The 549,951-nt window shown below is 42.4% G+C and overlaps 3 protein-coding genes and 1 pseudogene across 17 annotated transcripts in view; 2 read left to right on the forward strand and 2 right to left on the reverse strand.

Moving 5' to 3' along the window:
* The window catches only part of MYLIP (myosin regulatory light chain interacting protein), a 32,018-nt gene extending 14,230 nt beyond the window's left edge, over positions 1 to 17,788 (forward strand). Inside the window, exons 1-6 of one of the 2 annotated variants that reach the window (XM_056518496.1) lie at positions 2,368 to 2,405; positions 4,779 to 4,958; positions 7,263 to 7,460; positions 9,593 to 9,757; positions 11,362 to 11,782; positions 15,703 to 17,788. In XM_056518496.1, the coding sequence (XP_056374471.1) occupies positions 2,383 to 2,405; positions 4,779 to 4,958; positions 7,263 to 7,460; positions 9,593 to 9,757; positions 11,362 to 11,782; positions 15,703 to 15,792 (1,077 nt within the window). In that variant the 5' untranslated portion in view covers positions 2,368 to 2,382 and the 3' untranslated portion in view covers positions 15,793 to 17,788. Of the gene's footprint in view, positions 1 to 2,367; positions 2,406 to 4,778; positions 4,959 to 7,262; positions 7,461 to 9,592; positions 9,758 to 11,361; positions 11,783 to 15,702 lie in introns of those variants that run through there. The other variant, XM_056518495.1, reaches the window with a different exon arrangement.
* A 65,022-nt stretch (positions 17,789 to 82,810) lies between these two features.
* On the forward strand, positions 82,811 to 164,228 carry GMPR (guanosine monophosphate reductase). Of its 6 annotated transcripts, none has more exons than XM_056521233.1 (9): positions 82,811 to 82,842; positions 118,630 to 118,749; positions 120,279 to 120,362; positions 121,774 to 121,947; positions 128,635 to 128,716; positions 131,595 to 131,701; positions 144,538 to 144,580; positions 151,062 to 151,221; positions 162,820 to 164,228. In XM_056521233.1, the coding sequence occupies exons 2-9, from the start codon at positions 118,705 to 118,707 to the stop codon at positions 162,998 to 163,000; spliced, it is 876 nt and encodes a 291-aa protein (XP_056377208.1). In that variant the 5' UTR covers positions 82,811 to 82,842; positions 118,630 to 118,704; the 3' UTR covers positions 163,001 to 164,228. The 6 variants fall into 6 exon arrangements, with proteins under 6 accessions (XP_056377208.1, XP_056377207.1, XP_056377204.1 ...); XM_056521232.1 differs by lacking the exon at positions 82,811 to 82,842 and adding an exon at positions 83,156 to 83,177; XM_056521229.1 differs by lacking the exon at positions 82,811 to 82,842 and adding an exon at positions 83,405 to 83,446.
* Positions 164,229 to 179,182: 14,954 nt separating this feature from the next.
* ATXN1 (ataxin 1) lies at positions 179,183 to 478,980 on the reverse strand. Of its 9 annotated transcripts, none has more exons than XM_056521219.1 (9): positions 478,743 to 478,980; positions 380,305 to 380,406; positions 329,923 to 329,993; positions 270,151 to 270,208; positions 255,209 to 255,325; positions 220,449 to 220,554; positions 202,022 to 204,065; positions 192,414 to 192,930; positions 179,183 to 191,101 (listed from the first exon to the last, which is right to left on the reverse strand). In XM_056521219.1, the coding sequence occupies exons 7-9, from the start codon at positions 203,894 to 203,896 to the stop codon at positions 191,085 to 191,087; spliced, it is 2,409 nt and encodes an 802-aa protein (XP_056377194.1). In that variant the 5' UTR covers positions 203,897 to 204,065; positions 220,449 to 220,554; positions 255,209 to 255,325; positions 270,151 to 270,208; positions 329,923 to 329,993; positions 380,305 to 380,406; positions 478,743 to 478,980; the 3' UTR covers positions 179,183 to 191,084. The 9 variants fall into 9 exon arrangements, with proteins under 9 accessions (XP_056377194.1, XP_056377196.1, XP_056377193.1 ...); XM_056521221.1 differs by lacking the exon at positions 220,449 to 220,554 and adding an exon at positions 381,950 to 382,053; XM_056521218.1 differs by lacking the exon at positions 220,449 to 220,554.
* Positions 432,129 to 432,340, reverse strand: LOC130275257 (U2 spliceosomal RNA; annotated as a pseudogene).
* Positions 478,981 to 549,951: the final 70,971 nt, after the last annotated feature.

Raw genomic sequence — 549,951 nt, forward strand, 5'->3', positions numbered from 1 at the left:
CATTCTGGTGGCCGCCGCCGCCGCAATGCTTCAGCGGTAGGACTGCACGGCACTGTGCCGTCACCATTGACGGCTATGCAGTGTTTGTGGACTTCCGTGCAAAGAATGTTCGTCTTTTTTTATTTTTTCAGAATTGTCCGCCGTTGAAATTCCGCAGTGTGAACGGGTCTCGCGGAAACCCATACACACTAATGTTTATGTTCACACCATATAATTCCGTTTGCTTCATTCGGCTCACGGAATTCCGTAGTGTGAACATACCCTAAAGGGGTACTCTGACAATTATATTTAATGTTGTTAATTTTTTTTTTATTTTTTTTATATCAACTGGTGCCAGAAAGTTAACCAGATTTGTAAATTACTTCTATTAAAAAATCCCAATCCCTCTAGTACTTATCAGCTGCTGTATGATCCACAGGAAGTTCTTTTCTCTTTGAATTTCTTTTCTGTCTGACCACACTGCTCTCTGACACCTCTGTCCATGTCAGGAAATGTCCAGAGTGCAAGCAAATCTCCTCCATAGCAAACCTATCCTGCTCCAGACAGTTCCTGATATGGACAGAGGCGTCAGCAGAGAGCGCTGTGGTCAGACAGAAAAAAAACTTCCTGTGGAGCATACAGCAGCTAAGTACTGGAAGGATTAAGATTTTTAAATAGAAGTAACTTACAAATCTGTTTAACTTTCTGGCACCAGTTGATTTAAAAAAAAAAAAAAAGTTTTCCACTGGAGTACCCCTTTGTTTTCTTTTTCACTAATGTTTATATACAGCTATAACCATTCCTAAATGACCAATGTGAATAATTTGGGATGAACGTACCGGAGGTGCCTACATACTGTTCCTCTATAGTTATCACCAAGGTTACATAGAAAGTCCTCATCTTGGGATCTAGCATGGTGAAGAGAAACATTGGTCTTTCCTGTAAAATATCTTACAATTAAACGATAGTCATGGTGGTCACATACGGAATATCCTTCCGCTGTGAACGTGGAGTTGGTCAAGATTCCAGCTTTCTGCGGTGCAGAATGACTTCAGGAGCTGCTGCATTGATGTCCATGCTGTTAATGGAGCCGGACATGTTTTCTGTAGACTCTTGGCTCAGTTACTTGACATGTTTGGGAGTCACCGGGGGAGATTCATAAAAACCGGTATAAAGGAATAGTTGCCCATAGCAACCAATCAGATCTCTTCTTTCATTTTGCAGAGGCCTTGTTAAAAATGAAAGCAGCGAGCTGATAAATCTCCCCCATCTCCATTCTAGGTTTGCTGGATATATTACAGCATCCATAAAGCTGTTGTTCAGTGTAAGTAGGGGAAAGGTTACCAGACAATGAGGTTTGTAATTGGAGAACACCAGGTGCTGAGCCGTCCTTCTCCCTGGATTGTGGGGACTGCGGAGGTGTTCCACCTTTTTATACTTGTTTGTTTAGATGTTTTCTATTTATTGATTGTGCTATTAATGGGGCATATACACCAGATGTCATTGTTACACTAGTAAATGCCTGCCAGAAGCATATACATTTGTATAAAGTCGTAGAAACTTATGAGAAAGTTAGTGTTCTAACTTTAAGTATTCCTATTGTAATTCTGTTAACTGCCATCTAGGTACAGAAATATATTTACTAGACTGTGTCTGTGAGCCCTGCACTACCAGCTGTCAATCAAGGAAGTGTGTCCATGACATAGGTGATGACGCATGGACACAGCAGGACTAGGATGTGTGCAAGCAGGCAGGGGGGTAGTTGTTTGACTGGCTTTTTCGGTATGAAATATTGAAAATTTTCTAATGAAAGCAATTGCAAAACCTATTAGTTATACATGCTTTACAACATATCAAAAGTTTTTGTATCACAGTGCCCATTTAACCTATTTTTTCATCCCTAAACTCCATGGAGATTTATCAAAACCTGTGCAGAGGAAAAGTTGCCCATAACAACCAATCAGATCGCTTCTTTAATTTTGTATAGGCCCTTTTAAAAATGAAAGAAGCGATCTGGTTGCTATGGGCAACTTTTTCTCTGCACAGGTTTTGATAAATCTCTCCCATATGAATCTGTAGGGGGAAGAAAAAACTACCTTCCTATGAAAAGGGGCTATAACAGGGGTTATGGGCACACTATGACAGATCTGTATATAAGTGATGGATTGCACTGCCATGTGCCCGACACTACAGTACAGTCAGGGTATGGATGTCTCCATTCCCCTGGTGTTCTTTTGAGGACAAGGATGATGTGTGAGTGTGGGTTGTTAGGAGCCATTTTTCATCACTTTCTGACAAGTTTCTATGTAGATCAATAGAGCGTCATGCTGATGTTTTGTTTGTCTGTCAGGAAACATAAAGAGGGGCTGATAACGCTCAGCTATTCCTTGATAAAGCGGGAACATGGACTTGTTTATGCAAATGCGGTGAGCACAAAGGTTAAATCTATTTGAATGTATTAGGAATGAGACAGTGTTAAAATATACATGAGATTAATTTAACAACTAATGTAAGTGCGTTGTCACCCGCTCATTGCTGTTATCTCCTGTTCTTTTTATTCTGCAGAAGTACATGATAGTCTGATCCAAAAGGACAGTGTTTATAGACTACTGGTCTGTTCTCCTCTATAGGGATAAATCTATAGTCCTCGAATAGCTAGGACAGTGTTTCTCAACCAGTGTGCCTCCAGCTGTTGCAAAACTCCAACTTCTAGCATGCCCATATACATACATACAGTGATTCGATACGTCACTTCTCAGCTCGGCAGTTGATGACTTTTCCTGCATAAATTAATTTAGCTTTCAGGTGCTCCGGTGGGCTGGAAAAGGTGGATACAGTCCTAGGAAAGAGTCTCCTAGGACTATATCAATCTTCTCCTGCTCACCGGAGCACCTGAAAGCTAAACTAATTTATGCAGGACAAGTCATCAACTGCCGAGCCGAGAAGTTTGTGACGAATCTAATTACTGTAACTTCGCTCATCTCTAGGGTGGGTGTGTGTGTGTGTGTGTGATGTATATATTAGGGATCGACCAATTATCGGTTTGGCCAATATTCACTATTTTGGACATTATCGGTATCGGCAATTACCTTGCTGATAATCCAATAATGCACTGCACAGTCCGACCCACCGCCCTGGCCAGAGACCGCCGCTGTCCCATTGCCTCCCTCATCCCCGGTTTTATAATTACCTGTTCCAAGGGCCCAGGGTCCGCACTACTTCTGGCTCCTGTGGCGTCCTGCATTACACTGTGCGCTGCGCAATGACGAGTGACGTCCTCAACGATGTCGCTGCCAGTGCGCACAGTGACAGCTCAGGAGAAATAGCCGATAGCTTATACCGGAATATCGGTATAAGCTATCGGCCTGAAAGGCCACAGATTATCTGTATTGGCCCTAAAAAATCGATATTGGTTGATCCCTAGTATGTGTGTAGATTATAGAGTAAAAAAAATAAAATAAAAAAAAAATAAAAATAATTTACTTTGGATACTGTATCTTACACATTGCGGTGCATGTTCAGCACGTTTGATAAACCTATACCAAAGGAAAAATCGGGTGCCTAAGGTATTAGAAATCAGTTGTCAACATGGGGCTGGAAGTGTCAAACCAACATTGTACTTACAATTGTGCTACAACTTGGGTATTGCAGGGCAGAGCATATCCTATGAGCCTGGTAACTTCTGCCAGTGTCTAAATTTTCTTCGCATTTTAGCTAAAAAAACTACAACTCCCAGCGTTGGCTCCCCAGGCATGCTTGGAGTTGTAGTTTTGTGAAATCTTGAGGTCCGCAGTTTGGAGACCACTGCTGTAGAAGATGTATTCCTTGCTGGTATACTTGCACCCATGACCAGGCATATAGTTACATTCTCTTGGCCAGTTTCCATCACCAGTATGCCGCTTCTTATTTGTGTTTTGTATGTTCATTATGTAGCTTTTATTAGTCTGTATTTAGATATAAAGCTACGATGGCACGCTCCCGAGCTAGATGAGCATGGTGATCTAGACATGACTTAATTTGGTATTAGCTTTGTTTCTTTTGTTCTTTCATAATTGGTTTGTTATGCAAGTGTTATGTTAGATGTATGTGGCGATCCCTCCCTTGACACGCGCCTTGAAATCCACATTGTGGGAAGGGTAATGTTCCTGTATTTTATATTAATAGATGTCTGTCTGAATCGGAAATGTGTGCAGTTAGATCTAACATTTCCAGTACGTGGCCACGTTTTGCTTTATCCTAAAATAGCGTCAATTATGTTTCTATCTTTCTGTACAGTATGTGCCTAGTACACTTCATGCTGTACTGAATGAATTAAATGTAAATATATGTAACCTCACCCAGTCTAGTATAATTTCTTAATTACGGACCTATCTACTATCTACCTGACCCATTGCTGTACAAGGAGCAATAGCTTAGCATTGCTAAAGAGTATGTTGTCTTAATTGTTTTGATCTCATTTATCTGTTCCTGAAAAAGCTGGATGAGTACAGTAATCTCTCCAGTAGCTGTCACGTCTTTTCCAAGAGCGAATGTCTATTAGAGTTCCCAACCAGGGTGCCTCCAGCTGTTGCAAAACTACAATTCCCAGCATGCCCAGACAGCCGAAGGCTGTCTGGGCATGCTGGGAGTTGCAGTTTTGCAACAGCTGGAGGCACCCTGGTTGGGAACTCTAATAGACATTCGCTCTTTGAAAAGACGTGACAGCTACTGGAGAATAAAATAACAGTAGCGTGCAGTATGACTAGTCCGGAATGTTGTCTTATTGCTATTTTATTTTTATATTTTATTCTTTCCATTAGGCACATGTTTTTCTTGCACATAAAGGAAGATCTCCTGGCTGGTCGACTGCACAGTTCTCCAGAGCAAGCGGTGGAGCTGAGTGCTCTAATAGCCCAACTGGAATATGGAGACTATAACCAGAACACTGCCCGATACCAAAATATCTGTACAAAGGAGCTTGAATCTACTATGTTAGAAAGGTAAAATTTTTTCCCCTCTAGAATACTGAAGGTTTATACATATTCTAAAAAATTGGTAATGCAAAAGGAACCATATTTATTAAATCTGAGTATAAGAACACCAGATAACCAGTTATTATCATTCAGTCTTGTCACCTAAGAGCTTAATAGGTTTTTGTATTCTTTTTCATTTATTTTTTTTTAAACTTCTGCAAAAAAAATGACAAACAAGTAAATAAAAAGTAAAGAAGTGTTTACTCATTCCAGTATATGGCCTATTAGTTTTGTGTGGAAATGCTCTTGCAATGAGTATACACATGCTCTGCCTGCTCTTTCCTCTTCATTTGTGGTCTCTTTTAGGCAAGGGTCCCACATCCAGACCGCCATATTTTAGTAGGCAGCATACTAGGGCCAACTTTATTGGAAGCCAGTTAATTATTGGTGAGTTTTTGGTGTGGTGAATAGGGAGTACCCAGAGGAAACCCACACAAACGCAAAGATCCTAAGTTGTTAAACTGTGAGAGGAAAGATTTTTGCCTTCAGCAACCAATCACAGCTCAGCTTTCCTATGTTTTTAACAGGCTCTGGTAAAGTGAAAGTGAAAGCTGTGATTGGTTGCTGTGGGGAAAATCCAAGTTTTCCTCAGTTTGATAAATCTGGGCCATAGAGGGCAAACAGACCGAGAGTAGATGGATATAGATATGCCATAAATGGTGAGGTTACCCCTTTGTGAAACCTATGGAGGGTGTCCCTGACTACAGAACACATGGCAAGAGGGTGGTCGTGACTAACTGCGCTCATGCCTTTCTGGACCTGGACTCCACCAATCTGAAGTGACCGTACCTTTTTTGTGCTGCTCTGCAGGTGTATAGGAGCCATGGGGAGTAAAGTTGTCCCCTAATAAGTGAATATTAGGTTTGTAGGATACTTTGACGTGTTAGACTTCAATGTGGATAAACCTTTGCTACAACCTTTTTAGTCAAATATTCTGGGAACATCTAAGCAGGTCTTCTATTAATACTGCAGTAACACTGGCTTGTGATTTACGGGTCATCTAAAGTGTGCATTTCTTTAGAAGTTAAAAATCCACTTGATGACACTTTATTAGTAATGAAATGAATCTGGATCTGAAGAGGAGCTAGAAGGTGTATTTACAAGATAAAGACAGACTACTGGTTCTCAAAGTTCACATGCATTATGTAAGAGGAACTAGAATAGTCTTTATTATGGCAAATGTGTTACTGTAGGGTTTTTTTTTATTTTTTTTTTCCCTCCACTCACCACACCCCTGTTTAGGGCAGCCAGTTCAGTGATGTGTACATCAGACAGTGAGCACAGCAGGAAGAAATTTGGTATCTTCCTAAAAAAACACAGCTGTACACCCAGATAGCTGCTAATCTCAGTCCAGCCAAGCATTTTACGCCCAGTCTCTACAGTAGAGTGGTGTATAACTGATGACGAGGCCTGTATAAATATAGATATTAAGTTCAGGTGAACTATTCAGTAGATGCACTGCCTGACCCAGGAAAGAAAACCATACCTTTTTTTTAATTTAATTTTTTTTTTTATTATTTTTTTTTTTAAGCGGCGATATGAGCAGACAAAGTTTATTGTGGTATGGTGGTGATTGCAAGATAAAGCAGTACATACCCTTCTGCCCTGCATCTGCCATTCTGATGACCCAGACCACAATGCTCTGTGCTTTCAGACATTTTGTTCCTGCTACAGTGGTGTCCTGTCTCGGCTTTTGATCAGCAGGGACAGAATGTCGGAAAAAGCTCTTTGCCTGTTGGAGCTGCCTGGTATCGGGCAGTGTTTCCCAACCAGGGTGCCTCCAGCTGTTACAAAACTACAACTCTTAGCATGCCCGGACAGCCGAAGGCTGTCCGGGCATGCTAGGAGTTGTAGTTTTGCAACAGCTGGAGGCACACTGGCATAGGGGCAGGAGAACATGCTTTGTTTTGAAAGCACAACAGCTCCATTATAAGCCCCTTTTTATGCCCAGAATACTGCAGTGCAGCACCACAGTTTTGTGCTTGAGGAATAGGTAACATTATGGCACAGAGTCTGCTGGCTTTGCAGCTTGTATACATATAAATGTTATAACCCCTCTTGTATTGTAATAAGATTACGCAGCACCAATATGTGCATGCAGTGGACCATCTTCTAATCCTAACCGAGCTTAGACTGTCTATGAGAGGAGATTAGCAGAGGGTCCACTATCTGCCTGCACTACAGATTAGTTCCAGTTACTTGTCAGCATCCAGAAGTGTAGAGCTCTTGCATGTTCATCCAAGTGAACTGTCTTCTCTTGTCCCTTTACAGTATTATTGAAAAGCACAAAAGCTTGGAAGGACTAAGCCAGGCATCGGGAGAGTACCAGGTGCTTCAGATCATATCCACACTGGAAAACTATGGGGTAGAGTGGCATTCTGTACGAGATGCTGAAGGACAAAAGCTTGTAATAGGAATAGGTCCTGAAGGCGTGTCAATTTGCAAAGAAGACTTCAGCCCATTGAATAGGTAGGTATTGTGAAAAAGTTCTGCTTTAAAGGGGTACTCTGCTGGAATTTTTCTTTAAATTTTTTTTACTTTTTAAAATTTTATATCAACTGGTGCTAGAAAGTTAAACATTTGCAAATTACTTCTATTTAAAAATCTTAATCCTTCTAGTACTTATCAGCTGCTGTGTGCTCCACAGGAAGTTCTTTTCTTTTTGAAATTCCTTTTCAGTCTGACCACAGTGCTCTCTGCTGACGGCTCTGTCCATGTCAGGAACTGTCCAGAGCAGCAGTGGCTTTCTATGGGGATTTGCTCCCCAAGCACTCTGGTCAGACAGGAAAGAAATTTAAAAAAGAGAAGAATTTCCTCTTGTAGTATACAGCAGCTGATAAGTACTGGAAGGGTTAAGATTTTTAAATAGAAGTAATTTACAAGTCTGTATAACTTTCTGGCACCAGTTGATTTAAAAAATAAAATAAAATCCAGCAGGCTACCCCTTTAATTCCTGCAGTTGTCTTAACACAGAATGGTCTCACGTCGTGTGTCCTTGTGTACACTTGCTTCCTGTTTTGGAACAGAACAGTACAATTACTGACTCCTTTTGTCTTGTTGAGTAACCAAATGTGTTTATATGTACTGAACACTGGTTGCAGTGTTCTTAAATGTTCTGCTTTTGGAGCACGTGTGGCTGCCAGCTGTACCAACACATATGATTATAAACGGATATTGTGATGTCTGCATGAAGTGCTTGCGTGGATGAGAAAGGAAAATGTGCTCTGTCGTCTAATGCCCACCATAAAGAGTTGTTTAGTCGGCTGTGGCTATGACTAGAGCTGATGTGGGTTCAGCTGCTGTTGGGACACTGTAGGGGAAATAAAATATATAAAGGTACATTCTCACACTGGATCCACTGTGGATATGAAGTTGTAGATCTATATTACAAGGCTATGTTGAAGTGCCAATTAAAGCGTACCCGTCAGAACCTTTTTTTATATATTTTTTTAATATATCACTCAGTACCTAATCCTGACCATGTACATCTACATTTACATTTTTGTGTCTAGCACCTTTATTTTTTTTGTTACACTTTTAATTTAACTCACTAGTTTGAATTCCTCTCAAAGGGAGGGGGAGTGGCCTCACTGTGCAGGTCTCCGCCCCCTCCCTCAGTATGCTGTCTGCTCACATCTTCCCTAGCATTAGCAAAACTACAACTCCCTGCTTGTCCTCACTGACAGTAGCAGTATCAAAGCTGACAGTGGGAGGATCTTTCCTCCAGCTGTGAGCCCTGCGCTCACAGCTGTCAATCAAGGAAGTGTGTCCATGACATAGGTGATGACGCATGGACACAGCAGGACTAGTATGTGTCAAATGTTCTAATGAAAGCAATTGCAAAACCTACTGGTTTTGCCTGCTTTACAACAGATCAAAAGTTTTTGTATTGGACAGTGCCCATTTAAAAATACAGAAGACTTACCTTGTAAAATCTCTTAAGCTTCAGATCCTCAGTAGATCCGGTGTTAGTTTAGGTGGGTCCAGTTTTCTGCATAGGTCCTACACACAATTGGCCTCGTTATTGTTGAAATTTGCAACAATGAAGACTTTCAGACTTTACTGTGTTTTTATATATTTTTATTTTTAGAGAATTTTTTTTCCTCTCCATTCAAGTCAGTAGGGAAAATGTGCAACACGTCCTATACTATGTGCATAAGGCAGTCTGCACCACCAGTTAAATTCTGTGCAGACCTTTTGCAGCATGTGGGTTAGACTTGGTAAAATTGCAACCAATTTATTATGGGTACTTTATAAATTTGCTTTTATAGCAGTGGTCTTCAACCTGTGGACCTGCAGAAGTTGCAAAACTACAACTCCCAGCATGCCCGGACAGCCAACGGCTGTCCGGGCATGCTGGGAGTTGTAGTTTTGCAACATCTGGAGGTCCGCAGGATGAAGACCACTGCTTTATAGGAACAATTATCATCACCAAACAGAAAAAGTGGGGTGTCGGGTGGTGGATTTTCTACCAGGGTATACAGTGTGGTTCGAAGACGGGCACAAATGACCTGCTCCTAATTAAAATACCTTAACAAAACTGGTATTGCTGCCACCTTTAACTTGTTTTATTTATTTTTTCTATGTTCCTTATAAATTAGGATTACGTATCCAGTTATCCAAATGGCAACACAATCTGGAAAGAACGTATACTTGACGATAACCAAGGAGTCTGGGAATAGTCTGGTTCTTCTTTTTAAAGTCATCAGCACCAGAGCAGCCAGCGGACTCTACAGGGCGATAACAGAAACGCATGCATTTTACAGGTAAGGGGATCACCACATTTACTGTAATCATTATGAATAATATTGAAAGTCATTTTAAGTTTGTCGTCATCCGATGATCTCTATGATGGGCCATTAATAGCTGATTGGTGGGGTATAGACGCCTGACACCCCCACAGGTGAGCTGTTTGGCAGGGCTGCTGTGGCCAGATCTATGCTGTGAACAGAGCCCAAAGCAATTCGCTCTGTTCACTACATACTGGCAGTGACTAGTAGCCACAGCTCTGCAGCCCCCTGCTTCAATGTAGAAGTACAGTACTCGCCAAACTTGCAAATCTCTACATAGTAATGAGTTATCTAAAACCTATGTCAATACATAAGTAATGTCTCACAATATATTTTGGTGAACACTAACTTTAACCCTTTAAGGACCACGGGTTTTTCTGTTTTTGCTCTTTAGTTTTTTCCTCCTCACCTTTTAAAAATCATAACCCTTTCAATTTTGCACCTAAAAATCCATGATTGCTTATTTTTTGCGCCACCAATTCTACTTTGTAATGACATCAGTCATTTTACCCAAAAATCTAAACGGGCGAAACGGGAAAAAAAAATCAATGTGCTACGAAATTGAAGAGAAAATGCCATTTTGTAACTTTTGGGGGCTTCGGTTTCTACGCAGTAAATTTTTCGGTAAAAATGAAACCTTATCTTAATTCTGTAGGTCCATACGGTTAAAATGATACCCTACTTATATAGGTTTGATTTTGTCGTACTTCTGGAAAAAATCATAACTACATCTGAAGTTTTTAGCGGTACCATTTTTGTATTGATCGGACTTTCTGATCGCTTTTTATTCATTTTTTCATGATATAAAAAGCGACCAAAAATCCGTTATTTTGGACTTTGGAATTTTTTTGCGCATACGCCATTGACCGTGCGGTTTAATTAATGATATATTTTTATAGTTCGGACATTTACGCACGCGACTATACCATATATGTATATTTTTATTTACATGTTTGTTTTTTTATTTTTATTTTTTTTATGGGAAAAGGGGGGTGATTTGAACTTTTATTAAGGAAAGGGTAAATCACATTTATGAATTTTTTTTTTTTTACCTTTTTTTTTTTTTTTTTTTTTGCAGTGTTATAGGTCCCATGGGGGCCTATAACACTGCACACACTGATCTTATACCCTGTTCACTGCAAAGCCATAGCTTTGCAGTGATCAGGGTTATCGGCGGTCGATTGCTCAAGCCTGAATCTCAGGCTTGGAGCAATCACTCGCCGAGGGGACACGCCGGAGGCAGGTAAGAGGACCTCCGCTCGTGTCCCAGCTGATCGGGACACTGCATTTTTACTGCGGTGGTCCCGATCAGCCCCGCTGAGCAGCCGGGAAGGTTTTACTTTCAGTTTAGACACGGCGTTCAATATTAAACGCCGCGTCTACAGGGTTAATAGCGCGCGGCACTGCGATCGCTGCCGCGCACTATTAGCCCCGGGTCCCGGTATCTGATGCCGGGACCGACCCGATATGACGTTATATCGCGGGAGCCGGCCAAGGACGTAAATATACGTCCTTGGTCGTTAAGGGGTTAAGACGGCTTAGCTAAGTATTAAAGGTAACTTTTGTACTTTCTTTTTTAGGTGTGACACAGTGACTAGTGCTGTTATGATGCAGTACAGTCGAGATCTTAAAGGACACCTGGCGTCATTATTTTTAAATGATAATATCAATGTTGGCAAAAAGTATGTGTTTGATATTAAAAGGACTTCAAAGGAGGTTTATGACCATGCCCGAAGAGCCTTGTACAATGCTGGCATTATGGATCTGTACCCAAGGAGTGACCATAGTGGGCAGGGTTCCCCCCTCAAGACCTCTGAAAGTACTGTAAACTGTAACAGCTGCGAGAACCTCAGCTGTCAGCAAACAAAAGCACTGCAGGATAAGCTGAGGAAACTGAAGGAAGCCATGCTGTGCATGGTCTGCTGTGAAGAGGAAATCAATTCTGCCTTCTGCCCATGTGGGCATATGGTGTGCTGCGAGGGATGTGCCACCCAATTACAGGTAACTGCTAAATCATTCAGATATTTTATCAGTTTTCATTTTGGTTATTAATGTGAGTTTGATGGACTCATAGTAAAACTGTGTTATAAAGAACCCTGGCTCTTCATGATCAGTGAAGAGACTTTGCTCTGAACAGTCACGTTCTGACACATGAAAAATGTCAAGTATTTTTAATGGGGTACTCCACTGTCCTAGCATCTGGAACATTTGGTTCCGAACGCTGGGTACGGGCTGCAGGGGTCGTGCCTTTATGGCCACACCCCCTCGATGCAAGTCTATGGGAGGGGCGTGACGGCCATCACACCCTTTCCCATAGACTTCCATTTAGGGGGCGTGATGGCACGAGGAGGCGTGGCGTCTACACAACTCCCGCACCCAGCATGCGGAACTAAATGTTCCGGACGCTGGGGCAGTGGAGTACCCCTTTTAAGTGGATACATATTATGTAAACCTATATAGCCCTACCCAAATCAGCTGACCAGATGAAATAAAAAGGTTTAAGTAAACCAACAAATATTTTATCAATAAGCGCTCTAGGCGCGCACACATTAACCCCAGGCAAAAGGTAAAATGGCATGCTTGTATGGGCCATAACATAATTATAGTTGATAAATTACATGATGATATTGCATAGGACATAATAGATGAGTGAAAAAGGTGACAAAGTGCATGTAGGTGACTAAGTACAAGTAGATTTATCAATAGATGCATGCATAATAATTACAGATAAAGTCAATTAATATAGCACATGCAAATAATATGCAAAAGACATAATATACAGAAATTGTCCTATGCAATATAATCATGTAATTTATCAACTATAGAATTGTTATGGCCCATACAAGCACTTCCCCTCAATATTCCTGCTTTTGTCATGTTCTATATTTCTGCTATGCTCCTGTAAATGCATTCCAGCTGATTATACAGCCTATATCATATGCCATTACAGTGGAGACCACAGGGGATTTGACCTCTAGTAGCCTGCGGCGCGACTGGGCAGCCATTTTCCTGTCGTCTCGGCTCTCTTTTTACAGCAATCACATAATCGCTATGACTCATACAGCATGTGACTGTGACCCCCCCCCCCCCCAAATGTTGCTGATCTTTTGCTGTGTGACCTCGGCCCTTTTGCTGTGTGACCGCGCGCGCGCACGCACACACACACACACACACACACACACACACACACACACACACACACACACCCATTAGAGTAGGGAAATGGCCCGCAGGGTGTTTTCAGCAGAGGCGGCATATACCATACTTGCCTGAAAGCACCACAGAGGATGACCATACCTTCCTTATTTCCTCATCATCTGGTTCTGATGATGAGCCACCAAGGTGGCGGAGACACCACCATGTGGGACCGAAAACCACCTCTGCTCCTGACCCTGTGCCCCATGCTAGTAATGAGTCCTCCTGGCGCTTGTACTAGTGAAGACCCCCCCCCCCCCCCCCCCTCCTGCCAAGTTCACGGGTGCCCCGTACCAGAGAACTTGTCTGGACTCAGCCAGCGGACCACAAACCCGTGATTCCTGATATTTTTTATTTTTTTTATTTTATTTTTTTTACGACTCAGGAATCAAGATTGATATCATCGGTTCACTGAAGTAGATTTATTTATTTTTTTTATTATTTCAGTGACTATTTTTTTCAGTCTAATGGTTGAGCAGACGAACCTGTACGCCCAACAATTTGTTGCCGCAAACCCGCGCTCCTCTTAAGCTAGGCCAGGTGACTGGTTCCCAGTCGATGCAGCCGTGATGAGGACATTTTGGGGCCTCGTGCTGCATATGGGCCTAGTCAAAAACCCAGTGTTGGGCAATATTGGACTGGGGACGTCCTTTACCAGACCCGCTCTACAATATGGCCATGGCATGTCCCCGGTTTGAGGTCATTCGTAAATGTTTGCTTCATGCTGATAATGCGGTATCTCCCCCTTATCTGATCCCGCGTATTACCGCCTGTATAAAATCAGGCCGGTCATCAATCACTTCAGGGCCAAATTTTGGGAGGCCTATGGCCCTGGAAGGGAGGCCGCTATTGATGAGTCTCATCAGCTTTGAGGGGAGACTCGGCTTCCGGTAATGCGTGCCAACCAAGCGAGCGCGGTATGGCGTGAAGATGTATAAACTTTGTGAGTACCTCAGGGTACACTTGCAAGTTTATGATGTATGAGGGATGAGATTCCCGTATTGAACTCCCAGAATGTCCTCCCACTCTGGGTGTTAGCAGGAAAAAAATTTGGGGACTTTTGCACCGATTACTAGATAAGGGTTACCACCTTTACGTGGGTAACTTTTATACTAGTATCCCTCTCTTCACGTCCCTCACTGCCAGATCCACGCTCGCTTGTGGGACAGTCCGGAAGAATCAGAGGCCTTCCTTTCTATCCACTCCAAATTCCTATCCCCTGGGGTGAGTCCCGCACCTTTTCCCATGAAAACCTTTTACTGGTCAGGTATAAGGACATGAGGGATGTCCTTATGCTCACCACAATTCATGGGAACTGGAGCACCCCTGTCCCTGTGCGTATTCTGGACTACAATCTGTATATGGGGGGGGGGGGGGGGGGGGAGTTGATATTTCTGATCAAGTCCTCAAGCCATATAATGCCAAGCGGAAAACAATGGTATGGTACAAAAAAGTTGCTGTCTACATGGTACAGGTTGCCATGTATAACTCTTTTGTACTGTTCCAGTATGCTGGCAACACAGATATTCCTGCAGTTCGAAGAGGAAGGCCCTAATCTTTGGTAAGCACCTCTGGAACTGTGGGGCCCCGGAAAAAAAAAATGCATAGTGTCACAGGAGGGGGATTCGGAAGGAAACCACCACTCAGCGACACTTGCCCCGATCATCCAGGCCTCTGCATTAAGGATTGCTTCAGGGAGTATCACCCTTCCATGAAGTTCTACATTTTTAATCCTTTCACCTAATTTTAATTCGACTCCAGTGTACCAGTCCTTGCGGTGCGAGGCATTATCGGCTTATCAGCAAGGTAATTGCCTATACCGATAATGCCCAAAATCGTGATTATTGGCCGATAATATCGGCCATACCGATGATCGGTTGATCCCTAACAAATCCCACAGTTGCTCTTTCCCTCTTGAGCCATGTTGTGAGCCCGCAGAGCACTTTATGTCAACATATGAGGTATTTCCATACTCAAGAGAAACTGGGCTACAAATTTTGAGGGCTTTTTCTCCTTATACCACTTTTAAAAATGAAAAAAAAAAATGGGGCTACAAGAACATGTGTGAAAAAAAATGCAGATTTTGAATTTACTCCTCCACTTTGCTGCTATTCTTGAATGTTTGCTGCTAACTTTCTGAATGTCATTTTGAATACTTTGAGGGGTGTAGTTTCTATAATGGGGTTATTTATGGGGTATTTCTCACAGAAAGGCCCCTCCAAATCCATTTAAAACTTCTGGTCTCTGAAAATTCAGATTTTGAAGTTTTCGTGAAAATTGCTGCTGAGCTTTGAAGCCCAATAATGTCTTCTAAAAGCAAAAATGTCAACTTTATGATGCCAACATATAGTAGACATATTGTATTTGTGAATCAATGTATTTCATTTGGAATATACATTTTCCTTACAAGCAGAATGTTTAAAAGTTAGAAAAATGCTAAATTTTCAAAACTTTCATGAAACTTTGGGATTTTTCACCAAGAAAGAATGCAAGTAACGACAAATTTACCACAATGTTAAAGTAGAACATGTCAAGAAAAAAACTCTGAAATCGGAATGAAAGCTAAAAGCATTCCAGAGTTGTTAATTCATAGTGAAAGTGGTAGGAATTGCAAAAAAGCTCAGTCCTTAAGGTGAAAATGAGCTGCGTCCTTAAGGGGTTAAAGCAGTATTGCACGTGTAGGCCACATGTGTTGTACTGACGTTGTGCTTTTCTTTCCTTTCTAGTCATGTCCAGTATGCCGGGCTTCAGTGGATCATATCCAGCACGTATATTTGCCAACACACACAAGCTTGTTAAACTTGACTGTTATTTAAGCAGAAGAAAAACCTAATTCTGCTTAACCTTTTGGACACCTTTAATAATGAGAAAAATAAACTGTATGTATGTACATTACCGTGAACTACACTACAAAATGCTACAACCATTGAATTTGCTACAACTAAAGAAGAGAGAAGATAAATGCAGCTTTCTGCTGGAAGACCCCTGTTGACAAGGAGTCTTCTGTTTGTTTGCCTTGTAAATGTTTTGATAGCGGGATGGCTAGTTCTTTTCTTAGCAAGCCTTTTATTTTAATTTTGACACTTTTGGATTATGGAGAACATGGCGCAGTCCTGTTCTAAACATACCCCAATGGTAAACGAGAAGTTTTAGGTTTTTGTTTTTTAAATAGGTAAATTTTACATTTAAGCCATTTCCTTGCCTATTTTTTTTTTAAACTAAATATTGGTGTACCAGTCATCTGTGCTCATGATCAACGATGGGTATTCATGAGCTTGCAGCCTATTAATTCACTGGAAACTTGTGAAACTGAGCTGCTACATCCTAGTGAATTGAGATCTGTGTGGGTGGTACTGTTAAAGGGAAATTCTAGGCAATCTTTCTTTTTACCTGCATTTTTACATTGTTGGGCTGCATTCATGTGAGCATATTGTAGATGCTTGTTTGTGCCTGTATTAAAGACCCAAGCCTTGGCCTTACTGCGGACCTAGACAGAACCAAACTGAAGACCTGGTGACATACAATGCGATCAGTTTGGGTGATCAGACAAGAGCCCCATACTACAGACATGCATCTGTATTACGCTTATGTGCTAGAGGTTTAGCTCTGTTTTGGTGAGGAGGGAAATAAAAGAAAAGGGGGGGGGGGGTACTATTTGTGGCCCGAATAAGAATACAGTATTTTTATATATATATTTTTTTTCTTGTTACCGAATTCTTGACCTGCCTGCTAGTTTATTTATTTTTTTTGTTTGTTTTAAGGTTAGTTTTCTTACTTTTTATTCGCTTACATTGTATAGATTTTATTTGTTTTGATTCCCATTAGTGATATTCCTTTAAATCAGTATTAGAAAATAATTTGTTCTTAGTGTTTTTTTTTTTTCTTTGCTTTTAATTGTTTTTAATGGGTAAATAGCTTTGTATTCTGGTAATACTACTTGACTTTTTTTTTTTTTTTTTTTTTAGTAACATAATGAATCATAGGTCAAAGGGCACAAAACTATTGGGTGCTACATTAAATTTTCTGTTTTGAATGTCAGTTTTGCTAAAACAATCAGGTTCAGTATTTGTCCTTTTGTTCTTTTGCATGTGTACAGACATAGGGGGAGATTTATCAATACCCATGCAGAGAAAGTGGAACAGTTGCCCATAGCAACCATAGTGCTCCTTTAATTCTTAAATTTGCCTTTGGAAAAAATAATTCTGGTTGCTTTTGGCAACTGCTCTACTTTTCCCTCTGCACACTTCTTGCTAGATCTCCCCCATAGTATTTTCGCTTGCATACTGTTCACGATCCTAATTTATGTTATTACTTGGGCATTATGGTCACCTAGGATATTTACTATACATGTGTAGTATCTGGGTTTTCACCCTGTTAAGATCACTTTGAAAATCTGGAACTCTACTCAGTTCTATTGAGTCGAAATTCTGCAACCCTGAGCTTTCCTACACAAATATAGTAAAAACAAAGATGGCCATATTGGTGCAATACCCTGCAAATCTGAAGCTGGGAATATTAACACTGTCACTTTATAGAAAGATGTTCTTTAAATACCTTTCTTATTGCCTTAATGTAGCAGTAATTTGTTCCTTATGCATTTTGTTTCTTTGCACAGACATTTTGTCAAAACGAATTAGAAAAGTTGCTCTACTTTTTTATGGCACATTGATGTATAGCCTCGAATTAATAGAGGTATTTATTTTTTCACTTTGTAAAATATGGATTTTGCTTCCACATTCAACACTGGATTCATTTCCTGTCTAACGTGGTAAACAATATCTTGTCTTTTATATTTAGTTAAATAAAGTATTTCTGAAGATACTGTCTCTGATTTTCTTGGCTTTAACGTGACTAATTTAATGGCTGCTATTAACTTTTTTTTTTTATTTTTTTTATTTTTTTTTACAAGTTAAAAATTCCATTGCTTTGTGTCTTTGGAAGGAACAAAGATATTCTGTTGCTGAGACTGTGTCTTGACAGTGCAAATATGCAGAATGGTCCTGCAGCTCATAGAATGAATTGTTTTGAAAGAATACATTTATTATGTGTACTTTGTCTTTATGACAGCTTTACACTGGAAAATGCACGGTTGTCAACATGAACGAAAGGCTTAACATTTCACAGTAGACAAGTCTGTTGCAGAAATGGAAACTTCTGTTAGACAAAACATGCAAAAAAAAAAAACTACATGTACATAAAACTTACAAAAGGAATTCCACCCCTCCAGGCTAAATTACAATATTCCCTTCATAGAAATTGAATGTGTATATATGCATAAAGTAGCCAGTTTATTATGAGCAATTAAATCTTTGTTGGGCCAACTTTGTCTGTCATTGTACTGCACATTGGAGGCAGTGACGTGAAGATGCTGTAGAACAATTCACAAGTACCCACAATCCTCCTACATTCAAGGTTTGAGATCAGGTCATTCACCCTTTCTTTCATACTAAAAATACATTATATATACTGCTGGTCAAAAGGAATTGACCATTAAGTGTGTTCTATTACCAAATCCTATATGCAGTCATGGCCAAAAGTTTTAAGACTGCCACAACTTAGATTTTTCATAACGTTTTTGTTGCTTCAGTTTTATCTAGTTGCAATTTGCATTAACAAGTTTCTTTTTACAATTCATTTGTTTACCCTTCATAACAATCTAATAAAAAAAAAAAAAAAAAAACCTTTCCACTGAATGTCAGCCCTGCCACTAAATGACTTGCTAACATTGTTTAAAGGGGTATTCCACTGCGTGGGTCGTGACGCCACGTCCCTTAATGCAAGTCTATGGGAGGGGGCGTGACAGCTGCCACGCCCACTTCCATAGACTTGCATTGAGGGGGCGTGGTGTGTTGTCATGATGGTCGTGACATCACGACCCCTGCAGCCTGCACCCAGCATTCTGAACATAATGTTCCAAATGCTGGGGCAGTGGAGTACCCCTTTTAAGGGAACCTTTTTATTAACTCAGGAGAAAGTGTTAAAGAGGACAAGGCAGCTGATATCACGGTCATGCTGATTGAATTAGAACTGCAGACGGTTTGCTTTAAAAGGGATGGTGCTTGCAATACTACTTATGTTTAACCATTGTTACCTCCAAGCAAATGTGCCGTCATCATTGCATCATCAAAAGATCTTCACAAGCAAGGACAATGCCGCTTGTAAGATTGCCTCTAAATTACCTATTTATTGGATCCTTGAAACTTCAGAGGTTCAATTTCTGTGAAGAAGGCTTGACAGGAGAAGTCCAAATGCCAGTGCTCTCTCTAAATAAAAAAATAAATAAATAATTCAGCTAAAGCAAATGCCAATGTAGAGCTTTCTCAGGAATTGCAGTAAGTAGGTGTCAGTGCGAAGGACCCCCTCACATAACAAAATAAAGCATTTAAACTACGAAAACAGGACGGCAGTGAGGAAGCATTAAAAAGCTATAGAGAAAAATGTAAAATATGTAAACAAGCCGCAAAAATAGACACTCCTTGCCAAAGAATAAAACAAACCCCAAAATGTTTAACTATAAATAACAAATGAAAGTGTTGGCCCTTTAAAAAATTAAGAAATTCTAGATGGGGCATCAGGAAAAAACTAATATATTAAACAAATTATTCACTGTATTCACTGAGGAAAATGAAATGCCAGGTGAAATACAGCGAGATAAGGTAAACTCCCCAGTACAGGTCACCTGTCTAACCCAGGAAGAAGTACAGTGCCACCTACAAAAAATCAAAATAGACAAATCACCAGGTCCAGATGGCATTCACCCCAGGAATTAAGTAATGTAATAGATCCCTATTTCTAATATTCAAGGACTCTATAGTGACAGGGATGGTTCCCCAGGACTGGTGCATAGCAAATGTGGTGCAAATATAAAAAAAAAATGGGTCAAAAGGTGACCTCGGGAATTATAGGCCTGTTAGTTTAACCTCTATGTAAATTATTTGAGGGTTTTCTAAGAGATGCTATTTTGAAATTTGTCTTGATGAAAATAAATGACTCCATATCAGCATGGCTTTGAGGGTTTGGTCATGTCAAACTAACCTGATCAGCTTTTATGAGGAGGTGAGATCCAGACTGGACCAGGGGGAATCGCTGGATATAGTATATCTGGATTTTTCCAAAGCATATGTGCCACATAAAAGGTTGGTGCATACAATGAGAAGGATTGGGCCTGGGGAGAATGTGCAAGTGGGTCAGTGATAGAAAACATGGCGGTTATTAATGGTACTTATTCTTATTGGGTGACTGTTACTAGTGGGGTACCACAGGGGTCAGTCTTGGATATATTCATTAATGACCTTGTAGAGGGGTTGAATAGTAAAGTAGCAATCTTTGCAGATGATACTAAACTCTGTAAAGTGGTCAAAGCAATAGAGGACAGTGAACTGTTACAAATGGATCTGGATAGGTTGGAGGTTTGGGCTGGGAAGTGGCAAATGAGGTTCAACACTGACAAATGTAACGAATGCACGTGGGGTGGAAAAATCCAGGCTGGGATTATGTATTTAACTGGAGAACACTTGGGACGACTGATGTGGAAAAGGACTTGGGAGTCTTAGTTAACAGTAAATTTAGCTGTAGTGACCAGTATCGGGCAGCTGCTGCCAAGGCAAATAAAATCATGGGGTGCATTAATAGGGGCATAGATGCCCACGACAAGGAAATAATTCTACTGCTGTACAAATCACTAGTCAGACCACACATAGAATACTGTGTACAGTACTGGGCACCAGTGTACAAGAAAGATATAGTGGAGCTGGAGAGGGTTCAAAGACTGGCAACCAGAGTAATACGGGGAATGGGAGGACTACAGTACCCAGAAAGATTATCAGAATTAGGGTTATTTAATTTAGAAAAAAGGCTTAGGGGAGACCTAATAACTATGTATAAATATATCAGGGGACAGTAGAGAGATCTTTCCCATGATCTATTTTTACCCAGGACTGTATCTATAACAAGGGGGCATCCTCTGACTTGAGGAAAGAAGGTTTCTACACCAGCACAGACTGGGGTTCTTTAGGGGTTCTTTACTGTAAGAGCAGTGAGACTGTGGAACACTCCCGGAGGAGGTGGTCATGGTGAATTCTGTAAGAGTTCAAATGGGGAATGGGTGCATTTTTTGGAGAGAAATAACATCTCTGGTTATGTATACTAGATTTTTGGGACAGAATGTTGATCCAGGGATTTATTCTGATGCCATATTTGGAGCCGGGGAAGGAATTTTTACCTCCTAGTATGAGTTTTTTTTTTTTTTTGCCTTCCTCTGGATCAACTCAGTAAGGACATTAGGGATATAGGTTGAACTTGATGGACTCAACCTTATAAACTATGTTACTATAACAACCAGGAAGTGTGAACAGAATTTCTTTTGTCTGACCACAGTGCTCTCTGCTGACACCTCTGTATATTTTAGGAACTGTCCAGAGCAGCAGTAAATCCCCTTAGCAAACCTATACTGCTCTGTACAGTTCTGGACATAGACAGCAGTGTCAGCAGAGAGCACTGTGGTCGGACAGAAAAATTCATAAAGAAAAGGACTTCCTCTGGCTCATACAGCAGCTAAGTACTGGAAGGATAAATATGTTTAAATAGAACTAATTTACAAATCTGGTTAACTTTCTGGGACCAGTTCATTCAAATAAAATTTTTCCCACCGGAGTACCCCTTTATGTATTGTACGGTCTACATTGATGCCACCCGTACATGCATTTTAATACGCTGCCTTTTCCCTAGATGAAGACAGCATACTAAAATGTCAGTGTGGAATCATCCAGGAGCCACACTACTTACCACTGCTTAAAGGGGTACTCCCGTGGAAGTACTTGCCAGAAAGTTAAACAGATTTGTAAATCACTTCTATTAAAAAAATCTTAATCCTTCCAGTACTTTTTAGGGGCTGTATACTAAAGAGAAATCCAAAAAAAATGTATTTCCTCTGATGTCATGACCACAGTGCTCTCTGCTGACCTCTGCTGTCCATTTTAGGAACTGTCCAGAGCAGCATATGTTTGCTATGGGGATTTTCTCCTGCTCTGGACAGTTCCTAAAATGGACAGCAGAGAGCACTGTGGTCATGACATCAGAGGAAATGCATTTCTTTTTTGGATTTCTCTTTAGTATACAGCCCCTAAAAAGTACTGGAAGGATTAAGATGTTATAATAGAAGTGATTTACAAATCTGTTTAACTTTCTGGCACCAGTTGATTTAAAAAAGTTTTCCACAGGAGTACTCCTTTAACACACTTTTTCCAGTCAGTATCTTATGTTCTGGCTTATACCAAGGTAAATATTTTGGACGACCACAACACCTCTTATGTGCCAAAAGGGGCAATGCTTCTCATGCAGAGTGCCATAAAAATGCATGGTGATTTCGAAGTTATTGATGGTCCACAGGGAATTTTGGAAAAAATGCATATGTAAACGAGCTCTCATGCCACCTTTTTAAGGTACCTTTCATTTAAAGGTCAGTGTTACAGCCCCATATATGGAGAAATGAGTTTTATAGGTGGTTAAAAAAGGACTGCTGTAAAGACTTATAAAAAAAAAAAACACTTTTTTGCCAAATAAGCATTACAATAATAAAGTATATAAACATGGGTATAATTAGCTGATTAGCTAGCTAGCACCCTGCTCTTTACTGAGGGGCAAAAACCATGGAAAGAAAAAAAAACTGTCTGCAGATAGGTTTTCTCTCCTCCTGGGGAGATTTCTGGTTTGGCATACATTCCCAGTCAGTATCTAAAACTCAGTTGAAGTGAAACACTGAATTTCAGTGGAAATCCACCTGAAAAGCTGGCAGGAGAGCTTCTTTACATATCCATAGCCAGATCTTTCACAAACACTTTTATTTTATTTTTTTTTTTTTTTTGTACCAATAATGTTCATATTGCAATGTTGTGGTCTTGGCGATGCCATTTGTGTGACTATGCTTATTTTTTTTATGAATATATAATATTTTATTACATCTGACTACGTGGCACTTTGGACTGTGTCTTTGGTGTTCACACAGGAGCATATTTATTCACAGGGACTTGGTGTACAATACAGTTAACTTTTTTACTTTAATGAACATTTATATATTGTTCCTTTTTTTTTTTCTTTTCTTGCTGGTCTTGGATTCACTCCCAGCTTTCAGAGTTATTGTACAGTCTCATATGTCCTTCTCTGGTTCACCCCACCCACCTTGCAAAGGATGCACACCATGGTGTAAGATGGACTACATACAGGTGGTGGAACTGTTCTGTTTAGTAGAGTGGCTTGGTGCAAGATTGTAGCAGCAGTGACCAGAAATAATGCTTCCTAGGTGGTGTACCAATGTTAATGCAGCAGCGGGCAGAAGTTGTTGCTCCACCAACCAGCTTTCATTGCGCGACTCCTTTTCTTTCTGTAGCATGCCTGTAATGCCCAATCCAACTGCTGCTAGTTTTACCATGTCTGGTAGCAAGGAGACGAAACATCTTAAATTGGTACACCACTGGAAAACATTTTCTTTTAAATCAACTGGTGCCAGAAAGTTACAGATTTGTAAATTACTTCTATGAAAAAAAAAATCCCAATCCTTCTAGTACTTGTCAATTTCTAACGATAATTTGTTTTCCATTAGTCCTAACAGTGGCACAGATGGGGTATTCTGCCACCCATAGGGATGCCCAACCCCCGTGTGTAATTACAATTAAAACAAAAGTAAAGGGAGGGATTGTTGTGCCACTGTTAGGACTAAGGGAAAACAAATTATCATTAGAAATTAACGATTTCCTCATGTCCTAACCAGTGGCACAGATGAGGATTTAGCAAGCAGATACCCCCATGGGAGGGCACTCATGCCTGACAGAGGATAAAACCGACCGCCCAAATGAGAAATAGCTAGCTATTCTAGAATCCACTCTCTAGTGTGAAATGAAAGTGAAGTGTGAACTCCAGGAAGATAACTTACAGATGAGTTCCAGAGGAATCAAGCTTTTCTGCAAAGGATGTAGCTACTGCTCTAGTAGAGTGAGCTTTAAATGGGCACTGTCATCATCATTATTTTTTGATATGTTGTAGTACATATGTACTACAACATATCTCTCTATATATATATATATATATATATATATATATTTTTTTTTTATTAACATGTTCTAATTTATGTTTGAAAACCGGCCACTAGGGGTCTCCCTACAAGGGATGCATCTGTGGTAAGTATGATCCAAATGGGTTGGATCAGGGATTTGCCGTCCTGAGGTGAACCCACCATCTCGGAGAGGACCGGACTTGAGGGGACAGGGAGTGCACGGAATTTAGTCCCTTCGGACTGTGATCCCACTTGGCTAATACTTCGGACTGAAGCGGACGTAGGTACCATAAAGCCCAAGCTACCGCATCTGCATCAGTCCCAACATTTTCATTAGATAGCGGAGAGTTACCTGCTTGGGAGCTAAGAGATAGGGCTGTGTCCTGAACCTGTAGCTTTCTTTCGGGAGTTAGATGAATAGTCATCGCTACGGGATCTATCACGAACCCTAGGAATTTCACGGATGTGGCTGGCTGAAGATTGCATTTGCTCCAGTTGATTATCCAGCCTAGTTGATGAAGAAAGGACACGGCAGTCTGAATATGTTGGGAAAGGATTGCTTGAGAAGAGGCTTTGAGAAGCCAATCGTCTAGGTAAGGGACTATACACTGTCCCTGAAGTCTCAGAGCAGCCACCATGGAAGCTACTACCTTGGTAAATGTGTGTGGGGCTGAAGAAATCCAGAATAGGAGGGCAACAAACTGATAGTGCCTTAGAACTCCCTGAATTTGAACAGTGATCCTTAAGAATCTTCTGGACCCAGGGTGGATGGGGATATGAAGATGAGCATCCTTGAGGTCCAAGGTTGCCAGGAAAACCCCTGGCATCAGAAGACTGATAACTGACTGAATTGTTTCAATAAGGAAACGCTTCCGTCTGATAGACCGGTTGAAAAACCTTTAGGTCTATGGTCATCCTCAAATCTCCTGTGACTTTTGGGACCAGAAACACTGGAGAATAGATGCCCTTGAGAGAGAACTTCCTCCAAGGCACCCTTCTGGAGATATTCCAGAATATAAGATTCCAAAATCTTTTGTTTGTTGGAAGGTAGAAATCTGGTTCTTACAAATTTGTCTGGAGGAATATTCTCCAACTCTACTCTGTACCCTCCCGAAATGATCCGGAGGACCCAGGGGTCTTAAATATGGGTCCTCCAGGAATCTAGGAAATGGTGAAGGCGCCCGCCTACAGGAAGAGAAGGATAAGGAAGTTGGGACAGACTGGGAGCACTGGCAGATATCGAAGAGGCCCGTAGTCAGGGCACCGAGGATCTTCCACCCTTGGAGCCTCTAGAGCGTCTAGCGCCCTTTGTTTTTGGGACCCCCAATCTTTTTGGGATTTAGCTTGGGAGCCTGACCTGGCACCATTCCTTTTACCTTGACCGCGAAAGGAAAGCTGAGGAAGAGATTTCCCTTTCCGATCAGACAGTCCCTCCATAATGTGGTCGAGCTCAGCCCCAAAGAGGATGCCAGGCTCATATGACACAGTGTGTTTGGAGGAGGTGTAAGACCTCCAGGGTTTAAGCCATAAGGGCCCCCCCGCTGAGGAGAGGGCCATGGATTTTGAGGCCAGCTTAAGCTGCTGAGGGGTGGCATCACAGAGGAAATCTATAGCCAAACTAGCCATTTTACAAGAGGCCAAAATGTCATCCCTAGAGACCCCCCTGGTCTAGGTTGGACTGGATCTGAGAAAATCTATTTCTCAAGAATTTTGCCACCTCAGAAGAGACGATCGCCACAGAGGCAGATGCCAAGGCGGTAGAATAGGAGCGCCGAAAAGCGCAGTCGGCCTTACGGTCCATGGCATCCTGGAGCCATCATCCGAGGGAACCAAGGTCCATTCGGATAATTTTTAGATTGCCAAATCCACCTTAGGTTTCGGTCCCCAGGAAGAGACTTGGTCTTCCTGTAAAGGAAACATGCTTTTAAAGCTCTTGGTAAGCACAGGACCTTTTTCCACTCCGTCTTCATTAAAGACAAGAGGGAATTTTCAGCTTTAAAGGCCCGAGGCCCCTTAGAGCCAGACGTAGAGGCTTCACCCTGTCGGCATCATGGTCCCTCAACCTGATAGACCTAAGCAGCTGCTGAGTTTTCTCTGGGAAGAAAAAGTATTGAAATTTTTCTTCCTCCTCAGAAGATGAGGATTGGGAGTCTTCACGTGCTGCTTCCCCGGACACCTCCATGGATCTTGGTGGCGAAGCTTGTCTTTTATGCTTGGCAGACATAAATTGCTTCAACTCGTCATTGGAGGCTCCCATCATGTTCATGTTGGGGGACACAAAATCCTTGACCCAAACAACCATGTCCTGAAAAGTAGGCTCCTGCTGGGCCCAGTATCTGGCACGGCACAAAGGACAGCGGGAGAACTGGTAATTGTCCACTACCAGGGCCTGGCAATCATGGCACTGTAAATGCTTCCTTTTGGAGGCGGACTTCTTAGCAGGCGCCTCACGGGAACCTTCAGCAGACGACATGTTCTGAAAGATAAGAGCAGTTAAATAAGGGAAGGGGAAAATAAGGAAAAATATGTTAATCCAAGAAAAAAAGCTTTACCTCGAGGAAAGCAAGAAAAGGCCACAAACGTAGCAAGATAGAAAAAAAGACTATAGAGACAGCAAAGGCTCAATATCAATCCAAGTTAAAGTTGGGCTAGGCAAAAGACAAAGCACTACCGCTCTAGGAGGCCGCCAGGCTGTTCTTAGCAGCCTTAAATAGTGCTCCAGTGACCGGAGCCACAAAGCTCCGCCCATTATGGGCGGGGTAAGTAAAAAAAAAAAATCCCAAGAATAACAGAAAAAATACACTGCAGGTAAAGAGAGGGAAAGGCAAGGGTTAAAACCTGAAGCCTAAACATTTAAAATTAAATTCATATAAAGAAATAGAATAGAAGGGCCGGAAGAGAGAGCCGAAGGGCCGGAAGTGACGATAGACGCTGTCTCCTCCAACCAGCCGGCTGACACAGAAGTGCCGGCTCAGAGCAGCCCGCACAAGAGAACACAGTGAAAACACAGGAAGCATTCACTGCATGAAGGTAAAGGAGGAACCCCTAAGAATAGGGGAAATAGAGGGGCTAAAAAATAAGCCCCAGAGGAGTCATATAATGGATAATAATAATAATAATAAAGAAAAAAAAGGGGGGTCCTGATAGTTAGAGAGCAACAGGACCCGTCGACCAGTCACAACCTCTGTGCGGGAGGACAGAAAAAAAACACAAGGGGGTTGGGCTCTTTCCCCCTATATGTAAGGGGGGTGGGAGGGTCTAATTAATTTATTAAACGGGATGTCAATAAAATTTCCACCGGTCCTAACCAGTCCACGGGGGGTGAAATACCCCATCTGTGCCACTGGTTAGGACGTAAGGGAATCAGCTGCTGTATACTACAGAGGAAGTTATTTTCTTTTTAAATTTCCTTTCTGTCTGACCACAGTGCTCTCGGCTGACACCATTGTCCATTTTAGGAACTCGATATCTTATGCAAGAAGAAAAATGTCTGCACTCACCAAATGACTTTTAATAGAAATTCAGACTTTATTCAGCGTAGTAGCAATGTCCATAGAAAATCCAACAAACACACCCAAGTGAGCAGGGAGGGGGAGCAGCTAGCGGCTCTGCGGCCAGAGTGTTAAGGAACTACAGCACCGTTTCTCGTCTGTGATGCTTCTTCCGGTTCCTCGATCTCTGAATTACTATCTCAGTATAAATAGCGAGGGGAAGGGGAGGAGTGACCCAACACCAGGTAAATATACATATATAACAAAACATTTACCGTATTTATCAGGGTATACCACGCACCGGCCTATAACACGCACCCTCATTTTACCAAGGATATTTGGGTAAAAAAAGTTTTTTACCCAAATATCCATGGTAAAATGAGGGTGCGTGTGTGCGCGTGTATACCCCGATATACCCCCAGGAAAGGCGGGGAGAGAGGCCGTCGCTGCCCGCTTCTCTCCCCCTGCCTTTCCTGGGGTCTAGAGACCTGCTGCCGGCCCTTCTCTCCCCCCTAGCTATCGGCGCCGCTGCCCGTTCTGTCCCCCTGACTATCGGTGCCGGAGCCCCATTGCCGGCGCCGATAGCCAGGGGGAGAGAAGGGGCAGCGGCACCAATTGCCGGCGCCGCTGCCCCGTTGCCTCCCCCCATCACTAGTGGCATAATTACCTGGGTCGGGTCCGCGCTGCTGCAGGCCTCCGGCGTGCGTCCCCGGCGTCGTTGCTATGCGCTGCACGGGCAATGGGTGCCGCTGCCCCTTCTCTCCCGCTGGCTGTCGGCGCCACTTCTCTCCCCCTGGCTATCGGCGCCGGCACCGATATTCAGGGGGACAGAACGGGCAGTGGCGCCGATAGCCAGGGAGAGAGAAGGGCCGGCAGCAGGGCTCTAGACCCCAGGAAAGGCAGGGGGAGAGAAGCGGGCAGCGACGGCCTCTCTCCCCCTGCCTTTCCTGGGAGTGTATCGGCGTATAACATGCACATAGACTTTAGGCTAAAAATTTTTGCCTAAAAAGTGCGTGTTATACGCCGATAAATACGGTATATAGTAAAAACAAAGATAAAAACCATTTTATGTCCTTTATTTACAAAAAGGAACTGAAATCATTTCTTTCATTCAAACCACTTGGTCCTAAAGCCCTGAGTTTAGTGATCCAATTGGCTTCACATTGTAGTAGTTTCTGATGTCTGTTCACACCTAGTGGTTGTTGCGGTATGTGCTGTATCCCTGCAAATTTGAATTCTTCTGCTCTACCTCCATGACAATCATCCATATGAGCTATAAATCTGGTTGCACCTACTTTTGTTTTTAGTGAATATATGTGCTCACGCATACGAACACATACATTTATTTTGGTTTGTCCTACATAGTAACGGCCGCATTCACAAATGAGGCAATATACAATATAGGTGCTCTTACAAGATATAAAATGGTTCACATTTATATTATATCCTCCTAGATTAAAGTGTTTTTGATGTAACATGTATCTGCAATAATTACAATTACCGCATGGAAAATTACCATGCGGTATTTGTTAAGATAACCAGTCTGAATTAGGTTTCAGTATATTTTTCTCTTTTTTTTATGTAATCTTGGATAGTTTTTTTTTCCTGAATGTTACTATTGGTTTGTTTTTTGCTATATCTGTTAATAGAGAGTCTTGTTCCAAAATAAACCAGTTTTTCAAAATAGCATTTTTTATTTTGTTATTCATGGGGCTATTATCAAAAGAAAAAATAGATCTTCTGTTATTACTTTTTTCCTTATTTTAAAATTTTTGTTTATTAGGAATCAAGCGTTCTGTTCTATTTCTTTTTTCTGCTTTTTGAAATGCTTCTTTCATTTTTTCAGGATAATTTCTTTCTTTTAAACGTTTTTTTAGATCTGTAGCTTGTTCATAGTATTTATTAGTATCGCTATTTATCCTTTTCAGGCGAATGAATTGAGAATACGGAATGTTGTTTTTTACATAGTGTGGATGTGAACTAGAATAGTGTAACAAGGAATTTTTTGCAATGTTTTTTCTGTTCCCAGATGTAACTAACTCTTGACCCTGAAGAAAGATTAATATCGAGGAAGTTAAGAGATTTTCCTCCATATTCGAAGGTGAAAAACATGTTCATAGTATTAGAATTTAAATACTGTACGAAATCTTGAAATTCCTGTTTTGTGCCATCCCAAATTATTAATACATCGTCCACATACCTCAGAAACCGCTTCACACAACGGATTAAGGGGTTTCTGAGAGTGTGGACGTATGTTTTTTCAAAAATTGCTAAATAAATGTTAGCTAAGGTGCATGATATTGGAGACCCCATCTGGGTTCCATATAACTGCCTATACCATTCGTCATTATACATAAATGTATTGCTACTCAAAATAAATGTAAGTGCCTCTGTAACAAAGGAAATAAATTAATTGTTTTTTCCTGAGTAGGATAGAAAGTGAGCCATTGCTTCTACACCCGTATCCCAAGGGATACGGGTGTATAAACTTTCTGTGTTGAGGGACACTAATGTAAATGACTCCTGCCATACAAAATCATTTAATGTAGCCATCAGGTCGCTGGTGTCCCTAACAAAAGAGGGTATTCCTGGAAGTAATGGAGATAGGAGCCATTCCAAATAACTTGATAGGGCCTCAGTCGCTGACCCGATCCCAGCCACAATTGGGCGACCAGGGGGTCGGGTCAGCGACTTATGAACTTTGGGCAGTATATACCAATTGGCTGGTTTAGGGTTTTCTGGCAACAATCTGATTGCAGCTTTTTCTGTTATAAGATTTTTCTCTACTGATGTTCTTCAATTTATCTATTATTTTAGTAGTACGGTTTTTGGGCAATTTTTCATACACATTTGTATCGTCTAGCTGCCTAAGGGCGTCGTGGTCAGATTTAGCCCAGACCACTACCCCTCCTCCCTTATCAGCACGAGCGACTATTACATCTTCTCTTTTAGCCAGAGATTTTAAGGCTGTTAGTTCATCCTTAGATAGGTTTTGAGTAATAGTGGGATAGCAGAGACAATTTATGTCTTTCTTAAAGGGGTACTCCGCCCCCAGACATCTTATCCCCTATTCAAAGGATAGGGGATAAGATGTCAGATTGCCGGGGTCCCGCCGCTGGGGACCCTGGGGATCGCTGCTGCAGCACCCCGCTATCATTACTGCGCAGAGCGAGATCGCTCTGCACGTAATGATGGGCGGTACAGGGGCCGGAGCATCATTACGTCACGGCTCCGCCCCTCGTGACGTCACGGCCCGCCCCCGTCAATACAAGTCTATGGGAAGGGGGCGTGGCGGTCGTCACGCCCCCTGCCATAGACTTGCATTAAGGGGACGGGCCGTGATGTCATGAGGGGCGGAGCCATGACATCACGCTGCTCCGGCGCCTGTATCGCCCGTCATTACGCACAGAGCAAACTCGCTCTGTGCAGTAATGATGGCGGGGTAACGCAGCAGCGATCCCCGGGGTCACCAGCAGCGGGACCCCGGCGATCTAACATCTTATCCCCTATCCTTTGGATAGGGGATAAGATGCCAGGGGCGGAGTACCCCTTTAACAGCTTGACTAAATAGATCGATACTACTACCAGGGGGAAATTGAAGATTACATTTAGAACTATTGCCTCCTTTAAAAGGAGAAAATGTTTCATCATCAGTGACATTAGCTGGTATTTTCCCTGCTAGTAGATCGGCAAGCATATTAACACATTCATTGTATATACTGTCAAATTCTTCAACAAAAGGAAATCCTAGTTTACTTAATCTGCATGGGATTTCTCCCTCTTTATTGCCAGAACCCAATACACCAGTGTTTACATTTTTAGATTTTTCATATTTGCCCTGTGAAATTTTAAAGAACCTTTCGAGGCCGACTTTACGTAGGTATTTAAACATGTCGTCCTCGAAACGCTCCTCTTTAAACGGCTCAAATAGTCCATAATTTAATCCTTTTTCCAAGGCTGCAATGCAGGATTCAGATAATGCAATGACTGTGAGATTAACAATATTCGTTGAGGGAACTAGTGGCGCCAGGAAACATTTTTCCTCTTCTTTGGTTGTGTTCGCACATTGCGATTTTCTCTTTCTACCCCATCTTGTCTTCCTTCTTCTAAAGGGTTACTTGGCTGGTATTGTTGACATCCAGCATTTGAACTAGGTCCTGGTTCATCAGATGATTCTGATTCTGTGGTAAAGAAATCTGTAGTTTTTTTCTTTTTCTTTGTGGTATTGTGATAATATTTTGTTTTATTATTGTGATTAAACTTTTGTATTTCTGTTCTCCACGAAAACATTTTTCCAGTCTCAAAGTCTTTGCGATCACAAATATATTTATCTCTTTTTTTTATTTCTTTTATATTTTCTTGTAATTTCTGCAGCTTTTTCTCTTGATTAGTAAATATGTTATATTGTGATATAGGGATCCTTTTTTTATATTCATATTTTGCTCGTAATAATTCTGTAGTGATACTCTCATTCTTTTTGATTCTTTTCTAAGATTAATTTTTGCAGTTCTAGGACATGATTCAGATGTGTGTTTTTCCATTTCTTCACAAATATAGAGTTGTCAAGAAACTTTGACGGAGGTTTATATGTCCTTAGCCCTCTCGGGGCTCTGTTAAAAGAGAAAAATATACTCAAACCTAATTCAGACTGGTTATCTAGACAAATACCGCATGGTAATTTTCCATACGGTAATTGTAATTATTGCAGATACATGTTACATCAAAAACACTTTAATCTAGGAGAATATAATATAAATGTGAACCATTTATATTAAACTACTACAATGTGAAGCCAATTGGATCACTAAACTCAGGGCTTTAGGACCAAGTGGTTTGAATGAAAGAAATGATTTCAGTTCCTTTTTGTAAATACAGGACATAAAATGGTTTTTATCTTTGTTTTTACTATATAAATGTTTTGTTATATATGTATATTTACCTGGTGTTGGGTCACTCCTCCCCTTCCCCTCGCTATTTATACTGAGATAGTAATTCAGAGATTGAGGAACCGGAAGAAGCGTCACAGACGAGAAACGGTGCTGTAGTTCCTTAACACTTTGGCCGCAGAGCCGCTAGCTGCTCCCCCTCCCTGCTCACCTGGGTGTATTTGTTGGATTTTCTATGGACATTGCTACTACGCTGAATAAAGTCTGAATTTCTTTTAACCCCTTAAGGACTCAGCCCATTTTGGCCTTAAGGACTCAGACAATTTAATTTTTACGTTTTCATTTTTTCCTCCTCGCCTTCTAAAAATCATAACTCTTTTATATTTTCATCCACAGACTAGTATGAGGGCTTGTTTTTTGCGCGACCAGTTGTCCTTTGTATTGACATCACTCATTATATCATAAAATTTATGGCGCAACCAAAAAACACTATTTTTGTGGGGAAATTAAAACGAAAAACGCAATTTTGCTAATTTTGAAAGGTTTTGTTTTCACGCCGTACAATTTATGGTAAAAATGACATATGTTCTTTATTCTGAGGGTCAATACAATTAAAATGATACCCATTATTACATACTTTTCTATTATTGTTGCGCTTAAAAAAAATCACAAACTTTTTAACCAAATTAGTACGTTTATAATCCCTTTATTTTGATGACCTCTAACTTTTTTATTTTTCCGTATAAGCGGCGGTATGGGGGCTCATTTTTTGCGCCATGATCTGTACTTTTTTTTGATACCACATTTGCTTATGAAAAACTTTGAATAAATTTTTTATAATTTTTTTTTAAATAAAATGCATTACAAAAGTAGGAATTTTGGACTTTTTTTTTTTTTTTCGTTCACGCCGTTCACCGTACGGGATCATTCACATTTTATTTTAATAGTTCGGACATTTACGCACGCGGCGATACCAAATATGTCTATAAAAAAAATTAAGCTTTTTGGGGGTAAAATAGGAAAAAACGGGGAGGGGATTTTTCACTTTTTTTTTAACTTTTACTTTTACATTTTTTTACATTTTTTTTTACACTTGAATAGTCCCCATAGGGGACTATTCATAGCAATACCATGATTGCTAATACTGATCTGTTCTATGTATAGGACATAGAACAGATCAGTGTTTTCGGTGATCTTCTGCTCTGGTCTGCTCGATCACTGACCAGAGCAGGAGACGCCGGGAGCCGCACGGAGGAAGGAGAGGGGACCTCCGTGCGGCGTTATGAATGATCGGATCCCCGCAGCAGCGCTGCGGGCGATCTGATCATTCATTCAAATCGCAAACTGCCGCAGATGCCGAGATCTGTATTGATCCCGGCACCTGAGGGGTTAATGGCGGGCGGGTCCCTGGCTGCGATCAGCAGCCGGGATCAGCCGCGCATGACACGGGCATCGCTCCGATGCCCGCGGTTATGCATAGGAAGTAAATGTACGTCCTGGTGCGTTAAGTACCACCTCACCAGGACGTACATTTACGTCCTGCGTCCTTAAGGGGTTAAAGTCATTTGGTGAGTGCAGACATTTTTCTTCTTGCATAAGATATCGATATACATGCTTGCATCTACTGTCTAGCACCCCAAGGCTTTTTACTACACCTAGGTATTATCTATCTCAGTTTATAGGTGTTTGCAGTGCCCATCCGATTCTTGTGTTGATCCATTTTAGGAACTGTCCAGAGTAGGAGAAAATCCCCATAGCAAACCTATCCTGATCTGGACAGTTCCTGACATGGACAGAGGTGTCAGCAGAGAGCTCTGGGGTTAGACAGAAAAGTATACAGCAGCTGAGGAGTACTGGAAGGATTTCTGATTTTTTAATAGAAGTAATTTACAAATCTGTTTAACTTTCTGGCACCAGTTGATTTAAAAGAAAATGTTTTCCAGTGGAGTACCCCTTTTAATTTAAGTGGTCCTGGTTGGTGCTTATGGTCCACCAGTGTCTAGTGGCAAATATGGCCTTGTATGTATGTAGATATAAAATGCCACACATGTTAGATAACATGATTATATAAATCATGAATTGTTTTTAAAATGCCTTTCTATTTCCTCCTATTTCTGAAATAATAACATTTTAATTTAGATGTGTTAATATGCAAACTGTTAAATTGTGAATCAATTTAGTGAGAATGTGTTCCTTTAGCAGGCCTTCTCCCTTGTGCCACCTATAGACCATGTCTACAGTGACCCCCCGACCTACGATGGCCCCAACATACGATCATTTCAACATACAATGGCCTCTCAGAGGCCATCGCATGTTGAAGGCAGCATCAACATACGATGCTTTTGTATGTCGGGGCCATGGCATAAACGGCTATCCGACAGCGCAGACTGCTTCAGCTGCCACCGGATAGCCATTTACGGTGCCCCGTGTGGTCCGCTGACGATCACTTACCTGTCCTCGGGGCTCCGGCGCGTCATCTTCGGGATCCCCTGCATCGTCGGCGCTCTCCATCTTCGTCATCACGTCGCTGCGCACGCCGTCCCGTCATCCAGTAGGAGCGGCGTGTGTAGCGACGTGATGGCGGCGATGGAGAGTGTGGATGCCGGGGAAGCAGAGGCCTTGCCGGAGTGTCGGAGACACCCTGGGGACGCGGCGACAGCAATGGAGGGCGACATCCAGGGCAGTGGTGACAAGCGGTGACAGTCCGAAGCGACTGGGACATGTGAGTATAACCTCCAATACCAGTGGTCTTCAACCTGCGGACCTCCAGATGTTGCAAAACTACAACTCCCATTATGCCCGGACAGCCGTTGGCTGTCCGGGCATAATGTGAGTTGTAGTTTTGCAACATCTGGAGGTCCACAGGTTGTAGACCACTGTCCTATACTTTACATTGCACGGATCCCTCAACATACGATGGTTTCAACAAACGATGGTCCATTTGGAACGGATTACCATCGTATGTTGAGGGACCACTGTATCTAGCCTAGAAGTAAATCTGCATGGATAGTGTCGGCCTGACGAGTAATAGAAGGAACTGCATACATAAAGCAACGTGCTTGTGAAAGGTAATGGTCAGTTTGGAGTACAATACATGAGAACATCTACTAGTTTAAAGTGCACTCTTCTAGTGTTCCCATAATACATACATTCATTTTACATGATATATTTTTAGATAAGGATACATTAGTCTTTATAGTGACTTCCCTTGTTAACTACATCTGCTATTTCTATGTCAATATGTAATTACATGGTTGACCTGTTTTCTAAAGAATGTATAGGAGGTTGGGGATTTTCAATCCCATTTAAGAATATAAATGTATTAAATGTGACAGGATTATACAGCTGATAAGTATAGCCACTGCAATGTGGTTATTCTAAATAGCACCTTATTTTATTACAGCAACTAGACAGAATTATCTGTGTTCCAGATGGCTTATGTTTGCAAGTTTTCACTAGAAGTGGTTTGCAATCTTTAAATGGTAAATTTAAAGCGTTAATATTGTTTGTGATATCAGACATAATGGTATTATCAACAAAAATGTTCTATCCTGCAGTTTTCTTATCTGCAAGCGCTCTATCAGTTTTTTTCTGATCCTTCACCCAATGGAGCACTGAACGTTGTTTCCCACAAAACGTTGTTTTATCAAGAGAAGACCCACTTGATAAAACAGTCTGTGCACAACAAAACATGGTGTTTCTGAAAAAATACCAAAGGTAAAGCTACATTAGATTATAACCCCGGAAAAAGATTATATTTGGGGGGGGGGGGGGGGATTTATCAATGTGCACGGCAGGTGCAGACTTTCAGCGCAAAAATTTACGCTTGTGACAGTTTGTGCCATGTGGTTGGTAAGGGCATGTGGCTTTGCAAAAAGAGGAATGCCTTTTGCATGGTTTACATTTATTATAATTTCTGTCTGCAAGATGACAAGATGTACGCTAGCTCCAGGCTGCCATAGATTTCTGTTACTGGTGTATGGGAGCCTCAGATGTGCTGGATGTGCATGCGCCCAACCTGTGCAGCAAACACAGGCAGAGTTTTACATAAGACATATGAAAATGCTGCCCTATAGATATATCACACTTAGAGAAGCACCCAGCTTCTTTATCTTATAGCAAATACACAAATAACATAGATGCAGTGGTATACCTTGGTATGGCAACTATGGCACGTGCTCGGGTCGCAGACTCACCCTTGCTAATGGGAAACCAGGACATTTGCTCCAGATTCCCAGGTGAGCAAGAGCCGCTTTCAGCTTTATGCACACACACACACACACACACATATATATATATATATATATATATATATATATATATACAGCTAAAATCTGCCTGTAGGTGTAATCCACAAGCCTGCTGCTTACACTGACAGGAGACTGCGTCCTCTGCCCCACCGGCAGTGCAGGCATGAGGACGCCATTTGTTGGCACATGCACTGTGGAGGAAGACGGATGCTGCCCCTTCTTTTAAATTCACTTTAGCTCAAGAATTGGATAGGGACTGCATTCAGGCAAAACAGACCCTTCCAGTCTAATTGAAGATCTAGAGGTCTAGGTAGGGATAAAGGGAGAGTCTTCTAGGTGGTGACATTACAATCCTCCAACATTGCAAATAAATCTATTCAGCAATGATAGACTGGGGCGAGTAGGATGCAGACTAAAGATGATGTTTGTTCAAACCAGGGAGAAGATCTCAAACAGCTGCTGAATATTAAGCATCATAAAAGAGGGGTTAGGGTGCATTCACATCACATTTGAATGAGCCTACTGGAGTCAGATGGTGACTGGTTAATTTTTTCCCCATATCTGGTTTTTCAGTCCAGCCGTAAAACCAGATAAGGGGCAAAAATGAGCCAATCAAAGTCAGTCATCGGACTCCAGTCGGCTCATTCAAATGAATTAGATGCAGGCTGGGTCTGGCTGGGTTACGGGAGTGCCCAATTTTGACACTAACTAGCCGGATCCAGTGACTATATGAAGAAAACGTGGTGTGAATGCACCTTTTACGTCTATAATTCTCCAGTTTGCCTCCTGCTCACCTTGTTGTCACAAAAGATCAGTCAGGAGAAGATGGTCAGTCGTCATTAGAGCAAGATTTAAAAAGGAGTTCATGTCCCACCACCTTGGGAAGAAAGAGGTCAGAATTCTATTCTTCTATCTTTCTAGTAAATAAAAGCCTGGCAACTTTTTCAGAACCATCATAAATCTAAAACGGCAAGACAAATTACTGACCCATCAAAAATTCAAGATGAAGACTATCAAGTCTGCCATGAATCTATTAAGAAAAGGACGTTTACCTACATGTATCTGTTCACTAGGATTTCTAGTCATTTCGAAGAATAAAGTCTAAAATTGTTCATCTTCAGAATTGTGCCCTCCCAGTTGGCATAGCAATAGCTCCCAGGATGTTTACAAAGATCATAGCAGAAATGGTGGCCCACATAAGAAAGGGGGTGGGTACGTTTGTACCTTATCTAGATGACATTCTGAGAATTAGTAAAAAAATAGGTTGTATATTGAACTAGAATAAATCATCCCTGGTTCCAGCCCAACAAAAACTTTTTCAGAAGATAATGTTAGACTTAAAGGCGCAGAAATCTATTCTACCTTTAGAAAACCTAGTCAAGATTCAAGACACTGTAACGGAAGTATTTAGTCTTTACCACAGAGAATGGGAATGTCTCTTCTAGGACTGTTCTCATCTGCCATCCAAGCACTTCTATAGGCTCAATTCCACATCAGGACACTTCAGCTGGATCTTTTGGGAGCCTTGGATGGCTCAGAAAAAAATATGAACAAGCATATTTCTCTATCCAGAGCATCTCTAAATTACTCCACCTGTGGCTAGAAGGGGACAATCTGATACAGGGAATTTATAGGAGAACAGAAAACCCTATAACTACAGATGCCAGTAAGAGGGTGGGGTGTTCATGTAAAGGACATAGATTTTCTGGGAGCCACATATGTCACCTGTCTTCAAATTGCAAACAGCTTCTAGAAGTTTACCGCAGTCTTTGAGCAGCACAGTCTCATTTACAACTAAAAAGTACAGTGTCTGTATTCGACAGACAAAGCACCACAAAAAGCGAGCCTTTAATGTCTATAGCTATTCAAATGTTTCTTTTTTTGCAGAAGCCTTTCTCATGTCCATCACAGCCAACGTCAGGGCAGATTTTCTCAGCCGCCACAAGTTACACCAGGGAGAATGGCAGTTGAATCCTCTAATTTTCCACAAGATAGCACATCTGTGGGGATGCCCCATGTTGACTTGTTTGCCGCAAAGGGAAAATAGTAATTGAAAGCTTTTTGTTCTCTAAACTTAACAGTTTCGCCATTGGCAGTCGATGCATTGACACATCCATGGTTTTGGGATCTAGCATATGCGTTTCCACCTTTGCAGTTAATTCCAAGAGTTGTCAGTATAATCAGGGAGGACAAAGCAGCAGTATTCTTGATTGGTCCATTTTGGCCATCTCAAGATACAGGACCTTTTCTCCCAGGGCCAATTGTCCATCCACAGGTCAAGAGTCTACATGACTGCTTGGCCTTTAAAAGGCTAATCCTAAAAAGCATGGGGTTGTCACATCCAGCCATTTCTACTTTGCAGGCTAGCAGAAAGCCTTTTACATCTAAAATTTATTTCAGAATCTCGAAGGCCTACTTAGCATTCATTAATAAACCTCAGCCAGATCTTGCCACCCCCAAAATAGTCAACATATTGTTTTTTTGGCAGAAGGGTCTTGACTTAAAACCAGCTACCTTGAAAGCACAGGTATCAGTGTTAGGGGTTCTATATAACCCAAACATTGCAGACTATCCTTGGGTAATAAGGTTTTTTAAAGCAGCTAAGAGGTTATTAGTCTGGCATTTCCCTAAAAACTCCAGACTCATAACTGGTTCTCTTTAAGAGAGGAAAGGCACTATCAGCGCACAGAGGGATTATGTTACATGCTGTCCACAGCCATCTAAGAAGAGTGGAGTGAGAGGAGAACTAAACTACAGAGAGAAGCACATGCTGCAAAAGCTTAGGCTAGATTTACACATGATATGGAGCATTTGGTCCTCTGTTGCAGATTCTGCTCAGGAGGAGTGAATGGAGCTGAACAGTCTAATGCATGTCGAACACCAACAGATCCTGAGAAATCCCAATGCCTTTAATCAAGGCCGTCATTTTGCAGGATTCTAATAAACCACACCATGCAATATTTTTGTCTTATGTGGCCCGTCATTCATAATCTGCAATAGAAACACTGAACTGAGCCTCCTAGGCAGATGTGAACAAATTAATATACTGCTCAGTACTTGGCTAACTGAAGCAAACATGGCCATAACAAGAGGGTTACTCATTAAAATAATAGAGAGGATTATAACACTTCTTCAAAATGGAAATCCAACATGTAGTGTGGCCAAAGATGTTGGTTGTTCTCATACAGTTGTTTTTAAAATTCAGTACATGAATAAATAATACGAGAAGGGTTTGAAAGGAAAGCATCCTATATGAAAAAAAAAAAATAGAAAAGCCTACACATTTGTCAAAGAAATGACATCTAAAAATTTGTTTGGTGCCATTGTAATGAAACATGGTTGACTGATGAGAACCATCACATTTCCCCACTTATTTATGATTTGAGGTTGCATTTCAGGTAAGGAGCCAGAGTAGATGGCAATCATTACTTCAACAGTCAGTAGTCTCATTTCTAAGTGGAGACTTCCTGCATATTTAAAGGGTATTCTGGCATTTGCATAAAAATGTATACGTTGTTAAAGTCCCTAAAGATTTCAAAAAATAAAGTCCATACCAACCTATCCATTATCCCCACACCTCCTGTTCTCTCCTTCTGGTCTCCCTTCTGGAGACCAGTGCTCAGTGCAGGACCTACCTGCTTTGCCATTTACTGGGCAAAGTAGTGCATTGGGAGCAAGAATAATACATCAGAATACATCAGGGGACTGAAAAGAACAGGAGCAGAAGAGGATTGGGTAAAGGTAAGTATGTCCTTTTTGTTAAAAACAAACAATTTTTATGGGCCCCAGCAACAAATTAATTTTTTTTGGGAATGCTGGAATACTGCTTTAGGGTACGTTCACACGTATGCAGATTTGATGCACAGGATTTTCTGCTGCAGATTTCAATGTAAACTAAATGAGTGAGCACAGCTTCTAATTGGCAGTTACAAATCCTGCGCATGATCCTGTACATGTGAACGCACCCTTAAAGGGGTACTTCGGTGAAAACCTTTTTTCTTTTAAATCAACTGGTGCCAGAAAGTTAAACAGATTTGTAAATTACTTCTATTAAAAAATCTTAATCCTTCCTATACTTATTAGCTGCTGAATACTACAGAGGAAATTATTTTCTTTTTGGAATTCTCTCTGATGACATCACGAGCACAGCGCTCTTTGCTGACATCATTATAATAATAATAACTCTTTATTTATTGTTGTCCTTAGTGGGATTTGAACCCAAGGCCCCAATGCTAACCTCTGAGCCACCATGCTGCCCTTAGCATACATCTGCTATGCACGGTTGCTAAAATGGACAGAGATGTCAGCAGAGAGCACTGTGCTCGTGATCAGTGTTCCAAAGAGAAAGGAATTTCCTCTGTAGGATTCAGCAGCTAATAAGTACTGGAAGGATTAAGATTTTTTAATAGAAGTAATTTACAAATATGTTTAACTTTCTGGCACCAGTTGATTTAAAAGAAAAAAGGTTTTCACCGGAGTACCCCTTTAAGGTTGCCTAGGCAACCGGACAGCTAGCTGTTACAAAAGTCCAAAATAAAGTGCTAATTTTATTTTATAATATATCTTTACAAGGGTTGCATCTTTAGTTCTTATATGTAACTTTAAATCCCCTACTTTTCTTCACACAGCCATAGAGATACATAATAAAATTCAGGCTTTAAAGCTCAGACCCGTTCTGGAATGAATCCACGTTTGTCATTCTCATTTGAGATTTCCAGGCAAGAAACTAATGATAAAATATGGACACATAATAACAAATAATCTTCTTATAACAATACAGCTTTGTGTTTGGCAGATCAGGTTGTATTACTGAATTATATAATGATGGCTTGTTAATATTGCATTTCCACATTAACATTATATACGGTAACTGAAATGGGCTATAGCAAAAAAAAATACAAATAAATGCAACAGGCTGCTGAGAAATAAAAAAAGAAATCTAAAAAGTAGCGATAAACGCTTACAGTGACAGAAACCTTCATGGGATCCGGCGTGCAAATGGCCTAATGATGTGAATTTTAAAGCCACAGTGTGTCAGTTCATGTGTATACATGTCTACGTTTCTGATTTGTTGTGGATTTTTCCTATTGACTTCAATAGGAAAGACAAAATCATGTCTACTTGTTCTACTTGTTCTCAGGTTCTGCTTGTAATTTTCTTTTTCCTGTGTAAACTTGTTTCATATTTCTCATCTTGCATTACAGTTTGAATCCTCTTATATTTTGAATATGTAAATAGTTAAAACCTTATACAGTTATTGAAGATAATTTCCAGTCATAGAGAAAAAAGTAAGACTGTGCAAAGGTTTACTATAGTCTGACCTTTGGAAGACACATAGCAAAGAAAATCCCAACAACATACGATTACAATTCGGCTGTGGTGTAATTAAGCGGCGAGGCTTAGTATGTGTAATTCTGGATTGAAAAGTCATCTGCGGTGCAAGTATTTAGGGGTATAGATAGCAAAGTATACTACAAGAACTGCCAGATGTGGACATGGGTTCATATTAGAAGGGTTACCTACTATATTGATGCTTTAGAGCAGTGGTGGGAAATGTCTAGCCTGTGGGCCATATAACGCCTGAAACATCATTTTTTTGGTCCCCTAGTGATTTCTAACTGGAGTGCCGTGAGAACCTGCCAGTGGTTCCGCAGGATTCTGGTGCGAACAGATGACAGGAAGCGCTAGGATGCCTACAACATATACCCACCACAGGTCGCAGCAATGATGCTAGAGGCCAGAAGCATCTCTTACTCTTGGATGGGAAAACCAACAAAACCCCAGGGCTGAAGCAAACACCCCTATTATGTTTCCGCCCCTTAACTTTCAATTTTATTCACCCAATTGAATTTAATTGAGTGAATAAAAGTGAAATTTTAGGGGCAGGAATATAATAAGGGTGTTTGTGACTACGTGCTTCGGCCCTGCGGTTTGTTGGTTTTTTAGTCAAGGACCCCACTCTGTGGGTGTTTTTGCAAGTATTGCTCTGGGATGCATACAATTAATTGTGCACGTCCTGAAGGTCGAGGCTCTTCCGGCCTCTAGTGGCTGCAGGAAGAAGTTGTCTGTGGCCTAGGAGAAATAGAAAAAACTTTTTTCATTTTCAGGGGGATCCTACCTACAGGAGGTTCTATATATAGTGGGCAAACTACCTACAGGATGCCCTATATAGATGGGAAAAACTACCAATAGGGGGGTCCTACCTACATAGGCAAGCTACCTATAGGGGTCCTATATACAAGGAACAAACTACCTACAGACAGTCCTATATACAAGGGCAAGCTACCTATAGGTGAGAGCTTACCTTCAGATGAAAACCTACATATGGGAGGGAGCAAGTTACCTCCAGACTGACAGATGCAAACCTGAAAAAACAGTTGCAAGTAGCAACATCATCAATCCCAGCTAACATCACATGCCTCACCAAAGAAAGCAGTTCCAGCCATCTTATTGGGAAGCGGGATGGCCAGCAAATGATCACTCTAATATCCTATTGGCCATTAGCAGGGATGTCATCAGGGGGTTATAGGCAGTACTCCAGTAAGGGACTCTGGCCCAGCTACCAACCTTGTTTGCCACAGCTTTAAGCAGTTGTATTGATGCTCCATTAGTACATGCTGCTGAGGCTGCCTGCATTGCTTGAGCACTGTTTGCACAGGTAGAAGCCAGGTAAGAGAGCTCTGTCTGTGCTTTCAGCTGATCTGCACAACGCAATTTCATAGCGTTCATTCTGATCAGCTTCCTGAGTAAAGTGGGAACTGATAGGGTTAATGTCTTACATCGGCCCGATTGGTGATGTCCAGCATTAGCCCTGGGTCCTGGCTTCTGATACCAGCCGGGACACACCAGGTATGAAGAGAGCTCAGCTCTGGAGTGTGCCTCATAGACAGGAATCATGAGCAGGGTATACATGTACACCATACATTCTATAGGGGTTGAAGGAATAAATAAGCAATATTTACCTGCCTGATTAGCAGTTTTACAGCCATTGGCATATATGTCGTAAATGTTTATGGTGAGAGTATCCCCTTTAATTTTTACTGAAATTATCTCATGTTCCTTTTAATACTTTATGAGAAAATAGTGTGGATCTTAGAATATATGCAATAGGTACCTAAATCAGAACAGGAGGTATGTGCTCCTGTACCATGTGAATATTTAATTGTGTGCATAGGATGTGTACTCTCACACTCTGCTGTCACAAGGCTTCCAGAACAAAAGCTATTCTGGGCCAAAAATAGCATCACTTATGTACTCAGCCATAGCACAGTGACTACCCACCATGTTCTGATATTCAGAGTAAATCACTTATGCCTGAAAACAAATGCAGATCAGAACATTGTTACTTAATAGGACAAAAATAATGAATGAGTTGTATAGTAAAGACAGTAATAATAATGCACACTGTGTACTGTACATGTAGGTCATGTCCTGTACCTGTACACCTGTCTAGGTGGAACTCCTGCTAAATATATTATTAGTATTGTTTCCAAAATAATAAATGCTAATGGAGTACAGGAAGAGAGTTTACAGTAACCTGTCAAAGTCCTGCACAATACCCTAGGAATGTGGGTGGATACTTATGTGGAAATAGGTTTGTGTATTGCATATGATTTCATCCTCCACATTACATTATTCATTAAAAGGAAAGTGATGCTCCGTGTCTATGTAACTATCATTCTTCCTATGAGTAATAGGTCTATAATAGACAATTAACATTTGCCTAATGGTATAACTATAGGAAATGTCGAATTGCAGTTGCACAGTGGCAACATACAAGAACTGTAGTACTATAATTGGTAAACAACGGTGTACGCTCATGCATATTCTACTATACACAGTCCTGAACAGAAAGATCCCGGCACTGCTACTCCGCTATCCACTAATCCGTAATGCTCCTCTCTATGCTTCAACCTTTCCGGTGCTAACATTAGACAATGCAATAACATGATCCATAACAGACATATAAAGAATGGAGCACTCACCAGGTTGTTCGGGGTCATCAAGCTTCTTTTATTTCATTTTGGCTTGGCAGCAAACAAACATATATGGGAGAGCGGACAAACAGAGCGGGTGGCGGAGGGAGGTACGGGTGACAGGCCGTCATCCGTACCTCCCTCCCCCACCCGCTCTACTTGTGTCTCATAACAGGAGCCCTCGGTTTATGACTGCCAACAGGGGTGTGTGCCAATAGAGAGTGCAGAGCTAGTGGTTGCATCTGGGCTCTGGTGAAGCCCCTCTATGAAATAAGAAGACACCAGTATTATAAATGGCACATGGTTCATGGGGGTCCTGTTATAGGGTTTGAATTCAGCAGTATGCAATAATGTGACTGCATTTCTTTTCCTCCAACAATATCATCATAGTATTCTGGCAGAGAACAAGAGGAAAATCCAGCTCCCAAGGTGCAAGTACAATAAAACTTAACATTTACTTCATCCAATTAAAAATAAAATTCTGTGGTGGAAGTGATTGGTGACATGTCACTCTAAAATCGAAGTGAAACGCCTTGGCCACTTTTGATATTTGACCATGATGGACTAGTCCCTTGGTAGGTCTAATACTGCCTATACACATTAGTTAAAATCGGCCAATTTCACATGACAAAGTATCCGATAGCTATCAGAAATCTCTCCCAGCAGCTTGTCTTATTTTACTATTGAAATAAACATGGGTCTTGAGGAGTAACTGATGGCTAATAAGGCACTGGGGTGAAAAGCATCATAAGTGCATGGCCGGGAACCTCCCAGGAACCAGAGGCAGCATAAAACAGCATGACCACCCAACTAAATTGGACTACAGTTTACTCTTATAATGAGCGCCACTGCTTCCTGCATTACTAGAGTTGAATGACTGGTCCCTCCTTACGTGAGAATTGGAAGATACTTGTCAGTCAAACATAAAGAGAAGAGAGCAGTGGCGGAGAGTCATCTTTTTCACACTATACTATGTTCCTGGATCATCTTTAAAGGGGTACTGCGGTGGAAAACTATTTTTTTCTTATCAACCAATGGCAGAAAGTTAAACAGATTTGTAAATTACTTCTATTTAAAAATATTAATCCTTCCAGTACTTATCTATCAGCTGCTGTATGCTACAGGGGAAGTTGTGTAGTTCTTTCCAGTCTGACCAGAGTGCTCTCTGCTGACACCTCTGTCCATGTCAGGAACTGACCAGAGAGGTTTGCTATGGGGATTTGCTCCTACTCTGGACAGTTCCTGAAACAGACAGAGGTGTCAGCAGAGAGCACACTGGCCAGACAGAAAAGAAATTTACAAATCTGTATAACTTTTGGCACCAGTTGATTAAAAAAAATAATTTGTTTACCACCAGAGTAAAGTAAAATTTCTCTGAAATGCTGTAGTATTTAAGAATAAACTCTAGTGCATTGTAGTCAGGGTGGTCATGCGCTTTCATGCTGCATCTGGTTCTGTTCCTGGAAAGTTTCTTTAGACTCTGAACTGTTTTTTTAGACTCTGAACCGTTTCTTTAGGCTCTGAACCGTTTCTTTAGACTCTGAACTGTTTCTTTAGGCTCTGAACCGTTTCTTTAGGCTCTGAACCGTTTCTTTAGGCTCTGAACCGTTTCTTTAGACTCTGGACCGTTTCTTTAGGCTCTGAACATGCCTCTACATACAGCAGTACATTTCAATTATATCTGGAATCGGATAAAGGTTTCCTCCCGCAGCCAAAAATCAGCCACAGTCACAAGACATATGTGCAGTACTTCAAAAGATCTTGCTACGCTAAAGGTTAAACTGATAATGATATATAAAGAAATTGTTTATCCAATAATTCCTTAATAGTATTAGAAAAATTGCTTCCTTGAGCTGTGAAGGGGGTTCCAGGGTTAGAAAAATAGGCTTTCTTTTCTTTTCTCGAAATAGCATTACATTCATTCAAGGGTTGTGCCCGACAATGTCTTTTAGCTCCATTTACAAAAGAAATGTTCTGGTCTATATTCTTCACAAAGGATGACACTGAAGGCCATCAGTTCAAAAAGTGTGGAAATAATAAAAAAATAAAGGAAACTTGCTACTATAGTCTTGCTTATGAAACCTGCTCTATGATGCTTGCAGACACTGCTCTTACATTGCCTCTGTTTAAATAGTCCATTTTACTACCAGGAAGAAAAATAAGTTATAAATCAGAGGATGCCATGTGTAAGTTGCCAGTGGTGAAGAGGTATGTGTCCTGGCAGTTATCATGCCGTTTCTATCTTGAATGAAGTCCCACTTGCCATAGCTAGCGCTGACATCAAAGATGTCTGATTTTTAAAGAATTTATTTGCAAATTATGGTAGAAAATAAGTATTTGGTCACCTACAAACAAGCAAGATTTCTGTCTCTCACAGACCTGTTGCTTCTTCCTTAGGAGTCTCCTTTGTCCTCCACTTGTTAACTGTATTAATGACACCTGTTTGAACTTGTTATCAGTATAAAAGACACCTGTCCACAACCTCAAACAGTCACACTCCAAACTCCACTATGGCCAAGACCAAAGAGCTGTCGAAGGACACCAGAAACAAAATTGTAGACCTGCACCAGGCTGGGAAGACTGAATCTGCAATAGGCAAGAAGCTTGGTGTGAAGAAATCAACTGTGGGAGCAATTATTAGAAAATGGAAGACATACAAGACCACTGATAATCTCCCTCGATCTAGGGCTCCCCGCAAGATCTCATCCTGTGGTGTCAAAATGATCACAAGAATGGTGAGCAAAAATCCCAGAACCACACGGGGGGACCTAGTGAATGACCTGCAGAGAGCTGGGACCAAAGTAACAAAGGCTACCATCAGTAACACACTACGCCGCCAGAGACTCAAATCATGCAGTGCCAGATGTGTCCCCCTACTTAAGCAAGTAACGTATTTTTCGCCGTATAAGACGCACTTTTTCTTCCCCAAATCTGGGGGGAAAAAGTCGGTGCGTCTTATATGGCGAATACACCCCTATCGCGGCGGTCCCTGCGGCTATCAAAGGCCGGGACCCGCGACTGATACAGGACATCACCGATCGCGGTGATGCCCTGTATTAACCCTTCAGATGCGGCGATCAAAGCTGACCACCGCGTCTGAAGGGAAAGTGACACTAACCCGGCTGTTCAGTCGGGCTGTTCGGGACCGCCGCGATTTCACCGCGGTGGTCCCGAACAGCCCTACTGAATAGCTGGGTTAGTGCTTACAGGACACCGGGAGGGACCTTACCTGCCTCCTCGGTGTCTTCTCCATTCAGGGATCCCCTGTATGGCCGGTGCTCTCCTTCCTCGTCGTCGCGTACGTGCGTCGGTGTGCGTAACGACGTGATGACAGCGACGGAGAGCGAGGATACCCGGCCGGTAGCAGAGACGTTCCGGAGCGACGGGGACACGGCGACAGCGATGGAGCGACATCCAGGGCAGCAGTGATGGGTCCGGAGCGGCGGGAACACGTGAGTATTACCTCCTATGCAGTGGTCTTCAATCTGCGGACCTCCAGATGTTGCAAAACTACCACTCCCAGCATGCCCGGACAGCCAACGGCTGTCCGGGCATGCTGGGAGTTGTAGTTTTGCAACATCTGGAGGTCCGCAGTTTGAAGACCACTATTGGGTTCAAAATCTTAAATTTTTTAGATTTTGCAACTATAAATTGGGTGCGTCTTATACGCCGGTGCATCCTATAGGGCGAAAAATACGGTACATACAAAAAGAAAGGAGAAGCGGGATGGCTCTCTGATCCTGATAAAACAATGTGAAGACCGAGCAGCTAGTGAGACACTAAACCGCAAATATAAAAGTAAAATGGTAAGAAAAGAACTAGCACTCAAGGTCTATAAATATGAGGCACATGTAATATTGAAACAAGATGAAATGTATTAGTATATGTATAAAAATGCATATGCTATCTCAACTGGCAGGGCCCTTGTCAGAGAGTGAAATAAAAATGCAGTGATAAAATATTTTTAAAAAATCCATGCGTAAAATAAAATAAAATTCGAACTTCCTCAGTAAAAAATAAAGTCCTAAGATCTGACACAAAGTCAAGATTGATGGCAAAATGCTAAAGTTATAAGATGATAAAGTTCTCCTTGTATGCATATAATCAGTAACAAGTCACTACAGCTCGTAGTATAGTAAGATGATATCGCTCACCCGATCCTACGCAGGTCCCCTGGTTCTTGTCACTGGCTGTGTTGAGAACAGCGCGCCGGAGCAGACCTAATACGCACAGTGACACGGAGTGCTGCAGCGCTGGTAACACTGTTCTTCTCCTGTGTTTCTTCAAACCTCCTGATTCTTGCACGTGGATCCTAGGTGCGGTCCTGGATGTTCTTAGAGGTAGCAGTGGTGGTAGCGGTGATGAATAGCGGTGTTCCTGCTGACCCCGGATCCGAGTGGCTTGTGGAAAATGTGAGTAGAATGAAAAGGAAGTTGGCTGGCGTCCTTGTGATAGTGTGGCTGATTCCAAAAATGTTTAGTCCCGCCGAACCCTGCTATTCATCACTGCCTCAACCACCTCTGCTATTCATCACTGTTAAACATCACCACTGCTACCTCCAAGAACATCCAGGCCTGCACCGCACCTAGGATCCAAGTGCAAGAACCAGGTGGTTTGCAGAAACACAGGAGAAGAACAGTGTTACCAGCGCTGCAGCGCTCTGTGTCACTGTGAGTATTAGGTCTGCTTCGGCACGTGCTGTTCTCAACACAGCCGGTGGCAAGAACCAGGGGGCCTGCGTAGGATTCGGTGAGCGATATCATCTTACATCATACAAGGAGAACATTATCATCTTATAACATTATCATTTTGCCATCAATCTTGACTTTGCATCAGTTCTTATGACTTTTGATGAATTATTTAAAAAAAAGGAAGTTCAGATTTTATTTTATTTTACACATGAACGTCTTTAAAATATTTGATCACTGCATTTTTATTTCACTCTCTGACAAGGGCCCTGTCAGTTGAGTTAGCATATGCATTTTTATACATATACTAAAAAATTTCATCTTGTTTCAATATTATATCTGCCTTATATTTATAGACCTTGAGAGCTATTTCTTTCGTGTTTTCAAGCCAGTACATGTCCGGGCCCATCTGAAGTTTGCTAGAGAGCATTTGGATGATCCACAAGATGACAGGAAGAATGTCATATGGTCAGATAAAACCAAAGTGGTAAATTTGGTAAAAACTCAACTCGTGTTTGGAGGAGAAAGAATGCTGAGTTGCATCCAAAGAACACCATACCTACTGTGAGGCATGGGGGTGGAAACATCATGCTTTAGGATGTTTTTCTGCAAATGGACTAGGATGACTGACCTGTGTAAAGGAAAGAATGAATGGGGCCATGTGTCGTGAGATTTTGAGTGAAAACCTCCTTCCGTCAGCAGGGGCATTGAAGATGAAACTTGGCTGGGTCTTTCATCATGACAATGATCACAAACACACCGCCCGGGCAACGAAGGAGTGGCTTCGTAAGAAGCATTTCAAGGTCCTGGAGTGGCCTAGCCAGTTTCCAGATCTCAACCCCATAGAAAACCTTTGGAGGGAGTTGAAAGTCCATGTTGCCCAGTGACAGCTCCAAAACATCACTGCTCTAGAGGAGATCTGCATGGAAGAATGGGCCAAAATACCAACAACAGTGTGTGAAAACCTTGTTAAGACTTACAGAAAACATTTGACCTCTATCATTGCCAACAAAGGGTATATAACAAAGTATTGAGATGAACTTTTGTTATTGACCAAATACTTATTTTCCATCATAATTAGCAAATAAATTCTTAAAAAATCAGACAATGTGATTTTATGGATTTTTTTCTCATTATGTCTCTCATAGTTGAGGTATACCTATGATGAAAATTACAGGCCTCTCATCTTATTAAGTGGGAGAACTTACACAATTGATGTCTGACTAACTCCACTGTAATTTGAACATGGGCATGTTTAAATGGGCACTGTCACCAAACTTTTTTTTTTTGATATGTTGTAGTACTTATGTACTACAACATTTCTCTAATATAAACCTATTCAATTTTTTTTCATTAAAATAGTTTATTTTACTGTTGAAAACCGGCCACTAGGGGTCTCCCTCCTAGTGGCCGGCTGCAGGCTGGCGTGACGTCACGCCTTAATTCGGACTGATGCTGGCCGGGCATCAGTCCTAATTCATTCTGCCTGCACTCGCTCCCTGCCTGTCAATCAGACAGGGGGGAGCGAGCGCTGAGAGCGCATTGGCTCCCTGGCTTGACATGCTGGCCCCGCCTCCCAGCATCTACACGCCGCCGTTGCCTCTCTGCACTAGAGGTATGGGGGGGGGGGGGGTGTGTTTTGGGGGTGTTTCACCTCATGCCGCCGCTGCTTGACATGCCTGCCCCGCCTCCCAGCATCTACTGCCGCCGCTCTGCACTAGTGGTATTGGCGGGGGGGGGGTTGGGTAGATGTCAGGGTAAGCTGGAAATTGTAGTGGTGAAACAGCTGGAGGCACCCTGTATAGTGAACTAAGGGCGGAAGTGTCGGCCCCAGCAGGCATCAGTGACGTGGTGCCTGCTGGGGAAGTCTGCCTGGTAGTGAGCACACTACCAGGCAGACAAAAAGACCTTTTAATATAGTAAAAAAAAAATGTAAAGGCAGGGAGGGGGTTAGGGATAGATGGGCAATAGGCAGGGACAGAAAAAAAAACGGATGGTGGGAGCTACCCTTTAAAGGAGTTCTGTAGTGAAAGATAACTTATCTCCTATCCAAAGAATAAAGGATAAGTTATAGGTCGCGGGGGTCTGACTGCTGGGACCCCACCAATATCCTGAACGGGGCCTTGGCAGTGTGCTGGAAGGGGCGTGCCGACCCCGCACAGAGCGGCAGCCAACACGCCCCTCTATATATCCCATTCAGGAGATCATGGATAGGGGATTGGAAAGGGGATAAGTTATTTTTTACTGCACTACTTCTTTAATATATTTAAAATACTATAGCATCCAACCATCAATTCAATCACTCTATTGACAGGTTCCCTTTAAATCCTCACAATTTTTATTTGTATTAGTATATTTTGTTCTAACAGAAACGGAAGTGCACGCATTAGAAGAACTGCTCTCCAGTGTTATCTTTATTTATAGATGACACATTTATTTGTCATTCACCTATTGTCAACCATAATTAAAATGTACTATATCATTATAAAGTAGTTCACATTGCACTGGGCTAAAAACAGCATGGAGACGTACAGTATGAATCTAGTCTATAAATAGTTCCTAAGTCAAGCACATATGTTATGAGATTGTAATAATAATTATAGGCTGGGCTATCTCCATCACCTTAGTCATCAGTATGGTTGTTTGGACTGTAACATGCTTGTTGTGCACATTTACATGAACAGGGTTTATGTTTTAGGTTCTTATTGCAGCAATAAATACAAGTCTGACGTGGAACTAGAATCACGGAAATAAAAGCTGATTCATAAATGTCTCTTGGAGGGGATACAAGTGTGCTAAATATAGATGGCCTCCACAACAGACTGAAAATCCAGATATAAAATGTACAAATATATTAATCTAGATACAGTGGTCCCTCAACATACAATGGTAATCCGTTCCAAATGGACCATCGTTTATTGAAATCATCGTATGTTGAGGGATCCGAGCAATGTAAAGTATAGGACAGTGGTCTACAACCTGCGGACCTCCAGATGTTGCAAAACTACAACACCCAGCATGCCCGGACAGCCAACGGCTGTCCGGGCATCCTGGGAGTTGTAGTTTTGCAATATCTGGAGGTCCGCAGGTTGAAGACCACTGGTATTGGAGGTTATACTCACCTGTCCCCGCCGCACCGGACCGTCACCGCTTGTCACTGCTTCCCTGGATGTCGCCCTCCATCGCTGTCGCTGCGTCCCCGGGTGTCCCCGACGCTCCGGCAAGGCCTCTGCTTCCCCGACATCCTCGCTCTCCGTCGCCGCCATCACGTCGCTACACACGCCGTTCCTATTGGAAGACGCGACTGCGTGCGCAGCGACGTGACGACGACGATGCAGAGCGCCGACGAAGCAGGGGATCCCGAAGAGGACGCGCCGGAGCCCCAAGGACAGGTGAGTGATCGTCAGCGGACCACACGGGGCACCGTAAACGGCTATCCGGCGGCAGCTGAAGCAGTCTGCGCTGCCGGATAGCCGTTTATGCGATGGCCCCGACATACAAAAGCATCATATGTTGATGCTGCCTTCAACATGCGATGGCCTCTGAGAGGCCATTGTATGTTGAAATGATCGCATGTCGGGGCCATCGTAGGTCGGGGGGTCACTGTATAATAATCTCACACTTTCATTTTCCAATATCCCTGGCTACTACACTCTGAATACCAAACTGGGTTCTAGACCATTAGTATTAAAGGGGTATTCCGGCCATAGACATCCAAAAGATATGGGATAATATGTCTGATTACCAAGGGCCCACTGCTGGGACCCCCCCTGCGATCTCCGTGCAGCACCCACATTCTATACGGCCGTCACGACATCACAGGGGGGCGTCACGTAACATCACATCTCCAGTCCCAGAAACACAGAGGTTTCCAAGACTGGAGCAGCAGCCGGGCATAGAGATAGGGATAAAATGTCTATGGCCGGATTACCCATTTAACTGTATATATATACTGTATTAGAATAAAATCTGTAAAATAAGAAAAAGGGTCTACTGTCACTACATAATTTGAGAGATAGGAGGATACTGCAGATTGGAAGCAGATTTTTGTTGAAAACAGAGTTTTTATTGATCCATTTGGTTCATCAGCACTATCTCAGAAATAGCAATTTCACTAAAAATGGACAATGCATTGTCATATAAACAACAATCTGCCATGAAAGCAGAGGTGTAATTTATAGCTTTTGGGCCCAGTGTTTAATATCATGTCCCCTCAAAATAACTCCGCACACAGCCATTAACCCATTAAGGACCGATTTTTTCCATTTTTGTCATTTTTTCCTTTTAAAAATCATAACCCTTTCAATTTTGCACCTAATCCATATGATGGCTCATTTTTTGCACCACCAACTCTACTTTGTAATGACATCAGTCATGTTACCCAAAAATCTACGGCAAAACCAAAAAAAAAAAAAATCATTGTGCGACAAAATTGAAGAAAAGACACCATTTTGTAAATTTTTGGGGCTTCCGTTTCTACGTAGTACATTTCTCGGTAAAAATAACACCTTCTCTTTATTCTGTAGGTCCATACGATTAAAATGATACCCTACTTATATAGGTTTGATTTCATCTTACTTCTGGAAAAAATGTTCTGCATTGTGTAGTGGGCAGAGAAAGAAAAGAAAAAATTGACAGCTGCTCTGTCCCATTATTTCCCATCTTAGGCTGTGTTATTCTTTAGATTTATCCAAAAATGAAGGTGGACATTATGAGAACCTCTTGGAAGAGTTCTGATATGTAGTGTTCCAGTACAGCTGTTACAGCTGCTGCACACTAGAGTTGTCAGGTGGCTGAGTGTATAACAGTTTGTTGGATGTATAATGAGGATATCAGGTACTGGAGAATCTTGCAAATGTATTTCTTTGCATTGCACTTGATTGTATGCATACACTGAGGTTTTATAGAGTGCTAAGGATTAATACATCTCACATTGCTTTATCAAATGTACCGTATATACTCGAGTAGAAGCCGACCCGAGTATAAGCCGAGACCCCTAATTTCAACCCAAAATCCCAGGAAAAGTTATTGACTCGAGTATAAGCCTAGGGTGGGAAATACATCATCCCCCCCTGTCATCATCCAGACCCCCGTCATTAACATCCTCATCATCATCACCGCCTGTCATCATCCAGACCCTCATCATCATCACCTATCATTATCCCCTTGTCATCATCCCACCCCCCCCCTTCATCATCCCCTTGTCATCATCCCCACCCCCCTTCATCATCATCCCACACACCCCCCTTCATCATCCCACACCCCCCCTCATCATCCCACACACCCCCCTTCATCATCCCACCCCCCTTCATCATCCCACACCCCCCCTTCATCATCCCACACCCCCCTTCATCATCCCACACCCCCCCCTTCATCATCCTCTTGTCATCATCCGCCCGCAGTGGTCTTCAACCTGCGGACCTCCAGAGGTTTCAAAACTACAACTCCCAGCAAGCCCGGGCAGCCATCGGCTGTCCGGGCTTGCTGGGAGTTGTAGTTTTGAAACCTCCGGAGGTCCGCAGGTTGAAGACCACTGTGGCCTTCGACATCATCCAGCCCCCTCTCGCCCCCCTTTAGTTCTGTACAGTACTCACCTCCGCTCGGCGCTGGTCCGGTGCTGCAGGACTGTCCGGTGAGGAGGTGGTCCGGTGGGATAGTGGTTCCGGGCTGCTATCTTCACTGGGGGTGCCTCTTCTCCGCGCTTCGGGCCCAGAATAGAGGCGTTGCCTGGACGATGACGAAGAAGTACGTTGGCAATGAACGTACCTCTGCGTCGTTGTCAAGGCAACATGACTATTCTGGGGCCGGGCCCGAAGCGCTTAGAAGAGGCCTCCCCGGTGAAGATAGCAGCCCGGAACCACTATCCCACCGGACCACCTCCTCTCCGGACAGTCCTGCGGCACCGGACCAGCGCCGAGCGGAGGTGAGTACTGTACAGAACTAAAGGGGGTGAGAGGGGGCTGGATGATGTCGAAGGCCGCAGTGGTCTTCAACCTGCGGACCTCCGGAGGTTTCACAACTACAACTCCCAGCAAGCCCGGACAGCCGATGGCTGCCCGGGCTTGCTGGGAGTTGTAGTTTTGAAACCTCTGGAGGTCCGCAGGTTGAAGACCACTGCGGGTGGAGAGTTCACTCGAGTATAAGCCGAGGGGGGTGTTTTCAGCACGAAAAATCGTGCTGAAAAACTCGGCTTATACTCGAGTATATACGGTACACAACTGAATCATAATTTGGCCACATGTCATCTCCTAACTAATAATTGCAGCTATGTTCTTCCTAAGGACACCAAGTGTAGTGATCCAAGGTTTGCTAATGTAAGGCATACCTTCCACATAGGCCACATCTCACCTGTCTAGCCTACAGTTCATTTGCTGTTCCTGACCACTGTTCCAGTCCATGCTGTAAGCATATGTTCTACTACGTTTCATTCCCAAGCGGGAGAATTTCATCTTTCAAGAAAGGAGAAGTTGCACAAGGACCTCTCTGCCTTACACTAATCTTTTGTAGGCCAAAAGGTCAGGTCAGTGCTGCCTGCATGACACATCAGGGCGACCTCCCTGGATGAATCTTTCCGAGTGTTGCATCACAGATTGCCCCCCGAAGAGAGAGTAAGGAGGAGTCCTATTTTCTACTTTGTACCACGTAAACCAACTCATAAAGATCCTCGTTCAGTAGTTTCAGTCATTTAGACTAGAGAGCTGGAGACCCCTAACAAATTTCAGGGTTCTATAGCTCTCAAGTTCTCAGTCCAATACAAAAGTTTTCTAAATCCAGCTTCTTAAGAAAAGAAACAGTGACCAAATTCCCATTTTTCTGACAAAGCTGTATCTATCAAAGCCGTATACAAGAAATGTTATTTCCCTGAAATTGGAGTTCAGTAAAGTTTACAAGTTGTCTCATTCCTGTGCGGAAGCTTCATATTTTTCATATATTTCACAGACGAGTTCATAGAGTTCACAGAATAACATTGGACATTGAGTTATTACCACTCTGCCATAACTTGTAGCTTCTGGGTCCTGATGCAAAATCTGTAACAGGTCCCATGTGCCAATTATAATACTGGACTCTTATTGGGCAAATGTGCTTTTGGGCCCCCTTAGGCACCAGGGCCCAGATACATCTGTTATCCCCTATAGCTGGGCCCTGCTGCCATGTGACAAAAACATTAGGGACTACATACACATCATAACTCTTTATGCTTCCCTTAGCCACCACAGCTATATATACTTTGCATTTTAGTGACACTCTCCTTATTTTTGGCAGCAGGCAGCAGATAAACAACACATCTCTCGTATGAGAATAACTTTGACTTAAGAAAACAGCAAGAGAAATTTGGCAGCCGCTGTTTCTTTACTTCCAGTACTGCTCAGACATCCTGTTTTTGTATATAGTCCGCATGGTGCCAATCATTAACATACTGCTGGTGGAGAGAAGAAGGCATAAGCCTGAGAAGATATGACGAGACTTATCATGAAAGTAATAAACAGATAATAAATATCTAATCATATACAGTCAAGACACCCTACCTAAGGTTCATCTTATGACCCTGTACCCTGTAATAACTAGATACTAAGGCTGGACATACTCAATAGATAGTGTCAGCAAAACTGTGAGTTGGCTAACAAGCATGCTCATCTCAGCCAAGCATGCAAGTCTGCATGCATACTCCCTACTTCTGCATACTCCCTACGTCTGCATGCATACTCCCTACTTCTGCATACTCCCTACGTCTGCATGCATACTCCCTACTCCCCCCCCCCCCCCCCCCCGGATAGACATTAGGAGGGAGATTTATCATGCTCCGTAGTAGATTTTTTTTTTTGCGTAAAATAATCGCACGTACTTGCGCACATGCGACTTTTCTATACATGCTGCGACTTATTAATTTTTGCTTATTCCAAAGCACATTTCTGAAATCTGCTGACGTAGCACTTTTTATTTTATTTTTACTTTGCAGTGGTCATGTATTTATCAAATGCGATGTCACTATTTATGAAGAAAAAAAGTTGCATCTCCATTTAAAAGTCGCTTATGTATTCCAGGTTCAACCTGACTTACAGAAAGTACATATGTCTGCAGAAAAGGACATTAACACCCACTTTACCAGCTGTTCTTGTTCTGCATCATGAAACAAAGCTACTACATTAATGTTAATGTTGATATTTTTTGTTACATTTTAGGACATGTACATGCTGGCGTACCCACTAAATTTTAAAATTAATGTTGGTGCTGCGCTGTCTTCCTTCCTGATGTAAACTCCGACAGTGACGGAAGACTCCGCACAGCAACATCACAAAATCCGGGCTCAAAATTAAACAAAAAAGCCTCCAGAGTTCAGATATTCATGGTGCGGCATAGAATGTTTTTAATATTTTTTCATTTCTGAGGAGGGTGGGTGGGTTGTTGCGGGATAGTTGGAGTGCAGCTATTTAGTGCCAGGCAGGCCAGTCAGGGTGTCACCCGATGCAGTACGATCCCCTCCCCGTCACTCTCTAGCAACGCTACTGATAATAAAGGTAGATAAAGAGCTTCGGCTGTTAACATAAAGGAAAGCTTTTCTGCTTTAAAAAATGCTTTTGTAAGCGGGTTTCTTGGGTTTTGCTTACGTGCAATTTATTTATCAAGGTCATGCGAGTATTTCATAAATAGGTCACATGTAAGCAAAAGTAAGTTATAAAAAATTGCCATATAAAAGCCATACGTTTGAAAACAATGATAAATCTCCTTCTAGGTTGTCGGATGGTCCACCTGTAATGGTCGGTTTAGCTGACTTTAACCTAATGTGGACAGCCAGCTGAAATTGAAAAGTATATTTTATTATGAAAAAATAAATAAAAGTCCTTTTGGGGTGATAAGAGAGTTATTCTTATATGCTTTAAAGGGGTTGGTGTAGTGCTCATTTCCCCTACCCAACTATGCTATAAATACTAGCCACTTTGGTTCATAGAGGGGGTCCTACATGTGGTCCCCTTTTTAAGATGTTCCTGTGCATTATTAGGGCCATCTGAGATTTTTCCTTAACTTTAGAGGAAGCTTCTCTATGACAAACCAGACTGGGTCTAGGGCAGTGTTTTCCAAACTGTGTGCCACCAGCTTTTGCAAAACTACAACTCCCACCCTTTGGCTTTCCGGGCATGCTGGGAGTTGTAATTTTGCAACTTCTGGAAGCACACTGATTGGGAATCACTGGTCTAGGAGGTTATGTTCACACGGCAGAATTTCCATGCAGTAGAGTCCCATTAAATTCAATAGGAGTCTGCTGTGCTGTACACATAACAAATATCAATTTTTTTTAAATATATTTAATGTTCTTACAAACTGTTTCATTATTATCTGTAATACCTTTCAGACGGGTGGTCATAAGGATAGAAAAGTGGGAAGCTGATCATTTCCCATAGCTGAAAAAATGCCTACGAAAAATGAGATATTTGCTACATTTGCATCACTGTTGGTAATATTTCAATATTTGTCTGGAATTTCCAACATGTTTTGAAAGCATGCATACAAAAGAAGGGAATTTTGATGAAATATGTGTCTTCCTTCAGAACTTGCTGAGGCTTGAATTACCGGCATACACATATTTCTCTACGCAAATGGTTAACAGTCGCCTTTTATCACATACAACTCTTTTGAATGAACACTAAACTTATGTACTAGCTTTAAAAAGATAGATCCTACAAAATGAACTACTAATATCTTACACTGTGCCCTGTACCGACTAATTGTACCTCTGTGCCCCAAATAATTGATGCCACTGTGCCCCCAGAATTAATTATGCTGCTATGCCCCAAGAATTAATGATGCCATTGTGCTGCACAAAATTAATGATGCCACTGTGCCCCCAAAATCAGTGATGCCACTGTGCCCCCAGAATTGATGATGCCACTGTGCCACACAGAATTAGTGTTGCCACTGTGCCCCCAGAATTAATGATGCTGCTATGCGTAATTATTTTGGGTATGCCGTAAATTTTATGGTAAAATGAGAGGTTACATTACAAAGTACAATTGGTCGCGCAAAAAACAAGCCCTTATATGGGTCTGTAGATGGAAATATAAAAGAGTTATGGATTTTAGAAGGCGAGGAGGAAAAAACGAAAACGCAAAAATAAAATTGGCCTGGTCCTTAACCCCTTAAGGACCCAGCCATTTTACACCTTAGGACCCGGCCATTTTTTGCACATCTCACCACTGTCACTTTAAACATTAATAACTCTGGAATGCTTTTAGTTATCATCCTGATTCCGAGATTGTTTTTTCGTGACATATTCTACTTTAACACAGTGGTAAATTTTTGTCGATACTTGCATCCTTTCTTGGTGAAAAATCCCCAAATTTGATGAAAAATTTGAAAATTTTACATTTTTCTAACTTTGAAGCTCTCTGCTTGTAAGGAAAATGGATATTCAAAATAATTTTTTTTTTATTCACATATACAATATGTCTACTTTATGTTTGCATCATAAAATTGATGTGTTTTTACTTTTGGAAGACACCAGAGGGCTTCAAAGTTTAGCAGCAATTTTCCAATTTTTCACAAAATTTCAAAACTCACTATTTTTCAGGGACCAGTTCAGGTTTGAAGTGAATTTGAAGGGTCTTCATCTTAGAAATACCCCACAAATGACCCCATTATAAAAACTGCACCCCCCAAAGTATTCAAAATCACATTCAGTCAGCGTTTTAACCCTTTAGGTGTTTCACAGGAATAGCAGCAAAGTGAAGGAGAAAATTCACAATCTTCATTTTTTACACTCACATGTTCTTGTAGACCCAATTTTTGAATTTTTACAAGGGGTAAAAGGAGAAAATTTTTACTTCTATTTGTAGCCCAATTTCTCTCGAGTAAGCACATACCTCATACGTCTATGTAAAGTGTTCGGCGGGCGCAGTAGAGGGCTCAGAAGCGAAGGAGCGACAAGGGGATTTTGGAGAGTACGTTTTTCTGAAATGGTTTTTGGGGGGCATATTGCATTTAGGAAGCCCCTATGGTGCCAGAACAGCAAAAACACCCACATGGCATACCATTTTGGAAACTAGACCCCTTGAGGAACATAACAAGGAATTAAGTGAGCCTTAATACCCCACAGGGGTTTCACGACTTTTCCATATGTACATTTTTTTTATTTTTTTTTCACTAAAATGTGTGTTTCCCCCCAAATTTCACATTTTTGCAAGGGTTAATAGCAGTAAATACTGCCCAAAATTTGTAACCCCATCTCTTCTGAGTATGGAGGTACCCCATAAGTTCCCCTGAAGTGCACTACGGGCGAACTACAATGCTCAGAAGAGAAGGAGTAATATTTGGCTTTTTGAGAGCAAATTTTGCTAGGGGGGCATGTCGCATTTAGGAAGCCTCCATGGTGCCAGAACAGCAAAAACACCCACATGGCATACCATTTTGGAAACTAGACCCCTTGAGGAACATAACAAGGAATTAAGTGAGCCTTAATACCCCACAGGGGTTTCACGACTTTTCCATATGTACATTTTTTTTATTTTTTTTTCACTAAAATGTGTGTTTCCCCCCAAATTTCACATTTTTGCAAGGGTTAATAGCAGTAAATACTGCCCAAAATTTGTAACCCCATCTCTTCTGAGTATGGAGGTACCCCATAAGTTCCCCTGAAGTGCACTACGCGCGATCTACAATCCTCAGAAGAGAAGGAGTAATATTTGGCTTTTTGAGAGCAAATTTTGCTAGGGGGGCATGTCGCATTTAGGAAGCCTCTATGGTGCCAGAACAGCAAAATAACCCCACATGGCATACCATTTTGGAAACTAGACCCCTTGAAGAACGTAACAAGGAATTAAGTGAGCCTTTATACCCCACAGGGGTTTCACGACTTTTCCATATGTAAAAATTTTTAATTTTTTTTTCACTAAAATGTGTGTTTCCCCCCAAATTTCACATTTTTGCAAGGGTTAATAGCAGAAAATACCCCCCAAAATTTGTAACCACATCTCTTCTGAGTATGGAGGTACCCCATAAGTGGACGTCAACTGCACTGCAGGAGCGCCACAATGCTCAGAAGAGAAGGAGTCACATTTGCAAACTTTGCTGAAATGGGGGGGACATGTCGCATTTGGGAAGCCCCTATGGTGCCAGGACAGCAAAAAAAAAAACCACATGGCATCACATTTTGGAAACTAGACCCCTTGAGGAACGTAACAAGGGGTAAAGTAAGCCTTAATACCCCACAGGGGTTTCACGACTTTTGCACATGTAAAATAAAAAAATAAAAATTTCACTAAAATGTGGGTTTTCCCCAAAATTTTACATTTTTACAAGGGTTAATAGCAGAAAAGACACCACAAAATGTGTAAATACATTTCTTTGGAATAAGGACATACCTTAATTTTTTATGATTTTCGCTCCGCGGGTGCACACCAGGTCTTGGAGTGGGAAGTCAGTCAGGGGCCTTGAGCTTATTATAGCAGCCAGGATGTGGGACCCCCCCCCCTCAAGGAGCATTAATGGGGGGAGCACTGAGCCCTAAAATAGGGGAACACTATGGGGGACAACGGGCCGTAACTGGGGTAGACACGTGGGGTACAGAGGCCCATAATATGGGGTACAGTGGGCCAGAAAACTATAAATCATAAAATAATAAAACAGGATATGTTCCCAGAATGATGACCCAGAGCATAGCCAAAACTAAAAAAAATATGCCCGCCCCAAACCCTATGCTCTGAGTCATTATTCTGGGAATGTGATGTGTGTGGCCGTCCCTAACCTGTTGCCTCAAATGCGCACCCGCTCAGGTGGAGAGAGCACTGCGCATTTGAGGCAACATAAAAAGTCCCCGATGATAGTGACTCAGTGACCTATGACCCATTTCTGAAAAAAACACCCCTAGAGGTCTTATCAGGTTTTTTTTTTTTTTCAGTTTTTTTGGGCAATTTAGTGGTTTATGGGGGTTAAAATTTGGAATGTACTCTGGACTTTGTACATTGGTCAAATTATGGAAAATTAAAATGTAAAGGGAAAATTTAGTGCTCCATGGAAGTGTGATACTCCCTGAAGCAGCCTATGCAGAGGCCCGGATTATCTGGGCAAGTGTCACACTGATACGTGGTGTCCTTCCGTCTCCCCTTCTTGTGACACACTCTGCATCTTTTCTGGGATCGTCCCGACTTTCCACTGTGGGGGATCACACCTGGAAAGTGCTGGCCTGGGACGATCCTGGCGCCTACAACTCCAGACCCTTGGGAACTCCGGCCTGATCTTTCTCGGTCAGCAAAGATCAGGAACCTTAGGACTTCTTCTTGGTACTGGAGGAATGTCCCTGTGTTGCCAGCGTACTGGGATAGTACAAAAGCGTTGTACATGGCAACCTGTACCAAGTAGACCGCAACTTTTTTGTACCATGCCCGTGTTTTCCGCATGGCGTTGTATGGCTTGAGGACTTGATCTGAGAGATCAACTCCCCCCATATACCGATTGTAGTCCAGAATACAATCGGGCTTGAGGACCGGTCCCGCGGTACCTCGCACAGGGACAGGTGAGCTGCCATTCCCATGAATAGTGGTGAGCATAAGGACATCCCTCTTATCCTTATACCTGACCAACAACAGGTTATCATGGGTCAGGGCACGGGACTCACCCTTGGGGATAGGCGTCTGGACCAAATTTAGAGGGAGGCCTCTCTGGTTCCTCCGCACGGTCCCACAAGCGGACGTGGATCTGGCGGCAAGGGATGTGAAGAGAGGGATGCTGGTATAAAAGTTGTCCACGTACACGTGGTAACCCTTATCCAGCAATGGGTGCATAAGGTCCCAAACGATTTTCCCGCTAACACCCAGAGTGGGGGAACAATCTGGGGGTTCAATACGGGAATCTCGTCCCTCATACACTCTAAACTTGAGAGTGTACCCGGAGGTACTCTCGCAGAGTTTATAGAGCTTCACGCCATACCGCGCCCGCTTCGAGGGAATATACTGGCGGAAGATGAGTCTCCCCTTAAAACTGATGAGAGACTCATCTACCGAGAGGTCCCTGAGCGGTACATAGGCCTCCAAAAATTTGGCCCCAAAGTGATCGATGACCGGCATCACTTTGTAAAGCCGGTCATGGGCGGGATCACCTCGGGGCGGACATGCCGCATTATCTGCATAATGCAGGCATTTCCGAATCGCCTCGTACCGCTTTCGTGTCATCGCCATACTGTAAAGTGGGGTCTGGTAGAGGACGTCCCCGCTCCAGTAATGACGGACACTTGGTTTTTTGTCCAGGCCCATATGCAGCGTGAGGCCCCAAAATGTCCTCATTTCCGCTGCATCAATGGCGCGCCATTCATTGGACCTGGCCAAAAACGAATCTGGGTGGTGGGCAATGAACTGCTGGGCGTACAAGTTCGTTTGCTCCACCATGTGATTGACCAGGCTGTCACTGAAAAAAAACTTAAAAAAGTCCAGATCAGTGAAGCCAGCCGTGTCAATCCGGATTCCTGAGTCGCCAACATACTCAGGAATCCGTGGCTGATAACCCTCTGGGGGGCTCCAGACAGGTTCATCGGAAGGGGGCTCCGGTGCACTTGTCTGGGGGGCCGGACTCCTATTACGAGCAGCATTGCCACTCGTACTAGTGTCGGCCACTGGGTCACTATCATGGGGGGTGCGTGGCCTCGCCTGGCGGCGTCTCCGCCGCCGTACAGGGGACTCATCATCACTGCTAGATGATGAGGAGGACGATGAAGAACACAAAAATGTAGGCTCTTCATCGTCCTCACTGGCAGATTCGGAGTCGGAGGCTAAAAAAGCGTAAGCCTCCACTGCCGAAAATGCCCGGCGAGCCATCGCCTTTTTTCTACGGTGGCGGGGGGAGGTGTGCGGGGGGGGGGGGGGGGGGGGTAAGTATGTAGTGTGGTGCTTGGTGTAATACTTTATATAACGGTGTGTGATTATCACTCACACACCGTTATAATGGAAAAAAATAAAAAAACACGCTGCGGCCAAAAAAAAAGGGGTGGCGCACGCAGCGCCCTGAACCCCTAATAGGTCCCGGGTGACACTGATCACAGGACCCTAGGGGCCTATTAGGGGGTCAGGTGGGGGGGGATTTTTTTATTTATTTTTTTTTACTTTTAGGTTACTTTTACTTTCAGTTTACCTACCTTTCCCTAAGGGACACACTTTCCCTGCACTAGGGGGGCAATCTTCTCCTGTGAGGGGGCTCTGGATCATAGAGGGGGGGGTCCCGGTCCTCTTCACACAGCTTTGCCCGCTTACTGAACTCGAGCGAGCGGGCAAAGCTGCGTGAGTGGTCCGTTAACCCCTCCTCTGCCGCGCTGCTATTGGCCGGACGATCGCCGGCCAATAGCAGCGTTGCTGGGGCGGTGACAGTATTGTCACCGCTCCCAGCAACCGAAGGTGATTGGCGGTGTATCGTACACCGCTGATCACCTTCTTTTTTGCGGGTCATCGGGTCCGAAGTGACCCGAATACCCGGAATCGGAGCAGATCGCTTGCGTGATTTCGCAAGCGATCTGTGACGATCGCCGATATGTGGGGGTCCCGAGACCCCCCTCGGCGTCTGCCCTGGATCCCTGCTGAAGGATTTCAGCAGAGATCCGCTTCCGATCTCCGCCGGGTGAGCGGCGGAGACCAGGAAAAGACATGACGTATGCATACGTCATGGGTCCTTAAGACCCAGGGTGTGAAGACGTATGCATACGTCATGGGTCCTGAACAGGTTAAGGTGAAAAGGGGCATGGTCCTTAAGGGGTTAAAAAGGCCAAGTCAAAGTAATTCTTTATTGATATACATGTTATACTGTAATACTGTTATACACATAGGGGGAGATTTAGCGCAGAAAAAGAACAGTTCAGTTGCCCATAGCAGCCAATCATATTGCTTTTTCATTTTTCAAGAGTCCTGTGAATAAGGAAAGAAGAAATCTGATTGGTTGCTATCGGCAACTGCACCACTCTTCCTCTACATAGGTTTTAAAAAATCTCCCCCATAAATCATATGTGAGCAAATACCTTGCTAGGTAAGGAACAACTAAAATGTATAGCGTTTTTGATCCCATGTTAACTTATAATAAGATGTTTTTGTCTGGCATACGGTAGATTTACATTATGAGATCCTTATTCCAAGAATGAGGGCCATTATATTTATTCATAGTTCACCATGCCATACATGACTGTATAACACTTTCCACTGTTTGACAACAGAACAAACACCTTGTGATCTCCACTTCATCCTAACTTCTCATTTCTGATGATCATGGAATTTCTTCTGTTACTGGGATTGTGCCAAATCTTTAGATCCAGATAAGAGGTAAAGGAAACAGCTTTTTTGGTACAACTTGGAGAAGAGAAAATGTAAAATAAAAATAAATTATAGAATAAGCACTCTCTATGGTAGAAAATATGCATATTATCAGCTCAGGACTCTAGAGAGAACAATACAGAAATACAGTACTACGTTATCTTTAGAAGCTACTTTATTGCTACTAAAAAGTTGCTTTAAGAAATAAACCCGCTAATGTAAATGAATGGCAAGTCCATAGCCCTGGGCACTGCGTGCAACATCAACTCTGTTTCCCCATCACTGGATGGAATACTAGGTCAATTTAAATTGTCAGCCTATGCGTTTATTTTTTATTTATTTATGAATAAGTAGTCACACAGCAGAGGGCTATGCCCTAGGTAACAAAAACATAAAAAAGTGCAACAATGCATGGAAACTAAAAGGGGCGCACAAAAAGCACGTGTACTAGCCTGTCTGAAGTTTTTCAATGAAACTCTGCCTGTACGCGAGCATTCTTAAGCAGGGGGACCTTGCGGGCACTGCAGGATTTCAGTCCTTACAGTGTATTGTTTTACCAATTGCTTTATTGATGACTATGGTCCCAGCTGTCTTGGGATCACTGACAAGGTCCTTTCATATAGTTCTGGGCCTATTCTTCACCCTTCTCATAATCATTAAAACTCCACAAGGTAAGATCTTGCATGGAGCCCCCGACCGAGGGAGATGGATAGTTATTTTGTATTTCTTACATTTGCATACACAGGTCTTAAAACTAAAGAAGATTGTGGTTGTAACACTCACGTTTCAGAAGACAGGAACCCCAGTGGATGTGGATACGCTGGACCTGTGTGGCAGATGACTCGGACCATACCAAGGAGCGGAGTCTAAGGTGCCACTGGTTTTCACCAGAGCCCATCTCACGGCTCGACCACACAGGCGGCTGAGGAGATGCGAGGCACAGGAGGGATAAGGCAGCTCGTAGTCAGGATAGCAGAAGGTCAGGGCAGGCAGCACAGTAGCGTAATCAGTAACGTAGCAAATGGTCAGTAGGCAGGCGGCAAGGAGCAAGGTCAAGTCACGGAGAGAAGGATCAGATACACAGCAAGGCAATAACCTCAGGCTTAAGACAAGAAAGATCCGGCAGGGAAGTGAGGAGGGTGGAGGAATGTATCAATGAGCCACAGGTGAATTACACTAATGAGCACACTGGCCCTTTAAATCTTAAAGCTCCTAGGGGAAGGGGACACGCACGCCAGAGCAGTGAGGCAGAGGCGGGGGCAGGAGAAACACCCGGTGAGTGATGGACTGGGGCTCGCATGTGGGCACGTCCTGCGCTGTGAGTCCCAGCCCTGTCGGCAGCAGCAGGTAATGAGACCATGTGCTCAAGGCCAGCGTGTGCAGCCGGAGAGCATAACATAACAGTGGTATTGTATAGACGCCCCATAGAGGGCTGCGTATTACATAATCTCGATCCCAGCAAAGAATAAAAAATGTAACAAAATTAACACCAGAAAGGTATAAGGAGAGTGCACAAATACATAGCTTTTATCGAATATACTTTACAATTATTACCAAACTAAATTGTGAATATAAGATAGAATCATATGCAATTCTACATAGCCAAAATAGTGCTACATTGGCTCTAGAAAAAGCACTCACTGTATAAGGCAGCGAGACTATACCATGTTATGCACTAGAAATCATCCCAACGCATTTCTGTTACGCGTGGCAATGTCCTCAGGGGATACATCAGTATTAAACATTAGACAAGCATTTGGGGGAGGGGTTAATTGATTAACTGCTCTCAGGTGTATAAAACTAACTAGGATACTCTGTGAGCCCTGCTCTGACTGAGTCTCACTGAAGCTGGGTCTGTATTCTAAAGTGTTGTATTATTAAGTGTTACATCTGAGAAGTTTTATAAGCAGAAGTTTAAAAAGCAGGAGTTGTAAGCAGGACCCACTGTAACTGTAAGTATTACAGTCCATTGATAAAAGTAGTTTTTCTTAATAGTTAATAACAGCTGTTTGTCACCAAGGATATGGACAGCAGGATTGGAGGTTTTCTTCAGTGCACATTGTGCCACATGTATACATCTCTGGAGCAGCAGCTTCAGGGTGAATACCGCTGTGACAAATGTGAGCATGTTGCCCACCTGGAAGCTCGTATTAGAGATCTAGAGGAGCAAAATGCAACATTGAGGGCGATTGACAATCTTACAGAGCAAGCAGTTAGTGGGGTAGAAATGGAGGTTGGAGAAACTAGCCAGGGGGCCCAAGTAGGGAGCTGGGTTAATGTAGTTAGAGGGACTGGAAAGGGGGCAAGGAAAAGGAAGGTCACTTCTGCTTCTGATCTCCCAAGTAAAATTGCCAAGTTGGGCGATGATGCAAGGGCCTCAGTATCAGAGATGGCAACCCTAGTGGATACTGGTCTCCCTAACAGCCGGGGGAACAGCTCAACTAGTAGTGTGGGGGATGGTAACGCAGGTAGGCCAAGACAGTTAGTTGTGGTAGGGGATTCTATAATCAGGAAGATGGATAGAATAATTTGTCGCCAAGACCACCTCAACCGAATGGTTTGCTGTCTCCCTGGTGCCAGGGTTCGGCATGTGGTGGAAAGGGTGGACAAATTACTAGGGGGGCTGGGGATGACCCAGCTGTCGTGGTCCATGTGGGAACCAATGACAGAATACATGGTAGGTGGAGGTCCTTGAAGAATAATTACAAGGAACTAGGTGCCAAGCTGAAGGGAAGGACCTCTAAGGTTGTGTTCTCTGGAATACTTCCTGTGCCATGCGCATCGCAGGAAAGACAGCGGGAGCTTAGGGAGTTAAATGCATGGCTTAAGTCGTGGTGTAAGGGGGAAGGGTTTGGGTTTTTAGAGCACTGGGCTGACTTTTCATTGGGGTACAAACTCTATTCTACGGATAATTTGCACCTGAATGGAAGGGGGTCTGCTGTGCTGGGGGAGAGAATCCTGGAAGGGGTGGCTGAGTATTTAAACTAGGTGAGTGGGGGGAGGATAATAAAGCAAAGAAAGCAGACAGTGGGATGGATAGGTTAGAGAGGGGTCAGGACATAATGGTGGGTGGAGAGGAGTCCTGTGGGGGGAGGTTAAGAGTAGTGGATAAGGAGATTCATGCATTACAAACCAGCTGTAAAAATAAATGTAGCCCGAAAAATTGTAATCCCAATAATTCAAAAAATTCCATTAGCCCCAATAACTCAATAACTACAATAAGCCCCATTAACTCAAAAAATACCGTTAGCCCCAATAACTTAAATAATAACGTTAGACCCAATAACTCAAAAAATCCCATTAGCCCCAATAACTTAAATGGTACAATCAGCCCTTATAACTCAAATAATAACATTAACCCCAATAACTCTGAAAATCCCATTACTGAGACTATATGTGTAAAACTTAATGGAAATGTAAAGTGTATGTTCACGAATGCCAGAAGCGTAGCTTGAGGCCTTGATACTGGAGGAACATATTGATATAGTTGGGGTCACTGAGACATGGCTGGACTCCTCGCATGACTGGGCTGTTAATCTGCAGGGGTTTACATTGTTTCGCAAGGATAGAATGAACAGAAAAGGTGGTGGAGTCTGTCTGTATGTAAGAAGTGGTATGAAAGTCAGTGTGAACGATGCCATAGTGTGTGATGATTCTGAGAATGTGGAATCACTGTGGATAGAATTACAAAAGGAGGGAAATAGTGAAAAAATAATATTTGGTGTAATCTACAGACCCCCTAATATCACTGAAGAGATAGAAGGTCGGCTGCATAAACAAATAGAGAGGGCCGCCCGGGCAGGTACAGTGGTAATAATGGGAGATTTTAACTATCCAGATATAGATTGGGGTCCGGGGTTGGCTAAAACTACAAAGGGGAGAAAATTCCTAAATTTATTGCAGGATAATTTTATGGGCCAGTTTGTGGAGGACCCAACAAGAAGTGATGCCTTGTTGGATCTGATCATTTCCAACAACGCAGAGCTGATTGGTAATGTAACTGTGCGGGAAAACCTTGGTAATAGCGACCACAATATAGTTACTTTTGACTTAAAATGTAGAAAATAAAGACAGACGGGGAAAGCAAAAACATATAACTTTAAAAAGGCAAACTTCCCTGGGTTGAGGGCTGCACTACAGGACATAGACTGGGGGGAGGTGTTCTCAAATACTGATACAGAAGGTAAATGGGACATCTTTAAATCAACTCTAAATAACTATACAGCTAAATATATACCAAAGGGGAACAAATATAAACGATTAAAACTAAATCCTACATGGCTGACAAATGAGGTTAAAAGAGCAATAAACAAAAAAATAGCCTTCAAATTCAAATCTGATGGGTCAGATTTAACATTTAAACAGTACAAGGAGCTTAATAAAATCTGTGAAAATGTAATAAAAACAGCAAAAATTCAAAATGAGAGACAGGTGGCCAAAGAAAGCAAAACTAATCCTAAATATTTTTTTAGATATATAAATATAAAAAAACCAAGGACAGAGCATGTAGGACCCCTTAATAATGATAATGGGGAGGTTGTCACGGGCGATCAAGAGAAGGCGGAGCTACTGAATGGGTTCTTTAGTTCTGTATATACTATGGAAGAAGGAGCTGACATTGGCCAGGTCAGTGCTGGTAACACATCATATAATATTAATTGATGTCAGAGGTCACGTGTAAGCGCTCTGTGTAGCGCGAAGCCGGTCGACTTACCTATCGTTGTTGTTGCGTGGACCAGCGATCCCGAATAAAACTTCTTGCTGTTTCCGTGAGTGCCGTCTGCGATCTCTTCTTTCAAGTTTTCTACATCATATAATGTATTGAACTGGCTTAATGTAGAGATGGTACAAGGTAAGTTAAGTAAAGTAAATGTAAGCAAATCTCCAGGGCCGGATGGACTACACCCAAGAGTTCTTAGAGAGGTAAGTTCAGTAATATCTGTACCCTTGTTCATGATATTTAGAGATTCTCTGGTGTCTGGTATTGTGCCAAGGGACTGGCGCAAGGCGAATGTGGTACCAATCTTCAAGAAGGGCTCTAGGTCTTCGCCAGGCAATTATAGACCGGTAAGTCTAACGTGCATTGTGGGTAAATTGTTTGAAGGACGTATAAGGGATTACATACAGGAATACATAGGGGATAATAGTATTATAAGTGATAGCCAGCATGGATTTACTAAGGATAGAAGTTGTCAAACCAATCTAATTTGCTTTTATTAACCACTTAAGGACCTAGGGCGTATGGATACGCCTCGACGTCCTGGTACTTAAGGACCCAGGGCGTATCCATACGCCCGTGGGAATTTCGGTCCCCGCCGCGCGCCGGGAGGGGACCGGGCCGGGGTGACTGCTGATATCAATCAGCAGGCACCCCGTGCAAATGCCCAGGGGGGTCATCAGACCCCCCCCCCCCCCGTCGGCGATCGGCGCAAATCGCAAGTGAATTCACACTTGCGATTTGCGCCGATTCCGGGTCATACGGGTCTATTGTGACCCGGTGACCCGGAATAGAAGGGGGATCGCGGTTGTCTAAGACACCCACGATCCCCCTGTAGGCATAGGAGTGAGGTGGCAGGGTTGCCACCCCTCCTATCCCTGCTATTGGTCTGCTATTGATCGTCAGAGGCGACGACCAATAGCAGACCGGGGGCGGGGAGGTTAACTTTCGTTTTCCCCGTCCTGCCCACCCACAATAGGCGGGGCAGAACGGGGAACCGAAGGGGACCGGGCGCCGACGTCCACTTACCCGTCCGGAGGCTGCGGCGACGTTGATCGGCGGGCGGCGTCACGTGCGTCTGAAGAGGACGGCTGCCGGGATCCTACGGAAGCCGGTAAGTAGATCTAGAGGGCTACAGTCTGAGACCGTGGTCTCTAACTGTAGCCCTCCAGATGTTGCAAAACTACAACTCCCAGCATGCCCAGACAGCTGTTTGGGCATGCTGGAATATGTAGTTTTGCAACAGCTGGAGGGCTGCAGTTTGAGACCACTATACAGTGGTCTCTAAACTATATCCCTCCAGATCTTGCAAAACTACAACTCCTAGCATGCCCACATAGCTGTTTGTTGTCTGGACATGCTGGGAGTTGTAGTTTTGCAACATCTGGAGGTCCACAGTTTGGAGATCACTGTGCAGTGGTCTAAAAACTGTAGCTCTCCAGATGTTGCAAAACTGCAATTCCCAGCATGCAGCTGTCTCGGCATGCTGGGAGTTGTCTCGGCATGCTGGGAGTTGTAGTTGGGTACCTCCAGCTATTTCATAACTACATCTCCCAGCATGCCCTTCGGTGATTAGTACATGCTGGGAGTTGTAGTTTTGCAACAGCTGGAGGCACACTGGTTGGAAAATATTGAGTTAGGTAACAGAACCTAACTGAAGGTTTTCCAACCAGTGTGCCTCCAGCTGTTGCAAAACTACAACTCCCAGCATGCACGGTCTGTCAGTACATGCTGGGAGTTGTAGTTTTGAAACAGCTGGAGGTTTGCCCCCCCATGTGAACGTACAGGGTACATTCACATAGGCGGGTTTACAGTAAATTTCCTGCTTCAGGTTTGGGCTGCGGCAAATTTTTTGCCGCAGTGCAAACTCCTAGCGGGAAATTCACCGTAACCCGCCAGTGTGAATGTACCCTAAAAACACTACACTACACTAACACCTAATAAAGGGTAAAACACTACATATACACCCCTTACACTGTCCCCCCCCCCCAATAAACAATTTAAAACGTCTTGTATGGCAGGGTTTCCAAAACGGAGCCTCCAGCTGTTGCAAAACAACAACTCCCAGCATTTCTGGACAGCCACTGACTGTCCAGGCATGCTGGGAGTTTAGCAACAGCTGGAGGCACCCTGTTTGGGAATCACTGGCGTAGAATACCCCTATGTCCACCCCTATGCAATCCCTAATTTAGTCCTCAAATGCGCATGGTGCTCTCTTACTTCGGAGCCCTGTCGTATTTCAAGGAAACAGTTTAGGGCCACATATGGGGTATCTCGGTACTCGGGAGAAATTACACTACAAATTTTGGGGGGCTTTTTTTCCTTTTACCGCTTGTGAAAAGGAAAAGTTGGGGGCTACACCAGCCTGTTAATTTTTTTTATTTTTTTACACTAACATGCTGGTGTTGCCTCATACTTTTTATTTCCACAAGCGGTAAAAGGAAAAAAAGACCCCCAAAATTTGTAACGCAATTTCTCCTTAGTACAGAAATACCCCAGATGTGGGCGTAAAATGCTCTGCGGGCACACAACAAGGCTCAGGAGTGAGAGTGCACCATGTACATTTGAGGCCTAAATTGGTGATTTGCACAGGGGTGGCTGATTTTACAGCGGTTCTGACAAACGCAAAAAAAAAAAAATACCCACATGTGACCCCATTTTGGAAACTACACCCCTCACCGAACGTGACAAGGGGTATAGTGAGCCTGAACACCCCACAGGTGTTTGACGAATTTTCATTAAAGTTGGATGGGAAAATGAAAAAATTATATTTTTTTACTAAAAAGCTGGTGTTACCCCCCCAAATTTGTAAACCCATCTCTTCTGAGTAAGAACATACCCCATATGTGAATTTAAAGTGCTCTGCGGGCGAACTACAATGCTCAGAAGAGAAGGAGCGCCATTGGGATTTTGTAGAGAAAATTTGTCCGGAATTGAAGGCCACATGTGTTTACAAAGCCCCCATAGTGCCAGAACAATGGACCCCCGACACATGTGACCCCATTTTGGAAACTACACCCCTCACGTAATGTAATAAGGGGTACATTGAGAATTTACGCCCCACAGATGTCTGACAGATTTTTGGAACAGTGGTCCGTAAAAATGAAAAATAAACTTTTTCATTTACACAGCCCACTGTTCCAAAGATCTGTGGGGTGTAAATACTCACTGCACCCCTTATTAAATTCTGTGAGGGGTGTAGTTTCCAAAATGGGGTCACATGTGGGGGGTTCCACTGTTCTGGCACCACGGGGGGCTTTGTAAACGCACATGGCCCCTGACTACCATTCCAAACTAATTCTCTTTCCAAAAGCTCAATGGCGCTCCTCCTCTTCTGAGCATTGTAGTTCGCCAGCAGAGCATTTTACGTCCTAACATGGGGTATTTCCATACTCAGAAGAAATGGGGTTACACATTTTGGGGGTCATTTTCTCCTATTACCCCTTGTAAAAATGTAAAATTTTGGGGAAAAACTGCATTTTAGTAAAAAAAAAAAAAAAATGTTTCATTTACACATCCAACTTTAACGAAAAGTCGTCAAACACCTGTGGGGTGTTAAGGCTCAGCGGACCCCTTGTTACGTTCCTTGAGGGGTGTAGTTTCCACAATAGTATGCCATGTGGGTATTTTTTGCTGTTCTGGCACCACAGGGGCTTCCTAAATGCGACATGCCCCCAAAAAACCATTTCAGCAAAAGTTGCTTTCAAAAAGCCAAATGTGACTCCTTCTCTTCTGAGCATTGTAGTTTGCCCGCAAAGCATTTTACATCCTAACATGGGGTATTTCCATACTCAGAAGAGATGGGGTTACAAATTTGGGGGGGCATTTTCTCCCATTACCCTTTGTAAAAATGGTAAATTTTGGGGAAAAACTGCACTTTAGTGAAATTTTTTTTTTTTCATTTACACATCCGACTTTAACGAAAAGTCGTCAAACACCTGTGGGGTGTTAAGGCTCACTGGACCCCTTGTTACGTGCCTTGAGGGGTCTAGTTTCCAAAATGGTATGCCATGTTGGGGTTTTCTGCTGTTCTGGCACCATAGGGGCTTCCTAAATGTGACATGCCCCCCAAAAACCATTTCAGCAAAATTCCCTCTCCAAAATCCTATTGTCGCTCCTTCCCTTCTGAGCCCTCTAGTGCACCCGCCGAACACTTGACATACACATATGAGGTATTTCCTTACTCAAAAGAAATTGGGTTACAAATTTTGGGGGGATTTTTCATCTATTACCCCTTGTAAAAATTCAAAAACTGGGTCTACAAGAACATGCGAGTGTAAAAAATGAAGATTTTGAATTTTCTCCTTCACTTTGCTGCTATTCCTGTGAAACACCTAAAGGGTTAACACACTTACTGAATGTCATTTTGAATACTTTGAGGGGTGCAGTTTTTATAATGGGGTCATTTTTGGGGTATTTCTAATATGAAGGCCCTTCAAATCCACTTCAAAACTGAACTGGTCCCTGAAAAATTCTGATTTTGAAAATTTTGTGAAAAATTGGAAAATTGCTGCTGAACTTTGAAGCCCTCTGTAGTAAAAACACGTCAATTTTATGATGCAAACATAAAGTAGACATATTGTATATGTGAATCAATATATAATGTATTTGGAATATCCATTTTCCTTACAAGCAGTGAGCTTCAAAGTTAAAAAAATGCAAAATTTTCAATTTTTTCATCAAATTTTGGAATTTTTCACCAAGAAATGATGCAAGTATCGACAAAATTTTACCACTAACATAAAGTAGAATATGTCACGAAAAAACAATATCGGAATCAGAATGAAAGGTAAAAGCATCCCAGAGTTATTAATGCTTAAAGTGACAGTGGTCAGATGTTCAAAAAATGGCCGGGTCCTTAAGGTATATTTGGGCTGGGTCCTTAAGGGGTTAAGAGGTGAGTAGAAGCCTTGACAGAGGAATGGCTGTGGATATAGTGTTTCTGGATTTTGCCAAAGCGTTTGATACTGTCCCTCATAGACGTCTGACAGGTAAGTTAAGGTCCTTGGGCTTGGAAACTTTAGTTTGTAACTGGATTGAACACTGGCTCATGGATCGTACCCAGAGAGTGGTGGTCAATGATTCGTACTCTGATTGGTCCCCGGTTATTAGTGGTGTACCCCAAGGTTCAGTACTGGCCCGCTGTTGTTTAATTTATTTATCAATGATATAGAGGATGGTATTAACAGCTCTGTTTCTATCTTTGCAGATGACACCAAGCTTTGTAGCACGGTACAGTCTATAGAGGATGTGCATAAGTTACAAGATGACTTGGATAGACTAAGTGTCTGGGCATCCACTTGGCAAATGAGGTTCAATGTGGATAAATGTAAAGTTATGCATCTGGGTACTAATAACCTGCATGCATCGGATGTCTTAGGGGGGATTAAACTGGCAGAGTCACTGGTAGAGAAGGATCTGGGTGTACTTGTAGATCACAGACTACAGAATAGCATGCAATGTCAGGCTGCTGCTTCCAAAGCCGGCAGGATATTGTCATGTATCAAAAGAGGCATGGACTCAAGGGACAGGGACATAATACTCCCCCTTTATAAAGCATTGGTACGGCCTCACCTGGAATATGCTGTTCAGTTTTGGTCGCCTGTTCATAAAAGGGACACTGTGGAGCTGGAAAGGGTGCAGAGAAGTGCGACTAAACTAATATGGGGCATGGAACATCTTAGCTATGAGGAGCGATTAAAGGAGTTACAATTGTTTAGTCTTGAGAAGAGACGTTTAAGGGGGGATATGATAAACGTATATAAGTATATAAATGGCCCATACAAAAAATATGGAGAAAAACTGTTCCAGGTTAAACCCCCCCAAAGGACGAGGGGGCACTCCCTCCGTCTGGAGAAGAAAAGGTTTAGTCTAAAGCGGCGACACGCCTTCTTTACCGTGAGGACTGTGAATTTATGGAACGATCTACCTCAGGAACTGGTCACAGCAGGAACAATTAACAGCTTTAAAACAGGGTTAGATACATTCCTGGAACAAAATAACATTAATGCTTATGCAGAATCATAAAACTACATCCCTTTCCCTTATCCCCTTACACCCTTCCCTTCAATTCCCTGGTTGGACTTGATGGACGTATGTCTTTTTTCAACCATACTAACTATGTAACTATGTGGAGAAATTGCAGGGTAAACTAGCCAAGATCCTATCTTGTGTGGGATTACTCAATGGCCATGCTTATTACAGAGAAGAAAAACATAAAAAGCAGGCTATTAATAAATCAAGCTTGAGTGCGCAGCACCTATAATAAAAGAACCCTCCATCAGTATGGTCATAAGATGTCTAATAGTATAAATTGCTCAATAGCATATAAGTCATGCTATAAAGGCATGTCTTATAAATGCAAACTAATAGTAAAGACCACAATCAGTCATGTTTAGCAACAGACAACAGCAACCAGCACCACATAACCTTGGGGAAGTTAAAGTATACCGGACACCATCCAATTTCTGAAAGATGACAGCAATCCTTCAGACAGATACAAATGGTATGTCTGGTAGATAAGCAACAGGTGGATCGGAGCATTACCTGCAATGGCAGAGAGCTGTATCTCCCGGCTTCTTGCTCTTTGACACAGGTACACAGGTCTCACAAAGGGTTAATATTCTGCATTAACTGTACACAGAAGAATGATGCTTCAGTCACATGATCCCCCCAACCAATAGTTGTAGAAGTTTCTAGTTCATCCTCTGTGGACAAAACCTGTTATCAAGGCCTGGCTTTTGCCAGGGTAACATCTCCTAGGCATGCACTTGTTAAAAGTTCCAGTCAGCCAGCAAAGCATGCATTTCCAAGTCCCTTCTGTACTTACACCTAGGCCACATGTCTTTAAATTAGGCACCATCTGTCTACAATTAAGTCACTGTTCCTGCTCCACGCTGTGAAGATAACGTTCTACAAGATTTGTGTCTCCGAGAAGAAGAACTTGGTCTTCTTAAGAGAGGAGAAAACGAAACAAGGGCCCCTCTGGATACACTCTTATCTTTTTGTCAGCCCATGGTCGGTGTGAGTTCTGCCTGTCTGCCACGTCAGGATGTGTGTTTTTATACCTTGTACCACAGTGAGACAACCTGTAAAGATCTTCAACAGTAGTTTCTGTGACTTTGAATTGAAAACCAAAGAGCACATATATCTGCAATAGTAATTAAATGCATATGTGGAAAATTCAGTAAAGCTGCTACAAAAGCACTAGTTAAACAGGGACAATGTCAAAATAGTCATTCATCTGACTCCAAAGATGTAACATTTTAAGCTGTACCAAATCAACTGTAATATATTTGCACAAGGAGTTCAATAAAGAATTACTTGTGTCCAGAGGCCTCATTTCTGAGCACCTTACATACGGGAACAACAGTGGGGACACCAAAGAACCCTTGGTTAGTTACATTGTGCGATATACACCGAGGACTAATGCACCCACCAATGCCTGCAGTAAAATTGTCCCAATACTCCACTATAGCACTGCAGACTACACTTGACTTCAACAGACACTAGAATTTGGATGAATTACTCTGGCACCAGCTTACAGCCGACCAGGATTCCTTGCAGCTAAGGCGAAATCCTTGAATAGAAGTAACAGGTTAAAATCTAGGATATTTTTAGACTTCACTCCTTAGTTTATCTTTAACTAAAATCCTTCAGATTCCTGTCTGCCCATTACAGTTACAATATTAAATATTCAGCCCCTATTGCTGTTAGCAGGATTAAAACTGAACAAGAACAATGCAAATAGCCCAAGACAACTAATATAATAAGTGTTTTTTCAAATATCAAGACAAAATGGCACTTGTACTAACTACTGCAGTCTGCATTTTTTTTTTTTTTTATAGAGATAAATTGCAAAACTGAACAAAATTATTTTGGACTTTGAAGGGATCAAACTTGCCAGTGTAGAGTGAGCTTTTTTGTCTTAGTGTAAAACATAATCCAGTCTGCTGTCATGATACAGTAAAATAAAAATAAATAAAATTATTAACCTACTGTAAATAAATAATAAAACTCCAAATTCATGTTTCATTATGCAGAATATAGCCCTGGGCTTTTAATAACTCATATAACCAACACTAAAGTATGTTATAATATCAAATCACAACTATTCATAATTCGAAATGCTGCTGCTGTTTTACTGGAACAAATGTTGCAGAGGATCTACATATCTTTACATTATCTTTATATTGTTATCACTGTTTTATAGACTGTGAAGCATAATGTCAAAGGTAGTCAGACAGTGACACCTAGAGGTTAATAGTGGAAATGGATCTACTATGAGAACAATGCGGAATGCTTACTGGTGAAAGTGAAAGCAATAACGTGTCTTAAATTAATTAAACTTAAAAAAAAAAAAAAAGAAACTTGCAAATGAAATCGTACAGGAGTAATCTCTCTATTTCCATTTCTCCAATTTGTTTTTGTTTTATTTGTCATAGTCACCTCTATAGTCCCTATTACCTCTGAACTGTCACAAACAGGCAGGTGTCACAGTTCAGTTGTCCTGAGTGTAGCAGTGTCCAAGCATAACACAAAAGCTGATCTTGACTTCTGACCAACTCCTTCCTGCTGCTCGGTGGCAATCCTTAGATACCTGTGAGACCAGGTGTAGTCCTGCGTCACACACCACATGACTGGAGTATGAGGCCATGTTCACACGGCCAAAAATGTGTGGAATGTCCGCACTGGCGAACATTCCACACATTTGAATATTCCAGGGGACGCTAGGGCTGTTCGTTAATGTGCCGTCTTATAGATGGCAATGCATTTTCGAGCGGAATCTGCAAAAAGAATAGACAAAGGATTTCCATGGCAAAAACATCCCCCAATTCCCAATTTCCCCACACAAATAATATTTTTTTGGGTTTTGCCATACATTTTATTGTAAAAGGAAGTGCATAATTACAAAGTACAATTGGTCGTGCAAAAAAAAAAAACCTTATATGGGTCTGTGCATGGACACATTAAAGAGTTATGCCTCTTAGAAGGCAACGAGGAAAAACAAAAATGCAAAAATAAAATTGGTTGTATCCTCAAGGCCAAAATGGACTGTGTCCTTAAATGGTTAAGGTTTGTATTTTAGGGTAGGGTCACACAGAACGAATCCGCAGCATATTTTACGTTGCAGATACGCTGATGGCAGACCCTACAGTGTGCCTCCAGCTATGCCTGCTTGTAGCGGCAATCCACCACTATGAGCAGACACACAGGGGAGATTTATCAAAACCTGATCAGAGAAAAACAATCAGATTGCTTCTATTAGTTTTCAGAGGCCTTTTCAAAACTGAAAGAAACAATATGATTGGTTGATATGGGCGACTCAGCAACTTATCCTTTGGACAGGTTTTGATAAATCTCCCCCAAAGTGTTCTGTGCCTTGCCGCGCGCATACGCAGTGTACGCGCACACATCATGGCTGCTCTTTGCCTAGCTCAGGGACCAGGGAGTGTGGCAGCGATGTCCGCGAGTACACCGCGCACTAATGATGGGGGTTATTGTCAGTCACCTGATATAACTGTATGTAATCACTATTATGGTCTGTAGTGGTAATGATGGTGGTTGTTGTCAGTCACCTAATATAACTGTATGTAATTACTTATATGGTCTGTAATGGTAATGATGGTGGTTGTTGTCAGTCACCTGTTATAACTGTATGTAATCACTATTATGGTCTGTAGTGGTAATGATGGAGGTTGTAGTCAGTCACCTGATATAACTGTATGTAATCTCTTATATGGTCTGTAGTGGTAATTATGGGGGTTGTTGTCAGTCACCTGTTATAACTGTATGTAATTACTTATATGGTCCGTAGTGGTAATGATGGTGGTTGTTGTCAGTCACCTGTTATAACTGTATGTAATTACTTATATGGTCCGTAGTGGTAATGATGGTGGTTGTTGTCAGTCACCTGATATAACTGTATGTAATCACTTATATGGTCTGTAGTGGTAATGATGGGGGTTGTTGTCAGTCACCTGTTATAACTGTATGTAATTACTTATATGGTCCGTAGTGGTAATGATGGTGGTTGTTGTCAGTCACCTGATATAACTGTATGTAATTACTTATATGCACTGTAGTGGTAATGATGGTGGTTGTTGTCAGTCACCTGATATAACTGTATGTAATCACTATTATGGTCTGTAGTGGTAATGATGGTGGTTGTTGTCAGTCACCTGATATAACTGTATGTAATCTCTTATATGGTCTGTAGTGGTAATGATGGTGGTTGTTGTCAGTCACCTGATATAACTGTATGTAATCTCTTATATGGTCTGTAGTGGTAATGATGGTGGTTGTTGTCAGTCACCTGTTATAACTGTATGTAATCACTATTATGGTCTGTAGTGGTAATGATGGTGGTTGTTGTCAGTCACCTGATATAACTGTATGTAATCACTTATATGGTCCGTAGTGGTAATGATGGTGGTTGTTGTCAGTCACCTGATATAACTGTATGTAATCACTTATATGGTCTGTAGTGGTAATGATGGGGGTTGTTGTCAGTCACCTGTTATAACTGTATGTAATTACTTATATGGTCCGTAGTGGTAATGATGGTGGTTGTTGTCAGTCACCTGATATAACTGTATGTAATCACTTATATGGTCTGTAGTGGTAATGATGGGGGTTGTTGTCAGTCACCTGATATAACTGTATGTAATCACTTATATGGTCTGTAGTGGTAATGATGGTGGTTGTTGTCAGTCACCTGATATAACTGTATGTAATTACTTATATGCACTGTAGTGGTAATGATGGTGGTTGTTGTCAGTCACCTGATATAACTGTATGTAATCTCTTATATGGTCTGTAGTGGTAATGATGGTGGTTGTTGTCAGTCACCTGTTATAACTGTATGTAATCACTATTATGGTCTGTAGTGGTAATGATGGTGGTTGTTGTCAGTCACCTGATATAACTGTATGTAATCACTTATATGGTCTGTAGTGGTAATGATGGGGGTTGTTGTCAGTCACCTGTTATAACTGTATGTAATTACTTATATGGTCCGTAGTGGTAATGATGGTGGTTGTTGTCAGTCACCTGTTATAACTGTATGTAATCACTATTATGGTCTGTAGTGGTAATGATGGTGGTTGTTGTCAGTCACCTGATATAACTGTATGTAATCACTTATATGGTCTGTAGTGGTAATGATGGGGGTTGTTGTCAGTCACCTGATATAACTGTATGTAATCACTTATATGGTCTGTAGTGGTAATGATGGTGGTTGTTGTCAGTCACCTGATATAACTGTATGTAATTACTTATATGCACTGTAGAGGTAATGATGGTGGTTGTTGTCAGTCACCTGATATAACTGTATGTAATCACTATTATGGTCTGTAGTGGTAATGATGGTGGTTGTTGTCAGTCACCTGTTATAACTGTATGTAATCACTATTATGGTCTGTAGTGGTAATGATGGTGGTTGTTGTCAGTCACCTGATATAACTGTATGTAATCACTTATATGGTCTGTAGTGGTAATGATGGGGGTTGTTGTCAGTCACCTGTTATAACTGTATGTAATCACTTATATGGTCTGTAGTGGTAATGATGGTGGTTGTTGTCAGTCACCTGATATAACTGTATGTAATCACTTATATGGTCTGTAGTGGTAATGATGGTGGTTGTTGTCAGTCACCTGATATAACTGTATGTAATCACTTATATGGTCTGTAGTGGTAATGATGGTGGTTGTTGTCAGTCACCTGTTATAACTGTATGTAATCACTTATATGCTCTGTAGTGCTAATGATGGTGGTTGTTGTCAGTCACCTGATATAACTGTATGTAATTACTTATATGCACTGTAGTGGTAATGATGGTGGTTGTTGTCAGTCACCTGATATAACTGTATGTAATCACTATTATGGTCTGTAGTGGTAATGATGGTGGTTGTTGTCAGTCACCTGATATAACTGTGTGTAATCACTATTATGGTCTGTAGTGGTAATGATGGGGGTTGTTGTCAGTCACCTGTTATAACTGTATGTAATTACTTATATGGTCCGTAGTGGTAATGATGGTGGTTGTTGTCAGTCACCTGATATAACTGTATGTAATCTCTTATATGGTCTGTAGTGGTAATGATGGTGGTTGTTGTCAGTCACCTGTTATAACTGTATGTAATCACTATTATGGTCTGTAGTGGTAATGATGGTGGTTGTTGTCAGTCACCTGATATAACTGTATGTAATCACTTATATGCTCTGTAGTGCTAATGATGGTGGTTGTTGTCAGTCACCTGATATAACTGTATGTAATTACTTATATGGTCTGTAGTGGTAATGATGGTGGTTGTTGTCAGTCACCTGTTATAACTGTATGTAATCTCTTATATGGTCTGTAGTGGTAATGATGGTGGTTGTTGTCAGTCACCTGTTATAACTGTATGTAATCACTATTATGGTCTGTAGTGGTAATGATGGTGGTTGTTGTCAGTCACCTGATATAACTGTATGTAATCACTTATATGGTCTGTAGTGGTAATGATGGGGGTTGTTGTCAGTCACCTGTTATAACTGTATGTAATTACTTATATGGTCCGTAGTGGTAATGATGGTGGTTGTTGTCAGTCACCTGATATAACTGTATGTAATCTCTTATATGGTCTGTAGTGGTAATGATGGTGGTTGTTGTCAGTCACCTGTTATAACTGTATGTAATCACTATTATGGTCTGTAGTGGTAATGATGGTGGTTGTTGTCAGTCACCTGATATAACTGTATGTAATCACTTATATGCTCTGTAGTGGTAATGATGGTGGTTGTTGTCAGTCACCTGATATAACTGTATGTAATTACTTATATGGTCTGTAGTGGTAATGATGGTGGTTGTTGTCAGTCACCTGTTATAACTGTATGTAATCACTTTTATGCTCTGTAGTGGTAATGATGGTGGTTGTTGTCAGTCACCTGTTATAACTCTATGTAATTACTTATATGGTCTGTAGTGGTAATGATGGTGGTTGTTGTCAGTCACCTGATATAACTGTTATGTAATATCTTATATGGTCTGTAGTGGTAATGATGGTGGTTGTTGTCAGTCACCTGATATAACTGTATGTAATCACTATTATGGTCTGTAGTGGTAATGATGGTGGTTGTTGTCAGTCACCTGATATAACTGTATGTAATCACTATTATGGTCTGAAGTGGTAATGATGGAGGTTTTTGTCAGTCACCTGATATAACTATATGTCATCTCTTATATGACCTGTAATGGTGATGATGGGGGTTGTTGTCAGTCACCCGATCTAACTGTATGTAATCAAAATGATGGGGGTTGTTGTCATGTCATGCGGTAATAACATAATAAATTATGAGTTATGGTCATAAAAAATAATAATTATGAAAAATGTAAAATTATCAAAAAATATCAAAATTATGACCTAGTGAATTGTAGACAAACCTAATCAAAACAATTCACGTCTGAGTCCGACTATTTCCTCAGATATCAACAAGTTATTTTTATGACATTAACACTAAGGATGTAGTTTTGCGATATACAATAATACACAGGTATTATAAAAATATGCAGATTTATTAGTTATAAGGTTGTAAACATTAATGAGTAACAAACACATTGATATATGCAAATTGATTCAATTAGATATGTTAGTAAGCATTACAAGCTTGTTAAACAGATTTGTAAATTACTTCTAATAAAAAAATCTTAATCCAATACTTATCAGCTGCTGTTATGATCCACAGGAAGTTCTTTTCTTTTTGAATTTCCTTTCTGTCTGACCACAGTGCTCTCTGCTGACACCTCTGTCCATTTTAGGAACTGTTCAGAGTAGGAGAAAATCCCCATAGAAAAAAGAGAGCACTGTGGTTACACTGGAAAGAAATTCAAAAAGAAAAGAACTTCCTGTGGCTCATAACAGCAGCTGATAAGTATTGGAATGATTAAGATTTTTTAATAGAAGTAATTTACAAATATGTTTAACTTTCTGGTATCAGTTGATTTAAAAAAATATGTTTTCCAGTGGAGTACCCCTTTAACCATGGTGGACCCTCAGACATCTTGGTGCCTAGTTGAACATATTCCCAACTATAAATTCATTGGCAAGATAAGAATACAATGGATGTCTATTTAACACAGATATGTGAACTCAAATGGATAATTAATTGTTAGTTACAATAACATTGCTTTCCCTAGCAAAGCTTAGGAGAGAGACTCATTATTAAAGTCTATACTTGAGATGTTATCACCTTCCCGCCATGTCTTAGGGATGCAAGCAATGATCAATACTCCCAGTGAGAATCATTTATAAGATAATAAACATGTATTGATGTCCTTTACAATACTTAACAGTATGTGTTAATATCATATGCCCTACTGATTACAATTACAACAGGTTCATTTGGATAAGACATAATAAAGTTTCACAGTTTCTACTAGAAACTGAAGCTGAAGAACCCAAATTCGTTACGAATTTCATGAAAAATTTGATTCGCAACAAATACAAATATCGCCGCGATTCATTCTATAATGAATCGCTTCATTAAACTCCATTTTACAGTGTTCGAGGCTATTGGAGACCTAAGATGGCGGATCCACATGGGGTAGGGGATTATGGGAGGGCGGGAAACAGAGGAGGGAATGAAGGTAGGCGGGCTGACTGTGAATCACATGTGAGATGCAGCCTATGAGTGTTCACTGACCCCTGTGATGTCAAAATACAGAGTTTTTTCTGCCTATAGTTGCGCATCTTACTGCCCTCATCAGTGCATACCGCATACGTACACAAGTAGTGTACCATCTTGTACCTGTTAATCTGTAAAGGGCCAACATACTGTGAAAGGACAGGCGTAAGTAATCACCTGCTGCTGTTCTAGACAAATACTGTTTAAAAACTAGTGTAGCGTATTGTAATACCCTCATAAACGCACTAAGTATGTCAGGCAGAGAAGTACTAGGATGTCCACAGAGGAGTGGCAGAGGCCTAAATACTTCAGGCAGAGTTTGCAGCAGACTTGGGGCGAGTGGCAGCAGGAGTCGCAGTGAGAGGCCTGAGCTCCCGTTATCAGCCAGCGGTTGTGTCTCCACCAGCAACCCATCTGTCATCATCGATTGGTTAACATGCTCATCCACATCATCACAAGTGACATCTGACACCCCTAGCCAACAGTCGGTGGGTTCCTCAGACACAACCCTCAGTTGGCATGGCCCGGGAGAAGTCCCTGTCCTCCCATTGCCTCTGTCCTATGCTGTTCCCTCTCCTCAAGAAGTATCTTATGCTGTGGGTTCAGCTCCACTATTTACTGAGGACGTTCTAATAGAGGACAGTCAGCAGCTACTGGACAGCCAAGAAGGGGAGGAGACATGCGCCGCTTGCTCCGCTAGGCGGCCAAGTAGTGATGCTGAGAGTGACGTGGGAGGCGGTGTTGCAAGGGTTCAGGGTCCTGAAGCAGACACTGTTGGGGAACCTGAGGAGGACATCAGTGACGTGCACACACCTGTTGATGATGATGAAGCCGATCGCAATTGGGAGCCGGGTGCAGAAGGGGCTTCATCATCATCAGGAGAAGAGAGTTGCAGGTTGCCATTGAGGCAGCAAGGCGGTAGCACGGTTGGCAGTCAGCGTGGTGGCAGTAGTGGAAATTCAGGAGCCAAACGTGCCCGGGGGAGACCACCTGCTTCACGGCAGCCTACCTTTCCGGGAGGTAGTGGAACAGGGGTTCCTGGAGACAGCGCCAGTAGCAGTCAATTAGTGCGGACTGCGGGTGGGAAAATCAGCTACTCGGCGGTGTGGAAGTTTTTCATATGGCATCCGGAGGAGGTTCACGTAGCCACATGCAAGATCTGTCGGCAGAAGGTGAAGCGTGGCCAGGGTCCCAATGTCGGCACCACGGCCCTGCGTCAACACATGCTTCGCCACCATAAAGCGGCCTGGGAGAACCGTGGCTCCGATGAACTGGTCCAGCCTGCTGCATCACCCAGTGGCCATCCGCTCCCACGTTCATCCAGCCAAGGCTCCACCACCTCAGCCGAAGGGAGCTGTGTGTCAAACCCTCCTTCTGTTGCTCCTGCTTCTCCCGCTTTTAGGCAGCCATTCCGCCAACAATCCATCGGCGAAGCCATGTCCAAGAGACAACAGTATGCGCCCACACATCCAAAGGCGCAGAAGTTGAATGTGCTCCTGTCCAAGTTGCTGGTGTTGCAGTCCCTCCCTTTTCAAGTGGTGGACTCTGCACCTTTCAGAGAATTGATGGCTTGTGCCGAGCCAAGGTGGAGAATCCCAAGCCGTCATTTCTTTGCGAAGAAGGCAGTACCAGCCCTGCATAAGTTTGTACAAGAGAAGGTGGGCCAGTCCTTGAGCCTGTCGGTGTGTTCAAAAGTGCACGGCAGCACCGACGTGTGGAGCTGTAACTATGGGCAGGGACAATACTTGTCTTTTATGGCCCACTGGGTAAATGTGGTTCCTGCACAGCCACAACAGCAACTTGGACAGGTCACACCGCTTCCTCCTCCATGCTCTCGCTCCCAGACAGTTGGTCCTGTTACAATGTGCGACGCCGCCTCCTCATCCTCCACCATGTCCTCGGCCTCCACTGCACGTCCAAATCTCGGTGGCCCTTCATCGTACCATGTGTGTAGGGCACAGCTGTGTCAAGCTGTTCTTCACATTGTTTGCCTTGGCGAATGGAGTCACACAGGGGAGGAACTGCTAAAGTTCATTCGTAAAGAAATCCGAGTATGGCTTACTCCACAAAATCTGGAAATGGGAACCATGGTGACTAGTGTTGAGCGGCATAGGCCATATTCGAATTCGCGAATATTCGCGAATATATGGACGAATATTCGTCATATATTCGCGAATATTCGCATATTCGTTACATTCTCGTTTTATTTTCGCGTATGCGAAAATACGCGCATGCGAAAATTAGCATATGTGGAAATTCGCATATGCGAAAATTCGCATATGCGAATCTTCGCATATGCGAATTTTCGCGCGCCAGTCTCACACAGTAGTATTACAGCCTTCTTTACACCACACAAGCTGGAAGCAGAGAGGGATGATCACTGTGATGTGTACTGTGAAGAAAAAAAAAAAAAAAAAACGAATATTCGTAATTACGAATATATAGCGCTATATTCGCGAAATTCGCGAATTCGCGAATATGCGATATTCGCGAATAATATTCGAATTGCGAATATTCGCGAGCAACACTAATGGTGACAGACAATGGGAAGAACATCGTGTCTGCGCTGCGACAAGGAAGTGTGAAACATGCGCCCTGCATGGCACACGTGTTGAATCTGGTTGTCAAGCACTTCCTCAAGTCTTCACCCCATTTACAAAACATCCTGAAAATGGCAATGAAACTGTGCATGCACTTCAGCCACTCGTACACCGCCAAGCACACCTTCCTTGAGCTGCAGCATCAGAACGGTATCCCACAACATAGTCTTATTTGTGACGTTGCCACACGTTGGAATTCCACCCTCCATATGTTGGACAATACGAACAAAGAAAAGCCATCACGATTTCTTGATGATCCAAGTAGATAGGAGTACTCCCCTGTGTAACTTCAATGTGAACCAGTGGCAGTTCATACGTGACACCTGCCGTTTGCTGAGGCCCTTTGAGGAAGCCACATTGTTTGTAAGTCGCTTGGATTAAGTCATGAACGACGTAATTCCACTCCTACATTTCCTACAACAAATTATTGAAACCATGGCTGGTCAGGGCAATGGAGACGTTGCGCTTACATCTCAAGACTACATGAGCCCTGTGGGGGCTGAACTGGAGGAGGAGGATGATGAGGGGCAGAGCAAAGCACAGTTTAGGTTGGATGAGATGGCCGGTGTTTCTAGTCATCGGACAGGAGAGGCGGAGCAGGAGCAGCCAGAGGAGCTGGAGGGTTATGAGGAAGGCGAGACAGAGGACCCAGACACACCGTGGCAGTATACAGTGGAGATGGATGTAGTTAGTCCCTCTGAGTCACTGGCGCAAATGGCACGATGCATGCTCAGTTGCTTGTGTAGTGACCCCCGAATTGTCAAAATTCGTTAGCGGGATGACTTCTGGATCTCCACCTTATTAGACCCTTGCTACCGTCCCAGAATGGGGGCCTTTTTTACACCCACTGAGAGGGAGGACAAACTGACCTACTACAGAGAGATTCTACATAGTCAGTTGGCCGATGCCTATCGGCCACATGGTCCATCCACTCGCAGGTCTGACTGGGGGGGCCCTCTGCTCTCACCTTCCACTGCCATGGCTGCTGGGGAGGGGAGGGGTGGGAGGAGCAGTACCAGCTAAATCAGCAGCAGCCTGAGTCTACAGTCGCTGATGAGTAGCTTTCTTCACCCGCATAGTGAAGCAACTCATCAGCAGCGGTTAGACATGGAGCAGGACCTGAACAAGCAGGTGGTGGCATACCTTGACATGACCATGCCAACAACCATTGAAGATCCGCTGGACTTCTGGGCAGCCAAACTTGATTTATGGCCGCAACTAGCAGAGTTTGCCCTGGAAAAGCTGTCCTGCCCGGCCAGTAGTGTGCCATCCGAGCGGGTGTTTAGTGCGGCCGGGGCCATAGTCACCCCAAGGCGAACTTGTCTGTCCACTAAAAATGTGGAGAGACTGACGTTTGTCAAGATGAATGAGGGATGGATCAGCCAGGATTTCCAGCCACCAATGCCAGATGCCTCAGAGTAGATTGACCATGCTGCTACACCAACATTTCCCAATTATGGTTGGTTATAAAACCCTCTTGGGTTATCAATTAGGGTTATGAAACCCTCTTTGGTACTGTGATTGCCTGCTCCTGGCTCATCCTGTGTCATTCAGGAACTACTTGCCTCATGATGCTTCTGGCCTTGGGCCTTACATTTTTGGAAGTTTAGCAGCAGCTAAATACATGCTTAATGCAAATGTCAACATTGATCTTTAAATGTAAGGGGTTATGAAACCCTCTTGGGTACTGTGAATGACTGCTCCTGCCACATTCTGTATCTCTCAGGAACTACTTGCCTCCCTGATGCCTCAGGCCTTGGGCCTTCAATTTTTGGATGTTTAGCAGTAGCTAAATACATGCTTAATGCAAATTTCAACATTGATCTTTAAATGTAAGGGGTTATGAAACCCTCTTGGGTACTGCGAATGCCTGCTCCTGACTCATCCTGTGTCTTTCAGGAACTACTTGCCTCACTGACACTAATTATCACAGTAATAAACTTGAATTTTCCAGAATAATAACCATTACACCATTGAACACCATTGTGATTTTTTAAGTAAAATTTTCGGCGGGGTCCGGGACACAAATTTTGATTTAAATTTCAAATAAAAAAATCACACATTTCAATGGTCTCCTCATGCTGCAGCCAACTCAATGGCTGCATCATTCTGGTAATATATAGAGAGCACTCGCTGTCCTAAATTTTCGTGAAAATTTTTCGTCAAAAATGTTTTTCTTTTTTATTAGGGATTGTGAAGCTTTGGTGCGTACTAATGCATCAGCAAACTCCAGCCTGTGTCATTCAGGCAATATATGGTTTACTGATGGCGCTGCGGGGCCTTGGTCTGGGAATGGTAGCACCCGCTATCCAAAAGTCTTCTTCATAAATTTCTACAATTGTTGAGTTTTTTTGGGGGGGATTGTGAAGCTAGTGTGTACTCATGCATCAGCCAACTCCAGGCTGTGTCATTCAGGCAATATATAGGTAGCACCCGCTGTCCTAAATATTCTTAATTTTATTTTTTAAATGGTTGTTTTTTCTTTGGGATTCTGAAGCCCTGGTGTGTACTCAATGCTGCTTCCTGCTACCCTCTGCCAGCCCGTTGGTCCTGTGACAGTGTGCCACTCCGCCTCTACATCCTTCACTGTTTCTTAAGCCTCCACTGCCCGGACAAGTCTCAGTGGCCCTTCAGCATACCATATGTGCAGGTCACGGCGGTGTCGCGCTGTTCTTCACATGGTTTGCCTTGACGAGAAGTCTTGGAAACAATGGCCGATCAGGGCAATGGAGACGTTGCGCCTACATCTCACAGCCACATGAGCCCTGTGGGGGCTTGTTTGATTTGGTCCTTCGTACCCACACGCAAAGGTTGTTTTAAATTTCAATTCAAAAAATGATGGCGCTGCTGGGCCTGGGTCTGGGAATTTCAAATTTTCTCATAGGTAGCACCCGCTATCCAAAATCTTTTTCAAAAATTTCTAAAATTGTGGTGTTTTTTTTGGGGGGGGGGGGGGAATTGTGAAGCCCTGCTGTGTACTCGTGCATCAGCCAACTCCAGGCTGTGTCATTCAGGCAACATATGGGTTACTGATGCCGCTGTGGGGCCTGGGTCTGGGAATGTCAAATGTTCTCATAGGTAGCACCTGCTATCCAAAATCTTTAAAAAAAATTTATGATATTGTTGTGTTTTCTTTTTTTTTTGGGGGGGGGGGGATGATTTGTGAAGCCCTGGTGTGTACTCGTGCATCAGCCAACTCCAGGCTGTGTCATTCAGGCAATATATGGGTTACTGATGCCGCTGTGGGGCCTGAGTCTGGGAATTTCAAATTTTCTCATAGGTAGCACCCGCTATCCAAAATCTTTTTCAAAAATTTATAAAATTGTTGTGTTTTTTGGGGGGGATTGTGAAGCCCTGCTGTGTACTCGTGCATCAGCCAACTCCAGGCTGTGTCATTCAGGCAATATATGGTTTACTGGTGCCACTGTGGGGCCTGGGTCTGGGAATTTCAAATTTTCTCATAGGTAGTACCCACTATGCAAAATGTTTTTCAAAAATTGTGTTGTTTTTTGGGGGGAATTGTGAAGCCCTGCTGTGTAATCGTGCATCAGCCAACTCCCGGCTGTGTCATTCAGGCAATATATGGGTTACTGATGCTGCTGTGCGGCTTGGGTCTGGGAATTTTACATTTTGTCATAGGTAGCACCCGCTATCCAAAATCTTTGTTTTAAATTTCTTAATTCATCTTTTAATCTTAGGGATTGTGAAGGCCTAGTGCCTACTCATGCTGCTGGCAACTCCGGGCTGTGCCATTCATCCACTATATGGTCTCCTCATGCTTCCTACACCTCCATGCTGTGTCATTCAGCCACTATATGGTCTCCTCATGCTGCCAACATGTCCCTCCTGTGTCATTCAGCCACTATATGGTGTCCTCATACTGCCAACACCTCCACGCTGTGCCATTCAGCCACTATATGGTCTCCTCATGTTGCCAACCCCTCCACGCTGTGTCATTCAGCCACTATATGGTCTCCTCATGCTTCCAACACCTCCATGCTGTGTCATTCAGCCACTATATGGTGTCCTCATGCTGCCAACACCTCCACGCTGTGCCATTCAGCCACTAAATGGTCTCCTCATGCTGCCAACACCTCCACGCTATGTCATTCAGTCACTATATGGTCTCCTCATGGTCTCCTGACACTGATGCCACCACCAGGCTCTGTCATTGTGCTCCTGTGCGGCAGTGATTCTAAAAGCAATGCCGGTAATCTGCATGTTATTCTGAATAACTGTATTATTTCACTCCCCCAGCACACTCCATATGCGTTTTAGAACACAGCAAAGTGTTCTATACCCCTATAGAGGCTGTCTGTAGGATAGAAATAGCCTTTTTTAATATAGATTTGCCGTGAAAAAATTCGGATCGAAACAAACTTTTTCGGAAAATTCGGCGAATCGGCCGAATCAAATTTTTGAAAAGTTCGCTCATCTCTAGTTTCTACATGTCAATCCCCCTTCACTTGGGTTAGTTGTAGTAGTGTTGTCTAAAGAATGTAGCTAACTACCACACACATGTCCTTATCTCAACAGCCAAAAATATCTAAGGGGACAGTGAGTATTCTTCTCAGACTGGCACACTTGTAGAGAAGAAACTATAGAATAAACTTTGGCCTACTTAGAATATGCCACATGTCCGACGTCAACATAGTGATCCATTTTTGGGGTGTACAATTAGCACGACAGCAAGTCACCTGATATAACTGTATGTAATCAATTATATGGTTAGTAATGGTAATGATGGTGGTTGTTGTCAGTCTGTCAGTATAATAGGTCCTCCTAAACTTAGGTGACAACATTATTGCTGTTAATGGTGTATTCACACGTACAGTATTCTGTGCAGATTTTATGTACAGGCTTTTCTGCTACATATTTCAATGTATATGACTGAATACAAATTCAAATCCTGCACAGAATACTGTACGTGTGAATAGGCTCTAAAGGAGTATTCCCATTCTGCAGCTGCAGGCAAGGTTAGGGCTTGGCTGAGGGTGTGGCTATGAGTGTGGTTAGGGGTGTGGCTTGTCCCTCTTTGCTCTTAACAAAAGTTGGGAGGTATGAATAACAGTCATACTGATGGCTGAAACGGATAGTCAAGAGAATTGGTGTATATTTGGATACCTGCAGCTTGTTCTCTTTACTTTAGCCTTTTGTGGTTTCACTAGTCTTATTAGTCTTTCTCCCTGGAGCAGATCCTAGTTGTTTGGCTCACTGCTGGCACAGAAAATCTTTACTCATGGGTAAGAGCTCAGAGGTGGCAAGTTATATGCTGCCCACAGTGTTGCAGTTACCAGTAGTGAGATGCAAATCTTGAGATTTTGTCATCTGCCAGCCACATGATACTAGCAAAGGCTCTCCCATTAGGCGAGTCATTAGGCAGCCACCTAAGGCCTTGAGATGGAGGGGGTCTTGCAGCCACCTAAGTCGCCCCCCCCTAACAGAGTGGCAATGCGTACAATGTACACATCACCACTCTGCAGAGCCGCCAGTCCGGCACACATTTAACTATAAGGGTGTCCTATTGACGTGCCTAATGTTAAATGAGGGCCGCTCAGCTGTTTTGACAGAGCGAAGAGCCATTGCCTCCTCACTCTGTCAATCACTCTTGTGGCTGCGCACATTATGCAGGACACTACAAGAAGCAGGGCGACCTTGCTCTGTGTTCTGGCACATGAGTGACATCATCATGTGCCGGAGCACAGACCAGGGGATAAGACCAGAAGAGAGGACAGATTTTTTTTAAACTATTTTCAAGAGGCGCTTCACTATTACAACTACTGAAGGGGGCTGCTACTGCTACCTAAAGGGGGCTTCTACTGGCATTGCTACCTAAAGGGGGGTGCTGCTGTTACCTAAAGGGGGCTGCTGCTACCTAAAGGGAACTGCTGCTTCTGCTACCTAAAGTGGGTTACTGTTGCTACCTAAAGAGGGGCTCATGCTGCTGCTACCTAAAGGGGGCTGCTGCAACCTAAAAGCGGCTGCTGCTGCTACCTAAAGGGGGCTGCTGCTGCTACCATAGGGGGAGGGGGTGCTGTTGCTACCTAAAGGGAGCTGCTGCTACCTAAATGGGGAAGTTGCTGCTACCTAACGGGGGCTGCTGCTGCTACCTAAAGGGGGTTGCTGCTGCTAGGTTGCTGCTGCTACCTAATGGAGGGCTGCTGCTGCTATGATTCACTAAATGGGGTTGCTGTTGCTGCTACTACTACCTAAAGGGGGCTTCTGCTACTACTACTGTATACATGGGGGGGGGCTGCAACAATATACAGGGGGCTACTATCACCAGGGGAACCTACCTACTGGGAGTAAGTCCTATTTATAGGAGGCCGCTAGTGTCTTCAGGGAGTAACTACATACATGTGGCACCTACCTACTAGGGGGAACCTGTGTAATGGGGGAAACAATGTAAAGGGACCTGTCTACCTACTTGAGTGACCTGAATACCTAATGGCAGGGGCTACATACTCTTCCCCAAAACCTCTTGTCTACCAACTCTATTGTGTGGGACACCCAAGGGGGTTATTATTACTGTTTGGAGCGCTATAAGTGCTGGAAAAGTACAGGGCCTAAAATGTTTTTCCTGACAGATTCTGTGAAGAAATCATTATGGCATGTTTGGGCCAGATTGATAAGTAAAAGGAAAGTGAACGACTCGGATCAGAGAAGACGTCACATGATGTAACTGTATGTAATCACTTATATGGTCTGTAGAGGTCTGTGTAGAGCCGAGGTCATTAACGTCTGTGTACAGTGGTTTATTCAGTATCACTATGGTAGTATTGAGGAAAGGATAAAAGATATGAAACCTCCGGACGGCGCCTTCCTTGGAAATTGAAAAAACTTGCCAGAGCGTTAAAAAGGCAAATTTTTTTTCTTAAAATGGTGCAACTTAAAAGTTTCGAATCCGGACCGGATTCTTCGTCAGGCAGTATGAGTTACAAGAAAAAAGGCGCCAGTTTTTAAATGTTCAGATAATGAAACTGCCACCGGGTCAGAGGGTAAAAGGGGAAGGAAGATAAAAGAACCGTACAATAAACAATATACAATATGCAGACCATATAGCAAAATTGAATTGAATTGGATGTCTAACAATATGATCTATGAACAGAAAAAACTAATATGCTAATATCCGTACTTACAAGAAAACTGACATCCTAAAATTTAAGCCGACCAGCACAAAATCCCTGCTCATGAGTTAAGGCCGGTATGGCAACATGAACTGGACAAGGCTATGCATAAAATCTCCTGTTTGAAGCGCTGGAGACACTCAGAATGGAACCCTCCGCTAAGCCTAGACATAATGAAAAAAGCCTTCCTAGCAGGCTGATGCGCATTGAATGCGGTTAATTGGAGATAGGTGTGGGTAATAGCAGGGATGTCTCGTTATACCAGCTGGAATTCCACACTGAGCTAGCGGGATGCAAGTGGTTTTTGTTATATATATGTGTCTCTGCGGACCCCGCAAGGTACAAATAATTTGTCACTGCAACGATTTGCTACAGTGTGATGGGAGATTTGTTTGTTACAATGTAGCTGGCATGAGAGTGCCTAGTTTAAGTTTATAATAATATCGGTTTCTGGCGACTGAGGGGAGGTAAGATGAAATAATGCACAGTAGTCCCTGCTTATTTTGCAGCGCTGGGGAAACACCAATCCCAGGTGCGAGAATTTAATTTTGTTTGATCTATCAACTTAAAAGGAGCAGTCTCCGTTGTTATTGTTTCTGATGCGGGATCATGTCTCATCTCCGGAGTGATGGTCCAATAGATAGACTGAATTTCATTCGGAACATTTGATGTTAAAAAGGAAAAAGGGTCAGAAAAATCATTTGATGCCCATCTACTTCATAAATCGGGCCATGCAAAAAATCCCAAAAAAAATTTGCAAAAAAATGACATGATAGATAGTTAGGAGTATTTTGTATAAAAAAAATATATATTCTATATACATATAAAATGATTGAAAAAATGGGGGGGGGGGGGGGGGAAGGGAATAAAAAAGAGGGAGAGGGGGGGGGCTATGGGAAAAGGGGGGGGGGGAAGAGGGGGGAAAGGGGGATACAAAAAGGGGGGGGGAAAGGGAAGAAAAAAGAGAATGTTGAATAACAGGGGTATTAAATGATGGTTTCTGTAATCTCATTAAGACCCTGAGGAAAGATGGTGTTGAGTTTAAATATCCAATACACTTCGCGTTTTTTAAGTAGCTCGAAGCTACTTAAAAAACGCGAAGTGTATTGGATATTTAAACTCAACACCATCTTTCCTCGGGGTCTTAATGAGATTACAGAAACCATCATTTAATACCCCTGTTATTCAACAGTCTCTTTTTTCTTCCCTTTCCCCCCCCCTTTTTGTATCCCCCTTTCCCCCCCCTTCACCCCCCCCCCCCCTTTTCCCATCCTCCCCCCCCCTCTCCCTCTTTTTTATTCCCTTCCCCCCCCCCCCCATTTTTTCAATCATTTTATATGTATATAGAATATATATTTTTTTATACAAAATACTCCTAACTATCTATCATGTCATTTTTTGCAAATTTTTTTTGGGATTTTTTGCATGGCCCGATTTATGAAGTAGATGGGCATCAAATGATTTTTCTGACCCTTTTTCCTTTTTAACATCAAATGTTCCGAATGAAATTCAGTCTATCTATTGGACCATCACTCCGGAGATGAGACATGATCCCGCATCAGAAACAATAACAACGGAGACTGCTCCTTTTAAGTTGATAGATCAAACAAAATTAAATTCTCGCACCTGGGATTGGTGTTTCCCCAGCGCTGCAAAATAAGCAGGGACTACTGTGCATTATTTCATCTTACCTCCCCTCAGTCGCCAGAAACCGATATTATTATAAACTTAAACTAGGCACTCTCATGCCAGCTACATTGTAACAAACAAATCTCCCATCACACTGTAGCAAATCGTTGCAGTGACAAATTATTTGTACCTTGCGGGGTCCGCAGAGACACATATATATAACAAAAACCACTTGCATCCCGCTAGCTCAGTGTGGAATTCCAGCTGGTATAACGAGACATCCCTGCTATTACCCACACCTATCTCCAATTAACCGCATTCAATGCGCATCAGCCTGCTAGGAAGGCTTTTTTCATTATGTCTAGGCTTAGCGGAGGGTTCCATTCTGAGTGTCTCCAGCGCTTCAAACAGGAGATTTTATGCATAGCCTTGTCCAGTTCATGTTGCCATACCGGCCTTAACTCATGAGCAGGGATTTTGTGCTGGTCGGCTTAAATTTTAGGATGTCAGTTTTCTTGTAAGTACGGATATTAGCATATTAGTTTTTTCTGTTCATAGATCACATTGTTAGACATCCAATTCAATTCAATTTTGCTATATGGTCTGCATATTGTATATTGTTTATTGTACGGTTCTTTTATCTTCCTTCCCCTTTTACCCTCTGACCCGGTGGCAGTTTCATTATCTGAACATTTAAAAACTGGCGGTGGCAGTTTCATTATCTGAACATTTAAAAACTGGCGCCTTTTTTCTTGTAACTCATACTGCCTGACGAAGAATCCGGTCCGGATTCGAAACTTTTAAGTTTCACCATTTTAAGAAATAAAAATTTGCCTTTTTAACGCTCTGGCAAGTTTTTTCAATTTCCAAGGAAGGCGCCGTCCGGAGGTTCCATATCTTTTATCCTTTCCTCATTTTCTTACTGGACCGCAGAGTCACGGGAAAAGGGACGCGGAGGCTGCTACCTTCATTGGCTCATAGAGTCTATATGTCATCGAAGGTGTTGCACTCTCAGTGCAACACCATATGGTAAGGGTGCAATATTTTACATTCATCTTACTGATTACCCCGCAATATTTCACTAGGAGCGCACCTCTTTTTTGTTCATTTTTACTTCACTATGGTAGTATTATGCCATTACCATGTGGGGGTAATGGTGTGGTACAATTATTTATCCCTTGGACAATGGTGTTTTTGGTGATACTGGTCTGTATATAGTGGTTTTATTTAGTATCAGTATGGTAGTATTATCCCGTCTCTATGTTGGGTGGGGTAATGTGTAGTCCTGGTGTGGGTGGAATTATTTGTCTCTTGTATAGTGGTGTTATTGGTGATACTGGTTTGTGTATAGTGGTTTTATTCAGTGTCAGTATGGTAGTATTATTCCCATCATTATATGGAGGTAATGGTAGTGGTCATGGTGCGATGCAATTATTTGTCCCTTGTATACTGGTGTTTTTTGTCTCTGCATAGTGTTTATTTTAATTTAAAAACAGTATTATGGTATTAACAGGAGTAATTTGTCGTCGTGGTGTAGAGGTATTCTTTTATGTTTTTAAACCCAAACCCGAGACAAAATCCTGCCTGCGTCCCTGGTGAGCGGTGATGAGTACACTGTATGCACCGCTGAGTTAGGAAACAGACAGTGTTTCCCAACCAGTGTGCCTCCAGTTGTTGCAAAACTACAACTCCCAGCATGCCCGGAGAGCCGAAGGGCATGCTGGGAGTTGTAGTTTTGCAACATCTGGCCCTTCAGATGTTGCCGAACTACAACTTCCAGCATGCCTGGACAGTCTTGGCATGCTAGGAGTTGTAGTTTTGCAACATATGGAAGTGCACAGTTTGGAGACCACTTTACAGTGGTCTCCAAACTGTAGCCCTCCAGATGTTGCAAAACTACAACTCCCAGCATGCCCAGACAGCCTTTGACTATCTGGGCATACTGGGAGTTGTAGTTGTGAAACTATGCAGCAGTGAAGATCACTTACTAGATTTTCACTGCTGCATTCTGCTTCCGCCAGTCCCCCGCTGTGTTCTGGAGGTCCCCCGCTGTCTGCCGCTGTCCCCTCGGCAACCGCTGTCGCCATCTTTGCCCCGCTCTTCCCGGACTTCCATAGTGGGCAGAGCGGGGATCTCAACTTTGACCCGCCGCCCCTGCCCTGCGATTCACCGATCGCTGATCGGCCAATCGCAGGGGATAGGAGGAGGTGGCACCCCTGCCATCTCGCTCCTATATTTTAGGATGATCGAGACAGCTCCGATCATCCCTATTTTCCGGGCTATCGGGTCACCAGAGACCCGATCAGCCTGGAGAAGCCGTGATTCACTGGTCAGAATTGACCAGCTAATCACGGCGATTGCCGACAAGGGGGGGTCTCAAGACCCCTCTGGGCGATTTGCCGGGATGGCTGCTGATAGATATCAGAAGTCATCCTGTTCCGATCACCATGTCCGGAGACGCGGTGATCCAAGAGAGCTGCTCCGTAAATGTATGGCACTGTGCGCTAAGTACTTCTTTGCAGTGCCGCACATTTACGGCGCTCATCCTTAAGGGGTTAAGTCATCTGAAATAATAACCCCTAAATCCCTTTCCTCAGATACTGAGTTTAAGACTGCATCACATAGTCTATACACTGCCCAAAGGTTTTTACGTCCCAGGTGCATTATCTTGAACTTATCCACATAAAATTTGAGTTGCCAGAGTTCTGACCATTCTTCTATGTTACCCAAATCCTTTTCCATTTGGCTGATCCCTCCAGGAACATCAACCCTGTTACAAATCTTTGTGTGATCAGCAAAAAAGAAAAAGAAAAAACACCCTACTATTGAGACCTTCTGCAATAACACTGAAAACGATATTAAACAAAATTATTCCCAGTACAGATCCCTGAGGTCCCCCACTGGTAACAAAACCTTGCTCTGAATATACTCCACTAACTACAACCCTCTGTTGTCTGTCACTCAGCCACTGCCTAATCCACTCAACAATATGGGAGTCCAAGCTCAAAGACTGTAGTTTATTGATAAATCTTGTCAGTGTCAAAAGCCTTACTAAAATCTAGATAAGCAATGTATACTGCACCTCTGCCATTTATTATTTTAGTTACCCAATCAAAAAAATAAAAAATAAAAAATAAGATTTGTTTGACATGATCTCCCTGAAGTAAACCCATTTTGTTGTTGTTTTTATTTTTATTTTTTATCTTGCAATCCATGGGATTTTAGATGTTCCACAATCCTATCCTTTAGTAGGGTTTCCATTAATTTCCCCACTATTGATGTCAGGCTAACTGGCCTATTGTTGCCTGATTTCTCGCTACTGGACAAATGTAAGGCAAGACAAAAAACAGATAGAATGTCCTAAAACAAAAGCCAGGTTCACAAAATACCAGGTAATCAAGAGAAATGCAGAAAGAACGATAGAGAAGCTGCTTCAGAAACAAAGTTCTTTTACAGGCAACCAGTGAATGGATCAGGCAGACTTAAATACCCAGGCCTAACAGGGTGTGGATGAAAGATGGGATCTGAATGGATAAAGAAACAGCAGAGGGACAGGATATGGCGTAGACACAGCAACTAACTAAGAAAGCAAACAGACTTTTAAAAAGACACCACTCTTACAATACCCCCCCCTTCCTTTTATGAGGGGCCACTGGACCTTTAACCCCTTAAGGACTCAGCCCATTTTGGCCTTAAGGACTCAGACAATTACATTTTTACGTTTTCATTTTTTCCTCCTCGCCTTCTAAAAATCATAACTCTTTTATATTTTCATCCACAGACTAGTATGAGGGCTTGTTTTTTGCGCGACCAGTTGTCCTTTGTAATGACATAACTCATTATATCATAAAATGTATGGCGCAACCAAAAAACACTATTTTTGTGGGGAAATTAAAAAGAAAAACGCAATTTTGCTAAATTTGGAAGGTTTCGTTTTCACGCCGTACAATTTATGGTAAAAATTACATGTGTTCTTTATTCTGAGGGTCAATACGATTAAAATGATACCCATTATTTTGTACTTTTCCATTATTGTTGTGCTTAAAAAAAATTACAAACTTTTTAACCAAATTAGTACGTTTATAATCCCTTTTTTTTGATGACCTCTAACTTTTTTATTTTTGGGTATAAGCAGCGGTATGAGGGCTCATTTTTTGCGCCATGATCTGTACTTTTTTTTGATACCACATTTGCATATAAAAAACTTTTAATACATTTTTTATCATTTTTTTTAAATAAAATGTATTAAAAAAGTATCAATTTTGGACATTTGTTTCCGTTTACGCCGTTTACCGTACGGGATCATTAACATTTTATTTTAATAGTTCGGACATTTACGCACGTGTCGATACCAAATATGTCTATAAAATTTATTTTTTACGCTTTTTGGGGGTAAAATAGGAAAAAACTGACGTTTTACTTTTTTATTGGGGAGGGGATTTTTCACTTTTTTTTTACTTTTACTTTTACATTTTTTTACATTATTTTTTACACTTGAATAGTCCCCATAGGGGACTATTCATAGCAATACCATGATTGCTAATACTGATCTGTGTTATGATTCGGCTAGCTGGATGTGGATCCTCTGTGTGGACCATGTCGGTGGACCGGTTCTAGGTTGCAATCATTGGTGCACTGGCCCTTTAAATCTTAGAGAGCTGGCGCGCGCGCGCCCTAGAGAGCGGAGCCGCGGGCGCCAGAACGTGAACGGGACCGGGACGGGTAAGTGGCTTGGGATGCGATTCGCGAGTGGGCGCGTCCCGCTATGCGAATCGCATCCCCATTGTGAATGTCAGTGCAGTGCTCCCGGTCAGCGGGTATGACCGGGGCGCTGCAGAGAGGAGAACGCCGCGAGCGTGAACAAAAAGAAGTCCTGGGTAGCTACATCAGCGGCCGGTAATCCAGAGGAAGTGGGAATGGGGAGGGGGGGGGCAGAGGGTGAAGCTTGTCACAGGGCAGAGTGTCACCAGGACGGGGGCTATGAGGAGGCACAGGAGGAGACACTGAGGCCCGACAGACGGGACTGGGAGCAGACGTGAGGCATTTCTTGTGGCAAGCAGGACCCCAATTCTTGATCTTCCCGGTGGTCCAGTCAAGGGTGGGAGAATGACGCTGGAGCCATGGCAGACCGATGAGGACTTCAGAGGTGCAGTTGGGCAGAACAAAAAATAACATTTTCTCATGATGCAGTCCAATGCTCATAAGCAAGGGCTCTGTGCGGTAACGCACAGTGCAGTCCAACTTCACTCCGTTGACCGAAGAAATGTACAGCGGCTTGACGAGACGGGTCACCGGGATGCAGAACCTATTAACCAAAGAGGCCAGAATAAAATTTCCAGCAGAACCAGAGTCCAAGAAGGCCACGGCTGAGAAGGAGGAGTTGGCAGAAGGAGAAATCCGCATGGGCACATTGAGACGTGGAGAAGCAGACTTCGTACCAAGAGACGCCACACCCACGTGAGCTGGGTGCGTGCGTGCGTTTCCCAGACGGGGAGGACGAATAGGGCAATCCACCAAGAAATGTTGGGTACTAGCGCAGTACAGACATAAATTTTTATCCCTACGGCGAGTCCTCTCTTCATGGGTCAGACGAGACCGATCCACTGGCATAGCCTCCTCGGCGGGAGGCACAGGGGTAGATTGCAAAGGATACTGTGAGAGAGGTGCCCAGAGATCAAGGTCTTTTTCCTGGCGGAGCTCCTGGTGTCTTTCAGAAAAACGCATGTCAATGCGGGTGGCCAAATGGATAAGTTCATGCAGGTTGGCAGGAATCTCTTGTGCGGCCAGCACATCCTTGATGTTACTGGATAGGCCTTTTTTAAAGGTTGCGCAGAGGGCCTCGTTATTCCAAGATAATTCGGAGGCGAGAGTACGAAATTGGATGGCGTACTCGCCTACTGAAGAATTACCCTGGACCAGGTTCAGCAGGGCAGTCTCGGCAGAAGAAGCTCGGGCTGGTTCCTCGAAGACACTACGGACTTCAGCGAAGAAGGACTGGACTGTGGCTGTGGCAGGATCATTGCGGTCCCAGAGCGGTGTGGCCCAAGACAAAGCCTTTCCAGACAGAAGACTAACTACGAACGCCACCTTAGACCGTTCTGTAGGAAATTGGTCCGACAACATCTCCATATATAGGGAACATTGAGACAGGAAACCACGGCAGAGTCTAGATTCCCCATCAAATTTGTCTGGCAGGGACAAGCGGAGGCTGGGAGCGGCCACTCGCTGCGGAGGAGGTGCAGGAGGTGATGGAGGAGATGGTTGCTGCTGTAGCAGTGGCAGATGTTGCTGTAACATGGCGGTCAACTGCGACAGCTGCTGTCCTTGTTGGGCAATTTGCTGAGATTGCTGGGCGACCACCGTGGGAAGGTCAGCGAGACTTGGCAGCGGCACCTCAGCGGGATCCATGGCCGTATCTACTGTTATGATTCGGCTAGCTGGATGTGGATCCTCTGTGTCAGCGAGGGATTGGCATGGACCGTGTCGGTGGACCGGTTCTAGGTTGCTACTGGTTTTCACCAGAGCCCGCCGCAAAGCGGGATGGTCTTGCTGCGGCGGTAGCAACCAGTTCGTATCCACCGGCAATGGCTCAACCTCGCTGACTGCTGAGAAGGCGTGGGACAGAAGGACTAGGCAGAGGCAAGGTCAGACGTAGCAGAAGGTCGGGGCAGGCGGCAAGGTTCGTAGTCAATAGCAATAGCAGAAGGTCTGGAACACAGGCTTTGGACAACACTAAACGCTTTCTCTGGCACAAGGCAACAAGATCCGGCAAGGAAGTGCAGGGGAAGTGAGGTTAAATAGACAGGGAGCAGGTGGAGGCTAATTAGACTGATTGGGCCAGGCACCAATCATTGGTGCACTGGCCCTTTAAATCTTAGAGAGCTGGCGCGCGCGCGAACTAGAGAGCGGAGCCGCGCGCGACAGAACGTGACAGCCGGGGACCGGGACGGGTAAGTGGCTTGGGATGCGATTCGCGAGCGGGTGCGTCCCGCTATGCGAATCTCATCCCCATCGTGAATGTCATTGCATCGCTCCCGGTCAGCGGGTCTGACCGGGGCGCTGCAGAGAGGAGAACACCGCGAGCGCTCCGGGGAGGAGCAGGGACCCGGAGCGCTCGGCGTAACAATCTGTTCTATGTATAGGACATAGAACAGATCAGTGTTATCAGCGATCTTCTGTTCTGGTCTGCTCGATCTCAGACCAGAGCAGGAGACGCCGGGAGCCGTAAGGAGGAAGGTGAGGGGACCTCCGTGCAGCGTTCTGAATGATCGGATCCCCGCAGCAGCGCTGCGGGCGATCCGATCATTCATTGAAATCGCGCACTGCCGCAGATGCCGGGATCTGTATTGATCCCGGCACCTGAGGGGTTAATGGCGGACGCCCGCGAGATCGCGGGCGTCGGCCATTGCCGGCGGGTCCCTGGCTGCGATCAGCAGCCGGGATCAGCCGCGCATGACACGGGCATCACTCCGATGCCCTCGGTTATGCACAGGACGTAAATGTACGTCCTGGTGCGTTAAGTACCACCGTACCAGGATGTACATTTACGTCCTGCGTCCTTAAGGGTTTAAAGGGGTACTCCGGTGGAAAAACAATTTTTTTTCTTTTTTAAATGAACTGGTGCCAGAAAGTTAAACATATTTGTAAATTACTTCTATTAAAAAATCTTAATCCTTCCTGTATTTATTAGCAGCTGAATACTACAGAGGAAATTCTTTTCTTTTTGGAATGCTCTCTGATGACATCTTTGACGTCTTTATTTATTGTTGTCCTTAGTGGGATTTGAACCCAAGGCCCCAGCACTGCAAGGCAGCAGTGCTAACCACTAAGCCACCAAGCCACCATGCTGTCCTTAGCATACATCTGCTATGAACGGTTGTTAAAATGGACAGAGATGTCAGCAGAGAGCACTGGGGTCGTGATGTCATCAGTGTTCCAAAAAGAAAGGAATTTCCTCTGTAGCAGTCAGCAGCTAATAAGTACTGGAAGGATTAAGATTTTTTAATAGTAATTTACAAATATGTTTAACTTTCTGGCACCAGTTGATTTAAAAAAAATGTTTTTCCACCGGAGTACCCCTTTAAGCTTGGGTGCAAGTTTGTCAGGAGGTGTGGAGGTGTGGAACCTTTTAACCAGGACGGGTGACGTGGATAGAAGAGGCTGGAACCTCTCACCTGGACCATACCTCTTCCAATGAACCAGATGTTGGACATAATTTTGTACCTTTCGGCTATCCAATATCTTAAACACTTCATATTCGACTGAAGGAGGGGAATCAGAAACAGGAGCCAGAGACGGAACATACAATATGAGTAATGAGTGATGGAAGGCATTATGAACCTTAAAAGACTTATAGAACCTTAAAAGAATTATAGCTTCAATTTCCTGTTCTTAGCTGACAGAAATGACACCCTGTGAGGTTTTCTCCTGCTGTAGCCCATCTACTTCAAGGTTTGATGTGTAGTGCCTTCAGAGATGGTATTCTGCATACCTTAGTTGTAAACGGGTGGTTATTGGAGTGACAATTAACTTTCTGTCATCTCAAACCAGCTTACCCATTCTCCTCTGACCATGACAATGATTTTTTGTCCACACAACTGTCACTCACTGTATATTTTCTTTTTTCAGACCACTCTCTGTAAGCCCTAGAGATGGTTGTGCAAGAAAATCTCACTAGATCAGCAGTTTCTGAAATACTCAGACCAGCCCATCTGGCATCAACACCCATGCCATGTTCAAAGTAACTTAAATCCCCCTTTTCCCCATTCCGATGCTCAGTTTGAACTTCAGTAAGTTGTCTTGACCAAGTCTACATGCCTAAATGCTCTGAGTTTCTGTCATCTGATGCATAGGCAGCTGAAATGTTGCACCTTATTTACATGATGGAATAAAGCTTCACAAATTCTGTTCATCTCAATTGGAGTTCTGCAGTGACTCTTCTTTGGGTAACTATTGGACACCTATGACCTGGGCTTTACACCGCTGGTACCCCAGCAACTTTAATGGGGTACTCCGGTGCTCCAGCGTTCTGAACATTTTGTTCAGAACGCTCGGAGTCGGAGGCCGTGATTGTGACTTCACTGCCACGTCCCTTGTGACGTAGTACCACGATCCCTCCATTCATGTCTATGGAGGGGGCGTGACGGCCGACACGCCCTCTCCATAGACATGAATGGAGGGGGCGTGGTGTGATGTCATGAGGGGGCGTCACAACCACTGCCGCAGGAACATGTTGTTTGTTTAGAACGCCGGGTTCTGCGGGAGATCGCGGGACCACCCCCTCCGATCAGACTTTTTATCCCCTATCCTTTGCACAGGGGATGAGGTGTCTAGCAGCGGAGTACTCCTTTAAGGTTGAAATGCTGCTTGGCTGATTAGCTATTTGTGTTAACAAGCAATTGAAAAGGGGTACCTAATAAATTGGCCAGTGCGTGCCTTTATAAATTTGTAACATTTTTGCCTGGTGATGTGAAAGTGCTTTCACTAACCTCTGATTCCTCTTCTATTGTATCAGCTTTTCGTAGACCACAGGCTGCTATGTCTTTGAGGCATGTACTTAACAGAATAATTACTGATCCTTTTAATGACACGCTGTAACAAGGGCAGCGGCAATTGTTGTCTATGTAGAAGAGCTTGGCTTGGGTCACTCTCACATATTCCTCTATTGTGTTTAGTCAAGAAATAATTATTGTAGGCTGTGCCTCCAGATCTCTTAGCGTAAAAAGCCTCATTGATTCACGTCCCCATGCAAAGCTTTGGTGTGGTTCCGCCGCATTGCTATGGGAAGCTGTAGACCCCTATTACACACATTCTTCCTCTGTCAGCCGGCAGAACAGGAGCTAGAGGAAAGACTACAGTTCTCTGGCTGAGCTCTTTCTAAAAACAGCACTTGCCTAATAAAGATATGGGGCTTGCGCGTACACTGTTGGCCTTTTCCACACTATAAATACTCTCGCTGGAGATCATACAGGGTTTGCCTGTTTCAGGTTTGTATCTCGTACGCACTCTCTACAGCAGACAGGACGGATATTGACTCTGCATTACAGGATTGAAGGAGCCTAATCTTCTCTAAGGATGCCCAGAGTAGACGCAGACCTCAAGCTAGACTTTAAAGATGTCCTTTTCAGGCCAAAGAGGAGCAGCCTTAAAAGCAGATCAGAGGTAAGTTTATCTCCCACCATTCAACGGTTAATATTCTATGTGTTACTATTAGAGTCATCACTAACAGGCGGCACGCCTGTTAGTGATGACTCTAATAGTAACACATAGAATACTGTTACTTTGGTTACTTTTGTACTTTTTTTTAACATGCAATATACTGTAAAATAAGACAATAACCAATTAGCATTGATCTTTGGAGATCCAAAGTGGTTTTTAATGTATAACATGCTTTTGCCTCGAAAAAAGGGAGGACTTCCGAAAGCTTGTCTCTACAAAATACTGTTAGTCCGATAAAAAAAGGTATTACAGATAGTGTTGAACGGGAATATTCGCAATTCGAATATTTATTGCCAATTTAGCATTTTCATGGCGAATATAGCACTATATATTCGCAATTATGAATATTCGTAATTTTTTTCCCCCCCACAGAACATATTACAGTGATCTTATCCCTCCCTGCTTCCAGCTTGTGGGCTAAAGAAGGCTCCTATACTATTTACTGGAGAGCGAATAGGAGAATATGCAAAAATGCGAATATTCGCGAACATCCTCATATTTGCGAATATCGTCACTAAAGAATATTAGGAGATAGATAGATAATATAGATAGGTAGATAGTTATTCGCATGCGCATGTGAAAATAACCGTGACTATATTGAATATGCAAATTTTACGACTATAAAACGAATAGTCGTTCATATGTTCGCAAAATATCGTGAATTCAAATATGGTATATGCCCCTCATCACTAAGGCTGCGTTCACATCACGATTTCTCCATCCAATTTGAGTACTCGATTTTATAATTTAAAATTGTATATAAAGTCGGATCCATTGACCTCCATTAAAAAATCGGATCCATTACACACATCCGATTTGATCCGCATCCGATTTCACACGATTTTGGGTTTGACCACGATTTCAGACCTGAACAAAAATCGTGTGAAATCGGATGCGGATCAAATCGGATGTGTGTAATGGATCCGATTTTTTAATGGAGGTCAATGGATCCGACTTTATATACGACTTCATACGATTTTAAGTTATAAAAATCGTTTACTCAAATCGGATGGAGAAATCGTGATGTGAACGCAGCCTTACTACAATACTCTGCAACATTCTAGGATTTTGTATGATACAGTTTCACATATTCACACAAGTCCATAAGTGAGCCGACTGGATACATTACAGCAGGTGTTTACAAACGTGTCTTAGAATCTTTCGGGGGGGAATGGGATGTTCCTCTTTATTCCTCTTTTAAATAATGGACTTTAATTACTCTAGTTACTCTCTGTAAGACTTTACAGCAGGGGGGGGGGGTGCAGGATTGAACCTTGTTCGGACTGCAGTCTTGCTTTCACCTTCAGTATTTCACCTTGGCAGCTGGAAGAACAACGTATAGTTCTGGTTAGAAGTAGATTAGTCAGGCGGTTGCCTTCTGAAAGCTGAGCCGGCAGAAGTATAAACACAAATGACAAAGACAGTTGTTAGCGCTATAGAAAAGCCTTATAACACACTTTACTGTACATAGTGGTTTATGATATAGTGCCGTAACCCGGTAGAATACTATACCCTCACATCTCTCTGACTACCACAGATTGTCTTCCAAGGAAAGCGTCACCTAAACAGTTATCGTTTTCATGATGTCACTAGTCACTGACACAGGAACTCATATTGCAAAGACATTATTTATACACATCTAAACTATGTTTAAGGGGGTACTCCGCTCCTGGCATCTTATCCCCTATCCAAAGGATAGGGGATAAGATGTTAGATCACCGCGGTCCTGCTGCTGGGGAGCCCCGGGATCCCCGCTGTGGCACCGCGCTATCATTACAGCACAGAGCGAGTTCGCTCTGTGCGTAATGACGGACGATACAGGGGCCGGAGCAGCGTGACGTCATGGCTCCGCCCCTCATGACATCACGGCTCTGCCCCTCATGACATCACGGCCCATCCGCTTTATGCAAGTCTATGGCAGGGGGCGTGACGACGGCCACGCCCCCTTCCCATAGATTTGTATTGACGGGGGCGGGCAGTGATGTCACGAGGGGCGGAGCCGTGACGTAACGATGCTCCGGCCCCTGTATCGCCCGTCATTAGGTGCAGAGCTCTGCGCAGTAATGATAGCGGGGTGCTGCAGCAGCGATCCCCGGGGTCCCCAGCTGCGGGACCCCGGCGATCTGACATCTTATCCCCCATCCTTTGGATAGGGGATAAGATGTCTAGGGGCAGAGTACCCCTTTAAAGGCTAAGGCTTTTCCTGCTGATATCCCATAACCTCTTATAGCACTTTGGTTCAGGGACGCACAGTTTTCTCTATTCTGCCATCCATTAACCTATGCAATGCTACCTGTTATAATAGGAGACGAATATCAAACAGCCCCATGTCCCATAACTATATATGTAAATTGTTATTGCATATGTTTTTTTTTCTTTATAAATATCAATATTCCATTATCAAATTACATACGTTGCAATTAGAGATGAGCGAACTTACAGTAAATTCGATTCGTCACAAACTTCTCGGCTCGGCAGTTGCTGACTTTAACCTGCGTAAATTAGTTCAGCTTTCAGGTGCTCCGGTGGGCTGGAAAAGATGGATACATTCCTAGGAAAGAGTCTCCGAGGACTGTATCCACCTTTTCCTGAAAGCTGAACTAATTTACACAGGAAAAGTCATCAACTGCCGAGCCGAGAAGTTTGTGACGAATCGAATTTACTGTAAGTTCGCTCATCTCTAATTGCAATCATTGCTCATATTAAATATTGTATGCTGGAATTCTATGTCATGCTCTGCCTGCTGAATGCCAGAAAGCCTGTGATTTTTAGTATTTTCCTTGGCTTTGAATAGGAAGTCACCTTCAAGACATTCTTGCTGCAGCAGATTGTATTAGGCATGTGCTGTATTCACTACAGTGGGCGTCTCCTTCTGACATTGTGGCTTTCTGGGAAATGCTATGTCAGATCCTAGATGCTATACCAGTGGTCTTCAACCTGCGGACCTCCAGATGTTGCAAAACTACAAATCCCAGCATGCCCGGACAGCCAACGGCTGTCCGGGCATGCTGGGATTTGTAGTTTTGCAACATCTGGAGGTCTGCAGGTTGGAGACCACTGTGCTATACTGTGATGCTTAGGTAATTCAAGGAAACAGATTTTTATGGTCTCTTTAATTTTCTGGCAGTAAATCCATGGAGGTGCCATATCCAGTCCTGCAGCTGTGAAGCATCACTGCATTGCAGCTGCGTCTGTTTACTGCAAGTCTGTTAGAAGGATGGTCTTATGGCACTCCTGCTTGTGTCTGCACAATATTTCCTCCACAGTAATATACAGGTCCTCATGCTGTTCTCTGAGCAAGGATGCACTTCGTATTTCCTCATGCGTAATTCATTGACATAGCTGGTATTATATTTAATAGTTAGCTATTTATATGCTCGGCAATTATCAGGCATAGAAGTATTCCATTTTGTACTAAATGTTCCTTTTATTGTAAGAAAATGGGTTTCCACTATCATTTCTAGATATTCACATTGTACGCGTGACACATTCAAATGCTGTATTGCTTAATTTTTTTTAATTTTTCACCCTTGTGACGTTTATAGGCTCAGCGTTTTTTTATTTTTATTTTATAAATTTTTATTTTTTAACTTGCAGCATGCTGAGGTTATGGTGTTTTTTAATGTTGAAGTTTTTCCTGTCATAGATGTCTTTAGGAGCAAAAATGCCAAAATGTCCCAAAAAAATGCAATTTGTATTTAACATTTAACCCCTTCAACCCCTTTAACCCCTTTAAAAAATCATAACTCTTTCAATTTTGCACCTAAAAATCCATATGATGGCTTATTTTTTGCGACACCAATTCTACTTTGTAATGACGTCAGTCATTTTGCCCAAAAATCTACGGTGCAATGGAAAAAAAAAAACATTGTGAGACAAAATTGAAAAAAAAAGTCATTTTGTAACTTTTGGGGGCTTCCGTTTCTACGTAGGACATTTTTCGGTAAAAATGACACCTGATATTTATTCTGTAGGTCCATATGATTAAAATTATACCCTACTTGTATAGGTTTGATTTTGTCGTACTTCTGGAAAAAAATCATAACTTCATGCAGTAAAATTAATACGTTTAAAATCGTAATTTCTGACCCCTATACCTTTTTATTTTTCCACGTACGAGGCGGTATGAGGGCTCTTTTTTTTGCGCCGTGATCTGAAGTTTTTAACGGTACCATTTTTGCATTGATAGGACTTATTGATCGCTTTTTATTAATTTTTTCATGATTAAAAAAGTGACCAAAAATCCACTATTTTGACTTTGGATTTTTTTTGCGCGCACGCCATTGACCGTGCGGTTTAATTAATGATATATTTTTATAATTCGGACATTTACGCACGCGGCGATACCATATATGTTTATTTTTATTTTTATTTACACTGTGTTTTTTTTTTAATAGGAAAAGGGGGGTGATTCAAACTTTTAATAGGGTATTTAGTTTAGTAGGCTATCCCGAACAGCCCACTGAGCTAACCGGCATGGTTCCAGTTTCACAGTTTCAAAGTTGAATGCCGCGTCTAAAGGGTTAAAGCGTTCACTGCCGCGCTATTAGCCACGGGCCCCGGCCGTTGTTAGAGGCCGGGCCCGCCCCGCGTTATAGATCGGGAGCGGACACATGACGTTCCAGTACGTCATGTGTCCTTAAGGGGTTAAGGGGGAGATTTATCAAAACCTGTGCAGAGAAAAATCTGACCAGTTTCCCATAGCAACCAATCAGATTTCTTCTTTCATTTTTGAAAAGGCCTCTGCAAAATGAAAGAAGGGATCTGATTGGTTGCTATCGGCAACTCAGCAACTTTTCCTCTACACAGGTTTTGATAAATCTTCCCCCTTGTGTTTTTTCACATGATAAAATAATTACATGACTTGTACTGAAAAACACTCAAACAATGACTTATATGCTCACTATTTTTTGAAGAAACACCAGCAAAACTGTATCTCGGAAATAAGCAAGCAGTTTTATGTGGTGTGTGATGTGGTGTGTGATGTGGTGTGTGATGTGGTGTGTGATGTGGTGTGATGTGGTGTGTGATGTGGTGTGGGGTGTGATGTGGTGTGTGATGTGGTGTTTGATGTGGTGTGTGATGTGGTGTGTGATGTGGTGTGTGATGTGGTGTGTGATGTGGTGTGATGTGGTGTGTGATGTGGTGTGTGATGTGGTGTGTGATGTGGTGTGTGATGTGGTGTGTGATGTGGTGTGTGATGTGGTGTGTGATGTGGTGTGTGATGTGGTGTGATGTGGTGTGTGATGTGGTGTGTGATGTGGTGTGTGATGTGGTGTGATGTGGTGTGTGATGTGGTGTGTGATGTGGTGTGTGATGTGGTGTGTGATGTGGTGTGTGATGTGGTGTGATGTGGTGTGTGATGTGGTGTGTGATGTGGTGTGTGATGTGGTGTGTGATGTGGTGTGTGATGTGGTGTGTGATGTGGTGTGTTCTTGACTGGAAAAATGCTATACAAAAGTTGTATGTAATTCCATCCTTAGGGTAAATTCACGTGTGGTGTAATTTTAAACCATCGTCGACAAATCCACTTCAAAATTTGCACAAATACTGATACTGACCAAGGTCAAGTTTGATATGATTTATCAGATCCTTTTTGTGGTGATAGATACTAAATCAGGGGCGTATGAAGTGTCCAATAGCTGCACAATGTTGTGCTGACATCATGCAGCTATTAGATATCATAACTGAAAAAGCAAAAATTATAAAAATGTTATCTTATTACCAAATCACAAATGTATCCCTCACAAATATTTAGTAAATAACATATACATATCAGGCATATTAAAACCAAAATAGGGGATGAAGACAAGAGTATAACAAGGTTTTGGCATGTATAAATTATTGCAAAATTTGTATATACAGTACACACCTTGATGTACAAAATCAAACAACTTTGCCTACCCAATCGATGACACTGCTAAAAGTAATGGGATACTATTGCATTGAATCCATCGTTTAACCCATGCTACATTAGATACATGAATACACAGTAGTATTAGAAATCATAATTGTAGACTAATAATACACTGCTATTTACGTAATAAGGTGTATAATAAAAGGAATATTCATTTGATATATGCATGTTATATGGGCACAGGGATTCCTGGCCCAACAGACAGTGCTGTATTGCAAACAAATGTATTGCCAAGTCTGGCTATAACTGTCAGCCGATGGAGAATATGTGTGTCCCCCTATTTCACCCTCCTGAGGTCTATAGCATCCAGAGGGTTAACTTTTTTTTACATTGCTTTGCATTTCATGTACAGCTAAATGGTCAATTTGGTTACTTGTTTTCTCTTAGCCAATTGCTGCAGGAGAGTCCACAATTCAACCCTCCTCTCGTAGAAAAAGAGGTGGACCTAAACCAGTTATAGTCAGTTCCGGACTTGGCTAGCTCTAGTCAGTGCCACATGCACCCAAAATTCACTGTCCATAAGTCTAGCTCCAGTCCCGCTGTGAGAATTCATTATCTACATTGTCTTAAAGGGGTACTCCGGTGGAAAACTTTTTTTTTTTTTAAATGAAGTGGTGCCAGAAAGTTAAACAGATTTGTAAATTACTTCTATTAAAACATCTTTACCCTTCCAGTACTTATTAGCAGCTGTATGCTGCAGAGGAAATTCTATTCTGTTTGAATTTCTTTTTTGTCTTGTCCACAGTGCTCTCTGCTGACACCTTATGCCCAAATCAGGAACTTTCCAGAGCAGGAGAAAATCCCCATAGCAAACCTATGCTACTCTGGACAGTTCCTGACACGAACAGAGGTGTCAGCAGAGAGCACTGTGGACAAGACAAAAAAGAAATTTAAACAGAATAGAATTTCCTCTGCATCATACAGCTGCTAACAAGTACTGGAAGGGTAAAACATTTTTTATAGAAGTAATTTAAAAATCTGTTTAACTTTCTGGCACCAGTTCATAAAAAATTTTTTTTTCCACCGGAGTACCCCTTTAAGCCTCAAAGAAAATAATATTTTTCAGAAAGGAGAAGTTTTACAAGGAACTTTCTGAATTTCCCTGGTTTATATTGAGTCTCTGGTGGGACCAGTGCTAGCCAGTCTAACAAATCAAGGAGGATTTCCCTGGATGAGTAAAGTAGAGTCCTTTTATATTGCGTCTTTCACTTGATTTATAACCTGTGATGATCCTCGGTAGTTTCCATAATTTGGACTTCAGTACTGCATAGCCTGAAAACATTATTTTTAATTTGGTGCCTAAATGTCTTAAAAAGGCACTTTTCTCCCTGCGCTCCGCAGCTCAAAGCTGTATGAAATCTTTATCATTATCTCACAATAAATACAGATTTTGCACAGCTTCGTGCTGTAAAGAATGGGGAGAAAGCATAGAAGTATTCCACTTTGTACTAAATGTTCCCTTTATTGTAAGAAAACATTCTAAATGTGTTTCCACTATAATTTCTATACATTCACATATCAGGTTGTACACATGACACATTAAAAAGCTGCATTTGACAAATTTCTTTTCTTTTTTTCCGCCCTTGTGAGGTTTTAAGGAACCGCTTTTTTTTTTCCTTAATTGCAGCATGCTGAGGTTATGGTGGTTTTTTACTGCCATTTTGAAGTTTTTATTGCCTAGATGTCTATGGGAAGATAAGTGCCAAAATGTCCCAGAAAAATGCAATTTGTATTTAACATTTATGGTTTTTTATGCATGATGAAAGAATTACCAATGTACACCATTTTTTTAAAGAAACACAACAAAAACTGTATCCATATCACAATAGATACAGATATTGCACAGCTGTGGGCTGTAAAGAACGGGAAGAAAAGCACCATGTTGAGGCATTTATGAGCCAAATTCAAAATGAAGACGATTTAGAAGCATGACAGTGCTGCATGATCATTTGTCATATCACCCTGGATGTATGCTTTAAGCCAAGTAGTACTGGGATATACCATACTGCTTCAATGCAGACTTATTTGTCTCCATGGTTCAATTGTTAAAGAGTACCTGTCACTAAACGTAATTATAAGACACATTGCTATTTACTTGCTGTTAAAATTTTCAACCTTCATATATTTTGAAAAACGGCCACTTGGTGGCTCTGTTCTGTTCCCAGTGCAAGTTAAACAGTTAGTTTGGTCTCCTCCAGGCCTGGCAGAAGACCAAACTCAGGAAGTGCGTACAGGGTATGGCAAGGCACAGCTCTCGCAGGCTTCAGTAACGTTGCCCCTGCTGGGTAACGCCCACTTTCTCCTTTCAGGAGCTCACTCAACGTGAGCAAGGGTAAAGGTATGATACATAGCTTTTTAAAGCTCAGAAATTTGTTTAAGGGCAGGAGGAGTGTTAGGAGTAGTTAAGGAATATAATCTGAGTTAGTTTATAACATATGGTTCGATGACCAGTACTCTTTAATATTTTGGCTTGATTAAAAGTATTTTACTAGTTTTTGTGTACAGCTATTGCGTGGTCTTATGTGTCTCCTATAGTCTGATCCGGTAGACATGGTATTATCACTCACTGTTAGACAACAGACAGTATGTTATCTACAGTATGTTACAGCTGTTGCTAAATTACCTCTCTGTCACTCCACCCATTGAAGCAGGACTGGCTCACTTTGCAAACCTGACTAGTGATGTCATGTCTCGACGCACTGCAACCTGGGAAATGAGTCATTTTGTATGCTGTTAAAAATAAATATTGTGGTTAAATCACAGAAGAATTGTGAGAAAACCGTCACACACAAGTACAGACACTATGTTATGAACTACACTAACTTTACAGCCCCTGTAGCATAGTCAAATAAAAAAAATCCTGGAATACCCCTTTAAGAGCTTCCCTGCCTTTTACATTGTGTACTATAAGGCAAACTAAAAAGACAAGGGCAGTCACACAGTGGGATTGTTGGAGAAATGCTAGTGTAGTGCATCCCTGGCTGGTAAAAGTAGGGCAAATTCTTATCTTTGTTCTCTATGAAACTTTGCGGAATGTACCTAAAACCTCATCCAAGAAGGCGTACAATATTAGAGCTTGTTCACGTCTTTCTTTTTCATTGTTCTTTGCCCTCAGAGGAGGAAAAAAACAAGTATTATGGTGGTGCATGTAGTGCAGAAGTGAATAGGGTCTTATTATAATGTTGTGTTGCTTGTTTCACCCCTATTGTTTCTTTTTACTAAGTCTATTTTTTTTTACCAACAAACAACCAAGAACATATCTATATTATATCTATATATCTACATTAGAACAACAGCAAACATCTCCTAGCATTCAATATGACAAAAAGGGATCATGCAGGGCCAGATAAAGGTTATAATTTAAATTACAACATAGGCATAAATACATGACTCTCTACATACACTGGTTGCAGAAATAGGAGATCATCTAAAGGACTCAAGTGGTTTTAAATGGTCACTGTCAGATCCAAAACCTTTGTATATGTTGTTACTGATGAAAATTAAAGACATTTTGTAATATACTGTAAATTTTGTAATGAAAATTTTGATTATTTAATAAAGAAAACAGCTCCACAAAATCCCACCACTAGGGGTCCCCATACCTACTAGGACACTAGCCAGTCCTGCAGCAGCATAAGACCAAAGTGTCTGACCACAGTGCTCTCTGCTGATACCTCTGTCTATGTCAGGAACTGTCCTGAGCAGGAGCAAATCCCATAGCAAACCCCATAGCAAACACGGACAGAGGTGTCAGCAGAGAGCACTGTGGTCAGACTTAAAAGAAATTCTAAAAGAAAAGAACTTCCTCTGGAGCATACAACAGCTGATAAGTACTGGAAGGATTAAGATTTTTAAATAGAAATAATTTACAAATCTGTATAACTTTGTGGCACCAGTTTAAACCTACCCTAATCCTGTCTGAGAGAGACAGATGCACAGTTGTAGTTGTACAGCTCGTCCCAAATTGAGAGCAGAATGCTAGAGAGCTGCAAATATAGATCTAACATAGAAGCTGTAGAGAGACTATAAAATTGTCTCTTAGGCTCTAACAGCTCAGTACAACTTTATTAACCATAAACTTGCAAAAGACCCCAGAATTTACACAGGGATCTACCATTTTTCAGACTTTGTATATTAGAGCTTTGCATCTGTATATGAGCAGGGCAGGTTTTTAGCCTCGAGACATAAGCTGGGATACTTATAATCACTAAGAGTAGGCAGGTATTTTGAACACTGAAAATAAGTAAAGTAGTATACAGGCTTTAGTTACATATAGCGGATGAATAGCTATGTTTTATATGTTAATTTTTAGCTTTGCTTTGACTGGCTGTATCCTGCATTAGGGCACTAAGCACAGACAGGCTATACCGGTGTAGCAGCTGTTAACGTTATTTGTGGTGTGTTATTCTGTTTCTGTGGCTTGTTATTCTATTGGCGGATTGTATCGACAGGGGCAGGGACTGTCTACAGCCAAACTTCCTGCTCCTGTACAGTAGTGACTGGAGATGCACATACAGTTTATATCACTTTACATTTGCTGGGCCAGCTGTGAGACCACCCTATAGACAGAGCAGGAGGGGGCATGAAGGCAGCACAAAAATGGTACCTGGTCATGTAACATGGGTCACCTCTAAGTCACCATGTAGTCCTACCCTAAAACAATATGGATTGTATAAATATAACAGTCTAAGTTATTTTGTTGAAACACATGCCCTATTGTGTCCATTAAGAGCAGCCAGGCTGACACCAAGTTCAGGCTGGAACTACGGTATCACTGGTATTTGCCTGAAGCCGCACTTGGCTCTCAGATTAGTTTTAATGAATTGTTAATCTAGTATCTACAGCTTGCAGAATAATCCAGTTTCTTTCTAGCTTTCTCTGGTTGTAAATGAACTCAGAAATGTATTCATGGGTTCTGTCGCGAATTATTTAATGTGTATTGCCTGCAGTGCTCACACATTTAGATACAGCAACTTAGTGTTCTCTACCCAGTAGAGATTTATACTCAGCACACATCCCACAACAAACTGGAATTACTCTTATTAGGTATATCATTCTCATTTCTGGGTGCTTAATATGTTTGTTATGTGTTTTGTTGCGTGCTTAGGCCGATCACATGCATATTGTGCAGTGTTGGTGTAGATCACGGAACAATATTGTACATTGTATAGTAAAATTGCAAACAGTACAGTTATGTGTGATGTAAGACTGCTATCTACCAAGATTGCATAGTGTTAAACTTTAACATTGTTCACTAACACCACAGATCCCAGGCATTAAACTTGTCATCACTTTCCTGCTGCCTGAAACACGAGTCATTAGTACAGTCTCTGGTGGCTTCTCTCTATCCCGCTCATCTTGGTAGATCTCTTCATATACCCAATCAAGGCTGGTGGGGCAGAAAGAACCCACCCTGGACCACCCTAATGACTCATGGTTATTTGTTAGACTAGAACTTCTCAAGAGGACAGAAAAAACAGCGGCACTAGCAACTTGTATCCAAATCCACTGTTATGGACCAAGGACAGCTCTGGGAGTCTTAGTTCAAAAACCCGTGGCGGTGCTAGGACAGAGAGTCGACTTCAGTAAACATAGTACAATCAAAGAGAAAACATAGCCTGCACTCACCGCACAGTACGGGTATCACGGCCTCGGATTCCGGACCTCCTCGGTGACGTGGGAGTAACAGCCACTGCTGACAGCGCTCAGAAAATGGGCAACAGCCAGCGGTTTCGCATTACAATCAACGCTTCTTCCGGGCCTGAAGAAGCATTGATTGTAACGCGAAACTGCCGGCTGTTGCCCATTTTCTGAGCGCTGTCAGCAGCGGCTGCTACTCCCACGTCACCGAGGAGGTCCGAAATCCGAGGCCGTGATACCCGTACTGTGCGATGAGTGCAGGCTATGTTTTCTCTTTGATTGTAATTTGTTAGACTAGCACTACATCCATCTAGCCATACATTTGGTCAACTGGAAATCAGAAACAGCAACCCCATTGCCTAAAGCCTGTACTATGTTATTGTAACTTAGTATCATTGGCCTGACTGGAGTTAATGGGCAGCATTAGACACAGGCAAAGGACGAGGGTGATACGGTTTCTTGGTTAGTTAGCTTCCCTACTCATTGTTTGATCATAAAACAAAATAATTATGTATTTTTGTTTTACAGGTAGATCTGGTACGCACGTTTACATTCCGCAACTCCAAACAGACCTATACTGGGATCCCTATTATTGCAGCTAATATGGACACTGTAGGTACATTTGAAATGGCAAAAGCTTTGAGCAAGGTGAGATTTTGTTTGTCACATTTTAAGTTGTTATTTAAATAATTTTGCATCAAAATATTGTGTTCCACAGTGAAAAGTACACAGACTGTATGCAGACTTCAGAAATATCATAGAATTTTTCTACCCCTCTTAATAATATTTATACAACATGCACGATTGAATGTTTTGTATTAGTTTGCATTGTATTTTCCCCGTTATTTGCTGTACCTTTTGTAAGGGGTGTCTGTCCTGTATTCCTCTAGAATGTTGCAGACACTTTTTTGTTAAAACAGTTAAGTCTTTCTGTAGAATTTCGGTCACATTGTACCCTAGAATGGTTGACAGTATTTGCTTGAAGCTTTCGTGCTGCGCCAAAGAAGACAGTCCCCTACCACCCCAATTTTCTGAATGTGTTGGTTGGGGGTTTGCATCAGCCACTTGTATACAGTGTTCAGGTGTGGCAGCCCAGTACGAGAGATGTTAACCCGTACCCTTGCTGTCCTGTCAGGCAGCTTCCTTCAGTGTCCCCAGGGCCCCTTGTACCTGTTTTCCCCATGTACATATGTTTTTCAGTGTATTGTATTATAAAATGTGTTGTATCTTTAAGAGTTATGTCATGTGATTTTTACCCAGGAGGTACCAGTGACCAGGTGATCCCAGGAGTGACCTATGGGCTCCCTGCTAGTCTCCCCCTTATAAGCCCTGGGTGGAGCTAGCTTCGCTCTCTTGGCTCTTAGCTCTTGCTTCCTACTGAGGTCCAGTGCAGTCGCCTAGTGTGTTTGTGTCCAGAGTGTTGGAGGCCTCAAAGTCCAGTCCTGCAGTCACTATCAATTCAAGAAAGCTAAAGTCACACCTTTATGAATCAAGTCCAGTCAGTCTGTGTCATCTGTCAAGTCAGCATGGTCTGCATTCAGTTGTCCAGTCCTACTACAAGTCCCAGCAAGCCCTTAAGGTCTCTACGTCACTGGTCACCTCCTTGGGCCCTGGCTGAACCGTATAGACTTTACCAACTGTCCACCCTCAGTAAAGCTACCGTTGTCCGTAACTTGGCATCGGAGTCTTTATTGCCCCCGTGCCAAGCCCAGGATCCAGCGGTATACCTTCGGGTGGTTTTAAGCTAAACCACGCCCTGGCGTCATGAATACAAGGGGTGATGCCATCTGCCCCTAGGGTAACAACATCTGCCCTAATCACACCCTGCTACCACACAGGCATCCAAAGTGTATATGATTGCTAAGTCATTACACATTTCCAGAATCCATCTCTGTTTCACATCTACAGTATGTACTTGTGCTTTTACTAGAACTCAGCCCCTTACAATCATATACAGACTCAGGTCTCCCATACCAGTCTCTCACTGGCATGGCCACCCATGGATACGATACCTTCTTCCTCTACTAACTGCACACACTCCCTCTCAGTCACATTACATAGGGGTCTGCCTCTAGCTTACTAATGCCTCTGCTTCCATGCTCATTGCACATCAACATTTATTAGCAAATTGTGAATGTGCTCTGCTAAATAGAGGTTAATTCTTTTCTTTCTTTAAGCAAACATTATTTACTGCAATTCACAAGCATTATTCATTAGAAGACTGGAAGAATTTTGCATCTACGTCGCCTGAATGTCTTGAGGTATGAACACTTTAAGTCTTTGTTTGGAAGATGGGAAATGCTGAGTGTCTGCTTTAACAAACTTCATTTACATAAAATGTATTAACACCTTAAATGTTGGATGTATTTATTTTGTACACAACATATGATTTTATAAGCAGGGAGAAGAGCGCGGCTGTGGGCTTTACTTCTCAGCTCACTGCAGTCTCTGTCCAGTTGTATTACATCGGCTTTATTATAAGTCTATGGAACCCACCTAGTGCAACTGGACAGAGACCGCAGCAGGCCAGCAATGAAGCACACAGATGCACAATTTTTCCTGCTCATTCTAATGATCGGTGGGCGTCTCAGCATTCAGACCCTGACTGCTCAAAACTTTTGACTTGTTTCTGTGACATTAACTGGTTGCTGGTTGCTAAGCAAGTTTATGGGACTTTCAGCAATTCCATAAACCGCTTACTTTATCAGTGGAGTACGGAGTTGCCAGGATTTTGCGCATGGATCCTGCCGCCTAGTGAGAAGAGAGTTACCCTTTAATCCTGCATTTGTAAAGAGAGAAAACTAGTACTACAAAGACATTTATATAAATATATCATAGAGAGAGATAGCAATTGAGAGGATTGCAGTGTACTTTTATTGTTCTCTCTAATTACATATACTGACTTATATAAGTGCATACATTATGTATATGAAGCAAAAAAATGTGGGATAAATTGGTGGGGATGGTGGAAAACAAAAGTCAGGAAAATGAGATGGGTAGTCCGTGAAAAATCTACTTATCCCCTATTAACAGGGGGAACGCACTCCATTCATTTCTATGGGATTGCCGGAGATGTTCGAGAACAGCACTCAGGGCACTTTTGCACTTCAAAGAGAATGAATGGAGCACTTGCCTTCTGTGGCACGCACTTCTCTTAGACAGCTAGAGCATCGGGCTGGAGATCGCGGGGGTCCCAGCAGTTGTACCAAATGCGATCAAACACTTATCTCCTATGCTATGGATGGGGGATAAGTTGTTTTTCGCCAGACTACCCCTTTCAAGGGACTATTTTTTATGCAATTTAGTGACAGTAGACAGGAGAACTGAGCTCTGTTGATCAAAGTAATTCATACCCATGGAAAGTGAAGAGGCCAGAGCTGCAAAGGGCAAGAAAAGAGGCAAAAAAGGTTGAAAATGACACTGGACGGCAGCTGTTTTTGCATGGGTACTATTAGAAAAGTGTTGTGCTTTACTGCAGGGCTTTATTTTTTCTATTTCATGAGATAACAAGACAGTTTAGTTGACAGCCATTCCTTGTAACCTATTAAAAATACTTTCATTGACTTATTGCCTTATGAAGGAAAAAGTGTTTTGTTGGTTACTTCTAGCCATTTTTTTGCTGTGATGAGACCTATCTCCAGACATTCATGATTTCATTGTGTTGTATCTCAGCACGTAGCAGCAAGTTCTGGAAGTAGTCAAGCTGATCTTGACAAGCTGAGCAGCATCCTGGAAGGCATTCCTCTTATTAAATACATTTGCTTGGATGTAGCTAATGGATATTCTGAACACTTTGTTGAGTTTGTGAAGAAAGTACATGCCAAATTTCCACATCACACTATTATGGTAAGTTATCTTGTATCCCCTTATAAACCATTTCTAAATCCTGAGTTTATACACAAGTGTTGCCCCAATTCAAGTGTGGTGTCCCGGTACCGTATTGCATACCGTACCTTGTATGGTGGTCCCAGAAGTCAGAGTAACTACACTCAGGTAGGGTCCCCCAGGTGAGCAGCAACCCAAGAGAGCGATAATTGGCTACAGCTCCCTTATATGGGCAGGCGCTGGACTAGAGCTAATTGGTCCAATACTGCTGTCAATCACCTTTACATAGGATTATGGGTAGCATGTGACCCAAGGACCGCCAAAGGTCCTCTAACATACCATAGAGGAAGTAACATGGTCACATGACCGAAGGTCCTGCGACGCCAACAAGGTAAGTATATTATACATTGTATTAAATACACACAGTATTATTAAATATGTAAACATCCCAGAATTAGAATAGAGGAGAGGTGACTAGGGGCTGTCCCCCCTAGTCACCTCTCCTCTATTCTAATTCTGGGATGTTTACATATTTAATAATAATGTGTGTATTTAATATAATGTATAACATATTTACCTTGTTGGCGTCGCAGGACCTTCGGTCATGTGACCATGTTACTTCCTCTATGGTATGTTAGAGGACCTTTGGCGGTCCTTGGGTCACATGCTACCCATAATCCTATGTAAAAGTGATTGACAGCAGTATTGGACCAATTAGCTCTAGTCCAGCGCCTGCCCATATAAGGGAGCTGTAGCCAATTATCGCTCTCTTGGGTTGCTGCTCTCATGGATGCCGGAGTAGCAGGACAGATTTGCGCAACTTTCAAAGACAAGCTAGGCCTGAAAACCTACCGACCTGAGCCTAAACTAAACCGTGAGTTCTAAACTAATCCCCGCTAAAGCTAACGTGACTACTGGACCGCAACTAAATCCCCTAAATCCAGTGGAATGTCGCCGATCAGTCTAAGGATTCAAAATTGCTTAAGGTCCCAACCTTTGTCAATCTCCAAGAGAATTTGCATTTGTAGAGACTGTTCCTGTTGTGAAGCTTGCATAAAATCTTCAGTAAAAGTTCCAACTGTTTTCAGCAAACTCTCCGTTTTTGGAGATTCAATTATTCTATACCTCCCTATCGCTCTTGGGAAGGGTAGCGGTATGATAAGCATTACAGAGTAGCCTCACCCTGGCATCACAAATAGAAAGGGTTAGCCAGACACCCTTTATTCACCCCACTGCTGAATTCCCACACCCAACTCCCCCAGGCTATCACACAATTTTAAATTTGAACTCGGTGTTCTTACACGTACTAGGGTGTAGCTCCATTTTTGGAAACAGAGCTCATAATTCCCTATCTTTTATTTGATAGAATTTACCTTGAGGCAGTTACTAAAGACAGGTTTAGAGAGTTAGAATATAAAGCAATAAAAAAAAAAACTGTCTTCAGTAAACTCCATAGCTCCATCTAGAGGACAGTAGGAAGGCATTTAAAGCAGCTACAAATGTACATTACAAATGTAAAAAAAGATAAGTTGGCAGAGACTTTAAAATCTGTATACATAGTATTAATCCTATTAACTAATGTGTCACTGAGTATCTGTTGACATGAGCTTTATGGCATCTGTTTGGTTTACATTATGAAGCACGGCCATTAAATGTATACCCTAGACATATGTATCTGTATGCCTAAACAGTTATCCTGTCACAACTGACATTTGTATCTGCTGAACAATTCCCCCAATAGATGCCAGAAGGGTATGGGTATAGCAAAAAGACATTTAGTTTACTTGTTTTTGGCCAATGTATGCAGTAGGTGCACATCCTGCATCTCTTATGTACACTGCCCACACAATGGGCAAGAATTTTGCGCCCAAATTTTGGCGTGAAAAGTATTAAGCACATTTTTCAAAGAACTTTGTGCCGCAGTTTACATTGTTCACTTCAGTTTTGTAAAAGTGGGCATGTCCATGTATATTGTCTGCGTTACATGATATTTTCAAAGGGGTGAGAGTCCAGTTTACATCAAAAACTTCACACTAGCTTTTTGCTAGTGTAGAAATCACAGAAATGGTTGTAGTTTTATTGTTCTTTTTTTCTTTGGTTTTTTTTAGGGGGGAAAAGGTGTTAAATAATTATAAAAAAAAAGAAATAATTATTATTGAAAAATGTTATAAAAAAATATATTTGTATTTTTTATTTTATTTTTGGACACTGCATTTGCACTCACATTTAATCTCAGAAATGGTTTCTTTATAAAGTTATCACCTGTCTGGGCACTAGTAACCATGGAATATTTTGTGAGATGTTTCTACCAGAATTTTGGCACCAAACTCGGTAATTTTGGCACAAAAACATCCAATACGGCTGCAACTAAAAAAAAATTAAAAAAAAATTAAAAAGTGTTGCGAAAATTTTTTTTCACATATTTTCATATTTTCAAAGCAGCACAAGAGACCTTTCAAAATGTGAGGAGAAAAAAAAAAGGTGTGAATAATATCGCTAGAACAGATATTACAGCAGTTTTTGAGAATTTCCCCAAATTGAATACGCCGCTACACACGTTTGTCATTGATTTCCATTGTGAAGAAAAATATGTGGCATAATAAACGTTTTCAGCAGGGAAGAAAATCTATAGTTATTCATTGAATCATGCAGAAAATGTAACTAATTTACCTCCGTTCCCTGAATATTAACTGGTGTAATCTTTATCCACATCATGTTTTTCTTCATTCTAAGAGGTTTCTAGTTTTGCTTTTATTAAGCTATTGCTAAAATAGTTCTGTATACACAGCTCTGTCAAACCTGGGTGTGGTAAAGATGTGTTTGTTATTCCATGTTGAATATGTCTCTGTTTCCAGTGTCTAGTGGGAATATGTGTGTGTGTACAGACAGTACCGGAAGAGTCATTACCTCACTGTCTCAGTAGAATTTTATTCTTCAATCACTAATGGACTCTAATGATCTCAGTAATATCTGTCAGGATGGATATTTATTACTAAAATCGGTTACAACTGGAAGGCTGTATAATGGATTGTTGTGCTCAACTGGGATCCAGTAGAAAGGGAAATCAGTGCAGTGAGAGGTATTCTGGTGTTTTTGTGGTGTCCCAGTACAGCTATTCCAGCTGCTACCCACTATAGAGTCGTTGGGTGGCTCAGATACAAAAGATTTACTTGAGACCTTGCCATGGGCAACCAAATATATTAAATGCACCGACTCAGCGTCTTATCCAGGGTGTGCGATCAGCCTCTCAGTGCTCGGACAATACACCGCACACTGCATCAAAATGGTCTGCATGGCTGTCATCCCAGAAGGAAGCATCTTCTAAAGATGAAGCACAAGAAAGCCCACAGTTTGCTGAAGACAAGCAGACTAAGGACACGTGGGGGAGATTTATCGAAACCTGTCCAGAGGAAAAGTTGCTGAGTTGCTCATAGCAACCAATCAAATTACTTCTTTCATTTTTGAAAAGGCCTCTGAAAAATAATAGAAGCGATTTGATTGTTTGCTATGGGCAACTCAGCAACTTTCCCTCTATGCAGGTTTTGATAAATCTCGCCCATGGAGTTCTGGAACCATGCCATGTGGTGCGATAAGACCAAGATGAACTTATTTGGTTCACATGGTGTCAAGTGTGTATGGTGGCAACCAGGTGAAGAGTACAAAGACAAGTGTTTATTGCCTACAGCCAAGCATGGTGGTGAGAATATCATGGTCTGGGGATGCATGAGTGCTTCTGGTACTGAGGAGCTACAATTCATTGAGGAAACCATGAATGCCAACACGTACTGTGACATTATGAAGCAGAGCATGATGCCCTCCCTTCAGAGACTGGGCCACAGAGCAGTAATCCAACATGATAACAACCCCAAACACACCTCCAAGATGACCACTGCCTTGCTAAAGAAGCTGAGGGTAAAGGTGATGGACTGGTCAAACATGTCTCCAGACCTAAACTCTATTGAGCATCTGTGGGACATCCTCAAATGAAAGGTGGTGGAGCGAAAGGTGAAAAAAAGGCAACCTAGTGCATGCACACTGGCCACCTTATCTATGTGTAATAACCAGCGGGCTGCAAATGTTTTAATGGCTGTATCAGGAGCAAGCATGTATGGGCCAGCAGTAGTGACATCACCATAGTACTGCTGGCCTAAAGGATCAAACAGGAATAGCCGGCCCACCGGCAAGCCAGGAAGTGTGAGTGGGCCAGCAGCAGCACAGAAGTAAAGATGGGAGATGGGAAAACCTATTTAATTAAAGGGATGGTGTTTAGATTTATTTTCTACTGGCTCTTAAGCTGTATTATCTGAAACTGGATTTCACTGTTAAGTTTAGTAAAATTTACTATTTATTTCACAGAATCCTAGTGTAAAAAAGTCTCTTTTCTGGGCTTTGCATGAATAAACAGCTTTATTAGACAAAAAGAGATTCATGGGGTTCACAGAGGAACATTTGGGTTGGTCCACCACTCTGCTACGTGACACAAACATCAAGGACTTCTACACTTCTAGACATTTCTATACTCCAGCATTTGATAACTTATCCTCTATTTACAGTAGAGGGGAAAAATGTCTGATTGTGGGGGGTCCAAATGCTGGGACCCCTGCGATTATAAGAACGGCATCCCAATCTCCCTGTGCCTGGAGCGGGGTTGTTATGCCCCCTTTATGCATTGTTTAGGAGAGTGCTGGAGATACACGAGCACAGCGCTCTTGTATCCCTGGCGCTCTCATAGAGAATGCGTGAAGAAGGTGCGGCAACCCTGCTCGGTGCACGGGGAGGTGCCGTTTTGAAGATCGTTGTGGATCCAGCATTTGAACTCCCAACGATCAGACGCTTATGCCCTCTTCTGTGGATAGGGAATAAGATATCAAATGCTGGAGTAACATTTTAACCCTATATACTGTACATATTGTGTAAATAGGTTTACAATATTCCAGTAGTTCTATTGAGATGCATATTCAATAACACAAGGGAACAAATTATTAGCTGTTAACTGTAGAGTCAGTTTGAACTAAAAATATTTAGTTTTCCAAAAACTTTTTAGATGCCATTTATGATACAACATGCCCATCTCAAAGAGTGCCTTTAAGGTTTGTTTGCATCCTATGACACATAAGCTGTGAGTCATTGTCTTCCATGAAGATTCATTTATAACATAAATTTTGGAAATTTACTGTATGAATCTGACTTGGGGAATATTCATGTCTAGTCAAAAATTCTAGCTACATGCTCGGAATATTCCAACATGATAACAACCCCAAACACACCTCCAAGATGACCACTGCCTTGCTAAAGAAGCTGAAGGTAAAGGTGATGGACTGGTCAAACATGTCTCCAGACCTAAACTCTATTGAGCATCTGTGGGACATCCTCAAACGAAAGGTGGTAGAGCGAAAGGTGAAAAAAAGGAAACCTAGTGCATGCACACTGGCCACCTTATCTATGTGCAACTAAGACCACCATTTGTGGATTGGTCGTCGTGGGCCTGTTGAAAGGCCCCCAAGGTCTCCCAATCTGACCCCATTAGACTTTTAACTTTGGGGTCATCTGAAGGCAATTGTCTATGCTGTGAAGAAACGAGATGTGCAGCACCTGAAACTACGGATACTGGAAGCCTGTGCTAGCATTTCTCCTGCGGTGTTGCTATCAGTGTGTGAAGAGTGGGAGAAGAGGGTTGCATTGACAATCCAACACAATGGGCAGCACATTGAACACATATTATAAGTGGTCAGAAACTTGTAAATAACTCATGAAAGAATAAAGTTACGTTAAAACCAAGCACATCATTGTTTTTCTTGGGAAATTCCCAATAAGTTTGATTTGTCACATGACCCTCTTCCTATTGAAAAAACAAAAGTTGGCCTCAAAATGGCCAAATTCAAAATGGCCGCCATGGCCGTCACCACCCATCTTGAAAAGTTTCCCCCCTCACATATACTAATGTGCCACAAACAGGAAGTTAATATCACCAACCATTCCCATTTTATTAAGGTGTATCCATATAAATGGCCCACCCTGTACATCACAGTTGGCATGGATTTCAACTACCATTTACGCCTTCTAAAAGGTGTCAATTGTAATAAATTTGGTGTGCATGGAGGCCATGCACCATTTACACAAAGACAGGCATCCAATGTGTTGCAGAGCAGCATATACAATGGTAAATGTGATGCAGCTTTGCAAAAAGAATTCATATTTGGTTCCTGTCCCTTGAAGTAGTTGTTTTATAGCAGATTAGCTGAATGTTAGGAAACTTGAAACTCACGGGGACACGTGAGTATTACCTCCTATACCAGTGGTCTTCAACCTGCGGACCTCCAGATGTTGAAAAACTACAACTCCCAGCATGCCCGGACAGCCAACGGCTGTCCGGGCATGCTGGGAGTTGTAGTTTTGCAACATCTTAAGGTCCACAGGTTGAAGATCACTGTCCTATCCTTTACATTGTATTTGGTTCAGAATCTTTACTTTCTAGATTTTTTTGCTTTAAAATCCGGTGCATCTTATATTCTGGAGCGTCTTATATGATGAAAATTACGGTATATACTTCTGGCTATTTGGCATGATATTCATTACACATACTTTTATATTCTTATCCTAGTTGAGCAAGTAGCGCTGCAGGCATGCAGTTTTGTATAGTGTAATAATAAGACAATGAGCATTATAAAATGGATTCCGATTAATATTAAATGTGTCCTTTTTTTAAAGGCTGGAAATGTGGTTACAGGTGAAATGGTGGAGGAGCTCATTCTTTCGGGAGCTGACATAATAAAAGTTGGAATTGGACCAGGCAAGTTCAACTGCAAATTCATTTTTATTTAATTAATCATTTACAGGAAACTTTAAAAAGCCTGTTTATGATCTCCAGGGAATTTATCAAGGCTTGCATGCCAGTTTTCTGCCATAAAAAGTCACACATTTTTGCGCATGCTTCATTTTACTCAAACATGTGCCACTCTTCCTGTGTTTTTTTTTAGCATTGCGCAAACATTTGGGACTTTATTTTGGCAGTTTTCTGGTGTATGCATGGGGAAATCCCCCTTTCCTTCTCTGCTAATTGACTGCTCTATTTCTATGCACACTATTAGTTATGAATCAGCTATGGTAGACATGTAGTTCACAGTGCCTGCATCACAAAAACTGTACTATAGTCACACATATCCAACATAGTATTTTATTCATCTTGTCTGTCACTACCATCTGCTACCCTCATAAATGACAGCTAAAGCACGATGACAGGTTCCCTTTTAATTACCAATGGTCCTTTCTTATACCCAGATGGACGTATACACAATGTCATAAATCCCACCAAGGACAACATCTTGAATAAGTTTGCACAGGTTTCCTTCGGGTACTCCGGTCTCCTCTAAAACATAGTAATAGGTGAACTTAGATTGTAAACTGTTACGCCGAGCGCTCCGGGTCCCTGCTCATCCCCGGAGCACTCGCGGCGTTCTTCTCAGTGCAGCATCCCGGTCAGACCCGCTGACCGGGAGCACTGCACTGGTATATCCGGTGGGGATGCGATCCGCGTAGCGGGTCGCATCCCAATCTCCTCACCTGCCCCATCCTCTTGCTGCCCTGTCCCAGCGCGCGTGGCCCCGCTCTCTAGGGCGCGCACGCGCCGGCTCTCTGAAATTAATTGGTGCCTGGTCCAGTAAGTACCTACACCTGCACCTACACCTGCGCTATGTGTATATAAACTCACTTCCCCTTCCAGTCCTTGCCGGATCTTGTTGCCTTGTGCCCTGTGAAAGCAGTTAGTGTGTTCCCAAGCCTGTGTACCCAGACCTTCTGCTGTTGCCCCTAACTACGACTCTTGCTGCCTGCCCTGACCTTCTGCTACATCCGACCTTGCTCTTGCCTTGTCCCTGTGTACCGCGCCTGTCTCAGCTGTCAGCTGGGGTTGAGTCGCTATTGGGTGGAACAACCTGGGGGTTACCTGCCGCTGCAAGTCCATCCCGCTTTGCGGCGGGCTCTGGTGAAAACCAGTAACCCCTTAGATTCCGTTCCCCAGGTACGGCCCACGCCATCACCCCACTGACACAGAGGATCCACCACCAGTGTCCTCGCAGCATACCAGTCCGGATCCTGACATAAACCCTAATGGGGACAGAGACCAGTTTGGGACCAATGGGGAAAGAGACCAATTTGAGGGTACAGTGCTGTGGACTCTGTGTCTGCTATGTACATTATTATTATTACCTTTTGGATGAAACCTCCAAATACCACACAGTGTCAAGATAACTGTGTATGTGATCTTTATCAGGTATAATGTTTTAACACTTTTCTGTTATTGATTAGTCCACCTAGCAAGAACAGAGCTAGGAGATGTTAACCCTTCTCTAACCTGGGCCAGGTTAACAAAAAATGTAGGTCCGACCCTCTGGGAATACGGGATTGGACTAGGCACTCCTTCCTTAGTCTTTTCCGTGTGTCAAGTGACCAATAAATCACCCATCTGATACAGAATATGCAAATATTTAACCCTTAACATCAATAATAGTGCACTCAGTGAATGCTATAACATGCCTGTCTTTAGATTTACGCTGCACATTGGTTACCTACATTTTCCATCAGTTAAGTGTGCTGTGTGTACTTCCTCATAGACTGCCGACACTAAGATTAAGTCTATTTATATAGCACACACAGCCCTAGTAAGTCATTCAGCTTCCCATGGTGCTTTGCCTTCTACATAAATGTGATTTTGGAATTGTAAAGAGCTTCTCTAATATTTCTCAATAAAGTTAGACAACTAGATTTGACTCATTACATCTAAAATGGCTAGAATACAACACTACAGCTGGCCATATGCTTTAAAGAGGCTTTCAAGCCTCCTAAAAATGTATAGCCTTTCCACAGTATAGACCATAAATATTAGATCAGCTTTTTGAAGAGGCTACTGTATTAGCTTTGAAGCGTACCTGTCAGATCCCACAAAAGAAAAAACAAATGTTACTCAGTACCTAATCCTTACCATGTACATCTAACACATATATTTTTTTTATTTAACATACCTCTTTTCATTATCTTACAGTGTTAGAATTCCTCTCAGGGGAAGGGTGTGTGTCCCTCCTTGTGGTGGTGGTGGTGGTGGTGAGTGATCATTCAGCCCTATCCATGAGTCATCTCTTGTCCATGACTCATGGACAAGCCTGATGCTGCTGCAAGACTCGTTAGTGTCTTGGTAGGTATGGGAACCCCTAGCGATGGGATTTTCATGGGCTGTTTTCTTTATTAAATATTCAATTTTTTTAAACAACCATATTACAAAATGTCTTTAAATTTCATCAGTTACATATAAAAAGTTTTTGGATCTGACAGTGACCATTTAAACACAGTTGCCAATTCAGTGTTTACATCAGTTGCAAGCCGGTTTGTACCTGCAAATACACCCACTTACAGCTGATGTAAACACTTAAGAGGCTGAAGCATTTGCACAAACAATGCAGCCTCTTCGAAAAGCTGATCAGTGGAGATGCCAGGAGTTGAACAGCCACCGATCTAATTTTTGTGGCCTGTCCTAAGGACAGGCCATCAGTTTTAAAAACCTTGATAACTCCCTGTAAATTATAGCCAGATGGCTGACAGTGTAATATGTATCAGGACAGGTATCTAAAGTAGGACCTGGCAAGTATGATTTAGACAGTTTTTTCTTACTTTTACAGGTTCCGTCTGTACAACCAGGATAAAAACAGGTGTTGGCTATCCCCAGTTAAGTGCTGTGATTGAATGTGCAGACTCTGCTCATGGATTAAAAGGACACATTATTTCAGTAAGTACAGATATGTTTTTTAAAGAGACCTGATAGCAGGAAAACAGGGGTGTACATAAGTCCATTGCTAGATAAGACTAGTCTTTAAAATTCCGGGCATACTTTTTGTTTATATCAGTAGTCCTCGCTATTGCATCCGTCTTGCATAAAGAGAACAAACCTGGACTAAGCCTGGCTCTTGCTGTGCTGAGCACCGACCTCTGGACACTTGAGCCTCATTTGCATATTAACAAAAAGTAACATAGTATTAAAACTCTAATCCCCTAAAAATCTCTTCTGAAAATATCACTTGTTTTTCTTATTTATGTCTCAAGTTCAGTATAATGGGCGTGTCTTTCCCCCCCCCCCCAACTGTACTAATTACTGTAGCTGCTGGGGACCCCCAGGATCTTGGCTGCGGCACCCCGCTATCATTACTACACAGAGCAGACTCACTCCGCGCGTAATGACCGGCGATACAGGGGTCGGAGCATGATGGCCGCCACACGCCCTCTCATAGACTTGTATTGAGGGGGCGGGCTGTTATGTCACGAGGGGCTGAGCAATGACGTAACGATTCTCCGGACCCTGTATTGCCTATCATTACGCACAAAGTCTTCTCTGTGCAGTAATGATAGCGGGGTGCCGCAGCCGAGATGCCAGGGGTCCCCAGCAGCGGGACCCCAGTGATCTGACATCTTATCCCCTATCCTTTGGATAGAGGATAAGATGTCTAGGGGCGGAGTACCCCTTTAAACTTTAGACAAATTTTTAGTGGAAAAGAAACCAACATTGTTTTTTTTTTTGTTTTTTTTAATCAACTGGTGCCAGAAAGTTAAACAGATGTGTAAATTAAGTTTAAACAAAACATCACCAGGCTTGAACAAATTATGAAAAAAATAATAATTTTTTCAAAAGCAAATTTCAAAGAGTTCTACATGATTTACAATCAGATAAAGTTTATGCATGGAGTGCCTGGGATAGATTTTTTCCTTCAAAGTCGATTTTAAAGAAAGGAGATAATTAATCTTCTTCTCGAAAAAAATATTACCCCAAACGTGGTAACCAGTATGTCACCTTTAGTTCATCCGATTCTGAAACCACAGATAGTCAATCGGATGTCTCTAATGTTTCTAATAGTTGTCATACTTCAAATCATCCTGCTCCTTCAACAGTGAAACCACGCTGGTCAAAAAACGCAAACAGAGGGGGGGGGGGGGGGGGGGCGCAAACATAAATCCAAGAAGATCCCAAAAGGAAAACAAGAAACACAATAAGTAGAATCATGTTCAGACGTTATTATTTTGTCACCTCTTACTCTTAATGTATCTCATATTTCAGTATTGCAAAAAGGTCTTGGTTTCTCTCCCACAGCCCATTTTAATGTGTACAATACTATATTAGATGTTAACAAGTTTATTAGAACTTTAACCCTCAAAAGACATTTTGACTCCGTAGAGATGGACTCTCAACCGGAACTGTCACATCATCTAGAGAATGTTAACACCACTGTACCATTATACAATAATTTTTCTTCTTTTCAGGAGCAATGTGCTTTAAATGATCTTATGTCCTTGGATTTTGAGACACGCCAGCAGGGCCCTTTGTTAGCCCGGTCGCCGTCTTTCAAAATCAGAAATCCTAACTTCTATCCAATTAACTCTAGAAGCTGTGTTATGGATGCTTTTCAAGATTTAGTTATGCAGGAATTGATAGAATTGAAAGACCAGAGCAATGTTTCTTCCAAATCGGACAATTTGACCAAATCCGAAAGACATGCTCTTAGGGAAAATGGCAATTGGACTATATGGGCTGCAGATAAGGGGGGGGGGGGCAGTTGTCTGCATGGATACAGACTTGTATTGCAGTCTCAATAAAATCATTTTAAATGATAGCAAAACATATACTCCAATTGCACATAACCCTACTGTTGAATTTAGTGGTCAACTGGAGTTACTTTTAAGGGAGGGTCTCTCCATAGGGGTTATTACCCAAAAAGAATTTGATTATATGTTAGTGAAAAATCCTATTGTTCCGATTTTTCACTTGCTGCCTAAAATTCATAAGAGCCAGTTCCCGCCTCCTATGCGTCCCATAGTTGTGAGAATCGGCTCTTTGAATGAACCACTTTGTGAATGGGTTGATTCACTTCTGCAGTCTATAGTGGTCACATGTCCCAGCCATATTAAAGACTCACAACATTTACTTTCTATAGTGGAAAAGCTAGAATGGAATTCGTCCTTCTCTTGGCTAACTTTGGACATAGAATCTTTGTATTCTTCGTTGCCACATTCTCTATCCCTCAGAGCTGTTTCGAAAATTATGTATAATTTTTCAGTCTATAGTGAAAATGTATCTAACTTTGCTCTAGATGCTTTATCTTACATTTTGTCACATATAATTGTTCTTGGAAGCAGAAAAAATTATGTCCAAAGTACAGGAGCTTCTATGGGTTATCCCCATCATTAGCAAACATTTTTGCTCATTGGTGGGAAATGCAATATATCTTTAGTGATGTCAATCCATTCTCCTCCTATATCGTTTGGTATGGGAAGTTTGTGGATGATATCATTATTATATGGTCATCCTCTGAAAGTAAAGCAGTTAAATTTGTTGACTTATGTCATCAATAATCCTCACAATCTTTTTTTTACCTATTCTTGGCATCAGTCTGTTAGACTCTTTTTGGATATTTTACTTGAAGCTAAGGTGGGACGAATTCATACTAGTACTTTTCTAAAGCCTACTGCGGGCAACACTATTCTTCGGGCAGAATCGTTTCATCTGAAACACACAGTGTTAGCAGTTCCAGTGGTGGAATTGACACGTGCCCGAAGAAATTGTTCCACCGAGGAACAGTTTGTTACAGAGGCCAATACAGTTTGCAATCGTTTACGTAATAGGAGTTATCCATCTTGGACTTTCAGTCGAGCAAAAAATAGGGTTGAATTGAAGTCCAGGAGTGATCTTCTTAAAATCAAGTCCCATGTAAATTCAGCTACAAATTTAGTTTCTACGTCCTCCATGTTTAAACCCACGTTTGTCACAACATACAGTGTAGAATTTAATTCCATTAAAAATATCATACATTTTTTTTTACCTGTATTACAACAGGATTTAACTTTAAATAAATATTTACAGAATGGAGTTAATCTTTCGAGTAGACGCGCTCCAAATTTAGCCAATTTATTATCTCCTAGTCTGCTTCCATCTTCACATAAATTTGATAACAATCTGTCATGGCTAAACCTCAAAGTTTTTTTAAATGTAATCGAACTAGATGTGTGTATGTGAATATGCTGTCAAGACCTCTCATGTTGCTCCCAGTGATTCAAAATATATAGCAATCCAACAATTTATTAAGAAAATGAAGGAGATCGGATCCAGCTCAGTGCAGGTAGAATCAGGTTTAATCCATAGGACAAGGAAGGGCCCTTCCTTGTCCTATGGATTAAACCTGATTCTACCTGCACTGAGCTGGATCCGATCTCCTTCATTTTCCTGATATTGGCTGGTGCCGTCCAGCACCTGGATCCGCGCTCTACTATCTGGGGCGGGGTGAGCTGGCTTTCACCTTGTTTGCCCTAACAATTGATTAATTGTAAATCTTCGTATGTGGTCTATAGAATACGCTGCAAGAGTTGCAACATTTCTTATGTTGGTAGCACTAAGCAAATTCTAATAAAAACGCATTCAGGAGCTGTCACGCCCCCTCCCATAGGCTTGCATTGAGGGGGTGGAGCGTGATGTCACGGGGGTCCCCAGCAGCAGGACCCCCGCGATCATGCATCTTATCCCCTATCCTTTGGATAGGGGATAAGATGTCTTAGCGCCGGAGTACCCCTTTAAGGGTTTGTGCCATCTCGACTTCACCTTCAGACATGTTACATTTCCTCACAGTTGTTGTTTGTCTGGCCACAAGAGATTTCCTTGTTCCTGCAGGAATGTTCAGAGATTTAGAATTTGGCGCTTAACTCTGATATTTTGGTGCGTAAAAAACAAAAGTAGTTAGAAAATGAACTCTCTTATATTTTTAATGTAGCACAAGGGACCTTTGAAAATGTGAGGAGAAAAAAATTAATTTGAATGATATTGCTGTAACAGTATGTGAAATCACTGTAGTTTTTGAATATGTCCCCCAATGTCTTAACAAATATTCCCATATAATGAATTATCCTGTAAATGAGTTATACTCCAAGAAGTACGTTTGTTAGGATAGGATTCCACTAAAAAAAATGTATAACAAAATTTTCATAAATTTTTTAATAAGGTGTTCATCTCTGCTCTGTACTCTGGCCGTACACATCACTTCATATTTTCTGCCACCATCCAGCCAATCCCCGCTCCGGAGTATAGTGCAGAAATGCGAGCACTGTAGAGAGCCGCTCCGCATCTCTGCAATAGATAGGACGATCGCAACGGGTGTGTGGAGTGACACCCACTGTGATCTGTCCTTAACTGCATGTACTATACTCCCAACATGGAGCACACTCTGCTCCATGCTAGGAGCTGTAGTACCTGCATTAATAGACAGATCGCAGCGAGTGTAACTTCTGACACCTGTTGCAATCTGTCTATTAATGCAGGTACTACAGCTCCCAGCATTGAGCAGAGTGTGCTCCATATTGGGAGCAGCAGTATTTGCAGTTAAGGAAAGATCACAGCGGATGTCACTCCTGACACCCGCTGTTATCCTCCTGTATAATGTTTAGATGCGGGCGGCCGCTTTTCTATGGTCCCCTGCACTGATGTATATCTACACCTATTCTTATTTCCCACAGAGAGTTGTGATTGGCTGGAACCATCTGGCCAATCACAGCTCTCTGTGGGAAATATGAATAGGTGTAAACAGTGGAGATCAAAAGTTTGGGCACCACAGGTCAAAATTTGTATTAATATGCATAAAGAAGCCAAGGAAAGATGGAAAAATCTCCAAAAGGCATCAAATTACAGATTCAACGTTCTTATAATATGTCAACAAAAGTTAGATTTTATTTCCATCATTTACACTTTCAAAATAACAGAAAACAAATAAATGGCATCTGCAAAAGTTTGGGCACCCTGCAGAGTTAATATCTTGTACTGCCCCCTTTGGCAAGTATCACAGCTTGTAAACACTTTTTGTAGCCAGTCAAGAGTCTTTCAATTCTTGTTTGAGGTATCTTTGCCCATTCTTCCTTACAAAAGTCTTCCAGTTCTTTGAGATTTCTGGGCTATCTGTTACTCACTGCTCTTTTAAAGTCTATCCATAGATTTTCAATTATGTTGAGGTCAGGAGATTGTGAAGGCCATGGCAAAACCTTCAGTTTACGCCTCTTGATGTAATCCCCCGTGGATTTCAAGGTGTTTTTAGGATCATTATCCATTTGTTGAAGCCATCCTCTCTTTAAATTCAGCTTTTTCACAGATGGCATCAAGTTAGCATCCCAAATTTGTTGAAATTTTATTGAATCCATTTTTCCTTCTACTCGTGAGATGTTCCCTGTGCCATTGGCTGCAATACAACCCCAAAGCATGATTGATCCACCCCCATGCTTAACAGTTGGACAGAGGTTCTTTTCATTAAATTCTATTCCCCTTCTTCTCCAAACGTACCTTTGCTCATTCCGGCCAAAAAGTTAAATTTTAACCTCATCGGTCCACAGAACTTGTTTCCAAAATGCATCAGGCTTGTCTATATGTTCATTTGCAAAGTTCAAACACTGATATTTGTGGTGAGGACGTAGAAGAGGTTTTCTTCTGAAGACTCTTCAATGAAGACCATATTTGTACAAGTATCTCTTTATAGTGGAATAGAGTACCACAACTCCAGTGTCTGCCAGATCTTTCTGGAGGGATTGTGCAGTCAAATGTGGGTTTTGAATTGTTTTTCTCACAATCCTGCAAGCTGTTCTGTCTGATATTTTTCTTGGTCTTCCAGATCTTGCTTTAACTTCCACTGTTCCTGATCACTGCCATTTATTAATTACAGTACAAACAGAGGATATTGACATCTAAAAATGTTTTGCTATCTTCTTATAGCCTTCTCCAGCTTTGTGAGCGTCAACTATTTTCATTTTCAGATTTCTAGACAACTGCTTACAAGAACCCATGGTGCTGATTGTTGGGGCAAGGTCAGATCAGTATGGGCATTTAAAACCTTTGAGATTGACATCACCTGGTCTTCCCAGATGATGATTGAGAACAATCCATGACACTGGCAGGTCTCAGCTTTGCAAAGGGGGCAGTGCATGGTATAAAATCTGCAGGGTGCCCAAACTTTTGGAGACGCCATTTTTTTGTTTTCTGTTATTTTGAAAGTGTAAATGATGGAAATAAAATCAAACTTTTGTTGACATATTATAAGAATGTCTAATCTGTAATTTGATGCCTTTTGGAGATTTTCCCATCTTTCCTTGGCCTCTTTATGCACATTAATAATTTTTTTTTTACCTGGGGTGCCCAAACTTTTGATCCCCACTGTATATACGGCAGTGCAGGGGACCATAGAAGAGCTGACCGGCCACATCTATAAATTATACAGAAGGATCGCAACGGACCTGGGGCGATCTGTCAATTAGTACAGGTACTACTACTCCCATCATGGAACAGTGTATTCCATGCTAGGAGTAGTAGTACGACCTAAAAAATTTAAAATATAAAGAATAAAAAGTGAAAAACATACACACACACACTACATTTTTTATTATTGTCGGCTAAATTTCATTATAAAAAAAGAAACATTTTGTTAAATACAATTTTTTCCATCACTACTGTATCTTTTTTATTATTTTTTTTTTAATGGTACCCTACAAAATGTTATTAAAAAAGGTATCTCCATCATTTTTTGGGATCACTAAAGCCCAAAAAATAAATAAAAACTGCCTGCAAAAATGCCAAAGTGAAAACCCACGTGGCATTTCTATGGGAGAAAAACGCCACGATTTCAGGGGAAAAAACGCCAAAGGCTCAACATGCTGAGATTTGGCAAAACCACCCTGGAACTAAAAAAAAGAGTGAAAAAATACAAACTGAAAAACGCAAAGTGGAAAAATAATTTTGTGTTTTTTTTCATTGATTTACAGCTAACAATTGGTCGTATTGTTTTTTGCCCCCAAAAAAAGTGTCATTCCAGCCTACGGGTACGTTCACACGAGCAGATTTTCGCTTTCCCCCCCCCAAAAAAAGTGTCATTCAAGCCTACGGGTACGTTCACACGAGCAGATTTTCGCAGCGTATTTCGCTGCCGATTCGCTGGTGAAGGCCCGCTCTATGCTGTCTTTACATGTGTCTGCTCGTAGCGGCGTATTGCCACTACGAGCAGGCACATGTAAAGACAGCATAGAGCGGGCCTTCACCAGTGAATCCGCAGCGTAAAATACGCTGTAAATCCGCTTGTGTGAACGTACCCTAACCCTGGTTGTCCTTACTGTGAATGGAATGTCTGTGAATAGAATGGTAAAATTTTTTTACCCAAATATCCTTGATAAAATGAGGGTGCGTGTGTGTGCATGTGTATACCCCGATACACTGTTTCTGACCCTGCAAAAGCCCCAGGAAAGGCAGGAGGAGAGAGGCTGTCACTGCCGGCTTCTCTCCCCTGCCTTTCCTGGGGTTTAGAGCCCTGCTGCCGCTGCTTCTCTCCCCCTGGTTATCGGCGCTGCTGCCCCATTGCCGGCACCGCTGCCTCAATGCCTCCCTCATCCCCGGCTTTATAATTACGGTACCTGTTGCCGGGTCGGGTCCGCGTTGCTTCTGGCTCCGGTGTGGCATCTCCTGTGTCGTTACTATGCACTGCGAGGCGCAATAACGAGTGACGTCTTAAACGCGGCATCACTCGTCATTGCGCAGCGCATAGCAACGACACAGGAGACGCCACATCGGAGCCAGAAGCAGCGTGGACCCGACCCCGGCAACCTGTACCGTATTTATAAAACCAGGGATGGGGGAGGCAATGGGGCAGTGGCGCCAGCAGTCTCTGGACCCCAGGATAGCCAGGGGCAGAGGATAGGGCGGCGGCAGCAGGTCTCTGGACCTGCAAAAGCTGCTGCAGTTCATTGATTTAAAGCGCCCGCTTTAAATCATTGAACTGCAATGGCTTATCGGCGTATAACACGCAGATAGACTTTAGGCTAAAAATTTTAGCCTAAAAAATGCGCGTTATACGCCGATAAATACGGTACTTCAGTAATAGAAAGTAGTGAAAAGGCAGTACTCCAGAAATCCAACTTGTATTTTATTTAAGTCCATACCAAGCAGGAGTACATTCAATAGAGGAGTTACATATGTTTTACGCTACACACGCATCATCTGGCTCATAGATGCAAATTTTCCATTGTGTAAATTCCGCTCGCGGAATTCCATAGCAGGTAATCTGCAAGCAAAACCTTACTGAGTAAGACCCACAGCGGATTATATACATGTAAACCTAACCTTAGGGTGCGTTCACACGCTATTACTAGCAGCGGGTTTCCAGGCTGCGAGAATCCTGCTGCGAGTTACGCTACCAATGATTTAAATGGGTCCACAGAGAGTCCGCAATAGTTTTAGATTTGTGGACTGTCTGCTGACCCATTCAAATGAATGGTAGCGTAACTCGCAGTGGGTTTCCCACAGTGGGAAACCCGCTGCTAGTAATAGCGTGTGAACGCACCCTTAGGCTGGTTTCACACTAGCATAATACAAATGCATTTTAGCCACACGTCCTGGCCTGACTGCGATTCTTATTACCCAAGCTGTCAGCTGTCGGATCTGGGCATCAGACTTGTGGTAAGTCTGGGTGGGACTTGTTTGCATAATACTGTACAAATGCCGAAATGTGTCCGTATTATGCTAGTGTAGAACCTAAGCTGGCATTGAATTTCTTTTTCCTGTCCTTGCTGATGAAATCTTTGGTCTGGTTGTTTTCAAGTGGTTTTGTACCTTGGCACTGACCTAGCCTATGTGTAGAAATGTATCCTAAATTAGCAACTGGGACCTAGAGATATTTATACCGCATGACCTGGCACTTCCCCTTCAGCAGTGCCTGAAAAAACACAAGTTAGTGTATTTTCTTTCTTAGGCAGTGTTTTCATTCATTAGCTTTTGCTATATGTATGTATATATATATATATATATATATATATATGTGCAAATCAAAAAATTTTGCAGTATCTTGTAATACCTTTTTTATTGGACTAACAGAGACAAGCTTTCGGGTTTCCTCCCTTTATCAAGTCCAAAGAAAATACCTAAGGATTTACTTTGGACTTGATAATGTGCAGATGGGAGAAACTTCCAGAAGGTCAACCATCACTTTTAACCCCTTAACGACTATGGATGTATATTTACATCTGTGGTCGGCTCCCGATCTGTGAAGTGCGCTCAGAAGCTGAGCTCACTTCATAACTGCTGGGTCTCGTTTGCTATCAGCAACCAGGACCAACGGCTAATACCGAACATTGCCGATTGGGCTGATGTCTGGTATTAACCCTTTAGACACCTAAAACAGGAGAAATCCATACTGGCTAGCTCAGCGGAACTGTTCGGGACCCCCATGGTGAAATCTTGGCGTCTCAAACAGCTAAGAGGACAGCGAAAGGTGCCTTATCTTCTTCCCAGCTGTCCAATCGGCCTTTGATTGCTCCCAGCCTGAAATCAAGGCTTGAGAAATCAAGCGCAGAAAACACTGATCAATGCATTCCTATTGCAATGCATTGAACAGTGCCTGCAATCCGTGTATGCTGTATGTATGCAGTGTGGCTATAAGACTGCATAAAAAAAGTAAAAAAATTAAAATAAAAGTTAATAAATGTGATTTAACCCCTTCCCTAATAAAAATTTGAATCACCCCCCTTTTTCCCATAAAAAAAAACAGTGTAAATAAAACTAAAACTAAACATATGTGTCATCGCCGCATGCATAATTGTCCGAACTATAAAAATATATCATTAATTAAACCAAACGGTGAATGGCATATGCACAAAAAAAATTCAAATTTCAAAATAGCGTATTTCTGGTCACTTTTTACATTATAAAAATTGTATAAAAAGCGATAAAAAGGTCCGATCAAAACAAAAATGGTACTGATAAAAACTTCAGATCACAGCACAAAATGCAGAAAAATAAAAAAGTTATAGGGGTCAGAAGATGACAATTCTAAAAAAATTATTTTCGTGCATGTAGTTATGATTTTTTCCAGAAATACGACAAAATCAAACCTATATAAGTAGGGTATCATTTTAATCGTAGTAACTTACAAAATAAAGATAAGGTGTCATTTTTACTGAAAAATTTACTGCGTAGAAACACAAGCCCCCAAAATTACAAAATGGCATTTTTTCTTAAATTTTGCCGAACAATGATTTTTTTTTCTGTTTTGCCGTAGATTTTTTGGGTAAAAAATCTACAAAGTAGAATTTGTGATGCAAAAAAAAAAAAAAGCCATCATATGGATTTTTAGGTGCAAAATTGAAAGGTTTATGATTTTTAAAATTTAAGGAAGAAAAAAACAAAAGTGCAAAAATGGAAAAACGCTTACTCCTTAAGGGGTTAAACATTTGCCCCTCTAATATAGAACTATGTCCTCTTGTGATAGTTTCTCTTCTTTTAACCCCTTAATGACCAAGGACATATATTTACGTCCTTGGCCGGCTCCCGCGATATAACGAAGGGTCACCGGCATGTATCTGATGCCGGGACCCGGGGGTAATAGCGCGTGGCTATTAACCCTTTAGGTGCCGCGTGCTATTAACCCTTTAGACGCGGCGTTCAAAGTTGAATGCCACGTCTAAACCAAAGTGAAAGCTGCCCGGCTGCTCAGCGGGGCTGATTGGGACTACCGCAGTGAAAATGCGGAGTCCTGATCAGCTGGGACACGAGCGGAGGTCCTCTTACCTGCCTCCGGTGTGTCCCCTCGGCGATTGATTGCACCAAGCCTGAGATTCAGGCTTGAGCAATCGACCGCCGATAACCCTGATCACTGCAAAGCTATGGCTTTGCAGTGAACAGGGTATATGATCAGTGTGTGCAGTGTTATAGGTCCCTATGGGAGCTATAACACTGCAAAAAGAAAGTGTAAAAAAAAAGTTAATAAATGTGGTTCAACTCTTTCCTTAATAAAAGTTCAAATCACCCCCCTTTTCCCATAAAAAAACACCATGTAAATAAAAATAAATATAAACATATGTGGTATCACCGCGTGCGTAAATGTCCAAACTATAAAAATATATTATTAATTAAACCGCACAGTCAATGGCGTACGCGAAAAAAAATTCCAAAGTCCAAAATAACGTATTTTTGGTCGCTTTTTATATCATGAAAAAATGAATAAAAAGCGATCAAAAAGTCAGATCAATACAAAAAGGGTAACGCTAAAAACTTCTGATCACGTTGCAAAAAATGAGCCCTCATACCGCCCCATATGTGGAAATATAAAAAAGTTATAGGGGTTAGAAGATGACAATTTTAAACGTATACATTTTTCTGCATGTAGTTAATATATAAGTAGGGTATGCATGTAGTTATATATAAGTAGGGTATCGTTTTAATTGTATGGACCTACAGAATAAACATAAGGTGTCATTTTTACCAAAAAATGTACTGCGTAGAAACGGAAGCCCCCAAAAGTTACAAAATGGCGTTTTTTTCTTCAATTTCGTCGCACAATGATTTTTTTTCCGTTTCGCCGTAGATTTTTGGGTAAAATGACTGATGTCACTGCAAAGTAGACTTGATGGCGCAAAACAATAAGCCATCATATGGATTTTTAGGTGCAAAATTGAAAGGGTTATGATTTTTAAAAGGTGAGGAGGAAAAAACGAAAGTGGAAAAACCTGTGGTCCTTAAGGGGTTAAATATGCTCTCTTCATTTACCGTGTTGATTCCCTTTATGTATTTAAAGTTTTTTTTATCACATCCCCTCTGTCTCTTCTTGTCCATGTACTAGTTTAGTAGCTCTTGTCTGAACTCTAGAGTATCTATATCATTTTGGAGATACGGCCTCCAGTACTGCAATTCTCCAAGTGAGGTCTCACCAGTGTTCTGTACAGCAGCATGAGCACTTCTCTCTTTCTACTGCTTATACCTCTCCCTATACATCCAAGCATTCTGCTAGCATTTCCTGCTGCTCTATGACATTGTCTGCCTACCTTTAAGTCTTCTGAAATAATGACCCCTAAATCCCTTCCCTCAGATACTGAGGCTAAGATTGTATCAAATATTCAGTAAAAATGTATTACAGTTGGAGTTAATAGACATAGTTGTCCAAAATATTATGAAATATATAATATTTCATTTTTATTGTCATTCTCACATTTAGACACATTTCAAGTATATGATGGTTACATTTACTGGCTTTCTTTCTCTAACATTGAATGTGTTAATCTAGAAGCTGAAATCAGATCTTCCCAGACAGATGCTCTAAGGACCTTTGCGGTTTATTAGATTGTAACATTACAACATTTTACTGTAAGAGTTGGCAAAGCAATTGAAAAGACAAACTCAAGAAAGAAATCTCAAAAGTCTTACATTTTGTTATTCTGTTCACTAGGTGGCGATACTGGCCTACGGTATCTCTCCACGTCGCACTAATTGCGATCTGTGGGAAACCATTTACCTAGACAGACCGTATTATCAAATCAATTTTGCATTTAGTTGTGGATTTCTGCCGGGATTATTTATTTTGCATCAAGGTTATTCTTATATTGTTGCCTTGCTCAACAGTAACTTTTTTATTTTTTATGTCAGATTAATCGATGTCTGTCTATTATCTGTAATGTTTAATGTTGTGTAGGTGTATGCCTGTCTATCATCTCTAATGTTTGTATATGCGGGTAATTGAAAAAAAAAATAAAAACATAAAATTTTTGAGCTGTATCATGTTTTTGATATGTTTATAGGATGGTGGCTGCAGTTGTCCAGGAGATGTTGCCAAAGCATTTGGTAAGTAACACAAAATAATAGAATACAATGCTATTCAGTACAGCAAAATAAACGTGTAGGAGCGGGAAGTGGTCCAAACATAGTTACTAGTCAACTACATGTGGGCCATTATAATGAATGTACCTGCTGCTGTGTGCCACAATACACGTCGGCGTCCCTGTTTTGGCTGAATGCTTCGTATAGCTGGGATGTACAGAGTTAACACTGTGGGAATCCAGCCTAAGGTAGTTATGAGCTATTAACTTGTGAACAGCTACATCACCAGTTTCATATATGTGCCCCCCACATATAGTTATAATGCCCCCTGTTCTGCACCTCCAAGTTGTACTAATGTCCTGTGTCTCCAAGTTGTAATAATGTCCAATGTCTTGGCCCCCACATATAGTAATAATGTCCCCTGTCCTGTGCCCCCAATTTGAATAATTCCCCCTTGTCCTGTGACCCCCATATAGTAATAATGCCCCCTTTCCTGTGCCCCCACATATAGTGGTCCCTCAAGTTACAATATTAATCGGTTCCAGGACGACCATTGTATGTTGAAACCATTGTATGTTGAGACCATAACTCTATGGAAACCTGGTAATTGGTTTCGAAGCCCCAAAATGTCATCCAAAAATAGGAAAAAGTGAAAATTAAAGAAAAATAAGTAAATAACTAATACAGATAAAGCAAATCCTTACATATAAAAGTAAGAAAGATCTGCTGCGAGCTGTAATCACTGTCTATTTCAGTGTTTCCCAACCAGGGTGCCTCCAGCTGTTGAAAAACTACAACTCCCAGCATGCCCGTACAGCCAAAGGCTGTCCGGGCATGCTGGGAGTTGTAGTTTTGAAACAGCTGGAGGCACCCTCTTTGGGAAACATTGGTCTATGTTGAGGATAGAAGCTTCTTCAGGGTCCTGTACAGAACACACAATGTCCTAAAAAAAGGAATATGGAGCCGCCCTCACCTGATGCCCAAAGGATAAGCTAACCCTGGCACAGGTAACGAGTACAGAATATGTAATACCTCCCTGTACTGTAGGGGGCGCTACCAGACACCAGTCAGTGCATGCACCCTCACCTGATGCCCAAAGGAGAAGCTAACCCTGGCACAGGTAAGGAGTACAGAACATGTAATACCTCCCTGTACTGTAGGGGGCGCTACCAGACACCAGTCACTGCATGCACTTTAGGAATACACGGCCTTTACCTGTGAAATGTCCATTCTGATTGGTCGGTTCTTCCAGCCATTGACACGTTTTGCAGATTCCATAGCATTGTATGTTGAGTCTGGTTTCAAGTTACAATGGTCCAGAAAAGACCATTGTATGTTGAAACTATTGTATGTTGAGGCCATTGTAAGTTGAGGGATCACTATATATATACTATATATAATGCCCCCTGTCCTGTGCCCCCACATATATATGTAGTAATAATGCCCCCTGTCCTGTGCCCCCACATATATATAGTAATAATGCCCCCTGTTCTGTGCCCCCACGGATGACACTCATGCCTGCAACGTGTGAGCCACAGGGGCAGAATCCCCAGACAGGTGAGATCATATTCATGACTTCATATCATCGGGTCAGCCTGTTGTGCTGGCATGAAAGGTGGCTGGGGTGACACCATCGCAGGATAAATACAGTGCGGTCCTCACCCTCAGCACCCCCCAGCAGTGCCTGACACACCCCAACATGTTTTCCAAGTTGGCAGATGAGGGGGATGTCAAGGGTGTATAGTGTATACACTTTATCTGGAGGCTGGAGACAACTTTGCAATCCTCTTGTACTGAAAACTTGCATGAAAATAAACATGAACAGTAATAGCATACCCTCTAAAACATGTTGGAGCTGTTTCTCACGTATGATGTCATTATGCTGTGTGGCTAGATGTCAAGTTACTGTCTGCCGTGCACAGAATGATTTAGTAAAAAAATAATACCATTTATTTCTCGAACATGAGCCACGTTGTAAAGTTTGATTCTGGAATGTGAGAATGCAGAAATGTTTAGAAGTCGCAGTATTCCCACACTAACTCCGAAAAACATTATCTGTCATAAAAATTAGAGTGAATTAATTCTCACTGATTCCGGCCTCTCTTCTGAGAAGGAACCTGCTAGATTCAGCTGGAAACAGGACTGTACCAGTCATCACTGTGCAGCTTCTGATCTCCAAATCAGATCTGTTCTATTCCATTCTCTTTTAGTAATGCTACATAAATCGAATGTTAATAGATAGCATGGCTATACGAAGGAGTGTTGGGGAACTAAAGTAAAAAAGATATTCAGCGAGTGTCATCAATGTCATTAGCTAATTATTTGTGAAGCCAAAATTAGGGACTGTTCACACTCAGGTTTGTTGCAGAACTTATTTTGATGGTGTCCTGGTCCCTTTTGTTCTGCATCTTGATATAGCGGCCTGGAAGCGGTGAGTAATGGGACCCTGTTAAGGTCAGAACGGCAGTGGCAGGAGATCAAGCAGGTTGTTTTACATTTTAATAAACCTGCCTGACCAATTAAGATAATCTCTTATGGGTGTGTTTACATGCTACTGAAATTTCATGTCATGTATCAGAATGGGATTGCCTTTAGTTGTCTTCTATCTAATGTAGATGGCTAGGAAAAGGGCTAACAAATTAAATGATTTTGACATTTATATGAAATATACAGGACGCTCTAACTACACATAACAGTAAAGTCAGACATCTTTTCCATCCATGTGTATTGCATAGTATATCAAGGCATAAATAGTGTTGCTCGCGAATATTCGCAATTCGAATATTATTCGCGAATATCGCATATTCGCGAATTCGTGAATTTCGCGAATATAGCGCTATATATTCGTAATTACGAATATTCGTTTTTTTTTTTTTTTTTTTCTTCACAGTACACATCACAGTGATCATCCCTCTCTGCTTCCAGCTTGTGTGGTGTAAAGAAGGCTCTAATACTACTGTGTGAGACTGGCGTGCGGAAATTCGCATATGCGAAAATTAGCATATGCTACATTTTCGCATATGCGAATTTCCACATATACTAATTTTCGCATGCGCGAAAATAAAACGAGAATATAACGAATATGCGAATATTCGCGAATATATGACGAATATTCGTCCATATATTCGCGAATATTCGCGAATTCGAATATGGCCTATGCCGCTCAACACTAGGCATAAAGGGTACACTGGTTTTAACATGCGGAAAAACATGGATGTCATTGAGGTCATTGCGTCTGTCATATATGGTAATTCCTTTGCACAAAAATAGAAACCAATGATCTATAAATAGGAACCAAGGATCATGTAGTTAAAACACTGTAGTAAGTTATTGTGACCTCTACTTGTGTATTGTAGTTGCTGATGCTGCAGGTAGACTCTGTAATCTGTTGTTAATGAGCAACAGTTTATAGTAAAAGGCTGATCAGTGATATGTATATATATATATATATATATATATATATATATATATATATATATGGTAGCCACGGGTGGTGTAGGGAAATACCTTATCACTTAATGCTGCCAGGGCACCGTAAGCCTATACATGGTCCGAGGTTTGAGACCGCTTCTCCTGGGCCAGACACAGGGAGTAATGGAACACACCTACATCAGGTTACGGATAACTGTCTTTACTGAGCAGGGAGCAGATAGTATTTCACTGATAGTATGGTGCACAATTAGAGGATGCACCGTAACCCCTTGGGAGCCCTGTTGCCTTGCTGGGACTTCTGGTGCTCCTCCCTTAATATCTGCATTTGTCACGGTCACCTCCCATGGCCACAGCATAGCAACATCAAAAGCCTGTAACTTTCACATATAACAGCCCCACTGAAAAGTAAAGACCGAGACCGGAGGAAGCACACTGTTGTGTGAAATACCGGTATAGTCTCTGAGCGCTTCCTGCTACATGCAGCGCCTGTGATCCCAGATCTCCGGACGCGACGGCCGATACTGAGCGGTGAGTGCAGATGTTCTTTTCTTCTGTTGTTGAAAAGTAAAGAATCCTACTGGACATATGATCTAGTCATGTGGCTTTTACCTGTGTTAGAAACCTAGTACCATGATATCTGGTAGTGCTATAATATCACTTGTGCCATTAGGGAATATGTTTCTAGTGATGCTAACAACTGAAGAGCCACATGTAGGGTGCCCAAGAGCCACAGGATAGGGAACTTTGCCATAAGCCTTTACATTGTGCTTAGTCTGACAGACAGCTTACTAATCCTTTAGGCAGTAAGAGCCTGCGTCTACCATACGTGTGTGTTCATTGCGGCTGGCTCCTGGATTTGCCCCTTTAAGCAGTGGCAAGTTCAGATGTTGGCCACATTTATCGGGGAACCTTGAGTGCTAGTGGCTAACGGCTACCATTAGTGCTCCCGATTCCCTTATAGTTGCAGCCAGTATATGGACTTACCAATAATGAAAGAGGTATTTTTTTATTTGACTATGCTACAGGGGCTGTAAAGTTAGTGTAGTTCATAATATAGGGCCATCACGCCCCCTCCCATAAACTTGCATTGAGGGGGTGGTTTGTGATGTCACACGGGGGCGGAGTCGTGACATCATGATACTCCAGCCCTGTGGTTGTCACACTACACACTTGGAGCCTCCCGCGTTGCGCAGAGCTCACAATGGTGGGTGCGCCGTGACAGATTGCGGGGGGGGTCCCCAGCGGTTGGCCCCCCGCGATAAGACAGCTTATCCCCTATCCTTTGGATAAGGGATAAGATGTATTAGGGCAGGAGTACCCCTTTAAGGATCATATATAGCTTGACTATGTGAAACTCATTCAAAGTGACACACAATATAATAAATATGATTCTAAACCAATTGGTCAGAGGGTAGAACAAAGGGTAAAGATTGTGTGGGTACTATCAAAAGTGTCCCAAAGCCAAACAGCTTCAGAAGCACATCTGTTGCTTGTTACACTTGGAAAGGGTTTGCATTAGACTGCATTCTGGTGAGCACTTATTTGTGGCACCTTAGTGACACGACGCACCTTCTTTTTCTACTACATAATCTTCCATTCTTTTGCCTGTACACTTGTCAAAGAATATCAATAGGGGGACATTTATAAAACCTTGCTTTTGTGTTTTTTTTTTTTAGTAATTTTTTTTCAACTACTGTTTTGCTTATTATTATTATTCTGTTGCACGGCCTTAATTCATTTATTGCATGTAAGCAAAAGCGGGAAAATCCCCTCACATAAGCAAAACCTGTGATGTAAGCGCCAGAGATTGATCTGCGGCTCCTGCGTTAGGTAAAGAGGTGTTTCTCATCCTGCGTTGCCTAACCCGTTGGGATGGCCCAAGTAGGTGGTAAGAGGAGGTCAAAATCGAAACGCATTTCCCAGCCTAGTGCTTGATGTTTGTTTCATTTAGCGATGCCAATTCAATGAAACATTACAGAATGACATATGTCTTGTTTGATTTCATCATATTGGGAAATTTGGCCAAGCTATTTTGAGTTTTAAGTGATTAAAAAAGGTTCTCATATGCGTTTTTTGTCATTATTCTTTTTATTTTAAAAACATACGTTTAAATAACATTGTGAGAAGTAAAGATTGGAATTAGCTTGAGTAGAAGAGGTTGATTATGGCAATCAGTGTCCAAAGAGTAAAGGGAAAAAAACTCTCAAATAAAATCACACACAGTGCACAAAAGTAAGCATTCAAAATTAAGAATGTAGTTATAACACACTTTCAGCCTAAAAATCAAAATACCTTTAATAAAAGACTACAATTCATTTTAGAGGATGTAAGGCATTTTAGTAAGCCAGGAATGTGCTGGAGTAAATTTTAAGGCGTACTCCGGTGGAAGACTACTTTTTTTTTTTTATTTAAATCAACTGGTGCCAGAAAGCTAAACATATTTGTAAATCACTTCTATTAAAAAATCTTAATCCTTCCTGTACTTCTTTTTGGAACACAGAGCTCTCTGCTGACATCATGACCCCAGTGCTCTCTGCTGACATCTCTGTCCATTTTAGGAACTGTCCAGAGCAGCATATGTTTGCTATGGGGATTTTCTCCTACTCTGGACAGTTCTTAAAATGGACAGAGATGTCAGCAGAGAGCACTGTGGTCATGATGTCAGCAGAGAGCTCTGTGTTCCAAAAAGAAAACCATTTCCTCTGTAGGATTCAGCAGCTAATAAGTACTGGATTTTTTTTTAATAGAAGTAATTTACAAATCTGTTTAACTTTCTGGCACCAGTTGATATAAAAAAAAAAGTTTTCCACAGGAGTACCCCTTTAAGCAAAGTTTTCCTCTATAGCGACTTTTTAGAGACAGTCGCATTTTATAAATCTCTTTCTACTGCAAGTCAATTTCTAAAACTTGCTTACATAAGCCAAAATCAATTATCTGGGACCAGATGAGCAATGGGATCTATGCAGCAACACCCCATAAAAGTAATAAAAATGTTCTGTTTTGACAGAAATGGTGTAGACTATTTACTGAATTATTGATATTCTATAACTCTGTGTATTTCCCATTTTTCCAGGGGCTGGAGCAGACTTTGTAATGCTGGGAGGAATGTTTGCTGGCCATGATCAGTGTTCAGGAGAAATCACAGAGAAAAATGGAAAGAAAGTAATGCTCTTCTATGGTATGAGTTCAGACACCGCAATGAAGAAGCATGCTGGTGGAGTAGCTGAATACAGGTATTACATACAATAAAGAAAATATCTTTGGGCTTCTTTCTCCATGGAGTCCATGTACAGGGTCTACACAAATACATTTGCAGATTGCTTAAAAACACAGTTAATTAGACTTATCTAGAATGAGTTAAAGGGGTACTCTGCTGCTCAGCGTTTGGAACAAACTGTTCCGAACACTGGAGCCGGCGCCGGGAGCTTGTGTCATGATAGCCCTGTCCCCTCATCATGACGTCACGCCCCCTCCCATAGACTTGCATTGAGGGGGAGGGGCGTAACATCATGAGGGGGCAGGGCTATGATTTCACAAGCTCCCGAGGCCGACTCCAGCGTTCGGAACAGTTTGTTCCAAATGCTGAGCAGCAGCGTACCCCTTTTAAGGGGTATTCCGACATCAGGTAAAAAAAAATGCTGCAGAAGCCTATAGCATTGCTTACCTGTCTTCCTCAGCTTTGAAACCAGTCTTTGTCCTGTATTCCTGGTTGTACTTTCTGGTTGAACAGTTACTACAATTCCCAGAATGCTTTGCTTTCCCTCTTCCTTACAGCCCTCCCCATCTGCCTACTTCCCACCCACAGCACTCCTCCCAGTTTTCTGTCCAGAGCTGCTGCAGAACACCTAATTTCACAGCAGATTATTGCACTGTCAGTGAGGCTGCAGCATCTAATGTAATCAATCCCCGTCTGCTCCTCTGCCTGTGGCATTGTTCAGCACAAGGCTGTATTCTGTAAACACAGCTCCTTTCTCTTTAAATTTCCCAATAAAGATATATTTGTGTATGACAGGGATATGGTGATGTATCTGTAGGGGCTTGTCAGGGTTGGTAATGTCACCACACTGAAAAAGAAGGACTACACAACTTCCTGTTGGGGTAACTCACACAAAAGCATGCTGAAGCCAATGCAATTAGTGATATCACTATATTAGTAGGTTTAATTACAATTTTCAGAAGCCAGAATACTTTTTTAAGATTTGTGTAACTGTGAAAGATGATTTTGACGTAAGGTTCATAAAGGACTGAGGTAATAAGACATCTGGAAAAACGAAATTCGCTTTTGGACTCTATAGCATAAGCAGCACAAGTGAAAAGGGTGCATTTATATAATTCAGCCAATACAAAGGATTTCTTATACTTCTTGTGTCCTATGAAGAGAATTGGAAATGATGTCTTTATTAGACAACCTCTTTAAATTCTGACATCATAGAGGAGGGCATTTCCTCTATTACCATAGTAGACCTGGCATGTCCATCTAAAGCATACAGGGCAGGGGTCAGGGCCAAATAGTTACAATGGTGCTTCATAATGCTCAGGGATGCTTCTATATGTTTAACTATTTCAGTTTCTTCAGTTATGAATTCTGTATGGGGGCAGATATACTAAGAGCAAGTTAGGCTGCGCAGTTCTTTCTTATATAACATACTGTTATATACAGATGTTTCTACATAGGTAGAAAAAAGCTAAAAAATTTAAAAGTGAAATTTCTTCAGTAAAGTTACAAAACTGCAACAATGAACACATTTTAATAGATTTAATTATTAAATATCACCACACAGTAAATTACAGGTATATTGCGTTTCCTGTTATCCTGTAACCGTAACATCACTACAGTACAGTGAATACATTATTCATGGTGATCAGTAAATGTCATAAATTAATATTGTACCTTTTCAACATTTAACCTATAATTGAAGTTAATACAAATTAAATGCTTACTTTTGTGTATGACTCGATGCAAAAAAAAACATAAGACCTTATACAGTTATGCTGACAAAAAAAATTAAACTTCTGGCTGTTATGGCTATAAATGTGGAAAAGCAAAAACAAAATAAAAAAATATACAATATTGTCAATTTGAACATGTATGGAACCCACATTTCTAGAAGTAAAAGAATAAGATGAGTAACTTTATTACAGCATGCAGCTGCTTTTCTGCTTTTAAAGTGACTCTGTCACCACAGAAACCCACCCCCTAACTACTGTAATGACTGGATAGGTAAAAGATGTTGGCTCAAAATCTGTAATTTTTATTTTTATACTGGCTTGCATTCCCCCGCAGTAAGCCCACAAACCATCTATGCTAAGCATCCTCAAGAATCCTGCTGTATAATATGGACAGGTATAGAAGACCTGGGAATGTATTAGCATGCAGTGCACAGGCTGTTTGTAGACCAAGCTACAGGGAATGATCCTGAATCTTTTCACCTATTCTATCATTGCAGTAAGTTGGGAAGTGGGCACTTGTAGTGTCAGATTGCCTTTAATCCCTTAAGGAGGCAGGGCGTACCTGTACACCCTGAGTCCGCTCCCTTTCTATAACGCGGGGCCACGGCGTCATAGTGGGTCGAGCCCGTCACCTAGCAACGGCCGGGACCCGTGGCTAATAGCGTGCACTGATCGCGGTGCCACACACTTTTAACCCTTTAGATGCGGCGTTCAAAGTAGATTGCCGCTTCTAAAGTGAAACCAAACAGCTCCCGGCTAGCTCAGTGGGCTGTTAGGGACTGCCGCGTGAAATTGCGGTGTCCCAAACAGCTGTAGGACACGAGGAGGGTCCCCTACCTTCCTCCTGGTGTCACATCGCCGAATGACTGCTCAGTGCCTGAGATTCAGGCATGAGCAGTCAAGCAGCAGAATCATCGATCAATGTTATCCTTTGGGATAACAAAGATCGATGTAAAAGATCAGTTTCTGCAGTGTTATAGTCCCCTATGGGAGCTATAACATTGCAAAAAAAAAGTGAAAAAAAAAAGTTAATAATGATCATTTAAAGGGGTATTCCAGGAAAAAACTTTTTTTTATATATATCAACTGGCTCCAGAAAGTTAAACAGATTTGTAAATTACTTCTATTAAAAAATATTAATGCTTTCAGTACTTATGAGCTTCTGAAGTTAAGGTTGTTCTTTTCTGTCTAAATCCTCTCTGATGACATCTGTCTTGGGAAATGCCCAGTTTAGAAGCAAATCCCCATAGCAAACCTCTTCTAAACTGGGCGTTTCCCGAAACACGTGTCATCAGAGAGCACTTAGACAGAAAAGAACAACCTTAACTTCAGAAGCTCATAAGTACTGAAAGGATTAAGATTTTTTAATAGAAGTAATTTACAAATCTGTTTAACTTTCTGGAGCCAGCTGATACATATAAAAAAGTTTTTCCCTGGATAACCCCTTCAACCCCTTCCCTAATAAAAGTTTGAAAAAAAAAAACAGTGTAAAAAATAAAAAATAAACATATGTGGTATCGCCGCATGTGGAAATGTCCGAACTATAAAAATATATTGTTAATTAAACCGCACGGTCAATGGTGTATGCGCAAAAAAATTCCAAAAATCCAAAATAGCGTATTTTTAGTAACTTTTTATATCATGAAAAAATTTATAAAAAGCGATCAAAAAGTCCAATCAATACAAAAGCAATACTGTTAAAAACTTCAGATCACGGCGCAAAAATTGAGCCCTCATTCTGCCCCGTACATGGAAAAATAAAAAAGTTATAGGGGTCGAAAGATGACAATTTTAAAGATATACATTTTTCTGCATGTAGTTATGATTTTTTCCAGAAGTACGACAAAATCAAACCTATATAAGTAGGGTATCATTTTAATCGTATGGACCTACAGAATAAAGATAAGGTGTCATTTTTACCCAAAAAATTATTACGTAGAAACGGAAGCCCCCAAAGTTAAAAAATTGCGTTTTTTCTTCAATTTTGTCGCTCAATAATTTTTTTGCCGTTTCGCCGTAGATTTTTGGGTAAAGTGATTGATGTCATTACAAAGTAGAATTGGTGGCACAAAAAAAGAAGCCATCATATGGATTTTTAAGTGCAAAATTGAAAGGGTAAATGCCAGGGGTTGAGGTGTAAGGGGGCCCACTGTATCGCCCATTAAACCTGGTGATACTGTATATGCTCATCCACCTGATACTATAAAGGTAACAGCATTTAGTGCACCCTCTATGTTCTCTTTTCTCCACTTTACTCATATGGCCAGCCATGTATCTGAATGTCCAGTATGTTCTACTACACCTTAACTGCATTAGAAAAGTGAATGGCTGGATACAGCTTTCTTTGACAGTAATATCATACTGGAGAGAGTTTCTGTAGCCAGACCCAAGACACTGGGCCAGCTTCATCTTAAAGAGGTTCTCTTCATCAGGCACCCTTCACAACTATGGCATGAGCTTAGAAAACAGCACTGGTATTGTGTAGTGCACTCCACACTGGACTAGGACTGACCTGAAATACCAGACACAGCCTTCAGAACGGTTTCTGGAAACAGGCAGTCATTTTTAATTTCATACAATGTTTTGGAATGGATTTTCCTCTTGTTTTTATTCCTACAAAGAAAGTCTATTAAACTGAGCCCTACAGATATAATGTAATGAAGTCTGTAGTCTGGACTCTTAGAGGAGATTCTTGGGGACTCTTACTAACAGGGCATCAGATGAGTATAGCAAATGGCAGCTAACCAGATCCATATTTTTACTTGGCGTTACGGGAAGGTTATATCTGTGTCCTTCTAAATCTAGAATAATTACAGCATGAGTAATTAATACGGGACTCCATGCCAGATATCGTGTGTCAGACGGTTGAGCACATTTCCTGTTTCACTGGACAGAAAAAAGCTGAAAACGAAAAAATGATCTTGTAAATTCATACATTTACATTTAGTAGAGGAGTATTATCAGTTGTGTCATCTATTTAATAACATTTTTTGATTAAAAATTTTATCAAACAAAGAAAAAGATTTTGCTTTTTACCTGATATTTCCTGCAGAGGTATCAAAGGTAACTGTGAAGTGCCGTAGTAAAACTAAAAGGGTTACTCCGCCCTTAGACATCTTATCCCCCATCCAAAGGATAGGGGATAAGATGCCTGATCGCAGGGTCCAGCCGCTAAGGACCCCCGCGACCTCGGCTGCGGCACCCCCAGACATCTGGTGCATGGAGCGAACTTCGCTCCGTGCCAGATGACTGGCTATGTGCACTGGAGGCTTGTGATGTCACGCTGCGCGCCCCGCTGGTGACATCACAGCCATGCCCCCTCAATGCAAGTCTACGGGAGGGGAGCATGAGGCAGTCACGTCACCTCCCATAGACTTGCATTAAGGGGGCATGGCCATGACGTCACCAGCAGGGCACGCGGCGTGACATCACGAGCCTCCGATGCTGCACCCGATGTTCTAAACGAATGCCGGGTGCAGTAGGGAGATCGCGGGGGTCCCAAGCAGCGGGACCCCTGTGATCAGATATCTTATCATCCTCATCCTTTGGATAGGGGATAAGATATCTAGGGTTGGAGTACTCATTTAAAAGAAGATAATTTCCTCTGAACATTTATTGCTTATGATATTTTGCTTCCTGCTTTGTCCCATATGTCCTCTCCTCCTTGATTTCCCATCATCTACTGTAGATTCCACCAGGGCTGCCATCAGCAATTTTGGGGCCCCTTACACAGCTCAAGGCCTGCCCTCCCCCCACACCCCCGTGGGTCCATGACAACTCCACCCCCTAGACGCCCCCCACCCCCAATTTTTTTTTTTTAGAACTACGAAGACAGTAAAAAATTTGTCAGACCGGCATCAGTGATTTCAGTAAGGAATAATTTTTTAACTAAAGAATATGAAGCCTGCCACCACAAGGTTGACTCTTTTAGGCAGGATCCTACACTGACACTAACTACATAACCTTTTCTAATCTGCCCTATCTATCTTACCCTAGTACACTTAACAAAAAAAAAACGTAAAAGCACAAGGCACTGTTAACTCCCCCATTTAGACACAACTGTGATCACGGCGTCTAAAAGGTTAATGCCAAGCATCAGCCCATTTGGGAATGCCTGGTATTAACCGTGGGTCCTGGCTGCTAATAGCAGTCGGGACCCACTGGGTATGAAGTGTGCTCAGCTTGTGAGCGCGCTTCAAACTGGGGGAGCAAGACCAGGGCGTACAGGTACACCCTTGGTCCTTAAATGGGTACTCCACTGGAAAACATTTTTGTTTAAAGCAACTGGTGCCAGAAAGTTAAACAGATTTGTAAATTACTTCTATTAAAAAATGTTAATCCACCCAGTAATTATCAGCTACTGTATGAGCCACAGGAAGTTGTTTTCTTTTTAATTTCCTTTCTGTCTGACCAAAGTACTCTCTACTGACACCTCTGTCCATTTTAGGAACTGTCCAGAGTAGGAGCAAATCCCCATAGAAAACCTATCCTGCTCTGGACAGTTCCTGACATGGACGGAGGTGTCAGTAGAGAGCACTGTGGTCAGAAAGAAAGGAAATTAAAAAGGAAACAAACTTCCTGTGCATCATACAGCACCTGATAAGTACTGGAAGGATTAAGATTTTTTAATAGAAGTAATTTACAAATCTGTTTAACTTTCTGGCACTAGTCGATTAAAGCAAATGTTTTCCAGTGGAGCACCACAGGTTATGCAATATAAGCTATATGTTAGTCGGTCAGTGTTGTTTCATATTGTTTGGGTAGGCCCCTCTGTTAATAGTTGCCCCCATTATGGAGACAACTATTAACAGAAGGGCCTACCCAACCTTTATGGGGGCAGCTATTAGAAGAGGGGTCTACCCAAACTTTATGGGGGCAGCTATTAGAAGAGGGGCCTACCCAAACTTTTTGGGGGCCCCATATAGTTTGGGTAGGCCCCCATGTTTAAGGGGCCTATAACTATATGGGGGACAACTATTAGCTAAAAAAGGCCTACAAAAATGATATGGGGGCAACTTACGCCCATGTAGTTGTTGTAGGCCCCTTAAAACAGCAGCAGGGGTCACTGTTGCTAACTGTTGCCCCCATATAGTTGTAGGCCTCAGTCCTTGTCCCACCCACCCCCCGGACTGCTTGCCCCACTACATAGTTCTTTCCCAGCTGCTGCTAACTGTTGCCCCCATATAGTTGTAGGCCTCAGTCCTTGTACCGCCCACCCCCCGGACTGCTTGCCCCACTACATAGTTCTGCCCCAGCTCCAGTGATATATTTTTTTCTCCTTAGTTTTTTTTCTTTACTTATTAACCTCTGCTCTGTGCCGGCCCACCTTCCTCCTCAGGGCAGGCTCTTCCGTTGCGCTGCTCCGCTCTGTAGCCGGCAGTCAGACTGCTGCTCCACACCGATGGCCTCCTCTTCCCGACTCTGCCACAACGCTACTGCGGTCACGTGACGTCAGGGCCGGCGTCAGCGTGCAGCAGACCTACCTCCCGGTGACCCCTGCTGCTGTTTTAAAAAGACAGCGGCTGCCGGCCCCTGAGGTACGTGCTGTCCATGTGTGATCTGTGACTGATTAACAGAGTACAGTCAGTCAAACAGTGTACAATGTGTCAGCCCCAGCAGTCAGTGAGTGACAATCACTCACTGACATTAAAAAATAAAAAAATTGGCGGAACCAGACGGGCCCCCTGGGGGTATTGGTTGTACCTCCCTGATGGTGGCCCTGGATTCAACTTTCTACAGTCCCTTCCAACTTTCCTTAGCATCATTAACAGTGATTGTAAACTTCAGCACGTCTATGATTGGAATTGGTTTATTCAGCCATTTAAAATGATGCTTAGGATAGGTGGTGGTCCTAAAATCGTTGAGGGTCCAACTCAAGGCACATTATGTGTGTTCAGCTGTTTGAACAGCCCTTATCGCTCATGTTCACTGTTCACATGTGACTGAGGCTAGTTCATACTTACAGTACGTTTCATAGAGAAAATACAAGATATTGTCCTGTGAATAAGGCAATGCTACAATTTCTGGCACTGTCACTTAGGAAATCCCATCTTTTGGAGGCAAATAGTTCTTGTAAGTGCTGTTTACTGCTGGCGGAGGTGCCGGGAGTCCTATAAGGGGATTTCCTCTTTGTATTACAGTTTCTTCTTTTTTATTGGGCTGCTACGATGAGCTCAAGCTGAATCCAGTCTCACTGGGTGGTCAGTACATAGAAAGATGATATACATTACCATAAATATAGAATGGTTCTAAACAAGAAACCATATCACAGTGGTCCTAAATATGTGGCTCTCCAGCCAAGCTACAACATCGAACATGTCCTGACAGCAACGGGAGATCCTAGATATCTTCTCAAAATATAATGGCCAAATCCCAGCCCTATTTTAGTCACTGCATACTTTCGAAGTCAGTAATGTGTACTTTTGGGAATTGTATGAATGCTAGTAAACTCTCTAAAACAATAAGTTCATTCATGTCTCATTTTTTTTTCTATTTGGAACAAACATAACTGCAACAGAGACGGGAGCACTTTTTATATACAGTCAGTTGTATGTATGTGTCTGCAGTATATATATATATATATATATATATATATATATAAACTGAGGATGGGCATGTGACAAACTCCAAGGAGATAATTAGGTGAAGAAGAAGCCCGGTTTATACTATAAAATCCCCAGGGTGACATTTTTTTACTCTTCTATATTTCCGTAGCAGTGAAGTGTGAGGATAGTGTCAAGACATATTTATGCACTCCAGCCTGTCATAGATGATACCTCGCAGGATTTGCCATTTATTGCAGTCTGATGCTGGGTTCTTCACCAGCTAATTTATTCCCTTATGCAGCCTCTGGGAAAGTCTTGTGCAGAGTCCCTCCTGACAAGACGATAAGACAGGAATTGTTATTTTTACATTTTACTTAGTTTCTTAGTAACTTAGTTTCCAGTCATTAACACTGAGAGAGGAGCAAGTGAGTTTGTTGTTGAGAGGTGAGGAGGGGAGGTATATATTCATTTGCACAGATATACTCAGTGAGAACCAATCAGATTTCAGCTGAAAATAAAAATGACAGAAATTACAAAATAAAAAACAAGCATCTGATCTGATGGTTAAAGGGGTACTCCGCTGCTAGACATCATATCTAAAGGATAGGGACATCGAAAGGATAGGGAATAAGATGTCTGATCATGGGGGTCCCACTGCTGGGGTCCCCAGGATCTCCCGAAGCACCCGGTGTTCTAAACAGACGCCGAGTTCCTGTGGCAGTGGTTGTGACGTCACTGCCACGACCCCTCATGACATCACATCACGCCCCCTCCTTTCATGTCTATGGGAGGGGGCGTGTCTATGACACGCCCCCTCCCATAGACATGAATGGAGGGGGCATGGTGTGACATTATGAGGGGCATGGCTTTGAGATCACGATCACAGCCCCTGAGCGTTCTGAACAATATGTTCAGAACGCTGGAGTACCCCTTTAACTCTACTATTATACTTAACAGCTTTAGCTAACCTCTAAAGGTCACATATGCAGAAATAATATTTTAAAGTAATCTTTATACCTTTGCATTTTGAGCCCATTTTTTTTATCCTAACAACTTCTTAATGTATCTTTATAGTAGTTTCAAAGCTATTTTTCGAGTTAGGGAAACAGCAGAGCCCTTTAAATCAAAAGGAGTTATGAAAAGTAAGTAAAAAAGCCCTGAAATAGCACGGGGGAGGGGGGGGGGGGAGTGTCTTGATCTCAGGATAAGTTCTGGTCCTAGAGATGGCACTGTGCCGTCACCATTGACGGCTATGCAGTGCTCGCGGACTTCCTCCCAAAGAATGAACATTTTCTTTCTTTGCGCAGAATTGTCCACCGCTGAAATACAGCAGTGTGAACGGGTCTCGCGGAAGACCCATTCATACTGATGGTAATGTTCACAGTGCGGACTTTTACTCGCGGAATTCCGCGGGGATTCCGCAGTGGGAACATACCCTTAGACGTCAATGGTATATATCCTGTAGGTGTAGAAAAGGGTATGCTTCTTTAAAAGCCTGATATTCCCCCAAATATGTTTATGTGGATAATTACTTTATAATCTTCTCATCTCATCTATTTATGTTTATTTTATATATTTTTATTTAAATAGATGAATAAATAAATAAACAAACAAATATGCCTTTCCTCAAGAGTATAACAATGCTGGTGTTGCCTATGGTTTATTTTTATTTTTTAATTTATTTTAAATTTTTTATTTTATTTTGCGTCGTATTGGAAATTTTGTTGGTAAGCTAATATATAAATTGTGCGTATGTATGTATCGTAAAGAAAGTTGCTGAATATAATACACTTCAAATTTAAAGGCAACAATAAATAGGAGAGGGGGCAACTGGGAGTGGGATTCTGTTTGGATGTTAAACAGGCCTTTCCTTTCATAGAATTAAAGGGGCACTACAGCCATCAACATTTATCACTTTCCACTGGATTGGGATAAATGTAAAGTCAGTTGACGTAACACTGAAGGGACCTGTACCAATCGTGAGCATATCGTGGTTGAGCATGAGCACTTCCACTCCATACAGAGAAGGAATGTAAACAGATGAAGACAGCTTCCATACCTCTTATAGAGATCAGTTCATGATCTTCTCCACACTGGGGATATGTTGTGACCTGCAACATATGTTAAAAAGTAGTTCTAATATTTAAGCTGACATTTCTGCTGGGTTGGCAAGTTTTATGTAGCTACAGCCCCCCCCTCCGCCTTGTTCCTCTGTCCAGGCACCTGCTCTTCCTCCATCTTGTTGCTTCCTCTTCCTGCTCTCTTACATTGTGTAGCTCTTTTTTACGTGCTATGTGATTTTTGCTCCTTACATAAGTGGTGAACCCACGGGGTGTAAAGTGAGGTGTATGGGGCAGGTGTTGTAGCCCAGGAGCAGGTGTTGTGAAGCCCTTCGTGTTTGTGACGCCAGGGTGTGGTTTTAACCGAGAACCACCCAAACGGTAGCACCGTTTAAGCACGGGCAAATAATAGTACAAGACCAAGTTAGGGTTAACGGTAGCTTTACTGAGGTAGACAGATGGCACAGTCTTTACAGCTAGGCCAGGATCCCAGAGAGGTGACCAGTAACACAGGGGACCTTGCAGCTTGCTGGGACGTGCAGTGACTTTGACAGCCTTTAGCATAGCCACGCTGACTATAATTGACTTGACTTGACTAAGACAGTGACAGCAGACAGAGATGACTTGACTTACTGACTTGTGGCTGTAATTTAGGCCTGAGGCCTCCAGATGTGCTGGACACTGGCTCTGAGATATCTGGACTGGACTTGACCTCAGCAGAAAGTGTGGTAGAAAAGCAAAATAGACAGATTGCAGCTCCTCTCTTCCTTATAAAGGGGGGCTGTGCAAGGAGCCCATAGGCTAGATGCGGGTCATCTGGTCACCTGGTGCTCTCTAACAAAACATGTGACTTTAACATGTGACAACCATTATCATGTGACTATTAACCATGTGACCATATCAAAGGTCCTTTACATTCAATGTACAACTAATTACATCATGGGGGAACACTGCAGGTGAGCCCTGAGTACATACAGGGACTCAAACTGATAGGACTGTGGAATGATATCCTGTACTGGGACATCACACATATCCTCTTCCCTTTAAGGCTCCAGGAAGTTCCTTGCAGTCACTGACAAGAATATATAATTCCACTTTCTAATGGCCTGTGCATTACCATAAATCACTATAACTAGTACTGACATCTATCTGACAGCTCCTGTGACAGCTCACTATAATGCAGCTGGAGTTCTTTATATATCACATTCACAGTTAACCCTTTTTCTGGTCTTCCAGTGTATCCTAAATCATGTTCTTTGTATATTTTGGTTTTCAGGGCATCTGAAGGCAGGACAGTGGAAGTCTCATACAAAGGAGATGTGGAGAATACTGTTCGGGACGTCTTGGGAGGACTGAGATCCACTTGCACATATGTCGGAGCTGCCAAACTGAAAGAGTTAAGCAGAAGGACAACTTTTATTCGAGTTACTCAACAATTCAACCAGATGTTTTCTTAATGTATATGCAGTCTCCATATTGTTCTCAGCATAAAGCGTCCAGTTTTTAATTCCACAAAACATTTCCTTGGAAAGGGATAAACATTTTCCAGTATTCTACTACAACCAAGTAAACTTAAAAGGCCATACATCACTGAAAAACTACAACCCTCAGCATGCCACAAGTTGTCCAGGCATGCTGACAGATGTAGTTCTGCTACTGTTGGAGATGCAGGACGTCACCATATTCTCCTTATTTCTGTTTTCCATCTTGCCAAACCTTCAGGACTTTAGTAACCGTACATAGAGCCAGTTCATAGACAGTGCAGACAGCATCTATGTAACATATTTTTATTTATTTTACAGACAAGTATATATTTATTTATTTCCCATTTTAGAATCTTCTCTTTACTTTTACAGGTTGACTCACTATTATGATTGTGCATTGCCCTCATTTACTATTGAAAACTCGACATGTTTTGCTGGGCCGTGCGCCAGGTGGTGGCGCACTGCGCCAGAAATTCTGGCGAAGACAGATTTTCTGTGCCAGAAATGAGAAAAACCCGTCTAACTCTCCATTTTACTGAGAAAACCTGAAAAAGGGGCGTGACCATCAGGGAAAAGGGGCGTGGTCACGACATTTTCATAAAAAAAACAACATATTTACTATGGTTTCCACAGAAAATGTGGTGGATTTGAGCTGAGGAAAACCCTACACATCAGAGCATGTGTAAAAAATAAAAAGCAAAATGTAGGGAAAAGTGGAAAATGCCGTGGAATTTTTTTTTTTTTTTTTTTAGGGAATTAAAACCCACAAAGAAACCTACACTCCATTCTTAGTAAATCAGAGCCAATATATGCAGTAACTTCTGTCACAGAAATGTGCGTTCATGTACTTAAACTACGTTAGATCCGGTCTGCCAATAGATGGTCATTGTTGGCCATTTTGTGGCCTTAAAGGGAAATTTCCCCTTAGAATCATGTTCAGAAACATCATGGGTCACGTCATATTATGTGGTCATGTTGTCATGCCATTGTCTCTGCCCTGGTGTCCTCGTGTTACCATGCAAGGTTTTTTAATTATTTGTGGCATCAAAACATTGTTATTACATTTTAAAAGAGGAATTTATAATAATCATAATTTGTTTCACAATGTTTTTCTTTTACACACTGGTAAAAAGGTTGATAAAACATACAAAATAGCCAATAAAACCTGCTATATAGAATTTGTGCACATTCACTTTTTTTCCATCCTATATCATATTGCGTCAATTCATGACTAGGGGATATTATAGCTGCTATGACCCCCACCAGATCATCTATCATTTAACACCTTTAACTTAATTTTAGCTTATTCCCTCCCATAAATGACATAAGACATGTGTTGGTTAAACAAAGGCCACAGCAGCCCATTTATTAAATAACATAAATAATCAATTACAACATTGTAAACCGATATATGAACGTCATACATAACAATATAACCTGTCCTAACATTAGGATGTCTATTAGCACAGGAGAAGAACCTGAGGGGCACCGTTACCAGACCACAGGTGATGGGATTTTCACTTGCTCCTAGCCGTAGCTCACCTGCACAGGAGCTCCATTTTGTGAAGCCCACCAACCTGAATTCCACCTTCTGGCTGGGAACCGCTCCCAGCCCACCTCCACACCATCCAACATACCATGCCCATCCACTGGTGCCTCCCCAGATTCCTCTCCTGACCCCGCCACAACGGGGACAAGTGACCCCTTACTTGTCCCCGTTCCTCCACAGCCTCAATGCCCTCTCCACCGTCTCCTTCAACTCAAGAAGCCACAAATCCATACCCATCCCATTAAGATGAATACCATCCGAGGCCACAAAATCCGCACCCCCTTCCTCCAAATCCCGGTGCCGCGCCACCAAACCACCATTCCTGGCCACGAACTTACTCACCGCCTTATTCACCTTAATCCTCGCCTTGTTGATTGCTACCACCGACCGAGCCTGCCTCCATTTCTGCCTGGCAACCATCTCGGACCACACCAGGACCAAATCCGGGAAAGAGGACCACAAACGCAACAGGTCCAGTTTAATGTCCCTGATCAAATCCCGAGACCTGCACACACCCAAATCATTCCCACCTAAATGGACAACTAAGATATCTGGGGACCGGTCCAGCTGAACAAAGAACTGGACCCTGGACAACAGTTCTGACCACCCCATGCCCCCCTTTCCCAACCAGCGAACCTGGGCCACCGAACCGTCCAATCCCAACTGTCTGCCCGCCGGCCGAACCCCCGCCCTTACTGCCCCTCGCGTCACATACGAATGGCCGACAATCCAGACAAGCCCAGCTGCTCCACCTGAAACGACAAAAGAAAAGAATACAATACAACCCACAGGCGCAAACACACGCACATCACAACAAATGAGGACGAACATACAGCCTATACCTCTCAGATTCCCACCTCCCAATCTGCTTAACCATTTCCGGTCCCAGGCCCCACCGAGACGCCTCGGTCGCCGCACCTATCCGGAAGGAATGAGAACTGTAGTCCTCTGCCACGAATCCCGCCACGCGCAAACACTTACTGAAAACCCCCACAAACTGAAAACGAGACAGAAAACCCCCGTCAGCATGGACCAGCAACGGACCCACAATCCCCACCCGCAAAGCCAAAAACGCGGAGTAACAAGCCACCGGGCACATCTCCGAACTCCCCAGGCGCGCCAAACGCACCACCGCCCCCCGACCCATCTGATCCGTCTTTGACCGCCTAACGCGGCACTGCAAAACCCCTTCCACCAAAACCACATCCGAAAAAAGAAGCCCCCCGGCCCGACAACGACTAGGAGACACCAACTCCGATATACGAAAAGCCCCGAAAAACGCCAACGCAAAAGCCAAACGGAACAAACATAGCTCATATACCGAAAAACACACCCCAGCCAATAAAGAACCCAAGCACAACAACAACAAAAATGTCACCGCTTTGCGCAAATCCCTAGAACTAGCCCCCTTACGAAACCCCCGCACCAAAAAAGACTTCGCCCCATCCGGCACTCCCCGGACCTTGAACCAAAAAGCCAGAGCCGCCATCCGGCGACCCAGACCCGACGGGGACACCCGCTCACAAAAAGCCCTGCCCACATAAAATAAAAGAGCCGCCTCCCATTCCGAAGGGGCGCCCGTAATGGAAAGCTGCCGAAGCAATAACTCCCAATCTGCCCACCACCGACTATAAGACTCCCACGTTGACCTGGTCACAGACCGTCCCACAAGGCCCATCGCCACAGCTAAACCAGCCTCCACAGCCACTCCGGACAAGGGATCCCCTGCTCCACGGCCTCCGGTGCCAACTCCCGAAATCGGTCCCACTGCAAATGAGAGAGAGCATCAGCGACTGAGTTAACCACCCCCGGCACATGCAAAGCGACAACATGCGAATTAAGCTCCAAACCCCGTAGCACCAGGTGACGCAGCAGCGTAACAACCGGCGGAGAATTTGCCGTCTGATTATTGATAGCCTGTACCACCCCCATGTTATCGCAATGAAAGCAGACCCTCCTATTGCGAAACAAGTCCCCCCACACCTCCAGCGCCACCACAATCGGAAACAATTCAAGCAAAGCCAAGTTCCGCGTCAAACCCGCAACCCGCCAGACCTCCGGCCACTGACCCACACACCATTGACCCTGCAAATAGGCCCCAAAACCGCAACCGCCCGCCGCGTCGGTAAACAACTCCAAATCCCAATTAGAAACCGGGCAACCCATCACCACTGACCGACCGTTGTACCTGCCCAAAAACTCCTGCCAAACCCGCAAGTCCGCCCTCAAGTCTGCCGACAACCTGACATAGTGGGTAGGCCGCGAAACCCCCGCAGTAGCCGCCGCCAGCCGCCGGCAAAAAACCCTCCCCATAGGCATGATCCTGCAGGCGAAATTGAGACGACCCAGTAGTGACTGGACCTCCCGCAACTGCAATTTCTTAACCCTGCATGCCCTATTGACCTCCTCTTTCAGCTCACTCAGCTTCTCATCCGGCAACCGACACTCCATCGCCACGGTATCAATAATGATCCCCAGAAACTTAACCGCCGTAGACGGGCCCTCCGTCTTGTCCGGCACCAACGGGACGCCAAACCATGTTGCGACCCGCTCCATCTCCTGCAACAGCACCGCACAGACCCGAGACCCAGCCGGGCCCAAAAAAAGAAAGTCATCCAAGTAGTGCAACACTGAGTCCAACTGGGACTCCCGCCGCACCACCCACTCTAAAAACGAACTAAACTTTTCAAAAAATGCACACGAGATAGAACAACCCATGGGCAAACAAAGGTCAACGAAAAAACTATCACCTAAACAACAACCCAACAAGTAAAAACTGTCAGGATGAACAGGCAGCAGGCGAAAAGCTGCCTCTATGTCAGTTTTCGCCAATAAAGCCCCCTGCCCAAAATGCCGCACCCACACCAACGCAGCGTCGAAAGAAGTGTACGACACCGCACACAAAACCGGGTCAATGCCGTCATTCACCGATCCCCCTTCAGGGTGAGAGAGATGATGAATGAGGCGAAACTTGCCAGGCTCCTTTTTGGGCACTAGGCCCAAAGGTGACACCCGCAATCCCTCAATAGGAGGGCCAGCAAAGGGACCAGCCATCCTCCCCAGCTCCACCTCGCGCAAAAGCTTTTCTTCCACCAGCTCCGGACGGGCCCGTGCAGAAACCAAATTCCGCACCAGCCCCCCCGACCCGAAAAAAGGGATCCGAAAACCCTCCGCAAAACCCAAGCGCAACAGCTCCGCCGCCTCCCTATTTGGGTAAAGCGCGAGGAAAGGCAACATCCTTTCCACCCGTACCGGCGTCACCCCTCTTCTGGTCAGCCTCACCCGGCTTACCCTTCCCCCGCCGGAAACAGCGTGACAAACCGTGTCCCCCACCCCCGCAACTGGAACATTCGTGCTTGAATCGGCAATCCGCCCCGAACCTGCAGCTCCCTTCGTTGAACTGCCAACAAACCCCACGCCCGGCCCCCCCGGACCGCCCTGACCCCAAACCCAAACCCCCGACACCGTCCCGAAAGGACTGCGGCCCAGTCCCGCTACGAGGAGCCGCCATCAGCCGCATCCACAAACCGATATCCTTATGCTCCCAACGCAGATCCGGACGCACCACCATGCGTTGCCGGAACTGCTCGTCGAACCGAAGCCACGCCGAGCCCCCATAAATCCGATACGCCTCCTCCACCGCATCCATGTAGCAGAAGAGAGCGGAACAGGACTCCGGCGCCCTCTTACCCACCACGCTAGCCAAAATGGCGAAGGCCTGAAGCCAATTGGAGAACGTCCGCGGTATCAGCTGATACCGCCGACGCTCCTCCTCCTCCACCTTTTCCAACCGCTTAGACTCGTCCGGCCGGACCCTGTCCAAGTTGAACTTATCCAGCGGCAGGAGCGAAAAAATGTCGACATACTCCCGCTTCCAAATTTTTTCCCGGACCTCTGCCTTGAGATGAGCGCCCAATGGGCCCTCAAAACAAACATAAATCTCCCCCCTAGCCGCATCCGCGAGCCGGACCCCTCTCCCAGAGCCCGACGCCGCCACTACCGGGACCCCCCCCCGACGAGCCCGACCCAGTCCCCCCAACCGGACCCGACACCCCAGCACCCCCCCCAGCCTGCTGCACCCCCCCCAGCCCCCCAAACAGGTACCGGAGACACCTGGGAACCCCCCCCGCCCCCAGACCACTCCCCCGCAGTAAAGCATGCAAGCCATTAAAAAACAATTGTAAATCGCCCCCCCCCCCCCCCAAAAACCCCCAGACTGGAGACAGTGGTAGACTCACCCGACCTCACCGGCTCGGAACCAGCGGCCGTAACTCCAGAAGAAGGGCGACTCTGGACATCACGGGTGACAGACACATCGTCCAAGGAAAGGACCGGGGAGACCCCGTCCGACGACTCCGCAGCAGCAGAATTCGCCCCACCAGCGGCTTGGACGGACAGTGGTGGCGACCGAACCCCGCTGACGCCAACACCCGCTACAACCCCGGAGGGGAGCAGGGGACAAGACAGCGGGTCCAGGGTCTCTGTAGATTCTCCAGCCAGCAGCAGCAGATCATCCTCACTGAGAGCAGCCTCGATCTCGTCTCCTCCCAGAAGCACCGCCCCCCTGCCGGCAGCAGCAGCAGGGGACACTGCAGAACCAGCCCTCCTGCTCCCCCTGGAAGAGAAAGCAGAGGGCGCAACATGAATCACGGCCCGGGCAGCAACCAGGCCTGCAGGAGACTGCCCCCCCGACTGAGGGGCAGAGGAAACAGCAGCTCTGGATCTCCGCCGGGCCCGCCCTCCAGAGCGGGCCGCACCACGCGCCGGTCCCTCACCGAAGCCCTGGGACGCGCCGACAGCACGCCCCGCACCGCTCCTCACAACAGGCCGACCGAGGGGTGCCTGCCCGGACCGCCCCCCGCCCGACGCTCCGGACCCACGGCAGGAAGCGGCCGGAGAAGGACTCACCCGTCGGCGCCTGGGAATAGGGGAAGCTGCAGGTGACAGGCGCTCCGGCGGGCGAGAGCGCCGGCCGCTAGAACGGGGCCCGGACTCCCCCGCCGAAAGCACCGGAGAGGCGGTGAGGGATGGGAGCACGTCCTCCAGCCACTGGGAGCCGCACCGGAGGACCTCATCCCGCACGCGCCGCAGAATCTCCTCCATGTCTGCCATGGCACAGGTAGGGACACTTCTTCAGCCACGCAGATTGTGGCCCCCGCACAAATGCCCTCTCCTATATACCCTCCTTAACTCCTCCCTACTCCCTCACTAAAAGCCTGCGCTTCCCTAGCTCCCTCCTCTAACCTCCTCACATTTAACCCCTATCTGCCCGCATAATACCCCTGTCATGGGGCCCCTCCGTTCCCATTCTGTCCCCTCCAGGGCTTTCTTTATGGGTATCATTATTAATAAACTCCTAGAACTGACTAATAGGGGTGTGACGCTGAACACAACAGAAGAACTGACACTAACAGCAAGTAAATGAGTGTAAATTCAGACTAGACAGTATACACCAGATTTTTTTCAGGCTTTTTGAAAATCTGGAGGATCTTTACAGACTGTCTAATCTAAGTTTGCATCTTCTATTAGTTGGCTTAGGGTTTATTCACATCACGATTGTGTGATACAGCTGCCAGATCCGGCAGGGAAATTTAAAAACCTGCCACTGCCGCATCCCTGCCAGACCCACGCCGCATCGCATTCATATAAATCAGCCAATCGGAGTCAGATGGTGACTCCCGTCTGGTCATTTTCTGAACTGTATTGGATTTATTGCCAGACAAAAAACCGTGGCAGACCACGGTTTTCAGTCTGGCAACAAAACCGGATATGGTCCAAAAATGAGCTAACCAGAGTAACTATCTGACTCAGTTTGTCTCATTTAAATGAATGGGATGGGGTGTGGGTCTGGCAGGGATACGGCAATGGACAGTTTTTACATTTCCCAGCTGGATCTGGCAGCTGTATTGTATAATTGTAGTAGAAATGTAGCCTTTAAAAAGTGGTACATTTTAGTACATTTAAGCAACGGCCCTTTCTTCAGGGTCACTCAAACTTTATGGTAAGTCATGCCTTCTTGTGCAAAGTTTGTTAAAAATAAAAGTCTGTAGAACGCATTGAAAATGTGGTGCAAGTTATGTAAGCCATTTTTTTCATGGTGCAAATTACATCAGATTTTTGGAGCAGGCAGTCTTGTTCCTCCACACATACATGTTCATATGTCTGCAAAAAAAGAAAAAAGAAAAAGGCTTGTCAGCTGTCAGTTAAAGGGGTACTCCAGTGCTTAGACATCTTATCCCCTATCCAAAGGGGATAAAATGTCTGATCGCGGGAGTTCCGCCCGCTGGGGACCCCCGGGATCTTGCACGCGGCACCCCGTTTGTAATCAGTCCCCAGAGCATGTTTGCTCCGGGTCTGATTACCGGTGACCACAGGGCCGGTGGCGTGTGACGTCACACCTCCGCCCCCGTGTAACGTCACGCTCCGCCCCTCAATGCAAGCCTACGGGAGGGGGCGTGACAGCTATCACGCCCCCTCCATTAGGCTTGCATTGAGGGGCGGAGCGTGACGTCACACGGGGGCGAAGGTGTTGTGCTTGACTCTTCTCTTTTTTTTTTTTTATGCCAAATGGACCCTGAATGGGTTTGGAGCACAACTGACTCCACCAGGTCCCGATGGATCCCAGTGACTTAAATGGGCACTCTCATTAAAACTAATTTTTGCTATTGCACTCCTTGTGGTAAATAAAAAAAATATTTCTAATATACTTTGTTTAAAAAAAAATGAAGTTTTCTATGTTTTATTTGTGCTTAAAAAAGCTCAAAAGCACATGTTCCCCCATCTCATACACAGACTTTGGACCAAAGTCCAAACACAGAAAGTGCAGCCTGGAGTGCTGAGGGGTGTGTGTCCAACCAACAGCATATGGCAATTAAGTGTGAGAGGAGCTATGATTGGATGAGGCTGGACACCCCCCCTCAGCACTCCAGGCTGCACTTCCTGTGTTTGGACTTTGGTCCAAAGTCTGTGTATGAGATGGGGGAAAATGTGCTCTGGAACTTTATTAAGCACAAATAAAACATTAAAAAAACTTCCTTTTTTTAAACAAAGTATATTAGAAATATTTTTTATTTACCATAAGGAGTACAATAGCAAACATTAGTTTTAATGAGAGTTACCCTTTCAATGGGATCTGTCAGGTGTCCGGATATCATGGGAGTTGAGCGGAGGAGAAAAAAATGGGACATGCAGTATTTTTTTCTCCGCTCAAGTCTCGTCCTTTCAATGGACTGACCAACAAAGTTTCCTTTAGTGGATCGTAATCGTCATGTGAACAAGTCTTTGCTTCTTTACCTTCTTTCAAACATTTACCGGTTGTAATAAAAAAAAGGGGCTCTAAAATTTACATTTAAAATTAAAAAAGTTAAAACTGCTTACAGTATATGCATGACATATTGTTAATAAAAATGATGGTGTCGTGTAATAAAAAGATTATTCATTTTATTATTATTATTATTAATATTATTATTATTGCCAGGCATCAATTTTTTGCACTGACCATCAGGTTGCAGAAAAGGATATTATGTGACTGGCATGAAATATTTATCTTTTATAAAGTTGCCATTATATGTTTGTGCTTTGTTACATTTACTGTTATGACAGCGTTTGGTTTAGCATCAATATCCACATATTCACTTATGCATATCAAATACATCTAATGCACATATCATTGTAAACAGTGAACACAATTGTGGTTTTAGTACCAACCTGATATACATTGGTTTCAGTAACTTGTTTGTCTTGAAACTTAGTCCCTGCTGCTCAAAATTTGCATTTCCCATTTGACAACAGGGGGCAGCACCAACACATGCCCTCATTCCACCATGTAAGTCTTTGGTCACAGAAACTTGTGCCAAACTTGCAGTTATGTGCCATGTCTATAGAGCAGTGTTCCCCAACCAGGGTGCCTCCAGCAGTTCCAAAACTATAACTCTCAGCATGGCCGGACAGCCTTCGGCTGTCCGGGCATGCTGGGAGTTGTAGTTTTGCAACAGCTGAGGGCACACTGGTTGGAAAACACTGCTATAGAGTCTATACAGCCATAAATAGAAGAGAATGACTAGAAGCATAACTGTAATAAGAGAAACGGCTCCTAACAGGTATAGGGCAGGATGCAATGGGGGACTATTTTTTTGTGGATGTGCCTTTATTAATGTTTTGTTAAACAGCTGCACTTTGGAAAACCTTTCGTTCTCTTCTAATCTTAGCCATAAATTTAAGCTCCATGCTGAAATGAACATGAGGGATAATCCCCAATGTACATTCTCTCTGCAGTATAAAGTCTTGTCTTCTATTGTCCATTGTGGAGCATTCTAGACTTCATCTATAGGTGTAAAGTTATTTGTATTTTAGAGCTTTTTTGGCATGTCTTAGGTGTTTCTGTATGTCACATTGGTCCTCTGTCTATCTTAACACTTTCCCAGGGTTATTAAAGGGGTACTCCGGTGGAAAACTTTTTTTTTTTTTTTTTTTAATGAACTGGTGCCAGAAAATTAAACAAATTTGTAAATTACTTCTATTAAAAAAAATCTTTATCCTTCCAGAACTTGTTAGCGGCTTTATGCTACAGAGGACATTTTTTGCTTTTCAAATAAATTTTTTGTCTCGTCCGCAGTGCTCTCTGCTGACACCTCTGTCTGTGTCAGGAATGGGCATCAGGTGACAGCAGAGAGCATTGTGGACAAGACAAAAAAGAAATTAAAAAAGAAAAGAATTTCCTCTCTAGCATACAGCTGCTAAAAATTTCTGGAAGGATAAAGATTTTTTAATAGAAGTAATTTATAAATCTGTTTAACTTTCTGGCATCAGTTCATTAAAAAAAAAAAAAATGTTTTTCAAAGGAGTACCCCTTTAATCCCTTTTTTTATACACTTTCAAGAGGACCCGTAGCCGGTATAACACCTGTGTGACGATCTATGTGGTGCCACAACTCCACCGAATTTGGAGCTTACTTTCTGGCCCTCCCATTCCATAGCTATAGGTGCTTAGTTTCAGGCCTGATATGGTACTGAGGGCCTAGAAAGCCAATGGGATGATCATCACTGGACAGTTCTCAATGAAGAGAGCAGTGGTGACTGCCCCTTTGGCTATCTAGGCCCTTATTACCATATCTGGCACAGATACTAACCGCACCAATTTTTTTGATAATTCAAAGGGCCTAGAAATATACACACACACACACATATATATATATATATATATATATATATATATATATATACATACAGCGCCTAAATCCATGGAGCAGTAGCATGAAATAGATCCCAATGGCACCAGTCTTTTGAAGAGGCCATGTAATTTTTTGAGGTTTTTTTTTATGCCCATTTTTCTATAAAAAGCACATCTTTACTGACCTTCCGTGCTCCCCTGGTGCTTCTGGTATCACTTCTCAGGTCCCCAATTTCTGGTACCACTGCTCAATATATCACAAGGCCGCTCATCTACCGTATTTTTCGCCGTATAAGAGGCACTTTTTCTTCCCCAAAAACTGGGAGGAAAAAGTCGGTGCGTCTTATACGGCGAATACACCCATATCGCGGCGGTCCCTGCGCCCATCAACAGCCGGGACCCGCGGCTAATACAGGATATCATTGACCGCGGTGATGCCCTGTATTAACCCTTCAGATGCGGCGATCAAAGCTGACCGCCGCGTCTGAAGGGAAAGTGACACTAACCCAGCTGTTCAGTCGGGCTGTTCGGGACCACCGCGGCGGTCCCGAACAGCCCGACTGAATAGCCGGGTTAGTGATTACAGGACACCGGGGGGGACCTTACCTACCTCCTCGGTGTCTTCTCCGTTCAGGGATCCCCTGTATGGCCGGCGCTCTCAGGGATCCTTCCTCGTCATCACGTCGTCGCGTACGTGCGTCGGCGTGCGTAATGACGTGATGGTGGCGACGGAGAGCGAGGATACCCGGCCGGCAGCAGAGACGTTTCGGAGCGACGGGGACACGGCGACAGCGATGGAGCGACATCCAGGGCAGCGGTGACGGGTCCGGAGCGGCGGGGACATGTGAGTATTACCTCCTATGCAGTGGTCTTCAATCTGCGGACCTCCAGATGTTGCAAAACTACAACTCCCAGCATGCCCGGACAGCCGTTGGCTGTCCGGGCATGCTGGGAGTTGTAGTTTTGCAACATCTGGAGGTCCGCAGGTTGAAGACCCCTATTGGGTTCGAAATCTTAATTTTTTTAGATTTTGCCCCTAAAAATTGGGTGCGTCTTATACACCGGTGCGTCCTATAGGACGAAAAATACGTTAATCATTGGCCGAGGTAGGACAATGCTGTGGTCAGAGATTCGTAGAGCTACAATGTGATGCATTCACCCCAGGGCACCAGGAAGAGGATCGCAGTGGGGATTGATACTGGAGCAGCAATACTGGAGGTCAGAGGTTAGTATAGTTTTTATTTTTTTTATAGATGACAGAATGGGCATCTTTACAAAAAAAAAAAAAAACTCTACCACTTGAAAACCCCTTTAAGTTTAACTGTTATAGTTTTACTCTATGGAAACCTAAAAACCTGTATTGGCAACACCATGCAGACACATACTAAATGTTTTTCAGGTTGAATTATAAATCATTACAGTCTGGGCATGTTACCTGGCATGTGCATGGTACAATACGAGCCTGGTAACAGAAGATTCATATATGTTGTTCCTAAATGTCTACATTACCCATGTGATTTCATGCAGAATAGAATACCTCATCTCTTAGAAAGTGCTTTAGGTAGTTAATGTTCCAGGCAATCCAACAAGACCTAGTGCTGCTCGAGTGGCTTCTAACTCATTGTCGATTAGCACAGTATTTTGCAGGCTGCTTAAACAGATGGTTGGCTGAAGTATCTAGCACTTGTTTTCAGTCTATTACAACCATAAAATGACTTTATCTTTGCAGTGCCATTTTAATTACAATGCGGCTGCTTTGTCTCTTCTTTTAGACCCTGGAATAATCCTGCATGATGTATATTTAATTAGAATGTTCAGCAGCGTTTGTCTTGACTGTCTGAAGCTGCCTGTGCTGGTGAGGAATGAAGTCTGACTGCATGTGTGGGAGTGCTGTAGGCATGCAGGCTGGAGTACTCCAGAAATAGCAGAGCTGAATCACAAACCTCTCATTTCCACATTCTAGTAAATACAGGTCTAATGGAGTGAAAGCCTGAATTGTGCTTATCTAGACGCTGACCATTGTGCCTTCAGAGCTAAGTGCAATATTACCAGAGATCTATTCATAGCTGCCATTGTCCTTAATGAAAAAATATGCAATATCACCCAGGATTGTTGCAGATGGAACCACCCCTGGCTCAGCTTCTTCATAATAAAAAGCTAGCTATAGTTAAAAAATATATATGTATAGGGCAACAAAAATAAAACGCATGGAATTCCATTATGTACCGTCCTTGGTTTCCACTGGGCTTGCCGGTGCTATAAACCAAACCCTTCATTGTTCTACATCTCATATAGTGTTGAGCGGCATGGGCCATATTCGAATTCGCGAATATTCGCGAATATATGGATGAATATTCGTCATATATTCGCGAATATTCGCATATTCGTAATATTCTCGTTTATTTTCGCATAAGTGAAAATTCCCAAATGTGAAAATTAACATATGCGAAAATTAGCATATACAAAATTAGCATAAGCGAAAATTCGCATATGCGAACATTAGCGTATGCTAATTTTCTCACATGCGAAAATGCGCACACCAGTCTCACACAGTAGTATTAGAGCCTTCTTTACACCACACAAGCTGGAAGCAGAGAGGGATGATCACTGTAATGTGTACTGTGAAAAAAATAAATAAAAATAAAAAGAATATTCGTAATTACGAATATATAGTGCTATATTCGCGAATATTCGCGAATATGCAATATTCGCGAATAAAATTCGCATTGCGAATATTCGCGAGCAACACTAATCTCATATAGCAGGCTTCTGTTGTGTTCTCTATGATTCCTATTTATAGAAGCCATCATCGTGCTTTGGAAAGTTACAAAAATTCTCCATAAATTCTAGATTTTCCCTTAGTCATGTCAGCAAACCTGGGCCACCCCATTCAATTATTCTCATGGCCCTGGTTATCCTGTCCTATTTCAGATTACAGTTTGGTCTGTTGTATTTGTACTCAATGGGGGAGATTTATCAAAACCTGTCCAGAGGAAAAGTTGCTGAGTTGCCCATAGCAACCAATCAGATCGCTTCTTAAATTTTTCTCCTCCATTAATATGCCTTTTTGCATGCAATGGGTTCTTTACTTGGAAATACCCTATAACATTTTCTAAAAGTATGATGAGTATAGCTTTATATGGTAGACATGTTATATCGGGATTATCAGCGATACAGCCTTGTGTGCCGTGCATGATAATTGTGTTCAGATAATAGTAACTTTAAGCCCTAGCATACTGTATACAGCATGTCAGTGTCATTATTCAAAGTCACAAAGAAGTACTGTGACATATAGCCATGTGCTAGGCTGGTTATACATTTTGTACATTCATTTCTTTGCTTTCATTTTTTTGACAGCTGCTATATAAATAATACTATTTTGCATACATTTTTGAGGCATTTTTTCCTCTCTAAAAATACTAAATAGAAAACACTAGAGAAATCTCTAGTCTTAGATCTGGATGGAATTATTATTATTATTTTTTTTTTTTTTTAAATAACCATAGCCAATATTTTTCATCAAATATTTCTATTTCCTCATGCACACATTTTCTCTTTTAAAACCGTTGGCCAGCAAATAAGGTTGGACCTGCCAGAGATCGTAAAAAGGGTTTTGTAAAGAAGGAAAGGCCTTACCATAGTATTGTAAACGGCAAGTACTCATGGCAGAAAGATTTTTATATATGGGATCCAAAACATCTTACATGAGCATCTGGTGATCTTAGTGTGCATTCGAAGGAATATCATTGGTTCTGTGACCACAATTTGACATAATTGGAACCAATATTTCATGCCTTCATGTTATTAATTCCCCTGTGCCTTTTCTGGGTGAATATTCACTTTGCTTGCCAGTTTAGCTTTTTGGCAGATTTTGAGGGCGTGGATAAGCTAAAGTAAAGTTTTTAGACATAATCATTATTTAGGACTTATTTAAAGGGGTACTCATTTAAATCAACTGGTGCCAGAAAGTTAAACAGATTTGTAAATTACTTCTTCCAGTACTTTTTAGGGGCTGTATATACAGAGGAAATTCTTTTTCTTTTTGGATTTCTCTGATGTCACGACCACAGTGCTCTCTGCTGACCTCTGCTGTCCATTTTTGGAACTGTCCAGAGCAGGAGAAAATCATAGCAAACATATGCTGCTCTGGACAGTTTTTAAAATGGACAGCAGAGGTCAGCAGAGAGCACTGTGGTTGTGACATCAGAGAAATCCAAAAAGAAAAGCATTTCCTCTGTAGTATAAAGCCCATAAAATGTATTGGAAGGATTAAGATTTTTTAATAGAAGTCATTTACAAATCTGTTTAACTTTCTGGCACCAGTTGATAAAAAAAAAAAAGTTTTCCACGGGAGTACCCCTTTAAGGGATCTTGTCACTAGTTTCATACTGCCTGAATCTTAGACAGCATGAAACACTGTCAGACCCTCTTACCAGAATGATCTATGACTGTGTCATGTCAGAGTCATGTCAGAGTAGAATGGAACAGGGTTCTGAGCCATTGGGGTGTTCTGTGGGCCCCCGATCATCTGATCTTTCCCTATACACAAATAGGAAGATTTTTATCCATCAAGCATCTTGGGAACACCCTAAAGACTTGGAGCCCTGATTCCCACCCATTATACTATAGAAAAACGATGCCGGTTAGAGTGAATCATAGATTGTTCTGGCTGTATTTTATGCTGAACATAGTTTTGGCAGCATGGAACTGGTGACTGACAGGGGATCTTTTTGCAATTTATTTTGTGCAATCAGGCATATAAATTTATACAGCAAAAAAGTATTTTAGAAAATGTGCCAAATTTATCCTACATCTTGTGACAATATAACAAATTTGGTGCGTTTGACGTTGACATATGTGAAAATTGGCCCAATGGAAAAGTGAATGATATTTGAAATGATAAACACACCTGTTACATGCTGTATTGGTTTGGTATACATGGTATGGATATTGATATTCTATGCAGAAATATTTACGTTTTCTATAATATCCATTCATTATTTCCACAGTCAACATTGGGGAGTCTGATTCTGGTGCATCCAATTTCTACAATTATGTTTGAATGTTTTATACAAGGAAACCTGCATAGTAGTAGCCACATAATGCACAGCAGAGGGTCCACTGCCATTTTATATATATTTACTCAGACACAGGATAGCGTAGAGGTATTTGTAATAACTACGTACATTGCACATGTATGTATAGTCACACAGTCACATAAGTGATATCTTTATAGTCACATGTGTCATGTTAGCCAATTGCATGATGAGTAAAGATTGAGAAGACTTATGCATTCTTGTTTATGTGGAAGATGGACCTAGTACTCACCTGATCTGTGAATGTATTGGTGACCGAGCAAATAAAACAGATATTGATGTGAAACTGTGACGACCATGTGTGTATTCTTTATAGTGAAATAAATAAGCACAGACACAGAATTGCAATTGGCACTGTTATTTTATTAGTACGAGTATACTGAGACAATAAACTTGTACTGGTATACAGACAATTTATTTAAAACAATTTTGTTCAAATTTTGAATCAAACATTGTTTTATTATAATGAAATAATTTCTACCTAGAAAACCTGCAAGCACCATCAAAGAAAGGGACCATAAAATTCAATAAACAGACTTGAGTGTATCCTACAAATAGACACACCACGATTAGAAAATAGAATATGAATTCTTCCATTTTTTTATATTTGTTTTTATAAAAGCTAGTGCAAGTACAATATTTTACACTGGAATTACAGAGAGTATGCACGCATATGGAAAAAAAATTCTGTCACAATAATAGCTCTGAACTATGTCTGTATGCACTAAAACGTTTTCATCTGCTCAATAAGGTGCAAAACATTATTTCCTCCATCTTTCCACTTGATATTGGCTGGATCAGCCTAGATGGATCTTAAGACAAAGCTGCAAGTTTCTTTTCATTTGGCATATCTTGGAAGTGTGTCATACAGCAGAATAGCAGGGCAGCCCATTGATTCCCATTGGCTAGCACAAAATCATGACTTTTCTACTCTTATATACCTGAGCTTGGGGATATTCTAGTGTTATTTAAATAAAGTGTGAACTATGTTATATAGACAATCACAATATAAAGAGTTTAAATATTTGGGGTTCTGTCCAAATGCAATTCAGTGTATTTAACTACTCTGTCCGGACTCCAGAGACAAAGTCATGGTCCTATATATTGTGCACCTTTTTATGTTGCAGGGTCGATGCCACATTCAACATTAATGTTTTATGGATGGTAAATAATCTTAAAATGTGCATTTATATTGGGACTTTGTCTACATATATACCCCCAATGGGTATGTATATTTGTCTGTATGAATAGGGCTAATCATTTGAAATAAGTCTCTATAAGGGTAGGGTCACATGTAAAGCATCTGCAGCGCCGATGTCAATCACTAGAGCGAGCCTCCTGCTGCGGCCAACGACCGAGGCATGGAGCTCGCTCTAGTGACTGGCATCAGTGCATGTACAGTGTGATATTTGCTGTGGATGCGCTACGTGTGACCCTACCCTAAAGGTTATTCTGCCTACCTATACTGTAAATTATAAGAAAATGTAGGCTTATAAGCTGTACAGAAGTAGAACATGATATTTATCAAGCGGAGTCTCCTACTTAAAGAAAAAATTGCCCAGGGGCAGGGGATGGTAGTAGAAATAAAATGTGTACCCCCTCCGCTTGTCCCCAGTCTAGTACAAAAGCTGTTCCAGAGCCCCCCCAGAGGCCTCCGTGTGCCGGACTCTGCAGCAAGTCAATAGCCACAGGAGTCATGTGAACATGTACACAACCACTAAAGCAAATGATTGGCTGCAATGTCCAGTGCAGAGTGTATAGTAAGCATTGTTTGTGATAGGCTAGGAGGGAGCAGAGTAGCAAATATAAGTTTTTTTATTATTATTTCTAGTACCATTTTCATTAACTTGGAAAACCCCTTTAACCTGTGCACTAGGAATACACTCATTTTACTTTATTGTACAATAAACATTATTTTAGGTAGTAAAGTTAGTTTCTAGCTTCACAAATTTCCATCTGTTCTCCTTTCCTTTTAAATATGAGATTTCACTTTTAGTTTTATGGAGGTTTTGTTTACATGGGCATTTCTTCCAATTAAATTGGTATACTGTAGAATGTATAGGCACATCCCTTAAAACCTTCTGCACTTTCCACTCATTAATAAAGTTTAGGGCTAATTCATGATACAGTAGTATGGCTCTGTACAACCTCTACAGAGTACAAGTTCTACAGAGCCATAATACTCCAACCATGGAAGCCTAAGGGATCATACTGTTTCATTGAGTTAATGCTAATTTCACAAAACAGCAGAAGATATTCGCTCAAATTTCAGAAATATTCAAATTTTTTTGCTGTTCAATCATCAGAGGCCATTTTAAGGGCATATTCTCAAAAATAATTATTGCTTTTAGGGGAGATGCAGTGCCATACAGAGACACGAGATTTGTGTAAACAATATCACACGTAATTTAGCTTGTCGAAATGTGCCATGAGCTAAGACACTGTGGCATGCCTGTGGAATGCCATTTGGCAAATTAGCTTTAAAATAAACTAAGGAACTAAATTCATGAGTGCAGTGTGGTTGTAGGGGGCACATATTTACCAAAACGGTTTATTTACCTATTTAAACCCTTGCAGTACTACCCGACACATTAAGCAAATTGTTAAATATTACTAATATATAGTAATATTATGCCATACGCTTCCTTTTTTTCCTGCATTTTAGGACCATGCAATGTATAGACATCTAGTTTTAACAAATTAGTTTCTCCGTGACAAGGTAAAACTATCTGCAAGATATGGATTGTGCTACTGTTCAAGAGTTCAATTTGATATCTTAAATGTATGTGATGTAATTATATTTTAAAAATAATCAATGACTTTACCCAGTGGCAGAAGGCTTACAGGCCTACTTTCACCATAAGCAACATGCATAAAACACTTCCAAATTGTGAAAGACACACAACCAAGAAAAGACAATTGCAGCTTTGACCAGCCAAAATATATAAACATTCACAAAAATAACATGGGTGAAGTCTCCAATTAGTTTTAATGGAAGACTTTAGTCTTTTCAAGCAATGACAAGAAAACAATACAATTCAGAGATCACAATAACTACTTCTTGTGGCAAAGTCATAAAGAACAAATATTCTTAATTGTAATTGTGGAAGAAACATTAGAAGCCTTTCTTCTCTTTGTCTGGGTAGTGGGAGAACCTCTTTAGGCAATATCTTAGGGAATAAGTGCTAGAAACCAATACATTTTATTCAATTTAAACCTTAACCTTATGTAAACAACTTTTACAATTATAAATTTAGAGGAAAAACTAATTTGAGTCTAGATAATATAGTTTTATGAGAAAAAAAAAGTGCTGCAGTGAGCATGTTCTAAGGAAGTAAGAAACTGTGTGAGTGAATCTACAGTTAACATGGACATAAATATAATAGGCTTATAGTATTCATCACTGTAAAGAAAACATCATCTGACAAGGTATAGGCTAGTATAATGGAGCCACATGAACAGGCGGATACAGTTTATCTGTGGTGCCTTCAATGATGGTATGGTGCTTCTGAATTTCATATAAAATACTTTTTCATACCTTAGAAATTACATTAATAAATATAAGACTGGGTTTGCATTGTGCTAATCAGTGATTTAGCAGGTTCCATTTAACACAAATGCCAGAATAAGTCGTGACACATGCATTAAATGGATCCATAGACCCCCATTTACCCAACAAAGGCCAAAAGTGTCTCATTTTGGCATCCAGTTGGGGATGTATGCATCAGGGTATACCACATGAAATATATATTTTCTACCATAGGGCCCTATGTATCACACATGCCACTAAGTGACATCTGTCATAGCTATATGTCTGACATATGCATAAGGCCACCCCTGACTGACATCTGACAGACACCACTAGCTCAACTTGAGAAGGACTTTAATGGGGCTTTTGGTTTCAGACAGCCATATGCCATAAAGTTGAGAGCTTAAAGTGTACCTGTCGTCAACAAAAACTTTTTATATAATGTAGACAGTACAATTATATGTATATTTTTAATATATTGGTAAAAAAAAAATGTGTATATTTAAGGGTGAAAAAGTGCTGTCCCTGCAGCAATTGCCTGTGAGGAGTCCAAATACAGGAAGTGAGGACAGGACAAGCAGGGCTCTGTGAAGGCTCCTGGCTTGTCAATCATCCTGATGTGTGAGCCCGTAGCATGTCACAGAGCCTCAGTGCACAGAGCCCTGCTTGTCCTCACTGCAGAGAGCCCTGCTTGTCCACCCTCACTTCCTGTATTTGGACTCCTCATAGAGACACACAGGCAATAGCTGCAGGGACAAAAATATACATGTTTTTAATCAATGTATATTACAAATATACATATAATGGTATTATCTACGTTATATAAAAGTTTTTGTTGATGACAGGTACACTTTAATCTCAGCACTATGGGGTTGGAAATCAATGGATATTGTGGACATCCATTAAAGTACACCCTCCAGTGCTTCGAAACCAGCTGATAGTTCTCTGTCTTTTATGATAAGGATCTGAGATAAAATACAATGTAATTCCAAAACTACATTGACACAAACTTGGATAAAGTGCTTCAGGTCTACAGAAATTTGTTTCATAAATTGAATGGGGTTTCTTAAGACAAGTGATGGCAATAAGCCACTGCTCACCAGTAGTGCTACTTTTCCTCTTTAATGCTACACTTACATACATAATTTGGGGAAAGACGAGAAGTATATGGGATATTTATCAAAACAAGTGCAAAAGTAACCTAAGTTCCAAAGAGTCTGAAATCTGTATTCCCAGTATTAGTTATGTCATTTATATAATAAGGACTTGTCTGGATTAGTCCATTTACATCTGTATCTAGGTGTGGTTTAGACAATACTACTTATGATAAATGTGAATTGTATACATGAGAGTTCACATTAGGGATTACTGACTAATCAGTTTTTGTATTAGAACAATATTTAGATACAAGTGGTAAATCAGGATGATGATCCATACAATGTATAAACCCCATCACCAATTCTACTTACTCCATACTTTAATCAAATAATTATATCATAAGTTCTCTAAGTTTCCAGTTTTGGTCGACTTCTTTATTGAAACAACAGATGAATTCAAGCTTTAATATTCTTTAGGTCCAACAGTCATAATTAAGTATAGTTGTCCTTGACAAGCCATCAAAAAGTAGAAATTGTCTCTGGCTAAAGCCATGTACACCTGATCATCTAAACTTGACAGATTTCTATATACAATAAGAAAAAAATAGCAAAGTTTTTACCTTTCTACTTTTGTATACAAACGTGAATATCCGTGTGTGTGCGCATATGTATAAACACCCGCTTATACACCGACGGACACACACAAACACACTCACACACATACACGCATATATATATATATATTTATATTTATTTACTTTACAAAGTATGAAACCCATCATTGTTTCAATAGAATCCATGTCTTTTCAAACACTGAATAACTCATTCCAACATTCATTTTTTGTGCAATTTCATTTAAGCTTGTCATGTACTCCTAAATATGAGTGCTTCTGAAAAGAAAAAAGTATACGCTTCTCAGATTAGGTTTACATAAAAAAAAAAAAAAAACAACAACCTATATATTCCCACAACGTACAGTATAGTGCTACGAGAAAAGGTTCTATCAGTAAGGTAACACATCTGAAGCGAGGTCATCTGCGTAAAAATTAAAAAAGAAAAAAGTTCACTCCGGAGTAGAGGTGTGCAAAGTGTTTGGATTTGTTTGTCATATGGTTTAACACGACACTGCAAAATACAGCAGTACCTAAGGACACGACACAAATGTGCAACTATAATGCTGTGCCGCCATTTTTCATAAATGTGTATTTTAGCCGGTATTAATAAGGAGGCCAAAATAAAGATATGTGAATGAAAATGGTTTACATTTTCATTGATTTATATGATCTTACCACAGATAAAATGCCTCAGAGGCACAAACTGGAGTGTTATCCTGTCACCCTGCCACAAGATAAGGAAAAAGTGCTTTTTGTCTTTGCTTTTATTTTTTACTTTTGGCCACCTTGAAGTTTTAATTTAGGTGTGAAATTTTTATTTCAACAAAAATGTCAAGATAAATTAGTTTGGTTTCCAAAATTTTGCTTAACAATGGTTTGGCAGCATAATACATAATTATATATATATATATATATATATATATATATATATATATATATATATATATGTATATATATATAATTGCCTTCTTCATGTAACTCTATGTGTTGTCCCAGGCTGAAAGTGAAAACAGAACAAACATTTATATATTGTACATCCCTACTCCAGAGTAGTGAAAGTGCTGCTTCTGGTCACATGTGTACCAAACATACACCAGCCCCATCCCTGAGTAAGAGGTGTGAAAGTTGTCTAAAAGTTAGGTGATAGGAAATAGTAATTATGTCACTTCCTGTAAAATGGTGATGTTACAGACAAACATGATCAAATTAAATGTCTTCAGGTTGGTGTAAATGGTAAATATAGACGAAGGAGGTCGGGGGATCACATATACAATGGACACATAATCCAATGAATTTAAAAGACATAAGGCAAAAAACAAAAAAACAAATACATGGTCAATAAATCACCCCTACCTAAGGTGACCCACAAAACGTTACCCAGTTAAAATCTGCAAGCAACAGTCATTTTCATTTAGAAATCCCTATCGAGGTTCTTTTTTTGACTCCCTGACTAATTTATTGGTGATTGTGTTTCATTGTAAACTCAATGTCTGGCACTAAACCTATGATTAAAAGAAAAAATTTACAACAAAATAGAGTGACTGCTGTCAAATTGCATGGAGGATAATGGGAAACTGTGAAAGCCTGTTATGCTATAAGCTAAATGTCATTTGAATAATTGTTAAGTATGCCTACTATTGTTACACCTCTTAATCCACCCAGCTCAAGAAACAAAGACTAGTACCATGAAGTTCTACGCAAATATCCAGACTATGCCATAACTAAATAAAACACCAAAACAAAACAAAAAAAGTTATTATGGTTTCACAATCACTAGTTGCATCTGTATTAATAAGCAAGTGCGTTAAGGATGAATATAATCATAAAATAATATCTAAAGAGCTATACATTGAAAGGATTGCTCATCCCACAGTTCCAATAAATTCCATAACTGACCAATAACAGAGAAACGTCAACACCGTAACATGCAAAGTAAAAGCAGCAGTCCATTGTCACCCTTCCGTCGGGTCAACCCGATAAGTGGCCAGCACATAACATTTGGTACTTGTAAATATTTGAACAAAATACTAGTTAAGCATTGAAACCCCCAAACAAATACAGTATGCCAGAAGCTAAGACTCCCAAATGGGACACTGGAAAGAGTATAGACAGCAACTACAACAACTACAGATAGTTAAGATGCCATTGTTTAACGGAATTATCTTTCTACTCATCCCAGCATGCAATGACAGAAGTACTTTCCTACTTCAGTAACAATTCAATGGACTGCTGCTTTAATGTTGCTCGTATCGTTTATTGTATTTTTTTTCTTAAAAAAATATCTATTACCAATTGGTGAAGCACCATTATGCTTGGTGCCAATGTTCCTTTTCGGTTTTCTGAATGCAAGGGGTAGAAAAATAACACTTCACCTGTATGTATACTTTGAAATGTAAAAAATATATATGATGTCTATATACACATAGATCTATATCTTTTTTTCTTTTTAATCTCTATTTTTTTCTTACTATACATACAGCTATATATAACTGACCCTGGAATTACATTAAGTAACGAATGGCAGAGCCATGAGTTAAAGATATTAGAAATCTATTACAAGTGAAAAAACAAGTATGTGAGTTACTCTTATTACATTCATTTTTTTTTTCACGTGGCCATGTATGTGAATGATCTCTATAAAGAACAGTGATGTCACGGAGCTTCCTGGACATTCTATAGACAAGACTGGTGCCCATGAATACACTGGGAACCATTGACAAGTGTTCCTATGTGACAAACACGGAACCTACAACTAGGATTCTAAACCATGATCATATAAATTCCTATACCAGGATACAAAGTTCTGAATTCATAATAGAAATGTGATGCGATCATGTATAGAGACTCTATATTGCATCTGAGGATGAGATAATAGAGACGTTGCATAGCAACCAAGTTATTTTTGCCTTGTCTCCATGCAGCTGCTATAATTTTTTCCCCCCGCTGCTGACAACTCTGCACACTGAGGTGAGATACTGAGGTGAGATTTCCATAGAGTGCATGTATGTGTATGTGGCGATGTATGCATATATATCCAGAAATATATATATATATATATATACACATGCATAGACACAAACATATACATATATGTGCATGCAGCTGAGTGCTACAGTGGGACATGGATACTATGATACCTGTTTATAGGATGTATCTGGGATGGCTCTGAACAACTCACTCAATAATTCATTCATCTATTGTTATTTAAAAAAATAAATCTGTATTTGACAAGCCACCATGTGATTTATGAAGGTATACTGTAAGTCAAATAACAGTCACAGGCATAGACTAAAACAAGAAGGCTTAGTCAGCTTACCAAAGCCTGCCTAAAATTCTTATAGATTACGCAATGAGTCTCCCGCTGTTTACTACGCTATCTAGTTTGCATCTCTTTTGTTGAATTTACAGGAGACATCCATTTACTTTAGGGCAAGGAGCTGTCATGGCGGGATGACTTCATTTATTATCTTGGAAGCAAGCCTTATTGACCGCAGTCCCCAGATTCACAACCCCAGACATTTCCCGCATACTGTGCAAATGACCAACAGGCTCACGTGCAGTCACAGTGAATAAAATGACCAGCACAATACAAGACTAACTTGTGTTTTCCCACCATAGAAATTTATGGTATATTGCTAGGATATGTCAAGTTTGTCAACACTTTCTGATCAGTGGGGATCTGAATCCCATGACTCCCAGCGATCTTAAGAAAGACGGGGCTCTAAAAAAAACTCTGTTTTCTGTATATTGAAGCATGTAGTGCAGCCCCATTCACTTAAATAGAGGGAGCTGTGCTTCTAAAGGGACCTCAACCCCTTCATTCTCAGATTTGACAGGGGTCAAAGAGGTTGGCCCTTCAAAGGTTATAATGTTATGGCAAGATTAGAATACCAATCTCAAACAGTTGACTATATGCACATTTTCTCTCCACTAATCTAATTCCATTAGATCAAAATCAGCCTTGACATTGTCCCCCCCCCCCATCATTTTGTCTTATGGTATGTTCACATTAAGGAATTTCCTTGCGTAGAATTGCGTTTAGGAATTCCACTGTGTAAACCTTAACATTGGTGCGAATGGACCTTTTGCTGACCCATTCACACTACGTAAGTTCAGCGGTGGAGAATTCCACCACTGAAAATGATCCCCCAAAAGAATGAACGTGTTTATTATTTTGGGGTAATTATGCACAGACTGCAAAGCCGCCGGACAGAATCTCCGAGTGGAATTCCTGAACAGAATTCCGTGTGCACAGATTCCGTAGTGCGAACATACCCTAAAGGTGTCTATGAGGAACCTTCCAGACTAATGTTTTATAGCAGAAACAACTGCAGTAACATTGTGTTTGCGTTCAGGCGCTCCAGTGAGTTTATCAGGAACATCTGAATTTTGTTGCCTTTGCACATGGTATAGTGGTAATTGTGACGCCATACAAATTCTCATCCCTCATACCAAATAAAAAGAAAAAAGTGCCCTGAGGAGAATAAGTACATCATCAGTCTGTCCCCAACCAGAGAGGACAGAAGTACGGTGTGAGACATGGGGTGGGGGAGAGATGCATGGTGCAAATGGATTCAGGTAGATGCAGCACTCAACAGCCAGTCGAAAAGAAATCTTTCTGAGTAGAGTTGGGTATCAGATTTTTGAGGTTCAGTTGAATACCCTATGAGTGTAGGTGAAAGAGAATAAGAGGTTGGAGCTATAGAGAGTTACAGTATGATATATTGGTTCAATGCTACAGGATATGCCAGTCTTTATTTTTCACCAAGTATCTTTTATTGCTTCCTGGATTGGCTGAAGTGTTAGTAGTGATAAGGATATTGTGATCAGTATCTTCAATGTTTTAATGTACCTTGAGGTGATAGTTATTAGTTATTGCACATAATCTTTTTTTTTACTTCAATTATTCTATTTAAAATGTAATTTTTTTCTCTTCTGCTTTTTGTAAATGTAATGAATGTATATACAGTATATATATATATATATATATATATATATATATATATGTATATACATTCAGTTATGAATTAATACATATGTATAATTACAGTATAGGATTAGTTGTACGCTACTTAGCTGAATATAAAAGGAGATCACTAGAAAAGTAATTCTTCAATGTATTGTTAATGGAATAATGGGTAACAACAGTACGACTGCTGGGGGACACATTGTATCCCCCACAGACTCTTTTAGCAGTGACATTGTAGAGTTTGCATCCAATTTTAAGACCACATAGAGCGCCATCAAATTTACTTTTTAGGGATACTGAGGTGAATTCAAAGTTTCACCCCCCTCCAGCCATGGTACGAATTTGGGCAATATCATTATTTCAGGAAATTGCTATGTGAGCAATATCCTGATATATTCTATAAAGAAGTTTCAAACTAAGCCTATGCTATAATATTTCCTGTTCTCTTGTATGTGTATTTCAGCCCATATGCTGTTCTCATACCTAGTGAAATGTCTGGGCATTCCTTAATCTTTCGAGAAAGGAACCTATTCTATTCCCTCTGTAGCCTGTCCCTGCCGCACTAATAAATGATAAGAGAGCTGTACCTGAGAGCTTGCCGGTTATTAGAATAGGTGCTATGTCCGAAGAGTAAAACAGATCATTGAATTTCTGTTAGATGGAGGCACTGCAGACAATTTGTGGTGATGACAGAAAACCAAAGAGATAGACTATGTCCATTCATAAAACAATTGGCAAATTCAAAAAAGTCTACAAGAAATAACATGCTATGGGATAAGCTGGAACACCTTGTAGAAACAGCAAGCAAGTATATGAACACCCAGTTCTCTAAATAGAGATCTTGTCTCATGAAGCTACATTTAAACTAGAAAATGACACTGGAGTCGTGGTAAAGAATAGAAAAACAAAAAAACCTAACAATTAATTGACTAAGTAATTTTACTAACTTTGGAAATTAGGGACATGAAAGCCAGTATGTGCAAGACTCAAGTAAAATATCACAACATACACAACATCTAGAACATCGAATTCTGAAGGATAAATATGATACTGAGAAAAGAAACCCAACAGTGAGTCCATAATTGGGGGAGAATGTTGTCACGCTTTTTAGGAAATCTTTAACTAAAGATAAAGGGGAAACACAAGCTCAATCTTCATACACAAGAACAAGTTACCATACTAAAATATAGAGTGAACAACTTTGAAATAAAAAAAAAGTAGGTTGAAACAAAATGTGTATATAATACATAAGGTACACATTACTTTTTGGACTAAGTGGGAAATACAAATATATTTTTCTCTGTGCAATATATGGTTTATGCCAAAAACTTTTTGTTAACATAACAATGGGCAACTATGCATATCTACACATAAACTTCTTGTACTCGTGACTATAGGTGCTTATTGTAGAGGTTATTCAGAAGGTGAGAACACACTCAAACATCCACGGATAGGCACACATCATCCACACACACACACACACACACGCACACGCACACACGCTCTACTACACCGTGATTTCTCAGAATTCCTTCTCAGACTCTGTTCAGTGTGACAGAAAGATTGAAACTGAAAGAAACACTACCCTAACACATTAGGCAGGTTAATAGTAAGTAATTGCTACATGTATCCATGTTCTTTCAGCCGATCATTCCTGTCTCTACAACATTATTACAATTAATTTGCAGGAATTTCATTCAAATGCGAAACTTAAGATGTGCAAACTGCAAGATTTTTTTTTGTGGTTTTCTTTTTTTTTTTTGTTTAAAGTCCATCTTTTTTTTTTTTTAAACACTGGACAATTATTTTTTTTATGTTTTCTATCTAGCTTAATATTTCCCTATCGATTCTCTTTAATCATGTCAGCTCACGTATGACTTTAACCCTTTCTCTTCTAAAAGTGCCTTCTGTAAAGTAGTCCTTTGGGACAATAAACGGTCACATCCTAGGTCAAGAATTACATTCATCCCTTTGAAACCACATAAAAACTTTCGACATCTTGCTCTAAGAAGCTCTATATATGTTCATGTAGGTTTCAGTGTTGAAAGAAATCTTTAAAAGAAAAAAAACATATATATATTTTAAAATACACAGATTAAAAGTGAGATACAGTACTTAGCAAACATTAGACCAAGATGCTCGGCAATAAAGTGTGAACAGCATTTTAAGTGCTTATAGACAATCTCTAATAACTCCTCCAGTTCTTGTTCCTTAATGTGTCACACTGAACGTTGAAAAAAAAAAAAAAGTGGCACCAGTTGTAACTAAAGAAGAAAAGTTGAACACAAAATGTTTGCACCCATGATGCAAGTAATTGATGTTAGTGCTCTACAAAGGCAATATGCTTAAACCATGGGAAGCACATGCCAGGTTACAGGACATTTACTTTCTAAGCTATAACAAGTATCTGTCCTAACAGGAATCTGCCAGAGAGGTTAACCATATTGCCCTCTTGTGTCCTGTCAACTTTCGTTTTCCTTTTTACGGAGGCAAGAAATGCTATATCAGCAAATGCATCATTGGAAGTTGTAATATTCATAACAGAAAATTAAAAGGACATAAATGACTGACTTTTTCACAGCACAAAAGATTAGAAGCTTTTTAGAGCAAAGAGGGACTCTGACCCTCCAACATTAACTTGTGCAGTTAGGCTTCCTCAGGATAAATTCATGGTACTGTAGACTAAGTGCCATTTGCCACGGTGATGGGCATTTCTTGTTATTATCGTGTAATCGGTCACTGGAAAGTATTTCAGCCATTTTGTCTATATGGTTCAAATTGTGGAAAAAATAAATACCACACCAACATGAGACATGGCACTAGATTGAAACCTATCATGAGACCAAATGAAGGAAAGGTAAACATCGATAATCATCCTGACATATGTATATGAAATGGTATCTTTATCATTGTCAACATGACAATGGCATCAAGCTGGGATTGTTTGTGCCAGTGACCTACAACAGAAACAAACATGAAGCTATACCCTCCCAACAAGGGCCAGCCTAAATATTTTTTCTTCGATTCCCTTGTATTCCTTTCTGAAAGAAAAAGCTGAAATTTGAAGTTGGCACCCTGCAACTAAGTGACAGAAGCCATGCTTATACAATCCTGTCCATCAAGACTGCAGAAAGCTTATCTCCCCCAGATCCTAGGTACTGCACGAGTGAACACTTGTGGAAAGAACTTATGCACCAACAGTCTCCTGAAAGATACCAGTCGCAACTATAACAATGTTATAACATAAACCTAAAATAAGATGATAATGTGTAAATACTGGGTTATTTATTCTACAGTGCAGTAATCTGAATAAAAAAGACAAGGGTAAGCCTATTTTTTCTTCTCTAAACAATGTTTCACTTGCCTACATTGGATCGACCTTCGATGCAAATCTTAACCTCCTGAGGAATAAAAGAAGGCTTGGGAAGAGTCAATGGTGGTTCATCTTCAGACTTCTCTAATTTTCGTGATTCTGGGGCAGACCACCTCCTCTTCCTTGTCATCATGGGTTTGCCAGGTTCAATTTTGGTTTCAAAGGTCGCAGCATTCAATCCAGCAGGACACCTTAGTTCACCATTCTCAGAGGACACCTGTGCACTTCCCTGATTAATCCCGTTCTCCTGTTCTGCATATCTATGTCTATTTCCTGACAGACTGTCATTCTTTGGGTGCTTCAGCAAGATGCTAGCTGAATCCATGGGTTGCCCCTTTTTTATGGAGCCATTTTTCAGATTCTTGAGTGTAAGCGATATGCAGACATCTCCTACTGACAACTTGGAGCATGGTAAATCAAACAGCTGGCATGTTCTCTCAGGACTACATGATGACCAGCCTTGGCCAAATACAAAAAATGGATATTCTATCAAGACCTCTACGCTGACCTGCAGAGATATAATACATGAAAACACACGATAAAAATGTACAGTTTTTGACAACTACAAAATGTGTAAAAGTTTAAATAAATCAGTATATATTCATAGGGTTATAGTTAAAGGCAAATTTCTAGCAACTTCAACCTATCCCTTAAGCACAGCATAAGTGTCTGATGGTGGGGAATCCAAGATATCAGACCCCTGTGATCAGACAAATTTAGTCACTGGAATACCCCTTTAACCATATTTAAATGGACACTGTCAGATACAATAACTTTTTCTATGTTGTAGATCTTGGCAAAACTTTAACCTTTCTAATATACTTCATAAGAAAATGTTATTTCTTTTTTATAGAAATCATGGCTCATTAAATCATTGCATTGTCCAAGCTGAAACACAGGCATGGACAAAGTCCAGTAAGTGAGGGTGGGCTAGCACTCCTCTGTGCTCTCTCCTGTCTGATAGGACTCCTCTGTGCTCTCTCCTGTCTGATAGGACTCCTCTGTGCTCTCTCCTGTCTGATAGCACTCCTCTGTGCTCTCTCCTGTCTGATAGGACTCCTTGGTACTCTCTCCTGTTTGATAGCACTCTGTGCTCTCTCCTGTCTGATAGCACTCCTCTGTGTTCTCTCCTGTCTGATAGTACTCCTCTGTGCTCTCTCCTGTCTGATAGCACTCCTCTGTGCCCTCTCCTGTTTGATAGCACTCCTTTGTGATCTCTCCTGTCTAATAGTACTCCTCTGTGCTCTCTCCTGTCTGATAGTGCTCCTCTGTGCTCTCTCCTCTCTGATAGTACTCCTCTGTGCTCTCTCCTGTCTGATAGTGCTCCTCTGTGCTCTCTCCTCTCTGATAGTACTCCTCTGTGCTCTCTCCTGTCTGATGGCACTCCTCTGTGCTCTCTCCTGTCTGATATCATTCCTCAGTGCTCTCTCCTGTGATAGTACTCTTCTTTGCTCTCTCCTTTTTGATAGCACTCCTCTGTGCTCTCTCTCCTGTCTGATAGGACTCCTCTGTGCTCTCTCCTGTCTGATAGCACTCCTATGTGCTCTCTCCTGTCTGATAGTACTCCTCTGTGCTCTCTCCTGTCTGATAGGACTCCTCTGTGCTCTCTCCTGTCTGATAGGACTCCTCTGTGCTCTCTCCTGTCTGATAGGACTCCTCGGTGCTCTCTCCTGTTTGATAGTACTCCTCTGTGCTCTCTCCTGTCTGATAGGACTCCTCTGTGCTCTCTCCTGTCTGATAGCACTCCTATGTGTTCTCTCCGGTCTGATAGTACTCCTCTGTGCTCTTTCCTGTCTGATAGTACTCCTCTGTGCTCTCTCCTGTCTGATAGGACTCATTGGTGCTCTCTCCTGTCTGATATGACTCCTCTGTGCTCTCTCCTGTCTGATAGGACTCCTTGGTGCTCTCTCCTGTTTGATAGTACTCCTCTGTGCTCTCTCCTGTCTGATAGGACTCCTCGGTGCTCTCTCCTGTTTGATAGTACTCCTCTGTGCTCTCTCTCCTGTCTGATAGTACTCCTCTGTGCTCTCTCCTGTGTGATAGCACTCCTATGTGCTCTCTCCTGTCTGATAGTACTCCTCTGTGCTCTCTCCTGTCTGATAGGACTTCTCTGTGCTCTCTCCTGTCTGAAAGGACTCCTCTGTGCTCTCTCCTGTCTGATAGGACTCCTCGGTGTTCTCTCCTGTCTGATAGCACTCCTCTGTGCTCTCTCCTGTCTGATAGGACTCCTCTGTGCTCTCTCCTGTCTGATAGGACTCCTCTGTGCTCTCTCCTGTCTGATAGCACTCCTATGTTCTCTCTCCTGTCTGATATTACTCCTCTGTGCTCTCTCCTGTCTGATAGGACTCCTCGGTGCTCTCTCCTGTTTGATAGCACTCCTCTGTGCTCTCTCCTGTCTGATAGCACTCCTCTGTGCTCTCTCCTGTCTGATAGCACTACTCTGTGCTCTCTCCTGTCTGATAGGACTCCTCTGTGCTCTCTCCTGTCTGATAGTACTCCTCTGTGCTCTCTCTCCTGTCTGATAGTACTCCTCTGTGCTCTCTCCTGTCTGATAGCACTCCTATGTGCTCTCTCCTGTCTGATAGTACTCCTCTGTGCTCTCTCCTGTCTGATAGGACTTCTCTGTGCTCTCTCCTGTCTGATAGGACTCCTCGGTGCTCTCTCCTGTTTGATAGTAGTCCTCTGTGCTCTCCCCTGTCTGATAGCACTCCTCTATGCTCTCTCCTGTCTGATAGGACTCCTCTGTGCTCTCTCCTGTCTGATAGGACTTCTCGGTGCTCTCTCCTGTTTGATAGTACTCCTCTGTGCTCTCTCCTTTCTGATAGAACTCCTCTGTGCTCTATCCTATCTGATAGTACTCCTCTGTGCTCTCTCCTGTCTGATAGCACTCCTCTGTGCTCTCTCCTGTCTGATAGCACTCCTCTGTGCTCTCTCCTGTCTGATAGCACTCCTCTGTGCTCTCTCCTGTCTGATAGGACTCCTCTGTGCTCTCTCCTGTCTGATAGTACTCTTCTGTGCTCTCTCTCCTGTCTGATAGTACTCCTCTGTGCTCTCTCCTGTCTGATAGCACTCCTCTCTGCTCTCTCCTGTCTGATGGCACTCCTCTGTGCTCTCTCCTTTCTGATAGCACTCCTCTATGCTCTCTCTCCTGTTTAATGCAACTGAAACGTGCAAGTTCCTTTCTAAAGAATTTTTTTTTTACTTATCAAATGCAGCAATATTTACTTACTACATGTGATTTGGTGCTTGTTCTAGGGATTTGCTTTCTGTGTATTCTTTAACCTCCTGAGCGGTATTCCCGAGCGTGACTCGGGGTTAATTTTCCCAGCCAGGATCGGTAACCCCGAGTCACGCTCGGGGTAGAATTGCAGAGTTCCTGGCTGGGCTGCACGATATATCGCAAAAGCAATGCGATATAGCGATGCGGCCCCCGGGAAAACATGCGATTATCTGCTCTGGTCGGCTTCAGTTGTGGGGGCCGGCCAGAGCAGGTAAAGAAAAATACTAAAAGTCAGTGTTTCCCTACCAGGGGGCCTCCAGCTGTTGCAAAACTACAACTCTCAGCATTCCCGAACAGCCAAAGGCTGTCCGGGCATGCTGGGAGTAGTAGTTTCACAACAGCTGGAGGCCCCCTGGTAGAAAAACACTGAGCTAAGTGTAAAAGGAAGAAGTAGTAAAATAAAAAAACCTTTTGCTCACCTAGTCCCGGTCCCTGAAGATGTCGTTCCCCTCCGTGCGGTCCGGGGTGTCCTCTCTTCACTATTCATCTTCTAGGACCTTTCACTTTTCAGCCAATCACAGGCCGCAGTGGTGTAAAGCCTGTGATTGGCTGAAGGGGAAAGGGCTTGTTCTGCAGCAAATACACTAGGTTTGAAATCTGCCCGGCAAACCCAGTGTATACTGCTGCAGGACAAGGTGAGAGATGAATGTGACAACGGGGGAATGTGACAGGGGGGGGGGGGATGTGACAGAGGGGGGATGTGACAAGGGGGGAATGTGACAGTGGGGGGGGAATGTGACAAGGGGGAATGTGACAAGGGGGGGAATGTGACTGGGGGGAATGTGACAATGGGGAATGTGACAAGGGGGGGAATGTGACTGGGGGGGGATGTGACAGGGGGGGATGTGACAGGGGGGGATGTGACAGGGGGGGGAGGGGAATGTGACATGAAGGGGGGATGTGACAAGGGGGGGATGTGACAGGGGGAGGGGAATGTAACATGAAGGGGGAGAATGTGACAAGGGGGGGAATGTGACAAGGGGGGAAGAATGTGACAAGGAGGGGGGAGAATGTGACAAGGAGGGGGGAGAATGTGACGGGGGATGTGACAAGGGAGATGGGAATGTGACGGGGGAGATGTGAAATGGGCGGAGGGAGATGTGAAATTCAGTTTAAAAATTTTTTACCGCTTTTGGTACACATTTCCAGACAGAATCATACCACCAGGGAGGTTAAGGTAACATGTCACCTAGATATTTTATTTTTTACTCTAGATACTAAAGCATGTTTTTTTTTTTATCTGTTTTTATTTCCTGATTGAAATCTATTTAATTTTTTTGAACATTATTACGAGGGCACCCATGTTGCCTGAGCTTTCTGCACAGCATTTAGAGTTATGTTTTAAAGCTCCATGGATGTAGGAACAATAGACTGGAGCTACTGGAGAATTTTCTGGGTATACTCTGTGACCTGAGCATAAATCATTGTTCAAGTAGGAAATATGTAGTGATGACAAGTGTTGAGGATTGTTTTCAACAGCCGACATAATTCTAAATGCAGCTCTAAATTATAATAAAGGGTGTAAGCCTGAATCAGTAAATTATAAGTAATACAATGTATTGATAAATATACTTGAAGTTTTATATTAATTCTATGGATAGAGAGATGGCGCTATTTTAGATTTATATGCTTGTTTGGTTTTGATGTTCCTTTATAAAAGCAGCTATTTTATTCTGCTTTACCAAACCAAGTTGTTTTGTGCAATAAAAAGTCTACCCTTGGAAAACAAAGTAAGATCATTTATCAGCTTATGTCATCCGAAGAGAATGTAAAGCCTTCATACAAAACAGATGTTTTTTTTATACAACTGATCTATGAATGGAAGCTTTTAAAAACTTTTAGAACTCTCATGTTCAATAAAACCTATTTGATTCTGATAAAGGGGTTGTCAAGGATTAGAAATAAAAAGTCTGCTTTTTACTCAGAACATGAAGAAATACGGTAATCAAAAAGTGTCTATTCCAATAGAGAGGATGATAACTTTACAGTTAAGAAGCAAGTGACCATATACATTACTTGGCCTCATTCATTATAACACAGATTGTGCAGGAAACTAATGCATTTGCAGAGGAGGAGACTGAGAAACACAGGTGATCACATGCTTCTCTATATACAGCCATCTGATGGATGGGAGGATGGAATGGGATGGGCAATTTAGAGGTTGGGATTTTGCCAACATGCATAATAAGGCATGGCTGCTCTAAAGTACATGATGAAGTGGCATGATAACATAATTAATATGCTTTCAAATTAAACAGAAAGAGAGTGACCGACCCCATTAAAGGGTAGCTCTCATTAAAACAAATTTTTGCTATTGCACTCCTTATGGTAAATAAAAAATATTTCTAATATACTTTGTTTAAAAAAAATGAAGTTTTCTATGTTTTATTTGCACTTAAAAAAGCTCAAGAGCACATTTTCCCCCATCTCATACACAGACTTTGGACCGAAGTCCAAACACAGAAAGTGCAGCCTGGAGTGCTGAGGGTCCAGCCTCATCTAATCATAGCTCCTCTCACACTTAACTGCCATATGCTGTTGGTTGGACCCCTCAGCACTCCAGGCTGCACTTTCTGTGTTTGGGCTTCGGTCCAAAGTCTGTGTATGAGATGTTGAAAATGTGCTCTTGAGCTTTTTTAAGCACAAATAAAACATAGAAAACTTCTTTTTTTTTTTTTAAAAACATAGTATATTAGAAATATTTTTTATTTACCATAAGGAGTGCAATAGCAAAAATTAGTTTTAATGAGAGTGACCATTTAAAGGGTATTTTATGGGTATTCCAAGTTAAATCACTTTAAGTGTCAGATTGTGGGGAGTGACGCTCTGTTAAAAACACATGCTTGGGTCCTTGTTCTCCAGGTCATGAGTGGTTCCAGTGGTCCCTGCACAATGAATAGCGTATAATTGATTTAACTTGGAATACTCCCTTAGGTTTTAACAGTCTGATTTTAAATCAATTATTGGCAACTAGTGAACCTGATGTACAAAGATATCAGGAACATTTCCCAGCTCTGTCTGCAGTTTCCCTACAGAAGCTGATGGACTTCATCCTTTCCTTTAATCCATTAAAAGGAAGTTACAATAAGTAAGAACGTGGTGGCAGGGCTCAAAGCATGTTGACGAGAGAGCTCAATAGAAGCATGCTCCAAGAGTTATTGTTTTAACTTACTCTTAATGGATTAAATAAAAAGTTTACTTTATATTCATATATACTATAAGTGCTGGATGAATCACTGTTTTCTCTGCATAACCTATACCAGCCAATGTGGATTCATTCAGCAGGAGGGGAGCAATGTGAATATGTTCCCTTCACTCTCTACAGGAGTATCACTACTATGTATGCACTGTGCAGGTACTACTACTCCATCTCATTTACTTGTATCCTAATACATAAATTTAAATATACTTGAATTTGTTTAAAGGAGTACACCAGCGCTACATAACTTATCTCCTATCCAAAGGATAGGGGATAAGTTATAGATCACGGGGGTTCGAGTGCTGGGACCCCCCGGGATCTCCTGGACAGGGAAGTGGCAGTATGCTGGAAGTGCAGTTTCGTCCCCAGCAGAAAGCCACGGCAGACACGCCCCCTCCATGTATCTCCATGGGGTACGTGGAAGGGACGTGTCGTCCGCCGCGTCATGCGGGGACGGAACGCCCTCTTTACAGCATACTGCCGCGGCCCCATCCAAGAGACCCCCCGCGATCCTTTGGATAGGGGATAAGTTATTTTGCATTACAGATGTCCTTTAGGTGTATTTTACCCACAGATTTACATGAAATGAAATATTATTTGTTATATTTTGCCTGCTACAAGAAACACCAATGTTGTTAAACATATTAATCATCATTTTCATGCTACAGATCTACATTAGGTCCTGTTCACACTTCAAAGAGTATCCAGTCTGCATGCAATTTTCATGCAAAAGAAGTAAGATATGACACATGCAAATGTAATTTTATTGCAAACATAAGATAGTGCTGTAAGTGATGCTTCGTGCCATACTACACTACACTACACTATACACCGGAATGTGATGTTATTTAAAAAAACAAAACGAAAAAAAAACACTTTTATTTAATATCATCTTACTGTATTATATGCTTTTCATATATAAGGTAGAACATGCAAAAGACATAAATGCTTCATATCTGATGGCATTTATCCATAAAAACCACAACAGGGTGAAACAAATACAGCAACCAACAATACTAAGCGACTTATGATATCAGTCATTCATAGCTGGGCTCGCCCTTTAAAATCGTAGGTGGGGGAATTTAGATGGTTATTTGTACGCAATTTCATCATCCAGATTTCACAGTTTTATTTTTAATAACTAAGAACTCATCTAAAGTAGATTAGGTAACATAATTGTGCCAATATGTTCTTTAGATACGTTATGATTATTATCACTGACAGGTATTGATGTAATAGGGCCTATGTAGAGTAGCAGGAAATATGTAGGGTAACCACAATTGTGTGTGGATTGATGCTGCTCAGTGAACTCAAATACATAACACAAATAATACATATAACTCAATATATACAACTCAAATAATATGTAGGTTTGAGAGGAATAATTACAAAACGTTCACTACAATGTTCATGTATTATGTTGACAGGTAACTGATTCACAGGTGAATGTCTAGCGGCTGTTTAACAAATCTGCCAGAAGACTACAGGACTATGTCTGAGGTATAGAAAACACAGGCTATCATAAAATAGCGATAAAAACTATAGGGGGGAACTATCATACCTCAGTTACTTTACTGTCTGCACCTTAGTAAAAGGGGTACTCCAGTAGAAAACTTTTTTTTTTTTAAATCAACTGGTGCCAGAAAGTTAAAAAGATTTGTAAATTACTTCTACTAAAAAATCTTAATCCTTCCAGTACTTTTTAGGGGCTGTATACTACAGAGGAAATGCTTTTCTTTTTGGATTTCTCTTCTTTCATGACCACAGTGCTCTCTGCTGAGCTCTGCTGTCCATTTTGGGAACTGTCCAGAGCAGGAGAAAATCCCCATAGCAAACATATGCTGCTCTGGACAGTTCCTAAAATGGACAACAGAGGTCAGCAGAGAGCACTGTGGTTGTGACAGAATAGAAATCCAAAAAGAAAAGCATTTCCTCTGTAGTATACAGCCCCTAAAAAGCACTGGAAGGATTAAGATTTTTTTAATAGAATTCATTTACAAATCTGCTTAACTTTCTGGCACCAGTTGATTAAAAAAAAAAAAAAAAGTTTTCCACAGGAGTACCCCTTAAATCTGGCAAGATGGCTGGGGAATGACATCAAATACGTTTGTGGTATATGTCCAATGTGTGTGTGGTACAGATGTGAATGCACTCTTGCATCCCAGCAGTCAAGGTCCCCCCCTTGTGATTAGACACTTATCCCCTATCCTGTTAATAGGGGATAGCTTTTCCTAAATCGACGTACCCCTTTAAAGGGGTTATCTAGGAAAAAACTTTTTTTTATATATATCAACTGGCTCCAGAAAGTTAAACAGATTTGTAAATTACTTCTATTAAAATGTTTTAATTCTTTCAGTACTTATGAGCTTCTGCAGTTAAGGTTGTTCTTTTCTGTCTAAGTGCTCTCTGTTGACACGTGTCTCGGGAACCGCCCAGTTTAGAAGAGGTTTGCTATGGGGATTTGCTTCTAAACTGGGCGGTTCCCGAGACACGAGTCATCAGAGAGCACTTAGACAGAAAAGAAGAACCCTAACTTCAGAAGCTCATAAGTACTGAAAGGATTAAGATTTTTTAATAGAAGTAATTTACAAATCTGTTTAACTTTCTGGAGCCAGTTGATATATATATATATATATATATATATATATATATATATATATATATATAAAAGTTTTTTCTTGGATAACCCCTTTAATCCTAGAATAGTGATAGAACCATTATTTTGAAATAAATGTAAATGCAAAAAAATATAATTTGGGTCTGGATGTAACTATAAACAATATTTTTCAGTAAAAAAAAGTAGAAGTTATTAACACAAATCTCTATTGTAGGAGTAGTGTAATGCTTTGAATGTTATGTGATTTTTTGGGTTTCATATGTCTATTATATTGTGTAATAACCAGAGGCCATAGAATGTGACAGACATGCAAAGATTGGAAAAACGGGGAATGTGAAACAGCAATTAAATATACAAAATACAGTCTATATTCAATTAAACAGTCCATAAAGGTGTCCTATATTGTTGGCAGTGTACATAATGTGAGACTATAGTACTTAAAGGACTTCATCACAATACAGGAATTGTAACTCCTGCTCTCCCAAAATAACATTTACACTCACCTGGGCCCTGTGTTCTCCAACAGCAAATTGTACCACAGCAATGCCAGGACTATGGCTATTCTCAATCCTCTCGACTGTGCTGGAGTCTATTTTCAAGTCGTTGCTAATATCAGCGCTCTGTATGAAGTCTTCAGTTTTCAAATCCTCTACCTTTTTTAGTTCACCATTGGCTAGCTGAATGATTGACCCTTTTGCAAAATAAGGGGGCAGTGTAGGTGCAGCTGCCATAGGAGAGGCAACAGACTGTACAACCGGGAGGTGGAATTGAGCCGGAACCAAAGCGGTCTGGTAGGCTGTTTGAGTTGCTAGTGATTCAGCACTGTAGTTATCGCTTTTAGGAATGGGCGTAGTGACAAATGTATGAGGCACTGCTGCAAATTGGGGAGATGAAGTGACAATAGCAGGTGCTACCCCCACCGCAGATGATTCAATGTCCGGATTGCCAACTGGTATGAGCAAAGGCTGAGTCCCCGGAATCACCAAGTGCTGTGGCAAATTTCCAGGATAGCCAATGGTTTGCTGCTGACTGCTGAGATAGCCAATAACTGGCTGTTGTGTACCCGCATAAAAGGCTGCAGCAGGCAGCCCAACAGAAAGTTGCTCTGCTGCACTGTGAGTTGTCTGGATGACTGTATGAGGAGATAAAGTGGCCACTGTTTTTACGCCTTCTGCGCATAAAGTCTGTTGTGGGGATAAAGCATAGGACCGGTGGGCTGGTTTTCCTAAGTGTAAGCTTCCCTTGCTATGAGCTGTTGATGGTGAGGTTTCTCTCTTAATGGTTTGTTGAACATCAATGTCTGTGGTAGCTGTGTTGCTGTTGGGCACTACCATGACAGAGGTCCGAACACCTGAGGGATCCCGAGCACTGAATTCAGTACTAGGGTGCACCACTACATGCCTTGTCTCATAATGCTGGGAAGCTGGTTTATTATTGCCTGCTTTCAATAGCTGTGCATCTGTGGCGGAAGGAACTACAAATCTCCTAACTTTCTCTATTTCACCATTTAATAATTCCTTGGCTTGTGACCTGAAACTTTCTTCTTTCTTTGTAGGGTCCCTAGCAATAAAATGAGCTCCTGAATCTGAGTACTGCACAACCACCTGGGGGGAAGTGCCCAGGGTAAGTGTATGTGGAATCACTGGGTGGGTATGTAAATGTACTGGGATATTTGGTGGTGATAGAGTTCTGATTCCACTCTGGGATGAGCTGGAAATATGAACATATTGACTTGACTGGGTAGGTGGTGATCCTGCGGCAATCAGTCCAGGAGTCCGATCTATATGGGATTCAATCTTATGGCCCTGCTGGCTTAAGCTGCTTACATTTGCCAACATATTGGAATATGCTTCCATCTGGCTGCGTTGTGATGGAGTGGTGACTCCTGTTGCTGTTGAGGACACAACACTTGCTGCGGAATTCGATGTAGGTGAAATTAGCTGCGAATTGATGAATCCTGCATATGATGGTCCACTGTACGGCGGTCCAATAAACTGGAACGTTTGGGGCACATTAGTATATTGCACGGGAGATACAGATGCCCCTGATTGAGACTGCGCAGTTTGATAAATGGCAGGAACTGTTGTTGCTGTTGGTATTGACCTTGATGCACTGGGGGGAGAATAGTCTATACCAGTTGAATGTGTTTTATGTAAACCTACCCCCTGCTGTAAACCAGCTTCTACTAAAGTTCCTGCAGGCCCATGATAACGCCCACCATGGCTGCTTACTGTGGTAGAGAGCCATGATAAACTATCTGTACGGTGGTTTTCACTAGTCAGTCCGACTGTCTTTTCTTCAGACGGTCGACTGGTGGCGGGTAATTCACGTTTCTTTGGTGGCAGGCTTTCATTGCTCCTTTCTTGATTAGATTTCATGTTTTGCTTTCTGCCACCCCCGCCAACCACCACTGCCTGCTCACTGTCTGACCGATGCTGATTTCAGTCTGGTGAAAGGAAAATCACATTTAATTCCTGAAGGAAACCCAACAACTTCATGGGGAATCATCTCCCTGGGAGCTCAATGTTCCAACGACTGATGTGGAATCTAGAAAAAAAAAAAATGAAAATAATACAGGGGTTTATTACAAAATCAGACAAAAGGGTATTTAACATAGTAATAGAACAAAGTTTCTCCCCTTGGGGATTCTCTTCCACAGCTCTCCCCTCTGCTCCTTTATTCACACCAGCATTGTATTGAAGATCTGCCTTGTGCAGTAAAATCTTTTGCAATGACTCTGCCTGAACGCCAAGACACGGGTTTACTGCACATGCACGAGATTTCACTGAGCAATGAGTGATTTCACAGCACAGGGGTGGATGTTCAATACAAAGGAGCAGGGGGTTTGTTGTGGGAGGGATTAGAAGGGATGTGAAGTCCCTTACAAAGAGCTCTAAAACAGGTCATTTTCATATTGAATTTCTGGGGAACGCACAAACTAAAGAAAGGGTATCATTATGTACAATATAATGTCCCCTATTAGGCACTACTAGCGCTTCATTAGTAATGAGGTTCATATAAGTTTCCCTTTAATGTACACATAATAAATGTAGAAAACAAGTAACATACTGTAAAATTAGAGCCAGGCTATTTTAATAAAAGTTAGTAAAAGATATGAGACTCGAAAAATACAAGGCGATTCGAAGACCTTTTGGCTAAGATCAAGTGTAGTACCTTTCCTGTTAGTTGGCGGTGTGGAAGACCACCAAGGCAAGATGGGGAACCACACAGTAGGACGGGTGTACCCGGGATGGCTGTATAGCACAGCAGTCATCCCTGATGAGACCTGTTCCCTGCTGGATCTGGCCTTAAGGTCCGGGTAGAGTGAAGGCCGAGGTGCGCAAGTGCCCTGGGAGTGGTGACCCAAGGGTGCCGGAATTCACTTGGGATTGACAACCCCACTTGAATGAAAGCACATAGCACGCACTTTTTCTCTCACTCTTCTGGGCACTCACCCTTAGTATCCCGGCCTTCTGGCTAGGATCGGGGAATTTTTATAGATCGGGTCTGATGTCCGGGCAGTATTACACACTGCGCACATCCACTTATTTATTTATTTTTGTCACTGTGTCCACTTTTTGTGTTCGTTTGTTCACTAGGATTTGGTAGGGTGTGGTAGCCCTTCTGGGTGTCCCTCCTGCCAGTCTAGGGGAGGTGTGTGTGGCCATTAGGTTCCCTCACCTCCCTGCTATACCCAGTGGCATCCTGTTTCGGCAGGATGCCAAACCGGTTTTACTGGTTCCCTGGTGACAACCTGGTTAATGCCTAGTTGTTTGCCGGGAACACTTTTGGTCCCTGAGTAGCTTCGGCGAAAGGCGACATCGTACCTGGAACCTTGCAGGTGCCTTTCGGCCCGGAGGCGAAGGGTTTGGTTTGTTGGGGGGCCTCTCTCCTTTTGGAGAAGGGCTTGCGATAGACCGCATCCTCGTGCACGTTTTTTTTGTGTGAACACTTGCACTTTTTACTTGCACTTGGGTGATTTGAGAGCACGTACCTCGGCTTTCAATAAAAACAAGGCGATTCAAAGACAAATCGGTTTTATTAAAGTAAATGGACACTGGCACATTACGGTTTTTCAGTTTACTGAAAAGTCTGCTAGGAACTAAAATCATTTTTAAATATATACACACACACACACAAACACACACACATGCATATTTATATTCAAAGTAATTACTGAAGTTCTTAGTATCTTAGTAACCCTTTTATGTAATATTGTTACTGTCTATTGCTGTCGTCTAGACACCTTACTCCACAAAGTATTGAAAATGATTATCAAAAATAGCAATAACCTGCGAAGAATAAGAATATGGTCCCTTGTTAGTCTTTAATATAGGCCATGTTCAATGAGTTTAAGGAACTTTGTACAGGGCTCAATCACTATGGAGGTAGGGCCTCATGAATGATCTTTTCTCTTATTCATGAGACCTTTTACTTTCATCATTGTTGCCCGCACATCTGTTATTTACAAGGAAGAATGAAAAAGCCTATTCTCGTTTGATGCACGATCACTGGTCCCTTATTTTTTGTGTCAGGAACGTTTCTATGAAGAGTTATTTGGCTGACCATTGGCCTGTGTAAAAAGCCGTTAAATTTTTCCCGCTTTTGTTGGAAAGTCTTTCATCTGATCTTTTTTCACCCAAAAAGATAATTTGCATTGTCACATACCTTAGATCCCATACAATGGGACAAATCTGTGTCGGCTATCTAACACGGTTTTTGCATGTTTTTACGCAGAGATTCTGAAACAAAGCTGACACGGTATATGCCACTTTTTCTGTGATGTGGATTTTAAATATGGTTTGGATACCCGTTAAAAAAAAGACAAAACTATTTGTGATGTACACTTACATATCTGATTAAGGCCTCACACCAGCTTTTTTTTTCCAGCTTTGTGTGGACTGAAAAAAAAAAAAATAAACCCTAAGGACATCTATTGATACAATTTTCTGCAGGTTTGACAATGACAGAACGTCTAAAAAAAATTCTTAGCTAGAACCTGCTGCATTTCGGCAAAAAATGCCACTTAATATCTGGCCACAGAATTGTTAACAAAATATGCTGTGAAAAACACCAGCCAAAATGTGTCAAAACACAGAATGTGAATATGGCCTAAAGTGATTTTAGCCTGTACTCCAATAATTCATATCAGCACTGCATCAATTTCTAAGGACTGAAGTGAATGATTAATAATAAACCACTTACTGCAGATATTGTATAATTTATGTGAATTATGAAGAAGGTATAGATGGGTTGGATATAAATGTGAAAAAAAATGACTTCATTAGAGCGGTAATGCCCAAGTCAGCCATTTTTTTCTAATATTATGATCTTATGTCTAATTCTATATTTAAATCATATGTGGAATTGCAGTGACATTACCAGCACAGCTGAAGAATATCAGTCTCATGATCCTACTTATGACTTTATTATACATTTGACTTTTAAGCAAAGAAACAGATGGCATTTGCCAAAATCCATGTACCGTATTTATCGGCGTATAACACGCACTTTTTAGGCTAAAATTTTTAGCCTAAAGTCTATGTGCGTGTTATACGCCGATACACCCCCAGGAAAGGCAGGGGGAGAGAGGCCGTCGTTGCCCGCTTCTCTCCCCCTGCCTTCCCTGGGGTCTAGAGCCCTGCTGCCGGCCCTTCTCTCCCCCTGGCTATCGGCGCCGCTGCCCGTTCTGTCCCCCTGACTATCGGTCAGGGAGAGAAGGGGCAGCGGCACCCATTGCCGGCGCCGCTGCCCCGTTGCCTCCCCCCATCCCCGGTGGCATAATTAACCCAGGAAAGGCAGGGGGAGAGAAACGGGCAGCGATGGCCTCTCTCCCCCTGCCTTTCCTGGGGGTATATCGGGGTATACACGCGCACACACGCACCCTCATTTTACCATGGATATTTGGGTAAAAAATTTTTTTTACCCAAATATCCTTGGTAAAATGATGGTGCGTGTTATAGGCCGGTGCGTGGTATACCCCGATAAATACGGTATATACTTTGTACAGTTCTTATTTAATAATATTTTACTTTAGGTCTCATGCACATGAACATATTATGCCTTAAAGGGGTACTCCGGTGGAAAAACTACTTTTTTTCTTTTTTAAATCAACTGGTGGCAGAAAGTTAAACATATTTGTAAATTACTTCTATTAAAAAATCTTAATCCTTCCTGTATTTATTTGCTGCTGAATACTACAGAGGAAATTCTTTTCTTTTTGGAATGCTCTCTGATGACATCACGAACACACTGCTCTCTGCTGACGTTATAATAATAATAATAAGTCGCTATTTTTTGTTGTCCTTAGTGGGATTTGAACCCAAGGCCCCAGCACTGCAAGGCAGCAGTACTAACCACTGAGCCACCATGCTGCCCTTAGCATACATCTGCTATGCAGGGTTGCTAAAATGGAAAGAGATGTCAGCAGAGAGCACTGTGGTCGTGATGTCTTCAGTGTTCCAAAAAGAAAGGCATTTCCTCTGTAGCATTCAGCAGCTAATAAGTACTGGAAGGATTAAGATTTTTTTAACAGAAGTAATTTCCAAATATGTTTAACTTTCCAGCACCAGTTGATTTTAAAAAGAAAAAAAATAGTTTTTCCACCCGAGTACCCCTTTAATGCAGCTTTCCAGTTCTATTTTGCTGACTTATTTTGGGGTGCTACTGTACCTTATTGTGAATACAATTTCAGATAAAGGGACTCTTAGACTCGCTATGAATCTGCTAAAAATACTTCTTTAATATGGAGGACGGAGTTTATCTGAAACTTAAAGGGGTACTCCGCTGCTCAGTGTTTGGAACAAACTGTTCTGAACGCTGGAGCTGGTGCCGGGAGCTCGTGACTTCATAATCCCGTCCCCTCATGATGTCACACCGAACCCCCTCAATGCAAGTCTATGGGAGGGGGCATGACAGCCGTCACGTCCCCTCCCATAGAATTGCATAGAGGGGGCGGGGTGCAACATCATGAGGGGCAGGGCTATGACGTCACAAGCTCCCGGCGCCAGCTCCTGCATTTGGAACAGTTTGTTCCGAATGCTGAGCAGCAGAGTACCCCTTCAACCCCTTAACGACCATGGACGTACATGTACGTCCTGGTTTGGCGGGACTTCCCACACCAGGACGTACATTTACGTCCTGTGTATGACCGCGAGCATCGGAACGGTGCTCGTGTCATACACGGCAGGTTCCGGCTGCTAGCAGCAGCCGGGGACCCGCCCATAATGGCCAACATCCGCAATCGCGCGGATATCCGCCATTAACCCCTCCGATGCCGTGATCAATACAGATCATGGCAACTGCGGCATTGCGGTACTTTGAATGGATGATCGGATCGCCCGCAGCACTGCCGCAGCGAACTGATCATCTAGCATGGCGGCCAGAGGTCCCCTCACCTGGCTCCGGCCGTCTCCATGGGTCTTCTGCTCTGGTCCGAGATTGAGCAGACCAGAGTAGAAGATGACCGATAATACTGAGCAGTGCTGTGTCCTATACATAGCACTGCACAGTATTAGCAATCAAAGGATTGCTATAGATAGTCCCCTATGGGGAGATAAAAAGTGTAAAAAAAAAGTTGTAAAATGTAAAAATAAAAAGTAAAAAAAAGTGAAAAATCCCCTCCCCCCCAATAAAAATTTAAATTGTCCGTTTTTCCCATTTTACCCCCAAAAAGCGTTTTTTTTAAATAAACATATTTGGTATCGTCGCATGCGTAAATGTCCAAACTATCAAAATATAATGTTAATGATCCTGTTTGGTGAATGGCGTAAGCGTAAAAAAATAATTTAATATTTTTTTTTTTTAAAAGGCTGCTTTTTGGTCACATTTTATAAAAAAAAAATAATAAAAAATTATCTAAAAGTTTTATATATGCAAATGTGGTATCTTAAAAAAGTACAGATGACGGCGCAAAAAATGAGCCCTCATACCGCCCTGTATACGGAAAAATTAAAAAGTTATAGGTGGTCAAAATAGGGCGATTTTAGATTACTGATTTTGTACAAAAAGTTTTTGATTTATTTTAAGTGGTACAAATATATAAAAGTGTCTAGCCATGGGTATCATTTTAATCGTATTGACCCACAGAATAAAGAACACATATCATTTTTATTGTATATTGTACAGTGTGGAAACGAACCCCTCCAAAAGGTGCTAAATTATTATTTTTTTGGGTTCGCCGTACATTTTATGGTAAAATGAGAGGTTTCATTACAAAGTACAAAAATAAAATTGGCCTGGTCCTTAAGGTGAAAATGGGCTTGGTCCTTAAGGGGTTAAAGTGTACCTTCATGGGTCAACACTTGCCGATTCTTCAGATCGGATGTAGAGCAACGCAGTCCATGCTGAGCAGTACAGTTGCTGAGGCAGCCATAGGATGCCCAGTGAGTTCCGTGCATGAGCCCCTTTCTTATTAATATGACTTAAAATTGTGAGAACGGTATTATTCTGCATGATCTATAGGTGTTTTCTTTCATTGTTATCCTGCCTTTGATGATAGTAAGATCACTGATAAGAACTGATGTGTACAGAATAGAAAGTATCAGATTTATTTTTTATTGATAGTGCCAAAGTAATAATTTTTACACTAAATAAACACCAAAAAATGATTGTAAAAATACATAAAATCTAAAAAAAAAAAAAATTTTATGAAATAATAGGTCATTTTCTGATGACTCATTCTCTTTAAACATATAAAATCTACAGAGGTGTAGAAAATAAAAACAGATAACACTATGTAGTTGAAAGTGCTGACTTTTATAAGGATTGTGTAGGTGGGTGTTGAAACAAGTGTGAAAACAACTGTGAGGGGAAGACTGTGCTGAACAAAGGATAACTGTTAAAGAACTTGTGATAATTTCTCTCTCTCTCGGTGCTGGGAACATCTGCCTCATAGCACAGAAGATTAGAAAATTACAGTCATGCATATTTTGTTTTTAGCATATAAGTATCTAATGTACTGTAACATTGGCTTTGTCAGCTGTGGTAGGCAGAGATAGTTCACGAGGAAGAATGCAGCAAGACCTACCCATCTGTTAACACTGAGCTTATTTTATTAATTGGTACCACTATTATTGAACTACAACTCAAATAGGGCCTGATTCACAGATATTGGGTCACTTTCTACTTGGCTTTTCTTTTACAAAAATTGGGCTTGAAAGAGAGAAGACCAAAGAGGGATTTACTTAAAACTGGTATGTCACATCTGTACTACAATTTAATTTCATTGTTGGTGTAAAATATAGTAAATGTGTTGGGCCATGCCCCCGCCACAAAGCCCTGCCAACTTTTTTTATTTAATTTAAAAAAGATGCAATAATTGCAAAATATGGTTTCATTTTCATACACCAGAAAACTGCTATATACTTTACTAAATTCAAGTATCTTTTTATGCATCTCCTTTTAGAATTTACTTTGATTTTCAGCTAAACTAAATACAATAAAAAAGAAAAAAAAAACTGTATCAAAACTGGCTTGTGTTGTAGGGGGTATAGGTAGTCAAACTAGACTAGGTCCTGTTCATTTATGACTTGTGGACTCCACGGTTTACAGCAAAAAGGGCCAATAAAGGGTTGACTGTAAGGGAATGTGGGCACTGAGCAATTTAAAGGAAAAATGTCCCCCTGATTACCCAGTGCTGCGCACTGTCCGTAGAGCGCATGCACTGTCAGTTTGCATACAGCTCTCACGTGACTGCTTTCAGCAGTCAGAGAACTCACGTCATCAGGACAAGAGCTGTATGTAATCTGTCAGCGCATGCTCTCTTCCGATAGAGTGCAGTGCTCACGTGATATGCGACGTACGTGAATAGGATGTGGAGTCACAGAATATGAATATGCTAATTAAGGGGACGGCTGATTAAGGATTAAGCCATTGGGGCCCCGCCTCCTGCGGGCAATTACCTGAATTCAGAAGTGGAACTTCGCAAGCCAATATCTCCGGAACCACGACACCGATTATAGTATGTGACCCCTCATTGAACTGTAATGTCCCAGTACAGGACATGGTCCTGTACTACCCTTAGGCCCTGTCAGGTTGAGACCCTCAGTGACCTGGGGGCTCCCTTGCACGGTCTCCCCATGTTGTTTCCAGAATGTTGTGTATACTGCTTTAATGAATAGACAGGATCCTAATGTATAGATAGAGTAGAGCATCTGTGAGAGGTTGTCTCAAGGACCTGTAAGTGTGTCACATGCTTTGTTATGCGGTCACATGATTTTTTGTCACATGTTCTCCCAGAGAGCACCAGCTTAACCTATGACCCACAGCTTGACCAATGGGCTTTAGCCCAGCCCCCCACTATATAAAGGGGCTGCCATTACAATTCGCTCTCTTCTCTTACCACCTGCTACTGAGCATAGCAGACACCAGAGATCTCAGTGATAGTGATCAGCTACCTGGAAGGCCACAAAGCTACAGTCATTCCAGTAAGTCAAAAGTCTATGTCTGCTGTCACTACAAGTAGTCAAGTCCTGTATATAGTCAAGCCTCAAGACAATTTTCTCAAGTTTATTACAAGTATAATTGGTCCCAACAAGCTGCGAGGTCTTCTGAGTTCCTGGCCACCTCTCTGCGAATCTCGCCTAGCTGTGAAGATAATACCATCTGTCTTAAACTCAGTAAAGCCTCCATTAAACCATAACTGGTTGTGGGCTCTCCTTTCCTTAACTATCCATTAGAATAGCGGAGATACCGTTCGTGTGGTTCCGGTACCAAAAACCACTCTGGTGTCACGAACACTAGGGGTCAATAACATCTTGCCCCCGGGGTTAATACCATCTGACCCCCACCACCTACACCGCTACACCCGTGGTTCCACCATACACCGGTGGTCCACCACAGAACTACTGATCACCCACACTATAACCCAGTGTATTGGGTTTAGTGTGGGTGATCAGGGTGACAGTTTTCCTTTCAAGCCAAATCCAATTCAAGTTCGGCACCAATTATGATTAATTTCTGCTTTATTTTAGCATGGAGTTGAAAGAAGATTTCTAAGCATGATTTCATAATTTTCCTCTGTGCACAAGGCAATAAGCTGTCCATAGATAACATTCGAAATCAAGCTGTTTGGTATTCTGGAATATCACAGCATCCCTTCATTTATTTTTGGAAAAGGAAATAGGCTGTATTGGATTTTTTTTACTGATCTTCAATTATTATCTGCCTTGGACAAGTGTCATTGTAGGTGTGTGGCAGCTGCACATCCTACTTTCTTCCTTTACATACCTGAACATTCATGTTGACAGTGGCACCTAAAGGGATAAACTGATTGTCAAGCTGTTATCAGCCTGAAGTTTAAGTGGATACTTTTATTTCAAACAACTTGTAACATACTTGTAAATCACAATGTGCACAAGATATGGCACTCTCATTTAGTCGATGTCCTAGTAGAAATCCCAATCCTCTTAAATATAAGTAAAAACTTGGCACTCAAATATAAGATGCAAAAGGATTTTAATTTTTACACTCCATACAGATGTTTTGTTCCTACCAGGACCTTCCTCAGAATTTAACAGGACTGGTGTGGAGGAGAGTATAGAAGAAAACGGCCAAGTGCCATGCAAGTGGTCTAATGAGTTGCGCGACCGAAGCCACGGAGGCAGTCTGTTAAATTCTGAGGAAGGTCCTGGTAGGAACAAAACGTCAATTATGTATGGACTGTAAAAATTAAAATCCTTTTGCATCTTATATTTGAGTGTCAAGTTTTTCCTTATACTTGTAAATCCCTCCACCAAGAAAAGCTCTAAATTTGGCCAGTCTAAGCAGTGTACTTGCTCCAGCACTAACTTGATTGCCATGTTTAATATAACTCAAAATAAATATTGTACATATTGTATTGACAAAATATTTGGTACTGAACAAGTTGCAATACAATTCAGGTTTTGTAATGTCTACACATTTTTTAGGTATGGGTGACCTAAAGGAAAATTAAAGGAAAACTTAAGGAGGGATGCAAAAGGTGAGTAACATTTTCTGTCTACCAGTGGTGCATATAAACAGACTGAATTTGGCAATGTTGGATCTGCGCATACGCGTTGTATAATGTTACCCTTTAATTCAGAGACTACTATACTTTGGGAAGCTGGAGTGACATACATAAAACACCTTGGCGTTATCATACTTTATACTGATAGTTAGAAAATAAAATGATACTGTGATGTTTATACTGATGTTATTTCGTCCACTTGACAAGTCACATAGAAGAGTATTTATGTATGTATTAGGAGAGTCTTCGTGAACGCAATACTGTTTGTTGTATTTCACCACATTTTGTATCCAGCCTCAAGGGAAAAAAAATTCAAATATTGTATTGAGTCTAATATTTCTGGACAAGCATAGTAATGAACTCATCTGTCGCCTGTGATAGGCTTGTAGTAATGGTTCTAAATAGACTCACTAAGCAGAGCAATAGGTGGGGGCTGGTGCTGCAGCTCTGCAAAATTATACAAAGTGCTATTTACTGTGATAAAGTCATTTCAGTCTATTGAATGAGAATCCTCTTAGGAACTGCAAATGACTTATGATTCTACCACAGGCGATGATGGGAATATGAATAATACAAAAGTCTCCCAAATTCAGAGCAGGAGTACAACTTTTATGTATATTGGATTTTCAGTTGGCTGTATATTGTATTCATCTGTGTGTGTTCCCTAAGGCATTTCTAGATATTTTTCCAGGCTGGAATTTCTATTTTTAAAAAGCCTCTTAGGAAACAATATTTTATCTAAATTATAGGGACAGGCCAAACCTACACTTTAGAATGTAGTAAATAATTAAAGGGGTACTTCACTACGTTAAAACTTTTTTCCTATTTGCAGGATAGGGGATAAGGGTCTGATCACAGGGATCTGACATTTGGGATGTCTGGGCCTCACCAAACAGACCATGGATATGTCTAGGTGTCATTACACAGACCATGGAGATGCCTAGGCCTCATTACACAGACCATGGGGATGCCTGGGCCTCATTACACAGACCTTGGGGATGCCTGGGCCTCATTACACAGACCATGGAGATGACTGGGCCTCATTACACAGACCATGGAGGTGACTGGGCCTCCCCAAACAGATCATGGATATGCCTAGGCCATATTACACAGACTAGGGGATGCCTGGGCCTCATTACACAGATCATGAGGATGCCTGGGCCTCACCAAACAGACCATGAATATGCCTAGGCCTCATTACACAGACCATAGAGATGACTGGACCTCACCAAACAGACCTATGGGATGCCTGGGCCTCACCAAACTGACCATGGGGATGCCTAAACCTCATTACACAGACCATGGATATGCCTAGGCCTCACTAAACAGACCATGGAGATGCCTGGGCATTATTACACAGACCATGGAGATGCCTAGGTCTCATTACATAGACTATGGAGATGCCTGAGCTTCACCAAACAGACCATGGAGATGCCTGGGCCTCATTAAACAGACCATGGAGATGTCTAGGTCTCATTACACAGAGCATGGAGATGCCCGGGCCTCACCATACAGACCATTGAAAGATGCCTGGGCATCACCATGCAGACTAAAGTCAAGGGTAAAAGTAAAAATATGCCTTAAATGGACACTGTCAGATCCGAAAACTTTTTATATGTTGTTACTGATGAAAATTAATGACCTTTTGTAATATGGTTGCTTAAAATTTTTTGAATATTTAATAAAGAAAACGCCTCCTGAATCCCACCACTAGGGGTCCCCATAGCTACTGGGGCCCAAAACAATTCTGCATCAGGCATGTCCATTAATCATGGACAAGAGATAACTCATGGAAAAGGCTGCAAGAGCAGACACACCAATCACCTCCCACCACCACAAGGAGGGACACGCCTTCAACTCCTTTAATTTACCTTTTATTTGTCTCCTGAATTCTGTATAACATAAAAAATAGGTAAAATTGTTGCTAAACCTTAGATTACTGCAACTATAGATAAGGCTTTGCAGCATATAATCGCTAATGTGAAAACTGCCTCCTCAGCAACTAGGGGGCGCCCAATCGGTAACACCTGCCTCACAGTTTCAGAAGCACTAATCTGTACTAGCATAGCAACACAAACAGAAAAAATACAGATCGCCTACAGCTAACTAATATTTCATGACAATGTTGTAGTCTACACTCACAAAATTTATAGAGGACAATGTGTGGCTGGGAGAAGGGTGTGTTGGGTGCTATAAAAACTGAAACATCTGGGGTTATTGAATACAAAAAAGGATGTATGTAAATCTGTGGTTTAAACTGGCCCAGGTCCAAAATGTGCAGTTGGTCCTTCGAGCACTTTCTAAGCAACTGTAAGATGAATATATCTCTTCCAATAAGAATGACCAGCAGCTGCCTCACAGGTCAGGAGCGGCGTGATTTCTGATTATTATTTATATGTAGTGGCATATTAAAAGTTACATTCATATCACTAGCGATGGTCTGACTCATACGAAGCTCTCGTGTACAAACTTATAGACAGACACTAGAGATCACAGTATTAATATTCAAAAAGGATGGTTACTGTACAGTTTTCCACCTTTATATTATTCTTATTAATAGAAAGTAATGAACCCTTTTCCGAAAAGTAACCAATCTGAACGCGCATGTATAGCTCAGTACACAACATTTATATTTCTTGGTTTCTAAGGGTGTCAGTATGCATATACAGTATATTACTCAATACACAGCCATTACAATTTAATACAGTTATATATTCCTCATTACCTATAAAGTAAAATTATAGTAAAATTAAAAGGTAAGATGACTGCGTTTATTGACTGCAAAGATTCAAAGGGATTCTTATGCAATGCTATTCCAAAAATCCAAATGGCAAATACAGTACTATTATTATTCTTATTCTTGGTATTATTATCATCAATCATCATCACCATTATCATTATTATACGATTATTGCTTTTCTAAATAGAAGGCAGCATAGTTTTTCATTTGCCCTCTGCTGCTGAATTTACTTTTACATTTTCCACGGACATTTAAGGATAAATCCAGATGGGCCAGATCGGCTGCAGCTCATTTCCATAGTGAATCTGCAAAACAATCTGCAGAGAAATCTGCAAGACAAGCCCATGGACAATTGTTAAAGGGAATCTGTCATCAGTGTCACCGCACTTCATGCGTATCCCAATAGCTTAGTGCGGGTGATGCTGATGACAGATTCCCTTTAACAATTGTCCATGGGCTTGTCTTGCAGATTTCCCTGCAGATTGTTTGCAGATTTACTATGGAAATTGGCTGCAGCCGATCTGACGCTGATGACGACAGTAAAGACTTCTAGATTCACCTCCATTTGCCTACTATTCTTCTTTTTCTTAAAGAGGTTATCCGGTGGGAGGGGAGTGGGGGTTAACAAATTCATATACAGCATTATATCAAAAATAGACCTTTACTCGCCTCCTGTGTTCCTACTTCCCTCCTCTGCTGAGATACTTTTCCTGTCAGAAATCAAGACACTTGGGCTCGGAGTGACGTTGGGGCCCAGAGTGTCATACGTTGATGCTCAGCCAATCACTGGCCGAAGCGGTATGACACTATTGGTCCTGGCGTCACTCCGGGCCCTAGTGCCATGATTTCTGACAGGAAAAGGATTGCAGCAGGGGACCGGAGTGGGATACCGGAGGCATCGCAGGACCCTGGAGGTAAGTACATTTTTTGAACAATGAACAATGAACAATGTTGGCAAAAAAAAAAAACTCCCGCTGGATAACGCCTTTAATATGCTAATGCAAGAGCTTGGTGCACGGAGGGGTGTTGCCAAGCCCCAGGTGCACAGTAACATTGGCTTAAATCTTTATAAGAAATGCTTCATCCCCTGTGTTAGATCCTATGCTGAAAAATAGAGCTCCACCTCTTTCTCCCGACTCAGGCGAGCAGAGAGATTTTACTTAATGTTTCCCAGAGCTGGCTGCCCATGTGAAAAAGCTGTGTCTAGATGCAGAGTAGAGCTCCATTCTGCAGCATAGGAGGCTCAGTGCAGGGGCAGGAAGTGTTTCCGAAGAAGATTCAAATTGACATAACCGTGCACCTCCCTATGCACCTAGCTGGATCCACAGGTTATTCGCACCAAAATTCACAACTTTATTTTGCTTGTGAATTTCCTTGCAGATTTTTCCATTCCCACTGAAATCAAATAGGAATATGCACAAGAACTGACAAGCTGTACATTTAAAAATCCAAACCACAGATATTTTCCACAGGTCAATTTCCAAAATGTCCTTGTTTTGTATTTCATTACAGATTCTACCTGCCCAAACCTGCAGTTAAAATCTGTGGCAAGAATTGGAGTAAGAGGTTCACAAATACGGTGCCACCCTTGTCCATAAGCTTTGCTGCGTATTACAGCTCAGTCCCATTCATTCCAAAGAGGATGAGTTGCAATACCAGAAACAGCCCATGGAGTTGTTGGAAAAAAATATATACAAAAAATAGCTTTTCCAGATAAATTCCTTAATCCCAACTAGAGATTGTATGATTATACTAAAAACCTAGTTGTGACGGAGCGGAGTATATGTTATATGAAATTTTAGCGAATCTATATATATAAAACTCAACGTGTGTATGTGTGTATGTGTGTATGTATGTATGTGTGTATGTGTGTGTGTATGTTCCAGCATTGTGTTCAAATGGCGGAAGATATTAACATAAAACTTGGCACACATGTTACTTATATGTCAACAACTAACATAGGATAGGTGATTTAACCCTTACTCACCCCTATTTGTCAGGGCCGTGGTTATTGTTTAAAGTTCCATACAAGTCTATGGGAAATATATGTTACTTCATAACTACCAAACGGCTGGAGATATTTCAATAATACTTGGTCACATGTTACTTATATGTCCACTTAAAATATAGTATAGTTAATTTAACCCTTAACTACCGCCCATTTGTGAGGGTCAGGGTTTTTGTTTAAAGTCCCATGCAAATCAATGGGAAATGTATGTTCCCACATAACTTCCGTATGGCTGGAGATATTTCTATAATACCTGGTACACATATTACTTATATGTCAAATAAAAAGATATGATAGTTACATTAACCCTTACCTACACCCTTATATAAAAGATGGGTTTTTGTTTCAAGTCCCATGCAAATATGTGGGACTTCTGTTACCTTACTCCACAAGCTCCGCTCTGCATCTCCTGGTGAATGTGTCAGTTCGGCTTGCAAGCCACACTCCATCTCACAAAGACACACTCACTGTTTTATTATCTACCTTTTTGTGCATCGGTCTGGCTTGCATATCATGCCCAGTCCCACAAAGCCACGTCCCCTTCTATTTTAAGCTTACATCTTCATCACAAATCAGTCCCACCTGAGGACAGGATATGAGGATGGGACATAAGGATGGGATATGAGGACAGGATATGAGGATGGGATGTGAGGACGGGATATGAGGTCAGGATATAAGGCCGGGATATGAGGACAGGATATGAGGTGGAGATAGGAGGATGGGAAATGAGGTCGAGATAGGAGGTCGGGATATGAGGATTGCATATGAGGTCGAGATAGGAGGTTGGGATATGAGGAACGAATGTGAGGATGGAATATGAAGACTGGATAGGAGGTCGAGATATGAGGATGTATATGAGGTCGGGATATGAGGATGGGATATGAGGATGGGATATGAGGTCGAGATAGGAGGACGGGATAGGAGGTCAGGATATGAGGATGGGATAGGAGGTCGGGATAGGAGGTCGAGATATGAGGTCAAGCTATCAGGACGGGATATGAGGACAGGATATGAGGTCGAGACAGGAGATCGGGATATGAGGATGGGATAGGAGGATGGGATATAATGATGGGATATGAGGACGGGATATGAGGATGGGATATGAGGTTGAGATATGAGGACGGGATATAGGGTTGGGATATGACAATAATATATGAGGATGGGATATGAGGAGAGGATATGAGGACGGGATATGAGGTTGAGATATGAGGACGGGATATAGGGTTGGGATATGACAATAATTTATGAGGACAGGATATAAAGTCAAAAACTTCCTCCTTTGTTGACTTTCCTCCCCAACAAGGATTAGGAAGGAAAAATCGGGCAATGCCGGGTACTCAGCTAGTAGCCAATAAACAATAAGGAGGCTGTTATACTGTATATTCTATGTGAAAATACAGTATGGTGAAGAATTTTCTCATAGTTCATTTCTTTTTTTTTTTGTGATGTAAATAGAGCCTTATATGCATCAGATTATGAAATGTTCTATTTATAAAGAACTCATAGTGAAGTACCCAACACTCACTTTGACTAGTGTTAGTTCATATCACTATATTCTTATCTGAGGAGTTTTCTAATGGATTCTTTGTGCCATCAGATTTATCAGAAATTAAAAGAATTTTACTGTATTCATCCAAAAATTTTTTACTTTTGGTAAAACATGTATATTGTACAAAATCTTCAATGATGTGGGAACTAGTGTTGAGCGGCATAGGCCATATTCGAATTCGCGAATATTCGCGAATATATGGACGAATATTCGTCATATATTCGCGAATATTCACATATTCGTTATATTCTCGTTTATTTTCGCATATGCGAAAGTTCGCGTATGCGAAAATTAACATAAGTGAATATTGGCATATACAAAATTAACACGCGCGTAAATTCGCATATGCGAATTTACGCACGCCAGTCTCACACAGCAGTATTAGAGCCTTCTTTACACCACACAAGCTGGAAGCAGAGAGGGGTGATCACTGTGATGTGTACTGTGAAGAAAAGAAAAAAAAAAAAAAAACGAATATTCGTAATTACGAATATATAGCGCTATATTCGCGAAATTCGCGAATTCGCGAATATGCGATATTCGCGAATAATATTCGAATTGCAAATATTCGCGAGCAACACTAGTGGGAACACTTAATTTCCAAAGAATGCTAGCATTTCCTAAAAATATGCCTTAAAGACTACCTGTCATGAGAACAACGTTTACACTGAATTTTTATTGAAGTATATTCTCATGTGCAGCATGATGTCCAGCTTGAGGCTGTGATTTCAGAAGTTATTGAAGGTCTACCTATGAGAAATTACAGTATATAGAAAGTTCTGAGTATAGCTATCTATGCTATTCATTTATCATGAACTATATCTTACAACTTGAAGCAACGCAAAGAAAAAAAAATAGTAATAATACAAATAATTTATATATATATATATATATATATATATATATATGTATACATGCATATATATATATATATATATATATATATATATATATATATATTTATATATATCCATCCTAACTCTCTCCTGGGAAAAACGTTTGGAATGTTTAGTTGGAAATACATTTCAACCAGACCAAACACAGCACATTTTATAATACTGAGCCTTAATGGCACTTACATTCCTCTCCAAGAAAGATCAGAAAGCTGCAATATGAATAAGAATTTTCTTTGGCAAACTGCATCAGATCTAAATGAATGCTTCATTTTATTTATTTTTAAGCCCGAAATTTTAGATCATGGGTCATGGCATTATCTTATCTTATTTCAAAACCCTACAGATTTATTATCAAAACATATGCAAGCATGTAGTTTTTGAGTAGGTACAGAAAATAAAATTTTGGGAGATTTACTAATTTGGAGCAAAAAAATTGTGGCACACCGATAAAAAGAGGCGCATTGTGGTTAAGTCGGTTTAAAACAAACTGTTATCTGAAAGACTATCATTTTCCTTCCTACACAATTCTATAGGATTTTTTTGACCACCTGTGGTGTGCTACAAAATTGTGTCACAAAAACAGGCACTAAACCGTCAGGATGTATCTGAAGTGAAAAGTGAGACCCATGTGCGTTAAGGCCCAGCACCATTGTTTATTCTCCCCTAGAGGCAGAGCTCCGAGTAAAGAATTAGCTATACAATCTAATGGAGCATGCCATGTATGTCTATGCACCACAAACATACATCAATGCGTAGATTTCAGCAAATATATATGCAAGTTGTTGGCATAAATTATAATAAATCTGCCAAACACTGGGCACCCCCCTAAGCCACACTACTTTAGCGTGTTCAGCAAAGTAGAAAAATTCAAAAAGAGGCTTGCACCTAAGTTTGAAACTTTTTTCTGCCAGAAAACTGGTGCATACATTTTATATCCCCCATCTCAATGGTAAGAACAATTAAAATACTCTGCTGAAAACATCTTATCCCATATGTTTTGGATACGATGTTAAATCGCGGGGGTCCAGGCGCTGGGGACTCCAGCGATCCCCGCTGCGGCACCCCTGTCATTCGGTGCATGGAGCAAACTTCGCTCCATGCCCGATGACTGGTGATGCCAGCCACCACGCCCTCTCCATTCATGTCCATGGGGGGAGGCATGACGACTATGAACTAGTCGTCACGCCCCCTCCCATAAACATGAATGAAGGGGATGTAGCGTGACGTCACGAACGCAGAAGCTGCAAGCCGGCCCAGAGATCGCGGGGGTCCCCAGCGGCGGTGTACCCCTTTAAGCCCCTTATTGATAAGTCCAAAAACATACAAAAAAATCATATGAATTTCTGATTGATCCATATAAAAGGGTTTTCAGTTAGAGTTGTGACAGTGAGATCTACACTGTGAAGAGAGCAGTAGGTAGATGACTCCTTTCACAGTGTGGTGTCCATGCCAGGACACTGGGCTTAGCGACTACAAAGTCAACAGAGCCATCTGCTTCCAGCACTGTTCACAGTGTAAATCCGGTCACCTTAGGACTACCAAACAGCTGATCGGTAGGGGTTTGGGTGTTTGCAGGAAGCTGATCAGATACATATGATATACTGATAAGTCATCAATATGTGTAACAAGAAAATCCCTATAATATCAAGAAATCTCGCAATTCTCAAAAACAATATATTTTCACCATAACTATTTACATCTGGCAGTTTTCTGTTTGTGGGTTATTCAACGTGTAACATTTTTAAAAAATTGCTAAGAGATCCCCTGATTTTACTAAATAACCACCCTGCTCTTCACAAAAACTAAGGGAGGAAGTGGAAAGTGTCTCAAGGTTAATAATTAGAAACCTGCCTAGTTCTGAAACTAGTAAAAATGGCATTAAGCAACATATTTTATTACACATCCGCCCTGTTCAGACAGTGGAAGCAATAAGAATGTAGGGTTAATTGCAGACAAACCAAATCAAAGGATTTTTCTACTAAATGAAGAAAAAAACCTAAATAGTATTCCGGCTTCTTAGTGTGCTATATAATGGATATAGAAACAACTGACGTTTTTTTTATTTTGCACCAAATGAACCCTGAACAGGTCGGAGCACAAATGACACTGCCAGGTACTGACAGATTCCATTGACTTAAATGGGGTCTGTCAGGTTTTCAGTATTTTACAAGAGTTAAAAGGGTTCTCTGCCCCTACTCATCTTATCCCCTAGCCCCCTTTTTATTCTGCTTGATTCGTAGTATATAACTCTTTACAAACTTTTACGGAGAAGATGTGCCATGTCTACTACATATTTCTGAAATTATCAAGCTGTCTTAGGTAGAATACTGTGGAGGGTCAGATGGGAGTCAGAGGTAAGCTGTAGAGCAAACCAAACCAATAACCAACAGTGATAGGTATGAACACAGTGTAAAAGCTTTCTTTATAGAGCAAATAAATTCCAGCCCCTGATCTGCTATGGGTGCATTATAAACCTCCTGAAGCTGTACCGTTTTAAGGATAGTCTAAGCACAATATAGCTACAGGTACATAAATATAAGATGCTGTACAACTTCTTCTTTAACGGGACAGAGTCTAAGGACATTACAATTTCAACGGGGTTATATTCTTGTAAAAGAGGTTGTCCACGATCAGGAAAAAGCTTTTTTTTTTCTACAGATGTAGACCCGGTTTTGTCCACAGGTACTGTATGGTATTACACCACGTAATGGTTTTAGGCTGGGTTCACATAGCATTTTATCAGTACACTGTCATCAACCTTTCACAAAGTTCTGCCAACTTATACCGCAATGTACTGGCAGAGGACCTATTAAAGGGGTTATCCAGGAAAAAACTTTTTTTTATATATCATCTGGCTCCAGAAAGTAAAACAGATTTGTAAATTACTTCTATTAAAATGTTTTAATCCTTGCAGTACTTATGAGCTGCTGAAGTTGAGTTGCTCTTTTCTGTCAAAGTGCTCTCTGATGACACTTGTCTCGGGAACTGTCCAGAGTAGAAGCAAATCCCCATAGCAACCCTTTTCTACTCTGTGCAGTTCCCGAGACAAGCAGAGATGTCAGCAAAGAGCACTGTTGCCAGACAGAAAAGAACAACTATATATATATATATATATATATATATATATATATATATATATATCAAAGTTTTTTCCTGGAATACCCCTTTAAGTCTAATGGACTGAGCATTAAATGATTGTTTTGCAGGACTCAAAAGTGCGGTCTTCACCGCAAAATAAACCTATATGTTTAGAATATGGACTGAACGTAGTCAGTAGTTGTCTAAAAGTGGTCAATTGAACTTAATGGGCCACCTACCAATACACTGTGCTATAGATGTTTAAATCTTTTAAAACATTTTTAAACTGATGTACTGATCAAATGCTTTGTATATCCTTTGTAAATCCCCCAGATTCAGCCTATGGCGTTGGTTCTGAAAACATTAGAGAATAAAATGACGTCACACCACACCCCCTTAATTCATGTCTATGGGAGGGGACGTGACGGCCGTCACTCCCCCTCCCATAGACATGAATAGAGGGGCGGGGTGTGATGTCACGAGGGGGTGTGGTGTGACGTCACATCTCCAGTCCTGGAAACACAGAGTTTTCTGAGACTGCATAGAAATGTGAGTGCTGCACAGAGATCGCGAAGGGTCGCAGCCGCGAGCCCCCCGCAATCAGACATCTTATCCCTATCCTTTGAATAGGGGAAAAAATACCCATTTAAGTAAAAGTTTCCTGTTATGCGGCAACACCCTTGAGTCCCGTTTTATGATCTGAAAACAAAAACAAAGCACTAGAACGCTGCTAAACCAATAATTAAGTGGTAAATGCAAAACGTTTACTCAATAGGAAACAATTACAAGTCAGGACACACAAATAAAAACACATAAAAAGGCTCAAGACAAGCCACCCTTCAACAGAAGGGGACCAAACAATGGTCACCCTCAGGGCATACGTCTAAAACGGATAATAGTGACGACACACCATCAGCGCATGCGCATTAAGTACGTTGGCGATATCTCATGACGCATTGAGCGGCACATAGCAGCACGTCATCTCTGTTAGACATTGTGTTTTAGGTGTCTGCATTACACCAGTCGCACCTTGCAGGTACTTTTAAAGGGGTACCCTGGTGGGAAACACATTTTTTAAACTTGTGCCAGAAAGTTATACAGATTTGTAAATTACTTCTATTTAAAAAGCTTAATCCTTCCAGTACTTGTCAGCTGCTGTATGCTACGGAGGAAGTTGTATTTCTTTCGGAATTCTTTTCTGTCTGACCACAGTGCTCTCTGCTGACACCTCTGTCCATGTCAGTAACTGTCCAGAGTACAAGCAAATCCCCATAGCAAACCTCTCCTGCTCTGGACAGTTCCTGATATGGACAGAGGTGTCAGCAGAGAGCACTGTGGTCAGACTGAAAAGAACTCCAGAAAGAAATACAACTTCCTGTGGAGCATACAGCAGTTGATAAGTACTGGAAGGATTAAGATTTTTAAATAGAAGTAATTTACAAATATGTTTGTCTTTGTGGCAGCAGTTGATTTAAATTTTTTTTTTTCCACTGGAGTACTCCTTTAATAATTACTACTGATAGAAAACAAACAGGTTATCATACTCCTCTATACCCCTGAGGAAGTCACATGGAGTGACGGAACACTTGGAGAGACGGAACTCTTGGATCCGTTTATATGACTAATACTATATAACCTCTACCATCTACATTCTGGTTTGGATTAATCTTAGTCATACCTATGACTGCCATATCATTTGTTGCACCCCCCACTTTTTTGGTTCTCATTTCTCATGCATATGTAGCTACAGGCCATATTATTGATTTCTCGGTAAGAATGAATGATGGCACTCACCAGGTGGCATAGAGCAAAGTCAGTTTATTTCGACAGCATGGGAACAACATGCAATAACCGTCGGCCATTGCATCTTGTTCCCATGCTGTCGAAATAAACTGACTTTGTTCTATGCCACCTGGTGAGTGCCATCATTCATTCTTACCGAGAGATTGCTGCAAGTCTTATCGGATTGAGCACCACTGATTTGGGGCAATATACAAGGGGCAGAGAGCTGTACGTTGTGCACCTAAGCGTGGATTCCAGGGAAGCTTAGTGAGGTAGCAGTTCCACCGGATTTTCTTATTGCATATTATTGATTTGCATATTGGTTTGCTATGTTAGTGCGAACTAGAATTGAGCTGTGACATATTTTCTTGCCAGTTGCGCTAATTTATTGTATTGTATATGTAGCTACAGCCCATACTATTGCTGTGCATATTGGTTTGTTATACACTGCTCAAATAAATAAATAAAGGGAACACTTAAACAACACAGTGTAACTCCAAGTCAATCACACGTCTGTGAAAACACACTGTCCACTCAGGAAGCCACACTGATTGACAATCAATTTCACATGCTGTTGTGCAAATGGAACAGACAACAGGTGGAAATTATAGGCAATTAGCATGACACCCCGAATAAAGGAGTGGTTCTGCAGGTGGTGACTACAGACCACTTCTCGGTTCCTATGCTTCCTGGCTGATGTTTTGGTCACTTTTGAATGCTGGCGGTGCTTTCTCTCTAGTGGTAGCATGAGACGGAGTCTACAACCCACACGGTGACTCAGGTAGTGCAGCTCATCTAGGATGGCACATCAATACGATCTGTGACAAGAAGGCTTGCTGTGTCTGTAAACATAGTGTTCAGAGCATGGAGGCACTACCAGGAGATAGGCCAGTACATCAGGAGACATGGAGGAGGCCATAAGAGGGCAACAACCCAGCAGCAGAAATGCTACCTCCACCTTTGTGCAAGGAGGAGCAAAAGGAGCACTGCCAGAGCCTTGCAAAATGACCTCCAGCAGGCCACAAATGTGCATGTGTCCACTCAAACGTCAGAAACAGACTCCATGAGGATGGTATGAGGGCCCTATGTCCACAGGTGGGGGTTGTGCTCACAGACCAACACTGTGCAGGACGTTTGGCATTTGCCAGAGAACACCAAGATTGGCAAATTCCCCACTGGCACCCTGTGCTCTTCACAGATGAAAGCAGGTTCACACTGAGCACATGTGGCAGACGTGACAGAGTCTGGAGACGCCGTGGAGAACGTTCTGCTGCCTACAACATCCTTCAGCATGACTGGTTTGGCGGTGGGTCAGTAATTGTGTGGGGTGGCATTTTTTGGGGGGGCCGCACAGCCCTCCATGTGCTTGCCAGAGGTAGCCTGACTGCCATTAGGTACCGAGATGAGATCCTCAGACCCCTTGTGAGACCATATGCTGGTGCGGTTGACCCTGGGTTCCACCTATTGCAAGACAATGCTAGACCTCATGTGGCTGGTGTGTGTCAGCAGTTCCTGCAAGAGGAAGGCTTTGATGCTATGGACTAGCCCTCCCGTTCCCTTAGACCTGAATCCGATTGAGCACATCTGGGACATCATATCTCGCTCCATCCACCAATGCCACATTGCACCACAGACTGTCCAGAGTTGGCAGATGCTTTAGTCCAGGTCTGGGAGGACATCCCTCAGGAGACCATCCGCCAACTCCTAAGGAACATGCCCAGGCGTTGTAGGGAGGTCATACGGGCACGTGGAGGCCACACACACTACTGAGCCTCATTTTGACTTGTTCTAAGGACATTACATCAAAGTTGGATCAGCCTGTAGTGTGGTTTTCCATTTTGATTTTGAGTGTGACTCCATATCCAGACCTTAATGGGTTGATAAATTTGATTTCCATTGATAATTTTTGTGTGATTTTGTTGTCAGCACATTCAACTATGTAAAGATGAAAGTATTTCATACGATTAGTTCATTCATTCAGATCTAGGATGTGTTATCTTAGTGCTCCCTTTATTTTTTTGAGCAGAGTATTAGTGAGATCTAGCATTATATTGTGATATATTATCTTGTCATTTTCACTTATTTATTGCATCATATATTAAGTTGCTTTTTTGTTGGCCATATTTGCAGTAGTTATGTACATGTCATACCTTTTTAGTGGCGGTCTATGGCTTGGTAGTGTGTCATCACTATTATCCTTTGTGCTACATATATCTTGAGGGCTACCATTGCTTGATCCCCTTTTGTTGTTGTGTGGCTCGTCTTGAGCCTTTTTGATGTATTTTATTTGTGTTTCTTGACTTGTTGCGGTGCCCTATTTAATAAACATTTTGTATTTACCACGGGACTATTGGATATGCATCATTCTAGTGCTTAGTCTTTCTTTTTGGATTATTTTATTGGTTTGCACTGCACACATAACACCAAGGGTATTCTATCTGATGGTAACTGAGAATATTGCCTCTATGTGCTACTTCTCAAAGAGACAATTATACTGGGATTGTGAAAAGAAAAGGTAGAAATCACTGATATTTTGCCATAATAATGTGATCGGAATCTAGTTTTCATGTCTTCTAAAGCAGTTTTGGAAAGATTTCAAATATTTTTTACATTTACTGCTGTGCAGTGTCTAGAAATGACTCAGAAACTGATCACAGGACAAATCCCCTGATACCATCTAAGGTATCTTCTTAAATACTGCTTATATACTTTAAATCATAACTGATATATTTGTCTAATGTGTAGGTTTAAGATGCATTTGACCCTTGACCAGCCAAGTTTGCAGATTTTTAAGAATGGGAATCTGGCCCTTAGAAACACGGTTGCCATCTCATCTGATACAGTCTTGAACCACATTTACCAGTGTTTTCCAAACAGCGTGCCTCCAGCTGTTTTAAAACGACAACTCCCAGCATGCCTGGGAGCCAAAGGCTGTCCGGGCATGCTGGGAGTTGTAATTTTACAACAGCTGGAGGCACGCTGTTTGAAAAACACTGGCATATACAATAGTGGAGGTTAATTCATGTTTGATAAAATGTGCAATTAATATGTAATGTTCTTGATAGAAAGATCATTTCTGGGCTGTAACGTTCACATGCATCTGTAGTTTTGGCAGTCTATTCATCATTGATACTATATACATTATATACATTGATACTATATATATATATATATATATATATATATATATATATATATATATATATATATATGACAGTTCCCTTCTTATACTCTTAAAAATAACCTTAAAGTGTTACTGTCATTTAACTAAAGGGGTATTCCGGGATTTTTTTTTTTTATTTGACTATGCTACAGGGGCTGTAAAGTTAGTATAGTCCATAATATAGTGTCTGTACCTGTGTGTGACGGTTTTCTCACAATTCTTATGTGATTTTCATCCCAATATTTATTTTTAACAGCATACATAATGACTGTTGTCTTGGATTTTTCCCAGCTTGCAATGCGGTCGAGACCTGACTCACTAGTCAGCTGATGACAGGGAGCCTGTCTGCTTCAATGGATGGAGCGAGATCAATCTGCAACTAATGCAACAGCTGAAGGCATCCTGATTGAAGACCACAGGTCTGCAGCTCATTTAGTTTCAATGGGTGGGGTGGCTGATGTGTGGGAGGGAGGAAAATGGAATGATGGGATTTGTAGGCAAACAATAAAACAGAAAACAGGAAATACAAGTTCACAGAAAGCTAGCCACAGTGTTCTGGTAATCTCACAGCATAGCCATTTAGCCCAAGACAAGCGCAGATCCTTCCTAAGCATGTCCATTACTGTCTGCCAGGTATGTACTAAAATCACCTTATGCTGGATAACCCCTTTAATCTTTTGTCATGTTGCACCCATGTCAAAAGTTCAGATCAGTCAGGGTTACCCTCCTTTCATCAGATAAAGCTGAGTAAAGCACTCAGCAGTGCACTTCACTACCTGGCTTGGCACTCAGGAGACAGGCTCTATAGCCTATATGTAGATGAGTCTGTCTTGGAAGTAGGAAGAAAAGAGGTGAGCGGCGGGACCGCAGGACATCGCAGGGGAACCAACAAGGGAACAAGGTAAGTGAGTATGTTTATATTTTTTTTATATATATAGCGAGTCCATCACAATATAAGCTAATGCTTATAGTATCCAGAATTCCCCTTTAAGGACTATAGCTAACATTTTATGCTCTCTGACCAAAATAGCCATAATCTATAGGTGTAATTGATATTACTTAGCTTAATCAGCTACCTACAACATTGACCCCACCATTTCCTATAGCTTACAAAATTTCCAAGCGTGAACTTTTACACGGAGTAGATCGATACAAATAAATACAACGGTACCTGACAGTACTGCTTGCACAGGATAATGGAGACAGCACTCCACTCAATTCAAAGGTTACTCTATTGACCATTAACTGAAGGAATAAACACAGTGCAAATCAATTAACAGGCAGTTAAAGCCCCACAATGAGAAGTGGGCCACGTTACAGCCACACCATTAAGCTGTATCTTTCCTGAAAGCAGTTACTAAATGTGTTGTTTTTACTGAAATGTCAGGTTTACCTAAATGTACAACTTTGTTATTTATACGGCAATAATATATTATCACTCTCGCCGTAGTTTTTGGCTTTATGTATTTAAGACTGCAACTAAACCTGGAAAGTCATGGCTGAATAGAATATAGTGGGTTATTTCACTCACTAGAGGCCCAGAGAGCTTATATAAGTGGTCATTTTGACCATCATGTTTACATCATATCTCAGACCTGGATGGACTTAAAGTTGGTAGAAATCAGTCTTTAACCAATATAATAATGACTTTACGTCAATAGTAGAATAGAAAGCAACGGAGCACTGACCGTGGTGTCGGCAACAGGATTTCTTTATCCTTTATCCAGATGGATTACATGTGCGGGGGAGAGCAGACTGTCAGGAAGACCTTCGGGCTACGGACCGTATCACGCGTCAGCGCTTCTTCAGGCCCTCGGAGAGGGCCTGAAGAAGCACTAACGTGCGATACGGTCTGTCGCCCAAAGGTCTCCCTGACAGTCCGCTCTCCCCCGCACATGTAATCCATCTGGATAAAGTAAATCCCAAACGCATAAAAAATATATAAATTCAAGAAACATCAATTATATTTCATGCTCAGGGTACACTACCTCATTTATATATTAGCCATCAAGTACTCTCACTATATGTTGCTGCTAATATGAACTCCTACATTATATGAAAGAAACCCAAGAAAAAGGTTGGTCCCGAAACGCCGCGTTGGGGTGGTGTTGTCCCTGGTACCCGCTGCACGTGACCATATAAGTATGTATGTGTATACCCCCATGTTTACCTGTATTTTATGATAGCAGGCTTGTTGGCTATATGAACGTTGGTATAACTCTATAGCATGTATTTTGCACTTTCGGTTGGGTAACAATAGTAATGTTAGGTTTGAGGTATTATACCAGGGTTCAGTGCAATACTATTTTTTCTTTCTTTCCCCCACTTTTGTGGAAATCTTTTGTATTTTATATCCGTGTTAATAAAAATTTACATATTGTTACATTTTGAGTAAATGACTCCATTTTCTTGGGTTTCTTCCATCTGGATAAAGAATAAAGAAATCCTGTTGCCGACACCACGGTCAGTGCTCCGTTGCTTTCTTTTCTACTATTGACGTTACTTCAGACTTATTCACGTAGCAGCAGCAGGTGTATATTTAGTCAGCCAGCATCTGCCTGCAACTATATTGCTGAAAATTTTGCACAATACTATGCAGAACGGTGCGGAATACACAACTGTTTCTTCCACTAGACTTGATAATAATGACTTTGTTAATTCAAGATTAGGAGGCTTTCTGGAGAAGTACTTTTATATTAAGGGTGGGATGAGAAAGAAAAAGACCAGCCGTTGATCCCCTGGCAGTGACGGTCCTTGCTACCAAGTGCTTCCTGCTCTCCTGTCAAAATATAATGAATGCGTGCTTAGCCAGTCACTAGTTGTAGTGGTAACTCACTATAGCCAGTGATTGGTTGAATGGGCATTTCCTATATGTCAGGAGAAGCAAGTGCTCAGCGATGAAGATCAGCACCCTATGAAAAGAACATTAAAGCATACCTGTTATTTGCACAATCTTTTCTATAATGTAGATAATATTATTATACATTGGTTAAAAAATGTGTATATTTTTGGGTGAAATAATCCCTGCAGCTATTGCTTGAGTGTCTCTGGGAAGAGACAACATACAGTAAGTGTGAATGGATAAGCAGGGCTCTGATCACACATCAGGATCAGAGCCCTGCCCTCCCTTCCTGTACACAGAGACACACAAACAACAACTGCATAGGCAGCATTTTTTCACCCCAAAAATATACACATTTTTTTAACCAATGTGTATAACAAATATACATATAATGTTATTATCTACATTATATGAAAAGCTTTTTCAAATGACAGGTACACTTTAAGAACTGTACATTAGTCACTGCAGTAATCATTCATAATTCATAACAACCCAAAGAATAAAGTTAACATGACATTTCTACTGAACATTGTGGAATGAATGCTTGCTACTAAGCGTCTCCAAAAATGAATACTGCTCCGTGGGGATACTTTTCATAATGAAAGCTTGACCAAAGTGGACAAGCCCTTTTACTATAGTAAACACCTGTAAATAATAATAAATGTGATTGATGTTTTAGCCATTGTACAACACTTTATCGTTCACCACATTTTACCGATGTCAATGAACTTAAAAATGGATTCTGTGAATAAGAAAAGGCAACTGAAAACAATGTGAATAAATAGAAGAAGGAAATCAATGACTTGTGGAATGGCCCAATTGTCTGTATGGAGGTAGGACTAGCTGTAGGTTACCAAGAAGTCCAGTTCCATGTCTCAAGGCCGGAGCTGACTCTCCATAACAGAAACTGAACCACTAACGTTTGTTTAACAGAGTTTTGTTCCAGTCTGGAAAAAAAGCAGAAATATTTTCTAGCAAAGCAAGTCAGGAGCAACTAAACACAGGCGCTGTGTACACATCGTATTCATGCCAATATCTCAGTGGAAGCCTGCCAGATTAATGTCTGGGCTGACATTCAAACATGCTCAGCTTCCTTGAATGTTCTGCTCTCAGTAAACATTCACTTCTTAAAAAGAGACCACATGATTGAGCCCCCGCATCTCTACGCTCCTTAATCTATAGGCACGCCAATAGATTGGCAGAAGGCCAAGAGCTCCTTTCCCTTTGATGAAAGCATTAATTCCCCTGCTGGGGGTGATTAGTGGAATCCCCTCATGGCCCTGTATTGTGTAAACCAGTGTTATAGGCTTAACATGTGTACAGTAGTGTGAGAGCAAGTGGCTTAGAAAAGGTGAAGGAGTCATTCGATAGAGATGAACTTCAAAGATATGTTTAAAAATGCAGAGTTTTCTATGGGGCGTAACAGGTCGTGACTTGAACTTGAGATGATTGTGCCTCATGCCAAGCGAAGCTGAAGCCTGCCAGCCCAACCACTTAGGAAAAAAGCCATGTGCCTGTGTCTACAGCTGGTCCAAGAGACACCCATTCCAGTTGCAACATAAGGGCTGCCATGACAGTGCAGTTACAACCTTGCCCAGCCCATATAAATAGACAAGCCTATGATACAGGAGACGATAAAGCAGCTGTGATGTACGGATGGGAGTGACTGCTATATTACAGTATTAAAACAACTTTTCATAATGTGCCTGCACACTAAGCAGTTTGTGCTGTGCGTCTGGAAACTAGATGGAAACCTGTCCACAGTCTACCACAAATTGCTGTGGATTTGCAAAGCTTTTTTTCTGTCCGCATAGCAAACACAGGGGTTGCACATGGTTTTTATGTTCCCATGCATCCAACAACCACACTGCAAGACTGTGGTCATGCTGCCTTATGCTGCCTACAGTTCTTAGCCATGCAGCAAGAAACACTAAGGCTGGGATTACACTGAGAAGATAAGACCGCACAGACATTGTTGTCCCCATAGACTGCAATGTCTGGGGAGTGGATTCCGACAGAACAATAAACAAGTTCATTCTGTTGGCGGCAGAATTTCAGCGGTGGTACTTCTGCTGCTGAAATTCCGTAGTGTGCACTGTGCAGCGTAATCCTGTTGCCGGCAATGGGATTCTGCTGCACCAGAATTTACAACCAAAATTCCTGAGTGGAATTCCAGCCTAAGGGCTCATTCATCAGAAGAGTTTTTGTTTTTTAAAGTTTTATTTTTGTATGCTTGTCCATTTTTTCCATATTTTAATTTTTTCGTATTTTGAGACACATTTATCAAAATGTTGTACACTGGTTATCTAATGTGTCTCGGATTATGCATGACAGTCAGAAAATTGGAATGTATAATGTCAGATAAATGAGTAAATTTGACTGGCTAAACCGCCCACTTTGAGTCTAAATTTGAGTCTAAACCCCCCACTTCATACAGTGCCATTTGTAAAAAAAAATTGAAACTATTTATAATAAACCAGACAGCAACCGACAAACCACACAAACCATGCCTAGGGGCAAAACCCTCAAACACTTAAGAAATCTACCAGGATCAAGAAAACAAGACCAAAAAGTTGCAAACTTGATATAAAAGACTTGATACATGTGCCTCTAAACATTTATGCACTATTGGGGAGATTTATCAAAACCTGTGCAGAGGAAGAGTGGTGCAGTTGCCCATAGCAACCAATCAGATTGCTTATTTCATTTTCCACAGGCCTCTTTAGAGGCCTGTGGAAAATGAAAGAAGCAATCTGATTGGTTGCTATGGGCAACTGCACCACTCTTCCTCTGCACAGGTTTTGATAAATCTCCCCCTATAAGATTCAGCAAGGAAAAATTTTGTTGCTGGATTCCTGTGAATCCGCAATCTTCCTGCTCTATGGTAAATGGAGCAAAAATTATCCGGAATCGTCACTAAATGTGCTGCAAAGAGAACCCTTAGTGGAATTCCTTGTGGATATTCTGCACAGATTCTCGGAAGTGTGAATGTCCAGGTTGTCATCTAAAATTGAGGTCAATATCTAAATGAGAAAAATAAGCAAGATCTTGAGATTAAAGGGGTTATCCAGGAAAAAACTTTTTTTAAATATCAACTGGCTCCAGAAAGTTAAACAGATTTGTAAATTACTTCTATTAAAAAATCTTAATCCTTTCAGTACTTATGAGCTTCTGAAGTTAAGGTTGTTCTTTTCTGTCTAAGTGCTCTCTGATGACACGTGTCTCGGGAACCGCCCAGTTTAGAAGAGGTTTGCTATGGGGATTTGCTTCTAAACTGGGCGGTTCCCGAGACATGTGTCATCAGAGAGCACTTAGACAGAAAAGAACAACCTTAACTTCAGAAGCTCATAAGTACTGAAAGGATTAAGATTTTTTAATAGAAGTAATTTACAAATCTGTTTAACTTTCTGGAGCCAGTTGATATTTAAATTTTTTTTTCCCTTTAAGAAAAGTGTCAGCAATTATGATTCCTACAGAATAATCCGTCCCAAATTTGAAATCCTTTCTATGGGACCATGTAATGCTCTTTTCAGTCATGGTCTCCATTAAATTCATATTGGTTGTTTGTACTCCTCCAGAAATGAGGCCAGTATTGGGTGTGACTCTCTGCTCTGCTAATAGAGGAAGATATCAGTCTGGACAAAGAATACCTTTAGGCCAGGTACACACTATGGAATTTCCGACCGGGATTTCACATAGGAATTTCAGAAATTGTAATGTCAAAAATTCTGGTGCAGCAGAATCCCATTGCTATCAATGGGATTCCGCTGCACAGTGCAAACCTAGGAATATCAGTAGCAGATGTTCCCTTGCTGAAATTCCTCCGCCAAAAGAATAAACGTGTTCATTCTTCAGGCGGAATCCTCTCCGGACACAATGGCCCTGATTTACTATTGTAAACCCGACATGTTTTGTCGGTTTGAGCGCCAGCGTTCAAGCATTCAAATTTGCATATTCCCCTACCCAGAATGCCTGCGGAGTGCTTAGTGGCCCTTGAAAGCTCCGTCACACCAGGAGTGGTGAACTCTCCCTGAGTTAAATACTCATCCCGTTTAGTTGGTCTAAGGCCCCTCATCTCAGCCAAGCCAGATTACCCTGCTCTGTACTGACGAGGGGCAAGTACCCCGAAACCGCTGTCTGCAGATGGGTGCTCTTTCCTTCTGGAGAGAGAGTTCTGGCTTGGCATTAATCCCAATTAGCTTTTTATATTCCGTAACTGGAGCTAAGCTGATACCAGGGAACATCGCCTGAAAAGGTGATGTAATGAGCTGATTTGCATATTCCCCTATATATATATATATATATCTATCCATATATACACTTATGATCTGTTCCTGGCTTTGGCTTGAAAAGCTGCTTCAGAATACCTAAACACACTTTGGAGGATGTCAAACAAAGGCATAAATACAAACCAGAAGGTGTCACTGCTAATTTGTAAGCCAAAAGGTATTTTTTTTATTAAAGGGAACTTGTCATCACTTTCATGCTGTCTGAACCACAGAGTGACTTCTCCTGCCCAGCCAGCATATTCCTATATCCAAACAGAACAGGGAAAAATCTATTAAGAAAGGTGGGAAGAACCCCTTTAACCCCTTAAGGACCACGGGTTTTTCCGTTTTTGCACTTTCATTTTTTCCTCATCACCTTCTAAAAATCGTAACACTTTCAATTTTGCACCTACAGACTCCTTAGAGAGCTTATTTTTCGTGCCACCAATTATTCTTGTAATGACATCAATAATTTCCCCACAAAATTTACGGCGAAGCCAGAAAAAAAAATATTTGTGGGGCAAAATTGGAAAAAAAACACCACTTTGTAAATTTAGCTGGCTTCCGATTCTATGAAGTGCACTTTTTGGTAAAAATTACACCATATGTTTATTCTGTAGGTCCATACGGTTACAATGATACCCAATTTATATAAGTTTTTCTTTATTGTACTACTTTTTTATGTATACACCATTGACTGTGCGGTTTAATTAACATTCTATTTTTATAGTTTGGACATTTACGCATGCGGCGATACCACATATGTTTATTTTTATTAAGTTTTTTATATTGAATTTGGGAAAAAGGGGGTGTTTTAAACTTTTAATAAGGAAGGGGTTAATGTGTATGTTTTTTAGACTTTTATTAACCTTTTTTTTACACTTTATTAATCATACAGATCAATGAGGTTCCATAGAGCCACATTGATCTGTGTGATCTGCACTCCATTGATAGAGCCTGGTCCTGCCAGGCTTTATCAATGCGAGAGTCGGGACCTCCACAGTGGATCGACCCCCCCGCGATAGTGCTGCGGGGGGTTGATCCCACCAGGGAGCGTTTACAGGGTTCTTTAGACACCGCTGTCAGCTTTGACAGCAGCAATCTAAAGGGTTAATATCAGGCTGCGGCGATCGCAGCATGTCAGCTATTAATGCCGTATACACGTCCTTGGTCGTTAACCAGTTAAAGGGGTATTCCAGCAAGAGAAACCCTGCAGAAAATGCTTGTTCAGCAAATCACTGCCTGAGATTAAAGGAGAACTGCGGCATACATTTTTTAAGTTAGGGGGTGCCCGGGCTGAAAAAACATAAAAAAACAAGTCACCTTCCTACGTTCTCCCGTTGCGAAGAAGTCGGCATCCCATTCCTCCGGTGCTGCTGGCTTCTGACTTCTTAGGCTGGGTTTACACCACATTTGGGCAATACTGTTCCCGTAAGAGTTTTTTGATAAAAAAAAAACCGATTATTCAAAACAAGACTAAACTGTATAAAAATGTGTGTACAAATTGTAATTCGTATACGGTTGAAAACTGTATACAGTTTGAGAAATGATGACCGTATGTGTTTTTAACTTTTCATTCCATTATGTATAAAGTTTCACTTGTTTGATTGAAATTCCCCCCAAAAAACCTGTGCAAATTCAAAAACCGTATGGTGAAAACCGAATGGAACTGTATGCACATACAGTTCTGTACGTTTCCCATTGACTCCCATGTCAAAAAAAATTGGTTTCAATACAGATTTTCACCTGGACCAAAAACCGTGGTAGGCTACAGTTTTGGGTACGGGGAAAAAAGTGACAAAACCGTACAGTATGCAAAACGGACACAACCTGATGCATCTTTTGGCAAATGGTTTTTAATACGGTTCCATACGGTTTTCAAATTGAAAAGTATAGGGGAACTGTAGTGCAACATTTCTGCAACAGGGGAACTTAGGAAGATAAGTTAAAGTTTTTTATGTTTGTGCAGCCTGGGCACCCCCTGACTTAAAAAAAATTTACGCCGCAGTTCTTCTTTATGAAGGGGCTGAGAGGTGAGAACATATGAGGAGGTGTGCCAGATTGTGGCACTTGAGCAGCTCAGTGCCACCTCCTTGACACTTGGATACGAAATAAAAAGGCAATTGTATAAGTTTTGCAGCCACCATCAGCTCCAGGAAAAGTTGAGTTAGATTTTTTTAATTTTGTTTTACTTCAGTTAAAAAATTATAACTGTTTGAACGAAAATGAGTATGTTTAAAATTGTCATCTTCTGACCCCTATAACGTTTTTATTTTTCCGTATACGGGGATGTGTGAGGGCTCATTTTTTTGTGCTGTGGTCTGTAGTTTTTATCGTTACCATTTTTATATATTTTTTAGGGTATACAAAGTGACCAAAAATATGCAATTTTGGACTTTGGTAATTAGTTATGTATACGCCATTGACCGTGCGGTTTAATTACGGTAATGTTATATTTTTATAGTTCGGATATATGCTCATGCGGCAATACTACATATGTTTACATATTTTTTATATGGAATTTGGGAAAAGGGGGGTGATTTATACTTTCAATATGGAAGGGGTTAATGGGTGTTTTGTTTTTTTACTTTTATGAAACTTTTTTTTTACACTTTATTGGCCCCGTGGGAGGATTAGAGGTAAGCCCTCCAGCTACCTCCACAAGTGCATCGCCCCCCTGCAATCATGCTGAGGGGTGGGTGTCGGGGGGCATCCACCCCACTGGACCACCAGGTAGCATTTACATGACTCTTTAGACGCCACTGTCCGTTTTAATAGCCGGCAGCAGTGATCGCCGCATGTCCTGAAGGGAAGTGTTTTATCCCCACAATTATATAAACAGTTTATTAACCCTCTGCACATTTTGCACATAAACTAAAGGCTATTAAAAATCTATTAGAGGTTAGAGAATGGGCTTCTCAAAAAATATATTTTTTTTAATTGTTTCATTGTATATTTAAAATTATGACTGAGGTCTAGGCTGCTTTGATAGACTACAGGCTGCCACATATGACAACTTAAAGTCCTAAAAATAGAGTTTTGTATGTCATGTGTTTTTTCTTTCTTTCTTTTTTACTATGCCCTCAGCTCCCAAGATATAGATGTTTTACTATTAGGTTGATAATCTGTACTTTTTACTAAATTGTCACATGGGCAGGAACTTTATTGAAAAAAATGGGGTGTGAATGTTAGGCTCAGTTGTTAGGAGATCGAGGCAAAGTGAATCATGTTAGGGTGGTTCCATGAAGCCCCTTATCACACCCCCCTAATACTCACAGTGTATTTTGCAATACAATTCGCACCCATCTGACTATTTAGAGAAGAGTACAGATAGGCCCTTTATTTAATTTTCAAATAGGGGTAGCTGCATAGATGCTATGTAAGTCAGCAGCCATGGATCATCCAGAGGAAAAATATTTTAACTTTATTTAATCAGTAAAAAACATTATGGTGTGATGGTCCCCAGAGTTCTGGTGTATATAGAGAGTTCTTGGTATATAACAATGACCTAGCTCTCCCTACAGAAAGTTTGCTCACAGAAAATGATGCTCAGATAAGGCGATTTTTACATGGTTGTGCAATGACCAGAAGAATAGTACCTTCTGCGCTATTACAAAAGTGACCTCATATCTCATAGGATTTTATAGTGATCTACGGTTGGTTCGGCAATCCATGGGGGATGGGAATATAAAGTGCGGCCATGTTCCAGCTGTCTGAAGCCGGCCTTATATTGCATTGTGCAGTGGCCAATAAAGGCATCAACTGAGAAGTGAATGTTCTCCGGAGAACAGGAATTAAATCAATTAATGTATTTCTTATAGGCCTTCAAACAGCGTTAAGATGACAATGATATTCAGTCATTTTGTGCCAGGATGAAAGCAGCAGCCCAGAACAGGTGGACTGTGCCAGGCAAGACAGCCAACAACCTACATGTAGTACTCTCAGTTCTCCATGTTAAACAACTTCACTCGAAAGTTAACTTGCAGTATTATAAAACACCAGATAAACGTGTGTCCTTCAACAGTACGCTCCATTTATAATAGAGAAGTTTATATGGCTGCATCGTCTGTGAATGCAGCCACTTTTATTTCACAGTAACAGTATTAGACAAGAGTGTTAAACCAACGTACATATACTGTATTACCAGGCTTTTGTTATAGAAAAATATTACCGTGAATATGGTACTACATATTAAAAAAAAAAAAGAATGACTTTATATGTCTGCAATTTACTGTAATCCACTCAATAGGCTGTTAGAATAGTCCTAATAGATTACCTGTTAAAATTGCCATATTTAACACTTTAAACAAAATGTACAGTATGCTGAAGGTGAATTGAAAGAAAATGCGTCTTCATGCAACATTTCTCTATTTTTTTAAACATTTCGTATGACATTTTATTACTGCATGTGCCTGTAAAATTCCCAAGCATCTGTTAGGCCATTCCTCACATACCCTTAGAGATGATGGGGCAAGACGAAGTGAGTCTATACCGGAAAGCTGCATTAAAAACAGGGCATAAAGGGTTAAATGACACTGAAGGGCAGCTGTCAATCACAATGTCTTGCAGAGGCGGCAACACATACGGTACATGCTGCAAAGATTGGCATATGAGATATGTACATGAGCGTGATAATGCTTAAATGGGGTTGTCCAGTGTGCCTCCAGCTGTTGCAGATCTAAAACTCCCAGCATTCCCAGACAACCTTCGGACTTCTGATCTTGGGGACTGATACTAGCAGGACTCCTAGGCTAGGTTCAGACTACGGAATTTCCGCCCGCAATTCCTCTTTGAAATAGCAGGCGGAAATTACACTTGCTAAAATATATAGTGCAGTGAATGGGTTTCCGTTCACAAATTCACACTTCGGAATTTGTGAACGGAAAGTCGGCTTGGAAATTTCCACCTGAAGAAAGGGGTTGCTCTTTCTTCAGGCGGAAATCCGTGCGGAACACATTGCAGTCTATTGGAGACTGCAGTGTCCGCGCGGTCCTAGCATCGACTGACTCAGTCAGCGCTGGCTGCACTCGGAATCTCCGGGCGGAAATTTTCTGCCCAGAGATTCCGTAGTCTGAATCTAAAATTAGTTTCTTTAAGGAGAAATCTCATATGGGTGGTAGGTAGGGGAGTTTATAATGAGTTTGTATGTTAAATATTTAGCGATTACTCTATTAAAACAATTGTTACATCATAGATCACATCATTGTATGTTTTTTTCACTACAAATGTAGAAACCGTATATACTCGAGTATAAGCCGAGTTTTTCAGCACGATTTTACCTGCTGAAAACGCCCCCCCTCGGCTTATACTCAAGTGAACTCTCCGCCTGTCACCCCTTCTCAGTGGTCTTCAACCTGCGGACCTCCAGATGTTGCAAAACTACAACTCCCAGCATGCCCGGACAGCCATCGGCTGTCCGGGCATGCTGGGTGTTGTAGTTTTGGAACCTCTGGAGGTCCGCAGGATGAAGACCACTGCGGCCTTTGTCATCATCCAGACCCTCCCCCCTTTTGTTTTGTACTCACCTCCCCTCGGTGAGAGGTTAGGATGAGCTGGTCTATGCTGCAGGGACCATCTGGTGGGGATGGTTAGTCATTGCGGGCTGTCCATTTTCACCGTGGGGCCCTCTTCTCCTCTCTGGGCCGGGCCCCGGACTAGGGACGTTGCCTTGACGATGACGCACAGGGATGTTGCGCATGAACGTCCCTGTGCGTTGTCGTCAAGGCAACGTCACTAGTCCGGGGCAGGCCCGAAGCGCTGGATGATGATGAAGGCCGCAGTGGTCTTCAACCTGCGGACCTCCAGAGGTTTCAAAACTACAATTCCCAGCATGCTCGGACAGCCGATGGCTGTCCGGGCATGCTGGGAGTTGTAGTTGTACAATATTGATCTCAGGTGCATTTACAGTATGTACAATATATACATAAATAAAAAATAGATGTCAAAGAGATATATAAATAAATAGATATATGCATAGATAATAAATGCATGTGACTTTTAAGTTCTTGCAATACAAAAAAAAAAAGCAATCCAGTTTCTGATACAGTAACTGTCTTTCAGCGTACAATCACCTAGCTTGTAAAGCAGAAGGAATCCATACTAAAATGTGTATAATTTGTAGAGGCATAACCGGGAAAAAAAATACTGTTTAGAGATAAAAATAAGCAGTGGAAAAGTTTGCGCCAGTCAACAGGATCTACCAGCCCAGTATAGTGTATTCAGTATTTCAACACAAAAGCATGAATGGGAGACATACTGTACGCAATAAAGCAGTTTACGCCTTTTCATCAGTTTCATCATGTTCTGCTGAGAGAACAGTAATGACTTTGGACATGGGCCAGTCATTGACATTACCGTCACAGGTGGAGCAAGGTTTATTTATACTCCTGAAAATATATGTGCTTTGAAAAGCACCATTATATGAGTGGAGAGGTGCCCTCACACAGCTTATATGTTATGAGATTTGTTGGGATGATCCCATTGTGGAGCCACATTGCACTTGGAGCTGCACACAGGAGGGTTTGCAGTCCTAAGATCAGATGTTATTTGCCATAGAGTCTCAGTGTAAATGTGTATTTCCTGTGTGACAATCAGGGGTATAGCTATAGGGGGTGCAGAGGTAGCAGTTGCACCCAGTCCTGGTGCCTAAGGGGCCCCAGAGCACTTTTGCCCTGTAAGAGATCAGTATTATAATTGGCCATGGGACTTTGTTGCAGATATCCCATCAGGGCCCGGAAGCTAAAAGTTACACCTCTGTTGGTAACACTTCAGAAATCATTGGGAATGGCAGAACATCAACTGAATCTAGTCAATTGGGTTGTGTCTGGTACTTCAGGTACCCCCAGAAGCATCTATTACAGAGCACATATCTGCCCTGTCTAATATTTGCATGGATAAAAGAGAAAGGCATTCCCCACCTCCCGAGTTTTCCAAATTCCCTTCTGGGGCATTACACAAAGACAACCCTCTGACTATCCTCCAATGGTGTTCATGTACCTGCACAACAGAACATGACGAGTTGACATCTCCAGTACAAAGTCTTCTGTTACTTCATGACTGCCACTAGAGATGAGTGAATCGAACCTGACGAAACCAAATTCATTCCCAATTTCATGAAAAATTTGATTTGCAACGAATGCGAATATCACTGCGATTCTATTGCGCAAATCACTTCATTAAACTCCATTTAGTGCGGTCCATGCTCCAGGGCATCTAATGGAAGACATGGGGCAATGAATCCTGGCTGGAACAAGGGTAGACGGGATGAACCTGAATCACATGCAGGATGCAGTCTATCAGCAGCCAGTCACCCCTGTGATGTCACAGCCCTATATAATCGGCAGCCATATTGCAGCCTCTCACCTCATCCTTACACTGCAGAGAGATAGGGACATACAGCCCTGTGTGTTACACAGAAAAGCTTTTTCCAGCAGCAATTTACCTCCTAGTCAAGTCAGCATTCTGTTGGACAGAGAGCAGTTTGTTTGTCACAGAAAAGCATTCTTACTGCAGCGATCCACCCCCCAGTCACTGTCTACAGCATTCTATTATAGAGAGGATCAGAGAGCTGTGTGTTGCATAGAAGAACAGCAGCGATTCAATACCCCAGATGGGGCACTAAACATTTTCCATGAAATTCGACGAAAATTTGCCGCAGCTCAAACTTGCAGAAGGAAACTCACTGTAAACCTGCCCGTGTGAATGTACCCTGTACATTCATATGGGGGGGGGGGGGCAAACCTACAGCTTTTTCAAACCTACAACTCCCAGCATGTACTGACAGACCGTGCGTGCTGGGAGTTGTACTTTTGCAACAAGTATGTGTACAACACCAGCCGGTGAGTACTTTTGGCTGTCCTTTCATAGTATCTAGGTCCTTGAGACTTTATAAGGAACAAAATGGCACAACACTTAGATGTACTTATGTGGTATGCGCTTATGAGGGCAGAAAATGCACTACAGTACGCTTAAAAGGATTTTGTGTACAACACCAGCCGGTGAGTACTTTTGGCTGTCCTTTCATAGTATCTAGGCCCTTGAGACTTTATAAGGAACAAAATGGCACAACACTTAGATGTACTTATGTGGTATGCGCTTATGAGGGCAGAAAATGCACTACAGTACGCTTAAAAGGATTTTGTGTACAACACCAGCCGGTGAGTACTTTTGGCTGTCCTTTCACAGTATCTAGGCTCTTAAGACTTCATCAGGAACAAAATGGCACAACACTTAGATGTACTTTTGTGGTATGCACTTATGAGGGCAGAAAAATGCACTACAGTATGCTAGTATGCTTAAAAAAGTTTTTGTGCACAACACCAGTAGGAGACACCAGTGCTGCAGCACACAGTCACTGTGTACTACAGCCAAAATTGCACTTCTCAATCTCACTCCCTTCCCTATCAGTGCTTCTAGGCAGGATTTGTTGCCCCATACTTTTTATTTTCACAAGCGTTAAAAGGAAAAAAAAGACCCCCAAAATGTGTAAGGCAATTTCTCCTGAGTACGGAAATACCTCATATGTGGGCATAAAATGCTCTGTGGGCGCACAACAAGGCTCAGGAGTGAGAGTGCACTATGTACATTTGAGGCCTAAATTGGTGATTTGCACAGAGGTGGCTGATTTTGCAGCGGTTCTGACATAAACGCTAAAAAATAAATACTCATATGTGACCCCATTTTGGAAACAACACACCTCACGGAACGTAAGAAAGGGTATAGTGAGCCTTAACACCCCACAGGTGTGTGAAGAATTTTCATTAAAGTTGGATGGGAAAATGAAAAAAAAAAATAGTTTTCACTAAAATGCTGGTGTTACCCTAAATTTTTCATTTTCACAAGGTAAAACAGTAAAAAAAAGCCCCCAAAATTTGTAACCCCATTTCTTTTGAGTAAGAACATACCCCGTATGTGGATGTAAAGTGCTTTGCTGGCTCACTATAATGCTCAGAAGAGAAGGAGCGCCATTGGGCTTTTGGAGAGAAAATTTGTCCGGAATTGAAGGCCACATGTGTTTACAAAGCCCCCATAGTTCCATTTTTGGAACAGTGGTCCGTGAAAATGAAAAATTTTATTTTTCATTTGCACAGCCCTTACTCAAAAGAAATTGGGTTACACATTTTGGGGGGCTTTTTCTCCTGTTACCCCTTGTAAAAATTCAAAAACTGGGTCTACAAGAACATGCGAGTGTAAAAAAAGAAGATTTTGAATTTTTTCCTTCACTTTGCTGCTATTCCTGTGAAGTTAGCACACTTACTGAATGTAATTTTGAATACTTTGAGGGGTGCAGTTTTTAAAATGGGGTCATTTATGGGGTATTTCTAATATGAAGGCCCTTCAAATCCACTTCAAAACTGAACTGGTCCCTGAAAAATTCAGATTTAGAAAATTTTGTGAAAAATTGGAAAATTGCTGATGAACTTTGAAGCTCTCTGATGTCTTCCAAAAGTAAAAACATGTCAACTTTATGATGCAAACATAAAGTAGACATATTGTATATATGAATCAATATATAATTTATTTGGAATGTCTATTTTCCTTACAAGCAGAGCGTTTCAAAGTTAGAAAAATGCTAAATTTTCGATTTTTTCATCAAATTTAGGAATTTTTCACCAAGAAGTGATGCAAGTATCGACAAAAATTTACCACATTCCCTATGCGTGTTAGGACAAATCAAATAGGCCGAATCAAATTTTTCTGAAATTTGCTCATCTCTAACTGTCACCTCCATAAATGCACATATAATTTATGACAAAACCCTAGGAAACATGAGATCTCCAAGCTTTTGCCTTTATGTATGCTGAAAAGCTATAAGGCTAACATATCCAGAGTAAGTTAACTACAGCATTCATCTAAAAGAAAGTCATTTTAGGAGGTGACGGAGCAAAATAGTTATTAAAAGGACAAACCATTTAAAATATGGAGTAGCCTGACAAGCTACAGCCCGGCATCTTCAAAATGCCAATCCAGCTGACATTACTTATGCTCTCTTGGACCTTCCTTTGGAGCCCCAGTGGGTTGACTCCTTGATCTAGATTTTGTTTTCTAACAGATTTTCTGTTCACAATGTTACATCCTGGATGAGCCTTCTCATGTAACACCTTCCCTGATATGAGAGAAATCTGTCTTAGCTGCTGTGTTTTGCAGTTGTTCAGCCAGACAGTCATTAAGCATTCCCCTGTTACAGGCTAATTATAAGCAAATGAAACTCCAGATTCCATGCTTGGGTTAGTGCCAAGCAGCACATTCTTCCTTCAAGATATCCAAGACTATTCAAATACTTCTTGAAGAAATGGATTATAGGACGGAACTCAGGATTAACTGAACAACAAGACTGGGAAAATGAAAAAATGTATAAATGTATTCATCAAACTGTTGGTTTATGGCTCCAAGGTCCTCTGGCTGGCTGTCTCTCTGTCTGCAGGATTCCAAAAGATCCAGGAAAAAATATGTATTTTTTTTTCCACTGGATCTTTGGACTGATGCAACTTTTTCTATTCTATGGGGCTGTGGATCAAGGGTTGACTTTCTGCTGCCTAGACCCCCACCTATTAGTTTTTAGAGAGCTGCTACCCTGCATTTCTATTCTCTTTCTCTACTCTCTCCCTGGGGTGTCCACCCCAATGCTTCTCAATATGTGAGGCCCATCAGGAAGACTGTTTCCTGTGTGATGACGCACTTCCTCTAGCCGACGCTGGCGTCGGCTAGAGGAAGTGCGTCATCACGCATGAAATGGTCATCCCGATTCGTCTCACGCTGTCTGCCTGACGCCCTGACCTGTGTTGTATGTTTGCAATGAAGAATAAAGTACCCCACTGTATGATGAGTGCCGTCTTGTCTCCTCGTTCTTCCACTTATATGAACTGTTATTCTTCTGACTGAGCACCATCTTGAGTGGAACATTTGCAGTGCCGATGCGGCACTGGGAGGAGCGTGGTATCCAAACCACTTATTACTAGCTGCAGCAGTGCTGGTGAGCTGTATTCTATATCTTGCACCAATTGTTAGGTTGGTGGGGAGGAGCAGAAGACACGAACCATAGTTCCATAACATATATGGTCTCTCATCTGAATGGCTGTCAGGCGATACAACAGTTCCACTGCAGCAACCAATGTAGGTGAAATCACAGGCCATGGCTTCCCCAACAATTTCAACTGTTTGCCAGGGGTCCTAAAAGTGAGGTCAGGATCATCTGATTGCCCTGGTGGGCACATTTTGAAAGAGGTTGTCTCTCTTACAATGTATGTGGACCCTGGCACACAATAATAATATATAATATTAATATATAAGCAGTGTTCTGCCCACCAGGCCTGAGGGGAAGTAGAAGGATAGGTTGTTCTCTGGTCTCTGCTATTTTACTCACTGACAATATTGGATTGTATGCTTGGCCTCCTGTTTTCATTTTATAACCCACACTAAAATGATGGATGGAGGCAAGCCAATGGTTGCTGTAGGTGATCTCTCCACTTTATTTCCTACTGCTTCTTTATTTATCTTCCTTATTGGTGTTGCGTTGTAAGTCTTAATATTGTTTCACAAGTATAAAAAAAAACTAAATTGTAGCTAGTATTTAGTATTCAATGTGGCATAATGTTTTCTTTATTATATAAAGGCCCATGGGTGGGACCAGATTGCTTTGATGTATGAATTTTTTGTGAATATTTTGAAATTTATTTTGCTATGTGTGATGATTTACAGTAATTTCTGTATATGCTACTGTACTGAGTGTGTAAGTAAACCGATCACATGAGAACTAGCTAAGCAGTCATTTTGCATTCCTGTGTAGTTGCTGCACAGATGTTTTTCTCTTTCCATTCATGGTTTATGAGAATACTCTCCTAGGACAGTTACAAGAGTTGTGAGGGGAAGATCTGAGAGGGGAAGATCTGGTAGGAGACGATCTGAGAGGTGAACATCTGGGAGGGGAAGAACTGAGAGGGGAAAATCTGAGAGGGGAAGAACTGAGAGGGAAAGATCTGAGAGGGGAAGATCTGAGAGGGGAAGATCTGGTAGGGGAAGATCTGCGAGGGGAAGATCTGTGAGAGTAAGATCTGGTAGGGGAAGATCTGAGAGAGGAAGATCTGGTAGGGGAAGATCTAAGAGGGGAAGATCTGGTAGGGGAAGAGCTGTGAGGGGAAGATCTGAGAGGGGAAGATCTGAGAGGGGAAGATCTGGTAGGGGAAGATCTGAGAGGGGAAGATCTGGTAGGGGAAGAGCTGTGAGGGGAAGATCTGAGAGGGGAAGATCTGGTAGGGGAAGAGCTGTGAGGGTAAGATCTGAGAGGGGAAGATCTGGTAGGGGAAGATCTGAGAGAGGAAGATCTGGTAGGGGAAGATCTGAGAGGGGAAGATATGGTAGGGGAAGAGCTGTGAGAGTAAGATCTGAGAGGGGAAGATCTAAGAAGGGAAGATCTGGTAGGGGGAGATCTGAGAGGGGAGGATCTGGAAGGGGAAGATCTGAGAGGGGAAGATCTGAGAGGGGAAGATCTGGTAGGGGAAGATCTGAGAGGGGAAGATCTGAGAGGGGAAGATCTGAGAGGGGAAGATCTGAGAGGGGAAGATCTGGTAGGGGAAGATCTGAGAGGGGAAGATCTGGTACGGGAAGATCTGAGAGGGGAAGATCTGAGAGGGGAGGATCTGGTAGGGGAAGATCTGAGAGGGGAAGATCTGGTAGGGGAAGATTTGAGAGGGGAAGATCTGAGAGGGGAAGATCTGAGAGGGGAAGATTTTGTAGGGGGAGAGCTGTGAGGGGAAGATTTGTTTCACAGATAAGACAAAGAGTGTGCCGAGTACATTGTTTGCACAGAGATGGCCTGTAATGGAAATTTGGTCACTGCATGGCATTATACTGAGGGCTAATGGTTAAAAGGCCAAAAATTTGTAATCACATGATAAATACCAGCTTCCTCCATATGACATGTACAGTATATGCATTGAACACAATTTACATTATTTATCAGAACAAGCTGAGAGAAAAGTGATCAGCAAGATCACTTTATCTGTTTTGCTACATAAAGTGTAATGCTGGTGATTGGCTGCTGCCAGCGCCACTCAAAGCCACCACTGGCTCCTGTGCCATGCCAAGATTTCCTCTGGCAGTCCCCAATGACCTAGATTCCTCTTCTGCTGCAGTTTTGGGTGCCTGAGCTATATAGTGGTTTATCCCTAGTGTAAGTATTCACTTTTACATGATCTGAAATCCTGTGTTTGACGTATGCCTGACCTCTTGACTCATCTCTGCCTGATCATCCTGTACTGTATTAAATCTCCTGTGCTTGACCTGGATCTTTGACCATGAACCTGTGCGACAGGGAGAGGGGTGTAGCTTGACATGGAGGGTCGCCCTCCTCAAATGTGTATTTAGGTCTGATGTGTGCCAGCAAATGTCACAGAAATCTAAGCCAGCTCAGAGTTGCAGTGAGCGCAGGGGCGACCACAGATCAATTGGATTTATAGGTGTGCCCAATGACGATGGGTGAAGCTTTATAAGTGCGGAATATGACAATCTCCCCCATTATGGTAGAATTCTGTCCCATTCAGAATAATACATTTCTTTAATGTACTTTTAGGACTCCTTTATGCAAATGTTTTCCCCAAAGACATAAGACATCTGTAAAAAGACACTTTTACAAATTTTAAACTGGGAATTCCCACAATTATTTTTGTAGGCGTTTTTAATTGTGTAATATTTTGTGGTCCTATAGCGGAGCCTAAGGGGAAAAAATGAAAGAAAACAAATCAGCTGATCCAAAAAAACAAAACAAAAATATGTTAACCAGGAGACTTATAGGAGACTTTTCATAAAGGGGTACTCCAGTAGAAAACTTTTTTTTATAAATCAACTGGTGCCAGAAAGTTAAACAGATTTGTAAATTACTTCTAATCTTAATCCTTCCAGTACTTATCAGGTGCTGTATGTTACAGAGGAAGTTCTTTTCTTTTTGAATTTCTTTTCAGTCTGACCACAGTGCTCTCTGCTGACACCTCTGTCCATTTCAGGAACTGTCCAGAGCAGGAGAAAATCCCCATAGCAAACCTATCCTGCTCTGGACAGTTCCTGACATAGACAGACGTGTCAGCAGAGAGTACTGTGGTCAGAAAGAAAAGAAATTCAAAAAGAAAAGAACTTCCTGTGGAGCATACAGTAGCTGATAAGTACTGGAAGGATTAAGATTTTTAAATAGAAGTAATTCACAAATCTGTTTAACTTTCCGGTACCAGTTGATTTAAAAAACAAAAAATGTTTTCCACTGGAGTACCCCTTTAAGTCTATGTTCCCATTGATTTCAATGAGATTGAACAGTGCACACTGCGGAATGTCCTTGGCAGATGTTTCTGCTGCGAATATCACAATTCCGGTGTCCGCAGAAACATTAAACCAGTTCAATATTTCTACGCATTCCACTCTCTGGAAACGGCGCATTTCAAACCACTCCTAGTGCTGTAGAATCAAGTAAATGTGCAGAATTTCTGCATGTATTTTCCGGCACAGTTTTAGCCATGTGAACATGTCCTAATGCAGCCGCAGCGTATTCCATTCACACAACTGATTTGACTTCTATGGGATTCTGCTGCTGAATTCCACCCAAAGAATAAACATTCTTTTGGTGGATGTCCATTCCGCCGGTGGAATTCCATTGTGGAAATTCAGCAGTGTGTACAGAGCAGCAGAATCCCATTGAAAACATTGGGACTCTGATGCAAGCTAAATTTTATCTGCTGAATGTCCACAGCGTGGAAAAGGCCTTATACTAGTGTTTCCCGACCAGGATGCCTCCAGCTGCTGCAAAACTACAACTTCAGCTACAACTGGGAGTTGTAGTCTTGCAACAGCTAGAGGCATCCTGGTTGGGAAACACTGCCTTATGCAATGCGTTGCCTTCAAAATAAAGAAAGTTGCCCCAAAACTTTTAGCAACGTAGAGCAGCGACATTAGTCAATGGCTGTTGCACAAGTCCAATCTAAGGTAAAGTAAGTATTAGGCTTGGTTCAGACTACGGAATCTCTGGGCAGAAAATTTCCACCCGGAGATTCTGCGTTCCGCCTGCGCCGACTGAATAAGTCGGCGCTAGGACCGCGTGGACACTGCAGTCTCCCATAGACTGCAATGTGTTCCGCGAGGAATCCCGCCTGAAGAAAGAGCACCGCCTTTCTTCAGGAGGAAATTTCTAAGCGGATTTACTAAGCGGATTTTCCGCTTCACAAATTCCGAAGTGTGAATTTGTGAACGGAAAACCATTCCCTACACTAGACATTTTAGCAAGCGGAATTTCTGATGGAAATTTTACGACTGAATTTCTGTCGGAAATTCCGTAGTATGAACCTAGCCTTATTGTTGGTACACACAAATCATGGAACAAGAAAGACATAGGAATAATAGTAAAACCCAGTAAGCCACAAACTGTGCTGATCTCGGGCCTACACAGGCCTGTGATCCTTATTGTGCTGTATTGTAGACTGATACAGTTCACGGATTCTCCAGTAGAGGGAGATCATTCCAAACCATGCTCAGCATCAGACTTTCCTGTTCAGAGTTTTTGTTCCTTATACTGTATGCATGTGGTCTCAAACTATGGCCCTCCAGATGTTGCAAAACTTCAACTCCCAGCATGCCCGGACAGCCAACGGCTGTCCGGGCATGCTGGGAGTTGAAGTTTTGCAACATCTGGAGGGCCACAGTTTGAGACCACTGCTGTATTGGATAAGATAGATTATACATTTGCCCATAAAGTGAATCTGAATTATGATGTAAATACTATTAGAAATTTTTTTCCCCATATTTTCAATCTGTACTATTAACCCTTTCAGGACTGGGCCATTTTTATTTATTCATTTAAAAAAAATGTTTTTGTTCCTCCTCGCCTTCTAATAGACTTAACTCTTTTATTTTTCCATCTAAAGACCAGTATAAGGGCATGTTTTTTTGCGTCACCCATTGTACTTTGTTATTCAGTCACTCATTTTACCTCCAAATGTACAGTGAAACAAATAGAAAAAAAAAATTGTAGGGCAAAATTGAAAAAAAAAACAAAAAAAAAAAACACAATTTTGCAACTTTTGGGAGGCTTCTGTTTCTACCCAGTGCACCTTTCGGTAAGAGACTTCTCGCCGTCCTTTCAGCTGATCAGGATACTGTGGTTTCGCCATGGCAGTCCCGATCAGCACACTGAGCTAGCCGGGAATGGGATTTACCCCTTTTAGACACCGCAATCAACTTTGATTGCGGTGTCTAAAGGGTTAATGTCGGACATCAGCCCGATCGGCAATATCCGGCATTACCCGTGGGTCCCGATTGCTGATAGCAACCGGGACCCGCCTTGTCTGATGCGCACTCAGCTGCTAAGCATGCGTCATACAGCGGAAGCCCGCAGTGGACGTAAATATACGTTCATTTGCGGGAAGGGGCTAATAAGGTTTATTTGATGAAAGTCTTATCTCTTCTATACAGCAGTAGTCTTCAAATTGTAAACCTCCAGCTATTGCAAAACTATAACTCCCAGCATGCCTGGACAACTAAAGGTACGTTGGGAGTTGCAACGGGATTTGCAATGGTTGAACGTAAACAGTTTGGAGACCTCTCCTATACAGTATATCCTACACATCAATGTCTGCTCCATTATGAATAGCTGAGGCAGAAGAAATGAATGAATGTCCACAGCAGCAAAAAAATGAGTGTGCTGTCCCTGTGGGAGGCAGTGACCTGTTTTCTTCTAAGATCAGGGGGTTAGAAAGACAAAGATATCCACACATATCAGGTTTTCCAAACTCAGCCTTGATGTTATTCTGGTCAACTTGACCGCGGATCATGAATGGCTAACCTTGTTAACATCTTTGTTACTATTTGTCTATAACTCAGAACACATTAACAACATTATTCCAAAGGTAGTATCCATAAAATGATAGCACCTTACCAATATACATTATCAGGCATCTACTTTATTGTCTGAATACATAGAGTAGTAATGAACATTTTATTCTTTCCGAAACCAGTCGAGTGTTTTGGTCTGGCCAGGCTTCTAAAAATGTCACCACACATGCTTTTTAGGGTAAAAAAAAATAAATAAATAAAAACACACGTTCGGGTGGCGTTGCAGTTGCATTGAAGTTTAGAACTGCATCACGTCAGTTTCCAAAAGTGAGTAAAGGCAAATTTCATTGCAGTATTGGAAAATGCAACACAACCCGAACGTGCGATGGGAAGCTCATTCTCCTGATCGGCTGGGGAATAGCATTAAAGGGGTACTCCCGTGGAAAACTTTTTTTTTTTTAAATCAGCTGGTGCCAGAAAGTTAAACAGATTTGTAAATCAATCAAGGTAGAAACACTATGCGGCACTGCTATACAGGGAGTGAACAATAGTACGCACATAAAGTGCAAGTGTGGATATAGTCCTAGGGGTGGGGCTCAATCTTGCAGAAAGAAGAATTCTTACAACATGGCAATGTAGAAGAAATGATGGCACTCACCCGATAAATGGACTTGCAAGGAAGATTTGTAAATCACTTCTATTAAAAAATCTTAATCCTTCCAGTACTTTTTAGGGGCTTTATACTAAACAGAAATCCAAAAAAGAAATGCATTTCCTCTGATGTCATGACCACAGTGCTCTCTGCTGACCTCTGCTGTCCATTTTAGGAACTGTCCAGAGCAGCATATGTTTGCTATGGGGATTTTCTCCTACTCTGGACAGTTCCTAAAATGGACAGCAGAGGTCGGCAGAGAGCACTGTGGTCATGAGATCAGAGGAAATGCATTTCTTTTTTGGATTTCTCTTTAGTATAAAGCCCCTAAAAAGTACTGGAAGGATTAAGATTTTTTAATAGACGGGATTTACAAATCTGTTTAACTTTCTGGCACCAGTTGATTTAAAAACAAAAAAAAGTTTTCCACGGGAGTATCCCTTTAAGACCCAGATGGATCTAAACTTTTGACAACTCTCTGTGACATGTCAAAAGTTTTTTTATTTTTACTTTTTAAAGGAGACCCAGCAGTCCATTCAGATGGGTGTAGACACCTTTTTATGGACTGAGAATTAAAAATTAAGGATAAAAGGATAACACGTCAATATGTATATGGGGCTGGCAACAAAATGGCTTCTTTTGCATACGCCATACTGTAGCTTACTCCACCCCTAGACATCTTATCCTCTATCCAAAGGATAGGGGATAAGATGTCTGATTTTGGGGGTCTCGACGAAGGGAACCCCCACGATCTCTGCTGCGGCACCGCAGTCATCTGGTGCACGGAGTGGTCTTCGCTCAGTGCTTGATGACTAGCGATGCAGCACTGACGTCATGGCCATGCCCCCTCGTGACATTACATCCTGCCTCTCAATGCAAGTTTATGGGAGGGGGCATGGCGGCTGCCTCTGGTGCCGCAGCTGGCGTTTTAAATGAACACCAGGTGCTGCAGGGAGATCACGGGGGGTCACAGCGGCATGACCCCTGCGATCAGACATCTTATCCCCTATCCTTTGGATACGAGATAAGATGTCTAGGGGCAGAGTACCCCTTTAAATATGGAAATTCATTAAGCTAATGGTAAATGGTAAAATTGGACAAGGATTAGGATATTGAATGTGTCTTGTAAGGCTATGTTCCCATTGCTGTTGAGCTCCTTCCCTTTTAGGGTCAGTTCTGCGATGAACAATGGATCTAACTGGACTCTTTACGCAATGGACACCATTGGGTCCCAGTGGATACCATTGACTTGAATGGAGTCCATTGGGTGTCTCCGCTCAACTACCGTCCTTTTAACAGGTTGTTTGACGGAGCACCCTTAAGTGGAGCTCAACGGCAATGTGAAAGTAGCCTTAAATGCCATGTGAATTAGAGTTAGATAGAATTTTAGAAAGATGCATACATCTATGCACATCCCTACAACTAACAACCCACACATGAAAAGCAAAAATATTACATTTGTCATTAATTCATTGAGTTCAGAATAAAATGCATGTGTGAACACTTCCTACAGATGTTCAGATTTAGTCGACTCTATGGCTTTTGTACAGCATCTTACAGCAGCGTGCCAATATGCTTCAGCCCTCACACTCTCTACACACTTTGTATAAGCTGTGTAAGCGACCAGCAATGCATATACATCAACAGTCACTAACTCAATTATTTCTGTATCTGTCAAAGTTAAAAACATAAGCTGGCGCATTATAATCAACATATCGTAGCAAATATACTATTAAGGTACCTATTAGGAAAACCATTCTATAATATGGACCAGATTATGTGTCTTTGGTTTTGGCTATTATGTACATCTATTTTGTATGTATATATATATATATATATATATATATATATATATATATATATCCCCAAAGCCTACAAAAAAACAGTAAATATCAAAATGTGACTCAGATTACTTACAGCATTCACTGTGGCAGGTCTGCAGACGTTTCAGCTAGGCTATCCTTCCCAGTAACGGTAATGGTTAAGTCTCTCCTAGCAGTTTCCAGCACCCTCTTTATTCACATAAATAAATACCTGAACAAAGGAAACAAAGAATGAGATAACTACATGTAATTGCTGAACATATTGGCAGTAGCTTACACCTGATAGTTAGACTAAATGCATTTTATTGAGGTTTATGAATATGAGACCTTATGTGCTGTTCACAGCTATGTGAAATCCAACAGTGCAAGCTTTGCAAGATTAACAATACTGCACAAAATGGGCCATTTAAAGAGTACCCGTCATTTGCTTGATAAGTTTCACAATCCTCCCAGTTCTCTCCCTCCATCGTGATAAACCACCCCTGCCTTTATTTTTATAATTTTTTTAGTTTTCTACCTTGATAGTGTTCTGTATTTTCTGCTCACTCTATGTGAGCTCCACAGACTGGGAAGGGGGTTTCCCAGCACACATAACATCATTTGAAGCCTTGCTGGGGAGAACTTCCTCCCTCACTCTGCTACATACAGCCCACATAAGGAGAGATAAGGATAAAAAGGACTATCTCCAATAGGCGCTATCCCCAAAAGGTAAATCAAGGATGAAGGAGTTCCTGTTTCTTCAATAAAGGCTTGCTTATTGTATAAAACAAACAAAAGAAAACAAATAAAATGGATTACATCAGAGCAAGATGCGTTTCGTGTTCTTGTACTACCCTTCCTCAATTTCATCTGCAACTGAGGAAGGGTGGTACAACACCCGAAACACGTCTTGCTCTGATATAATCCATTTTATTAGTCCCCTTTATCCTTATCTCTCCTTTACCGTTTACATTCCATTACCGGTTCCACGCAGTTGGCACTGGTCAGACTCCAGATGGCTTGCAAGTCTCCTAGAGTACCCCAATTACAGGGGTGATATGCATAACCTCAAGGTTTAACCCAGGTGAGAGTCCCATCCCACACCCTCACCACCCTTCTGGACCCACAGAATTACACGAGGCGCTGTCCTCACATTTTTTTGGTCTCTTTCTCCTTACATACAGCCCAGAACAGTTCAGTGTGAGATGGGCTGTGATTACCTGAAGCTGCAGACACACACACACCCTCATTACTGAAGGGAGTAACGCTTCATTACTGAAGGGAGTAACTCTACAGTGTGGCAGCTCTGCCTAGCAGGAGAAAATCTGCAAGCAGAACTACAGGCAGGAATAAAAGCAGGACCCCTGGTGGCTGAACTTTTAGGGGTTAATTTAACACCCAAAACTACACAATTTTATTAAAAAGTACATTAGAAAGGTAATTCAAATAGGCTAATCTATAATATATTATTTTGAATAGTAATAATACTGACAAGTACAATTTAATCAGTGATGTAGCGTAGTGTGTGTGTGTGTGGGGGGGGGGGGTTACTACACACAAAAAATTTATAGGGGCACAACATTTTGTATGCATTGTTAAGCGCACACAGACATTTATGGATGGCAAAAGATAAGAGGTAGGACATTGTTTAAACCCTCTGGAGCATAACATGAACCCTCTGCTGGAGGCATATAGACTCAGCTTGCATATGTACAGTCCAAGCTCTCTCCTACACATAGCACTAGCTAAGCCTGGCCTCTGTGTTCCCTCTTGGTGTCTCTGCAGATGGAATTCCCCTAACAACAACAGACAGAGGACAGCAGTTTGCAAGGAAGTAAGCCAAGACTTTAGAGCTTTTTTTCTGGGGGTAAGGAGTCATTTTTGGCAAACCATGTGATGGATAAATATATTAGAAATCACATAGGCTATCAAATGGAGTAAATTTGTTTAAACCAACTGGAACCATTTAAACTCACACACTGAAAATAGCATAAAAAATAACTATAGGGGATGCTGGGGTAAAGTAGTATATGGACCATGGTCTCAGAATGCTGAATGTATAATCCCCAGGTATTTAACTAGCATAACTGTATTACAACAAGCAAAAAAGGAGCTATATATTGACAGACAAACTGTACGTACAGCAAGCGAGGCACTTGCCATTACTAGTTCATGCCAAAATTCCCAAAACCTTGAAAATGTTGCTTTTATGGTCCCCTGTTTATTTCTTATTACTCCATTACTAATGTTGCTATGATTCTAAATGTAGGAAAATGAGCACAAATTACCTTACCTATAGGAAGAAAAGTTTAGGCTAGCCTTAAGGGACCACCAGTCCTTGTGGCCGCCATACCAGGTGAATGGACTGCCTCTACGTATGCCTTTCCAGTACACTATAAATATTATTTAACGTATTCCTATTTATATGACACAGAATGATTGTTTTGATGCCAATTTCTACATTAGTAATATTTAACTAGAGTATTTGGATAAATCTGTATTAAAAAAGCAAAGCAGGGGGACGCATCAATGTGTCTACATAAAACTAGCAGCAGGCATTCCAAACCAAATACACTTTGTTTCTGCTAGAACAATCCTTTTTTTGTAAATCATAGCACATTTATATACATTGCACATGTTCTTTGCATATATTATCTCCAGAACTCAAAATTACAATTAATATCTCACCCTTCTCTCCCCCAAAATCTGCAATGGAGGAAGAAGTCCCCATACACAATAGATGGTTGGCTGCCAAAAGTCAACATTATTCTAATATTCTAATTTATTGTGTAGATGTCAAGTAAAAGAATTATATGACATGCCACCGCCAGAGGACTTATCCCTCTTTATTTTTGACAAAGCTATGGAATTTACTGTCAATTATACAAATAGAATATTTTTTTCAACTATTTTTTTTTTTTTTTAACTTTGGTTACTACACATGCATAAGAACATTACAAAGTTATCACTAGTTGCAGATTTTAGGTACACTGTATTGCACATTTACTTTCTTACAGTACAGTGGCATACAGTGTTATGATATGATAATATGGTAATAATATGATAATATTGTAACTATTATATTACACCTCTAATTTTAGATTATGTTTTTTTTACTGCCATATCTCTATTTTTTTTAATATGTCTCATAAGTCACTTTATATGATGTGGTACATTAGAGCAAGAGTTACTCAGAACAGAATTTGCATTCCTTGTGCTCTCTGCAGAATACAGACAACCATTACAGGAGGTTGTATTCTGCAAAGCAATGGGCCTGTCAAAATGTACTAAAAGGCAATTGAGACAACTGTAAAAATACAGTGCCGTTTTGTTGTAGAAATTTCTTGGTCTGAGCTATTCATCTGAACGGAATTTGCAGAAACGTGTGCGTATAGATCTATGGGACTAATTTCAAGTTCCAAAAATGTCTAAAACTCAATCTGCCATGTGTCAATCTCAATCTGTACCATGCTATGGATACATTCTCCCATATGTATTTTGATACAGATTTTCCGCAGCTGATTTTGCTACCCATTCACTTCAATTGGGTAGCAAAATCCACCTTGGAAAATCTGCGGCAAAACACGCAACAAAATACACACGTGTGAACATACCCTTATAATGTCGAGGAAAGGATCTACAGGGAATATAAATTCCATGGGCTTTGAACTGAATAAACTGGGTTTGTTAAAGGGGTACTCTGACCCTAGACATGTCTGTTCGCGGGGCTCCTGCTACTGGGGACCCCCACGATCTCCCTGCTGCACCTGGCGTTCGTTTAGAGCCTTGGCTGTAGTTCCAGGGGCTTGTGACGTCACGGTCATGCCCCACTCGTGACATCATGGCCACACCCCCTCAATGCAAGTCTATGGGAGGGGGCGTGACGGCTCCCATAGGCTTGTATTGAGGGAGCATGGCCGTGACGTCACAAGCGGACATGACCGTGACGTTTCGAGCCTCTGCCCGACATCGACATCGCCATGAGGGAGCGTGGCCGTGAGGTCACGAGCTGGCGTGACCATGATGTTTCGAGCCTCCGCCCCACATCGCCCTGCATCGCCATCACTCCGTGCACTGGATGTCTGGGGTGCCGCAGCCTAAATTGTGGGGGTCTCCAGCGCCGGGACCCCTGCGATCAGACATCTTATCTCCTATCCTTTGGTTAGGGGACAAGATATCTAGGGGTGGAGTACCCCTTTAAGGTAGATATTTGGGTGATGGATAAATATTTAAATATTCCTTAAAAGTGTATTCCAACCTTTGTAACCAGCCCTGAAAACCATTGCTGGGACCACAGTAACTGGGAACATTCCAAGAAATCTTGAAGTTTTACAGAGGTCAAAGCTTTGTATGATACTTAGGGGAAAAAAAGCTTAGCACATGAAAAAATCTGTGAAATTAGACAAAGCTGTAGCTGTATGTGGATGATAATATATCTGATGCACAACAATATATCTGCTGATCAGCCACATGACTATGAATACTATACCCAGTATATATCTAAATCCTTCTGAAGCACTACATTCCCTATGTATTAATGCATTATTGAGCTGTCTTACTGTTCTAAAAGCCATATGAATCCTTTATTTATCTATCTCTATAGCTTTAGATCCCAGGAACAAATCAATGACAGCACTGCACACTGCAAAAGACAAAATAACAATGCACACAGTACACAGTCATAACAAATGGGATTAACCAGATACATATAACATGAAATAAATAAGGTTTAAAAGCTATTTTACAGTAGCCATGTATAATCTTTGATGTTTGGGTTTACAAGAGGAGAAGTGCTATTTTTGGCCTTTATATAGCTCGTATTTGACATTTATACAAGATCTCATCCCCCCGTAGACTATGGTGGAGACTTATCAAAACCTGTGCAGAGAAAAAGTGGAGCAGTTGATCATAGCAACCAATCAGATTGCTTCTTATATTTTTCAGAGGCTTAAGCCTTTCTAAAAATGAAAGAAGCAATCTGATTGGTCTCTGTAGGCAACTGCTTCACTATTCTTCTGCACAGGTTTTGATAAATCTCCCACTCTGTCTCTAATTTTCAGTGGATAGGCCAGTACATCTTGTGGGTAGGCCATCAATTATATTAGCCTGGAAAACTCCTTTATGTTATACTATCCTAATGGGCATTGGGCATGAGGCATTGGTATTCTATTTATGAAAAAATATCTAAAAACCCCTGAGGGTATGTTCACAAACGGCGGAATAGCCGTGCGGAATTCTGTTGAAAATATTCTGCACGGACATTCCGCTGCAGCAGAATCCCATTGTTTTCAATGGGATTTCTCTGCATTGTGCACATGGTGGAATCTCTGTGGCAGATGTTTCTGCCGCAGAAATCCCGATTTCGACAGCCGCAAAAAGAATAAATGCATTGCTGTCTATGAGACGGCGCATTTCTGAGTGGTCCTAGCACCCGCCAGAACTTTAAAATGTGCGGAATGTCTGCCATGTTTTCTGGGTGGACATTCTGCACATTTTAATACTGTGTTAACATACCCTGACAAAGAAAACTCAACTTTGGTCAGTAAAAGAATTTGTAGGATAGTGCTGAATGCTATGTATAATTCATCCGCAATAATCACATATGCAAGAAAGAGAGAGAACAGAGCACATACCGTAAAATTCTGTGCAGGTGCAGCTTTATTCTTTAAACAGGGAGACAGTTACAGAGGGGCGGATGGGTGCTTCGGGCTACGGTCTGTGTCACACTAATCTGTGCTTCATAGGCCTGATGAAGCACAGATTAGCTTGACACGGACCGTAGCACAAAACTCCCCCGAAGCACCTGTCCGCCCCTCTGTAACCGTCTCCCTGTTTAAAAAATAAAGCTGCACCTGTAAGGAATTTTACGGTATGTGCTCCATTCTTTCTCTTTCTTGCACATGTGACTATCCAATAAAATGGTTGCCAGTTTCTACACATGATTCAGTTATAATGCACCAGTGTGCACTGCAGGTAAAGCAGAGATATGGGTATTAATGTGGCCATAAATGTTGGCAAGTGTTACATTTTGTAAGAACTATATGGAGAAAAAACAAAGGAGCGCAGAGCTTCCCATAGAGTAGTATTGTAGGGTAAAGGTGATGCAGACCAAAAAGCAATGAATTAGTTTGCTCACCTTCTGTTGTTGTGTTTTACCAGACACAACAACTTTCAAAGCATGCAGGATTATCCTTGTCAGTGGTGCAGCCTCCCAGTGATCGACGTCACGGGTTGCTCCGGACCGATATATGCAATGGAGTTCAGAGGATAAAAATTACCGAGTATCAGGTGCGATCCACATGAGTGATATTGTTCCAGACAGACGTTGGTAAAAGGGTTTCTTTATTAGCCAATGAGCAATGTCTGTGTGGAACAATATCACTGATGTGGATCGCGCCTGATACCCGGTAATTTTTACATTTTGTAAGAGAATACTGAAATCCCCATAGAATAAATTTATTATCAATGGAATTAGCCATTCAATATGCATACAGTAAAAACTGTGGGGGAGATTTATCAACACAGAGGAAAAGTGTTTGCGGTTGTTCATGGCAACCAATCAGATTGCTTCTTTCATTTTAAACATTTTGAAAGAAGCAATTTGATTGGTTACCATGGGCAATTGCACCACTCTTCTTCTGCACAGTTTTTGATAAATCTCCCCATGTATCTTTATGATTGGCCAACCACTGGGATGATGGGACCATATGCAGAAGATCTGTAGCAAAAAAATTCTGCAATGATCCAATTCATCTAAAAATGGTTTTCAGGCACATTGTGCAGGAATAATATTCAGAGACAGAAACAATATTATGATGCATGGCGGTGTTTTTCAGTTGCAGAAATGACAATAGTATTAATAATAATAATATTTATACAGCACCAACACTTAAAAGGAGGGGTACTCCTAAGACAAAGGGGATAAGATATCTGATCATAGGGGTCCCGCCGCTGGGGAGCCCCGCAATCTCTCATGCAGCACCCCCTATCATCAGCCTCACAGAGCGAAGATGGCTCCCTGTCTGATGACTCACGATCACGGGGCTGGAGTATCGTGATGTCACGGCTCCATCCCCTTGTGACATCACATTCCGCCCCCTCAATGCAAGTCTATGGGAGTGGGCGTGGTGGCCGTTACATGTGGGCGTGGTGGCCTCCCATAGGCTTGCATTGAGGGGGCGGGGCATGATGTCACAAGGGGTGGAGCCGTGATGTCACTCCGGCTCCGTGATCGTGAGTTATCAGACACTGAGCGATCTTCACTTCATAAGGCAGATGATAGGGGGTGGGACCAATGCCATCAGACATCTTATCCCCTATGCTAGAAGTATCTGACATAGGGGCAACCTGATAACTATATATTAATATAAATCTAGAGGAAGGAAGATTTTTACACCAGCACAGACAGGGGTTCTTAACTGTAAGAACAGTGAGACTATAGAACTGTCTGTCAGAGGAAGTGGTCATTGAAATCTCAATAAAAGAGTTCATAAGGGGCCTGGATGCATTTCTGGAGAGTAATAACATTACAGGTTATGGATACTAGATTTACTGGGACAGAACGTTGATCCAGGGATTTATCCTGAATGTCAGGAAGTATTTTCCCCCCCTGGTATGGGGCAATTGGCATCAGCCTCATAAAGTGTTTTTGCCTTTCTCTGGATCAACTCAGTATGGACACAATAGAGATAGAGGTTGAACTTGATGGACTCTTGTCTTGTTTCAATCTTATGAACTATGTAACTATGACATTACAATATTACATACTAAATATTCAAACACAAAGAGCTTGGGCCCTGCTCACGAGAGTCTACAGTCCACGAAGATGGAGAAACAAATCTGGTGCCTGTAAATTTTCTCTAGAGTCAAGAACCTGCCAATTCCAGGTGTGTGCCTTTAAAGAGCTGCTTTACATGTTACTGTATCTCACAGGCAAATGCAGAACCATTAGTTGTAATGTACATATTCAAATTGTTTAGTAATACTAAGAAATCAAAAATGAAGCTTTGAGCATCTGTTGACTGAAACGTCTTAAGTGAGAAATTTTGGAGCAGAGCATTTTGTACATTGAGAAAGGGTTCATGTTGGCTGGCTTGCTATTTGGATGCCGCCAGATATCCCAGATGAGTAATGAGGAGTCAGAATGTGTTTCTCACCCTGCTTCTGGCCACGGACTGCGGTGTAAAATAGGCAGCTGCTCTCCACCGGATAATAATGATATTGCAAGTAAACAATGTACATCCATGAGGTGATTGAAAGCTTTACAGACACTAAACAGCATGATAATTGCTTGATCCTATGTTGCAAATACTATGTCATGCTTACTTGTGTTTTTCTACGGTATTTTCCGAACATCTATAATTTAGAAACAATATAGCACTGTTATTCAATGACTTCATGTATGGTGCTGTATGGTCACTGTATATTGGTATCAGCACCATATGCTGATATTGAGTGGCATTAAAGCAAATAGGAAAAGCTTGTAATACCCTACACAGCCTACATAGTCTCACCGCTCTTACAGTAAAGAACCCCAGTCTGTGCTGGTGTAGAAACCTTCTTTCCTCTAGACGTAGAAGATGCCCCCTTGTTATAGATACAGTCCTGCACATAAATAGGTTGTTGGAAAAATATCTGTATTGTCTCTTTATATAGTTATACATAGTTATAAGGTAGCCCCTCAGCCATCATTTTTATTAACAAAATAACCCCAGCTTCCAATATTCTTCTGGGAACTGTAATCCACACACTACATTTACTACTTTGGTTAGTAGTCTTTGAACCTGCTAAAGCTCTCCTTTGTCTTTGCTGTGCACTATGCCTAGTACTGTACACAATATTCTATATGTGGTCTGACTAGTGATTTGTACAGTGGTAAATTATTTCCTCATCTTGTGTATTTATGCTCCTTTTGATGCACCCCATAATCGTATTTGCCGTGGTAAAAGCTGCCTGACACTGGCTATAGGTCAATAGCCTTAGACAGTGATTTGCTGAGCAGCAATTAATGTTTTTGGCCCATCCCCGGTCTCGGATACTTCTACCATATTAGACACTTGCATACATTTTTATTATTTATTAAATTCACTATATTTGCTTAAAGGGGAACATATATTAAATATGTATGTGTGTATGGGTATATACAGTGGCCCTTCTACTTACAATGGCCTTAGGTTACGATGTTTTTAATATACAATGGTCTTTTCTCACACCCCTTACACCTCTCCTGGCTCACCACAAATGTCAATGAACTGTATCTGTATTAGTTACCTACTTACATCTTTAATCCTCACATTTTCTTATTTTTGGGTGACATTTTGGGGGCCTCAGAACCATAGAGTTATAGTCTCAATGGTTTCAACAAACAATGGCTGTCCAATAGATATTGGAACGTAATCACTGTACAAATAAAATTGTATTTTGTAAAATGTAGACCGTTGCAGATCAATAGGTGTTTTGTCTAATGGCTGAGTCTACCTTCTAGAATGCCCCAGCATTGCTTACATAAATGATTGTTCAGCTGGTAGCACCTTTTTATCCGAGCCCTAACAAGGTGTATACATGTTCACACTTCAGAATACCCCAGGCAAGGAATTTAGTGAAGAAAATATCACAAGATATATTACTATTTACAACGTAATTACACGGTTGATAAGAGGAGAAAGAGGAAAGATGGCAAATGCAATTGACGGCTGCTTTATATATATTCAGGCTAAATAAATTGAAACCTCACATTTTTACTTCTGTTGAAATCAGGAAAAAACTGCAAAACACCTCAGGCAAAGTTTTAACCAATACTGCACTGTAAGATTTATTTCCTGGGTATAGCAGAATCACATGGCAAAGCCACGTGCACCAAGCCTGTGTAACGGGCCGGCACTCCGCGACCCGTTGACTCTGTGTTATGGAGCCATAGACATTTTTATGTGCCTCTATATAGTGCTAATATCATTTTCTCCCCTAGTAAAAGTATAGAGAATACCTACATGATACGGAATGTAATAGTATATGCCGCAATTTTCTTTCTATATGAACCCATAAGATAAAGTCTGTATACCTCTATATGAAAACCCAATGCGCCATATGTACTGCACCTGCTCTGAATTTCCGGTGCTTTTAACTACAAGTGCATCCTTAGGAAGCTGTTGAAGATGAAAGCCAGCAAATCAGAGGGTCTTTGGCTCTTTATCTCACCTCTTACTCTGTCATGGGTCTGCAGTCTAAGAGAGGCCTAAGGAAGTGCAGGAGACCTCTGTTCTCTGCTCCCAGCTAAGACGCATGCACTGTAATGACACTCACCGTCAGGGCTGCCATCAGGGGGGTACAACTGATACCCCTGTAAGGGGCCCGGACCCCCAGGAGGCCTGGCCAGTTCCGACAAATTTTTTTTTTCAATTTCAGTGAGTGACATTGATCGCGGTGTCTAAATGCTTAAGTTAACAGTGCTGGTTAGCTCAGTGGAGCTGATGGGGATATTCGCAGTAAAATAGCGAGTCCCAATCAGCTGGGTGGATGGCGGGAGGGCCCTTACCTGCCTCCTCGCCATCCAATCGGTGCTCTGATTCTCTGATTGCATGTTGTAGCCCCCTATGGAGACTAAAAATAAAGTAAAAAGTGTGAAAAAAAAAAAAAATTATAATAAGAGTGAATTACCGTAACCCCTTGCTTATAAAAGTTTGAATCACCCCCTTTTCACATTTTTTAAAATAATGTAATCAAAAATAAACATACACATATTTGGTACTGCTGCATGTGTAACTGTCCAAACTATTGAATTATAAGGTTAGTTAAACCACACGGTCAATGACGTACACATAAAAAAGTACCAAAGTGCAAAATTGTGCATAAACTATCAAAAAGTCCCTGATAAAAACTACAGATCATGGCGTAAAAAATGAGCCCTCATATAACCCTGTATGCAGAAACATTTCAAAGTTATAGGTGTCAGAAGATGACAATTTTCAGCATACAAATTTTGGTGCTTGTAGTCAAAGGGGTACTCCGGTGAAAAACTTTTTTTTTTTTTTTTATCAACTGGTGCCAGAAAGTTTAACAGATTTGCAAAATACTTCTATTAAAAAATCTTAATTCTTCCTCTACTTATTAGCTGCTGAATACTGCGTTTGAAACACAGAGCTGTCTGCTGACATCACGAGCACAGTGCTCTCTGCTGACATCTCTGTCCATTTTAGGAACTGTCCAGGTTAGAAGAAAATCCCCATAGCAAACATATGCTGGTCAAGACAGTTCCTAACATGGACAGAGATGTCAGCAGAGAGCACTGTGCTCATGATGTCAGCAGACAGCTCTGTGTTTCAAAAAGAAAATAATTTCCACTGTAGTATTCAGCAGCTAATAAGTACAGGAAGGATTAAGATTTTTTAATAGAAGTAATTTACAAATCTGTTTAACTTTCTGACACCAGTTGATTTAAAAAAAAAAAAAAAAGGTTTTCACATGAGTACCCCTTTAAATAAAACCTATATAAATTAGGTCTCCTTGTAACCGTATGGACCTACAGAATAGAGATAAAGTGTCATTTTTACCAAAAAGTACACTTCATAGAAACAGAAGCCCCACAAAAGTTACAAAATGTCTTTAGTTTTTTCAATTTCGCCCCACAAATAATTTTGTGCTGTAGATTTTGTGGTGAAATGATTGATATCTTTACAAAGTACAATTGGTGGCGCAAAAAAAACCAATCCCTTCTATGGGTCTGTAGGTGGAAAATAGCTAGGAGAGACATGGAAAAAAAGGTGTAGTCAGTGTAGGGTCCTTCTCAAAAGAGTGCCTTGTGTATTTTAGGATTTTTTCCTTAAATAATGTGTTAGGGGAGATATGAAAAAGGGTAAAGGAGTTAACCTTGTGCTTTTAAGGTGTTTTTTTGGTTAAATGTGCAAGGGGAAGATTGCTATGACAGGTAAGAAAAGGTAGTGTAGTTAGTGTTAGTGTAGAGTCCTGTGTGCTAAACCTTGTGCTTTTACACTGTTTTTTGGTTACCTGTGCTAGGGTAAGATTGATAGGGCGGATTAGAAAAGGTAGTGTAGTTAGCGTAGGGCCCTGCCTAAAAGAGTCTACCTTGTCGTGGTGGCACGCTACATATTCTATGGTCAAAAAATGATTCCTTGCTGAAATTACTGATGACTGTCTGACTCATTTCTTACTGCCTTTGTTTTTGTCGTTCTAAAAAAAAATTAATAATAATCAGGGGTGGTTCCTAGGGTTGGGGTGTCTAGGGGTGGAGTTGGCATGGACCCTAGGGGGTGGGGCATGCCACGGGGGTTGTGTGTGTGTGTGTGTGGGGGGGGGGTTAGGGGTCCAGGCCTTGAGCTGTGAGAGGGGCCCCAAAATTTCTGATGGCAGCCCTGCTCACCGTGGGTGAACCCAACTGGGAGAAGAAGATCCTGCCAATGGCGGACACAAACAGGATGTGAGTATGTAATGTTTATTTTTTTTTTCCTAGAGGGCTCTCCATACAGGGCAAACCATTTCCCTATTGGGAAGCAGTTACCTACTGGGGACATTTATCTAGTTACTATGCGGCACCTAATTACCTACTGGGGGGCACATACCTACTGGGGCAACTACTTACTGGGGTACCTGTCTATTTACTGGGGGACAAACAACTAAAGGGGGTACATCCCTACCTACAAAGGAGGCACCTAGCTACCTGTTAAGGGACAACTATCTACCAAGAGAAGCATTAATATAATTGAATGGGGAATGCCATTTATCTCAATTTCCTAGGACACTTAATGACCTTATCCAAGCCCTGAAGAACATACAGGAGATGATGGTAATCTCAAGGCTGGTACTTTTTAATATTTGTAGTATGAACCTAACAATTGGGCCCAGTGCTTTTATTTGAGAAAACTTACATAACTATTGATCTTACTAAATAGAACTGCAGGGATTTAGGTGTAACTGTAATACAGATGTCAAAGTATAGCTTTAAACCAGGATCAGATATTAGAAATAATGAAAGGGTGGAGTTGAGCCACAACTGGTAAGGGAAAGAGCTACGAGGGACCCTTTCCACGGCCGGTAAGAGGTGCATAACACAGAGAATTTTGCCTTGCAGGACTCTTGGGTAGCCTGAGAAAACACCACCTAGTGCCACTGACCGTCACATAGTGACGATTTGTATAAACTGAGGACAATTTCTTTACAGGAGCAGTGCCAAGAGAAGTAAGTGACAGCCTATATCCTAAATGCTGATTGTCTATTTGAACACACTTCTACTTTACATCGAGAACTCTAAGTGAATTTCAAACAAAACTAGGAACATTGTGTTTCCTCTTTTCTAGCGGAGACCTCTAGGATTGGTACTATTGATAACTACATTAGGACTTATCTGATGAATTTAAACGGTATACCGTTGTATTGATTTCTTTTCAAATGTGGATTACAACTCATTTGTTTTTATCTATTTATATAGATCAACTTATTTTTATTCATATTGGTGCTGCTGCAATGACCCTGTGGCTGACACCTTCAGGGCTAACACACTTTATTACTAGTGTTGCTCGCGAATATTCGCAATTCGAATATTATTCGCGAATATCGCATATTCGCGAATTCGCGAATTTCGCGAATATAGCGCTATATATTCGTAATTACGAATATTGGTTTATTTTTTTTATTTTTTTTTTCTTCACAGTACACATCACAGTGATCACCCCTCTCTGCTTCCAGCTTGTGTGGTGTAAAGAAGGCTGTAATACTACTGTGTGAGACTGGCGTGCGAAAATTCGCATGTGCGAAAATTAGCATATGCAAAGTTTCGCATATGCGAATTTTCACGTGTGCTAATTTTGTATTTGCTAATATTCACATATGCGAATATTCGCATATGCGAAAATAGAACGAGAATATAGCGAATATGCGAATATTCGCGAATATATGACGAATATTCGTCCATATATTCGCGAATATTCGCGAATTCGAATATGGCCTATGCCGCTCAACACTATTTATTACTATATTTCCGACATTTCTTAGGCACTTGTGCCCAGCCAGTTAACCTCGGCCCTATTACACTATGTTTTTTCCCCCTTAAATATTGAATGCAGTGGATTATTCATGATCACGTTCAGTTTCAATTTTATTGGCACATCACATTTTTCCCTTGAAAGTGGACCATATTCTTCGACCTACTCAGTTTAAGGCATACATGAAAGTAAGCAGAATTTCAGTAGGAATAAACATTAAAGTTGAAAGTAATGTAGGAAAGACATCCAATGGGGAAGTAGGTTTGAATTAATACTTTGGTTTTACTGTTATCCGCAAACCCATAAATTTTGCACATTTATACTTCACTAGAGAGTTTCCTAAGTTTAGGAAGAAGTGGGCCAACCCCTTGGCCCACAATCAGTTACACATGCCCAAGGGAAAAAATACAACTGAAATGAGACTTTTTATGAATTACCCTCTATAATCCAGTCCAGTGATGTGGATACAAACTTGTAGAATGTTGCAGAATCTTGTAACACCTTTTTCCTTGGACTAACTCATGCTGGAGTCCTAAACACTCAGAGCTGCCAGCCTGATTTGTTCACAGCCAAACAGGCTGTGAACAAAGCAGGCTGGCAGCTCTGAGTGTTCTCCTTTGTGAACAAAGCAGACTGGCAGCTCGTAGTGTTTAGGACTCCAGCATGAGTCTGAAATGCTTGCTGCCAGGACTGGTAGGGAGACCCCTAGTGGTCATTTCTTCAAAGTGGAAAATTAAATAGAAAGAAGCATATTTTTTTTATAACATGCAATTGTAAAGTTATTCTGCATACATTAATCTATAATATATCAAAAGTTTTTTTGATGAGAGGTACCCTTTAATGGCCCTAGATTGTGATAATGAGGGCCAAGATGGGTTCCAAGATGGACAAATCTACAGTAAACATGTATAAGCACATGCACTGGTGGGCGATCATAGAGGCAACAAAGGGATAAAGGAGAAATTACATTGTATGACAACTGAAATATGTATCATCCTTAAAATCAACTCAGGGCATGTTGGCTTTCATATTATTCTGCTGCTGATATTGCATTATGACGCCTTACCTACTGGAGGATCTGTTTCTGTGTCTCAGATAGAGGAAGTTCCAGCTTCTTCATAAAACTGAAACAAAACACAGAATAACTCTATTAAATGAATATATAAAATTTCAGCGAAGCTTATTATTCTCAACTGATAATAGAAATAATTACAGTCCATTAACAACTAAGGCAGTACTATACAATTCCGCTCCAGTTATTACAATAGCCGGCTATTTTATAAAGAGGACTTACAATGAAGGTCATGCTGACTGTCATATCTTCTGAACTTCGCTTTTGTTTTTCTTCATGCCGCCCCTCCCGATTGAATACACATTTTCCCTCATCATTCTGCATTCAATACCCCATAATGACAATATGAAAACAGAATTTTAGCTTTGGGGGTCTGTCTACTATAGGGACTAAATGCAGAGGAAACTTTACTAAAAGGAATCACATGAAAAGAGGAGAATTTATTGCCAGAGACAGCTGCAACAGATCTGCTGCCACACTGCTTAGGCTATGTTCACATCAACGTTGTGAAGTTCTGTCAGAGAGCTCCTTTACAACTGCTGAAAATTCGGCAGGGACAGAGGTTGTGACACCAGACAACAAAGGAACCTAACAGGTTCCATTTACATTGAATGGGGTCCATCAGGGTCACCCTAATGTAAAAATAGCCTTACTGGTAAAATAATATGAGAACTTGGAATGTTTAGCTATACTAGATTTTCACTTGGCAGTTTTTCAGAAAACTTCTTCTGCAGTTTTTGAACCACAGCCTTCCTTAATGTTTCTCATTCCTTTTGAATACACTTCTGGCTTTGGCTCAAAAACAGTAGCAGTATCCCAAAAAAACTGCTGCAGATTTTCTGCCCATGCAAACGTAGGTGATTGAACAGGTAACTGAAATCAGGACACTATACCACTGGGTGGTAAAAAAAAAAAATACACAAACAATAATACATGTTTATGTATAAATAAGATAAATTAGAAATACTAACACACAGGGCTAGGGGTAAAGCAGTGATCAGTACCTATACCGTGGTGAAGTACACAACACAAACAGGTCAGAATAAAAGTCAGAATACAGGTAACTGATCAGAGATACTAACTAGACATAATAAAATCAACCATAAGTACAGACAGATCATATGACAAACAGGCCAAGGTAAAAATTAGACAAATGGGTCAGAACTACAAAGCCATGGCAAAATCAAACTAACAAGACTGAACTGAAATAGACAGTACTAAACCAGAACAAATCTAAAATCAAGAGCAAGAGCCAGAAGTCGGAGGAGGAATTAAATACCCCACCTCAGCTGCTGATTGGCCCAAGCCTATAACTCTTAACTGACCAGAGTGTAACATGCAAAGCCTGGCCAGGTGCAATTGTTAGACTAGTACTGTATATTGTGAATATTTTAAGATAAATTGCACAGATGTTCCTGAGATTGGTAAAATTCTGCCCTACTAAACTAAGAGTTACTCAGAATGATGGGTAATGGATTCTTTTTCTATAACAGATTGTGAATCTATTAAAGAAGTTACATTTAGTGTACAGAAAAGAGGAATATATTGCAAAGCTGATTATTACTAAATACATATGGACTTCACATGAGCAGCAATTCCCCAAAAACCTGGGACTGCCCCTGGCAATCAGGGAAACTTGGCAACCATGATGAGGAATGTGGTCTTGTACCACTTACTTCTCTGTACAAGATTGCTTTCCTGACATGCAGTCTTGAGTAGGAGTATTTTCCAGAACAGGAAATGAAATGATCATTCAATGAAGAAGAAAAAGCCATCTATTTGCCTTGGTGTGAATTGCTGTTGAATGCATTGAGCTTTTAGATGCATTTATGTAGAAGCTTCTGTTTCACGAATAGCTAGCCCCTATGATTAGTTTAACCCTGATTAGGATATCGGCAATTTAGCAAGAAACAAGGTAACTTAGTTAGCATTCATCCTCTTCTGCTGCACAGCCATTTGATCTCCCTCAAGGTCACTTTCTTAGTAACTTGATGAGCATTACATCATCCCATAAAACAGAGCAGTTATATCACCAATCGATAAGGAGGACTCTGCAGTACAGGAGCATCCCTTTGTACTTCAGAATCAGGTTACATCTCTACAGGCGTAAAGAGCATTAAAGGGCATTTTTCACATTAAAAGCCCCGGTGAATCCTCTGGAACAAAAACCCATTTATTATTTGTTGCTCTTTTCTGATGCAGTATATAGTATAAAAGCAGATCTTCCTCTCACCCAGAGATAAAACACAAGCGTGTAGATAGAGTTCACAAACAGTCATTGAGTCCTACAGCAATAGCTCAGACAATAGAATGGCACTGGAACATAAAAGACACATACAATAGGAAAATCTGGGCCCATCTTGTGGGATAAAAGTAAGTTATTAAATAGATCAGATGAAATCAAGGTTGGAGAAAGAAAAATATGGCAAAAAAATAGCAACATCTTTAATGGGGAAAGCCAAACCTTGGAATTATGTTCCCAAGTGTTAAGATATTATTTGCTAGCATAAGTATTGCTGATTCACTGACATTAATGTTCAAATAATTCTTAACACCATGCCAACCAGATCTCTTAACAGGCAGAAGTGAGTTATTAATCGGAACTGCGTTGGGCATGCTTGGTGCAAAGGGCATATATGCCAGCCATAGAGGCAAACCAAATGGCTGCTATAGGGCACTTTGAGAGAGAATGCATAGAGCCCTACGTGGTTCCATCTAGGGATGCACTGAAATTTCGGCTGCCGAAAATTATCGTCCGAAAATGTCCCTTTTGGCCTTTTCGGCTAAAGGGGTTTACTGCCTATAATTTCAGTAGGCGTGGCCTAAAATAGGGGCATGGCTTTAACTTTATACACTCTCCGGTGTGAGGTGCAGAACTGCACACTGGCGCTACACTGCCTCATCTCCCCTGTGCTGTGGGAGGGAACTCAGGCAGTCGGAAGTACAAGCCCCCTGTGCCCCCCCCCCCTTCCCCAGGTCTGGTGCGGCGCAGTCCGGTACAGGCCCTCAATTATGGGCCGACTGTCTCTCCTCCAAGCAGTGCCGAGACTGGGTGCAGGTGACTTAACCCTCACACGGCTGACCACCGTGTGTATACGGCGCAGCCGTGCAGCGAGAGTATGAAGTGAGCTCAGGAGCTGAGCTCGCTTCATACTGGCTAATGCCGGACATCGCTGATCCATGTAATGTCCGGCATTAATCCTATAGACCTTTTAGAACTTTGATTGCGGTGTCTAAAATGCCGAAAACAATCTGTGATAGCTCAGTGGAGCTGATCGGGACAATAAATGTAAAAAAAAAGCCCCTCCCCCTGAATAACAGTTTAAATCACCCCACCCCCCACAGTCAATGGCATAAATATATCTAAAAAAAAATACCAATGGCCAGAATTGCTAATTTTTGTTCACTTAATGTAGCAGAAAAAAAAGTCATCCAAAAAGTCCCATCAAAATAAAAATGGTACTAATAAAAAATACAGATCACAGCACAAAAAATTAGCCCCTATACAACCACATATATGGAAAATAAGAAAGTTATAGGGGTCAGAAGAGATTTTTTTTTTTTATAGATTTATTTTAAAAACTATAAGGGGGAAATTTATCGGAACGTGCTGAGAAAAAAAATTGAGTAGTTGCCCATAGCAACCAATCAGATAGGTGTGTACCCCTATAGTGTGTCCTGGAGTCAATGTATGGTGAGTGGCAGTGCTGTGGCTCCAAGCTCAGCCAGTACTTTCTATAGCCACCCCGTATGTGTTCCAGTGTCACCTTCAAGTACATCAGTAACTAAAAAATTCTGAGCATACAATTTTACAAAAACTATATTGAAAAAAGTGGGTAGGGTAATGCATTTTCGGCAAAGCACAGCCTAAATTTTTGGTTTCGGCCCAAAATTTCCCTTTCGGTGCATCCCTAGTTTCATCCTGTTCCCATACCCGGCAATGCAATCTGCTCAATATTCCAGTGGAATCCCTTTGACAGCAATGGAATTCTGCTGCACCAGAATTTTCAAGCAGAATTCTGCTAGTAAACTCCATACTGTGCATGGACCTTAAGAAGTTTTTGTTATTTGTTGTACTTGAACCGCACAATTAAAACTATTGAAGCTTCATCACAGTCACCACTATAGAAAGCTGAAACCTCTACAGAAGAGGGAAAGTTCTATCATTTCTAATGTAAGGTAACACAATAATGGATAGACTGAAGATTTAACAAAACAACTAAAGATGTCTAATTCTGCTTCCCAAAATTGCTTTAGCTATTTTGCTATGTGAGGGTGTTTCTAGGTGAAAGGTTTTTATATGCATCATTTTCACATAACTATATGTTAGCATATAATTTCCATAAATTTGAAGGAATGCATGTATGGGGGAATGCATTTAAAAAAGCATTTAAAAAAAGCAAGTATGCCATTGCATTTTTCCATTTTATTCACAAATTTAAGTTAAAATGTATAAGGATATGCATTTACTGTATAGACGTGTGAGGAGGGTACAATTATAAATATATCTATATCTTTTTTTTTCTTGATATTTTTTGTGATTTTGATTAAATAGCATTGAATAAAATGCGTTTGTCACGATGCCGGCAGGCAGGTAGTGGATCCTCTGTGCCAGAGAGGGATGGCGAGGACCAAGGGAGTAGGCAGAAGCAAAGTCGGACGTAGCAGAAGGTCGGGGGCAGGCGGCAAGATTCGTAGTCAGGGGAGATAGCAGGAGTTCTGGTACACTGGCTTATAAACACACAAAACGCTTTCACAAGGCACGATGGCAACAAGATCCGGCAAGGAAGTGCAAGGGAGGAGGTTAGATATAGTCAGGGACCAGGTGGGAGCCAATTAAGCTAATTGGGCCAGGCACCAATCATTGGTGCACTGGCCCTTTAAGTCTCAGGGAGCTGGCGCGCGCGCGCCCTAGAGAGCGGAGCCGCGCGCGCCAGCACATGACCGCAGGAGACGGGAACGGGTAAGTGACCTGGGATGCGATTCGCGAGCGGGCGCGTCCCGCTGTGCGAATCGCATCCCCAACGGCCGAGACAGAGCAGCGCTCCCGGTCAGCGGGACTGACCGGGAAGCTGCAGGGAGAAAGACGCCGTGAGCGCTCCGGGGAGGAGCGGGGACCCGGAGCGCTAGGCGTAACAGTACCCCCCCCCTTAGGTCTCCCCTTTTTTTTGTCCGGTGACTGCCTCCCCTGGGATGAGGACACCGGGAAGGAATGTATGGTTTCCTCAATGGCAGGCAGTACAGCAGGAGTAGGAATGGGGAGGGATGGCAGAGGGCGAGACCTGGCACGGGGCAGTGTGACACCAGGACGAGGGTCATGAGGGGATACAGAGGTTTGCCTGATGGGACTGGGAGGGGGGGAGAGGCATTTCCTGTGGCAGGCAGAGTCCTTAATGACCTTAGGGGGAGCGGATACAGGAGGAACCACAGGGGCACGGCAGGGATTACTGGGAACCGGTAGAAGGCAGTCCTTGGAACAAGAGGGACCCCAACTCTTGATCTCCCCAGTGGACCAATCCAGGGTTGGGGAATGGTGTTGAAGCCAGGGTAGTCCAAGGAGAATTTCGGAAGTGCAATTAGGAAGGACAAAAAATTTAATTTCCTCGTGATGAGGTCCGATGCACATTAGGAGGGGCTCCGTGCGGTAACGCACGGTGCAATCCAACCTGGCTCCGTTGACCGCGGAAATGTGGAGTGGCTTGACAAGACGGGTCACCGGAATGCGGAATTTATTCACTAAGGATTCCCGAATAAAATTCCCAGAAGCTCCAGAGTCCAGGCAGGCCACGGCTGAGAGGGGAGAGCTGGCTGAAGTAGAGATCCGAACAGGCACCGTGAGACGTGGAGAAGCCGACTTAGCATCAAGAGACGCCACACCCACGAGAGCTGAGTGCGAGCGTGCGTTTCCCAGGCGTGGAGGACGGATTGGGCAATCCACCAAAAAATGTTCAGTACTGGCACAGTACAGACAAAGATTCTCCTCCTTACGGCGATTCCTCTCTTCCAGGGTCAGGCGAGACCGATCCACTTGCATGGCCTCCTCGGCGGGAGGCCTAGGCGCAGATTGCAGTGGAGACTGAGGGAGAGGTGTCCAGAGATCTAAGTCTTTTTCCTGGCGGAGCTCTTGATGCCTCTCAGAAAAACGCATGTCAATGCGAGTGGCTAGATGAATGAGTTCATGAAGGCTAGCAGGAGTCTCTCGTGCGGCCAGAACATCTTTAATGTTGCTGGATAGGCCTTTTTTAAAGGTCGCGCAGAGAGCCTCATTATTCCAGGATAGTTCAGAAGCAAGAGTACGGAATTGTATGGCGTACTCGCCAACGGAGGAATTACCCTGGACCAGGTTCAGCAGGGCAGTCTCAGCAGAAGAGGCTCGGGCAGGTTCCTCAAAGACACTTCGAATTTCCGAGAAGAAGGAGTGTACAGAGGCAGTGACGGGGTCATTGCGGTCCCAGAGCGGTGTGGCCCATGACAGGGCTTTTCCAGACAGAAGGCTGACTACGAAAGCCACCTTAGACCTTTCAGTAGGAAACTGGTCCGACATCATCTCCAAGTGCAGAGAACATTGCGAAAGGAAGCCACGGCAAAACTTAGAGTCCCCATTAAATTTGTCCGGCAAAGACAGGCGGAGGCTAGGAGTGGCCACTCGCTGCGGAAGGGGTGCAGGAGCTGGCGGAGGAGATGGTTGTTGCTGCTGAAGCTGAGACTGAACTTGCTGTAGCTGTGACTGTTGCTGCTGTTGCTGTGACTGGAGCTGCTGTAGCTGCGACTGGAGTTGCTGTGTCATGGTGGTCAAGTACGACAGCTGGTGCTCTTGTCGGGCGACCAATGTAGGGAGGTCGGCGGCAGCTGGCAGAGGAACTTCAGCGGGATCCATGGCCGGATCTACTGTCACGATGCCGGCAGGCAGGTAGTGGATCCTCTGTGCCAGAGAGGGATGGCGAGGACCAAGGGAGTAGGCAGAAGCAAAGTCGGACGTAGCAGAAGGTCGGGGGCAGGCGGCAAGATTCGTAGTCAGGGGAGATAGCAGGAGTTCTGGTACACTGGCTTATAAACACACAAAACGCTTTCACAAGGCACGATGGCAACAAGATCCGGCAAGGAAGTGCAAGGGAGGAGGTTAGATATAGTCAGGGACCAGGTGGGAGCCAATTAAGCTAATTGGGCCAGGCACCAATCATTGGTGCACTGGCCCTTTAAGTCTCAGGGAGCTGGCGCGCGCGCGCCCTAGAGAGCGGAGCCGCGCGCGCCAGCACATGACCGCAGGAGACGGGAACGGGTAAGTGACCTGGGATGCGATTCGCGAGCGGGCGCGTCCCGCTGTGCGAATCGCATCCCCAACGGCCGAGACAGAGCAGCGCTCCCGGTCAGCGGGACTGACCGGGAAGCTGCAGGGAGAAAGACGCCGTGAGCGCTCCGGGGAGGAGCGGGGACCCGGAGCGCTAGGCGTAACAGCGTTTATGTGCTTATTGTATTTTTGCATTGTAGTTATTGTTTTTAGGGGATCTATCTTCCAGTATCCTGTTTCCTGCTCCAAGAAGAAGAATCTACTAGTTGTTTTTATATTTTAACATTTTTGTTTAGTCCCTTTAGTAGGTTTTTACTTTTAATACATTTTTTACATTACAATACGTCTATATGACGGAACATTACTGTGCAATTTACTAGAAACCTACATTTTACATGCTGTGACTTCCTCCTTGTTCCCATCCCCTTCCTCACACCATGTAACTTGCTGCACTGTCATCCCTATACAGTTAGATGAATGGAGAGGTCAGTGCCTCTCACAAGATCATCCAGCTCACCTTCTCCTGTTATAAACACTCATTGTTCTGTTGTATGAAAGCGGCCATTCAAGCAGTGAGTGGGATAGCAGATACACATTAGGAAAGTGATAAAGTTTACAGGTACCTGTGTCCCAGCTACTAAAGAATAGAATTGGTGTGTGGCTGAGGAATCCCTTTCTAAATGTCTAAATCCATATTTGAATATCTTCATGACTTTAACTTGTGTATAGGTTGTTTAGTTTATAAGTGTAAGGGTTAACATTAGCACTTTTACTGTCACCAATGGTGAATTGCATATCTGTATAGGATGAGTGAATCATTGGTCGCATGACTCCCCTCTGTCAGTTTGTATGTAAATACTCCCATAAGGGCTTTGGAAAGAGTTTCCAGGTCCAACCCCCTCTCCCTAGAGGTCTGGACCCAAAAACATAGCAGTCTAGTCTAGCTTAGGCTACAGTGAAGACCATCCATTGTGCTTTCCCCTAGGTCCTTTCAGTAATTTGAGCTTAGTCACTAACCACAAAGCCTGTTGCAAGCAAAATAACCAAGACTTGGTTTCACCAGCAAACCAAATATTGTTTAAGCTACTAGTATCTTCTACCTTTATACAGCTCTAGGTCTGGATCTCAGTTTGTACCTAAGATTGTCTCCAGTCCACGCTGTGAGGGCATCTATATTCCAGTATCCTGTTTCCTGCTCCAAGAAGGAGAATCTACTAGTTGGAAGTGGAGAACCAGCTGAGCAAGAACCCTTCTGTTTACACCAAATCTCTTTGTGAGCTTGTAGCTGAGGTAAGTGCCATGTGACTAAACATGGCACAACAGTTATTCAGTGTATGCCCTGCGATAGAGTATCCTGCTGCAAAACTGTGAGTAAAGTATACAGGCATTTGCACCATCTGGATTCTGCTCTGACTATAAGTAAAGTTCAACTCTGTTTGCAAGTTGCCATAGTGTCTGAAGCTTCATTATTGCACTTAAAGGGGTTATCCACCATAAGGTAATTTTAGTATGTACCTGGCAGGCAGTAATGGACATGCTTAGGAAGGATCTGCGCTTGTCTTGGGGCTAAATGGCTATGTTGTGATATTACCATAACACTGTGGCTAGCTTTTTGTGAACTTTTATTTCCTGTTTGACTTTTCTTTTTTTGACTACAAATCCCATAATTGCATTTTCCGCCCTCCCACACATCAGCCACCCCACCCATTGAAATATAAATGAGCTGCATTCATTCAAAGACCTGTGGTTTTCAATCAGGGTGCCTACAGCTGTTGCATTAGTTGCAGATTGATCTCTCTCCCACCAAGTGATCGCTCCACCCATTGAAGCAGACAGGCTCCATGTCATCAGCTGACTAGTGAGTCAGGTCTCAGCCGCATTGCAAGCTGGGAAAAATCTAAGACAACAGTCATTTTGTATGCTGTTAAAAATAAATATTTGGGTGAAAATCCCATAAGAATTGTGAGAAAACCGCCACACACAGGTACAGACACTATATTATGGACTACACTAACTTTACAGCCCCTGTAGCATAGTCAAATAAAAAAAAATCCTGGAATACCCCTTTAACATCACAATTACATCCTTAGATACCACACCAAGTATACCCTAAGGTCAAGAACTGCCTAAACTGTGCTAGACACACAGGCTTATAGGGTAACCTATCAGGACAGAAAGACGACTTTGCCACATATGACATAACGAAAAGCTGTGTCAGAGCGACTACTACCCTCAGCTAGCCTAGATTACTCCACCTATCCTACTTGTGGACACCACAATAACACTGAAACTGCCGATGTTAGGGACTACACCCCATGTAAATAAAATTGCATGCATGGGACAGGTCAATGTACTGCTTTGCTTTAAAAACATGCAAATAAGGGCAGGTGTGAAATGTTTTCCTCTGTAGATTTTGCATAAAATCTGCAGCAACAAGGTTGAATAAACCCTATCTGCATGGACTCTACTGTTTAGAATTTTCGATGTAAAGTCTTCATAGAAAATCTGTGAAAATTCTTCTTTCACATATGACCTCCCCCTAACACTTAACATAATATGTTGCAGAGTGACCCCCACCACCGGAAGGCATTTTCTCCTTTTCTGATAAAATACGATCCTAAAAGCCCTCTTAAGATACATTAAGAAAATGACAGGAATCATCCAGGACTCATTTATTTTTCTCTTAAGCAGAATTTTAACAAGCATTATGTTTCTTCACATGAACAATGAGCCACATTCATCGCAATGCTTTTTACAAGCGTTCAGGCTTCATTTTCCCATCATCTAGTTCAGAGAAAATGGTTGTATATCAGGCAGGCAAAACCCTGCATAAACAGCACCAGTATGCCCACAGAGTATTTGTGTGGTAACTATGACAAGCATGTGAAACAGGATATAACCAAGTGATCTTTCTTTTCCCAGTAAGCCCTATATATTACACCAAATTTCTATATTTTATTTATCCGTATTAGAGCTGCCTCGGCATTACACACAGAGGCCCACATACATCTATGAATAGACTACAGAGGTTGTGGAGCTGGGAAGGACGGAATCCAGACTGAGAAAGATAAATCAAAAAAAGAGGCAGCGCTCATTCTAAAAGGTGCTTCAAGGTTCACTCACCCGGTGGGCATGAAGAGTTGTGGGATCCCTTCTCAACAATTTTATAAGATACCCTTTAGCCAAAGAAACATGTCACTCAACCTCTCTTGTAGATATTCACCCATTCTGGTATTCCCCAGAACCAGAGAATCCGGCCACAGATATAGACAAAAAAGAATAGACCAAAAATAGCTATGCCAGCGCTCAGAGGGTTAATTATTTCACAAAATATCATCCGCCCACTGTAGAGTAATTTGTGGTGGATGTTAGGGATGATTGATATTTTGAGGAGCCATTAAAGGGGTACTACGTTGCTCAGCATTTGGAACAAACTGTTCCGAACGCTGGAGCTGCCGTCACCAGGAGCTCGTGATGTCATAGCCCCGCCCCCTCATGATGTCACGCCCTGACCCCTCAATGCAAGTCTATGGGAGGGGGCGTGACATTCATCACGCCCCCTCCCATAGACTTGCATTGAGGGGGTAGGGCGTGGCAGCATGAGGGGGCAGGGCTATGACATCACAAGCTCCTGGTGCCGGCTCCAGCGTTCGGAACAGTTTGTTCCAAACACTGAGCAGCGGAGTACCCCTTTAACCCTCTGAGTGCTGGTATTGTTTTTTCTTTTTTAATTCCATGAATCCAGTTTGAAGGCATCAACTGTATATCAGGCAGGCAAAACCCTGCATAAACAGCACCAGTATGCCCACAGAGTATTTGTGTGGTAACTATGACAAGCATGTGAAACAGGATATAACCAAGTGATCTTTCTTTTCCCAGTAAGCCCTATATATTACACCAAATTTCTATATTTTATTTATCCGTATTAGAGCTGCCTCGGCATTACACACAGAGGCCCACATACATCTATGAATAGACTACAGAGGTTGTGGAGCTGGGAAGGACGGAATCCAGACTGAGAAAGATAAATCAAAAAAAGAGGCAGCGCTCATTCTAAAAGGTGCTTCAAGGTTCACTCACCCGGTGGGCATGAAGAGTTGTGGGATCCCTTCTCAACAATTTTATAAGATACCCTTTAGCCAAAGAAACATGTCACTCAACCTCTCTTGTAGATATTCACCCATTCTGGTATTCCCCAGAACCAGAGAATCCGGCCACAGATATAGACAAAAAAGAATAGACCAAAAATAGCTATGCCAGCGCTCAGAGGGTTAATTATTTCACAAAATATCATCCGCCCACTGTAGAGTAATTTGTGGTGGATGTTAGGGATGATTGATATTTTGAGGAGCCATTAAAGGGGTACTACGTTGCTCAGCATTTGGAACAAACTGTTCCGAACGCTGGAGCTGCCGTCACCAGGAGCTCGTGATGTCATAGCCCCGCCCCCTCATGATGTCACGCCCTGACCCCTCAATGCAAGTCTATGGGAGGGGGCGTGACATTCGTCACGCCCCCTCCCATAGACTTGCATTGAGGGGGTAGAGCGTGGCAGCATGAGGGGGAAGGGCTATGACATCACGAGTTCCTGGTGCCGGCTCCAGCGTTCGGAACAGTTTGTTCCAAACACTGAGCAGCGGAGTACCCCTTTAACCCTCTGAGTGCTGGTATTGTTTTTTTCTTTTTTAATTCCATTAATCCAGTTTGAAGGCATCAACTCTGTTTTAAATGGCCACTGTCAGATCCAAAAAAACTTTTATATGTTGTTACTGATGAAAATGAAAGACCTTTTGTAATATGGTTGTTTAAGTTTTTTAAGTTTAAGTTTTTTTTTTTTAAGTGATTGACTAAATGGGCATTTCTGGTGGAGACAAGACCAGAAAGTGGTGATCAAAACTGGAATGGCAGTGACTGGGGATGAGCCTGATTTATTAAAAACCACAACTGGCACTGTCTTTATATAAATGATTATTTCAAATATTGCAGAATCAATTGCAACTTCAAACACTACAAAGGAGTTTTCTAAAACAATTGCCTGTAGAAATAAATATACATTTTATAGCATTTTCTTTAGTGCTATATATTTGATTCCTAATAACTCAAAACTAATGTGGCAGGTATTACAGCACCATAGGGTCATGTAGTTATCACAGATAACTTCTGAGGCTTCTGCCCAACATGAGTCTTAAATGGGCATGTCGAAATGTTGTACATCTTGGTAAAACATTAACCTTTCTAATATTACTTTATAAAAAAAAATGTATTTCCTTTTTATAGAAATCATGGCTTATAAAAAAAAATACCACTAGGGGTCCCCATACCATCTAGGACATAGTCCTGTCTGGCTGCAGCATCATCTTTGTCCAAGCTGAAGAACAGAAAGGGACAAAGTCCAGGCAGTAAGGGGAGAACTAGCACTCATTAGTGCTCACTCCTGTCCTGTGTTTGGTGAGTGAGGGCAGGCTCAGGGCTTGCCTCAGAGCAGTGGATGTTAAAATCAGTGAGCAGCAGTACAGAGGGATATGTGAGTCAAATACAGAAGCTAGACACATAAAGCATCTGCATGACACTCCCCTTCCATGCATCTCTATGGGAGAGCCAGAAGCTGTCCCGGCATGCTGGGAGTTGTAGTCCTGCAACAGCTGGAGACACACTGTTTGAAAAACATTGCACTGGTATATGGTGAATTATAAAAGTTATTTATGATTTGTGCCACGCATGTTTGTGATTTTTTGTCAAAAAGCATGGAAATGTTAAATATTTGTAAAATTTGTAACTATGACACATATTTTTTGAAGTGTAACTTTTCACGAATATGTAGCAAGAATTATGGCTTTTCTTATCCACAATGTGATTTCCATACTCAAGTAAATGAAAGGATGAAGTTAGAATAACTCCTTCTAAGCACCTCATGGCTCTGGCATGTTTTTAGACGACATCCAGGCTACAACTTCTGTTCCTGATGAATAAAGAGGAAAAAAGTCAATCTCTTGGCAATTTGGAAAGCATCTGTTTTATAAATATGTGATCTGAAAAGCTGAACCTCTGCCAAAGAAAAGCAATTATATAGTGTTCATGAAGGTACTTTGTGGCTAGCAAAGAACTACCCAGAACTGGATCCCTTCACAAATTCACATTATACCATATTTGAATGCAAAGTCATTAGAGAGGCATAAAGAATGTCCCCACTGTCAGCTTTTATATTTCCACAAGTCAGAGACGCAGTTTTAGTTCTGCATTTAAAGTGAGGATTATCTGGAAATATGCCTGGCAGCAGAGTATCTCCTTGTCCAACCTGTTTTTGGAAAGTAAATAATTGTCTCTTCAGCGTCCCAGTACAACTGTGCCAGCCACCCTCCTAAGAAAGTTGTCCGGTGGCATAAAGACGAAGGCTGGGTTCACACTACAGAATTTCCGCTCAGGAATTTCAGTTGGAAATTCCGATGCATGAAGATTAAAGCGTACCCATTGGATTCAACAAAATGATTTTTTTAATGTATCACCTACCTAATCCTGACCATATACATCAAATTTGTATGTGTCTAGCACCTTCATTTATTTTTTTATTACACTTTTAATTTAGCTCACTAGTCTGAATTTCTCTCAAAAGAAGGGGGCGGGGCCTCATTGTGGAGGTCTCCGCCCCCTCCCTCAGTATGCTTTCTGCTCACATCTCCCCTAGCATTAGCAAAACTACAACTCCCTGCTTGTCCTCACTGACAGTAGCAGTATCAAAGCTGACAGTGGGAGGATCTTTCCTCCAGCTGTGAGCCCTGCACTCACAGCTGTCAATCAAGGAAGTGTGTCCATGACATAGGTGATGACACATGGACACAGCAGGACTAGTATGTGTCCAAGCAGGCGGGGGGGGGGGGGGGGGGTAGTTGTTTGACTGGCTTTTTCAGTATGAAATACAGAAAATTTTCTAATGAAAGCAATTGCAGAACCTATTGGTTTTGCCTGCTTTACAACATATCAAAAGTTTTTGTATCTGATAGTGCCCATTTAACATGCAGGTGAATGGGTTTTCTGTGAACCCATTCACACTGTGGAATTTTCTGTTTGGAATTTCTGACAAAAAATATGATCCAAAAATTCTGTCACAACATTATACCTGCTCAATCTTCTGTCACAATCTGCTCTGCAGACATTGCCATCTATGGGAAGGCCATTGTGTGTGCGGTCCTAGCGCTGACTGATTCAGTTGTTGCTGGACGCACTTGGATGCTCCAGATGGAAGATTCCTGTTTGCTTTATGCATGAAATGTGTTTCAGATACTGGAGACTTGCAGAGAAACGGAGAAGATCCAGCACAGCGGCATGCGGTAAAAACGTTAGCTTTATTGAGGCTTACATAAAAGACAGCTCACAACAATTCAGACACTCAGTACTATTGCAAGCTTTCTTTCATGTAAAGCCTCAATAAAGCTAACATTTTTACCGCATGCCGCTGTGCTGGATCTTCTCCGTTTCTCAGCAAGTCTACACGTTTGGTCCACACGTATCTGTGACACAGCAGACAAAGTGGTCAGCTGGACTCTACACATATTTACTTAGTTTTGAAAATACATTTTTGGGCATGTCACAAATTATTACTGTACGTATACAGTGGTCTTGCATAGTATAAAGGGTTAACATTCTTTCTTATATTTTACAAAGGAAAATTATATGTTGGTCATATGCTGCTCCAAGCCAATGATTCCAGGAGAAAGTCCCTAGTCCAAACTCTTTACCCCAGGAGAAGGGATGGTCCTAAAACTGGTAGAACCAGTAACATCTCTCCTAACTCTACACTTGCTGAAAGTAACAGCCGGCCAGCAAATTGTATATATCTTAGTCACTGTTATAGCTAGGCATACCTACACTTGTCTTATACCTAGGTTTACAGTCAAGTCACTGTTCCTGGTCATGTTTTGTTCACACTGTAAGAGGGAAAATTTCATCTTCATAAGAGAGAAGAAGTTAAACATGGGTCTCTTTGAAATACATTAATCTCTCTTGGGCCCAGTGGTCGGGTCAGTGCCTCCTGTCTGCCATGTCCAAGACTACCCTGGATGCATTTTCAGGTGTTGTGCCACAGAAGCCACCACAGAGCGAGTAACATAAAATCTACATTTTGAACCTTGCATCACAGTGAACCAACCTGTCAAGATCCTCTATAGTAGTTTTAATAATATTGGACTAAGAACTTAATGACCAGTGCACATTCACATCTGCATTAGTCCTTACACTTTCACATGCTAATGAACACCTAAGGATTACTAAATTCAGTAAAACTGCTATTAAAGCACTAAATTAAGGGACAGTGACCAAATATCCATTCATCTGACTGCAAAGCTGTAACATTTTAAGCTGTATACATGGGATACTGCAATACAAGGTAGTCAGGGTAAAAGGTGCACTTAAAGAAAAGATTAAAGGAGAACTCCAGAATATAAAAATTGTCCCCCATACTGCCAGCAGTAAAAAGTTAAAGATGTACATACCTTCCTCTGCTCCCCCGGGGCCTCCGGTAACCGTCTCCGGTCTCCGCTGTGATCCTCTTCCTGGTTGCCGGTGGTAGGAGAATCTTACTGTGCTCAGCCAATCACCAGCCGCAGCAAAGTCCCGACTCGCCCGGCGATAGGCTGAGCGGCAGTGTGACATTTTCGGCCCCGGCAGCAGGTGCCGGTGTAGTAAAGAATTTTGTGTCCTGAAGAGTTCTCGCACTGCTGCTCAGCCTATCCCCGGCCGAGTCGGACTTTGCTGCGGCTGGTGATTGGCTGAGTGCAGTATGATTCTCCGACCACCGGCAACTAGGAAGTGGATCGCGGCGGAGACCGGAGCCGGTTACCGGAGGCCCCGGGGAGCGAAGGAAGGTATGTACATCTTTATTTTTTTACTGCCGGTAGTATGGGGGACAATTTTTATATTCTGGAGTTCTCCTTTAAGGTTTCCTTACTGCAATTATGGCAACGGATATTTGTTTACAGATATCAGTTTTCTTGTTTTTGAAACACAGCTCAAAAAGCATTTTTATAAAAAAAAAGATATATATTTCACATTAGAATTAAAACTAACACAACTGCATGTGCTTTTAAGGAGAATCTGACAGCTAGTCCAAGCTTACTGGGTTGTAGTGTGGCGAACAGCTGTAAAATAAGGGGTTACTCACTTAAATCCATAGGTTATGTGCAGAATTAGGCTGTGAACAGCTTAATTCCTAATGCGCCCCAGCAGGGCATTGGAAACGGGTAGTGCACAGAAAGTAGAGTGCTCACCTGCAGCCTTCATTAGCATGGAAGAGACACGGGAGCTCAGCCAGACGGCTCCCAGCCTCCAATGCGCACTGAGACGCATTAGGAATAAAGCTGTTTACAAGCATAACTCTGCACATAACCTATGGATTTAAGTGAGTAACCCCTAATTTTCTAGCTGTTTACCTGCACTATAACCCAATATACTGACAGGTTCTCTTTAAGCTACTGTGGGAGCTGCAATGCTCCAGAGTTTGCTGGGAGCCAGAACTCATTGATCAGACATTGACGGCCTATTCTAAGCATATCACTCTGAAAGATAGGATAGGACCATGCTACTTATTTCTAAATTGAACAGAAATATTATATTGTGCAGGCAATGCATGAGCCTGAATAGGTGTCTGCATTGGATTCCAGAGCACCATTCACAGCTTAGAGTTGCAGATAAGACAACTGTTGTGGAGAAGGAAATTCCTGTATTTTTCCATCCGGCTGTGAGAGTAAAGTAACTGGAATTCGAGCAGTTAAAGAAAACGTATGATTGCGACTTCAGAATTGCAGAGAAAGTAACATGATGAAGAGGAGCGAAGAAAGAAAGAGATGAGACAGAACAAGAACCAGAGCAAGACTGAGTGAAATCAACGTCTGGAACACTTCATTGTTATATTTAGCCATTTTCCAAATAAAAGATTGTTTGTTTAGCATTTTATTTCCTACATTTTAACACTTTTAACCTTGAGTCTGGGAAAAAAAGATTTGAGTACAACCATGTTAACATTGAAACTTTATAGTATCCTTATTCAAAGATGAAGTATGCTTTTCCCTTACGGTTAGTTTAATTAGGAAAAGTGCCAACATGAAGCTAAAACCAGGTGTGGTGAAGCTTCTAGAGCAGATGGTACTTGAGTAAGTGCCTGACACCAGATTATTTTTGCCACCACAAAAGCTTGTAAAAGTGACACCATTGGCAACAGTACAGGGCATGCTGATGCAGTTGCCTAAATGAAAGTCTCACATTGAGAGGCCTAATGGTAAACCCATGGCCAGGCAGCCTTTGGGCTTTCTCTCTTGTTCTTGGGTAGTATTCCCTTTGCACTACACAACTTATACAGTGACTGGCTATGGGGGTGTAGCATAGTGGCATGTGATCTAGTATTACCATGGGAATGGGGGGGCCCCTACCTATAATCTTATAGTCCCAATGAAGCATAAATATGTAATCCTGCCACCCACCACATCCTTTCTGCTGAGTGACAATGCTGCAGTGCAATCTGCTCACACAGCTTGAGTATTTTAATAGTACTCTCAGCATGACCTGCCACACTTAGCACCTGCTGGGAGGTGTACTTACTCCACAGGGGTGTTTCCATCTTTTATTATGGGATATTCCTGGGATATGCCATTATTCTATGATCAGTGTTTGCATTACCTCTGGGACCTTTACTGAACCTAATTTGGATGAATTTGGCCGGAATACCCCTTTAAACTTTTATAAAAGTTCTGACATGTCATAGAATCATTTAAAAAGTTATGATTGGTGAGATACCAGATGCTGAGACCCCTTATCACTAGAATGAAGGGACAGAAATGCCTGCGGAGTGCAGCCCCATTGTTTCTGCTCAGCTTTCCTCACAAAGCCTAGTCTACAGAGTACAGGCTGCATAGAAGTCTCATAGAGATACATAGGGACTGGTATAGCAAGAATTAATATGTATGTGTATATATATATATATATATATATATATATATATATATACATATCATGTATGTCTAGTATGTGGGAGAGTCTAATAAGAACGGTGCAATTCTTTAAAGTAACCTTTAACATGGCCTCATGCTGCTGCAATGCATGAGAAAGAAGTTGTATGGTATCCTCACAATAATTACATTTACAAAGGAACAGTAAAAGCGAAACTAACCTCCTACATAGTATGCTAAATACAGATACAGAAACGGATTGCTGCTGTGGCATGTGATATATAGAACACTTAGAAATTGTTGAGTAAACAAATACAGCTGTAGTATGGGCCGCTACAGGAAACACCCAGCCAAGAAGATTGCTCCAGATGACATGTGCCCCAAAGTGCTAAAGTGCTTGCAAACCCTTCTAGAAAATAAGCCCAGATTTATCAATCTGTCTGATTTGCCCATAGCAACCAATCACAGCTCAGCTTTCGTCTAACCAGAGCAATTTGAGAAATGACAGCTGAGCTCTGCCTGGTTGCTATGGGCAAATCACATTTTCAGTGTTTTTTTTTTTTTTATCCATGGTTATTAAGAACTGATATGCTGCCCCAACCAGGAACATGAAAAGTTTACTAAGGGTTAAACACAAATCATATGGTTTTATGCACTGAACGGAATATGAATGAAGCAATAAACTAATAGACACACAGTGAGATTTTGTAGGAGAATAGTGGAAAAAACTATTAAAGTGCAACTCCACTGTTGGTGCGGAGGCACAATACACTTTTAAAACTTCCCTTTCGATATATTTGCTGGAAGTCCAATGTGAGTCTATGGGACTAGCAGCATTTCCATCACTTTGCAGTGGGCTTCAGAGTTGCTGGGATTGATAAATGTGTATCCTGCCGCCGCACCAATGTTGGAATTGGAACTTTTGAAGAAAAAAGTTATTAGATTCTATGAGGAGCCAAAAAGAATCCAACTTGTCCAGTGGGTCGGCATATGATTCTACAATGTTTCTGAACATCTTTTCAGAGTCCACAGCTGCACCGACATTGTGGGAGCAGTGTTTGACTCGCCATAGAGAAGGCAAGCAATGGTTTATTACAATCCCTGAGTTCCTGATCAGTCAGCATCGTGTGTACAGTTCTGGACATTTCCTGTTTCTGTCCCAGTGATCATGTGATCGTTGGGTTCCAGATAGCTGTAGGGGCTGATGGAATGTAGCAGCCATAGATGAAAAATGACAGGAAAAATCAGCAATAAAAATATTGTTAAAATGCTTCTCAACTCCCGATGACCCAAAGCTGTAAAGTTTAAGAAAAGGATTATAATTTATTTATTTTTTAAAGAAAATTTGAACATGACATTTTTTACATCTTTTCTTAATATGAGAAAAAATCAAACAAATATACTAAAGTAAAAAATAAACCCTATGGGAAAAAAACATATTTGAGTTGCAGAATGAGTGAAAACTTTATAGCTCTTAAATTGGCATGTACTAAAATTAAGAATTAGGAAAAATGGTCTGGCATTGAACATGTTAAACAGCAAAGACAACCACGAACTCTCTGACTCTGCTGTGCACACTCTCCTCCTCATTGAAGAATGTACAGAACACAACTCAAGTCTATTTTCAGCTTTCAGCATTTAATTGACAGACTGTAAGAACCAGGGTGGCCAAGACCATCGGACAATGCAGAAAAGCACTGGCGCTATCTGAGATACAATGGCTCGCCCACATTACACAGTATAGTCATCTTATCTAAGATTGTGGATCTCACACAGATAAATTCTCTTTTCTATGTGGTGTGAGGACACAAATAGTGAACAATCATTTACAGACATGAATGACTTTGAGAATGGAAATAAAAAGTTATTTTAACAGTTCCTTTTTTCCCTCCATAATGCATGGAAATTGCTATTGAAATCTAAAGGATATATACATCAATCGGCCATAAAGTTAAAACCACCTACCAGTGAAGTGAATAACTGATGATCTAGTGACAATGGCACTTGTCAAAGCAGAGGCATAGATAAAAGAAAGGGGGCACATAGCAAATATTGAAATTGGCCTCCTATAATGGCGACTGATATTTTCTGCACAGGACAGAAAGATCTGGTACTTATTTCCCCTTTTTTCCATGACCCCTCGGTCAGTACCATTCTTCTTTAATTTGCTGACAATGCAGTTCCCTAGAGAGGTAAGTTTTGCAATAGAAAAGTAATGGGACCAACTAATATGGGGCCCCCTCTCTACAAGGGCCCATAGCAGAAGCATGGCCTGGCAGTATGGTACGCACTTGTAGCGGGAAAAATAGGCAAGTGTAAAGATCTGACCAAAATCTCTAAAACAGCTGGGGTATTCCCAGTATACATTTTTTTTTAAAAGTGGTTGAAGAAAGACAACCTGTGAATCATCAACAGGGTCATAGCTACCAAAGGTTCATTGATCCCTATGGGTAGTGAAAACTGATTCTACATAAGAGATACTGTAGACAAAAATCAATGCTGGCTATAACAGAAAGGTGTCAGAACACACACCGGTTGATGCAATCTGCTATACCTATATGATGCAATCTGCTATAATGCCCTTTAATGGGATATCTTGTAGTGACCAAATAATATAATATTTGGGCACTATATGGTAAACAACAAAAGCAGTGTCAAAGTAAGGTGCCATCGCTGTAATCCTGTCAAGCTGACTTTTGGAGGTGTTACTCTAGGGGGTGCCGAGGTAGCAGCCGCACTGGGGCCCTGGTATTTAAGGACTCCGCAAGGCACCTCTGCCCCATAAAAAGCACCAGTATTATAAAAGTGACATCGTAGATATGGAACCCTGTTACAGATTTTGCATTGGAGCCCATAAACTACAAGTTAAGCCCCTGCTGCCTAGGACACCAAGTGTGGGAATCAGGGATGCGAGCTCTGGGTTTCAGGGGCATTAAGGTCAGTGTTGTCCTCTTCAGTAATGATAGGTGGTTCACCCTGTGAAAACTCACAGACTGCACACCCTTAAGCCATGCAAACATTTAAGAAGTCCTTTACCTGGATGGGGCCAGAATCTGCACTATCTGCACTATAGGGGAACACAATTACATTTATACAAAGCTGTACTTAATCCAGTGTTTTCCATAGTGACCTATTTATGGTGAGTGCATGCAGACTGGCACAGTTTTTCATTGTCCCTCTCAGAAACATTGTCCTATTTTTTGTAAGTCAATGACAATCTGCTACTGTTCTCCTTTTCGTCAGGTTCAGTATTGTCATGGATTCTTGCAATGCTAAATCAACAAAGCCTATACAGTTCATGGAAGCACGTACTGAACAGATTCAAACTGGGGCAGAATATTGTGAACTGTGATTCATCAAACAGAAAGAAGAGAGCTTATGGAACATTACATTATTACACATGGATTTTTTAATCCTTATGCAAGGGTGAGTAACCTTCTGCACTACATAATCTACTAATCCTATCATTAGCCAGCTTTCTCTACATGCAAAAATGTCTAAAAGGAAAGTTCCTTTTTAGCTAATTGCATGGGTAACTCCGCAGGCACATCTGAGGGGGTGCGAGGTAGAGTAGGCCCAAAAATGGACTCCCAGTTCCTTTTATTATAGGAAGTTGTGTAAATCTATCACTTAAAAAGCAAATATATATATATATATATATATATATACAACCAGAGAAAAAAGTACAAAAGAAAAATAGTGACCGGCCTGACGAAGTGCCCATTGGCACGATACGGACCATGGCCGCCGTCTGAGCTCCCCCAATTTCCACCTTCGCCTCCCTACAGAAGTCACCGAAATCGGGATCTCCGTTGTTGCAGCCTGAATTGAAGACCTGTGATCGTGTGAGTTTTCTGCTTCCTTTTCTTCTCTATGTCATATATGTATATATATATATATATATATATATATATATATATATATATATATATCTACACCTGCAGATTCATAGCAAAATCCACAAGTCCAAATAAAAATTGAAGAGAAGAAAAACAAAATGATGTTAATGTTACCAACCTCCTAGTGCTCCTCTGACAATGCTTCCCCCCCTGCGATAACACATTGTCGTAAAAAGTGACGGCTAAAGCCAATCACAGGTTGCAGGGGTAACAGCTGGTAAACAGGAAATGACTGGGCACCGGAGAAGTGTTTTTCACAGGAGTGACAGGGAATCAGTAGATGAGCATTCTGCTCTCTTTTATTTTCCTTTGACCATCAGGTGCTTGAACCTGCAGGGAAAGATGCTGAAAATATGCTCAGTTTTGGTGCATGTTTGTCTTGCAGATTTCACTGTGGATTCCTGCAGAAAATGTCTTCAGCAAATCTACTATGTGTGAACTTAGCTGTATGACAATATTGTTCAGGGGTGCACTTCTGCTTGGCACTCAAGCCTCCATCTTTATGGACACTATAGAGGGTATTTTGGTCAGTATTTGGACCTCATTTGGAGCTAATTTTGGACAGTATTATTAGCTAAAATCAAGAGTGGGTCAAAAACACAGAAAAAAATGCAAATCTTTCCATTATAGCTCTTCTCTATATCTGTTCCATTCCTGGTTTGGGATAAAATACTGACCAAAATAAGCTAAAAGAAAATTAGGGCAAAATATTGATCATAAAACTCTGTTAACCAAACCTAATGTTGAGTCAGCTTATCTAAGCCCAGTTATTCTCCCTTTTATAATTCTTAAAGGGGTACTCCGCCTCTAGACATCTTATCCCCTATCCAAATTGATAAGATGTCTGATTGTGGGGGTCCCGCTGCTGGGGATCCCCCGCAATCTCCCTGCATCACCCAGAATTCATTTAGAGCGTTGGGTGCAGCGCCAGAGGCTCGTGGCGTCAAGGCTGCACCCCGATTGTGACATCACGGCCACGCCCCATCAATGCAAGTCTACGGCCGTCACGCCCCCTTCCATAGTCTTGCATTAAGGGGGCATGTCACAAGCGGGGCATGACCATGATGTCACAAGTCTCCGCCCTGCATCGCCAGTCATCAGGCACCACAGACGTCTGGGGTGGGGTGCCATTTTGGGTGCCGCAGCCAAGATCGGATAGGGAATAAGATGTCTAGGGGCAGAGTACCCCTTTAAAGGAAACTGGCATGAAGCAATTGAATAATATATTTATAGGGGGAGATTTATCAAAACCTGTGGACAGGAAAACTGTCCCAGTCGTCCATAGCGTCCAATCAGCTTGTGAAAAATGAAAGAAGCAATCTGATTGGTTGCTATGGGTAAGTGGTTAAGTTTTCCTCTGCACAGGTTTTGATAAATCTCCTTCATAGAGTGACCAAATAATGCAATCATACAGTGCACAACTATTGCAGTTATAAAGTGTGCATATAATACAATCCAATAGTGCTCAAATAATACCATCATGCAGTGTTCCATTAAAGGGGTACTCCACTGGCCAGCGTTCGGAACATTTAGCTCTGAACACTGTGTGCGCACTGCAGGGGTCGGCCACGCCCCCACGTGACGTCACACCACACTCCCTCCATTAAAGTCTATGGACTTGAATGGAGAAGGTGTGGCGCGTTGTCATGAGGGGGCATGGCCGATGCCCGCAGTAGACACACAACGTTCGGAACTAAATATTCCGAACGCTGGCCAGTGGAGTACCCCTTTAATGCTCCAATACCTTTTCAAGAGAACATAGTAGTCAAACTGTGAAATTCCCTCAAGGTAAGTGACTCAAGAAAGTGATTTTAGACTATTGGTTGATTTTTACACTTTTAAACACAAACTTGACATTGTCATGAAGTGGTCAAAATCAGAATGGTCATATGGAATGTCCTTGTCCTGGGCAGCATCTGTTTGCTCACTATGTTTAGGCAATATGCACAGTAATATATTAGTATTTTAAACACTGCCTCACTGACAGCAAAAGGACACTGACAACTATGTGCATAAGATTCATCACTTATTAACAATACTGTCATATTTCATAAGATATGAGGTGTAACATTAAACCCATAACCATGCTTCTCCACAATCGTATGTTACAACATATATTACAAATATGACAATTGCTCTCAGTGCAAGAGTAGGATCCTAATCAGCAACGCCATAAAGTAGAACGCTGCACTTAAATAGTGACCATAGTTTTCTATTACAATTATAATGAACACGTCTGTCCTTCTTATAGACCCTTTCTCAAACACTGTGAACACTATAATAACAGGAATACACTAAAATGAACATGTCATGACATAAAAAAATATAATTGCAAATTAACTAAACTATAACGTCCATAAAACTAAGGATGTGAAACTTCACATAATAAGCATACTCAAAATGCCTGATGTTAAAAGCAGGAAAATTCATACTGTATACAGTATTGGCACTACAATAATAAGCCAAATAGCAGTATAAGTTGTAATACAAAGTATACTTGTGGTTGTATAGCAATAAAAATTAAGCACAACAAATGCATGGTGATTTCACTGGAAGGAAATATTAGGTAAAAATAAATGTATGCTCCATCATATATAAAACTACTAAACTGCAGCTAGAATGTGTAATGGCAGATTCCTAGTAAGGATCCCTATGTGATCACTAGACCTTGGCTATGCAGTAGCAGGGTATACTGATCTTACAATACAACACATATAAAATAAATGTTTCCTTACTGTGAAAGTTTACCAGACTGTCTGAAGAGCAATGTACTGTCTATGCTGTATGTGCTGCACTTGAGAACACTGTGAATGAATAAAGTGTCAGTACGCTGGTGGGGTCCACTTCCTTGTATACGCATGTGGCTGTATAGTAATCTTCCCTTTACAGCAAATTCACTTGCAAAATAGCAGCGTCGAAGTGAAAGATTGTTAAAGTATAGCTTCAAAGAAGTAAATCAAACTTATGTAAACAAGAGCCTAGAAACGGTCTAAAATGGCATGATATTACATTCTGACTCAATCATGTTTCCACCAAAACAGGTCATGAACTATACTTTCAACTATTCCGACAATGCTTTCATTTTCCAGTGAAATAAAAGCAAAACATCAAACAAGCAAAAGTAAAATACACGAGCACTTGTTTTTAGGGGAAACCTACCTTTTATGGAATATCTATAGTATATTGTATTATCTATCTATCTATATCGCATATCTATCTATCTATCTCCTATCTATCTCATATCTATCTATTTATTTATTTATCTATCTATCTATATCTCATATCTATCTATCTCCCATCTATCTATCTATCTATCTATCTATCTATCTATATTTCATATCTATCTATCTATCTATCTATCTATCTATCTATCTATCTATCTATCTAGATCTCATATCTATCTATCTATCTATCTATCTCTCATATCTATCTATCTATCTATCACCTATCTATCTATCTATCTATCTATCTATCAACTATCTATCTATCTATCTATCAACAGGGTGGGCCATTTGTATGGATACACCTTAATAAAATGGGAATGGTTGGTGATATTAACTTCCTGTTTGTGGTACATTAGCATATGTGAGGGGGAAACTTTTCAAGATGGGTGGTGACCATGGCGGCCATTTTGAAGTCAGCCATTTTGAATTCAACTTTTGTTTTTTTAATAGGAAGAGGGTCATGTGACACATCAAACTTATTGGGAATTTCACTAGAAAAACAATGATGTGCTTGGTTTTAACATAACTATATTCTTTCATGAGTTATTTACAAGTTTCTGACCACTTATAAAATGTGTTCAATGTGCTGCCCATTGTGTTGGATTGGCAATGCAACCCTCTTCTCCCACTCTTCACACACTGATAGCAACACCGCAGGAGAAATGCTAGCACAGGCTTCCAGTATCTGTAGTTTCAGGTGCTGCAGGATGGGAAAACAAAAATTGGAACAGGACCCTCAGTTTACACAGAAGATTTTGTTCAGTGATGAGGCAAACTTTTATGTGAATGGTGAAGTTAACAAACAAAACCACCGCTATTGGTCTGACACTAACCCACATTGGATAGATCCCCTTCACAGCATAGACAATTGCCTTCAGATGACCCCAAAGATAAAAGTCTAAGGGGGTCAGATTGGGAGACCTTGGGGGCCATTCAACTGGCCCACGACGACCAATCCACTTTCCAGGAAACTGTTCATCTAGGAATGCTCGGACCTGACACCCATAATGTGGTGGTGCACCATCTTGCTGGAAAAACTCAGGGAACGTGCCAGCTTCAGTGCATAAAGAGGGAAACACATCATCATGTAGCAATTTCTCATATCCAGTGGTCTTGAGGTTTCCATTGATGAAGAATGGCCCCACTATCTTTGTACCCCACATACCACACCATACCATCAATTCTTGTGTTCCAACAGTCTTGGAGGGATCTATCCAATGTGGGTTAGTGTCAGACCAATAGCGGTGGTTTTGTTTGTTAACTTCACCATTCACATAAAAGTTTGCCTCATCACTGAACAAAATCTTCTGTGTAAACTGAGGGTCCTGTTCCAATTTTTGTTTTGCCCATCCTGCAGCACCTGAAACTACAGATACTGGAAGCCTGTGCTAGCATTTCTCCTGCGGTGTTGCTATCAGTGTGTGAAGAGTGGGAGAAGAGGGTTGCATTGACAATCCAACACAATGGGCAGCACATTGAACACATTTTATAAGTGGTCAGAAACTTGTAAATAACTCATGAAAAAATAAAGTTACGTTAAAACCAAGCACATCATTGTTTTTCTTGTGAAATTCCCAATGCGTTTGATGTGTCACATGACCCTCTTCCTATTGAAAAAACAAAAGTTGGATTCAAAATGGCCGACCTCAAAATGGCCGCCATGGTCACCACCCATCTTGAAAAGTTTCCACCCTCACATATACTAATGTGCCGCAACCATTCCCATTTTATTAAGGTGTATCCATATAAATGGCCCACCCTGTATATCTATCACTTATCTATAAAACAAACTGAGGGAAAAGATTAAAAAATAAGGTAAATCTAATATATTAGGCAAAAGAGAAGCACGGCAGGCATCACTACTGCAATGAAAATACCTGTAGAAAATGCTATCTAGTTGCATTGCACCCAAGGGACTATGAGCTAGGTAAAGCCACAGGGGGTGCACAGGGGGTCAAAAAGTTAGACACAAAATCGATAGTCAACAGTGACGGCACTCACCAGTGATATAACTTTAGTTTTCTATTAAGTTTTATGAAGCAAAAACTGTTAACAAGAAGGGAAAAAAAGAACAGCTGTAGCTACAAAGAATAAGGAGCGGCAACGGTCCGTTTCATGGTAATCCGCTATGTCTAGCCTCCCACAGATAAAGTGAAAGACAGTGAAACAGGCCCTCCATTCTTTGCAGTTATTGTTGTTCTTTTGTCCAACCCTGTCGCTATTTCTGCTCCATGAAGTAAATAAAGAACTGAAGTTACATCATGGGTGAGTACCGTCAGAAGAAGAAATCATAATAATTTGGAGTATTTTCTTTACCACTTAGAAAATGGTAAGTTCCAATAATGTGGATAAAAGACTCCATAACTGTGATTGTGTGGTAACACAAAATTACAAAGTGTAAGTAATTTATATTGTACTTAATAAAAGCCATTGCACACTTAAAAGAAACCTTCAGAAAAGGTTCCAAAAATAGAATGAAAGAGAGCTTTGACTTTACCGTGAACACTGTGGTTCTTGTGCAGACAGAATTTGATCTTATGTTGTCATTTTTGACAGGAAAATTGATGCAGGTAAATGGTATCGTGTCTGCCACATCCATCAGCAATTGTACTTTTGCTAATGTGACACAGGAACTTTTAAACATCTGATGCTATTTGTAATTTATTGTTTCTAAAAGTTTAACATTTTATTCTGTATAACTTATCTTTGGTAAAGAAGCCGGATGCTTTTCTCCAGATGGTCTGCCTGAATGATACACTCCACGCCTGCATGGACCATGTACCAATGTATATATCTTTTTTTAATTCTATTATCTTCCTCATGGTGAAATTCTGTCATAGGCTGAACCATAAAAGCAACTTATGTGGTATTGCCAGATATATATATATATATATATATATATATATAGTATATAATGCTAAATTTACCCCCTGAAAGTGGTCTAATAGAGGTAGAAAATAGCCTAGAGAAGTGGTCTCCAAACTGAGGCTATCAAGATGTTTGCCCAGAGGAATCATGGAAACCCGGCCTTCTAAAACAATTTATGTTCAGAATGCTGGCTGTGCTAGGCTGCAGGAAGTCGTGGTTGTCACACCCTCCTCCATTAATGTTTATGGGAGATATATGGAGGGGGCATGACGGATGTGGTTGCTTGTAATTTTGGAATGGAGCGCGGCGTTCGCATGCAAATTACTGGAGTGCCAGGCTGCAGATTGCTGTGAGTCCTAGAGGTCGGACCCCCGTGGTCAGATATCTTATCTCCTATCCTTTAAATTGGCGATAGGGGGGAGTACAGTTTTGAAAGTAATGTTTAATTTTTATAGGTGCTGGTAGATTGTCTGGTTCTGGATTATTTGCACTCCATTACCATTTCTTCTCCCTCCCAACTGATACTACAGTCTTGCCACAGGGATGGCCTGTATGATTTTTCTCTGGGCTTTGTTTCCCATCATTCCACTGTCCAGAGAGCATTTAAAGTGTTAAATGACTTTCCAGTTATCACAATCATTAGCAACTGTACCATTCCATTTACAGAGGAATCAATCACCAAACAATCTAAAGGCACCAACGGTAAATCCTGGGGTCAGACTAAAACTATACCCTTACCAAAGTGATGACACGCCACACTGACAGTTTAGGCAGTGACATTATCATTGAACTACTACTTTCCAGAATACAAAGCTCTAGGGGATGGGGTCAAACAGCTTTTGGATGTGTCCTATTTTACTGACCTGTATGGGAACTGAATCCTGGCGTATAGCCAAACACAATATCTCCAAGAAACCAGCTCTATGTTTGCCAGAGTGTCAGCTTGAGCATGGATAAGTGGTGGATTATTCCACTGTCAGGAGGAATTGTGTTCGCTTCTAAAAGTTCTTTTTCTTTTTGTCTTGGTTATTATAAATAACTATTGCATTGTAATTGTTCTTATTATTCTACATTATATTTTAATCTGTAACCCCCATAACTATCTTAAGGGTATAAGGAATGATGCAATACTACTGAGGCCACAAGTTTAACTAAGAAATCAAAGCCTATGAATATACAAATCTAAAGGTTATTGCGTAGGATCACTAATGAAAAACAGAAATGATACAGTCAAAACTAAACCCGTTTATTTTAAGTGACTATTCCGGAAAAAGAAAGTGTCACTTTAAGAGCCCAGAGCTCACAAAACCACAGGTCTCCCTAGCAGCATCTTACAAAAAAATCAGTAAAGCACTACATTTTTCTTTATTTGTATAACTGTACATAATCCATGTTTCAAGATTTATATTTAAAAAAATATATATAGCATGCCCCCATGCTTAATTCTTGTATACACCAGGAAAGCACAGAAATTGTATTTGTTATGGATGATAGAAAAAAAAAAAATCTAATACAGGCCATAATAAAACTATTCAAAAATGTAACCATTAAATGCTGTTAAAAAGGCAAGATGGCAGCCCCTATAATAATGTTCAAGACATTTAAAGAAGAAATGTAGAACCAGAAAACACTCTAACCAGTGAAAAAAAATTTAGGTGATACATTCATTTTTAGTAGGCTGTACACTACTTTTAGCAGGCTTTACACATTAGATGTGGGTCAGCCCAACCTGACAATTTTGGCAGGACAGCTTACTCTCCTTTCATGTCATATACCTTGATAGGTTATAAAAATATATAAGAGGAGACTAAAGATATAGCTGTGTTTACGTAAATGTTTTTTCAGATACATTGGCGCTCCTGTACATGCAGCTGTGCTGTAATGTCCGTTTATTTGTTTTTGTGCTTTTTTGTCCTGGGGTCTGTTCAGACATTGGTTTCTATGTCTGAACAGTTTTTATTCTAATTCTTCACAGCTTTGGAAGAGTTAAGGTTCTCTTCCAATTGCCACTCGGGTGGGGCTATTTAAACCCAGCTCTGCTACACTCTGTGCTGGTGATTTGTGCAATGCTGACCATGTCTGTTTTATCATGCACTTTATATTTGTATTGTAATATTTCTGTGTTTTTAACCATGGTTAATAGTCCTGTTCATTATAGATTTTAGTCTGAAGTACATCTGTCGGTTTTAGGATATGTATGTCTGTTCTTCTTTAGCCTTGTATCTTAGTCTGTGTTCACACTGTGAGAATCCTGACCTATGTCCCTTCACATTGTGAAGTTTGGTTTTCTTGTATCCATTTTTATAGAGTTCCTGATTGTTGATCTTTAGAGTTTATTGTACATGCACTGATTATAGGGTACATGATCACTGATCTAGTGTTTCCTCTGTGCTTAACCATTGGTCTATAGTGTCCTCTGTGCTTGCCTACTGATCTGTGTCCTCTGAACTAGTATCCTTTATGTTAGTGTTCTGTGTATTATATCTCTGTGTCCTTCTAGGCTAGCATTCTGATCAGACGCTGGAGTGTGCCCCGTGGCTAGAAGCCTATCTGGAGTCATTATGCTGTCTACTCCTTTTGTGGAGTGGGGTGTCCAGTTTTTTTTTTCTGTTCTGTGTCCCAGTGTGAATAGTGTCCTATGTTCCTTATCAGGTTGGTGTTTAGCATTCAGTTCTTCAGTGCATCCCCTGCATCTTCTGGATTCTGCTGTTTACTTGTTCCATACCTAGTCTTGTTCATTTAATCATGTATGCCATTTATCTGTATCCCGGTTTATGAACTGTTTGTTAGTACATTGCATCCTGCCCTGTTTGTAAGTTTATATTTTGTTTGGTGTATCTTGTTCTGGTAGTTTCCCCCTTTTGTACTTATCCTGTGACTGGCTATGTATATTATTATTTGTTTTTACGCCCACTGCACTTTAGCTTAGGTAGGGATCGGCACCGTGGTTGTCAATCCGCCATGTAGGGAGGATGGGCAAGTAGGCAGGGAGAGTGTTATTAGGGACAGATTAGGGCTCACTCTCCCTGTCCATCCCCATTTGGTCATTATATGTGCCTGGTACTGTAATACAACCCCATTCAAGTTGCGCAACCTTTAACTGCCATAACTACTACCTGTTTCTCAAATATGACAATAAGCCTGTTCTCACTGAGACTACTGTGACTATACTTCTTTGCATATACCACTGTAAAAATGTGAGATTGAATGTTATGTACGGAAACATTATACCAATAAAAAATACACCCTAAATGCAGAAAAACTAGACAAAACACAACCTTATACCACAATGTTAGTAATAAAAAGTTATGGCTATTGTAATGCAGGGAGGTAAAACGAGAAAGATACACTGCATCCTCAAGCCAACAATAATCTCTTTATTTTTTATTTTTAATAAAGGTTAAACAATTCATTTTGAAGCACCTTTATGAACTGTGGGCAGCAGAACAGAATCAGAACCAATATGAAAGCTTCGGTCCAATATTCAGAAAATATGCAGCAAATACAAAAAAAAGAAAGCACCTCTTGGCACTACCTAAAATTATGAAAGGTGCCTGGTAAATGTAGCGTAACAATGTGTGTACAAGCTCCTAGAGACAAAGATTTCCAGCTATAGTAGAGAATTGGAAATGTCAAGTGAAAAAAGGTGACAGGTGCATAATTCATGTCATCTATTGCTTGAGATGCTTGTACAAATTGTTTGGTGGTGTTATCTGAGGAAACATCACAGCAGCCCTACAAGTATTAAGGCAGCCGACAGAAAGAATACCCACTGGGTCATATTATCTTTGTGTGTCACTGTGAAGTTATCAGCTGGCCTTCCAACTCAGCACATTGTCTGCTCTGCAATCTCATTTCATTTGACAGCGTATAGAAGTGCATACAATTATCCTTTTGTCTCTTAAAGTGAATCTGAGGAGAGGCGTTCACTGTTTTTATTTGACTCATCTGAGAAAACTACTAAGATATGTCGACCTCGAGCAACTAGAAGTGATTTATTGATCATCAAATTTCCTTAGAAAGTCACCACATTCCTTTATGGACAATAAATATAGGACTGAAGCTAGTCTCGGTAATGATTATGAGTTTTCAAGAAAAAAGGTGCAGGGATGGCCTTAAAGGGGTACTTCGGTGAATAAAATGTTTTTTAAATCAACCAGTGCCAGAAAGTTAAACAGATTTGTAAATTACTTCTATTTAAAATCTTAATCCTTTCAGTACTTATCAGCTGCTGTATGCTCCACAGGAAGTTGTATTTCTTTCTGTAATTCTTTTCAGTCTGGCCACAGTGCTCTCTACTGACACCTCTGTCCATATCAGGAAATGTTCAGAGTACAAGTAAATCCCCATAGCAAATCTCAACTGCTCTGGACAATTCCTTATACGGTCTGAGATGTCAGCAGAGAGCACTGTGGTCAGACAGAAAAGAACTATACAACTTCCTCTGGAACATACAGCAGATAATTAGTACTGGAAGGATTAAGATTTTTAAATAGAAGTAATTTACAAATCTGTTTAACTTTGTGGCACTAGTTGATTTATTTATTTATTTATTTTCTATTTTTTAAATGACTGAAACCTGTGGGCCACAGCCTTTCAGCCAGTATGCTCAGGGGTGCTTCAAGCCTCTTTTGCTGACAATAAGCAAAAATCTCAATTTCCTAAACTTGAATATACAATATTTGTGCCTGAATACTATACTCTGCCAAGGAAGAGGGCAGCCTAAGGAGAAATTCTTGCCTTGCTTTATCGATGGCACAATCCTAAATATTTTCTGCCTAGTTGTAGTATTGATGGGCATAAGTTTTACACCTTCATCACAGATTACTGAAGACTGGACTCATTTTTCTGTAAACAACTTTTAAATTTCAAATGCTTAGCCTGAGGGTGACATCTTTTCATAGACTTCACCAAGGAATGTTGGGTCAACCTACTCTTTCATAGGAAGCTTTCCTGTACGGAATGCTAGACAAGGTCATGGTCATACTTGGCAGCAGTCGTTTTGTAAAGATAAACTTTTTTTTTTTATATTTAGCTATAGCAAACAGGAAAATATCTGAACACAATGGCCCAAGTCTACTAATATTGTCTTACCGTTCGACAAAGCACACTTAGACTAGACAGTCTAAAAATGTGCAAGATTTATCAGTGACCGTTGCTTGATAAATCTAACTTATCTTTAGACTTTCTAGCATTAGTTGGATTATTGTACTCCGAAATGTTACTCCACAGTTTTCGGACAATTTATGGTGCACAGACCATCTAGAGATGCAACTGCCACTTTCTTTCTGTTAGGCTGCACCTCTTTGTTGAACAAAGTACAAAAGTGTCTAAACAAGTCATGTATTTCACATTTTGGAATTTTGTGCCAAAATTTCTTGTGCATTTGCAACACAAAAAATTTCCCAATATATGAAAGAATTAGATGTTAGAACACAGCAAGCAAGGAATCAGCACTCAAAAAGCTTGTAACAAAATGTCACTTCTTTACTTAGGTATCTGATCAGCTTAATTTGTTCTACTTGTGGGTCTTAAAGGGAAACTAACATTCTGTTCATCTGCACTAAACCCAATATACTGAGTTAAGGTGCAAGTGAACAACATAAAAACAATGGGTTACTAAGTCTGCGTTCACATATGTCTAGCATCCGGCATAGGTGAACTCAGCCTAAATCTAGACACAACTGATGCCACAACTGATGACAAGTTAGGAGCAGTTGTACGGCATCTGGCGTCCATTGTTTTTGCACAGCGGACAGCGTCTAAACAAGTCATGTATCACTTCTTTACTTCAGCTTCTGTTCAGCTTCATTTGTTCTACATATGGGTCTTGAAAGGGATTCTAACATTCTGTTCATCTGCACTAAACCCAATATACCGAGTTAAGGTGCAAGTGAACAGCATAAAATCGATGGGTTACTTACATAATTCTGTCCAGCAGATTAAAAGTTATTTCTCCTGGTAGGGGCATTGCTATAGCCCTCCTGTACGCAATGGTGGTGGGGAGCTGGAGGCGGGGAGTCCTCAATAAGCAGCGCTCTACCCGCCCCTGACATGAATTCTAATTCCTTCGTTCTCATGTCACTAATATATTGTGCAAAATAATTGTTATTTTATAGAATTTCCTTTATCTCTCATGGTCCTTATATACAGCATGGACTGACCGTGGTTTATGCTAATTGAGACTCTAAAATATGATAAGTACATCCTGCTCTTCCAGGTTTCTGTGTCTGAACTGCATGCTCTAATAATGCCTGTTCCAGGAATATAGGTAGACAGGAGTAGTTCTGCAACATGTTGCAACCAATCAGATTGCTTATTTCATTTTTCAAAGGCATAAAAGGACTTATAGGACTAATGCTAGTCTTGGTGATGCTTATCAGTTCTCAGGAAAAAAGGTGCAGGGATGGCCTTAAGGTATTAATATAAACCTATGAAATACGACTTATGACTTTACATTACTGAAACCCCTGGGCCACAGCCTTTCAGCCATAGCGAACTGCAAACTACCAGTATGCTTAGGGCTGCTTCAAGTCTTTTTGCTGACAATAAGCGAAAACCTCCCTATCCTATACTTTAATATACAATATTTGTGCCAGAATACTATACTCTGCCAAGAAAGTGGCCAGCCTAAGGAGAAATTCTTGCATTGCTTTATTGATGACACAATCCAAAATATTTTCTGACTAGTTGTAGTATTGATGGGCATAAGTTTTACGTAACTTTTCCTCTACACAGGTTTCCCCCTAAGTGGCTGGTGCAGACCTACAAGATACACATTGGAAGCAACTTCTAAGTGTAGGTATGACATCTCCAAGGTGAAGATGCCACAACACAACTTGACTCTCAAAGGACTAATGAAGTATTGCATGGTCTCCATCCCTAATGATGAACCATTCAGTTTTGTTGCATAATATTCACATTCTTGTGCCTTTCTGTATTCATATCTAGGAGGTGTTCTGTGCCATCAAGGTTGCTCTGTATGGTCAATCTTACTGCACCACTCTGATTATCTACAACCACCAAGGATCTCTACCACTCAAAGAAAAATTCATCCATTTTAGCTAATGTATGGTCTATTCTTCACATTTTAAATTCAAAGCATTTTTTACAATAAAAAAAAAAAAAAAAAACAATTCCATTTTCCTCCCTCCCACACATCAGCCACCCCACCTATTGTAACATAAATGAGCTGTATCCATTCAAAAGACCAGTGGTTTTCAATCAAGGTGCCTACAGCTGTTGCATTAGTTGCAGATTGATCTCTCTCCCACCAAGCGATCGCTCCACCCGTTGAAGCAGACAGGCTCCCTGTCATCAGCTGACTAGTGAGTCAGGTCTCGGCCACATTGCCCAACAGTCATTTTGTATGCTGTTAAAAATAAATATTGTGGGGAAAATCACAGCCGCTCCTATTCTGAAAGAATGGACAGATATGGACATCGGGCTGACTCCCATATTACTCAGTAACACACAAATTTATTTAATAAATACTGCAGTTGTTAACGGCACACCTGATGTAGGGAACAATGGAGAATTGGGTGGCTCCCCGCTAATAGCCCGTAACCACTCTCGGATGACCATAACAGGACACCATGCATTACTGGTAGGGAAATACTTGATCTCAACAACATTGCCAGGTGCCAGAGTTTTAGCAGAGTGTAACATCAGGACATAGAAGGAGTCACACGACACTATCTGTGACTTCCTCAACCCCTCAACGACCACGGACGTAAAAGTACATCCTGGTTTGGCAGTACTTTGCGCACCAGGACATACATTTACGTCCTGTGTATGACCGCGAGCATCGGAGCGGCGTTCACATCATACCGGCAGGTTCCGGCTGCTATCGCGCGGATGTCCGCCATTAACCCCTCCGATGCTGTGATCAGTACAGATCATGGCATCTGCGGCAATGCGTATGTTAAAATAGATGATAGGATCACCCCCAGCGCTGCAGAGGCAATCCGATCATCTGTAATGGCGGACTGAGGTCCCCTCACCTGCCTCCGTCCATCTCCAGGTGTCTCCTGCTCTGGTCTGAGATCGAGCAGAGCAGAGCAGAAGATGACCTATAATACTGATCAGTGCTATGTCCTATGCATAGCACTGAACAGTATTAGCAATCAAACGATTGCTATAGATAGTCCCCTATGGGGACATAAAAAGTGTAAAAAAATAAGTTTGAAAATGTAAAAATAAAAAGTCTAAAAAAGTCAAAAAATCCCCTCCACCAATAAAAATGAAAATTGTCAGTTTTTCCCATTTTACCCCCAAAAAGCGTAATTTTTTATAAACATATTTGGTATCACCGCGTGCGTAAATGTCCGAACTATCAAAATATAATGTTAATGATCCCGTACGGTGAACGGAGTAAACGTAAAAACAAAACAAAAAGTCCAAAAATGTGCAGCTTAAACTCCAAATCTAAATTGCCTTAAATCACTATTATAGGCAGCATTTTGGTGCACTTGTGAGGCCGGCAACATATCAGCATACTTGGGTGGCGCTCAATGCCTTCTTCCCTCCTCCCACTGTATGTGTGCTTAGCCACATTGGAGTGAACTAGGAGCAGCCTGTGAGTCGGACCTAATGCCGCTGTAATTGCCCACTGGCCCCTGATATTGCCCATACGGCACAGATAGGTTTAGGTCCCGTGCCACTTGAGAAACCTTGTTGTTGGTGTGCGGGCTTAGGTATGTCCTTCATATAAGGATATACTGGCTAATGTCTCAATTTTAACATCAGTTTGAGGGCTAGCCAATGTCATTGTTTACATCTACCACAATAGTGCACCTAAATGTATGTATTATTCTATGTGTTACACATCCACACCTTTCATCTGGTGGAGGATGCCATTGTGGCACTTGTGGTCTGCAGCAGGCATCCCTCATTGTATGCATTTTATGCTGGGGTTCACCCTTAGCAACGGAGCACAAGTGCAGGATCTGCTCGCCCAGCATAAATTCACAACTGCATTTGGGGTTGAGCATTTCCTGCCATTTGAAACCACTTTTTTTTCTTGTTGCACCCATTTTACAGACAGATAAGCCTTGCACCCTGAGTACTGGGAAGTACTGTAGAGACAGGGGAAGCAGACAACTGGATAGATATATACTGTATGCTTGTTAGCGATGAGAGAGCAAGGATTTTACGTATATGAACCTGTAAAATATAGCAATCATATGCACACCTGTTTGAAAGGGGCACCAGTAATAACAATATTATGTACCCTAAACACCTGCAGGATTTAAGACACGCGTATAATAGGCAGTGAATAAAGATGCAGGTAATGGATGGAAGATGCAACTAATGGAAAACACCTGAAATTTGACATAAAAACATGAAAACCTGCTAATAACGTAAGCAGCAGAATATATATGTATGTATATACAGTGGTCCCTCAACATACGATGGTAATTCGTTCCAAATGACCTATCGTTTGTCGAATCCATTGTATGTTGAGGGATCCGTGCAATGTAAAGTACAGGAAGCTGTACTCACCTGTCCCCGCCGCTCCGGACCAGGTCCTCACAGCTCCCGATGCTGTCCAAGGGGCTCCCGATGCTGTCCCACTGCTCCGGTGTCTTCTTCGCGATCCTCCGGCTTCTTCCGCATCTTCTGAAGGGTTCCGGCCTCGCTTTCTGGTGACGTTATTACGCTGCTGCGCCGGCGCGGCGTGCGTAGTGACGTAATAACGACGCCAGAACGAGGCCCGGATCCTGGAGAAGATGCAGAAGACGCCGGAGGATCGTGAAGTGGACCCGGAGCAGCGGGAATAGGTAGGTGAACCTGCCCGGGATGCTTAAACTGCTATCCGACAGCAGCTAAAGCATTTTGCGCTGTCGGATAGCAGTTAATGCGATGGCCCCGACATCTAAAAGCATCGTATGTCAATGCTGACATCGACATGCAATGGTCTCTGAGAGGCCATCGTATGTCGATTTTATCATATGTCGGGGCCATTGCAGGTCGGGGGGTTACTGTATATATATAGCTGCTGTGGAACATCAAACCCGCTCTGCTATACAGTGGGCGCTGACCAGCCTTCGTGCCGCTCACAACATAGCCAGGAATCCCCCTCCCCCTGCCTCCAAAAGCCATGGTTTTACTTTTTCTGAAGCAGAGGATCAGCGCGCTGGTTGGGGTAAACAGCTGATGCAGTTGGAACGCTTGCAGACACAAGACGCCGGCCAGCGGAACAAAAGCCCGTCACACTCTGATGACGTGCAAGGAACACTGAGAACGTCAGCTAGCCAGGTGCAGATGGGCCCTTTTTGTATGGTAAGAGCCGCCCCTCCCACGAACATGGCTAACAATTAGCCGAACACACACACATATATATGTATATATATATATATATATATATATATGACATTGTCCATGTTAACTAGAAGATTTAGCACTCACAGGGGAATAATCTACAATTGCTTCCTTATGCATCTAGATTATATTTCTAAAAGGAGGCTGGGGATATGCAGAATCAACAAAAGATATTGTTTTCTAAATCAAGAATAAATGTTAAACATATTTTACCTCCAGGGATTTTTAAGTGCTGAGAAGAAAAATTATAGGCTATATTTAAGGGATAAAATAAACTTATTTTTCCTTATGTCATCCATCAAACAGCTGTCATACATTTATTCATGTTACTTCTGCCACTAGACTAATACATATGACAAGTCTACATCAGGAGATCAATAGTATTATGTATACCAATGTAGAATATTCACAGAGCATTTCTAAGTTCTGAAAAATGATAACTGTGTTATAAACTGTAAGAATTGTCATCTCTGTCTCCTCATAACTGATCTCTTCTCTGGATAAAGTAGATAGGTTCCTAAGATGGAGATAGAAATACCATATTTATCGGGGTATACCACGCACCGGCCTATACCACGCACCCTCATTTTACCAAGGATATTTGGGTAAAAAAAGTTGGGTAAAATGAGGGTGCGTGTGTGCGCGTGTATACCCCGATAAACCCCCAGGAAAGGCAGGGGGAGAGAGGCCGTCGCTGCCCGCTTCTCTCCCCCTGCCTTTCCTGGGGTCTAGAGCGCTGCTGCCGGCCCTTCTCACCCCCTGGCTATCGGCGCCGCTGCCCGTTCTGTCCCCCTGACTATCGGTGCCGGCGCCCCATTGCCGGCGCCGATAGCCAGGGGGAGAGAAGGGCAGCGGCACCCATTTCCGGCGCCGCTGCCCCGTTGCCTCCCCCCATCCCCGGTGGCATAATTACCTGGGTCGGGTCCGCACTGCTGCAGGCCTCCGTCGCGTGTCCCCTGCGTCGTTGCTATGCACGGCGCGGCGCATGACGTCAGTGCGCCGCGGCGTGCAGCGCATAGCAACAACGCTGGGGACGCACGCCGGAGGCCTGCAGTAGCGCGGACCTGACACAGGTAATTATGCCACCGGGGATGAGGGGAGGCAACGGGGCAGCGGCGCCGGCAATGGGTGCCGCTGCCCCTTCTCTCCCCCTGGCTATCGGCGCCGGCAATGGGGCGCCGGTACCGAAAGTCAGGGGGACAGAACGGGAAGCGGCGCCGATAGCCAGGGGGAGAGAAGGGCCGGCAGCAGCGCTCTAGACCCCAGGAAAGGCAGGGGGAGAGAAGCGGGCAGCGACGGCCTCTCTCCCCCTGCCTTTCCTGGGGGTGTATCGGCGTATAACACGCACATAGACTTTAGGCTAAAAATTTTAGCCTAAAAAGTGCGTGTTATACGCCGATAAATACGGTAAGTTATTTATTCAGGACAACCTCTTATATGTATGCCTACTGCTTATTTGCATTTTAAGATATGCCACAAAGTCATACATACTGCAAAGACAGCCTCATTCCTTTGATAAAGGAGTCATGGCTAAAATTAGCCCCATTGCCTGTTCCTCGTGGGAAGGCTCCATATGTTTCACTAACAGGAAAAGGAAACAGCTCAAGGGTCATGTCATCCAATAAGGATTAAGGCCTCATTTCAATTCATCTTATGGAGACTATCTGTAACCTTACATGTGTATGATTTCTGTGTAGTGAAAAAAAAACTTTAAAGGAAATAGGTCATCTGCATTTTGTTTCACTAATTAAAATCACTAATTTGTTTTTATTTTCTATTTGCAGATTATTTTATTCTATATTCTGTAGATGATTACAGGGGTGGTCATCTTTCCTTTTTTTTTTTCTTATCTTTGGCGCATGAAATGTCTCCCCTGTGTCAACGCTCTTTTTTGTGACTTTTAACTGTAGACAAAAAGCTTCAAACAATCTTGCAAAGTTTTATTTCAATTTTCACTTGGCAGTAAAACGGATTTATCAAGTGTAAATGTTGCACAAAAAGTCGCAAACCCCCAAACCTGCCTTACAAAACTGCCTTTGTAGAGCACTTTCAAAAAGTTGAAACTGCAACTTTTTGTGCAGAAAAGTGACAACAAGGAGGAGGAATCATACAAAATGGTGTTCTTAAGTAATTTATAATTTTTTGCCATTTTAGTGTGTGCCAAATTTATCAGCTCCCCTCCGATAGTATGATAATTATGTGGGATATAAGCAAAACCAAAGCAAAAAAATTACTTCAAAACACACTTTCCAAAGACAACCATGATAAATGTCCCCCATTGACTTCTACAAGAGAGTTTTCTAGGAATGCTCTGTGATCTGTGAAGAAGTCACTGTATGAGGAGGAGGGAAGGTGAGCTGTGACCATTACCTATTGTCTATGGTGGATCCTGTGTTATCTGTAACATACCTGTATAATAGAGGTGTTACCTTTTAATGTGATCCTGCCTATGATGATGAGATGACTTCTAAAAAGTGATCTTTACAGACCAGGCATTTTCAAACTATTATTTATGAGGCTGAGTGACCAAAATCAAAACTGCAAGATTTATATATTTTTTTAATTAGTGATATGAAGACCTAAAATCTAATTACCCAAAACTTTTAAAAAATATGTCCCAGATTTATCAAACTGTGTGAGAAAAAAATGGAGAGATTTCCCCACAGCAACCAATCACAGCTCAGCTTTCACTTTACCACAGCTCGTTAGCTGAGCTGTGATTGGTTGCTGGGGTAAAGCTCTCTATTTTTTCTCTCACGCAGTTTGATAAATCTCCCCTTATATGTTTGACTTTTAAACAACATGTCATTTTCTGATGACACATTCTCTTCAAGAGCTTATGCTTCTTGTCATATTTGCATTGCAGGTGGATTGAAGCTGGTTAAGAAACACCAGCGAAGAAAAATGCAAAGATGACAGATAAATGCAGTGCACAGAGGACTGCACATTTATCACAATTGTTATATATTCAGCTTTTGTTACTTGGGTGTTCATACTGAATAAACTGCATATTAAGGTCTAATATAAAACCACAGAAGTTATGCCTTTCTCTCTTACATTTTTTCTTGTTTACTGACAACATTTGACCCAATAACACAAGAACAAGTGTCTAGGCTCTTTTCTTCTTCTTGCCCCAGTATCTGCAGTTAGTGATCTATTCCCTCACACCTTGTCCCCTCTCCCTAGCTGTCACTGCTCACCTAATGTATTTACCTCTTTGTTTTTTCTGCTATCTTTCCCACCTCTTTTTAGCATGTTATACCAATTATAACCCTATTACCTGAAAACATATCTCTCTAACTATGTAATGTTCCAGTACAGCTGTGCCATCTGCCATCCACTAGAGAGTTGTTGGGCATGCACTAGGTGCCAACTAGAGATGAGCGAGCTTGTGTGCTCGGTTCACGGTGAACTGGCAATATAAGAGTTACCGTATTTTTTGCCGTTTAAGACGCACTTTTTCTTCCCCAAAACTGTGGGGGGGGGGGAAGTTGGTGCATCTTATACGGCAAATACACGTTAAAACCCTGTCATATCACGGCGGTCCCTGCTGCCATCAACGGCCGGGACCCGTGGCTGATACATGACATCACCGATCGCAGTGATGCCCTGTATTAACCCTTAAGATGCAGCGATCAAAGCTGACCGCCGCGTCTGAAGCGAAAGTGAAACTAACCCGTATGCTCAGTCGGGCTGTTCGGGACCGCCACGGTGAAATCGCGGCGTCCCGAACAGCTTACAGGACACTGGGAGGGAACTTACCTGCCTCCTTGGTGTCCGATCAGCGAATGACTGCTCCATGCCGGGATCCCCTGCACGGCCGGCACTTTCCTTCGTCTTCATCACGTCGTCGCGCACGCCGTCCCATCATCCAATAGGAGCGGCGTGCGTAGCGACGGGATGGCGGTGACGGAGAGCAAGGATACCGGGCAGCAGAAACGTTCCGGTGGGACAGGGACACCCCGGGGACGCGGCAACAGCGATGGAGGGCGACATCCAGGGCAGCGGTGACGAGCGGTGACTGGTCGGGAGTGGCTGGGGCACGTGATTATTACCTCCTATTCCAGTGGTCTTCAACAGTGGGCATACTGGGAGTTGTAGTTTTGCAACATCTGGAGGTCCGCAGGTTGAAGATGTCCTATACTGTCTTATACTTTACATTGTATTTGGTTCAGAATCTTTTTTTTCTAGATTTTCCTCCTTTAAAATTGGGTGCGTCTTATATGCCGGAGTGTCTTATATGGCGAAAAATATGGTAAGTTGCACTGTCAAAGTAATCCAGTGATCTGTGTAGATCGCTGGTTTACTGTCTTATAAATTGAGTCCATTACTAGGCCAGAGCTTAGTGTTAGCCACAAAAACAACTAGTGTTAACCCACAATTATTACCCTGGTACCCATCATCACAGGGGTATCGGGAAGAGGCACCAAAAGGCCCAAAGCATCAAAAAATGGCATTCCAATCAGATGAATAGCATCCAGCTCTTCTCTTCTTTATCCTGGCATGCAGTCTTCTGAGAACTACAGCGCTGCTTTCAGTGCTGTTTTTGTTTTTTTTGTCTTCCATGCAAACCCAGACAGGTAATCACAAAATCTCAGTACACCAATTTAGAAAGAACCTAGTCATTTGTATTTAACATGATAATGGTCCCAGGCTTGCAGGCGATCTTGGCTTACTGTCAGCTAACCCTGTTTACTCAATATTCGTATGTACATGTAACAAGTTTGCAGACATTTAGAATAACAGTAAAAACTTAAGACATCTAAAGTTAATTGCTGATGAAGAATTACCTCTAATGTGTTACTATGCATTTTGTAATAAAGGATATCTCACACCAATATTCCAATTGGAACTGTATAACTATTGCATATGACAATAAAAAATAAACACATCCCTACAGGACTTTACTGAAATGCCTTGCAAATAATCAATAGATTATATATTCTTACTGCATATTACCACACATCATTTACAGCATATTATCTTATGATTTTTTACCATATTGTGCACTTAATATTCTGGCACATTTAGAATTGTAAATCTGAATCATAATGCCTCTAATCAGAAAAAAAATCGATATTTATTGAATTTAAAGATTGAATAAAAGTAAAAAAAACATAAACAGTAGAGGAACATTTAGATAAATACACCAATGACCATATCCGTGGCTATCGTACATAATAAAAATTTTATACAGTCTGTCGAATCAACATCAGATCAAGAACAACATATAAAGAAAATAATAACATTCCTCCTACAAATTCAGAATACTGGCATTTCACAGGTATGATCAGAAGAACAAATGGTTGAAGTATAAAGAAAAGCAAAACTGGCTAATTTATGGGAAAGCCTATTTGGGGTGCAAATAATGTATGTCTGAAAAAAAACTAGGCCTTTATAAATCCCAGGAGCTATCTTAGTAAAGAGTGAAATAACTAAAATGTTTACAAACCAAAATGTTTTCCCATCACTCATCGCCTGCACTCTAAAAGCTTGTGGAATCAAAAGAGGCCAGAACATTTTACAATATTACATCTAGACAACAGATATAAAAATACATTTGAATACATGTAATAGTACAATTTTAATTCCAATTTCAAAACGCTACACCAAGACAAAATTATACATTTAAAAACATTAAATAAACAATATATATTTGTGCTGACGACAATTTTTTTTTTACAAAAAGTTGTCTTTGGAAAACCAAAGGGCAGGAACTATTACTAATGTGTGGTGACCTTGTACCAAAGATGCAGCTACTACCCTTCAGAAGTTGTGGAGACAAAAGGATTTGTGTATATTGCATAGATGTGTGTAGGTACTTGAGATTTATTTACAAAGGTATTTATGTGCAATGTACCACATCAGTTGCATGCACTGAGATATCCAGTGTATAAACGGTTAACATTCATACATTACTGTATACAGATAAATAATGTCTTGGTCAAGTGATCCTACCACCCAATGGTTGTGGGAGAAGTCACAAGTCTAGCCTCACTCTCCAAGGAGAAAAGTTGGTTAGTCTGTAGTCTCCACCTGGCTCTTGTCAGTGCCACATGTGCCTCACCTCAGCTCCTGCTAGACATACATACATCTAGACCATATGTCTTATCATTAGGTGAAATCCTGTTTACAATGTTCCTATTCATGCTTTGAGGAAAAGGGCTTAAGTTCTTCATCTCCAAGAAGGAGTTTATCATCTTGGTCAGAGAGAATAAGGTTGAACAAGGGTCTCTCTGCAATACACTTATCTCTCTGTTGGCCTCAAGAGTAGGAGTTAGTGCAGCTTTGTTGTCACATCTTGGCTGTCAATAGAGGTTTTCCTGTCCATGTTCCTATGGGTATCGTGTTATAAGACCGAGTCGTGTGAGTAAAGTCTACATTTTGCATTATAGTAAGCCAATCTTTGAAAATCCTCATCAGTAGTTTCCGTAAATTGGACTGTGAACCTATACATCTGTGAACATCTGTCTGCATCTACACTAATCATTACACGTAATGTGCTAAGAATCACCACAGAGAATGCTGAATTCAGTTAGACTGCTATTTCATCTGGTTCCAAAGATGTAACAATTAAAGCTTGGCCGAAGCAACTGAATTATATTGGATTTGCACAAGGTCAGTAAAGTTGTTAGAGTTGTTTCCTGAAATCCTGGTGTCCAAAGACATTATTCCTATAATTTGCAGTACGGGAACAATATGCCATGTGACATAATAGTTGAAGGACTACTACTCCCAGCACAACCCCTATCATCACCAACTCCTTCCACAGATACAATACATAGTGCCCAAGGCTTATGAAGCCTCAACAGGGGTGGTTTTTAGTGTATGGTGGTCTATTTTGGTGCTTTTGTAAATTAACATTATTACAGGCTATATAGGTCACCTGCCTCCACTCTGTAGTATCCTATTCTTATAGAAAACTTTTCGTTAAGTTTGATTCTGTCCGTTCATCGGACTCTGGCAAAAAAAAAAAAAAACTCTGGTTCCGACCTAACTAGTTCTGCCCCAACCTGTACTTTATCAATAGCGCAAAAACATGTGTATAACATTATCTAATATTCCTAAAACCTTGTATAACACGGTCAGGTCACCAAAGAGTGTATCTATGTACTTCAGAGCTGTTTTTTTTAGCTAATTTCAAAATAATGGCAACATGTATGACAATAGGTTAACAGATGGTACCTGGTGGAAACGAACAGGATAAATAAAAACATATCGTACTAGTAGTTTTTATTTATTTATTTATTTTACTCCTTTTTAAAATTGATGTCCAAAAATTATACCTTTTTGAAGGCAGATGCCTTGTTTTTTTTTACAAGCTGTGAAAAATCATTCCCATGTTGGGGCATAGCAAGTGACACAAAACCCTCTATGCATGTTTTTTTTTTTTTTTACAATTCGTGTAAAACAAAAAAACTGGTACACTTCCAATGAAAACATATTTTGCACTGATAGAACAGATGCAGAACACTCTCTACTGCTTTATTATAATTATTATATATGTGTGGCCCTACTCAGGGGCATAACTAGGTCTCCAAAAGACCCAGGACTAGAGCCCATAGCCCAGCCATGCCCCCTAACCACGCCCTCAGACACGCCCCTAAGAGAATGCATGAAGCATTATCAGGGACATTACTCCTCTATTCTGGTGATCGGTGGGTGTCCCAGCAGACAGATCTCTCTGATCACCTAGCTATCCCCTATCATGTGAATAGGAGATCATTTTACATTTTGGAAATACCTCTAAGAGCAATGGTTTATGTGATATGATCATAAATCATCAATTTTGGCATTTTGAATTTTTTTTTTTTACTCCTTTCACCATGTGGGATAGTAAACATTAATCAAAGATCGGACATTTACACATACGGCAATAAAAGATATATAGTGGTCACTTCCCAGAAGTCACTGCTGTCGTATAGCAGCGGCAGCAATAAAAAAAAAGAAACTGCGGTAGCCAGAGACCCGGGGCTATGGGTCTAAGCCCCAGGGCTACAGCGCATCAGCCCCTCCCCCCCAGCAACGCCCCTGGTCCTACTTCTGTCTGTGTTTTTCACTACTTAGTGTCCCTTACAGAGATCTTCTCCTAACACCTACTATCTCTAAAATTGCTGCTGGAGCTATGTGCTAACAGAAATACTGGCATGATCACACAACACAGAACTCATGCAATATCTTAGCAATATCCATATTTGCATAACCATGCTTATTTCTATGACCACACCCACAGGTATAGCACTAAACAGATAGCTCCACCTATGCTGCTAGCTTTGCCTATGCTGATTCAAAACTTAGAGCCCTGGGGCTGACTTCCCAGTATATACATTTTAAAATGTGTTTTGAACATATATATAGTTACTCAATACTAATAATACTAGATATCTGTAAATAAAAAAATATACAATACTTAACAATTGGTAGATAGATTTTGTGCCAATAGGAAAATATTTTATATCAAAGCAGATTTTGATTGATGTTAGAGGGACTTTGGATATAGTATAACAGCTGTTTATAGCTCCAGTTACCCAGCCGGATGATTTCTGATGTTTGCTTTCAGTCATTGCCTAAAGGGCTATTCTGGTTTCAGAAAACTGCATTGCTGCCTTGTGCTGAACAATGCCACAGGCAGAGGAGCAGGCAGGGAATGGGTACAGCAGGTGCTGAGGAGCTGAAAGCTCACAGGACTAAGAAGAATGGGCACAAAACAAAGGGATATTTGGTGGTTTCAGAACCTGATATTGGAATGTCTTTTTAATTCTTAGAAGTCTGGACCAGAAAGACAGGTAGAAGTCCTAGCACAACAGCAGAGAATACATTAAAAAGACACTTCACCAGAGCTGTGATTTAGCACTGATTTGTATTTTATTTGTGCTACATAATGTCTTGCAACGCTGAACACAAGACAACACAAGACAAGTAAAAAGTAACTATAAGGCTCTAAGCCAAAAATGCTGTTGTACCTTAATTTATAGCTTTGATAGGTAGAAAATAAGTTTGCCCTTCAATCTAAATTAATGTTTTTCTCTTTTTATTTTAGCACAGTGTTTTCCAACCAGGGTGCCTCCTGCTGTTACAAAACTACAACTTCCAGAATGCCCAGACAGCCGAAACAGCTTCTTTATATGTTATCCTCGATACCTGCTAGAAGCTTCCCTGGAGCACTTGATGTCCAAGAGATATAGGGGGGGGGGTCTCACATAAAGTTACAATATTTATTGGTTCCAGGACGACAACTGTATGGTGAGATCATTGTTCATTGACCATTACTCTATGGAAATGTGGTAATTGGTTCTGATGCCTATATAGGAAACATTGAGGATTAAAGAAAATAAGCAGAAAACTAATACAGATAAAGCAAGTTCTTTCGTATAAGAAACAGTTGCTGGGAGCTGTAAATCAGTGTCTATGTAGAGGACAGGAGATTCTTCAGGGGTCCTGTACAGTACACACAATGTCCTAAAAAAGTAACATGGAGCCGGCCTCACCTGGTGTCCAAAGGAGCAGCTAACTGTGGCATAGGTAAAGAGTAGTACAGAACATGTAATACCTCCCTGTACTGTAGGGAGTGCTACCAGATATCAGTCAGTGCATGCACTTCAGTAATACAGGTGTTTTACCTGTTATTGCCCATTCTGATTGGTTAGTTCTTGCAGCCATTGACACGTTTTCCAGATCTGGACTGTCCATTGCATTGTATGTTGAGTCTGGTTTCAAGTTACAATGGACCAGAAAAGATAATTATATGTCAGAAATATTGTATGTTGAGGCCATTGTAAGTTGATGGATCACTTTGCTGAAATTATGACAACTTATACAGTAAAAGGATGAACCAACAAATGCTTAGTACTCCACAAAAAGTGATACCAAGTCAGTTCATAAACAGTATCCTCTGCTTAGACCGTAAATCATGAGTAATGTCCTGCCATCTCTATTTACTGTATACGCATGTTTGTAGATAGTAGTAAAGTGGTGCCTACAAAATAACATAGCTTTACATAAATAGGCCATTGTGTAAGCATACCTGGGTATCAGCTTTCTATATAGGATGGTTGTTTCTGTCATTTGTTATTAGGATAGCAATAGCTGCATATTTGATGTGTATATTTTGTTTTGGAGTGGGCCATTTATTAGATATTTGATACTATGAATACATAATAATACGGTAATAATAATATCGTCTACTAATTGCAGCTTGGAATTAAAGTTTGTTTTGATTTTTAGGAATCTTTTGTGAATTTGGCTTAAGGTGAAGCTAATGATGTCATTTTAGGTACAATTCTACGAGATTTGGAGCATTGTATAACATTGTAAAAAAAAAAAAAGACACAGACAGAGCTCCACTGACCACTATAATGATTATGGTTGGATGAGAGTACATGCATAGCTAAAATAATACTTCTGTAAATATATTCTATTGTACAGTACAGGCAATATCTTTTCCTCTGTGTCAAAAATGTCAGAATGGCACTAATGTAACTTCTTCAGTTTGTCTACATCGCATTTCCTTCTATGTGACAGTATGCGAAACTAACCATCTGCTAGTCATCATGTTCATATTATCAAGTCTTTTTCTATTCAACCAAAGTACCAGGACAGTATAGGGCAGTGTTCTTTATTATTTGGATGTATTTTTTATTGTAGAACAGAAAATGTTTGTGAGTGTATTACAGGTAGATCACTGTCCTTTGGATGTTTCACAAAGTCAGGATGGACGCCTTGGGGGGGGACACGTACAATGTGGAGGCCGGTATATATTCACATTGTATGTCAATCCTTTTGATTTATGGAATAAGCGTGCTGACATTTAGACATTTCTCTTTCAATTCCAAGATTGACTAAATGCGAGAGTCTATCTAAGTCTGTGCTGTCACCACATTTAAGTGTAACGTTTGGTGTATGGTTTGGGAAATCTCCTGGTAGATATGCCAAATGTAGCCATAGGACTATATTGCCTGACAATATCATGTGGTGTCCTTTAGGCCTCCATCATGGTTGTATGCGCTGGCATAACTATTATTTTTCTGTATAAGAAAGCACAGTAGACAACAGTTTTCAATACAGAAAACAAAGGTATACCATGCAGTATAATTTTTTTCCCCATTGTGGCCAATGTTCGATGGACGCCACTGCACAACTTTTCAGTTACATAAGTCATAAGTATATATCATAGACCAGGTGCAGTGTGCACAGAGCCTCGCTCATCCCTAAAACAACTGGATCACATAAAGTGTTACTGCTGCAAAGAATAACCTATGGTCTGCAGCCCTTTATATTGGTATGTACACAGGTGTATGTATATTCTAACTACAGTATGTTAAAAACACATCATACAATGTCTCTTATTACTGAGAACATACGTAGGGCCAGCTGAATGGAATTACTCATAGGTGTATAGACCTGTTCAGACAGAGCCTTGTGCTACCCCCCCAACAATCATTCTACTGGGTTCATCTCCAAAGAGTGGGTCTGAGCTTTAAAACTGAACAAGAATTCAGCTATTTCTGAACAAATAAAAATAAACCACTTTTCAAATCTTAGAACCCTTATTATGTGAACACTTCCTTTCATTGGAAAAAAGGTTGTTTTATGAGACAACTCCATTAAAACTTTTCTAACTGTATTCACACACACATTTTTTCTAACTGTTTTCTAACCTTTAACCCCTTAAAGGAGTAGTCCAGTGGTGACCCAGTGGTGAACAACTTATCCCCTATCCTAAGGATAGGGGATAAGTTTGAGATCGCGGGGGGTCTGACCTGGGGCCCCCTGCGATCTCCTGTACAGAGCCCCGACAGCCCGCGGGAAGGGGGCGTGTCGACCTCCGCACGAAGCGGCAGCCGACACGCCCCCTCAATACAACTCTATGGCAGAGCCGAAGCGTGCCTTCGGCAATCTCCGGCTCTGCCATAGAGATGTATTGAGGGGGCGTGTCGGCCGCCGCTTCGTGCGGAGGTCGACACCCGCTATCTGGCCGGAGAGCCTGTCCCCCGTACAGAGAGATCGCAGGGGGCCCCAGCGGTCGGACCCCCCGAGATCTCAAACTTATCCCCTATCCTAAGGATAGGGGATAAGTTTTTCACCACTGGACTACCCCTTTAAGGTCTAAGGGTTTTTCATAACCCTTTCAATTTTCCACCTAAAAATCCATATTATGGCTTATTTTTTGTGTCACCAATTCTACTTTGCAGTGACATTAGTCATTTTACCCAAAAATTCACGGCAAAAGGGAAAAAAAATCATTGTGCGACAAAATCGAAGAAAAAACGCCATTTTGTAAATTTTAGGGGCTTCCATTTCTACGCAGTGCATAGTTCGGTAAAAATGACACCTTATTATTATTCTGTAGGTCCATACGGTTAAAATGACACCCTACTTATATAGGTTTGATTTTGTCGTACTTCTGGAAAAAATCTTAACTACATGCAGGAAAATTTATACGTTTAAAAATTTAATCTTCTGACCCCTATAACTTTTTTATTTTTCCACGTACAGGGCGGTATGAGGACTAATTTTTTGCGCCATGATCTGAAGTTTTTATCGGCACAATTTTTGTTTTGATCAGACTTTTTGATCACTTTTTATTCATTTTTTAATGGTATAAAAAGTGACCAAAACACTAGACTCTGGAATTTTTTTGCGCGTACGCCATTGACCGTGCGGTTTAATTAATGATATATTTTTATAGTTCGGACATTTACGCACGCGGCGATACCACATATGTTTTTTTTTTATTTACACTGTTTTATTTTTTTTTATGGGAAAAGGGGGGTGATTCAAACTTTTATTAAGGAAGGGGTTAAATGACCTTTATTAACACTTTTTTTTACTTTTTTTTCGCAGTGTTATAGTCCCATAGGGACCTATAACACTGCACACACTGATCTCTGGCGTGTATTAACACGCCTGTGATCAGTGTTATCGGCACTAGACTGCTCCTGCCTGAATCTCAGGCACGAAGCAGTCATTCGTCGATCGGACACCGAGGAGGCAGGTAGGAGCCCTCTCGGTGTCCTGAAAGCTGTTCGGGATGCTGTGGTGAAATCCCGAACAGCCCGATCAGCTTTGACCGCCGCTTTTAAAGGGTTAATACCGCACATCGCCGTGATCGGCGATGTTTGGTATTAGCCGCGGGTCCCGGCCATTGATAAGCGCCGGGACCGACGCGGTATGATGCGGGATCGAGGCGCGACCCCGCTTCATATCGCGGGAGTCGGCGCAGGACGTAAATATACGTCCTGCATCGTTAAGGGGTTATCCACCATAAGGTGTTTTTAGTACTTACCTGCCAGACAGTAATGGACATGCTTAGGAAGGATCATGATTTCTTGTTTGTTAGTGTGAGGTCCCATGATTTCTTGTTTGTTAGTGTGAGGTCCCATAATATCTTGTTTGTTAGTGTGAGGTAATTTTTCTTCCTCCCTCACATTAGCCACCCCACCCAGTGAAACACACCTGTGCTCCCTCCAATGCAATAGACCAGTGTTTTCTAACCAGGGTGCCTCCAGCTGCTGCAAAACTACAGTTCCTTGCAGAATGATCAACCTTCCATCCCACCCACCCACCAAGCCGTTGCTCCACCCATTGGAGCAAAGACAGGCTCCCTCTGAACATCCGGATACAACTTGGGAAAACCTGAGGCAACAGACATTTTGTATGTTGTTAAAAGAAAACTTTGGGGCAAAAATCACAAAAGAATTGAAAGACCACCATGAAACACAGGTACAGACACTATATTATGAACTACACTAACTTTTCAGCCCTGTATTACATGTCAAATAACAAAAACTCTTGGAATATCCCTTTAAAGGGGTACTCCGCCCCTAGACATCTTATCCCCTATCCAAAGGATAGGGGATAAGATGTCAGATCGCCGCGGTGCCGCTGCTGGGGACCCCCAGGATCCCCGCTGCCGCACCGCGCTATCATTACAGCACAGAGCGAGTTCGCTCTGCACGTAATGACGTGCAATACAGGGACCGGAGCATCGTTACGTCACGGCTCCGTCCCTCGTGACGTCATGGCCCGCCCCTTTCAATACAAGTCTATGGGAGGGGGTGCGGCGGTCGTTACGCCCCCTGCCATAGACTTTCATTAAGGGGACGGGCCATGATGTCACGAGGGGCGGAGCCATGACGTCACACGGCTCCGTCCCCTGTATCGCCCGTCATTACGCACAGAGCGAACTCGCTCTGTGCTGTAATGATAGCACGGTGCCGCAGCGGGGATCCTGGGGCTCCCCAGCAGCGGGACCGCGGCGATCTGACATCTTATCCCCTATCCTTTGGATAGGGGATAAGATGTCTAGGGGTGGAGTACCCCTTTAAAGTCAATAATTTTTTTAAATTAAAAAGTAAAACATAAGTACACTAGTGTGAAGGATAGCGTGAGCTTGTTCTAAACTTCCTGTTCATGGTCTTACAGCTACATTAATGTAGTCTTAGATGTTGCTTTTGCATTTCTGAGTTCCGTAATTGTAACACCTTACTATATAAACAAGACTATATCCAGTCTCTCTAATTCATAGTCAAGTGCTAAATATAATAAAATACTGAACAACTCGGAGCCCAGCAACCTGTTTTTGAGCAGATGCACTTGAAGTCATGCAATAAGGATGAAATCTGACAAGAACAGTACATCTCATTAGTGCATAATATATTTTTATCTGCTGCGAACATCAGCTCTGCCAGAAAGAGAGGAAGGAGGGAATATTATTTCTGCTAGTGTAAATCCTAAAATCCATCTCAAACATTAGTGATCTGTAGCAAACTCCTTTTCCTAAAAGATGCTTTCTTTATCCAATTGTAATGGAGAATAGAACAGTATACTCCCCCTAAATATTCAACATAACTTCAAGGACATTTTTTCAAGTATTGGCACATTTGAGCCTCATTTTACAGGTGATATACTGAATTGCGCAGAAAGTTCAGCAGCCACTTTATACAATGCATTACTTATCTGCTACTGATCCTGATTTACAGCCTTTATTATATAAAATGTGTCAGATGACAGTCTGATACAGAGATCAGGGAGGAGACACACCTCGTGACTGTTTTTAGAGATGAGTGAACTTACAGTAAATTTGATTCGTCACGAACTTCTCGGCTCGGCAGTTGATGACTTTTCCTGCGTAAATTAGTTCAGCCTTCAGGTGCTCCCGTGGGCTGGAAAAGGTGGATACATTCTTAGGAAAGACTCTCCTAGGACTGTATCCACCTTTTCCAGCCCACCGGAGCACCTGAAAGCTGAACTAATTTATGCAGGAAAAGTCATCAACTGCCGAGCCGAGAAGTTCGTGACGGATCAAATTTACTGTAAGTTCGCTCATCTCTAACTGTTTTATACAACAGAGAAAAATATTTATTTTCTTCGGCTTTACCACAACAAGTGTCCTCATGGCAGGATCTTCTCTTGAGGTCTCCTGATTGGATGCTGAATCTGGACTCTTGTAACAGTGCCCACCTCCTGGACACTTCCCATGGCGACAGTCAGAAGATTAAATAATATTTTTCTCAGCAATATAAGTTGCATGGCCTAGACACCAGGTATCATTTCTCTTCCCTACCCCTGTATAGGGCTTTCAGCAGTTTTCATGGCTCAAAACTGCTAACAGACCTTCTTTAATGTCCAAAGTTGCATTCACAATGTTGCAGGATTCAGAGCTGAAATCCAAGTGTTTACTTCTAACTCAATTAATTTCAGTATTTGAGTATTTTTTTTTACTGAAAAATCAAAAATTAAATTTTTTGACATATCCAGAATTCAAAAACTCTACTTCAATGGGGCAAAATGAAACCTGTGCTGTGACTGGTTTATAAGGGAAACAAAGACAATTTAACTTTTACACTCTTTTGATAAATCTGCCCAGTGTATTTTGCTCTGACAAGTATGAACCTGCCGGACATATAACCGGACAAAAAGTGTAGTCAACACAATTTTTTGTCTGGCTAAAATCCAGTGAAATGACAGACACTAGCTGGGAACCTGATGTACCCCATTAAAGTAAACGAAGTCCATTGGGCTCTGTTGGTGTCCAGCATGTGGAGGATCCGCCAGCTCCTTTTAATCCTGCTGAATGTAATCTACAATGGAAGTCCTGAATGAAGCATCCGGCACAGATGTGAAGCCTTTCCGCTTCTCCTGATGGCAATCCCATTTGTCCTGTACCTCAAACTATATCTCTGACAAACAGATGCTATTGCTAGAGAAAGCCACTTTTAGGTACTCTAGGAATTGTAGCATTAAATGGTCAAATGAGTGGTACAGACCCATCAGGTGTCAGGTCCCTAACATAGAGGAGCAGGGACGAGCACACACAGACTCAAAAGGGGGATTGAGCCCCTGTCCTTTAGGGCACCTGCCCTATGATGCCCTCACTGATTGGAACCTCCGTGGAATGATGGGGTCTCATTCAGCTTACATGACTGTCTGAGTTTCCTTATCTCATGGAATTGTGTCGTATTAAAATATGTAAGGTTTTTACAAACTTTTTTTTTATAATGAGAAGTGCCCTTTTTTCTACTTGAGCCCCTGCCCCCCAAAATGTCTGTTCATGTCCCTGTAGAGGAGGGTTTCGGGCGAGTTTTGACTTTATGATGCTCATATGCACTAGTAGTGCATTTGGACAGGGGTCACTGTCCTCAGACCTTTTATAAATAAAATGTTTAGACATCAACTGGAATTCACATTTGACTATTACTATAAGAGTACATGTGTCCCTTATTACACTAAATTACTGCAAAAAATGTTTTATTAATGGCTAGCCTATGTTTGACTCAGGAAATTGTTCTAATCGCAGCATTAAATCAGATGGGAATATGTATTTTCCATGAGGCTCAGAAAAAGCACACAAGCGATTTAAGTGCTTCCAGAACTAAGTCAATTGAAAGCTATTCAAAGGCACAATAGTGTTTAAAGCATGACAGAAAAGACTAGGTAGCAGCAAAGTACTTTCCAACTTGTGTTTCCAGAACAACTAGAAGCCTTGTCTCAGATCTTATTCTACTTCCCCTGTTTAATACTGTTGCCTCTGTGCACTCCTCCTCTTCCCTTCTTTATCTCACTAAGGGTCTATTCACACAGCAGAATTTCCGCTTACGGAATTCCACCTCAAATTAAAGCCCATAGACTTCTATGGGATTCCGCACTCCGCAAGCGGAAATTCAGAAGTGTGAATGGGAGTGCGGAATCCCATAGAAGTCTATGGGCTTTAATTTGAGGTGGAATTCCGCAAGCGGAAATTCTGCTGTGTGAATAGACCCTTAGGTGTCTCCCATCTCCACCATTGTTCTTAGCTTTATGTACTCACATGGATTTTCTCTCATGGATATAAAGCAGTCATAAAGCAATATTCCACTCCACTTTAGTAAAACCTTTTTCCTAGTTTTATTATCCTGTAATATAACATTTATACTACTTTCCTATGTAAAAACAAAAATGAATGATTGTATGAAAGCTGTACCATAGCAGTAAGAAAAACGTAAATAAATTTATATAAATGTTATTAAAAAAAGCTGCAAAGAACACTTAAGCAGACAATAAGAAATTGCTTTACAGTGTGTTCCAGCTTTATGTCTTTCAGTGTTTCATGATAGGGGAATATCAATTTAACCACAATATAAAGATGTAAAATAATAAAAGAAAGACAAAAGATGACAAATAATGCAGCATAATCTAAAATTCCCTGCTCACAGTACACATGGATTTGGTTAACAACTAAACATTAGGTGCTGTCAGGTTTCATAATTTTCCGAATATTACACATGTATTTTGCATTATTAAGTCTCAATTCATAGCAGGTTATGGTTCACATTTACCTGCTGGCAAAATCTCCTAATGTACCGTATTTTTCACCGTAGAAGACGCACTTTTTCTTCCCCAAAACTGGGGGGGGGGGGGGGGGGGAAGTTGGTGCATCTTATACGGCAAATACACACCTATCGCGGCGGTCCCTGCAGCCATCAACAGCCGGGACCCGCGGCTAATACAGGACATCACCGATCGCGGTGATGCCCTGTATTAAACCTTCAGACGCGGCGATCAAAGCTGACCGCCGCGTCTGAAGGGAAAGTGACACTAACCCGGCTGCTCAGTCGGGCTGTTCGGGACCTCGGGACCGCCGCAGTGAAATCGTGGCATCCCAGACAGCTTACAAGACACCGGGAGGGAACTTACTTGCCTCCTCAGTGTCTGCTCCGGGCCTGGATCCCCTGCATGGCCGGCGCTCTCCTTCGACGTCATCACGTCGTTGCGCACGCCGTCCCGTCATCCAACAGGGTCGGCGTGTGTAGGGACGTGATGACGGCAACGTGATGACGGCGACGTGATGACAGGTACGGAGAGCATGGATCCCGGGGAAGAAGACGTCCATAGCGTCGGGGACACCACGGGGACGCGGTGGCAGCGATGGGGCGACATCCAGGGCAGCGGTGATGAGCGGAGACGGGTCCGGAGCGGCGGGGACACGTGAGTATTACCTCCTATACCAGTGGTCTTCAACCTGCAAAACTACAACTCCCAGCATGCCCGGAGCCAACGGCTGTCCGGGCATGCTAGGAGTTGTAATTTTGCAACATCTGGAGGTCCGCAGGTTGAAGATCACTGTTGGGTTCAGAATTTTTTTTTCTAGATTTTGCACCTTTAAAATTGGGTGCGTCTAATATGCCGGGGCGTTCTATAGGGCGAAAAATACGGTATATATGACTGTGCTCTTAGACTTTAACCCCGTAAGGAAACAGTTCATTTGTCCTTGAGGACACAAACTATTTTCATTTTTGCATTTTAGTTTTTTGCTCCTCGCATTATAAGAACTATAACTCTTTAATTTTTCCAGCCACAGACCCATATGAGGACTTGTTTTTTGCATGACCATTGTACTTTGTAATGACATCACAAATGTTACCATAAAATATACGGTGCAATGCAAAGTTATAATTTGTGGCGGAAAATTGAAAAGAACCTAACAGGGCTGTATGAGGGATAAGTTTTCTGTGCTGTGATCTGTCATTTTTATTGGTACCACTTTTTGTGTATATGTAGCTTTTTGGTTACTTTTTATAAAAAAATTTCTGGGATGTGATGTGACCAAAAATGAGCAATTTTGGAATTTAGTATTTTTTTTATAACATATTGTCACAGCGCCCGCTCCCCCGGCCTCCCTGTTCGGGATCCCGGCGCCTCCCGGTCAGACGCGCTGACCGGGAGCACGGGTTCCCTTGTGTCGGGGACGCAGTTGCCGTGGCGGCTGGTCCCTGCTCACGCGCCGCGTCTCTGTCTGGCTTACCTGGCTCCCCGCTCCCTGCACCGTCAGTCTCTGCCTCCCGGCGCGCATGGCCCCGCTCTCTAGGGCGCGCGCGCGCCGCCTTCTGTAAATTTAAAGGGCCAGCGCGCCTTTGATTGGTGCACTGGTCCCTGACCTCTGGCCACTTCCCAATAAAGGTTACCTGCCCCTTCCTGCCCTTGCCGGATCTTTGTGCCCATGTGCCTTTGAGAAAGCATTCCCTACTGTGTTGTATTGCCTAGCCTGTTGCCGAACCCGTTGCTACCTACTACTCGCCCTTGAACCTTTGCTGCCTGCCCTTACCTCTGCTACGTCCGACTACGCTCCTGCCTATTCCCTGTGTACCACGTCTTATCAGCTGCCAGAGATGTCGAGTTGTTACTGGGGGATAAAACCTGGTAGTTACCGCCGCAGCAAATCCATCCCGCTTTGCGGCGGGCTCTGGTGAAGACCAGTAACTGCTTAGAACGGGTCCTCCAGTACAACCCGCGCCATCGCCTCTCTGGTCTAGAGGATCCACTACCCGTCCTGCCGGTTTGTGACACATATATGTTTTAATATTTGGATATTTTTGCATGTGGCATTACCAAATATGTTTGTTTGTTTATTTATTATTTTTTTACATTTTTTATTACTAAATTGGGGAAAAGGGTTGATTTCATTTTTATTTGGGAGAGGAGCTTATTCCCTTTTTTAAAAGCATTTTATTATTTTTATTTTTAACATATTTTTAACCCCTTAAAGGGGTTATCCAGGAAAAAACTTTTTTTTATATATCAACTGGCTCCAGAAAGTTAAACAGATTTGTAAATTACTTCTATTAAAAAATCTTAATCCTTTCAGTACTTATGAGCTTCTGATGTTTAGGTTGTTCTTTTCTGTCTAAGTAATCTCTGATGACATGTGTCTCGGGAATCGCCCAGTTTAGAAGAGGTTTTCTATGGGAATTTGCTTCTAAACTGGGCATTTCCCGAGACAGAAAAGAACAACCTTAACTTCAGAAGCTCATAAGTCCTGAAAGGATTAAGATTTTTTAATAGAAGTCATTTACAAATCTGTTTAACTTTCTGGAACCAGTTGATATATAAAAAAAAAAGTTTTTTCCTGGAATACCCCTTTAAGGACGCAAGGTTTTACATTTTTGTACTTTAGTTTTTTCCTCCTCATCTCCCAAAAATCTAAATGCATTCAATTTAGCACCTAAAGACCCATATGAGGGCTTTATGTTTGTTTTACTTGACTAATTTTACTTTTTAATGACATCACTAATTTTACCACAAAATCTACGGTGAAACAAAAAAAACTAATTATTTGTGGGACAAAATTGAAAAACAACAACAACACCATTTTGAAACTTTTGGGGGCTTCTATTTCTATGCATGGCACTTTTCGGTAAACGTGACACATAGTCTGTGTTCCATAGGTCCATACGATTATAATGATACCCAACTTATAGAGGTTTGATTTTGTTTTACTTTTTGTACGAAAATTAGTATGTTTAACCTGTTAAGGATGAAGGGCATACAGTTACGCCCTTGCATCCTGGTACTTTAGCCGATGCCCGGCATTTGACCCTTTAGACGCTGTGTTATTAAATATGCAATAGAATTTTGTTTGTACAATAATAAAGAAAAAAACAATAGCCAATAATAGGTCAGATAATTCCAGTGTAGAGTAGAGCCTAAACAATTCACTTGTTCCTTTTTAATTGTAGATGCTTTTGTATAGGCTACAGGGAGATGCCATGATGACCCACAATACTGTAGCCACATATTTAAAGGAAAACTGTCACCTTGCTTTCCCCCACACTAACCAGCGGTAAAATATGAGAAGGTAAATTGGTTTCTCAGATCTTAAATTTGTATTCACTTCATGTCTAAAGCATGGGCAGATAATTTAGCAACAAAAAAAAAAAAAAGCACATGAAAATATTCCAGAAAATTACACTTACCAGTCTCTGTATTCTTGGCATCATTGGGAATATGTAATTTACGAGGCTTGTCTACCACAATTCTCACAAGACTGTAAAATATGAAATAAAGCTTGGTTTTAGTTGTTGTTGCATACAAGATATACAAATCAAGCTTTGATAAATAGTGCAAAAACATGAGGAACAGGAGGCTAAATCATTCAAGCAGAACCAAACAAAAAGAATTCTGAGGGCTCCAACACTTAGCTTTTCAGAGGTGGATGTGAATGGACGATGGAGTCAGAAATCGCTCAAATTAAGGGCCAAAAGAAGTGGACCAACATAATGTATAAGGAATCCTTAAATATAGTATATTAAGACACTCATGTTGTAGACCTAATGCTGAAATATTAAATATGTAATAGAAATGTTTTCTCATGCAATAACAAAAAAATAAAAAAAACAACAACAATAACCAATAAAAGGTCAGATAATTCAAGTGTGTGAGTGGAGCCTAAACAATTCACTTGTTCCTTTTTAATTGTAGATTCATTTGTATAGGCTACAGGGAGAGGCCACGATGACCCACAATACTGTAGCCACATATTTAATATATATTATACATGAAAACGTGGAAAAAGTATAAGAGCATCTAAACTACTTTTATTATGACGAAGCTGTGAATAGAAATGTGTCATGATGACTAATACCAAGAACACCCATCCTACTTAATTGTGTGTTCAGTCAATGGTTTCGATGTCTGTTATCATATATATATATATATATATAGAAATAAAGAAAGCGAACTCCAGCTCAGCTCAGGTAAGTGCGGCTTTATTCACATCAACGAGGCAACAGGTACAGGGAGGAAGTGACGCGTTTCGGCCAGGTGCTGGCCTTAGTCGTACAATGATTACAAATTCCAAGTACTCTTATATATGGAGCCAGGGGCGAGGGGAGGCACCCAGGGCTAATTAGCCCGGAGTGGCTCCCGTTCACACCCGGATCCACTAGCATAGAGAACAAAATACACTAATGCACCATTATGTCAGTCATATGATGCGATCAGAGTTAAAAAGAAATAAAAACAGAATCTTTATTTACTATATATAAAAAATACTAAGTGCAGGTATAATGACTAACTATCTATGCGATTGCACATCGGCAGCCCAAAGAAACATAGAGATAGGAAACATATGATTTTTCCCATTGGTACTAAACCTTGTGCTCCTGCACACATTGCCAAACGTAAGGTAGTTTTCTCTACGTCATATAGTACACAATATGGGCAAATCTGTAAAATCATTAATAAGTATATGCCCATACTCCTAGCGGACCCCACAGTGGCGCCTGCTCTAGATGGAGGATATAGTTGTGTGGCTCGTAGAGCACCTACTCTGGGACAAAAATTATCTCCCAGTCTATATTCTGAAAGAAATCATTTGAATCCGGTGTGGCTTGAACATAGGGGAACCTATAATTGTGGCCATAGAGTATGCAAATGCTGTAATATAATATCACCCTCTGCCACCTTCACGTCCTGCACTAACCATGACTCCTTTCCGATAAAACATTATATTAATTGCAATACAAAATATGTGATTTATTTATTCACATGCGAGCCATGCAATGTGCAGTACGTGGGGTGTACAACAAATACTTTAAAAGTGCGGGTCAGAAAACATCTATCTGATACTCCACACTTTGACAGTAGGAACACCTCTATGATAACCAAACATATTGCAGAATGCCACTCCGGCAATTGGACAGGTGTTAAATTGCAGGGTATAGAAAAAGTATTTTGCCCGAAGAGAGGAGGAGATCATAAAAAGAAACTTTTGGATAGAGAAATTTACTGGATCCTGAGACTAGACACTAGGTTTCCTAGGGGTCTTAATAAGAGGTTGGACGTAGTGCTCCACTATTAGGGGTCCATCATTACATATATTTCCCCCCCCCCTCCCTTTTTCTCCTCTTTCCTCATTTTATTCATTATTTTTTGATCTCAGTAGTGTACTCATGATATTCGCCCAATGATAGCGGTCCGTTTCTACTATGCTCTTGAATATATATATTTTTCCAGTCTTGCCTTAAACACATGTATTGATACTATTTATATATATTTAATTATTTACTTTTTATTACATTAATATACTATATTATATTTCTCACCATTGCCTGCATAAGGTCCTCCGTTTTTTACAGTCATTTTACAGGGGGGGGGGGGTCACTGTATAGAGAATGCACGGTAAACTGCACTCACTGCTAGGCTTCAGCCACTCGACTCTGCTTTAACCGCTTCTATTGATCCGGTTCCAGACTCGCTGCAGGGTGCTCAGAGGCAACTGCCAGCGGTTTCGCGCTGTTTACGCTTCTTCCTGCCTCGAGGCCAAAGGAATCACACACAACGCAAAACCGCCAGCAATCGCCTCTGAGCGCCCTGCAGCGAGTCTGGAACCGGATCGTAGAAGCGGTTGAAGCGGAGTCGAGTGGCTGAAGCCTAGCAGTGAGTGCGGGTTACCGTGTATACTCTATACTAGATTATGTCTCCTCTTGTGCATTTGCTCTCAAGAGTAGAACTACAGCAAAGGCCATCATCAGGACATAAGTATATGAGTATTAAACATATCCTGCTAACTATATGTTAGGCTCCTATGGGTGACATATGTTGGGCTCCTATGGGTGACATATTCCTCTGTGTATCTGTGTAGTGGCATACATCAGAGTGTTCAGTTAGATGCATATGTGGGAAAGTATTTCCGAACTGATATATAGATACATCAGTAAGAACATGTGGTTACAAACATTCATTTTGGTTTATAATATAATGTGTTACTCACTGTATATAAAGACATCTGTGTTCAGGCTGTGATAAGGTGGCAAGGAAAGGGTGTACTTCCTTTGCTCACCCTGAAGAATATCTCACCTGCTTCTTAATTAATGAGGCAGCAGGGAAGGGAGGTGTATATAAGATGGAGACTCAGTCTAATCTGTGCTATCCCTGGGAAACAGCATGTTGCTGTAGGGGGAGACACTTGGACCCTGTTGAGGAAGCACACAGCTGGAATCTGTGAGTGGTCCAAGAAGTGGTGTGAACTGTGAGTAACAGGTTGCAGGAGTCACATGTTTAACTGGCTGAGGGTAGCTCACCAGTTAGTAGTCAGGGCATGCTGATATGTGTAGTCAGTGACCAGACGGTCTAGGATTTTATTTTGTTCCTGCGTTAATTTTGTTTTTCCACTGCAACCTGTCTAAATAAAGCTGGCAAGGTGCCAGGCTTGCATGAATAACCGTTGTCTGCAGGTTTATTGAGTGGAAACGTGTCCCGTGGCAGTGTCCAGGACGATCCCGGCGCTATCCCCAAGGAGGAATCCTTACAAGGTGTACAATAGGTTACAGGACTGAGGCAACAGTCATTTAGGGTCACAGATCATTTTTTCTATTTAGTGAAGATATAATAGTTGTTCTAAACAACAAACACCTCCTGTTTGTAAGCATGGAATACAATTACTGTAATGCATGCAGTTATCTGTGTACCTATGAAGATCAAACTCCCACGTTATAGCTGTCAGACGACACTGCTATTGGCCCATTAATGCAAATGTCTTTTCCTATGGCTGTTCTGCCTAAACTGACATTCTACTTGGAAGTCCCAAATATAAGAAAGAGACTCGATGTGCTGCAGTGCCATATATAAGAAAGAGACTCGATGTGCTGCAGTGCCATATATGAGAAAGAGACTCGATGTGCTGCAGTGCCATATATAAGAAAGAGACTTGATGTGCTGCAGTGCCATATATGAGAAAGAGACTCGATGTGCTGCAGTGCCATATATAAGAAAGAGACTTGATGTGCTGCAGTGCCATATATCTGAGATTTTCCTCTTTAAAAGCAATGCTTCTAGGGAAAAATACTGTCTTATGGTCTATTCACACGTACAGTATTCTGTGCAGATTTGACGCGCAGGATTTTCTGACGCAGATTTCAATGTAAACAGAACACAGCTTGAAATCCTCATCAAATCAGTGCAGAATACTGTACGTGTGAATAGACCCTTAAAGGGAACCTGTCACAGTGTTTTAAGGCACTTAACCACCAGCATGTCCTTAAGCAGTTGGGGTTTAGTGATCCAAAACTGAGTGGCTTTAAGTTCATGCACATTGCGCCAATGAAGCTACGGAGAGTACACCGTACTACTAATGCATAATGAAGCGAGGTGTGCTGTCCACAGCTTCATCTGCACAATGCCCCTACCGTCACGCTGCACCGTACTAGTAACATTAATAATTGTTCAAAAATTATCACATTTGGTGTGACACTTGTGCAAATTTAACCCAAAAAATTACAGGCAGAGGAAGGCCACCCCGCAGGGGCCGTCGTGGTGCTGGGATTTCCTTTGGCCCTAGAATGGCCAGTGTTCAGAGGCCACGTACCCTGAACCCCCAAAGTTCTGAGGACTTAGTTGACTGGCTATCACAAGACACCCAATCTACTACAGCTTCCGCTCAGAACCTTGACGCACCATCCTTCTCGTCCTCTAGCTTAGCTTCGGGCACCTCTCATGCTACCACTTGCCCGCCTGCCACCACCACCAACACTAGCACCACAGCAGCTTTACTTGATCCGTCAGAGGAGTTATTTACATATCAGTTTGAAGACATGAGTGATGCGCAACCATTATTGCCAGAGGATGTAGTTAACAGGGATATGTCTCAGTCAGGCAGCATTACACACATGGACGTACGGTGTGATGATGATGTTGTACCCGCTGCTGCTTCCTTTCTTGAGGTGTCAGATAGCGGTGAAGGTGTTGATGATGACGATGTGTACGTGGATGCCACGTGGGTGCCCGCTAGAAGAGAGGAAGAGGGGGAAAGTTCAGATGGAGAGACAGAGAGGAGGAGGAGACGAGTTGGAAGCAAGGGGAGGTCGTCGCAAGGAGCTAGTGGCACAGTCAGACAGCACCAGAATGCCGTCATCACAGAGCTCAGCAGTGGGGCATTTTTTTTTGTGTGTCTGCCTCTGACAACAGCGAGGCCATTTGCAACCTGTGCCAGAAGAAACTGAGTCGTGGGAAGTCCAACATGCACCTAGGCACAACTGCTTTGCGAAGGCACATGATGTCGCATCACAAACGCCTATGGGATCAACACGTCAGTACAAGCAGCACACAAAGTCAAAGTCGCCATCCTCCTCCTGGTCCATCATCTTCAGCCAGGTCAACCACTGCTGCCCTCCTTGCCCCCTCTCAACCATCCGCCTCTCCGTCTCCCGCCTTGAGCAGTTCCTGCTCATCTGCCCACAGTCAGGTGTCTGTCAAGGAGATGTTTGAGCGCAAGAAGACAATGTCTAAAAGTCACCCCCTAGCCCGGCATCTGACAGCTGGCTTGTCGGAACTGCTAGCCCACCAGCTTTTATCATACAAGCTGGTGGAGTCTGAGGCCTTTAAAACATTTTTAGCCATTGGGACACCGCAGTGGAAGGTACCCGGATGAAATTTTTTTGCACAAAAGGCAATCCCCAACCTTTACTCCATTGCAAAAGGAAATCATGGCATGTCTGGCACACAGTGTAGGGGCAAGGGTCCATCTGACCACTGATACCTGGTCTGCAAAGCATGGTCAGGGCAGGTATATCACCTACATTGCGCATTGGGTAAACCTGGTGACGGCTGCCAAGCATGGAATGCGTGGCTCTGTAGAGGAGTTGATGACACCGCCATGACTTGCAGGCAGGCCTGTTGCCACCTCCTCTACTCCTCCTACTCCATCCTCTTCCATAACATCCTCAGCCGAGTCCTCTTCCACTGCTGCATCTTGCTCCACATCACCGGCACCCCCCCCCAGCTCTCCAGGTGCTATTCCACATCTCGGATACGGCAGTGTCACGCCATCTTGGGGTTGACTTACCTCAAAGCATGGAGTCACACCGCACCAGCGCTCCTGTCGGCCCTGAACGCACAGGTGGTCCAGTGGCTGACTCCGCACCAACTGGAGATCGGCAAAGTGGTTTGTGCCAACAGAACAAATTTGTTGGCGGCATTGAGGTTGGGCAAGTTGACACATGTGCCTTGCATGGCACATGTGTGTAATCTGATTGTACAACGCTTTGTGCTCAAGTACCCAGGCTTACAGTATGTCCCGAAGCAGTCCAGGAAGGTGTGTGGCCATTTCAGGCGTTCCTACACGGCCATGGCGCACTTGTCAGATATCCAGCGGCGAAACAACATGCCAGTGAGGCGCTTGATTTGCGACAGCCCGACACAATGGAATTCAACACTCCTAATGTTTGACCGCCTGCTCCAAGAAGACAACAAGAAAAAGCCGTCAACGAATATTTGTATGACCGGGGTGCAAGGACATCATCTGCGGAGCTGGGAATTTTTTGCCACATTACTGGAGGCTCATGCGCAATGCCTGTAGGCTCATGCGTCCTTTTGAGGAGGTGACAAACCTGGTCAGTCGCACCGTAGGCACCATCAGCGACATCATACCGTTTGTTTTCTTCCTGGAGCGTGCCCTGCGAAGAGTGCTGGATCAGGCAGTAGATGAGCGTGAAGAGGAAGAGTTGTGGACACCATCCCCACCAGAAACAGCCTTATCAGCATAGCTTGCTGGACCTGCGGCATCGCTGGAAGAGGATTGTGAGGAAGAGGAGTCAGAGGAGGAATGTGGCTTTGAAGAGGAGGAAGACCAACCACAGCAGGCATCCCAGGGTGCTCCTTGTCACCTATCTGGTTCCCGTGGTGTTGTACGTGGCTGGGGGGGAAGAAGATTATACCTTCCCTGACATCACTGAGGATGAGGAACGGGACATGAGTAGCTCGGCATCCGTCCTTGTGCAAATGGGGTCTTTCATGCTGTCGTGCCTGTTGAGGGACCCTCGTATAAAAAGGATGAAGGAGAACGACGTGTACTGGGTGTCCACGCTACTAGACCCCCGGTATAAACATAAAGTGCCCAACATGTTACCGCATTACAGCAAGGCGGGAAGGATTAAGCAGGTCCAAAATAAATTAAGAAGTATGCTGTATACAGCGTATAAGGGTCATGTCACAGCACAACAGGGATCTAACAGGAATCCTCCTCCTCCCACGAACATGCCGGCAAGGACAGGATGCTGTATAGACATGCTGTTGATGGAGGACATGCAGAGCTTTTTAAGTCCTGCGCATCGCCACAGCCCTTTGGGGTCCACCATCAGAGAATGACTTGACCGACAGGTAGCAGACTACCTGGCCTTAACCGCAGATATCGACACTCTGAGGAGCGATGAATCCCTTGACTACTGGGTGTGCCGGCTTGACCTGTGGCCTGAGCTATCCCAATTTGCGCTCGAACTTCTTGCCTGTCCCGCTTCAAGTGTCCTGTCAGAAAGGACCTTCAGTGCAGCAGGAGGTATGGTCACTGAGAAGAGGAGTCGCCTTGGTCAAAAAAGTCTGGATTACCTCACCTTTCTTAGGATGAATGAGGGATGGATCCCGAAGGGACTGACACTGGGCGATACATTTGACTGAACAAGGCCTGATCAGATGAGCTGCCTTGGGCTAAAAATGGTCCACACGCTGCTGTATTTGAACTCTAAATGCCGGATGACTTGCGTGACTTATCCGCCACCAACTAGGGTTCAAGCCGCAATGTTTTAGGGCACTTTCTGCCTGGCGAAACCAACAGAAATGTTTCAGGCCGCTGCTACAGCAGCGGCTGCGACAATACCACATTTTCCAACCAGGTGTACATGCCTAATTTGTCTGGCCTCTGCTGCTGCACTTGTTATGCTGCTGCAATTTTTATGGCCGCTGCTACAGCTGCGACAATACCAAATTTTACAGCCAGGTGTACATGCCTAATTTTTCTAGCCTCTGCTGCTGCACTTTTTCTGGTGCTGCAATTTTTCTGGCTGCTGCTACAGATGCGACTGCGACAATACCAAATTTTTCATCCATGTGTACATGCCTAATTTTTCTGGCCTCTGCTGCTGCACTTGTTATGGTGCTGCAATTTTTCTGGCCACTGCTACAGAAGCGGCTGCAACAATACCATATTTTTCAGGCATGTGTACATGCCTAATTTTTCAGGTACTCTCTGCTGACATCTCTGTCCATTTTAGCAACCGTGGATATTAGATGTAAGTTAAGGGTAGCATGGTGGCTCAGAGGTTAGCACTGCTGCCTTGCAGCCATGGGGCCTTGGGTTCAAATCCCACTATGTGCTGTCTCAAGGGGGGCTCTAACTATGTGCTGCCTAATATGGGGGAATCTATGTACTGTCTAACAGGGGGAATCTAACTATGTGATGGCTAAAGCACGTTATTCCAAACCATTTAGGAATAATAGGTGATTTATGCCCTTTATGGATTAAAACCAGACTCTGCATCAACTATGTAATTTTCCATGGGAGTTTTGCCATGGATCCCACTCCGGCACGCGACAGTCCAGGTGTTAGTCCCCTTGAAACAACTTTTAAATCACTATTGTGGCCAGAAAGAGTCCCTGTGGGGTTTAAAATTCGCCTGCCCATTGAAGTAAATGGCGGTTCGCCCGGTTCGCAAACTTTTGCGGAAGCTGGCGGTCGCGGTTCGCGAACCGAAAATTTTATGTTCGCGACATCACTAATAAAGACATGAGGGCGATTTATTGTCCTAAGTCATAGTAACAGGTTTCTTATAATACAGCATCTGATAGAACAAACCACAACTTATTTTTGGTTCATACAAAAGCTGTCAGAAGAAACCTCTGTATGAAATAAGAGACACATTAGGTCCCCACGCAAACAGAAGGGTGCCCTATTACTGTTCTTACAGCTAATAGTGTAATATGGTAATATGCTTATAGGCTTAAAGGCTATCATATAGTTACTTGCTATATGATCACTGTATTATGGGCTACGGCGTATATATCCATTTCCTAATAGCCATAACAATAAAATCTCTGACAGATGAAGTAAAAACATTGATTTTTTTTTTTTATATCAATGGCACAATTTGTCAGACAGCAAGATTTTTGGGGATTTTCTCCTGCTCTGGACAGTTCCTGAAATGGACAGCAGAGGTCAGCAGAGAGCACTGTGGTCATGACATCAGAGGAAATGCATTTCTTTTTTGTATTTCTCTTTAGTATACAGCCCCTAAAAAGTACTGGAAGGATTAAGATTTTTTAATAGAAGTGATTTACAAATCTGTTTAACTTTCTGGCACCAGTTGATTTAAAAAAAAAAAAAAAAAAGTTTTCCATGGGAGTACCCCTTTAATGCTATGACTGTATTGCAGTATTTTTTTAAAAGTGGAGCTACAATTAGATCCAATGAGGGGGATAGACTTTGCAATTCTGCACATGAAACATTTCACTTTTGCAGGAAGCTGCTTGGTGAGGTTGAATTGAGAAGTTTCTCCTCATATAGAAACACATATCCCCCATACATACATACACACACCAACCATTCTTAGTGGTATAACCTGATAATATAAAATATTAGCTATATGAAAAGACCAGAATGTTGTGTATTGGTTGTACGTAGGATGAATCACAAGTACAAAAAAGTTTCATGTGACTTGTCTAAGTCCTCTTGCCACTGCTATATTATGTTTGATCTAAACCACTGCTAGTTCTATGACTAACAAACCTTAACCTTCATATTGAAGACAAATATATGCATCCTAGACAGCCCTCCTACACCAGCCTCACCACAAAATACAGCTTTGCATTCTGGGTAAGGTTGTAGTAATGAACTGGTGCAGCTTGTCTGTTACACCTTCCAGTTTAGTATTACAAAATAATAAAACATATAAAAATGCTCTATAGCCCATTCCAGTGACGCCTAACAGTGTGTCCTTATAGAGGAAAGCAGATCCATATGGCAAAGTTTCCAGGATAATAATGAGGCATAGGCACCCCTGTATGCTAAGTACTCTGCCCAACCATAGAGAACAGAAGAGCCCCCCATTTACTGGGAGCACTGGGATATCTTTTCCATATTAAAATGCTGGGTCATAGATTTGTATTCATGTATAAACTTTTTTTTTTTTTTTCCTGATGTCTACCGTATTTTTCACCATCTAAGACGCTCCGGCATATAAGACGCACCCAATTTTAAAGGAGGAAAATCTAGAAAAAAAAGATTCTGAACCAAATACAATGTAAAGTATAGGACAGTGATCTTCAACCTGCGGACATCCAGATGTTGCAAAACTGCAACTCCCAGCATGCCTGAACAGCCGTTCGCTGTCCGGGCATGCCAGGAGTTGTAGTTTTGCAACATCTGGAGGTCCGCAGGTTGAAGACGTATAGGAGGTAATACTCACATGTTCCCGCCGCTCTGGACCCATCACTGCTCGTCACTGCTGCCCTGGATGTCACCCTCCATCGCTGTCGCCGCATCCCCGGGTGTCCCCGTCGCTCCGGAACATCTCTGCTGCCCTGTATCCTCGTTCTCCATCGCCGCCATCACGCTGCTGCGCATGCCACTCCTATTGGATGATGGGACGGTGTGCGCGACGATGTGATGACGACAAAGGAGAGCGCCGGCCATGCAGGGGATCTCAGCACGGAGCAGTCATTCGCCGATCGGACACCGAGGAGGCAGGTAAGGTCCCTCCCGGTGTCCTGTAAGCTGTTCGGGATGCCGTGATTTCACCACAGCGGTCCCGAACAGCCCGACTGAGCAGCCGGGTTAGTTTCACTTTTGCTTCAGATGAGGCGGTCAGCTGAAGGGTTAATACAGGGCATCACCGTGATCTGTGATGTCCTGTATTAGCCGTGGGTCGCGGCCGTTGATGGCCACAGGGACCGCCGCGATATAACAGGATTTTAATGTGTATTTGCCCTATATGACGCACCAACTTTTCCTCCCAGTTTTGGGGAAGAAAAAGTGCATCTTATACGGTGAAAAATACGGTATGTCTCCTTCATATGCATTTACCAAAAACAAGAACAGGTATCCGATGATCTGGAACAAAACCGAAAGATACTTCTTGATACAAGTGAAATGGTTCAACTTGAAATCAGATACCTAACAACCAACTTGTCACTGAATATTAGTCCAATCGGGTTTAAAGTTTATACAGAAATGATGTGAAAGCTGACTTTAAAGTGAGAAGGAATTCTGCCATTTAACTTACCTCAGCTACAACTGTTCCCCCAGAGGTGTAAGTGCAAATCTGAAGGTGAAATCGCTAAGGCTTCCAATGACTTATGACTTGAAATTAAGAAGAATGCCAGTCAAAAAAGAGGAAGTGAGGACACTCGGATATTGCAACACGTCACACAGGAAAGATAAGGTAATAAGTGTAAAAATACAGCAGTAATAATGTAATAAAATTATATTTTCACATTCACTTGAGTTCAAATCTGAAAACTCAGTTTTGGATCAAAATTTCTTGTCTACTTGCAGTTTAACCCATTACCCTCCCAAGTGAATGGGAAAGAGGTTAAAAAGATAAAAAATAAACACCCAAAGACATGCCATAAGACACCATACCATTTGAATTGTCATTTTGTATAGTTAATTTGTAGGAAGGGGTACTTTGACCAAGGTTCAATGTATATAGGCAAAACACCATGGGGGTATTTACCAAGACCGGTGTCTACAGTGGGAAAAAAATGTTTTCAAATCAACTGGTGCCAGAAAGTTAAACAGATTTGTAAATCACTTCTATTAAAAAATTCTTAATCCTTCCAGAACTTCTCAGCTGCTGTATACTAGACAGGAAGTTGTATAATTATTTTCTTTCTGACCACAGTGCTCTCTGATGACACCTCTGTCCATGTCAGTAACTGTCCAGAGCAGGAGAGGTTTGTTATGGGGATTTGTTTCTGCTCTGGACGTTTCTGCTCTGGTGTCAGCAGAAAGCACTGTGGTCAGACAGAAAATAACTATACAACTTCCTCTGGAGTATACAGCAGCTGATAAGTACTGGAAGGATTAAGATTTTTAAATAGAAGTAATTTACACATATTTTTAACTTTTTGGCAGCAGTTGATTTAAAAAAATTTTTTTCCACCGGAGTACCCCTTTAAATAAACCCCCTAGTGTAGGATCACACTGCAACCATCAAGATTATTGATGAGTTCAGCTTGTGCGAGTTGGTAAATAGCGCAAAAAAATTGTAAAGCTTGGTTTTTTGGCGGACGGAACAAGCAGGACGGGCAGAGGGCGGTGAGATTGCGTCAGGGACATCAGCATATCATATGATAACCCAGGTCTATCATGTGATTTACTGCTTACTGTGTCAATCACTGGGACACAACAAGGAGGGAGGACATCTTTACATAGATAATAGGCCAGTGACGTCACCCACTGCATGCAGAGAGCCAAAACTGCTGGACGGAGAGTGACAGGGAGATAAACAAAAGAACTAGGGACAGTTAGTGATTAAAAAGATAGATACAAATTAGAAAGAGAGAGAAAAATAGAAAGATACAGATTAGAAAGAGAGAGAAAAATAGAAAGATACAAATTAAAAAGAGAGAAAAATAGAAAGATACAGATTAGAAAGATAGATACAGATTTGCTAACACAAATCAAAAGCCATTTTCAAGGCTCATACCTGCATATACCTGAATTGAATAGTGTTCCTCAACCAGCTACAGTAGCTAGTGGGGTGCAGTGATCTGTATCTAGCCTTTAGTGTAAATCCAGTTCTGGTGCATTTCATATTGTTCTGCAAACACCTTAAGTACTCATTGTGCTGTCATCCCTGGCATGCAAAAAGCGTGTTGAAGTTATATGTATCTACCCTGTAGTGTAAATCCAGTTCTGGTGCATTTTAAATTATTCCACAAACACCTTAATATGCATTGTTCTTTCATGCCTGCAATGCAAAAAGCATGTTGAAGTTACACGTATCTAGCCTGTAGTGTTAATACTGTTCTGGTGCATTTCATATTGTTCCACAAATATCTTCAATACTCATTGTGCTGTCATCCCTGGCACACGAAAAGCATATTTAAGTTACATGTATCTAGCCTGTAGTGAGAATAGTTCTTGAGCATTTCATATTGTTCTGAAACATCTTCAGTACTCATTGTGCTGTCAATCCTGCCACGCAAAAAGTCTGTTGAACTTACATGTATCTAGCCTGTAGTGTTAATACAGTTCTGGTGCATTTAAGATTGTTCCACAAACACTTTCAGTACTCATTGTGCTGTCATCTCTGCCACGCAAAAAGCGTTTTAAAGTTACATGTGTCTAGCCTGTAGTGGTAATACAGTTCTGATGAATTTCATATTGTTTCACAAACACCTTCAGTACTAATTGTGCTGTTAACCCTGCCATGCAAAATGCGTTCAAAGCATTGAAACTTAGATGTGACAAGTAGGTTGGTGAAAATTTACCCAAAAAGGATACAATTAAGCAAAAAAACATGTCTGGAAAACGAGTTGGTGGACAGGGTAGAGGGTAGAAGACCCCCACCATGTTCTCTGCCAGTAAGAATGTTTGTGGCAGTACTATTATAGGTAGTGGCAACAGCATCCATGTGTTGTATGGTAGTAGTCGTAGCCATGTCAGCCATCCCAAGTTCTCACTGCCTGAAAGAGGTTATTTGGTTTCACAGGATGATCCGGCTTTAATGGAATATTTTTGTCATACGACTTCTGAGGAGAAAGACAATATGACGGTGAGCCACTGGCCAGTGAATTTCTTTCCATCTACACTCACATGGGGAAGTGGAAAGGTAGATGCTGTGCTTCCTCATCTCTGCCTTTGCCTCCCCCCCACTACTGCAACGCAGAAGGATAGCACTAGCCACAAGGAGGAGTTGTGTGGGGACAGTCAAGCTTTAGAGTGTGTTGATGAGATAGTGGAGGTCGAATCAGCGGTCGAGCCCAGCGGGACTGGTGGTGGTAGGCATTATGAGGATACTGTAAGGCGTGAAGGTGACTATACTGAGAGGGAACAAGGAGGCCGAGAAATCCATGCAGAGAGGAGTGGCGCGGACAATGAGCAGTTTGATGTTGATGATGATGTGGTGTTGGACAGGAGAAGGGAACCACCTGGGCATGAGATGTGGTGTTCAGAGCAGGAGGGTAGTAGCAATGTCAGCGAGGAAAGGCATAGCTGAGGTAAAGGAAGAAAATCTGTGAAACATAACATGCGAAGGGCTGTTGCTCTGATGAGCTCGGGTGACGGCGACACTGCTGCATGTTAAAGTTCTAATAAAAACCAATCCAGAGGAGGGGTACAGTCAGGTAATGCAGTCTCTGTCTGATATTCTGGTGTGTGGAACATCTTTTATACCTTATATAAAAGAGTTGGAGAGGCTCTTGTCTGACTACCCACCAAATAAACCCGGGCTACCTAATTAGACACTTATACCCAAGGTGTCAGATTGTAGTTTGTCTGTAGAAATATATATATTAGGGCTCAGGGTTTGAGACAACTGGACAGGTTGTGTTTAAAGTAATATTTCCATTTATTGATTGTATATAATGTGACAATTGAATATTAGATAAAATGTAAATAGCAGCAACTGCGTCTCACAGGGCCCTTGTGTAGGCGCAGCACCAACTATTAAGAACTATAGCATATGTATAGTACAGTATATAAAATATAAAAATATACTTGTAAAAAATTATAAAAGATATAAAATAAGAATATAGAGACCACCATAAACATATATATAGAGAGGGATCTGGATGGGAGAGTCTTAGTCCATCCTCTATGGTAAATAATCTCCTCTCATAAAAAAGTCCTGCTCATATAGACCGATTCTGGTATTGTGGTAACCAATGGCAACCATAAGGTTAGTAACCCGTAGCAACCGTTCTGATGAGTCCGGCTATTTAAGCACTTCAATGTTTAAGTAGAAGATAAACTTGATATTTGTAGACAATATTCAACATGAACAGCTAGTGTGCAGTCACTGTTAATATGCATGCATATTTGTATGATACTTTGTATCTCACCGCTCCCGGACACTGATGCGCTGGACTTCACGGGGATGCTGCGATCTCCTCCTGATGAGCTGTGTAATCCTGCAGTGTATTAGCACTGAGTAGCTGTCTTGGTAAGCGGCAGCATCACCGGAGACTCGGCAGTCTCCCACAGTGGTGATGTTGGTAGATGGTGGGTTGCGGGTGGTGTTGTCGCAGCGGTTCTGCGGATGCGCACGTACATGTGCCGGAGGCGTCCTCGTGGCAGCGAGGCGCGGATGTCTCCTTCACCGGGTGTCGGGTGATTGACAGTTTGTTGTCCGGTATCGGACTGCTATTGACTTAAGCAGGGCAAATATACTGGTGGTCTCAATAGGTATTGAGGGGACGCTGGACGCGTTTCAGAACTCTCTCAGTCCTTTCTTCAGCAGCAAAGAATAAGTCTGACTTATTCTTTGCTGCTGAAGAAAGGACTGAGAGAGTTCTGAAACGCGTCCAGCGTCCCCTCAATACCTATTGAGACCACCAGTATATTTGCCCTGCTTAAGTCAATAGCAGTCCGATACCGGACAACAAACTGTCAATCACCCGACACCCGGTGAAGGAGACATCCGCGCCTCGCTGCCACGAGGACGCCTCCGGCACATGTACGTGCGCATCCGCAGAACCGCTGCGACAACACCACCCGCAACCCACCATCTACCAACATCACCACTGTGGGAGACTGCCGAGTCTCCGGTGATGCTGCCGCTTACCAAGACAGCTACTCAGTGCTAATACACTGCAGGATTACACAGCTCATCAGGAGGAGATCGCAGCATCCCCGTGAAGTCCAGCGCATCAGTGTCCGGGAGCGGTGAGATACAAAGTATCATACAAATATGCATGCATATTAACAGTGACTGCACACTAGCTGTTCATGTTGAATATTGTCTACAAATATCAAGTTTATCTTCTACTTAAACATTGAAGTGCTTAAATAGCCGGACTCATCAGAACGGTTGCTACGGGTTACTAACCTTATGGTTGCCATTGGTTACCACAATACCAGAATCGGTCTATATGAGCAGGACTTTTTTATGAGAGGAGATTATTTACCATAGAGGATGGACTAAGACTCTCCCATCCAGATCCCTCTCTATATATATGTTTATGGTGGTCTCTATATTCTTATTTTATATCTTTTATAATTTTTTACAAGTATATTTTTATATTTTATATACTGTACTATACATATGCTATAGTTCTTAATAGTTGGTGCTGCGCCTACACAAGGGCCCTGTGAGACGCAGTTGCTGCTATTTACATTTTATCTAATATTCAATTGTCACATTATATACAATCAATAAATGGAAATATTACTTTAAACACAACCTGTCCAGTTGTCTCAAACCCTGAGCCCTAATATATATATTTCTATCTTTTATACCTTACCTGATGAAGAGAATGTGGCAATATGTCGTCTTTGCAAACATAAAGTAAGCCGTGGCCAGGCCAGGCATGGATCAGTGAAGAATGTAAACCTCCTGTGCCAGATGCCCCTGATTAGGCAGTACTACCACACCCCCCCCCCCCTTGCTGGATGCTAGTGAAATCAGACAGACATCTCCTGTTGTACGCTAGTGACATCTGTTCGTCATACCATGCTGTACACTAATGACATAAATCTGCCATCTCATACTGTACGCTAGTGAAATCTGTCTGTCATCTCATGCTGCACACTATTGACATCTGTCCACCATATCATGCTGTACGCTATTGACATCTGTTCGCCATCTCATGTTGTATGCTAGTGACATCAGTCCGCCATCTCATAGCCATCTCATGTTGTACGCTAGTGTCATCTGTTTGCAATCTCATGCTGTACAATAGTAACATCAGTTAGCCACCAGCCCACCACCTTCCTGCTAATACCAGTATGTCCTATTACGCTGTACGCTAGTGACATCTGTCCGCCATCTCATGCTGTACTCTAGTGACATCTGTCTGCCATCTCATGCTGCCCACTAGTGACATCTGTTCGCCCTCTCATGCTGTATGCTAGTGACATTGCCGTCATCTGCTGTACACGGGATACTAGTAGTAACACCAATCCACCATCACCCTACTTCCAGCCATACCTACAAATTTATGATTTTTTCAGCTTTTCATACAAGAGCAAATACTTCTTCAGTCGTCAATATTTTAAAACTCCTATTCTGTTGCTACTTCCAAAAAAGGCATATCTTTTGGAAATCTTGGAAAAATCCATGCCATCTTTTTCACTTGCTAGATTAAGAACCTGTTGTTACTCTCAAAGAAGGGATCATTTTTGTCACGCTAGGATAAAGCCACAGCTTCTTTAGATGCCTCCGTGTGCATATTAACACCAGCAGGCATCTACCGACAACCAGGGATACTTTATGCCGCTTTATTTTGGTGTGAATAAGCCTAATAAATTGGCTGTAATAGTTACCATGGGTTACCGTATGTTGCCATAACTGAGCCTTAAAAACACTTTAAAAGTACTTGAATAAACTCCAAACAGTCTTAGACAGGGGTGTAGAGGTGAAAGGCAGTGTTTTAAATGTGTTTAGGGGCTTATTTCATTACCGGAATGCCCCCCTTCCCCCGGCAATCGCCGATCAATTCAGACAAGCGTTCTGAGGCAATTCTGGGTCATACAGAAAATAAGGGGGATCCAAGACACCCCGGATCCCGTGGAAGCGACCGACCAATAGCAGATCAGGGGCGGGGGTTTTAAGTTTGGTTCCCCTGCTCTGCCCATCCATGGTAGTCCGGGGCAAAGCACAGGAACCACGGAAAGGTCCCTTACCGGGCGGCGATCGGCGCGCGGCGATCCTCCAGCTTGCGCGGCGATCCTGCTGACTGAGTTGTCTCTGGTAATTTTTCATTTGCACAGCCCACTGTCAAATGCCAAATCTGTCAAATGCCAGTGGGGTGTAAATGCTCATGGCCCCTGACTTCCATTCCAAACAAATTCTCTCTCCAAAAGCCCAATGGCGCTCCTTCTCTTCTGAGGTGAAAATAAGCTGCGTCCTTAAGGGGTTAAAGTGCTCTCTAGTGTCAGAAAGGTTGGCATTAATCCTTTCTTACATCATAATAAATGAAATATGTTTCCAGGCAACTTCCACAGATAAAGTGGGGGGGGGGGTCTTTTATCTTGCTGCAATGTAAACAATGTTTGTCTAGGGAACTGGATGGATGTTAGAGGGATTACATATGCAGCATTAAAGGGGAACTCCGATACAGAACATCTTGTCAGATCGCAGGGGGTCCAAACACTGGGACCCCAGGGATCTCCTGCCCGGCATCTTGAACTCCACTCCATGAACGGATTATTGTCAACAACGACACACCCCTCCATGTATCTCTATTGGAGAGTAAAGTTGCTCGCGAATATTCGCAAATCGAATTTTATTTGCGAATATCGCATATTCGCAAATTCGCAAATATTCGCGAATATAGCGCTATATATTCGTAATTACGAATATTGTTTTTTTTTTTTGTTTTTTTTCACAGTACACATCACAGTGATCATCCCTCTCTGCTTCCAGCTTGTGTGGTGTAAAGAAGGCTCTAATACTACTGTGTGAGACTGGTGTGCGAATATTCGCATATGCTAATTTTCGCATATGCGAATCTTCGCTTATGTTAATTTTTGTATATGCGAATTTTCGCATATGGTGATTTTCGCACACGTGAATATTCGCATGTGCGAAAATTAGCGTATGCAAATTTTCGCATATGCGAATATATGACGAATATTTGTCCATATATTCGCGAATATTCGCGAATTCAAATATGGCCTATGCCGCTCAACACTATAGAGCCAGAGATACAGTGTGGGTGCTGGGCAGGAGATCGGGACTCCCCCACAAATAAACACTAATCTAGTGGATAGGGGATAAGATGTTCTGCACCTGAGATCCCCTTTAACCCCTTCCCGCTACAGGATGTATGCATACATCATGAGCGGGCTCCCGCGATAGAACGCTGGGTCACGCGCTGACCCCACGTCATATGGCTTCGGTTGCCGCATCTAAAGTGAAAGTAAACTTTGGCGGTTAACTCAGTGGAGCTGTTCAGGACTGCACAGATGAAATTGCGGTGTCACAAACAGCTTGCAGGAGAGCAGGAGGGTCCCTACCTGCCTCCTCGCTGTCAGATCACCGAATTACTGCTCCGTGCCTGAAATCCAGGCAGGAGCAATCGAGCGTCGATAACACTGATCAATGCCAGGCTATTGCCTGGCAGTGATCAGTGTAGAAGATCAGTGTGTGCAGTGTTATAGCCCCCTATAAAAATAAAGTGTTAATAAAGATCATTTAACCCCTTCCATAATAAATAGTCAGAATAGAATAGTCAGAATAAAAATAAACATATGTGGTATCAGCACGTGCGTAAATGTCCAAACTATAAAAATATATTGTTAATTAAACACGGCCTATGTCGTATACGTAAAAAAAAAGTCCAAAATAGCGTATTTTTGGTAACTTTTTATACCATAAAAAAGTTAATAAAAAGCGATCAAAAAGTCCAATCAAAACAAAAATGATACAGATGTAAATGTCAGATCATGGTGCAAAAAATGAGCCCTCATACATCCCCATATGCAGAAAAATAAAAAAGTTATAGGGGGTCAGAAGATGACATTTTTAAACGTATACATTTTCCTGCATGTAGTTATGATTTTTTCCAGAAGTATGACAAAATCAAACCTAAATAAGTAGGGTATCATTTTAACCGTATGGGCCTATAGAATAAACAGAAGGTGTAATTTTTACCGGAAAATGCACTGCCTAGAAACAGAAGCCCCCAAAATTTACGAAGTGGCATTTTTCTTCAATTTTGTCGCACAATAATTTTTTTTTCCCGTTTCACCATGGATTTTTGGGTAACAGCAAATTAGAATTAGTGACACAAAAAATTAAGCCATAATATGGATTTTTAGGTGCAAAATTGAAAGCATTATGATTTCTAGAAGGTGATGAGGAAAAAATTTAAATGCAAAAACGGAAAATACCCTGTGTCATTAAGGGGTTAGGTTACAACAGACTCCTTTCTTATGAACAACTTCATTTTACTCTGAAACACTGTATGGTATTTTGCATATAAAGAGATGTCAATCAAACTGAATTGGTTGGAATGACCGTCTCCCAGACACTTTACCCAGTGCCATGCTTACACAATGCTCTCACGCCCCCTCCCGTAGGCTTGCATTGAGGGGCGGAGCGTGACGTCACACGGGGCGGAGGCGTGACGTCACACACCGCCGGTCTTGCGGTCATCGGTAATCAGACCCGGAGCGAACACGCTCCGGGGACTGATTACAAACGGGGTGCCACGTGCAAGATCCCGGGGGTCCCCAGTGGCGAGACTCCCGCGATCAGGCATCTTGTCCCCTATCCTTTGGATAGGGGAGAAGATGTTTAAGCCCCGGAGAACCCCTTTAACTATTTTTATCTCTGGAACACTGAAGTGTTTCAGAGTAAAAAGTAGTTGTCAGGGACAATGGAGCCTGTAGGGTTTTCCTGCATAAATCAGCATAAATTTCATTATCTATGCCTGGTACTACTGGACACCTGGAAACATCTTTTTAGCTTAATAAACGTTTGTAACCGAATAACGGAAAACAATAAAATAAAAACATTACCCTACACCCTAGGTGTTCTGAAGATTGATGCCCCTGCATAATGCAGACTATAAGGTACCCAATGTGAGGGATATATTACATATAATAATGTTAGTACTCTGGTTTCTTCCCTCCTGCTGGGTTGTAACAAGTGCTGTATTAGGTTACAACATGTAAGACAGGAATATCTACCCCCTGGACTGTTATATTCCCCATTCACACATTTTGTGACCAGATATAGCTAAATAAATAGTTAAATACTTAGATGCTCATGTGTAGCTTTATAGCAAACATGTTTATGCATTCTATAGGCCATGTAGGCTATATGAAAGGTTAGGTTAAACCCTATGGGCACTGTAATGGCTAAAGGTAAACCAATAAACAATACAACATCAAGTTTATTTATTCAGTTCAACCTTTTTAGCCGAAATTTTTCCTGTCATGTATTTAGTATGAAAGCAACAGACTTAACAGCCCTATAAAATGTACCAGAAGTCTTACAGCTAGCCTCCCACTTGAGACAGAGCAAACACTCTGTCTAAATGTCACGCAGTATGCAGCACAAGGAGATAAATGATACTCTATCATGGTAAGATTGTAGAAGTAGTAGCAGCAGCTATTGAAGAAATTATTATATTGGTGAAGTCTGTCCGATTTTATTTCCTAAACTAAACAGGAAATACACTTTCTGTATCCCTGAGGGCACCAACTCAACTTTGTGAAAACAAATAGGCAAAATTAGGCTGAGCACACATCTGTCCAACTGGCCAGACCTTTCCCAGATAGGAATGCCGGATGTAAAAAGTTGACTCTGTTGCATCTGTCCCATCCAATTCCCCACAGTCTGAAATGGGACCAGATCTATGAACTGGCTGGCATTGTTTCGCAGAATTCTCTGAAATAAATTAGCACAATGTCAGAGCCTGGTAATTGGAATGAGCAAACTATAAATCCTTTTTTGAGGTCCCATTGGAAGGCAAGTTTGGGGCCAGCAGCCTTGGTAGTTCCAGCGCTAATAGTTTATAATTGTTGCAGTGTAAACTATGGAAAAGCTCCTAGTCGTATCTTAAAATCGGGCTGGCGGTCCGCCACGAGGCCAGCTGCCGCCTGTCCAGGTCCCTGCCTTGAATTCCCCCCATGCTTATGATTGAGTGTCCTGGGTGCCCAGAGCGTTTACTTTGAAAGAATACTGTCAAATTACAAGATCAGTATAACAAAGAGATCACATGGCGGCACAATGACAAAGTCTGGAGGTGGCGGCAGCCTATGTCGGCCGCAGAGCGGCACAATTTTAGAGTAGTGTGTCAATTTGTACTCCCTCTCAGTGGTGCAGGCCTGACCTGGGAGGGCTATTGGGTAGATCAAATGCTTGTTGATGGATATCAAGCCATGCACATGTAAGTAAGCAAGGCTGGTACTGCTAAACTGCGTATTAAACTTTGAATGTTTCATTTAATCAGTTATGGTTAAATTTTCTCACTCCAACCTGTTTATTTGGATTCTTGTGGTAATTCCAAAGATAAAATATTAGGACTAGCGATGAATGAATTTTATAAAATGTTTCATTTGTCCCATTAGTAGAATTTTCAGAAAAATTTTAGTTGGATATGAATTTATTTTGGTTAAAAAGCTATAAAAAACTGACATGAGCCAGTGAAGACCAAATGGTGGCAGAATGACAGTCTGGAGGTGGTGGTAGCAAGAGAAGACCATATAGTTGCTGAACGACACAGCGTGGAGGTGGCAACAGCATGAGGAGAACATATAGTGGCTGAATGACACAGCCTGGAGTTGTCGGCAGCATAAGAAGACCACATAGTGGCTGAATGACACAGCCTGGAGGTGGCGGAAGCATAAGGAGACCATATAGTGGCTGAATGACACAGCGTGGAGATGGTGGCAGCATGAGTGTCACGATGCCGGCTGGCAGGAGGTGGATCCTCTGTGCCAGAGAGGGATTGGCGTGGACCGTGCTAGTGGACCGGTTCTAAGTTACTACTGGTGTTCACCAGAGCCCGCCGCAAAGCGGGATGGTCTTGCTGCGGCGGTAGTAACCAGGTCGTATCCACTAGCAACGGCTCAACCTCTCTGACTGCTGAAGATAGGCGCGGTACAAGGGAGTAGACAAAAGCAAGGTCGGACGTAGCAGAAGGTCGGGGCAGGCAGCAAGGATCATAGTCAGGGGCAACGGCAGGAGGTCTGGAACACAGGCTAGGAACACACAAGGGAACGCTTTCACTAGGCACAAGGGCAACAAGATCCGGCGAGGGAGTGCAGGGGAAGTGAGGTATACATAGGGAGTGCACAGGTGAAGACACTAATTGGAACCACTGCGCCAATCAGTGGCGCAGTGGCCCTTTAAATCGCAGAGACCCGGCGCGCGCGCGCCCTAGGGAGCGGGGCCGCGCGCGCCGGGACAGGACCGAGGGAGAGCGAGTCAGGTACGGAAGCCGGGATGCGCATCGCGAGCGGGCGCCACCCGCATCGCGAATCGCATCCTGGCTGGAGGCGGTATCGCAGCGCACCCGGTCAGTGGATCTGACTGGGGCGCTGCCGTAGCGAGGATGTTGCGAGCGCTCCGGAGAGGAGCGGGGACCCGGAGCGCTCGGCGTAACAGTACCCCCCCCCTTGGGTCTCCCCCTCTTCTTAGAGCCTGAGGACCAGACTTTTATCTAGGATATTGTCCTCAGGTTCCCAGGATCTCTCTTCAGGACCACAGCCCTCCCAGTCCACTAAAAAAAAAAGTTTTTCCTCTGACCTTTTTGGAGGCCAGTATCTCCTTTACGGTGAAGATGTCTGAAGAACCGGAGACAGGAGTAGGAGAAATAATTTTGGGAGAGAAACGGTTGATGATGAGTGGTTTAAGAAGAGAGACATGAAAGGCATTAGGGATACGAAGAGAAGGAGGAAGAAGAAGTTTGTAAGAGACAGGATTAATTTGGCACAAGATTTTGAAAGGACCAAGATAGCGTGGTCCCAATTTGTAGCTGGGAACACGGAAGCGGACATATTTAGCGGAGAGCCATACCTTGTCTCCAGGAGAAAAAATGGGGGGAGCTCTTCTTTTCTTATCAGCAAACTTCTTCATGCGTGATGAAGCCTGTAAGAGAGAATTTTGGGTCTCTTTCCATATGGTGGAAAGATCACGAGTTATTTCATCCACAGCGGGTAAACCAGAGGGCAAGGGAGTAGGGGGGGGGGGGAAGAGGGTGACGGCCGTACACCACAAAAAATGGGGATTTGGAAGAAGATTCAGAGACTCTGAAGTTGTACGAGAATTCGGCCCATGGAAGAAGATCTGCCCAGTCATCCTGGCGGGAGGAAACAAAATGCCGTAAATAATCACCCAGGACCTGGTTAATTCTTTCTACTTGCCCATTGGATTGAGGATGATAAGCAGAAGAAAAGTTTAATTTAATCTTGAGTTGTTTACAGAGAGCCCTCCAGAATTTTGACACGAATTGGACGCCTCTATCCGAGACGATCTGCGTGGGCAACCCGTGAAGACGAAAAATGTGTACAAAAAATTGTTTTGCCAACTGAGGCGCTGAAGGAAGACCAGGAAGAGGAATAAAATGTGCCATCTTGGAAAATCGATCAACGACCACCCAAACAACAGTGTTGCCACGGGATGGGGGTAAGTCTGTAATGAAGTCCATACCAATCAGAGACCAAGGCTGTTCGGGGACAGGCAGAGGATGAAGAAGACCAGCAGGCTTCTGGCGAGGAGTCTTATCCCGGGCACAGACAGTGCAGGCCCGCACAAAATCAACAACATCCGTTTCCAGAGTCGGCCACCAATAGAAACGAGAGATAAGTTGCAAGGATTTCTTGATGCCCGCATGGCCTGCGAGATGGGAGGAGTGACCCCATTTGAGGATTCTGAGGCGTTGGCGTGGAGAGACGAAGGTCTTCCCTGGAGGAGTTTGCCTGATGGAGGCTGGAGAAGTGGAGATCAGGCAGTCAGGAGGAATGATGTGTTGCGGAGAGAGCTCTACTTCCGAGGCATCCGAGGAACGAGAGAGAGCATCGGCCCTAATGTTCTTATCGGCAGGGCGAAAGTGAATTTCAAAATTAAACCGGGCAAAGAACAGAGACCACCTGGCCTGGCGAGGGTTCAGCCGTTGGGCAGACTGGAGATAGGAGAGATTCTTGTGATCGGTGTAAATAATAACTGGAAATTTTGATCCCTCCAGCAGATGCCTCCATTCCTCAAGTGCTAATTTAATGGCCAGTAGCTCTCGATCCCCGATGGAGTAGTTCCTCTCCGCCGGAGAGAAGGTCCTAGAAAAAAAACCACAAGTAACAGCATGCCCAGAAGAATTTTTTTGTAGAAGAACCGCTCCAGCTCCTACTGAGGAGGCATCTACCTCCAATAGGAAGGGTTTAGATGGGTCAGGTCTGGAGAGCACGGGAGCAGAAGAAAAGGCAGACTTGAGCCGTTTAAAGGCGTCTTCCGCTTGAGGAGGCCATGACTTAGGATTGGCATTCTTCTTGGTTAAAGCCACGATAGGAGCCACAATGGTGGAAAAATGTGGAATAAATTGTCTGTAATAATTGGCGAACCCCAAAAAACGTTGGATAGCACGGAGTCCGGAGGGGCGTGGCCAATCTAAGACGGCAGAGAGTTTGTCTGGGTCCATTTGTAGTCCCTGGCCAGAGACCAAGTATCCTAGGAAAGGAAGAGATTGACATTCAAACAGACATTTCTCCATTTTGGCATAAAGTTGATTGTCTCGAAGTCTCTGAAGAACCATGCGGACATGCTGGCGGTGTTCTTCTAGGTTGGCAGAAAAAATCAGAATATCGTCCAGATACACAACAACACAGGAATATAAGAGATCACGAAAAATTTCATTAACAAAGTCTTGGAAGACGGCAGGGGCGTTGCACAGGCCAAAGGGCATGACCAGATACTCAAAGTGTCCATCTCTAGTGTTAAATGCCGTTTTCCATTCGTCCCCCTCCCTGATGCGGATGAGATTATAAGCACCTCTTAAGTCCAGTTTGGTAAAGATGTGGGCACCTTGGAGGCGATCAAAGAGTTCAGAGATAAGAGGTAGAGGGTAGCGGTTCTTTACCGTGATTTTATTAAGTCCGCGGTAGTCAATGCAAGGACGTAGGGAGCCATCTTTTTTGGACACAAAGAAAAATCCAGCTCCGGCAGGAGAGGAGGATTTGCGGATAAACCCCTTTTTTAAATTTTCCTGGATGTACTCGGACATAGCAAGAGTCTCTGGGGCGGACAGAGGATAAATTCTGCCCCGGGGTGGAGTAGTGCCCGGGAGGAGGTCAATAGGACAGTCATAAGGCCTGTGAGGAGGTAGAGTCTCAGCTTGTTTCTTGCAAAATACGTCAACATAGTCCATATAGGCCTTAGGGAGACCGGTTACAGGGGGAACCACAGGGTCACGGCAGGGAGTACTGGGAACCGGTTTAAGGCAGTCCTTGAAACAAGAGGTACCCCAGCTCTTGATCTCCCCTGTGGACCAATCCAGGGTTGGGGAATGGCGTTGAAGCCACGGTAGTCCAAGGAGAATTTCGGAAGTGCAATTGGGGAGGACCAAAAACTCAATTTTTTCATGATGAGGTCCGATGCACATTAGGAGGGGCTCCGTGCGGTAACGTATGGTACAGTCCAATCTTTCATTGTTAACACAATTGATGTAGAGGGGTCTGGCGAGACTGGTCACTGGGATGTTGAACCTGTTGATGAGAGAGGCCAAAATAAAGTTTCCTGCAGATCCGGAATCCAAGAAGGCCATAGTAGAGAAGGAGAAGGTAGATGCAGATATCCGCACAGGCACAGTAAGACGTGGAGAAGCAGAGTTGACATCAAGGACTGTCTCACCTTTGTGCGGAGTCAGCGTGCGTCTTTCCAGGCGGGGAGGACGGATAGGACAATCCTTCAAGAAGTGTTCGGTACCGGCACAGTACAGGCAGAGATTCTCCATGCGGCGTTGTGTCCTCTCTTGAGGTGTCAGGCGAGACCGGTCAACTTGCATAGCCTCCACGGCGGGAGGCACAGGAACGGATTGCAGAGGACCAGAGGAGAGAGGAGCCGGGGAGAAAAAACGCCTCGTGCGAACAAAGTCCATATCCTGGCGGAGCTCCTGACGCCTTTTGGAAAAACGCATGTCAATGCGAGTGGCAAGATGAATGAGTTCATGTAGATTAGCAGGAATTTCTCGTGCGGCCAGAACATCTTTAATGTTGCTGGTTAGGCCTTTTTTAAAGGTCGCGCAGAGGGCCTCATTATTCCAGGATAGTTCAGAAGCAAGAGTACGGAATTGTATGGCGTACTCGCCAACGGAAGAATTACCCTGGACCAGGTTCAGCAGGGCAGTCTCAGCAGAAGAGGCTCGGGCAGGTTCCTCAAAGACACTACGAATTTCCGAGAAGAAGGAGTGTACAGAGGCAGTGACGGGGTCATTGCGGTCCCAGAGCGGTGTGGCCCATGACAGATCTTTTCCAGACAGAAGGCTGACTACGAAAGCCACCTTAGACCTTTCAGTAGGAAACTGGTCCGACATCATCTCCAAGTGCAGGGAACATTGTGAAAGAAAGCCACGGCAAAACTTAGAGTCCCCATCAAATTTATCCGGCAAGGATAGTCGTAGGCCTGAAGCGGCCACTCGCTGCGGAGGAGGTGCAGGAGCTGGCGGAGGAGATGATTGCTGAAGCTGTGGTAGTAGCTGCTGTAGCATCACGGTCAGTTGAGACAGCTGGTGGCCTTGTTCCGCTATCTGTTGTGACTGCTGGGCGACCACCGTGGTGAGGTCGGCGACAACTGGCAGAGGTACTTCAGCGGGATCCATGGCCGGATCTACTGTCACGATGCCGGCTGGCAGGAGGTGGATCCTCTGTGCCAGAGAGGGATTGGCGTGGACCGTGCTAGTGGACCGGTTCTAAGTTACTACTGGTGTTCACCAGAGCCCGCCGCAAAGCGGGATGGTCTTGCTGCGGCGGTAGTAACCAGGTCGTATCCACTAGCAACGGCTCAACCTCTCTGACTGCTGAAGATAGGCGCGGTACAAGGGAGTAGACAAAAGCAAGGTCGGACGTAGCAGAAGGTCGGGGCAGGCAGCAAGGATCGTAGTCAGGGGCAACGGCAGGAGGTCTGGAACACAGGCTAGGAACACACAAGGGAACGCTTTCACTAGGCACAAGGGCAACAAGATCCGGCGAGGGAGTGCAGGGGAAGTGAGGTATACATAGGGAGTGCACAGGTGAAGACACTAATTGGAACCACTGCGCCAATCAGTGGCGCAGTGGCCCTTTAAATCGCAGAGACCCGGCGCGCGCACGCCCTAGGGAGCAGGGCCGCGCGCGCCGGGACAGGACCGAGGGAGAGCGAGTCAGGTACGGAAGCCGGGATGCGCATCGCGAGCGGGCGCCACCCGCATCGCGAATCGCATCCCGGCTGGAGGCGGTATCGCAGCGCACCCGGTCAGTGGATCTGACCGGGGCGCTGCCGTAGCGAGGATGTTGCGAGCGCTCCGGGGAGGAGCGGGGACCCGGAGCGCTCGGCGTAACAATGAGGAGACCATAAAGTGCCTGAATGACACAGCGTGTAGGTGGCGGCAGCATGAGGAGAACATATAGTGGCTGAATGACAGAGTCTGGAGTTGGAGGCAGCATGAGGAGACCATATAGTGGCTTAATGACACAGCCTGGAGTTGGCGGCAGCATTAGGAGAACATATAGTGGCTGAATGACACAGCCTGGAGGTGGCAGAAGCATGTGGAGACCATATAGTGGCTGAATGACACATCATGGAGGTGGTGGCAGCATGAGGAGACCATATAATGGCTCAATGACACAGTGTGGTGGCGGCAGCATGAGGAGAACATATGGTGGCAGTATGAGACAGCTTGGAGCTGGCATCAGCATGAGGAGAACATATGGTGGCAGAATGAGACAGCCTGGAGGTGGCATCAGCATGAAGAGAACATATGGTGGCAGAATGAAACAGCCTGGAGGTGGCAGCATCAGGAGTCCTGAAAGTGACCCGGTGACAGAGTGGTGTGTGGGTGGCAATACCAGTACCCGGTGACGAAGGTGGGTGAAAAAAGGAGAACTTGGCAACAGATGTGTGACATCAGGTGGGTGGCAGGATCAGAATAGTAGCTGAGTCAGTTAGGCAGAAGAAAACAGTCTCTTTTGTAAAAGTGTTAGTGTGCACAAGTAAGTACATTACGTAAAACGTAACTTTTAATAACATGCTTAGAATAAAATATATGGACCCAAATTTTTTTTTTTAATCAAACAAAAGTAAAGGTGTGCAAAAAACACCATGTGCCACCTACACCACCAAGTATTGATGTGATGCAAAGACCTCTAAAAGATGAAAGGGAACAACGTATGGCCCATTGCAAATGGTGGGGGTAAAAACTTCCCCTGTAAAGCTCTACTCTCGCATTATTAATTCTGCTCTTGGCAAGTGTTACTCGCCCTAAAAAAGGCGGCCCCATACAGTAACCTCTTCCTATATCCACTTACAAACACTGCCATTTCCCAGGGTTTTTAGGTGGAAATAGGGATTGGTTCCTGTTTGGGGCTGCACTTTTTAAGATGAGTAACACTTTCCTTCAAAAGGTGGAAGGGAGCAACGTATTGTCCATTGTAGCAGGTGAGGGTAAAAACTTCCCCTGTAAGGCCCTACTCTCGCCCTATTAATTCCCTTCTTGTCAATTGTTACTCACCCTAAAAAGGGCGGCCCCACACAGAAAACTCTCTATTTCCACCTAAAAACTCTGGGAAATGGCAGTGTTTGTAGGGGGAAATCGGGAGAGGTTCCTCTGTGGGGCTTCCTTTTTAGGGCCAAGAAGGGAATTAATAATGCGAGAGTAGGGCCTTACAGAGGTAGGGTTTAATCCCACCAGTTACAATGGACCATTAGTTGTCCACGAGGGTCCTCAGTGGGTGTAAAAAAGGCCCCCATTTTGTGCCAGTAGCAAGTGTCCAATAATTTGGAGAGCCAGAAGTCATCCCGCTGCTGAATGGTGACAATTCGGTGGTCATTACGCATGCAAGTGACTCAGAGGGACTCCCTGCCTCCATCTCCGCTTCATACTTCCATGGTGTATCTGGGCCCTCTGTCTCGCCTTCCTCATAACCCTCTGCTCCTCTGGCTGCTCCTGCTCCTCCTTTCCTGTCAGATGACTAGAAAAACTGCCCATCTCGCAAAACCTAAACTGTGCTCCACTGTGCCCCTCCCCCTCCTCCTCCAGTTCAGTCCCCACAGGCCTCATGTGGCCATGAGATGTAGGCGCCACCTGTACAGTGCCCTGACCATCACGTGTTGTAGTGGATGAAGTAGTGGAATGATGTTGTTCATCCCATAATCCTGGCGACTGACGAATAATGTGGCTTCCTCAAAGGGTTTGAGCAAACGGCAGGTGTCACGTATGAGCTGCCACTGGTTGACATTGAAGTAACACAGGGGAGTCCCCCTATCTGCTTGGATCATCAAGAAATCGGTGATGGCTTTTCTCTGTTCGTATAGTCGGTCCAACATATGGAGGGTGGAATTGGAATCTCTGCTGGAAAAATGCTTTTCTGTGCAACACACAGCGCTGTCTGTCCCTCTATATCTCTCTGCAATAAAAGGCTGAAGTGACTGGCTGCAAGATGGCTGCCGATTATATAGGGCTGTGACATAACAGGGGTAGCTGGCTGCTGATAGGCTGCATGCTGCATGTGATTAAGGGTCATCCCGCGTACCATTGTTCCCGCCTTCCCAGGATTCCTTGTCCCATGTCTTCACATGTGGATCCACCATTTTAGATGCCCTGGAGCCTGGACCGCACCAAATGGATTTTAATGAAGCTATCTGTGCGATTGAATCGCTGCCATATTCGCATTTGTTGCAAATCAAATTTTTCCTGAAATTCGTTACAAATTCGGATTAGTCAGATTTGATTTGCTCAACCCTAGTTATGTTCATAGGTATAGCACTGAATTTTTGGAGAGTTACACCTTTTATCATATAACTATTATAATAGTTAGAGCAAATCCCTACTATATAAATGTGTTAAACCTTTGTTAAATGATACGAACAATTATTATAAATAACCACAACATACTTCAATACAAGTCTCTGTAGCTCATTTAATGGGGGCTTTTGGTTGCTTCCCACATCCTACAGAAATACCACATAAAAAAGGGTCAACAATACAGGAAAGCATTCACAACCCAGCTTCTGCATTCTTCCGAGCAGACAGCGGCATCATGTTAATATGTATTACTGCTCTATTCTGTGGTTAAGGCAGCATGTTCTCGGTTTGCCCGAATGATTACTTTTTGACTTTCTAATGGCTATTACCCATAAAAAAGTACAAAATGCAAGATTGCATCTTGAATGACCCCATTTATTGCTGTCATGAAACAAATAAACATCTCAAATTGCTGAATGTATAAGATCTGTAAGAAAAAAGTCCTACGTAACACTACAATTTTCGGCTGGGTAAGCATTTAGGGTAAAAGTCAAACTGTGTACAGTAAAGGAAAAAATTATTTGATCCCCTGCTAAGTTTTTACGTTTGCCCATTAACAAATAAATAATCAGTCTATAACTTAACTTAAAGTTAGATTAGTTTGAATAGATTACAGAATAACAACGACAAAAAAATCCAGAGAATGCATTTCAAATAAATTAGGATTATGTGATCCCTATCAAGCAGCAAGACTTCTGGCTCCTAGGTGTCTTTCATATAGGTAACACACTGAGATGAAGAGCACTTTCTTTAAGGCAGTGCTCCTAATTTCCACTTGTTACCTATATAAAAGAAAACCTGTCTACAGAAGCAATCAATGAATCGGATTCCAAACTCTCCACCATGGCCAAGACCAAAGAGGTGTCCAAGGATCTAAGGGACAGGATTGTACCTACCCAAGGCAGGAATGGGCTACAAGACCATCGCCAAGCAGCTTGGTGAAAAGTTTACAACAGTTGGTGCAATTATTCACAAAATAAATGAAATACTAAATAATTGTTAATCTCCTTGGTTGGGGGCTTCATGCAAGATCTCACCTCATGGAGTTTTAATGATCATGAGGACAGTAAGGTATCAGCCCAGAACTACACGGGAGGATCTTGTCAATGATCTCAAGGCATCTGGGACCATAGTCCCCAAAAAAACAACTGATAACACACTACGCTGAGAAGGACTGAAATCCTCCAGAATCCGAAAGGTCCCCCTGCTCAAGAAATCACATGCACAGGCCTGTCTGAAGTTTGCCAATGAACCTCTGAATGATTCATGGCGGAGAGTCAGGAAACTGATTGATTTATCGATTTGATTGATTGCTTCTTTGGATAGATGTCTTTTATACAGGTAACCAGTTGCGTTTAGGAGCACTAGCTACCTCAGCTCTTTATTGTATATAAGACACCTGGGGGCGTAAAATGCAAATCAATTAATATATTTTTCTGTATTTCTTGTTGTTATTCTGTCTCTCACTGTTCAAATAAACTGACCATTAAATTAAAGACTGATATTTTTTTTGTCAGTGGGCAAAAGAACATAATCAACCTATTTGGGATCAAATATTTTTTTCCTTCACTGTAGGCATTTTATTCATTTTCAGTGGATAAAAAAAACTTACAGGAGTTGCTCCACAACAAGGTGTAATCTGACCTCTATTTCTGAGATATATGGAGAGCAACAGTGCATGCTCATGCTCAGGCTTGGACTGGCCCACTATAGAAAGAGTAATTCCATAGTGGACCCCCTGAATCCCTAGGGGTCGTATGTCAAAGTGAAAAAATATATAATTCCTGGAATTCTGCAATTAAAAAAATTGTTTACTGCTTCATGAACAGGTAACATTTGCATATACAGTGACCCCCCGACCTACGATGGCCCCGACATACGATAATTTCAACATGCGATGGCCTCTTGAAGGCAGCATCAACATACGATGCTTTTGTATGTCGGGCCATCGCATAAACAGCTATCTGGCAGCGCTGACTGCTTCAGCTGCTGCCGGATAGCCATTTACGGTGCCCCGTGTGATCCGGTGATGGTCACTTACCTGTCCTCAGGGCTCGGGAGCGTCCTCTTCACGATCCCCTCCATCGCTGGCGCTCTCTTTCGTCGTCATCACGTCGCGCGCACGCCGTCCCGTCATCCAATAGGAGCGGCGTGCATGAGTAGTGATGTGATGACGGCGATGGAGAGCGGAGAGCGGGGATCCCGGGGAAGCAGAGACGTCCGGAGCGTCGGGGACACCACGGCGATGCGGCGACAGCGATGGAGGGCGATATCCAGGGCAGCGGTGACGGGTCCGGAGCGGCGGGGACAGGTGAATACAGCTTCCTATACTTTACATTGCACAAATCCCTCAACAAACGTTGGTTCATTTAGAACGGATTACCATCTTATGTTGAGGGACCACTGTACCTTTAGGGTGGACTCCAATAGTCAAATCTGCTGGTAGGCCCTAGGCACCCCGGTCTCACACTGGTTCTCCTGCTCTTCAGCTGAGAAAGGGGACTCATTTTTAGCAAGGATGGGGGCTTAGGAATTATACCCCATCTATCTTTCTTGTTGTCTGCCCATGTCAGTTTATTTTTTACAACTAGTAAGATAGTGATAAAGAGTGAATAATGTGCTTAAATACATAAAGGTGTAACAGTTCAGGTTTTTTCTTTCCTTTTTTTTTCTTCTTACATGCCACATTTACAAAAGGGGATTACTTTTGCAATTCTATGGTTACATCTGTACAAATCCCCTACCAAACCAGTTTTGTATTGCTGCTTTTGTTTTCAAGTGCTAAAAGAATCTTCTTGTTGATGCAACCATCATAATAAAAATAACTGTCACCCATATATTAGGGGATTATATTATGAATAATCTACCAATATACAAGTGTTACGCCGAGCGCTCCGGGTCCCCGCTCCTCCCCGGAGCGCTCGCAACATCCTCGCAATTGCAGCGCCCCGGTCAGACCTGCTGACCGGGTGCGCTGCAATACCTCTCTCAGCCGGGATGCGATTCGCGATGCGGGAGGCGCCCGCTCGCGATGCGCATCCCGGCTCCCGTACCTGACTCGCTCTCCGTCGGTCTTGTCCCGGCGCGCGCGGCCCCGCTCCTTAGGGCGCGCGCGCGCCAGGTCTCTGCAATTTAAAGGGCCACTGCGCCACTGATTGGCACAGTTGGCTTAATTAGTGTGTTCACCTGTGCACTCCCTATTTATACCTCACTTCCCCTGCACTCCCTCGCCGGATCTTGTTGCCATTGTGCCAGTGAAAGCGTTTCCTTGTGTGTTCCTAGCCTGTGTTCCAGACCTCCTGCCGTTGCCCCTGACTACGATCCTTGCTGCCTGCCCCGACGTTCTGCTACGTCCGACCTTGCTCTTGTCTACTCCCTTGTACCGCGCCTATCTTCAGCAGTCAGAGAGGTTGAGCCGTTGCTGGTGGATACGACCTGGTTGCTACCGCCGCTGCAAGACCATCCCGCTTTGCGGCGGGCTCTGGTGAATACCAGTAGCAACTTAGAACCGGTCCACCAGCACGGTCCACGCCAATCCCTCTCTGGCACAGAGGATCCACCTCCTGCCAGCCGGAGCGTGACAGTAGATCCGGCCATGGATCCCGCTGAAGTCCCACTGCCAGTTGTCGCCGACCTCACCACGGTGGTCGCCCAACAACAGATAGCGCAACAAGGCCACCAGCTGTCTCAACTGACCGTGATGCTACAGCAGCTACTACCACAGCTTCAGCAATCATCTCCTCCGCCAGCTCCTGCACCTCCTCCGCAGCGAGTGGCCGCTTCTGGCCTACGATTATCCTTGCCGGATAAATTTGATGGGGACTCTAAGTTTTGCCGTGGCTTTCTTTCGCAAAGTTCCCTGCACTTGGAGATGATGTCGGACCAGTTTCCTACTGAAAGGTCTAAGGTGGCTTTCGTAGTCAGCCTTCTGTCTGGGAAAGCTCTGTCATGGGCCACACCGCTCTGGGACCACAATGACCCCGTCACTGCCTCTGTACACTCCTTCTTCACGGAAATTCGAAGTGTCTTTGAGGAACCTGCCCGAGCCTCTTCTGCTGAGACTGCCCTGCTGAACCTGGTCCAGGGTAATTCTTCTGTTGGCGAGTACGCCATCCAATTCCGTACTCTTGCCTCCGAATTATCCTGGAATAATGAGGCCCTCTGAGCGGCCTTTAAAAAAAGGCCTATCCAGCAACATTAAAGATGTTCTGGCCGCACGAGAAATTCCTGCTAACCTGCATGAACTTATTCATCTGGCCACCCGCATTGACATGCGTTTTTCCGAAAGGCGTCAGGAGCTCCGCCAGGATATGGACTTTGTTCGCACGAGACGTTTTTTCTCCCCGGCTCCTCTCTCCTCTGGTCCTCTGCAATCCGTTCCTGTGCCTCCCGCCGTGGAGGCTATGCAAGTTGACCGGTCTCGCTTGACACCTCAAGAGAGGACACGACGCCGCATGGAGAATCTGTGCCTGTACTGTGCCGGTACCGAACACTTCTTGAAGGATTGTCCTATCCGTCCTCCCCGCCTGGAAAGACGTACGCTGACTCCGCACAAAGGTGAGACAGCTCTTGATGTCAACTCTGCTTCTCCACGCCTTACTGTGCCTGTGCGGATATCTTCCTCTACCTTCTCCTTCTCTACTATGGCCTTCTTGGATTCCGGATCTGCAGGAAATTTTATTTTGGCCTCTTTCATCAACAGGTTCAACATCCCGGTGACCAGTCTCGCCAGACCCCTCTACATCAATTCTGTTAACAATGAAAGATTGGACTGTACCGTGCGTTACCGCACGGAACCTCTCCTAATGTGCATCGGACCTCATCACGAAAAAATTGAGTTTTTGGTCCTCTCCAACTGCACTTCCGAAATTCTTCTTGGATTACCGTGGCTTCAACGCCATTCCCCAACCCTTGATTGGTCCACAGGAGAAATCAAGAGCTGGGGTACTTCTTGTTTCAAGGACTGTCTTAAACCGGTTCCCAGTACTCCCTGCCGTGACCCTGTGGTTCCTCCTGTAACCGGTCTTCCTAAGGCTTATATGGACTATGCTGACGTGTTTTGCAAAAAGCAAGCTGAGACTTTACCTCCTCACAGGCCTTATGACTGTCCTATTGACCTCCTCCCGGGTACTACTCCACCCCGGGGCAGAATGTATCCTCTGTCTGCTCCAGAGACTCTTGCCATGTCTGAATACATCCAGGAAAATTTAAAAAAGGGGTTTATCCGCAAATCCTCCTCTCCTGCCGGAGCTGGATTTTTCTTTGTGTCCAAAAAAGATGGCTCCCTACGTCCTTGCATTGATTACCGCGGACTTAATAAAATCACGGTAAAGAACCGCTACCCCCTTCCTCTTATCTCGGAACTCTTTGATCGCCTACAAGGTGCCCACATCTTTACCAAACTGAACTTAAGAGGTGCTTATAATCTCATCCGCATCAGGGAGGGGGACGAATGGAAGACTGCATTTAACACCAGAGATGGACACTTTGAGTATCTGGTCATGCCCTTTGGCCTGTGCAACGCCCCTGCCGTCTTCCAAGACTTTGTTAATGAAATTTTTTGTGATCTCTTATATTCCTGTGTTGTGGTTTATCTGGACGATATTCTGATTTTTTCTGCCAACTTAGAAGAACACCGCCAGCATGTCCGCATGGTTCTTCAGAGACTTCGAGACAATCAACTTTATGCCAAAATGGAGAAATGTCTGTTTGAATGTCAATCTCTTCCTTTCCTAGGATACTTGGTCTCTGGCCAGGGATTACAAATGGACCCAGATAAACTCTCTGCCGTCTTAGATTGGCCATGCCCCTCCGGACTCCGTGCTATCCAACGTTTTTTGGGGTTCGCCAATTATTACAGACAATTTATTCCACACTTTTCCACTATTGTGGCTCCTATCGTGGCTTTAACCAAGAAAAATGCCAATCCCAAGTCCTGGTCTCCCCAAGCGGAAGACGCATTTAAACGTCTCAAGTCTGCCTTTTCTTCTGCTCCCGTGCTCTCCAGACCTGACCCATCTAAACCCTTCCTATTGGAGGTAGATGCCTCCTCAGTGGGAGCTGGAGCTGTCCTTCTACAAAAAAATTCTTCCGGGCATGCTGTTAGTTGTGTTTTTTTTTCTAGGACCTTCTCTCCGGCGGAGAGAAACTACTCCATCGGGGATCGAGAACTATTGGCCATTAAATTGGCGCTTGAGGAATGGAGGCATCTGCTGGAGGGATCAAAATTTCCAGTTATCATATACACCGATCACAAGAATCTCTCCTATCTCCAGTCAGCCCAACGGCTGAACCCTCGCCAGGCCAGGTGGTCGTTGTTCTTTGCCCGTTTTAACTTTGAAATTCATTTTCGTCCTGCCGACAAGAACATTAGGGCCGATGCCCTCTCTCGTTCCTCGGATGCCTCGGAAGTAGAGGTCTCTCCGCAACACATCATTCCTCCTGACTGTCTGATCTCCACTTCTCCAGCCTCCATCAGGCAAACTCCTCCAGGGAAGACCTTCGTTTCTCCACGCCAACGTCTCGGGATTCTCAAATGGGGACACTCCTCCCACCTCGCAGGCCATGCGGGCATCAAAAAATCCTTGCAACTCATCTCTCGTTTCTATTGGTGGCCGACTCTGGAGACGGATGTTGTTGATTTTGTGCGGGCCTGTACTGTCTGTGCCCGGGATAAGACTCCTCGCCAGAAGCCTGCTGGTCTCCTTCATCCTTTGCCTGTCCCCGAACAGCCTTGGTCACTGATTGGTATGGACTTTATTACAGACTTACCCCCATCCCGTGGCAACACTGTTGTTTGGGTGGTCGTTGATCGATTTTCCAAGATGGCACATTTTATTCCTCTTCCTGGTCTTCCTTCAGCGCCTCAGTTGGCAAAACAATTTTTTGTACACATTTTTCGTCTTCACGGTTTGCCCACGCAGATCGTCTCGGATAGAGGCGTCCAGTTCGTGTCTAAATTCTGGAGGGCCCTCTGTAAACAGCTCAAGATTAAATTAAACTTTTCTTCTTATCATCCCCAATCCAATGGGCAAGTAGAAAGAATTAACCAGGTCCTGGGTGACTATTTACGGCATTTTGTTTCCTCCCGCCAGGATGACTGGGCAGATCTTCTACCATGGGCCGAATTCTCATACAACTTCAGAGTCTCAGAATCTTCTGCTAAGTCCCCATTTTTCGTGGTGTACGGCCGTCACCCTCTTCCCCCCCTCCCTACTCCCTTGCCCTCTGGTTTGCCCGCTGTGGATGAAGTGACTCGTGATCTTTCCACCATATGGAAAGAGACCCAAAATTCTCTTTTACAGGCTTCATCCCGCATGAAAAGGTTTGCCGATAAGAAAAGAAGAACTCCCCCCATTTTTGCTCCCGGAGACAAGGTATGGCTCTCCGCTAAATATGTCCGCTTTCGTGTCCCCAGTTACAAACTGGGACCACGCTATCTTGGTCCTTTCAAAGTCTTGTGCCAGATTAACCCTGTCTCTTACAAACTCCTTCTTCCTCCTTCTCTTCGTATTCCCAATGCCTTCCATGTCTCTCTCCTTAAACCACTCATCATTAACCGCTTCTCTCCCAAACTTGTTTCTCCCACTCCTGTTTCCGGTTCTTCTGACGTCTTCTCCGTGAAGGAGATTCTGGCCTCCAAGACGGTCAGAGGGAAAAAAAAATTCTTGGTGGATTGGGAGGGCTGTGGCCCAGAAGAGAGATCCTGGGAACCTGAGGACAACATCCTAGACAAAAGTCTTGTCCTCAGGTTCTCAGGCTCCAAGAAGAGGGGGAGACCCAAGGGGGGGGGTACTGTTACGCCGAGCGCTCCGGGTCCCCGCTCCTCCCCGGAGCGCTCGCAACATCCTCGCAATTGCAGCGCCCCGGTCAGACCTGCTGACCGGGTGCGCTGCAATACCTCTCTCAGCCGGGATGCGATTCGCGATGCGGGAGGCGCCCGCTCACGATGCGCATCCCGGCTCCCGTACCTGACTCGCTCTCCGTTGGTCTTGTCCCGGCGCGCGCGGCCCCGCTCCTTAGGGCGCGCGCACGCCGGGTCTCTGCAATTTAAAGGGCCACTGCGCCACTGATTGGCACAGTTGGCTTAATTAGTGTGTTCACCTGTGCACTCCCTATTTATACCTCACTTCCCCTGCACTCCCTCGCCGGATCTTGTTGCCATTGTGCCAGTGAAAGCGTTTCCTTGTGTGTTCCTAGCCTGTGTTCCAGACCTCCTGCCGTTGCCCCTGACTACGATCCTTGCTGCCTGCCCCGACCTTCTGCTACGTCCGACCTTGCTCTTGTCTACTCCCTTGTACAGCGCCTATCTTCAGCAGTCAGAGAGGTTGAGCCGTTGCTGGTGGATACGACCTGGTTGCTACCGCCGCTGCAAGACCATCCCGCTTTGCGGCGGGCTCTGGTGAATACCAGTAGCAACTTAGAACCGGTCCACCAGCACGGTCCACGCCAATCCCCCTCTTTCACAGAGGATCCACCTCCTGCCAGCCGGAGCGTGACAACAAGGCTTGTGTTGCCTGTATTTCTTATATTAGCAGCCACACAGAAATAAAATGTTGCGGTTTTATATTGGACCTAGCTTTCTCTCTCTACAAATAACAGAGGTACTGTATATAGCAGGGCCACAATAATTCTATAGCACCCAAGGTAAATAAACCTCTGATTTAAAATAATATTGGGCCTCATTTACTAAGCTGAAACCGACCAGTTTTTATCTGGTTATTTTGTCTTAGACATGTCTGCGCCAGTGTGTGCCTGAAAAATCCGACAAACCCGGAAAAGGGGCGTGGTCTGTCTAAAAAGGGGGTTTGGCCACCCAGAGGGGGCGTGGTTTCACAACCCGACCGATTTACTATGGAATTCACAGAAAATCCTGTGGGTAAATGGCTGGAAATATTGACCTAAAAAAAGCTGGTCAGAAAATTTTCCCGACTTTTCCCAATAGTGAATAGAGAGGAATCCTGCATGTCTGAATCAACTTTTCCCACTAGTAAAAACCCGAAACTCTTAGTAAATGAGGCCCATTGTCTTCATTCAGTACAAAGAAATCAATAAGACTGTGCATTCTATCATTAAAAAACATAATGTCAATGTAGAAGCAGGCAAAATAATAATGTAGGTAACACTATTTGAGCCTACTGCACAAAAAATGTATAAATAGCTACAGAGATATTACCGTATATACTCGAGTATAAGCTGAGTTTTTCAGCACGATTTTTCGTGCTGAAAACGCCCCCCTCGGCTTATACTAGAGTGAACTCTCCGCCTGTCAATCCCTTCATCAGTGGTCTTCAACCTAAGGACCTCCAGAGGTTTCAAAACTACAACACCCAGCATAGCCGATGGCTGTCCGGGCATGCTGGGTGTAGTTTTGAAACCTCTGGAGGTCCGCAGGTTGAAGACCACTGCGGCCTTCATCATCATCCACCCCCCCCACCCCCCTTTTGTTTTGTACTCACGTCCCCTCGGTGGGAAGTTAGGGTGAGCTGGTCTGGGCCAGGTTGAAGACCACTGATGAAGGGATTGACAGGCGGTGATGATGAAGGGGGGGGGGGATGATGATGAAGGTTGCAGTGGTCTTCAACCTGCGTACCTCCAGAGGTTTCAAAACTACAACTCCCAGCATGCCTAGACAGCCGTCGGGGCATGCTGGGGGTTGTAGTTTTGCAACATCTGGAGGTCTGCAGGTTGAAGACCACTGATGAAGGGATTGACAGGCGGTGATGATGGGGGGGGATGATGACGGGGGTCTGGATGATTACATGGGGGGATGTATTTCCCACCCTAGGCTTATAGTCGAGTCAATAACTTTTCCTGGGTTTTGGGGGGTAAAATTAGGGGCCTCGGCTTATATTCAGGTCGGCTTATACTCGAGTATATACAGTATCTATCTATCTCATATCTAGCTATCTATCTCATATCTATCTATCCATCTATCTATCTCATATCTATCTATGTATCTGGTTACACAGCTCACAAATGCAGTTAAAGGGGTTTTCCGCATTTTGTGAGCATGTACTTTTACAGCTGAAAGGCGTCTTGTTCCTTTCTTACCTCTAGGTGAAGCCATTTAGGTCATTTAGTGTCATACTTATTACAAATTAGGAAATATTGACCAATAATATCCTAAAAACAAGAGTACACACAATAGTAATGTAACGGTTCTTCTATAGCCGTAATTGTAACTGTTCTTCTATATCTGGACCCACGGTTTTGTTGCCAGACTGAAAACCGTGGTCTGATATGGTTAAAAAATGAACGAACTGGAGTCACTATTTGACTCTGTTCAGCTCATTTAACCTCTTTAGAGGAAGGGCATACAGGTACGTCCTTGTGTCCTGGTACTTAAATGGGCAGTATTTCATACTGAAAAAGACAAAGAACTGCCTCCTTGTCTCCTGGGATACATACCAGCCTGGCTGGTGTCCACTGGTCATCAGCTACATGATGGACTCACTTCATGATTGACAGATCTAAAGCTGCTGTGATTGGCTCCCTCAATGTCTGTGTTTACTTCACAGTTTCCTCATGTGGGAGAGAAGGGGGGAGGGGCGGGAGAACACTGCTGCCTGTGAGCAGATGATGAAAGAAGCTGGGGACTTAAAGGGGTAGTCCAGTGGTGAAAAACTTATCCCCTATTCTAAGGATAGGGGATAAGTTTGAGATCGCGGGGGGTCCGACCGCTGGGGCCCCCTGCGATCTCTCTGCACGGGGCCCCAGCTCTCGGCCCAGATAGCGGGTGTCGACCCCCGCACGAAGCGGCGGCCGACACGCCCCTTCTAAACGTCTCTATGGCAGAGCCGGAGATTGCCGAAGGCAGCGCTTCGGCTCTGCCATAGAGTTGTATTGAGGGGGCGTGTCGGCCGCCGCCTCATGCGGAGGTCGACACGCCCCCTTCCCGCGGGCTGTCGGGGCTCCGTACAGGAGATCGCAGGGGGCCCCAGCGGTCGGACCCCCCGCGATCTGCAACTTATCCCCTATCCTTAGGATAGGGGATAAGTTGCTCACCACTGAGTCACCACTGGACTACTCCTTTAAGATGGAGACTGAATGGAGGATTTTTTGTTTAAAAAGTAAGTGTCTCTGCATGTATATATTTGTGTGTGTGTGGATATATATGTATGTGTGTAAATCTGTGTTGTCTACGTAATGTGCATGTGTATGAATAAATTATGTCAGTGTGTGTGTGTGTATCTAATACAGGGGACTACAATCATATGCTTCCAGCTGTTGCAAAACTACAACTCCCAGCATGCCTGCACAGCCAAATGATGTGTGGGCATGCTGGGAGTTTTACACAGCAAAGGAACACAGCCTGCAGCAACACTGCTGGAAATCTGAGTTTTACCAATCATATGCCTCCAGCTGTTGCAAAACTACAACTCAAAGGATGTGTGGGCATGCTGGGAGCTGTAGTTTTGCAAAAGCTGTATGCTCACTCCCAAGACCAGTAACTTAGGAGAGTGAGGGAGGGGGAGAGGATCTCACCTGAGGAGAAGAAAGGTACTCCCCCTCCTGCTTCTGGTCGACAACATTAAGGTAATTCAAAAATAAAGCTAATTCTGGGAGAAATATAGGTCATAGACACAGAAAAAGGATATATACATGATCAGGATGAGAAACAGTTACGCTTTAAGGACCAAGGGTGTACCTGTTCGCCCTGGTCCCTCTACCATAGTTTGAAGCATGCTCACAAGCTGAGTACGCTTCATATCCGGTGGGTCCCAGTTGCTGTCAGCAGCCAGAACCCACGGATAAGGCCAGACATTGCCGATTGGGCCAATGCCCGACATTAACCCTTAAGTCTAAATGCAGAATCTAATACTGCCAACGGCTCAGCAGAGCTTATCGGGACAACTGCGGTGAAAACGCGGGTCGTGATCAGCTGAGTGGATCGCGGGAGGGCCCTTACCTTCCACTTCGCAGTCCGATAGGTGCTCTGATGTCCCTGCCAGCCATGGCAGGCTAGAACAGCAGAGCACTGATAACACTGATCACTGCTGAGCCAAAGCTCAGCATTGAACAGTGTATGCAATCGCAACACTGTTCATTTTGTACTAAGAAGCATTATTTCACCTTACTATGAAGCACTTCACGTTATGTACTCTGATGTAATATTTTTAATAATGATTCTTTTTTTTTTTTTCCTCCTCCAGAATGATCTCCCTGCTGGGTTTTTACAGAGCTTAAAAGTACTTGATACTTGATTCTTGTAACAACATAAGAAAACGAAATATATAACAAAAATAAAATCCATTATGTTTCTACGAGTATGAGAATGGAAGCCATCACTTCAAGTATACAGACAAGCACACTATTTCCCCTTATCCTAATTGGACCCCCATCCCAAAGCAGACCTTCCTTTGCTGAATTGTTAAATATACCATGTGACACTTACCTATTGATCTTGTCAACCGTTTACCAAATTTACCAAATTATCCAACTTACATAGTTCCTTTATATGAGAAACATAAAAAAAATTGTTTTGCCATTGTTTTCCTTACTTATCAACAGTCCCTTTAAGTTGCAAAAGTAGTGGGGCTTATGCAAACTCTGCCCAAAATAAGGCTGTTTGTATAGTCCCCAACCCTCCACACACACACTGTAGTTAGGCTGCCTGTGCCCCCACAGTCTAGTAGGATGAGAAGTAGAAGAAAACCATCCGATCACAGGCGCTGCCTTATCCAAATAAATTCCAAGATCATGCAAGGAATATGATCAAGGCTAGTTTTCTAATTAAAATGGCAAAATCATGGTAGGCTGGATAATGACGCGTTTCGGGGCTATGTACCCTTTCCTCATACTCCTTGCATGATCTTGGAATTTGGATGAAACAGCCCCTGTGATCGAATGGTTTTCTTCTACTTCTTGTTCAACTGCATTCAAACAGGTTGGGTTGTCCCCACCTTGCAACCACTGGGCTAAGCAGCTTTCTCCAGGATTGTTGGTACCCCTTACACAGGGGTGATATGCGCATATGTTCATACCTAAGATGGGGGGCCATCTTGACCGATATTTATGTGCTTATCACTGAACCACATCTAAGCATCTCTTACATCCAAGGATAATGCACAAGGTGCTGTTCTTCTGTTTCTTTTTTACTACAGGTTCTACTACAGGTTTTCACCCACAGTGTGGTTAGGCTTTCTTTGTCTCCTCACACTTTAGTTAGACGCCCTTGTGCACGCACATTCCACCTTTGTTCCTCCATACTGTAAGAAGATACCTTTATCACATTATGGACACTTTCTGATCCCCCATGACCATGCCCACTTCTTCATAGATGTGGCCGGAAAACCATTGACAACCTGCAATCATATTGTGGCAGTGCTAATAAGGTGACATAGGAGCAACTGACTGCGGCAGCTAGGGGGATAAATGGCGCGGCTCACTGCAATATGCTATCACTTTGTGATTGGTGTGATGGGAAAACCCTTTAAGCTGTAATATTATTGTTGATTTGTATCAATATCAATATGCTAATTATGACTAAGAAACGGGTGTAGGATTTGCACACATCTTATTTTTATTAGAACTAAGGCTATAATTCACTCTGTTTTTACATACATCTGGGTTATGGAAAATGCAAATATAAATTTCGGCAGTGGCCTTTGGGTTTTAATGTGCTAAGTTGTCATCAGATGACAAATCATGTTCTGAGGCCGATATATCCATGGTAAATTGTTTTACCAACTGTGGAGTTATAACCCCCACTTTTTGCGCTGAAGTCAGCCTAGCCAGAGGCCCCATATTTTATTTTCACCTTGAGCTAGCTATTTTGTTCAGCAAACCCAGTAATAACACTGGCTGTACAAGCCTGCATAGAAATAATTGTCCTCTATAGCATAATTCACCTCACAAAAATGTTCTTGCTGGATAGAATAGATCTTATTACCCTGGAATTCCTAAGCATTTACGACAGATGTGTCTGATGTGAGACACTGAGGTCCTGACAGTTGCAGAGACTCTAGTAATCCTATATCCACTTTTGTTGAATAATTTAAAGAGCTATTATATTTTCAGACATTTCTCTGTGAAAGGATAGTCAGAACTATGTGTCTCAGATGACTTCGATAGAGAACAGAAAAAAATGGTTTACAGATTTCTGGGAAATCAAGCAAATGAAAATTCAATTTCACATATTATGAAACAATATGTGTTTATGTTACATAATGGAGACAAAGCTCAACATAGAAAAGCCGGGAACTCCAAACAGAACTCGTAGTTAAACGGGTACTCCGCTGCCTCAGTGTTCGGAACATTTTGTTCTGAACGCTTGGTGTGGGCGGCGGGGGGTCGTGATGTCACAGCCTCGCCCCTCGTGATGTCACACCACACACCCTCAATGCAAGTCTATGGGAGGGGGCGATGCGGCCCTCTCATAGACTTGTATTGAGGGGGTGTGGTGTTCTGTCACAATGGGCGTGGCCGTGACATCATGACCCCAGCCGCTGGCTGCTGCACAGAGATTATGGGGGTCCCAGCGGCAGGACTCCCATGATCAGATATCTTATTGCCTGTCCTTAAGATAGGGGATAAAATGTCTAGGGGCGGAGTACCCATTTAGCCCCAATCGTTTTCTTTCATCCAAGTCACATTTATAAGGGATTCAGGAAAAAGCATTAAAGCTCTTCTCCTACGTCTGAAGGTATGGAAAGAACACCGAAGCCTCTCTACTAACAGGAGTCATAGGAAGTTCTTGTCTGATTCCTTATTCTGCACAGACAGTTTTTTGGTAGGGAAATGTAACTGTTACTATTTGGAACAGGAATGAAAAGCTCAACTTTCCAAAAAGAGAACTCCGCAGAAAGACACCTTAGATTTAGGCTTCCTGGATTTCTAGGAATATTAGGGAGAAAGTGGGAGGCTGGTGTTAAAGGGGACCTGTCACATAAAGAGTGCAGTCCAATCTGCAGGCATCATGTTATAGGGCAGAAAGAGCTGAGAAGATTGCGATAAGGCTATGTTCATACAGTGTAAAATGAATAACAAAATACATCCAGAAAAAAGGAATAAATTATGGGTGTTTAAAATAAGTCCCTAATTCTAGCTTTGGAAGTATGTGCACTGACAGTTACTTTCATTGTGCACATTATTAGATTAAAAAGTTATTACTTTGTCTTTTGTTTTTTTTATTTTTATGACTTTTCTATTATTCTAAAGGGTCACTATTAGGGCGAGCCTAGTGTATTACATAGAGCTCAAAATGCAGGTTTTTTTTCTAAATATGACTGTGTACAAGATACTGTACTACAATAAGTGGATCTATCTGCTTTATGCGCTGTACGACTACTTTTCTATTAATTTGTATTATGGAAAAAAAAATCTTCAATAAAACTTGTTTAACCAAAAAATATGGGCATATTAAATTCCCATTTTATAGACATATTTTGCTGTTTATATAACGATGTGTGAACATAGGCTGAATATCAATCTGCTCAGCTTCATGTGATGGAGCAGAACACAATAAAACTATTGTTTAGAAATAGAAAACAGAAAATTGGCATGTGCGTATGTATTCACCCCGTTTGGTAGGAAGCCTATAAAAAGCTCTGGTGCAACCAATTACCTTTAAAAGTCACATAATTATTGAAATGATGTCCACCTGTGTGCAATCTAAGTGTCACATGATCTGTCCTTGCAAATACACACCTTTTTTGAAAGGCCCCAGTGGTTGCAACACCTAAGCAGGAGGCATCAGTAACCAAACACTGCCATGAAGACCAAGGAACTCTCCAAACAAGTAAGGGACAATGTTGTTGAGAAGTACAAGTCAGGGTTATAAAAAAAATATCCAAATCTTTGATGATCCTGTGGTGTCCCGGCACCATATTTCATACTGTGCCTTGGTAGGGGGGTCCCCAAAGTCAGAGTCCCTAGGACTGTTGGGGTCCTTAGGTCATGTGACCTGTTACTTAGAACATAGGTGGTTCTTGTGTCACATGTTCACCCACAATGCCGTGTAAGGGTGAGTGACAGTTGTTATGGACCAAGCCAAAATGGCCAGCCCCTGCCCATATAAGGAAGCTGCAGCCATTATTCTCTCTCTTGGGTTGCTGTCACTGAACGAGGTAGGACCTCCGCAACTTTCAAGTACGTTTACTAGGCCAAAGCCTTGCGGCCTCGGCCTGTACCAAAGCGGTTATACTTCAATAATTCCCCGCTACTCTCCGCAAGATCACTGGACCTAAATGCACCCCTAAATCCAGCGGATCTATGCTACAGAATCTTCTAAAAGCTAAATTGAGCTTATCTGATCCCAACCAACTGTCAATCGCTGATCAACTAGAAATAGACTCTGTTATCTGGACTGTTATTGCTATTGCCTGCTTCAGAAAATCTTCAGTAAAAGTTCCAGCAAGTTTTCCGTTAAACAGTGGTTGTGGACAATCCATTTATTACGCACTCATCTATCGCTCTTGGGAAGGGTGGCGATAGGCCCTAGCAACATTACAGTATTTCACCCTCACCCTGGCATCATGAGTGACAAGGGTTAACAGCGCCCTTTATTATCCAGAACAGCAACACCCCAACTACCCTAAACCCCCACCAAGGCACCACAATCCCAAAGAACACCATCGAATCTATCACAACCAAATGGAAATAACATGACACAACAGTAAACCTGCCAAGAGACGGCCGCCCACCAAAACTCACGGACCGGGCAAGGAGGGCATTCATCAAAGGGGCAGTACAGAGACCTAAGTTAAACCTAGAGGAGCTGCAGAGTTCCACAGCAAAGACTGGAGTATCTGTACATAGGACGACAATAATCTGTACGCTCCGTAGAGTTGGGCTTTATGGCAGAGTGGCCGGAAGAAAGCCATTACTTTCAGCTAAAAACAAAAAGGCATGTTGTGAGTTTGTAAAGAGGCACGTGGGAGACTCCCAAAATGTTTGGAGGAAGGTGCTCTGGTCTGAAGAAACTAAAATTTAACTTTCCGACCATCAAAGAAAACGCTATGTCTGGCGCAAACCCAACACATCACATTACCCAAAGCACACCATGTTTTTCAGCAGCTGGGACTGGGAAACTGGTCAGAGTTCAGGGAAGGTTGGATGGTCCTAAATACAGGGATATTCTTGAGCAAAACCTGTACCACTCTTTGCATGATTTGAGGCCAGGATGGAGGTTCACCTTCCAGCAGGAGAGCAAGACAATGACTCCAAACACACTGCTAAAGCAACACTTGAGTGGTTTAAAGGGAAACATGTAAATGTGTTGGAATGACCTAGTCAAAGCCCAGATCTCAATCCAATCAAAAATCTGTGGTCAGATTTAAAGATTGCCACTTTTCAAAACTGGTAGTTGGTGAAAAAAGTCACCCGATTTTGCAAGGCAGCTGGATCCTTTCTGGGGCCACATAGCAAGTATTGAGAAAACAAAGAAAGCAAATTAATAAAATCTGAGGGACACTTAGCAGTGAACGGCACAGATAGGAGTAGGAGAACACATATACAATAATTGCAGTAAAGCAGCAGAGATAGTTCTTAATCTGTTCTATTGGTACAAAATATGTTTTAATTACATTTTTTTGGCTGTTTAATAAATAATATGTTAAAATAAAGGGTGCCAGCAAAAAGTACAACTTGTCCAGCCACCAACAAGCCCTAAAACGATGTCATAAGCCCTAAAACAATCTGTCAGTTTAAAATGTAAAACGTTATGGGTCTTAGAAGGTGAGGAGGAAGAAAAGGTAAGACAAATATAACAATTTGGGTAAATTCAAGGAGTCAGGAAAGCGTTAAATACAGTAAAAATAAAACATTAAAATAAAAATAAAAAATCTATTCTGTGTAAAAAAAAAAAGAGAGAATTTTTTTACCCATAGTCAATAGTGTTTTTAAGAGGTGAAATTTAAATTCTGCTTTTATGGACTAAAAAAAAGTCTTGTATTAATGAATAAATTTTTGAATCACCAAGAAAAAAACTTCCCAACATTTCTCCATCACATACAGTAGTTGCTAGACAAGAGCACTCCAAGTTCATTGATAGTACTACAAAAGCTATTCTATGACAAGATGGTATTTTCAATTGAGGGAAGCAATGGCAGGAATGTCGTGAGCATCTAAGCAACTATGCAATTAATAAAGACATTGTCCCAGTTTTAGGCATCGTGTAGCTTTCAAAGTATTGTAATAGGGCACCCAGATACAGAGAAATGGTTGGTAGGTGATATCATTTATTACTTATATCTATTACATAATTTACTGCTATTGTATTGTTTGCCATTTACACCATATTTACAACACATTACATGTTTCGAATTCTCTCACTCCTCCCTAAGATTTTCAGGATGACTTATAGTATATGCTATAGGCAGAGCACATTATGAATGCAGCGTCTGTTGTTCTTATGGTTTGTGAATGTGGTGGTTGCACTGTTTGTTTGAAACAGATTTTACCTAACTTAAAGGGGTACTCCGGCGCTAAGACATCTTATCCCCTATCCAAAGGATAGGGGATAAGATGCCTGATCGCGGGGGTCTCCCCTCAATGCAAGCCTATGGGAGGGGGCGTGACAGCTGCCAAGCCCCTCCCATAGGCTTGCATTGAGGGGGCGGAGCGTGACATCACACGGGGGCAGGGCCATGACGTCACAATGCTCCGTGATCGCCAGTAATCAGACCCGGAGCAAACATGTTCCGGGGACTGATTGTAACCGGGGTGCTGCGTGCAAGATCACGGAGATCCCCAGCGGTGGGAACCCCACGGGATAGGGGATAAGATGTCTTAGCGCCGGAGTACCCCTTTAATTTCCCCTCTAGAAATATTTATTTATTTGTTTATTTGTTCATGTATTTTTAAACATCCTTTAGGCTGCATTCACAAATTTCCAGCCTGTATTGCATTTTGTTCACAGATAATCTCTCAAAATACAGTATTTTTTTAGCGGTTGCATTTTTCTGAATATGGTCAGCAAATCTGCATGTAAAATACAATACGCTGCTAATTTTATGCAGTGTGAACCCAGTCTTAGTGTAAACAATATCTTAAATTGCCAAGAAGCCAGTTAAAAGTGTGCCTAATGTTAAACAAATAAAAAATATGGGGTCTCAGTCCTGATAGCTGCCTGGTGTTAGTGATGCTACTGCTACTGCAGGGTGCACTTCAAATAGCGCTGCCCCCAAGGCTTCTGACTATCAGTACTACTTAGACTTTGTATAGCATTGTTATTTTGGAAGATTACTGTATACATGGAATATTATTTGGTCCATGTATGTTGGCCTCATTGGAGCATTAGGTGAAAGTATTGACCTTATATAATTTTTGTAGTGTAAAGTGTTGATGGTATTCCAGATAATTCTAGATAATTGATATTATTCTTTAAGGCCATTGGGATTCCATAGACATTAGGTCTAGATGAACCTACAACTTATTGTATGTACCTGTTATGCTGATGTCCGTAAGAAACATTTCTAGTTGGAACATTCCGTCCGCGGCAAGTGCTAACGCATTAGTTGGCGCCAGGACTTCTTGAAAATAAGTAATCTCTATAAACGGCAATGCACTTTTGAGCGGATTCTGCAGAAAGAGCTGACATGTCAATTCTTTCTGCGAAGGCCAAAATGGGATTTTCTGTACCAGAAATTTCCGGGGTAAAAATTCTGCCATTTCCATGATACAGCAGAATCCTATTGAAAACAACACGGCAACTGAACAATGCTGCAACGGAATTTTCAAGGAAAAATTTTCACAGGTTTCCGCTCGGAAGTTCACCCAATGGGCTGTACATCATTTTTAGGAACATAATTATATCTTGGCTACTAAAAACTATTTACTCAAGAGTAATATTTATATATCTTACTTTTTTGAATCAATACATTTTAGCCTTTAGTATACAGAATAAAGAATGTGCTTTAACAATAAAAACAAAGTATTGATATTAATACAGAGCTTTTCACTGCTAAAAGTGTCCTTACCGGAATATTAACTCTTAAGACCAGCATTCTAAATGTCCACAGCATCATCTTCTCTGGCTATTCTTGCAACATTGTTCCACTTTCTTGACCTTTTCTGTTTTACTGAAAAACACAGTACAAATCCCTATTAACATTAATAATAATGATGATAATAACAAAATACAGTCTTATGTAACGGCTCCTTATAAAGGTATATTATCCCCAAATAAACTCCAAAATTACAGTCTAGAACTGGCTTACAGGCCTTAAAATTGTATTGATGTCTTCAACAAAAATTATATAAAAAACAAAGATAGCCATACAGTGTAGAAGGGTTTCTCTAAAAGGTATAAATAATATCCTTTGTTGACTTTGTAAGATGCAGCGGGTATTGGTAGTCATTTACCCATGGAAACTTGGAAAAGCTTAGCACTACATCTTTAATGCTCCGAAACATGCCTGGTCGGACCCCCCACGACCTCAAACTTATCCCCTATCCTTAGGATAGGGGATACGTTTTTCACCACTGGACTACCCCTTTAATAAAATTGTCTTGAATTGGGTTATTGCAGTATATACAGAAATAGAGTTATTTCAGTATATATTATATTAGTTGAGTCAATGCCATTGTGGGTGATCTGGAGCTGCATCTTCCCCAGCAGAAAGTCATAGTAATGCAGCTCAAGTTCCTAGGTGACCTAACAGTGTTATACAAAGCTTTTAGGGTTTTTTGACATTGCTATACAAGCATTCTTGGGCTATTGGTGAAGAACAGGTTCTTTTACCAAAGTTTTGCGAATCAGCCAAACCGAACTTTTACAAAATTTGCTCATCTTTAGAGACTGTATAAGTATATGCAATAATTGTTCATCAAATATGGACAGGTTAAATAACTTTATGCTTTAGTAATCTCTGAAAAATTAGTCTCTTATTTATACTTTTCAAGCAAAATGGTCCAACAACCATTTAGCCCTTGAACATCCTGAGTTCTTGGTGTAGAACACAAGCACCAGAAGCAATGGATGAAGCATTTCTATTTCTCCACATACTAAAATCTCCAAACTCTAAAACAATCACTGTTTGTAAATGTTTCTGTTGTGTGTGTTTAGCATGGTGCTGGATTGAATTGAGAAAGCCAAAGCCGGCGAGTCCGAATTCCGTCCAAACTTAGGAAAAATTTGATTTGGTGCAAAGGCAAACTTTAGTCAGTTCGCTTTGTCCAAATCTTGCAAAATGGCATCATCACCATGTGAGAATAGGAGAAGAAGGAACACATGAGCTTAGGGTAGCTCAGAATACCATGAAAGTAAAAGAAGGAATCCCATGACCTCGGATTAGCCAATTGCCTTGCAAGAAGGAGTAAGACTCACAAGACCTCAGGGAAGCCTGAGTAAGTGTAAACGAAGACAGGCAGTCTAAAATTGTGCCAGATTTTTAATAGTCGTTTAGTGCTTTAAAATCTGGCACGTCTTACATCTACTTTGAGTTTGCCCCACCCTTTTAGTTGGCCTAGTTAACACCAAGATTTTTTACACATATTATCACATTTGTTAGTGCATTTTGAGTCCCATTTACCGAGGTCAAGCCCCCTGGTTGCTGCAGCTTTAGATGCACCAATAGATAAATACAGGGGTCAAGTCCTGGGGAAAAAAGTGTGGGAGCTCACCTGGGATTATCACTAAAGGGCTGGTCCTGCTAATAGAAATGGTGTTCCTGCTGTGGAAAAAGTGCAGGAACTAAGTTCCCATGCGTTCCCGTAGGACTTGAGCCCTGGATAAATAGATAGATAGAATATTACACTCAACATAAAATCTATCTTCATGGCAAAAAGTATTTTCAAGGCTATTAGCATCTTTATAACTATAAGCTGTTATAACGGTATAGTGTGTGCCAGAAGAGCAGTATTATTCCATATTGCTGTTCCAGACATAACATGAATGCTCAACTCCAGTTTGTCTAGAGAAATTTCCCATTGTGTCTGCAATCCTGACACCGAACAACCCATAGACGCCAACTAGACTATGGTTAGTCTGTGACTACATTTTTATTACTGAAATCACTTTGCTCCAGAATTAAGGCCCAAGTGGATGGAAGACAAGAATCTGAAGTACAAATTCTTTTTTCAGCTTTCTACAGATAAAAGGCACAAAAAGAACTGAAAACTTTCTTGCATTGAAAACATCAAAGTAACAACTGAACATCTTTTAAGAAATCGACATTCATATAACATAAAACAATACATTCTTTAAAATTATGACATTGCGCTCAAGGTCACCGGAATAAAAGAGTAACCATTTTTTATCATAAATTCTTGTGTTATATTATAGCCAATATCATAGCCAAATACTATTTGTGATTATTACAATTTATTAACTACATCAGTGTAAAGTATTTTCTTTCATTGTTTGATATTTGCACTATCCCCAACAAGTTAGCAATAGTTAACAAAATATGTAAAAAAACATAAACAAAGCAAAAGTGAAGACTAAAAAACTTAAATGGGTACTCCCATGGAAAACTTATTTTTTTAAATCAACTGGTGCCAGAAAGGTAAACAGATTTGTAAATTACTTCTATTAAAAAATCTTAATCCTTCCAGTTCTTATTAGCTGCTGTATACTGCAGAGGAAATTATTTACTTTTTGGAATACAGATCTCTCTGCTGCCATCACGAGCACAGTGTTCTCTGCTGACATCTCTGTCCATTTTAGGAACTGTCCAGAGCAGCATATGTTAGCTATGGGGATTTTCTCCTACTCTGGACAGTTCTTAAAATGGACAGAGATGTCAGCAGAGAGCACTGTGCTCGTGATGTCAGCAGACAGCTCTGTGTTCCAAAAAGAAAACCATTTCCTCTGTAGTATTCAGCAGTTAATAAGTACTGGAAGGATTAAGATTTTTTAATAGAAGTAATTTACAAATCTGTTTAACTTTCTGGCACCAGTTGATTTTAAAGAAAAGTTTTCCACAGGAGTACCCTTTTAATGCCAAAGATAGTTAAAGGGGTACTCCAGGAAAACATATATATATATATATATATATATATATATATATATATATATATATATATATATATATATCTCAACTGGCTTCAGAAAGTTAAACAGATTTGTAAATTACTTCTATACCAATCTGTTTAACTTTCTGGAGCCAGTTGATATATAAAAAACAGTTTTTTTTTCCTGGATAACCCCTTTAAACTAAAATGTTCTTTAACTAAATAAATAGTAAAAAGTTTAAATTGAAAGAATTGTCCCAAAAGAAATGTGTAAGAAATTGTAGACGGGGATCAGGAAAAGTAAATATATTAAACACATTCTTCTCCACTGTATTAACATAAAATTCCAGTTAAAATACAGCAAAATAAGGTAAACTCCCCAGTACATCACCTGTCTAACCCAGAAAGAATTGCAGTGCTGCCTAAAAAAAAAGAAAAAATCTAAATAGACGTCAAGAGGGCATTCACCCCACCATTCTAAGGGAGTTAAGTAATGTAATAGACAGACCCCTATAACTAATATGATTTGTTCCCTGAGACTAGTGCATAGCAAATGTGGTGCCAATATTCAAAAGGAGGCCAAAAGTAGACCCCAGAATTATAGGCCTGTAAGTCTAACCTTATTTGTATGTACATTTTTTGAGGGTTTTCCAAGAGATGCGATATTGTAGTATCTCAATGAAAATAAATGTATAATTCCATACCAGCATGGCTTTATGAGGGATCAGTCCTGTCAAGCTAACCTGATCAGCTTTTTCGTATATCTTGATTTTTCCAAAGCAATTGATACAGTGTCACATAAAAGGTTGGCACATAAAATTAGAAGGATGGGGCTGGGGGGTGCTTAAGTGGGCTTAAGTGGGTAAGTAACTGGCCCAGTGATAGGAAAAAGAGGGTGGTTATTAATGGTACATACTCTGATTGGGTGACTGTTACTAGTGGGGTAACGCAGGGGTCAGTTTTGGACACTATTCTTTTTAATATATTTATTAATGACCTTGTAAAGGGGTTATATAGTACAATATCCATCTTTGCAGAGCTCTGCAAAGTAGTTAACATTGTTACACATGGATCTGACTAGGTTGGAGGACATATTTAAATGTAGTGGCCCATGTCAGCCAGCTGCTGCCAAAGCAAATAAAATCATGGGGTGCATCAAAAGGAGCATAGATGTACATTTCTCCCATTATGTATTCATACCCAGGACTGTATCTATACAAAAGGGGCATTCTCTACAGCTAGAGGAAAGAAGGTTTCTACATCAGCACAGACAGGGGTTCTTTAATGTAAGAGCAGAGATACTATAGAATTCTCTGCTAGAGAACGAGTTTATAGTGAACTCAATAAAATATAAGTCATTTACAAATCTCTTTAACTTTCTGGCACCAGTTGATTTAAAAAGAAATTTTTTTTTTCCAGTGCAGAACCCCTTTAACCCCTTAAGGACTCAGGATTTTTCAGTTTTTGCACTTTCGTTTTTTCCTCCTTACCTTTTAAAAATCATAACCCAATCAATTTTCCACCTAAAAATCCATATTATGGCTTATTTTTTGCGTTGCCAATTCTACTTTGCAGTGACATTAGTCATTTTACCCAAAAATTCACGACGAAACGGAAAAAAAAATCATTGTGCGACAAAATCGAAGAAAAAACGCCATTTTGTAACTTTTGGGGGCTTCCGTTTCTACGCAGTGCATATTTCGATAAAAATTACACATTATTATTATTCTGTAGGTCCATACGGTTAAAATGATACTCTACTTATATAGGTTTGACTTTGTCGTACTTCTGGAAAAAATCATAACTACATGCAGGAAAATGTATACATTTAAAAATGTCATCTTCTGACCCCTAACTTTTTTATTTTTCCACGTACAGGGCAGTTTGAGGACTCATTTTTTGCGCCGTGGTCTGAAGTTTTTATCGGTATGATTTTTGTTTTGATCGGACTTTTTGATCACTTTTTATTCATTTTTTTAAGGCATAAAAAGTGACCAAAAATACGCTTTTTTGGACTTTTTGTCGTGGAATTATTGAAAAAAAAAAACTATGGGGTTAAAGGAAAGAACTAACTGGTTAAAATTGCATCCCTGGAGTCACTGGGGCAAACATGAAGCCTTCCTGAGTAAGGGTGCTTTCACACTACGTTTGTAGTGTACGATTGCTGGATCCGGTTGGGAGGGGCGAAAACAGGCCGCTCCCATATCCCAGCCGGATCCGGCCCGAACCCCATTCATTTCAATGAGCCGACCGGAGTCAAACGCTGACTCCGGTTGTCTCATTTTTCCCCGAATACGGTTTTCTGACCGGACCTAGAACCGCGGTATAAGGGTGTCATTTAAATTGACAACTTTTCTTGCAAAAAGGCTCTCATATAGCTTTCTTTTAGGCTAAGTTTCCACTTGTTTTTTTTCTGGCAGTTTTTGGAATACTGCCCCTACAGTTTTTGAGCCAAAGCCAGAAGTGTATTCAAAATGAACAGGACATATAAAGGAAGGGCTTAAACTTCTCCGCCCTTATGGATCCACTTCTGTATTTGGCTCAAAAACTGCAGTGACAGATATCCAAAAACTGCCAGAAAAAAAACCAAGTGGAAACTTAGCCTCGTGGACACATAAAACATTAATGGCTTAGAAAACGAGAGGATAAAAACAATAGTTAAAAAATGCTCTGCTAGCTTCTAAAATGCTCAGCTACAAGCTCATCATCATCAAGTTACAGAGAAGTATCAGACACCCCATGCTAAATAGTATTGAGTAGTAAGAAACAAAGTCATTGTAACATAGTTATATAGTTCATAAGGCTAAAAAAGCAAAGAGTCCATCAAGTCCAACCTATAACCCTATTGTATAACAACTGTGTTTATCCAGTGGATGTCAAAAAACCCTTCTGAGACTGATGCCAATTGCTCCAAACTAGGGGAAAAACTTCCTTCTCCACTCTAATTATAGTATCAGAATAAATCCAGGATCAAAGTTCTGTCCCTAGTTTCATAGTCTCCCTGCACTTACAGTAAAGAACCCCTACTACTGTGTAGAAACCATCTTTCCTTGCTATGGGGACATTATCTATGTCTAGAGGAAAAATGGCTACTGTGGACCAACAAATACATTGATCATGACTGCAAAGCCCATGTAAACACGCATATGGAGTTTTAACTTCCCTTCAACCACAGACACAACCTAAAGATACAATATATCTGTTAACACTAATAAAACCGCAGGATGGTAACGAAAGATAATGGTCTCTGCTGACTCATCATTATTAATGGACACTTTATTCTGAAAACAAGCCACAACCCCATGATCAGTTTTTAGAAGAGATAAAATCAGAGCCCATTGGGCTATATTCATTTTAAACAACACAACCCAAAAGTGAATCCTCAAATGCCCTTTATTAGGCTTCCTGACATATAGTAGGGGTATTGCGGCACTGCAGTTCTATGATTTTATCCTATTCTCGTGCTAAAAGCCATTTGTCACAGCTTTCGCTAAACATGTTCTTTACTCTACAAATTGACCAAAGGATTATTTTAAAATGTCTTGCTGTCACACTATCAAATACAAATGTTTTGTGTGGTTAAAAACGCAGCAGGGGCAACTTGAAAAGAGAAAATGTCAATAGCTGCATACAATTTCATACTATTTTTGACCCATTGAGGCGATAAAGTAATTATGTATAATTCTACACAATACTAAGCCTGGAATTCTCGGTTCTGTGAAATCTTAATAGCTCCTAATGGCAGTGTACAGTCTTCAGACGTCTGTTTGCAGTCTAACAAATAACCACACAAAGACAGCACATTTAGACTTGCATGCTACTTTTTGATTCATTGCTAAAACGCATGGGTAACAGGGTGAAACATTAGGACTTGACCAGCTGTGAGATAGTGAATGCCAATTATGAATTGCTGCATGCTTAATGGGAAGCCTTGTTGTGCAATGCATTAGGAGTTTTCAATGACAAGTGAAATGTGACAAATAAGAAGAGGAAAGAGATCGCTTACTTACCGGAGTCCTTGACCCATGAATGTAGCACACAATTAGTCACTAGTCTGTCTGTGAGTTTCATACAATCTGTAGATATGTGTTCACAACAGGGAGTGAGGAAGGATAATGTTGCTTGGACTGCAGGAATCATAAACCTTTCTATTAGCTAAACCTTAGTCAGATCCCACCAACTGATCTCCAAAATAAGACACATACATGGCCACAGCTGGTAAGAACCACAAGTACAATCCAACAACTGCCCTAAGCATTGTACCCTTGTAATCATTTTTGGAGACGTCGCCATCCTGCCACCCAAGGCAGATATTTCCACATACTGTTTTGCCAGATGTAACTTAAAGGGGTACTCCGGTGAAAACCTTTAATTTTTTTTATTTTTTTTAAATCAACTGGTGCCAGAAAGTTAAAGGGTGCCTCTCATCAAAAAAACTTTTGATATATTATAGATTAATGTATGCAGAATAACTTTACAATTGCATGTTATTAAAAAATATGCTTCTTTCTATTTAATTTTCCACTTTGAAGAAATAACCACTAGGGGTCTCCCTACCAGTCCTGGCAGCAAGCATTTCAGACTCATGCTGGAGTCCTAAACACTACGAGCTGCCAGTCTGCTTTGTTCACAAAGGAGAACACTCAGAGCTGCCAGCCTGCTTTGTTCACAGCCTGTTTGGCTGTGAACAAAGCAGGCTGGCAGCTCTGAGTGTTTAGGACTCCAGCATGAGTCAGAAATGCTTGCTGACAGGACTGATCGGGAAAAATGCAATAGAAAGAAGCATATTTTTCATTAACATGCTATTGGAAAGTTATTCAACATTCATTAATCTAAAATATATCAAAAGTTTATTTGATGAGAGGTACCCTTTAAACAGATTTGTAAATTACTTCTATTAAAAAATCTTAATCCTTCCAGTACTTATTAGCTGCTGAATACTACAGCGGAAATTCTTTTTTTTTTAAACACAGAGCTGTCTGCTGACATCATGAGCACAATGCTCTCTGCAGACATCTCTGTCCATTTTAGGAACTGTCCAGAACAGCATGTTTGCTATGGGGATTTCCTTTTACTTTGGACAGTTCCTAAAATGGACAGAGATGTCAGCAGAGAGCACTGTGCTCGTGATGTCAGCAGACAGCTCTGTGTTTCAAACGGAAAATAATTTCCACTGTAGTATTCAGCAGCTAATAAGTACAGGAAGGATTAAGATTTTTTAATAGAAGTAATTTACAAGTCTGTTTAACTTTCTGGCACCAGTTGATTTAAAAAAAAAAATAAAAATAAAAAAAGGTTTTCACCTGATTACCCCTTTAACAATTAAGGAAAATGTATCTAACCAAGAGTTCCCAGAACAAAAATCACAAGATAAAAGAGATCCAGGCCATCCAATACAAATTCTAATAGAAGGTGGGCCATGCCACTTTTTTTAATGGTTGTTTTAAACAACTTTCTTCCACTTCATAGCCTAAAATATTTTAAAATCCTTTGGTTTACTATAACAGTCTATCTCTTCTCTGATATCAGCTGCCCTTTGCCTTGATGTTCACTGCAACAGAAAGGGGAGACTGTGCCAAGTGCAGGAAAGGGGGGGGGGGGGGAGAGAGCAACCCTTGACTATATGTATTACTTTATGTGCTCCGGCCGCACACGCTGCCCATGAGCACATGGTCCAGTTACCTTCCCGCATGCGAGCCCCAGCCCGTCACTCACCTGGTGCTTCTCCTGCCCCCGCCTCTGCCTCTCTGCTCCAGTGTGAGTGTCCCCGTCCCCTAGGGCGTGCGCCAGAGCTTTAAGATTTAACCCCTTAAGGACCAGGTTTTTTTTCCGTTTTTGCATTTTCGTTTTTTGCTCCTTGCCTTTAAAAAATTCATAACTCTTTCAATTTTGCACCTAAAAATCCATATGATGGCTTATTTTTTGCGCCACCAATTCTAATTTGTAATGACATCAGTCATTTTGCCCAAAAATCTACGGTGAAACGGAAAAAAAAATCATTGTGCGACAAAATTGAAAAAAAAATGCCGTTTTGTAACTTTTGGGGGCTTCCGTTTCTACGTAGTAAATTTTTTGGTAAAAATGACACCTTATCTTTATTCTGTAGGTCCATACAATTAAAATGATACCTACTTATATAGGTTTGATTTTGTCGGACTTCTGGAAAAAATCATATCTACATGCAGGAAAATTAATACGTTTAAAATTGTCATCTTCTGACCCCTATAACTTTTTTATTTTTCTGTGTATGGGGCGGTATGAGGGCTCGTTTTTTGCGTCGTGATCTGAAGTTTACCATTTGTACCATTTTTGCATTGATAGGACTTATTGATCGCTTTTTATTCATTTTTAAATGATATAAAAAGTGACCAAAAATGCACTATTTTGGACTTTGGAATTTTTTGCGCGCACGCCATTGACCGAGCGGTTTAATTAATGATATATTTTTATAATTTGGACATTTCCGCACGCGGTGATACCATATATGTTTATTTTTATTTACACAGTGTTTTTTTTTTTTATTGGAAAAGAGGGGTGATTCAAACTTTTAATAGGGGAGGAGTTAAATGATCTTTATTCACTTTTTTTTTTCACTTTTTTTTTGCAGTGTTATAGGTCCCATAGGGACCTATAACACTGCACACACTGATCTTCATCATTGATCACTGGTTTCTCATAGGAAACCAGTGATTGACGATTCTGCCGCATGACTGTTCATGCCTGGATCTCAGGCACTGAGCCGTCATTCGGCGATCGGACAGCGAGGAGGCAGGTAGGGGCCCTCCCGCTGTCCTGTAAGCTGTTCGGGATGCCACGATTTTGCCGTGGCTATCCCGAACAGCCCGACTGAGCTAGCCGGCAACTTTCGCTTTCAGCCGCGCGGCTCAGCTCTGAGCGCGCGGCTAAAGGGTTAATAGCGTGCAGCGCCGTGATCGGCGCTGCGCGCTATTAGAGGCGGGTCCCGGCTTCACTATGACGCCAGACCCGCCGTGATATGATGCGGGGTTACTGTGTAACCCCGCGTTATATCAGGAGAGCAGGACCAAGGACGTACCGGTACGTCCTTGCTTCTTAAGGGGTTAAAGGACCAGTGTACTCATTAGTGTAATTCACCTGTGGCTCATTGATAAATTCCTCCACCCTCCTCACTTCCCTTCCAGATCTTTGATGCCTTGAGCCTGAGAGAAAGCATTCCTGTTATTGCCTTGCTGTGTATTTGATCCTTTGCTCCGTGACCTGTCCTTGCTCCTTGCCGCCTGCCTACTGACCATTTGCTATGTTCCTGACTACGCTACTGGGCCGCTTGACCTGACCTTCTGCAATCCTGCCGTGCCAGGGGCAGCGATCTGGGTGGCTCCTGACTCAGCAAGTCCATCCCACTTTGCGGCGGGCTCTGGTGAAAACAAGCGGCACCTTAGACTCCACTCCCTGGTACGGTCCAGTCAGAGTCATCTGCCACACAGGTCCAGCGGATCCACTTCCCCTGGGGTTCTTGTCTTCTGAAACGTGAGTGTTACAATGTGTCTGGTGGCTAAAGCTTTCCTGTCAGAGGATCTGCACTGTCCCTGAAATGAAGGTTATCTTTTCATCTGAGCAGCAGTTCAGTCTTTAGTGTAACCTCTTCCTTGATGTGCTGTTGCTGTTTCTTTTCTTTGCTAACATATCACCTTGCAAACCCAGGACTTCTCCCTCTACATACCATCTATAGCAGTAGAAATCATCCTCCAGCATTGTGCAGCCTGTTCAGTCCAGGGCACTTCTACCAGAACTATGTCATGGTAAAGCAAGAGAGGAGTAAGTGCTGTGCTGCCCTGTGATTGATCAGAGAAGTAAAGAAGGAACTAAATGTGTGTGCTGTTGGCAACCAGCCCAGCTCTGGTCCCACCCTCAGAAATGGTGAGAATGATAAATAGCTGTACACAGTGGAGGCGACTTTAAGGAGCAAAATAGCAGCAGTGAAAGCACTAAAATCACTCTTTTAACACTCTGAAGGGTTAATCTGTAGCGCTTACACAGTGAAGTGCTTATCAGAAAATTTATAGTTATACAGGGCAAGGTTTTTCCTTGTTTACAATTCCAGAAGTCTCTATGGCTTGATTTTTTTAAATGTATTTCACACCATATAATGTATAATATTTCCACAAAACAATTGAAATAAAAGCATTATACACTTATATATATATTAATACTTTTAGTCATTTCAAGGCAGTTACTACATCCATTTCCATGGTCCCTATGCCCTTAACTAACAATAGGGAAAGTTGCCTTTGACCATTTATTCTTTGCATAAACCTTAGAAGCATCTTTGCCCTCAATGTCTGGGAAGTCTCCATAGAAACAAGCAAGTGAATGGGATACTCCAAGCATCAGTGAAGCGCCGCTTTACATTCTGCTTCTGCTCTTTTATGCACTGGCCTATCCTAATGAATAAAACCTGCAACTCCAGATATAGTCTTTATTGCACTATCCAATTGTTGCTGTAACCACAAACACGTTTGATTGTTTAGAAAAAATAATGTGGTAGCTGTGGTCACATCTCTATAGCTAACTGATCATGAGTACAATAAAAAACAAGAGTAGTCTGAAAGCAATCCTGCAATAGATATGCTGAAAGTTATTGTAGTGATACTTAATTTTACTGTGAAATCTGGTTCTTGTTAGTACTTTGTCAGTACTTTGCTAAAGACCATTAATGTTTCTTAAAGGGGTATTCACATCTGAAGAAATTATTTCCCAGTCACAGGATAGGGCATAACAAGCATGAGTGGTGGATTAAAGTGGTATTCCACCCCTAGACAGCGTTCTAGGCTGTGGCACCCCAGACATCCGGTGCACGGAGCAAACTTCGATCCGTGCTGGATGACTGGCGCTCCGGGGTGGAAGCTCGTGACGTCACGGCCGCACCCTGCTCGTGACATCACGGCCATGCCCTCTCAATGCAAGTCTATGGGAGGGGGCGTGACGGCCGTCACGCCCCCTCCCATAGACTTGCATTGAGGGGGCATGGCCGTGATGTCATGAGCAGGGTGCGGCCGTGATGTCACGAGTCTCCGGTGCTGCACCCAAGGCTATAAATGAACACCGGGTGCAGCAGGGAGATTGTGGGGGTCCCCAGTGGCGGGATCCCCGAGATCCAAGATCTCATCCCCTATCCTTTGGATAGGGGATAAGATGTCTAGGGGCAGAGTACCCTTTTAACTGCTGTGACCTCCACCGATCCTGATTATGAGAACGAATAAATGGTATGCTCTGCATTCATTCACACCAGCAAGACCTTCAAGATCAACCTGAAGACCCATCTCTTCAAGAAAGCCTATGACCTACAGTAACCCTGCTGCCATGGCACTGCACTATAAACAGCTACTTCCCCAGCTGGTCACAAATGACCAACTATCCCATCACCCACTGTTTCCCTCTCCTTGTAGATTGTGGCTCCTCACAGACAGGGCCCTCTCTACTCTACTATATCAGCAGTATATATATATACTATCTGCAGTTTAGTCTGTGTCACGTTCACTTTTCCTGCATTTGTATTATGTATTTTACCTCTCATAAAATGTTAAGTTCCCTGGAACCAAGGGCCCTAAATAAATAAATAGATATATAATAAAATATGTGTGTTTATTTGTGTAGCCACCCTGTGGTTGTCATGTGCATTGCATCCTGTTGAGGGTTTTGCTAGCATGTCACATTATTGAGTTTGTATTATGAAAACTTGGACTAAATTCGAGGGGGGTGAACATATCTGTATGAAAAGGAGATGAGAAGATACCAACACATTGAGGGAATTTATCAAGCTGTTTTTATCAATTTTATCTGTTTTTATCTGAATTTATCAAGCTCTTTTCCTCTAAATTTGTCGCAGGAAAAGTTGCAGGCTGGTCCGGTGCGACTTTTCCTGCGACATTTCAATTAAGTCACATGGACCACATTTAGAAGAAATCACATGGCAATTCAACCCTGCCCTATATCACTCTATGCGACGATTGTATTAAAGGGGTACTCTGCCCCTAGACATCTTATCCCCTATCCAAAGGATAGGGAATAAGATATCAGATCGCTGGGGTCCCGCTGCTGGGGACCCCCGGGATCTCCGCTGCAGCACCCCGCTATCATTACTGCACAGAACAGACGTAATGACGGGCAATACAGGGGCCGGAGCACCGTTACATCATGGCTCCGCCCCCTTGTGATGTAATGGCCTGCCCCTCAATACAAGTCTATGGGAGGGGGTGTGGCGGCCATGCTCCCTCCCATAGACTTCCATTAAGGGGGCAGGCAGTGACGTTACAAGGGGCGGAGCCGTGACGTCATGATGCTCCGGCCCCCGTATCGCTGGTCATTATGCACGGAGCAAGTCTGCTCTGTGCAGTAACAATAGTGGGGCGCCGCAGCGGAGATCAGCGGGACCCTGGCGATCTGACATCTTATCCCCTATCCTTTGGATAAGGGATAAGATGTCTAGGGGCGGAGTACCCCTTTAAGGACTTTTAATACAATTGTCGCACGGCTCGCCACTGCTCTGCGACACTTAAACAGAGCAGTTCAGTGGGCATTCATCAACGTCCGTGTGCCATTTGATAAATTCGGCGCACGACCGCCACTTTTCCTGCAACTTATTTTATCTAATGTGAACAAAAACCAAGTTCATTTTTGATAAATGCCCCTCACTGGCACAGATGATCATAAAATAGCCGGCATCTACCAATAGAATGATAGGGAAGCACATGATGAAATTGGATCATTCTACCTTATTTTTATTTAAACAGAGGTAATGTAGTGTTTGAATATATGTTTTGTGACACTTTGTATGATTATGATCAGTCATATTATACCATTCTTGAGACAGAATATATTTATCCAGCATATTTGGGCTCTCCACGCATAACAGCTCTATGTATAACAGAGGTTGAGCCACCTGCTTTTCCATGTCAAGTAAGCGATAGCCTTTTTTGTAAAACCTATTTCACTTTTCAGTCGATCAATCCCAGTGTAGCAATGTTAACAACCTGTGACATCTGTGCAGAACGCCTACACATAGAACAGCTGAGTAAAAATGGTAATGTATGTCTAGCTCCATATTGGCAGGTACTATGTTGATCTAGGAGACGCTCGGATACAATACAGTATTTGCAGCTGCAATTATGTGCTTAACAGCAAACTGCAATTTGTACAGTAAGTGTGGTTTATTGCACAATGTTTCTCAATGCTATTTAGAAGTGAAAATAGATTGGAGACAAAGGTCAAAGCTGAGACAGGCATCATTTCACAATAAATAACTTTACAGTATATACAATGATCAATCATAACGTTAAAATCTGCCTAATATTGTACATCTCCCCTTCGGGCTGCCAAAAAAATGCTGGCACTTTGATGGCTGGCCTCCGCAAGAACTCTCTAGGTGTGAAGTGGTTAAAAGAAGATTGGGGGGCATTTTTCATTGTAGGTGTAAGTGAAGCATTTTTTTACACTTTTGTGTGTCGGTAATGTGTAGGATCACCAAATTTATTAAAATGGTCACAGAGCATTAGATACATTTTGTGCAGGTCACATTTTCTGAAGTTTCTCTCTTCACTTACACCAAAAAGCTAAGCCAAGTCTGGGCTGGTGTCGTTTTAGACACTTTTCACCTTTTACACCTCTTTTGCGCCTTCCTTTCATATAATGTGTATTACCAAAATCAGTGGATTGCAACTCAAAATCAGCAGAAATGTGTAAACTAAAAGATGCAAAAAAGGCGCAAGTAAACCCTGCTTGCGCCTTTTTTGCACCTTTTCTAGACACAAAAAACAGTCTAAAGACAATGATAAATGTCGGCCATTGTCTGTAAATTCTGCACATCCCACACATGCTCGATTGCTTTGAGATCTGGAGAATTCAGTCAAGTTAATACCTTGTTCTCTTTTAATATTCCTTAAACCATTCCATGTATGAAGTAGCAGGGAGCATTATCCTGCTGAAAGAGTATCACACAGCATATATTACCCCCTAGACAAATGTTGTATACTGAGTAGGAAATGTATTTTTGCAATCAGTGTAGCTTGTAGCTTCCGGGCCCCGATGCAAAATCTGCAACAGGGCCCCATATGGCAATTATAATACTGATCTCTTATGGGGCAGATGTGCTTTCCTTGGCACTGGTGCCCCCGTGCAACTGCTACCCCTATAGCTGCGCCCCTGTTTGCATTGTCCTAAGGTATAGAAAAGTACTGTATAGGATGTGCTTTCTTATATATTAAAGATTATCTGTCATCAAACCATATTTTCTAAACTAATACAGATTATATTCTCTAACTACTCCTAACACTCCATTTATCCTTAAAAAAAAATTCCAAGCTTTAAAAAGCTCTGTATCATACCTTTCCCCTTGCTCACATTGTGTGAGCTCCCAGCAGGAGAAAGTGGGTGTTCTTCAGCAGGAGTAACATCACTGAAGCCTGTGAGAGCTGTTCCCCGCCATGCCCCGCATGCACTTCCTGTGTTTGGTCTCCTGCCAGGCCGGGAGGAGACCAAACTAACTGTTTGACTTGTGGCAGGGAACAGAACAGAGCCACCTAATGTCCATTTTTTCAATCACATTAAAAACATATAACGGTTGAGAATTTTAACAGCAAGTAAACATCAAAGTGTCTTATAATTACATAAGGTACAATTTATAAAAAAAAAATAGTTTGGTGACAGGTACTCTTTAAGATAAAAATATAAACCTAATGGAGGACGGAAGGACACTCTCCATGAGGTGAATGGTCCTATTGCTACATTCACCATGTGGTTGAAGCTTTACTGATGCATCGGCTAAATGTGGTCACGTGATGTGATGTAAAAAGAGCCTGAGTACTTAACTACATATCTACTGTATTTTTCACCGAATAAGACGCACTTTTTCTTCCCCAAAAACTGGGGGGGAAAAGTCGGTGCGTCTTATACGGCGAATACACCCCTATCGTAGCGGTCCCTGCGGCCATCAATGGCCGGGACCCGCGGCTAATACAGGACATTACTGATCGCGGTGATGCCCTGTAGTAACCCTTCAGACGTGGCGATCAAACCTGACCGCCGCGTCTGAAGGGAAAGTGACACTAACCCGGCTGTTCAGTCAGGCTGTTCGGGACCGCCGCGATTTCCCCGCGGCGGTCCCAAACAGCCCGACTGAATAGCAGGGTTAGTGCTTACAGGACACCGGGAGGGACCTTACCTGCCTGCTCGGTGTCTTCTCCGTTCAGGGATCCCCTGTATGGCCGGCGCTCTCCTTCCTCGTCATCACGTCGTCGGGTACGTGCGTCGGCGTGTGTAACGGCGTGATGGCAGAGACGGAGAGCGAGGATACCCGGCCGGCAGCAGAGACGTTCCGGAGCGACGGCGACAGCGATGGAGCGACATCCAGGGCAGCGGTGACGGGTTCGGAGCGGCGGGACACGTGAGTATTACGTCCTATGCAGTGGTCTTCAATCTGCGGACCTCCAGATGTTGCAAAACTACAACTCCCAGCATGCCCGGACAGCCGTTGGCTGTCCGGGCATGCTGGGAGTTGTAGTTTTGCAACATCTGGAGGTCCGCAGGTTGAAGACCACTATTGGGTTCAAAATCGTAATTTTTTTTAGATTTTGCACCTATAAATTGGGTGCGTCCTATAGGACGAAAAATACGGTACTTTCTGATTATGGAAAATCACAAAGGACAATATGTTTGCATCCTTAGCCTAAATGAGAATCTAGTTTCCTGAAATGCAGTTGTTTCTAGCCAAAAAAGTTACAATGAAATTATAAACTTAAAAAAATAAAAATAAATAAACAATACAAAATTTGTGTTAAATATTTTATCAGAAAATAAAAGTAAGAATTACACCAAAAGGGAATTACCAGATTTGAATACCACATGACATATCATTGCTTCAGTGGGGCTTTTCTCTTAGTCATCTCCTAAAGGATTCCAATCTTTAGTGTCTAATGCATCCATTCTTTAAAATTAACAATAGTAAAGCAGTGAAGGATGGTATTCCTTAAACTCTGCCCATATAAATAGCAACAAAAAAATTCTCCAGTACAATTACGACAATACCAAACGTTTATTATACCGTATTTTTCGCCCTATAGGACGCACAGGCGTATAAGACGCACCCAATTTATAGGTGCAAAATAAAAAAAAAATAAAGATTTTGAACCCAATAGTGGTCTGCATAGGAGGTAATACTCACGTGTGTCCCCCCGCTCCGGACACGTCACCGCTGCCCTGGATGTCGCTCCATCGTTGTCGCCGTGTCCCCGTCACTCCGATACGTCTCTGCTGCCGGCCGGGTATCCTCGCTCTCCGTCATCGCCATCACGTCTTTACGCACTCCGACACATGTACACGACGACGTGATGACGAGGAAGGAGAGCGCCGGCCATACAGGGGATCCCTGAACGGAGAAGACACAGAGGAGGAAGGTAAGGTCCCTCCCGGTGTCCTGTAAGCACTAACCCGGCTATTCATTCGGGCTGTTCGGGACCGCCGCGGTGAAATCGTGGCGGTCCCGAACAGCCCGACTGAACAGCTAGGTTAGTGTCACTTTCCCTTCAGACGCGGTGGTCAGCTTTGATCGCCGCGTCTGAAGGGTTAATACAGGGCATCACTGCGATCGGTGATGTCCTGTATTAGCCGCGGGTCCCGGCCGTTGATGGCCGCAGGGACCGCCGCGATAGGGGTGTATTCACCGTATAAGACGCACCTACTTTTCCCCCCCAGTTTTGGGGAAGAAAAAGTGCGTCTTATACGGTGAAAAATACGGTAAGTATTTGGCTTTTTTTACAGCAAACTTGCACAGTTCAAAGAAAAAAAAAATGTTGTCACTAGTGATGAGCGGCATATGCCATATTTGAATTCGCGATATTTCATGAATATGAGGACGAATATTCATCCCATATTCGTGAAATTCGAATATTCGTTATATTCGTGGCGTTTTTTTGAATTGCAAGGGACCTTGCTAAGCTCTGACAACTGTGCTTGCAGAACTCTCATTGGCTCACAGGCATACGTAGGATGGAATTTCCACGAATATTCGCATTGCGAATATTCGCAATGCAAATATTTGCAAGCATAAACCTTTCGCCTCACAGTCTCATCCCTGGGTCTTTAATGAAATGATACAAGCATTGCATTTATCAGTCGAAGGAGATCCATACAGTTTTTAAAACAGTTCGAAAAAAAGACGCATATACGTAATAGCGAATTTTAATCGCAAAATTCGTAATATTCGTGAATTTGCGAATATGCAATATTCGCGACGAATATTCGAATTGCGAATATTCGTGAGAAACACTAGTTGTCACCACATTCTGCAGGATAGGGATAAGTGTCTGATCATGGGGGTCTGAACACACAACCGCGGTAATGCCGGATCCCCATATGGGAGATCGCAGGGGTTAACTGGATTATTGCGGTGATACAATGTCTGGATATTTTTTTTGAGAAATTTTTTTAAGAAAAAAGAAGGTTATTTTATTTTTTGGTGCACTTTTTTTCCCCTTACAGTCATTACATTGTATTGTTGGATTACTTATACAATGCTTTGGTATACTCATTGTATAATTGACTTTGAAAATCTTTTAGGCTATTCCCCTGACATGGCCTAATAAACATACTGCCATTGCAGTTCTGGAGACTGCCGATTTGCTGCTGCAGATTTCCTGCTGGTAAACCAGTAAAAATACAACAATCAAACCCACAGTATATGGTGCGTGTGAATGTTCCCTTAACCCCTTAAGGACGGACCCGTTTTTTTACCTCTATGACCAGGCTCTTTTTTTTTTTTGACATGTATCTCTTTAAATGGTAATTACTTTAGAACGCTTTTTCTGAGCGGAGCAATTCTGAGATAGTTTTTTCGTGACATATTGTACTTTATATAAGTGGTGCATTTTTGTTGACACATGCAGCATTTTTTGTGAAAAACTCTAAAATATTGTGAAAAACTGAAAAATGTCTAGTTTTTTTTCATTTTATGTTTATGGTGTTCACTGTGCAGTAAAAGTGATGTTATATTTATTCTGTGGGTCAGTACGATACCCATTTTATATAGCTTTCTATGTTCTTTTTCCTTTTCTGAGCAAAATAATTTTTCTGCCATTCATTTTCCAACAGCCGTAACTTTTTTATTTTTTAGCCCATTGAGTAAGGGCTTATTTTTTGCAGGATGAGCTGTACTTTTTTATTGGTATCATTTTTGTGATACATGCTACCTTTTGATCTTTTTTATTCCGCTATTTGTACCAAAATTGGCGAATTTTGCCTTTTTTTTTTATGTTTTTTTTTACAACGTTCACCGTGTAGAATAATTTACATTATAGTTTTATAGTACATGTCATTACGGATGTGACAATACCAATTATATATATGATTTGTGTTTTTGATCTTTTTTGGTGATAATACAGGGCTTTTATTGGGAAATGGGCATTTTATAAATTTATTTTACACTTCATACTTTTATTGAAGAACTTTTTATTTCATTTTTTACCCTTTTTACAGGTTATACTATGCTGCAATACATTTGTACTGCAGCACAGTATGACCTGATCAGCTGCACATAGCACAGCCTGTGCGATCCAGCCTGTGGCTGGATCTCACAGGCTTCCGTAGCAGGCATACAGGAGGTCATGATCTGACCTCCTACTGCCATAGCAACCAGCGGCAACCTGCGATCGTATCACGGCACCACCATTGGTGAACAGGGGGAGAGCGCTCCCCCTGTCAACACCATAGATACCATGATCAGGATTGATCATGGCATCTACGGGGTTAATGCTGCCAGGACCGGTGCCATCGCGGCTCCGGCAGCTGCGGCGGGACTCCGGCTGTGATTGACCGGAGTGATCTCCTGCGCTGTCCGCGGGAACGTGACCGGTGCTGAGAAGTATGCATACGTCCTATAGCAGGAAGGGGTTAAAGAGTACCTCTCATGATCTTTTGAAATTTTATAATCCTCCCAGTTCACTGCCCCCATCATAATAAACCACCTTCTGCTTAGTCTCTGTCAGATTCACAGACTGGAAGGGAGGGTTACCCAGCAGGCATAACATCATCTGACTCTGCTACACACAGCCCAGAGCAGTTCAGAGTGAGATTAGCTCTGATTGGATAAGGCTGCACCCTCCCCCCCTTCAGCATTTCCTGATTTTGGACTTCTGCCAGGCCAACAGGAGTCCAAAGTCTCTGCAAAAGATGGGGAGAAATGTGTTCAAGACAAGTAGGGAGACATCTAGTGGCGGCTTTTTTTAAACACAAATGAAACATAGAAAACTTTTATTTTAAACAAAATACCATAAGGGGTGCAAAAGCAAAATACCATAAGGGGTGCAAAAGCAAAGATTAGTTTTAATGAAAGTGCCCATTTAAATATTGTTATTCTTGGTTACTACCCAAAGTAAAACAAAGATGAAAGATTATCACAGCAACACATATTGTCAAGAAAACCAGATATGTCACCAGCAGCCTATAATTTCAAAAAAGCTTTTTTTTTTTTTTTTTATGCTATTACTGAGCCAGACAAATGAGAGGGCTTGTGTGGTAAAACAATTCAAATTGTCAGAGAAAATATGCAGAGAGCAGATATGCTGAACAGATAAGAAGCAGGCGTAAGCCTTGTACACATATCCTGAGACCCTCCGCCCATTGTTGAGTGGATTCGAGAATGTGCAGTGTCATGGCACTGGAAAATGAACATGCTGCTTGGCATGATATCAAATATTACAGTTTGGCTCGGCGGCTGCAAGTTGTAATTTTGTCTGCAAGACATTTCTTGACAGTGTTATGCAGAATTATACGTGGAAAATGTAATTGTTGGTCCCCCCTTTAAATATGTACTACCACGTATGCTTTACAACGGTTCCCCTAAAAGGTATGCAGTCATTCAGGTGAAGTCATAGCTAGAACAAACCCACATGAAACTATCCTAAGGGCCCACCCCTTAGCTACACAATAGTTTACTATTGATGGCATTGTAAACTGTGCTATTTCTGGTATTTACACACATATACACACACACATCATATCACCAGGTCAATGATCATCATGTATGGTATTTGCACCTGTTTACAGCCGCGATAATGAATATTCAGGCATCTGGTGTGCACTTTGTTGTAAAAAGTTCACAATAAAAAAAAATCCCCTATAATCTATATTAGTTACAGGGGTTGAGTAATTAAAAAAATAAAAAATAAAACCTTTTCATATACCCTGTAAAAGGACTCTGAGTTACAACCTTTATATAGGATCCTCATCTATAAAGCAAACTATGTCTCTCCAGATGTTGCAAAACTACAACTTCCAGCATGCCCGGACAGCCAGCGGCTGTCCGGGCATGCTGGGAGTTGTAGGTTTGCCACATCTAAAAGGTCACTGTTTGGAGACCACTTCTCTAGAGAACATGTCCTGTTTTAAGGTACAGGATACGTCAGAAGAATTCTAAAACAACCTCATGCCGTCCGCACCATGCCCCATTAATTTCAATGAGCCAAACAATGACACTAGCTCACCCCGGTCGGTTCACTGAAGTCAGGGGTACGGCAGGTATCGGGTAGAGATACAACAGGAGGTGTTTTTGAAATCTTCCGGCTGTATCCGGTTGCCGGATTCCCAAAATGATGTGTGAATGCACCTTTACATAGACAATTAAAGGGGTTATCCTTAAGGTGATTTTAGTATGTACCTGGCAGACAGTAATGGCCATGCTTAGGAAGGATCTCTGCTGGTCTTGGGGCTAAATGGCTATGTTGTGAGATTACCATAACACTGTGGCTAGCTTTTTGTGAACTAGTATTTCCTGTTTGACTTTTCTTTTTTGACTACAAATCCCACAATTTCATTTTCCTCCCTCCCACACATCAGCCACCTCACCCATTGAAACATAAATGAGCTGCATCGATTCAAAAAGACCTGTGCTTTCAATCAGGGTGCCTACAGCTGTTGCATCAGTTGCAGTTTGATCTCTCTCCCACCAAGCGATCCCTCCACCCATTGAAGCAGACAGGCTCCCTGTCATCAGCTGACTAGTGAGTCAGGTCTCGGCCACATTGCAAGCTGGGAAAAATCTGAGACAGCAGTCATTTTGTATGCTGGTAAAAATAAATATTGGGGTGAAAATCACATAAGAATTGTGAGAAAACCGTCACACACAGGTGCAGACATTATATTATGAACTACACTAACTTTACAGCACCTGTAGCATAGTCAAATAAAAGAAATTCCTGGAATACCCCTTTAAATTAAATTGTCACATTATAAGTCATAAGTTTGTGGTGGCGCTGCAGGGAAACTGAACAGTTACTAAAAAGTACAGATGTTCACTGAGGGTCCCAATAATTATCATTATATCATTACCCCCTACTAACAAGTAGGGATTATCCGAACCTCAGAACCCTAATAAATGTTTTGTGATATGGTAAAAAAAAAAAATCCTACTGGGAATTGTTATATATCATAATAACATATAAAGTGTGTTTAAGGATTTGTTCCCATGGGCAAAAGACCCCCCCCCCCCCACACACACACACACCCGTAAAGCACTGCACCACAACACTCTCTGAGCTGCAGGTAGCAAGGGAGGGCAGACTTCTAATGACCTCAATGGAAGCTTAAAGGGGAACTCCGGTACTAGACATGTTATTTATATGTGTCTGATTGTGTAGGGTACGGCCGCCGGGTTCTCTCTACCTTCCCCGCCCCCGCAATCTCCTGCTTACCACCCCAGTAATCCGCAAGTGGGAGTAATCTCCACTCTGTGTCGGATTTCTGTCGACCAGAGCCCGAAGTAGTGGCCTAGACGCCCCCTTATAATATCTCTATGGGAGATCCAGAGATACACTGTATCTCTGTCTCACCCATAGACATGAATGGATGGGGTGTCTCGGACAAAGCCGCTCCAAAGCCTAACAGCCGGCGTTCTGAAAAGCCGGCATTTTGAGCAGTCGTCCCCCCCCCCCCCCCCTGTGATCAAACATAGGGGATAAAAGATGTCTAGTACCAGTTCCCCTTTAAGCACTAAACCAAATGGGAAAGAAGTGATATGTCAATTGGTTTCTGTGCGTCAATGGGAGTTGGGTTTTCTAAGATGACTAAGCGCTGTTTTTGACATGGATATCAGAACGTTTTTCGTATCAAGACCAACACGTCTTTAACTGTGTGAACATAATTTAGGAGTATTATATGGGATGTGTCAAAGTTAACGTGGAACAACTATACAGCTTCTACCTTGTTGGCAGTTCTCAAGGCAAATTTCTTACATCGCTCTCTATTAGGTACCAGTCTTCTCTATTAGGAACATTTCCAAAACTAAGTGGTCTGCATGGCTTGCCGGGGCATATTACTAGTGTAATAGTCATGCTATGTACCTGAACAGTTGTGGTAAGAAATAGTCCACAGTGCCTGTAAAGTCTGCAATCTTCCTACGTCAACGAACCCATGAAAGGCAGGAAATGCCACACATTCAATCAAACATAGGTTTCTATAACAACTCATTTTGTTATTTGTGTAATCTGAGGAAGCTATTCCAAAAAAGAAAGAACCCCCCCCCCCATGCATTCAAACATCTCATTCTTTTTTTTTTTTTACATCGATATCCTGAAAGTTGATCTAAAGAACAAGTGCAGGAGAACAAGGCATTGACTGTATATATGACTGTCAGCACTCTTTGATCTCAGTCCATTAGAACTCGTCTATTTCTTCATTACTCTATTATTTGGCTTTGTAATATTATGGTGGTATACGGCCTTGGACACATTCATAAGCCAGATAGAAAAATATTTTTTAGACAATAGATATAAAACGTATTTATTCTCAGCCGCTCTTCATGCTCCTTTGCACTAACGTTCACACAATGGAAGAATTAAACAGAAAATGAGAGGTGAGTTTATGAAGGAGACATTGTAGTTTCTTTGTAAGTGCCATGCCAGAAAATTCTTAATTTTATTGTATGTTTGAAGTGAATTCGTAAAATAGATCTGACAGCTTACAACGTGTGTCTAGTGCTAGCTAACTACAATCTCTCATTATATTAAAGGGGTTATCCAGGAATAGAAAAACACAGCTAATTTCTTTCAAAAACAGCTCCATGTCTGTCTCCAGGTTGGATGTGATTTTGCAGCTTGGCTCTATTTACTTCAATGGAACTTAGCTGCAGAATCACACCCAACCTGGAGGTAGACGAGGAGTGGTTTTTTAAAGAAAGTAGCTCTGTTTTTCTTTTCCTGGATATCTCCTTTAACCTTGTCTCCTAAGGGCAACAATCTAACCAGTAAATGAATCCACAATTTGACTTGACAAAAGAAAAAAAATAGAAAGAAAATATTTAATAGCCACTAAAGGAAATCATCTGACATCACAATAATATGGCTTAAAGGGGTACTCCGCCCCTAGACATGCTATCCCCTATCCAAAGGATAGGGGATAACTTGTCTGATCTTGGAGCTCCGGCCACTGGGACCCCCCTTGATCTCCAGGCCGACATGGCGCTATGGACACTGAAGCCTGGGGTGTCATGCCACAGCCCCTCTAGTCATGTCTATCGCAGGGGGTGTGACGGCTAGTACACAGAAGTAACGCCCCCTCCCATAGACATGAATGAAGCGGGAATGGTGTGACATCACAATCACAGAAGCCCCAGGCTTGAATAGGGGATAACATGTTTAGGGGCGGAGTACCCTTTTAAGGTCCTTTTACATAGGTCGGTGTATTGACAAAAGCAAGTTCCTACAACTTATTTCCCTAAGATCACTGATCATCTTTCTATGTATTTGTTTGCTTCTTTCTAGTATCGCCAGATTAAACACATGTACAAATAAAAGCCAGGTAGATCCAGATACACAACATGACGCAGAACATGAAACAACCAGTCTTTTATTCTAAAAGATGTTCTAATAAAGATATTTCTTTCTAATCCGTGATGCAGAATAAATAAGTATATCTACCGCTGGCTGTCTGTGGAGCCTCTGTGCATCACTCTTTCTCTTGCTGACAACTGCACAGAACTCAGGATATTTACAAATACCATAGTGAGCTGAACCCTCCTCCATGTCCTTCCTGTGCAACATTCGGCTCATTTGTTACTGGCACATTATCTGCCTGTGTAAAAGGTACCCAAAGGATCAATGGTAACACAGGGTTGCCGTCTCATTTGCTGTACATTTGCAGCATTACTGTAACATCAATGTTTTCCTATGATGAAAAAAGTTGACAGCTAAAGAAGTCAACAATTTAGAGATAAACAAGATGGAAGATTTGCTAATTTTCAACTTAATGTTCTAAACAGATTGAGACTTGTGCATTATTCTTTTATTCCATTCTTTTCATCCTAGGTATGCCAGAGGCTCCATCTGGGAGCACAATAGACACAAATGGAACCCAACAGATCTCATTGACTTTATTGGGGTCCCTCAGGTTTATGAATGATGTCCATCATTGTACTGGATTTTAAATTGTCCTTATCACTTTTTTGTCTTTTATTTTTTTGTCTTTTATTTGAACAAAATCTGGGACAAAGGCCCCGTCAAAAGCCCCCAAAGCAGGTGTGAACTTGGCCTAACTTACACATGGTCCAACACAAAATGTATGTTGTTAGTATTCTTTTATGTGTGATATTGTATGGTTAAAGCGGTACTCTAGTGGAAAAAAAATTTTTTTTTAAATCAACTGGTGCCAGAAAGTTAAACAGATTAGTAAATTACTTCTGTTAAAAAATATTTGTCCTTCCAATACTTATTAGCAGCTATATACTACAAAGGAAATTCTTTTATTTTTGAATTTCTTTTTTGTCTTGTCCACAGTGCTCTCTGCTGACACCTGATGCCCGTATCAGGAACTGTCCAGAGCAGGAGAAAATCCCAATAGCAAACCTATGCCACTCTGGACAGTTCCTGACATGGACAGAGGTGTCAGCAGAGAGCACTGGGGACAAGACAAAAAAGAAATTCAAAAAGAAAAGAATTTCCTCAGTAGCATACAGCTGCTAATAAGCACTGGAAGGACAAATATTTTTTAACAGAAATAATTTACAAATCTGTTTAACTTTCTGGCACCAGTTCATTAAAAAAAAAATGTTATCCACTGAAGTACCCCTTTAAATTTGGTACTTATAACTTCTGTTTAGTTGAAAGGGGGTTTCTGGTTTGCATAGAATCTTGTCGTTTGTTTCCTGAAAATATAATAGTCCTGGGAAGAATTTATTGCAACTCTTAGTCACTCTTCCAAAAAAAACTACCACATCTACCCTCTAATGATTTTTTTGAAATTTCTGACCAAAAAAAGAGCAGAGTTTTAACCATACAAAAGAGCAGTTGAAATAAAATGATCTGCTTGGACAAGAAAGCTGCCATCATATACTTTGTGTTACAAACATACAGTGAATTATATGATCCTTTATGATTAACGAATAAAGAGAAGCAATAAGAAGACAATTGCCTATTCAAGGTTGGTGAAAGAAATATAAAAAATGTCCATAGGCCTATAACACTACATTTGTAGAAGAGTATATGCAACCTAAATATTGCTACAAAAAACATTAAGAGCAAAGTGAACAGATGGGATTTCATTTAAACATGAAGAAAGAAAGCAACAACAGACATGACAAAAAACAACTTTGCTTATACTACAATTTACTACAAAGCACATAGCAGTCAAGACATGCAAGGATAAGAGACCAAAAAAAGATATTTATGTATAATTATGTATCTTAGAACAAATGTTTACTGTGACTCTTTAAAAAAGTTTCATGGAGAAACTACAAATGTTGTAGGGTTAGGGGTGCTTTAAAAATAAAGAATAAGCTATTTCTACCTAATCCCCTGATGCTGCCATCCCATATATGCCCAGGCTCCAACTGCTAAGTGCTTACTCATGAATCTTAACAAGCAGAAAAAAGGCTCGCTTAGCCAGTCAATGGCTAAGCAGTTCTTGGGGCCCACATCCCACACTGTGCTGAGCGGTAGTGTCATGTAACAGGCCTGGGCTCAGCCTTCTTCCTGGTACCAGGGTAGGTTACATGACACTGACACTCAGTCTATGATTGGCTCAGCCTATTACTGTGAGTGCAGTGTGACTTGTTGGGCCTGGGAAAGCAGAAGAAGACTAGACCAGAGGAAAGGAGACAGATTCCAGCGGCATGGGGGGGGAGTGGCGGAAGGTAAGTTAAAGTATTTTTTTTTAGCGGCAGGCCAGAAAGAATAAAAACATAAAGGAAATCACTAGATAACCCCATAAAGAAAGGCGAAGATGAACAACTGATGAACAGGTGAAGAAACAAATTGACAACTTTAATAACTGTAAACAGCTAGGAGAAAAACACAGTCCACAAAATAATCTAGAAACACAATTTTAATCTAAAGCATGGGTGTCAAACACGGCCCAGCAAAGATATTCATTGCTCTGGTCAGGGCCGGATCATCATTGGCGCTCCTGGAGCGCCTGCTGTGGGCCCCGTTCCCACAGGGGGCCCCTGTCACATTCGGGGCATCCCTGTGTCCCGAAAAATCTTTTCAGGACACAAGGATGCCCCGGTCACCTCTCTGCAGCCCCGCGTTAACTTTAAAAACGCAGGGACCGCCAGGAGGTAGCGCACGAAGGGACATTACTGACGTACCGTGCGTGCGCCCATAGGAGAAGAGCAGAGCAGAGTGGAGCAGTGAGGAGGACACGCGGTTATGATAAGTCACCACTCACCAACACGTCATCTTCGGTGTTCCGACCACCGCTCCTCCGGTCCCAGGACCTGAGGAGTGGTGGAAACAGGCATACAGCCTCCAGCCATACACTGTATATGGCTGAAGGCTGTATGTGGGGGAACTGTACTGAACCTAATGTGGGGAACTATACTGCCAACCTAATCTGGGGGAACTGTACTGCACATAATGTGGGGAACTATACTGCCAACCTAATGTGGGGGAACTGTAATGCACCTAATGTGGGGAACTATACTACACCTAATGTGGGGGAACTGTACTGCACCTAATGTGGGGGAACTGTACTGCACCTAATGTGGGGAACTATACTGCCAACCTAATGTGGGGGAACTGTACTGCACCTAATGTGGAGAACTATACTGCCAACCTAATGTGGGGGAACTGTACTGCACCTAATGTGGAGAACTATACTGCCAACCTAATGTGGGGGAACTGTACTGCACCTAATGTGGAGAACTATACTGCCAACCTAATGTGGGGGGACTGTACTGCATCTAATGTGGGGAACTATACTACACCTAATGTAGGGGAACTGTACTGCCAACCTAATGTGGGGGAACTGTACTGCACCTAATGTAGTCTCAAGGGGTGACACGCCTTCTTTACCATGAGAACTGTGAACTTATGGAACAGTCTACCTCAGGAACTGGTCACAGCAGGAACAATTAACAGGTTTAAAACAGGATTAGATACATTCCTGGAACAAAATAACATTAATGCTTATGAAGAAATATAAAATCCCATCCCTTCCCCAATATCGCACCACACCCCTACCCCTTAATTCCCTGGTTGAACTTGATGGACATATGTCTTTTTTCGACCGTACTAACTGTGTAACTATGTAACTATACTGCCAACCTAATGTGGGGGAACTGTACTGCACCTAATGTGGGGAACTCTACTGCCAACCTAATGTGGGGGAACTGTACTGCACCTAATGTGGGGGAACTGTACTGGAACTAATGTGGGGAACTATAGTGCACCTAATGTGGGGAACTATACTGCCAATCTAATGTGGGGGAACCATACTGCGCCTAATGTGGGGGAACTGTACTGCACCTAAATTGGAGTGAATTGTACTGCACCTAATGTGGGGAACTGTACTGCACCTAATGTGGGGGAACTGTACTGTACCTAATGTGGGGAACTATAGTGCACCTAATGTGGGGAACTATACTGCCAACCTAATGTGGGGGAACCATACTGCGCCTAATGTGGGGGAACTGTACTGCACCTAAATTGGGGTGAATTGTACTGCACCTAATGTGGGGAACTGTACTGCACCTAATGTGGGGGAACTCTACTGCACCTAATGTGGGGAACTCTACTGCCAACCTAATGTGGGGGAACTGTACTGCACCTAATGTGGGGGAACTGTACTGTACCTAATGTGGGGAACTATAGTGCACCTAATGTGGGGAACTATGCTGCCGACCTAATGTGGGGGAACCATACTGCGCCTGGAGTGTTGTACAAAAGGGGCATGGGGTCTTGTGAAGGGAGTCATGAGGTGTTGTGCAGGGGGCATGGGATCTTGTGTAGGGTGGGCATGGGGTCTTGTGCAGGGGGGCATGGGGTCTTGTGCAGGGGGCATGGGTTGTTGTGCAGGGGGCATGGGTTGTTGTGCAAAGGGGACATGGGGTGTTGTGCCGGGAGGGCATGTTTTTTTTTTTTATGCGGCCCACATTAACTTAAACCTTGTTTTTTTGGCCCATGTTAGCCTTTTAGTTTGACATGCTTGATCTAAAGACTTAAATGCAAAGTATAGGAAAAATTCTGTGTGAGCCAAAGCAAGATGGATGAATGCAATGATAGATGTAATGGACACAGCACTGAGGGGACTGCAGACAGTCCATAAAACACTCTTTGTATAGTCAACATGAGGACTCGCAGGTATAATGATAATATTACAGCAGCATACATACTGTAATATAATATTCTATTACCGGTTGGCTACAAATCTAACATGTTTGTATAACTGCATTACTTCCACCACTTTTTGCAGTACTTCTGAAAGTAAACTCCATTCCTGTGAAATACTGTGTATAGTCTTTACTATCCCACAATTCATTTCTTAACATAATGGCCATTTCCATAGAACTCACCTTCCTTCCAAGCTGTCGTGTCTTTCACAGTCCACATAAAACATGTAACAACATGCTGAGGATTCAGTCACCCCACCCTACAGCTGCAGAGCAATATCAATAATCTGCTTTGTGTAAGGAGCTCCTTAACCCTCCGTGGATCACATAGACTTTACTCGATTACTAAAAACATATAATTCACTAGAGATGATGTTTATTATGTCTACATGCTCTTATTTTTCAAGGTTTTAAACACAATGTTACATATTCATTTTTGTACTACTTTAAGGCATCAAGAAGATACTGACCAAAGAATCTGCCTTTTACTTCTATTCTTTCTGATTAAATGCTCAATTTTCAAACACTTTATTATATCTTTAATGGACTGGTTTCATATGGCCAAAATATGGCAACATTTTGACAGCCGTATGGCAGCAAGACCAAGTCAAACAAATCTTGGTGTAAATTTACACCTTTCAGATTCAGAAAGAAGTTACATGTGTCCTTAAAGGGGTACTCCGCCCCTAGACATCTTATCCCCTATACTTTGGATAGGGGATAAGATGTCAGATCGCAGGGGTCCCGCTGCTGGGGACCCCCGGGATCGCCACTGTGGCACTGCGCTATCATTACTGCACAGAGTCAGTTCGCTCTGCACGTAATGGGCAATACAGGGGCCAGAGCATCGTTACGTCACAGCTCCACCCCTCATGATGTCACGGCCCGCCCCCTCAATACAAGTCTATGGGAGGGGGAGTCGCGGTCACGATGGGCGGAGCCATGATGTCACGCTGCTCCGTCCCCTGTATCGCCCGTCATTACGCACAGAGCGAACTCGCTCTGTGCAGCAATGATAGCGCAGTGCCGCAGCAGGACCCCAGCAATGTCAGGACCGCGGCGATCTAACATCTTATCCCCTATCCTTTGGATAGGGGATAAGATGTCTATGGGCGGAGTACTTCTTTAAAGGGAATGTATCAACTAGCTGTATTTACTCTGTTAGTTAAAAAAAACTATTATTATATGTTAAGGAAAGTGAGGAGAAAAGAAGTCAATAATGAAAAATTGGGGGGTTGTGAACGAGTTAAAATCTACTTGGATGGATGGTAACAAAGTACCCATATGATTCCCTCTGGCACTAAATTAGAATCAATGGGCACAGAGCTGTTTTAAATTGTCATTTCTAATCAGTTTATATCCCATGAGAAGGCCACAAGTTATCATTCTGTTATAATTTTTCCTACATATATGCCGGGCTTCATTTCTAATAGACACTGTAACCTCCAGCCTTTATAAAATAAGAAGTGGTAAAATTCATTTTTCTCTGTTAGCCTTTTATTGAAGAAAAACTGTCAAACGGATTAAAGGGGTACTCTTGCCGTAAGACAGCCCCTATCCAAAGGATAGAGGATAAGATGTCTGATCGTGGGGGTCCCACCGCTGGAGACCCCCGCAATCTCTCATGCAGCACCCACCTGTCTCAGCTGCATGCAGCGCTGAAGGCTCCGCGTTTGAAGCCACAGGGCCAGAGTATCTTGACGTCACGACTCTGCCCCCTTGTGATGCCACGCCCCCTCCCATAGACTTGCATTGAGGGGGCGGGGTGTGACATCTCAAGGGGCGGAGTCATGATGTCACATTTAGGGATGAGCAAATCGAATCTGACGAATACGGATTTGTTACGATTTTCAGGAAAAAAGAGATCCGTAATGAATGCGAATATCACCGCAATTAAATCTCGCGAATTGCTTCATTAAACTCCATTTAGTGCGGTCCAGGCTACAGGGCATCTAAAATGGCAGATCCACATGTCAGGAGATGGGGGCAAGGAATCCTGGAAAGGTGGGAGCAAGGGTCGGGGGGATGACCCTGAATCACATGCAGCATGCAGCCTATCAGCAGCCAGCCACCCCTGTGATGTCACAGCCCTATATAATCAGCAGCCATCTTGCGGCCAGTCACTTCAGCGTTTTATTACAAAGAGAGAGGAACAGACAGCAGTGTGTGTTGCACAGAAAAGCATTTTTACAACAGCGATTCACCTCCCAGTCACATCAGCGTTCTATTGCAGAGAGGGACAGAGAGCAGTGTGTTGCACAGAAAAGCTTTTTTACAGCAGCGATTCACCTGTACGCCCTCAGCCCACTCCCTTTCTATAACGTGGGGCCACGGGGTCATAGCGGGTCGGGCCCGGCCTCTAACAATGGCTGGGACCCGTGCCTAATAGCGCGTGGCACTGATCGCTATTAACCCTTTAGACCCAGCATTCAAAGTTGAACCAGGCATATAAAGTGAAAGTAAACTGCTCCCGGCTAGCTCAGTGGGTTGTTCGGGATCACCGCAGCGCAGTTGCGGCATCCCGAACAGCTGTAGGACAGCAGGAGGGTCCCCTACCTTCCTCCTTGCTGTCCAATCACCAAATGACTGCTCAGTGACCGAGATCAAGGCATGAGCAGTCAAGCGGCAGAATCATTGATCAATGGTTTCCTATGAGAAACCATTGATCAATGTGAAAGATCAGTGTGTGCAGTGTTATAGCCCCCTATGGAAGCTATAACATTGCAAAAAAAAGTGGAAAAAAAAATTAATAAAGATCATTTAACCCCTTCCCTAATGCTGGCACTTCAGCGACTCGTACACCGCAAAGCACACCCTCCTTGAGCTGCAACGTCAGAGAGGCATCCCCCAACATAGGCTGATTTGCAATGTTTCCACATATTGGAATTCCACCCTTCATATGTTTGACCGACTATACAAATAGAGAAAAGCCATCACCGATTTCTTAATGTGTAACTTCAATGTCAACCAGTGACAGCTCATACGTGACACCTGCCGTTTGCTCAGGCCCTTTAGGGAAGCCATATTATTAGTCAGTTGCCAGGATTATGGGATGATTGACATCATTTCACTGCTTCATTTACTATAACACATGTTGGAAACAATGGCTGGTCAGGGCACTGGTGAAGTGGTGCCTACATCTCATGGCCACATGAGCCCTGTGGGGGTTGAACTGGAGGAGGGGGAGGGGCACAGTGGAGCACAGTTTAGGTTTCACGAGATGGGTGGTTTTTCTACTCATCTGACAGGAGAGGAGGAGCAGGAGCAGCTAGAGGAGCTAGAGGGTTATGAGGAAGGCGAGACAGATGACCCAGACACAGTGGCAGTATGCAGTGGAGATGGAGGCAGGGAGTCCTCCGAGTCACTTGAACAAATCGCACAATGCATGCTCACTAGCTTGCGTAGTGACCGCGGAATTGTCACCATTCGGCAGCGGGATGACTTCTGGCTCTCCACCTTATTGGACCTTCGCTGCCAGCACAAAATGGGGGCCTTTTTTACAACCACTGAAAGGGAGGACAAACTGACCTACTACAGAGACATCCATACGTAGTCAGTTGGCCAATGCCTATCTGTGCCATCGTCCATCCTCTCGCAGGTCTGACTCGGGGGGCCCTCTGCGCTCACCTTCCACTGTCATGGCTGCTAGGGAGGGGTGGGGTGGCAGGAGCAGTACAAGCTCCATCAGCAGCAGCCTGAGTCTACAGCCTGAGTACCTTTCTTCATCTGCATAGTGAAGCAACTCATCAGCAGCAGGTGGACCTGGAGCAGGACCTGAACCAGCAGGTGGTGGCATACCTTGACATGCCCATGCCAACATACCTTGAAGATCCGCTGGACTTCTGGGCAGCCAAACTTGATTTTTGGCTGCAACTAGCAGTTTGCCCTGGAAAAGCTGTCCCGCCCGGCCAGAAGTGTGGCATCAGAGCAGGTGTTTAGTGTGGCGGGAGCCATAGTCACCCCAAGGAGAACTCGTCTGTCCACGAAAAATGTGGAGAGACTGACCATTGTGAAGATGAATCGGGCATGGATCAGCCAGGATTTCCACCCACCAATGCCTGATGCATCAGAGTAGATTGACCATGGTGCAACACCAACACTTCACAATTATGGATAGTGTTAAACATATTTAAGGTGCTACTCCCCAGTTACAGTCATTCCTCCGCATCAGACCACAGGTATTGAGAATATGCATTGGTAAAACAACTTTTCTTAGGATAAAATTATAGTGTAACCACATTTTTTTTTAAATCAAACAAAAGGAAAGGTGTGCAAAAAAACACCATGTGCCACCTACACCACCAAGTATAGATGTGATGCAAAGATCTCTAAAAGGTGAAAGGGAACAACGTATGATCCATTGTAACCGTTGGGGGTAAAAACTTCCCCTGTAAAGCCCTACTCTAGCCCTAAAAAGGGCGGCCCCACACAGGAACCTCTCCCTATTTCCACCTACAAACACTGCCATTTCCCATTTCCACATCAATACTTGGTGGTATAGGTGGCACATAGTGTTTTTTGCACACCTTTCCTTTTTTTATTTTTTGGATACATAAATACTTTTCTCCTAGGAAGGTTATTAAAAGTTAATTTTTACGTAATGCATATCCTCAATACTTACTTGTGCACACTAACACTTTTACAAAAGAGACCGTTTTCTTCTGCCTACCTGCCTCAGCTACTATTCTGATCCTGCCACCCGCCTGATGCCACACATCTGATGCCAAGTTCTCCTTTTTTCACCCACCTTCGTCACTGGTATTGCCACCCACCGCCCCACTATGTCACTGGGTTACTTTCAGGACTCCTGATGCTGCTGATGCCACCTCCAGGCTGTCTCATACTGCCAGCAGGTGGCTGTTCTCCTATTTTTTCACAAACACAGCACCCTATGCGTGTTACAGCAAGGCAAAGTGTTCTACACCCCTATTGAGGCTCTCTTTAGGAAAAGAAATAACCATTTTTAATACAGATTCACCGCGAATAAATTCGGCCAAACCAAATTTTTTCTGAAAATTCGTCGAACCGGCCGAATTCAATTTTTCAAAAGTTTGCTCATCTCTAGTCACAATACTCTGGCCCCATGGTCATGAGGCTTCAGCCTCCAGCGCTGCATGCAGCTGAGACAGGTGGGTGCTGTATGAGAGATTGCGGGGGGTCCTTTGGATAGGGGATAAGATGTCTTTGGGTTGGAGTACCCCTTTAACTCCACTAACCTCATTATCTAGGTGGTTAGTGTGGGTGATCCTGAGTAAAATTGTGTATTCCTTATCCCAATCCATTCAGCCATTCCCAATATAGCACAATCTTGTATAATGCAAATTAACTCATAATTGCTTTGGAGGTGGGTTTGAAGACTATGTGCACCTCTGATGCCATCCCTTGGGTCCCGTTTATAATCATCTCCTTCATAAGCAGGGGGTGCTTATGAAGAAGATGAATATTGTTAAGCGAGACAGTGCAAATGGGACCCAGGGGCCAGCATTAGATGTACAGTCTTTAAATCCACCTTCAGTGCAGTTGAGTTCATTTGCATATTGTAAGTTTGTTCTATATCTTGGAATTGGCTGTACGGATTGGGGTAAGGAACACATCAGTTTGCTCAGCATCACCCATACTAACCACCTGTATATTCAGGTTACTGTTAATCCATCTGTCAGTTTCCCTTTAAAATAATTTGCCCACTACAGATGACTTGTTACCTTCAGCACCTGCGGAGCATGCCACACGAGCACACCTCTACCTTCACCCCTAACACATTTGACATTTATGGAATGCATATATATATAAAAAGCAATACATATATATACATATTTTTTATTTATTTATTTATTTTTTACTGTGTCTGTGTTCCCAAATTTTCCCAGCCTGTGAGAATTTTTTTAAGTGGTGTGGAATAGAATGTTCTTATAGTGACTGACATATTGACTCACATTTCATTTCTGGTATAATTGATTTTCTTCTAGGATAAAAGATGAGAAGCACTTACACAAGGCTTAAGTGATCTCTCTAAGGACGTATTGACCACAAACTTTCTATAAGTCTCTTTTCCCTCTAATCTGTGGATGTATAGTGTATTCCAGGAATGTATGACTAAATTAGATACATTCACAGGGCACAGAAATTAAATTGGAAATAAAAAGTCTTCTGCTTTAAAAGTGTATATGTCTCTATCTCAGTAGACATGGTACTTTCTTCACAGCACTGAGATGAACATGGGATTTTCTGGTAAGACAAAGACCAAGCTGGAAATCACCGTATTTTAATAATTTTTTTAATTTAACCATCACATCACAGATAGACAGACAGATCTACATTTTCAATAACATTTATTATCTCATGATAATGAAACCTTTTAAGGGGTGAAATGTGATAAGTCAGTTCTTGAAGCTGATGTGTAGGAATCAGTAAAAAATGCTAAAACATAAGGATCTGAGTTACTCTCAATAGGGCGAAATTGTGATGCCCCCATAAGTGGGTTAAATCATCTCTAACATGGCAGGTCTTGTGTGGTGTTCACAATATACAGTGATTAGTTCCTTCCAAAAGTGGTCCAAAGAATCTGGAGAAGAGATGGCACCAGAATGCACTATGAAAAGAAGGTAAGCCAGAGGAGACAGTGTGGTGGAAACCATTGTTCTCTGGCATTCACATAGATGTTACTTTGATAAGTACTATCTACCTAAACATTTTTGAAGACCACATATATCCCATAATGGCAAGAGTAATGCCTAATAATAATAATAATCTCTTTTACCATGATAATTCCAAACTGCAAAATTGTTCAGGAATGAAGTTCATGTGTTGACTTGGCTTCAAAATTCCCCAAACTCCAATTTGATCTTGTGTCAAAGGCATGTGCTGAAAAAACATGTCCAGACCATGGAGACACCACCTCATAACTCAAAGGACTTAAAGGATCTGCTGGTATGTACTTGGTGCCAGATGCTGCTGGTCACTTTTTAGGGGTCTTGTGTAGTCCATGCCTTGGTGGGTTAGTGTTATTTTGGTGGCACAAGAGGGACCTACATAATACGGTATTGAGCAGGTGATTTTACCATGATGACTGATCAGTGTATATGCATATGGGCGTACTATGTTTATATATTACTCTATTTATTTCCTAGTTAACTTCATAACCCCTGAAGGACATGCACTGTATATGTATGGTGCTGCTTAGAGCTATTTAGCGCACATGGCCTTACATTTACGGAGTGGCTCTGACGAGAGTGCAAGAGCTGCGCTCGCTTCAATCGCGGTGGGTTCTGGCGGCTCTAAGCAGCCACGGACCCACTGGTAGTGTCGGACATCAGCAATCGAGCTGATGTCTGCCATTAACCCCTCAGATGCCGTGATCAATACAGATCAACGCATCTACGGCAGTGCTGCATTTAAAATGGCAGATCAGCCAAGATGGCGGACAGAGGTCCCCTTACTTACCTCCATCTGTCTCCCGGGGTCTTCCGCACTGATCTGCCTTTTAGCAGACCAGAGCAGAAGATCACCGATAATACTGATCAGTGCTATGCCCTTTGCATAGCATTGAACAGTATTAGCAATCTGATGATTGCTCTAAATAGTCCCCTATGGGGACAAAAAAAAAGTGTAAAGTAAATGTAAAAAAAAAAGTTTTAAAAAAAGTAAAAAAAAAATATGTGAAAATGCCCCTCCCCAATAAACTTTTCAATTACCCCTTTTCCCCATATTAATACAAAAAAGCGTAAAAACTATAAATATTAAACATATTTGGTACTGTCGCATGCGTAAATGTCTGAACTATAAAAAAATAATGTTAATGATCCCCTTTGTTGAACGACGTAAACATAAAACAACATTTGTCACATCAAACTGCTAAAGAAATTAATAAAAAGCGACCCGAAAAAATCACATATACGCAAATGTGGTACTCAAACAAACTACAGATTATGGTGCAATAAATGAGCCCTCACACATCCCTGAATATGGAAAAATAAGAAAGTTAGAGGTGGTCAAAATTGGGCAATTTTAAACATATTGATTTTGTAAACAAAGTTTGAGATTTTTTAAAAGCAGTACAATAATAGAAATGTATGTAACCATGGGTATCATTTTAATCGTATTGACCCAGAAAGTAAAGGAAACATTTCATTTTACTGTAAACTGTACAGCGTTAAAAAGAAACCCCCTAAATCTGCTAAATTGTCATTTCTGTTTAAATTTCCTTACACAAAAAATATTTTTGGGCGTTTACCATACATTTTAGGGTAAAATGAATAAGGTCTTTACAAAGCACAACTGGTTCCACAAAAAATAAGCCCTAATATTGGTATGTGAATGGAAATATAAAAGAATTATGGATTTTAGAAGGCGAGGAAAAAAAAACACAAAAATTGGCTGTGTCCTTAAGGTCAAAATGGGCTGCGTCCATAAGGGGATAATATAGTAAGCTGTGGTTGTAATATGACAGTGCTAACTACAAATTCTTGACGCACGTGGGAGGTTCAAACAGGCCTAAAATGTGTACGCACCACAATACTACTTGAGAAAGAGGAACTTGTGAATGTTTCATAATAACAAGCTGTAGTGACTAAGGACATGTTGGGTTTACAATAGTAAATCAAAGAAACAGAAAGGAACCAGTGCTGGTAAGGTGCAAGCAATGTAGAAAATCTATAAAGCAGGCATGGTATAGGAACAATGTAGTATAAGTGCTGGTCCGCACTCTTAGTCATACATGTAACCTGCTTTTAAAGAATAAAGATTTTCTACATTGCTTGCACCTTACCTGTGCCGGCTCCCTTCTGTTTCTTGGATGATGTTCTATTGTGCGGCCATGCACTGATCCGGGCTGCAAACAGGTTCGCAGGGTAAGCTGGAATTGAACTGTTCTTTTGTCTATACAATAGTAAATCAGGGCCATTATATTTGTGTCTGAAATTCCCAGTGCTTTCAGTGGGGTCTGTAAACAGGTTTATATCTCTGGGCATCAACACAACATTATAGAAATAAGAAAAAAACAAAGTCTGCCCATTTAAACCAATGAATCGAACTCCATGAACAAGCAAGGCTGGGTCCACACCACGTTTTCAGTCATACATATGTGCCGCACGTATGTAATTCATTTCAATGAGCCAACCGGAGTGAAACGCTGACTCCGGGCGGCTTATTTTTGCCCCGTATGCGGTTTTAGGTCCCGAGGGAAAACTGCATACGGGGCAAAAATGAGCCAACCGGAGTCAGCGTTTCACTCCGGTCGGCTCATTGAAATGAATTACATACGGGTGGCATATGGCAGGGATACGGGTGCGCCACGGTTTTAGAGTTTTAGCTCCCCCCCAGCAGTTTGTGGTCCCGTATTGGCTGAAAATGTGGGGTGAACCTAGCCTCACATCCGGGGAAGAAGGGAAATGGAAAGGATAGATCACTCCAACTCTGCAGATGATTATGAAGCAAGATCACCATGATAAGTATCACTGTGCACCCTCTTTTGGACAAAATATGTGGGTATTACAGTCTTTCATCTAAAAAAATAACATAGAACCTCTTCCAATTATTTCACTGAATTACATGCCATATTGAACATATATGTAACTGCACAAGTGAATTTTGTGTCTGTTTTATTTTTATTTTTTTCTATTTAAACCAACAGGGAAAGATATACTATTAACACCAGAGACACAACAAACTGTGTTTCTAACAGATTGCATCACCAGCTTAATGAAATGCAGTGCACTTACACTCAGTGGGAATGGTTTTACATATATAATTCACAATGCAATTCCACGTGACATTATGATGATGTATTTTTTTTAGATATAAAATGATGCAACAGACAAATTCCTCATAGGTTCCTCTTCAGTCTAAGGCCTCATGCACATATCAAGGCTTTGTAAGGTGGGGGGGGGGGGCAAACTACATATTCTCTTTAGCAGGACTTCATTCTTTTGTAAATAATTGGCTTTCTTTTTAGGATATGGCCCCACAGGATGGAAACTGTGGTTATTCTATCTAGATATGTGGATGGAGATGTGGCACAGACTTGTGTGAAGCTGTTTAAGAGAGTTTTCTGAGCAGTAAAGGGCAAAGCATGGTCATCGCAGAGCAGATGGACATTAATTACAGTATTCTGTGTGGACCAGTGATGGTCTAGGCTTAGTGTACCCTAAGAGTGCACAAATCTGTCTGGTATGTGTAACCTGTCTGGGGAAGCTGTGGTGTGCTCAAACCCAGAGGATGCCAGAGTTAGGTGTATGGGGGTAAGATGGAATCCCTAGTGGGCCAGTAAACATCTTCAGTGCGGTACAGGCCTTAGTGAGGCACCATTGGTAACTGCACTCAGAACAGATTCTGATAGAGAGAAGATGTCACCAGGCAGATAGCAGGAACTAAAAGATGGACATGGACTGTGTAAAGTAATACAGGCCAAGGGAAGCCACCTGTGAAGAGAACAGGGACAGACCCAAGGCATGAATACGTTTCTACTCTTGTCAGTGTACAGAGCATTAGAAGCTGAAAGGGTCACTATGAGGGCAGTAGTCCTTGAAGTGTATTTGGCATGGTTGAGTGGTATGGACCCAATCTTCCTCTGTGTTCCAATACACCTTTTCAAATAAAAGCTGTTCCTGTATACAAAGCCCAGGAGTAAGACTTTTTAAGCTAGAGGCCGGTAAACATCTTGAAACTATACTTCACTCCTGATGTGATCCAGTACAATACCTGAATCTCTACAGATATGCATAGATGTTACAGTTCTGTGTTACTCTAGCCCACAACCCAAATGATAGAACCTACAGGATGAAGACCTTCATGGGGGGTAGACTGTGGCATAAAGCAATATAGGGACTCCACAGTTTGGTGGTAATCTGTGACACGGCACTCAGACAGGTGTATCCATGGAAGTCTACCCTGACTTTTTAAGACAGACTAGCACTAGTCTGATCAGAGGCAATAGGAGATCCAGTGAAAGACAGCAAGGCCCTTGTTCAGCTCTATCCTTACTTGAAGAAATCCCTTTTGGGGCAGAAATGTATAGTAAAATATCTCCGCACAGGGGCTGGAACATGGCTCAGGAACATTTTGAAGATGCCACCTGTGAGAACAAGAAACACCACATTATAAGTGTGTCCATGTTCTCAAGTTATGTGTTTAGGGCAGAATTATTTAATGCATTCTGTATCAATATGGCCAAAAAAATCTCCCTTTGCCTTTGTTTGAAATTGGAGGCATACAGAGGTTCAGTAAAGGTCAATAGGAGTCGTGGGTGTGGTATTACAGCTCTATACAACCTATCTGTAATACAGCCAGGTGAACAAAGCCTAATGGACACTCTCTAGTATTGGATTCTCTCATTCTTCAATTATAACAATAGAAATCTTTCAAGTTAACCTAAAAAGAAACTCAAAGAGGTTGGTCAGCTTTGACATGTTTTTTTTTTTTTTTTTTTAAATATAATACTACACTGATTATAATAGGTGACTTACACATACAATAAGGCTATGTTCACATGGTGAAATCTTTGTTCTTCCGCTTAGATTCCTTTCTGCCAAGCTGGCAGCGGATTATTTGAAGTTTTGCAGAGTCCATGCTGAATATTGATGAACATTGACTTAAAAAACTATGGAAAGGTTCAATGTTTTTGCAGAATCAAAAATGTAGAATTTCTGCAGCAGACATTCTGCAGCCGAAAGTTTGCTGTGTGAATGGGACAGCGGAAATTCCATTCACCACAATGTTAACTTAATGTAGCAGGAAATTCTGCTATGTAAACATAGCTGTTAGCTTCTCTGCAGCGCTATTTTCTCTTACGTCGCTCCCGCTCAGTTACCTGTATCGTTGATTATGGCTGCCTATCGAGGACCATGTTATGATACAAGTCACTCTGCCTCCTCCACTGCGCCTGCGCTCCTTGCTTGAGTGCAGTGTACTACTATGGAGGACGCACATTGGCGTGTTTCATCAGCTGCTCCTCCATAGGCAACTATGTATAAACGATGAGCCATCTGAATGTATACAGGAACGAAAGAGAAAGGGCGCCGCAGGGAAGCCTCACTGTATGTGTATGTCACCTATTATAATCACTGAAGTGCTCTATTTAAAAAAAACATGTAAAAGGGTGACCATCTCCTTTAATGGAGATGCCCCACAATGGATATTTACCGCTTCTCAACAGGATCCTGTGTGCTGGGCCCCATCTCTCACAAGAACAGGGGTCCCTATCACGTCTTTTTTCTTCACTGCACTACTACAGTCAGGGTTTCAATGAAGCATGTACCCTACCCCTCTATTTAATGTCTATTGGAACTGTTGAGCATCATACCTGGCTGTTTCCTTCAGCCCCATGAACTTTCAACAGAGCAGCGCTATTCATCCTCCACGTCATTCAAAGTTCTTCTTTTTTACAGTAAAACATATACTGTACAGGATTTAAATAAAATTTTGATATATTTTAGATTAATGAATGTTGAATAACTTTCCAATAGCATGTTAATGAAAAATATGCTTCTTTCTATTGTATTTTTCCCGATCAGTCCTGTCAGCAAGCATTTCTGACTCATGCTGGAGTCCTAAACACTCAGAGCTGCCAGCCTGCTTTGTTCACAGCCAAACAGGCTGTGAACAAAGCAGGCTGGCAGCTCTGAGTGTTCTCCTTTGTGAACAAAGCAGACTGGCAGCTCGTAGTGTTAAGGACTCCAGCATGAGTCTGAAATGCTTGCTGCCAGGACTGGTAGGGAGACCCCTAGTGGTCATTTCTTCAAAGTGGAAAATTAAATAGAAAGAAGCATATTTTTTAATAACATGCAATTGTAAAGCTATTCTGCATACATTAATCTATAATATATCAAAAAAAATTTGATGAGAGGTACCCTTTAAGTTTGTTGCTGTGACATTTGCAGCTCTGTGTCCCTAATGTTATTATACTGTTCATATTAAGAAAAACGGATTATCATAGAATTATGCTTAAAGATTCCTTATTCTTGCACTTGCATAACTTGATGTATTTGACGTGAAGTTCCTTTTTGCCTCCAACCATTACTAGCTACACTCTCTATATTGTACATAGACCATTACTAGCTGTACTCTCTAGTGTACATAGATCATTACTAGCTGCACTCTCTATGGTGTACATAGACCATTACTAGCTGCACTCTCTATAGTGTACATAGACCATTACTAGCTGCCCTCTATAGTGTACATAGACCATTATTAGCCACACTCTCTATAGTGTACGTAGATCATTATTAGCCGCACTCTCTATAGTGTACATAGACCATTACTAGCTGTACTCTCTATAGTGTACAAAGACCATTACTAGCTGCACTCTCTATAGTGTACATAGACCATTACTAGCTGCACTCTCTATAGTGTACATAGACCATTACTAGCTTCACTATCTATAGTGTACATAGACCATTACTAGCTGCACTCTATAGTGTACATAGACCATTATTAGCCACACTCTCTATAGTGTACGTAGATCATTATTAGCCGCACTCTCTATAGTGTACATAGACCATTACTAGCTGTACTCTCTATAGTGTACAAAGACCATTACTAGCTGCACTCTCTATAGTGTACATAGACCATTACTAGCCGCACTCTCTATAGTGTACATAGACCATTACTAGCTGCACTCTCTATAGTGTACATAGACCATTACTAGCTGCACTCTCTATAGTGTACATAGACCATTACTAGCCGCACTCTCTATAGTGTACATAGACCATTACTAGCCGCACTCTCTATAGTGTACATAGACCATTACTAGCTGCACTCTCTATAGTGTACATAGACCATTACTAGCCGCACTCTCTATAGTGTACATAGACCATTACTAGCCGCACTCTCTATAGTGTACATAGACCATTACTAGCTGCACTCTCTATAGTGTACATAGACCATTACTAGCCGCACTCTCTATAGTGTACATAGACCATTACTAGCCGCACTCTCTATAGTGTACATAGACCATTACTAGCTGCACTCTCTATAGTGTACATAGACCATTACTAGCTGCACTATCTATAGTGTGAACATGATAGGTGAGCATCTCAAAGCTCGGTGCTGCGAGCGGTGGCCCTCTGCTGGAGAACAACCTTCATGCTCGAGTCTCGCCGTTTACACGGGCAAGAAAGCAGCAGAATAAAAGAGAAAAAACATAAAACAAGTTGTGAGGTCTATTTTTTATTTCTATTTGCCTAGGTTATTTATATTCCAATCCTATTTATTATTCTACACAATACGACACAGCATACTGTATGCAATGCTATGAAAGAAAACATAAACCATGGCTCATAGGTCACTGCATTCATTGCCTGAAAGCACAAAAAAATTACAGGTGGAAGTTGCTATGGGCAACTCCTCCGGTATTTTCTCATTTTTAGCTTTGTCCTGCTGTCTTTTCTATAGAATTCTGTGCCCACCATGCCCCACTAGCTTTATATTAGCCTTTCATACGTTTAATCCTATTGTTTTGGCTGTGAACGCACATATGGATGTCATTTTCGGCATACAGCGTGCCGGCTTCCTTTAACACCATGTTACCCAACCAGCGTGCCTCCAGCTGTGGCAAAACTAGAACTCCCAGCATGCCTGGACAGCTGAAGGCTGTCCAGGCATGCTGGGAGTTGTAGTTTTGCAATAGCTGGAGGCACACTGGTTGGGAAACACTGCAGTAATATGACCCTAATAAAATCATAATACAATTTTAATAAATCTTAGCCAAGCATATGGAACACATTTGGTATTAGGGGGTTAGATCGGTATTACTGGAGGAGCAGAAATAAGCTTTGGCACACAAAGGGTGGTTATTGCATGCTTAACAGTAAAGGTTGACTGTAGTGGAACAGTGCGGGAGGTGTTACCCCGTACCCTTGCTGCCCTTGCAGCCTCCCTACAGTGTCCCCTGGGCCCCCTTGTATCTGCCCCCCCCCCCCATGTAAATATATTTTTAATGTATTATATCATGTAATGTGTTCAGAAAGCGTTGTCACTTTAAGACTGTTCACCATGTGACTTGTCATGTGATTGTTACCCAGGAGGTACCAGTGACCCCCGCTACCACAACTTTTGGCGTCATGAACAGGATAAGATGTGCGCCTTATGCGACAAGTCCTCCCCCAGTCTGAATTATGTCCAGTATTGTCAGAAAATCGCATGCCGATGCAAATAAAATTTGCGCCAGAAAGTATACGGGACTTTTTCAGTGGAAAGTGTTATACCCAAGGCGCTTGTGAAATAGAGGAGGAGGTGAAGAAAAGAATGTTGTCCGCCATTGTGAAACGTTTAAGTACTGCGTCCACCATGTGTAAGATCAGAAGCTATGTTACGTTGTCATGTATTGCCTGTGCCTGCAAGGCGTCCCGCCCCCTGGGCGTGGAAACCATGCTGCTGTATCGATGCCAATGTGGAACTGTGAAGATCTGTCCCTTGTTGCCGGGGAGCGGAAGTCAGCACTGCACAGCTGATGCACTTCTGGCTGGCGGGCATTTTCTCAAAGCCCTGCATAAAAGGAGCAGTGCTGTTGGATCCTCCCAGTTTGATGGAAGTCAGCAAGTGGAGCAACATGGAACAGGAAAGCACACATGCCCAAGATGGCGCCGGAGGCCCGGAAAGTCACTACGGCCGCTGTGCACATGTTTCAAGAGTTAGCTGACCGTCTCCAGAGGATCTCCATCAGGGCAGAGGAGGCATGCTACCAAGTCCCGCTGCCTGAGGACGATGGAGACTGTCCAGCAACCCCAGCGGAGGGTATGCCGAGATCTTCAAGAGGATCGTCACTGGTGAGAATGTCCCCTCACCACCGGACCTGGGGTCCTGCACTGAAATCCACACCGAGGAGTCAGAAGCGAGTACCCCGGCTCAGGCTGCTTTCTCTAACCCTCCTTCTACCCCTAGTCCAGAGCAAACCCCATCAGGTTCAGAAGTCTGCTGTACATCTCCGGCACCACCATTACCTAAGTGGTTGTTTGGCGATGAGCCTGGACTAATCCAGTTTATGAAGGAGAACCTTCTTCCCCTGCCAGGGAAGCTCCATCCCTCAGTTCTGACAGTCCAGTCATCTACAGATGTGCTTAGGCCTACTCCTATTGTCGAGGGGGTTTGGCCTAATCAGCAGTCACCAACTAAAGTGCCTCGGCCTACTCCTGTAGAGAACGTTTGGCTGGCCCAACAGGCACCAATGTCTATTCCCCCAGTGGCGCAAGCTGCTGCCATACAAATGGTGGTCACATTCAGCCCCACCATCACTGGGTCTATTTTATCCCAGGTGAACTAGAACACCCGAGTGAGTCCATTAGAGGGGGCACAGTCCCGTGGATCCCGTTACATGTCCCAGCCTCGGAGGCAGTGATAATTCTGCTATGTGTCACTAACTTTACTTTGTGAAGTACTTTTGTTGTCTACAGGTTATGCAACGTTTAAGAAGAGGTGCCTGATGAACTTGTCAAGAAGTTAATTTGTAACCATTTGCGTAAGTGTATGTGCCCGGCTTTTAGCCATGATTCTTTACTAAGAACTCGAAAGTGTACCAGAACTGTCGAGTGGTACTAGGAACAAAAACTAACTAATTTAGTCAGTCTATATAATGTATATATGAGTTAGTCAAAATATCTAGTCAGGACTGTATATAACGTGTCCATTATCAGTCCATATTGTCAAAATGTTAATATGTATCTAACATTTTTCCTGTCCCCGTGTACAGGGTGCTCTCCTGGATCGGTTTGGTTAACACTTTAATTATGAATACAGTGAAAATGTATTCTGTTTCTACAAAGGGAAATACTCTGTGCATCTGTTTGATGTAGTCCCTGGAGGCACATGTCCAGAGCTTCAAGCTGGTCATAGACATAGAGAAAACTTCTGCAAACATAAGCTCGGCTGATGCCCTCAGAAGCATAGGATGAATATTGTGTATTTGACCAGAAGCGTATTTCAATTCATAATTCTAGCATATATTCACATATCTAGCATTTATGGTTACTGAATGTAGTTTTTTAAAGGGGTACTCCACCCCTAGACAACTTATCCCCTATACAAAGGATAGGGGATAAGATATCTAATCACGGGGGTCCCACCGCTGGGGACCCCCGAGATATCGCGATCACAGAGCAAATTCGCTATGTGCCTAATGACGGGTAATACAGGGGCCGGAGCATTGCTCTGGCCCCTTGTGACATCACGGCCCGCCACCTTAATGCAAGTCTATGAGAGGGGGCGTGATGGGCGCCACACCCCTCCCATAGACTTGTATTGAGGGGGTAGAACGTGATGTCACGAGGAGGTGGAGCCATGATGTCACGATGCTCCGGCCCCTGTATCACCCGTCAGAGCGAGTTTGCTCTGTGCAGTGATGACAGCGGGGTGCCGCAGCCGAGATCATGGGGGTCCCCAGCAGTGGGACTCCCGCGATCAGACATCTTATCCCCTATTAAGTTTTATAAAACTTAAAAAAAAAATAATGTATATATATATATATATATATATATATATATATATATATTATATATCAAACTTTGTTAGGATTAAGACAATCCGGTTTTAGTAGTCTCTATTGTCATACAGTAGACTTAGTAGTTTTAATACATCCATGAAATGTTTTCTAGAGTACGCCATAGTTTGGTCCAGCACTGTGAACCTTCTGCTTATTAGCTTCTAAGCCGGAAATAATAAATTGAGAAATAGTCTAATACATTCTACCTGGTTTGTTCCAGTAAAGTGGATTTCCCATCATCTTGCATTCAGGCATTTGTTACATACAATGAGTGTAATTATGCTAGAAGTAGACAGAGATGTACTGTCCAGTATGTGACAGAAAAGTTGGAAAAGTTAACATAAGCAATGGTAGCAAACAGAAAAATAAATGTCTAAATGGAAATGTGCAACCTGCAAGGCAAGTATATCCTCAGGCTTTTATTATAAACTCAGCAGTACCCAGACTGGCACAGAAATCCCATTCACAGATGTTTCTAGTAGAGACATTAACAGTAGTCATTGTGGCTTAGACCTAAACCTGTAAATCACTTTCACAGAGTACATGATGAAAATATGCTGCACCATGCCCTCTATTCAACAAGGAAAGCCTTTCCTGCAATACAAAGACTTTCCTTTTGATATGTGGAATGTTTTGTTGTTGGAAACATTAAGAAGAGAAAATAGGAGCAACCAAATAAGTTGTTTTAGAAGTAAAAGCTAGATTCTGCCCAGAGTTATGTGGATAATATTCTCTTCATTTAGATCAAGTCAATTTTGACTCAGAATATTTTTTAAACCTAAGTCTGTATTTTTTTGAAGTGCTTCTACTTTGGTTTAGTTTGTGTCATCATAATGGAAAATTATTCACATGTAGGACAACAAATACTATCAGGAAGTCAGTATGTATTAAAGGGGTACTCCACTGCCCCAGCGTTGAGAACATTTTGTTCCTAACACTTGCAGGCTGCAGGGGTCGTGACGTCATGGTGACACCCCTTGTGACGTCACATCACGCCCCCTCAATGCAAATCCCTGGGAGTCTACCATAGACTTGCATTGAGGGGGTGTGGCGTGACATCACGAGGGGTGTGTCCGTGACGTTACGACCCTGCAGCCCGCACCCAGCAATCCGAAAAAAATGTTCCGAACACCGGGGCAGTGGAGTACCCCTTTAAGATCTCCAAACTTCTTTAATGTCTTCAGACATAACTGCTATAGAGCATAAAAGCATAGCATAGAACACAGCGATTCTATAGTCTATTATGTGTAGGGACTCAGCGCAGGACAATGCCTTTTCCAACCATTGAAAATACTTGGGGGTGGGGCACTGGATTTTTTACCAATGGGCCCAGCATAATAACAAAACAAAAAAAAAGCTCAATATACCACCCTGGCTCCCTCGTAGACTCCAGTATTGGTGCACGGTCTCTGCCACACTTCCCCTTCACGGGGCTACAGAGGGGATGTAGCAGTGTGCTCAGCCAATCACTGGCCACAGTAATGTTCCACCTAAGTCAGTGACCGGCTAAGCTGTTGGCAGAGACTGGGCACCAATACCTGAGGCTTCAAGGGAGCGTAGAAGGTATGTATAAGCCTCTTTGTTAGTCTTGGCCCATTGAGAACAAAAAACTTTTCACCAGACAACTCGTTTAATACCTGTATATTAGTTCTGTAAAATGTATGTTATATGTGTACCTGAGGTTAATTTAGTTTCCTGATATGACATACAGTATATTATGGTATAGTTTAGATAACTGAGTAAACAACATTTTGCGTTATATCTGCAGTGAACATTGCCCACAGCACCATGCTTCCCCTACCAGCTTGCCTTCTTCCCACAGTAGAAATCTGACGTCCTCGGACTAAACTTTACTGTAGTATTGTGGTGCAAAGTAATAAACATTTTCTAAGGTGAAAGTAACTTGGGTGACATAAAGACAACCGGAGGAAAAACCTCATCTATCACATGTGATCTTTAGCCATGTGGACTCCCAGACAGACCATGACATTCATACAAATGAATCATTATTACAAAATCTAGTAGTTCAAGGGAAATTCAAGTTAAAAACACAATTTTTTATATGAATTCTTACCTAAAATCAAGATATTTAAAGCCAACATTTTCTACTGGCTTTCTACATTTCTCCTGTGGTTGCCTGGGCCATTGTATAGCAGCAATTCCTGCCTGCATCAGGTGACACCATATATAACCTTCTGAGGCCTTCAGCTGTCAATAAGAAATCCCACAGGCCACCACTTATGACGTATGGCTATGGCCCTACAGTTATGCATCTCACTTCCAGTTATATATGAAATGATAATGTTGTCTTGCTGCTTTCTGTATAAGGAGCCTAGTGTGATTTCTACAAGGTGCTGAGGGGTAGGTGACCATTTTTTAGGAGGTAGAATTTATCTTTAGGGGGAAAAGGCAACATCAAGGTTAGGATAGGAAATAGGAGTAAAATGTAATCAGTATTAAAGGGGTACTCCGCCCTTAGACATCGCATCCCCTATCCAAAGCATAGGGGATTTGATGTCTGATCGCGGGGGTCCTGCCACTGGGGACCACAGCGATCTCGGAAGTGGCACCCTTTGCTCCGTGCCAGATGACTGGCGATGTGAGGCAGAGGCTTGTGACATCACGGTCACATCCCGCTTGTGATGTCATGGCCATGCCCCCTCAATGCAAGTCTATGGGAGGGGGCATGACGGTCGTCACGCCCCCTCCCATAGACTTGCATTGTGGGGGTCACGCCCCCTCCCATAGACTTGCATTGTGGGGGCGTGGCCGTGATGTCACGAGCCTCTGGCACTGCACCCGACGCTCTAAACGAACGCCAGGTGCAGCAGAGAGATCCTGCAGCTGGGATATCTCGAACTTCGCTCCGTACCGGATGACTGGCGATGTGAGGCAGAGGTTTGTGACATCACGGTCACTTACCGCTCGTGACGTCATGGCCATGCCCCCTCAATGCAAGTCTATAGGAGGGGGCATGACGGTCGTCACGCCCCCTCCCATAGACTTGCATTGTGGGGGCATGGCCGTGATGTCACGAGCCTCTGGCACTGCACCCGACGCTCTAAACGAATGCCGGGTGCAGCACAAAGATCGCAGGGATCCTGCAGCTGGGATAGGGGATAAGATGTCTAGGGGTGGAGTACCCCTTTAATCACCTGGCTTGCACCTTCAAAATTGCATGCTTAGTGTGGTTTTATTTTGGACACTGACCCAAACCATGGGCAGCATAAAACTGGTGCAGGCAGCGGGTAAGGAGTCACAATGATTAATTACCCGAATCCCAGCAGCATTTTAAAACTATGATTTCTCTGTAATGTCCAAGTATTTCCAAATCACTCAGAGTATAGGGATTTGGGCAGCGGTTTGGGCAACATAAAACTGATTACAGGTCCCCTTTAAGGTTATAAAAATAATGAGAGGCAGACTGAATAGCAAACCATAAGTGAAAAGGACAAATATCATTTAAGAGAACATTCATTCTTTTCAGAGATTTACTCCGTTTTCTGCTGCTTTGAAAAACTGCTTGAGGTAAAGCCATGTCACAGCTATTATTCCAAGAGAAAAGCAGTAAGCACATTTGGGTGTAGAAATGCCAGATCTATTTACATAGGCCCATATGTAATGTATATGTGAGCACAGTTAGTCTAACAAATATATACCGCACTGGTTGCTTAATAACATAGGCCCGTACCACACAACATCTGGCCCTCATGCACTGCCAGCATCATGCAAATATACACAGCAGTGAATACTTCTTTCTTTCGTAGAGTGACAAATGAGTGACTTCTCATAATGGCTCGACAATACAAGGAACTGAGGCGTGACTCGCAAGAGAACACAATTCACCAAGAACCCTCTAGGAATGTGTAACTTGCAATGTGTGACCAAACAACGTACACGATTATATTAAAATACACAAGTCCAAAAAGAGAAAAAAAAACACTGCTTTAACTTATAACAACAGACAAGTAGATTTTACTAAAGCAAATGTGGTGTCCCAGCACATCTGTTCCAGCTACTACCCACTAGAGAATTGTAGGGTGGCTGAGTAATAACTGTATTTTCTGCATTTTGTTGCCATTTTATGCATGCACTGAGGTAGCAATAGTTAATGTTTTTGCATGTATTTCACTGTACAGCTAATTAGTTGATTAGTCAAATGTAGTCCCCTAGCCAATAGATGCAGGATCCAGTTCCAAGTCCAACCCTCATCTCCGGAGAGGAAGAGGTAAGCTAGTTCTAGTCAGTTTAGGGCCTGGGTTACACCAGAGCCACATGTGTTTTAGCAAGCTTTAGTCATTGACATGGCCTATAACCACTCAGGGAATCTGTCAAATCTAACAAGTTGCTGTCCTGAAATCCTTGTTCCAAGTCCATGCTGGGAGGAAACACACTACTACCTTTGTCCTCAAAGAGGTAGATGTAGTCTTTTTTTTTTTTTTAAAGAGTTGAGGCAAGTACTCTCTATCACCCAAAGTGCAAGAGAAAGAGCAAACGTGTCACATAAAAAAAAAACGTGCACAAAGGATGCGGTCTATCACTAAGCCCTTCTCCAACAGGAGAGAGGCCCCCCAACAAACCTACTCTTCACCTCCGGGCCAAAAGGCCTCTGCAAGGATCCAGGTTCGATGCCCCTTTTCGTCAAAGCTACTAAGGGGCCATAAATGCACCTGGCTTCAACTTAGGTGTTAACCAAGGTATCAGCCAAGGAGTCGTATACTAATGGCATCTCGACCAAAGCTGAGATGCCCAGGGGTTGCAGGGAGGTAAGGAACCAAATGGCCACACACACCTCCCCTAGACTGCCAGGAGGGACACCCAGAAGGGCTACCTCAGCCTGACAAATCCTGTGTACAAAACAAACACGTAAAAGTGGCACAGTGACAAACAAACAAATTCCTACCAGTGGACTACCTGATAAGAACATCTACTACACTTGATCTTAGCCAAAAGGCCGAGAAGCGATCGTCTTTCAAGAAAGGTTGATGCTGAACAAGGACCCTCCTGAGTTTATTGATTTCTTTGCCTCCAGTAAGATCAGTGCCAGCATCTCTCTCTGTCAGGGAAGTTTAGGTAAAGTGGAGTCCTATTTTGCATCTTACACCATGGTTAACTCCCCAAGAGGCTTTTTATCAAGTAGTTTGCGTAATCTGGACTTGTGACCTAGGGGACTCTAACATCTGTTAATGCATCTACACTAGATTCTACGCTGCCACATGCTAAGAGAACACTTTAAGGTCGACTTGTCCAGTATATCTGATAAGAAAGCACTATTTCAGGGATAGTGACCAAATCTGCATTCTCCCGACTTCTAAAGTGTGCTACTCAAGGCTGTAGTAAACAGACTGTATTTTTCCGGAACTGTTAAAGGTGTTAAAGGGGTACTCTGGTGAAAAATGTATTTGTAATTTACTTCCAGTACTTATCCGCTGCTGTATGTTCCACAGAAAGTTGTGTTATTCTTTACAGTCTGACCACAGTGCTCTCTGCTGACACCTCTGTCCATGCCATGAACTGTCCAAAAGCAGGAGAGGTGTGCTATGGGGATTTGCTCCTACTCTGGACAGTTCCTGACATTGACAGAGGTTTCAGCAGAGAGCACTGTGGTCAGACAGAAAATAACTATACAACTTCCTCCGGAGCATAGAGCAGCTGATAAGTACTGGAAGGGATAAGATGTTTAAATAGAAGTAATTTACAAATCTGTTTATCTTTCTGGCACCAGTTCATTTGAAAAAAAAAAATTCCACTGGAGTACCCCTTTAAGTGTACAAGTTGTTGCAATCCTAGCTTCAGAATACTCATTCCTGGGCTTTGTATGTAAGAGTAGCTTTATTCTGAAAAAAGTATATGTGTGAGGTTTACAGAAAAACATTGAGTCAACACCACTCAGCTATATGACATGCACATAAGGGACTACTACCCTCATCATCATAACCCTCTACGCTTCTTCTAACCAACCCACAGAGGCATGTAAAAAAGAAAGGAAATAATAAACAGGAATCTAGAGCAAGCTGAACTTTGTAGAGAAGTAATTAAATGGTATTTTTTGTAGAAGGCCTATCAATTTAGAATGGCTTACATAAAAGGTGCTACCAGATGCGTTACCTTCCCCTTAATTAGATTGTAAGCTCCTGGGCACTACTTTGCCTCTTGTTTTCCTATTGTTTTCCTTTAATCAGTTGGGGAAATCTACTCAGACCTGTGTTTCATATGCTGGTTTAAAAGCCAGATTGATTAAAAGGCATTTTATAGCTTTGACATATCCTTTGGTCACCTGTAGACAGTATTTTACCTCACTTTTCTGTCATAATAAATGTTGCAACCTATCAATAAAAACTGATTACAAAGAGGAAAACCACTGAGATATGGTGGGATAGATTTACTAATACAGATTGCCTATAGGCATGCCCTATGTCTGAACATTTTGATAAGACACATAGAGGGACATTTATCAATGTTTGCTTATGTATTCCTTTTTTTAGTACTTTTTTCTTTACTTTTTTTTGCTTATGTGTGACTTATTTATCAACTGGTTTCAGCCTGTTGATAATTTTCTTTCACGTAAGCAATTTTTCCTTTTTTACTTTGGTGGTAGCTTTTTCTGCTCCATGTTTGAGCTGGAGTAAATTTAGTCAATTTTTAACCTTGTTGCGACTTTTTTTTGCGCAGTTGCGACTGTGGCAGTTAATAAATACCTGACTACCCGTAGTCCATGTTAAAATTATTACTACGTAGTAAAGTTTTGGAAAGCTTGCTTTTCTCGCTTTCCAGTCAAAATGTCGCACGAAAAATCACGTAGTCGCAGGTGCGACATTTGTGGGACATTTTTAGTAAAAAAAAGTTAACTAAATCGCTTGATAAATGCCTGTCATAGGGATAATATTCAATAATAGTGCTGTGCAAAGGATTTTATTCCATCATGCAAGATATCAGGATGTAAACTTGACAGTGGATCCAAATATACAGGTCAGGATTTAAGCTCTAAAGAGAACCTGTCATCAGTTTCATGCTGTCCGAACCATGGTTAACATGAAACCCCAACATGCTCCCTTATTACAATGGTGTATGATTCACTCTGAAACACTGCAGGAACCACTCTAGTGAATCGAACACCCATTCTTTGCCATTTTCAAGTTGTGATTCTTCTGAAATGCTGCAATGTTTTAGGGTTAATCTCATACAACAGACATAAAGGAGCCTGTCAGTGTTTCATGCTGCCCTGAGCTTCGGGCAGCATGAAACTGGTGTTTCAGTTTTAGGAGCTTGAGGAGCAGCGAGTACATATAAACTTCACACTAACAATGTATATCTGAAGTTTTTGGGAATTATGCTCTTTAAAGGGGAACTCCGGTGTAAAAAAAAATGTTTTCAAATCAACTGGTGCAAGAAAGTTAAACAGATTTGTAAATGACTTCTATAAAAAAATCTTAACCCTTCCAGTACTCATCAGCTGTGGTATACTACAGATATACTACAGAGAAATTTGTAGTGCTCTCTGCTGACACCTCTGTCCGTGTCAGGAACTGTCCAGAACAGGAGAGGTTTTCTATGGGGATATGCTTCTAACACGGACAGAGGTGTCAGCAGAGAGCACTGTTGTCAGACAGAAAATAAATTCACAAATGTCTCTGTTTTATATAGCAGCTGATAAGTACTGGAAGGATTAAGATTTTTTAATAGATGTAATTTACAAATCTGTTTCACTTTCTGGCACCAGTTGATTTGAAAACATTTGTTTTCTACTTGTTTCCACCGGAGTTCCCCTTTAACAGTGTATGCTTATGCCAGTCCTGTGACTTCTTTGGCAAAGTACTGTGAATTATTGGCCAGATCCCTATTATGTCTAATTGTCTTCTTTTTTAAAGGAGTACTACGGTGCTCCAGCATACTGAAAATTTTGTTTAGAACGCTCGGAGCCGAAGGCTGTGATCATGACGTTTCGGCCACGACCTCTCGTGATGTCACGCCACACCCCCTCCATTCATGTCTATGGAAGGGGGCGTGTCTGCAGACACGCCCCCTCCCATAGACATGACTGGAGGAAGTGTGGCGTGACATCATGGGGGGGCATGAGCGTGATGCCACAACCACTGCCGCAGAAACCAGACATTTGTGTAGAGCACCGGGTCCTGCGGGAGATTGCTGGGGGGGGCAACAGCGGGACCCCCATGATGGGACATCTTATCCCTTATCCTTAGGATAGGGGATAAGATGTCTACCAGCGGAGGACCCCTTTAAAGTGTCCCTATCACAAAGACATCTTGAAAGTTTTGATCGGCAGAGCCCCCATGATCATTAGAATGAGCGGGGAGAAACACGTGATTATGCACTTCCCTTCCTGGCTCACTGTGATCTCTGTCCAGCTTCACTAGATGGCCCTATAGACTTCTAATCGGACCAGCTAGTAAAGCTAGATGTAGATTGCAGCAAGCCAGGAAGTGAATGATAGTTCCAATGATCCATGGGGTATTTTGTAGTAAAATTGGCATGTGGTTGGCCATACCCATTTCAATCGAAACCATGCTCTTATACACTAAGCCCACCCACTCAGCGAGCATAGCACAGATTGGTAAAACGTCCAAAATTTTTGTGGACAATTGACCACTCAGCGCCAGTCATAGAGTTTCATAAATTTCCTCCATTGACTCCACAGCTATCTGTATAATTTAGCAATGAGTCCATCTGTAGATGCTTAGGGAAGCCATACATTTTGTACTCATCTTTAGCAGCTTTGGCTCCTGTTTTACACTAATGCTATCAAATTAATAGGTTAGAGAGAATTCATCATTATACTGAGGTCTAGGCTGTAACACAGCTAAGTGCTCCACATATTAATCCTTGTTTTCATACGTAAGATTACTTTAAGTAATCCACTTGAGTTCTGTGAGATGGGGCTTCGTTGAGGTGACTAAAGTTATTGAGGATTTTTATTCTCTGTCTAATACAATGTATTTGGTATTATGAAGCTACTTGTTGCCATTAAATTCCACTTGTTACCTAGAACTAATTCAAGAATGTGTCAATACTTCTCACATCCCATTCACAATGCTGTTGTGGTACAGTAGTACCAATAAAGATTATTTCTGGCAAAGTAAGCTGGTTCATGAGTTCATTGGATATTGAGTTGACTGGATACTATTTAGTAATGCTGACACTGTCTTTAGAGCTTTAGATTTCTACTAGGAAATAAGAGCTTATGATTGTGTGGGGGCCTTCTGGTACTCTTGTTGGGTGGTTTAGCCCTATGTGTCCCTTTTATCATTCTTTGATGTATTTGACAACATTGACAGAATTTTGCCTCACAAAGTTCAGATCTGGCGCAGAGTTTATGTGTCAAAGTGAATGTCAGGGAAGCTAGTCATGTCAGGGAAGCTAGTCATGTCGGGGAAGCTAGTCATGTCGGGGAAGCTAGTCATGTCAGGAAAGATAGTCATGTCAGGAAAGATAGTCATGTCGGGGAAGCTAGTTATGTCGGGGAAGCTAGTCATGTCAGGAAAGATAGTCATGTCAGGAAAGATAGTCATGTCAGGAAAGCTAGTCATGTCGGGGAAGCTAGTCATGTCGGGGAAGCTAGTCATGTCGGGGAAGCTAGTCATGTCGGGGAAGCTAGTCATGTCGGGGAAGCTAGTCATGTCGGGAAAGCTAGTCATGTCGGGAAAGCTAGTCATGTCGGGGAAGCTAGTCATGTCAGGGAAGCTAGTCATGTCAGGGAAGCTAGTCATGTCAGGGAAGCTAGTCTTTTGATATTCATGAAGACATGTAAAATGTTTGATTGCATGAGTTCTGGGTGTTAAGACCCCAACCAATTGGTAGAATAAAGCGGTAGAAGTGTATGCTGAGGGCATCCTCTCCTAGGTTTGTCGCGAGCTTTGACATGTCAAAAGTTTTTTGTTTTTTTTTATGTGACAGGTATACTTTAAGTTCAGAGACAACCTGATTACAATGTACAAATATATTCATGGATATAAAGGGTCTTTCTTGAAATCTTTTCACAGCTAGGTATGTAACCATAAGTGAGCGTTCTCTATATCCAGAGGTTTCACCATCATCATATGTGATAGAGAGAGAGTGAATTCTCTACCACACAATAATGTTTGTCAGTCAACAGTTTCCAACAAACAGCAGATTTTTCAATGCAGCTCTGGACAAGTACAAGATGGTAATAGGCTGTTTATACATGAATATGTCTCACACATCTATATTTAGGTCAGCATTTCCTATCAGCATTTGAATTAAAAAATAGGAAAGAAACATAAAAAGAGAAAAAAATTTAATAAAATGTCTAGTGCCTCTTCCACTGTTTTGGACCCATCCCTCGATTTGGCTTGAATATCCTGAAGAAAATTACTTACCAAAACACAGAAGTGTGAATACAGCCTTAACATGTCATCAGAAAATTACCACTAGGGGTCCCCATACCATCCAAAACATAATAATGTCTGCCTACAGCATCATCTTTGTCCCAGTTGAAGCACAGACTGGGACAAAGTCCAGAAAGTGAGGGTGGGACTAGCACTGTGCTCACTCCTGTCCTGAAAATGATAGAAATGGTGGTTACAGAGCAGCCTGCAATGATTGGATGAAGAGACCCATCATAACACAGCATACTCAGGGAGGAAGTAAATGCATGGTGAGTGAGAGCAAGCTCAGTGCTTGCCTGGGACATGCCCCTTCCTGAGCAGTGGATGTCATAAAGCATGAGCAGCAGAATAGAGGGATTTGTGAGCCAAATACAGAAGCTAGACACATAAAAAAGGCATAACCTGTAACATATATGAGTATAATATATTATCTCTGATATGACAGGTATGCTTTAAATATTGCGTCTGGCCACTAAGCCTAGAACTATGCTGACACTTCTTGTTCCGTACAGTTAGCTTCCCAGCAGTGTCCTCCTTATCATCATAGACAGGAATACAGTGAAAGATGACACCAGTGTATAGATAAGATATCTATTCACAGTAGCAGAAGCTTAGCGGTCAGCCTCCCCTCACTGTAGATTGACCTCTGCACAGGTCACAGAGCACTTCCATTCTAGTTAAAGGGAAAGTCCACTGGAAAACATACCCTATATATATATTTTTTTTTTTTATCAACTGATGACAGAAAGTTAAACAGATTTGTAAATTACTTCTATTTAAAGGGCTTATCCAGGAAAACACTTTTTTTTATATATCAACTGGCTGCAGAAAGTTAAACAGATTTGTAAATTACTTCTATTAAAAAATCTTAATCCTTTCAGGACTTATGAGCTTCTGAAGTTAAGGTTGTTCTTTTCTGTCTAAGTGCTCTCTGATGACGTGTCTCGGGAACCGTCCAGTTTAGAAGCAAATCCCCATAGCAAACCTCTTCTAAACTAGGCGGTTCCTGAAACACATGTCATCAGAGAGCACTTAGACAGAAAAGAACAACCTTAACTTCAGAAGCTCATAAGTACTGAAAGGATTAAGATTTTTAATAGAAGTTATTTACAAATCTGTTTAACTTTCTGGAGCCAGTTGATATATATAAAAAAAAGTTTTTTTTCCTGGATAACCCCTTTAAAAACCTTAATCCTTCCAGTACTTATCAGCTCCTGTATGCTCCACAGGAAGTTATTTTATTTTTGAATTTCCTTTCTGTCTGACCACAGTGATCTCTGCTGACACATCTGTACATTTTAGGAACCGTCCAGAGTAGGAGTAAATCCCCATAGCAAACCTATCCTGCTCCGGATAGTTCCTGACATGGACAGAGGTGTTAGCAGAAAGCACTTGTGGTCAGACAGAAAGGACGTTCAAAAGAAAAGAACTGCCTCTGTAGTATACAGCAGCTGATAAGTACTAGAAGGATTAAGATTTATACAGCAGCTGATAAGTACTAGAAGGATTAAGATTTTTAAATAGAAGAAATTTACAAATCTGTTTAACTTTCTGTCATTAGTTGATAAAAAAAAATGTTTTTCAGTGGACTACCCCTTTAACTGGAATGGAAGTGTTTTCTGGTCATGCTCTGTGACCTGTGCATCAGTTGATTAAAACATTTTTTTCCAGTGGAGTACCCCTTTAAGAGAGTCAGCTCCAGTCAATGTCTATGGGGCTTGCCTAAAACTTATCTCTAAATGCTGTTAAAAACATCTCAGCCAGGAAGGCTGTATCTATAATAATGTACTAAAATAAAAATGTAGTAGCAGTAGAAAAAAGAACATATTTCAGTATCTGGCTCTAATCAGTAAAAATAAAACGTAGGTGATACATGGATAATATGTATATATAACCTATAAAATGGTTCTAAAATAAATATATACTTTAAACTGTAACTAGATTGTATTTTTAGCTTTTTTTTTAACCTCTTAAGGATGCAGGGTGTACCTGTACGCCCCGCGACCGCTCCCGTGCTATAACACGGGGTCACGCCCTGACCCTGCGTCAAAGCGGGTCGGTCCCGGCACCTAGCAATGGCCGGGACCCGTGGCTAATACCGGGCATCACTGATCATGGTGATGCTGGTATTAACCCTTTAGACTCGGCGATCAAAATTGATCGCTGTGTCTAAGATGTAAAAAAATACTTTCCAGCAGCTCAACGGAGCTGATTGGGACCACTGCGGTAAAACCGGATCAGCTGAGAGGACACGAGAAGGGTCCCTACCTTCCTCCTCGGTGTTTGATCGGCTTTCTACTGCTCCATGCCTGAGATCCAGGCTGGAGCAGCAGAGCGCTGATAACACTGATCAATGCTATGCTATAGCATTGATCAGTGTATGCAATCAGAAGATTGCATGTTATAGTCCCCTATGGGGGCTATGCAAGTGTAAAAAAAAAAGAAAAGAAAAAAAAAAGTTAACAAATGTGATTTAACCCCTTCCGTAATACAATTTCTGGGATCAGGTTTCAGATCACAGCGCAAGAAATGAGCCCTCATACCGCCCTGTATGCCAAAAAATAAAAAAGTTATAGGGTCCAGAAGAGGACATTTTTAAACGTACTAATTTTCGCGCAAACAAAATCAAACCTATATAAGTAGGGTAATCATTTTAATCGTATGTACCTACAGAATAAAGATAAGGTGTCATTTTACCGGAAAGTGCACTGTGTATAAACAGAAGCCCCCAAAAATGACAAAATGGCATTTTCGCTGTAGATTTTTTGGTAAAAAATTTCATGACAAAGTACAATTGATGGCGCAAAAAACAAGCCATCATATGGGTCTGTAAGTGCAAAATTGAAAGGGTTATGATTTTTAAAAGGTGAGGAGGAAAAAAGGAAAACCCTCAGTCCTTAAGGGGTTAATAACTTAAAAGACAAACATAAAAAAAAAAAAAAAAAACGTAGAAACGCTTGGAAATCCCAGTCCTTGTCTGCAAATAGTTAACAGACACTAAAGCGGCTCATTCACACGAGGAATCATGTGCGGAGTCCCTATTACAAACACAAGTGCTCCAAACATACTAAACTAACATATTATCATCGAAAAAAGATTTTCGATTTTCTTTTCCTAACAAGTCTTAAACACTCCCCTGAATTCTATCAACAGGCTCTTCTCTGAGCTTCTTCTGTTCGTCATGGATCAGAGGAGTGACAAGACCTTGGCTTCTATGACAGCCCGAGCCCAAAACATTCAAAGCGCTTATCTCCCGAGCTCCAGTCAGCTAAACTTGGCAGCAGGGTCTTCCCCAGCACATTGGTACAGGCTGTACCACTTACTCAGCATTCTGGCTGGCTGGGAGCTCTGACAAGTTGACAGCTTTTCAGGTGGAGAAATAAAACGTCATTGTTCCCAGATGAATAAAAAAGGGAAGGACTACTACATTTTGGATTGGCCTACAGCAGTGTTTCCCAACCAGGGTGCCTCCAGCTATTGTCAAACTACAACTTCCAGTATGTTTAGACAGACAAAGGCACCCTGGTTGGGAAACACCTGACAGATACAAAATATTTGTACATCTTAACTTACCAATATCCACTTGCCAACTAGTAATATATTTCAGGAAAAATAAAGAAATAAAAAATAGGTGACTAGATATTGAATCAGTTTACAGCAGTGTTTCCCAACCAGGGTGCCTCCAGCTATTGTCAAACTACAACTTCCAGTATGCTCAGACAGACAAAGGCGCCCTGGTTGGGAAACACCTGACAGACACAAAACATTCGTACATATTAACTTACTATTATCCACTTGCCAACTAGTTAAATATTTTAGGACAAATAATAAATAAACAAGTAAATAAATAAATAAACAAATAAAAAAGGGAGAGATGATTAGATGCTGAATCAGTCTGCAGCAGAGTTTCCCAACCAGAGTGCCTCCAGCTGTTGCAAAACTACAACTCCCAGCATGCCCAGACAGCCGAAGGCGCCCTGGTTGGGAAACACCTGACAGACACAAAACATTTGTACTAATATCCACTCGCCGACTAGTTAAATATTTCAGGAAAAATATTAAAAATAAATAAATAAAATAGATGACTAGATATTAGATTAGATATAGATATAAGATTAATGCTTATGAAGAAATATAAAATCTCATCCCTTCCCCAATATTGCGCCACACCCCTACCCCTTAATTCCCTGGTTGAACTTGATGGACATATGTCTTTTTTCGACCGTACTAACTATGTAACTATGTAACTATGTAACTATATTGACTCAGTTTACAGCAATGTTTCCCAACCAGGGTGCCTCCAGCTGTTTCAACACTACAACTCCCAGCCAAAGGCACCATGGTTGGGAAACACCAGACAGACACAAAACATTTGTACATCTTAACTTACTAATATCCACTTGCCAATTAGTTCAATATTTCAGGGAAAATAACTAAATAAATAAACAAATAAATAAGTAAATAAATAAACAAAAAAGGAGAGATGATTAGATGTTGAATCAGTCTGCAGCAGAGTTTCCCAACCAGGGTGCCTCCAGCTGTTGCAAAACTACAACTCCCAGCATGCCCGAACAGCCGAAGGCGCCCTGGTTGGGAAACACCTGACAGACACAATACATTCATACATCCTAATGTACTATTATCCACTTGCCAACTAGTTAAAGACTTTAGGAAAAATAACTAAATAAATAAACAAATAAATAAACTAATAAAAAATGGAGAGATGATTAGATACTGAATCAGTCTGCAGCAGAGTTTCCACACCAGGGTGCCTCCAGCTGTTGCAAAACTACAACTCCCAGCATAGCGGACAGCCACAGGCACCCCGGTTGGGAAACACTTGACAGACACAAAACATTTGTACATCTTAACTTACTAATATCCACTTGCCAACTAGTTAAATATTTTAGGAAAAATAACTAAATAAACAAATAAATAAATAAGTAAATAAATAAATAAATAAACAAATAAAAAAGGGAGAGATGATTAGATGCTGAATCAGTCTGCAGCAGAGTTTCCCAACCAGGGTGCCTCCAGCTGTTGCGAAACTACAACTCCCAGCATACCCGGACAGCCGAAGGCGCCCTGGTTGGGAAACACCCGACAGACACAAAACATTTGTACATCTTAACTTACTAATATCCACTTGCCAACTAGTTCAATATTTCAGAAAAAATAAATAAATAAAAAATAGATGACTAGATAGTGAATCAGTATACAGCAATGTTTCCCAACCAGGGTGCCTCCAGCTGTTGCAAAACTACAACTCCCAGCATGCCCGGACAGCCAAAGGCTGTCCGGGCATGCTGGAAGTTGTAGTTTTGCAACAGCTGGAGGCACCCTGGTTGGGAAACACTGGTCTACAACGTGTTTGCAGTCAGTGAGTAAACTATACACCACACATCACCTTATGCCCATGGTAGAGCTGGGTGCATAGATCCTTTACAGAGGCCTAGGTCAACCATGATGTTTCGGTATGGCAATATATTATGGTGCTTTTAGGGCAGAACACCTTCATAATACAGTTTTCAATTCATACAAAGTCTGTATGAAATCTATACGGAGATACAGTAGGGCCCCAAAGACTTCTATGGGTGCTTTATAATATATACAACTCAAAGGCTGTATAGAGATGGTATATGGCCATATCATGCTTAAAGGGGTTATCCAGGAAAAAACTTTTTTTTTATATATCAACTGGCTCCAGAAAGTTAAACAGATTTGTAAATGACTTCTATTAAAAAATCTTAATCCTTTCAGTACTTATGAGCTTCTGAAGTTGAGTTGTTCTTTTCTGGAGATTTTCTTCTAAACTGGGCGGTTCCCGCGACATGTGTCATCAGAGAGCTCTTAGACAGAAAAGAACAACCTAAACTTCAGAAGCTCATAAGTACTGAAAGGATTAAGATTTTTTAATAGAAGTAATTTACAAATCTGTTTAACTTTCTGGAGCCAGTTGAGATATATAAAAAAAAGTTTTTTTCCTGGATAACCCCTTTAACCCCTTTGGCCTTGTTTACAGTACAGTTTATTCATGCATGTTTTATGTTTTTTTGTTTTTGTTTTTTGTTTTTTTTTGTCAAAACTGGATATTTTCTTTGAAAGAATTTACTTTAGGCATGTGATAATATTGGCAATGTTTTTTTTTTTCTTAAAATGAGACTCTTTTTCTGCAACCTATTCCTGTTTACTTTCTTTTAGTTCAGACAAGAGCTAGGCTATGTTTACACGACCGAATTTCTGTGTGGAATCTGGTGGAAAAATTCCTTAAGGAAATTCCGTTGCAACACTATTTTTAATCGGGAGTCCCATTGTTTTCATTGGGATTCTGCTGCAACGTGCACATGCCAGAGTTTCTGCCGCAGAAACATCTGACAGCGGAAATCCTGATTCTGGCCTCCTCTGAAAGAATTGACAAGTTAATTTTATTGACGGAATCTGCTTGGAAATGCATTGCCGGTTATAAAGATGGTACTATTCCGAACTGTCCTAGCGCTGGCATGTTCTGCCCGCTATTTACAGAATGTCCAGTGCAGACAGTCAGCCATATTAACATAGCATTTATACGGGTAGTCCGCTGGCCAGCGTTCAGAACATTTAATTATGAACACTGTGCGCGTGCTGTGGGGGTCAGCCCCGCCCCCTCATGACATCACGTCCCGCCCCCTCAATGCAAGTCTATGAGAGGAGGCGTGATGGCTGCCATGCCCCCTCCTATAGACTTGCATTGAGGGGGCAGGGCGTGACATCATGAGGGGGCGGGGCTGACCCCCACAGCATGCGCACAGTGTTCAGAACTTAATGTTCCGAATGCTCGATCAGTGGACTACCCCTTTAAAGGTTAATCTCAACAGATACAAGGGTTCTCCTACCCCCTTTTGCCTGCTTATGGCTGCTGGGGGTGGTCAGGAAGCCAAAAACTGCTGAGCTGACTGTTTTACACAATTTGTTTACTTTCCATTGATTTTAATGGGAGTTAAATAAACAGTGTTGTACCACGAGCTTTGCTGTTTCTGTAATGCCCAGAGACACAGACCCAGCATAGTCAATAGGCAAATTGTGTAAAACCGGAGAACCCCCGATCTAAAGATAGGGGCGAGTCCCAGAAATGAGACCCACATCTAAGAGACATTTTGGCACATCCTGTGGAAAACCCCTTTAAGACAAACACAGAAAAGTGTCAATTTAGGTAAAATCATGTGTTCTCATGTTGTTTCTTTGCCATGATATATACATTTTGTATTCAAACATATACATTATACATTGATGCTCTCTACACATTTAACATGTCCATATAATACAATGACATGTGTGCTGATAGGTGAGATATATGAAATGCGGTGGAAATACTGCGTGAGATACCTTACAGACTGCTACACATTGCCAAGTAACGGCCATTTCTAGGGCACAATGAGTAGTTTGTCTGGAGCTAAATCTCATCTTTGAACTGATTAAATTACATGTAACTGAGCATACTCTGGTCTATCCTGTACGTTCAGCTCTGTCTGCCCATTCTAAAGTTACTAGGAAAACAGTGTTTCAGAGGGCACCAATTCTACACACTCTACACAATGCGGGGTGTATAACATCAGGTGATGGCACTGTGGCACACTGCCCATAAAAGTCATTTCCACCATCTCATAGGAGAAAACCTTGTCTGTATCCCAGGTTGTACAAAATGCATTTTCCTAGTTTCCTAGGCATTTGAAGCTGTTGCACAACCATAAAGCCTCTACTCTTAGACTATAATGATACTTCATTTGGAGCATAGTACATACTTTATTGCCCTGAGCAACCAGGTTTACACATTAGGCCATGGGATGATATAAAACATTCCTGTGCCCTACAGTAAAAGCGCTGAGCTAGGAGCATTATTGAGAAATGACAGGTAACTGCTTGTCTTTACATGTTTATCACTTTGTTAACATCTCTATGGACATTGCCTAGTCAAGAAATGTAGTTATCTCAGCTAAAATATACATTGAGCACAAAAAAAGTTATCATTTACTGTCATCCGTAAAGAATTAAACTAGTGGGTGGTAGGAGCGCACAGAAAGAGTTTAGGGGACTGTTGGGAAGAAAACATTGTGAGCTGCTGTGTCTCTAAAATACTCTTTGTATCCATGAGAGGTTTCTCAGTAATACTGAAGGCAGATTATAGGAAGGACAGACAGGGCATGTATGCTGGGCTTAGCCAATCTTGAGGACCTAGGTGGCTTCTATCCCACATCCTCCATGCCCTGGCTCATTCTTCAGATTTAGTGCAAGAAGCCACTAGTGACATGGACAGGTAAGTCCATATAGCCTTCACTGGTGATGGTCAAACACAGGCATGGTTTCACTGCAATGTGTGACTGTAATATGGGTGTAATAGGAATATGGTGACCCCAGCAAATGTTTTGCTAAGGGCCAATAACAAACTCAGCCCATCCTTGATATTGCTCAGCAAACTAAAAAAGAAAGTTTCCAAAGAGCAGAGAATACCAGCTCACTCCTGTTGGATGCGCCCGGACTGGACTTGGACAAATCCACATAAATATTGAAGAAAGTAAGAGATGTCCAGCGCTGACTCTTGATCAAGGAACTGTTTTATTGAGACATCATGGTTACCATGGGATACAACAAGGGTTCACGTAACGTGACGCGTTTCGGCCCGATCAAGAGTCAGCGCTGGACATCTCTTTCTTTCTTCAATAAAAAAGAAAGTTGTCTAAAACTTAAAGTGTACCCGTGGTCAACAAACTGTAGATAATACCATTATATTTATATTTGTAATATACATTGGCTAAAAAATGTGTATATTTTTGTCCCTACAGCTATTGCCTGTGTGTCTCTATGAGGAGTCCAAATACAGGAAGTGAGGGTGGACAAGCAGGGCTCTGTGTAGTAAGAAAAAGCAGGACAGTGTGCACTGAGACTCTATAACATGCTCCTTGCTCACACATGAGGATGATTGACAAGCCAGGAGCCTGCACAGATCCCTGCTTGTCCTGCCCTCACTTCCTGTTTTTGGACTCGTCATAGAGACACGCAGACAATAGCTGCAGGGACAGCATTTTTTTGCACCAAAAAATATTCAAATATTCAATATACAAATATACATATAATGGCATTATCTACATTATATTAAAAGTTTTTGTTGAGGACAGGTACACTTTAAAGAAAATATGTCAGCTTTTTTGCTGCAAACACCATTGGAGAGCTGTTAGGGTGTAAAAGCAAAGTGTACCTGGAGCTGATGATGGTTGCCAAACGTCTTTGTCAAGTGTCAAGGAGGTGGAGCCAGGTTGCTTAAAAGCCACAACCTAGCATGCCTTCTCCCTTGCCCTCACCTCCCAGCCCCTACCTAAAATACATACAAAGGTGTGTATTTCACCAAATGACCCCATGCAAGTGAATGGGTCCGGCATGACCTGGTAGTAGAAGTTCGCATACAACCTGTTTCAGGGTCCGATCGGCTGAAAAAAAAAAAAAAGAGCCAATCGGACCCTTAACGAGTGGGATGTAAACAGCAGTGTATTATTGAAAGATACTAATAAATGTACTGGTGTAAATGACAATAAGGTGTGTATGCAAAAAAGTTAGTAATTTTCCAACTAGTAATCTGGTTGTCAAGTTGCCTTATAGGATTTGGAAAGCTAAAGGAGCTTTGGGTCGGGGGTGGCGCACCGCTATTAATACAAACAAAAAGGTACATCCAGTGGTATAAAAAACTGAACCCTGATATAAAAGGTGTCATAAGAGGACAAACTATAGCTTGTTGCCTTGCAGGTATTTGAATGTTAAACATCTACTACACTTAACACTTTGTTTTTAAATAGAGCTGTTCAGTCCTTTGGTCACAAATGGTTCTAGAGCCGGTAAAACAAGTGGAACAAGTCACTGTCTGTCCTTCAGAAGTAAGACAAGCAAAAGAATAGAAACAAGTAGGAATCTTTTGCAAGTCTTCTTACAAATATATCACAGTTCTTGTGGCCCTCAACTCCAATCAACAGTCCATGACTCTAGGACCCTTGTCCTTATGGTGCGGATTCAGTGCAATTTCAAACTTGTTTATTACCCTAATCAAAAAATGCATCCAAAATAGAAGAACATAAAGAAAAAGTTGTAAGGGTATGTTCAGATGGCGGAATGTCCGTGCGGAATTTTGCCAGAATATTCAGCACAGACAATCTGTTGCAGCAGAATCCTATTGATTTCAATGGGATAGATTTTTGTGGAATTTGAGACCCGCAGAAATCTTGATTCCGGCATCCGCCAAAAGAATAGACTTGTTTATTCATTTTGCAGATTTCGCTCAGAGGTGGCGCATTTTCAATCAGTCCTAGCACCCACCGGATCGGATATATGTGCGGATTATCAGCACGTGTTTTTCGTGAGGACATTCTGCACATTTAACACCATGTGAACATGACCTAAGGCTTCTGGTTTCTACATGCAGTTCTAACTACAGCTCAGCCATAGTAAAGTCTCTGGCACTATTTCCTTCCCAATGGCAACTTATTATAGAGGTATTCTCCACTAAAGTACTACTGTGTAAATTCAACTACATATGAAATCATAGGGATAAGCAGTGGTCTCCAAACTGTGGACCTCCAGATGCTGCAAATCAACAACTATAGTAAAAATTCAACCACACATGAAATCATAGGTATTAGCAGTGGTCTCCAAACTGTGGACCTCCAGATGCTGCAAAACTACAACTACAGTATAAATTCAAGCACATATGAAATCATAGGTATTAGCAGTGGTCTCCAAACTGTGGACCTCCAGATGCTGCAAAACTACAACTACAGAATAAATTCAACCACATATGAAATCATAGGTATAAGCAGTGGTCTCCAAACTGTGGACCTCCAGATGCTGCAAAACTACAACTACAGTATAAATTCAACCACATATGAAATCATAGGTATAAGCAGTGGTCTCCAAACTGTGGACCTCCAGATGCTGCAAAACTACAACTACAGTATAAATTCAACCACACATGAAATCATAGGTATAAGCAGTGGTCTCCAAACTGTGGACCTCCAGATGCTGCAAAACTACCACTACAGTATAACTTCAACCACGTATGAAATCATAGGGATAAGCAGTGGTCTCCAAACTGTGGACCTCCAGATGCTGCAAAACTACAACTACAGTATAAATTCAACCACATATGAAATCATAGGTATAAGCAGTGGTCTCCAAACTGTGAACATCCAGATGTTGCCAAACTACAACTCCCAGGATGCCCGGACAGCCGTTGGCTGTCCGTGCATGCTGGGAGTTGTAGTTTTGCAACATCTGGAGGTTCAGAGTTTGGAGACCATTGGGTATAAGGAAGCACAGTAGGGCTACGGGTGCCATATCAGTATTTTGTCAGTGTCAATATTAGTATCAATATTTTGCTATTGCTATTCAAGGCAAAACTGTGCGTAAAAAACAACATAATGTTTTGTAGCTTGCAAGAACCAAATCCTCTCTATCTACTCAGTCAAATAAAGCAGGTATTGTTCCCGATTTTCCCCATTTTTAGAAGCTTTCACCATATTTGACATCTGCCTTTCTCCGACAACAAAGCAATAAAGGCATATTCCATAAATACGTGGCTAGGATTATGAAACGATGCCGAAGCAATTAGTAAAAATCAATATATATTGTTTTTAGAAAATACATGTCGGTGCATGGCGAGAAGCAGAACAGCGGAGTACAATGTGTGCACTCCTCATCAACATTCTATTGAACTTGATTTGCATATTGTATTACCGCGTGTGGCGCCACCAATAGCTCTTAAGTGTTTTCAACCAAATTTGTGGACTCGAAGCAATTATAAAAAAAAAAAAAGATTTGGGAAACTACTGAATAATTGAGCATGGAGTTGACTGGCTGGCACAAAAAGGGAATTGGCCCAAGGCCACCAGAAGGTTTGATAAACATTGAGCTAAAATGGTAAAGTGTTTTACACTGAAGCACAGTTGTCTTCTGTTTCTTTACCACCAAAGATTCTTTCATGTATATTCAATCATCATCCACCATTATTTTTAACTATTCAGAGAATGCAAAGATACTTTAGTACAATTGCCTAGAACCTACATTAGATATAGAAGAATTGCATAGTTGTAACTCAATGCAGTGATCTTGCATGAAACTCAATTTTATCACTTGTTTCCATTTTAAAGAGGACCTACGGCCCAACCCTCCAAAAATTTCGATCGTACTGTCATGAAGTAGCTTAGGGTGCTATGAGCTAACACTTTTTTCTTTTTAAGTTTCTCAATACGACCTTCCGTTCGTGAGATATGAGGGTTTATAGTTTGTCTGACAATTTAGAGAGTCAGATTGGGGTGAACTTCAGGTAATGGGCAGGATTATACAGCCAGGGGTATGACGGTTGTATATTGAAGGGCATTTATGTCTTATACACACCACCTAGTATATCTATTAGAGATGAGCGAACTTACAGTAAATTCGATTCGTTACGAACTTCTCGGCTCGGCAGTTGATGGCTTTTCCTGCATAAATTAGTTCAGCTTTCAGGTGCTCCGGTGGGCTGGAAAAGGTGGATACAGTCCTAGGAGACTCTTTCCTAGGATTGTATCCACCTTTTCCAGCCCACCGGAGCACCTAAAAGCTGAACTAATTTATGCAGGATAAGTCATCAACTGCCTTGCCGAGAAGTTTGTGACGAATCGAATTTACTGTAAGTTCGCTCATCTCTAATATCTATAGTAAAGAAGAGGGATGGGCACCACAGCTATAATAAACTTGGGTGCAAAAAGGTTGCCCGAACACAGAACTAACACAAAGAAAAAAAGATGGCAACCATAGATAATGCACACCAACACATATGTAAATGAATGTAAATGTATCTTTATTAACAAAACAAAAAAAAGGGGAAGACCATATTAAAACCACTTAAAACCACTTAATAATACACAGAGGATAGGGACGTGACCCTACCTCCACCCCCTAGCCTACGCTTAATAGAATATATGATGGAAACTGTCCCAAATATATATACATATGTACCAAATCCAATCCTACAAGATTGGCACGAGTATGAATATCCAATAGAAAATCGTGCAATAATAAAGTGTCACGTGCAATGACAATAACTATATATAAATGGCAATAAAGAAATAAATCAACACCACTATACACTCTACCAAATAATAAACACACCCTCTGACCATCACCTGACATTCCCTCCCATTATTTAATTTAAGTTGACGTCTATCTGACTGATTCCGTGAATGACAGTAATACATTAATGTAATTATTTAGTAGCACATGGTGACTGTTCAGATGTATGCTATCCTTGTGATAGGTGGACGGCTCAAGTCTGCGAAGGGAAGTCTTTCATACGAGGTGCCCCTTTGTTCTGGCTATAGGAGGGAAGGGTCACACATGGAGGCCCTCCTCCATGATATTTATTTGCCATAACAATACATGTGGACAAGGGTTGTCTTCAAGATACAGCCTCTATAAAGGAGTAGTCTACTGCAAAGTGTTTCCAGTCCGTTGTGCCCGGGCAGCAAAAAAAAAAGAAAATAAACTTTAACTCACCTTCCTGCATTCCCCCGTAGCACCGCTACAGCTGTTCGGTCCTCCGGTCTGGTCTTCTTCCTTCTTCCGTGTGCACAAATCATCACACTGCTCTCAGCCTATCCCTAGCCGAGGCGGGACATCGCTGCGGCCGGTGATTGGCTGAGCGTAGTGTGACGATCCGTGCACACGGAAGAAGGAAGAAGACCAGACCGGAGGACCGAACAGCTGTGGCGGTGCTACGGGGGAACGGAGGAATGTGAGTTAAAGTTTCTTTTCTTTTTCTCTTTTTTGCAGCCTGGACACAACGGACTGGAAACACTTTGCAATAGACTACTCCTTTAAGTGTATATCTGCTATGTAAACCTGCAAAGCAATATAGTAAATAGGTTGTCACCTATTTTCCCAAGACTTGCCGAATTTCTAACCCCTGACAATAACCTATCATAGCTGGGGAAGCTCTGTCTAGGCATACAGTCTTATGGCATTGGAAATGTAGCATAAGGGTAGGGTCACCAGTAGTGTATGTGCTGCATATTTTAGTGCTGGCAAAGTATACGGGTGTTTATTCTTGCTCCCATAGACGTTGCTAGCAGAGAAATATGCAGCGTATTTTAAATACACTATGTGTGACCCTACCCTAACATGTTAGTCGTTTTATATCCCTCTATCACCTCCTTACTTGGCAGGCCATAGTAAATAGGGTTCCACGGTTTGCTGAAGGACTCCAAGGAAACTACACAGAATTTTGGATCCTTCCAGCTGTCTCACAACTTTGGATTGCTTTTGTATGTCGTAGATGAAATACTGCTGGCAACAGTGTATAAGCAAATGCAAATAACATTGGGGGAGATTTATCAAAACCTGTGCAGAGGCAAACCTGACCACTTGCCCATAGCGACCAATCAGATTGTTTCTTTCATTTTTACAAAGGCCTCTAAAAAATGAAAGAAGCGATCCGATTGGTTGCTATGGTGAAATGCACCCTTGTTCCTCTGCACAGGTTTTGATAAATTTCCTCCATAGGTCTTTACTACAAGGGTGAATATATAAGAGCAAACTAATGCTTCTGGGCCCCCACAGATTGACAGCTAAACATCTTGACATCAGCACAGAATGTTCTACACAGAATAAGTGTAAGAGTTTCTTATTATGGTAAAAACTATTGTTATGCTTTATGTTTTTCTTTACAGTGCCATTTGCAATATCATACAGGTTCATTTTTATTTTGTATATATTTTTATTGGTTAAAAAAAAAATCTGACATATATGTATGGTCAAAAGGCCTTACATATTATAGACTGGCCTACTGTATAGTGTACAGTACTTCCATGTACCTCCGATTTCATATGGAGGCATGTTCCACTGTGCGCTGTATTACGGAGGTATTCTCCCCTAAAAGCCTGTACTCTAAATCCCTCAATACAGGCGTTACCAGGTGAAAAAGGCCTAGACATGGTGGGGGAGATTTATTAAAACCTGTGCAGAGGAAAACTTGCCTAGTTGCCCATAGCAACCAATCAGCTCGCTTCTTTCATTTTTAGGAAGGCCTCTGCAAAATGAAAGAAATGCTCTGACTGGTTGCTATGGGCAACTGCACTACTCTTCCTCTGAACAAGTTTTGATAAATCTCCCCCGGTGTGTCTAAGGGTATGTTCACAAGTTCCATTATTAAATACAAAGCCATAGAAAGATCAAAAATGGTGGATGTGTAGAAAGGAGAGACTAAGAATTTTCCTTTTTTTATTTATTTATTTTTTTTTTTTATTTATTCCTGGCTTTGTATCAAACAACTGCAATTAAAAAACTGCATACAATTGATTTGATTTATTTCATTAGAATGTATTAAAAGCATTCAACTAACTGATAACTATCTATATATGGGTGTAACAACAATTTTACTCCTTTTCCTGTAGTAGATGATCAAGCATAAAAGAGCATATACAGTCCCAATGAATGGCTTGAGCATTATGCAGGGCTTAAAGGGGTAAAGTTTTTTTTTTTAAATCAACTGATGCCAGAAGTTAGGCTGGGTTCACGTATATCAGTCGTCCGGCACAGTTTCCCTCCGGCGTGCACCGGAGGAAAACTGATGCTAGAACTGATCCCATTCATTTGAATGGGACAGTTCACAATCATCCAGCGTCTCAATTTTGACGCCGGATGGTTGGACATGCCGGAGGGCACCGGACAGGGGAACGCAGCTTGCTGCGTTCCCCTGTCCATTGCCCAGAAACAATGGATGCCGCATGCCATACAACTGATGACAAGTTGTCATCAGTTGTGGCATCAGTTGCGTCGAGATTTAGGCTGAGTTCACCTATGCCGGATGCCGGACATAAGTGAACCCAGCCTTAGAGAGATTTGTAAATTACTTCTATAAAAAAAAATATCTTAATCCTTCCAGTAGTTATTAGTGGCTGTATACTACAGAGGAAATTCTTTTGTTTTTGGATTTCTTTTCTGTCTGACCACAGTGCTCTCTGCTGACACCTCTGTCCCCATAGCAAACATATGCTGCTCTGGACAGTTCCTAAAATAGACAGAGGTGTCAGCAGAGAGCACTGTGGTCATGACAGAAAAGTCCAAAATTCAAAAAGAAAAGAATTTCCTCTGTAGTATACTGCCGCTAATAAGTAATGGAGGGATTAAGAATTTTTAATAGAAGTAATTTATAAATCAGTTTAACTTTTTGGCACCAGTTCATTTAAAAAAAAGAAAAAGTTTTCCACCAGAGTACCCCGTTAAGGCAATTTTTCATGGGCTGAAGAGCCCGATTATTACCTTGCATAAAATACTCAGTGGTCAGCAGATAAACAAGCAAACAATCGACTTGCACATTGTCACGATGCCGGCTGGCAGGTAGTGGATCCTCTGTGCCAGAGAGGGATTGGCGTGGACCGTGCTAGAGGATCGGTTCTAAGTCACTACTGGTTTTCACCAGAGCCCGCCGCAAAGCGGGATGGTCTTGCTGCGGCGGTAGTGACCAGGTCGTATCCCCTAGCAACGGCTCAACCTCTCTGGCTGCTGAAGATAGGCGCGGTACAAGGGAGTAGACAGAAGCAAGGTCGGACGTAGCAGAAGGTCGGGGCAGGCAGCAAGGATCGTAGTCAGGGGCAACGGCAGAAGGTCTGGAATCACAGGCAAGGAACACACAAGGAACGCTTTCACTGGCACTAGGGCAACAAGATCCGGCGAGGGAGTGAAGGGGAAGTGAGGTGATATAGGGAAGTGCACAGGTGTAAACACTAATTGGAACCACTGCACCAATCAGCGGTGCAGTGGCCCTTTAAATCGCAAAGACCCGGCGCGCGCGCGCCCTAGGGAGCGGGGCCGCGCGCGCCGGGACAGAACTGACGGGGAGCGAGTAAGGTACGGGAGCCGGGGTGCGCATCGCGAGCGGGCGCTACCCGCATCGCGAATCGCATCCCGGCCGGAGGTAGTAACGCAGCGCCCCGGGTCCGTGGAACCGACCGGGGCGCTGCAGTGAGGGAAGTGTAGCGAGCGCTCCGGGGAGGAGCGGGGACCCGGAGCGCTCGGCGTAACAGTACCCCCCCCCTTGGGTCTCCCCCTCTTCTTGGGGCCTGAGAACCTGAGGATCAGACTTTTGTCCAGGATATTGTCCTCAGGTTCCCAGGACCTCTCTTCTGGACCACAACCCTCCCAATCCACTAAAAAAAAAGTTCTTCCCCTGACCTTTTTAGAGGCCAAAATCTCTTTGACAGAGAAGATGTCCGAGGAGCCGGAAACAGGAGTGGGAGGAACAGATTTAGGAGAAAAACGGTTGAGGATGAGAGGTTTAAGAAGAGAGACGTGAAAGGCATTAGGGATACGAAGAGAAGGAGGAAGAAGAAGTTTGTAAGAGACAGGATTAATTTGACACAAAACTTTAAAAGGACCAAGATAGCGTGGTCCCAACTTATAGCTCGGGACACGGAAACGGACATATTTAGCGGAGAGCCATACCTTGTCTCCAGGGGAAAAAATGGGAGGAGCTCTTCTTTTCTTATCTGCGAATCTCTTCATGCGAGAAGAAGCCTGTAAGAGAGAATTTTGGGTCTCTTTCCATATGGTGGAAAGATCACGAGAAATTTCATCCACAGCGGGCAGACCAGAGGGCAAGGGGGTAGGGAGGGGGGGAAGAGGGTGACGGCCGTACACCACGAAAAACGGAGATTTGGAGGAAGATTCAGAGATTCTGAAATTATACGAGAATTCGGCCCAAGGTAGAAGATCTGCCCAGTCATCCTGGCGGGAGGAAACAAAATGTCGTAAATAGTCACCCAAGATCTGGTTAATTCTCTCTACTTGTCCATTGGATTGAGGATGGTATGCAGAAGAAAAATTTAATTTAATCTTGAGTTGTTTACAGAGAGCCCTCCAGAATTTAGACACAAATTGGACGCCTCTATCCGAGACGATCTGTGTAGGCAACCCGTGAAGACGAAAAATGTGTACAAAAAATTGTTTAGCCAACTGAGGCGCTGAAGGAAGACCAGGAAGAGGGATGAAATGTGCCATTTTGGAGAATCGATCAACGACCACCCAAATAACAGTGTTGCCCTGGGATGGGGGTAAGTCAGTAATAAAATCCATACCAATCAGAGACCAAGGTTGTTCGGGGACAGGTAGAGGATGAAGAAAACCAGCGGGCTTCTGGCGAGGAGTCTTATCCCGGGCACAGATAGTGCAGGCTCGCACAAAGTCCACCACATCAGTCTCTAGAGTCGGCCACCAATAGAAGCGAGAGATGAGTTGCACAGATTTCTTGATGCCCGCATGACCTGCGAGATGGGAGGAGTGACCCCATTTGAGGATCCCAAGGCGTTGGCGTGGAGAAACAAAGGTCTTTCCTGGAGGAGTTTGCCTGATGGAGGCTGGAGAAGTGGAAATCAGGCAGTCAGGAGGAATGATGTGTTGAGGAGAGAGTTCAATTTCAGAGGCATCTGAGGAACGAGAGAGAGCATCGGCCCTAATGTTTTTATCAGCAGGCCGAAAGTGAATTTCAAAATTAAATCGGGCAAAGAACAGAGACCACCTGGCCTGACGAGGATTCAGCCGTTGGGCAGACTGGAGGTAGGAGAGGTTCTTGTGATCGGTGTAAATAATAACTGGAAATCTTGATCCCTCCAGCAGATGCCTCCATTCCTCAAGTGCTAATTTAATGGCTAGAAGCTCTCGATCCCCGATGGAGTAGTTCCTCTCCGCCGGAGAGAAGGTCCTGGAAAAAAAACCACAAGTAACAGCATGCCCGGAAGAGTTTTTTTGTAGAAGGACAGCTCCAGCTCCCACTGAGGAGGCATCAACCTCCAATAGGAAGGGTTTAGATGGGTCAGGTCTGGAGAGCACGGGAGCCGAAGAAAAGGCAGACTTGAGTCGTTTAAAGGCGTCTTCCGCTTGAGGAGGCCAAGACTTGGGATCGGCATTTTTTTTTGTTAAAGCCACAATAGGAGCCACAATGGTAGAAAAATGTGGAATAAATTGCCTGTAATAATTGGCGAACCCCAAAAAACGTTGGATGGCACGGAGTCCGGAGGGGCGTGGCCAATCTAAGACGGCAGAGAGTTTATCTGGGTCCATTTGTAGTCCCTGGCCAGAGACCAAGTATCCTAGAAAAGGAAGAGATTGGCATTCAAACAGACATTTCTCTATTTTGGCATAGAGTTGATTATCACGAAGTCTCTGAAGAACCATACGGACATGCTGGCGGTGTTCTTCAAGATTGGCAGAAAAAATCAGGATATCGTCCAGATATACAACAACACAGGAGTATAGTAGATCACGAAAAATTTCATTAACAAAGTCTTGGAAGACGGCAGGGGCGTTGCATAGACCAAAGGGCATGACCAGATACTCAAAGTGTCCATCTCTGGTGTTAAATGCCGTTTTCCATTCATCCCCCTCTCTGATGCGGATGAGATTATAAGCACCTCTTAAGTCCAGTTTGGTAAAAATATGGGCACCTTGGAGACGATCAAAGAGTTCAGAGATGAGGGGTAGGGGGTAGCGGTTCTTAACCGTGATTTTATTAAGACCGCGGTAGTCAATGCAAGGACGTAGAGAGCCATCTTTTTTGGACACAAAGAAAAATCCGGCTCCGGCAGGAGAGGAGGATTTACGGATAAAGCCCTTTTTTAAATTTTCTTGGACGTATTCAGACATGGCAAGAGTCTCTGGGACGGACAGAGGATAGATTCTGCCCCGGGGTGGAGTAGTGCCCGGGAGGAGGTCAATGGGACAATCATAAGGCCTGTGAGGAGGTAGAGTCTCAGCTTGTTTTTTGCAAAAAACGTCCGCAAAGTCCATATAGGCCTTAGGGAGACCGGTTACATGAGGAAGCACAGGGACACGGCAAGGTTTACTGGGAACCGGTTTTAAGCAGTCCTTGGAACAAGAGGGCCCCCAACTCTTGATCTCCCCAGTGGACCAATCCAGGATTGGGGAATGGAGTTGAAGCCAGGGAAGTCCAAGAAGGATTTCAGAAGTGCAATTGGGGAGGACCAACAGTTCAATCCTCTCGTGATGAGATCCGATGCACATTAGAAGGGGCTCCGTGCGGAAACGTATAGTACAGTCCAATCTTTCATTGTTTACACAATTGATGTAGAGGGGTCTGGCGAGACTGGTCACCGGGATGTTGAACCTGTTGACGAGAGAGGCTAAGATGAAATTTCCTGCAGATCCAGAGTCCAGGAAGGCCACAGCAGAGAAGGAGAAGGCAGAGGCAGACATCCGCACAGGCACAGTAAGACGTGGAGAAGCAGAGTAGACATCAAGGACTGTCTCACCTTTGTGCGGAGTCAGCGGACGTCTTTCCAGGCGGGGAGGACGGATAGGACAATCCTTCAGGAAGTGTTCGGTACTAGCACAGTACAGGCAGAGATTCTCCATGCGGCGTCGTGTCCTCTCTTGGGGTGTCAGGCGAGACCGGTCGACCTGCATAGCCTCCACGGCGGGAGGCACAGGAACAGATTGCAGGGGACCAGAGGAGAGAGGAGCCGGGGAGAAGAAACGCCTCGTGCGAACAGAGTCCATATCCTGGCGGAGCTCCTGACGCCGTTCGGAAAAACGCATGTCAATGCGAGTGGCAAGATGGATGAGTTCATGTAGGTTAGCAGGGATTTCTCGTGCGGCCAGAACATCTTTAATGTTGCTGGATAGGCCTTTTTTAAAGGTCGCGCAGAGTGCCTCATTATTCCAGGATAATTCTGAAGCAAGGGTACGGAACTGTACGGCATACTCGCCAACGGAAGAATTACCCTGGACCAGGTTCAACAGGGCAGTCTCAGCAGAAGAGGCTCGGGCAGGTTCCTCAAAGACACTTCGAATTTCCGAGAAGAAGGAGTGTACAGAGGCAGTGACGGGGTCATTGCGGTCCCAGAGCGGTGTGGCCCAAGCCAGGGCTTTTCCAGACAGCAGGCTGACTACGAAAGCCACCTTAGACCTTTCAGTGGGGAACTGGTCCGACATCATCTCCAAGTGTAATGAACATTGGGAAAGAAAGCCACGGCAAAACTTAGAGTCCCCATCAAATTTATCCGGCAAGGATAGTCGTATTCCAGAAGCGGCCACTCGCTGCGGAGGAGGTACAGGAGCTGGCGGAGGAGATGATTGCTGGAGCTGTGGTAGTAACTGTTGTAGCATAACAGTCAGTTGAGACAGCTGTTGGCCTTGTTGCGCAATCTGTTGTGACTGCTGGGCGACCACCGTGGTGAGGTCAGCGACAACTGGCAGAGGAACTTCAGCGGGATCCATGGCCGGATCTACTGTCACGATGCCGGCTGGCAGGTAGTGGATCCTCTGTGCCAGAGAGGGATTGGCGTGGACCGTGCTAGAGGATCGGTTCTAAGTCACTACTGGTTTTCACCAGAGCCCGCCGCAAAGCGGGATGGTCTTGCTGCGGCGGTAGTGACCAGGTCGTATCCCCTAGCAACGGCTCAACCTCTCTGGCTGCTGAAGATAGGCGCGGTACAAGGGAGTAGACAGAAGCAAGGTCGGACGTAGCAGAAGGTCGGGGCAGGCAGCAAGGATCGTAGTCAGGGGCAACGGCAGAAGGTCTGGAATCACAGGCAAGGAACACACAAGGAACGCTTTCACTGGCACTAGGGCAACAAGATCCGGCGAGGGAGTGAAGGGGAAGTGAGGTGATATAGGGAAGTGCACAGGTGTAAACACTAATTGGAACCACTGCACCAATCAGCGGTGCAGTGGCCCTTTAAATCGCAAAGACCCGGCGCGCGCGCGCCCTAGGGAGCGGGGCCGCGCGCGCCGGGACAGAACTGACGGGGAGCGAGTAAGGTACGGGAGCCGGGGTGCGCATCGCGAGCGGGCGCTACCCGCATCGCGAATCGCATCCCGGCCGGAGGTAGTAACGCAGCGCCCCGGGTCCGTGGAACCGACCGGGGCGCTGCAGTGAGGGAAGTGTAGCGAGCGCTCCGGGGAGGAGCGGGGACCCGGAGCGCTCGGCGTAACACACATAGAATGGGGCCTATTTCAAGCAGTTACCTCCCTGTTTACCTGTCATTTCAGGTGACTTTTCAGGATAAGCTGAGTAGTAGCACTATTTCTGTCCACGTTATACCTTGTATATGGCATTTTTCACCGGAGGTCTGCTCTGCATAGAACAGCAATTTTCCTATGTCCCTGAGCTAGTGAATAAAGCTCAGGCTTTAATATGTCCCACATGCGCTGCACACAAAGGGATCCTGCTATTTTAGGTCTTCATACAGACCAAAGAAAAAGCAACAGCATAAAGAACATTATAGAACAGCAAATGAGCAGTATAAGCTGTGAATCAAGAGAAAGACACCAGTAGAAGTGGCATAAGGTAGATGGCAGGTGCGTATTAGAAATGTAGCATCATGTCTCCGAAGCTTTATTTCACAGTTCCGGTTCATATCAGCCAATACAGTAGAGGTTTTCATTTTTCTAACACGCCTTTAAATATAACTTCTGAGATGCTATGGCAACAGCACTGCTTTATTTTCACTAGTTTTTGTAATTTTCTCCCACTGCATCAAAGTCAACTTCTTCTGTATGCTGGTCTCGAGATGCTCATAGGAGAAAATGCCATTTAAATGAAAGACCAAATAGGGACTAAATAGAAAAATAAACTCCCATTACCAGCTGGCATCTAAATGAAGAGCTCTCACAATGCCAAGCACTGGGTGATTTGTTAAAAATAAGCCATAATAGAAAAGTGATCACATATTGGTTGGCCATAAATCAGCTTTATGGCTATTTGAAATCCAATGTTGAGTTTTAGGATCTTGATCATGAATTATATTTACCAGCAAGATCCAGGTAGTAATTACTTATATTATGAAATCCATGATTTATAGTTCAATAGAACGCAGTTACTAGCTTAGGCTGCCTAAAGACAAAACACACCTGAATAGCAGATGAATGCTGTCTATTACCATGGTAGCCGGATGATTGATCAGAGGGAGCATCCGCGCAGTGAAGAGCCTCTGCTGCTAACAGGAATTTCTACATGATAAGCAGAGAGAGAAAAGCAAAGACCACTGTACGGTTCTTGAAAGCCCCCTCAAGGTCTACTGTGCAGAACATTAAAAGCACAATTCAGAAAGTGACGTCACATCTTGCAAGAAAAAGAGACAAGTTACAAAGTTAATGGTATCTATGCTTAAGCAAATTACCAGTTAACACCAGATCTCACCTCTCAGTTGAGTCATACCTTCTACTTTCATTCATAAAATGTTAGCTATAGCACATTAAAAAGACTGGCACATCCAAAAAGTTTAATCAAAAGAATTACCATTACATAAATGTTGGTCTACGATAGCCCTCAAACTAACGGCCTGGTCACGTGTACAGAGCCTGTGTGGTGCTACACAAAGTGCCCAACGTTCTGTGTGGTGGAGCAGTACAGACTCCATGCGGGAGATGTATCAAAACCTGTGTAAAGGAAGAGTGGTGCAACCAATCAGATCGCTTATTTCATTTCTCAGAGGCCTTTTTAAAAATGAAAGAAGCAATCTGATTGCTATGGACAGTTGGTCAGCTTTTCCTCTACCCAGGTTTTGATAAATCTCTCCCGATGTGTGGCTGTATGTTTGCTCCCTACAGTGCCATGTTATAAAGGTTTTCTGTCCTAAAAACATTCACTACTCAATGGTACATGCCTTTTTCCATACAATGACATATGGAAATATACAGTATGGGCCCATATAGTTCTGTATAATGACCTAGTACAATTTAGAACTTGAACAGTCATAAAAGAGTCATGTCTTTTATTTGTTTCTCCTTAGACATGAGATATTTATACACCACAAAAAGATCACCTCTTCCTGCAGTTCAGAAAAATTAAAGCATATCCATAATCCTTATTTCAGATGTATTTATGTCAAAATCCAAAACTCTTTTAATGCTCCTAATTTTTGTTTTGTTGTTTCCAGCATTTATGGATGACTGGACATAAAGTAACTGACATTATTAAAGGGGTATTCCAGGATTTTTTTTATTTGACTATGCTACAGGGGCTGTAAAGTTAGTGTAGTTCATAATATAGTGTCTGTACCTGTGTTTGACGATTTTCTCACAATTCTTCTGTGATTTTCATCCCGATATTTATTTTTAACAGCATACAAAATGACTGTTGTCTCAGATTTTTCCCAGGTTGCAATGCGGCCGAGACCTGACCTCACTAGTCAGCTGATGACAGGGAGCCTGTCTGCTTCAATGGGTGAAGGGATCGCTTGGTGAAAGAGAGATCAATCTGCAACTATTGCAACAGCTGTAGGCACCCTGATTAAAAACCACAGGTCTTTGAATGGATGCAGCTCATTTATGTTTCAATGGGTGGGGTGGCTGATGTGTGGGAGGGAGGAAAATGGAATTGTGGGCTTTGTAGTCAAAAAAAGAAAAGGAAATACAAGTTCACAAAAAGCTAGCCACAGTGTTATGGTAATCTCATGACATAGCCATTTAGCCCCAAGACAAGCGCAGATCCTTCCTAAGCATGTCCATTACTGTCTGCCAAGTATGTACTAAAATCACCTTATTGTGGATAACCCCTTTAAGCATTCTGATCTCTAAAGCGATTTAAAGGCTTGTGCCTTTATATATATATATATATATATATATATATAAAAAATTATATATATATATATATATTAGTGTTGAGCGGCATAGGCCATATTCGAATTCACGAATATTCGCGAATATATGGACGAATATTCGTCATATATTCGCGAATATTCGCATATTCGTAATATCCTCGTTTTATTTTCGCGTATACAAAAATTCGCGCATGCGAAAATTAACATAAACGAAAATTCACATGTGCGAAAATTAACATATGTAAATTTTCGCATATGCGAAAATTCGCACACCAGTCTCACACAGTAGTATTAGAGCCTTCTTTACACCACTCAAGCTGGAAGCAGAGAGGGATGATCACTGTGATGTGTACTGTGGAAAAAAAAAAATGAATATTCATAATTACGAATATATAGCGCTATATTCCCGAATATTCGCGAATTCGCGAATATGCGATATTCGCGAATAAAATTCGCATTGCGAATATTCGCGAGCAACACTAATATATATATATATATATATATATATATATATATATATATGTATATATATATGTCAAGGGATGCTATAAAAATTATAAAGAATTGATACTTACCTTCCCTGATCCTCTGCGGATATGAAGCTTTAGAAGAACAAGGAAGAAGTAGTGATAAGTGATCAGAGGCATCCGAAGGGCTGCTGCAGAGGATTGGGAGAGTTGAGAATCAAATTTTTTTTTTTTTTTTAAGTACCCATAGCCACATATCTTCTTACTTTTTTTTAAATGGAAAAGTTATTATTAAAATCCAAAGATTTCCAAGGTTTCCAAAAATATAAAGCTGGCTATGGACATTTAAATTTGGATAGTGGATTCTGTTGAAATTTCTACAAGCACAGCCAAATTGCCCCCAGTCCCATAGTCGTCTTCCAAAGATTGGCCTGGTTTGATTTTGGGAATGTTCATAAGGGAATTAGGCTGTACATACACATTATATGATAGTCAAATGAGCTGTTGGCAGATAGTAATTCCTTTCAACCATCCCATACACATGCATGCTTGGCCAACTTGGCATGTGTTCTCAATAGGAAAAAGACAGTGCCAGGCTCTTATGGTGGCTGCTTATCTCTCCTAAGGATTTCATGTATACCTGCTCTATCCTTTTATCTCCTGAGATCTTCTATTCAAAGTAAGTCAGGACACCCACAAACACAATAAATGGTCAAAATGAAATCATCAGGCTAGGCCGTATTCACCTAATGTGTATGACATGTTTAATGTGCATGGACAGCTGTTGGCATTTTATATGCATTCAAGTTAGATCAATAATAATAATGATAATAATACAATGTCTCTATCTTTACTCTAAAGACACCTCCATGTTGTCTTTAAAAGGAGCAACCCTAAAGTCATTGAAATGATAATTATGGATGCGTCTTTTTCAGTCCCTTTCTCAAACCAATACTATGTCACTATAATTGCTGCCGTGCCATCAAATAGGACACCCAATCTTATGTGTTTTGTCGTGACAAGGAAACTGGATTGCTATGTAGGAATTTTCATTCTCGTGTTAACATCTTACGTACAATGAAAGCCTTTGCACTACAAGGCTATTTTGATTTTGTAAAGTCTTTGTTGTAAATCAAAAGACATTATTTCTAAATGACGTTTCCAAGAACTGTATCGATACAAAAGAATAAAACTGAATACAAAAAAAGCATTATATGCCATTATATGTAAATTACAAACAGAAGTGAACTACAACAGGAAATACATTATATTGCAGTATATAGCTGAAATAGCCATATAAACATGCTACACTTCTAATGGAAAGAACCCTGGCACAGTACCTCAGGTTACCTACATAACCTGAAGTAATGCGGATATAATTGAAGTTGTAATGCTATCGCCTGCAGGCAAACAACCTTTGGTCCCATAAGTGCTGCCTAGCCTACTAGTCATGCTTTCTACACAGGAAATTGTGGACCTGCATTAGTGTGACTATCCAGGATCCAGCAAAAGGTTCTGGCTTTTTTTGCTCTGGGATTATTGCTCATTCCGATTCAGATGAGTGAGGCTGAGCTGCAATACCTGACACAGCCCAAGGATAAGATTGGCGCTATTTGTTGTAAAAAAACAAATAAATAAATATATATATATACTGCTTAACTTATTTTAATGATGACATTACTGTAGGTGGCTACTAGTGGGAAGAAACCGAAAGTTGATGCAGGTAGATCCTTGCTGACCAGAGATTTTTTATATACAGTATATTATATATTTTTATAGGTTGACATTTCATTATGACATCTAGAATTGATGACAGATACAATTTAAGAAGGCACATTTTAGCGCCACCACTGCAAGTATTTCCCCTTTTACCCTCTACTGTCTTTAAGTAAAAAGCCAACTTTATGTTTTTGATACAGAAGGTTGTGAGAAGAGAGACTGAAATAGTTGCCAATGTGATTTGACCCTGAACAATATGGTACTTACCTTTTAACTCTTATTTAATGTCAATTAGTAAAGAATTGTACAGTATTTTCCTATTTTATCAGTAAGTAACTTTAGCTTAAAGGGGTATTCCAGGCAAAAACTTTTTTATATATATCAACTGGCTCCAGAAAGTTAAACAGATTTGTAAATTACTTCTATTAAAAAATCTTAATCCTTCCAATAGTTATTAGCTTATGAAGTTTTCTGTCTGACTGCTCTATGATGATGTCACGTCCCGGGAGCTGTGCATGATGGGAAAATTTCCCCATAGGAACTGCACAGCTCCCGGGACGTGAGTCATCATTGAGCAGTTAGACAGAAAACAACAACTCAACTTCAGAAGCTAATAACTATTGGAAGGATTAAGATTTTTTAATAGAAGTAATTTACAAATCTGTTTAACTTTCTGGAGCCAGTTGATATATATAAAAAAACGTTTTTTGCCTGGAATACCCCTTTAAGTAACCCCCGTTCACATCATGTCTTGGGGCTATTTTTCCAGTATACATCAGGACCACACCATCCCCAATGAATTTCATAGACATTGTCTGCTAGTGACTATTTTTGCTTTATTTCTTCTTCGTATATATTTTGCTTCAAAAAATTAAATAAAAAGCACAGTCTACCACAGGGTTGTCTTGATGGGACAAAATAAAAAAAAGCAACAGTAAAAATGTTACAATAAAGAGCACACGGTCCTATAACACCTTGCAGGGACTGACTGCTCCGGTTAATACAAGTGGGGGTTTTAAGCAAGGGAACCCCTCTCAATAACATCTATAGGGCTGCATTCACACCACAGAATTGCTGACTGCAATTCTGCTCAAGAATTTTGGTCAGAAATTCAGCTGTATGAAGGTTTACATGCAGTTGAATGGGTTTTCCATTAACCCATTCACACAGTGGAATTATCTGTTCAGAATGTCCAACCGAAAATCCTGATAAAAAAATTCTACCACAACATTGAGACTGCTCAATGTTCTGACGGAAACTGCTCTGCAGACATTGCTGTCTATAGGGACGGCGATGTCTGCACGATGCTAGCACCAACTGATTTAGTTAGAACTGGCCGCACTCGAAAGTGTGCAAAGTGTGAACCCGGCCTAAGGCTTGCACTGGGAAAGGGGTTGTCTGGATGGGACAAAAAAAGGAGTATATAATTCATTAACCCATGAAATATTAATCACAACTATGGAAAAAAATAATAATAATTTTATATATATATATATATATATATATATATATATATATATGTTTTTCTTAAATAAACATTTAAATCTGATTTTCCCTTTCCTTATGCAAAGTTTTGGCTGGTTTTGTAGTCTGGTGAACAATTAATCTTTGGCTCTTATCAACCAAATCTATTCCAGATATAGAAGCTAGTGAAACCATGTACATCTGTGTATAGTTGTAAATACACAGAGAAAGCATATTTTCTATGGGCAAAATACCATTAAGATTTACTGCATGCAGAATAAATCAATTTCTGTTGCCATTTCAATGGTTGTTCTTGCTTATAGTGCTTTTTATATGAACACTCTACAATAACGGCCATTTTGAACATGCTCCCATTCATTTATCTTGTCTGTATTGTTTGCCCATTTTCAAGGACTGATTTTCATCCAACCCCTTAACTGCTGCCATTGCCACCAGATTATCAATTTGATTCACATCACCAATCACATCAATGGATTCCATGTTATAGCTGATGATCAGTGTGTACATATGGTGGTAGTGGCCAAAAAAAAGAAAAACAAATCCCAAAATAATTTTAAATATAGAAATGCAAAAAACAAACAAAAAAAAAAAAACATAGCATGTATGACCGCTAAATAATGATAATGGGGAGATGGTCACTGTTGATTAAAGGGGTACTCTGCCCCTAGACATCTTATCCCCTATCCAAAGGATAGGGGATAAGATGTCAGATCGCCGCGGTCCCGCTGCTGGGGACCCCGGGGATCCCCGCTGCGGCACCGCGCTATCATTACAGCACAGAGAGAGTTCGCTCTGTGCATAATGACGGGCGATACAGGGGACGGAGCAGCGTGGCGTCATAGCTCCGCCCCTTGTGACATCACGGCCCGTCCCCTTAATGCAAGTCTATGGCAGGGGGCGTGACAACCGCCACGCCCCCTCCCATAGACTTGTATTGAAAGGGGCGGACCGTGACGTCACGAGGGGCGGAGCCATGACATAACGATCTTTAAGAGCAGGCAGAGCTACTGAATAGTTTCTTTAGTTCTGTATATACAAAAAAGATGGAGGAGCTGAAGTAATCCGGACCAGTGCTGGTAACACATCATGTAACGTACTGAACTGGCTTAATGTAGATATGGTCCAAGGTCAATTAAATGAAAGAAAATCTCCAGGACCAGATGGATTGCACCCAATAGTTCTTAAAGAACTCAGTTACATAATTTCTGTACTTTTATTTTAATATTTCAAGCTTCTCTGGTATCTGGTATTGTGCTCATAAGGGACTATTTTCAAGTAATAGTATTATATCTGATAGCCAGCATGGGTTTGCTAAGGATAAATGTTGTCAAACCAACCTTATTTTCTTTCATGAAGATGTGAGCAGAAGCCTTGTCAGAGAGTTGGCTGTTAATATAGTTTTTTGGGATTTTGGAAAGGTGTTTGACACTGTCCATCATAGATGCCTGATAGGTAAATTAAGGTCTTTAGGTTTAGAAAGTTTAGTTTATAACTGAATTGAAAACTAAATGAAGGACTGCAACCAGAGGGTGGTCAATGATTCCTATACTGATTGGTCCTCGGTTATTAGTGATGTATCCCAAAGTTCAGTACTCGGCATGCTTTTTTTTAAAATGTATCTGTCGGCAACAAAAACTTTTTATATAATGTAGATAATACCATTATATGCATATTTGTAATATACATTGGTTAAAAAATGTGTATATTTTTGTCTCTGCAGCTATTGCCTGTGTGTCTCTATGAGGAGTCCAAATACAGGTAGTGAGGACGGACAAGCAGGGCTCTGTGTAGTAAGAAAAAGCAGGACAGTTTGCACTGAGGCTCTATAACATGCTTCCTCTTCATACATCAGGATGACTGACAAGCCAGGAGTCTGCACAGATTCCTGCTTCTCACTTCCTGTATTTGGACTCCTCATAGAGACATACAGGCAATAGTTGCAGGGACAGCATTTTTTCACCCACAAAATATACACCATTTTTAACCAATGTATATTACAAATATACATATAATGGTATTATCTACATTTTATAAAAAGTTTTTGTTGACGACAGGTACACTTTAACTAATGTATTAATGATATAGAAGATGGGATTAACAGCTTTGTTTCTATCTTTGCAGATGACACCAAGCTTTGTGTCACATTACTGTCTATAGAAGACGTGCATCAGTTACAAGCTGACTTGGACATGCTGAGTGTCTAGGCATCCACTTGGCAAATGAGGCTCAATGTGAATAAATGTAGAGTTATGCATCTGGGTACAAAAAAAAACTGCATGCATTATGCCCTAGGGGTAGTAATAACCTGCATGCATTATGCCCTAGGGGTAGTAATAACCTGCATGCATTATGTCCTAGGGGTAGTAATAACCTGCATGCATTATGTCCTAGGGGTAGTAATAACCTGCATGCATTATGTCCTAGGGGTAGTAATAACATGCATGCATTATGTCCTAGGGGTAGTAATAACCTGCATGCATTATGCCCCAGGGGTAGTAATAACCTGCATGCATTATGCCCCAGGGGTAGTAATAACCTGCATGCATTATGTCCTAGGGGTAGTAATAACCTGCATGCATTATGCCCTAGGGGTAGTAATAACCTGCATGCATTATGTCCTAGGGGTAGTAATAACCTGCATGCATTATGCCCTAGGGGTAGTAATAACCTGCATGCATTATGTCCTAGGGGTAGTAATAACCTGCAGCATCATATGTCCTAGGGGGAGTAATAACCTGCAGCATCATATGTCCTAGGGGTAGTAATAACCTGCATGCATTATGTCCTAGGGGTAGTAATAACCTGCAGCATCATATGTCCTAGGGGGAGTAATAACCTGCAGCATCATATGTCCTAGGGGGAGTAATAACCTGCAGCATCATATGTCCTAGGGGGAGTAATAACCTGCAGCATCATGTGTCCTAGGGGGAGTAATAACCTGCAGTATCATATGTCCTAGGGGGAGTAATAACCTGCAGCATCATGTGTCCTAGGGGGAGTAATAACATGCAGCATCATATGTCCTAGGGGGAGTAATAACCTGCAGCATCATGTGTCCTAGGGGGAGTAATAACCTGCAGTATCATATGTCCTAGGGGGAGTAATAACCTGCAGCATCATGTGTCCTAGGGGGAGTAATAACCTGCAGTATCATATGTCCTAGGGGGAGTAATAACCTGCAGGGTGTACTTGTGGATTCTAAACTACAGAATAGCATGCAATGTGAAGCTGCTGCTTTTAGGCCGGCAGGATATTGTCATGTATGAAAAGAGGCATAAACTTGTGGGACAGGGATATAATACTCCCCCTTTATAAAGCAGGGGCATGGAAAATCGTAGCTTTAAGGAAATAATATAATAATTATATTTGTTTAGTTTTGAGAAGAGAAGTTTAAGGTGGGGGGGGGGGGGGGGATATGATTAACTATAAATGGAAAAACTGTTCCAGGGAAAACCCCCTCAAAAGACAAGGGGGCACTCCCTCCGTCTGAAGAAAAAAAGGGTTAGTCTCCAGGGTCTACAACGACAAATCTTCTTTAAGAACTGGGAATTTATGGAACAGTCTGATATAGGAACTGCAGGAACAGTTAAGGGTTTCAAAGCAGGGGTAGATACATTCTTAGAACAATATAACATTGATGTATATGCAGAAATATCGAATATATCGCAGGAGTCACAGTTTACCCTTTCTGTATTGGGAGATAAGTTGCACTGAAACAAAATAATCACTTTTTTTTTTTTTTTTTTTACTTTAAACAAAAAATAAAAATAAAAAAACTGACAAACATGAATCCCTGCACACTTTATATACGGTAAATGGTCTTTGGGCCCATAGGATCTAAAAATGCCAAATGTTCCCTTCAGCTAAAAAAAATTGCTTAATATAGAATAGGCCTCCCTATGTTTTCTCTGTTTATTGTAACTGACTTTCTGCCTGTACTGAATGTAGATATCTGTCAGGATGATGCAATATGCTCCAATTTCCTACGAGTGAACTGGAGCTGAACTATTTAAAGGGGTACTCTGCTCCTAGACATCTTATCCCCTATCGAAAGGGGATAAGATGTCAGATCGCGGGGGGTCCCACCACTGGGGACCCCCGGGATCTCGGCTGCAGCACTCATCTGCTGCAGCTTCCGGCAGTGCTGGAGGCTCTCATCCTAACACCTCACGACCATGGTGATGGGAGATCGTGACGTCACGACTCTGCCCCCGTGTGATGTCACGCCCCGCCCCCTCAATGCAAGTCTATGGGAGGGGGCGTGATGGATATCACGCCCCCTCCCATAGACTTGAATTGAGGGGCGGGACACAACGTCACACGGGGGCGGAGTCTTGACGTCACGATCTCACATCCCCGTGGTCGGGAGCCGAAGCCTCCAGCATTTCCGGAAGCCGCAACAGGTGAGTGCTGCAGCCGAAATCCCGGGGGTCCCCAGCAGCGGGACCCCCGTGATCTGACATCTTATCCCCTATCCTTTGGAAAGGGGATAAGATGTTTAGGGGCAGAGTACCCCTTTAAGTTTTATTTGTGCGTATGAATAGACAGATAGATACATAGACAGATAAATATTGAAGACAAGACTCACCAAACTTCCTAGAAGCATTTGTGATTAATTTAAAATCTGTGTATGAATAGATAGATACTGGTGATAAACTTCCAAGAAACACCAGTGATTATATAACAACTGGTTCAAAATGTACATAATAAAAAATAAAAATTAAAAGTCAATCAATAAAATGCTATAAATACGGAACTATATCTCACACTAATAAACCAGTGTAATTTAAACAGTGCAACCTGTGCTGTAGCCTACAGCCACCTAAAAAGCAAAATAAACTAACTTTTTAAAATCTTTTAGATAGCAGGTAAGAGACTGTACCCACGGTTCCTATAGCTTACGATTGGCACTACATTGAGCGACTTGCGACACAACTTGTGTCAAGCATCTGTCTCTCATCAGATTTATAAAAGGCCTATACTCTGTGTCTACCACTGCCCGCACTGACTTTCACAAAGTTTGTATTCTCTTTCTCAAAATAAATAAAGAAAGAAAGAAAACAAATACTTAATTAATTAAATAAAAAAAACTAAACAACCTTAAATAGGTTATGTGCTTTCCTATGAAATTGACCCTTGGGTGTGTGTGTGTTTATGGGGACAAAGACACCAAATAAATAGATGAAAGTCTAAGTAAACAGGAGGGAAATATAATACTGTATATTTTAATAAGGCTTCTCCTTTGCTATTCCATTTTGCCTACTTTCTCTCTTCACACAACATTATAATATAACCAATAAAAAGCAAGGAACAGTACTAAAATCCAATGACATTTGTTACAGGGAATATGCTTGTTAATTGAATGTTCCATTATTTCTTCCTTTGTATCTATGCCAAATGCTCTGGCTGATATTTCTAGCTGTTGAGCATGCCCCTACAGCTGCCCACAGGGTATCCTGGGACTTCCAGTACAACCATTTCTAGAAGGTGCCACTGCGAGGTGTTACTTATCCCATCTATTTGTTCAGAAGGCTGATAAATTTAGTAAAATCAAGCTTTAGTTGTTCTATTGTACACATGCAGCGAATGTTAATATAAATAGAAAAGACTTCCAGTTTCTCTTACATTATAGTTTAGTTTAGTTATGTAACAGCCTCCTGCTTGTTTATATTGCCAGCAAATATCTTTCCTCTAAGGGTCAGCAATATTTAGGGGTAGAATTCTTTCAATACCTGTTGGTCTCATACATGTATCTCTGACCATAAATACATAATGTATTAGTATTTTCTCATACAAAATGAAAAGGTGTAACACACTGCCATTTTGGTAGATCCTTATCCCCTTAAGGACCCAGGGTTTTTTCTGTTCTTGCACTTTCGTTTTTTTCTCCTTACCTTTAAAAAATCATAATTCTTTAAATTTTGCACCTAAAAATCCATATGATGGCTTATTTTTTGCGCCACCATTTCTGCTTTGTAATGACATCAGTAATTTTACCCAAAAATCTATGTCAAAACGGGAAAAAAAATAATTGCGCAACAAAATTGAAGAAAAAATGCCATTTTGTAACTTTTGGGGGTTTCTATGCAGTACATTTTTCGGTAAAAATGACACCTTATCTTTATTCTGTAGATCCGTACCATTAAAATTATACACTAAGTTTGATTTTGTCGTACTACTGGAAAAAATCAGAACTACATGCAGGAAAATGTATACGTTTAAAATGTATTTTTCTGCGTACGGGGCGGTATGAGGGCTCATTTGATCTGAAGTTTTTAGCGATAAACTTTTTGTATTGATCTGACTTTTTGATCGCTTTTTATACATTTTTTCATGATATAAAAAGTGACCAAAAATACTGTATTTTGGACTTTGGATTTTTTTTGCGCGTAGGCCATTGACCTTGCGGTTTAATTAACGATATATTTTTATAATTCAGACATTTCTGCATGCAGCGATACCACATATGTTTATTTTTCTTTTTATTTACACAGTTTTTTTTAAATGGCAAAAGGGGGTGATTCAAACTTTTATTAGGGAAGGAGTTAAAGGGTTACTCTGCTCCCCAGCGTCTGGAACATTGAGTTCCTAAATGCTATGTGCGGGCTTCCGCCCCCTCGGGACATCACGGCCTGTACCCTCAATGAAAGTCTATGGGAAGGGGGCACGATGGCCGTCATGCCCCCTCCCATAGACTTGCATTGAGGGGGCAGGACGTGACGTCACAATGGGGTGTGATGTCCTGAGGGGGTGGGCGTGAACACGGATATTTCAGGAACTCAATGTTCCGGATGCTGGGGAGTGGAGTAACCCTTTAAATTATCTTTATTAACTTTTTTTTCTGCAATGTTATAACCCCCATGGGGGGGATCTAAACACTGCACACACTGATCTTTAACATTGATCTTTATTATCCCATAGGATAACACTGATCAATGATTCTGTCGCTTGACTGCTCATGCCTGGATCTCAGGCACTGAGCAGTCATTTGGTGATTGGACATGCAGGATTAAGGTAGGGGCCCTCCTTGTGTGCTTGAGCTGTTCGGTCCCGAAAAGCCCACTGAGCTAGCCGGGAGTAGTTTACTTTCACTTTAGACACGGCAAAAGGGTTATATTGCACGGCACCGGGATCAGTGCCGCACTCTATTAGCCACGGGTCCCTGCCATTGTTAGAGGCTGGGCCTGACCCGCTATGATGCGGGGCCACGCCGTGGCCCCACATTATAGAAAAGGAGCGTGTACGCCCTGGGTCCTTAAGTGATTAATGGATCCTGCCTGTGTATGGGCCTATGTAGATGAAGGGCAGGCCTGGTGCAAGAATTTTTGACACCCTAGGCAAAAGCTAATTTTGCAACCCCTTGACCCCTCCAATTGGCTACTCCCGATGTACGGAGGTACATGTGATGTCAGGATGTTGGACAGACCTGACCTTAGTGATTGCCCTTGTCTACCTCGGAGGTGGTGCTGCTCTCCTCCAGCAGGCTGAAAATGCAAATTGTTATAGTATGGGTGGGGTGGGGGTAGCGTGGTAGGGTTTTGCTTGATGGGCAGGTGCTTTGGATGGGCGGGTGCTTTGGATGCTGGATAACTTTATTGCAGTAGGCAGAGGATTGCCCCCATCAAGAGGGCGCTCTAAGCGGCTGCCTGTTTTGCCTATAGGCAGAGTTGGTCCTGATGAAGGGAGCTGTCGGGGACACCCTTTGCCATCTACTGGACTGGTGTTACACAGTTTTTGTGACAGTTGACAAGGTTTTGGGGTGGATTCAAAAGAAATGTGGAATATAAAGCAAGAATTTATAAGTCTTCCTGTTTTATCCACTTCTGGCTTTGGCTCAATAAACTGCATTAAAAACTTCAGGTGCAGTTTTCCAAAAACAGAGAATGGAGTGTCAAAAATTGCACAAACATTTTGTGCAAGCCCATATTTGTGCCAAAAAATTTGAGCAAGCTCCCACTTTGCACAACCAAAAATGCATACAATTTTGCACAATTTTACCACACTGTGCTGGCGCAGGCAATGCTAATCTTCCTCCACAGTGTGTGACACCAGCCTAAAGGGGAAATATTATTTTCCCTCCACCTTGTGAAAACTTATCAGAGGTATTCAGCCATGTTAAATTCAGGATCCTGCCGACATTGACATGTAGAAGAAAAAATACACATCGAATAATGAACATTCTTAAAATTTTAAAATCCATAGAATGTTCTTTATTGCTGTGAATTCTGCTTGGCAGCCACAGATAAACCACTGAATTACCTTTCTTTCTATATCAAACAATCATATTCATTGGGGATTGTGAGCATACTGCAACAATTATCCTATGTATATTGAGTGCTGTGAAGAGTACAGTATGTTACAGGAGTGAGAGAGTTGCTTGCAGAGTTAGTGGTTATGCTTATCTATTCTTAAAAAAAATCCTAATACATAAAATGTTCAGTCTGTTAAATTTAACAAAACAAGTTTAACAAATTTAACAAAGAATGCATAAAAAAAAAATGGACTATGGAACTTAACTGGCAATGGTTTTGTCTCTAAAAGGCTAGTAATATATACTGACAAATTCTGGATTTCCTTACTGAATTCATTAATTCATTACAATAAATTGGAACTTTTTAAGACAAGTAATAATACTCATAGAGATGCATATATTTTTACAAATATTTTATCATTTCCATGTGACAATGGCACATCTGCTCATCTTCTGCATTGTGAACTGATAGAGTGATGAAATAGGCCTTCTGGTTATCAGCTATTGTATGCAGACACCTAAACCTCACACATTATCCCATACATTCAATTCTAATCAAAAAACAGCACAAAGAAGATAAAGTATTTTTTCAGTCACTTATTAAAATGTGTATGATAGTCTTTTATATTATAACAGCATTTGTTACTTTTTGCAGGGGAATAGGCATGATAGGAAGCAATATATATATATATATATATATATATATATATATATATATATATATATGTATATCAGAAATTAATGGAGTAGCAGCACAACCAAAAGCTTCTATTTAAAGATGGTAGGTGCAGGCAGCTAGTTAGCCCTGGTTAGAGGCCCAAATCCAGACAAAAAGTAAAAGATAGCCGCAGCACTCAAAAATGGTGAGAAAAAAATGCAGGTAGCTTTATTCCATTTCACAAATACAGAAGCTCCTGTATTTGTGAAATAGAATAAAGCTACCTGCATTTTTTTTTCAACATTTTTGAGTGCTGTGGCAATCTTTTACTATATATATATATATATATATATATATATATATATATGTGTGTTTATAGATATTTGTATATGTGGCAGCAGCACACACAATAGAGTTATGCAATACAAACCCTTCCTTGATAACTTCTTTCCAAAAGGTTCTTTAATAAAACTATAATTGTAGCACTTTTGGACAACATAAAAACCATGAATCTTATTGTTTCCAATATGCTAATATTTTTTACTTGCATTATTTTTCACAATGGCTTCCTATACACAAAATTGGAAAAAAATTGGCTTGCAGTTGTGTGAAACAACCGACATAAGATATCGTGATATCCTTGGCTCCTCTACATCATCTGTAATGTGCTTTTGATGAGTTCTAGGAATTAGGCCACAGCAATGTCTACAGCAGATTACTGCACGTAGTTTTTTGGGTTTAAACAAGGGTTTTTATTCTCTTGACAGATAACATACTTTGCCTACAGATACTTTTTATCACGGGAATCGCTAACATATGCAGCTTGTAGCATATCTGTGTGAATGTATACACATGTATCACTTGCTGCATCCCCTTGTGGAGAAACACCGCGAAGCAATAAAAAAAAAGAAAATAATTTCTGTAATAGTGCTGCGTGCAAATGCAAAGCAATCATTAAAAATGGCCTAGACGTACTACATGTATAAGTGTTCCTTAAGCTATGGGCCTTTGCATTTAACATGTAGGTATTGGACACCAGGAGTTGGAGAGTTAACTGGCGATTGAGTCATGCCGAAAGAGGTCACTGGGCAGGACTGACAGATTTTTCCTCAGCTTGTATTGAATCGTGGTGGACCCTGGTCTCATTTCTAGCAACAGGTTCATATGTACATGACTCTTATTTGTTCGTAGAAGGATTTGGGCCCACTCTACGAAAAGGCCCGTTTCCTGGGAAACCGTGGAAACCCCCCATAGTGCTAGCAATGACACTCTGATATGAACAAGGTTACAATGATTCTGTCAGTATAGATTGCACTAGGAGCTTATAATATACGTAAGTAAAACAAAACATTTTAAGGCACATATATACAGAGCCTGAGCAAGTCTTACACCAAAGCGTTTCCCATTGTGCAAATATAGATGGAAATGACTTTCGCAAACATTAGACTAGACACATCAACAACACATACAATGAATGATACCTTTCGGAGATTACAGGTGGGACATTTAACCCTTTGCAACCACAAGAAGGCAGAGATGTGATAATGACATTACCTTGAAAGTAGGCTACATTTAAAGACACTTGGCTTGCACAAGCCTTTAGTCCATGACTGACACCAACCTTTAGGGCTTCAGAATGTGCTTCATCCACACTCTTGTGTCATACAATCTGCTCATTCTCTTATACGTCTGTCCTTGCTAAGCTAGGCAGCATTTCCCCTAGCTGAGCTTTCCCCGAGGCCCTGTCTCCTTTCACACACACGGCATCCTCCTCCCAGCTACGCCTGACTCACTGTACTCACCCACTGGGAGGAGGGAGCTTTACACTACACTACACACAGCTCTTTCACTATGCTTACTCACTGAGCTTCACACACATACTATACAGACAGTTGTAAGACCAGTCCAATAAGAAGACCATCATCCTTCACCGACACCTGAGCTCCTGCATGCAAACCTATGGTTTAGGGCAATGAACAGGCTTACTCGCTTTAGGGCCACCTATACTTGCTTTGTCATTACACTACAATTAGGAATTTGTTACATTTTATTTAAGAGTAGCACATATACATTATTGTCTTACTAATTCTTGAAAAGTTCATATATATCATAACATCGCATTCCAACTCTACTTTTTAGATACATAAATGTGTCCTTCACTATATAATGTTACTGATAATTTGCATATGCATTTATTCCTCCAGCTCTAGTTTCTGCCCCTCGATTCCTTAAGTTGCTATAACACGGACAAATTTTCCATAGCATTTTTAACAGCATTTTTTTTTTGTGCCACCAGATGTTACATTCAAGTCTATAGTAAAGTCCTAAACGCACTACAGACTATCTGCGATATTTGGCTTTCTTTTTTTAAAAAACATAACATGCTCTGGATCTGGCATTTATATGACTTTTTTTTCCCCATAGGCTTCTTTATAATCCTTGCAAAGCCTCAAAAATGTATATCACAAATTGAGCCAGCTTTCTAAGATGCAATGAAAATGCTTAAAATGCAATTGCAAACAAAAAGAGAAACTAAAAAAAAGCAAAAAATGTGTTAATTAGACCGTACAGTTATATTTCAATTGCTTTCACTCGAATAAGTTCACTTTTTATCTTTACTATTCATTTATAAATTATTACTATTATATAAATAATAATAAAGGTCAGTAACTCCATGTCTGAAGGATCGAGTAGGACCCTACTGTTCTCCAGGAGGGCTGGGTGGAAGCTTCAGTACGTATCCCTGTAGTGGGGTGGAGCAGTAAGTACTCCAGGCAGGCCTTTTTACCTTCTAGAGACGCTAGGCCCTTACTTCAGAACAGGGACCTAGACGTGTCTTCCTCCCCACCTCTCATACATAATATTACTTAACTACAGCAAACTATTAACAGTACTGAACATTTGGGCCTATAACAAGGACAAACTCCTGTCGGTGATAAAGAAAGTTGAATATAGAATAAAAGACACGTTTGCTAAGTACCTGTCATATGATAATAGTATATATCATACATAACTTGCTTTCCTTCTTGTGTCTCACATAAACCATAAGGCCTGTCTATGTAGTGTATAAGGGACTGGTAAATATAAGGCAAGGTGGAGACAACATGTATGTTTCCACTCTTCCTGAATTAAGAAATGACCAGACTGGGTTTCAATAACCGTGAAGAATGAAATGATAGAAATAAGATAAAGAATGACGCCGTCTGTCCCCGGTAATGTGGCACCAGGTGGTCTCTATACAGGAGCAGACTGATAGATCAGACAGCAGGAGGAGGGGACTGACAGAGGTGACATAAACGTGCAGTCTCCTCTCTCGTACACATACACACGTAGGCTCTCCCTTTGCAGACTCTTTTCAGCACCCCATGGGGGAAGTGGTAACTGCACAGATCTCTTCCCTACTACTGGCAATGTTAACCACAGTTCTTCCACACAACACTACCGGCATCACTTGCTTAGGAAGGGTTAATTGACACTGTCAGGCCCCATCACATCCACAAAAAGAATACTCACCCTTGTCGAATTGACTGACTTTATTTGCCGACCCTTATTGAGAACAATTATCAGCCGATCTATGACACTATGAGAAAAAAAGAGAAGGAGAATACGCCTGTACCTCCGGATGAATACAGTTTGCTGCTGCTGCTTCTCTTTCGAGGCTTGAAAAGCAGGAACGGAAAGCCCAGCTTATGGTCGCTTAGGTTGTAGCACATATAAATATCCACCGGAATACGTGTGCATGTACACAAACATCTTGTCTGCTGCTATTTCCACAATGGACAAAGAACAGCAAAGAGGAAAAAATGGACTTACTGTAAAGTGCGGTAGAGAGGTTGTTGGCTGGAGAGGGTGTCTGAGCTTCTGCCTCTCTCTCTCTTTTTATTTTATTTTTTTTGTTACTCTGCCCCCCCTTCGCAGTAAGACAGGTCTTGTATGTCTCCTCTACTGTAGTAGAAATGATGTCTGCAGTACTGCTCTCTCTCTCCAGTATGTAAATGTGTAATAGAAGCCAAATATGGAGCAGTTGGCTGCCTCTGCAACAGCTCAAGGATCCTACTTCATGCAAAAGGGAGGAAAGGGGGGGGGGGGGGGGGAGTGTGTGGAGGCAAGGCAACACTTTGGCAGACAGCCAAGGCAGCCACACAGATTATTGCATACGCACAACAGAGCTGGGGCGGTCTCACTTAACCCTTTCTGCAGCGCTCTTCAGTAGCCTGACATGCAGAAAATCCATGCCATGTTGCATGGCCTAAAAGGGGATGCGCAGGAGTTAAATCTTTCTTTCGAAACATTGGAGAAAGAACAGTAAAGAAGGAAGTGTAAAAAATGTAAAGTAACTTTGGAAGTGCATGCTTTGATTTCAGCAGGGTGTGTGTGCTTCTGTTGGAAAGAAAAAAAAAGGGGTGGAGAAGAATCATAGAGTAGGAATTGTGAGAGAAAGCCAAGCTCAATGTCCACGGGGATGAATAGTGCGGACTTGCATGTCAACGTCATTTAGGAAATAGCATTGAGTTTTAACTGTTTTAGGGCCAACAAGGTCAGACAAGGCATTGCACAACAAACAATACTACTTGCACACAAACTTGTTTAAAGATACAGGGGGAGATTTAACAAAACCTGTGCAGAGTAAAAGTTGTCCAGTTGCCCATAGCAACCAATCAGATCACTTCTTTCATTTTGCAGAGGCCTTGTTAAAAATGAAAGAAGCGAGCTGATTGGTTGCCATGGGCAACTCGGCAACTTTTCCTCTGGACAGGTTTTGATAAATCTCCCCCACAGTTTTTACTTCCAATAAGTTACCTGCTACAAAGTTCTATTATATAAAGCCAGTCATTGACAGACAGAGAGCAGTGTGTCAATTTTAGCGCAATTCACCGCCAAGAAATTTTGTACATGGAAAACACACATAGCAATGTCAGAAAATATAAAGGTGTCAAAATACATTATTTTATTTTTATTTTTATTTTTTTTAAGCAGCGACTCCTCCGGAGCTGCGCATAAGTATCCTGCGACATAGTTGTCTCTGAGGGACCTTCACCCTTAGTTGAGACAGCATCGGACATGGCCGCACAGGTTCAGGAAAGGTAAGCACTAAAGGTAACCAAAAAAAAACCTCAAGTTAAAAATAAAATCCATTTCACATGGTGGCTATAAACCCCACAAAAGAAAATAACTTACGTCACTTGCTGATATACTGCAGGAGCAACTCCGAAATGGCAGCTCAAGGGGTAAAATACGCTGTCCTCTGTGGCGGTAAGTTCTGTGTAAAAGGCGCTGTGAACAGCTGATTTTGGTGTTTGCACCAAAATTACTAACAACTTGCGCCAAAATGATAAGTTTGGCGCACGTCCGCAAAAACCAAAGTGAAAAAAATAGGGTAAAAAGAAAATGTCAACAGGCAAAATTGATAAATACCCCCCATCATATTAAGATGAACACAATTTATCAAAACCTGTGTAGAAGAAAAGTTGACCAGTTGCCCATAGCAACCAATCACATTGCTTCTTTCATTTTTGAGAGGCCCTTTTAACAATGAAAGAAGCAATCTGATTGGTTGTTATAATCAACTGGTCAACTTTTCCTGTGCACGTTTTGATAAATCTCCCCCAATAAGCTACAAGAACCCCATAGACATGCAGATGTTTTCTGTTCATACAGGACAGCACGATCACCATACACTAATACTAGGTACATTTTATTTATTTATTTATACATTTATTTATTTTTCTTTAAATATTTATGTATTTTGCAAGTGGTTATTAGTAAGTGAGGATGTATGTTTATGCCAGGTGTTTTACAACCAGTGGGCCTCCAGCTGTTGCAAAACTACAATTCCCAGCATGCCCAGACAGTCTTAGGCCTTTAGATATTAATAAGTGAGGATGTACAAATGTACTGTATTGTATTTATATAATCTGTTTCCCAACCAGTGTGCCTCCAGCTGTTGCAAAACCACCACTCCCAGCATGCCTGGAAAGCCTTTGGTCCTTGGATATTAATAAGTTAGGGTGTATAAATGTATTGGGGGAGATTTATCAAAACCTGTTCAGAGGAAAAGTTACCCAGTTGCCCATAGCAACCAATCAGATCACTTCTTTCATTTTGCAGAGGCCTTGTTAGAAATGAAAGAAGCAATCTGATTGGTTGCTATGGGCTACTCAGCAACTTTTTCTCTGGACAGGTTTTGATAAATCTCTGTGTTTATATCTGGTGTTTCCCAACCAGGGTGCCTCCAGCTGTTGCAAAGCTACAACTCCCAGCATGCCCAGACAGCATTTGGCCTTTGGATATTAGTAAGTGAGGATGTATGGATGTATTGTGTTTATATCATGTGATTTCCAACCAGTGTGCCTCCAGCTGTTGCAAAAACACGACTCCCAGCATGCCTGGGCAGCCTTTGGACTTTGGATATCAGTAAGTGGGGATGTACGAATTACTTTTTGTCTGTCAGGTGTTTTCCAACCAGGATGCTAAAGGCTGTCCGTGCATGCTGGGAGTTGTAGTTTTGCAACAGCTGGAGGCGCCCAGGTTGGGAAACACGGGTCTGTGCTGTCTGTTAGATTACTTGGCAGTCATCTGAAGCTCTGGAAAGGAAACTGCCCTAAGAGTATAAATAGTACTTGTGACCCCCTGTGAAAAAAAAATGAATTTGACCTTTCCCCTGGTGTGATGTCAAGGTGTTATATTAAGACAAGGAAGAAACTATGACTGAGTGATTTATTTGTGACACGCTTGCAGTTTATTGCAGCTCACCCTAGTCGAAGCGCCACATTAGTGCAGATTGAATGGCGTTCATTGTGTCTTGCTTCCTTTTTATTGTGTTTTTGTATTGATTTGCAATGCAAGGATATATTGGCCCTTCTTCAATACGGGAGAGTAAACACAGGGAAATTTATGTACAACTTTCTGGCTAAACATTGATCCTGGCCTGCGTTATCATGCAAGCATATTTCAAGACTCCTGTGTTCATAGATTGTGGGCGTCTGAATAGAACTGCCATTTGGAAAAAAGAAAGCATTATTGTGAGATGCATGGCACTGACACAGTCTGCTGCAGTTTTATTTTATGGACAAGGTGTAGACTTCAAATTCCCCAACAAGTACAGTCGCATAGTTGTGTTTATTTCCTTGGCTCTCTTCCTTGATGACATCATTAGAAGTGCCTTACTCTCTACCCAAGCCCCCCCTCTCCTCCTCCCGCCTGACAATAGTCAGGGTTGTACATTGTCTAAGCCTGTCAGCTGACAGCTTGTCACTAAACCACAGCATGCAGCGTGAAACTGTTGCTGATTCAGTGGGAGAGCTGTGCAGCCAATGACTGCAGCTGCCCCGAGTCAATCCACTCCCACCCTTGTCAGCCAGGCATGGCTCACTACAGCTAGTCTGAATGCTGGAATGGAAGGAAGGTGTTCTGTACTGAAAACTATAGATCAACATGGCACAGAGGAGCTATGGGCAATACATGGCATGCAAAAGAGAATAATAAAGTGAATCTGATGAAACCATGTCAGCATAGACAGGAAATGTTCAGTGGTGTACAAAGTCTTTTTGCAAATTATCATTTAATTCAGCTATTTACAAATATGAAGAAGATAGGGGTGTACTGACAACATTCAGGGCCCCCGGACCAAATCAATCAAGGGCCCCCTGCAAGACTCTGCCCCCCATCCCACCCAAATGCCTTCTCATGCCAACCACTACACACAAAATACAATAAAATTATAATGTAGGTAAGATCATTTTTCATGATTAATAATACTGCTATACAAGGAGTAAATATATACCACCATACAATAACTGGATGATACCACCATACTGTGCTTAATGAAACCCCTATACACGGCCAGTATTCCCCCATACCATGCCCATATAGCAGTAGATACTAGCTGTATGCAGGATCTGTATACCATATAAGTGATTATATACAGGACCAAATAGAGGTATATACCAGCTGTATATAGGTCTAGATATAATATAAGTGATTATATACATGACCATATAAAGGTAGATACCAGCTGTACACAGGATCTGTATATCATATAAGTGATTATACACAGTTCCCATTTAGTGGTAGATACCAGCTGTACACAGGATCTGTATACCATATAACTGATTATATGCAGGACCATATAGAGGTAGATACCAGCTGTACACAGATCTGTATACCAGTGTTTATATACAGGGACAGTGCCGTTCCCTCCTCTACACATTCTAACCCATTTAGGCCCCGAACTGTTAGGATTTCCTCCTTGGTGTTCTGCAAAAATAAAATGGCAGGTCGGTAGGTAGCCAGGTAGGTAGATAACCAAATATGTAGGTAGGCAACTAGCCAGGTAGGTAGGTAGCCAGGCATGTAGATAGGAAGCTCGCTAGGTAGTTAGGTAGCCAGATATGTAATTTGGTATGTACAGTCATGGCCGCAAATGGTGGCACCCCTGAAATTTTTCAGTCGCTTCCTATAACAATCAATAAGCTTCTTACACCTCTCAGACGAAATGTTGGAGCACTCTTCCTTTGCCGACTGCTCCAGGTCTCTTATTGGAAGGGCGCCTTTTCCCAACAGCAATTTTAAGATCTCTCCACATGTGTTCAATGGGATTTAGATCTGGACTCTTTGTTGGCCACTTCAGAACTCTCCAGTGCTTTGTTGCTATCCATTGCTGGGTGTTTTTTGACATATGTTTGGGGTCATTGTCCTGCTGGAAGACCCAAGATCTCAGACACAAACCCAGCTTTCTGACACTGGGCTGTACAGTGCGACACAAAAATCTGTTGGTAATCCTCTGATTTCATAATGCCTTGCACACATTCATTGCACCCAGTAACAGAGGCAGCAATACAACCCCAAAACATCATTGAACCTCCACCGTATTTTGCTGTAGGTACTGTGTTCTTTTATTTGTAGGCCTCATTCTGTTTTTGGTAAACAGTAGATTGATGTGCTTTACCAAAAAGCTCTATCTTGGTCTCATCTGCACACAATACGTTTTCCCAAAATAATTTTGTCTTACTCAAGGTCATTTTGGCAAAATGTGGTCTTGCTTTTTTATGTCTCTATGTCAGCAGTGGAGTCCTCCTGGGTCTCCTGCCATAGCGTTTAATTTCATTTAAATGTCGGCAGATAGTTCGCGCTGACACTGATGCTCCCTGAGCCTGCAGGACAGCTTGAATATCTTTGGAACTTGTTTGGGGCTGCTTATCCACCATCCGGACTATCCTGCGTTGACATTTTTCATAAATTTTTCTCTTCCATCAACACCCAGGAAGATAAGCTACAGTGCCATCGGTTGCAAACTTCTTGATAATGTTGCTCACTGTGGACAAAGGCAAATCTAGATATCTGCAGATGGTCTTCTAACCTTGAGATTGTTGATATTTTTCCACAATTTTGGTTCTCAATTCCTCAGACAGTTCTCTTCTCCTCTTTCTGTGGTCCATGCTTAGTGTGGCACACACGGACACACAATGCAAAGACTAAGTGAACTTTTCTCCTTTTTATCTGCTTTCAGGTGTGATTTTTATATTGCCCACACCTGTTACTTGCCCCCAGGTGAGTTTAAAGGAGCATCACATGCTTGAAACAATCTTATTTTTCCACAAATTTGAAAGGGTGCCAATAATTTTGTCCAGACCATTTTTGTTGATTGGTGTGACGTTATGGCCGATTTGCTTTTTTTCCTCCTTTTTTTGTTTAGTTTAATACACACAAAGGGAATAAACATGTGTATAGCAAAACATGTGTTACTGCAATCCTTTTCTGTGAGAAATACTTCATTTTCTTGAAAAATTTCAGGGGTGCCAACATTTAGGGCCATGACTGTTTGTAAGTATCCAGGTAGCTAGCTAGGTAGTTAATCAGCAATAAGGAGAAGAGCAGCACACCTGTAGAAATACTCCAATGTTCGGTGCAAAGCAGTTTCTGGAGCACAGGTCAAGAGCCCACCATTTGTACAGCAAAAAGGATCTCACCGCAGCAAGTGGCTCACTTGGTCACCCAGACACTGCTTGATAATGACTCTGTGAGCCTGGTCAAACATTACCACTTTCTGTGAAATAATAGAATAAATCACTATAGGCATCAATGAGTGACGTCATCAGCACCTGCACTGCGCAGCGGGGCGGAGGTCACACCTCCTCTAAGTTTAGGTCACAGATGCGGCTCACCCTGATAGGAGCTTTTCAGCTGTATCCAAATGAGCGGCGCATAGAGCAGAAAGCTGTGTTTGCCTGCTTTGGAATCTGGGACAAGTGTCCTAGATCCCCAACAACTGCGGCAGGCCCTTTACCCAGCTGGGTCCTCGGGCCATTTCCGAATGAACCGGCCGGTCATTGGTTCACAAAAAGGCAAAATACTTACCCAATAGGAGTAATGTAACCCTTTCCGGTCATTTAATGTACTGGTATGTCCAGCAAGGAGTTTAAAACAGGCTCAGTTGCCGGCATTGTTGTGCAACTGACACTCACCAGCTGGGCCAGAATCAGAGATAACTTGATCTCATCCAATTACCTCCTAAATGTCATAGTCAATAGTGACTGTTGCATATAGGAGGTTATATGGTGGAGGACTTTCTGTCATCCAAATGCTCCTTTGATGGGTTAGTGAGATGCCAAGCAGCTAACATGGCAGCAAGGGGCTTGATAATTTCAGTACACCCATGATAAATGCTTAAAAAAAATGCTAGATTTGCTGTTTTCTTTGCCAAATTTGCTGCATCAACCTGCCTCATCATATCTATGCACAAAGAAACAAGGAGCCTCCAAGGAGGTGGCGGACATCAAGAGGCGCTGGACACACTCAGAGGGTAAAATCCACTTTAATCACCCATCATGCAATGCGTTTCACAGATTATCTGCTTCATCAGGTGCCTGATGAAGCAGATAATCTGTGAAACGTGTTGCATGATGGGTGATTAAAGTGGATTTTACCCTCTGAGTGTGTCCAGCGCCTCTTGATGTCCGCCACCTCCTTGGAGGCTCCTTGTTTCTTTGTGCATCTGTTCTAAGGTGGACTGGCTGCCGGCATACTAACACACAAGCCCTTTTCCATTGTTACACTTGGCGAGTGTAACATCCTGGGTGAACATTGTAATTACCTCTGTTCACCCTTGTGTTTTTAGTGGTAATGTGCTAGGTAGCGCCCTCTCTATTCCCTTTCTGTTTTTACTCATCATATCTATGGTACTAGGAAACACTACAGGCCTCCCGGCAAAAACATTGACAGAAAATTAGAACAAGTTATGGGTCTCAGAATATGGTGATGCAAATAAATAAATAAATAAAAAAAAAATAAACAAATATATATATATATATATATATATATATATATGAATTTGTATTTATTTATTTTAAGTTATGAACATGATCAAAACTACATACATTTTATCTCACTGTAATTGTCAGGGTCCGGACTGGTATACGGGGAGGACATGGGAGTGGATCCTCTGTGTCAGTGAGGCGATGGCGTGGGCCATACCAAGGGAAAGGAATCTAAGAGGTTACTAGTTTTCACCAGAGCCCGCCGCAAAGCGGGATGGACTTGCTGCGGCAGGTAACCCCCAGGTCGTTCCACCCGATAGCAACTCAACCTCACTGACAGCTGAGAAAGGCGCGGTACACAAGGACAAGGCAAGGCGAGGTCAGACGTAGCAGAAGGTCAAGGCAGGCGGCAAGGTTCGTAGTCAGGGGCAACGGCAAGGGGTCTGGATACACAGGCTAGGGATGCACACAGAAAGGCTTTCACAGGGCACAAGGCAACAAGATCCGGCGAGGACAGGAAGGGGAAGTGGGTTTTTATATGTTTAATACTGATTGGGCCAGGCACCAATTAGTGGTGCACTGGCCCTTTAACCCCTTAAGGACTGAGGGGTTTTCGGTTTTTGCACTTTCGTTTTTTTCCTCCTCACCTTTTAAAAATCATAACCCTTTCAATTTTGCACCTAAAATCCATATGATGGCTTATTTTTTGCGCCACCAATTCTACTTTGCAGTGACATCAGTAATTTTACCCAAAAATCTACAGCGAAACGGGAAAAAAAATCATTGTGCAACGAAATTGAAGAAAAAACGCCATTTTGTAACTTTTGGGGGCTTACGTTTCTATGCAGTACATTTTTAAGTAAAAATGACACCTGATCTTTATTCTGTAGGTCCATACAATTAAAATGATACCCTACTTATATCGGTTTGATTTTGTCGTACTTCTGGAAAAAATCATAACTACATGCACAGAAAATGTATACGTTTAAAATTGTCATATTCTGACCCCTATAACTTTTTATTTTTCTGCGTATGGGGCAATATGAGGGCGAATTTTTTGCGCCATGATCTGAAGTTTTTAGCGGTACAATGTTTGTATTGATCGGACTTTTTGATCGCTTTTTATTCATTTTTTCATGATATAAAAAGCGACCAAAAATACGTTATTTTGGACTTTGGAATTTTTTTGCGCGTACGCCATTGACCATGCGGTTTAATTAATGATATATTTTTATAGTTCAGACATTTACGCACGCGGCAATACCACATATGTTTATTTACACAGTTTTTTTTTTTATGGGAAAAGGGGGGTGATGTGAACTTTTATTAGGGAAGGGGTTAAATGACCTTTGTAGACTTTTTTTTTTTACTTTTTTTTTTGCAGTGCTATAGCTCCCATAGGGAGCTATAGCACTGCACACACTGATCTCCTATGCTGATCCCTGCAGAGCCATAGCTCTGCACGGATTAGCGAGATAGGGGCTCGATTGCTCAAGCCTGTAGTTCAGGCTTAGAGCAATCAAACCCCGATAGGACGCCGCGGACACAGGTAAGTGTTGCCGGGAAGCGTTTACTTCGGTGCCGCATGCTGTTAGCCCAAGGTCCCGGCTATGATTGGCAGCCGGGACCAACCCGGTGTGATGCGGGGTCACAGCGTGACCCCGTTTTTAACACTGGGAGCTGGCTCAGGACGTACAGGTACGTCCTGAGTCCTTAACCCCTTAACGACGCAGGACGTATATTTACGTCCTGCGCCAGCTCCCGCGATATGAAGCGGGATCGCGCCACGATCCCGCATCATATCGCGTCGGTCCCGGTGCTCATCAACGGCCGGGACCCGCGGCTAATACCACACATCGTCGATCGCGGCAATGTGCGGTATTAACCCTTTAGAAGCAGCGGTCAAAGCTGACCGCCGCTTCTAAAGCGAAAGTGAAAGTGAACCGGCTGCTCAGTCGGGCTGTTCGGGACCGCCGCGGTTAAATCGCGGCGTCCCGAACAGCGGACCGGACACCGGGAGGGCCTTTACCTGCCTCCTCGGTGTCCGATCGGCGAATGACTGCTCCGTGCCTGAGATCCAGGCAGGAGCAGTCAAGCGCTGATAACACTGATCACAGGTGTGTTAATACACGCCTGTGATCTGTGTACAAGATCAGTGTGTGCAGTGTTATAGGTCCCTATGGGACCTATAACACTGCAAAAAAAAAGTAAAAAAAAAGTGTTAATAAAGGTCATTTAACCCCTTCCCTAATAAAAGCATGAATCACCCCCCTTTTCCCATAAAAAAATAAAACAGTGTAAAAAAAATGTAAAATAAACATATGTGGTATCGCCGCATGCGTAAATGTCCGAACTATAAAAATATATAATTAATTAAACCACACGGTCAATAGCGTACGCGCAAAAAAATTCCAAAGTCCAAAAAAGCGTATTTTGGTCACTTTTTATACCATTAAAAAATGAATAAAAAGTGATCAAAAAGTCCGATCAAAACAAAAATCATACCGATAAAAACTTCAGATCACGGCGCAAAAAATTAGTCCTCATATCGCCCTGTAAAAAAGTTATAGGGGTCAGAAGATGACATTTTTAAACGTATAAATTTTCCTGCATGTAGTTATGATTTTTGTGCGACAAAATCAAACCTATATAAGTAGGGTATCATTTTAACCGTATGGACCTACAGAATAATGATAAGGCGTAATTTTTACCGAAATATGCACTGCGTAGAAACGGAAGCCCCCAAAATTAACAAAATGGCGTTTTTTCTTCGATTTTGTTGCACAATGATTTTTTTTTCCGTTTCGCCGTGTATTTTTGGGTAAAATGACTACTGTCACTGCAAAGTAGAATTGGCGACGCAAAAAATAAGCCATAATATGGATTTTTAGGTGGAAAATTGAAAGGGTTATGATTTTTAAAAGGTAAGGAGGAAAAAACGAAAGTGCAAAAACGGAAAAACCCTGAGTCCTTAAGGGGTTAAATTTCATAGAGCTGGCGTGCGCGTGCCCTAGGGAGCTGGGCCGCACGCACTGGGAGGGAAGTGAAGGAGGATGTGGTGGGTAAGTGACCTAGGACGCGATACGTGAGCGGGCACGTCTCGTCCTGCGAATTGCGTCCCCTCCGGTGAGAGTGGAGCAGCGCTCGTGGTCAGCAGCGCTGACCGGAGCACTGCAAGCAGAGAGACGTTGTGAGCACTCCGGGGATGCAGCGGGACCCGGAGCGCTCGGCGTTACAGTACTCCCCCCCTTGGGTCTCCCCCTCTTTTTGGAACCCAAAAATGTATAAATTAGTTCCTTGTCCAGGATATTGACCTCGGGTTCCCAAGACCTCTCTTCGGGGCAACAAGAATTTTTTTTTTACCTCGGACGACCTTGGAGGCGAGGATCTCCTTGACAGAGTAGACATCAGAGGAGCCAGAGACAGGATCAGGAACAGTGACCTTGGTAGAAAAGCGGTTAAGTATGAGAGGTTTGAGAAGAGAAACATGGAAAGAGTTAGGAATGCGAAGAGAAGAAGGAAGATGGAGCTTGTAAGAGACAGGATTGATTTGGTTTTTGATTTTAAATGGCCCGAGGTAACGTGGACCCAGCTTGTAGCTAGGGACACGAAACCATATGTATTTGGCGGAGAGTCACACTTTGTCACCAGGGGCAAAGACAGGAGAAGTTCTTCTCTTTTTATCCGCATGTCTCTTCATGCGAGAAGAGGCCAGTAAGAGCGACTTTTGAGTCTCCTTCCAGATAGAGAAGTCCCGGGTTAATTCATCCACGGCAGGAACTCCAGATGAAGTGGGAATGGGGAGGGGGGGGGGGGGGGGGCAGCGGGTGACGGCCATACACCACAAAAAATTGAGATTTGGAGGACGACTCAGAATTTTTGAAATTGTACGAGAATTCAGCCCAGGGCAGAAGATCGACCCAATCATTTTGACGGGAGGAGACAAAATGTTGCAAGAAGTCACCAAGAATCTGATTCACTCTTCAATTTGATCTTTAATTGATTGCAGAGTGCTCTCCAAAATTTTGAAATAAATTGAACGCCTCTATCCGAGACGATATGCGTGGGCAGCCGGTGAAGACGAAAAATCTGCAGAAAAAATTGCTTCGCCAACTGTGGCGCAGAAGGAAGGCCAGGGAGCGGGACAAAATGAGCCATTTTGGGAAAGCGATCAACGACCACCCAAATGACGGTGTTGCCATGAGATAAAGGAAGGTCAGTGATGAAGTCCATGGCTATGTGAGACCAAGGCTGTTCAAGCTCCGGCAGAGGAAGGAGAAGACCTGCAGGCTTCTGGCGTGGAGTCTTGTCACGTGCACACACTGTACAGGCTCATACGAATCGGTCACATCTTTTTCCAGGGAGGGAAATCCAATAGGGTCTGGCAATCAACTGTAAAGATTTTTTGTTTCCAGCGTGACCAGCCAGATGGGAGGAATTGCCCCATTTGAGAGTCCTGAGGCGTAGACGTGGTGGAACATAAGTTTTTCCTGGAGGAATTGGCACCAGAGAAGCAGGAGCAGAAGAGATCAGACACTCAGGAGGTATGATGTGCTGAGGAAGGGTCTCGGCTTCTGAGGCATCGGTGGAACGTGATACAGCATCAGCCCTGACATTCTTGTCTACAGGACGAAAATGGATTTGAAAATTGAAGCGGGCAAAAAACAAGGACCATCTGTCCTGGCGAGGATTTAACCGCTGGGCGGATTGGAGATAAGACAGGTTTTTATGGTCAGTGTAAATGGTCATGGGGTGAAGGGATCCCTCCAGGAGGTGTCTCCATTCCTCAAGTGCCAACTTGATGGCCAACAGTTCTCGGTCTCCTATAGAATAATTTTTTTCAGGAGGAGAAAAAGTTTTGGAGAAAAATCCGCAAGTGACGTTTTTTCCCTTAGCAGTTTTTTGAAGAAGGACAGCTCCGGCTCCAACTGAGGAGGTGTCAACCTCAAGGGAAAAAGGCTTCAGAGGATCTGGCCTGGACAAGACTGGTGCAAAGGCGAAGGCGGCCTTAAGGTGATTGAAAGCTTCATCCGCTTGGGGAGGCCAGGACCTCGGATTCACGTTTGGTAGAAAAGTGAGGAATGAATTGACGATAGGCGAATCCGAGGAAGCGCTGGATAGCACGAAGTCCAGAGGGGGAGGCCAATCCAATACCACGGAGAGTTTGTCAGGATCCATTTGAAGACTCTGACCGGAGACTAGCCCAGAAAAGGTAGACAGCTGCGTTCAAAAAGACATTTTTCAATTTTGGCGTAAAGAGGATTTTCACGAAGGCGCTGGAGCACTTGACGGACACGGAGCCGATGTTCCTCTAGGTTGGAGGAAAAAATTAGGATGTCATCTAAATAGACAACAACGCAGGTATACAGTAAGTCCCGAAAAATGTCATTAACAAAATCTTGAAAGACTGCCGGGGCGTTGCAAAGTCCGAACGGTGTCCATCTCTAGTGTTAAATGCGGTTTTTCACTCATCACCCTCACAGATACAAATAAGGTTATATGCGCCCTTTAGATCAAGTTTGGTGAAAATTTTTGCTCCACGCAGTCTGTCAAACAGTTCAGAGATGAATGGCAGAGGATAGCGGTTTTTCACTGTGATTTTAAGACCGCGGTAGTCTATACATGGGCGTAGAGATCCATCTTTTTCAGCAACGAAGAAGAATCCAGCTCCGGCAGGAGAAGAAGATTTCCGGATAAAACCACTTTTTAGGTTTTCCTGAATATATTCAGACATGGCTTGCGTTTCTGGAGCAGAGAGTGGGTAAATCCTGCCACAGGGCGGTGTGGTACCAGGAAGTAAGTCAATAGGGCAGTCGTAGGGTCTGTGTGGTGGTAAGACTTCTGCTTTCTTTTTACAAAAAACATCAGAATAGTCCTGATAGGTCTTAGGAAGGCCAGGCAAAGGTGTAGCGATGGAGACTTGGCTTGTAGGAACAGACTTGAGACATCGCTTGTGGCAGAAAGATCCCCAATCTTTAATGTCCCCGGTGGCCCAGTGAAAGATAGGTGCGTGACGCTGGAGCCAGGGCAAGCCAAGAAGAATTTCTGAGGTACAGTTGGGCAATACAAAAAATTCAATATTTTCATGATGGTAAACTCCAACACTCATGAGCAGAGGTTCTGTGCGGTAACGCACGGTGCAGACCAGTCTTTCTCCATTCACGGATGAAATGAAGAGAGGTTTGAGGAGACGGGTAACAGGAATATTGAATCTGTTGATGAGAGAGGCTTCAATGAAATTTCCTGCTGAAGCTGAGTCCAGAAAGGCCACAGAGGAGAAGGAAGTATTAGTATTAGCAGGTACAGCAATCCGCACAGGTATAGTCACTCGTGGAGAGGAAGAATTCACACCTAGCAACGCCTCTCCCACGTTAACTAGGTGCGTGCGTTTCCCTGACGCGGAGGACGAATAGGACAGTCCTTGAGGAAATGTTCGGTACTAGCACAGTACAGGCACAAGTTTTCGTTCCTGCGGCGAGTCCTCTCTTGTTGGGTCAGGCGAGACCGATCCCCTTGCATAGCCTCCTCGGCAGAAGGCACAGGAACAGGTTGCAAAGGACACTGGATAATAGGTGCCAAGCGAGAAAACCACCTGGTGCGAACAAGATCATTTTCCTGGCGCAGCTTCTGGCGTCTTTCAGAGAAATGCATGTCAATGCGGGTGGCCAAATGGATGAGTTCAGACAGGGTAGCAGGAATTTCTCGTGCGGCCAGAACATCTTTGATGTGGCTGGATAAACCTTTCTTGAAGGTCGCACAGAGGGCCTCATTATTCCAGGCTAGCTCAGAGGCGAGGGTGCGGAGCTGTATGGTGTATTCGCCCACTGAAGAGCTCCCTTGGACAAGATTCAATAGAGCCGTCTCGGCTGAGGAAGCCCGGGCTGGCTCCTCAAAGACACTGTGTACTTCGGAGAAGAAGGACTGGATGGAAGCAGTGGCAGGATCGTTGCGATCCAAAAGCGGTGTGGACCAGGACAAGGCCTTTCCAGATAACAAGCTGACCACGAAAGCCACCTTAGACCGTTCTGTGGGGAACTGGTCCGACATCATCTCGAGGTGCAGGGAACATTGGGACAGGAACCCACGGCACAACTTAGAGTCCCCATCAATTTTCTCAGGAAGAGACAGGCGGATTCTAGTGGTAGAAGCGGCAGCTCATAGTGGAGGAGATGCTGGAGCTGGTGGAGGAGAGGGTAGAGGCTGTGGAGGCAGAAGCTGCTGGAGCATGGCAGCCAACTGCGACAGCTGTTGTCCTTGTTGGGCAATCTGCTGAGACTGCTGGGCAACCACGGAGGTGAGGTCAGTGAGACTTGGCAGCGGCACCTCAGCGGGATCCATGGCCGGATCTACTGTCAGGGTCCGGACTGGTATGCGGGGAGGACACGGGAGTGGATCCTCTGTGTCAGTAAGGCGTACCAGGGGAACGGAATCTAAGAGGTTACTGGTTTTCACCAGAGCCCGCCGCAAAGCGGGATGGACTTGCTGCGGCAGGTAACCTCCAGGTCATTCCACCTGATAGCGATTCAACCTCACTGACCACTGAAACAGGCGTGGTACACAAGGACAAGGCAAGGCGAGGTCAGACGTAGCAGTAGGTCAAGGCAGGCGGAAAGGTTCGTAGTCAGGGGCAACGGCAAGGGGTCTGGATACACAGCCTAGGGATAAACACAGAAACGCTTTCACAGGGCACAAGGCAACAAACCCGCAAGGACAGGAAGTGGGTTTTTATATGTTTAGTACTGATTCGGCCAGGCACCAATTAGTGGTGCACTGGCCCTTTAAACTTCATAGAGCCGGCGCGCGTGCGCCCTAGGGAGCTGGGACGCGCGCGCCGGGAGGGAAGTGAAGGAGGACGTGGTGGGTAAGAGACCTGGGATGCGATCCTTGAGCGGGCACGTCCCGCGGATCGAGTCCCCTCCGGTGAGAGTGGAGCAGCGCTCACGGTCAGCGGTGCTGACCGGAGCGCTGCAAGCAGAGAGACGCCGTGAGCGCTCCGGGGATGCAGCGGAACCCGGAGCGCTCGGCGTTGCAGTAATTATACTGACCAACAAAATTAGCTTAACATGTTATTTATTTGTATGGTGAACTCTGCAAAAACAGGGGGAAAAATTCTCACATTGCCCAATGAATGGTGCCATTAAAATACAACTAGCCCCTCCCCCTCCAAAAAAGGGGTTAAATGGTCACTGACATGTTAAACAATTTCAATCCATTTGATAGCCTAAGTGGTTCCTAACATATCTGTAAATCATTTCATTTATCAAACATGACTCCTTTCCCCGAAAACAATAGTTTTAAAGTTTTGCCCACCAGGTGTCTAACTTCCCAGCAATCTGCTGTTTACTACCTGCTGTTAGGGGAACTCCATCTCTGATAACAGATACAACAAGATGCAATACCGGTAAGACACAACAAGATGCAACTTTTGGCGAGAAAGTGTTAACCCCTTACACTCTACTATATTTGAGGCTAGTTAATGCTTTCTTCTGATGCAGAGGAATTTCTTGCAAAATCACAGCATTTGGCTGGGGTCAAGAAAAAGACTTTAAAGGGGTACTCTTCCCCTAGACATCTTATCCCCTATCCAAAGGATAGGGGATAAGATGTCTGAACGCGGGGGTCCCTCTGCTGATTACCCCTGCAATCTCTACTACAGCACACACTTGTCACCAGCTGCACGGACGGAAGATCGCTCTGTGTCTGATGACTCACAAAACAGTGCCAGAGTATCTTGTCATCACGGCTCCGCCCCTTGTGACATCACGCCCCACCCTCTCAATGCAACCCTATGGGAGGGGGCATGACGGCTGCCATGCCCCCTCCCATAGGTTTGCATTGAGGGGGCAGGGCGTAACATCATGAGGGAGCGGATTTTGTGTGGAATTGGTGGAGAATCAGTGCTGAATCCGCATGTAGAAATTAAGAAGTGGGAATTGAATTGCGGAATAAAAGTATATTGGGCTTTAATATGAGGCGGAATCTGCATACGGAAATTCTGCCATGGAATAGACCCTTACTCTCAATTTTGAGCAATAGTGATGTATCAGTCGAGAACAATTTGGCTCTATGAACCTGCATATTTCTGTAAATGATAGGAGTTGGCTGTTTAACCATGCCCCTCTGCTTAGCCAGCCATTATAAGGCCAAAGAGAAGCACAGGATATTTACCCCTCTGAGACATAACCTGCCCCCAGGAATGCAAGCTCTATGCTCTTTCTGACCCCACCTTCTCCTTTATTATCTACCATTATTATGTCCTTTATTATCTGCCCCCTAGAGAGGCACCTGCAGACATTCTTACCCTACCTCCACAGAAATTTCTGCTGTGATGATGCTGCCCAGAGAGACACCATGTGGGGGATTTATCAAGGCTTGAATTACAGTTTTCTGGCATAAAACCAAAAGTTACAAGTTATTGAACAGGCCTCATTTTGCAAAAAAAAAATAAAAAATGACCTGTGGTGTCCCGGTACCGTATTGCATACCGTACCTTGTATGGTGGTCCCCAAAGTCAGGGTTACTACATTTAGGTAGGGTCCACCAGGTGGGATAGCCCCTAGTTGCCTCTCTTCTACTCTAATTTTATAATGTTTCTATGTACATATTTCATAATGTGTATATTTAATATAATGTATAGTATGCTTTCCTTGTTAGTGTCGCAGGACCTTCAGTCATGTGACTATGTTAATTCCTCTATGGTATGTTGGGGGACCTTTGGAGGTCCTTGGGTCACATGTTTACCTAAAATTCTATGTGAAGGTGATTGACAGAAGTATTGGACCAATTAGCTCTAGTCCAGCCCCTGCCCATATAAGGGAGCTGTAGCCAATTATTGCTCTCTTGGGTTGCTGCTCTCGTGGATGCCGGACTAACAGGACGGATCTGCGCAACTTTCAAAGACACGCTAGGCCAGAAAAACTACCGGCCTCAGACTAAACTGTGAGTTCTAAACTAATCCCCGCTAAAGCTAGCGTGACTACTGGACCGCAACTAAATCCCCTAAATCCAGTGAATCAGTCTACGGACTCTAAAATGCTTAAGGTCCCAACCACTGTCAATCTCTAAGAGACTTTGCATGTATAGAGACTGTTCCGGTTATGAAGCTTGCATAAAATCTTCAGTAAAGTTCCAACTGTTTTCAGCAAATTCTCCGGTTGTGGACATTCAATTATTCTATACCTCCCTATCGCTCTTGGGAAGGGTGGCGGTAGGACAAGCATTGCAGAGGAGCCCTCACCCTGAATAGAAAGGGTTAACCAGACACCCTTTATTCAACGCACAGCTACACCCCATATACCCTACTCACATAGCTTTTTGGCGTCCCACAAACAGGATACGGGTGTGTGCCTACAGCTGTTGCCACCAATCAAAGTGTACTCCCCCTATGTAAAAGACTTTATTGATGTGTTACGAAGCACCATCTAAGTGTACGGAATCCTGTGTATGGTGCCGCGTGCAGAGAGCACACGCGAAAAGTAAGGGGGGAGGCAAAAATTTATTTGCTGCAGAAATGTGTAAAGTGAGAAGTGAATGTATGCTATGATACTCTGGTCCGGTCAGCGATGCAAGAGTTAACCTGCTGCCGGAAAAGCACGCGAAGAAAGCCCGCACTGTGCCACGACCCGCCCCTGGGCATGGCTACCAAGTAAATGTGTCGCAGCCAAAAGGGAACTTAAATTCACTGCTGTTGTTTCCGGGGGGGGGGGGGGGAGGGGGTCGGAAGTCAGGGCTGCACCAATGACGTCCTTCCGGCCGGCAGCCATTTTGGAGAAGCCCATTATAAAAGGAGCCCTGCACAGCGACCTCTTCAGTCTGCACAAGGAAGAGATGGAGAGTACAGATATGGCGGAGAGCAGCGTTCCACGTGGTGTGAGCACCAAGATGGCGCCGGAGCAATGGAAAGTTGCGGCGGTCGCTGCTCAACTGTTTCACGAGCTTGCCGACCGTCTGCAGCGGTTATCATTGGATGAAGAGGGGGCCTGCAATCTTCCCCCACTGCCCGATGATGACGATGACTGGCCGGATACCCCTCCAGGGGAAATCGCTGGGAGACCAGGAACATCTTCACCGGTGAGACTGTCCCCTCCCCACCGGACATGGGGTTCGTGGGCTGAGATCCCGACGGAGGAATCCACCGTAAGTACACCATCAGACGCTGCCTTCTCTTCTTCCACCAGCCCTGAGCCAGAAATACCCCTGTCTGCTTTGCCAAGTGCACGACCGTGCTCGCCAAAATTGCCTAAATGGACCTTTGGGGATGAACCTGAATTGATCCAGTACATGCATGATGTTCTCCAACCCCTGCCTAAGAAGTTCTTTCCATCGGTCCCTATGGCACAAAGGGAAAGGGCCCGTCAGAAGGCTGAAATTGCCGACTTGATGGAAAAGCTAAAGGCCAGACACAGAGAACTTTATGCCCCCAAGCATGTTCATCTGCCTCATGAGGAGAGGATCTGCTACCAAGAGAACACCAAAGAAATGGGGGCACTCTATATTCGCATGTGGGATCATCCCTGAGAAGGGGAGAAGCCCTTGGAACATCGCAGAGCGACAGTGGCCAAGTTCGACAAGGTCAGAGGTTACGGTACCCTCTTTGATTGCCATACCGGCTATACCATCCTCGTAAACCGGCGAACTGTACAGAGGCCATACATCGACAAAATGTTCCATTCCCTGGAGGTGGGTAAGATAATGGAATACACACCCGTCCAGGGCCTGCGAGGAGAGTGGGCTGCTGCAGTCACCAGGCCAGCAGCTCCAACCCAGCTTCCTTTCAAGTATTTTCCATCTACTGATTTGGAGGCGGACCCCTTCAAGCTGAGGCCGAAATGGCCTGCTCCTGATGCCTCCACCTACAAGTCTGAGGAGGAATTTCTACAGCAGCAGCCACTTCCGTCTGTTTCCTGCAAACTGCCCAGGCATACTCCTACCCAGGAGGTTTGGCCTCAACTGCGGGCACCAACCACTGTACCTAGGCCTACACCCGGCGCGGAGGTTTGACCTGCCCACCAGGTACCAACAAAAGTGCTGCGGCCCACTCACGATGAAGGTCCTGCCCACCAACTATTAATCTTAACCCTACAGTGTCACACTCTACCCTCACTGATGTGGTGTGGGAAAGCCGCATCAATTCTTTGCCTGTTTGTGATCTTGAGAGGGGTAGAGGTTCTAGTAGAGGAGCAGGACGACATCGCAAGAATTTCTTCTAAAATGTGACACTTGTCTTTTCTTAAACTTTTGTCTTCACAGACTTTTCTGCAATGTTTAAGAAGTGTGCCTAGCAGGACTATGCTAAGACTGTTCCAGTTGAAACCGTAACCATCAAGCTTTTGTGCCTGGTACTTAGACCAAGAGACTCCTAGTTGTAGGAGATTCGTAAGTGTGTGCCCGGCTAAACAGCGCTAGCCGTGATCTATGGACTCTTAGTGCAGGTGGACTGCTGATCCTTGCATGTCTGTTTACGTGTAAATACCTCAATAGTAACGTAATATTCTTTTGCTCAAATTGCACTTATCAGGTGAATGCACCTGAACCCTGTTGGAGTGTCTAATAAATGTTTATGCTAATGTTACTAAATGTAAATGGTTATTGTACACAAAAATTTTTTTGCTTTATGCACGTGTACACAAAAAGAAAAAAAATGTAAATGATAGGTGTTGTAGTAGTTGCTAGTAGGTGGCTCACTCAGCTCCTCTGAGAGTAACATTTCCGTCACCCCTCACTAACACCTTCTCAAAGGTCTACACAAGGGAAACTACCCTTAAGGTACCAAGATTGACCTTTCACGTATTATTGTACACATAGTACCTCAAACTAATCACTCAAGTGTACTTACCTCACTTAAACTTAGTACACCAAACAACAAAGATATCTCACACTCAAGCAAACGCTTTAGGAATTGTAGCCTATGTCATTTCCAATTCCTGCCGCTGTTATGTACACTAACTGTTCTCTTCTTTCTCTTATGTGTGCGAGATGCCCTGCCCGGCCAGTAGGTGCTCTTGCGAGCTAAAAATAATACACGTAGTCCAAAGGTAACCTAGGTAGGGTTTATCTGTTGTGTTCTAGGGATAAGAGCGTGTAGCCAATGGACCCTAGTAGCTAGTTTATTGGTAGATAGCCTCAGGCAAGCCAGTAAAACCCTCAGTGTACTAGACAGGTAACTAGTATGGCAAAAGTGTCTAGTGAGATTCAAAAATGTTAAGTAGGATGTATCTCATGTATAATAATATCATCCTGTTACTAAATTCATGAACCAAGTAATCCTGTTCATGAGTTTACCTATGCATATGTATGTACCTCAAAAAAGTTCAATAACCTTATAGTGTTTATACAGCCTGACTGATGGTCATTTGAAAAGTTATGCCCAGGACTATTATAAAGCAACCTTCACTTCGTCCCTCTGTCTTAGGGGACAGACGTTGAGGCCGACTTATTTTAAGTAAGGGGGTTTGTGGTGTCCCGGTACCGTATTTCATACCGTACCTTGTATGGGGGTCCCCAAAATCAGAGTTACTACGTTCAAGTAGGGTCCCCCAGGTGGGACAGCCCCTAGTCGCCTCTCTTCTACTCTAATTTTATTATGTTTCTATGTACATATTTCATAATGTGTATATTTAATATAATGTATAGTATGCTTACCTTGTTAGTGTCGCAGGACCTTCGGTCATGTGACTATGTTAATTCCTCTATGGTATGTTGGAGGACTTTTGGAGGTCCTTGGGTCACATGTTTACCCATAATTCTATGTGAAGGTGATTGACAGAATCATTGGACCAATTAGCTCTAGTCCAGCCCCTGCCCATATAAGGGAGCTGTAGCCAATTATCGCTCTCTTGGGTTGCTACTCTCATGGATGCCGGACTAGCAGGACGGATCTGCGCAACTTTCAAAGACATGCTAGGCAAGAAAACCTACCGACCTCAGCCTAAACTAAACCGTGAGTTCTAAACTAATCCCCGCTAAAGCTAGCGTGACTACTGGACCGCAACTAAATCCAGTGGAACAGTGCATATCAGTCTACGGACTCTAAAACACTTAAGGTCCCAACCACTGTCAATCTCTAAGAGACTTTGCATGTATAGAGACTGTTCCGGTTATGAAGCTTGTATAAAATCTTCAGTAAAGTTCCAACTGACGGGGTTGGGGTTGGACAGGGTTATTTTTCTTTTTTGCACTTTCGTTTTTTCTTCCTCACCTGTGAAAATGATAATGCTTTAAATTTGGCACCTACAGTTCCACATGAGGGTGTTTTTTTTTTTATGTGCCACCAATTTTACTTTGTAATGAAGTCAATCATTTCACTACAAAATCTACGGCAAAACCAGGTAAAAAAATATTTGTGGGCAAAATTAAAAAATATATATATATAAGCCATTGACTGTATGGTTTAATTAACATTAAATTTTTATAGTTCGAACATTTACGCACATGACGATACCACATATGTTTCTATTTATTTTTGTTCACATACTGTTTTTTTTTTAAATGGGAAAAGGGGGTGATTCAAATTTTTGTTAGGGAAGGAGTTAAATCACATTTATTATCTTTTTGTTTTTACCCCATTTTTTTGTCCCCATAGGGGATTATTACATGCAATCTTCTGATTGCATACACTGTTCAATGCTATGCCATAGTATAGCATTAATCAGTGTTATTGGTGCTCTGCTGCTCCAGCCTGCTGAGCAGGCATGGAGCAGCAGATCGCCGATCGGACAGAGATGGAGGCAGGTAGGGACCCTCCCCCATTCTCTCAGCTGTTCGGGATGCCGTGATTTTACCGTGGCCATCCCAAATCGCCCGACTGAACTGCTGGGAACCGTTTACTTTCATTTTAGATGTGGCAATCTACTTTGCTCGCCACGTCTAAGGGGTTAATGCCAGACATCACTGCGATCGGTGATGTCCGGCATTATGTACGGGTCCTGGCGGCTGATAGCCGCTGGGAACACGCGGCTATGACGCAGGTAATTAAGGTGTTAAGGTAAAAATAAAAAATGTAAACCTTAAAAAAAATAAAATAAATGTGTTCAATGTCGTGTTCTGTCCCCTATAACTTTTTTATCTTTCCACCTCCGAAGCTGTGTTAGGGTTTATTGTTTGCTCACTTTTTTGCTCACTTTTTATGATGTTTTTTCTGGGAAATCAAAAATCAGCAATTCTGGCCAATGGATATTTTTTTTGCTTTTATTCCTTTTACCATGTAGAATCAGATATGTCATAATTTAATAGTTCGGACAATAACACACTCAACGATGGGAAAATGGGGGGCGATTTGAACTTTTATTAGGGGGTGGGTTATATTTTTTAAAACATTTTTTGATCATGGCATTTAACCATTTAAATGACGGACATTGGAGCAAGTTCTGATGTGCGTCATTACCGTTAGATGTCAGCTGCTGATAGTAGCGGACATCCGCTGGTTATGACGCGGATCTGATCCGCGGGCCCGTGCCATAATCCCCTCACCCGACCCATGACGTACTGGTACGTCATAGGTCGGGAAGGGGTTAAGAAAAAAATTTGGGACTTCTGGGGTAAGCATAAATAGATTCCCTGTCTATAAACAACGCACCATTTCTAACCTCAAACTTCCTGACATGTCTTATTGAGCATGAGAGCAAGGTTTGTGCAAGGATTTTTGCCACCCTAGGCAAAAGCCAATTTTGCCATCCCCTTGACTGCACCCATTATCTCAGCTCTTTGATACGCCCCACCTTACTATTGGGGTGACACTTAGTGTTGCTCACGAATATTCGCAATGCGAATATTCGTCGCGAATATAGCATATTCGAGAATTCGCAAATATTTAGAATATCGTGAATAATATTCGCGATTACGAATATTCCTTTTTTTCCCAACCTTGTTTAAACACAGATAACATTATAGTGATCTCCTTCGATGGATAAATGCAGTGCTGGTATGATTAGAGACCCTGGGGCGAGAATCTGAGGCGATTAGTTTGTGCATGCGAATATTTTCCACGCCCTTCTTATGCCTCTGAGCCAATGTAAGTTCTGCAACCACAGTTGTCAGAGGTTAGCAACCTCCCTAGCAACCAATAGAAACTTGCTGGCACGACCAGTATATAAGATCACTCCCAGCAGTATTTCCTTGCAGATTCACATGGCGGTTTTGAGAGTGGAGCGGCTTCTGTCATTTTTCCAGCGTCCTTTGAGCTTTGTGCTTTGTGCTTCATAGTACTACCTTAGACCCAACTGCTTTTTTCAAAGCAAAGATCTGAGTACAGATATTGTAGTTGATGTGAACTGCAGTCCTATGTAACACCACAGATAACACAGTGATAATTCTCTGAGTACAGATATTGTAGTTGATGTGAACTGCAGTCCTATGTAACACCACAGATAACACCGTGATAACTCTCTGAGTACAATGTTAATTATGCTAAATAGCATGGAAAGTGGCAACCCTACCTAAACACACGTTTCCCAACCAGGGTGCCTCCAGCTGTCCAGGCATGCTGTGAGTTGTAGTTTTGCCACAGCTGGAGACACACTGTTTGGGAAACACTGCTATCTGATCTTATATCATAACTTTTAAACTAGTCTAAAATGCAGTTAAATATAAATTAAATAACAGTGGTGACATTACTTACACAAATCAGCAGTTTTTCCTCACTTGATGTAAAGTTACTCCCCACCATCTTCGCTTCGCAGGGCAGCAGAAAATCGAGATGCAAAAAGCAACTGGCAAAGAACCAGGAAATGATCTCCGTTCTCGCATGATGTCATAGCGCGCAAGCGCAGATGAGCAAAATTTCGCAATAGCGAAATTTCGCAATAAAAAAAACCCATCACGAATATTCGAATTTCACGAATATGGGACGAATATTCGTCCTCATATATTCACAAAATATCGCAAATTAGCCTTTATCTGCACAAACCCGTTTGTGCTCTGAATCAGCTACAAATCTCTTAATGTGATGATCACGCTTAAGTTTTTGTAAAATAGCTAATGTTTTCATACCTCATCCAAGACATTGAACTATTTCACTCTTTTCGGCATCAGAGAGGTCCTTTTTCTTCCCCACATTGCTTGAAACCGGTGTTCTGCTTAATAATGTGGAACACCCACCTTTAGTAGTTTTTCCTTAAATTGGGCTCACCTGGCAATCTAATTATCACAAGAGTCCGAGATTGTTTTCAGTGATCAAAAGAGCCCTGAGACACAATGTCATACATGAGTTAAACTGAAAAACAAAATATTTAATCTTTTTGACACTTAAATAGAATTTGGATAATAATTTGGAACGGTGTAGTTGGAGCCCTGTTTTTGCTTATACAGAGGTCCCTCCCTAACATAAAATTATATTTAAAGGGGGTTATTTAGCGATTAAAAAAAAAAAATTAGTGCTAAAAAAATATTTGTGCTGTTTGACCCCCTGCTTAGCTTCCTAGTTTACCCTCTGGCCTTCTGATTTGGATTCTGATTCAGATTAGGGAATTCACCTGACTCTCATTGCCTGCCAACTTTGCCATTACCTGACCTCCTGGCTATTGGACCCTGAACCTGTGCCCTGATTATTTGCTGCTTAACAATTCTGATGATACGTGACTGCCTGGCATCTGAACCCTCGGACCATACCATGATAACCCCCTGCTTACTGATTAGGTTTCTATATGACCCCCAGGTAGTAACCTGGCTAGTCAAACATGCCAGCTCTCCTAGCCTAGTGGTCCCTTCCACTTAGCTTAGGAAAGGACCGTGTCTGTGATATGAATTGTTCCTATCAGGGTGAGTGCTCCAAGTAGGCAGAAACAGGATTATAGGGACATATTCGGACGTTACTTATCTCCTGGTCATTACACACATTTTCATCTGTTTGGGTGTTGAGGCTGGTCTTGTTTTTTTTTTTTATATGTAAATCCTATTTCGTTCAGCCAGTTTCTTACAATTCTGTCACAAACATTAACCCCTTTAGGACGCAGCAATTTTTATTTTTGCACTTTCATTTTTCCTCCTTGCATTCTAATAGCAATAACGCTTTCAATCATACACCTACAGACCCATTTGAGGGCTTGATTTTTGCACTACCAATTGTACTTTGTAATGACATCACTCATTTTACCGCAATATCTACAGTGAAACCCTTACAAATATTTTTGTAGGGCAAAATTGAAAAAAAAAATGCCACTTTTCAGTACAAATTACACATTGGCCCTTATTTACTAAGAGTGGAGTGTAGTTTTCTTTGTGAGTTTTGTTTCTCAACAGGAATTTTTTTTTTTTACTCTTTATTTTTGGCAGTTTTTCCATATTATATACAACATAAAACACACACACACACACACACATACATATATATATATATATATATATATATATATATACATATATATAGAACAAAAAACGTGGTCTCAAATGGCTGGAGGTGCTCAACCCCAAATGCAGTTGTGCATTTATACTGTGGGAGCAGATCGTGCCCTTGTAGTCCGTTGCTAGGGGCGATCCCCAGCATAAAAATGCTTACAATGGAGGATGCCTGCAGTGGACTACAAGTGTCACAATAGGGACCTAACGCTAATCCTACCTGTGCGTGATAAGCAAAACAGGAACCAGTGGGCAATTATGGCAACATTCGGTCGACTCACAGCCTCCTCCCAGATACCCTCCAGCGTGACTGAGCACACATACAATGGGAGGAGGGAGGCAAGCTGCAAGCCCCACCTGAGTTGGCTAATATAGATGCATGGCCTCACAGGTGCTACCCTAATGCTGCCTGGAAGATGTTCAAGGCGCATTAACTATGGAGTTTACACACCTCCAAGTATAAGATTTAAACAAACAACAAAAACGTGTTCTCAAATGGCTGGAGGTGCTCAACCCCAAATGCGGTTGTGCATTTATACCGGGGGAGCAGATCCTGCCCTTGTAGTCCGTTGCTAGGGGCAATCCCCAGCATAAAACTGCATACAATGGAGGATGCCTGCAGCGGACTACAAGTGCCACAATAGAATCCTACACCACATAGACGGTGTGGATGTGTAACAATTAGAATAATACACTACAGGAATATGGGTGCACTACTGTGGTAGATGCATACAGTGACATTGGCTATCCCTCAAGACGTACCGTATATACTCGAGTATAAGCCGAGTTTTTCAGCACGATTTTTCGTGCTGAAAACACCCCCCTCGGCTTATACTCGAGTGAACTCCCCCACCCGCAGTGGTCTTCAACCTGCGGACTTCCAGAGGTTTCAAAACTACAACTCCCAGCAAGCCAGGGCAGCCATCGGCTGTCCGGGCTTGCTGGGAGTTGTAGTTTTGAAACCTCCGGAGGTCCGCAGGTTGAAGACCACTGCGGCCTTCAACATCATCCAGCCCCCTCTCACCCCCTTTAGTTCTGAGTACTCACCTCCGCTCGGCGCTGGTCCGGTCCTGCAGGGCTGTCCGGTAAGGAGGTGGTCCGGTGAGGAGGTGGTCCGGGCTGCTATCTTCACCGGGGAGGCCTCTTCTAAGCGCTTCGGGCCCGGCCTCAGAATAGTCACGTTGCCTTGACAACGACGCAGATACGTCGTTGTCAAGGAAACGGCTCTATTCCGGGCCGGAAGCGCGGAGAAGAGGCGCCCCCGGTGAAGATAGCAGCCCGGACCACCTCCTCACCGGACCACCTCCTTACCGGACAGCCCTGCAGGACCGGACCAGCGCCGAGCGGAGGTGAGTACTCAGAACTAAAGGGGGTGAGAGGGGGCTGGATGATGTTGAAGGCCGCAGTGGTCTTCAACCTGCGGACCTCCGGAGGTTTCAAAACTACAACTCCCAGCAAGCCCGGACAGCCGATGGCTGCCCGGGCTTGCTGGGAGTTGTAGTTTTGAAACCTCTGGAGGTCCGCATGTTGAAGGCCGCAGTGGTCTTCAACCTGCGGACCTCCGGAGGTTTCAAAACTACAACTCCCAGCAAGCTCGGACAGCCGATGGCTGCCCGGGCTTGCTGGGAGTTGTAGTTTTGAAACCTCTGGAGGTCCGCATGTTGAAGGCCGCAGTGGTCTTCAACCTGCGGACCTCCGGAGGTTTCAAAACTACAACTCCCAGCAAGCCCGGACAGCCGATGGCTGCCCGGGCTTGCTGGGAGTTGTAGTTTTGAAACCTCTGGAGGTCCGCAGGTTGAAGACCACTGAGGGCGAATGATGAGAAGAGGATGATGAAGGGGGGGGGGGTGTGGGGATGATGAAGGGGGGTGGGGATGATGAAGGGGGGGGGGGGGTGGGATGATTACAAGGGGATGATGAAGGGGGGATGTGTGGGATGATAAGGGGATGTGTGGGATGATGACAAGGGGATGATGAAGGGGGGATGTGTGGGATGATGACAAGGGGATGATGAAGGGGGGATGTGTGGGATAAGGGGATGTGTGGGATGATGACAAGGGGATGATGAAGGGGGGATGTGTGGGATAAGGGGATGTGTGGGATGATGACAAGGGGATGATGAAGGGGGGATGTGTGGGATGATGACAAGGGGATGATGAAGGGGGGATGTGTGGGATGATAAGGGGATGTGTGGGATGATGACAAGGGGATGATGAAGGGGGGATGTGTGGGATGATAAGGGGATGTGTGGGATGATGACAAGGGGATGATGAAGGGGGGATGTGTGGGATGATGACAAGGGGATGATGAGGATGTTAATGACGGGTCTGGATGATGACAGGGGGGGATGAGGTATTTCCCACCCTAGGCTTATACTCGAGTCAATAACTTTTCCTGGGATTTTGGGTTGAAATTAGGGGTCTCGGCTTATACTCGGGTCGGCTTATACTCGAGTATATACGGTATGTTAAAATTGAGACATTCGCCAGTGTATCCTTATATGAAGGACATACCAGAACCCGCAGACCAACAACAAGGCTTCTCAAAATGGCGCGGGACCAAACGCTAATCCTACCTGTGCGTGATAAGCAAAACAGGGGCCAGTGGGCAATTACAGCAGCATTATACATACATACAAGAAAAACAGAAAAAGGACAAAAACAAATAAATGATTAAAACAAGAGAAAAACATTTATGCAAAAACAGTAATTACCGGATCGACAGGTATTTTTCCATGGTATTTACTAATGTTTCCCTACATTTTGCTTTTTTTTCACTACTGCTCTGAGCTGTGGGGTTTTTAAGAGCTCATATCCCCCACTTTTTTTTGTGGAAACATTAGTAAATTGTCATGTATGGGCAGGGAAGGAGTGCACCCTATTCTCGCCCACTTTCCTATCCTGCCTATTTACGGTCCCTTCCTAAATAAGTGAGGGACAGTCAAAAGGTCAAAACAATAAACCACAAAACTGGCAAAAGGTCGTCAAAGGCTGGAGGAACACAACTAACAGAAAACAAACCTAAACACGCACACACAAAAATACGTAGTCAGAGGGCCGAGGTTAAACCAGGAGAGCAAGAAGTACAAAAACGCTAATACCAGACAGGAGAGTCAGAGAGCAGAGCCAAAGGGTCAAAATGCCAGATATCACAAATACAGTATAGTGCTAGCTAGGAGACAAACAGAACTCTTTAGCAAGCAAAGACTGGGAGTAGACAGCCAGCTTAACCCCTTAAAGGGGTACTCCGGTGAAAACCTTTTTTCTTTTAAATCAACTGGTGGCAGAAAGTTAAACATATTTGTAAATTACTTCTATTAAAAAATCTTAATCCTTCCAGTACTTATTAGCTGCTGAATGCTACAGAGGAAATTCCTTTCTTTTTGGAACACTGATGACATCACGAGCACAGTGCTCTCTGCTGACATCTCTGTCCATTTTAGCAACCATGCATAGCAGATGCATAGCAGATGCATAGCTGATGTAGGCGAAGGGCAGCATGGTGGCTCAGTGGTTAGCACTGCTGCCTTGCAGTGCTGGGGACTTGGGTTCACATCCCACTAAGGACAACAAGAAATAAGGCGTTATTATTATTATAATAACGTCAGCAAAGAGAACTGTGCTCGTGATGTCATCAGAGAGCATTCCAAAAAGAAAATAATTTCCTCTGTAGTATTCAGCAGCTAATAAGTACAGGAAGGATTAAGATTTTTTAATAGAAGTAATTTACAAATATGTTTAACTTTCTGCCACCAGTTGATTTAAAAGAAAAAAAGGTTTTCACCGGAGTACCCCTTTAAGGACCAAGCATTTTTCTGTTTTTGCGCTTTTGTTTTTTCCTCCTCACCTTTAAAAATCATAACCTTTTTAATTTTGCACCTAAAAATCCATATGATGGCTTATTTTTTGTGCCACCAATTCTACTTTGTAATGACATCAGTCATTTTACCCAAAAATCTGCGGCGAAACGGGACAAAAAAATCATTGCATGACAAAATTGAATAAAAAACACAATTTAGTAACTTTTGGGACTTCCATTTCTATGCAGTACATTTTTCAGTAAAAATAAAACTTTATCTTCATTCTGTAGGTCCATACAATTAAAATGATACCCTACTTATATAGGTTTGATTTGATTTGATTGGAAAAAATAATAACTACATGCACGAAAATTAATACATTTAAAATTGTCCTCTTCTGACCCCTAAACAAAAAACGTGGTCTCAAATGGCTGGAGGTGCTCTCCCCCAGTATAAATGAACAACCGCATTTGGGGTTAAGCACCTCCAGCTATTTGAGACCATGTTTTTTGTTGTTTGTTTACATTTTATACTTGGAGGTGTGTAAACTCCATAGTTAATGCGCCTTGAATATCTTCCAGGCAGCATTAGGGTAGCACCTGTGAGCCCATGCACCTATATTAGCCAACTCAGGTGGGGCTTGCAGCTTGCCTCCCTCCTCCCATTGTATGTGTGCTCAGTCACGCTGGAGGGTACCTGGGAGGAGGCTGTGAGTCGACCGACAGGTTAGTATGATGGCTAATGTTTTTCACCGTGATCTGAAGTTTTAATCAGTATCATTTTGGTTTTGCTCAGACTTTTTGATCACTTTTTATTCTTTTTTTTATGGTGACCAAAAATACACTATTTTGGATTTTGAATTTTTTTGCCGTACGCCATTGACTGTGTGGTTTAATGAACAATATATTTTTATAGATCGGACATGTACGCACGTGGCGATACCACATATGTTCATTTTTATTATGTTTATATATTTTTTATATGGGATTTGGGAAAAGGGGGGTGATTTAAACTTTTAATAAGGAAGGGGTTAATGTAAGTGTTTTTAAACTTTTTTAAAACTTTTTTTTTACACTTTCAGTCATTTGATTCCTCATACAGATCAATGTGGTTGTATAAAATCACATTGATCTGTGTGCTCTGCGCTTGATTGATAAAGTCAGGCTTTAACATTCTGACCGCCGGAACCGACACAGGACGTGAGGTAAGCCCTCAGGCTACCTCAGCAGTGGATCGCCCCCCCCCCAACGCAATCGCGTTGCAGGGGGGGGGGGGGCGATCCACACCACTGGACCACTAGGGATGGAATAAAGGCACCTTTAGATGCCGCTGTCAGCTTTGACAGCGGCGACCTGATCGGTTAATAGCCGGCCGCATGTCGGCCATTAACGCCGGCCCCCAGCCAAAAGAATCAGCTGGGGGCCGGCCGGTATTAAGCTGGCTCGAGTCGGGAGCCCGTGCCATACCACCTTAATGGCACATGGACGAATATACACATCTATGGTCGTTAAGGGGTTAAATAGGTCCAGACCAGGTGTGCAATCAAGGTCAGCTGAGCAGTCTCAGCCGGCAGGCATAACCAAAGCAACAAGCCCGAACAAAAGCTCTCTATGCAAATTAACCCTTTTTAAAATGTCGGGAATACACCCCTTTTCGGCAGCCACACCCCTTTCCCAATGCCCATGCCCTTTTTGGGTTTTCCAAGTAAAATGGAGAGTTCGGGTTTTTGAATTTTTTGGCACAAATTCTGGCGCAGACACAATTTGTGGTGCACAACCCAACAAAACAGGTTGGGTCTACAATAGTACATCAGGGCCATTATCTCTTTTATGTTGGTCCATATGTTTACAATGATATCCAATTTATATAGGTTTTGTTTCTGTTTACTTTTCAGTAAAAATGACATAAATATATATATATATATATATACATATATATATATATATAAATATATATATATATATATATATATACAGTGACCCCCCCCCCCCGACCTACGATGTCCCCGACATACCATAATATCAACATACGATGCTTTTGTATTTTGGAGCCATCGCATAAACGGCTATCTGGCAGCACAGACTGCTTCAGCTGCCGCCGGATAGCCGTTTAAGGTGCCCCATGTGGTCCGGTGATGATCACTCACCTGTCCCCGGCGCTCCAGACTTTTCTCTACATGATCCCCTGCATCGCCATCGCTCTCCTTCGTCGTCATCACATCGGTCCGGAGTGGCGGGCGACAGCAATGGAGGGCGACATCCAGGGCAGCGGTGATGGTCCGGAGCGGTGAGTATAACTTCCTATACTTTACATTGCACGGATCCCTCAACATACAATGGTTTTCAACTAACGATGGTTCATTTGGAATGAATTACCATCGTATGTTGAGGGACCACTGTATATATATATATATATATATATATATATATATGTGGTACACCTCGAGGGTTGTAGGGTAGTTGGGGTGTTGCTGTTCTGAATAATAAAGGGTGGAATTCTGAACACTCACCTGATGATTTATTTGTACTTGTATAATATTGTACCTTAATAAATAAAAATATTTTATTTTACTGCAGTAATTTCCATTCATGCGTTGTCTGCATAACGTAACTAGGGGGATGAAGCCTTCTGTGTGGTAACTTTATTTTTTTTTTTTTTTTTACTTCTTTATTTCTTTATTATTTTTTATTATTATTTTTTTCTTTTTTACTTTTTAGTTTTTTATTCCTTTCATATCATATTTTGGACTTATTCATTTTTCAGTCTAATTTTGTTTATTATATTATTTTTTTTTTCAAAAAACATTAAATTTATTTTTTTATTTTTAGTGGATGGTCCCGTTCTGTCCCTGAGAGTGAGTCTCTGAATGTGATTGATTGACCGAGAGGGTCCTAGGGTTGCCAGCAATATATGGTGCTGTGTACATGCTGTTGCACTATACTTGTGATTGTTATGATTTATTTACACTATGTTTATGCACTTTATTATGCACTTTATTCATTAATTGATTGTTTACACTATTTGGTACCTGTTGTAATTGGTACCCTTATATAAATGTGGTTAACACTGATGGTATGCTGCTTGAGAAAGGTCAGGTTGAGCTGACTGAAACGTCGCTATTGCATTGACACCTGCTATGGAATAAAATTCACTTTTTTTTATGGATTCCGGTGCTGTGGCAGGGGCGGATCCAGAGTCTAGTCTCGGGAGGGGCACTATTAGAGAATTTTGCGTTGGCAGACAGAAAATAAGGTGTTGCTTAAAGAACTTACAATGTTATTAGTATCCAACAAAATATTTTATTGAGACATAAGAAACAAGGTACAAGCTTCTCAATGTGTAATCCTGTACAGGATACCATCAAGTGGGACAACAGTATATATAAAAAGATGCACAGAAAAATCCAACAAGGAATAAAAAAACAAGGGGAAAGGGCATGGGTACACCAATATAAAGGGGTATGAAGGGAACCAGAGTACAATAGAGCTCTTATCATATGGCAAGCATCTAAAGTTATCACTGTCCACAGTATCCGTCTGGGTAAGTAGGACCCATAGTAGCATAGGGGAAGTCGTATAGACTACAAACGTAAATAGAATGATACATCCGCAGTATGGGGGGAGTCTAGCCATGGTTGCCATATTTTGTAGAACAGGTCCAGTCTATCCTCTCTCACCGCGGCCATTTTTTCTGAAAGCATTATGGAGTTTACCCTATCCATTACAGCGGAGAAGGAGAGCAGGGGAGACCGCCATCTGGAGGCAACATGAATTCTAGTGGCTAGCATTATAAATTGAGCCAATTTAAAAGGGGCAAATCTAACATGCGATGGTCTATCCCCCAGCAGACAAGTTGTGGGGTTCAAAGGCCAACGTATATGTAATATGGAGCGTATCACTTCAACTATGGACCTCCAGAGGGCGGTAACCCTAGGACACTGCCACCAGATGTGACCCATTGTTCCTGGGACTAGACAACCCCTAAAGCATTCAGGGGCAACTGATGGATATATTGCGTGTAAGCGTGTAGGGACATAATAAGCACGGTGCAGCAGTTTAACAGCCGTCTCGACTAAGGATATTTGCATGCTACCCCTTGTGATGTATGCACAGCAGGAGTGCCATCTGGATATAGGAAGAGTGAAGTGCAATTCCAATTCCCATTGGGACATGTAAGGAAGTTTTTTGTCAGGGGGGGGTCTGTTAGAGGAGGAATATATCCTGGACAACGTTCCCGGGAGGAGAGGTGTATATAGTGCCATGGCTTCATATGTCGTAGTCGTCAAACCTGTTAGTGACCCCACCACAGAGCTTAGGAAAGAAAAGATTTGGTGAATCCTAAAGCACTCCTCTGGTGGAGGTACAAATCTAGTTTTAAAGGTGGATAGGGACATGAGCCGCCGGCTCACTAAAAAGTCATGTACCCTAAATAGTTTCTGTGAGTGCCACCACGTAAAACGCACAGAGTCCAGACCAGGGGGGAAAGAAGGGTTGGAAAAAAGTGGGGTAGCGGGAGAGACAGGGGATTGAAGAGCTAGCTTAAACCTAACCGATCTCCAAAGAAGGAGAGAGTATCGAGGGAGAAGAGCCACCTGGGGTAGGTAACGTGAAATAGGACCAGTTAACCACATTAAGGAGCACAAAGAGTATGGGGCTACGAGGTCATTCTCAAGAGATACCCATCTAGGGTGCCCTATCTTCGCATTACAAAGCAGCAATTGAGCCAACCTAGCCGCTTGGAAATATTTAATTAGATTGGGTACTGATAGGCCACCCAATGACTTATGGTAATACATTATTCTGCGTGGAATGCGGGGCCTGCAACCTTTCCATATAAATTGAAAAATGTCCGCCTGAAGTCTACGAAGGTCCGGGACCCGAATAGGGATAGGAAGAGTGCGGAATAAGTAGAGAAGGCGAGGGAGGAGAACCATTTTAATAGAGTGGATACGACCCATCCAAGAGATGTGAGGTAGATCCCACTTCTTCATGTCCGCCCGGAGAGATTTAAATAGAGGAATGTAGTTTAGGTTATAGAGAGATGAGAGGGAAGTAGGAAGTGCTATCCCAAGATAGGGGATAAACGAGGAAGCAGCAGGTAGGTCGAAGTTGAGAGATATAAGTTTTTGAGTATGGGGCGGGGTATGGCAATAGAGCACCTCCGACTTAGATCGGTTTACCGTTAAGCCAGATATCCTCGCAAAGCGGTCTAGGAGGGAGAAGAGATGGGGAAGAGAAACCAGTGGGGAGGTGAGGGTGAGTAGAAGGTCATCTGCAAAAAGGTTAGTAAGGTAGGAAGAGCTGGCTATCTGAACCCCCCTAATGTCCGGGTGATCCCTAATGAGTATTGCAAGTGGTTCCATTGCTGACGCAAAAAGCGCTGGGGAAAGGGGGCACCCCTGGCGTGTCCCTCTTTCAATACTGATGGGAGTGGGGGAGGGTGTGGGTAGTTTGAGGTAAGCTTTAGGAGTGGAGTATAGTGCACCTAGGGCATGAATAAAAGGGCCAGAGAAACCCATATGTTGAAGGACTCCAAACAGGTAAGACCATGATACAGAATCAAAAGCTTTTTCAATGTCAAGTCCCAATAGGGTCAAAGAAGAGGAAGTGGTCTCCGCCCAATGAATGATGTTTAGAACTTTTCTAATGTTGTCAGGTGCTTGTCGGCTGGGTATGAAGCCTACTTGGTCGTGATGTACTAGACCGGGGAGTAGGGAGTTCAGACGGCCAGCTAGGATAGATGTGAAGATTTTAGTGTCTAGATTAATGAGGGAGATGGGTCTGTAGTTGGAGGGAAGTAGAGGATCCTTTTTGGGCTTAGGGATGACTACTATAGAAGCCTGAAGAAAATCAGAAGGCATAGAGGCCCCAGAAAGAAGTTTATTGCAGAAAGAGGAGATATGAGGAGTTAAGATATCAGAGAATTTCTTATAGTAAAGAGCAGAAAGACCGTCGGGTCCCGGAGCTTTACCTAGTTTCAGGGCGGAGATTACTTTCGCTACTTCCTCAGAAGTGATCGTGGAGTTAAGGTAGTCCCTCTGTTCTGTGGTCAACTTCGGCAGGGCCATTGATGTCAAAAAGGCGTCCACCATTGAAGGAGAGGGGGGGGGCCGTTCGCTGTAAAGAGAGGTATAGAAAGAATGAAATGACTCATAGATACGGGAAGGGTTTGAAGAAAAAACACCCGGCCTGATCTGGACTCTGTGCACCCTATTGATGCGTTGTCTCTTCCTCAGCATGTGTGCTAACAATTTGTCCGGTTTGTTGGCCCACCTATAATAGGTCGCCTGGGTCCATCTCAAAGCCCTCTCCGTGTCATCTGTAGTGTTGCTCGCGAATATTCGCAATTCGAATATTATTCGCGAATATCGCATATTCGCGAATTCGCGAATTTTGCGAATATAGCGCTATATATTCGTAATTACGAATATTCGTTTTTTTTTTTTTTTTTCTTCACAGTACACATCACAGTGATCACCCCTCTCTGCTTCCAGCTTGTGTGGTGTAAAGAAGGCTCTAATACTACTGTGTGAGACTGGCGTGCGAAAATTCGCATATGCGAAAATTCGCACATGCTAATTTTCGCATATGCGAAGTTTCGCATATGCGAATTTTGTATATGCTAATTTTCACATATGTTAATTTTCGCATTCGCGTATTTTCGCATATGCGAAAATAAAACGAGACTATAACGAATATGCGAATATTCGCGAATATATGACGAATATTCGTCCATATATTCACGAATATTCGCGAATTCGAATATGGCCTATGCCGCTCAACACTAGTCATCTGTAAGGATAGCATCTAATTGGCGTTTAGTGGAACGTATAGAATGATATAAATATGGAGTCGGCAGTTGTTGATGGGCTACGACTAATCTGGCCAATTTATGCTCAAGTAATGTTTGGGCTTTATGCCGTGAGCGTCTAAGACCTGAGGCTATAGCAATTATCTTGCCCCTAATGGTGGCTTTATGAGCCATCCAAGTCCAACCCGGGTCGGACTCTGGGGTGGCATTATAAGCAAAGTATGATGTCAAGGTTGATGCAATCTCGTCCCTAATATGTGGTCTGCACAGCAGCGACTCATTCAATCTCCAAGTGTAGGGTGTGGCATCGCGAGGTTGGAATGAGAAGACAGAGAAAACCATGTCATGGTCAGACCAGGAACAAGGTATATGGCGAGCATAATGCAGGGCTGAGATTGAAGAGGTGTTTGTAAGAATCCAGTCTATCCTGGTGTATAGTTTATGTGCTGGGGAATAATATGAGTACCCACGTTGAGTCAGGTTATGTTCCCTCCTAGTATCCGCAAGGTCGGCGTCACGAAAGGAAGTCTGAAGAAGTCGCTGCTGTGCACCAGACCTCCTAAACGCCGCAGTATGGGACCTGTCCAGAACTCCATTAAAAACAACATTAAAGTCCCCACACCAAATAAGGGATACATACTGTAAAGACATCACTCTCTGACATATAGTAGCAAAAAATTGGATCGGGTCCTCAGTAGGGGCGTAGGTGTTAACTATGCACATAGGGGAATCATGGTAAAGGCCCTCCAGGATTAAGAATCGACCCTCAGGGTCGGAGATAGTAGAGGTGACGGAAAAGGGGAATGAGTTGTGGAGAAGGGTCACTACTCCCCTAGATTTGGAGATGAATGAAGATGTAAAAATTCTATTATAATTTGGATGAAGAAAAGCTGGGAAAGAGGAGGGTGTGAAATGTGATTCTTGGATACACAATATGTCAGGGTTATGGGAAACATAATCCCGGAAGGCCTTTTTCCGCTTCAGAGGGGAATTAAAGCCCCTTACATTATGTGATAGGACCCTACACATAACAGAGCAAATAAAACAAGTGCTTACAACATACAAAACACCTAGTACACAGACCCAGGGATACTGGTAAATAGCATAACAGTGAATGATAGGATATCCATCTGGTAGGGTACGTTAGGAAAAAGGGTTCGCCCTCATAATAAGAAAAGACATATAGGGGAATAACAAACTGGGGAAACAAAAACCAAACAAACAGTACAGTAGTATAGGATAGGGTCCTCCCAGGAAGCCTGGTCGAGACCAACGATCCCATGTGTCTAGGACACAGAGGCAACAAGGTAATCCGGACCGTCAAGCCTCCTAAAACTGTTAGGAGCAGCAGGTATAAGGCAACGAGATCATGAAAAGGAGGAAAGAAAGAAAAAAAAAAGGGGGGGGGAATAAGGAGGGGGAGGGGGGGAAAGGGAGGTGGGGAGGGAAGGGAGAGGGAGGTGGAGAGAAGATGAAAAGGAAGGGGAGTAAGGGGGTTGTATGGGATAAATAAGCATTAGGAGACAACAACAAAAAAAAAAAGGGGGGGAGAATTAAAAATAACAGGCAGGGATGGATCCAAGGGTAGAGCCGGAACAGGTAGCTTGAGGCATCTTCATGTCAGAGAAGTCCATCTGTAAAGGGGCAGCAGAGCGTCCGTGGAGACATGAATTGTCCAGAGATACTCTGTAGGTGAGGTATGAGGTAACTCAACACAGTCACAGGTAGCTTCAGCCATCGGGGTATGAAGGAAGGGACCTGCGTCGCTTCTGGCTAGATCCAGTACGGTGCCAAACTCTCCTGGATTTTTGCGATCTGGGTGGTAGGGGTGGCTGATCTTCATAAGCTATCTTCTCACGTTGCAAGGCATCTTGAGCTTCAAGGAGGGTACGGACTAGGTAGGTATGAGAATTGACCTGAAATTGTAGGCTAAAAGGAAAGCCCCACTTATATCTAATTTGTTGCTTCTGCAGAGCTAGGGTGATAGGTTTCATGGTGCGGCGCCTCTCCAGTGTGGAGGGTGCTAGATCAGCATATATGTGGACAGACACAGGCATGCCCGGCAGGGGGGAGACATTATGTGCAGCTTGAAGAATACGGTCCCTCATGTCAGCATAGTGTAGTTTAAGAATCACATCCCTGGGAATGTCCTGGTTTTTAGGCCGTGAGAGGGCTCTGTGGATCCTGTCCATACGGAACTGACTCACATCTACTTGCGGGAGAAGGGCGGTAAATAGGCCAGTAACTGCTGGAGTCAGGTCAGAGACATTTTCTGGCAGTCCCCGAATACGGAGGTTAGCTCGCCTCGACCTGTTCTCAAGGTCTTCCAATTTCAGCTCAAGGGCGTCCAGTTTGTCAGCATGGTCAGTGAGGGCCAGCCTGTCATGCTCCAGGTCATCAGCTAGTCCGTCATGTTTAAGTTCCAGGTCCGACACCCGTTGCCCCAGCTCACCCACCTGTTTAGTAAAGTCCATCACCGCCTTGGAGAGTTCCTCTCTAAACATCTTTTGAATATGGGAGAAAAGAGCAGAGGGGTCCATGGGGATCGCCACATCCACCTGAGCTGACGGCACATCAGCTATGTCGTCTTCCTCTGCTGTGGTAGTAGCGGCGCGAGGTGCCGCCGGCGCCATTTTTGATTGCAGGCCCGCCCGGAACAATTCGGGAATAGTCTGCGAAAGCTGCTGGGGATTTCCGCCAGACTTCTTCTTGTCCCTCGCCGACATGTTGGCAGAAGGTATGAGGCTAATCTGCTGCTCAGGAGCCCTATAGGGCGCTAAGTGAGGCTAAGAGAGCACGGCCCGTACGGAGCTCACATAGAGTGCGTCTTCCTCAGCGAGCGCTGCGCATGCGCCTCCCCCTTACAATGTTATTAAATGTATCCAGTATAATAATCAAATACACCAATTGTCACAGAATGGGAAAACGCTAAAGAAGTTTTTACCATTTAAAACTACAGCTCCCAGTATGACCTAAGTAGTGGTGAGGAGATGCTGGGAGTTGTTGTTTCACCCATCATTACTGCAAAACGTACAAGTGACTACCACTCTGATGGGACAGTCAGGACAATACACAATGATATCAGTGACTACAGGTGACGTCTTCTCTATAGTCTTTCCTTATCTAATTCAGATGGTACATACCACCGGGTCCAGCTAAATGTTCTCGCTGAAGAACTTGACGCCCAGACGGCTCTTCACTATGTCAGCGGATTCTGATCCTCTATATGAAAAAAGTTTTATTATAATACTGCCAAACACCATATCCTTTGAATATAATTCTGACACACTGTACCCTCCGAATATACTACAACCCACTTTACCCTTTGAATACAATACTGCCACACACTGTACCCTCTGAATATAATACTGCCACACACTGTACCCAATGAATATAACACTTCCACACACTGTACCCACTGAATAATACTGCCACACACTGTACCCAATGAATATAATACTGCCACACACTGTAACCTCAGAATATAATACTGCCACACGCTGTACCCTCAGAATATAATAATGCAACACACTGTACCCCTGAATATAATACTGCCCACACACTGTACCCTCAGAATATAATACTGCCACGCACTGTACCCCAGAATATAATACTGCCACACACTGTACCCCTGAATATAATACTGCCCACACACTGTACCCTCAGAATATAATACTGCCACACACTGTACCCTCTGAATATAATACTACCACACACTGTACGCTCTAAATATCCCTCTGAATACAATACCGTGATGTATTGTGGCTAATGAAAACCATACTACCCCAGAAACTCCTTATACTCTGTGCTCCTTATATATAGTAATAATGCCCCATCCTGTGCCCCCACATATAACTATGACCTGTCCTGTTCCCCCTCATAATAATAATGCCCTCTGTCCGGTGCTCCTACCATATAATGCCCACTGTGCTGTGTCCCTCACATATAATGCCCCTGCAATGTTCCCCTCACATATAATGCCCCCAGTCCTGCTCCCTAAGGGGGCATTATAAGTGAGGGGAACCTAACAGGGGGGCATTATAAGACAGGGCACATTATATGTTAGGGGCACATGACAGGGGGGCATTATATGTGAGGGGCACATGACAGGGGGTTCCTCACTTATAATGCCCCCCTATCATGTGCCCCTCACATACAATGCCCCTGTAATGTTCCCCTTACATATAATGCCCCCTGCCCTGCCCCTTCAGGGTGCATTATAAGTAAGGGGCACATAACAGGGGGCATTATAAGTTGAAGTACATTATATGTTAGCGGCCCAAGACAGGGGGGCATTATAAGTGAGGGGCCCAAGACAGGGGGGCATTATAAGTGAGGGCCTGTCATGTGCCCCTCACTTATAATGCCCCCCTGTCATGTGCTCCTCACATTTAATGACCCCTGTCATGTGACCCTCACATTTAATGCCCCCTGTTATGTGCCTCTAACTTATAATGCCCCCTTCATGTGCCCCTCACATTTAATGCCCCCTGTCATGTGCGCCTCACAGTTAATGCCCCCTGTTCTGTGCTCCTAACTTATATTGCCCCCTTCATGTGCCCCTAACATTTAATGCCCCGTTATGTTCCCCTCACATATAATGTGCCCTGTCCTGCACCCTCAGGGGGCATTTTAAGTAAGGGGCACATGACAGGGGGCATTAAATGTAAGGGGCACATGACAGGGGGCATTAAATGTGAGGGGCACATGACAGGGGGGCATTATATGTGAGGAGCCCCCCTATCATGTGCCCCTCACTTATAATGCCCCCCTGTCATGTGCCCCTCACTTATAAAGCCCCCTGTCATGTGCCCCTCACTTATAATGCCCCCCTGTCATGTGCCCCTCACTTATAATGCCCCCCCTTGTCATGTGCCCCTCACTTATAATGCCCCCCTGTCTTGGGCCGCTAATTTATAATGTGCTTCGACTTATAATGCCCCGTTATGTTCCCCTCACATATAATGCTCCCTGTCCTGCACCCTCAGGGGGCATTTTAAGTAAGGGGCACATAAAAGGAATGCATTATAAATCAGAGCACATTATTTGTTAGTGGCACATCACAGGGGGGCATTATAAGTGAGGGGCACATGACAGGGGGCATTATAAGTGAGGGGCACATGGCAGAGGGCATTATAATTGAGGGGCACATGACAGGGAAGCATTATAAGTGAGGGGCACATGACAGGGGGGCATTATAAGTGAGGGGCACATGACAGGGAAGCATTATAAGCGAGGGGCACATGACAGGCACAGGACAGGGGGGCATTATAAGTGAGGGGCACATGACAGGGGGGCATTATAAGTGAAGGGCACATGACAGGGAAGCATTATAAGTGAGGGGCACATGACAGGGGGGCATTATAAGTGAAGGGCACATGATGGGGGGGGGCATTATAAATGAGGGGCACATAACGGGGCCCTGTCAGTCTGCCGGAAGTGGCCATTCCAATGTCCCCCGAAGGAAGCTCCGTGCGGTGTTCAGCACCCCCTTCCAGCAGACTGCAGGGGCCCTGTTCAGGAGATTGATCCTAGCGCTCGGATCCCCCACAATCTATAACTTATCCCCTGTCTCGGCATCTAAATAGGCTGTAAGTAAATGAAAAATAGATGCTGGCAGCAGTGGGATAGATATGATATAGATAGAAAGATAGATATGAGATAGATAGATAGATAGATAGATATGATATAGATAGATAGATAGATATGAGATAGATAGATAGATAGATAGATAGATATTAGATAGATAGATAGATAGATAGGAGATAGTAAGATAGATAGATAGAAGATAGATAAATAGATAATAGATAGATAGGAAGTAGGTAGGTAGATAGATAGATAGATAGATAGATAGATATGAGATAGATAGATAGATAGATAGATAGGAGATAGATAGATAGATAGATAGATAGGGGATAGATATGAGAGATAGATAGATAGATAGATAGATAGGAGATAGATTGATATGAGATAGATAGATAGGAGATAGATAGATAGATTGATATGAGATAGATAGGAGATAGATAGGAGATAGAAGATAGATAGAAAGATAGGAGATAGATTGATTTGAGATAGATAGATTGATTGATATGAGATAGATAGATAGATGATAGATAGATATATGTGGGATAGATAGATAGATAGAGAGATAGATAGATAGATATGAGAGTTAGATAGATAGATAAAAATTCCAATGACGCAGCACTCCAAAAAAAGGGGCATTTATTCACACATGTCTCAATACAGCACCTTTTTTTAATAAATGCACCTTTTTTTTGGAGTGCTGCGTCATTGGAATTTTTGTCTATGAAGAACCCTGATCAGGTTTAGACGCTGGCACCCGTACCTTGTTAACTAGAGCTGTGCTGCAACTTTTTCTTTTTTCTTTTTACTATAGATAGATAGATAGATATGAGAGATAGATAGATGATAGATAGATAGATAGATAGATAGGTATGAGATAGAAAGATATATAGATAGATATGAGATAGATAGATAGATAGATAGATATGAGATAGATAGATAGATAGATAGGAGATAGATAGATTGATATAAGATAGATAGATATGAGATAGATAGGAGATAGATAGATAAATAGATATGATATAGATAGATAGATAGGAGATAGATTGATTTGAGATAGATAGATTGATTGATATGAGATATATAGATAGATAGATAGATGATAGATAGATAGATAGTTAGATAGATAGATATAAAGATAGATATATAGATATGATATAGATAGATAGATATGAGAGATAGATAGGAGATAGATAGACAGATAGATCAGTGTTCCTCAACCAGGGTGCCTCCAGCTGTTGTAAAACTACAACTCCCAGTATCCCCACAAAGCCAAATACATGCTGGGAGTTATAGTTTTACTAAAGTTAGAGGCCTCTGCTGGGAACCACTGATAAGAGTCCCCCTTTACCTCTCACTGTCTCCCCCCCCTTCTCCCCCAAAGTTACTTACCATGAAGGGCAGCATCAGGGTGGGCAGGGGGGGTCTGGAGGCATTGGGTGGGTGTCCGGGCCTGTGGAGGAGGGCAGTAAGCTGAGCCCGGCCTGCTGGAAACACAGAGGGGTGAGAGGAGGGGGAGCTTATCTCTTCCCAGCCCCTGCAAAGTGTAATGGCTGCAGACTGAATGATGCTGAGACCGAAGCATTCTCAGTACTGACAGGCAGCCCGCGTAGCCTGCAGAGAATGGTGTCCTGCAGAGAATGGTGTCCTGCAGAGAATGGTGTCCTGCAGAGATGGTGTCCCCGGCGGTTCACACGCTGCAGGTGAGGGGACAGTGCAGCCGGGGCTGACAGCTCCCGCTCATCAATAATATAGTATCGGGAGGGGCAGCAATCTCGGGGGGGGGCGGGGGGGGGGGGCAATTGCCCCGTTGCCCTCCCCCCTGGATCCGCCACGGTGCTGTGGACAAGATTTTTTCTGCTGTCTAAGTAATTTTTGATCCCCTAACCAAGGATCCAGGATCTGCGAGCACCTCCTTACGGTTATATTGGATTCGGTTGTGCTGTTCCTCTACTTTCATATATATATATATATATATATATATATATATATATATATATATATATATATACTATATTTTTTTCTGGTGTATGAAGTGACCCAAAATCAGCAATTCTGGACTTTGGTATTTTTTACATTTACACCATTGACAGTGGTTTAACTATTATTTTATTTTATCAGTAAGGACATTTCCGTAAGCGGCCATACCACATATGTTTGTGTTCATTTTTGTTTACATAATTTTATTTTAAAAATGGGAAAAGGGGGTGATTCCAACTTTTATTAGGGAAGGGGCTTCTTCACATATATGAACTTGGGCCCAATTAGTCATTTTCCCTTCCCGGTGTCATGTGACAAGATTGTGTTGCAAAGTCTCAGGTGTGACTGGAGAGCATTTTATTGAGAAAATCATGAATGCCAACATGTACTATGACATACTGAAATAGTGCATGAGTGGAGACTGGACCACAGGACAGTATTCCACCATATTATTAACCACAAACACATCATTAAGATGACTACTGCCTTGCTTAAGAAGCTGAAGGTAAAGATGATGGACTGGCATATCTCTAGACCTATACCCCATTGAGCAAACGGCAGGGGGGAGGGCAAGATCTCTAATATCCACCAGCTCTGTGATGTCAGCATAGAAGAGTGGAAAGGGACTCCAGCGGCAACCTGTGAAGCTCTAGTGAACTCCATGCCCAAGAGGCTTTAAGAGGTTATCCGGTGACCTAAAAAAAAAAAAAAAAAAAAGTGCTCTACTTTGTGTGAACAGCCCTAACTTCCGAGAACCTCAGAAAGGGGTGTGGCTTTTAATTATAATGTCAAAGGGGTGTGGTATGATGAGCTATGATAAAGGAGAAGTGACTTGGTTGGACAATGCTAGAAAGGAGACATGGCTTGCCAGTATAATGCCAAAATGGGGCATGACTGATAAGGCGAGTACAAAGTGATACATGATCTCTGTCGCAGTTGACAGGGGGCAGGGGAGAGAGGAGACAGGGTGGACAGAGAATGGTAGGTTTTTCTTCACTTCCTGCCTGTCACAGAGTATTCCAACTGGAAAAACGGCCTAGTACAGGTAATAAGTATATATTACAATACAGTTGTTCTGGCTATGAGGGAACAAATTCATAATTTTTGCTATCCGGTGTATTCTATAACCTCTTAAGGACGCAGGGCGTAAATGTACGCAATGCGCCAGCTCTCATTCAATGAAGCACACCCAGGAGCTGAACGTGCTTCATACTGGGTTGGTCCCATTCTATGAACCCATTCGGTTGGTCTCGGCTGCTATCAGCAGCCGGGCCCTGTGGTTAATGGCGGACATCGACAATCTGGAAGAAACCCTTAAACAATAGTTACTGAACAGTGTTCTATAAATATATCCTGTGTATCTAGGCATCCCTGTAACCTGTCCATGGGGACTCCGTGTCTACTGGAGGTTTTATGTGGGATTGCAAATATTCCTGATTAGCGATAGATCCCGTTTACCTGTCCGTGGGGACTCAGAGGGTATTGTTATTCCTGTGTCTACCGGAGGTTTTTCTAGGGGATTCAGCTTATTCTTGTTTTGTTTCTGGAGTATGTTCAGACTCATTCGTTTTGAACTCTATATCTTTATTAGTTCTTTATTCAGATCTTTGGAGTTCTTTTCATGACCACTTATCTATAGTGTCCTCTGCTCATGACTAGTGTTGCTCGCGAATATTCGCAATTCGAATTTTATTCGCGAATATCGCATATTCGCGAATTCGCGAATATTCGTGAATATAGAGCTATATATTCGTAATTACGAATATTGTTTTTTTTTTGTTTTTTTTCACAGTACACATCACCGTGATCATCCCTCTCTGCTTCCAGCTTATGTGGTGTAAGAAGGCTCTAATACTACTGTGTGAGACCGGTGTGCGAATTTTCGCATATGTGAAAATTTGCATATGCTAATTTTTGCATATGCAAATTTTCGTTTATGTTAATTTTTGTATATGCAAATTTTCGCATATGATAATTTTTCGGACATGCGAATATTTGCATATGCGAAAATAAAACGAGAATATTACGAATATGCGAATATTCGCGAATTCGAATATGGCCTATGCCGCTCAACACTACTCATGACCACTGATCTATAGTGTCCTCTGTTCACGACTTCTGAGTCCTCTGTTCATGTCCGCTGATCTATGGAGTCCTCTGTAATAACTCTCTGATCTGTGCCCTCTGAACTTTTATACTATTCCTGTATGTTTCTGGTTTGTGACCGACTATTTGCTAGTATGTGTTTTTATTAGGCCCCTGTACTTTAGTTCAGTTTAGGGTGCACTCTCCCTGCCCCCCTGGTCGGTCCCTGACACAGGGACAGCATTTTTTCACCCAAAAATATACACATTTTTTAATCAATGTATATTAAAAATAATAGTATTATCTACATTATCTAAAAAGTGTTTGTAAACGACAGGTACACTTTAATGTTAATATATGTGAATAAGCCCCTTCCTTAATAAAAGTTTAAATCCTCCCCTTTTTCCCATTTTTTTAATAAATTAATGTAAACAAGAATAAACATATTTGGTATTGCTGCATGTGTAAATGTCCAAAATATTAACACCTTAACGACCAAGGATGTATATTTACATCCTTGGCAGCTCCCGCGATATAATGTGGGGTCACGCGGGGACCCCGCTTAATATCGGGTCGGTCCCGGCATGTATCTGAAGCCAGGACCCAGGGCTAATAGCGTGCAGCAGCGATCGCGGTGCCGCGTGCTATTAACCCTTTAGACGCGGCGTTCAAAGTTGAATGCCGTGTCTAAAAGCGAAAGTGAAAGCTGCCCAGCTGCTCATTGGCGCTGATTGGGACCACCGCAGTGAAAATGCGGTGTCCCGATCAGCTGGGACATGAGCAGAGGTCCTCTTACCTGCCTCCGGCGTGTCCTTTCGGCGATTGATTGCTCCAAGCCTGAGATGCAGGCTTGAGCAATCGACCGCCGATAATACTGATCAGTGCGTAAATGTCCAAACTATAAACACTGATCGTGCGTAAACATCCAAACTATAAAAATATATCATTAATTAAACTGCACAATCAATGGTGCATGCACAAAAAAATTCCAAATTCCAAAATAACGTATTTTTGGTTGCTTTTCCGTGCAGGTAGTTAAGATTTTTTCCAGAAGTATGACAAAATCAAACTGATATAAGTAGGGTATCATTTTAATCATATGGACCTACAGAATAAAGATCAGGTGTCATTTTTAATGAAAAATGTACTGCATAGAAACGGAAGCCCCAAAAAGTTACAAAATGTCGTTTTTTCTTCAATTTTGTCGCACAATGATGTTTTTTTTCCGTTTCGCTGTAGATTTTTGGGTCAAATGACTGATGTCACTGCAAAGTAGAATTTGTGGCGCCAAAAATAAGCTATAATATGGATTTTTAGGTTCAAAATTGAAAGGGTTATGATTTTTAAAATGTGAGGAGGAAAAAACGAAAGTGCAAAAACCGAAAAACCCTGCGTCCTTAAGGGGTTAAAATATAATTTTATTAAAACCGTACAGTTTATGGCTTAAATGAAAAAATATATCAAAGTGAAGAACTGCATATTTTTGGTCACTTCCTATAACAGACAAAACATAATAAAAAGTAATAAAAAATTCCCATCAAAACAAAAATGGTATCAATACAAATACAGACCATGGCACAAAAATGAGGCTTCATATAGACCTTTATCAGGGCCAGACTGGGGATAAAAACCTGCCCTGAAAAATATTGAATACCAGCATTGTGTCATTGTGCCAGCCAATGGGCGCCGAGCGCAGGCGTATTACTTTGCAGCAGAGTTCCCCCCACATTAGGTGTAGGCAGAAGAGTTCCCCTACAGTAGGTACAGGCAGCATAGTACCCCCACAGTAGGTACAGGCAGCAGAGTATCCCCACAATAGGTACAGGCAGCAGGGTTCCCCCACAGTAGGTACAAGCAGCAGAGATCCCCCACAGTAGGTACAGGCAGCAGAGTACCCCCACAGTAGGTACAGGCAGCAGAATTCCCCTACAGTAGGTACAGGCAGCAGAGTACCCCCACAGTAGGTCATTAGGTACAGGCAACAGAGTTCCCCCACAGTAGGTACAGGCAGCAGAGTACCCCCACAGTAGGTACAGGCAGCAGAGTTCCCCCACAGTAGGTACAGGCAGCAGAGTTCCCACACAGTAGGTACAGGCAGCAGAGTACCCCCACAGTAGGTACAGGCAGCAGAGTACCCCCGGTAGGTACAGGCAGTAGAGTCCCCCTCCCCTCCCCAGGATGGAAAAAAAATTGCTAATTAATTACTAATTTTTGTAAATAATAATGATAATGTCACTTTTACTGAAAAGTGCACTGCGTAGAAACAGAAGTTCCCAAAAGTTGCAAAATGGTGTTTTTTCTTCAATTTCGCCCCCCAAATAAGTTATTTTTGTTTCACCATATTAATTTCATTTTTTTTGTTTCACCATAGAATTTATGGTAAAATGAGTGATGTCATTATGAAGTACATTTTCTTTTGCTAAACTCTGGTAAACTACCGGATCACCAACGGACTCCATTCAAGTCAATGGGATCCATCAGGACCCGCTGATGACCTGGTGGAGTAATTTGTGCTCCAACCCATTTTGGGGCTGTTTGGCCATTCCCCCTCAAAGAAGCCCATGGATAGGAATTCTATTAGGTTTGACTCTCAAAATTGATTATTGCAACTAAGATTTTAAAGGGCCAGATCAAAGGTATATTTCGAGTTTCAGACCTGCTGGAATAGTTTTAGAACTTATTATTATTATTATTTTTTTTGCACTGCAGGTCTTAATACTAGTCACGCCTTTTACTGCTCACACATTCTTACTAAAACACACACTTTTATAGATGCACCTACACCACGTAAAACACTGCAGCACAAAGCTTTTAGTGGCAGAATGTTTAGTACATTCCTGGTGTCATTGACTTGAACAGGAGATGGCAAGACTACCTTTGCAATGATTGAGTAGCTTTTCACCAACAGGTTAGCGCGTTAGGCATATGCACAGACTGGGTGAATTATAAATATACAATACAACAAAAGAAAATTGTATAACTTGGCACATAGCATTTAAACATATTTCTTAAATACACGTGCACATACAATATTTTGTGAGGGAGGAGGGGACATGTGGGTTTCCAGTAGTTCAACCGGCCAATTATAATTTTTGCATTTAGTTTTTTCCTTCTCATCTTTTAAGAGACAATTGGGGGCATTTACTAAGATATGTATGATGTAGTTAATTTTTCAGTTCTTTTTTTTTTTTTGCGTAACTGCTCCAAATTTATTAAATGGTCGCAGGGCATTTAATACATTTTGTGAAGATACACATTTTCTAAAATTTCACTCATCACATACACCAAAAAGTTAAGCTAAGTCTGGGCTGGTGAAGTTTTACGACTTTTTGATGGTTTATGCAACTTTTTTTTTTAAAGTCACAGTTGATAAATGTATTACCACTGCACAAGACTAACTTTAACAGCTGGTCTGTATACTCTTTAAAAAAAAAAAAGTTTTAAACCAAAAAGTCAAAAAAATAGCCTGAGGTGTAGAGCTGCACCAAAATAGAGACAGATCTACACACAAAAACAGCTCTAAAGACAATGATAAATGCACCCAATATTTCTTTAATTTCCATACATAGAGCCACTTTATAATGTCACCTCTATGCTATCATAGAGTGAAACCCAAAAATAATTACTTGTGGTTGGAAATTGAACCATTGATCCAACCCCTGACACACACACAACTATTGGGAGGTTTTGTTTCACACTGCACGTTACAGTAAAATGTACATAGTATTTTTATTCTGTGGGTCAATGCAATTAAAACAATATACATATTTGCATAGTTTTATATTCAAATAGTTCAGACAAACAATACCAAATATTTCTTTATTTTTATTTTTTATTGTATAATGAGGAAAAGAGGGTGATTACAATTTTTATTTATTTATTTAATTTTTTTTTATTTATAGGGGACTATTATAAGCAATCATTAGATTTTACTGTTCAATGCTATGCCATAGCATAACACTGATCAGTGAAATCCGTGCTCTGATACTACAGTTTTCCTGTGGCAGACTGTGTTAACAGAGCAGATGATAGACAGTGGGAAGTGGACTCCGGGCTGCCACTAGAGGACAGAAATGTATGTCCTGGTGTGTTAAGCACAATGGCACCAGGATGTACATTTACATTACACCCAATATCATCTAGGGGTTATAGAGGTCTCAATCCCTAGCAGGGTGAAAGTATTTCATAATGACCCCCCCTATGAGCCAATAAGTGTGGCTCTGAAAGAAAAACTAAATGGACCCTAACTATCTTTCTCTGAATCTTTCTCAAGATCTATTGCTGAACACTGACCTTAAAGGGGTTATCCAGGAAAAAACATTTTTTTATATATCAACTGGCTCCAAAAAGTTAAATAGATTTGTAAATTACTTCTATTAAAAAAATCTTAATCCTTTCAGTACTTATGAGCTGCTGAAGTTGAGTTGTTCTTTTCTGTCTAAGTGCTCTCTGATGACACGTGTCTCGGGAACCGCCCAGTTTAGAAGCAAATCCCCATAGCAAACCTCTCCTACTCCTACTGATGACACGTGTCTTGGGACCCGCCCAGTTTAGAAGCAAATCCCCATAGCAAACCTCTCCTACTCCTACTGTTGCCAGACAGAAAACAACAACTCAACTTCAGCAGCTGATAATTATTGAAAGGATTAAGATTTTTTAATAGAAGTAATTTACAAATCTGTTTAACTTTCTGGAGCCAGACCTGAAAGAGGTACTCAACTGGTAGACATCTTATCCTGTTTCCAAAGGAGAGGGGATAAGAGGTCTGATTGTGGGGGACTCGCTTCTGGAGCCCCTGGCGATCTCCCGCAGTGTTGCGTTGTAAACAAATGCTGGGTTCCTGATGACACGGCCACACGCCATGTCACGCCATGCCCCCTCCATTCATGTCTATGGAGGAGGCGTGTCGGCTGACACGTCCCCTACCGTAGACAATAATGGAGGGGGCGTGGCCGTGACATCACAATCACGGCCTTTGGCTCCGAGGATTGGTAGCATTGCTTACCTCACTGCCCCAGTTGTGAAATGACCAGGGCTCAATGCATCACACTGCCACTTAGCCTATCACAGACCGTAGTGGGAAATTGCTGCTGCCAGAAGTTTGCTGATCAACAGTGTGAAGACGGGCAGCCAGGAAGAAGAGAGAAGCAAAGGACTGGAGCTGCGGCAGATGAGTCCAGTTTGTTATCTTAGATCCTGGCAACCCGGGCATAACGGTACAAAAAACTTCTAGACAGGACTTCTCCTTTACATAAATTCTTGTATACATTTATATCTGTTATTAGTGAAAGTTTTAAATATGATACTTGTAATAATAACCTAACAAGTTATAACATCGGTGAAGTCTGAACATATATATTTGTTTACATGTGATGTAAGGAGAATCCCATGAAAATATGCTGTCCTCTTAGAATGACTTTACTGCTTCTACAAAGACTTTATAGCTTCAAGGAGAACTTAAAGAGGTTAAACAAGGTCTAGTCAACAGACTTATCAGTCATAAAGGAAAAAAAAAAACATAATGCATATTGTGCTGTATATACATTCTGTGACTTAACTTCAGGGTTACTTCAGGAGATTTGAAGAAATTTTGTTTTCTGGCAACCATGAGAGATATACACACCTGTGAACTATAAGCAAAGGTTAGAAGACTCATTGCATCCTAATCTCTGGTTACTGGAACATTTTCTGCTGGTCACACATAGCACTGTAAAACCCCTTGACCAACAGATATATTTTGTCTATTCCTTTGTGATAGCCTAAGGGGAGTAGGGTATGGGGAGTGTAGCTGTGCGGGTATCAAAGGGTGCTTGTTAACCCTTGCTATTTGTGACACCAGGGTGTGGGCTCCTCTATAAAGCTTTTCCTACCGCTGCCCTTCCCAGGAACGATATGGAGGTAGATGATGATAGGTTTGAGGTAGATAATAATAATGGATTGTGCACAACCGGAAAGCTTCTGTAAACTGCGTTAACTTTACTGAAGATTTTCTGTACACTTCATTAACATAACAGTCTCTTATCATAACAACCGCTTCCTTTGGAGATTGACAATGGTTGGGACTTCAGCTTTAGTAGTCTTTTAGTCTATTGCGCTGTTCCACTGGATTTAGGGGACTTAGTTGCGATCCAGTAGTCACGCTAGCATTAGCAGAAATTAGAGTAAAACTCACGATTTTTTGTTCTTCTGAGGCCGTAGGTTTTGAGGCATAGCGTGTCTTTGAAAGTTGCGTAGCACACCGTCCTGTTAGTCCGGCATCAACGAGAGCAGCAACCCAAGAGAGCGATAATTGGACGCAGCTCTTTTATATGGACAGGGGCTGGACTAACGCTAATTTGTCCAAACGAATGTCAATCACCATTAAAGGGATTTGTGGGTATCACGTGACCCAAGGACCTCCTAAGGTCCTGCAACATACCATAGAGGTTACTAGCATTGTCACATGACCGAAGCTCCTGCGACGCTGAACACGGTAAGTACTCTACATTCCTATAAAATATAGCTATAATTATTAAATATATACATTTATTAATATTAAAGTTAGACTTAAGGAGAGGCAACTAGGGGCTGTCCCCCCTGAGGAACCCTACCTGAACATAGTTACTCTGACTTTTGGGACCTCTGCACTAGGTACTGGATGCAATATGGTACCGGGACACCACACTTTCCTGTTTCCTGTGCTGCTAGGCTGAGAAATCAATGCATGTGGTGTTTTTTGTAGCTTCCTGTCTTCAGAGAAAAGTGGAGCAAATTACCAAAGTGGTGGACATAGGTGGAGATTCATCAAAACCTGTGCAAAGGAAAATTGGAGCAGTTGCCCATAGCAACCAATCAGATTGCTTTTTTAATTAAAAAAAAAAGCCTCTGATTGGTTGCTATGGGCAGCTGCACCACTTTTCCTCTACAAGCATTTTGATATATCACTCTGTATACTGGAGAGAGCCCCTGTGCAATAACAGTATGTAGGTCTGTAGTGATTACTGTGTGTTACGATGAGGGTAGTAGTACCTGATGTAATTGTCACATAACTGAGTGGTGTTAAAGGGGAACTCCGGTGCAAAACAAGTGGGGAACAAATTATTTCAAATCAACTGAGCCAGAAAGTTAAACAGATTTGTAAATTACTTCTATTTAAAAATCTTTACCCTTCCAGTAATTATCAGCTGCTGTATGCTCCAGAGACAATTGTGTCTTTCTTTTCAGTCTGACTACAGAGCTCTCTGTTGACACCTCTGTCCATGTCAGGAACTGTCCAGGGTAGAAGCCAATCCTCATAGCAAACCTCTCCTGCTCTGGACAGTTTCTGACACAGACAGAGATGTCAGCAGAGAGCACTGTGGTCAGACTGGAAAGAACTACACACATTTCTCTGTAGTATATCTGTAGTATACAGCAGCTGATAAGTACTGGAAGGTTTAAGATTTTTAAATAGAAGTAATGAACAAATCTGTTTAACTTTCTGGCACAAGTCGATTTGAAAACATTTTTTTCCCACCCCTTTAACCCAATGTTCCGCTATGAACCACAATCTTTTTTCCAATGAAGATATTCCCACACACAAGGCCCAGGTATGAGACATCTGGAGCCAGTGTTCAACTTTACGTAAAGTGCACCTGTCACATGATATATTGTTGTTCATTGGCCACACAGTGTATAAGGGGTTAACGTATATTTCAGGCGTACTTTTCTTAGTAGAATTGCTTGCTTACTTTCCTTAAGACATGTGTCGGAGTGGAACGGCCCTTGGGCCATAATGCCTATATCTGCTAACGTCACACCATCTCCTGCGTGTAATGATACACAGGGCTCGGTTTCCTACAGCAAACTAGTATACTATATGTACTGGTATGTAGCTTAAATCCAGCTTATTGGTACAACTTGGAATTCAGAAGAAGGATTTCATCACTGTCCCTTTAACTGAATTTAGCAGGTATTTTTGAAGTAATAAATCTTTAGTACTTTTGCACGTGTACAATAATATGTTCTCTACAGATATATGTAGATGATACAGCTCTCTGATACTCTAGTTTACAGTGCAAACTACAGGAACTACAGGATCTCATGAGAGGTGACCATGGTGCAATGCATTCTAAGGACTCCACTTTTCTCACACTTTTGTGAGACACAACGCTCAAAGAAGCACATCCAAGGCAAGTCCTCCCTGACTTGGCAGACACACTGGCACTAGTTCGACCAGAGGCCAAAAAAAGATCCAGTGAAATTCAGCAAGGCCCTTGTGTAGTTCAATACTTGCTTAGCATCTTGAATTAGAAATGTAGACTGTATCGTTGTAGCGGGGCTAGACCTAGGCTCAGGAACAACTTTGTTGCAGACAGTACTGGTGACTGGTATGCGGCCTATTCATGGGAGGTATGGCTGACATTAGCAGTACCTAGGCTCACTAAACTTTGGTATCCAATGACAGGGAGAAAGACAGGGCTGAGGAGCATAGCAAGTGCTCCTGGCTATGACCAGGGCTAGACTGCAGGATGTCATTTGCTAGCTGTCTCATGTAACTAAATCCCTGTTCAGCTGTCAGTATACGCAAGAAAATACAGTTACTTAGATCCTCGGCACCTGAAATACACAAGTTACAATCCAGCAAACCTTTTTAATATTCATCCACCTAACTATTCTACTGGGTAGCAACTAGAACAGCTGTACTGGATCACCAAAGGTCCAGGGCTGTGAGTGGTTAAACATGAAGCCTTCACCTAGTTGATTGCAACTCACAGGTTATTATGAGCAAGAGAATCATTGACATAGTGCCTTAGACAGGGAACAGCATTTTTAATGTTAAAGCTTCATGGCCTGTATCTAAGGTATGTCTGCCTCTTTGTTTTCTTTTCATGTCTTGGGCGACAATGGACACTGTCACTGAGCCCTAGAGATTCAATATTTTGTTCACTTCAGATGTTCCCTTAAAGAGTACCTATCATGATCTTGTTAAATTGTATAATATTCCCAGTACACTGCCCCCATCATGATACCCCCCCCTTCTTCTATTTTTATTATTTGTTAGTTTTCTACCTTGATATTGCTCTGTATTTTCTGCTCAGTCTCAGATTCACAGACTGGGAAGCGGCGTTACCCAGCAGGCGTGACATTATCTGAAGCCATAAAGAGAGAACTTCTTCCATCACTCTGCTATACACAGCCCAGAGCAGTTCAGTGTGAGATGAGCTACGATTGGCTAAGGCTGCATCCCCCCCCTTTAGAATTCCAGACTGCATTTCCTGATTTTGGACCTCTGCCAGGCCAGCAGAAGTCCAAAGTCTGTGCAAAAGATGGAGGAAAATGTGCTCTGGACAAGTTGGGAGATACCTAGTGGCAGCTTTTTAAAACACAAATAAAACATAGAAAACTTGATGTGTACTAGTGAGGAAGAGCATGATGGGAGGAAGTGAGAGCCAGCTCCTCCTCCTGATCCTGAATCCTCATGGCTGAGATCTAGTGTAAGCCCTGTGCTAGGGCCCCAGCCTTGTTGCTGAGTCCGAAATTGAATGGAGGAATGCTGACCTGTGCTGAGGATCATTTGCAGTGTGGCACCTGCTGTTGATGCTTGCTGCTGAGCCGTGCCGTTCGCCGCCCGGGGAAGCTGAGATGGTCTAGGATCATGTTTTGAGTCCCTGCTCAAAACCTATTCGCGGTTGCCATTGGTAACGGCAGAGATGTGATAGACCTGTCTGCATGCAGATTGCCTATTGCCAAGCCTATTGAAGGGCTGAATGCTTGCGGTCCCTAACTGCAGAGCTGTGACAAATCCACCTATGTGCTAACTGCAGGACTGTGGTAAATTTATCTGAATGCTTGAGGTGCTTTGTATGATTGACTACAGAACCGAGGTGGGTCAAGTGTGTGCTATCACTAACAGCAGAACTGTGCTTCCCAAACTGCTTCCCACTACTAACTACAGGACTGTGCTTACTACTACTGACAGTACCTACAGAAGTGAGGCGAACTAACTGCAGAGCTGTGACCAATCCATTTATGTGCTAACTGCAGGACTGTGGTAAATTTATCTGAATGCTTACAGCGTGGAGGAAAGGATCGGACTACAGGCTGTCAGATGGGTGAGACCACTCCATTCTCTTTGTTGCACCACATGGGATAGAACTGTGTTGCTCCAACCAGGCCTTTTTTTTCCCACTGCTAATACTAACAACTAACTGCATAATGGTGGTAAAGTGTGCTAAATAGAAATCTATCCTTGTGTTAAGTGCTCATCTGTGCGCTAAAGAATTTATCACTAATATCTACAGTATTGGGGCAAACCTATTCGCGGTTGCCATTGGAAACGGCAGAGATGTGATAGACCTATCTGCGTGCTGATTGCCTATTACTAAACCGATTGAAGGGCCAAATGCTTACTATCCCTGACTGTAGAGCTGTGACAAATCCACCTATGTGCTAACTGCAGGACTGTGGTAAATTTATCTGAATTCTTAAAGGACATGTCTGGTGCGCACTTTTCTCATTTTATCCCATACGCGCTGCAAAATAAAAGAAAACAAACTTTCTCTTACCTGCCAACCTGCCCCCGGAGCTTCGGTACACTCCGGTACAGGTGTTCGGTCCCCGGGCTGTATTCTTTTTACTTCCTGTTAGCCCGACACGTCACACGGAGCTTCAGCTTATCACCGGCCGCAGCGATGTCCTGCCTCGGCTGGTGATAGGCTTAAGCTCCGTGTGACGTGTCGGGCTAACAGGAAGTAAGAAGAGTACAGCCCGGGGACCGAACACCTGTACCGGAGCTCCGGGGGCTCGTTGGCAGGTAAGAGAAAGTTTGTTTTCTTTTATTTTGCAGCCTGGACCGGATAAAATGAGAAAAGTGCGCACCGGACTACTCCTTTAAGGTGCTTTGTATGATTGCCTACAGAACCGAGGTGGGTTAAGTGTGTACTATCACTAACAGCAGAACTGTGCTTCCCAAACTGCTTCCCACTATTAACTACAGGACTGTGCTTACTACTACTGACAGTACCTACAGAAGTGAGGTGAACTTATCCATGTCTAACAGTAGAATGCGGCAAATCCATCTGTATGTTAATCGCTTTCTATTATCATCTATAGAGCAGTGGTGAACTTACCCGTGGGCTAAGGGCTCACTATTATTAACAGCAGAATAGTGGCAAAACTATCTTTGTGCTTTGAGTTATCCACTATTAATTACAGAACTGTGGCAAATTTACTTGTGGGCTGAGTGCTCACTATCACGGACGGCAGAATTGTGGCAAATTTCTATGTTAAGCACTTGTCATCATTAACTGCAGTATTGTGGTAGATTTTTTTGTGTGTTAAGTGCTAAGGACTTTTGACCACAGAAATGTGTTAAATCTATGCTCTTGGGGATGATTATTTAATACTACGCATTGTAGAATTGTAGTATATCAAGGTATTTGCCGTCTATTGTAGCTGACCACAGAATAGTGGTAGCTCGATTCTAGGTCTACTGATAAATAGTGTTGAGCGGCATAGGCCATATTCGAATTCGCGAATATTCGCGAATATATGGACGAATATTCGTCATATATTCGCGAATATTCGCATATTCATTATAATCTCGTTTTATTTTCGCATATGCGAACATTCGCGAATGCGAAAATAAAAACATGTGAATATTCGCATATGCGAAAATTAGCATACGTGAAAATTTGCATATACGAAAATTAGCATATGCTAATTTTCGCATATGCGAAGTTTCGCACGTCAGTCTCACACAGTAGTATTAGAGCCTTCTTTACACCACACAAGCTGGAAGCAGAGAGGGATGATCACTGTGATGTGTACTGTGAAAAAAAACAAAAAAAAAAAAACGAATATTCGTAATTACGAATATATAGCGCTATATTCGCGAAATTCGCGAATTCGCGAATATGCGATATTCGCGAATAATATTCGAATTGCGAATATTCGTGAGCAACACTACTGATAAATAATACAGAGATAGCTCCAAAACCTAGAAAGTCGACTAGCCCAGTCAAGGATACGACAGCAAAGATGGATAAATATTTTGCCTCACCAGGGGCAGGATCAAAATGTGGACAGCGGAAAGGTGGTGCTTTGGAGGAAACAATATTAGAAAGGGATAAGGAGTCAGGAAAAGCAATCCCGAGTACCACTCTGGAGACAATACTGGAGGCCATAAATAAATGTAACGGGTCTATGGATTCATTGGCAAATCAGGTAGGAGTGATTGGAGGGGATATAATAACGATTAGGGACGACTTGAAAAATATTAAGGAGAGATGTTCAGAAATGGAGGAAAGGATTTCTTCAGTAGAGGATGAAGTACAAGCAGTTAAATCTCAGATAACTAAAATATTAAAAGAGAACAAAACCCTGGCCGAGAAAGTAATAGATATGGAGGACCGCTCCAGAAGGAGTAACTTAAGAATAGTAGGGATTACAGAAGGGGCAGAGGGAAACGATCTAACAGGTTTCCTAAGGCGGTGGATGTTCACAATATGTGAGGAAAAAAACTTTTCACCTTTTTTCCACATCGAAAGGGCACACAGAATACCTAGTCAGATCACACAAGGCAGTAAATACCCAAGGGCAATTATCGTGAAACTGTTAAATGCGAGAGACAGAGATACCTTTATGCAGATTACAAGGGGGAAAAAAGAAATAATGTTTGAAAACAAAAAGGTGATGATTTTCCCTGACTACGCAACAGAAACTCGGAGGAAGAGAGAGAGAGTGCTGTTTAAAACAGTAAAAAGAAGGTTATATCAAAACAGAGTAAAAATTTTCACTGTTATTTCCAGCAAGAATGCATGTAAGGTATAATGAGCAAACTCTCTTTTTCAGTAATGTAAACGAAGCAACAGAATGGATGGATAAGCAGGGCTTACAAAAGGTAGTAATAGAGTAAATTTAGAGGAGGTTGAGGATTAGGAAACATGCTAGGCAAGAGGCTTGCCAAGAATTGGGGTAAGCCATAAAGGGGGGGGGGGGGGGGGGAAGCACCTTTCTTCAATGTTTTATATATATATATATATATATATATATATATATATTTATATATATAAATAATTTCTTTTCTTCTCAGTTTTGTTCACTTCCATACCTCCATATTTACACCTTCTCTTTTCTCTCTATTGAGAGAACGGGGGGAAAAGGAAAAACTAAAAGGATAAAATGATACAGTTGAGTACATGGTTGATAGCGTGGAATATTAGGGGATTAGGAGATAAGGTAAAAAGAGTTGCAGTTATGGAAGTTATAAAGAATCACTTATCGGGAGTACTAGGATTAATAGAAACCCACCTAACGCAGGAAACAATAGGGGTGTTAAAAAGAAATTGGTGGTCGTAAAGTTATCACTCATGTTTTACGTCACAATCAAGGGGAGTGTCTGTTTTAATTCTGAGAAATATTAAATGGGAATTGTACGGCAAATGTATAGATAGATACGGAAGGTATGTAGCTTTGCAAGGAAATTTAGAGGGGCTAACCTGTATAATTGCGTTTGTATATATACCCCCTCCATTTACACACAGGGTGTTAGAGGAGATATTAGAATTTTGTGGGGAGAAAAATAATTGCCCCACCTTTATACAGGGTGATCTTAATTCAGCAATGGAAGAAGAAATAGATAGGTTAAGGGGTAAAAATAATGTTGTAATAAAAAAGGGGTCACCATTATTAAAATATTGTCAAGAGGTGGGATTAATTGATATGTGGAGAGTTAAAAATCCAGCAAAAAGAATTTACTCCTGTTGGAACGAAACATGTCAAACACTATCAAGAATAGACATGTGCCTAGCAAATAAAGAGGGATCCCCTAAGATAGGAAAAATAAGATATCTTGCTCGCTGTGTCTCAGACCACACCCCAATAGAAATTAATATTAACTCGCATATATCAGAAATAAATGGGATGAAAAAAATAAACCCCTATTGGTTGGAATTAATAGACATAAAAAAGATAGAGGAGCATATGGAGGAATTTTTCCTATTAAATTGGGGTACAACATCAGAACAGATGGTATGGGACACTGCGAAATCCTTTTTGAGAGGAGAAGTGATGCGGGCCATCTCCAGAAAAAAGAAAGAATTTAGAGAAAAAGAGCAGGGGCTGATATCAGAGGTGGTAAAAGCGGAAGAAATATACATAATGGACCCTGCTAACATAGAGAAGCAAGAAACATGGAAAGATAATCAAAATAAATTAAATATGTATTTAGAAGAAAAAAGTAAGAATAAATTAACATTTTTGGGACAACAAAAAATATGGGAGTCAGGAAAACCTAATAAAAGGCTCATGAACATAATACAGAATCAACAAGGCAAATCTCATATTAATGAAATAAAAAGTGGTACAGGGAAAGTATGTAGGGAACCGGAGGAAATCAGAGAAGAATTTGTAAAATACTATAAAAAAATATACACATCAGAGATTAAACACCCCAAAGAAATAATAGTTAAATATTTGGATGATATAAAGATGCCAAGACTATCAATACAACAAGAGAAAGAAACGGGGGGCCCAATGACCCTTAGGGAGTTAGAAGAAGCTTTAAATAAGATCAAAGGGAACACGTGTCCCGGCGGGGACGGGTTCCCGTTTGAAATATATAGGAAATTTAGGAGAATCCTTATCCCAGCTCTGCTTAGAACTATAAATAGTTCTTTAAAAACAGGAGGGAAGAGAGGGAACCCAATCCAACCGGTCACTTGACGCAAGTAAAGCGTTTGACAGGGTGGAGTGGGAATTCCTATGGGGAGTAATGGAAAAATATGGGTTTCAGAAGGATTATATAGAATGATCAAGATGCTATATAATAGAGCGGAAGCTAGAATAAATATAGAAGGGAAAAGATCAGAGAGTGACCTGGAGTACAAGGCAGGGATGCCCCTTATCTCCTCTACTTTTTGCGTTAGTGGTGGAATCCTTGGCGGTTAAAATCAGAGAAGATCAGCAAATAAAAGGATTTGGAGTGGAGGGGGATGGGGATAAAATATCACTATACACAGACGACATATTATATTTGGAAAAGCCACATTTTTCGTGGACAGACGAGTTCTCCTTGGGGTTTTTATGGCCCCCGTCACACTAAACACCCTCTCTGATGGCACACTACTGGCCGGGCAGGATGGCTTTTCCAGGGCAAACTCACCTTGTTGCGGCCACAAATCATGTTTGGCTGCCCAGAAGTCAAGCGGATCTTCAAGGTGTGTTGGCATGGTCATGTCAAGGTACGCCATCACCTGCTGCTCCAGGTCTACCTGCTGCTGATGAGTTGCTTCACTATGCGGGTGAAGAAAGCTACTCATCAGCGACTGTAGACTCAGGCTGCTGCTGATGGAGCTGGTACTGCTCCTGCCACCCCACCCCTCCCCAGCAGCCATGGCAGTGGAAGCTGAGCGCAGGGGGCCCCCCGATTCAGACCTGCAAGAGGATGGATGATGAGGCAGTTGGGCATCGGCCAACTGACTACATAAGATGCCTCTGTAGTAGGTCATTTTGTCCTCCCTCTCAGTGGGTGTAAAAAAGGCCCCTACTTTGTGGAGGTAGTGAGGGTCCAATAAGGTGGAGATCCAGAAGTCATCCCGCTGCCAAATGGTGACAATTCTGCTGTCACTACGCAAGCAAGTGAGCATGCATCATGCCATTTGTGCAAGTGACTCGGAGGGACTCCATCTCCACTGCATACTGCCACGGTGTGTCTGGGTCCTCTGTCTTGCCTTCCTCATAACCCTCTAGCTCCTCTGGCTGCTCCTGCACCTCCTCTCCTGTCAGATTACTAGAAAAACCGCCCATTTGGTGAAACCTAAACTGTGCTCCACTGTCCCCCTCCTCCTCCAGGTCAGCGCCCACAGGGCTCATCTGGCCATGAGATGTAGGTGCCATGTCTCCAGTGCCTTGACCAGCCATCGTTTCCAACAGGTGTTGTAGTAAATGAAGCAGTGGAATGACGTTGTTCATCCCGTAATCCTGGCGACTGACTAATAATGTGGCTTCCTCAAAGGGCCTGAGCAAATGGCAGGTGTCACGTATGAGCTGCCACTAGTTTACATTGAAGTTACACAGGGGAGTACCCCTATCTGCTTGGATCATCAAGAAATCTGTGATGACTTTTCTCTGTTCGTACAGTCGGCCCAACATATGGAGGGCGGAATTCCAATGTGTGGCAATGTCACAAATTAGACTATGTTGGGGGAGACCGTTCTGACGCTGCAGCTCAAGGAGGGTGTGCTTTGCGGTGTACGAGTGGCTGAAGTGCATGCAAAGTTTCCTTCCCATTGTTAGGATGTCTTGCAAATGGGGGAAAAACTTCAGGACCAGATTGAACTGCTTCACAACCAGATTGAACACGTGTACCATACAGGGGGCATGGCTCAGCCTTCCCAGTCGCAGCGCATGCAAGATGTTCTTGTAAGTCGCCATGGTTCCCATTTCCATTTTTCGTGAAGCCACGCTCCGATTTCTTTACGAATGACCTTTAGCAGTTCCTCCCTTGTGTGACTTTTTTCACCAAGGCAAACCATGTGAAGAACAGCGTGACACCGCAGTGCCCTGCACACATGCAATGCTGAATGGCCACTGAGACTTGTCTGGGCAGTGGAGGCTGAGGACACCGTGGAGGATGAGGAGGCAAAGTCAAACACTGTCACAGGACCAACGGCCTGAGAGCATGGAGGAGGAAGAGGCGTGACCTGTCCAAGTTGATGTTGTGGCTGTGCAGGAATCACATTCAGCCAGTGAGCCGAAAAGGACAAGTATTGTCCCTTACCATAGTTACAGCTCCAGACGTTGGCGCTGCAATGCACTTTTTTACACAGCGACAGGCTCAAGGACTGGACTACCTTCTCTTCCACAAAATTGTGCAGGGATGGTACTGCCTTCTTTGCAAAGAAATGACGGCTATGCACTCTCCACCTCGGCTCAGCACAAGCCATCAGTTCTTTGAAAGGTGCAGAGTCCACCACTTGAAAAGTGAGGGACTGCAGCACCAGCAACTTGGACAGGAGCACATTCAGCTTCTGTGGAATTGGATGAGTGGGCGCATACTGTTGTCTCTTGGACACGGCTTCGCTGATGGATTGTTGGTGGAATGGCTGACTAAAAGTAGGAGAAGCAGGAGCATCTGGTGCGACAGAAGGAGGGTATGACACTCAGTTCCCCTTGGCTGAGGTGGTGGAGTCTTGGTTGGCTGAAAGAGGGAGCGGCGTGCCACTGGGTGAATGCAGCATGCTAGACCACTACATCGAAGCATATGTTGATGCAGGGCAGTGGTGACAGGATTGGGACCCTGGCCATGCTTCACCTTCTGCCGACATATCTTGCATGTGGCTATGTGAACCTCCTCTGGATGCTTGATGAAAAACTGCCACACCGCCGAGTAGCTGATTTTCCCACCAACAGTCCGCACTACTTGACTAGTACTGCCACCGTCTCCAGGAACCCCTGTTCCACTACCTCCCGGGAAGGTAGGCTACCGCGAAGCAGGTGTTCTCCCCTGGGCACATTTGGCTCCAGAGTTTCCACTTCTGTCTCCATGCTGACTGCCAACCATGCTACCACCATGCTCAACTGCTGCCTCACGGGCAACCTGCAACTCTCTTCTCCTGATGATGATGAAGTCCCTTCTGCACCCGGCTCCCAATTGCGATGGGCTTCATCATCATCAACAAGTGTCTGCATGTCACTGATGTCTTCCTCAGGTTCCTCAACAGTGTCTGCTTCAGGACCCTGAACCCTGGCAACAATGCCTCCCACGTCACTCTCCTCATCACTACTTGCCCGCCTTGGCTGCGCAGTAGCTGCTGACTGTCCTCTATTAGATCGTCCTCAGTGAATAGTAGAGCTGAACCCACAGCATAAGATACCTCTGTAGGGGAGGGAACAGTATAGGACAGAGGCAATGGGAGGACATGGACTTTGGGGAGGAGGGGGGGTTGGCAACTCTGTTTATACCTATGGGTAAAAGGGTGGGACTCTGCCTAAAGTTATGGGGAAGATGGGGGGTAACTCTGCCTATAATTATGGGGAAGAGGGGGGTAACTCTGCCTATACCTATGGGGAAGAGGGGGGGTAACTCTGCCTATACCTATGGGGAAGAGGGGGGTGACTCTGCCTATACCTATGGGGAAGAGGGGGGTGGATAACTCTGCCTATACGTATGGGGAAAGGGGGTAACTCTGCCTATACCTATGGGGAAAGGGGAGGAAAGGGGGGGTAGCTCTGCCTATACTTATGGGGAAAGGGGGGGTAACTCTACCTATACCTATGGGGAAAGGGGGGGGGGGTAAATCTGCCTATACCTATGGGGAAGAGGGGTGGTGGTAACTCTTCCTATACCAATGGGGAAGAAGAAGGAGGGGTAACTCTGCCTATGCCTATGGGGAACGGGGGGGGGGGGGCTAAATCTGCCTATACCTATGGGGAAAGGGGGGGGGTAAATCTGCCTATACCTAAGAGGAATGGGGGGTTTAACTCTGCCTTTACCTACAGGGAAAGGGGGGGGGTTTACTCTGTTCCTATACCTATTGGGAAGGGGGTTAACTCTGCTGCCTATACCTATGGGGAAGGGGGGTTAAGTCTGCTGCCTATACCTATGGGGGAGGGTGGGGGGCTAACTCTGCTGCCTATACCTTTGGGGAAGGGGGTTTAACTCTGCTGCCTATACCTACAGGGAAGTGGGGGTTAACTCTGCTGCCTATACTTACAGGGAAGGGGGGGCTTCCTAACTTTATATCTGGATGCCTAACTACTTATCTACATACCAGGCTATCTCACTACCTACATACCCAGCTACGTAACTATGTACATACCTGGCCTTCATAAATGGCTGCCTAACTAGCTAGCTAGCCCTCTACCTACCTGGCTTGTCACCTACCTACATATATGGCTTCCTGATCTACCTACCTAGTTACCTATTTACCTGGCTACCTACCAACCTGTCCTTTTACTGTGCAGGACACCAAGAAGGGCATTATTACAGTTTGTGGGCCTATAGATGGAAAAATTGAGTAGAGGAGGGGAGGGCACTGGAAAAATGCAGAGTCTGACATGTTTGTCCTGCAGATGTTAAGAGATCCACTTGGCGGTCTTATCCGGACAGAGAAGAAAAGGAAAGAGGATGGAGAAGAAAAGGAAAAAGGAAGCTGCTGATCAGAAAATACGTAATTGTGAGTCCCAAAATGTAACAGTGATCACTTATATGGTACAGATCCTGTGTACAGCTGTTATCTACCGCCATATGGTCCTGCATATAATCACTTATATTGTATACAGATCCTTTATAATATACTGGTCTGTGGTTTTTATAGTGGTTTTATTCAGAACAGTATGGCGGTATTATCCAGTTATTGTGTGGTGGTATATATTTACTCCTTGTATAACAGTATTATTGGTCATGGAAACTTACCTACTTTAAAGTGTTTCTTACATATATAAATTTTAGTTTATTGTGTGTGGGATTTGGGTGGAATAGGGGCGTGGCAGAAGATTGACGAGCTGCAGAGCCTAGCAGGGGCCCTTGCCTTTTTTTGGTCCGGGGGCCCCGAGTGTTGTCAGTCCGCCTCTGACAGTACGCTTAAAAAAAGTATTTTAGCAAAACACCAGCTGGTGATCACTTTTGCCTGGACTTTCACAGTATCCAGGCCCTTGACAGATTAACAGGTACAAAATAGTACACTACTTAGATGTAGGTGTGTTGTATGCACTTATGAGGGCAGAAAAATGCGCTACTGTAAGCTTCAAAAATTATTTGAGTAAAACAACAGCCAGAGATTACTTTTGGCTGTCCTTTCACAGTATGTAGGCCCTTGACAGATTAAAAGGCACAAAATAGTACACCACTTAGATGTAGATATGTGGTATGCACTTATGAGGGCAGAAAAATGCAGTACAGTACGTTTAAAAAAACTTATTTTAGTAAAACATCAGCTGGTGATTACTTTTGCCTGGAATGTCAACAGTATGTAGGCTCTTGACAGATTAACAGGTACAAAATAGTACACTACTTAGATGTTCGTATGTGATATGCACTTATGAAGGCAGAAAAATGTGGTACAGCACGCTTAAAAACCTTATTTTTTAACAACACCAGCAGTACACAACAGTGCTGCAGCACAAAAAAGCTGTGTACTAAACATAAAATTGCACTCTGTCAAAGACTATTAGGAATGGACAGCTGGTTATTATACCGTCTACAGACCAATATAACCAGCAGACGATTTGTTGTGGAACAAAGACACAGAATTGCGCTGAAAAATTATTCCTGCCTCCTCTGCTAAGGTTTATAAAGTTGAGGCAGCTTGTCTAAATGTATGAGGCAACACACAGCTATCTGCCCCTCTCTGTAATACAATGCTGTAGAAAGTAACTGGGAGGTTAATGGCTGTAGTAAAAATCCTTTTCAGTGAAAAAAACACTGCTCTCTGTCTACCAGATGTGACTAGGATGTGAAACGCTGCTGGAATGAGCTTTTCTGTGTAACACACACACAGCGATGTCCTTCCTATCTCTATGCAGTGTAATGAATGATATCACAAGCCTCAAAATGGCTGCCGAATATATAGGGCTGTGACATCACAGGGGTGACTGGCTGCTGATAGGCTGCATCCTGCATGTGATTTAGGGTCATCCCGCCTACTTCCCTTCCTGCCTTCTCAGCTTTCCCATATACTGACATGTGGATCTGCCATTTAAGATGCCCTGGAGCCTGGACTGCAGTAAATGGAGTTTAATGAAGCATTTTGCGCGATAGAATAGCAGCGATATTCACATTTGTTGCGAATCATTTCATTAAATTCGTAAAGAATTCGGGTTCCTCAGCTACGATTCCCTCATCTCTAGTGATTGGCCTTGCACTCCCATCTCCTGATTGGCTAGCTGGGCCTGCAAAAGAGTAATTAGCGGCTCTGCGCTGAACATAGCTGCTTGTCATAGTGACTTAGGAAGCTATCGGCAGTGCCCCATTGGGACCTGACTGGCACAACAGAGAGGTAAGGTAAATGTCTGACACTAGTACTGTTAGTTTTTACTAAAATAATGCAACACTAAAGATAAATAATCAATTAATGAAATCATTATATGACATTTTTTCAAGAATTTTAAGGTTCCCATAAATCTTGACATTTTAAAGTATAAATAAAATTGAGTTAGCATTAAGCAAAACTTAATTTTACAGTTTAGAAATGAATAACTAAAACCTAATAATAAGTCGACGTGTCAAAGATTAATATTTGGGAATCAAACTAAAATTTATTAAGAAACCAAACAATTATTATAGCTTACTAAGCTTTGGCTTAGTTTACAGTTTGGTTTATTGCTTAAGATAATATTAGATCTGTGGTTAATGATTGACTCATTTTCAGGCTATGTAAGGGTGAAGATTATGACTACAAGTTTTAAGCTTTATTTATTTTTAGCTGACCTATAAAATCACCTTGATCGAGGCAACTATTCCTTTCTTAAACAAAGGGTCTCTGGTCCTCAAAAAATAGCCTTTCTCCTCTATGCAACATATTTAATCTAATGCTATGTTTGCAGGGTATATTTTCAAGTGCTTTTTATGTGTAAAAAAAAATCTGTATAATTTATAAAATGTGTCCATTTTTGCACAATGAATGTGCTCTTTGTAAATCTATGGGATTGTCTGTACACACAGTATAATAAAAAATCGACATATGTTTACTTCAATTAACAAAGTGACATGGCACTTATTTTTATGGATGCAATAAATGTGTCTGTGTTCATATACTGTGTTTACAGATTATGTATACTTTGTATACTATGTGTGCATTGACTTCTCTAAGAGGGCCTTTTCTATGAGCCTTGCCCCTACATATTTTCCCCTTTCAACTCTGTTTGTTATTATTGGTAGTGTGATATGATTTACTCTTGTAATTATTTATGTATACAGTTTTGTATTACTTATTGCCACAATGCAGTATGCCTATGCATGGCCTATCAGTGTTGTATAAAGTTTTAAAAATATTAATATGTGTGTGTGTGTGTAATCTAGTGTTTACAAACAAGCTGTTGCAAAACTACAACTCCCAGCATGCCCTGACAGACTTTGGGCATTCTGGGAGTTGTAGATTTGCAACAGCTGGAGGTACACTGGTTGGGAAACACTGTTCTAGCCTATTCAGCATACACATCATGTTACACCAGTGTTTCCCAACCAGGGTGCCTCCAGGTGTTGCAAAACTACAACTCCTAGCCTGCCCAAAGGCTGTCAGGGCATGCTGGGAGTTGTAGTTTTGCAACACCTGGAGGCACCCTGGTTGGGAAACACTGGTGTATGCCCTACAGAGGTGTGGTGAACTACAACCCCCAGGAGACTACAGAGGCAGCATGCAGGTGTTATACCACAGACTGAAGACTCCTGAATGACACATGCTGGGAGTTGTAGTCCCTTTTGTGTGTGTGTATGACAGTGTATCCCAACCAAGGCTGATTATATTAATATACTGTGTATAAGGGGGGCTGACCCGGGAAAATAGTGGGATGGGTAAAGGGCGGAACAAACAAACAAACAAAAAAAGGAGCCACCCCAAACCAGCAAGGCATGTGGCATGCTGGGATTTGTAGTTTTCAGCACAGCAAGAAACAGGAAATAGAAGCAAAGATAGGAAAACAAAGTGGGGGATAAAAAGACAACAAAGAACGGAAATAGAGTAGGCTAAACAACAAGAATAGAAATGAAAGAAAACAAATAGGGTAAGTCAAAAACAGAAAAACACGTTGACCACCGGAGTACCCCTTTAAGCATACCGCAAGCAATCTATTAGTAATACTGTTATTATGGTATACTATACTTTTTTATTAAATAGAACTGATCAGCCAATATGTTTGAATAGTAGGATGGTCGTCCATTGCACCATATCTATCCTGTTCTATTTTGCCCATACATATGCCAAGAAGGGTGATGGCGGATACAGCCTCACTTAGTTGACCTATCTATACGATACGCCAACAACAAAGATGGCGAAATGCGCAAGAGATCTGTTTACAAATGGGATGAGTGAGATGAACGCTGGAGTCCTATTTCCTGTAGATGTTCATGTCAACAGGTGAGCTCCGCCCTTGATGCCGGACCAGACACTAATTATGGGACTGTATATACACTATTCACGTGCACTGTACACGATTGCACGATCCTTGGCTGTATATTGTATAGGGGTCCACTATACTTGATTTGTCATGTTTGTTTATATGACTGATTGGAGGGGCAAGCTGTGCATAACTAGCTTGCCCCCTGACTGGTGAGCAGTTGAGGGGTTAAGAAATATACAGGCAAGGTTTTTAGCCCCCTCCCCCGCCTGTAAAAACTTGTTGGTAACTATAGTGGTATGTCCCATGGGTGTGGGGGGGAGGGGGGGTGGGGGGGGGGGGGAAGGAGTGCACAAATCAGGGGTTTAATAGTTTCCCAGGCTTTCAGGGGCCCTCCCCTGGGTATTTATAGCTGTGGTGCCTCCCTTCCCCCCTCAATCTGCCCAGGACCCGGAGTTTTGACTGCTGGTTGGTATGTGTCTTCCTTTTATTTGTGGCCTGGATGGAGCAGGAGGGTGAGGGCTGGCATGCTCCCTTATGGCTGAGCTGGCCTCCCCTCCTGTTGCACCCGAGGCGGGTTCAGGAGGCTGGCGGACCTCTCACAGTCCCCCTCTCCTACCCACTATGGCCACTGTGAGCCCTGTCCTGCCCGTTCCTTTTGCCCTCTTCCCTGCCCGTGGCCAAAGCCCTCTCCCCTGCCTGTGCCTGTATCCCTCCCTCCGGGCGTGCTCCTTATGAGCATGCTCTTCTGTTTTCCTTGTCCCCCCCTGTCCCCCTCCTTGTCCCCTCCGTCTCTTTTTCCTCTTTGCGGTCCCCTCCGTCTCCTTCCCCCCCCCCCCCCCGTTCCCCTACGTCTCTCCCCCCCCCCTGTCCCCCCCCCCTGGCTCTGGAGGCAGCGGCCCCTGCTGTTTTAACTCCCTATGCGCAAATGGACACTTATTAACGTCCATTTGCGCTCCTTCAGATATAATGCGCGCTCACAAGGTGAGCGCGCTTTATATCCGTGGGTCCCGGTTGCTCTTAGCAACCAGGACCCATGCTACGCCGGACATCGCCGATCGGGCAGATTTCCGGCATTACATCTTTAGACGCGGCGATCTAAGTTCATAGCCCCGTCTGAAGGTGTATTTTCAAGCATCCCGGCTGCTCAGTCGGGCTGACCAGGACAATTGCTATCTAATCGCGTTGTCCTGATCAGCTGGGACGCAGCAGGAGGGTCACTTACCTGCCTCCTGCGCGTCCGCTCGTTGATTGCTCCAAGCCTGAAATTCAGGCTTGAGCAATCAATCGTTGATGGCACCGATCAATGCCATGTTAATACATGGCAAGTGATCAGTGTTAGGAGCAGTGTGTGCAAGGTTATGGCTCATATGTAGCTTTAACATTGCAAAAAAAAAAATAAAAAGTTAAATCAATAAAGGTCATTTAACCCTTCAATAATAAAAGTTTGGTTTGCCCCCTTTTCCCCATCCCAAAAAAAAAGAAAAAAAAAAATAATAAAAATAATATATATATATATATATATATATATATATATATATATATATATATATATAAAACAAACAACAAAAAACGTGGTCTCAAATGGCTGGAGGTGCTCAACCCCAAATGCGGTTGTGCATTTATACTGGGGGAGCAGATCCTGCCCTTGTAGTCCGTTGCTAGGGGCGATCCCCAGCATAAAAATGCATACAATGGAGGATGCCTGCAGCGGACTACAAGTGCCACAATAGAATCCTACACCAGATAAACGGTGTGGATGTGTAACAATTAGAATACAATACAGGAATATGGGTGCACTACTGTGGTAGATGTAAACAATACATTGGCTATCCCTCAACACTGATGTTAAAATTGAGACATTCGCCAGTGTATCCTTATATGAAGGACACACCAGAGCCCGCACACCAACGCCAAGGTTTCTCAAATTGGTGCGAGACCTAACGCTAGTCCTACCTGTGCTTGATAAACAGAACAGGGGCCAGTGGGCAATTACGGCAGCATTCGGCTGACTCACAACTTCCTTCCAGATACCCTCCAGTGTTACTGAGCACACATGCAATGGGAGGAGGGAGGCAAGCTGCAAGCCCCACCTGAGTTGGCTATTATGGGTGCCTGGCCTCACTCAAATTTGGAGGTGTGTAAACTCCAACATTAATGCGCC

This window comes from Hyla sarda, chromosome 5 (assembly GCF_029499605.1).
Source record: "Hyla sarda isolate aHylSar1 chromosome 5, aHylSar1.hap1, whole genome shotgun sequence".
Lineage (NCBI taxonomy): Eukaryota > Metazoa > Chordata > Amphibia > Anura > Hylidae > Hyla > Hyla sarda.

What these genes read in the sequence shown, in the direction of transcription:
- GMPR (XM_056521228.1), top strand. Translation starts at nt 106,401, where the DNA reads ATGCCCAGAGTAGACGCAGACCTCAAGCTAGACTTTAAAGATGTCCTT. An exon ending in AAAAGTTGGAATTGGACCAG is followed by an intron (nt 128,717 to 131,594) that starts GCAAGTTCAACT and finishes TTACTTTTACAG; the next exon opens with GTTCCGTCTGTACAACCAGG. An exon ending in AGATGTTGCCAAAGCATTTG is followed by an intron (nt 144,581 to 151,061) that starts GTAAGTAACACA and finishes CCATTTTTCCAG; the next exon opens with GGGCTGGAGCAGACTTTGTA.
- ATXN1 (XM_056521224.1), bottom strand. Translation starts at nt 203,896, where the DNA reads ATGAAATCTAATCAAGAAAGGAGCAATGAAAGCCTGCCACCAAAGAAA. An exon ending in TTGGAGAACACAGGGCCCAG is followed by an intron (nt 192,931 to 202,021) that starts GTGAGTGTAAAT and finishes ATATCTCTGCAG; the next exon opens with GTCAGCGTAGAGGTCTTGAT.